The sequence below is a fragment of the Centroberyx gerrardi genome, chromosome 15 (genome assembly GCF_048128805.1).
Source record: "Centroberyx gerrardi isolate f3 chromosome 15, fCenGer3.hap1.cur.20231027, whole genome shotgun sequence".
In the NCBI taxonomy this organism is placed as follows: Eukaryota; Metazoa; Chordata; class Actinopteri; order Beryciformes; family Berycidae; genus Centroberyx; species Centroberyx gerrardi.
This window is the reverse complement of record NC_136011.1, coordinates 4,072,597-4,621,683: the sequence shown is the minus strand read 5'-3', so window position 1 is coordinate 4,621,683 and position 549,087 is coordinate 4,072,597. Positions and strand designations below refer to the sequence as shown.

The 549,087-nt window shown below is 41.6% G+C and overlaps 15 protein-coding genes across 22 annotated transcripts; 7 read left to right on the top strand and 8 right to left on the bottom strand.

The window, feature by feature from the left end:
• Positions 1 to 14,295: 14,295 nt before the first annotated feature.
• rims1a (regulating synaptic membrane exocytosis 1a) lies at positions 14,296 to 113,359 on the bottom strand. Of its 4 annotated transcripts, XM_071912626.2 has the most exons (35): positions 113,199 to 113,359; positions 108,950 to 109,024; positions 84,386 to 84,596; positions 82,128 to 82,139; positions 60,596 to 60,867; positions 57,791 to 58,524; positions 53,287 to 53,327; positions 52,207 to 52,320; positions 51,508 to 51,607; positions 50,371 to 50,494; positions 48,018 to 48,035; positions 46,456 to 46,502; positions 45,680 to 45,795; positions 45,448 to 45,578; positions 43,988 to 44,159; positions 43,542 to 43,695; positions 43,260 to 43,316; positions 39,974 to 40,139; positions 38,883 to 38,987; positions 38,186 to 38,245; positions 35,386 to 35,463; positions 34,304 to 34,393; positions 31,282 to 31,365; positions 29,821 to 29,877; positions 29,447 to 29,512; positions 26,209 to 26,318; positions 24,581 to 24,699; positions 23,108 to 23,268; positions 21,751 to 21,965; positions 21,028 to 21,060; positions 18,705 to 18,870; positions 17,117 to 17,229; positions 16,861 to 16,962; positions 15,742 to 15,881; positions 14,296 to 14,514 (listed from the first exon to the last, which is right to left on the bottom strand). In XM_071912626.2, the coding sequence occupies exons 1-35, from the start codon at positions 113,357 to 113,359 to the stop codon at positions 14,296 to 14,298; spliced, it is 4,623 nt and encodes a 1,540-aa protein (XP_071768727.1). The 4 variants fall into 4 exon arrangements, with proteins under 4 accessions (XP_071768727.1, XP_071768728.1, XP_071768729.1 ...); XM_071912627.2 differs by lacking the exon at positions 35,386 to 35,463; XM_071912628.2 differs by lacking the exons at positions 29,821 to 29,877; positions 35,386 to 35,463.
• A 4,482-nt stretch (positions 113,360 to 117,841) lies between these two features.
• asrgl1 (asparaginase and isoaspartyl peptidase 1) lies at positions 117,842 to 129,397 on the top strand. The gene is made up of 7 exons (XM_071912629.2): positions 117,842 to 117,857; positions 119,121 to 119,327; positions 119,683 to 119,825; positions 121,061 to 121,215; positions 124,065 to 124,186; positions 128,223 to 128,333; positions 128,849 to 129,397. The coding sequence occupies exons 2-7, from the start codon at positions 119,141 to 119,143 to the stop codon at positions 129,061 to 129,063; spliced, it is 933 nt and encodes a 310-aa protein (XP_071768730.2). The 5' UTR covers positions 117,842 to 117,857; positions 119,121 to 119,140; the 3' UTR covers positions 129,064 to 129,397.
• A 7,227-nt stretch (positions 129,398 to 136,624) lies between these two features.
• On the bottom strand, positions 136,625 to 505,738 carry sdhaf4 (succinate dehydrogenase complex assembly factor 4). 2 transcript variants are annotated; one of them, XM_071912633.2, is made up of 4 exons: positions 505,577 to 505,738; positions 504,731 to 504,844; positions 504,142 to 504,256; positions 136,625 to 136,636 (listed from the first exon to the last, which is right to left on the bottom strand). In XM_071912633.2, the coding sequence occupies exons 1-3, from the start codon at positions 505,653 to 505,655 to the stop codon at positions 504,147 to 504,149; spliced, it is 303 nt and encodes a 100-aa protein (XP_071768734.1). In that variant the 5' UTR covers positions 505,656 to 505,738; the 3' UTR covers positions 136,625 to 136,636; positions 504,142 to 504,146. The 2 variants fall into 2 exon arrangements, with proteins under 2 accessions (XP_071768734.1, XP_078144704.1); XM_078288578.1 differs by lacking the exon at positions 136,625 to 136,636 and having other exon boundaries at positions 503,742 to 504,256.
• LOC139922180 (isoaspartyl peptidase/L-asparaginase-like) lies at positions 159,666 to 176,327 on the top strand. Its single transcript, XM_071912632.2, has 6 exons — positions 159,666 to 159,852; positions 161,315 to 161,457; positions 162,214 to 162,368; positions 163,420 to 163,541; positions 171,547 to 171,657; positions 176,041 to 176,327. Exons 1-6 carry the CDS (start codon positions 159,666 to 159,668, stop codon positions 176,253 to 176,255), a joined length of 933 nt encoding a protein of 310 aa, XP_071768733.2. The 3' UTR covers positions 176,256 to 176,327.
• LOC139922175 (zinc finger protein 862-like) lies at positions 187,797 to 189,942 on the top strand. Its single transcript, XM_071912625.2, has 2 exons — positions 187,797 to 188,750; positions 189,108 to 189,942. The coding sequence occupies exons 1-2, from the start codon at positions 187,797 to 187,799 to the stop codon at positions 189,807 to 189,809; spliced, it is 1,656 nt and encodes a 551-aa protein (XP_071768726.1). The 3' UTR covers positions 189,810 to 189,942.
• Positions 220,577 to 226,562, bottom strand: ogfrl1 (opioid growth factor receptor-like 1). The gene is made up of 7 exons (XM_071912641.2): positions 226,314 to 226,562; positions 224,706 to 224,792; positions 224,346 to 224,421; positions 223,848 to 223,926; positions 223,328 to 223,394; positions 222,538 to 222,683; positions 220,577 to 221,463 (listed from the first exon to the last, which is right to left on the bottom strand). The coding sequence occupies exons 1-7, from the start codon at positions 226,497 to 226,499 to the stop codon at positions 220,902 to 220,904; spliced, it is 1,203 nt and encodes a 400-aa protein (XP_071768742.1). The 5' UTR covers positions 226,500 to 226,562; the 3' UTR covers positions 220,577 to 220,901.
• On the top strand, positions 241,987 to 276,587 carry b3gat2 (beta-1,3-glucuronyltransferase 2 (glucuronosyltransferase S)). The gene is made up of 4 exons (XM_071912630.2): positions 241,987 to 242,517; positions 259,352 to 259,496; positions 271,716 to 271,864; positions 276,501 to 276,587. The coding sequence occupies exons 1-4, from the start codon at positions 241,987 to 241,989 to the stop codon at positions 276,585 to 276,587; spliced, it is 912 nt and encodes a 303-aa protein (XP_071768731.1).
• smap1 (small ArfGAP 1) lies at positions 277,902 to 381,063 on the bottom strand. 2 transcript variants are annotated; one of them, XM_078288575.1, is made up of 10 exons: positions 380,809 to 381,063; positions 361,468 to 361,601; positions 360,214 to 360,299; positions 357,195 to 357,270; positions 346,118 to 346,195; positions 322,815 to 322,893; positions 315,149 to 315,270; positions 286,560 to 286,755; positions 283,270 to 283,508; positions 277,902 to 280,274 (listed from the first exon to the last, which is right to left on the bottom strand). In XM_078288575.1, the coding sequence occupies exons 1-10, from the start codon at positions 380,924 to 380,926 to the stop codon at positions 280,134 to 280,136; spliced, it is 1,269 nt and encodes a 422-aa protein (XP_078144701.1). In that variant the 5' UTR covers positions 380,927 to 381,063; the 3' UTR covers positions 277,902 to 280,133. The 2 variants fall into 2 exon arrangements, with proteins under 2 accessions (XP_078144701.1, XP_078144702.1); XM_078288576.1 differs by having other exon boundaries at positions 286,560 to 286,752.
• slc1a4 (solute carrier family 1 member 4) lies at positions 386,718 to 406,724 on the bottom strand. Its single transcript, XM_071912623.2, has 8 exons — positions 406,210 to 406,724; positions 398,517 to 398,559; positions 396,946 to 397,011; positions 393,066 to 393,232; positions 391,444 to 391,677; positions 390,171 to 390,365; positions 388,248 to 388,382; positions 386,718 to 387,192 (listed from the first exon to the last, which is right to left on the bottom strand). Exons 1-8 carry the CDS (start codon positions 406,722 to 406,724, stop codon positions 386,949 to 386,951), a joined length of 1,599 nt encoding a protein of 532 aa, XP_071768724.1. The 3' UTR covers positions 386,718 to 386,948.
• On the bottom strand, positions 414,553 to 447,923 carry sertad2b (SERTA domain containing 2b). The gene is made up of 2 exons (XM_071912645.2): positions 447,757 to 447,923; positions 414,553 to 416,628 (listed from the first exon to the last, which is right to left on the bottom strand). The coding sequence occupies exon 2, from the start codon at positions 416,622 to 416,624 to the stop codon at positions 415,341 to 415,343; it is 1,284 nt and encodes a 427-aa protein (XP_071768746.1). The 5' UTR covers positions 416,625 to 416,628; positions 447,757 to 447,923; the 3' UTR covers positions 414,553 to 415,340.
• Positions 462,969 to 475,038, top strand: LOC139922186 (N(4)-(Beta-N-acetylglucosaminyl)-L-asparaginase). 3 transcript variants are annotated; one of them, XM_071912639.2, is made up of 11 exons: positions 462,969 to 463,145; positions 470,382 to 470,511; positions 470,680 to 470,818; positions 471,166 to 471,322; positions 472,072 to 472,117; positions 472,462 to 472,500; positions 472,783 to 472,823; positions 473,138 to 473,153; positions 473,358 to 473,425; positions 474,112 to 474,216; positions 474,366 to 475,038. In XM_071912639.2, the coding sequence occupies exons 2-11, from the start codon at positions 470,403 to 470,405 to the stop codon at positions 474,492 to 474,494; spliced, it is 849 nt and encodes a 282-aa protein (XP_071768740.2). In that variant the 5' UTR covers positions 462,969 to 463,145; positions 470,382 to 470,402; the 3' UTR covers positions 474,495 to 475,038. The 3 variants fall into 3 exon arrangements, with proteins under 3 accessions (XP_071768740.2, XP_078144703.1, XP_071768739.2); XM_078288577.1 differs by having other exon boundaries at positions 472,783 to 472,871; positions 473,364 to 473,425; XM_071912638.2 differs by having other exon boundaries at positions 472,783 to 472,871.
• On the top strand, positions 463,468 to 469,486 carry LOC139922184 (uncharacterized). The gene is made up of 11 exons (XM_071912636.2): positions 463,468 to 464,547; positions 465,203 to 465,323; positions 465,547 to 465,781; positions 465,924 to 466,197; positions 466,299 to 466,476; positions 467,198 to 467,274; positions 467,452 to 467,632; positions 467,754 to 468,002; positions 468,150 to 468,321; positions 468,922 to 469,070; positions 469,155 to 469,486. Exons 1-11 carry the CDS (start codon positions 464,260 to 464,262, stop codon positions 469,307 to 469,309), a joined length of 2,079 nt encoding a protein of 692 aa, XP_071768737.1. The 5' UTR covers positions 463,468 to 464,259; the 3' UTR covers positions 469,310 to 469,486.
• Positions 475,178 to 484,049, top strand: rab1ab (RAB1A, member RAS oncogene family b). Its single transcript, XM_071912640.2, has 6 exons — positions 475,178 to 475,572; positions 479,594 to 479,666; positions 480,244 to 480,339; positions 481,024 to 481,119; positions 482,434 to 482,565; positions 483,066 to 484,049. Exons 1-6 carry the CDS (start codon positions 475,559 to 475,561, stop codon positions 483,264 to 483,266), a joined length of 612 nt encoding a protein of 203 aa, XP_071768741.1. The 5' UTR covers positions 475,178 to 475,558; the 3' UTR covers positions 483,267 to 484,049.
• cep68 (centrosomal protein 68) lies at positions 492,811 to 502,763 on the bottom strand. The gene is made up of 9 exons (XM_071912635.2): positions 502,662 to 502,763; positions 499,076 to 499,181; positions 498,638 to 498,939; positions 497,342 to 498,469; positions 496,518 to 496,755; positions 495,920 to 496,119; positions 495,639 to 495,761; positions 495,440 to 495,536; positions 492,811 to 493,084 (listed from the first exon to the last, which is right to left on the bottom strand). The coding sequence occupies exons 3-9, from the start codon at positions 498,905 to 498,907 to the stop codon at positions 492,897 to 492,899; spliced, it is 2,244 nt and encodes a 747-aa protein (XP_071768736.2). The 5' UTR covers positions 498,908 to 498,939; positions 499,076 to 499,181; positions 502,662 to 502,763; the 3' UTR covers positions 492,811 to 492,896.
• A 3,362-nt stretch (positions 505,739 to 509,100) lies between the features above and the next one.
• tlx1 (T cell leukemia homeobox 1) lies at positions 509,101 to 516,715 on the bottom strand. The gene is made up of 3 exons (XM_071912634.1): positions 516,262 to 516,715; positions 513,192 to 513,393; positions 509,101 to 509,311 (listed from the first exon to the last, which is right to left on the bottom strand). Exons 1-3 carry the CDS (start codon positions 516,713 to 516,715, stop codon positions 509,101 to 509,103), a joined length of 867 nt encoding a protein of 288 aa, XP_071768735.1.
• Between the last annotated feature and the right edge of the window lie 32,372 nt (positions 516,716 to 549,087).

Below are 549,087 nucleotides of genomic sequence, written 5' to 3'. Positions count from 1 at the left end.
GAGAGAGAGAGAGAGAGAGAGAGAGAGAGAGAGAGAGAGTAGCAAATTAGCTTCAAATCCCTGCTAAATCTCATCCCCTGGCTTTTTTTTTTGCAGAGGAATTTCAGGCTCCCCCCCACCCCCACCCCACCTCCATTCCAAAGCATTACAATAACGGGAACGGGCTAGATTTCCACAACGTGCCATTATCGCACCGGGGGATGTGCGCGCACGCCCGCACCGGCGCATTGGGTTGGGCCGGTGGTATTAGATCAAATCAGACGGGATTACACGGCTATAAGACAAATTATAAGAATCCCCCACCCCCCCTCCTCTGCCCTCCGCCCCTCCCATTCTTCCACCCCTCCTTTTCATCTCTATAATGTTTCGTGCGTGTCTGAGGACGAGCCGCTTTACGCACGTCAGTCAAAAGGCCAATTAAGTCAAATGAGTGGGTTCCCTAAGTTTTTTACGTTAGGGACCCCCGAGTAGATCCCCATTAGACCCCGATTGATACGATTTTGCCATAAGGAACCCCATCTGAGGAGGTGTTTGTTGTTAGATATGACTTAGTACAGAGTTAGATAACTGTCTATACTGTAGATGGGGTGATAACCACAGTCAACCACATACAAAACAGTCATTCTTATACATTCTCCCATTGCGTTAATGTCTAGTGAGTGAAATAAAATCAAACTATCCTCCATTTCTGCTGTGTGAGGACCCCCTTGAACCCCCTCAAGGACCGCTGGAGGCCCCCAGACCCCAGCTTGGCAACTACTGAGTCACATAGCCTAGTTGCCCTAACGAAAACGGCAGGGTCCACGTACTTGACGGACTTGGCCTCTTTAGACCATCATACATACTGTACAGATTCCCCCGGCCCTCCACCACAAATCCACCTCCATCCATCTGCCTGTAATGCACGGACATGTTTATGGCCGCTGTAGTTAAGTCGTTGTTAATTTTACACTAAACGGGTTGTTATGAAGACGGATTACGGGAGGGAAACGGCGCACTTGGGACAGCCGAGCATTTATCTGCGCAGAGAAGAGTCCTGCCGTTGGAGCCTATATAGCTATAGGGGCCTATATAAAACCATGTGATGTCAGCTTAGGTGTCTGCTGGGGCCTATAAGTGAACAACGGCTTGATGATGTTAAGATGTACTTGTAACATGTCACTTTTGTAAGTTGATGGTTAGGCTGTAAGTACGGTTTGACCGATATGGGTTTTTGAAGGCCAATACCGATATCTGTGGATCAAAGCTGCCAATAGCCGATACTCGATTTTCAATATCTTTAATATTCATGACAGAGGAATTCCTAAAAAAAAAATGACAAGTATTCAGTGTTTAGCCCCAGAATTGTATTCTTGTCAGGGTGGAAAAGCCTCTGAAACAGCATTTAGACCATCATGGGACACTAAAACTCTCCACTGAAACTACTTATGTGGAATCTGATCAAAATATCTCATTAGAATCAGTTCAGGTTAAGCACTTCCCATAAACAACCAGTGTAGTATTGATCAAAAGCTATGTAATCAATCAAATTGCATCATATCAGAAGTGGATGACACTGACTGGACCAGATTTTAATAAAATGCCAATATCAGCCCGATATAATCAGTCTAACCCTAGTTATAACATGATACATATAACTTATGGTTAGTGGTATGTTAGTAAATGATAGTATGAACAGACAGCAGCCATCTAAACCCATATAGCCATTCAATAGATGCAGATACAGCCCACGTTGTAAAAGCCCCATGTTTAAATCTGACTCCAAAGCTCCAGCAGTGCTTCTAGTTGAGGTCACTTTCATAGCACAGCAGCTCCAAACGCGGACTCCTGCGCCCCCTAGTGTCCAAACACGGGCGGTGTAAGAGTACTTGGAAATTTCCAAGGGGCCCCTGAAGGCGTCAGTCTCCGTCCAGGGCCCAGAGGAGCAAACTGAGCTCCGGCTGGATGTGTAGGCTTTGGATTGGGAATTAAAATTCGATAGATTGATCCCAAACATAGGGAATTTTAAATAAAATCAGCAATATAAAAAATCAACTTGGAGAAAGGGTTCTTTATATGTTGAATAGGCCTATAGAATAAGGGAGGTGTTGGTCAAAATGGGGTAAATTTGAGAAATAAAAGAATAGAAAGATGAGCAAGTGGTGAAATATAAATATTTTAAAAATCTGGTGGATCTGATAATCTTATACCTAATCTGATGATAATCTGATGATACTTCTGTAAATCAAAGCAATGTCATGATTTACCTTGCTGGTGACCTAGTTGGCTTTTAGGGAGAGTTTTGTGTTTAGGATTTGTGAAATGAGACACAGGAATTTGAATTTAAATCCCCAAAAATCCCCAAGATCCCTTTCTCCTCTGTAAGTTTTTTATGAACAGGCATTGGAAATCATTGTCGATTTGATGGAGTTGACTTCAAATGTTGCACCCAAAAGGCTGCAAAACTATAAAATTCAGCCTCTACTGTTATTTAAGTCGTTCCAGAAGCTGCTGCAAATTGAAATGGGCTGCAATGGGAATTTTGACGACAGAGATTTTATTGATTTTTTTTTTAAATTTTAGGACAATAACTAATGTGTGGAAATATGTACCAATTGATTTCTGCAAAAATATAGAATATAGCTCATGTCTATTTATATTCTTCTTCTTATTATTATTATTATTATTATTATTATTATTATTATTATCATCATCATTATTATCAATCGTGCTGTTGTGCGTTTAAAATAGTTATTATTATGAGTATTATTAATAATCATAATAATCATAATAATTACAATAACAATAATAATGATAATGATAATAATAATAATGCCTATGTGACTCATCATTAGTTTAATATCATTAGTCTAATATTAAATATTGGCAGACTAATTTAGCCTGTAAGGACTATTAATCCAGCCGGAATAATTCCCCAAACAGTGAAGCGGTCTAACTGAACCTGGAGCCTGTAAATCCTCCACACCGCTTCACTTCGCTTCTCTCTTTCTACCTCCGGAAAGGATGAACGGGACATACCTCGGAGAGCTTAGTGATAAATCATGTATTTTTAATGAATATCAATAGAAGAAACCCCCCTCCCTCCCCCCTCCCCGTCCCACCACCACTCCCACCACCACCTTTCCCAAAGCCACGAGCCCCGGCTATCTAATTTGATTAAGCAGTGCTGAGGGGCGGCGCGCGGCCCGGACTGGGGAATACTGTGGTAATGACATGCTATAACACCGCAGCTATTTTATAATGGGCTCTGAAGCGCTGCCACGGAGCCGAACTAGGGGGCCTTTCAAGCCATTAACACCGAGGGGGGAAAAAATAACAAATCTAATCTGACGCGACACCCTTATGTTTAATTCTGGCTGCTCTAACCAGCGGCGTCAATTCACTAAAGTGCGGGCAAAGTCCGCGCGTCTAATACCAGTTGACTCCAAAAACTTCTGTTTAAGTATAGATTTCTGGAGGAATGACTGATGATGACTGACACGCTATTATTATTTGGTCAGTGTGTTAAATTATATAATAAAGTTTAGGAAGGATACAAATATCACAGTAATAATATGATTGTGACACCATGGGAAAGAAAAAAAGAACCATAAAGTACGATCAAGTCACTTTAAACTCAATACACACAGACTGGAGGAGCCTACAGGAATATTATAGGAATATTATAGTGATACCATAGGCACCATGAAATGCAATAAGCTCACAATAAACTCACTATTGAGCACCACAGATACACAATAAGTCTATAATATATTACAGATACCATAGGGAATAAAACATAACTATAAAGTATGATAAAGTCACTATAAAGTACAGAGTAAAGAGTAAAGAGTACAGACCCATCAGAATATTACAGGAATACTAAAGTGATATCATAGGAGATTGTAAAGAACTATAAAGTACAATAAAGCGACTATAACTCACTATTGAGCACTACAGACACACTATAAGTTCATATAGGAATATTATAGGAATATCGTAGTGATACTGTAGGAGATTAAAAAAAGAACTATGAAGTATTATAAGGTCACTATAAACTGACCATTGAGTATCACAGATACACTACAAAAACTTATAGGAATATTATAGCAATATATTATAGATTTTTCACTACGTTTATAGCCTAAATACACCCAAAGGATAAAGAATTATTAAAATAAAGATTTTACATTTGCTTGTAAGTGAAAGGAAAATATGTTTTTTACAGTCAAGTAAAACCAATTAGTGTCTATAGGCTATATCATCAGTGGTTCCCAAACTGGGGTCCGGGGACCCCCAGGGGTCCTTGAGACGGTTCTAAGAAGTCCTCAGCTAATTCAGCTTCATTGGACATTAGCACAGTTAGAGCATGTATAGGCGTCAGGATGAGGTGTCAGTGTTTTGACTGTGGTTATCACCCCACCTACAGTATAGACAGTTATATAACTCTGTACCAAGCCATATCTAACAACAAACACCTTCTTCCAGTCTTATCAAATGGTAGTTGGTGATGTAATGTGGATCTATTAATAAAACTTTGGGAATGATAGGCTAGGGTTCGACCAATATGGGTTTTTGAAGGCCAATATGCTGATATTTTTAGAATTTTGTGACAATTTTCAGTCTTTCAATTTTACCATTTTTATGCAAAAACAAAGAGTGTTCAGTTTTACCCCCAGAATTTTACTTGTCAGGGTGGAAAAGCCTCTGAACAAGCATTTAGACGATCATGGGACACTAAAACTCTCCACTGAAATGCAGACTGATGAAATTCTTTTTCATTTCCATGTCTTCCATGTTTCCATGTTTCCATTATGTAGCTGTAATCAGGGAGGAACCTCCATCATATCAGAGGTGGACGACTAATATCTGATATTTAATAAAAGGCCAATATCGGCTCAATAAATCAATATCGGCAAACCAGTATATCAGTCTAACCCTATAGTCTAGACTACATTAGTGTTTAAGGGAATTGCTTCAGGACCATGGACAGAGCCTGCAGCCCTAAACAGACCCATTCATCATTCTCTCAGTCATTCAGTCATTCTCTGATTGGTCTGTAAACTGAGGATAAAGCTTGGGAATAAAGATTATCTCAATATTTTTATATATCTAAAAATCACAACTCAGTTCTGCTGAGTTCGACAGCTGCCCAAAAGTATATTAGCTAAGATGTATTTTAAAGGGGCGTAAACCCACATAAACTCAGTATTTTATTTGCACAATAGAGCTTCCACACTTTTTTATGCTGGCATCAATCTTTTTGAGGTGAATTCATAGTGTACATATTTTAAATAGTATCAAAATGATGCAAGTTATATGAGGATAAGGGCTTTTAAGGAGGGAAAAAAAGCATAAATGAATGCTTTTCTGAAAATAAAATAGATTTTTGTGTCATGTTTCCCACCTGTTTCATGATATCAGTTCTTATTTCCTTTGTTTAAATGGTAGTGTGTATCAGTATGTCTGCTGCTTGCATTCTTCTCAATGGAGCTGTTGACTGAGCCTGCTGGTTCACATGAAGAGAAACCCAATAAATGCTGTTTTGTTTAAAACTGTGTTGTGTGATGCTGCTTCCAAACACACTGCACCTAAAATAGCACAGAAACCATTTGAAAACCCCCATTCACTTTTAGCATCATTTGAAAGCAGGCTAATAATAGCCCTGTTTTGGGCCTGTAGTGGAAATAGGAGCCCTATTATACAAAAAATATGCATCTGCTTGAAGAGAAAGAGCTGCCTTCTTTTATTTTGAAGGATTGATATATATATATATATATATATATATATATATAGAGAGAGAGAGAGAGAGAGAGAGAGAGAGAGAGAGAGAGAGAGGGAGAGAGATTCTTACATTAATACATATTTACAAGCACACTACATGTACAACATACAAACATAGTACTAGGACTATGCACTTCACATATTTGATCACAACTTTATGCTCACTTTCTATACTTTACTATATTTTATTACCAAATTGTAGAGAGAGAGAGAGAGAGAGAGAGAGAGAGAGAGAGAGAGAGAGAGAGAGAGAGAGAGAGAATATTTCGGTACAGATATTTGGTACTGGTTGTGGGATTGAAAAATGAACTTAAAACCAGTCAAACCCATTCAGTACATACAACTCACCAGAAGATGGCATTAATGAGCGTACATCATTTGCACTGTGCATGCTTCAACATCATTATTATCTTCACTATCTTACATGTACATGCTGTATGTGAGAGTAAAAAAAAAACAGTAATATCCTGAAATACCTTCCTCACCCATGGAGGTTCAGTTGAACTCATACTGCCACACTGGTCCAGTGCTAGTGCAGGGGCTCTCAACCTTTTTGGCTTGTGACCCCTTAAAATGAAGTTATGGTATAACTATTTTTGTAATTACCGCATACTTAAAAAATAATTACAGGGTACAAAAACGTAATCAGGGGGGACAAGACAAATGCTGTCGGTGCTGTATATTACATTCAATAACGTTCTTGTATGTTCAATTAAGACTGTGTGTTGAAGTTCCATATTTTGTGTGTATGCTATAACCCTAACCCTAACCCCTATGCAGTAATTATGAAAATAGTTACACCACAACTACCTTATCAATCTCTCATAATTACAAAATTGTTACCCCTTAATTCCCGGACTTCTTGTTTTGTTACCCTGTAACTATAGCATTGTTATTCTACTAGTACCCCATAATTACAAACTAGTTACACCGTAATTAGCGAGCTGTAATATAAAGTGTTGCCATAATAATAATACTTTTATGTATAAGTGTTATCGTATTAAAAGCAAAATGGACTCTCAGTGAAAAAACAGCCATATTTAGAATAAATATTGATTATATTGTTAGTAATAGAGGTATAGAAAATGTTAATGGCCAACATATATTTACTAATTCCATTACACTTTCACTGCATTAGGCTACAGGTTCCCTATAACTGCAGGAATAAAGGTGTGTTTTGAAGAAATGTGCAAAGACACTGTAACAGTAATGTGCAAATAAATGTATTCAAATAAAATGATTCAGTTGTTGATTTCTGTAAAGTGGATAGGAAGATGACAGGAGTTCAGAAGTGGACTGTAGATTTCTTGTTCTTCCTCCGGAATATGCGGGATAGCCAAGAAAAGAAGCCACGCTTCTTCTTCTTTGGTTTTGTTGACAGGCTGTCTTTGGCACTGGAACTCTGAGGTCCTGCAGGTTCGACCAGTTGGACGGGTGGAAGTGTTTCCAGGGTCAGACAGGACAGATCATTGGTGTCCTTTACAGTTTCAGCCACAAGGCTTGGTGGAGCTTTGACCTCAGCCAGGATGTCTGGAGCCTCTGACTCCTGAAGCAGGTCGCTTGATCCTTCCTGAAGCTGGTGAGTCAGGGTGTATTCAGCAAGAGAGACCGGGAGAACATCCTCTGAGGTGGAGTTATTGTCAGGTCCAGCAGAGAGGAAAGTGACTTTTGTTCCCTCACAACATTCAGGTTGATGCAGGACGGTGACAGAGCTTTCAGCAGCGGCCTCAGTCTGTGCACAAGAGTCAACCGTTTCCCTCTTGATAACAGGACATTGTTCTTCCTGCTTCTCCAAGTCCTGGAGGAACAGCATCAGTTTAGAATCAGCTCTGACGATTGGCTCCCATTCATCGAGATGATCTTGAGTAGGGGTATGGTGCGCAGCGCAGGCAGCCATAAATGTAGAACTCACTGATGAGGAAGCATTCATGTGCTTTTCACCAAGTTCCTCCTCCTCCAGGAGGACTGAGAGGAACTGCATCAGGTGAGAGTCAGTGCTGCTGACAACAGGTTCCCATTTGTCCAGCTGGTCCAGAGTCGGCCCATGCTGTGGGGAGCAGTCAACTGCAAATCTAGAGAGATGTGATGAAGCGTAGAGGAGCTCCTCACCAAATCCCTCCTTCTCCAAGTCAAAGTGGGATTTGACCAGTGGCTCCCACTCATCCAGGCGGCCCAGAGTGGATCCACAGGGTGAGCAGCAGTCTGCCACAAATCCAGATGTGTCACATGGGGAAGCATAGAGGTATCTCTTTCCAACTGCCTCACTGTTTTGTTTCAACAACAAGTCTAACTGTGAATTTACAATGTAAATCAAACTAAGGAAGAACTGGACACAAATGCAAATCCTTCAACACAAAGAACTAGTCTATCCTGACCGTCTGTCTCTTGTTTGTCTGTTCAGCAGAATCCTCTGTACTAATCTTTTTCTGTTAAATAATAAAATTAGAAATACATGTGGCTTACCAAAATGGAAATCACTCTCCATGTTTTCCTTTCGAAAAGGTAGATATTGTTGATGTTTCTCCAAATGAATGCAACGTGAGTTTTCTGTCTCAATGTGCAGGTGAACACCGATCAGAGATGAAACTGGGAGTCTGAGTCTGTGTTCAGGTCAATCTGCCGTTATGACTCTGAACTCTGCTGCATTCTGTCCAGCTGCATTATGATTCATCAGAGGAAAACATCTATTTAATTATAATTCCTATTGCACTTTCACTGTTTTAAGCCAAAAGAGCTCACTCTAATCTTACTTACTATCATGGATACTTTAGGAAAATAAAAAGAAATTTATTCATGTTCAAATCAGCTTTTCAGGTGTAGAATTTATTTTTTCCAGAACAACCCGTGCATCAACCCATGTAGTTAATAGAAACATGGATAGCACTTTACAATGGCCTTTTTACAGTGCATTAACCTTTAAGCACCGGTAACATTTGTTTAGTCCCCCCTAATTATGTTTTTGTACCCTGTAATAATTTTTTAAGTATGCGGTAATTACGAAAATAGTTACACTGTAACTACCTTATAAATCTCTCATAATTACAAAATTGCTACCCCTTAATTCCCGGACTTGTTTTGTTAGTTACACTGTAATTAGCGGGCTGTAAAATTATTTTCCTTTTTCAGCTTATTTCATTTGATTCATTATCAGAGGAGGCATAGAGGCTGAAAACTATTCAGTATTTCACAAGAAAAAAAGCAAAAATTAGAGAAAATCTGAAATAAATCGACATGATAATAAATTTGTATAGTAGAAATGTTTTTTCCTTATCACATAAATCATCCCCTGACCCCAAAGTTGAGTACAACTGCACCAGTGGATACTCACCATACAGCTGCAACCTTACTTTGTCCATTCTTTATTTTATTCATTTTACTTTATTGTGGGAAGATCCAACATCCGGGACTTTCCAAGTCGGCTGCTGAACAGCGCTGCATTCACATGCCACTTTGTTGGAAAATCAAACCCAAAAGACAAATGATAAACAAACATGGATTTCCTGCAGCCTAACAAATTAATTTAATGAACTTTGGTTAGTTTGGCAAAATGTGTAATGAAGATGCATGTGTATATAATATGTCCTTATTGCTGGCTGACAAAACTTTATGTTCTGCCATGTTGAGAAGGTTAAAGATCATCATCGTGTCACTTGGAAAGCAAAATTTTCCATGCCTTTCCAGCTTCATTGTCTGACTTTGAATGGCGTTGATGTGAAATTTCCAAGCACACTGGCAGTTTTGCTGGGCATGGTGAGTCCTGTTGTCCTGTACCATGTGTGTCAGTATGTATTTAGTTGTTGATATGTCCGTGCACTGATGGCACCAAGACAAATTGCTGTATATATTTTAATTCTGATTCTCATGTTGCACAGTGTCCTTCTGATCATCTTACCTGACAGAGGTCACTGAAATGAAAAAGGTGGAGCAACAAAATGAACATCGGTATGATTTTTTCTGTAAAGGCTATTTGTGGCAGTGTGGGAGGAGGTATTAACATTCTCTCTTTTCAAATGAACTGGAATGCATGCATTTGAAACAAATAATTTTTTTGCAAAATAAAGTCAGTTTCAAGGAGAACAGTTAGGCTACCTTGAATGAGTAGAAAACCCATAATCAACCTCCATTATATGAAGGAAAACAGAATATGTATCTTGTCTGCAGTCTACAACTGAGATCTGTAGGTCAGCAGCCAACCTTGTGTCATCCCCAGTCTTACCACAAGATGGTAGTAGTAGCCAGAGTTGAGGTCTATCACAGTTCAATCAATTCAAACTTTAAATTGAAACTGAAAATTATTGGGTAATGACATATATGTAGAGCCAGTTACGCAGTGGTAAATAAAAAGGTGGGTAAACTAGGACCTCTAGTCAGTGTTCATAAGGTAAAACAACCACCAATATGGACAAAAATATATTTTCAGAAAAGTATTAATTTGCTTTATTCACTTAACAGACTATCTTAACATACCTTAAATCTGTTTAATATGATGTGTATGGATTTGGGTCATCTGTCATCCTAAAAAGGTGCACATAAAAAAAGTTAGTAAACCAAGTTTGTGTGTTTACCTTCCACTGCATCCCTGGATGTCTCTTGAGCTTCATATTCTATGGATTTCAGAGGTAAAGTTGTCCAGACACAGGCTAATTGAAAGTGAACCAATTATGTTACTAAGCAATCCAGTGGACTACATGACTAATCACAGGTTTGAGTGGGAAATCTATGATCTGTAGCAGAGTTTCCTCTCCCTTTGAAGAGGAGGGGTGGGTCACCCTGCCATAAGGAGCTGCTAACCCACCTGAAAGACTTTCATTGGTCAGGCTTTCAATGGAGAGTTTTAGTGTCCCATGATGGTCAGAATGCCGTTTCAGAGGCTTTTCCACCCTGACAAGAATACAATTCTGGGGGGAAACACTGACCTGTAGTGAATTACAGTGAGAAAATAATTAATCCTTTTCTTTAAGGATATATCAAAGTGAGTTCTCACAAGGAACAACTAACACTCTATTTTGCACCCAAACAGCGGGAGTGTATATGTTTTGTGGCTAATATACATGTATCAGAGGTGTGAACAAGTCAACTTTGCTCAAGTCCCAAGTCAGTTTCAAGTCTCTCAAGTCAAGTCCCAAGACTAAATGTAGATCAAATCAAATCCAAGTCAAGTCCATGTAATTAATGTCAAGTCCCAAGTCTAAATGTAGATCAAATCAAATCCAAGTCAAGTCCATGTAATTAATGTCAAGTCCCAAGTCTAAATGTAGAACACCAAGTCAAGTCAGAACAAATCAAGAGTCAAGTATCAATTTAATATCTTCAATCATTCCATACAAATTCAGAAAACAGAATTTAAATTAAGTCGTCTGCTGGAACAAATCTCATCACTTTCAATCGAAGTCATTTACACAAACACAAGATCTCAAGTCAAGACTTTAGAAACCTTTTCAAGTCATCAGAGTACAAGTCCAAGTCAAGTCCCAAGACACCAGAACCCAAGTCAAGTCTCAAGTCTTCTCTTCATGCATCAAGTCTCAAGCAATTCAAATTCTGACTCAAGTCTGACTCAAGTCCCCACCTTTGACATGTATAGATGCATTTCTTACCTCTTTAAACTGTGAAGTGTAGTTTACACACATTTCTTTGGCACTGCTTCTTTAACACTTCCTAGATTCCAGGACTTAAATTTTGCTTGGGATCTATACCTTGGAAACTAACAGAGATATAGACCAACTGAATATAACAGTGGATACTGAAACAGAAACGATACCCAGTACTTTTACATACATAGCACTAGATGGTGTTTTAACAGGTTTGATTAGGTCGGATGGGCATAAACAAGGTGGAACAGAAAGGAAGGAAATACTACAAACCTTTTCCCTTTGGAACTCCTCCTATACCACAGGTTGCAAAGTGGAGTGAACCCAGGAAAGAGTTGGCAAATACATGTGTTAAAGCCATTTTATAGTAAGTATAATGGCAAAAGGCTGGATGTGTAATGGTCTACCTTGTGATATGTGCACCGATGGAAAAAAACAAAGAATATTAGTCATAAATTGAGGCCACTCCCTTCGAAAACCCACTTTTTTCTTCCACACAGTCTTTTATTTGTAAATAATAAAAATGAACTCTTGAATATAAAACATACACATCAGTAGAGCCACATCTGTTATACAAACAAGAACTGTTGCAGTGAATACTTCGTCTTTCGTCTAGAATCGTGTATTGGGGAGTGGGGAGCCATGGACTGTAAACAATCAGTATTCCTGGAGTAATACTGACAAAGGAAAGGGCAGTCGGCCACACCGCCGAGGGTTTCAACAGAAACATCCGCAAAATATGTCCGCAAAAACCAGATTTTTCGTTGGCTTTAGAAGTCCAGTCCAAACCATAGGTAATAAAAGAAACCGGGTAAAAGAGGGGTTTGAGGGGTAGAAGAAAGAAAACGTTGTTCCGATCGGTTCTGTTCGTTTTTTTATTCGTCGTTTGGCTGCAACTGGGGGAAAAAACCGAAAGGCCCGTCAGCGTCCCCTTGTGGCCCGACGCCGCTCAGCGGCTCGCGCACATAAGGCGGGACGCGGATCCCCCTTTCGCTAGACCAGGAATGTTTTGTGTGTCGGCGATGCTTCGTTTTGTTCGTAACTTAAGTTCAAGCCGCTCATCCCGATTCGTATGTACAAGGTGTGCATGTGTGCGCGTCGGTGACGGGTGTACAGTCGGATACACTCTTTTTATATTCATATATCTATATCTTTATAATTTCTGTCAAACTCATAATTATACTTCATATACATTTAGCTGTTATACACACATTCTCTATCTCTGTCTCTCGCCCCCGCTGTCTTTGACTACGGTTTTTAGACGCCTACATCCTCGGTTACGCCAGGGGCTCGAGTATGCTCAGCACTACAGAACAGCACTGTTGTTCAAAGGGTTCAAATAAAAAAAAAAAAAGAGAAAGAAAGAGATTTTTTCGGAGACTTCCTAATATGGATATTTAGACCCAGAGTGGTAGGCGTGGCCCGGGCGGAGTCGATTCCCCCCCCTCATTGGTCCGCTCCTGCTAGGGGGGCGGGGGGGATGGCTTGGCTTTTCTCGGTTTTGTATTCATATTCAGTACGAGCAAACTGTACAAGTACATGCAACATACAAGCTGGCCTAAAAGTATGTGGAACTAACACACACATAGTCTAGTCTCGTTTTTTTTTCTTGTTTTTTTTTTCCCGTAGAGAATTCTTCGTTAATTTTGTCTCGTCTTCGTTTTACAAAAGAGAAGAAAAACAAAAAGAACGTGCATGCAGCTTGGGGCCGGGGGGGGGAGGGGGGGGTGGGCGGGCGTCCCCGAGTCATGCTGCTCCCTCCTGCAGGGGGAGTTTGAGGGGGTCGGGGGGGGGGGGTGGGGGGGGAGAGGAGGGGTTGGGGTGGGAGAGGAGGAGGAGGGGGGGGGGGGGGGGGGGGGTTCGGGCGAATGTGACCCGACCGCTATCGTTGGTCTTTGGCACACCGTCGCTCGAAAACCAAACATACACACACATAGAGGGAGTCTGCACCTTATGGTACCATTCTGAACTTTAGGCAAAATAGATACAAAAAAAAAAAAAAAAAAAATCAAATGGATTCCGAACGTAAAAAATAAAAAGCTAAATCGTTAATTTGGCCTCTATTTTCTTTCCTCTTTTTTTTTTTAGACTAAGAGCAAAACTTTTTTTTTTTTTTTTTTTTGCCTCCGTCCGAATAAAAGGAGTCAAGCTTTTCTTGTGCTTGCTTTCGTATCTCATGACAAGGCTAAGAATGTGCACGTGCATGTGCAGGCTCCCTTCCCTAAGAGGTTTGCGAAACCATGCCGACCGTTGCGCGTCCACGGCGACGCCGTTACCGTGGCAACGGCGCCAGAGACGTCAGAGCCAAACCTCGCCGTGACGGTGCAGCGGCTCGACGCTGCATCACAGCTCGCTACTCGCTATCTCCCCCACATCGTTAACACCACTCGTCCCTATGGCCTAGTAGTAAGCTCTACTTTGATTGGCTGGAGGGCTCCTGGGCGGAGGACTCCAGTTTGTCACTTGATAGGGTGGGGGCTGCACAAGGAAGGGAGAAAGAAAGAAAAATAGAAAGAAAGAAACAGAGACAAAGAAAGAAAAAGACAGAAAGAAGACACTAGAGAGAAGGGACGAACAATGTTGGACTTGGAGAACAACCTCCACTGCTGCAGCCCAAAGGAGGAGAAAGAAAGGAAAGCAAAATTTTTGAAAACAAATAAGCGAAAGAAGGAGGAGGAGGGAAGGTATGAGAAGTGATTGTCAGACTCCAGCTAAGCTCTGATTGGCTAGTTCTGTCTCTCTCTCTCTCTTGCTCTCACTCTCTCTCTCTCTCATTCCCTGTCTCTCCGTCTGGCTTTTCATTGGTTGACCGAGGGCGTCTCGTCGTCGTCCCTGGGCGTGTTCATGCACTCTGCTCAGTTGTGGTCCAATAGCTTGTGGTCCATTAGTTTGTATTTTAGAGGGTATTTGGGGGGGGGGGGTTGCGGTCGCCATCCGGTCACTAGGATCGAACGCCCGGCGGCGGTCCTGAGCTGTCCAGTGACGTCTGGGACGCCAGCCGCGTGAGCGGAGCTAACGTGGGGTCCACCAATGAGGACGGGGGAAACAGTTTGTACCAGCCAATCACCGTGCTTGAGAGGTCCAGCTCCTCCAATAGGATCTGTGCTACGCCCATGAAGCATTTGTGGTCCAATCGTCCATAGTCGCCCCACACTATTACCTGGAGGAGAGAGGAGCACAGAACGAATGCCAAGATGGGAACAAATACATCAAAATCTTTCTTATTACTGATTACAAGTCTTTCAACAAATGAAGGTAGCAGCAAGAGAAAGAAGGCTTTTGACATCAGGGCTCCTAGGCTTCGGAACAACCTGACTCACGAGTTTAAAGCATAACTCTCTATGCTCTCTCTCTATTGTCCCATCATTTTCCATCATACCAATCAATTCTGACCAAAAACTCATCAATTGGTTCACTATAGAGCTACTTGCCTGGGTGCGGCTCTCCAGTACAGGCCAATGGACACTCCAAACGCACCCAAAACATGTCTTTTTTAACACAATGACAATCCGTAATGTGACATGTACATAGTTAATTTTCAGTTTATCCATGACCTGACAACTTTCACCACTTATTTTGCACTGCTTTACACAGCGCCACATGTAGACAGGCAGCTGGAAGAGAGTAAACAAAGACATGCTAAAGCAATGGCCGAACTGTACGAGAAAGGTATGACTGATCATCAACAACTTTTTACTGACATGTCTCATTACAGAGCGAGCAATCAATGGGGTTATGCTTTAAGCTAGCAGAATCAGTATCGTTTTTTAAATCACTTAAGACTTACTTTTATTGACTTGCTTTTATGTGATGACTTTTATCCATATTAGGTTACCTATATATTGTTTTTACTTTGTTTTATCTTGTGGTGTCTTCTTGTTTTTGCTTATTCTAATTTATGAGTATGTTTGCTTTTATTTGCTTGTTAAAGCACTTTGTAATCCATTTTAAAATATGCTATAGAAAATAAAGCTTATTAGTATTATGTATCAAATAACAAGATATTGGTGGCAGGACTGTGTTCAATTAAAATGTATGTATTTTGTATCTCTGAAACAGTGATTTCTCAACGTCTGTGAACAACCGTCTCGCACCAAACTTGATGGAAAACAAAAGAGAATGAGACCAGGAAGTTGTCATAGTGTCTCATCGCCCAATTATGTCTCTCTACTCATAGAGGATATGCTTGAACCTCATTTTTAGGATCTGATTTCAAGTTCCGTATGGTTGCAGACCTGAACACCCTAGTACAGAAGAACCTGTGGGTCCTGGGATTGGATGCTGCAGGTTCCTCTCCTTGTGGGATTGGTTGTTTTTCATGGTCATTCAGTTTGGAGAAGTTTGGAATTAATACTGTCACTACACACACACACACACAGAGGATTACCTGGAGCACCTTGCCCTGGGGACTCTCCTCGAAGAGCAGGTGCTGCTGGTAGAGCGGCTCCAGGGTCTTTCGTGCAATCTTGGTTTTCTTTTTGGCTTTACAAGCTCCGTTATCCAGCAGGTACACCTTGACATAGGGAGCTGGGGATGGAGGGATGGAGAGAGAGGGGGGACAGAGGGAAGGAGGGGGACATGGAACATGTAAAAGAGGAAGATGGGGAAAGCAGAGGGAGTAGGGAGGAAGAAGAGGAGGGAGGCATGAGAGGAGAGGGAGGAAGGAGAGGAGAAAAATGTAGGGAGAGAAAGAGGCAAGGGAGGCAGGAGAGGAGAAGAAAGAGGGAGGACAAAGTGAAGAGAGGGAATAAAGAGAAGAGAGGCAGGGGAAGGACAGAAGGAGAGGAGAAAGAGAGAGGGAAGGAGGGAAGAAGGAGAAGAGAAAGAGAGGACAGAAAGGAGAGGGAGGAGGGAGATGAGATGCGGAGAGAGAGAGGGGGAAGGAGAAATGGAAGAACAAAAGACAGAGGGGAGAAAGGGAAGAAGGGGAGAGAAAGAGGAAGGACGGAGGGAAGTAGTGAAGTGAAGACGGGTAGCCCAGAGGGAGGAAGATGAGAGGGAGGAGAAGAGAGACAGAGAGAAGGGGAACGGAGGAGAAGGGATAGATGAGGGAGTGGGAGGTGAAGAAGGTAGAAGAGAATCAGAATCAAGTTTAATCACAAAGTAGGTTTATATGGAGCCAGGTTTCCATGAGCTGGTGTACATAACAAATACAGCAAAAATGCCACAATATACATGGTTACTAGTAGTGGAGTGGAGTGCATGAGCGATGATGAAGATATGAAAATCAAATATGAAAACACCATATAGGGAGGAAGGTTGGTTGGGGAGGAAAAGAGGGTAACTGTTTGCACAAAGACTGACATACTCCCCCATTTTAAAGGAACTGCAGGTAAAATTGAAGGGAAAACCCGGCATGATTTCTGGGTATTGAAGTCCTCAAAGTTCCAACAGTTGCCTCCTACTGCCAGTTGGGGCCGCCAATGTGCGAAATTTCATAGTGCAACTTTGACAAAAATCAACCTCTATTGGGGTGTGTGGGTGTGTGTGTGCGTGTGTGTGTCACCTGGGAGGGATTTGGAGCCTGGTTTGGGGGTAAGGCCTCGTGCCCTGATCACCTCCACCTCCAGCTGGCCTTTCTTATCCATCATACCGATCTGAACATCACCTGTGTGTATGGAAGACACACATGCACCACATATACACACATTTAGACAACTATTGTGTACGATTCGAAGTATTAGAGTTCATGATCTAATCATAAAAAACCTAGAAAACGAGTGTGTGAAACGTGCGGTGTAGTGGATGGGGCGGTCACTCACCCATGGCAGGTGTGGCCAGTGTTTGCCGGCCCACCAGCTGGGCAGGGCCTAAACCATCCAGGAAGTCACTGAACTGACTGTCAGCACCTAGCCGCATCCCTGAGAAGATCAGACTGGCACACACACACACACACACAAATCAATTAGTAAATATATATACAAATATATACAGTATATCTCTAAACTAAGACTCTATTTTTCATGACCTTTTTGGAATACAAACATCATATTTAAAAAAAATTACACTGAAAAACAACTGAAATGAGGGAAAAACAGCAAATATCTCTATATCTACATATTGATACGACAGCCTGCACTAAAAAAATCAGGACCTAAATATCTTTTTGATATCAGTTCAAAACAGCTTCCAAAGCTGTTTTCATTTGAATTTTTATTGTGCCATGCCATATTGTGAAGATTCTGTGCTTGTTTGAACTTGCCTACCTCCTGCACATTGCCATCTGTCAAATGCATGCTGAGAACCCTTTAAGAACGCATTAAATGTTCCACATCAGCAGTATTAAAAGTTTTAGTTCCGGTCCTTTCAAAGCCATTGTAAAATACACAATAAACCCACACCTGTGGCCACATTACAATTCATTTAAATATTGATGTGTACTTAGTGGATTAACCATGGACGAATGACAGGAAAAGAAAGCAGCAAGAAGATATGCTGACATTAATGAGAGGGAAATTGAAGGGTTGGAGAAATGTTGGCCTACTTGCGGGGGTTGAGCAGGTATATTAATGACCTTTGAGAGGGACTTGACAGTTTCATCTCACCACTGAGCCATAATGGAGGCGGACTTTCAAACACAACGGAGGGCCTTGTTAATAAAGTTTGGTTTGATGTGCAACTGCGTTTGGGACTGAGAGCCAAAGAAGCCAATCGTCAGCTGAAGCCCGAATCCACTTCTCATTGGTAGGGACGAGAATGGTCTGAAGTAGGCCACCTTGGCATTCAATGAATCCACAAAACGCACTCCCAATCTACCGACCTTTTATCTCCATCCAAGGAGGACCAACTATGCAAACGACATCTGGTATGTTAACGTTATAGCTAGTAAGCTGTATTCAACATGTGTAGGCTGTGTCAATCATTTGTGATTTCAATGTAGCTGCAACAATGTAGCAACTGCAACATCATGCACGCCTATTATGGAACTTTTTTTCTTTGAGGTACACCCTTCTGGAACCCACGGGGGTTCTCTGGTCTTTGGCTCTACGTCGCTGAGGATTTGCAAAGCAGCTAGCACCACTGGGCAGAAACTATCTGATGCTGGCCTGGAGGCTAGCAAAGTAATGGCAGTGCGTAATGGCACAAGTGTGAATTGTCTTACTGGTGTCCAAACTGCTATAAGCGAAGATGTTGGAGCAATATTCTTGCTTCTAGCACCGTGTTTGTGGAGTCAAAGTTCACCTTTCTGCACATTGACACCCTAAAGAAGGGATCGCAAGTAGGCTTTGTCAAAAAAAGTAGGCTTTTGCCCGCTTTGTCAACTGAGCAGTTCGATAGGTTTAGGGTTAGGGTTAGGTTTGGGTTTAGGGTCCAAATTAAAAACAAATGCATTCCAATGTGTTTACGCACTTCCCCTCAGAGCTGTAGCTGTTCATGCTGCCGTCGGTGGACTCTCTGCTGGCCTGGCGGTTCATGGCCGACCCTCCCCGCGGGTACTCCACCGCCATGCCCGTCTCCACGCTCCTCTGGATGCTGCTGCTGCCGGCCTTACCCGACTTCTTACCCGTCGATGCCTCTGTGGGCAAAACAGAAAAAAGAAGGCATTAAGGCATGTGTGCGCCTACATTTTCGCCAAGGCTGTTATCAGTTATCAGGCATCTCATGTCAGACCTGCTTGAAAATTGAAAGTGCGATGCAAATTTGGTCCTGCTTTCGTACACAGGAATAAAAGGGGGGGAATGGGATACTAGACCACAAAATTCGAAGGGCTACTCTGACTTGTTGTCCACAACAGGGAAGGAATTCATTGGTGTACAAGGTAAAATGACAGTAACAACTGACTCCTGCAAGTAGAAAGAGGCTTTCCCATGCTTAGCAAAGTTATTAGCGGAGATAATCACATATCACTTTTTGAAATGAGCCATTTTACGAGGAGCATGCAGTTTTGATTGAGGCGATGGGGTCACCGCGGGAGGGATTTAAGATCTGGATGACAATCAGTTGGCGTAGTCTTTCTCAAAACACCCTGATCTTGAACGTTTGGCTGGGATGGCAACGGTGAGGCAGCCGACCCTAAAGGAATAATTCAACTCTTTTAAAAAGCCTATAAGTCGTGTTTATCATGAATTGGAAGTCCTTTGAGTCCAACCAGAAAGCACTCATAGTAGCGCTCTGGTTAAAGACATACTAGAGGCAGATTTTGTTTCCTTTTGTTAGTAATACTAGTGGAAATTAATAGGGCTGAAAATCATTTTTCTGAAAAAAAAAAAAAAACACAGGCGGAACCTGCAAACGAGTTTCGTACTTGTTTCACAGCAATAAAAGACTTAGAACCAATATATAATTTGTCTCTGACATAGTACTTGGACCCGCAGATAATATTGGCTGTTAACAATGAGTCCAAATGGGGTTTGTCAAAATATCTCCAAAATCTGATCCACTGAGTGGAAATGGTGCGTTGCTGCTGATTTCCGGGCCGTGGATAGAAATATGCCGGTTGGTCGCCATATCGTTTTAATAGAATGGCTTTTTTGGAGATATTCTGACAAACCCTGTTTGGACTCATAGCAAGAGGCAACAGAGCTCACTGTTTCAACTTACAGCTGACTCTGGAGACAATATTCTCTGTGGGTCCAAGTACTACAGGTACATGAGAGACAAATTATATATAGGTCCAAAATCACCAAACTTATCCTTTAACATGTCTGCTTGTAGAAACAGTTTTTAGACTCATTGATTTTCACTACCTAACTTCTGCTTCTACTGTCTCCACAAGACGGTATCTGCACTTCATCAAGTTAGTTAAAGACTTTTTAAGACCTTTTTAATGCCAGTTAGAGTGAAATCTAAGACCAATTTCACAAATGAAATAAACATGTAAATGAAAACAGTAGACCTACTAGAAAATAGCTGCGTGAACGGGGAGATTGCTCAACAGAGAAACAACTTACCAAGAAACAGCAACATTTTTAAGCTTTATTTAACCATATTCAAGATATTTTGAGGTTTTGAGTTTAGATAATATAAATTAAGACACTTTTCAGAAGACCTTTTCAGGAACTGCAAACAACAACAGAGAAATTTGGTTTTTGGATGGACTTAAATGCCTAGCGGTTCACAATTAATCAGTCAGGCTCCTTAAAAAACTGAGCCAGCCCTTTAAGCTAAGGCAAAGGTAATAGGAGAGGGTGGAGTAAGGAAGCGTGCAAGGGACAGAGTTTGGGATGGGCTTAGGCTAAGTGCTGGAGTCTTCTATTTGTCTCTCTAGCCAAGCTATACTTCCTTTCTGTCTAGCTGTCTCTCTCTGTCTCTGTTTCCCTGTCTGTTCATGCACAAACTTATAATCTGCCTGCCAGTTTCTCTTTGATATTTTGATCTATTTTGTCTGTGTCTGTGTCAGTGAAACTTTACTTGAATTATAATTGGCAGACAAACATTTGAAAATTACATTCAATTTAACATGTCATTAACTATGCAGTTGCCCCATAAAGGTTTCAACTCTCTAAATTCTTTGCATAATGTTGTTTATTATATTATGGTCTATATATTACTATCTGATTCTAATAATTATCATGCACTCATAATGTGCTTATAATGCACTTATAATGCCTTATGAGCACCACCTCAAGTGAAGTATTACCTTTCATGGTTTACTTTTCTTCCTACCTTACTGTGTCTGACTGTGTCTACCTGCCTTTCTAACTGTCTATCTGTCTGTCTAACTATGCTTTACCTTTCTGTCTGTCCGCCGCCTTACCCGCCGCCTCTGAAATAACACACACAACAACAACAGACCCAATAAACATCAACAACAACAGTAACAGCAACAACACTGGATAGACTAGTCAGTTAAGTCTCAGTCTCAGTGTCAGGATTTGTCCATCAGTCTGTCCATATGTGTGTGTGTGTGTCTTTGACCCCCTTTAACATGCATCCTGAATAAGCAGATCAGTTATCGGGTAGTGCAAAAACGCATCAAATCCAAGTGTAAATGCACCCGAGACGCATTAAAGAGAGGTGATCGAAGACGCATTTGGACACATTAACAACAAAATGTAAATGCACTGTGTCTCCAATCCACATTTAACAACTACAGAAACAGAAATAAACTTTGGTGCACGGATCCAACAGTCTAATATCTTAATATTAATGTGGTAATGATTTATTGGTGTTAAAATGATACATGTAGCACCTTTAACGGACAGGAAATATTATGAGAGGAAATGACGTGTATAAAGAAAACGTATTTTGGCGTTATTTGATAGTTGATAGTGAAGAGTGATAGGAAATATGGGAGAGAAAGTGGAGGATGACATGCAGTGACAGTATGGATACAAGACGCATGTTAAAGCAAGGTGGAAAGGGGGTCTTTGCGTATATTTCTGCCTGTCTGTGTTTATATGCATTTGCCTGACAGTTTCTCCGTCTCTGTCTGCCGGTCAGTGTGTCGTCCGACCTGTTTGGCTGAGTTGGGAGGTGCTCCGGCTGCGTCTGGACGGCAGGATCGCGACCACCCGTTGGCTGAGACTGGAGCGCCGCTTCTTGATCCCGCCTCCCAGGCTGCCGAGCGCCGTGTCCGATTGGCTGCCGTCGGCATGCTCCATGCCGTAGATCTCGCCGCTCACGCTGGTGCTCTTCATCATGTGGCGGCCTGTGGCGCGCATGGCCCGGCTGTACATGCACACACACACACACACACACAGATGGACATCAATATGGAGACACACACATGCAATGTTGAAAAAATAAGCCAGTTTGTATACAGTATATAAGCACATCTACATTTGAACTGCATGTGTGTTAGGGGTTAGAAATAATTTAGTCTAATACTGAGTATTAAAATCTATTTTTAATCTACCAATGGGGTGAGATAATTCCAATTCAGTTTTACCTGTTTTGAGAATTTTTCAAGAAACATATGTCAATATCAAATGGTGTTATCTCACCCAATTGACAGATGTGCTCACTCGTTTAAAGAAAAAAAAAATTTTTAAGATTCGATACTAAATGACTTGTTAAGATGGATATTTTTGTGTGTATTTTGTAAGTATGTTCCGTTTAGCTATCACTTGTAATTTCTAAAGCCACAACGGTAAACCACTTGCTGGCTGTGTCTGCTGTTATTTTTTAATAAATATCATGTAGAGTGTGCAATGTCAACTTGTTAAATTAATAAAAATATCATTGATGTAAACAGTAATGTCAGGATTCTTGGCTACAGTAGGCTTCACAGCTACCTAAGCAAGCAAACAATCTCAATCTACAGTAAGCTGTATAGGTGGATAAGCACTTAAAGATACAATTTACGCAAAAAACAATTAGTTTCAATTACAGGACTAAATACTAGAATGTACTTGACCAACATAAATTTAGGGTATATTCACTTTCTTTCAGATTCTTAATGAAGTGAACTTGAAAGCTTTTTGGAATTTTCTTGATTCACCATAACTTCAACTTCAGCATCAGCTTGATCTCTGCGGTGTGATGTAAAACCTTTTCATTGTTTCAGAATCCATATTAAGCTGTCACATGCTGTCAGCACTTGAATCAAAAGCTGCAACAATAAATTCAACTGGGAAAAAAAAAAATCAATAGCAGCCAACTTGAATTCAGCTCAATTCAATAACTCACTAGGTGAACAAAGCCAGTGGTGGGTGTTTTTCCAACAGGGGGTGCCACACTGTTACAGATTGGCTCTTAGACTAATGTGTCAAAAGTTTATTATTTTAACTGAGTTATCTGTGTGAAACGTTTGTAGGGTTAGGGTTAGGGTGTGTGTGTGTGTGTGTGTGTGTGTGTGCGTGCGTGCGTACCTGAAGCGTCCCCGGGGTCTCTCTGATTGGATGGACATGTAGCTGGTGCTACTGATGCGAGAGGCACTGCTGGTTCGAGAGATGGCTGACACGTCGCTGACATCACTGTCTGAGGACTTGTGGGAAACATTCTCACAGCTCCTCCTCTGGTCCTTGTAGAGCTGGAGGAAACGCACATGAGGCACTTTTCATCAAGTTGTTTTCAATTGTTATTTATGGTTAAATATAGTTTGGTTGATAATTAATATGGTGCTTTAATGAATTTAAATTATTCTGTCACAATAGACTGATATATGGGGCTGATATTGGCCTTTTATTAAAAATCTGGCCAGTCAGTGTGGTCCACCTCTGATATGATGGACATGATGCAGTTTGACTGATTACATATTTATTGTAGAATTGATTGTGATGAGACATTTTGATCAGATTCAACACAAGAATGCATTAATGTTTTAGTATTATGATCGTTGTCCTGGGTTTCAGTGGAGAGTTTTCAGAGGCTTTTCCACCCTGACAAGAATACAATTCTGGGGGAAACACTGAATACTTAATACACTGAATACATTTTTTGCCATAAAACTGGTCAAGTTTAAAGATACTGAATATCAGCACTAAATAGCAGTAACAGCTATTAACAGCTTCAACCCAAAAAATACCAGCATCGGGCTTCATAAAACCACATCAGTCAAACCCTGCCTGTCATGCAGACATTACACTTTTTAATTTGTTTTTGTAATGGAGAAGAAAAATATTGTCACGACCAGATGTTTTGGCATTCAGGTCTTTCAAGCTTTTTTCTTATTCACAGCCTTTAATTCCCATTAATTCTGTTTCCATTGTCTTTTCTTATGTTTTGCTGCCTGCTGTTACTTTCTACACGTTCTAATCCATATCACAGCATTGTCCCTCAGTGTTGAGCGTTTCAGTCTGTTTGAAGGTGAAAATATTTAAATGTGAGGAGATACATCATCAGCGGGCAGTCAGATGGGGGACAGTGTAATTCATCTCAAAGACGGCATTGGCACTATGCATACGAAAAAAGTTCTACTAATGGCATGTACACATGCGTGAAAGTCGGCATATCGCCATAAAAATGTCAGTTTTCTGTAAGTTAGGAACAAGAAAAACTACCAGGATGGATTGTAAATTTCAGTTTCCGAGGTGTTAGGCACATTCTTGAGCGAGTGCCCAGTTGGAACCAATTCGTTTTATTGAGCAGTGACCAGGCTGAACACTTCTTCACCATTGACTCCAATCTAATTTATTACGTCCATAGACAATGAATATATTCCAACAGCATTACGGCTAATGCTATCTGGTCGGAGCTCTTTCCCTTGAGGCTCTTCGGTCTGTTCCCTTTTTGTCCTCCCCCCTTCCCCTTCAAGTGGTGAATTTACTCTCTTCTGATGAATTTGTGAGTTGCCTGGTTAAATGAAGGTTAAATAATAAAAAAAAAAGAAATCTGTGGCTCACCTCCCGTTTGTTCTTGAGGGACCTTTCTAGGTCCTGTTGGCTGGAGGTGGTGGCAGCCGACGCCCTGTTGGAATGAACCCTTATCTGGAGCTGACGAACACGCTCCTCCGCTGCCAGGGCTACGCACACACACGCACACACACACACACACACACACAATGCAAGAAATGCTTTATAATCTCTGAATTAAACTTTGAAGCTGCACTAGGCAAGAGTTTTTATGTAAAATTACACCTGTCTTATTAGCCTAAATATTAAAGTGTGGTTGCATGTGTCAATCCTAGTCTGACCCAATAGCAGCAGGATGAGGGAGTCACCCTCACACCAGAAGAGTTATGGGAAATGTGGTTCAAGCCATACCTGCCAAAGAACCCATGAGCAAGATAAGTAATCCCTGGTTAAGGCTGACCCTGTATTCCAACCAGAGAAAGAAAAGAGAATTTCCCCATTGGAGGACGAATAAAGTATACCAAATCAAACTTCATAGGAAACTAGTGGTTTCTACTTGCCAGATGGCCAACTCTGATCTCTGGTCTTCCTCCCTCTACGAACCAGTAATCCCTTAAAATAACCTTACATTTTCATTAATTTACATTAATTCACCCCTTAATTAATGCAAAATCCCCTTAAAATTAATTAAGGTAGTTATTAATGGAGGAGGTCCCATCGAAACCTCCTTAAACACCCCATTAATCTTGACTCCTTACTTAATGAAAATTTCAGAGAGACAGGAACTTTTCCATTAATTTCCACTTAATAACCCTGTAAATCATGCACAAAAGGCATGAAAAATCCCTAAATACTAGTGTCTCTGTGAATCAACCCATGAATAAATCCCTTATAAACCCATGATACTAACCTTACTTTTTTAAAGCTATGCTATTTTTAATGGATAATTAATGTTTATGTAATGGAGAAATTAAGGGCATTTCAGGGATAAAATTAAGGGGTTTGGTTTAATAGAGGAAATAATGGACAAAGTGACCTCTTGACTTTCTGCTAGCCTGTTTGAAGCCCGGGAAGTGGGATATTTGATGCTAACTTGTTGTATTTTTGGAACCAGAAGAGCTAAAGGCTGGGGAAGTCATAACAACAACAACAATGGAGGAAAGCGGTAAGAAAAGGAACAACAGCGAAGCTACATGTGCTGCAGACAAGACCTGTTCAGAAACACGGAGAAGTGTTGATATGTTTTAAAAAATGTTAGATTGACTGCATTCAACACCTGTGGAGGCTTTATGGATGCCGGTTACCTCAGTCTCAACCTACATGCCGTTGCCAAGGTAGACAGCTCAAGATGAGTGACAAGTGTTGGGGCAGGAACTTGCCCAACTGAGAGGGAGCAGGGTGGGACCAACAATACACTTCACTGACTCAAGGAGAAAAGTTGCATCTTGTCGCTTTAACACTAATAATAATAATAATAATAATAATAATGATGTGATACTTTATTCATCCCTGTAGGGAAATTCTCTTTTCTGTTGCCCCCCTCCATAGTGAGGTCAGAGATCAGGATCAGTTACAGAACAGGAGCTGGTAGAGATTCAGTGTCTTGCTCAAGGACAACCTGTACAGTGTTGACCAATGTACAAATTATCCATCATACAGACACACTCAGAAACACACACCTTGTTCTACGGTGCTGCTCTTGGCGGGAACCTGTGGGAGCTGCCTCACTCTGCGGGCTGAGGAAGATGTTACTGAGGAGGAGAGAGACGCACCACCTTGGAGGTGGCCCCTAAAAAAATAGCATGATAAGAAAACAGAGGCAAAGAAAAAACAGCAAGAGGGAGAGAGAGAGTTGGAGGAACAGAGCAATGGGGTGGACAGAACGGGGATGAAGGGAATGGGGAAAAAGAGGAGAGAAGAAGTAAAAGTCAATATGCATATTGCAATATGCACCGGTCACTCGCTGGTTGGATTTCACATTTCTTGAGTTTATCCCTTTCACACATTAGACAGTATTTACATTACAAGTGAAATTACTCTGGGGGGACAAAAAGTCTGAGAAGGAAAACAGCTATTCACCCTTTCATCAAAGGAACCATCTGTCAATTCTACTCTCTTGTCTTACGTAACATCTGAAATAAAATTGCATCTAACAAAAAATAAAGACTGCGTGAAAACGTACAGTTCAAGCTGCTTGGCTGGAAAGTGCAGGGGCGTCACTTGTAACAGGAGTTTAAAAGTGACAGAAAAGGCCTTTAGTGAAAGCATCAATCATGGAAATGTAAGGACAGCGAACATATTTTGGTTAAAGATCCGTGGCGACAACATATTCACAAAGTGAAGCTTATTCAAGGTGTGGTAGTGAGCGGGTCCTGTTGCAAAAAGAGCAGCAAATGAAGATTTTGACAGTGAAAACACACTCAGCAGGTGTTGTCAAAGGAAGCCTCGAGCACAAATCCCAGCATATCTGCAGATATTCATTTATTCTCATCCAGACACAAGAATAGGGGTTATTCATAAAACTCACTGGCAGGGTTAGTATGATGTTAGGGGCTGAGACGGTCATGGCAGAGTGTTTTCTAATTCATAATCGTGGATTACTGGATCAGTTTTGTCATTTCCATATTTTTTCGGCATGACTCTCCCATTTTAGCATTTTCATATTGTGAAGGTGACTGATAAAACCTCAAAGCCGCAGAAAAATACCACCAATTCCTTTGTTGTTTTAGTCATATTGTTATTCGTGAAATGTTTAAAAAAAAGATGGCATAGGGTGTTGTCAGTTTCTTTTGGAACACATGAAAAATGTTCTTCTCTTGAAATATTGAGTTCTGCAGGTGAAAACATTTTTCTTTGTCATGTCTTGAACATGGACACAAGCGTGGACAATGAGCAATGCATGAGTTAAATGTGCAATACAATAAGACAAATAATTTCATTGGCCATCATCTGTGACACTACTCGGAGACTACTTTGGAGAGTTACCCTTGTGTTTTACAAATGACCCCAGTAGTAGTTCAACTGTTGCTTATGGGACATTAGAAGATACCAAAATACACAAAATAGACATTTAGCATCAACTAAAAAATGAACACTGCACCAACACTTCCACTCACGTGATATACACCACAACATTTAAATTAGCAAACACACAAGTACCAAGTGTGCATGGACACAAGTATCCATGCAGTTTTGCACAAAACCCAAAATATACACACCTGCACATATAAACACACAAACACAGAGTAGCAACAGCATTTGTGTCCGTGTTGGTGGCAAAGCCATGTCACCGAAACACACACACACACACACAAACTGTTATAAGTATGTAGGGGTGAGAGGGCACCCCTGCCACATTCCTCACCACTCAAATATCAGTACAATGTGAAAGGATCTGCCCCTGTGTCATTGGGAGTTTAGGGGGACTGATTCAAGGGGTGACCCCTTACCAAGTGGCTGCAGAGGGGCCTTCTTTCCTCTGGAGCCCCTTAAGATGGAAGTGGGCTTGATTCTGATACACACACACACACACGCACACACACACATGCCATACAAACCCAAAGCCCGCAACACAGAGCAAAGCAGCAGCATGCAGAAATAAAAATGGAAAAAGGGATAGGGACAAGAAGAAACGGGGAGGAAAAAAAGCAACATAATATAAATAAATGAAAATGAAAGAGTCAAGGTAATCCAAAGAATGCTAAACGACACATTAAAAAAGCTTACAACCTTGTTCACAGGTAGCATTAGCCGTAATTTGAAGACAAAGGCTTAAGCTAAGAGGGTTAGTAAAGCATTAATATCTAACACATTAAGTCTAATTACACTCTTGACATTTAGCCAAACCATGCATTTTTACACACAGTGTTAGTACCATACTGTGATTTTCTTTGAGTTAAGTTTTTTAGTTTTACATATTGCTCCATAGTTACATTTGAAAACAGATTATTGTCAGTCTACCCTGTATCTCTACAAGGTTTTTATAGGTGGGTGTACTATGTCTGACCTGAGCTCAGTGGTTGGCAGCTTCAAACTGTCAAGCAAGTTGCACTGATGATGAGTCAAACCCTGCTGACATTTGAGTTCCTAACATTTCAGAGCAGTTCTATCAATGCCAGTTTAAAACTCAAAAAGGACAATTCAACACCCTTCACAAATTAAATGTACAGCTATGGGATGTTCTCTGACACTAATAGGCCAGAGTGGAGTCTGAACTCACCTAATGCCCTATACATGTCAACAGAAATTTGGCTGAAAGGTGAATGCACTCTATATGCCTTAGGAAAGAGGTGTATAAACCCCATTTCTAATTAACACCAGCTAAATACCGATATAGGTTTGTCTTTTCTAATTTCTAAATCTAAGTATTTATTTTGGCAGCTAAGATATTAATTGGCTGAATTTTGCATCCAGTGGCAACCATGGCTGATCGACCAGAATGTAATCCTTACAATATAATGCAGTGGTTCTCAAAAGCAGGTTCCGGGGGCCACCAAGGGTCCTTGAGGGGTTTCCAGGGGCTCCCCAGCAAAATGAGTAATAGTTCAATTTCACTATAATTCAATTTACTAGAAATGATTCCATTGAGAGAATTTATAAGAATGACATATAAGTTAGAAAATCAATACTAAATCAACAACAACAAAAATCTCACTGGGCCAAAATCTTATCCAGTGGGGGTCCGTGGCTTAAGTGTGTTTATTTGGACATTTGTGATATGAAAATGACATGAAATAGAATTAAACATTAATTGACGAAAAGATGGCTACCTGCCAAAATGGTGAGTTGAACTGATGGATTACCAGCAATAGACAACATTTTCCAAGTATTTGCTGGTGGCTAATGTTAATTTCAAGCTCTGCCTGTATATAGCCTTGACTGCACTGCTGTTCAACACACCTAGCCTACATGCCTTACCTGCCACTGTCAGAGAACTTCCTGCCAAGAGTCTGACATTCAGGCACTTCCAGGGTCCGAGGCTGCCTGGAGAATGGTAGATGAGCGAAGGAAACAATACAGAACAGAAAAAAAAGATGGATGGATGAGAGGATGGAAGAGAGCATGATGGAGGGATAAATCATTTAGATTGAGAAGAGTTTGACTCTGTCTGGGGGGCTGTCATTGGCCTTATAAGTTTATGATCTGGAAAACAGGAAATAGGAAGCATGCTGTGATGGATGGTGGGATGGCGATATGAATAAGGGGGCGCCTCACACTCATGCTTCAACTTGACCTGTGTGTGTGTGTGTGTGTGTGTGTGTGTGTGGGTGCGTGTGTGCGTGTGTGTGTACCTCTTCTTTGTACTGAGGTGAGTTAAAGTCTCTTGAGTAGGAAGTAGCATCCATATTCTCCATTCATGGACATGATGATGACAAGGATGATACATGCACACGCACACACGCACACACACACACACACTTATGATATGAATAATGGACAGCATGGATTCTAAGTCATTGCTAAGCACTAAGCCTTGAAAGAGATCGACTTCTCAAAGACTGAGAGGAGAAGGAGAGCAAACAGAGGCTGGAGCACGAATGCCATTCCCAAAACAAAAAAGTACGCGCTGCAGAATTGCAGAAAGCAAACTCAAAACAGTAAGATTTTACATCATAAGCAACAAAAACTACAACAGGATCCAAGAATACAAACTACGGACTAAATATCTCAGAGAAAATACAAACACAACCTGGACAAAACTACGACTACGAGGACCATGACCAAGAGCACAAGCTATAGGTACAATTCAACTATAAACCAGAAGACCACCACTCAAAAACGGAAAAGCCATACAAGCAACCCTTTACACAATATGAGTGACTCGCTATAAGTGAACAAAGTAGAACTTGCCAAAGTAAAAGCCCACGGCAATATTGTGACTTTTATTTTGACGAGTTCTACAGCACAAATCGGATTCACTCTCACTGTGTCCAGCTCATTGATCAACACACAGCTGACTACCAAGGGTTTAGGGTTAGCAGTAGGGAGGTACACTGCAAAAAGTGACAAGATTAGTATGTGATTTTATGTTGTATTTGTTGAAATGAAGTGAAATTATCTAATATTTCAAGATAAATTATTTCTGTGGTTCTTCTCAGTTTCAAGAAATAAACACAAACATATTCTAGTTTAGTTCTTAAGTATATGTGTTGAAAAATGAAGCTAGAGAAATTTCTTGGAAAAAAAACAAACAAAATTATCTGCTGTTAATTTCACCTGCTATAAGTTATAATAAACTTGGTTCGTCTTATCCAACATAAAATCACTCACTACACGTATTACTTTTAGCAGTGTAGCAGGAGCAGGAATAGTTAAAGTTAGAGGCTTAGGTTTGAGGTTAGCAAATTCACTACCAGCTAGTCACGATAATATCAGAACTTGGCGGTAGTAGCAGAGAGGCAAAGGGATTAGGGTTAGCTGCAAAGGTGAGGCAGAGCTTGACGTTTGCCTGAACCCAGTGGGACCCGACTGGACCCAGAGGGTTTGGGGCAGGTTTGGTAGAATTTGTCACCTACAGGATTAGGTTTGGGTTGGGCGCAGATATAAAAACATTGTAAAAAAAAAAAAAAAGAAAAAAGAAGAAAAGGGAATCAGTGAAATGTTGGGCATTAATTGGGTTTGGCCTTATAAAAAGCCTTTAGCCCAGTTTGGATTCAGACAGAATTTTTTAAGGGTCAGGGTCAGGATGGGTTCAGATTTTTAGGCCCAAGTCAAGCTCTAAGAGGATGCTGTTGGGGTCCACATAGGGGTACCTGTCATCTTCGGGGGAGGCGTGTTGGATAAGAATCCTGGGGCTGGCGGGACGTCTCCGGGGCAGGGAATGGGACAAAGATTTTCTACATACATAGGAAGATAAATCACTATTGTAAAAAATAAATAAATTGATAATCTGATCTGCACAAGCGGACAATAGCTGTTGCATTTGTGGTTCTCTCTAAGCAATGGCTACATACCATCATACCACAGCAACTGATGTGATAAATATTTCAGACAAATTTTAATTTCTAAAATCCTATTCCGAATTGTTCACAATTCTGACAATGCTTTCATCTTTTGGGGGAAGTGGAACGCTAACAGTACTGGTCAAAAAATAAAGCCTCATTGTGCCCATCATGGTCATGCACATGTAGGCCTAAATTATATTAAAAGAGTAACTAAACCCCAAACCCAAATCTGTGTAAAGCCTGACATCTAATGGTAAAATTGCCATCTGCTATTGGCTGATCTTTGGTGCCAGGTGATGTCACCTTCATCACCTGGCACCAAAGGTCAGCCAACAGCAGATGGCCAATTTCAGTAGCATACTTTTACCATTCATGCAAATCAACATTGCGTGCAATTCACTAACACTTCTCAACACCAGCTCCCCCAAATTTTGCAGCACATGAGATCTTGAGAAGTGCGGCATAAAAACTTTGTGCAATGAGTTTGTCCATTCAAAGCGGCTGCTATCATTGCTGCAACACTGATTTGCTTATGCTTTACATACATGGGCCACACATGACTATCGAGCAGACCACAAGTACACAATTTGCACTTGCAGTTGGAGATGAAAGAGGCTATTTGCTTGTGTAATGCTCTTTTTGATTAATTGTGCCACAAAACCACATCTGCTACATGTAACAGAGGACACCTAACTTGACATATAGTAAAATGTACACATAAATGCATTTCATAGCTCTCTGTATATATTTTTTTCTGGGGGTGCTGAGCAGAATTTAAATTAATTACGTTGCAGGTCTTTAGAAGACTGTAGAAACCTATAGCAAGTATCTTTAGATAACAATTAGATTTCTCCAGAATACATTGGGGATGCATTTTACTTTCCCACAACCCAACTTTGGGTCAAAACCCAGTCTTTGTAATATGCTGCTCTATACTATTCATACTGCACTGTACTAATGACTAAATGGACTTGAAATATAGCCTGTGATTTAATTTGTGCTTTATGTGTCAACTGACTACTCCATTTGAAATGGGAACTTTATATCATTAGGATATTCAAACTTAAATACCGATCAAAATGAGATTGCACAATAAACTACAAGGTATGGTAAGGTAGAGGGAGCTATTTAGAAAGACAACACACCAAAAACAAGATCGCAGTATAAAATAACCTGTAGGCTCTTTTACAATGACCATAATGATATGGAAGTTGCCAATGCAAATGAGAAAGGTGCAAGGGCGCATGCAATGTGAATCTCAAAAATAAGATTCAAGCATCACTATGCCTATGAATTTGTCATATATTCACTTACATAAAATTGGTGCCCTGGAAAAACTACTATTCATTTTCAAGTTTGATGCCATAAGTGGCAGAGGGCCTTGTCTTGTATGCATGTAACAATCAGTATGAGCCTGAGAGGAATTGGCCCATTCAAAACACATGGGTACAGGGAGAAAAATAACCAGAGTCACCCCAGCTCTGGAAAATGGACATTTTTGTAGCTAAAAGCTTGTTCCAGAACACTGACAAATTTACATACATTACTTTCTTATTTCTTTGACACTGGCACACACCAAAAAGGTTAAGTGGGAGCACAGGTTATTTTCCCAAATGGCCACAATTGGAGATAGGGAGGAGAATAGGTTGCCTAAAAAGAAAAGGGAACAAGTGAATCTAGGGTACAAAGAGATGGACACTCCTCCAAGGTCTATAAAATATTCAGGTCAGGACAAAATAAAATGACAAAGCAATCAAGTTTCTTTGACAACAATGTGGATGTTGTTTGACCAAGGGACCAGCACTGGGACCAGACATCTTTTTGGACCAAATGGGAAAGCTGGTCTTGTCGGGTGATAGTCCCATGAGTTGTTTACTTCCACAAATCAAGACTCAACCTCACAATTTATAGACCTTGGGCCACTCTAGGAAGGGTTATGCTGCTATTGCTGGGAAATAAATGAGAAGAAAGAGTTTAATGTGCAAGGGTGGTAAGAAGATCAATTCTCCTGAGGGTTGGGTTGTGTGAAGTTAAGCAGGATAAGGCAGGTGAGCGAAGGGGTTTTATCTCTAGCCACAGTAGTTAAAGAGCCAATGAGAAGTTATACAGCTAGAGGTGCACCAATCTCTCAAACACTCATAATCAAATCGGGAAATGACGCTGTCTAGATATCAATACTTTAATGACATACTATTCTTTTTTTGTTCTTTATCTGTTGACCTATTCTGAATACGCTGAATTTCTCCTTTAACCTATTCTGATTAAGCTGTTTTTACCTGTTAACCTATTCTCAATAAGCTACATCCTCGAGCCTATGTTATGTAGTCTATTTTTATTTAATCAATCATTATTAGTCTTTTATTTAACTTATTTAACTGAAGAGTGTCATCCAATGGTCAATGGTCAATTTAATCAAATTAATAAATAATTGCACTTTGTTGTATAATAGGCCAATACTACTAGGTAGCATGAATGACTGTAAATTGTGTAGCACTTTGTACTTGGTATCAGCTGATCTACTTATTAAAGTACTTGGTATTCATAACAGCTGTGAAAAATTGGTATCAGTGCACCTCTTTACACAACCTAGAGAAGGGGACTGTGGCAAAGCATGGAAGCTACTGGGTGAAACATGGCAAAGTAGTGGGGGGTACAGCGAGGGTCTGGGTAGGGTGAGGTGGGGAAGAGTTTAATCTCAAGGTAACAGAGAACCACAGCGAGGGTACAGGAGCCACAAAAGGCAGGAGAGGTATAGAGGAGGATCAGGGACTACAGGATGACAAGAAAGGCGACCGACAAAGCGAAGGGTAGCGGGTACAGAGGCTGGTACCTTTCAGACTCTGGTGAGGGGGCATGATTGTCTGGAGTCAGACAGTTGGTGCTAGCGCTCCTAACCCTGTCCAGAGAAGGCTGAAGATCACTAGACAGGCACCAGAGCACAACATGCCATCCCAATGGAGGAAGAGGAAGTTGAGGAAGAGGAGGAGGACAGGAAGAGGAGACAGGAGGAGAGGACAGAAACAAACACAAAGAGAAAAAACAATGGACAAACAGAAAAAAAAAAAATTTAAAAGAGTCATCTTAGATTGCCAAAATCATAACGCTAGTCTGACAACAAAACCATGACTGGCTGGTTGGCATGGAGATGGGATTGTCAAGAAGTTGTCATGGTTGTCATGGAGACAGGTTGTGTGGTCTTGGTTGTCATGGCAAAAGATGGAAGGCTCTCTGAACTTTTTCTCCTGACTCGGCAGGCCTACAATCAGATATTTAACCATAGATTATGCTGTGTGCGTGTGTGTGTGTGTGTGTGTGTGCGCGCATCTTACCTAACAGTAACCTCGTCTGTGAACCTGAGAACGCGGTGTGTGACGGAGCGGCGCGTTGCCGTGACAACGCTTGGTCCCGCGACAGAGCTTGTCTTTCGACATGCAGGCAGTGTGGAACTAGTTGTGAGATGACAAAAAGAAAACAGCATGCAATCGCAAAATAAAACAAAATATAGGGAAAAAGAACCTCAGATGGGGAAAACAATTGTTGCGGAGCTCCTACTGCTGTGGAAAATACTCACATACAAGGAAGGCCGCAGGTTTTTGGAGATCTTATAAGGCGTGTGTGAGTGAGAGTGTGTGTGTTACCTTCTACTAGAGATATTTGCTCCAATTGTGATTTTCAAGTTTGAACTACAATTTAAGGATTACATGGTGGAGAAAATTCTATGTTATTGTATATGAAATCTTTTGAAAACCCCATTGGATAAACTCAAAAATGCATGGTGGTTAAGCTAAAAACAAGGCTGTCTTGACATTTTGAAGATACAGTGTTCACCCAACATTGACAATATGTAAGTATGCCTACTTTAACTTCAATAACGGGCAGATCCGGCACCCCAACATGTCTGTCTGCACTTACCTGTACATGTGTTTGTGGGTACCGTTGAATAAGAGCGGCATCTTAGGTGGGAGTGTGTTACTGTGCCTAGTAGATCTCCTGATTTTAGCATGCATGCGGTAGACAGAGGTAAGAGAAATGGGAGGAATGGGTGGAACAAGAGAAAAAAAGCAACTGTTTGGACAACAGACGGGAAGTTCCTACAGGGCAAAAGAAGTGACTTAACCAGTGATTTTATGTTGTATTTATGCTTATTACACTTGTTTAAGGATATTTCAAGTCAAATTTACTTGACCCACTGGCAGATTTTGCTGGCCTCAAGAAAATCCATATTTTATCACAGACATTTACTTACTAAAATCAATGTAAGTCATGTTTCAAGACTCCTTCATGTGTCAGCTACTTCTTCGAAAAAGCTATACTGTCACCCAACAAATGAAATTTCTTGACACGATCTACATTTTTTACAGTGTAGAATGACAGTTTAACTTCATACATGTTGATTGCTACAGTAACTCTGAATCCCTGCTAAAATCACTGGCTAAGCTTGTAATATGCTGCAGTGTAACAGAGCAGAACTAGAGCGCCACATGCCGGGCCTGGCAGCATCGAAAGCCAGCTCTTGCTTCTATCAACACGCTTAGAAACATGTGCCCCCAACACATCTGTGTGTATAGTTAGGTACACCTTACTGTTACACTTAAATCCAACATGTCTTAATAGCAACATGTGCAATGACAACCAGGGTTAGACCGATATATTGGGCCGATATTGCCGTTTTAACATCAAGATATGATGGATATGATGCAGTTTGTTTGATTACATATTTATTGTATAATTGATCGCTAATACACTGGTTGCCTATGAGAAGCCCTTAACCTGAACTGATTCTAATGAGACATTTTGATCAGATTCCACACAGATGAATATGTTTTGTTATTATTATTTTCCTGGGTTTCAATGGAGAGTTTTAGTGTCCCATGGTCCAAATGCTGTTTCAGAGGCTCTTTCACCCTGCCAAGATAAAAAAAAATCTGGGGGTAACGCTGAATACTTGTAATTTATTTTATTATTTTTTTCACCACAAAATGGTCAAATTTAAAGATTTGACCAGAATACTAATGGCAGTTTAAAATATTGGTATCGGCCTTCAAAATCACATATTGAATACTACAGACTGAGGATGTGGTCTTTCTATGCTGATAGTGTTTATCATCTTGGTATGTCTTCATCAGGGTGCAGTGATTGTGACAGGAATGAAAAGAAAAATGTTCCACCTCTAACTAGACACACAGATGTGTTGAAATCTTCTTCAAGAGTGTGACTTACCTCTTTGGCTGTGTGCTCAAAGGGTAATGTAGCACCCATGTGGACATGAGTTGAAGTGATCTAAAATTGTTTTGTGTTCAGTTTTATTAAGTCTGGATATCTCAAAATGTATCAGGACATGGGAATACAGTGCAGAGAGGCCTGGGAATCATTTTAATCAAGAGGCAGAAGGAGAATAGGTAGGGAACCACTGGCTTGGGCCAAGAGTGAATCTCTCAGTCGTGCGCTACAACTGTTGGGGATGAACCAGTCAGAATGCTCCTGCAGTGTCCTCTAGTGGACCTAAAGTAGCAGTACAACTGAACTGAACTACAGGACTCCATGACTTCCTTTTCACCTGGTATTGACATTTGATTCAGATCTGGATTGTGCGTAGATATGATTTAGATGGATTATATTTACACCTGATATTGAAATGCGTCTCCGGAATGCACATTACAATCATATTTCTCTTTCTACACATGTCACTCCCTCTGGTAATATTTATGTCCTTAAAATTGGATAGTCAACAGCCTGTCTGGCATGTTGCTGACCATGGATCTTCAATGCATCTTGGGTGAATTTGCACCTGGATTTGATGCTGGATTTTTTTGCTCTATCCCATTACAAACTGATCACCTAGGTTGCATGTTAATGCAGGAGGAAAGGGGATCTCTGTTGGATTGTGTGGTGACACATACGATTAGAAAGTCCAACCTGTTGTGTTGAGTTTGTGAAGTGTCTTGTGAAGTACAGGATAGGGCAGACAAAGCTTGAGACGAACTTAATGTTAAACTCCTTCTCACTCATATCACATCTTACTCACTTACACATATTGCACTTATTCTGTAAGAGTGAGATGCATCTTAAACCCTGCAGAAATCTCCACTAAGCAGCTCTGTACATGGATCCTGTACAGCAAGGTTAGAAGTAACTAATTGCAATCACTCTCACTGCTGTAATTGAGGAACTTTTTGGTGTACTTGTACTTTTTGGGGGGAATTTTTGGAAGTGTGTTGTGACTGAAGTACTGCGCTTTGCTACATTTTTAAATTGCCTCCACTTAAGAAAACAAATTTCGCAGGCTCTCCCAATAGCATTCATAAATTGGCCAGTTGTGGAGCCATTAGCGGTGAGCGATCAGTCAGCAGGGAAGAGAAGCATCATCTGGCTTCACTTTGTTAATGCACTTTATTATGTGACGTTTTTATTCAAAGAATCTAATTTGAATTCTAGGTCCTCTTGTCCTTTCTGCATTGCATAAGAAAGATCATTTGTAACTATGTTCTCTTCTGTTGCATACTTTTTACTTTTACTTAAATAGATTTTTGCATCAGTAATTTTACATCTACTTAAGTAGACTATATAGTATGTCCAGTGATGGATTTAACCTTTCTAAGGGAAATTGCAGAAAGATGATTCAATGAGAAATGCAACACTATGCACATTAAGCCATGATTGAAACCAAATCCAGAGACAAAACATAAACAAATGTCGTGATTGGCTGGTTTACCTGGTGTGGAGGCACTCAGCACTTTTGCCCCGCATTGATTGGTGGATCATGATGACCTCACTGTGGTTACCATGGGGATGGATGACACATGAGGAAATCAACAACAGTCAAAAAACCAGAAGAGCAGAGGGAGAAGAGGGTGAATAGGGAAGAGAAGCCGCCGCTAGCTCGCACGCATGCGCGCGCACACACACACACACACACACACACACACACACACACACACACACACAGAAACGCCATAGACTTCTGCTATCAATGCCTTATTGTCTTGTTTTAAAGTCACATTTTACACAATATGACTGAATCACAGTAGTTACTGTACTGAACTCTATTCAACGTCCGAACAAAGAGAGAAAAGAGGCCGAAAAATTGAAAGAAAGAAATTGAGAAATATAAAAATAATAAAGAAAAGGATTAAACTTGAAAAAAGGAGGGATGTGGCAATACTCAAATCATGCATTCACACTTACTGCAACACACACACACTTTGCATACAAGCGATTGTCAACAGTGTCAACAGTTAAACGTCCAAACAGGTAGTCAATGTCACACACACACAAATAATAATAATTTTGACACACTGGAAACAAGCCACAACTCCTGTGACAATAAGTGCTAGTTACATATGGTATATTGTAAGTGGTGCTCACACACACAAACACACACACACACACACACACACACACACACACACCTGTCGTCCAGGTACTCCTCCTCCTGGTGGCGACCTCTGGCAGCGTCGTAGTAGCGGGTTGGAGAACGAGAACGACGACTGTGAGGAATCTCATCATCCAAACTCCTGGCAGAGAGAGACGGAGAGAAGGAAGGAAGGAAGGAAGGAAGGGAGGAAGGAGGGAGGGAGGGGGAGAGAGAGAGAGAGAGAGAGAGAGAAAGAAAGAAAGAAAGAAAGAATGAAAGGCAAAGAAACAAAAAGAAAAGTCAGATAGACAGGCAGTCAAGTAGCCAGATGGATGAGTAATTAAACAGACAAGTAATCAAACAGACAGGCAGTCAGACAGACAGACAGGTAGTCAGACAGACAGACAGGCAGTCAGACAGACAGACAGGTAGTCAGACAGACAGACAGGTAGTCAGACAGACAGACGGGTGGTCAGACAGACGGACAGTCAGACAGACAGGCAGGTAGTCAGACAGATAGACAGACAGGTAGTCAGACAGATAGACAGACAGGTAGTCAGACAGACAGGTGGTCAGTCAGACAGACAGGTGGTCAGTCAGACAGATGGTCAGTCAGACAGACAGTCAGTCAGACAGATGGGTGGTCAGTCAGACAGACAGTCAGTCAGACAGACAGTCAGTCAGTCAGACAGACAGGTTGTCAGATAGACAGTCAGTCAGACAGACGGGTGGTGTCAGGTTAGTGGTCAGGCAGTATTGCAGCAGACTTGCAGAATGAGCTGGGCTCATTTGGCTGGGCCAGTAAAAGCAGAGCTGGCAGCACTGTGTGTTCTGCATCAGACAGACATTTCATTAGTAGATGGACTCAGCCTGCTGGCTTCCAACAACCTCTCCTGCCTCCTCTGTCCCTCTACCATGTTGCTTTTACCTCTTACTAGGGTTAGACTGATATATCACTTTGACATTTTACCAGGCCGATATTTGTCTTATTAAAAAACAGATATCAGTTAATGCACTGATCACTTAAAGCTTGTTTTCTTGTTTTCGTCAACTAGGAGGACACGTGGTAACGATTTATTGACGTTAAAAATGCTACATGTAGCACCTTTAAAGTTGAATCTCATCTTATCCCCCCCCCATCCTCACCTCTGGGCGGGGACGTTGGGTGGCCGTGACCGGGTGCGCCCCTGCTCCTCGCGGTGCGGGGAGACCGAGCGCGAGCGTAGGTGATGGGTGGGCGCCCTCTGCTGCTCCGGCACCTCCAGGGTGGACGAGGGTTCCCGCTGCCTCTCCCGGCCACGCCCGTCCGCTGCTGGGTGGGCATGGGCGCGTAGACAGACACACACACACACATAAATGGATGTGCACACATATTCACACAGAAATGAATGTACACACGTCAAACACAGAAGAAGACAGGAGAATGCGTTTACGTTTTGAATTATGTCCGATAACTTCAGGTGTAGCCACTGTGGAAGCGACTGAGGAGGAAAAAGGAGGGAACACACACACTAATAAACACTGAAGAGGCAAAAAGAGGCAGAAATGTCTTTTCATGGCATAGTTTATACCATTCTCTGCTCCCAAAAATGTGCAAATGTGGAAGAAGTACAAATACTAGCAGACAAATGCTTTGATATTACATCTTCATCAGTGTCTTCTATCCATCAGCGTCCATTGTAGAGGTTACAATATTTATGTGTTCATCACACTGCTGTGAGAGAGGAATTATTTGGAAAATCCTGCAGTACTAATGCAGGATAGGCACATAGTGGCTGACCTCTACAATGGCTACTACTGTATACAGCACTAATGCAGAAGAGATATAGAGTGAAGTGAATTCTACAACAGCCTCTACAATGGCACTGTATCATACTTGAACTTATATAATGGATATAATATCCATAATAGACCATACCCAAGTATGGCAAATGAAGCAGGAGACACTCAGACAGTGTTTCAGCTTTACCAAAACTGCAGATCCAACCCCAGATTGTGAGTTTTGGAGTTAGGTGATGAGTTCATGCCAGAGTAAAAAATGAGTTACCGTATTTCCTCTAATATTGGCCCGGGCCTTTATTTACCTCAACTGCAGGGTACCAGGCCTTTATTGGAAGCAGGCTTATATTAGAGACAGGCCTTTATTTCTAATTCCCTCTGTTTGATAAGTATATTTGCTCATATTTTAGTATGAAGCCTCCTTGTTTTCTGATCTGCTTCTGTTAGGGTACGTTGGGTAGACGTTTTTTTGTTACTGCGATGCATTACCGATAATTACGGTAATCGACGACGGCATGCTCTAGAGACATCCGCCGGCCGAGCCATCTTGTGGCATACTGCCATCTTGTGGCACTTGTACGTTACTACAAACTACAGTTACATTATATAACAGGCAGCAGGAGTTTACCGGTATCCACCGTTGTTTTTTCCTTTGTTTTTTTCCCCGGCCTGTATTTGGGGCCGGCCTTTATTTGTTCGTGTCGACCACGGCCCCGGCCATTATCGGAAACCCGGCTTTTAATTGACTACCGGCCACTATTAGAGGAAATACGGTATCCTTCAGGAGACACTCAAACTCACCAGAAACTATAGAAACTAGATTTTTGTGGTAAAACCATATGCCTTTGTTTGAAGAATATGTTTATCCAATCCCAAGTTTTAGCTTCTATATGGAGTTGATGTCTTTATTTGGACAAAAATTATGCTTTTAAGGGAAGATTGGCTCGGTCAACATAGTGTATGCTAAAGTGTTAGCATGGAGTCTACTGTCATTCAACATAGTGTATGCTAAAGTGTTAGCATGGAGCCTACTGTTATTCAACATAGTGTATGCTAAAGTGTTAGCATGGAGTCTACTGTCATTCAACATAGTGTATGCTAAAGTGTTAGCATGGAGTCTACTGTCATTCAACATAGTGATGCTAAAGTGTTAGCATGAAGCACCTGGGCCAACAGTCCACTGGAGACCCATGGATGATTTTGATGTCTAGCTAGGTTCTCATCACTTAACAGGACCAACAGGACAATCTCCTTCAAAACTGTGTATTGGTGATACTGGTGTATTCCATTAAGTATTGTAATTAAGTCTACTATTAGAGTATGGGTTACCGAATATTTGCTGTATTAAAGGATTAGCCTATTGATGGAGTTAGAATTGCAGCCTGCTATTTTTCTTTACTACATACCGGTATGTATTTATCACATTGTGGTAAAAACTTTCTAGAAAACTAACAGTGTAATTGGTACAGCTTTGATTGAAATGATTTGGTGCCGTAGCACAACAATACCTGAAGATAAAAATAGAAATAGAGCGAGTGATCAGCCTTGAAGGTGTCTGGGCAACTCTGTCAGGCTTTGTTCTCATCCCAAGGTTGTTGGCTTTGTTACGGAGAGAACAGCACCTCAAAGCTCACAGTGGGGCGGTTAGTTCTGTTTTGGAAAGTGATACTAAGGTTTTCCTTTTCATTTATTCCCTACCATGCATGGAAATTAAAACAAAAAGTTAGTTAAGAGTGATATGGTGTATTTTTCAGTTCATTCACTCTCTCTTTTTGACTCACACTCATAAACAACACACACACAGATACACACAGCGATTCCACCGATATAGTTTTTTGAAGGCCGATATCAACATCTTTTGGATTGAAGCTGCCAATAGGCAATATTTTATATATTCAATATGTTTAAATTTGACCATTTTCATGCCAAAACATTCCCCAAATGTTACAAGTGTTCAGTGTTTCCCCCAAAACTTGATTCTTGTCCAGGTGGAAAAGCCTCTGAAACAACATTTAGACCATCATGGGACACTAAAAATCTCCATTGATGTATAACTTAATTCATACTTGTGCGGAATCTGATCAATTGTTGCATTAGAATCAATTCAGTTTCCCATAGACAACCAATGTAGTATGTAATCAATCAATAACTTGATTTTTAATAAAAGTCCAATATCGGCCCAACATATCAGCAAACCTATAACCTATATTGGTCTAACCCTACTACACACACACATTCACACAAAGACACGTACACTCACACACACAAACAAAAACGTAAATGCGAAATTATAAAAATCAAATATAAATATAGGTATTTTAAATAAATCTAAAATAAAAATCAATCTTTTGTTTCTATTAGGTTTGGAGGTAAAGCTTAGATTTTTTTCTTTTATCCCGATCAGGAAACCCGAAAATAATACAAATAAATATAAAATATTAAAAAAAAAATACATATGATACATGAAAATAAACATAAAAAAAAATACAATAAAAACAAAAATCAAATTTTAAATGAATATAAAATAAAAACCATAAACAGATCTCCCAAACTGATGACTGTGCCACCCAAGGGCCCCCGAAAACCACCACAAATAACTCATAGAAACGGTGGGAAACATTGCATGTAATACTAAGAAACAGCCCCCACCCACCTTTAGACACTACTGTTGTACCCTCATCAAATTCAGGCTCTGTTACACGCTGAGAACCTACACAACCATGGACACACACACACACACACACACACACACACACACACACACACACAGGTACAAACATTAGGGAAGGGAAGGGACGTGAAGGGACACTTACTTTGACATTGACATGGACCAGGATAAGAAATAGCTAATACATAAATCATACATTCACAGTCATGTTTTACTCCCTCACACACGGTTAAATAAAAAAACAGACACACACACACTCAGACTCACGCTGCAGCTTCTTGCCGGGGGTATCTGGGTGTGTGTGTCTTCGGGGCAGGTATGGGGACGGTCGGGGCAGCGGTATGGATGAGACGTCGTGGGTTTGGAGTGGATACCAGTGAGGCTGGTCGTCCAGCAAGGCCGTCTCCAACTCTATCAGGATCTGTTCAAGTAAGAATCTGCGTTTATTTTCACATAAATAAACATCTTTTTTGCTACTCTAACATTGATTGATACAACACAATAGTAATTCAACCTATATCCAGTTCATGAAAGCTTTTCCATTTGCTGTTCTAAACACCCGGAGTCTGGTAGCTCTTTCCTGGGAAGTTAATAACAACAAGCAGAACAGGTTGGGAACTGGGAAATCCCATCATCACCAAGACGCCTAGTCAAGAGCAAGTGGAAGGCACGATAATGTGTGTGCGATTCGTGTGTGTGTGTGTGTCTGGTACCTCTCCCATAAAGGTGCTGTCCTCCTCCGGTAGCCTGGGCTGGTCCCAGATGGTCAGCTCCAGCATGTGGTTGCGGAAATCCCTGCGATGGATGTGGGTGTAGACGAACGTCTGGTTCCACTTGGGCTCGCCGGTCTTCTTCACCGTCTTCGTCCTCCGTTTGCTCTTGTCACTGAGCGGTACACACACACACACATACAGATACACACACAAATGAATGCAAACATATACACATACATGTATCCATGGGATCTGTGTGTTTGTTTGTGCATTGTTTGTGCAACGCTTAGGGGAGCACCAAGCACCTTTCCTTTAAGTAGTTATTATATGTGGATTGGAGATGCATTGGATACACTTTACTGTTAATGTGGCCAAATGCATCTCTGATCGGTACCAGAGGTGGTTTGGGTGATCGGATCTTCACTGCGTCTTGGGTGCATCTACACCTGGTTTTGTTGAGTCTTTACTGTATCCGATTCAGGACGCATGTTAATGCAGGTGGGAAGGGTGTCTTTTCTTCTCACTTGAGAATGAGCACGTTTACATGGACTGCAATATTCCGATATTAACCCGATTAAGACAATACTCTGAATAAGACACTGCCATGTAAACAGCATTTTCTAATTACCTTAACCCGAATAAGGTCATAGTCGGAGTAAGCAATAGCCGAATTAAGACATGTGGAGTATTCCGATCTTAGTCGCATTATTGAAGTGCATTGTAGACATGTATACACCTTAATCGCACTATGATGTCCTATCGGAGTTTTCGCAGCATTTTGCGACACGTACGGCAATCCAATTGCTTGACGACGCATGCTCTAGCTTCCAGCGAGTGTTGCGCATCTTGTTTACAGAAGAAAAGATGACTGCCACCGGTAAAAAGAAGTCCCAACATTTTGTCCCTACCACGGTAGCAACATGACAGAAAGGGTTTCAGGTTAAATTCTGGAGGGAAACTCGGACGTAGGACATAGGGACGTAATGTGGGCATGCGTCTTCAGTCATTAATCGGACTATGCTCTGTAGCATGTAAACGGGAATATGAATGGAATATTCTATAAGCAACTCATGTAAACACCGTAATCAAAATATTGTCTTATTTAGAATAAGGTCAATAGTCGGATTATTGCAGTCCATGTAAATGTAGTCATTGTAACTTAAAGATTTTTGCCTTTACAGAATCTGAATCATGTACAGACTCTTCCCAAATGCAGTTGCATTCCATTAGCATCCTTTCCACAGTTAGAAATGAGATATTTCAGAAATATCTTAACTTCAGAAATTCCTAAATTCTACCAGCCAGCTTCTATCATATACCAGGTTAAATTTCATGTAAATAGATGCTGATTTGAGTTGAGTTTCAGTCTTTGCCAACAGTACCAAGATGGTCAGACAGAATCACAGCATCATATCTAAAAATCTATGTCCCCCTGCATTGTGAAGGTGCGGTTGGCCTACCTGCGGTCGGGGAGAAAGTACATTTTGACGTAAGGGTTCCTGGGCCGCCCGTCAGGCCGAGGTGGAAGCTCTACAGCTTGCAGCACGTTGACTATTAGCTGGTGACCAACTTTGTCATACCACAGCTTCACCTGGATTGGAAACACACACAAACACAGCGTTCTGATGCATCGTCTTCATCTCCACAAAGGAACAATGGTCCAGCCATTTCTGGAAACACACTCACACTCACCGAAAGTTGTCCAGGCATGAGTTGTGGAGCGTCTCGAAGCATCCCAGGACTGGAGGGAGATAGGACGGATATGGACGGTCTCTCCATCTTCTGGGACTCAAAGGAACTGGAACCTGCTGTGAGGGCAAAAACAGATATTTGATTCGAAACCCCAACCTGACTGGACACATCAAGCCAGGTAACATTTCAAAATAACTGTAAGCCGATACTGAAAGAGCTGCTACATGCTTTTTTTTTTAAGGTCTTTTTGTGATCATAGAATACCACCAGGGTGCATTTGGTTGTATGCTTGGCTGCAACTAGTACCTGCATCAACATCATACCCATAATCACAGTAAAGAACATTCTTAAGAAAAAACACCCCAAAACGCAAGGGTTTATGGGTAGAAGTAGACCGATGTTGAAGTCTGGACTGATGCTCATATTCAGCTTCTTCATGTGTTTGTAACTGCTGTGAACATCAGAGAAGGTCAATTACAGCAAAGAGCCAAGTCCAGACAAGTCCACAAAGTTACCAAAACTCTGTCCAATAAACAAGCTACTTGTGAGTCCATGTGACTTTTGTTTACAAGCCCTGGTTCACTTGCAGTTGGGCAGAGTGAACCTAAACGAACCAAATACAAAAATGCAACAAAGTGAACTTTTCCACTATGGTTCAGACCAAAATAAACTAGCTGCAGGTGTGATCATACACTGACAGAAATACAGACAGAAAGACAGGCAGACGTACAGATATACAAATATACAGACACCAACATCCCAGAGGAGATACCTACTAGATTCTAATGGAGGGTGGGACGTGTCGGGGATTCTTGGGATATCACTGGAAAACAAACAGCAAAGACGCACGTCAATCCCACTCACACTGGCATCTGATTGGATAAAGCAAAGTTAGTAGTATTCCTGAAATGCACAGGCATGCATGCATATTGATGTAGTAGCTAAGTTATTCTACAGGTAGAAAGTAGGACTGCAATCGAAAGTTATTTTGACTTTCAGGTCAAAATATCATTTGGTTAAAGGACATGGAAAAGCAGGGAGAAGATGTGAGTAGAGCCAAGCTCTTCTCATGAATGCAGTGTTTCCCAGACTAAGATTAAGACTTTTTTTTTTTTGTGGCGGCCCACCACAATATCCAACAGGCCAATCGTGAATTGTTTCCCCAAACTGAAGCAGTAATGGATGAACGGCAATAGGGTACTAACCACCCACGCCTGCCACCACCACAAATAACCAAGGATCCTGTGGGAAACACTGGAATCCATTGTTTCAGCTTTAAAGGTGCTGTCAGCCGTTCCCGCATGCCCCTGCTGGCCATTTGAGGAATTACAGTAACACCACATGATAACAAGAATGCATGGTGGTCCGCGTAATGCTTATCAGTGTAATATTCCAATTCAAAACTGAAACTAGAAAAATGGAACATGCGCAATATTCTCAATTTGTTGCCCCACCAACAAATGCAAAAATGAGATTTTGGACTTTTTTTTTAAAAAAAAATTAAATTTTTGTGTTTTCATTTGGGGGACCAAAGCCAAGGCTGGACTTGCTTCTTACTTGGTGTGTCCATCGCCCCACCAAAGTTTTTGTGGTGCCCAGTTTAGTGTCAGAGACCAATGTCTTCATTTTCATTTCTTCCAAATAAAAGAAGTTTAAAATCTCAATTCTGTATTTATCCGAGGGACAGCAAACTGAGGTTTTTGGAATTTTATCCTGAACGTTCCATTTTTCTGTTTTTGATTTTGAATTAGAATATTGAACTGATGAGCGATACATGGACCCTCGGTAGCTTTTGAGCCCATTCCAAAATGAAAACAAAAAAAATGAAAACAAAATGAAAAAAAAAAGAAAATTAAATATTGCTTGCTTAATGAACCCCAACCTCCCAACTTCTAAACAATGATGGATTTAGAGTTTAGAAGCTGGAAAATAAAGCACTGTAAGCATCTTCAAACTACTGGGCTTCTCTTTGGACACCTCAGTCTTCAATAGTAATGAATACAGAGGAATCCCAGGCACTCCACAAACAGTTAAAAAGCTAGCAAAAGCACAGCTACATTGGTGGACATTTCCCAATGGCCATTTTGCATCCCTCCGAGTAAACATTCAATTAAATTCAATTGAAGATTAAAAATAGCATCCGTTTTTGCGACAGCCAATAATAAAAAAAACTGGCATCCCTCCTGGTTGGGATTTGATTCAATTCAACTAGGGACTCAAAATGGCACAAGTGGAAGTATCCCATAGCGTTGTGATTGGAATCAGTGGGATTGTAGCTTGTTTCTTTAAGAAGTATGGGAGGATTGAGGGTTCCTAATGAAATGGGCTGTTTACTTACTGATATTTTCTATACACCCTTCGCGAGTGTTTGGAGAGAAATTAATACGTTCAACTTTTTTTTCCATGAAGGAGCAAATAGGGTTAGATCATAGAAGAGGCAACAGTTGCTTGAAGAGAAATGGATTATTTTACTATGAAATCTGTCTGAAAGTGAGGCATCAGAGTGGGCAGTCTATTCAAGAATACTGAAAACATGAACTTCATTTGGAAATATTCTATATGAGGTTGCTCCGATTGAAAAATATTGAGTGATAACACCATTTTCTAATCTGGCATTGATTCATCTATACACAGAACATTTCAAAATTTTATGTTGCGGTTTTGTTTGCCAACTTTGGACAAAATTGGAGTGCAGTTTGACTCTAAAATTTAGTATGTGAATAAAGAAGTGCGCATCAGTAGTCAGATCCGATCCAAAACACAGTCATGTCCGGACACGTTCGTGATTCAGACTTGCAACCTAAGATCTTTTTGGATACGCAATATGTGATGAATAAGTTGAACGGGTCTAGACTCCCAAAATAAATAATAACATAAATATGAATAATAATTTGGTTGATCCCCGAATATTTCAATCTCAGCAATTGACAGCATTCATTCATTCACTTGATAATCTTGTGATTTCCAAATGACTCACATTCCAGCCAAACAATAACCTGAAACTATCCAAGCATAAATTATTATTTTGATCCTTATGTTGATTATTATGTTGATAATTATTACTATGCTGATAGTGGCTTAAGGGTAGTCAAAAAAGTGATGGCCAGAAGCAGATCAGTGAAGACAGAATCTGATGAAATTCATAAACAAAAATGATTAAGCTGTTGTTTTTTCTATCTTTGTTGTATCTTCCTGTCTGCATGCCTATTGTATTAAAATGAAACGGGCCAAATGGGCCAGTAAAGACGTTGATAGGTCGATATCATTTCACAAAAGCATCAATAGCCTAAAGCATGATGTTGAATTTTCCTTTATATAAGCTTGAGGCTATGTTGAGAACATATTGAACCATTGTCTGGCAAAGATAAGCCTATTTCATGATTAAAAAGACTACAATCATGAGTGAAAATGGTGCATCCCCTCCCATCAGTCATACACAAACAGCAGGCCAACTGTATACTGCAGTCACAAATAGGCCAATATGAATAGCTTGGTTGAGTTTTTACAAGGAATCAATAAAAGAAAAGCAGATGCAACAAGTCTTGTCTTTTATGAAGCCTACAGTCTAGAGTATTTTATTTGGGTAATGGCAATTCACCTAACACCATCTTAGAAATAAATGCAAGTGCTTTTTTAAAGGGGACATAGGAGACAAAATGAAAAGCTCTCGCTCCAAAACTTGGCAAGCTCAGCAGCAGGTAATGGGCGGCTGTTTTTAATATTTTGATGCAGCCGCACAGCCGCAGTCTGAATACAAATACATTTCCCTGCGTGCCTCTTGTCTTATATGGAGAACTTAGGTCAGCCAACTCTGAATCAGAGCCTCAGTCAACCTGCCTGGTTAAATAATGGTTCAACTCAATGCAACACACAGTCTACTGGTGAATGACTCGTGATAACGCTAATGGCTTGCATTTTCACAAAATGGAATATGGAATATCAGAGTGCTAGGCGGATCAGCAGTAGGCCGAACACCTATCTTCGCTTTAGAATACAAATCTGCAGGTACAGAATGGCGGCCAATCAATCGGAGCATCCCATATTCTAGATAATATACTGTCAGTGGGAAAAAGCAATGGGACAGTGAGCTTGACTCATCTACAGTTTGATACTGATGTAAAATTAAAACAAATTCATAAGAGTCAAAGAGCAGCTTTTGATTCGTGATCTTTATTGGTCTACATGGTAAACCATTTTAAGGCAACGTACCACAAGAGATTTGAAAAAACTGTTATTTTTGGCTGAATTGGTCAATTCCGAGATAAAATGAGACCACTGTAGTTTAATAAAATATACAAAACACTCATCAAAAACAGCTACAGTTAATGTATATGTTTTTACACCAGCAGTGTCAAGTACACAAATCACAGAAGTAGCTAAAAAACATTTTTACATGATAAAAATAGTACAAATTCTGAAATTTTCATAATATACATAGTATTTGGTATGGTTCATCCATATTCAACTTTTTTTCAAAATTGTATTTTGATAGGATGAAAGGAATTTTTTTTCTCTATTCACATGTGGTGCCAGAAAACAGGCCCGTTCTGGCTCACTGTCCCAAGACTTTTGACTGACTTTTGACTTTTTATTTTTTAATCTAACATTTCTCCTAACTGTCGTCATGTCATGAGTGACGAGTGTGTCATCAGAGCATTCAGTGTATTTGGTGTGTTTTATTCCTGACTTACCCAATAGGCCTGGATACCACTAGCTCCACTTGAGGCTCGGCTTGAGACTCCAGGATGATGTTGTAAACTTCCTTCATGGTCGCTCCCGGTAACAGCTTGCCGTTCCACTGCAAAACCTCATCCCCTGAAATCAGACAGTTCAGCTGGTGACCTGCGTGTGCATTTCTGTCTTGTGTGTGTTTGTATAAATGTGTTTGTGTCTGTACAGGGCCTCTAAAATAACCAGGTTTTATATTTCTCAACTTGGGCATGACTGTTGGAGTGTCAGGATATCTGCAGGTTTCAAAAAGCCAAATAGCACACAAATACAGCGAGGCAAAACGCCAAGCAGACAAGGCTCATTCCAAAACGAGAGTGAATCTCTGGTTGACTTTCACCCATTGGTGAGTATTGAAGGAGAGGATGGCGATGAAGAGCGACGCGGAGTTGGCCTGTTTTCTGTTGGACAGGTAGGTGCCGGTTGGCTTAGCTAGCTAGCTAAGCTGATACCTAGCAAGCTGATAGCTAGGTATCAGCTTTACTACCACAACAAAGCTACGCTAACAACCGTAGCTAGCTGGCAGCTCATGACACACACTAGCTCTAACCAGATCTTCACTTTCTCTGTATAGAGTTCGGGACCACTATCTTAGATATAAAAGGATTCAGCAGTGGTTTTGGTTGCAGGCGGACACACCTGCTGCCAAAACGTTGACGGCCAGAAACGTCCCGAACATTCAGAAATAAGGCAGCAGGCAGGGTCTCTACAGACACACACACCAACAGACCATAACTAGTGATTGACTAGGATCAATTTTGGATGAGTTTATGCTATTTCAAGGGGAAAAATCCTGCTCAGTATTCATTTAAGACCAATTTAAAAACAAAGTTGGCAAAACCAAGAAACTACAAAAAATGACACCAGGAAAGGGATGTGAAGTCCAACTGTGTTTAGTAAAGAAGATGCATGCATACTGTACTGCAAACCCTCTTCTGTATTAATCTAATAGTGGACATGCAGTAGAGAGGAACCTGTTATTACAGAGCAAGAATCTACCTCTAATGACTCAATTTAACACATTTTAATACTTTTTTTTTTCTTAGATTCAGATTATTGAAGACTTTTCCAGAGTTTTTAAGGATTTGTGAATCCCCTACCTGCCCTCAGATGCCCCACCACGTCGGCCAGGCTGCCCTTCTTGACTTTGGTGATGAAGGCACCCAACCTCCCCGACTCCGTTACCCTGCCTCCCACCACCTGAGAGAGAGAGAGAGAGAAAGGGGGGAGAGAGAAGATAGAAGCAGACAAACAGAAAAACAAATGCGTGTTAAAGAAGAAGTAATGTGTGTTCCAGCGCTTCACCGCCGATACTGATACTGCTATTTTTGGATTGAAACTTTCCATAGCTGATATTTCTGCCGATCTTTAAATTTGACAATTTTCATGCCAAAAAAATCCACAGAATTCTACGTATTCTGTGTTTTTCCCAAGAATTTAATTCCTGTCAGGGTGGAAAAGCCTCTGAAACAGCATTTAGACCATGGGACATGAACTAATTGAAATCCAAGATACTACAAATACTAGTACTAATAAAAAAAGAAACATATTGATGCCTACTTGTATGGCATTTGATCAAAATGTCCCATTAAAATCAATTCAGGTTAAGGGATTCCCATAGACAACCAGTGTAGTATTGATCAATTCTACAATAAATATGTAATCAATCAAACTGCATCATATCCATCATATCAGAGGTGAAAGACACTGACCACATTAGATTTTTAATAAAAGGCCGATATATATCAATATATCAACAAATTAATCTCTTTGTGTTGTATCCATGTGTGTTTTCCAACCTTTAACCCCAGCAGGGCCCCGGCCTCTTTGGGCATGGCGGCGCTCCTCTTGCTGAGAGTGATTCGTCCAATCAGATGGTCTCCCTCCTTGGATGGCTGCCAGGTTACAGGATGCTGTGTCCAACAAGAGACTAGAGTCAATCTAGCAGCCGATACTGCACCGTAGCGAGATACACACTCAAAAGGAATACACACAAATACGCACACACGCTCAAATTGCATTAATGAAAAACTGGAGCTACTGTTGGAGAACAATTGACAAAGCTTTAATATAAAAAAAACAACGCTTTTCAGCTGCAAAAGCCTTTGCCAGGATTGCTGCAACCAAAACGTGTTGTTTTTTACGGCTTTGTCAATTGTTCTCCAACAGTAGCTGAACTTTTTATTTCCTTCAAACACCTCGTCTCGCTTGTTCCCCATCCACCAGTATCCTGACAATCCATTGTTCACAAGTGTGTTACTATCTGAGCCGCCTGCCACCTGTTTGATTTGCGAGCGCTTCTGTCACGGCTGGTGAAAGTGTCGGTTTAGATAGTTGTTATGTGTGGACTGGTGACACATTGCATTTACACTTTTGACCAAATGCGTGTGTCCAAATGCGTCTCTGATCACCACCATAATAGTGAATTTTACGTTTTGCGTTTCCGGTTTATTTGGAATAAATAGAAGCAGAACTGGGTAGTTAGCATGAGCAGCGATAGCCACCATGGCTGAACAGACAAAGAGAAGAGCGGTAGCCACCTACAGAAAAACTCAAACTTCAAGGAAAAAGACGTCACAGTACTGGACACGCTGTTTCATAGGTGATCACTGGGAAGTGCAGTGCAGAAACACCACATTAAAAACATGAGGATCTCAAGGATTACCACTTTGGAGATACACACATGTACGCAAACTAGAGATAAAAATATAGACACAAATACCCCATCCCCTTCTCTGAAATGCTAAAGATAAAGCTTGGTATACAAACATCGCAAACATTACACACACAAAACATTACACTGAGGTAGACACAAATCACAAACACATTTTGGAACATGCACACTGAACTGAATATGGACAAAGAAGCCAGCGACTTACATGCCATACAGTGGGGTCATGTGGGTAGCACTCCCAGTCGCCTGGAAGAGAAAACAGACCCATTCAGATACTGTAGAAGTAGCACACACCAGGACCTCCTTCATGCCCTTTGCACACACACACACACACACACACACACATAAAGCAGAAATTGTATACACAGCACATACCAGCATGAGTCCTCCCATACACAACTCGGCCAAATTTGGGGGCTCTTTAGAAGGTATTTGTTTACAGTAGAGGGGGTTAAGTTTATTGAATATTCAGGCCTGGGACAGAATTAGAAATACATCACTGCAGCAGCCGGGGCAGCGATGCTACCAAAGGACAGCTAAGCCTGTTAAAAGACTATTAATCCCTCCCAAATATTTCACTGAGATCAGATTAGACATTGTTGAATTATTCTTGCGGGCAATCCAGTGATGTAGCGGTAAATAAAACGGTGGGTGAACTACGACCTCCATCATAAGGCAAACAACCACCAATATAACCAAAAATCTATAATATTTTCAGAAAAGCATTATGTTTTTTCCCCTTAAAAGACCCTATCCTCATATAACAAACATCAGTTTCATATGTCTAATATGAATTTACCTCCTAAAAATTTATGTCAGTCTAAAAAAAGGCGGGTAAACGCTATTCCTGCATATAAAAAAGTAGGTAAACTGAGTTCTATGATCTGGTTACATAATTCAACTAAATGGGTTGCAAACCAGCATGTGTTGAGACATTTGAAGTTATATGAGTCAAGCAGAAATTGTATGTGTGCTGACACTATCCATAGCTGTTGTATCCATAGGTTTTTACTATCATCTGCACCCTGCAAAAGTCTTTAAATTCGCTCTAAATAGGGAACTGGTGGGGAAAAAATGGTGGAATTTTCAAATTTTAGACATTTTTAACACATTTTCACTGGTTCGGCCTCGTCTCCAGTTCCAGTCCTAAAAAGCGGCCTCCTCTGTACACACACGGGCCGGGGGGGCGGTGTGTGAAATTCGTGTGGGACCCCGACGACACTGTTATGACACCAAGTAAAACAGAGCCAAGCATTCCTAGGAGCCAGGAGGCGATGAGGTTAATGAGTTGTGACAACTTATAGTGACATTATGTAATCTTAAAGCGAAACACCCTGACAATAGACAACCCGTGTTCTCAGTTTCATAACTCGAGCGTGAACGTAGGGGCGCACGCCTGTGTGTGTGTGTGTGTGTGTGCTCTTGTGTTTCTATACTTATGAGGACCCAAATGTATCCCGGCGAGGTTAGAAACAGGGGGGAAAACAAGTTGATGACATTTTGCGGGTCGTCACTTCTTTATAGGGTTAGTTTAGGGTTAGGGCTAGGGTTTAGGGTTAAGATTAGAATGACAAGGTTCACTCTCATGCTTTACTCCGAAACCCAAACGTCAAAACCTTACCCTTAAGTTATGGGTAAATGTTTGAGGTTTAGGTTTCAGGTGAAGGGTTTAGGGTCACTTTTCCTACTTTAGGGTTAGGATTTAAGATTATGATTAGGTTTAGATTAGAATAAGGGATTAGGGGTTAGGAAATGAATGTAGTCAATAAAAGCCCCCATAAGTATAGTACAAACATGTGTGTGCGTGCATTTGCATGTGTATGCACGGTTACACATGCATGTATATGTGTCTTTTTCCTTTCAGAGGATCAGTTTACACCTCAGCAAATGGGCATCAGCGGTAGTGGTTTATGTGCATGCTTGCCTGGATCTATGTACCTGACTGCATATTTGTGTGTGTGTGTGTGTGTGTGTGTGTGCGTGTTTCTGCACCGATCTCCGATGATTTACATGCCTGGACGCTCCTTGGCTGCCAGCAGCCACATCTCTACGCTGACCCGGTCTCGCTCTCGAGCTAAAAAAGGAAGCGGCGTCTCGCTGCCACGCCGGTGTGTTTAAAGCCTGGCCTGACAGCACACTCTCGTCCTAGACCTCCGCTTGATCGATTGTCATCGCGCCTGGTTCGGGTCCAGGCTGGTGCCGCGCGCCGGCTCTCGCGCTCCGAACAGACCGCGCTTTGTCAAAGTCGCCGTACGGTAAAAGTGTGGCCTTAATGACGCCTAAGCAGGGCTAGAGTCAAATGTAGCTCAAACGGTAAATACTATAAATGTCATTAACCAGAAAATGCACATTGTAAAAAGACATGGCCAGTGATGCAGTGGTAAAATAAAAGGAGGGTAAGCTATGACCTCCAGTCAGTGATTATCAAAAGGCAAACATCCACCAATACAACCACATATCAATTATATTTGCAGTAAAACATTAATTTATGCCCTATCTTCATATAACTTGCATCAGTTCCATACTACTTACTATGATGTACACTATGAATTTACACCATTAAGATTTATGTCAGCATAAAATGCTTTGTAAGCTGATTATTACAATTAACCAACATAATATGAAGGCAGGGGGCCTATTCAGTGGTTTTTGTTTGTTTTTTTCGGTATAATAGCATTGCAGTGAACCTAGTGGTAGTTAGGTTTTGCTCACATGGTTTTAATTATCCAATGAATTATTCGTTGCTAACCCACCGAAAATAATTTCATTCAGTCTGAGTTTCAGTGGAGAGTTTTAGTGTCCCATGATGGTCTAAATGCTGTTTCAGAGGCTTTTCCACCCTGACAAGAATACAGTTCTGGGGCAAACACTGAATAAGCAAAATACTGAATATCAGCAGCTTCAATTCAAATTACCGCAAGCCATATCTGCCTTCAAAAACTCATATTGGTGGAATTGCTCCAGTGTTAACAGTTTGTTTCCAGTACCGGGGGTTACACAGCAGTGAGTCTAAGTGCCTGGGACGGGGTTAGTAGTGAAGTGACATAACCCAGCTTGGACATGACAAGGTTAGAGTGTAAGCAGCAGTGTGTTCTCAGGCTCGGGGACATAGCGGAGGCCATGTAAGGTCACGCCAGGTCAACGCTGGGGTCAACTGGGGGTCAAACTGCCCTGTCACACACACACACACACACACACACACATAAATACACACACACCAACACATAACACACAGTCTGGGATGTTCCCCCCGCAGGGCCGAGCTGAGACCGACACAGTATGACACGCGGGCAAACGCTCACACACGCACACACACGCACACACACACACACATACACTCACACTCGCTACCATGCGCGCAGTTGCTCACTTTGACATTCAGACCGCTGCATGCACTGCACACACAAGTTAGGAAATGTTTCAGGAGCATCAAATGAAAGTGGATAATAAGATGTTTATGTTTTCATATAGCAATATGTATAATAGTTAACTTATTGTACATAACAAAAAGACACTACTCCTTTCACAAATCAAATCCCACATTCAAATTCTATATAAAATCTCGTAAAAAAAAAATATATATATCGTTCAACTGGATATTAGAAGAAAAAAATGGGAATATACTAGGAAATATAATAGGAAATATCAATGCTGCCTTACCTGTTCTGTTCAATGAACACAGCCAGTTAAAGTCGAGAGGCGCTTTCAGATTCACATAGTCTGAATGAAGATGGAAGACTGAGACTAAACAGCTCTCTCCACCTCTTACATCCACCTCCCATGCTACACAGTGTTGAAGTGGGAGTGTTCAAACACACACACATGCACACACACATGGAAATGGCAGTGCCTCGCGATTTAAGACAAGGGGGTTCATATAGCACTGGCTGATTTAGTAATGTTTAATAGTTATTTAACAGAGATGTACAGTGGAAGAGAGCTGAGGAGATTGTGATATATTATTTCATTATATTAATGCACATAGTTGAGGTTTGTGAATGGCTTGAGAACTGTAAATTCCATGTTAGTGAGCTGATCGTAATTATTTAATTAGGATAATTTACACACTATAATTCTAGGAGACACTGTGCTTCTGAGTGGATTGAGGACTGTAATAAAATAAAAATATGTAAAACAAGGCGCAGTAAACATGTCGTCCCCCATCAATGATGCGGTCACCCCTTGGGCCAAGAAACAAGTTACACAAATGTGAAAAAGGTCAGAGGTTCAAGTTTGTTATAGAATAATGCAAATACATTTTGTAGGGCCTCTTGCATTGTCTGCTAGTCTTTTGTTTTTGGTATCTGTGGCACGTCATATTGGTTGAATGTACAAATGATGCGGTCACTTCTTGGGCCAATCCAAAAATAAATGAAAAAGCAAAGTGAAAAATAAAAGGAAAACCAGTATGACATTCATGGTCCTTGAGGAAAATGTATAGAACAAGGATGTCTGAATATGTGTATCAAATTTCATGTCATTCGAACATGAGTAATGAGAGATATGACTGGTTATTAAGATGTTTAGTTTTGACCTGTAATTGTAGCTAATCAGTGTAGTTTTGAAACTGCCAGAAAACAGTAGTGGTGTCTGATAGACGACTGCACAAACGAAGGAAAGACAGATATCGATCCATAGTCCCCCTCAATGATATCAACAACAAAATTCTTCATTAACGTGGATTGATGATGACTGACAGCGTCTCTCACCTCTCTCGCTGACGCTCTCGATCTCGGCGTCCTCACAGCTGCTGTACTCGGGCGTGGTCCCTCCCTCCTCTTCGGAGCTGCTGACGCTGGTCTGCCTCTTCCCTCCAGCCCCCAGCCCTCGCTTCGACTTGTAAGGCCTCGGCGGGGGCGGGCGCAGCGACTCCGACTGGTCGGAGCTCAGCGAATCGTTGCGAAGCATGCTCTCGGCCTTCTCCCTTTTGGTCCGTCTCACCGGGGCCCCCTGTCCGGGGGCCGAGCCCGGGCCCGACCCCGGGGGCTCTCTGAGTTCAGGGGGAGGGGCTTGCTGTGAGGGGGCGTGTTCGTGCGGCCCGCCGACCCCACCCACCGTCCTCTGTCCGGGCCGAACCCCCGGGGCTAAGACGCCGCCCCCGACCTCGCCCTCGCCCGCCAAGCCCACGCCTCGGCCCTGCGGGAGCGCCGGGTGGCCCCGGCCTCCGGGAGGGACCGGCCCCGCTTGGCGAGGGGGGACGCCGCTGGGGTCCATGTGATGGTAGCCTCCCTCTTCTGTCCGTCTCACCCCTCCTCCTCCGCCGCCGCCGCCTCCCCCCACAGGGTCGTGCTCCAGGGAGCGTCCCTTGGTCAGCCGTCGGCTCTCCCTGCGCTCCCTGGACTCCCCCCGCAGGTCCCGGTCCATGGAGACCTGGGTCTGGAGTCTGGGCTGTCCCGTCCGGCGCTCCCCCCGACCTGCTCCTCCGCCTCCCCTTCCATTTCTCCTGGGGAAGGAATAGCATAATGGTGAGAGACCAGGTATTAGTCTTCATCAGGATCCTGATATATCATTGGCTACATGTACATGCATGGAGAATTACTGTCTTAAAAGTAACCCGGATTTGGATGGACATTTGGGATAGAAACCTGGTTAAGACGCCTGGCTTACTCCCATATTAAACAGGTTAGTGTGCATGGTTAACACACTTACCTTTGGTTTTCACCACCTGCACAAACTCAGACTCTCACAGCATTATGGGTACATTTTGATGTCAACAAAAAACATGGCAGGGAGCATGACTTACTATTTTCATTAATAATGGGATCATCAAGTAACCTATTGCCCAGTAAAAAGCGAGGGGGGGATATTGTGCTAACTGGTTTATTCATGACAACAGGGGGAACCAATCACAGGCTATCAAAGGTTCATGTAAGCAGTTTCACCCCAATAAGACCTTAATAAGTATGGCCAATAGTTGGGTTACTCTGTGCATGTAAACATTGCCGCTGTGATTAAACAGGATTCATATCCAAGCGCTATAGAAATAAAGCTATTCATAAAGCTATCAAACGTTCTTATTACATTGTTCAAATGTTACAGCAGATCCAACCAGAACCAACAACAGCAGACTTTCTTTTCTTTCATAAGATGTATTGCCACTGTTTACAACTTTGTTCAAAATTCACCCAACACTCAACACCCGGTCATTGTTTCCAGAAGTGGAAGGTAACTTTACAAGTCTGTGTTTGTATTGATTGATTAACTATGCATACTTTAAAGCGTGAAACTGGTGTGATTTTGCTTCTGCTTTACATTGTTAATATCAGTGTGCAATAATAGAAACTCAAAGATGACTTTCGCATACAAACATTCACACTCCCCACTGTGTTGCTAGAGACTCCAGTCTCTTCAATTCTAGTTCTTATGGCATAAGAAACAACTTGCAGACACAGACTGCTTGCTTGACGCATAATCCACCACTGTAAAAAGGAAGCAATGGATGAATGTATCACAATTACTAAACAAAAGGAAACAAACACAAGTGACCAAGTACTGTTAGATAAATTCATTCTGTTTCTTCTATAGGAATTATTGCTCTAAATTGAGCAGTAGGCCTCTGCAAGTTGCTTTTGATGCCTTTAGGAAGAGAATAGGAGAGATAGAAGTCAGTGCTTTTCCTACTATTATGAACCGAATGTTTGCAGTGAGCCAAAAGCAAAATCATGCCGATGCGACCTTAATCTAACTTTTATTTTTAGACATGAGTCAGTGCAATGAGATCTGTCCTTTATATAGTAAAAGACAGTAACTCTGGACTCTACCTCCCATAATTCATACTGCCTTTGTTGATAGGGTTAGAATGATTAGAAATGGATCGCACACTTCTCTCGATTGCATGATGTTTACTGACGACCGAGGTTTCAGCACAAGTTTTTCGTCAGGGTGCGCTGAAATGGTTGTGGTCAATAAACATCACATTTGAGAGGAGAGTGTGCAACGGTCTTTTTCCTTGTTGAAGTCGAGATGCTCCGCGCCTCGCTGGGTGTGCACTCTTTTGTTCATTATTTTATTAAAGTGGACCTTTGCCAAACCTTGGGCTGATAATGTCCCATTCAATTATTTGAGTAAGTGAGAGGCACTCTAAAGAAAAGTCCTGTGATTTAGGAGGTTTGTCTCAGGTGCGTGGGTTCAAAAATGATAGACAAAAAGAAACTAAGAACTTGCACACTGATAAAAAATGAACTGATGATGTTCCACTGACGGAAACACTTTTTTTTAGTTTTTGCACTCCTTTTTCATCAATGTGTGGGTCGTTGTTGGTTTCTTTTTGGCCAATAAAGCTGCAATATGCAACTTTTTCCACATTAAAATACAAAATAAATAGGATATATTCAACATTATCAGTCTGTGTGTCTGTGACCCTGTATGTATCAAAGGTCCTTGAATACTTTAACAGTGTGACAGTATTTAACCTCCACTCCAGCAAAATGTTTCAGTCGTCTTTCCACATCTGCCAAATGTACAATCTCCGCAATGTCATTCACTAGGAGTTCTGCGATGTCGCTGCAGCTTACGTGTCTCGTGGTGGTTCGCTGCGTGATCGGGCGTCGGTGCCGGGCGCGGTCCCAGGCGCGCCGGGCCGGTTGGGGTCATGGGGTGCCGTGGTGGAGCCCAGGGGTGCCTGAGACCGGGACCGGAGCTTCTTGTCGCCGGGCGTTAGGCACACGGACGGTTCGCTGATGGCCGAGCCGAGGCCAGCGTTCTTCCCTCCCGGACCCGAGAACCACTCGCCCGGCTTGGTCAGGATCTCCTGCTGCTTCCGGCAGTTATTACACACCCAGATCACCTACAGAGACAGAGGTAGGGGTATTGGTATCATAGCCATATCACACACATCAGTTATGTAAATTATAGCGTCATCAGCATACAGTGATTACACACCCAGATCACCTACAGAGATATGGGTGGTTACCAATATCATGCCCATGTTAGACACTTTGATTATTCCTATTATAGCTTTATCAACATACAGTTATTACATACCCACTTCACCTACAGCAGAAGTATGGGTAGTTATTGATGTCATGTTATGCAGAATAAGTGGAGACACAAAAAAAAAGCAATATTAAAAGAGTTATCATCATAAAGTCGTTGTACAAACAGATCAGAATAGAGCAAGCGGGATGAAATTCCTTTAGTTCACATGGAAATCATTTTACATAACTTTACATTTGGTAAGATATTTCATGCAGTTGATGGAAAATTGACTCCACCGTTCTTAACTGCAGCCAATGAAAACCATCTTGGCCGATTGCATTCGCCAAGCGCGGCTTCAAACGGCGTGGCCGTCAAAAAGGAAATGGAACAATGCACTTCCTGAAGAGCCACACGGCTGCCAGCGAGTCGTCCAGAAAGAGGCTTTTATGGATGCTTTTTAAGATCAACGTCATGGCAGTTATAGCAGGGAGCAGCTTGGCTTGCACTGTGGGCTGCTTTTGGCCTCCAAGTGAAGGAACACAAAGCCAACTGGATAATGAAAGGATACTCCATTTGCTGCCAAAAAAACTATCTCCCTTCCTCCCTCTTTCTTTCTGTTTTGTCCAAACACACATATGCACACCAACTACACTTAGGCTACGTTCACACTGCGGCTAAAAGTGTCCCTATTCGGATTTTTCCCCTCACGTGACACAAATCTGATGTTTTCTAATCAGTGTGAACAGCAAAAAGCTACATGGAGCTGTATTTTCGCAATTCTGATCCAAGCCATATGGGCTCCGTTCACACTGCAGGCTTTCATGCTCAATTCTGAATTGCTGCTCACATCTATTCTTTATTTTTTATGTTCATATTTATTCTAGGACGTAACCCATATCTGATACCAATATGAAGTGACAGCAATGTTGAAAAGTCACATGCACAAATTTGTGCATTTTTGTACCTATGCTTCTCCCACTTGTTTCAAACATATTTTGGCAGTGCTGAAAAAATCAGATTTGAAGATTAAAGAACCTGTTTTATACCACATATCAACGTGGCTTGGATCGGAATTGAAAAATTGCGACTCCATGCAGCTTTTTGCTGTTTACACTGACTATAAAACATCAAATCTGTGTCATACTCGAAGGAAAGACATAATAATTGCCATGGATATGCGCTACAAAATCGGATCCCGAGGCATGTGATCTACATGTGACTTGTATTTGAACGATCAAATCAGAAATGGTCAGTGTTGCCATGGCAATAACTAAATCTTGCACCATTCACCTGAAACAGTTGTCATAATTTTGTCGCCACAGCATGGAGTTAGCATGGAGGACAATGAGACACAACAGTGGAAAGAAAGACAAATAGCTGACTTGAGTGGAATTCAGTCAAAAGGCTTAAACCAAAATTTATTGAAATAAAATGCATGTGACTTCTTTTACTATCAGATATGGGTTACATCCTAAAATAGATATGAACAGCAATATGGAATTGAGCATGAAGTCCTGCAGTGTGAACGTAGCCAGTCATAGCCCTGTATTGACATCAGAGAGGCAGAACGAGAAAGGAGGGAGGGAGGGAAATCAAGAGTGAGAGGATGGAGGAGAGTCAGTCCCTCTCCTCGAGCCACCAGGGTTCTCATTACTCCTGAACACTCCCCAATGACTCTTTAAAGAGAGCTAAAATAAAACACTCTGGCATTGGCCATCTCTCTCTCCCCCCTCTCTTCCTCTTACCCTTCCTCCCTCGCTCGCTCACCATCTCTCCAGTCCTCCCTCCTCCTCTCTCTCTCTCTCACCTTCTCTTTCCCCCCTCTATTTCTCCCTCCTCCAGATTGCTTTTGATTAAAGCTACAAAAGCCGAGGAGAAAACAGCTTCACACCAACGCAGCTATATTTATCCCGCCAAACACCCCAGCACCATCAGGGAGAGAGGGAAAATACACACACACACACACACACACACACACACACAAACACACACACAGAGGGAAGAAGGCAAACACTGCCTCATGTGGGACATTATAGCTTTGGTAAAAAAAACAAAAGATCTGTGATTCTCTGCAGCCAGACCAAAGATGTGGACGGCTGCCAGGCCAACACTGCAGCGCCGGCCTACTTATCCATACATTACCAGTCAGTGATAACTTGCGATATAGCCACACATGAATTTCAATGCGTTTATGTATTAGTATTGTTCAGCGTAGTGTAGGTACATCCAATGCTATGGATGGGACAATATGCTTATCTAACGATACGCGATATGAGCTTCACGATTCAATACAACCACGATACGATGTGATAAATATAAGTTCAATGACAACAAAGTCTGACTGTGCAGAATTATGTTTATTTCTGAGCCACAAATCTTTCTAGTGATGGCATTGGCTAGCTAGAATGTAAAAAACAGTTTTTTGTTTAATGTAATTATAAAGTGAAAGTAATATAATTTGGATGGAGAGCTTGTCAAATTGTGATGGTCAAGCGTCTCATTTGTGATTACTACAGCAGAATAAAAGGGAGCTAATATCACCATTAATTTTTCTGCCCCACGATACATATTGTCAAATTTTTTGTATTGCGATATATTGTCCCATCCCTATCCAATACACAAAAAGTGAGCAAACACAGAAAAACAGTTTTGTTTGTCATATTATTGATGTTATTGATCTTTGCATTTAAAGCCTTGAAATGGTATGCTACATAACAGGAATTTTTTGTTTGTTTTTTGAATAAAAAAGTGCATTTTGGTTCTTATGTCAAAGTCTATGGTCAAAATGTACTGATATAATATTGTATAAGTAAAAGGGAAAGAACATAGGAAACATCTTTATCAATATATTCAAAATTCAAAATATACTGTAAATTAGTAGGAACCAGATAAAGCCAACCACAGTTAATGGAAATCTGCTCGACATTTTTACAGCACGACACACCAAACTGTGGATATTTGTGCACATTTTCATATTTTAATACAGTCTGTGAGACCTTCATCAGAGATGGCATGCGACCCCATGTAGGTGCCATAGACCAAAAGCTTGCATCAAAATATTAAAACTGTGGTGATCTTGGTGCGCAGAAGTCATTTCTTCACATGAAAAAAATATTTTACCTCCAGCCCCTAAGTCAAATCTAGCCAGCTGAGCAGTACAGTAGATAACCTGCATAATGCATGGTATGCTGCAAAAGAAAAAACACATGCCCTACCCACTGAATTAAAACTTGAAAGCATACATTTCCTCAGAAAGACAATCAGCTACAGAACAAATGTGTGTTTACCAAAATAGTGCTGTAAAATAAGATCAGTTTTAGCATTGCAACCTGTGCTACAATCATACCTGGGACTATAATAGACTGACATGAGCTCCATTTTTTGGCATTTTGGTATTTTTTGTGATTGGGAATATTAGAACTGGACTGGACTGCTGACTGTCCAAAAGTGCTGCAAAAAAGTAAAACAGTAGTAGTACATTTTAAGAGAATAGGCCATGCCTCTGTTTGGATTGAGCAACATAAAAGCCTTGAACAGGATCAAGCAGCAGAAACGACTGTGCAAAATGCAACAGCGTTGGAATGTGAAGCCAAACTTCATGAGTCAAATGTCAAACTTGCGATCTCAATATTTCTGCCAATTTAAAGGCAGATGTGAAGCAATTTCACAAGGTGGCACATACAGTTATTCTTTCTACTAAGGCATACTCCACTGCTAAAATGAGCACTATGAGTCAGGCCAATGAACACAAACAAAAATATACTACATAGTAATCAAATGAATTTGATTACATTTGAAAGTATACTGTGATGCTGCTTGACTCTTTCGTGCAATATGTTCACAGTCTCTGTCTAAAGGTATATTGAAGTAAAAGCAGGGACACTGCAAAGTTCCATTATGGTTACATGTGCTTGGTCATTACCATGGTGGGAAAGTATAATAGCCAGTTAGCCATATGTGTGCTAACAATAGCATGTGTGAGAGCCTATGGATTTAAAGCTGCATTAGGCAAGATTTTTATGTAAAAATACACCTGTCATCTCCCATCACCACTAATTGAGACTCTGTGGATTTGTTCCATTTACCTAAATAAAATTCTGTTGTCGGGTATGTAATCTTCTCCAACCACAGGAAACAACGAATCGAAATACAAGAGCAAAATCCAAACTGGGGGCATCCTGGTGCCTCAGTGGTCTAAGGTGCGTACCACGTGCCAACGCAACATCCTGGGTTCCAATCAAGCCCTGGACCTTTGTTGCATGTCATCCCCCTCTCTCCCCCATCTTTCCTGTCTTTCTATACTGTGACTGTCACAATAAAGCAGAAATGCCACCACCTCCTCCCCCCAAAAAATCCAGACTGTCTCCTAAACAGTGAGCAGCGCTCCATCCAGAGAAAGCTGGACTCCCCAACATTAGATCTTTTTCCTCTTTCGTCTTTTTGGTATCTTTGGTATAAAGCATCACAGACCGGCCGGTTGGTAAACATGAGCGTGCTGTGTGCAGTTTACTGACGTCACATTAAATTACACGATTGATGATTACATGAGTTTTGAACAGTTAACTCTTACTGCCATTTGGAGGCGCCAACATGCAAAGTTGCCTCTGTAGCTTGAAATAAAAATACACACAAAGCCTTTAGATAACCATAGAGAACTTCTCTGCAATTTATTCAAACTATTCAAAACACCCACTTATAGAAACAGTAAAACTTACTGGAAATACAACAAGAACTATGAGAATGTATGAACACTATGGGGAGTAAATCAGTTGAGCCTCACCAAGACAAACTATGGCTTTTGGCCTTTTCTTCACAGACACTTTTGAAGAGATCGTCTGTCATAATTGATAATAATTAAGGAGCTACTGAGGGAATGTGACAATGAATGGTATCCCTCTTGTTAACACCAACTTAATATTCTGCATTGTGCATGTTAACTACAAATTTTAGAGGAAAAGAGAAATGGGGGAAAAAACCCTTTACCTCCCTGGCATCCCCCTTTGTTAAATGCTAACAAAAGCTGCACTAATTCTAACACAAGAACACATCCCATCTTAAAAGTATAAATAAGTATGAACTCCTCATCTCATTCCATGCCACTCGGCGTAGCAGTTCCTATTCGGCACCAGACACAGGGGCGCCTGGCATCTCCGGCACATCCAAGACGTCATCTGGTGCCTGCCCTTGGCTTTGCAATGATCACACTGCATGCTCCCGACGTCTTTGAACCACTTTGTGGGCGCGATGGGCGCAGGTAGGTGCTCCCACGATGTTACTTTCGGCCTGCGTCCTGATCGAGGAGCGCGTCTTCGGCAGCAGCAGCAGCAGCACCAACAGGCTGCGCGTGGCAGAAACCCAGGTCGTCCGGATCGAGCGGATCCTCGAGCCTTACAGGCGGGTGATGCAGAAGCTCTGCTGACTCCCAAAGCTCTACAGCGAGTTGGTACGTCAGATCCTCCGGTGCTTTCAGCACTCTGGGTTGACGATTGGGATGTTGCAGGGGCTGGGACGGGGGCAGCAGATGGTATATCTATTGGACAAGGGGCTGGGGCTGGGACTGGGGCAGTGGATGGTATATCTATTGGATGAAGGGCTGGGACTGGGGCAGCGGACGACGGAAAGAGCAGATCAGGAGGACAACGAGGAGTTTCATGGCCCTCCAGATCCACAGGATCCCTCTCCTCTGGACTGAAACCATGCACACACAGGGAGGGATTAATAAACTGCTATAAAATAACACAACACAAACTAAAACTAGATGATGGAGGTGAAAGGTTTATTTCAAGAAATCTAAAATTGCAAATTCCAAGCTGCAAGTGGAAGTGTTTTTAACAGGAGATGTGTTCTAGACAGGCTTCTACAAAGAGACGTTTTGGAGCTGCGCAGAATTCATGACCTACATATGTATGCATGTCTGAGGAAATGTTTCACTATATTCTATTTGTGCAAATCCTAAAAATGTGTATCTCCATTTCCCCCAAATTGTCTGATGTCTGAAGTGATAAAGAAATTATGCAAGAAACTCAGTGTCCACATGTAACAATTCAGATCACGATTACAATATATTCACAATAACTGCTATATGATTAATCAATATTGATTAGCTCTAATGGATGAGCATAACTCTACAGGCCACATTAAACAACAACAACAACATTGTCCTATGTTAAGCAACTGTGTTTTATAACATAGCTTACCTACATCATAACCACTAGGCTACAAATTACTGTAGGGCTAGATTACATTATGTGCCTCATTTCTGCTCGACCAACTCTTTAGAGGCCCACCCTAAAATTTGAAGAAGGCCTAAATTCATATGTGGAGCTACAATGGGTGCCTTCATAATTTAGGAGTGCTACCAAAATTCTGTCCCTTTTTAATCGGTTCCCTGTCAGGAGATTCAAGGTGCACTCAGGACACTTTGGCAAAAGAGCAGCTGTTTACAACCCTATTGAACCCTAAAAAATATGGGTGCTACATTTCACATATACTGTACATCAGAATATGTTTAGATAATATTACAAAAATTGGCCAAAAAAAATGAAGATTGTAGATAGACAAATGTAGATGACATTAATTCAAAAGATACGCTACTTTGAGTGGTGAAAATATATTTTGGATATATTTGGATTTATATTATCAACAAAATGCATAGGATAAAAAAATATTACTTTCAAGTATCCACAACATATATCAAATTAATGTCGTTTAATGGCCGTTTAAATCCATGTGGCACTACTACACACCTAAATCTAACGGTAAATGTGTCTTGCATGGGTTACAACCAATAATACACTACTGGGCAATGAGAGACCCAGAAACCAACTGCGCATTCGTATAAAACTCAATGCAACCGTGTAAACTCACACAATATAGCAAATGGCGTCAATTCAATTTGTTGGCTGGCTATAAAAACAACGCTAATTGGCAGGGGCGTTGGTTCACCAAACCCTCAGCCATGGCAAACTCCCTGCATCTCATATCATTTGCCTCTAAACCTTCCAAACCCGCTTATATCCACTAAATTTCTGGAGACAAAGTAGAGCAATGTGGTCAATGTAATAAACTATTATCCTGACGTCAAGTCACAAAACTAGCTTAGAGTCCTTTAGTCCTGAATGCTCCCTGGTGTGTTTTATATGGCTTTCACATACATTTCTGGTGATTTCTGCTTTATATTTACTCTCCATTGCCATGCTAAAAACTACAGGGTCAAATGCGGCCTCACTTACTCGTCCAACAACTGACCCGTCGGTGATGAAGGGATGTCCGAGTCACCCGAATCCAGCAAGTCGCCGGTGAAAACACCGTAGCACTCTTCCCATGTGGGGTCTGCGCTGACGTTATCCAAAACAATCCACGACTCGTTGAAGTGTCTGTTCGGCATTTTTCTACAGCAGACGACCGAAAAAGCCTCTTTACTCCTGTGATCAGGTGTGATTGTTACCGTGCATTCAGACAGTCATGTGATCTGATGCCATGCGGTCGGGCTTGATCCTCTCGTGATGACAACCAATTACCTGATGACGACTTTCATGTCCTTGAGGATTATTAAAATATATATATATAAATACTGATAATAAAAAAAAAATACTCTTGACTAATTTCTAGTGATTATACAGTCAAGTACTATAAATCTAAACTTTTTAATATCAAAATGTTGAGTAAATTGTACCCCAAAGGAAAAATCACTATAGTATTCCTATAATATTCCTGTAGGCTCTTATAGTGTGATTGTGGTACTCCATAGTGACTTTGCAGTGACCTTATTGTAGTTTATGGTATATTTTATCTCCTATGGTATCACTATAATATTCCTATATATTCCCGAAAGGCTCTTGTGGTGCGTCTGTGCTATTCAATAATGAGTTTATAGTGACTTTATTGTAGCCTAGGCCTACTTTTACTTTTTTTTTTTCATCTCTTATGGTATCACAATAATATTCCTATAGTGACTTATAGTCACTGAATATTCCTAGAGAATATTATGTATCTAGTTTTGCTGTGACATTAGTAGCTATAGTATCCTTCTATAATTTACTGTAGGGATAAGATTATACTAGGCTATACTTGAACTTGACTTAAGATGTGACTCAATATTTGTTATCTGTCTTAATTGTTAATTTCAGTGTAGTGAATTCATCTATGGGATTGATTGGTTTTCTCTTTGTGAATGGTTACGACTATTATACAATAAAACAAAAGCTAAGAGGAGGTCTGAACTATTGTCTTAATTATTGTGGTTTGTTTTATGCTTTAATGTATAATATTTTAGAATAATATACATATTGTTAATTAAAAGCACTAACAACTTTTTATTACTAAACGATCAGTCTTCTTGGATAGTTGAAATTTGGATAATACCAGTGGCCTACAATCACTCAACATCCTATAAACTGACAATCTACATATGGATGATTTTGTGCTCTATGATCTCTTAACGCGTAAATTGACCAACAGGACAATCTCCCAAAAACTAAGTATATTTAAAAAGTGCATTTCACACCCTGCTGGTGCAGTTATTGTGTTTCACCTTTGTAAGACATAAGATGTTGTTGTAGGAGAAGGCTGATATCGGAGAACAAATGGCCAGTGTTGGGGAGATATGGAGCGGTGAGCTGTTATTTTATAAGAGACTCACTTAATCCCATAGTAATCCCTGTATTAGATCACACTCTGATGGTGAAACAAGCGCCGGAGAGGAGGAACCATAGGCAGGCAGAGAGCAGCCTGACAGCAAGCTGACACACACACACACACACACACACACACACACACACAAGCAAGGATGCATACAGGCGCCCGCTTGTATGTACACACACAAATGCATACTGCATACGCACACCCAAATATACGCACATGAGCAATGACGCACACATGCAGATACAGACGCCTGCTCTTATATACACACACACACACACACACATTGGCAGCAGCAGTCATGTGACCACAGTGAGACCCCCTGAGATGAGTTTGTGAGTGAAAGAGAGAGCAAGAGAGAGAGAGAGAGCAAGAGAGAGAGAGAGAATAGCTTCTCCACAGATGGAAACTAGGACACCAAACCCCTGTGTGTGTTTGTTTTGCGCCCTGCTGCAGCTGTGTGTGTGTGTGTGTCTGTGTGTGTGTGTGTATATGTGTATGCACTTGTTCGTGCATCTGTGTGTGCATGTGTGTGTGCATTTGTGTGTGTCTAAGAGCAGGCATCTGTATCTGCATGTGCGCATCATTGCTCACGTGCGTATTGTGTGTGTGTGTGTGTGTGTGTGTGTGTGTGTGTGTGTGATATAACAATGAATAATCCAGTGCTGAAATCTTGGAGTTTGTGTAGCTGGGTGTTTGTTTCCTGGAGAGAGTAGGCCATTTGTGTAACCACAGATACTACAGTACATGCTCCCCAGTGAAAGAACTCCACAATAGTGAAGAGGTTCAATTCCTGATGCAAGCTGCTCAGTGGAGCCTACATTTACCTGTTCATCTCTTTTCACTCTTTTTCTCTCAAGATCAAATAGTTTATATCCATATCAACCAAGGTGCTCAGGATAGACACAATAAAGGCTATCAGGTACACATCTACTCCAATAAATAGACCTAAAGTGAAAAGTGTCAAATAAAAAATCAATAAATGAATAAAGTCTGTCTTTTCTCTGTCACTTCTTAAAAAAAACATTTTTTCATTTTGACAAAAGAATTAAGACAAGGAATCAAAGAGCGAGGGCTTCTTTCTAGAGCCGCCATTTTGCACAGCAGCCTCAATAGTCCAGAATGCAATGCAGAGACATGTTTTTGAATAAGGGACACAACTCTCGCTTTGTCTCAACTGGAAACTCTTGCTCTCTTGCCATTACTATCGTTATCGCAATAATTATTCCTCTTTCCACCTCCACGTAAAAACCCACCTGGATGCAACAAGTCCAGGCAAGTTCTCAGGGGGTTGTCGAAAGTCATTCTGGGAAATGTAGTTAAAGTATGAAGTAGAAGTAGACGAGGCAGGTTGAGGGAAAGTGGGTAGAACAAAAAGGCAAATTACAACACTTCATCATAAAATAACTCCTGGAATGCACTTAACATCACAGACTGATAATAACAATGTAACTGTAATAATACCTAATGACCAAAGTGTGATTGCAAAACAAAAGATGGATAAAGATCCAGAGAAGTTGACTTGCCAACCGAGGATGCATCGGATGGTGACTTGACCGATGAGAAGGAATGGGAAGCCCCAACGTCCATTTCGAGAACGACATATCACGTCCAAACAGCGCTATAGTCAACAGCTACTTAAAATGAACAGCTGTGCGTCTTAAATGATGGCAAGATGTCAAGCATGTAGTTCTTGAGAAGTTCTCTGTTCGGGCCTTCTTGAGAAGTTCTATGTTCTGGCCTTCTTGAGACGTTCTATGTTCTGGCCTTCTTGAGACGTTCTATGTTCTGGCATTCTTGAGAAGTTCTATGTTCGGGCATTCTTAAGAAGTTCGTTCTCTCCCACTTGTGAACATGGACAACTCCACCAGGACACACGTATCGACATTCTTGGATTTGATATTCACCTGGAGTTACCCGCCAAGGAACGAAGAGAGTTCAAAGTTCATTGACCGTTGGATGAGCAGTGGCCTTGCAGAGGGTCCAGAGAGGGTCAGCCACCTCCTCCGGGTAACTATCACCACCTCGTTATCAAGCTCATTACCAGCTTCCTCGTTAGGCTAATTAACAACCACTATCACAGCCTCTGGGGAGGAAGGAGGGGTGTCTGTTAGTCACATCCGTCTTAGGAGAACTGGTACGAAATCAGTCCGTGAACTTAAGTGAACTGACCAGTTGATTGCGTCTTATTCCCTTTTCTAGTCCTTCATGGTGTTGTTGTCCCTTGCAATTGTTCTTTACTGGGCTGCCTGCGATTATGGCCTACATGGACAGTAACCTTCTGTACTGTTATACCTATTGTACTGTAAGTTACTCTGGAAAGGACCATAGGCCTTGACGTAAAGTAAATGTCCATTTTGTTACTCTTTCTCACAATGATATAACAAAATAGCGATTCAGCATATAGCATATAGGTGTTGGGTAGGTCTTAAATGCACAGGAAGTGATGCGTTTTACATTTCTGGCAGCAACAACAGTGGTTTGTTTGGAATGAATAGAAGAAGAACTGAGTAGTTAGCATGAGCAGTGATAGCCACCATGGCTGAACAGACAAAGAAAAGAGAAACTCAAACTTCATCAACAGAAAATCCAAGGAAAGAAACAAAGATGGCAACAAAATGTAGTGATTTAGGCCTAGTGATTGGAATTGTTATTCTTATACATTTTCTCATCAGGATAATTTCTTGTGATTATAACTAACTGTCATAACTGACCCTAAGTAAGACTTTAGCGGTATGATTTTTTTTTCAAGATAATTTTTGGGGGATTGGTGAAGGTAAATTTCATCCAACCCTTGTGTGTTGTTTTGTTTCTGTGTCTTCCCTTCACTTTGTGATAATGATTCCCAACGTGTGTGATTCAGATATGATCTTTCCATGGGAGTGAAAACAGGGAGAAACCACACGGAATCTGGATTTTCCCCTGCTGACACCCCCATTAGAAGACAAAATTTGTGCCATAAAGAGTTCAGAATCTGATCTTTCAGTTTTGGTGTGAATACAGCTTAATTTGGTTATTCGATATCATGTTATTTCCTACTCAATCCCACTCATTCCCCTCTTCAATATCAACCTTTCTTTGAGTCAACCTTCTCTCCCTGTCTTCCTCTTTCATTTCCTCTCTTCCTGTTTCCATCTTTTGCTGCATTCAGGTCAGATGGTAGATATGAGCTTCCTACTTAAAAATACAGTTCACCACAGCTTTCAGATGGTACTAGAAAATACTGTTCACCTAATTTTTCAGATGTTGAATACTACTTGAGAACTACTTGGGGTGATGGACCCTGATTTCTCCAACTTAGTGAATTTCGACATCAGAAACAAAAGGAACAATTTTCATCTCATTAGTCGCTTTGTGATCATAGCTATTAAAATCCCATGGCAGGACACAACGACTTCCTGGATTTTTGGCTTGTGGTTGGCATTGCAATGTTTGTTTTGCTGTGAAACATAAACTCAAATGAATCACTCACTAAGGTCATGTCTCTTAAGCGTGAAAAAGCTCATCAGGAGCAACCAAAGTCTCAAAGAAAACGTCAATCACGGTGTGCTGACGGCTTCAAAAGAGTTTGAAAGCGCAAACACTTCCAAGCTGTTGCTTTTAACCATTCAAGTCGTTCCAACGGTTATTCCCCTACGACGTGAATGCAGCATTTGTCTCTCTCCCTTCCTCTCTCTCTCTCTGTCTCTCTCCATCTCTCAGCCAGCAGCCAGACCCTACAGTACACACTAAACATGACATACTGTCATGTAACACCGCCAGGAACCATTAGATTTCCAGTCCCTGCCACAGATCCGTCAACGGGCCAAAAAGGAGACGACCGCCCCCGTCACTCACAGGTGAGACAAATGGCGGCTTTCCCCGAGGGAGAGGGTCGGCAGGGGGGGGCGGGACCAGGAAGTGGCATCGACCAATGACAGCTTGACGTATGGCGCCGGCAGCGTGCGAGGCGGGGGCCGTAACTCAAGGCGTCTATAAATCCTGTGCTAAGGATGAAAGACTGCCACAAAGGAGATTAGTGTCCAGAGCAGCTAATGAGGTACTATATCAGCACAGCCCGGTATACCCGCAGCAAAACACACACACATACACACACACGCACACACACACACATATACAGTACATGCATGCACAAAGCTGACATCAACACAATCGTATACACAAACTCATACACAAGGCATTTGCAGGCGCCCATGCACACTGAATTGTACAGTAACACACTGTACACATGCAAGCTCGTCCCGCAAACAAGCACAATGTATCAAGGGCTACACACTCACTCCCATACACACATACACACACACATATACACACATATGCAGGGGCCATATCTACAGTTAAATGGCAGATCAATAATGTAAATAATTTACTTTGGGTCCCTGCGGATGGTACAGAAGGGCCAGGCGAGGGCCTCTTTCCCCGGGCCAGACGCACCATACGTTTCCCTGACACACACACACACACACCATCAATGGGTCGATGGGAGGACAAGTTTAGCCCTCTCTCGCTCTCATACACACACACACACACACACACAAACAACGGCTTTTCTCTGAATTAAGGCAGTCGATAACGGTTCCATGAATAGTGCGTGTATAGAGGCCGGGAGGTGGTGAGTGTGTGTGTGCGTCAAGACAGGTATTTACACACTCTCCCCATAGTAGGAGTGTGTTAATATTTCATTGTGCTTTGCAACCCCCCCTCTACCCCCACTCTCCTTCATACACACAAATACACACACACACACTCTTTCCTCGGGCTGTTGGTGCAAGGCGCCGTAATAGTGCCACTGGTGGCAGTCACGATGCTGCACTTCCCATTTTCACCACTAAGTGTCTCTAGTGAGCACACATTTACACGTGGTAATGTAAAGGTCTGAGTGAGTGTGTGTGAGAGAGAGAGAGACAGAAGGTAGGTAGGAAGGTAGTGAGGAGGGAGTGTGTGTGCATATGTGTGTGTATGTGTGTGTGGTGGAAGTGCATCCTGAGATCACCTGTGGCTTATTAGAAACACCGAATCTAGAGAGTTGGAAATCTGGTCTGCTGTTTATTTGGAACAGCAAGAATATGAGAAATAAACCAAATCAATCAAGTTGTCAAAAAGACTCCAAAGCCCAAATAATCTAGTTTTGGCTCTTTAATCTGAGTTCGGTCTCTTTAGGTGAGCTGCTCTCCACCACACAATGGTCCGGAGTTGGTAATCTGAGTGAATTTTATCATGCATTTACATTTACAGCATTTGACCAGCGCTCTTATCCAGAGTGACTTACAGTGAGTAAGCAGGTTGGGGTTCAGTGCGTTGCTCAAGGACACATATAGGACACACAGGCAGTGGCTGCTGGCTGAACTTAATACCATCTGGTTACAGGATGGTCTCTCTCACCACTTGACTAAACTGGTGCTAAATTATCTCTGAGTAAGCCGCCATACTTTGTTGCTCCTCAAACTCTATACCAACTAAAAGGTCCATGCTAAGGGATTAAAGTCACACTGAAATGAAAAATGACTTTTTGCCTTTTTAGCTCATTCTATCACACCATACCCCTATTTGACAATTTATGACAAAAAATGACAAAAAAAAAAATCATGTTCTTGTATTTTATATCAAAATCTCGTTACTTTTACTTCCTGATAAACACAAAATCTAATGTGGCGACATCGTGTACCAGGAGGCAATATAAAAATTCCAACCATTACAATCATCACATATTTCTGAATGATCCAATCAAATAAAACTGTTTCTCTCCCAAACTGATATCCCATTGGTTTACACTTTTAAATGATCCCTCCCTGTGTTATTTATAATAATAATAATAAAAAATAAAAAAAATAATATCCTGTTTCAATAACAAATACATCACATTAAGGAAGCAAGATGCTCTCAAAATGTTGTTTCAATGTGACTTCCAGGTGTGCTTGAATTTTGACCGGTGTGCATCCCATGATTCAAAGGAGTTCATTATTCTGTTGATTATACAAAGACCTTGATAGTAGCTGAGGCTCATGGTTGAAATGACATGATTATTGATATGATATTGATATGATTATTGCATTTCATCGCTGTCAGGTCAAAACTTTGTAGCTATCTCCAAAATGTCAGCTTTTCAGGCACTAAGAAAAACAGCTTGACCACCGTGTATTTTTAAGTTGGATTTCAACTGAAATTAAAATATGAAAATCACAAAAATTGAAGTTACGAGAAGTCACAATGGTTTAAACTTTATCCTCCTGTTTTCTCCAAAGACAATGGTTTGATTGAGATCTCAGTGTGTTTCCCATGGTTGCCTGACAGTTCATATTCTGATGAAAGTCTTGAACTGGGACTGGGAATAGAAATGAACAGTGCCATGCGGAGTATTTCATTAGTTTTTCAAGGCCAGCACTCCTTTTGAACCTACAATACCCCTTTTCCAAGCCTCAGATATACCTCCTTTATCACACTGGTGAAGCACATAAACATCATGAAATGAGAATAAAATCGCACACCTCTGCTGCAGGCTTTACACTGTAGTTCATATTGTGCAAGGGTCTGCATCTGTGTATGTGCGTGAACGTGAGTGTGTGAGTGCGTATCTGAGAGTGTGCACGACAACAGGGTGCGCTTGCATGTGCAGGCAAACGCCATAAAGTGAAAATATGCCTGTTTTATAGCATGTGTGTGTGTATTTGGGTGTGCATGAGTACATACTGTATGTGTGTGTGTGTGTATCAACACTGCGTACATGAGGGTGTGTACAGCAACAACTGGGAGAGAGATGGCCCCCTTAAGACCAGTCAATGGGAGACGGACGCGGAGACGGACGCAGCTAGCGAGACTGGCGATCAATAGTAATCATGAGGCGCTGTGGCGTTAACAGCAGATGACACATCGCTCAGGCTTTTCTACTCCGCTCCACCGCGATACACGGCAACACAAAGACACACTCCGCTGTAGGGTGAGACCGATGTATCTGTTTGCAGATGCATGCCATTTTTTTGGCGTTTTTGCCTTTATTTGACAGGACAGAGTGGAGAGAGAGAGAGAGAGGAAAGATTGGGAGAGAGGGGATGCAACAAAGGTCCAGGGTCAGGGATTCGAACCTATGCAGGATGTTACAAATGAGCCACCAGGACTTTTAACTTTTTTTTTAATTCAGATATCAGCCAATCAGTGTCGTCCACAGCTGCTATGATGGAGGTTCCTTCCCAATCACCAGTTTGGTGTGGAAGAGGATTTGCAATGAAATCTGCAATGAAACCTGCCTTACCCTACCTTAAAGAGCTGCTAATCCATCTAAATATGTCATTATTATGGGTTTCAGTGGAGAGTTTAAGTGTCCCATGATGGTCTAAATGCTGTTTCAGACATGAATACAAAACTGGGGCGAAAAAATGAATATTTGGCATTTTTTTTATAATGAAAATCAAAAGATTTTGAATATCAGCAGAAAATATGGGCTATCAAAAACTTTCAATTCAAAAATATCAGTCATTCAAAAACTCTGCATTGTACACCCGAGCAACGAGTGCTCTTGAATGCTCAAGAAAAACAGCCTTGCATTTTGGAATTTTCAAAACTAAGCAAAAGAAAGAAAAATTTGTTTGAGTTTGGGCGAGTGAATAGGCGAGTGTTGATTTACAGTAAAATGGAACGATCGCATTGCTGTGAGACAAAGGGTGGACAAAGAGACAAAAAAAAAGTACCTGCATCTTCTCTATCCACTGTGACAGCTTCTGACCACATTTTACAGTAATCCGCCAATTATCTTTTCTGTCCTGTATTCTTCGACGAGAACGGGCTCTCTTCTAGAATAAATGGACTGTATTCATAAAAACAACATTATTTATATGGTTAGCAGCATCAGTGGGCTGAAGACACCGGTGGACCGGGCAGCCATGCCAGGAATTCTGAGTCAGAATGGGTCTAAAAACAGCAATCTACCAATGCTGAGTGGTCTGAGTTATAGCCACATAAAAGCACGGACCCCCCGCTGAAATATAGCCCTGGACATTACAATTAGAAAGAAGAGAGGTGCGAGTGAGTGAGCGTGTGTGTGTGTGTGTGTGTGTGAGAGAGAGAGAGAGAGAGAGAGAGAGACACACACAACACTCTTCCCTACTCTCCCATGAGAGGAGGAATCAAGACTTCAAAAACAGCCTTTTCTGTGAGAAACACTTGGCTTCAATACAACAACACACACTCATCTCTCCGCTAGAGCTCAGCCATCACTGCAGATAATGAGCCCTGAATATCATTAAGACAGCAGCACACCAGGCTGCATGCACAACATACTGTATATTGCTCCTACATACATCGTAATGCCAATTAGAACATGATTTATATATGAATTCGTATGTCAAAAAGAAGTGACAATCAAAAAACCTACGCTGTGCTGGAAGGCAGTGAGTTATTTGAAAAGCAAGACAATAAGCTCCACATTTTCATAGTATGTTATGTCTGTTTTGCTACTCTCAATCACTGATTGATATAACACAACAGTGACTCAACCTATATCCAGTTCATGAAAGCTTTTACATGCTGTTCTAAACACTTGGTGTCTGGTAGCTCTTTCCTGGGAAAAATCCTCTGCCGCACAGGAAATGATGTGGTTTAGATCTTTGGTTTGTTTGGAATAAACAGAAGAAGAACTGGGTAGTTAGCATGAGCAGTGATAGCCACCATGGCTGAACAGACAAAGAAAAGAGAAACTCAAACTGCATCAACAGAAAATCCAAGGAAAAAGACAAAGACACTGTTTGATTGACAAGTGATCTTTCAGCAATGAGTGCTTAGCACCAAAGATGGAGAAAATAAACAAACGATAAAAAAAACAAGGAACTAGAGGATTACCACTTTAAAACAAGTCTATAAACAGTCATCCATATCCATTCTCTCATTGTGCTAACTTCTAGGGAGTGAAATAATAGTGAAATTAAACTATTCCTTTCTATTGTTAGGGACCCCCTGGAACCTCCTCAAGGACCCCCGTTGGTCCCCAGACCCCAGTTTGAGAACCACCGCTTGGCAGCTATAGTATGCAATAATCTTAAGCAAACGCAACAGAACACTGGAATGAATAGAAGAAAAGATCTGGGCTCAGTGAGGAGGACGCACACACTGTACTTAACACATACCATCGACCGCATACCACGCAGGTGCAGGTGAATTATCACGGCCAACACTTCCACTCTAACTTTGAGTGTTTAGTTTGACTGGAGTGGAAAAATGGGCCGAGTAACTTTGCACTTTTGGACCGCTGCGCCAGGCAGGATTAATCAATCCCCGAGTAATTAAATGAATCCATGTCAAACAGTAATTCAACCCGGCTCTGCTGTCCGGCCATACAACCAGCGCTACATAAGGCCCCGCATTCTGCCAAAAGTTGCCTCTTTAGAGCCAGTGATTGTTGTACAGAGCTTTAAGCAAGGGAGTGAGACCGCTATGTACAGCACACCAAAGCACTCTTGGACAGCCGCGGCGTTCGAGCCCAGCCAAGTATCATCAAAGTGCCGGTTTGGCAGCTGCCCTGAGGGAAGGCAGCCAAGGCCAAGTAAGGTTCTAAACCTGACATAACTACACAAGCAGAAGAAGGTGTTAAAGGCATGTCCGCCGGGAGCGGCTGTACCGTGCTATCGTATCGGATGATTCTGCTTAACCCTTGTTTAACCAGGCCAGGTGACGGAGAAGGCATTCTTATTTACAGCAAGGAGGGAGGGAGGGTTGCGTATGTACATCAGGGTCTCGCAAACATTTTCATGTCACGGACACCAAACACGTTAGGGCCCCGGACCCCTGTTGGATAAGATGTTGTCCCAGGCACATCCGTATGGGAGGTTTGATGTTGTTATTTAACATTGAATTGTATAACTATCAACACATGTACATGGGGGAAATAGTAGTGGTGAGAGTGAAACCTATGCTTAAAATAGTCATTCTCACGCATTCTCTAACTTGAATAATTTCCAGTGAATTAAATGATAGTGAAACTAAACTATTCCTCATTTTGCTGGGCATCCTCTAGAGGTCCTAGACCAGCCATTCACAAACTTAAGAATGCCAATTTGAAATCTGAAAATCTTCCGTGGCCCACCCAACCCTTTAATCACAACTCTGATCAACACACGAGACTAAGATGAAGTATTTCCCTATATATTTTTTATTTCATAAACAGAACATGTGAACGTGGGCATACGGCAATGCAATGCAATGTAAATCCCAGCGATAGGTACTCACTTGAGTACTTTCTACGAGTCCTTCTTTTTGTTTTCACGGATTCATTTTGATCTTCTGATGATTCGCTTGTGGAGGTTGATTCTCCATTAACAGCTTTCCTTTTGCAACCTGATAGCCATCGCTCCATTTTTACTCTTCCCCCGCCAATGATGAGGTATTCCTTCAATTACAATTCCCCGGCAATGACGAGATATAAGATACGTTCCGGCCGGATCAAAAATAGGTCCGATAAATGAGGAATAACACATAATTTAAATCCCATGGCTTTGTTTTATTAGTTCTGATCACTTTTTATAATGCAAATATGATAATTATGGTAATTTCAAACTTAATTACAAAATTGAAAATTAAAAACTTTTTATTTATTTATTGTAAATGACCTCTCGCGGCCCACCTGCAGTACCTTCACGGCCCACCAGGGGGCCACAGCCCACACTTTGGCAATCACTGTCCTAGACTTCAGTTTGGAAACTCCTCCAATATGCAGACTGGAGGTTTAGTTGTACAAACATTTCTCAGAGAACTGCTCTGAAAGCAGGAATAATTTTATTGGTTGAGTGAAACCTCAATGGGCAGAGCCAAATAACAGTTTTTCAGGCTAAGTTAGTCTGAAGCCCAGTGAAAAAAGCAAGAGATAAGAGAGGAAGGAGCGAATATTATGAAACCTAGCGCTAGTCATATAGTTATCTAGGTTAGCTAGTTAGCTAGCTGACCTTCCAAGTTCAAACTAGCCATACTTGCCTATAGCTTAGGGTGACCACATTTTCAAACCCCCAAACCGGGACCCTTAAGTGTACCGCACGTTCATGCACGCGCACATGTATGCGCTTATGCACGCACCATAGGTGTTTTCATCAGGATGGGTGACAATTATTTCAGCGCTTAGCACACCTAGTGACTGCACCTTTCAACACCATGGACAGCGCCTCAGCAAACGAAAAATGATGTTTTGTCTCCAAAAATCCACCAAAACATAGTTTATTTGAAATGATCTTTTATGTCGGCATTTCCACCGTGCGCGACCGAAAATGTACTCTTGCAGTGTGTGCAGAACGCAGCATTTTCGTTGCCGGCTACTTCACGAAGAAAAGAGTAAGCCTTCTGGAGGTCTTTAGAAAAGACCGACTTTCTCTTCGGCATGACAGCTAACCGTTAGCGTACTGACAGATTCTGTCAGACAGAGCCACAAGCGTCATAGGCTAGCAACAGCCTTGACAACGACACATTGATTGATTGACACACATACAGACAAATCAGTGTTGAATTCAGACGCGTGGTGCATTGTTTATGTTTTTTGATTGGGTTAGGTAATAATGAGCGGGACAGAACATGATAATTGTCTATGTAAGCACTGAAAACAATTATTATTATTTTAATTGTAGTGAAAACCGGGACAATTTGGTAGTGAATGTTGAAAACCGGGACATTTTAGTGTTTTACAGATATTTGTCGGGACTCGGGACACCCATCTTGAAACCGGGACAATCCCGGACAAACCGGGATAATCCCAGACAAACCGGGACGTCTGGTCACCGTACTATAGCTAGCTAGGTAAGCTAGTTAGCTAGCTGCTGACCTTCCAACATCATGAATGCCATGGTCATGAATGAATGAAAAAAATAAGTCATTACCATTATTTTGAGTTCCTTCTTTGCCATTAAAGTTTGCCAACTAGCTAGTTAGCTAATTTTAGTTAACTAACTAGTTAACTAGTTAGCTAACTTGTACTGTGAAAAACAGTAGTACCGCCCACTGAGGTTTAACTCAACCAATCAGATTATTTCTGACTCCAGAGCAGCTCTGCCTCCGAGAAATGTTTGTAGAACTAAAACTACAATCTCCCTCCAATACACTTATTCACACCTGGAAGCTGTCCAGTACAAACACATTCTTGTACCGGACACTCAGCAGCCTCACTGAAGCAGTGCCTTGCTCAAAGGCAGTTCGACAGTAGTTGTTGAGGGAGGGGAGAGCATTTCTCATTCATTTCAGCCGCTCACATTCTCCCATGTGTGATTCATACTGACAACCTTCTGCTGACATGCTTACTAATGACCATTTTAATCTTATTGTGTATGGACACTGTTACAGTAATAAGTAATAATCATAAATGGCTTTGCATGACATTTTCAACCATGAATACCATTATTACTACTACGATAGACAGATGGATAGATAGATAGATAGATACTGTCTGAAGCCATTGAGTTTGCTTGTCTGGAAGGTTATGGGGCGAGTGATAGTGTAGTTCAGAAAAGAAACAAACAGAGCACTTACCACTTTGTCCTCCTGCAGCCCAGCCAGCCATCCATGTGTAATGAAAGGAAAGAGAGAAGAAAGTAAGCAAGGGAGATACATGAAGGCATGGCAATAATCCTATACCGAGTCCAGAGAGTTTATTGTTACTTTTCCCATAGCGTATCACATTTCAATTTCAGTAATAACATTACAGTAACAGATAAAAAAACACAGCATGTGTTACTGTACACGCAAAGTTAATGTAAGATACCAGAAAACATATAATTATTATACTGAAACAAGTGAGGGTATGCGTGTGTGTGTGTGTGTGTGTGTGTGTGTGTGTGTGTGTAAACTCAACAGGTTGTTAATCCATATTTCAAAGACACCCCCACCCCCCACCCCCACCCTAATGCACCACCCAGGACTCCAGCTGAACTCTCCCCATGTCAGGCAATAGCTAATTAGGATATACTTATGTGTGTGTGTGTGTGTGTGTGTGTGTGTGTGTGTCTAGGTAAGACCATTAAATGCCACACTGGCGATGTAGGGGAAGGGCGGGAGAGGGGACGTCACCAATTTCAGAGGAGGACTCGCCCCCACACGCCAACACACACACACACACACACACACACACCCTGCTGTGCGTGTATAGGGCAGCTCCGGACCCCTGGGAGACCGAGGCAGAGAGGGAGACCACCCACCCGTCCACAGCTCAGTCTAATGCCCAATTAACCTTTACCAGCTCCTACCTGGGTCTCTCTCTCACACACACACACACACACACACACATTCATAGATCCATTGACACTCGCATGCACTCACAAACAAGGACACACACAAAGAAACACACACATCTTACTGTAATGAATACATGTGCACACATACATATCAACACACACCCAGAGCATACTGTACGCATAAACTTGCCTGCACACACACACACACACACACACACACCCTGTGGCTCATCACCTCCACCTGAGTTGTAACACCTGCGGCCCTGATATTGCCTGACTGTGCCTGGACATGCACTCGCTTTGCATGTGTGTATAGCAGTGTGTGTGTGTGTGTGTGTGTGTGTGTGTGTGTGTGTGTGTGTGTGTGTGTAGGTGTGTGTGTGTGTGTGTGTGTGTGTGTGTGTGTGCCTGTGTGTACCGGTGTTTCCCCAGTGTTTTTTGTCCAGGTGGAAAACAGTTGGAAACAGGATTTGACACTAGAACTTTCCATTTAGACCAAAACTAGTTCCTACGTAGGAAGAACAACTGATAATACGTATGGTCTATTTGTCTGAGTGTGTGTGTGTGTGTGTGTGTGTGTGTGTGTGTGTGTGTGTGTGTGTGTGTGTGTACACCAGTGTTTCCCCTACCAATCCTTCCTTTCAATTTTGTTATGCCTATAATCTTAATAAAAGGGTTATATGTAGAAAATGGGTTTTTGAGGCTTGTACCATAGCAGAACCCTTTTTGATCTATATTTATTTTGTTATTAACATATTCAAACTAAATTCATAAATACTGTGTGAATTTAGATCAGATTAGATTAAAATAGATTAGATTAGAATAGATTATTTATTCATTGTCATTGTAACAAGTACAACAAAATTCCTTAAAACCATAAATGCAGCTAGTATAAATATACAATAAATAAGTAATAAACATGTATAGTAATAGACATGTAACCTATAGTAATAAACATGTATCATATTTGCATGTTAGAACACTTTATTTCATTCTGATGAATAATTAAATAGTTGGTCATTTACAGAGAGATTTGTAAAACATTTCTTTGATGAATTCTTCACAAAATACTACGTATGAGCAAAATCTCTGATTGTTCTCTATTTTTTTCATGTAAAATACCACATAAAGGCAAAATCTATCTATAAAAAAGCCTCTGTAAATTAGCAGCTATAAGAAGCAGTATGTATCTACAACATCAGTAGAAAAAAAGTGAGAAATTTTAAGAAATAGCCATGAAAGTTTTTCTTTTTTCTTTTTTTTTCTTTTTAAAGCTAATTTTGTGGTTGGTGTACTTTGATGCAGCTGGTATAAAACGTATAATTGAACTATTTAGAGTATGATTGTTGTGTACATTTTATGAAACTAGAAGCCAAATATTTAAATATCTCAACTGGGTTATTCATGGTGTTTTACCAGTTGTTGTTGTTTTTTTGTTTTATTTTAACAAATCAGAGGGTATTTGGACTCATTGCAGCTCCTCCCTCTCTCTCTCTCTCTCTCTCTCTCTCTCTCTCTCTCTCTCTCTCTCTCTCTCTCTCTCTCTCTCTCTCTCACCGTGTTGGACCGCAGTGAGACTCGCCCCCCGCAGCGGGCGCAGAACTTGGTCTGGCAGTAGGAGCACAGGTTCCCGCAGCCGTCGGCGAACTTGGTCTTGTGGCAGATGCCGCAGGTCGGCGCGTCGTCCCGGTGGACGGCCGAGCCCGCCGCCGCCGTGGCCTGCCGCACCACCGTCTCCCTGTAGCTGGACAGCTGCTGTTGGATGCCTCTGGAAACCACAAAAAAAAAAAAAAAAAAAAAAAAAAACATAAAGGGTTTGACGTTTTATAAGATAAAGTCGATCGCACTTAGAATGTGTGTAGAGCAAAAAAAAACATAGGAAAGTGAATGAAATGATGAAACTTTAATGATCTTTGTGGGGAAATTGAGCAAATAGCAGGATGCAGCAAATGAAACATAGAATATACACTTGCCGGCCACTTTATTAGGTACACCTATCTAGTATCAGCTGTTCATCTGTTGCTGTAGTCCAGTTATCATAAGGGCCAACAGCATGTGTGTTGTGAGATGCCCTTCTGCACACCACTGTTATAAAGAGCTGCTATTGGAGCATTTGTGGCCTTTCTGTTAGCTTGAACCAGTCTGTCTGTTCTCCTCTGACCTCTGACCGCTGACCTCTCTCATTAACAAGCTGTTTTCTCTGTAAACTCTACAGACTGTAGTGTCTCAGCTGTTTCTGAGCTGCTGAACCAACAGTCAGACCGCTCAAAGTCTCTTAGATCACGCCTCTCGCCAGTTCTAATGTTTACTCAAACAAAAACCACTTCACCATGTCTGCATGCTTTATATGTTGAGTTGCAGCCGCGTGATTGGTTTGGAGGAGCAGGCTGTTTGCGTTAGGTGTACCTAATAAAATGGCCAGTGAGTGTAAAAAAAATAATAAAGCAACTGCGGGGATATTAAACATAACGGAATTCATAATTACACCACTAGAACCTATTAGGTAAAAATATATGAATGAAAAGGTATGAAAATATATGAAGAGTACAGCATATACACTGAGACAAAGAAAAATGATAGAAAAAAAAAATAAAATATAGGCCTTCGAAAAGCATGGAAATATATGTAGTGTAAAAATACATTAAAAATGTAAAGATATCAAGATATATGCAATGAAACATCTGTCTACTCCTCCCTGAATGAATTCAACCCTCAACATGTTTGACTTAAAAATGAGTCCCACAAGTTCAAGAGGCAATATTAAGATCACAAGATACAACAATAAGCAGCGGGTAGTTGAGAGGGAATGAAAGGGGGGAGAAGTGGAGGGAAAAGGAGAGAACGGTTGAATTATTTTTGAATTGAGCCCCGTCGATATCTGTAGTATTCTCTGTGCTATCTGTGGGGTTTTGTGCCATCGACTTTTGCCGTTTCTGCCGTTGTTTCATGTTGCTTCGCCGACATAAGAAACTCTCCAGATCGATCCGAGAGAGAGAGAGGGAGAGAGAGTATTGGTTTTATCTAAAGCGTTGCAGTATGTTGATTAATTGGATTTCACACTGTGGAGAATGAGGAGAGAGCAAATAGGGGGGGGGGGAGAATGATGGAAAGAGGAGAAAGAGGAGAAAGAATGATGGATTGAAAGTGAGAGATGGAAAGGAGATAGAAGTTGTTATTTGATTGGATTTAGTTACAGATTTGAACCTTCATTTAACCAGGCAGGTCACTTAAGATCATATATTTATTTAGAGGGAAATATTATAGGGGCAAATACTTAGGCAGTCGCGTAGAATAACATAATATGGATCAAAATGCAACAACAGGCAGTAAAGCACAATAAGAAGAGACAAGTCTGGGCAGCGAGAAGAGAATAGGACGTATGCTGAACGGCATTTGGCAATAAATAAGAGGTTTTCTGTGTGAAATCAATACGAAAAACAACAACGCAGGGTGGAGAAGTAAGAAACGAAGGAGAGGAGAGGAGAGGAGAGGAGAAGAGAAGAGAGGAGGAGAAAGCTTAAAGGGAGCAACTGTGCTACACTGAAAAGATGGGAAATGTAATGAAATTATCCATATCAGTATCAATATAGCCACAGCCACATCACTGTTCCCAGCATAGACCCAACAGAATATGCAATAAATAATAAAAACCACACATGAATTAAGTCAAATTTCAAGTGCATGGCCAACATAAAACTATAAACTACCGAATAAGAATAATTTTTCCTACTACGTTTATCTGCCGGCTGGAGTTACTAGTTACTTTGCAGAATAAGGTTTTACATGCAAAACATACGATAAGCTCATAAAATATGTTGCATTGTTAGAGTTTAAACTCCTCAACAGTATATGGAGCAGTTACACCGACAACATTAAAATACTTCTGACAGGTTAATGCTTCAATAATTTAACACTCTGACAGAATGAGGACTTTTACTTTTGATACTTAAGTACATGTTACTGCTAATACTTCTATACTTTTACTTAAGTAAAATTTCAAATGCAGGATGTATTTTTTCCATTATGGTATTGCTGCTTTTAATGAAGTAAAGGATTTGAGGACTTTTTCCACCACTGCTACCTACTGAATCATATGAACATTTCAACAGTTCATTTCAAGGTTCTAGTTCTGAGATATTGAGCTTCAAAAGTTTTCAGCATCCACTGAGTTAAATGGAGGTTTTGTTTTAGAAATTGCAGACTCAAAAATTGTCTTCTTTTAAAAAAAACAAAACAGATATTAACAGGCATTGAATGAGTCAGATAGAACCTTATAATTCTCCAGGCATACAATCATCACTCAGTCACGCAATTCAGTCCGCTCCAAAAACGAAGGAACGCGTTCGACACGGAAACAAAACGGGACGGACCCGTTTGCCCCCATTGCGCCTGCAGCACAGTACTTACAGACAGGGAGTCACCGACGCAGCCTCCTCCCCCATCAGCCCGGCCATTAAAAAACTACAAGTCCCAGCAGCGGCGGCCGGAGAGAAGGAAGGACCAACAGCTCCGGCGTCCGATCGTTCGGCATTGTTTCTCTGGGTGTTGCGGAACAAACTGTCCCCCCCCCCCCCCCCACCAAACAAACCCTGAAGAAAAACCCTTCGGAGATTAGAGCGGAAAACCCACCGGGAGAACCTCGAACCTAGCCTTGGAGATGTGAACACCTGCCCGCACACACACACACACACACACATACACACACACACACACACTCTCTCCTCTTGTAGTCTCTGCACACAAAAAATGATGTAAATGTACGTACACAAACAAACACACCAACAGTGAGGCATGGATGCACACACATAGAACAGTACACTTGCTTATGCACACACACACACACACACGCACACAAACACCCTAGAAGCCAAAGGTCACGGAGGGGTCACCTGCTGCTGCAGCACGGCAGGATTTACTTCCTGATCCATGGCTCTGACTGTGTCCCACTCCTGGCTCCGCTCACACACTGATAGTGATATATGGGGCCAGTTTGATTGATTACATATTTATTGTAGAATTGATCAATACTACACTGGTCGTCTATGGGAAGACCTTCACCTGAATTGAATCAAATGATTTTGATCAGATTCCACACAGGTGTGTACAAATGTGTTTTGTTGTTATTGCGATTATTACCTATCCTGGGTTTCAGTGGAGAGTTTTAGTGTCCCATCCTACACATTAACGCCTTATGACTCCTCTTTTCTCTCCCTCCTTCCTGGTCTTTCTCTCTTTCTGTCCCTCTGCCCCCCTTTCTCCCTTCCATCCTCTACATCTTCCTCCCTTATATCCATCTTTGTTTTTCTTTCCTTCATTTGTTGTCCATTGCCTTTCTTTCCTTTCTCTTTCTTCCTTCCTTTCTTTCTTCCTTTCTTTCTTTCTTTCTTTCTTTCTTTCTTGCTGCTCCACCTTTTCACACCTCTTTCATGTATGTCCTGTCTATTTTTAAATCTTCACTGAAACTAGTGAAGCACAGCTGTTTACTGAGTTACGTTCAAAAAAAAAAATCCCTCAGGAAGAATGAAACATGAATGTGTGTCAGCAGGTCTTCTCATTTACTATGAAGGCAAGTGAGAGCGGAGCACGGAGAGAGTCGGATGAGAAACGGATGAGGGGCGGAAAAGCAAGTTAAAACACAAGAAAAAGAAAAGATTAGTGGAAGTGGGAGAAAAAAGGGATAGAGGGAGAAACTGAGATAGTGGGCAGAATGGTAGCAGAGAAATCACAGAGAAATGACTCTGAGAGCGATGATATAAGAGGCCTTTTTTTTTCAGCAATATAGATGGGCAACTCTCCAAGCAGCAGGCAGCAAAGTGAGACACAGTGTCAAAAATCTATTCAGTTGTTTCCAAGCAAAAAGATACAATACTGATATGATCCTATATGATTAAAGCAACACTGAGACAACTCCTGGGGCACTGACGCCCACACTTGCCCAAACAGTTGCCCTGTGTAGCACTGCTTTAAAGGAATACACCAAGTTCTCTGTAAGCGATGAAAACATAAACACCAAAATTATCCATGTGTCCCGGTAGATCATTGGCTCCGATGCTCCATGCTAACACTTTAGCATATGTTGAGTGATAGTAGGCTCCATGCTAACGCTTTAGCATATGCTATGTTGAGTGACAGTATTAGCATGGAGCATGGAAAGTGTTAGCATGGAGCCTACTGTCACTCAATAAGCTCCAGGCTCCATGCTAACGCTTTAGCATACGGTATGTTGATTGAGGCTCCATGCTAACACTTTAGCATACACTATGTTGAGTGACAGTAGACTCCATGCTAACTCTTTAGCATACACTATGTTATATGATATGCGGCTAAGTCTGGCAGTTTTGTGTAGGAGATTGGTCAAATTTACATAATATAACATACAAAAATAAGGTAGGCTACTGTTTTGAACTACTTCCATAGGACAGGTAATTAATTGCATTCACCTGGCATCCCACATCTAAACCAGTCCCTATCTGAGGGCTAGAATGAAAACCAGCAGTACTCAGGGTCCTGAGGACCAGAGTTGGGAGCCACTGCCATAGGAAGTGAAGGTGGTGGGTGATGGGAGACTTTTGCTGCATTCCAGAGATGTAAGAAAGTCAAATATTCCTACTTCCTACTAGGAAAATGCGAAGGGAACAGCCCTTCAAGTCAGAATTCCAAGTAGGAAACTCGCAAGATTTCTTAACCCCTAAAGAATGTGGCAAAGTAGGTGGAAGCAAACGGTGTGTCTTTCAGATAAACAGAAGATAAAGAGCAGGATATATATCAAGTAGGCCTATACATATCAACAAATCCTAGTCGACCGCAACACTCCATCAAATTCTGTCTCTCCGGTGAAAAAAACAAATCTTTAGCACATCAAATAACAGTGTCGGGGAATGTTTGGGGGTGGGAAAATGACAGATCATTACGAGCGCGAGAAAGAGAGGAGGATAAAGCGAAGGGAAGGGAAAGAGAGACAGAGGAAGGAATTATCGGGGAGGAGATCAGAGAGGGATATATGGGACGGGAGAGACAGATAGCGAACTCATTAAGCAAACGGCGAAAAACATCCATATTCATACGTAACAAGACGCAAGGTTAAACCAAAGTGAGAATAAAAGCCTCACTTTCCTCCACACACACACACACACACACTCCGGCGCTCCTCCGCTCAAACACACTCTCTCTCCTTCTCTTTCATCAAGCCATTCAATGCCTTTCCTCTCGAAAAACACCAAAATAAACCTTTTGTGAAATGCTAATAAGAATCTGAGTGTGTGTGTGTGTGTGTGTGTCTGTTTGAGCGCATGTATGTGTTTAAAACAAATGGCCCGCGATTCACAGCAGGCAACAGCATTAGCATAAAGTGTCTCATAATTAAGCCATGCAGCACTAACAAGCGCTGCACTCTGACTTCACACACAGAGAAACCTAAGCTTTGTCCATAAGAATGTGAATTCAGTTGGATTACATACAAGAGAGACACACTGCAAAAAGTGTCCTCCTTAAGAAGTCATTTAGTATTGAGTCGTAAAATCTTATTTTTCTTCAAGGAAGTGTAAAATCTGCCAATGAGGTGAGATAATTTCACTTATTTCCAGGATTTTATTGAGTCAACTTGTCATTTTCTTGATACTAGTGCAGTGATCTGTCATTCTTCTGCCTCGTGACAAGAAAAATACATTCTTAAGACTGAAAATGAGACGAAATGACTTGTTAAGAGGGACATTTTTTGCAGTGCAGAGAGAAACTTGGAGAGAAACTTGAGCGTTGTCAGTGAAAATGTAAATTAATTACATAAAAAGCACTGCAGCAATATCCAGCTTAAGAAGCCATTTACTTGAGCATGGAGTCTGAAAATCATATTTTTTCTTATAACAAGTAAAAAAAATCGAACAGCGGAGTGTGTTAACTTTACTTCTTTCCAATAGAAATCAACTGACTTCACACATTTCTTTGAATGAACTTGACATTTTCTTGATACTAGTTGAGCGATCTGTGTTATTCTGCCTTGCTTGTTCCTGCCGCTTCTTCTGAAATTTTCACTTCTTTTAAGAAAAATAAAATATTAAGCCCATCTATGAGGCTAAGAAACATGGAGAGAAACTGAGGAAGATTGATTAGGATGCAGAGCTGATAGATGGACAGTCTCCCTAAACCGTGTTCTTTTAAGGGTACAAAAAACAGCTATTTTTTGAATAAATACAAGGGAAGGGAGGGAGGGAGGGGGAGTGGAAAGGGAGGAATGGTAGGAGGAAAGAAGATGAATGGAGGGAGAGAAGTGGAGGAAAAGAGGAGGAGAGGTGGAGGGAGGAGCCGCGGGCTAACGTTATAGTGCCGTGACAGATGCTACGACGCGCCGTAACTCAAAGCTGGACAACGCATAGACCATTACTTGGCAAGGACAAACAGAGAGGACACACACACACACACACACAATTCAACCATATCTCTTACTTACAGGGGATATCCTCCTTTTGTACTTTTACCCCCTCAAAGAGGTGTGAATAGTTCATCTGTATTCTAGTTACTATATGAATACATATTGTCATTTCTCTTCTGTGTTTTAACATGGAACCAAATGCATATTCAGAATTAGTACAGTCTAATGTTTGCCTCATATAAATTTGATCATAGAGACAAATTTCCAGAGTAACTTTACACCTTAAATTCTGCTTTCTGTTTCATTAATGAGTCCAGTTTACCTCACCTGAATGTATCAGGGAGCAGTGTTTGTGTGTGTGTGTGTGTGTGTGTGTGTGTGTGTCTTGTTCTATAGAAAACACTAAACCCTTTAATCAACCTGCGTGTGTCCCCCCCACAGCCACCCCACCCCACACACACACACGTAGCTCCTCAATCATATTAAGAGTAAAAAAAAAATTGTCAGCAACCTACATCACCTCCTACATTATAAACCTACATTAAACTGTGCTTGGCCATAAAAGAGGAAAAGGCAATTTCGCACACTGGCTAAACAATGGTTAATGGCAGCGAGAGGTAACTGTTTGAATATTGAGGACTTCATTACCCAGAAATCCTGTAAGGTGAGGTAAATTAAATGTCTTCTTCTTAGTGTGTGGAGGTGGTGAAGAGGTTCAGCCATCGTTGGTGAGTCCAGCTTTCTCTGGACGGAGCGTTCAGGAGACACTTTTGAATTTTACTCTTAAGTTTAAAGCTGCCTAGTGCAGCTTTAAAGCAATATTCCACATAGTTTTAACATGAAAATAGCCTGAAAACTGACATTTAACATGTCTGTGAACAGATTCAACAACAGATCTCGCTTTTAAGACAATAAAGCATCCTGGGTCTGTCGTCATTTTGCATTTCTATCCTTGCTTTGCTTTAGTATTTAAAGATAAAAGTAGATCTGTTCTCCTAAACAGGAACTATCTCTCCTAAATGGTATGCTTCCGCAATGTTCTCTTCTATCAATAAAAATGCTATTTGGCGAAATTATGTTCTAAAAAGTTGGACCCACAGTCAGTTGAAAATCACAGTACCGGGATCTGTTGCTGAATCTGTTCACCAACGTGTTAAATGTCAGTTTTCAGGCTATTTTCATGGCCTCGTTCAAATGAATGGGAAGTAAAAATCTGAACACTACAAACTCGTCCAGCTGCATCTGATCTTGGTGAGTAGTTTATATTCTGGTTTTCATGGTGGTCAAGAGCCAAATAACCCCCATGTTAAAACTGAGCGGAATATTGCTTTAAAGCTCACCAACGCTCACCAAATATTCATTTAATGAATGCATTCTCACCTCTTGCTAATGACCTCCCAGTTATTTCTGCGGGCAGGGTTACCCCTCGACTGCCAGCGGGCATTTTGCAAACCGGCTACAGTTAAAAAGTTACAGTTAAAAAAACTCCAAAAGTTGAAGACCCCCCACTTTGCATACTGCCACCCTCTCCAAAAATAAGGTAGATAAAATAGCTGAGTCCTTCAGTCCTTCAAGCGTCATCGCTGCCGCTAAGCCAAGCGTTGGCAGCGTCCTCTCCACTCCTGGGCTTTTCATAAAGTGGGGTGGCATCAGTTTGGGATCCGGGAGCCAGCGTCAACTCTTTCCTGTACTGTGACTCAGGCCTCTATGGCAGAGTATGAGTCACTCCTCCGGTTCCTGGATCGATATTCAAAAAGCAGGCCGACATGAATCAAATAACAATGAGCCAATGTCAGAGAAAATCACCTCGCAGCCATTTAGAAATTAAGCACTCTAACTCGCTCTGTCTCTCTCTTAACTCTCTCGCTCTCTTTCTCTCTCACTCGCATTTTTTTACTCTCTTATTAAGGTACTTTCAGTCGCTTTTTAATCGGTTTTGTTGCAAGGTGTTTCACATCAAAAGTCCACGTTTCATTCTCTCTCTTTTACTCTCTCCTCTCCTTTTTTCAACTTTCTCTTCTCCTCCCACCATCTTTCTCTCCTCCTGTCTTCATATCTAGTCATGCCCCCCCTCCCTCCCCCCTCTCTCTCTCTCACACACACACACACACACACACACACACGCACTCTTACTCTAGAGGAGTCATCTACAAGATTGATTGGAGCTCATTCGGTGTCCCATAATAGACGAACATTAAAAAGTTTCCTCCCTCTCATGCTATTTGGGAAATTGAATGGAAGGTAAAAAAGCATGCCAGAATTAGGAATGGGTTTCCGGTTTGCAGTGTGTGTGTGTGTGTGTGTGTGTGTGTGTGTGTGTGTGTGTATGTGTGTGTGTGTGTGTGTGTGTGTGTGTGTGTGTGTGTGTGCGTACAGAAAAGGAATTTGCATTTGCATGTGTGTGAATGAGAGAGAGAGAGAGAGAGAGAGAGAGAGAGAGAGAGATGTGGAGGCTAGACCCTCCTACACTCAGTTTGCTACCTTTTTATTTGCAGAATAGAGTTTACCACCTTTTTAGGCTGATATGAGTCTTTATGGTATGATATTGATGGTATACATCACTGGAAGTAGAATCAAACTGATCTGTTAAGTGAAAATAGGCTCTTTTAAGGTGAGGCACCACAGGTGAATAGGAAAAAAATATTCCATTCATCCTGTCAGAATGAAATTGTATATGTTGAATATGGACAAAAATATTTTAAAAAATGTTGTATTATGACTTTTATTGATCTTGCTATTAACATATTCAAATAAGCTAAGATTATATTACAAAAAATAGACACATTTGCAAATTAGAACACTTTTGTAAGTGTTAGAGTATATTGTCCTCTTTCATTCTGATAAATAACTAAATAGTTTGTAATTTACAAAGGGATTGGTAAAAAAAAAAAAAAAAAAAACTGGTTAAGTCTTTACAAAACACTTTGTATATGACAAAATACCCCATTAAATAGAAATGACAAAAGATAGCAAAAACTACATTTGCAACTGTTTTTGTTTTTGTTTGTAGCTAATTTTGTGCTTGGTGTACTTGACACAGCTGGTATAAAACGTACAAATTAACTATTGTTAGTTGTTTTTGATGACTGTTTTGCATATTTTATGAAATGGAAGCAAAATATTATAATATCTCGAAACCAATAATTTTCAAACCATTTTCACCTGCGGTACTACGCCTTAAGGAATAAAAGGAGTTTCGCCTCCTTTTTATTTACCACTCCACTGTGTATATCCACTATGGTGTGGCCTGGCTGCTCACCATATGGCATCAGGAACACGGAGAATCTCGCTCTCTCTAGTTTTCTCTCTCTCTGCCAGGCGCTGTTGTTCCTCCTCCGTCCCTTCCCCTCCCTCGCTTCCGTCGGAGAACTGGCCATGCTGAGCTGCTCGGGTGTATTATCACCTCCCCCAGTCCCCGCATCCCTCCATCCCTCCCTCCTTCCATCCTTCCTTCCTTTCTTACATCCCGCTCCCTTCTTATCCCGCTCCCTTATTATTTGAAGGTACGCCTGTTTTATTTATCGCATTGACTAAATAATAGGGATGGGACGATATATTGAAATTGAATATATCGCGATACAAAAATGTGACAATACGTATCGTGGGGCAGAAAAATGAATCGCGATATTAGCTCCATTTTATTCTGCTGTAGTAATCACAAATGAGACTGCGTGATGGTCACAATTTCACAAGCTCTCCATCCAAATTATATTATTTGCACTTTGTAATGACATTTTTAAATTGTTATTTACATTTTAGCAGCCAATGGCATCGCTAGAACGATTTGTGTCTCAGAAATAAACATAATTCTGCACAGTCAGACTTTGTTGTCATTTAACTTTTATTTATTACATCGTATCGTGGTTGTATTGAATCGTGAACTCCACAGAGCGCATTGAATCATATTGTGAGATAAGCATATCATCCCATCCCTACTAAATAATTATATCTAGTCAGTCATCACTTATTTCTCCCACTTTGTGCCTAGAAAGTTAGTATTTTTCTATCAGCAGGTTTGGAAGTTTCGGGTTTAGTGAATTGATACCCTTGAAAGAAAGAGAAAGAAGACTTATGACAAAATCAAAGGTTCAGATTTGAATACACAGTGAGTGTATGGGCTGCATCTCAGCTTCCCTCTTCCCTTTTCTTCTCCCACACTTTCCTCCGTCCTCCTCGTTTCCTCCTCCCTTCTTCTCACCTCCCCCTCCCTCCCGTTCTCTGGATATCCTTCCCTGATTGCCTTTCCACCCACTCATCCTCGCTCTTCCTCTTTCTCACTCCTTTCCTCTCTTTCTACCTCTCTCAATATGCCTCCCGCATTCTTTTGAATTGTTTGTCATCCTGTCATTTCTCTCTCTTGCTCTCCCTCTCGCTCTTTCCCTGTGTCTCTTTCAATTCTATTCAAAGGTGCTTTATTGGCATGACTATATAAAAAAATGATCAATACTGCTCTGTCTCTTCAGCGACTTTCTTACTTACTTAGGTACTTCTTTGGAACAATTCTGATCACCAGTGCTTTGAACAGTCTTCTGACATTACTTCATTTGCTTATATGTCGAAAAATGCTGCACCCCCCTATTCACTTCCATGCCTTTGCATTTACGCCTATTCTTGGCAAGCCTGTGGCGTATTTTAATCGAAAGAGTGACTTGAACTTGGTATTTGTGTTCACCAGTAGGAGATAATGCAATGCAACCCAAAGCACGGTTGGTAACTGAGGCAAAAGATTAGTTTAAAGGAGTTTGCGTTCGCCTCTGAGCTCCTTTTTAGAATTAGACTCTTGTCAAACGTCAAACCTTGACATCAAAATAACATCCAATGGACTGTAGACAAGTTTCCAATCTGGCTACTGATTGGAGTTTTAGTTCCACAAACATTTCTCGGAGGCAGAGCTGCGCTGGAGGCAGAAATAAAGTCATTGGTTGAGGTAAACCTCAATTTCGTGCATCTCTTTGAAGGGTTTTTTCCTCCTTTTTCCTTTTCTTTCCAGCATCATACAGGTCCTATGTAGATACATGTGAGCACCATGTGAGCACGGTGCTATAGAGAACATTTCTAAAATGATTTCTTCACAGCACCATAACAGCTCTGCTTTGGTATAAACCCAACAAACCATTTCCTTATCTTTTTAGACATGGAAATAAATCCACTAACTAGACAATAACCTATTCTTCAGAACCAGATCTGATCCATTCTCCAAGACCTAAAAACATTGATCCAAATGGAATTTGCTGGGCCTCTGTATTTAGTAAAGGAACGTACTTTCCGTAGCAAAGAGCTGGTGTGAGCCCATCAGTATGAGCAGGGTGTCTGCACGTTTCAACGCAACAAGAGAGCACAACATTTTTAATACTTCTAAAACTATAAAATATATAAAATATAATCATCGGACACATATCACATCACATATTTATTCAGTTTAATCATTTCACTAACTATACAAGTGCCCCATGAAGTATTCAACCCCCTACATTTTTTGCGTGCATTAATAATATCTATATATATCATGCTCTGATTATAATATTTACCATGCATTCACAATGTGCTCACAATGTGCTTATGATGCGTATACACTTCAAGTAAAGTGTTATTGCGTGTTCCTGATAATTATCATATTCAGGGAAAATAATACACACAATATACAAAAAATGTAGGGAGTTGAATATTTACAGTCATTAGCAGTATAACTAATAACATGATATTAAATTGACTGTAATTTTCTGATGTTTGATGATTTTATTGTAAGAAAAGCTACTGATTGCCTTATAATCAGGGACGTAGTGGGTTGACATAAGACTGACATAAATCTTTATGATGTAAATTAATAGTTCGCATCATAGTAAGTGGTATCAGACTGATGGAATTTACATGAGGATAGAGTATTTTAAAGTAAAAAAAACAAAACAGAAATTATATAAATTCTGCAAATATAATTGATTTTTGTTTATTTATACTGGCGGTTGTCTGTCCTATGACAACCTTCTGGTAACCTCCAACAAGAGGTTACCACTACATCATCACTGCATATAATCCGCTTGTAATGCATCCCAATGCATTTCAAGTAAAGCTTAACACACGCACCATTTGCTTGTAATGCACTTATGATGCCTTACAATGCCTTATAAACCCCACTTCATATAAAGTGTTACTGAATGGTAATACCTTGAGCTTAGATATAACAATAAATCTGACAATAAAGTTCTATCATATTGTATCATATCATATCGTATCGTATAGTCATTTCAGACATTGTAAGACTTTTCCAGGACCTGGGGACACCCAGTGCGACCGGACAGGACACTGGAAGGCTTTTCTCGGCCTGAGGTGGAAGGGGAGCGGGGGGTCTTCACTCTGCAACACATGTACCATGTTACAACCGGAGCTCAATAAGCCCAGAACAACAGTCCCCCACCGGTCATTTGATTGATTATTGGCTCTGGTATCCCAACCTGGGCTTTGGATGAACGGTCTAACAACAGTCTGGGGCCGAAGGGAGGGCGTTCTACGATGTTGCTCAAGCCCGTGTCTCCGATCTCCATTCATGACGGAGTGGACGTTCAAGAGTGCAATGGCTCTGGGAGGACGACATTTACCACCAGATAGAAAGAAAGAGACAGAGAGAGAGAGAGAGAGAGAGAGAGAGAGGGGAGTGCCACGAAGAAAAACAGAGAGTGCTTGAGAAGACACTCAGCTCTGTCAATAACACACCTCATTACTTACGCACCGTCACCGGCTTAAGTGCACACACATACACAGGGACACGCACACACTCGTAATTAGACGGATACCTAAGGAAGTCTATTTTTGTATTACGTTTAAGACGAGATAAAACACAAGCAGAGTGGAGGGAGATAAAGAGAGAGAGAGAGAGAGGAGGAGGGAGAAAGAGAGAACCAGCTCCGAGAGAGAAAGACAGATAGAGAGAAAGATAGAGTGAAAGATAGAGATGAGGAGAGAGAGAGAGAGAGAGAGTGAGAGAGAGAGAGAGAGAGAGGGAGAGGGAGGGATGGGAGAGAGAGAGAGAGAGGAGGGACAGATGGAGAGAGCACCAGAGCCAACAGCAGAGCTAAGTGGGTAGTGTGCTCCCCAGACAGCGCTCCATATGGCCTGGCAACGCCATACACAGCCAGGCAGCACACACACACACACACACACACACAGCATGTGTACACACACAGCCACCCAAATACACATAGACACAAACAATCATATTCAAACACGTAGTATATTACATTAACACATGGCCACGTATCTGCACATATACATACATACATACATGCACACCGTGTACACACACACACACATACACACGTAGTCTGTGTACATAACCCATGTACATTCACACACACTACATACATACACACATAGGCACACAAATACACATGAACACACAGAAACAGATTCACACACCACATATCTACACAGACACACATGCAGGTCCACGTACACACATACACTAGTACACACGCAAACAAACATGCACACACATACATTTGAACGCAGGCACACACACACACACATACACACACACACATCATCATCATAATTTCTTGGACTGGTTCAGGCTACTGCTGGGTCACTTACAAACAAGCTGACGTGAAAGTACAAATAGTAACGTGTGCTTTTGCACCTACATGCACATGTTCAGTATGTACCATAGGCTGCAGTAGAAAACAGAACTGAAGGGTTTCATTCCAAAAATGTTATACACATACACTATATACAGTATATACTGTATATATATATACTGTATGTACACATTTTGGAAAAACATACTTTCTGAAATTCATAAGTCCATTTTTTTTTTCAAAATTTTTTTCAATACAATTCAACTTGTATATTGAATTACACATAGAAGAAGTGTTAAGATTTTAAAACTTCATACAAGATTATAGGATTTTTATCAAAGAGACCACATATATTAACCCTACATAGAAATGTACCATGAGCTCATGAAACAAATTCTGGTTCAAACTACAGCATGGAGTCATAAACATCCCATCCCTTCCTCCTCTCTTGACTATCCAAGAAATCAATGAAAAGCATGGTGGACCTTTTTATTTCAGTCCCATAATGGGTATTAGAAAAGGGGTATAATGGGTGTTAGGGGTAGGTTTATTGGTTAACAATTTGGGTGATCTGTTAGTTTAACTTAATTTTTTCCTCATTTGGGCTCTAAAAGTTGTAGAAGTGCATGGAGGATCAGGGTTTTGGACTATGATTAGCAAAAGAGTAGCAGAAGTTTTGTCTCAGTAACTTTTTCCCTTTCTGATTTCATTTTCCTTTCTTTTTTTAATGCGGCGAGCACCGCTATAATGTGGCTTATTATAGAACAGCTTGAAGCATTGAAATTTCAAGTGCTCTCTCAATAAGAACACGAATCTTCTATAGTGAATTTACACTAAGTGGACATTATTAATCAAGTAGCAAATTGGTAAAGAGACCATTTTAAAATCTATACCTAATCTAAATTATTTCAAATCCAAATTAGACAGAATCACATTTTCACAAACATTTGCTATACATATTTCATGTTTAGAATAAGATTTAACCCAGTCCAAACATACAGAAACACGGATAAGTGAGGCTCAACTTGTGAGAGATACAATCAACTCGGTAAGGAAAGCAATATTTCCAATGCAAATGGGACACTTTCAAACATACAGACATGCAGCTGATAGTGTGTCGAGCTCCTCCCTGTTCCCCACTGGAGCAGAGACTCATGGGAAGACCAGGATAACAGCCAATCCCTGAAGGAAGTGAGGAAGTGACTCTCGGCCAATCCCAGGGCTCACTGAGGTTACTACGGCGCTGCTGGGCCGTCGCCACGGCACCCTGCTACCAGGAGACACCTGGCCAATCACATTTGGTGATGCGAGGTGTAAACATCCTTACATTACAGTACATCCATGTTGACTTTACACAAGCATGGTGGGCTAATGTACAGACGGGGGAGGGAGGGATGGGCAGGGTTGTGTAGAGCAGTGTTTCCCAAACTTTTTTTCTGGGGACCCACTTTTTAAAAATGACAAACCATCGCGACCCAATTCACAATAGGCCTTATCTATAAATCGTGAGAAGAGCGAATTTGTGCATAAATGAACGTTCCTGACCATTTTTACTGCCATCACCTTATATTATCTTGAATAGGTAAACCAGCCATTTCGAAGAGATATACGTTTGATAAATCACAACTTTGTTTTATGCATGTGTTATTGAAAACATATACACATGTTAAATACTTCATAAATGAGACCAAATAAATGCATTTAGGCGGAGTTAACAGGCTATCTCATTGTTTTTATTTCCTCTCATCAGTAAAACAATATACACATTTTAACTTTATAAATGAGACAAAATAAGTGCATTTAGGCGGAGTTAACAGGCTCTCGTTTTTTTCCTCTCATCAGTAAAACAAACAGAATGTACACTAGCCTTTCATATTAGATTCAATGTTATAAGTACAATTATCAGAACAATACGAACATTCAGTACTATCAAAAACATGCTTCTTGTTGAAAGTTTTTTGAAATGCTCATGCCTATTATCAGAACAAGTAGGCTTGTGTTTAAGTGCAGCTATTGTTATCAAACAGTCAATCAATCAATTCGAACAGTCAACAATCAATTTGTTAACCACATCAGGTCTATTCCACGTCAAATCTCATTAGGCCCATTATGTGCTATTTACCTTGCTAATGTGATAGGTGGGCCTGCTTGCTTTTTAGTATTGCATTCCAGTCCGGTGTACAAGAGGAGAGCAACGCGCATATCGGGTGCAGCGTTCAGTCTATTTCTGTCATCAGCGGGTTGAATGTGACCGGTAGCAGGGGTCGGTTCACGTCCATCCTCATGCTGGCTTCCCTCACAGGCGGTAGTTTGGCTAACTTAGCTGTAGTCTGGTCTTTAGCTGGGCCTTTCTTTTTTATTAGCCAAACATCCATTTCTTGTGGCTGGCTACAGAATCTGGCGGAAACCGTGAGTGTGGTAGAAATACCAACGAGCTCCCTCATGTGGCTCAAAGGTGTACTACAGATATAAACCTTAAATAAAAGACTATGGAAGAAATTCTGCAAATTTATTTGGCGACCCAAATAAAATCTCCTGTGGGTCGCGACCCAGTCTTTGGGAATGACTGGTGTAGAGTACCAAAATAGTGGAAGTTGCAAAACGGAGATCTGCACACCTGACCAGTTTGTTGTAGGGGCGCAAAAAGCGAGAAAAAACTGTAGACTAGTCAATGAAACTTCAACACTGCTATGCAAAAATACTACATTAATAGTCAAGCTTTCAGTGCTAGAACACACAGTGTTGAATGACATGTTTTGCATAGCAGTGTTGTATGGAGTTTACATCAATCAATCAATCAATCAATCAATTTTATTTAAGTGCAGAATCACCATGAAGCATGGTCCCAATACACTTTACAATTTAAAAAATAAATAAATAAATAAATAATAAAAAATAAAAAAAAATACATAGGACAAAACATACAGCAAAAAAAAAAAATAGTTAAAATAAAACAACCACATTGAAAACATCAATGTTAAAAGGATGTTTGAATATTAAAGTAAAACAACCACAGTAAAAATAACAACATTAAAAGGATGTTTAAAAAGGTGATAGACCAGACTGAAGTTGTAATTCTAGGGTAGGCTATAATGAAGCGAATAGAGGTGGGTTTTCAGTCTTGATTTAAATATTTCAACTGAGCTTGCTTCTTTAACATGTAATGGAAGTCCATTCCACAGATAAGGGGCGCGGTAGGCAAATGCTCTGAAGCCAACAGATTTTTTGTTAGCTGAGGGAATGACCAGGAGACCAGCACTGAGAGAGCGAAGAGGGCGTGCCGGTATATATGGTATAATTAGCTCAGATAAGTACAGTGGTGCAAGTCCATGCAAAGCCTTATAAGTTAAAAGAAGAACCTTAAAATCAGCTCTAGCTTGCACTGGTAACCAGTGAAGAGAGGCCAGAATGGGTGTTATATGATCAAATTTTTTAGTCTTTGTCAAGATTCTAGCTGCAGCATTCTGAACAAGCTGAAAACTTCTAGTAGCACAACTAGGAAGACCAGAGAGAAGAGCATTACAATAATCAAGTCTGGAAGATACAAATGCATGGATTACAGTTTCAGCATCACGCAATGATAGAATAGGTCGGATTTTAGCAATATTACGAAGATGAAAAAATGCTGTGTTGGTAATAGCCTTGATATGAGACTGGAATGTCAGACGAGAATCAAAAATCACTCCAAGGTTTTTGATGGTTGAGCTTTCAGAGATAATACAGCCATCAATGTTAACACTCAAATTCGCAAACAAATGCCCATATTTGGCTGGTCTAATAGCTAATAGCTCTGTTTTATCAGCATTTAACAGCAAAAAGTTCAAACCCATCCATTTTTTTATTTCTGATAGACATGCCTCTAAATTTAGGAGTTGGGAAAGGTCATTTGGCTTTACATGTACATATAGCTGTGTGTCGTCAGCGTAGCAATGAAAATTAACACTGTATTTGCAAATGTCACCAAGGGGAAGCATATAGATAGAAAAGAGCATAGGGCCAAGGACCGATCCCTGGGGTACACCAGACTTTACTTCAGAAAATTCAGAAATTGTATTATTGTAACTTACACGTTGAGTTCTATTTGATAAATATGAATGAAACCATGAAAGCACCGTCCCCTGGATACCAATATACTTCTCCAAGCGGTTTAGAAGTATGCTGTGGTCCACGGTGTCAAAAGCTGCACTCAAGTCAAGAAGCAGCAGCAATGATGTTAAGTCAGAATCAAGAGTAATTAGTAGATCATTGACTACTCTGGTCAAGGCAGTTTCAGTAGAATGACGGGACCGAAAGCCAGATTGAAATTTATCAAAAAGATTGTTGTTGGATAAGTAGGCAGTAAGTTGATCAGCGACAGCCATTTCAAGTAATTTCGACATAAAAGGAAGATTGGAAATTGGTCTATAATTGTCTAGAATTTGTGGATCAATGTTAGGTTTTTTGAGCAGCGGTTTAATAATGGCAGTTTTAAAAGCTAAGGGCACAGAGCCCACAGAAAGTGACTTATTGATAATATTAAGAATAGGACTATTTAAAACAGGAAACAGTTCCTTAAAAAGATTAGACGGTATAGGGTCTAATATGCAGGTTGTAGGTTTGGAAGCAGTTACCAGGCTGGTAAAGGCCTCAGGGGAAATTATTTCAAACTGTGAAAGAGTGCAGTTGGTCCGAGTCACAGTGCCTGCATCCATCAAAGTATTGGAGAGTTCACAGCCATCATTCTGAGAAGAGTGTGGACCAGTGATTTTATCTCTAATTGAGTCAATCTTATTTGTAAAGAAGTTCAGAAAATCATCAGCCTTGAATGAAGAGCTCTTAGCAGGGGTATTCTGTGTGAGTTTAGCAACAGTATTAAACAGAAACCGTGGATTATTTTTATTAATATTAATCAAGTGGGAGAAATATGCTGTCCGAGCGGCTGAGAGTGCACGTTTGTACTTCTTAAAACTCTCAACCCAGGCAAGGCGAGAAATCTCTTGTTTTGTCATACGCCACCTGCGCTCAAGTTTTCTACAAATCTGTTTGAGTGCACGGGTGTCATCTGAAAACCATGGCGCTGATTTCATCCGAGTGCATTTTCTGGTTGTAAGAGGAGCGACAGAGTCAAGCGTTTTGAGTAAGGCACTATTCAGATTGTCTGTGAGATTATTAAGGGAATCAGAATTTGCACTACAGGAGTCAAGTATATCAGGTAAACACTCAGCCAGTATAGACCTAGCATTGCTGTCAATACGGCGATAAGTATATGTATCAGGCTCTGAACACTTACTTGGAGTACAGAGAGAAACATTGAAAAAGACACAGGAGTGATCAGAAACTGGAACCTGTAGAATAGATGAAACATCAACATCAATACCCTTTGTAAAAATTAAGTCCAGTGTATTTCCACGGTTGTGAGTGGCATTCTTTACATGTTGGGTAAAGTCTAGACTAGTAACAAGGTCCATAAATTCCATTGCTCTAGAGTCTGAACAGTCATTTACATGCAAGTTAAAATCACCCAGTAGAATTACTCTATCATATTTGACAAGAGCAATCGATAATAATTCAGAAAACTCCGATAGAAAATTAGAATTGTGCTTTGGGGGTCTATAAATGGTTAATGCAAGAATGTGTTGTTGAGTTCTGATAGCCATGGCTAAATATTCAAAGGTTGAGAAAGCTCCAAACGTGCATTCGGTGCAGGTGAACAAGTTAGAAAAGATGGTTGCTATTCCAACAACATAAGTAAAAGCAAAAAGTAGCTTGTTTAAAATGTACACAGATGTACCAGTTAAAAGTTACTGAGTTACTTTAAAAAAAAACATTGTTGGATTGCTGCATACTTTTTGCCATTCAATGTAAAAAAGTGAGAGGACAGAGTTCAATATATCGCACATGTTGTTGTAGATTATATTGAGTCTGAAAATTTAAGTCATTATTCAATCTGTGTTTAAAATAAACTGAAAATGGCCATCCTCTTTATTCAATCGTGTTACTCCTAACAACAATAATACTGTAGCTGGATGGATGGCTATTTGGCTAATGTTAGCTAAGCTACTTGGATACATGGATACATTTGAGCATTTAATGTAACAGTTAGCTAACTTGAAATAGAAAAGGTGGGAAACCGTCTAATGTACAAAACAGATAGTTTATGCTGCCTGAGAAAGAGTGCCAAGCTTGTAACGCATTGCAACTAAGTAGCTGCCCAACCAAGCCTATAATTGTGTTCATTTTTGCTTTGAAGTGCTTGTATTTGTTCAGCACTATTTGTAGCAAATAAATCTGTTTTGTGCAGTAGACAGTTTCCCACCTGTTCTATTTCATGTTTCTTTGACCCATTGGGAACCGAATTTTCCACTGTCTTTTTGTGTACAGTTAGCTAACTTAACATTTCCTCCACATGCTAACAGGTTTGATGCAGATGTAATTTCCAATGGGCCAGTTTCTACTGCAATGCTAATGGAGAGCCTACAGATTTTGTACTCTGTAACAGATGCAATTCAAAATAGGGAAGTAAAGGAGCCTACTTCAGTCAAAACATACTTATGTACAATTATTGACCACAACAAAGCACAAGTACACAGAATGCTTCTCAATTACGGTAAGGAGAGTAAATGGGCCACTACAACCCTATGTGTGCGTGAGACAGTTTGTGTGTGTGTCACAATTTCATGGTCACTGCCAGTATACCATTTATATATCCAAGTGCAGCAGCTAGTGTGCCTACAGTATGAGCTCTAATATTGTGGTGGAGATGTAATGACAATGTATAATGTTGAACCAGTGCTCTGCAGTACAGGCGGGTCGGTGTGGTTTGCATTAAAAGCACTTTAAAGACATGATATTATCTCTATCCCGATCCAATGGCCTCTGCAGAAGGAATACTGTCCAGAACACTGACTGTAATGTCTGGTATTCAGAGGGATAATGTCGGGAATACTGACCGGAATGGCCCGGCTTGGTATAATGTTATAAATGGGGCCGTATTGTGGGATTCCTCAGGGAAGCAGATGTGCTCCAGCTGACTTACTCTGTAATCCCCCCTCACTCTCTGATCCGACAACACACACACTCACACACACACTCACTCACACGCACACACACACAAACACAGATAGCACATAAACATGCTTCATCCTTTGATCATTGTGCGGCAGGAAAAAAAAACTCACTACTGGCTGTAGTAGTAGTCACTGTGAACAGAAATGTAAGGAAACACCCATGTCAACGCGCAAATAAGCCAACGAGAACAGAGATGCTCACATAACATCAAAGAGCGCAAGATTTAAAAAAAAAGAAGAAGTCTGTTTCAAGTTCTGTTGGCAATTCAAATCAGTATTAACAACAAATGATCAAATAACTAAACTTCACAAACACACACACACAGACGCTAAAGAGAGATGGCATCATAAAGAATCGACCCCTTCATAAGGAAGCCTCGCTGAACTCCAGCACTCTCATCAGCCTAAATCATATGAAGTGGGGCTGCCTGCAATAGAGAAGAGCGTCCCATCCCCACTAATTAAGACGCTGAAGCCTTATTTGCCCAGATGAAATTCAAGTGTCGGTATAGTCACTGGTGTGAAATCTTCTCTGTGCACATGAAGCAACAAAACAAAACTTAAGAACAAAATCCAAAAGTGTCTCCTAGACAGCAACGATTGCTGATTTAGTTAGGAGTGTGCAGTTTACTGATGTCCTGTTACATGATGCCTGGATAATGAAGTCCGTCAAACTTTCAAAAATTCAGCTGCCTAGTGCATCTTTAAAGTATTGGGACAGTGAAGGCTGTTGATTCATCTATGGTGCAATTGGAAAGAGACCCAGCCTCAGCCAGGCGTGGGCTCAAGCCATGTGTTGGCACACATCCGCCCTGCTGAAGTGTCCTTGAGCAAGACACTGAATCCCTACCAGCTCCAGGGCTGCTGTTCTGTAGCTCACCCTGACCTCTGACCTCACTGTGGAGCGGGTCAAGAGAAGAGAGAATTTCCCCATGGGGATCCGTAAAGTAAAGTAGCTGGACAAAGTCAAACTTTCAAAAAATTCAAACAGTTATCTCTCACTGCCTCTTGGGGCTGCTAAAGCATGAAGTTGCCTAGTGCTGCTTTAATTTGGGATTCCCTCATTACCGGGTGTTTACTGTATCTTGGTTGACTAGTCCTTAAGCCATGTTGAAAGCAACAAAATAGTTGAATAGTAGAGGGAGAATGTAAGCTCTAGCATCTGCAGATTAAGACCTGTTTTTATAGCATTATTTCATTTAAGTAGCACATTTTCATTTTTATTTTTACTGTAATTTAACTTAAATTGTGTGTGTGTTGATAGCGGCTTCCCTGGGCAGCAGAGGTTAAAACTATGCAGGAGCACTAACAAGTGAAAATTAAAGAAATTTGAAAATACTTTCAGACTGAGAGTTTTGGAGACACAAAACTGCCTCAATTCCATAAATAAAGATTTATTCTGATGTTTTGTACCAGACCTTTATTGTTATCAACTACTTTTGTGTGAGAAAGAGGGTTAAAACACACACAGTACTAAGGTGTGACGTACAAAGATATTTGAGATAGACCCAAACCTACAGCTGAACCCACTGCATAAGTGCCACCACCTTACAGGATTTTTCTAAGAATTCCTTTTAGGGGTGGAGCAACTGAGCATCAAGGACGTAAATTGTACGATGTTTACATTAGAATGAGTGCAATTTTCTCCATCAAAACAGTAGATGCCATATCTCTCTGCTTTGACTAGCATTATTTCAGCACAAGCTAACCTCAACCCCCCTATGTCCCAGTACCAGGTTAGCTTCCGTAGCTGGTAAGTTAGCATAGAGACGGAAACATATGTTGAAGTCCCACATAGGTTTCTGCACTGTTAGACCACTGCAAGAGGAATTAGTGTGGAAAATCCTGCAGCACTATTATGGTCTACCATCCTGTGGGAAAAGTCACTTTTTGTGGTGGGTCCTGCTGTGAAAAAGTTTGGCTAGCAGGTTAGCTTGAGGTGCTGTCAGGCTAAATTATCTAAACAGCAAGTCACAGTATCTTGACTTGCCAGCAGGTTATCTTACATTGTTAACATCCATCTGTAACATCATCTATAGACTGAGACACCTAAATGAAGCATAACTCCAAGCCAGCTATCATATCATAATCTGGACTTCCTTTCAATAAATTGCTAGTGGTAAAATGATACTGAATAGCATGGATCAACATATCACGCTTCATGTCTAAGACCAAAGCAATAGATGCAAATGGTGGGTAAGAATAGGACACATTTGATTGAAAATGATTAGTATTGCTGAATCTTGGCTCTATAGGTCAAACAGGCCTGGTTACTAACTAGAAGTATGCTGGTCCGCCTACGTTTCTCAAGACACATCACACCAGTCATGCATTCTTCATCTGTTCTTGAAAGCCAACGTGAAATTTCAGTTGCAGCTGGGTAAATAAATGGCAATCAAACTGAAGCATATCACATACACACACGCACACACACACACGCTGGTGCTCATTCCACCAGACGAGCAGCTTGGCAAGAGACCTGAGCAAATTGTGCGAGACACACGGAGCATCTGAATCCAGCCTAAGCAAGCTACTCTACGGAGGAGGACTATGTCGGCTAGTCTGTAATGACTCAATAGGACCTGGACCGGACTTATCGGGCCGATCATGTCCATCTTTACTGTGGAAGGCAGTACACTGATTGATGATCGACAAGCGCTGAGCCACAGTGTGTCTTCAACAAGCTAGTTTAGATCACCTTCTCTAAGTTCAGCTCAGGTAAAAAGTGGGTGGTTTGTTCAAATAGATTTTCACTGTTGTCAACTGATGCATATTTCCTAAAAAATAAATCTAATAAACTAAACTAGGTGCCTGTGCAATGTCATTCCACTTATCAGCCAAAGCTCATAATAATGGCTTGAGTCACTCTTGTCCCCAGCAGAGTCACCAGCATGGGAGTGCTATAAGGAGCTCTGCTGTTGACTCACCTAAGGTGTAATATGGATTTCACAACAAAAGATGAATAAGAGGCAAAATAACAGACATGTCATTATTGGCCGCCAAGGTGGAATCATGTTAACGCAATGCAGAAACGAACACAAGACTCATTTTAGGCCCGTTTTAAACCCTAAATCCCATTGACCGGATGATACTGCGTTGGTGATGGTGGTTGAATAACAGATATTGCGTGATGGCTGCTCACCGGACATCGTTTTGCTGCGGAGGCTTCTTCTGCCCAACCAGGTTCACCGTTCTTGCTTGGATAGGCTTCTCTTCTCTGAAACACAAAGTTGGGAAAGTACTGTTACGGTGTGATCACACCTTGTTTTCTTTGGTCCAAACCACAGTGGAAGTTTACTTTGTTGCATTTTTGTATTTGGTTCGTTGAGGTTCACATTGCCCAATTACAAGTAAACCAGGGCTTGTAAACAAAAGTCACATTTATCGGACAGAGCTTTGGTGACCTGTCGTCCAGCCAGGTTAGAGGTTTGGTGGTGGGGGGCAAAACAAATCTGATTCCAGTCCTTGTAATCTTAGCTAACCATGATGGACTTGTGTACGCTCTTTGCTGTAATTTCCCTTCTCTGGTCTTCATACCAGTAAAGAACACATGAAGAAATAGCTGAATATGAGCATCAGTCCAGACTTCATTTTGTTATGCTAGGCTTTCCAAGCATGAGGAATTGATTAGATGTCAACATCCGTCTCCTGATACCCATAAACCCTTGCGTTTTGGGGTCATTCCCTGTAGTTGGTTCAGATTACGTTCTCACTCCTAACAAACCGCGCCACAGTTCTCTTGTTAGAGGACTGAGACTTTCATTTCCAAGCGTCTCTGTGCCGTTATTTGCTGCCACCCGAGTTCAAATGGCATTATTTTCACCTGGCCAAACGAACCAAACTAAAGGAGCAAACACTCAAGAGTTTGAACAAACTGCTCCAAACTTGCTTGGTGTGAGCACTCCCTTAGAGTCTCATTGCAATGTTACTGAAACTTCAGATGCTTGCTGGTAATCTTTAATCCTTGCTTAACAGGATTGTCTTTCATGACCAAAGGCCCGTTCGCGGTACTCTGATGACAGGCCTTAGACAATGACATGTTTTCAGTGCGTCCGCTGACATATTTCCGATGCCATTTCAAAACCATCTCATACATAAACATGAAGGTTGGGCTCTGATCATTCTGATCACAGCGGAAGCTCGAGAGAGAAATCCCCGCCACCCCCACGCTGGAGCTGTCTAAAACAGAAGACATGTCTTTTTATCGTCAACACTTTCGTCACCCTTCTCATTATGAGACACTTTTGGCACATTAGGAATGGTAATATTTCTTTTTTTCTCTCACTCACACTACCCAACTTCTATTACACTGATTGAGTGAAATAAGTGTGTATGGGTTGGATTTGACATTCTCAGGTAACAGTGGCACAGGAGGACACTGCGTATAGGTATTTACCACTGCAACTTTTCCACTGCTGATGCCATCTTCCAAGCACTAAACTGTAAGTATCAGCCAATAGGAAAAGTACCAAAAGTACCAATCCAATTCATTTGTTTTGTTGAACAGTACAGACTTGAGATATCTTTTTTTTTTTTTCTCTGATTGAGAGATCCAACACTTAAAGCACATAAAGATGTCACTTTGCTTTATTTTCTGAAATGTTCACAACTCTCCTGGTAGTAGTATTAGACATTTTAGTATAGGGGAATTTCTCAGATACCGATTTTTGCATTACTTTCCAGATATCTGATAGCAATATTGATATTGGTGCATCCCTATCACTAATAATAGATCATCACAGCTAAAAATATTTATGACAGACAGTACAACAGGGGAAATGCTCACTATATACATCTTGCATAGTATATATCAGTGCAGGAAAATACGTGCAAGCATGCATATGCACGCACACAGACACACACCTTTTGCATCTACCTAAATTAGCTATTGGATGTGTGTGTATATGCGGAGGGGGTGCTCAGTACCTTCTCCATACCTGCCATAGACCAAGAAGCCATCACACATACACACACACAATAGTTTCCCTGTGTATTCAGTTCAGGGACATGTTATGTACATAAGCAGCTATATGCAAAGTAAGGACGGCCACACACTACTGGCTTTCTGGGTGAAATGCAGGCCTTAAATGAAAAATCACACTTTCTCACACTTATCATACAACTAGCTCCAGATAGACAAATTTAGCCCCCCACTTTTAGCCATGCTCATAACACATATTGAAATGAATTGATCACAGTGCAATGCAATAATTTACATCCAATGAGTTTCTTGTTCCATCAGCTCCTGCAATAGGGGGGAGGCTATACTGCAAGTTAAACTGTCAATAAGTTTCAGCACTTTTATGATCTTATGACCTTATGATCACCGACAGGAGCTCATAGTTTGCCCACAATTTTATTTCCCACTCTATCACTATTGGTATGGCTATATTGCTGAAGGGAGGTGGGCATACTGTAACACCACCATCCTATATACTTTAATAGTAACTGAACTGATGGTGAGTATATCTTAAATGCTCAAAAGAGGTGTGCATGCTCTGTATCCCCGCATTACAATCCTCACTACCCTACTGCTAGCACTCTTACCCTGCATGTATTAGTCCACCAGTGCAGCTTTTCAATCACACAGAGTGCAGACCTGATCATAAAGACACGCACATCCACACTTGCTTTGCTATGGCAATCTGGACCCAAACAGCAATGAGCGGAAGCGGTGCTGGAGCCAATATAGGTTAAGACACATATGTGGCACCGAGGCAGCAGCTACTGTACTGTACTGACAGCCTGCCTTATTTGCAGCCGCTGTGACATGACTGAATCCCACGGCTTCTAATACATTACTGAAAATGATGCACGGCCACTTAGAGCCCGGCTATATATTGGACATTTCCTTCTTTAGATGCAATGAATCGATCTTCCGTTCCAGTGCCGGGCTATCAGTCCGCACGGAGGGCTTAAAATAGAACAGGGACGTAAAGCTTGGGGGGAGCGCTTCGCTTAGGTGGGTCGGTCCATCTTTCTATCTAGCCGTCTATGCATGCAGCTCCCATGCAGGCAACGTGAAGAAAACGCATCACTTTCGACTTGATGCGTTTTTTCGGGCAGGACGCGGAGGCGGGGTGGACGTTTCTGCGCTGGTCGCGATGACAAATAAATCTGTGGAGGAGACTTTGCCGTTCCTCCACACATATGAAAATGTGTGGTGGTGGTGGTGGTGATGGAGAAGAAGGAGGTGTGTGTGTGTGGAGTGGTGGGGAGGAGGGGATTGCACACATCGCACAGAAGTCGCTCCTCATTCAAAATGACATTACACAGGCACCTTTTCTCCACCCCCCCCCCTGTTCCAGGCCTATGGGGTTCTACAGCGAGCCTCTGTGATGCCTATTGCGAGAGCGCTGGCCTACATACAGTACATAAGGCTGGGAAAAGGCTCAACCGCACCCCAGAGCTGAGAACAGCAGCTGTTGAGATGGAATGCTGCACAGATAAAAGCCAACAGGGAGGGTTTTTTTTTTTTTTTTTTTACTTTTACTCTTCTCAGAGCCGGGCTTCAATGAGCCTTCTGCAATGTCTACACGCAGGACACCCCCCCACCACCACCACCACCACCAACCCCCCACTACCCCCTCCCTTGCAGCATCTATCTATCAATGGGATATTTAAGATAGAAAGTCCAAATGGGCTCTTCCTTTTAGTGTGAATGATATGAGTGAGATGGGTGCGGCGGAGAAATTAGTTTCTACTTTCTCATGTAAAAAGTGTGAGTGTGGTGATGATGCTGCTGCTGCTGCTGCTGGGCATTGGTGACACACCCCTTCATCCTCCCACCCTCATCCTCCTCCTCCTCCCTACACCTGACCCACCAACACACTCATTGAGTCTCTCTCTCTCTCTCTCTCTCTCTCTCTCTCTCTCTCTGTCACACACACACGCACTAGTGGTGAGTCTCTGCATAGTGTGGTGTTGCAGCGGAAGGCGAGTTTCAACGCATCGGGCGCTGTGTTGGGCTCGCGGGCTACGACACGGTCTACACACTGGCCCATGCGTGTTTTATCTTGCAGAGAGCGGTAGCCTATATGGGCCTGTGAGGAGTCGTGTGTGTGTGTGTGTGTGTGTGTGTGTGTGTGTGTGTGGAGGGAAGGTACCTATACAGGCCCATACAGCAGCACATGTGGAGACACACACACATGCATGCTCAAATGCACATCAGCGGAGCAGAGGTCCTGATGCTGCGTGCGTAAAGCATTTGGCAACATCCAAAAGAGAGATACGGAGGCGGATGGACTACCACTATATCATCTCCTCTTTCTTCAGAACGGAAATAGCCCAGGCCCAGTCTCACTCACTCACTCTCTCTCTCTCTCTCTCTCTCTCTCTCTCCCTCTCTCTCTCTTTCTCCCTCCCTCTCTCCCTCTCTCTCTCTCTCTTACTTTAACATGGCCTCCTCCTTCGCCTCCTCCTCTCGTTGCCGAGCCAGCACAGCCATGATGATCTTCCTCTCCTCCTCCGTCAGATGGCTCAGGTCCGGCTCCGGGATGGCCGGGGCGACGGGTGGGCGCGGGCCGCCCCGAGGGCCCACCGAGGCGGACATCTTCTCTACCACCACCACCACCACCACCACCACCACCACACTCCCTCCTCCTCCTCCTCCTCCTCCTCTCCTCCTCTCCTCGGTCGGGATCACGGATAGAAAACCCGCTGGCGGAGCCCACGGATCACGACATGGCCCACGGACAAAGCAGCGGCTGGAGCGACTGATGCGAGGTTCCCATGGCGGTGGCGGGGGGCACCCAGGGCGGCGGCGGCGGCGGCGGCAGCAGCGGTGTCGGTGCTAGCGGTAGTAGTGGTGGTAGCGGCGGTAGCGGTAGCGCTTCGGTTCCCGGTTGCCGTTTTCAGCCTCTCCTTCTCCCTCTTGCTGCTCCGCTGTCTTCTCCCCCCACCCCCCTCCCACCGCCCGCCCGCCCGCCTCTCCCCTCCACCACCTCCGGTTTACGGGGAGCCCATATCTCCGGCGGTCGGTCGGGATGATGGCACACGGGGATCTCGCTTCCTTCAGGCCAGGCAGCGGGAGGGATGAGTCCGCGAAGCCGCCTCGGGTCTCCGGTCCGGTGGGCTTGTCTGAGCTGCGGGGCGAGGCGGCGGCTCCTTGTTTTCCCAGCGCCGCCGCTGAGGCTGATGCTGATGCTGATGCTGATGCTGATGCTGCTGTCAGGGAGACGGAACCGTCAATGGGACCGCAGCCCCTCAAGCGCGTTCACCTCTCCTGTGGCGGGAGCGCGCAGCCCTCATTTGAGAATGGGGGGCTCCACTCACCGTTGAGAAGCGCGCACACGCTATAACACACTCAGAGGAAGATGGGTTCCACCAGGGTTCCTTGGTTAGGGTTAGTGGTTCTATATAGGACCCGCTGACTCAAAGCACATTGGCGTCAATAGTATATGGCTAGGTGTGAGTATACTTGCCATCCTTTAGCCTAAGTGAGTACAAAGTTGACCATGTAGTTTTTATCATTAAAATGGTAAAGATTATAACAAAATAAAAAAAGAAACAGGGGCATTCAGGACCAATGTTCCCTCTAAGCTGATAGTTTGGTGACCAACGACTAATAATTTATCACATTGACCAAATACTAATATCAGTTATTGCTCTACTTTGTCCCAAAAATGTAGTGTAGGCTATTTATAAAGGTTTGGTGGCAAATTATACTGAATGCAGGGACTTTACCATAGCTTAGGGTTTAGTGCCCTAACGACTAAAAGAGCCCTTTGATTTGTTAAAACATATGATCCAAATAAAGAATCCAGTGTGGTTCTTAAGAACTTCTTCTACTGCTGATTTGGTGAGTTTCCTACCTTCTCAAAGGGTTCTGTACAGCACCATAAAGAGTTCTGCTGTGGTAAGAAAATAGGCTATATCAAATATGAGACACAGTTTCAGGGTGTCAAGAACATATTAAATATATAAATGAAAAGTATGAAAAATATGAGTTACAGCATGTGTGCAGAGTGTGCAAAATATAGCAACAGTAGAATATACTGAGACAAAAACAATGAATGAAAATATGTAGGCTACAGTAATAAAAAGTGAAATATGTGCAATATGAGATGAAATGAAAGATTATATTAAAAAAAAAAATCAAGGCTATATGCAATATATAACAAATGAAAAAGAATATGAGAATATGAAGAAAGCAAATATGTGAATACAAGCCTAAAGAACCATTTCCTGGTATTATATGGAACCTTTTTGTTAAGAGTGCATGCACTCTCCTCCTCCTCCTCCTCCTCTCTCCCACCAATCATTGCGTGTTAGAATGACGCGCGTCCCCCTTTTTTCTTCTTCCTTCCTCCCTGTCTTCCTTCCTTCTTTCCTTCCTCCTTCCTTCCTACCTCCCTATCATCCATCCAGCAGTTCCCAGCGCTCACACGCTCTCTCTCTCCCTCCCTCTCTCTCTCTCTCTCTCTCTCACACACACACACACACACAACCCTCTTCTTCCTCTCCTCCTCGTGTGTGTCAGTATAGTGCTGAAAATGAATCTGAAGGAAGCTTGAGGTTTAATACATGCCTGTAGGGCTACCATCACGTCAACCTACAACATTTTGATTGGATAGGCTATGTAGTAAATCACAAACATTTTCATGTCAAGAACCCCCAAATAGGCTACACTCTTAAAAAGGATGTGTCATTTTCAACACATCGCTAATAAAGGACTTACAGGTGACATAATGTTGGAGGTCCTGAGCTGTTGGGCAACAGTGGCTGTGAACGGCTGACTGCATTTCTAAATGTAGCCTACACCTTGTCCATCTCAACAGAATTAACTAGACATGGTGAATGTCTGTGTTGTTTTTGACTGGAAACTGATCATTTCATCACTGTTCCATCTGATCAATGTTTAGACACTGTCAGCCTGTTAACCAGCATTGCTAACCATCACTGTAAACATATCTGATTTCTGCAGTAGGCCTAGCTAAAATATCTAGTAGAAGCTTTAGCATTAGTAGTGGCTAGTAGTCACATGTTAACATTGCTTTACTAAATTAGCCTGCTCGCTAGTTAGCTAGCTAACAAAGCCAAAAACCAACAGTTTGTTCAGGTGAACTGGGCTACAACTTAATGTTTTGGAGCAGTGCCTGGGACCAGAGGTTAGCAAAGCAACTTTACTCATACTAGCATCTCTATGACCCATCCTCTAGCAATTACAAAGAAATGCAACCATGAATTATTGGCAAGAAATTGCCAAAATTCTGCAATCCAATACTAATGCCCCTAACCTAAGTTTTGAAACAAATCGACCTTATCAGACCATTCACTTTCACTTATAACATTACTGAATGGATCTACAGCCACACCACAACAATCTTTTTCAGGTACCTCTCTTTTTCAAGTCTGGTTATATATTTAGACATTTTTGTGCACAGCCAATTCTCCCATAGACCTCCATGATTAAGCCAGACGTGGTTGATAGGAGATTTGTTACACAACTGCAAGCCTCTATTTGGGACAACATAGTGTTAGACTACTCTGCAACACAGTATAATTGTAATACCAATACATATTGTCATGTCTTATGTTATTATTCATGTATTGATAGTTGATAGTTGTCCCAGACTGGACCCAAGCGGGGATGTGCTGAATATGACCCGTCTTTTTTAAGAGTGTAGATCCACATTAGGCCACAGACTCTTACTTTGGTAAATGTCTGAGGGACCCTCAACTGAGATGATTATTTATTGTTATGATTTGGTGCAGAAATGGACAACTGTTTATACTGTTAACTGAAACCACTATTCCTAATTTTGCCGGGGGACACCCCAGAACCCCAAACCCTAGTCAAGGAGAAGTCCCCATACCCAACTTTGGAAACCATTTGGTCTTGCAGGTGAATTGGTATCACTGTATGTTCCTAGTGGAATGTAAAATCGGCTCCTAAATCTTGATTTTGCAGTTCAGCACCATGGTCAGCGCACTGGAAAGAAGCTGCTTGACTTGTTCCTCATTCCTCCTTTTCACCCCTTTTTACTCAATGGCAGATCAAAAACAGATCAAATCCATATTACACTGTAAATCAGCGACTTTTTCCCCCTCAGAATTAAATCCATTACATGATTACAATGCAATATAATTTTGAGAGTCCTGCTCTCTTGTATGCAATGTTTCACTTAACATTTATTGTGCCTTATCTGTATTGTCTATGAATGTTTTTACTGTTTTTATTTCCCACTCTGATCATATGAAAGCCTACACTAAACTTTGGTGTGATAATTTTTTTGTATTTTTTTTTTATTATACATCATCTAGCAGGCCTTATAATAATAAAAAAAATAGATCAGTACGCACACTTTTAGACAAACAGCAGGTTAGAGAAATACATTATTTGTTTTACTTGGTTGTATAATTAAAATATAATGCTTCCATAATGCTGCTTGCCTTGCTCCATGGTTGACTATGTGGTCAACAGTCAGGAGACTTTTATTTTGAAAATACGGGCGCGACGGCTCCTGTGACGTAGGTTGGTGGCCTGAGCTGCCAAGCAAACCAGAATAAGACCAGAGGTTAAGCACTTTTGCCTTACTAACAATAATAAAAACAATAATAATAATAATAATAATAATAATCATCATCATCATAATCATAATCATAATATAGCACTTTTCAAAACACAGTTACAAGATGCTTTACAATGGAGTAAAAAAAGAAAGAAAAAAGAATCCTCTCAGACCCATCTATGGCTTAAAAGAGATAAGTAAAATGTTAAAATAATTTCTGAAATTTACAACACAGCAACCGTAAAGTCAGGGTGATGGAGGGATTTTGTCTTTTGTCACTTGGGAAAATATAGGTAAGTACTGGGGTGTACAGAACACCGAAAATCATATCAAAATAGCCTACTCAGTGGGATCATTACACAAAACATGAAATGAAATTATAGGGGCCAATAGATACTAAAAAGATACTAAAGAAAACAAAGATGTCAACGTACGTTTGTCAACGAGACTTTTATTTTGAAAGTGTAACCGGAAATCCTGCGGTTTATTGTGTCTGGCTTGAGGCTGCTTGACACTTCGGAGACCCATATAATTTTGGTAAGATATGAACCCGGGTCCCGGGTGTTTTTCTTCTTATATTGACTGTATGAACACATGTAGGTTAGGCATGTGTAATAATACAGTAGGCCTAATAATAAGGCTGTCGAGCAGTTTAAGTAGCGGAATTTTGTTTGCATTTTAAGCTATCTAACGGTAGATATTGAATGGAAGTAAACTGGCTTCGCTGTAATGGCAGTCATGCACATGTAAATATCTGCGGAGCAAGTGGGCTATAAGAAGTGATAATTTTCATAATGTAAACCAAATTTGTACAGTTCTACTGACGGTGTACTTGGTCGTTTTTATTCAGTGACAGCCTGCAGTCGAGCTTGTTGTCATTCAGTGCATTAAACCTTTAGAAACTGGCCTACATACATGCCGATGCATGCAGTTCACTCCATTGGGAGAGAACCTGGGTAACAGGTTAGTAGAGTTAACAGGTTATTACTGCCTTAATGCTGCATCTCAATGAAGCCACAAGAATGTAATTGCAGCTGCTTCACCCTGTTAAAGCCTTGTGATGATATGCAGTTTGTTTTTTCTTACTGAAGAGAGCAGTGACTGTTCTCATAACCCAGATTGAGTTGTCCTCAAAACCCTTGGACGACTGGATTACTTATTTTGATTATTATTTTTTGTTATGTACAGTAATGTATTCATAGATTTATAATAAATGTAATGGTAAATAAATAAGGGGCTAAGCCATCACCTCCAGTCTGTGGTCATTATAAGGCAAATGACCCTCAATACAAACAAAATCAATTATACTTTAAGAAAAGTTTTGTTTTTTTGTTGTTAGGGTTAGGGTTTTTATCTTAAAATAACCTATTTTCATATAACTTAACCAGTTTGATATTACTTACTATGATATATAGTACGTATATGTACTATATTGAATTTATGTCAGGGAAACTAGGCTATTCTACAAATAAAATGGTGGGTAAACTGAGTTCAGGTGGGTTTACCCTCCCCTACATCCCTGGTATCAGTGCATCCCCAGTGTGAGGAATTAAATATGTTACATGTATCACATTCATTTTGAGATATTAGTAGATTTACCATAAACAAACTAGACCATATGCAAGAAGATCGGCAGCCTCTACCGGCCTCTACACTGCATTTTACATTGTGTGACACCAGGTCAGATTTGGCGGGAATCTGCTGGATTGCTTTACCGCACAAAATAGGAAAACAAAAATGGTACACGAGGTACCTTTGAACCAGCTACCACATTCTGCATTGTGTCTAATTTCTCCTCAGTTCCTTCTCGCTTGATTGGCATGTTACCTGTACTGGTGATCCATGGAGGGGCGGGCCATATCCCGAAGGAACGGGTCGAGCTGTCGAGTTCGGGGGTGCGCTCAGCAGCGCGGGGTGGGTACGCCGTCCTCCAGGGAGGGGGCAGCGCCATGGACGCCGTGGTAGAGGCTGTGACTCAGCTGGAGAATAACCCAGCCTACAACGCAGGTAGGTAGACCTACACAATTAAAGAGGAACTAAACCCCAAACTTAAATCTGTGTAAAGCCTGACATCTAATGGTCTTACTTTGTCTTACTTTTCATTTATACGTTTCTACTAATATGTTCTTGAAATGTTGGAATTGTTGGTTGCCTTATTAGTAATACCCCTCATTTGCTATGTTCTTATTTATCCATTCAATTCATACAACTAGGCATACAATCCACAAAAACAGCTATAGATTACCAAACAAAAAATGACATTTAAGGCTACTTAAATCCTTATCATATTTTTTATTTTGATGATTGTTGACTAGAGAGCTTGGCCAGACAGCATCAAATCATTTCTCAAATCATATTTCAGGGTGTGGGTCGGTGCTGAATGTCAAAGGAGAGGTGGAGATGGATGCCATAGTGATGGATGGGAAAACGCTGGCTTGCGGCGCCGTGTCTGCTGTACGCAACATAGCCAATCCTGTTCAGCTAGCAAGACTGGTGATGGACAAGGTACATACACTTACAGTGCATAAGGGATGGATAAGGTACCTATACTTATGTACACAGAAAACACACACAAATATATGTGCAACCACACACGTACACTGACCATTGCCTATACATACACACACATACATGTTGACAGTACATGTCTACTATAATTAATAGGGATGGGACGATATATTGTAGTACGATAATTCGCAATGTAAAATCATGACGATGTACATCGTGGCATATAACAATGTGCATCGGACTTACACCCTGTGAGCTACATTGTCTGCCGCTTACTGTAATCTGCCTTCCTTCTCATTCTCCACCCATTACACAGTTTGACCAGCAGAGGATGTAAACACTTTGCAATGCAAAACCGTGAAGCCAATAGTGGCAGACATGGCGGACAAGGAAGAGGATATTTGAGCTTGGTCGGTGAGACGAGTGGCAGCGTGGTTTCACAGGAGCTCTACAGTGACTGCGGTGTTGACTTCCAAACAGACCCTGCGGCAGCTGCCACAGCACTAACTCATTATGGATGTTCTGGAGCGATATCTCGAGCAACAACAGTTACAGCAGCTCCGATGAGCCCAGACATCCGATCAAATGCGAGAGACTGCGGTTACATGATCCATATTTATTCATTCTGAATGAAATCATTCCGATTGAAGATTCCCCCACCAGTTACATGAACGCTAAATAAGGATCGCATGGTGTGCGCTTAGATGCTCCACAGTATGTAATCACAATAAAAGTTTCTGACATGCGCAGAATAGCCTGCAGAATCTAACATGGGCTTACGTTTTTAAAAGATGGACCTGCGTCAGGCGCTTGGCACCGTTATTGCTTTGCTGTTGTTCTTTCTGAAGAAGCAACAGCTTTATCAGAACATACGACTCCAAAAGTGTCAGAAACAGACGTTTTGTTTTTGTTTTGGGTACACTTGTAATTGTCACCGGCGTATGCCGAAACTGGCCCGGTTAGGCGGAGTCAGCACTTGATATAAAAACGGGCTGTGCCGCCTACGTCAAGCCCGAGCGCCCCGGCGTTAATATCAAGTGCAGCCTATTCAAACAAAAGAGAGTGATTGGAATGAGGGTTTACATGACAAAATTGCATCCATTGACCGGATTATGAAAGGGTTATACCAGCCCTCTCAAACAGAATGAAATTTCTAATTAAATATCTTTGTAATACTCTATAGATGTTTCTTTGAGAACACAGTTCCATCAGTTTCTGACCTTTGACCTCAGACCAGTCATTTGTGCCTGACGGCGGGGGGTGCCAGTCAGTTCGCCCGGGCCATGGGTGTCCCCGAGGTGCCCGAAGAGTCCCTCATCACCGACTACGCCCGCATGCGCTGGAAAAAGAACCTGGCACCCGACGCCAACCCTGTGGAGAGCCAAATGTGAGAGCTAGCATCATGTCAAACTTACTATATGCATTTTTAGAAAGATTCTAGAAATAAATTGACAATGATGCTTCAGAAAGGAAACAAATTTGATAATGAACAAGATTGTACAGTATTTGGAGTCCTTGCAGATAAGAAAGAACTGTCAAAAGTGTATGTTTGGGGTGCGTTCCCAAACCAACAGCTCTGACTGCTTGTTCACACTGTGAGCAACTTGGTTGATGGGTCGTTTTGTTCTGACCGATTGTGGGAGGTGTGAAAAAAGGAAGTTTGGACCAAGAAAAATAAGCTATGTATTTATACAAATGACATATTTTACCCTGCTTTGGTATTGCCTTATAAATTTTCATAAATAAATAAGTTAAAGCTGCAATAAGCAACATTTTCTGACCACTAGAGGGTGACAGAAACCGCAACACATTTGTAAATAATTCACAACAAAGCCACTGCACTACAGAGGCCTACCAAGGACAAATATTGCAAAACACCATGCATAAAGGCTAATAGCTAAGCTAACCTACAGATAAGTGTCTCCGGTTACCAGTCTCACTTTGCCAGGCCTTTCTCCCACTGAAGGTTACATGTCCCACAATGACAAGGTAGGCAGCAAGTTTACTAGTTGGGAATTAGGTAGGAATGGGAGGGGGTGAGGGCTGCTTTTAAACAGCGAGGGAGGTGCCAAGCTAGTTTTTAAAAAATGAAAAGCTAGTGAATGGAGCGGGAGGAGCTTCGTTCTGGACCAGAATTTGACAACAAACAGGTGATAACAGCAACACAGCTAGCTGCTGTGTGGATATTGGTTTATATCATTATGTCTCAATGAAATCTCCACATAGCACACCTTAGTTTCAGGACTGGTTATAAAGTCTGATATCGCTTATTGCAGGTTTAACATAGCTGGCACCCAAGCGCTAACTAAGGAGCATAAATCGAGTTGCATCGAAAATAATTGGATAGCATAGAAAATAAACAGAAAAAACTTAAAGCAGAGGTTGCCATCAACTCCAACGATGGATGCAACCGTTCTTCAAGCATCGTTTTGGAGACTATAGTCCTGTAGTCTTTCATATAAACATTGTAGAGAACTTCTCAGCTTACAAGTGTGTTGACTGCCCACACACCGGCCAAGATTCCCTAGTCTTGTTGCTCACAGTATGGAAGCAGAGTAATAAATACTTGTCCCAATGGGGAAGCACAGGCAGTCAAGTCAAGTCAAAGTTTATTTAAAGTGCAATATAACACCAGGGTGTCCCAGCACACTTTACAACAATGAAGCAATAATAAAAGAATCAAAGAGAGATATAACAATAAATGATATAACAGTTAAACAAAATAAAATCACAAAAATAATACAGCAGTTGAGAAATTAGGAGGTTTAGGGTTGATTATAGGAGAGTGAGAAAAGGTGGGTTTTAAGTCGTTTCTTAAAAGTTGCCAATGAAGGGGCAGTCCTGATGGAAGTGGGAAGGTTATTCCAGAGGAAAGGACCATGGTGGGAGAAAGCTCACCAGTCAGCTGATTTTTTGTGCATTCTGGGGATGGTTAAGTAACCAGAGTTTTGAGAACACAGAGTGCGAGGTGGTATGTATGGTGTAATAAGGTCCGAAAGGTAGCCAGGTGCAAGTCCATGAACTGCTTTGTAGGTTAGTGTTAACATTTTAAAATCTGATCGAGCTTGTATGGGCAGCCAGTGGAGGGAAATCAGGGTGTGATATGATCAAATTTTCTGGTTCTGGTAACAATTCTGGCAGCAGCATTCAGGGCAAGTTGAAGGGGTTTAGAGGCTGAAAGAGGGAGACCGGAGAAGAGAAAATTGCAGTAATCTAGTCTAGACGAAACAAATGCATGAATCAGGGTGTTGGCATCAGCAGAGGAGAGGATTGGTCTAATTCTAGCTATATTACGGAGGTGGTGGAATGCGGTCTTGGTGATGGACTTAATGTGGGGTTCAAATGACAGTGTAGGATCAAATAAAACACCAAGATTTCTGACTGTAGGGCTTTGGTTGATAGTGAGTTCATCGAGCTCTATGGTAAAATTCGAAACCAGACACCTATGTTTGACTGGTCCAATGATTAGCATTTCAGTTTTGTCAGGGTTTAACAGTAGAAGTAGTAGTAGTTAGAGGACATCCAGCTTTTAATGTCAGACAGGCAAGCTTTGAGAGTAGATAAATGGGAAGGATTGCCAGATTGTAGGGGTAAGTATAACTGAGTATCATCAGCGTAGCAATGAAATTGAACACTATATTTACAGATGATATCACCAAGTGGTCGCATATAGATACAGAAAAGTAGAGGACCAAGTACTGAACCTTGAGGCACACCAGATTTAACAATGGAAGGAGTTTACATATTATTGTTATGGAGAACATAGTGAGTTCTGTCAGACAAATATGAATGAAACCATGACAGTGCTGAACCTTGAATACCAGTAAAATTCTGTAGACGGTCTAAAAGCAAGCTGTGATCAACAGTGTCGAAGGCGGCACTGAGATCAAGCAGAAGGAGCACAGATGAATGGTCAGAGTCAATAGCAACCAAAAGATCATTTGTTACCCTAGCAGTAATACAAGAATAAAGTTCAAATGAGTTGATTTTATTGTAAAGCTCTAGCCAGTATAAGTACCTGCACAGCCAGTGGAATAGATGGAGTATGTTGGAATAACAGCAGCACAGCCCTGATGAAACATTGGGTGTATGTGTATAGGTTTTTTAGCTGGCTAAAGCTTTGGAATAAAATGAACTAATTCCAACATTATTCTGCCATCACTGTGTGTGCTTCCCTTTTGGGAGAATCTAATGAACAAGGGAGAACATGTTTTGTGTGTGTGTGTGTGTGTGTAGGGGGAAGATGGGCACGGTTGGAGCAGTGGCAGTAGATGTGGAGGGCAACATAGCCTGTGCAACCTCTACTGGTGGGATGCTGAACAAGATGGAGGGACGGGTGGGCGATACAGCCTGCATAGGTCAGTCCTCAGATCCAAACCATGCAAACCAAACATCAACAAACTCTGTCTATCTTGGTCTTCTACTATAACCAACAACTCAGAAGTGTGGATTTATACAGGGAGGAGATGGATGAGGAATCAGACCACATTGAGTTGTAGCTTTATTCAGCCTACAGGTGGAATAAGTTTCCATTTATCTTGAGCCGGTTTACATAATGTTAGAAGAACACAAAGCTACCTCAAACATAAAGGACACATTTTAAATGAAGCTTTGCCATTTTATAATCATGGAATATTCAAATGGACTGATTTTATTTGGGGCTTTCTGTATTGATGTTGAGTTGAAGGTATATTTATAGTCAAGTCAAGTTCATTTATATTGCTCTTAATCACAGTTACAGTCTCAAAGGGCTTCACAGTGGCCATATTAAGAAAACAATGACACCCCCCAACCTTAGACCCTCAACTGAGGACAAGGAAAAACTCTCATGAAAAAGTAGGGAAAAAATGGACACTGCCCAGCCATAGTCAAGTCAAGTCAAGTCAAGTTTATTTATATAGCCCTTTATCACAAGCATGTCTCAGAGGACTTTACAGAGAATGTGTCTAGCTAGATCTAACTAAACACAATCAGTGGTGAACAAAATTATGTAGGACAAACATAGCGAAAAACACAAGGTAGGCAGGAGCAGATTTAGCAAGACAAACAATCTACCTATTCTACAGCCTAACCTACCCGGCACCCCAGCCTTAGACCCTAAATGCACACAAGGAAAAACTCCCAGGAAAAACCTTAGTAGGAAAACTTGGAAGAAACCTTGGGTGGGCTGAGGCAAATAGGGATCCCCCCCCGGGACGGCTTAGCGTGCAATAGGTGCCGGGCAAAATATTGACAGAGTCATGGGCAACAATGATGACAGGAGAAAACAGAGAGAGACAAAAAGGGTGGAGAAGCTGCATGCGGCGATGAGAGGGGGCTGAGGCCAGCGCTAAAGGAGTGAGGACAGCAGTCGTAATTCAGCGTCCAGGTGGGAACAGCGGAAAGGAAGAGCAAGGCCAGCATTGACAGTGAAGAGCCAGGGCAGCACCCGTCACTGCCAGGTAGAACACTGACCTGGAGTCAGAGAAGAGGAGAGAGAGGAAGCAGCGTACACACACACAACACACCCAGACACACACACACGTACAGACGAAGGGGAGAGAACAGCTGCACACAGAACACACAGGGTCAGAGACACGATGGGCCACAGCATGAAACAGATAGGAGACGCACACATGCACAGCAGACAACCAACTGGAACGAACAGCTGTACACAGGCCAAGAAAACAGGATTTTAGCAAAACAGGACTTTAGCAAACTAAATCAGCAGGAACCTGAGCTAGTGCTAGCTATCTGGTTCAACCTTTTTCAAGAAGAGACTGAGGGCTCTATGAACTAATATATATAAAGGAATACATTATCAGTAGGTGTTTTACGGGCTGGAGAGTAGCCGAGAGAGTAGAATCAAATGTAACACCAATATTTTTGATAGCAGGAGTTTGGGAAATCACACAGTTATCAAAATTTAGAGTAGTGTTCTCAGACATAACTATGTTTAGCTGGTCCAACAATCAACATTTCTGGTTTGTCAGCAGTGAGGAGCACAAAGTGTAGGGACACACAACGTTTGACTTTGCATAAGCATGCGTCTAAGTTTAACAATTGAGAGCGGTCATTTGGGTTAACAGGTATTTCGAGTTGAGTGTTGTCAGCATAGCAATGAAAATTCAAATTTACAGATGATTTCATCACGCATGGAGATAGAGAATAGCAATGGTTCCAGAACAGACTGAAATCTAAGCACATTTTGTGTTGATATCAATTTTAGCATGTTTTTTTTTCTGTTCAGAAAATCAAAAAAGCATGAACACTTAAGTATTTCCACTAGTTTCTGTGATATGCAGTAGGCAATGGAGATGCTGAAGGATCAGGCAGAGAAAGACCAACAGATCAGATAGTCAAGATCAATAAGAATGTTGCCTTAAGACTGACTCAGCAACTTCTGTTTGGCCTTTGACCGGCAGGAGATCAAGAAGGATGTGTAGTTAGTTAGTAGACAGAGGCTTCTTGGTTAATAGTTTACTATGAGCTCTGTAGCAGCTAACTACATATAACACTGCTGACACACACAACACATTGCAGAACATTATAGAGTGAAAAATAATTTAACCCTTATCGAATTCTTAGCGTTGTGTTCGGGTTCGACCAGTATGGGTTTTTCAAGGTTGATAGTGCTACCAGTATTTTTGGATTGATATTTAGTGCTGATATTCAATACCTTTAAAGCAGCGCTAGGCAACTTTGCATATTGGTGTATTTTTACCTAAACATCTTGCCCAGTGTAGCTTTAAATCTGACCGTTTTCATGCCAAAAAATGTCAATGCATATATGTGTAGAATCTGATCAAAATGTCTCATTAGAGTCAATTCAGGTTAAGGGCTTCCCAAAGACAGCTAGTGTAGTATTGATCAATTCTACAATAAATATGTAATCAATCAAGCTGCATCATATCTATCATATCAGAGGTGGATTGGCTAATATCTAATATGTTTGTCCCATGGCTACTTTTAATTTATAAACTTCAACATCAATATTAACATAATCTAATGTTGCACTTAAGTAAGTCATTCTGGATAAGAGTACCTTACTTCTTACTATCAAAATTGTTATTTGAGAAGATAGGTTTGCACTGGTAGGACAGAGGCTAAATCATGTTAGGGTGGTTTTATCCTGGGGTTTTGTCAGCCGCATCAAGTGGATTCTGTCCCTATCATCTCTATTACATCTGTCCCTATCAGTAAATGAATGATTAGACCGTCATGAGTCGATGGCCAGAATACAGCCTCACTGTTTGAAAGCAAACGGACAGCTTAGATGACTACCAAATTGGAAAGGCTGTCTGGTAAATAGTTCAACTCAAAGTGGCATCAACAAAACCCATATGGTGAACATTTGAAGAATCAAATTTCAAAATGAGAAAGTCACCATTTGAAAAAGTGATGAATGATTAACTTTGTTATGATTAACATCTTCTCTGGTATCTAAACCACAGCGTACTGTAAGGTGTGAAACTGTGTAGGAACCCTTCAAGTTACAGCTCCTTTTTTTCCGTAAGAACAGTATCATTCTAAAGCAACAAAATACCTGCAAAATGGGACTAATGTGACAATGTGTAAAAATTCAGTCAAGGTCAGGTGAATGAAGGAATTAGCTGTGTAAAATTGTCTAAGATTTTGGACAGTAAAAGGGAAAGTGAGCTAAAGCATTCCTCTGCCATCTAGTGAAGTGTGTGTGTAATTGCACCCTCACACCACCTATCTGCTGATCTGCAGTCCTCTGCAAACAAGAGTCTGATGCCAAAATGTGAGTTTGCAAATTTGGCTTCAGGTCTTTAAATTTACATCTTATACGTACATTTTAGGCTTGTAGCTGCTGCTCTTATCCAGAGCGATTTACAGTGAGTGAGCGGGTTGGGGTTGGGGTTACTCAAGGACATTTTGACAGGAACCATGGCAGTTGCTGGGATTGAACCGGTGACTTTCCAGCCCCAAATGACCACTGGCATTAAATCAAAACATTGCTTATTAGACCTTTACTTATAAAATAGTATGATTTTAACAGATGAAATCAGCTGTATTTTTTAAATAACGAGCAATGAAAATCGAATGTTTTCTTTTAAATGAGATATATTAAGTCATCTATTGGAATGAAAGCCCATCAGATGAAAACTTTGCATCATAAAAAAAGGTAAACGCAGAAAAGAAATTTCAAAGAAAGTAAGGAAATTGAAATGGGACTTCAGTGGTACTTAAACAGTGTTTTGAATAGGCTACAGGGGCACAAGTGTTATTTAACCCATTCAACTCACAAATGATCATGTAAACCTTCAAATACAAAGAAAAAAAAGGAAAAAAGGAAAAATTGCAAGGAAAAAATTTGAACCTGCAATGTTTTGCAATTTGTTTTAATAGAGGAATATTGTCTTTTTGTGTGTGTGTGTGTGTGTGTGTCAGGGTGCGGGGGTTATGCTGACAACATGGTGGGAGCGGTGTCTCCTACAGGCCACGGAGAAGCCATCATGAAGGTCACTCTATCCAGACTCATCCTGTTCCACATGGAGCAAGGTAACACACGCACACACACACACACACACACACACACACACACAGACATATCATCGGTGTCCACAAAAATCACATCATCTCGTATCACCAAAGAATCATCTTTTTAAAGATTTTCTAAACTTTTTTTAGAGAGGAGAAAAGTTTGTCGTTGAAAAAAAAAATATCCATGTACTCGGTGGCAACTATATTAGGTACACCTCCCCATTTATGCCAACAGCTCACTCCTCCACAGTGAATAGAAATAAAACTTAAATATGAAGCATGCAGACAGGGTGGAGAGGCAGCGACCTCCTGGGATTTTCACATGCTAATTCAGGCTGTTCTGGAGTAAAAAGTGTCTCCTATACCGGTACTGAGTAGTTTTACCCTGCGTCCAGACAAAATCCAAAATCTTTCAACTTGAGCGAGAAGTTTGCCTCAGTAAAGCAAAAGCCAACCAGCTTCAAAGAGGACTCTATCCACACATCTGTACATTTCTCTCCCTACCTAGTATTTCTTCTCCCTTCTGTTCCCAGGTCAGTCGGCGGAGGCGGCCAGCGACCTGGCCCTGGCCACCATGAAGTCCAGGGTGGGGGGGCTGGGTGGGGTGGTGACGGTGGACCGCCAGGGCCGCTGGGCCGCTCGCTTCTCCAGCCGGCAGATGTCCTGGGCCGCAGCCCAGAAAGACACCCTGCACCACGGCCTGAACGCTGGGGAACATTTTATCCAGAGCATAGACGACCCACACTGACAGAGCGTACAACACATTTTCATGTATTCAAATCACACTCACACTTCACATTTGCCTGTATGCACATGCCACTACCGCTCTAACTTCTATTGATTTCTTTAACAATAAAAGCTAAAAATCAGGGTGTATTTTGGTTTTGATCTACAGTATGTCTAGTGCAATAATGTACTTTCCTTACCTCATTGATTTTTAAAAAATACTAATTTTTAACCTTTGTATTAAATTTCTCATCTTCTGTGGCAGTGGTGGAAGGGGAAGCACTGCCGTCACTGAAGTTTTTATAATGTCTTAACCAGAATGTTGTGGGATATCGAGTGAGGGTATGATTTTATCTCACCTGTGATTATTCTTATCTTTGTGTGTATTATGTTCTGCGAGCACACTGAGGCAAATTCCTCATAACTGCAAGTTGATGTGGCAATAAAGTATTGAACTGGAACTGAGCCAGTATGTGCAAAGTGCTGCTGATCCGATGATGATTGTTAAAGCTGAGGCTTTGTCTAAGGAAAACAATGATGATGGCAATAAATGCGTTTTATCAGTGACCACTGTGTGTTTCATGCATCAAGTCTGTGTGTACAAGTGCATTGACTGCATGTGTTACCCTGATGGATCCACTAGATAAGACACTAGACACTTAAGTCCTAGTGGTGAGAAGTGCTGCTTATTTCCAGTGTAATACATTAAGAAATGTGATATAAATCAGTTCAGGTGGAATAAGTAGTTCATGTGCGGGGCATCCTGGTGGCTCGATGGGCTAAGGCAGCTGTTTTCATTCATGTGCCATCATGACTCAAGAGTCTGCAGGGTCTCATTCCAACCAAACAATACACCAGTTGATTTCACTAACTAGCTCCTCCTGGCTGGTTTATGGTGTTTTATTCAGCAAAATCAGCAGCTGTAGTGTTTGGTTGGAACAAAAACCTACAGACTCTTGGGATTGAAAACCAACTGTATTTTATGTAGTGTATTTGGTAGAGTGTATAATGTTAAACTGTAGCCTAAATTTTGTGTTGACACCTGACTGCAAACCAGTTTTCCCATCCTGGATAATAAAGGCACATACCATGTGGCTGTGACGTCCTGGGTTCATACCTGGCCTGGGACCTTTGTCGCATGTCAGTCACCGCGTCGCATGTCGAGTATGAATGGGGCTCTTTGACAGAAGGTTTCTGCCCAGTGGTGAGTACATGTTGTTTGAAGTACAGTAGACATTGCTGTAGGACTGTAGCAGTGATGAGTACATGTTGTTTGAAGTACAGTAGACATAGCTATAGGACTGTAGCAGTGGTGAGTACATGTTGTTTGAAGTACAGTAGACAGCTATAGGACTGTAGCAGTGGTGAGTACATGTTGTTTGAAGTACAGTAGACATAGCTATAGGACTGTAGCAGTGGTGAGTACATGTTGTTTGAAGTACAGTAGACATAGCTATAGGACTGTAGCAGTGGTGAGTACATGTTGTTTGAAGTACAGTAGACAGCTATAGGACTGTAGCAGTGGTGAGTACATGTTGTTTGAAGTACAGTAGACAGCTATAGGACTGTAGCAGTGGTGAGTACATGTTGTTTGAAGTACAGTAGCAGTGATGAGTACATGTTTGAAGTACAGTAGCAGTGGTGAGTACATGTTGTTTGAAGTACAGTAGCAGTGATGAGTACATGTTTGAAGTACAGTAGACAGCTATAGGACTGTAGCAGTGGTGAGTACATGTTTGAAGTACAGAAGCAGTGATGAGTACATGTTTGAAGTACAGTAGACAGCTGTAGGACTGTAGCAGTGGTGAGTACATGTTGTTTGAAGTACAGTAGACAGCTATAGGACTGTAGCAGTGGTGAGTACATGTTGTTTGAAGTACAGCAGACATAGCTATAGGACTGTAGCAGTTGTCAAAACTCTGTGCTGATACAATTTGATGGAGAGCAGGCTGAAGTTAGCATTGGTGATGAACAATTGAATTTCCTTTCTTTTGAAGGTTTTGACAAACGCTAACTCTTCACTTAAAACGTAGTTTTTTGTGATTAATTTTTCACTGGGGGGCGGACTTCTATTATAGATATATCATTATTATAAATAAAGACATGGCAAACAGTTACATTGACAACATATCCTATGAAATTGAGTGCCAGCAAAATTATTCCCCAACCGGGCCAACCCCTTTATTAAAAAGACGATCAAGCATGCTCCTAGGTGCTTTATCATATTCAGTACTGATCATGGAATTATCATTATTATTATTAGTAGTAGTAGTAGTAGCAGTACTAGTAGTAGGCTATGTACTGATTGTGTTGGTAAATGAGGATGTGCAGCTTTAAGAGCAAGGCATCATGTGCCGTAGTGTGTCTTTTTTCTGATTGGTCTGTAGCTGTGGTGGTGATGTTGTTGTTGTTGGGTGAGTGTATGGAAGCCCGTTTCTGCCACCTGTTAAAAAAAAATCCGGCCATTTTTTTTTTTTCATCATCAAGTGAGATTTTTTTCTCAATAGTATGACTTACTATCTCATGAGATAGTAAGTCATATTTATGATATACTAAGTCATAATAATGAGATACCAAGTCATAATAATGAGATACTAAGTCATAATAATGACTTAGTATGAGATACTATCTCATTTATGGAAAAAAAAAGTTATGTACCCGTACCTATCATACCTATCGGGGACACCCGGTGACGCATCGGCGTCGGGACCCCGCCGAAATCTGGGCCGGATCACCGGGAACAAATCGGCACCCAGCTATCGGCACTGGCCGGAACCGTGTCCCTGGGAAACTCGAAGCGTCGGCAGTAAGCCCTCGGCGCACCGAAACCTCCATGCTGCCGACAGAACAGAGGGTTGTCAGGTGGACTGAGCTCGCGCATTGAAATAAATGGCGATATGATATAATTGTATAGATTCTACTTTAGCTTCAGTTAGCTTCAGCTTACATGCAAACAACGGTGGATACCGGTAAACTCCTGGCGCCTATTATACATGTAACTGTAGTTTGTAGTAACGTACAAGTGCCACAAGATGGCAGTATGCCACAAGATGGCTCGGCCAGCGGAAGACTCTGGAGCATGCCGTCGTCGATTACTGTAATTATCGTAATGCATTGCAGTAACAAAAAAACGGCTACCTAACGTACCCCAACAGAAGCAGATCAGAAAATCAAACTTCATACTAAAATATGAGCAAATATACTTATCAAACAGAGGGAATTAGAAATAAAGGCCTGTCTCTAATATAAGCCTGCTTCCAATAAAGGCCTGGTACTCTCTGCAGTTGAGGTAAATAAAGGTGTGTTGCCTTTAAGGCATTTGTTTAACTTTCTCAAATTTCTTCTTTAAATAATTTGTCTGTACCTATTTCTAGTTGAAAATGAGAAGTGAATAACTACTTTACTGTTTAACAAACTCATTTGTAAAATTTATATTAGTTGTCCGTGTAATGCCACGATGTCACTTCCTGTTTAGTCACTTCCTGTTTAGCTCTTCCTGGTTCTGCAGAAAAATGAGACAGACATGTAGTGCATGCTCTGAAAGTAATCCGCTTGCTTCCACTACGAAGCATCATAGAGGCAATGCCGTAAGTTGATGTATTTGACATTAGACATGTTAAAGTTCATATACTAGTAATGATTTCGTTAAAAATGACGTTTGATAAGTTATTTAAAAATGGTTTTATTTACAATTGTGTGCAAGCTAACAGCAATACCAGTAGCCATGGTAACTGCTACCTACAGTGCAAGACAGCAATGTATATTCATATTTACAGCTATGTACAATGTAATGTTTAGTTAAGAACACAGACACTGAATATTTTTGTATTGTTTTTATTTACAGTTTTCACCAGCATGTTAATGAGGAAGTGTGACAGTAAATGGTCAATCTTACTACGACTCTGTCTTCATTGGCTACGGTTTAACTTGGTGTTTAGTCAGAGTTTCGACACACTGCACGAGAACACTACAGTGAAAAGGCACCATTTTGATGTTTTGAAGTGGTCGAGATGGCAACAAGCAGCAAGTCATCTGTACCCAGTGCTAGGAGCAGCAAGACATCGGCATCAACGGGAAGTGTTGCCCGTGCCCGGGCTAAAGCAGAAGCTGTCAAGGTGAGAGCGTCATATGCTGGCCAAGAGGCTAAACTAAAATTGGAAAAGGCTGCCAGAGAAGCAGAAAGGATCACAAGAGATGCTCAAAATCAGTTGGAAACAGTAAGATTAGACACAGAGTTGGAAGTGCTAACACTACATCGAGAAGCTGATGCGGCCGTGGTGGAGGCACAAGTGCTGGAAAACGCTGAAGCAATGCATGCTGTAGTTGAAAAAGGAAAATCGGAATCAGAAAGGGTTAAAATGGAACGCACCAGTGAATATGTCCAATCTCAAATCAACCTTCAGAATCGTTCTCCCTCCCCATTCTTATCGGTCTTACCTGTCGCTTCCCCATTCCACGCAGAATCACATGACAGCTTCGTAACATGGCGTCCACCTGTGAAAGACATTTCACAATTACAACCTATCAACAACAAGCCGAAGTCTGAAAGAGCTGACAATATGCACTTACCTGCACCAAACTTACCTGATCCGACAAGAGTTGAGACAAAGTCTGAAGTCAGAAGAACAAGCCCCACCATAAACGTACATGCTCAGTCATGTGCACCCCGACATATTCCTCCAGCTAGCACACCACCTCTGACGGAGCCTTTGGCACAGTATTTGGCACGACGAGACCTTGTCAATTCAGGACTGTACCAATTTGATGATAAGCCTGAGAATTACCGTGCATGGTACTCCTCATTCACCAATGCAGCTGGCGAAGTTCACCTCACAGCAACCCAAGAATTGGACCTCATGACTAAATGGCTGGGAAAGGAATCTGGCGAACAGGTGAAACGCATACGCTCAGTGCATGTCAGCAACCCCAATCTGGCTTTACACAAAGCATGGGAGAGACTACGTGAGTGCTATGCTGCCCCCGAAATTATTGAAAAGTCACTGTTTCAGCGGTTGGACAGTTTTCCTAAGATTTCAGCCAAGGACCACTCCAAATTACGTGAACTCGGGGATTTGCTTATGGAGATCCAAGGTGCTAAAGAAGACGGATATCTCACTGGCCTGTCGTATCTGGACACTTCCCGTGGAATTGGACCAATCGTAGAGAAGCTTCCATATGGGCTTCAGGAGAAGTGGGTGTCTTCTGGGTCATGGTACAAAGAAGAGAATCACGGTCGCTTCCCTCCCTTTGAGTATTTTTGCAACTTCGTGTGCTATGAGGCGAAGAAGCGAAACGACCCTAGCTTCATTCATCAAGGCAGCACCACAACACCCACAAAACCAGACAAATCCATTGTGAAGAACAACAAACCCATCTCAGTGCACAAAACGGATGTTTCAACAACCAATGACGACCCTAACAAGAACTGCCCATTACATAACAAACCCCATCCTCTCAAAAAATGCAGAACATTCAGAAACAAACTCCTTGACGACAGAAAGGCCTTCCTCAAGGAGAAAGGAATATGTTTCAAATGCTGTTCTTCGATCTCCCACCTCGCCAAAGACTGCAAGTCCTCCGTGAAGTGCTCTGAATGCGACAGCACCAATCATGATGCGGCCATGCATCCTGGCCCATCACCTCAAACCGTCAAGGCTCCTTCATCGTCACAAGAGAACGGCGGTGAGGGAGAAGATCATTCTAACACGGCTGTTGTTAGAACAAGCTGCACAGAAGTTTGCGGTCCAGGTCAGTGGAGCCGGTCATGCTCAAAGATCTGCCTCGTAAAGATATACCCCAAGGGTTCTAAGGACATGGCCATCAAAGCCTATGTAATTCTGGACGACCAGAGCAATCGCTCATTAGCCAGATCAGAGTTCTTCGAGCTGTTCAGTGTGGAGAGCAAACCATTCTCATACCATCTCAGAACTTGCTCTGGCATCGTAGAAACATCCGGCAAGAAGGCAGAAGGATTCCAGATCGAGTCACTGGACGGCAAAGTTCTCATCTCTCTCCCACCACTCATTGAGTGTCATGAGATCTTGAACAATCGGTCTGAGATTCCAACACCGAGCGCAGTTCTACACCAGCCTCATCTCCATCACATTGCTAAGCACATCCCAGAACTGGACCCAGAAGCAGAAATACTCCTGCTACTCGGAAGAGACGTCCTTAGGGCACACAAGGTCAGGCAGCAGGTCAACGGACCACATAACGCCCCCTTTGCCCATCGTCTGGATCTGGGCTGGGTAGTAATAGGAGAGGTGTGCCTGGGTAATGTACATAAGCCGACAGCCCTGTTCAAGCTTCATGCATGTCAAGGAGATGCAGCAAAGCTTTAACTGGCCTGGCAAAGCACCTGAGAGGATGCTGGGACAGACAGTGTTCAACCGAACTGAGCATGACAACAAACCTGCTCCATCAGTGGAAGACACCGTCTTCTTAAAGATAATGGACACAAACGTCTACAGAGACGACACTAACAGTTGGGTCGCCCCACTGCCGTTTAGAGAACCACGCCAGCCTTTGCCGAATAACAAAGGGCAGGTAGTCAACCGGTTCGCATCCCTACAACGAACCCTGAAAAGAAAACCTGAGATGCAGGAACAGTATGTGGCATTCATGGAGAAGATCTTCGCTAACGGACATGCCGAAGTAGCGCCGCCACTGCGAGAAGGTGAGGAATGCTGGTATCTTCCAACGTTTGGGGTCTACCACCCACAAAAACCCAATCAAATCAGGGTGGTCTTTGATTCCAGCACCAAGTACTCCGGCGTCTCCCTCAATGACGTGCTCCTCACAGGTCCCGACCTAAATAACTCCCTCCTTGGTGTCCTGCTACGCTTCCGGAAAGAGAAGGTTGCAATGCTGGCGGATATCCAGCAGATGTTCCATTGTTTCTTGGTGCGTGAAGACCGCCGCAACTTCCTCCGTTTTTTATGGCACAAGGACAATGACATCAACAACGAAGTTGTTGAGTACCGGATGAAGGTCCACGTCTTTGGCAACGGGCCATCTCCTGCTGTGGCCATCTACGGGCTGCGAAGAGCCATCAGAGAAGGTGCACAGGAGTATGGTGCCGATACTGTCAAGTTCGTGGAAAGGCACTTCTATGTTGATGATGGCTTGGTATCCATACCGTCTGAAGCCGAGGCAATCGACCTGCTCCAACGAACGCAGACCTCACTCGCTGAATCAAACCTCCGCTTACACAAGTTCGTGTCGAACTGTCAGGCAGTCATGGAGGCCTTCCCGCCTGAAGATTGCGCCCCAGTAATCATGGACCTAGATCTGAGTGGAGAAACCGCACCCACACAACGGAGCTTAGGTCTGCTCTGGGAGATCACGTCCGACACATTTACCTACTCCGCATCAACCACGAACAAACCATTCACCCGCCGTGGAGTCCTCTCCACTGTCAACAGTGTTTTTGATCCCCTGGGTCTGCTGGCACCCGTCACGATCCAGGGAAGAGCCCTCCTCAGGGAACATACCTTCGAACTGTCTGATTGGGACACACCCCTCCCGGAAGACAAACTAAGTAGATGGGAAGCCTGGAGAGATTCGCTCCAAGACCTAAAACAGCTTCATGTTCCGCGTACATACACAATGACCTCACTCACTAAAGCAGTGCACACAGAATTGTGTGTGTTCTCAGATGCATCAGTCAAGGTCATCGGTGCTGTGGCGTACCTGAAAGCAGTTCAAGGAGATGGGCAAGCCGAAGTAGGATTCGTTATGGGCAAGGCAAAGCTAGCACCCCTGTCCGAGCCTACAATCCCAAGGCTTGAGCTGTGCGCCGCCGTCTTAGCAGTAGAGATGGCAGATCTCATCCAGGATGAGGTAGACCTAAAGTTGGATGCCACGAAGTTCTACACGGACAGCAAAGTAGTGCTCGGCTATATTTGTAACGAGTCAAAACGATTCTATACATATGTCCACAATAGAGTTCAACGTATCCGTCAGTCCTCAAAGCCTGAACAATGGCACTATGTACGTACAGAAGAAAACCCTGCAGACCATGCGTCGAGATCCTTACCTGCATCCCGCCTGGCGCAGACCTCTTGGTTCACTGGACCCTCCTTCCTGCGTCAGCAACCTGCAGAGAAAACACAAACAAGTGAGACATTCGAGCTAATTGAACCTGAAAAAGACTCAGAAATCCGACCACAGGTACAAACCTGTGCTACCTACCTGGAACCAATACTTACCTCTGACCGCTTCCAACGCTTCTCCACCTTCGCCTCCCTAGTAAGAGGAGTAGCATTCCTCGTCCACATGGCAAGATCCTACAAACATTCAAACCAAAACAGCAAATGCAAAGGCTGGCATAGATGTAACTTATCTCGTACTCCGGATGAAATGGCCCAAGCAAGGAATGTTATCCTTAAAGCAACACAAAAGGCAGCTTTTACAAAAGAACTGTCAGCCCTCCGAGTCAACAAAGTAATATCCAAAAACAGCCCAACCTTGGAGGACGACTTCATTTGCGTTGGAGGCCGACTAAAGCACTCTCACCTTCCAACTGCAGAAAAGAGCCCATTAATTCTGCCCAAAGATAGCCACATCTCCCTACTGCTTACACGACATCACCATGAGCAGGTGAAACACCAAGGTCGTCACCTGACGGAAGGAGCGATCAGGACAGCAGGACTGTGGATCTTGGGAGGCAAGACGCTAATCAATTCAGTACTCCACAAATGCATAACCTGCCGCAAGCTGCGTGGGAAGCTGGAAGAACAACGCATGGCGGACCTGCCACCTGAACGCCTCAAAACCTGCCCTCCTTTTACGTATGTGGGGCTCGATGTATTTGGGCCCTGGTCTGTCACAACCAGACGTACCAGAGGAGGGCAGGCGGAGAGCAAGCGGTGGGCCATCATGTTCAGCTGTATGAGTTCGAGAGCTGTGCATATCGAAGTCATCGAGTCTATGGACACGTCCAGCTGCATAAACGCTCTCAGGCGCTTCTTCACACTCAGAGGCCCTGCGAAACAGCTCCGATCCAATTGCGGCACCAACTTTATAGGAGCGTGTAAGGAGCTTGGGATGGACAAAACGGTGCAGAGATACCTCAGTGAGCAGGGATGCAGCTGGGAATTCAACCCGCCACACGCCTCTCATATGGGAGGCTCTTGGGAGCGCATGATTGGCGTTGCCAGAAGAATCCTTGATTCAATGTTTCTACAGCAAAACACTCGCCTAACCCACGAAGTGCTTTGCACACTAATGGCAGAGGTCACAGCCATCATAAATGCACGACCACTCCTACCTGTATCTGCGGACCCGGAAAAACCCTTCATACTGTCACCATCAATGCTCCTTACACAGAAGTCAGGAGTTCCACCTCCACCTGGAGACTTCTCGGACAAGGACCTGTACACAAAGCAATGGAGACAAGTTCAGGCTCTTGCAAACCAGTTCTGGACCCGCTGGAGCCGTGAATACTTACCTTCCTTGCAACACAGACAGAAGTGGACAGTGCCTCGCAGAAACCTTCAAGTTGGAGATCTAGTTCTGCTCAGGGACAAGCAGACCGCCCGCAACTGCTGGCCCATGGCCAGGATCACTGCCACATTCCCTGGAAAGGATGGACATGTAAGAAAGGTTGAGGTGAAGACAACTGACCAAGGTAATGCAAAAACCTTTCTTAGACCAATTGCAGAAATTGTTCTACTTCTGCCCAAAGACTGATCTAGAGACTAATGTTCTGGACTCGCAAAAGTTCTTAGTGACCTCACATAGGTCAGGCGGGGAGTGTGTTGCCTTTAAGGCATTTGTTTAACTTTCTCAAATTTCTTCTTTAAATAATTTGTCTGTACCTATTTCTAGTTGAAAATGAGAAGTGAATAACTACTTTACTGTTTAACAAACTCATTTGTAAAATTTATTAGTTGTCTGTTCGTGTAATGCCACGATGTCACTTCCTGTTTAGTCACTTCCTATTATTCCTAATATTAGAGGAAATACGGTAACTCACTCCCTGAAAATTCAGGTATTGACTACCGAATTTGAGTCCGAGTAGTGTGTACCAGAACCGGACTGGACAACTGGTTGTTATGTTACATACAGCGCGACACTCGTCACGTTACTAACATTATCACCGTTATTTTGAAAGAGACAGAGGTAAGTGTTGAGACATCAAATTTTCTATCCAGTCTGTTTCCTCAACATTGCGGTTGTTTCTACCAGTTCTGCGGTCTCGGCCCGGCCCAAATGTCGGCGTTAAGTACGTTAAGTACCAAGTCCATGCGGTGGAAAAAGAGAAAATGACGCCGCTGTCAGTGGCGGTTTATTAAGATCTTATGGATAAATTGACGCCTCTGGTTACTGGTGTCAAGTAAACTGAAAATACAGGCAATGGTAGCCTCCATATTGGTCTGAAGTAAACGTTACTATGGTTACAGACATTCTTTACAACCATCGCGAGATCGGAGATACTTCCGTGGCCCACAGAACCTGCGCAGTAGTGTCTTTCTTGGCCCCGCCTGGCCCCTCTCTCCCTGGCCCACATGAATAAGTCTAGTGGCGTTCTCGTACTGACCGTGACGACGGCGCGTTCATGAGCAGCTTTCTAGGTTCTAGGTTCTGATTGACTTTTGCTGCTGCACACTCGGCTCTTCGGGGAAATTGTCCAGGTATGACTCTATCATTTATTCAATCACATAACATTGGCTTTACTGGATGCGACTCAGCAGCATTTTTTAGTCGTCCGTCTCTCGGAACAGAAACGCTCCCATTTTAATCAATGCTGCTGTCTACACCGGCCGCGTACAGGTGCGCGTTCCAGCTCCGACCCATGCGCGTTACTGCGACCTGCAGCATCTTTTTACGCTTCTACGCTATTTTTTGGGGAGAGCGCGCGTAAACGCGCCATGTAAAACCCATTGCATAGGCTTTTTAATCATTTTAATACCAGTATTTTGGTGTATTTTTTCTATTAACACTAGACAGGGCATGGGCTGGCTGTTTCTGAAAGACTAGAAATACTATGGTCTTATTCCTCCATGACTTTTTCCAAATGTTTGGGCTTTAAATGCTCGCGTTTTCAGAATAAAAAAACTAGGATTGTAAATAAATGTTTTGCAAAATACCTCCAGCCTAGCCTACAACAGGCTACAGTACGTTTATAGACAGGTGAAAGTCTCTCCCTCTCCTTCTCCTCCTTTTTGATCAAATCAGCGTCATCAAAACTCCATGTAAAGTAATTTCACACATATCATATGATTACTGGCATAGATCAACAGTATGATGAGGCAAACAGAGCTCCTGCACATGTCTACTAGTCCATGTCTACACAGGACTGCCTGTCTGTGGATAAACTGAAAGCATTCATTGCGCAATATTGCGCTTCTGTATTTCCATGGAATATCCAAACATGAATATCGACAGCTAGTCGTCAGAAACACTTTTTTCAGACAAACCAGCCAAGGAGCCGCTTCAGAGAAATCCAGTGAGTGTTGTCTGGGTCGGAGGAATAGAGGAGAGGAGAGAAAGTGCGTGCGTAAAACGTTCCCAAACGGATTTAATGGACAGAGCTCATTATACATGTATAAATATTTGACATTTAACGAATGTTATCCATACTGGTTATTTCCTAATATTTAATACTATAGGCCTATAACACTGTAAGGTAGGCTATAGGAGCCTGTCATGTTTTTAAATATTAATTGCAGTTATTTTAATAATAATAATAATAAACTTTATTTGTATAGCACCTTTCATACAAGAAATGCAGCTCAAAGTGCTTTACAACAGAGAAATTACATGCACCAAGTGCTTCACATAAAACTTGATAATGATAGTGGGAATAAGATAAAGAGGAGAATAGAATACATAAAATGCATCTTCACATGAAAATAGACATAGAATGAGCATAACATAAGATGGAGAAAAAACCCCACTGAATAACAATAGTAAAAATATGAGGAATGCATAACATAAGATGGAAAATAAAATCCACTGTAAAATAATAATAAAAATAAAGTTAAAAAATACATACAGAGTACATAGGATGCATAAAATCAAGTAAAATACAAGTTTTAAAAGAAGTGCAGCAGTGCATAAGTGCGAAGCAAAGTGAGAACAAAAGGCCGTTTAAGGCCTGTATTGGGAAAGTCATAGCTAGTTAAAGGCTAAAGTGAAGAGATAAGTTTTTAGCTTTCTTTTAAAAATATTTAGCGAGCTGGCTTCCCTGGTATATATAGGTAGTGTGTTCCATAGCTTTGGGGTGTAATTGACAAAGGCTGCATCCCCGATTTTCTTTCGGCTGTTGCTGGGAACCTCCAATAAACCAGCAGCAGATGATCGCAGTGTTCTTGAAGGCAGGTAGTGAACAAGGGAGTTAGCAATGTAGCTTGGTCCTAGCCCATTAAGGGCTTTGTATATAAGGAGGAGGACCTTAAAATCAATTCTAAATGTTACAGGAAGCCAGTGTAGAGCAGCTAAAACTGGACTAATGTGCTCTCTCCTCTTGGTTCTGGTTAATAGCCAAGCTGCAGAGTTTTGAATGAGCTGAAGTCTCTCAGTGTTTTTTTTCGGGAGACCGGTAAAAAGTGCGTTACAGTAATCGAGTCGGCTTGAAATAAAGGCATGAATCCGTTTTTCAGCATCTTTTTGATTTATAAATGGTCGTACTTTAGCTATGTTTCTAAGGTGGAAAAATGATGTTTTCGTCACCTTGTTAATGTGGGACTTGAAGTTTAGATCTGAATCTAGGATAACACCAAGACTTGTAACCTCAGATTTAATCCAGGGAGTCAATGTTCCCAGATTATTAAACAGCATTTCTCTTTTTGTTTTAGGGCCGACTAGTAGGATTTCAGTTTTGTCCTCGTTTAACTTTAAAACATTTTTGCTCATCCATTTATTTATTGCCAAAAGACAGGTAGTAATGGAGTTTATAGCTGCAGCATCATTTGGTTCAGCAGAGATGTACAGTTGCGTGTCATCCACATAACTATGGAAACATACATCGTGCTCTCTAGTGATGTCACCAAGTGGCAGCATGTATAGTGAGAATAATAATGGACCAAGGCAGCTCCCTTGTGCAACCCCAATACAGATGTCATGTTTCTCAGACACATGATCTCCAAGACTGACGTAAAACTTTCTCCCTTTGATGTATGTTTTGAACCAGTTTAACACACAGTCAGAAAGACCAACCAACTTTTCAAGACGATTGATTAAGATATCATGGTCAATCGTATCAAACGCTGCACTTAGGTCCAAGAGGACAAGAATTGAGACCTTATTTTCATCAGTTTAGTCTGAGGTCGCTGATTATTTTAGTAAGAGCAGTTTCAGTGCTGTGGTATGTTGTAAAGCCTGATTGAGATTCCTCCAGGATATTATTTTCTTTAAGAAAGGAGTTTATTTGCACTGAAACTACCTTTTCAAGTATCTTACTAATGAATGGAAGGTTGGATATCGGCCTATAGCTTGCCAGTGCATTACCATCTAGGTTGGGTTTCTATAGTAAGGGTTTTACAACAGCTGTTTTGAATGCATCTGGGAAGATGCCTGTTTGAAGGGATGTATTTATAATCTTCAGGACATGACTTGAAACACTATCGAACACCCGCTTAAAAAATGCTGTAGGTACTGGGTCAATACATGAGGTGGAGGAGTTACACTCGGTGACAGTCTTGCAAAGCTCAGTTAATGTAATACAAGTGAATTTTCCCATGGTTACATCTTTTTTACAGGGTTTGTCTGTGTTTACATCAGCAGCAATGCTGGCTCTAATTGAAGTTATTTTGTTATTGAAGAACAATGCAAGTTCTTCACAATTTGATGCAGAGGACTGCGGACGGGTGGGGGCAGTGTTGAGTAGCTGGTCAATAGTGGAGAATAATATTCTAGAGTTTCCAGCATTCCCTGTAATAATCCTAGAAAAGTAATCCTTTTTTGCTAGACGTATTGCTTTGTTATAGACAGTCATGGCTTCTTTGTATATATTACAGTGAACTGTGAGCCTGGTTTTCCTCCATTTTCTTTCAGCTGCTCGACAGATTCTCTTAATCTCATTAACACTGTTATTGTTTAACCATGGGGAGATTCTGTCAGTCGACCTCTTCTTAACCTTTAGTGGAGCAACAGTATTTAAAGCAGATGACAAGGTATTGTTGAAATTTTCAACAATGTAATTTAAAGAGCAGTCAATGCTGTATGACTCAAATGATTTCATAACATTAGAGAACTTTGCTTCAGCCTTGCTATCTAGGAATCTCTTTTGAACCAAAAAATCCCTTTTAGTCTTTGTTAAGATTAGGCTGGCATCAAAAAACACACAGTGATGGTCAGAAATAGGTAATTCTAATACTGAAACATTGTCAATGTTTAACCCTGTCGTTATTACCAAGTCTAGAATGTTACCATGCTGATGAGTGGTTTCATTTACATGTTGGGTAAGTTCAAAGCTGTCCAGTAAATTTACAAGCTCCATAGCTTTGGAGTCATTCTTTTTGTTGATATGAATCAACTCCATTCAGGATTAATCTATCATATCTAGTGATACCAAGTGAGATCAGCTCTGAGAATTCCTGCAGAAACAGTGATGAATATCTTGGTGGCCGATACAATGTAATGATGAGCACTGATAATTCTGCTTTGAGCTCAAGAGCAAGATATTCAAATGATGTAAATTCACCCAGGTCAATGTCATTACACACAAACTGTGTAGAAATCCCTTGGATCCCTGATTGGAACAGAGACATCCTCTGAATGCCTTGGGTGATGTGGAGCAGAGGGTCAGGTGAGGGGGGAGAGATATAGGCTGTCTGCCTGTGTGTGCTGTCCTTGTCCTTCGCGCTTATCCGTGCATTCTTGTTTTGGTATGGCATCCCAAGAGCGTGACGTAGGTTGGCTCCGAGTAGTCTGGAACCAGTGATGCTTGGATGAATCCCATCAGGCTTAAAGCGATCTTTACAGTTCCAAAAGATATTGAAATTGTCAATAAACTTTATCCCATGGGTGAGGCACGCCGATGTCAGCCATGTATTCAGGGCAAGGAGTCTGCTAAAAGATTCGATTCCTTTCCCCAAGGTTGGAACGGGGCCTGAAATGAATACATGTTGCGACTGACAGTCACTCAGCTTCTCCAGTAGCAGGCACATTTTAATTGTGGCTAGACCTCCTGCCTCCATAGACATACATGCATTAGGAGACGCTGCCCCGTACCAACACGCTGACACACAAGATTCAACCGCGAGGTAATGGAGCGAACAAAATGTAGTCTGGTTACAATTGTGAATGTGTTTTATTCTATTGAGTGGTAGAAGTAAAGAAAAATGTCTGACACATCCTTTGTTTTAAGTTAACCTTTGCGAAGTAGCTACTTACTGGAGGTCAGCCACCACTGACACACTTCCAGAGATTGCTCCACAGACACACGTACCGAGGGCTAATGTGTGTGTGGGGGTTCGGGGAGGCAGGTAGGCAGTGGACCAAACCACTGTGAGGCATATGAGGGGGGGGGGGGGGGGGGGCACAATCTTTCGAAACTTAAAAACGCATTGTTTTGTGTCTATAATTAGCACAAGTGCTTTCAATGCATATTATTATATTATTTAAAATTATATAGTTATGTTTACAATGATATATTGAGGGGGACAACTCTCTGTTTTTCCCAGGAAGGGGGGGTCCGGACCCCCCTGTCCCCCCCGTAATTTCCGCCCATGTGTCAGAGATCAGAAGCCGAATAGCTTCAGGATATGTGCTGTTCTTGAGGCTGGACGTCCTACTGGGCAAGCACTGGAGTCTTTTCCCTGAGTGGAGGAGTTTAAAAAGACAACTGGCTGGGTGAGTGGAGTCAACGATCACTTTCGCTGCCCTTCGCTTGATGCGAGCGGGAGGTCGCAGCCGACAATCTGCTGTTTGTACGACTTTCTAACTGCTTCTTTATTTGTCCTGAACTATTCTTCAAAATGAGATGCTTTAGTGTGCAGTGTGCACTGCTGTGCAAGTCTTACACAAAACTGCAGTCAGTTTCATTTTCATCGCCGTTCATTGTAACGTTAGCAGGTTGTTTTTTTTCAACTCTCGTCCCAAATTCGTCCCAAAATTAATTTACTTCCTCCCCGATCCTATTTTTATCGGCCCCGGGACGACGGGAGGTCCTTAAGCTCGAGCCGTAGTGGTTAAGAAGTATTGAGGTTTTGACAGTTTACCCTCTAGTCTGCCCGGGCGACATACAGCATTTACATGATAGTAAATGTGAGAAGAAGCCCAACAGAGCCTCTACCAGCTGGACAGACAGAGCAGCAGCAGGCTGCAGCCCCGCTCTAGTTTACTAACGGTCACTCATTCGAAAGTTCTTTTCGAACTTAGAATCCCTTTGATCTCTGACTTGCTAGCATTAAATGTGGCTAACTAAAACCTTTTCACCATGTTATCTCTATGGACTCAGAATCATTCAATTTCCATTCAAATTTAATAAAGTCCTCAGCCATGAGAGTAGAAAAAGGCACTCTGACTGAAAACGACTCAACGTAATTGTACCAAACTTGGTTCATGGTGAGCCAGTGGGCATACGAGTCCACCTGTGAAATGGCATTGAAATTGGTTTTGAAACGGCGGAGATATCGCTGTCTGAAAATCACTGTTTTACATTGAGAGGCTGACCAACACTACCGTGTTGAAATAATAAAAAAGTAGTTGGTTGAAGTTGTTGTGGTGCACCCCAACCACTCAACATAAATCCTAAAGCCCCACTGGCATGAGGAGATTGCTGTTATTCATTTGGATTTACTTAGGCCTATGCGTCTTGGGTCCAAACATAGACAATGTAAAACTTTGGAAGAAATCTTGACAGCGTACTGTGCAAAAAAAACTAGATTTTTAAAGGTGCTATGTGTAGCATTTTAATAACAAATCAATAAATCACTACCACATTCATTTTGAGACATTAGTATAATTACTGTAAACAAAAGAGACTGAGAATCACTGAGAAGATTGTCAGTCTCTACACTGCATTTTACATTGTGTGCCACCAAGTTAGATTTGGCGGGAAATCCACTGGATTGCTTTATGGCACAAATGGCTGTTTTATTATCTCTTGAGTCTGAACACAGTGTAGAATGTCTGCCTAATAACATTTGAACATGTTAAAATAAATTACAATGCTCCTTTTCTTAAAATGATATAATTTGGAAAACAAATAAGATGGTTAGATGGTTACCCTAAGATGTTTCAACATATTGCTGGTGTTTCCACCTTAAGGCTGCATTCACACAGCGTTTTTTCCCCAACTGCCAGCGCCCTTTTCTCATTAAAAGTAATGGGAAGCGCCACAAAAGGCGGCATTTTATTCGTCAGAGCGGAGCGCTTTCAAAAGTTGAGAAATGTTCAACTTTTCAGAAAAGCGCCGGGTGACGTGAAACGCTTTTTCCCAGCCGACCAATCGCGATGACAGAGACGCTGGCCGTTTCCCAGCAACAACAAATATGGAGAACGTGAAAGTGGCGGTGGAGAAATGGGACGTTGTAATAAGTGAATTTCCGTTACTGCAACAGCGATCATAAAGGCAGTATGGATTATACTGGACATGTATTGGAAATATCTGGTAAGCCTTTGCTTGTTGCACAACACTGTTCTGTCTGTTAGAAGAGCTAACCAGCTGGTTAGTGAGCTAGCAGCTGCTCAGCTAACGTCAGGTGATGTTGCTGTGATCCGCTTCTTATTTCTCCTCACAAAAAGCGCTCCAGGCAGCGCTTTTTCCACATCAAAAAACGCGATGTGTGAACACAGAAATTATAATTTTACAGACGTTACAAGTAGCACTCTTTCTTGTTGCAACGCATGAGTTTTTGCAATGCGCATGCGCAACTGTCAGAAAAACATGCCGGCATCGATAAAAGGAATTGATAAGCTCGGAGGCATACGATTCCGATGGATCAGACAATTTGGAACCGGTTCTCAACTGGAACCGGTTCTCGATTCCCATCCCTACTGACCATCAGTTGCTCTCTCCCTCCTCACTTAATGCACATCTTTTCTTCTGGTTTGATGTAGTTTGTGTTGTCTAGTTATTTTCCCTTAGTTTTAGTTAATAAATTATTGTTATAACTTTTACTTTGGCGTATGTCTCCCCTCATTGTTACTTCCTTGAGCCGGGTTGTAACATATGGGGGCTCATCCGGGATCCATATGGTTATAACATATGGGGGCTCGTCCTAAGTTTTTGTACTCTTCGTTTTGCACTCAGTTTGTTTTGTTTAACTTTGTCAGTCCATTTGCTGAGAGCAGTTGTCTCGGGAGCACGTCCCTGGTCTCGAGAGGGTTGTCGGCTTGCCGATCGCTTTTCTCGCACCAGTGGGTTTTAGTGCATAAATACCCACCACAGATAGTCGCGTGAAGACTAGGGTTGTATTTAGCTAGTTACTGGTTAGGTAGCTAGTGGGGAAGCTCCGTTTGGGTAGGCTGCCCGAACTATGTCTGCTGGGTGTACTGTAGCCATGTTTTGGTCCTTTTGGGGTTTTTTTTGTAATTAGGCTTCTTCTTGTGGCTGTGTTTTGTGGTTGATTGTGACAAGTGTTGAGGATTGGGCAATTTTGGCTTGGGTAAGCATGAGCTATGATGGCTTTAGATAATGCTAGTGTTAATGGCTTACAGTTGGTAAGTGCTTTCCTGAAGGCTTGTAAGTTACCTGCTCTTGTTATAACAGTTTGGTCTTTGTTTGTGCCAGTGTCATCTTTGTAATGTGCTGGTGTGGCCAGCACTGCGCTTTGTTTGGGTTACCTTGGGTTGCACTAGGGATGTGCAGCTTTTTGGATAGCGTTTTGGGTGCTGCTATGGCACTGTGGTTTTGGTGTTTGTGTTGCCACAGTGTCAGTAGGACACCCTCCCACTCTCCTGGCTCTTGCAGGAGCCTGGTGGGTGGGGTCGTCAAGGCTGATTGAGTGTACCTGGGCCCGGTGTACTCCTTGGGCTTAAAAAGCCATCTAGCCATCACCGTCTAGTTATTTTAACTTAGTTTTAGTTAATAAATTATTGTTATAACTTTTACTTTGGCGTATGTCTCCCCTCCTTTGTTACTTCCTTGAGCCGGGTTGTAACAACATGTAAGAGAAAACCTTTAATCCTCTTTGCAACAAGAAGCAACCACATTACTCCAATCCTAACCTCCCTTCACTGGCTCCCAATTCAAGCCAGATCTGACTTTAAGGTGCTTCTGTTATCTTATAAATCATTACATGGGCTTGCACCATCATATCTATCCGACCTCATCATCCCTTATATTCCTCCTCGTGCCCTCCGATCGCAGGATGCTGGCTACCTTATTGTCCCTAGAATCAAGAAAAAATCAGCAGGCAGTAGAGCGTTCTCCTACCGAGCTCCCTATCTCTGGAACCAGCTACCTCTTACAGTCAGGGAAGCTAATTCTGTCAATCTTCAAATCTAGACTCAAAACCTATTTATTCCCGCAATCATACAACCTACCTTAGCATCGTTGGCTTGGGCTCGACACAGTCTATTCTCTTACCCTAGCCTAGACAGTATTTATATAGAAATTTGCCATTGCGAACATAGCATAGGGCTGCCTCCTGGTTACACTGTGTCTAATCACTTTCTATCTGCTGTCTGTACAAGTGTGTCTGGGTTTTGTGCTGCTTCTGCACAGCTCTTCTCACAGAAACTTGAGTCACTCTCACCTGATGCACCCAAGTTTATTCTTGGGGATTTTAATAACTGCTCTGTTAAAAAGTGCCTGCGCACTTACTATCAGTATGTTGACTGCCCCACCAGGAAAAATAAGACCTTAGACATGTGTTATGGAACTGTCAAAGATGCCTACACAGCATCCCTGCTCCCACCACTAGGGGCGTCTGACCACAGTGTGGTCTATCTCCGCCCTGTCTATCAGAGGCTACTAGAGAGGGAGAAGCCTCAAAAAGGGCTGTCAAAGTGTGGAACAATGATAGCATAATGGCTCTGCAGGGATGTTTCGACTGTACATTATGGGAGGTCTTTAATAGCCCTGATATTATGATCAGGTTATAGCAGTGTCTGATTATATCAATTTCTGTGTAGACTCTGTGATACCTACTAAGACCGTTAAAGTTTATCCTAATGATAAGCCATGGGTGTCTAACAAATTAAAGAAACTTATAATTCAGAAGAAAAAAGCTTACAGAAACCAGGATGAAACAGCTAGAAGGGACACACAGAGACGAATAAAAAGACAAATACAGCTGGACAAGTACAGCTACAAACAAAAGTTAGAGGCCTCTCTGGCTTCCGGCAATCCCAGAGAGGCATGGCAGGGAATTAAAACCATGACCAGTGTTCCACACAAGGGCAGGGTAAAACCTACCCTTGTCTTGAATGATAGTGAGGGACTGGAGATGGCAAACCGGCTCAACACCTTCTTTTGTCGCTTTGAGAGTGGCAACCGTGCTGAGGCTGCCACTGTGATGCCCCCCCTTCCCCCCCTTACACCCAACTTTACTATCAAGGAATCAGAAGTCCTTCACCTTTTTAGAGGCTGTAACCCACGAAAAAGCCCAGGCCCTGACAATATTTGTGGAAGTGTTTTAAAGCACTGTGCTGAACAGCTAGCACCAGTGTTTACTGACATTTTTAGGTCTTCTTTTAATCTTCACAAAGTCCCTACCCTATGGAAAACATCTATAATTGTACCCGTGCCAAAAATTCCCAGACCCATAGGGCCCAATGACCTCCGACCAATAGCACTGACATCACTGGTCATGAAGTGCTTTGAGTGTCTAGTGAAGAGGTACATTGTATCACAAACACAGCACCTCACGGACCCCTTGCAATTTGCATATCAAGCCTCTAGAGGGGTGGAGGATGCAATCCTGACTCTATTGCACTTATTGCACACTCACCTTGAGAAACCAAAGACTCATGCTAAGATTTTATTTGTGGACTTTTCGTCCGCTTTTAACACTATTCAACCCAGTATTTTAGCAGATATATTAGCCACAGAATTTTCACTTGAAGCTGGCTTGATTTCATGGATTGTTGATTTTCTTAGCTGTAGAATCCAGCAGGTCAGAGTAGGTACGTCACTCTCTGACAAAATGACCACCTGCACAGGTTCCCCCCAGGGATGTGTTTTATCATCTCTGTTGTTTATTTTATACACCAACTCTTGCACTAGCACTTTCCCTAACAGGCACTTTATTAAGTACACAGATGATACTGCCTTGGTGAGCCTCCTATATGATGGGGAGGAGGAGCATGGGCCAGTTCTTGACTACTTCCTAAATTGGTGTGAGAAGTCAAACCTTCTCCTAAACACCTCTAAAACAAAGGAAATGTCCATTGATTTTAGAAGGCTGCAATCCTCTAACCCTACTTTTATAAATGGGGAGCCAATACAATCTGTTACAGATTACAAGTACCTTGGTATTGTGCTCCACCATAAGCTTAAATGGGACCTGTGGACTGACCTCATAAGTACTAAGACACAACAAAGAATGTACTTTCTAAAGAAATTGCTATCTTTTAATGTCCACAACAAAATGCTCCAATTGTTTTACTGTGCTTTTATTGAAAGTGTTTTAACCTTCTGCATCATCTGCTGGTTTGGCAATGCTACTGAGGCACAGAAAAAGACTGTCAGAAAAACTGTAACAATGGCCAGTAAACTGTTAGGGATTACGTTACCAAGTATGGAATGCATCTACAGAGATAGAATGTTGAAGAAGGCAAACAACATTGTGGGTGACCAGAGGCACCCCCTTGCCTCCTCATTTGAATTGTTGCCATCTGGGCGACGATATTGCCTCCCTCTATTCACTAAAAATAGATCCAAGTTTTCATTTGTTCCACAAGCCATTACATTTTTAAACAGGTAATTCACCAGCACCGTATCCCCCATGCATTTTGGCCACTCCTTCCTGGTCACAAAAGATGTCCAGCTGGTCTGGCCTGTCCCCCTCCTCCTGGTATGTGTATGGGTATATGTACGAGTATGTCTATTATGTCTACGAGTAGTCTACTGATGACTTTGTATGTCTATTTGTGACTATTATGATATGGGTATGTTCAAGTATGTCTACTGGTGACTTTGTGATGTTGTGATGAAATGCCTTGTGATTTTGCTGCAAACCAATTTCCCCACGGGGACAAATAAAAGTATCTATCTAAAAAGTATCTATCTGTGTGTGTGTGTGTGTGTGCGGCTGGTTTTCTCCACCCTTTCTCAGATTCCTGTGCAGTCTTCTAGCTGTCAGCAGATGGGTACTGCCCCCGCTCTGATGGTCTTCGGTGCTGGCCTTAGTCCCATCCCTGACGCTGCTCCCACCTGGATCTCTCTCTCTCCGTGTGAGCGTTGTCTTTGTGTGCACCTGTCTCTCCCCCCTCTCCCAGACTCTGGTGCAGTGCAATGGTCGCGAGTGCATGCCTTAGTCCCATCCCTGCTGCTGCTCCCACCCGACGTGCTCTGACTCCGTGTGTTCTGTGTGCAGCTGTCTTCTCTCCCCTTCCCCAGACTCCGGTCCAGTGCTCCACCTGCCAGTGGACAGGTGTTGCTCCGGCCTGGCGGTCGTCGGCGCCGGCCTTGGTCCTGCTCCCACCCAACGCGTCTCCCATATGTTCTGTTGCTGCTGTTTTCTCCCCTTCCTCTCTCCCCTTTTCAGACATTGGGTGCAGTGCAGTGGTCGTCGGTGCCGGCCTCGGTCCCATCCCTGATGCTGCTCCCTCCCATCGTGTCTCTGACCCTGTGTGTTCTGTGTGCAGCTGTTTTCTCCCCTTCCTCTGTACATGTGTGTGTGTCTGGGTGTGTTGTGTGTGTGTGTGTGTGTGTGTACGCGGCTTCCTCTCTCTCCTCTTCTCTGACTCCAGTGCAGTGTTCTACCTGGCAGTGACGGGTGCTGCCCTGGCTCTTCGTCGTCAGTGCTGGCCTTGCTCTACCCTTCTGCTGTTCCCACCTGGACGCTGAATTATGACTGCTGCCCTCGCTTCACTGAATTTTTAGCGCTGGCCTCAGCCCCCTCTCATCGCCGCATGCCGCTTCTCCTTCTTTTTGTCTCTCTCTGTTTTCTCCTGTCATCATTGTTGCCCATGACTCTGTCAATGTTTTGCCCAGCACCTATTGCACGCTAAGCCGTCCCGGGGGGGGATCCCTATTTGCCTCAGCCCGCCCAAGGTTCTTCCAAGTTTTCCTATTAAGGTTTTTCCTGGGAGTTTTTCCTTATGTGCATTTAGGGTCTAAGGCTGGGGTGCCGGGTAGGTTAGGCTGTAGAATAGGTAGATTGTTTGTCTTGCTAAATCTGCTCCTGCCTACCTTGTGTTTTTCGCTATGTTTGTCCTACATAATTTTGTTCACCACTGATTGTGTTTAGCTAGACCTAGCTAGACACATTCTCTGTAAAGTCCTCTGAGACATGCATGTGATAAAGGGCTATATAAATAAACTTGACTTGACTTAACAGTAGCTGTGTCCCATTTCCGGGGCTGCCTCCTTCGAAGCCCGCGTTTCGAGGCCGAATACGTCATACTGGGTCATGAAGGCTGTCCCATTCCAAAGGCTCCTGCAAATGCGGCCGAGAAATGCAGCCTTCTTTTGGCCGATTTTGGAGGACAGAACCAGTGTATCCTTTGCGGCCCACGGTATCCCAAAATCCATTGCGCGCCGGTCACTTGTTCATATTTTTTCTGTGAAAATGACATCTGGCCCGGCAGGATCGTCCTCGGAGGAATTCACTTTTAAATGTGAGTATTGGTTTCACTTTCTAACAATTTTAGTTTAAAACTCGCTGCTAAATCTTTAGCTAAGTGTGTAATATTAAAGTAAGTAGTATGTTTTCACAGGCGCCTTAAGTTTCCGTTAGTTAACGTTACATGACTAGCTTACTAACGTTACCAGCCCAGCTAACCATCCAGCTACGTTAGGTAACGTAGCTAACCTAAGTTACTCTTGTTCGCTGTCAGAGGTCCAGTCTCCGTGCTTGTTATCGGCTGGTCCTCTTACAATGTCGAAAATGTCACCTGCTTTGTTTTTTTTACTTGTTTTCTCTCTGTGTGCTATAGGGTCATCCTGGAGAAAATGGGTCTGCAAGGGAAGGTGACTCCCTTGCAGGCCAAGAAGAAGTGGGACAACCTTAAAAAGAAATATAAAGTATGTAGCCTAGACTGATTCTAAGAAATGGTCAGTTGATGATGCTTAGAAAGTATGTAAGTATGTCAGTAGGTCTGTGTGTTATAATAGGTGGAGGTGCAGGTACAACCTCAAATCTACTTTAGGAATAGACTAGTAGATTTGTCATGCCTGTGTGACATTAGACAAGTATGATGCATTCCCGCTTCCAAACAGAAAGGCTGTGATTTGGGGTCCTGGGTACTGCCAATAAGGTGTATTTGCTTGTGAAGGTATTTAGCCTAGTTTTAGTCTATTCATTTAGTTCAACCCCAAAAATCATCAGTCTTTCAGTAGAGAATGTATCACAACCTCAGTTCATAAGGTAAGTCCAAAAAAGAGAATGACATGGGATTATAACGAGCTGTACAATTAATCGGAACACATACCAACTGGAAAACTTATTTTGCCAAAATTTGTAGTGCCTAAAAAAATAAAAATGGTTGTTAAACTAAAACACCACTTTCTCATTTTGCAGATTGTATAGTAACTTGAAAGCAATAATAATTGTTACAATCATGGAAGTTAATAAAGACATTATTGTAAATGTGCCTTGAAGTTGTGACATTGTTTGTTTTTGACTGTCATGTTATTAAGATTATCCTCTATTTTAGGATTGCAAGTATCCAGGGTCAGGAGAGGGAGTCAGCGGTGGAAAACCCACTGCTGCTACTTGGCCCTGGTTTGTCCCCATGGATGAGGTGCTGGGACAGAGGCACTCCATTTCCCTCCCTGTTCTCATTGCCTCTATCCAAGAGGACAAACCAGGGCCAAGTGCAGCAGTGGAGGAGCAGGAGGAGGAAGGAGAGGCAGGGACATCTGAGGCAGGAGCATCTGAGCCAGGGCCACCAAAGCGAGCTAGGAGGGCAGACGACGAGTTGCTGGAGCTCATTAGGGAAGATATGAACTTCCAGAGGGAGGCGGAGGAAAAGCGTGCAGAGGAGAGTAGGGCGAGAGCAGATCGCTTGTTTTCCATTTTGGAAAAATTAATTGAAAAAAAATGAACAAAAAAACAAAAAGTATGAATTCTGTTGTTAAATAAATATTTTATTTAAAATAAATTGTTTATTTTATTTACACAGCACAACATGCAATTGATGCAAATTGGAATATCAAAAGGCACAGTGAACATAAAACTAAGGCCATATGTATAGATTGGTAAATAGGAATAATGAACGTTGAACTAAGGCCATATGTATAGATTGGCAAATAGGAACAACGAACATTGAACTAAGGCCATATGTATAGATTGGTAAATAGGAATAATGAACACTGAACTAAGGCCATATGTATAGATTGGTAAATAGGAATAATGAACGTTGAACTAAGGCCATATGTATAGATTGGTAAATAGGAATAATGAACACTGAACTAAGGCCATATGTATAGATTGGTAAATAGGAATAATGAACACTGAACTAAGGCCATATGTATAGATTGGTAAATAGGAACAGTGAACTAATAAAAATGTGTAATAAAAACACTGAACAATTAACAAACTGGTAACAAAATGGCCTGGAAAGAACTGATTTTAGAACTGGCAACAAAATGGCCTGGAAAGAACTGATTTTAGAACTGGCAACAAAATGGCCTGGAAAGAACTGATTCTAGAAATGTTTCAAGAAACGAACAACACAAAATTTTTCTGTGGTCAGCTGAGCAGGGAGCCTGCTGGTGCTGCTTGACTAATAACCAGCGGCGGCGACATGGATGGGCTGCCACAACAGTTACCCTGGTGTTTCTCCCTCTGTCAGCGGGACATCATTTGGGGTGGTCTCCAGAAGAGTTTGGGATGCCTCTGGGCTGTCCACCGCATCATCCAAGGAGTGAGATGGGTTTGCAGGGCTGGCATGCTGCAATCGACGGCTGCCATGTCTCCAAGATGTTTCTGAAAGGGACAAGAATAAGAGACGACACTCAGTGCTACACAAAATACAACCTTAACTGCCATGTAAGAATATGTCATATATTGTGCTGCTGTTCAGCTTTATAGTCCTTCAAATACACAAACAAACAAACAGTGACCTCATGACCCTCCCTAAATTACCAAGCTTCCTTAAAATACTGCATCTCAGAAAGTGATATGATTATCTCCACCAATCATATTGTAGTTAAAATGAGGTCTAGGTGTTAAACAGGGGAATCAGGGCAGGGATGTCTGTCCCAATTGGCAAAATACAGTTACTACTCAATTGGTAGAATACAATTACTACAAGGCTTTGTAAGTAAATCATTGGTGTACAGGGCAAAGTAGGAATAACAACTGAGTTCTGCTAATTTAGATAAGACATAGCTGTGCATCCCCGCCCTGATTCCCCTGTTGGACACCTAGACCTCATTGTGACTGGAATTGTGATGGGTGGAGATAATCATATATCACACTCTGAGATAGTGTTTTCAGGAAGCTTAGTGATTTAAAAGGGGATCATGAGATCACTGGAGGATGGAATATAACAGTTTAGTGCTTTAACTTGCCTACTGAAAATAATTATGGTCAGGGGGCACCTCCTCCAGGGTGGACACCTCCGCACACAGCTGGTTGCGCCAGGGAGCACCACTTGCTGCCTCCAACTCCTCACTCTCATCCTCATCCATGTCCTCCTCAGGCTCATCCTCTGGTGCCATGACATCGCCAGCCCCGAGGCAGATGTTATGGAGGACGGCACATGCTGTTATCACCTGAAACAAATTGTTAGACAACAAAAAGATACACTGCTGTTAGATTTGTTTATCTAGACAGATTTATTCATGTAATTATAGAAAAAAAAACCCATCATGGAGTAATTACTTACCTGAGGTACAAAGGTGGGCTTGACCTCCAGCGCTTGCAGGAAGATGGCCCGGAACCTGGTCTTCATCATTCCAAAGGCACGTTCTATAATAGAACGTGCCCTGGAGTGGTGTGAATTAAAGCGCTGGGCTGCCACACCTTGTACAGGCCTCTTGTAGGGGGTGATGAGGGGGAGTGGGTGTTGGAGGCAAGGGTACCCCCCATCTGCAAGGAGGAAGTTCCCTGGAGGAGGATAGACAGCCCTCTGGTACAGTGGGCTGTGGCGGAGCACCCTGGAGTCATGAACTGACCCAGGCCAGCCCACATAGGTGTCGATGAAGCAGCCCCGATGGTCACACACAGCTTGGAGGATGATTGAGGGAAACAGTTTCCTGTTTCTGTAGCACTGACCATCGGGGCCGCCCGGTGGCTTGATACGGACATGGCAGCTGTCGATTGCTCCCACAGCCCTCCGGAATGCCTGGTGTCTTGCCAGCCCTGCAAACCCATGAGACACAGCTTCAAGGTGTTCCGGAGTCTGCGGGAAGTGGATGACCCTGTGCCTGATCGCCACCACCTCTTCTGTCACTCTGTGGACGATGTGGTGGACAGTGGAACGGGGCATCCCAAACACTCTGGAGACCACCCAATATGATGCCCCACTTGACAGCCAGAAAAGGAACACCAAGGTTTCAATTGTGGCACCCCATCCATGACGCCGATCTTGGCTGAGCAGGTCAAGCAGGACTGCCAGGGCCTCCCGACTCAGCCGGAAATCCGGACGGGTGTCGTGGTTTTCAAAAAACCTCTCCAGCACAGGCACTGACAGGTTTATCCTGCAGTACTGGGGTCTCTGCATTGGAAGAAAAGTATCAAAGTTATCAAATAAATCATGTTAAATTGTGGAGAGTTCATATAAAATTAGTGTTACCCATCTTGACAGTTACTAAAGAAATTGTTTCTTCAAGGTAGTAGATTTTGTTTTTCCTCTTAAAAACCCAACATTACTACATGTATGTACATTCTAGTCATTAATCAAATAGTCTACAGTAGTAGTCCTATTGAACAACAGAACAGCAGCCCAAATACTGGTTGTCACAATCATAATCAAGTCTGTGTCACCACATCAAATACATATATATATATATATATATATATGTATATATAATGTCTGTCTCCAATATATAGATATATACAGTATATACTGTATACATATACAGTATACTGTATATACACAATATTAAAATCATCTTTTATGTCTGTGTCATCACATCAAATATACAGTATATGTACAGACACATATTTGATGTGGTGACAGACATAAAAGACTACCTCAGTGATTTTCTGATTGCGACAACCAGTATTTGGGCTACTGTGCTATTGTTCAATAGGCCTACTACTGTTTACTGTTTACTGTTAATTTGATTAATGACTAGAATTATTACTTGAATGTTACTAAACCATGACTAGAACTAAACTAAAACATTTTCTAGTGTAACATTACATTGTTGCCTAGGTTTAGTGGAAACTGCCACACAGCAGCTAGCTAAAAGTTAGCTGTTATGCATAAAGCTTTAAATAACACTTGATTTATCTAGCCTCCTTACCTGACCACGATCTCCTGCAGAGCTCATCCTCAGGTAAACCAAGCGACGGCGAGCCTGGCGGTTCTCAGCCAGTCTCTCCATTTCCTCCACTATCAGGTAAATTAAATAAATAACCAAAACACTCGTGAGGTCGCTCAACTCCATTTTTCCGTGCTTTTGTTTGTTGCTTTTGACCGGTATTTACTGCTGTTTATCGTCTGGAGCGTAGGGGCGGGAACTCGCTATGACGTAGAAGGGAATCCTCTGTAGACCGTCCCATTTTGGGCAGTTGGCGCAGGTCCAGCCTAGCCTTCGCTCCTCCGTAGGCCACACCTACGTGGACCGCGTCCTTCGAAGGAGGCGGCCCCGGAAATGGGACATAGCGAGTGTTTATGGGAAATGTAGTCTTAATTTTGAGAAACTCTAGCACTAGCAGTATCACTGGTGTGAGATAGAGGCTCCCAGTTGTCTCAACTAAGGTATCACAATTAATTTGACAATGATATATTGATATTTAAAAATACTACACATGCACCTTTAAGTCCAGCATTGGCCCTTCTGCACTTGGTGATGCCTAACACCACCCACCCACAAATCCGTCTGTGTGGATGTGAGTTTATGAGCTCGAGAACAGGGTTAACGCCCATGTTTATCAATGTTAACTTCTGTTCTGGGAAATCAATAACTCAAATAGTAACACTTAACATGACATGTTGCGTATAACGCCTTATAAGGCTTCATGTGCAGATTATAAACAAATTACGAATGCATTATATTTTCTACAATCAGAGGATGATACAAAGTGCCATAATCCACAATGTGAAAGAACTGTAGCTGGTGAATACTTTCTGGGGTAACTGAGCTAGTAATCATTTCATTGCGCCATCATGACAGGGGAGAGATCTATGGAGCCAGAACAGTGACTTTAGTATGTGGCATTGAAAAAAAGAAATTGGCATTGTATTTGGAATTGAAAAAAAAATGCCATTGAAAAACAGAATATTGGCATTGAAAACAAAAATTGAAAATAGTATTTATTGGAATTGAAAAAAAATTGCCATTGAAAAAAAATACTCTTGGCATTGAAATTTTTTTTATTGAAAAATAAAACTTTGGCATCAAAAAATAAAAACTTGGCATAAAAAATGAAAAAATAAAAATTCCAAATAAAATGCCAACTATTTCTGGCTCCATAAGTATTGAGGTGTACCGAACAACAAAAATCATATCAAAATAGCCTACTCCGTGGGATCATTACATGAAACATGGAGTGAAACTATAGGGAGAAATAGATACTAAAAAGATACTCAAAATATACTACTGTGTATATAAAATAAGATTTCAACGTTTGTCAACAAGACTTTTATTTTGAAAGTGTAATGAGAAATTCTATGATTTATTGTGGCTGGCTTGAGGCTGTAATAATAAAGTAGGCCTAATAATGCTGTCGAGCCATTTAAGTAGCCTAGTGGAATTTTGTTTGCATTTTAAGCTATCTAACGGTAGATACTGAATGAAAGTAAGCTTATAGGCTATGCTGTAATGGCATTGCATGCAACATGTAAATATCGGCGGGGCAAGTAGGCTATAAGAAGTGATCATTTTCATAATGTAAACCAAATTACTGACAGTGTACTAGGTCGTTTTTATTTAGTGACAGCCTGCAGTCGAGCTTATTGTCATTCACTCATAAATATTGCTGTTAAACCTTTAGAAACTGGCCTGCATACATGTTGTCCGATACATGCCGTTCACTCCAATAGGGAGAGAACCCGGGTAACAGGTTAGCAGAGTTAACAGGTTATTACTGCCTTCCCTTTCCCCACTATCCTACAGTGCAATGTCAGCTTCTGCAAATAAAATGGTGGGTAAAGTGAGTTCAGGTGGGTTTACCCTCCACTACACTGCCTCCACTTAATTGAGATATTAGTAGAATTACCATAAACAAACTATAGACCATCGGCAAGAAGATCGGCAGCCTCTACCGGCCTCTACACTGCATTTTACATTGTGTGACACCAGGTCAGATTTGGCAGGAATCTGATGGATTGCTTTACCGCACAAAATAGGAAAACAAAAATGGTACACGAGGTATCTTTAAACCAGCTACCACATTCTGCATTGTGTCTAATTTCTCCTCAGTTCCTTCTCGGTTGATTGGCATGTTACCTGTACTGGTGATCCATGGAGGGGCTGGCCTTATCCCGAAGGAACGGGCTGAGCTGAGGAGGTCGGGGGTGCGCTCAGCAGCGCGGGTTGGGTACGCCATCCTCCAGGGAGGGGGCAGCGCCATGGACGCCGTGGTAGAGGCTGTGACTCAGCTGGAGAATAACCCCACCTACAATGCAGGTACTGTAAAACCCAGCCACACTAGAGCTACACAATTAAAGAGGAACTAAACCCCAAAGTTAAATCTGTGTAAAGCCTGACATCTAGCCTGACCATCTGCTATTGGCTGATCTTTGGTGCCAGGTGATGTCACCTTCTATAGAGTACAACAGGTGGTGACATCACCTGGCACCAAAGATCAGCCAATAGCAGATGGCCATTTCAGTAGCATACTTTTTTTTACTTTAATCATATGTATGTCAGATTTTCTGTACATATGGTTCCTCCATCTGGAGTTTTTGATAAGGTGAACAGCTACTAATGCACATATCCAAATCTGCATGTTTTGTAGTATATATGTTATCCACATAATAATTTAACATAACATAATTTAATACATTTGATAAGGTGAATAGTATTTTTTTTTACAACACGTCTGCACGCCTAGGCTGCAGACATATATATGGCCTTCTGTAGAGCTGTTAATGTGAATATGATGCACATTTTGCACATATATGCTGTGATTTCAAATATTTCTTTTTGTCATTTAATCATATTCTAGTTTATGTATATATATATATATATATATATACTGTATATTGCATATATTTCTATTATTTATCATTTCTATCTTATTCTGCATATATTTCATTTTTTTGTATATTTTCATATTGTACATATCTTCAGTATTTCTTTTCTGCTGTTATTTTGCACACCTTCCTTATGCTTTAATTCCTATTTTCGTCTTACTTTTCATTTATACGTTTCCACTAATATGTTCTTGAAACGTTGGAATTGTTGGTTGTGTTATTAGTCATACCCCCCATTTGCTATGTTCTTATTTATCCATTCAATTCATACAACTAGGCATACAATCCACAAAAAAACGATAGATTACCAATGCCAATCAAAAAATAACATTTAAGGCTACTTTTAGACATATTGTAAACATACGCAGAGTGTCTCTCCAAAATGAAGCACCCATCATCTGAAAATCCTTATCATAATTTTTTATTTTGATGATTGTTGACTAGAGAGCCAGACACCTTTTTTTTTTTTTTTGTGATCAATTGTTTTTAATTATTTATAACATAAAATAAAGATCAACAGAACACTTCTATTTAGGATACATTAGTACATAGTCGTAGACATTACACCTTCCCCAAAATACACCGTATAGGCTATTACTTGCCTCAAGCATTAATCAAGGTGATGGTATGCAATATTCAAGATATACATACATTAAACAACAACAACAACAAAAATAGATAAATAAATAAATAAAAATAAAACAAAATATTAGTGAGGCAAGACTAAAGAGAAAGGCAAACACATGAGAAGAGCTAATGTCAAACATAGGGGAGTGTTTCTGGCTGACCCATCACCCAGTTCCAAGTTAGAGCTATCGTTAAGGAGCAGCACTTGTGGAAGCAAAGGAAGCTTGGCCAGACAGCATCAAATCATTTCTCAAATCATATTTCAGGGTGTGGGTCGGTGCTGAATGTCAAAGGAGAGGTGGAGATGGATGCCATAGTGATGGATGGGAAAACGCTGGCTTGCGGCGCCGTGTCTGCTGTACGCAACATAGCCAATCCTGTTCAGCTAGCAAGACTGGTGATGGACAAGGTACATACACTTACAGTGCATAAGGGATGGATAAGGTACCTATACTTATGTACACAGAAAACACACACAAATATATGTGCAACCACACACATACACTGACCATTGCCCATACATGCACACACATACATGTTGACAGTACATGTCTACTATTGTGTATAAGTAGCGATTTAATGGAGGGTAAACCCACCGAAATCTTTATTATGTAAATTCATACTATCTATTTCATATTAAGTAGCACCAATCTAATATAAATGATATAAAATTAGGTATTTTAAGGAAAAATTATATAAATTAAAGGTATTCTGAAAATTAATTGACTTTTGTCACTATTGGTGGTTGTTTGCTGAATGATTATCACCAGTTGGAGGTCATAGTTTACCCTCCTTTAAGTATAAAGCCATACACATACTGAACATTCAACCAATTCAACATTCAATACAATCACACTCATTCAATCATATATGTAGATGCAAACTTGATTTGTATGTAGATGAGATTAATACAAATCCACATCCCAACTATGCTAATAATTTAATTAAGGTATGCAGACATAATTAATTGTGACATAACATGTAATGAAGCAAAGTAGGAACCATCCTTGTGGCTGCAGTCTAGCCTGGATGTTGATCCCAGTCAATATGTGTTAATCAACGCACTCGATGCATTCGAGTAATTATAAATATCTTTGAAATACTCTATAGATGTTTTTTTGAGTACAGGATTCTCTCAGTTTCTGACCTTTGACCTCTGTTTCAGACCATTCATGTGTGTCTGACGGCGGGGGGTGCCAGTCAGTTCGCCCGGGCCATGGGTGTCCCCGAGGTGCCCGAAGAGTCCCTCATCACTGACTACGCCCGCATGCGCTGGAAAAAGAACAAGGCACCCGATGCCAACCCTATGGAGAGCCAAATGTGAGAGCTAGCATCATGTCAAACTTACTAGCATTTTTAGAAAGATTCTAAAATAAATTGACAATGATGCTTCAGAAAGGAAATATTTTGAGATGATAATGAACAAGATTGTACAGTATTTGGAGTCCTTGCAGATAAGAAAGAACTGTCAAAAGTGTATGTTTGGGGTGCGTTCCCAAACCAACAGCTCTGACTGCTTGTTCACACTGTGAGCAACTTGGTTGATGGGTCGTTTTGTTCTGACCGATTGTGGGAGGTGTGAAAAAAGGAAGTTTGGACCAAGAAAAATAAGCTATGTATTTATACAAATGACATATTTTATCCTGCTTTGGTATTGCCTTTCATAACTTTACATGGTTACATGGAGTTAGCATAGCTAGCTACCAAACGCTAATTGAGGAACATAAATCGAGTTGCATCGAAAATAATTGGGTAGCATCGAAAATAAACAGAAAAAACTTACATCAGAGGTTGCCATCAACTCCAACGATGGATGCAACCGTTCTTCAAGCATCATTTTGTATATATATTTATATTCCTGTAGTCTTTCATATAAACGTTGTAGAGAACTTCTCAGCTTATAAACTCGTTGACACACCAGCCAGGTTTCCCTAGTCATGTTGCTCACAGTATGGAAGCAGAAGAGTAATAAATACTTGTAAATACTAAATAGTTGATTTTATTGTAAAGCTGTAGCCAGCATAAATACCTGCACACCCAGTGGAATAGATGGAGTATGTTGCAATAACAGCCGCACAGAACGGATGAAACATTGGGTGTATGTGTATAGGTTTTTTAGCTGGCTAAAGCTTTAGAAAATGAACTAATTCCAACATTATTCTGCCATCACTGTGTGTGCTTCCCTTTTGGGAGAATCTACTGAACAAGGGAGAACATATTGGAAAATATTTTGACACGACCATGAAACAATATCCAGGAAATTAGTTGTATGAAATAAGAAATACAGCAGTTCTGCAATTCAGATGGCTGTGTGTGTGTGTGTGTGTGTGTGTGTGTGTGTGTGTGTGTGTGTGTGTGTGTGTGTGTGTAGGGGGAAGATGGGCACGGTTGGAGCAGTGGCAGTAGATGTGGAGGGCAACATAGCCTGTGCAACCTCCACTGGTGGGATGCCGGACAAGATGGAGGGACGGGTGGGCGATACAGCCTGCATAGGTCAGTCCTCAGATCCATAGTCTGGATTTAAATACTGACAAGTGAAAACCTTTCATCAAAATTTGTTACAATACAAATACAATACAAAAAGACAAAACACAGTCCTTCCAGGAATTTGTGATTTAGCAAAATGTTTTCATGGTTCCATGCAAACCAAATGTCAGTTAACTATCTTAACTATCAATAAACTGTCTTCTACCACAACCAACGACTGCAGTGTGGATTTATACAGGGAGAAGATGGAGGAGGAATCAGATCACAATGAGTTGTAGCTTTATTCAGCCTACAGGTGGAAGAAGTTTGAGAGTCAATTTGTTTTTCATTTAACCTGTGTCATAATAGTTTCCATTTATCTTGAGCTGGTTTGCATAATGTTAGAAGAACACAAAGTCTACCTCAAACATAAATGGGCTCATTTTAAATGTGGTCCTTTCTGATGTGAGTTGAAGGTATATTTATAGTCAAGTCAAGTTTATTTGTATAGCCCTTAATCACAGTTACAATCTCAAAGGGCTTCACAATGGCCACATTATAAAAACAAATGAATGACACCTCTCCAACCTTAGACCCTCAACGCTCTGTTCAGAAAATAAAAAAAGGAAGAGCACTAAAGTATTTCCAGTAGTTTCTGTGACAGGCAGTAGGTCAATGCTTATTATCACAGGAAGTGATTATAAATTACTCATTGTTAATGAAAGGTAGTGATAGAAATCCCATTTTTTGGTGTCTCTTTAGTGCCAATTTAGTACCATTTTTTTCTATGACATGCAATTTTTACCAATTCCTACAACTGTACTGGCAAAAAAACAGTACAAACTCTGCAAATTATGTTGTACTTTAGAGACAACCCACCACAAAATGAAACATTTTTGGTCACAATAATCACAATAAAACACTGTGGAAACAAAATACCACGAGGGACTAAACAACAGACCTAAGTTGAATCTCGGCCCAATTAGTCTACATAAAGAAATAAAAATACTAAAATCGTGAGTGGACTTCCCTCTCATGGTGCCCTGTCTCTTGAGAAGGTTTTATGACCCTTAGGCCTATGAAACCCAATCAAAAAAGTTTTTCTTAATTCTAGAAAAGTTAACTTTTTTAGCAGATATAAGGTTTTCCTTTGACAGCAGCGATATGTAAGACTCTGTGAGACAGGTGTTATGACCCTGGGTCATAATTTGTATTTGAGAGTGTATCTGTATTTGTGCTGTTCTCCCTCCCTGCCTGAGGGTGGTGTTGTTCACCCTGTTTGTGTGTTTTCCCCAGTATGTTGAGTTGCAGGTGGCGGCTAGTGATTGGACGGGAGACTGATGGCGCCTACTTTAAAAGGGCGTCTGTCCGATGCCGGCTCACTCTTTCTCCTTCCTGGCTCCCAACCAGACCGCGCTGTGTTGTACCAAGTGAACGGCGTATTGACCTAGTGCTGTAGATTGATCTTTGTTGTTCATAGTGTAAATAACTTCTAAAAGAGCAGTCCCGGTAGCCGTAGGGGTGAGAAGCCTTTTTCTTTGTCTTCTTTTCTCCTGTTTATGTTAGGGAGGCAGGTAAGCTGCTTGTACTTTTTGTTTTCTTTTGATAAAGTTAGGTAAGTTAGCTGTCATTATTTTAGGTTGTTGTGTTTGTTATTTTGGCTGTGCTCCCCCCGACGCTTTTGCTGCCATGTTAAGAAATTGTTAAATAAATAAATTCTGTTTGGATTGCACCTGCTGTGGCACTGGTCATCCTTGGGAGTGGGGAAGGAGGGGAGTCACTTTTTGTGCTATGCCCGGTTTTCTTTCCCCTAGGCCGGGCGTAACATAAATTGGGGGCTCGTCCGTTCTTTTCCTCATGTTTCGTCGGGTAGTTCCGGTAGGTATTTTGACCTATTTTTCTTTCATCATTTTGGTTGACATTTTTTTCTTGAGTGGCACTATGGATTTCGATTTGGACAGTTTTGCAAGAAATCCTAGTTTGTGGCAGGTAAATAAATGTAGAAAAGTGGACTTGATGCTCATTGCGAATTTGTTTAATGTGCAAGTGCCATTAAATGCAAGGAAAGAGGAGCTGAGAGAGCTTGTGGTTGAAAAGCTGGGGGAGGGGGGTTTGCTTGAGGGTTCATCCACTGCAGAGGGAGAAGGGAAAAGTGACGTGGAGCTCCGAGATCTAGTGCCGCCCGTCACTCCCACCGCTCCCACAGATCCTCCTATTACGTTGGGGATGTCGGCTGAGGAGCTCCGGCTGACTCTCTGCATTAAGGAAATGGAGGTGAGAAATCGGGAGTTAGAGGTGGAGGCTATGCACCTTAGGGTGAAGGCTTTAGAGCTGGAACGCCAGCCTAGTGTTGCTCCCCATTCACCTGTCATGCAGCAAACCCCGCACTCTCCCCGTGGAAGCTTCGATGTGAGCAGGCATATTGCACTGGTTCCACCGTTCAGGGAGTCTGAGGTGGACTCGTATTTCAACGCATTTGAGCGCATTGCAGCCACTTTGAACTGGCCAAAGGATGTTTGGTCATTATTGCTTCAGTGTAAATTGGTAGGGAAAGCTCAGGTGTGTGCCACCCTCACAGTTGAACAGAGCTTGGATTATGAGATTGTTAAGGCTACTGTGTTACGTGCCTATGAATTGGTGCCTGAAGCATATAGACAAAAATTCAGAAAGTGTGAAAAGAGTGTCAACCAGACTTAAGTCGAGTTTGCGCGTGAAAAGGGAGTGCTTTCTGATAAATGGTGTAACGCCAGTAAAGCTAAGAACTTCGCGCAGCTGTGAGAGCTTGTGCTTCTGGAGGAGTTTAAAAAGTGTTTGCCAGAGTGCATTGTTGTGTATTTGAATGAGCAAAAGGTTGCGTCTCTCGCCGGAGCTGCTGTTCTGGTGGATGAGTTTGCTTTAACTCACAAGAGTGTTTTTCCATCTCCCGTGCGTCCCCCGGTACGTGAGAATAAAAGAACGCGTTCACCAAGAGTTTCTCGGGGAAATTTTTCCACCGGGGGTGAAAACCATGCGTGCTTTTATTGTCATGAACCTGGCCACCTCATTTCAGTTTGTCCTGTGTTACAGAAAAGAGAACAGACAAAGGGTAAAGGTCCCTCTGCTGTTGGTCTGATTCAGTGTGGGCCAGTCGCTAGCCAACCTGAACTTTTGACAGGAAGGTTGCCAACAAAAGAAATTGACGATGACTTTAAGCCTTTCATTACGCAGGGCTTCGTTTCTCTGACTGACAATGAGGTGGACAGGGTTCCAGTTACTACTCTGCGAGATACTGGTGCGAAGTATTCTGTGGCTCGACGTGGTGTTCTGCCTTTTTCTGACCAGTCGTACTGTGGTTCGGACCTATTGGTGTGGGGAATTAAACTGAGTGTTTTACGCGTGCCACTTCACACAGTTAATTTCTCCTCCTCCTTTGTGTCTGGTACAGTGCGAGTTGGTGTGCGTGATCAACTGCCTGTTGCAGGGGTAGATTTCATCCTCAGGAATGATTTGGCTGGTGAAAAAGTGTTTCCTACTCCGGCTCCTTTACATCCGATCCCGGTAATTGGCGAACCTTTTGAGCATGTCATAATAGACTGTGTCGGTCCCTTGCCAAAAACCAAGACTGGTCACCAGTACCTGCTTACCATCATGTGCGCAGCCACACGTTTTCCTGAGGCCGTCCCGTTGCGCACGTTGAGGGCTAAAGCAGTGGTGAAAGCCTTGGTTAAGTTCTTTTCCACTTTTGGGTTGCCCAAACGCAATCAAACCGACCAAGGATCTAACTTTATGTCCAAGGTTTTTCACAGGTGATGACAGAGTTGTCTGTTAAGCATCAGATCTCCAGTGCGTACCACTCGGAGAGTCAGGGCGCACTGGAGAGATTTCATCAGACGTTAAATTCCATGCTCCGAAAGTATTGTGCTGGGTCAAACAGGGAGTGGGATGAGAGTCTGCCACTGCTTCTGTTTGCCATTCGTGAAACCATACAGGAGTTTCTTGGGTTTAGTCCGGCTGAACTGGTTTTTGGGCACACTGTGCGCGGCCCGCTACGTTTGCTGCGGGAGAGGTGGCTTGAAGACAAACCCAGCCCCGTGCACAGCATTTTAGACTATGTGAGTTCATTCAGGGAGAGGTTGCACACGGCTTGTGAGCTGGCACGCAGTTCCCTTTCCGCTGCGCAGTCTAAAATGAAAAAACAGTATGATAAGAAAACACTCAGTCGCAATTTTCAACCAGGTGACCGTGTTTTGGTTCTGTTACCTATTGTTGGGTCCAGCCTCCAGGCAAAGTTTTGTTTACCATCTCATTCGTGGTCACGCACCGTTATTTGGTGACAAGCCCACCCAAACTACAGTCTTGCAGCATGATGTAGATGTTGGTGACCATAAGCCCATTAAGCAGCACGCGTACCGCGTCAATCTGGTCAAAAGGGCTGCAATGCAAAAGGAGGTTGAGTATCTCCTGGAAAATGGCCCGTGGAGCTCACCCTCGCTTTTGGTTCCAAAACCTGATCAAACTCCTCGTTTTTGTAATGACTACCGTAAAGTGAATGCCATTACCAAGCCGGACTCATTTCTTCTGCCACGTATGGATGATTGTATAGATCGTGTAGGGTCAGCCAAGTACGTCACTGTTCTCCCTCCCTGCCTGAGGGTGGTGTTGTTCACCCTGTTTGTGTGTTTTCCCCAGTATGTTGAGTTGCAGGTGGCGGCCACAAGTTAGACCTACTGAAGGGTTACTGGCAGGTGCCTCTTACACCTTGTGCATCTGAGGTCTCAGCTTTTGTTACTCCTGATCATTTCCTACAGTATACCGTTATGCCTTTTGGGTTAAGAAATGCTCCTGCCACTTTCCAAAGGTTAATGAATACAGTTCTTTCTGGTGTCAAAAACTGTGAGGCATACTTGGATGACATTGTGGTTTATTCTTCCACCTGGTCAGAGCATGTAGACAGTTTGCAGGAAGTATTCAGTCGTTTGAAGGGTGCTTCTTTGATTTTGAATCTGGCTAAATGTGAGTTTGGTAAGGCCGGGCGTAACACAGAACGCTCAGTCATATCAGCTCTACTGTGGCTGAAGATGCTGAAGGGTCAGGGAGAGAAAGACCAACAGATCAGATAGTCAAGATCAAGAAGAATGTTGTTTTAAGATTGACTCCGCGACTTCTGTTTGGCCTTTGACTGGCAGGAGTTCAAGAAGGATGTGTGCGTTAGTTAGTAGACAGAGCCTTCTTGGTTAATAGTTTACTATGAGCTCTGTAGCAGCTAACTAACACTGCTGACACACACAACACATTGCAGAACATTATAGAGTGAAAAATAATCTTTTTATTTATTTTTTTGCATTTTTTGACAGATTTATGTACAAGTAATAAAACAGAAATAACAAAGCATAAGTAAGACACGATTGAAGAACAATAAATAAATAATAATAATATATACAATATATAATATATATATTGTTGCACATTTGCTCCCATTCCTGTGGTGATATACTACATTGTAATTCATTTTCCCATTAATTTTTAAGATTGAGACTTGATATGCGTCATGATATGCGGATTGCATTATTTTTACTATCTTAGTCAAGGACCTGGTTTCAACCCCACAGTCATACATCTTTAGTAAACATTTAATCAATGGGTTTATGTTTTGAATTGATCTCTTTTCACATGTGTTAAGATGGCTTCTCACTTGGAAATATCTAAATATATGAGAATTAGGTAGTTCATATTGTGAGGATAGCTGTTCAAAAGACTTCATTTCTCTCTCCCCAAACATTTGCCCATATATACATAGTCCTTTAGAAGCCCATATTCTGAAGGTTTGATCAACTGTGTTTGGTGGAAAGTCATTATCAGTTGCGATTTCTTTTAACAATATTAAATCCTCAGTTAGTTTTTGTTTCTGGCAGATTTCTTTGGAGAAGGGTAAGGCATTTAGAGGAATATCTCCACTATTTAGTTCCATCCCTCTCCACCTAGTTTGCATTCCATCTTGCATCCATACTCTCACAGCTCTTACTTGCACCACCTGATAGTAGCCTTGCAAGTGTGGTAAGTCTAGGCTACCCATTTCTTTCAGAAATTTCAGACATTTCATTTTTATTCTCTGTTTTCTTCCATAAAAATTTTGCTATGAGACCGTCCCATTGCTTAAAAGTGCTAGAGGGGATAGAGATGGGTAGTGCTTAATATCCAACAGAAATATTGGCAGTATATTCCTTTGCACAATTTTTACTGGTTCCCAAAGGGAGAATGGAATTATAGACCATCTGTTTTGATCTTGCTTAATTTGTATTATCAATTCTCCATAGTTTTTCAAATAAAGGTTGTCCAGGTTCTTTGTAAGGTTTATTCCAAGATATTTTATCCTTTCCACATCCCGATGAAATTTATATTGAGATTTAATTTGTTCATCTATTGTGGATCCCATAACCATAACTTCAGACTTACTTATATTCAATTTATACAATTTATTTTTGGAATTTATGGATAGGTAGAGGATTATGTCGCCCGCATAAATGGACAATTTATGAGTTTGACCCACTATAGATACTGTATATACCTTCTATTTTCTGTTCTAGCCTAATATATTCTGCCAAGGGTTCAATGCACAGGGCAAAGATCAGTGGGGACAACGGGTCCCCCTGCCTAGTCCCTTTGGATATCTTAAAAGGGTTGAACATGGTTCTATTACCTCTGACTCTGGCATTTGGTTGTTTATACATTGCTTCTAGCCAATTTATGAAAATAGTGTGTAGGCCAAATTTCCTTAATGTTTCAAAAATATAGGGCCATAAAACCTTGAAAAATAATGAAAAATATATTTTTTTAAAATACAAAAAAATACAAAAAATAGTGAAAAATAATCTTAATCCTTTTCGAATTCTTTGCATTGTATTAGGGTTCGATCAGTATGGGTTTTTCAAGGTTGATAGCGTTACCAGTATTTTTGGATTGCATATATGTGTGGTATCTGATCAAAATGTCTCATTAGAATCAATTCAGGTTAAAGTCTTCCCATAGACAGCCAGTGTAGTATTGATCAAGTCAACAATAAATATGTAATCAATCAAACTGCATCTTATCTATCATATTGGAGGTGGACGGTACTGACTGGCTAATACTTAATACGTTTGTCCCTTAGCTACTTTTAATTTATGAACTTCAACATCAACATTGACAAGATCCTCTGCACTCACTTTGTTATGATTAACATCTTCTCTGGTGTCTGAAGCACAGCGTACTGTAAGGTGTGAAACTGTGTAGGAACCCTTCAAGTTACAGCTCCTTCTTTTCCATAAGAACAGTATCATTCTAAAGCAACAAAATACCTGCAAAATGGGACTAATGTGACAATGTGACCAAATAAAAATTCAGTCAAGGTCAGGTGAATGAAGGAATTAGCTGTGTAAAATTGTCTAAGATTTTGGACAGTAAAAGGGAAAGTGAGCTAAAGCATTCCTCTGCCATCTAGTGAAGTGTGTGTGTAATTGCACCCTCACACCACCTATCTGCTGATCTGCAGTCCTCTGCAAACAAGAGTCTGATGCCAAAATGTCAGTTGAAAAATTTGGCTTCAGGTCTTTCAATTTACATCTTATACGTACATTTTATTTATTATTTTATACGTTTATACATTTTAGGCTTGTAGCTGCTGCTCTTATCCAGAGCGACTTGAGTGAACAGGAATCCAGTAGGATTTTAACAGATGTATTTCTTTTAAATTATATATAAAGTCATCTATTGGAACGAAAGCCCATCAGATGAAAACTTTGTATCGCAAAAAAAAAGTAAACTTAGAAAATAAATGACAAAGAAACTAAAGAAATTGAAAAGGGGCTTGTTTTCAGATTGACACACATGAAATTAAACAGTGTTTTGAATAGATTATAGGGGCACAAGGGTTATTTAACCCATTCAACTCGCAAATGACCATGCAAACCGTATAATATGAGTTTTGACACATCAACAATGCATAGGCCTTGAAATTCCATTTGTTTTAATAGAGGAAGATTGACTTTTCATGTGTGTGTGTGTGTGTGTGTGTCAGGGTGTGGGGCTTATGCTGACAACACGGTGGGAGCGGTGTCGTCTACAGGCCACGGAGAAGCCATCATGAAGGTCACTCTATCCAGACTCATCCTGTTCCACATGGAGCAAGGTAACACCCATGCACACACACACACACATGCTCACACAGACATATTTGCTGACATATCATCGGTGTCCACAAAAATCTCGTATCACCAAAGAGCCACCGTTTTTAAGAATTTTCTCTCTCCGTGTGGTGACATCACCTGGCACAAAGGCCAGCCAATAACAGATGGCCAGCTCAGTACCCTACTTTTCACCATTAGGTGTCAGGCTTCACCAAAGATTTGGGTTTGGGGTTTAGTTACTCTTTAAGTATGAAGCGTGCAGACAGGGTGGAGAAGTTCAGTTACTGTTGGACTAAACGGTACCATGGGTAAGACATCTGATCTAAGTTACTTTGAACATGATATGTAGGGTGACCAAATCCAAATGACCAAATTGCAGGACAAGCATGTTGATTTTGCAGGACATTGGGGGACAGTTGAATAATACTCAATAAAAAGTAGGAAACATGTTCACGTGTAATATTCTTTATCATAGTCTGACAAAAATGGAAGAATTTTACAACTTCACTGAATTAGATTCAATAGCAGGCCTAAAGAAAATCACTGTTTGAATGGCAAGAGAACAGGCTAATATAGGCTACAATCATAAATCAAATGTTGTGCTATTTTGGCAATAAAACATTCAAAATAACATTTATTAACCTTATACAATTTTGTCCCTCCTCATTTTCTTCCTACCTCTACCACATTCTCCTCTCTCTCTCTCTCTCTCTCTCTCTCTCTCTCTCTCTCTCACTCTCTCTCGCTCTCTCTCACACACAATCTCTTTCTCTCCACTACAAAACTAAACCCCTTAATTTTAAGGGGCCTTAATTTCTCCATTACATAAACCATTAAATCATCCATTAATCATTATTCATCATTTACTTTTAACTATTAATCATTAATTCATTAACCATTAATCATCCATTCAAAATAACCTAGCTTTAAAAAATGTAATGTTAGTATCATGGGTTTATAAGGGATTTATCCATGGGTTGATTCACAGAGACACTAGAAATTAAGGGATTTTTTATGCCTTTTATGAATTTTACATTAAATTAGAAAGTAAGCAGTCAAACACTAAGGGGTGTTCAAGGAGGTTTTGATGGGGTCTCCTCCATTAATAACTCCCTTATTTTTAAGGGGATTTTGCATGAATTAACCCCTTGTACCCTGACTTTACCCTTAAATCTCCCCTTAAGTAGCTTCAAAGTTAGAATTTTTTTTTTCCTGTACTGTTTTTTCCTGCTAATGAATGTACAACGTCACATTCATATTCTGTATCTGCTCATTCCAACTCTTTCTTAAAGCTCTAGCTGCTTATATTGAATGAAATATTCAAATACAAGACGCCATGTTTTTATGATCATTACATCAAATGGAAAAAATCTAGATGTTTGTGCATCATTTTATACACATTTCCCTGTAATTCAGCATGACACATTTGGTGTCTTTGGAAAACTTGTTAACTTGACTAGAATTTTAAATAAAGTTCTGTGGGTTTGAACAAAGCTTGGCCGTGCAACCTGCGTTTGTAATGATGGACCCAGTGGCCCCCGCCACATCTAGATTTTTTCCATTTAATGTAATGGTGCTGTCATAAAAACATGGCGTTGTACAGTTAGGGAAAAAAAAATTCTAACTTTGAAGCTACTTAAGGGGAAAGTTAAGGGGAAAGTCAGGAAAAGTCAGGGTACAGTGTCACGGATGTAGAAAACTCAGGGACTGGACCCAAACGCAAGACAGAGAACTGGGGTTACATAAAAGGCTTTAATAGCAAAACTCAGGCAGAATACGAAAACCACGCAGACAATCCAAAAGGGCAAAAAACACAAACAGGCCGACGGGCAAAAGGCAAAAACACAAATCAGGCTGACAAGCGGAAGAAACTAAAAATCCGAACCTGGCAAGTCTTAGAAGACTTTCACACGAAAACAGGAAACAGAGCAGGTAACAAGGCTGGTCACTAAACAGGTAACTGAACAGGAAACTAAACAGGTAGCAAGGCAGGTAACACAACATGTAAGAAGACTGACGAACTGGCAACTCAAACTGAGGAACACAGCCTATATACCGTATTTCCTCTACTAATTTCCTCAATTAAAAGCCGGGTCTCCGATAATGGCCGGGGCTGTGGTCGACACAAACAAATAAAGGCCGGCGCCAAATACAGGCCGGGGAAAAAAACAAAGGAAACAAGACTAGGTCAAAACCTAGTATATGGCTGGACCGTGTCCGTCTCCTCTCTCCGCCGCTGTCCTCTCCACCGCGCCCACAGCCCGCATTGATCCTCCCGATCCAAGCCCCGGTCGCTCTGGTACCCATCGGTGCCGAAAACGCCATTCGCCGGACACCCGGTGACGCATCGGCGTCGGGACCCCCGCCGAAATCTCGGCCAGATCACCGGGAACAAATCGGCGCCCAGCTATCGGCACTGCCCGGAACCGTGCCCCCGGGAAACTCCGGGAAGCATCGGCAGTAAGCCCTCGGCGCACCGAAACCTCCATGCTTGTCTGTGTCTCTCTCTCCGCCAACAGAACAGAGGGCTGTCAGGTGGACTGAGCTCGCGCATATGCATCGAAATAAACGGTGATATGATATAACTGTATAGATTCTACTTTAGCTTCAGTTAGCTTCAGCTTACATGCAAACAACGGTGGATACCGGTAAACTCCTGGTGCCTGTTTGTAACTGTAGTTTGTAGTAACGTACAAGTGCCACAAGATGGCAGTATGCCACAAGATGGCTCGGCCGGCGGAAGTCTCTGGAGCATGCCGTCGTCGATTACCGTAATTATCGGTAATGCATTGCAGTAACAAAAAAACGGCTACCTAACGTACCCCAACAGAAGCAGATCAGAAAACAAGGAGGCTTCGTACTAAAATATGAGCAAATATACTTATCAAACAGAGGGAATTAGAAATAAAGGCCTGTCTCTAATATAAGCCTGCTTCCAATAAAGGCCTGGTACCCTCTGCAGTTGAGGTAAATAAAGGCCCGGGCCAATATTAGAGGAAATATGGTATACACACAGGGACTAATGACAAACGGGGAACAGCTGGCTGGCAGGGGAGAGAGTCCGGGAGCTGATAGGCAGATAGCCGGCAGGTAAGGGCGGAACAAAGACACAGGACTAATGGGCTGATGGCAGACAGGTGTGTAGGAGCAGGAGGAGGGAACGGGATGAGGAAATGAGGGAAAGTCCGAGGACATCTGGTGGATGTCTACAGGATGGCAGGACTGGGGAGTTGCAGGAGTGGTTGACCAGGAAACAGAGGAGCAGATCGGAGCAGATCGTGACAGATCGTGATCGTGATCGTGATCGTGGGGTTAAGGGGTGAATTAATGTAAATGTAAGGTTATTTTAAGGGATTACTGGTTCGTAGAGCTCTCTGTCACACACGCACACACACACACACCAGCTAGCAAACACCACCACATCCCTATTGATGTGTGTGTAAGCAGACACCACCCAACACTCAACCTGCCACTAACCACCTCCCTCTCAGCCCCAAAACCTTCTCAGCGTCTGGCAACAAATTTTAGCCATTTGAACGTGGACTCCCATATCTTGTTGCTTCATGTTGGTATTGTTTTTTTGTTTGTTTTTTTGCGCTGCTCTCTCTCTCTCTCTCTCTCTCTCTCTTTCTCTCTCTCTCTCTCTCTCTCTCTCTCTCTCTCTCGTTGTCCGCTATTTATCTCTGTGGAACTGTTTGAAGTGTGCGAAAGTTTCAGAGCGGCGGAGAGACAGCGCGTCGCCGTAACCATAGCAACTCACTCTACCACTCCTGCCGTGACAGCACAGGCCAGGAGGGGAGATGCTGCTGCACCGAATCTCTGTGCAGCATGCATGGTAATAAATGACAATATGGTAGAAATTTATAGATTTTAATACAATAGGGACAATAGGTCAAAATGCGGGACTGTCCCGCACAAATCGGGACGTTTGGTCACCCTAGTGGTATGATGGTTGGTGCCAGATGCAACGCCCGCGGCCCGCCTGGGATTTTCACACGCTAATTCAGGCTGTTTTGGAGGGAAAAGCGTCTCCTATACCGGTACTGAGTAGTTTTACCTTATGTTCAGACAGAATGCAAAGTCTTTCAACTTGAGTGAGAAATTTACCTCAGTCAGTAAAGCAAAAGCCAATCAGCTTAAAAGAGGACTCTATCCACACATCTGTACATTTCTCTCCCTACCTAGTATTTACAGCGGGAAAAATGTCCATTTGCTGTTTATGTTACAGTTAATACCCTTTAGTTGCCCCATTCTTATTTATATTTGAGTTTTAATCGTTGTATCCTGTTACTACTTGCTGCTGCACCGATCCAGTTTCTCCACGGGGATCGTTAAAGTTTTGTCCCATCTTATCTTACCTTATGTCTTCTCTCTTCTGTTCTCAGGTCAGTCGGCGGAGGTGGCCAGCGACCTGGGCCTGGCCACCATGAAGTCCAGGGTGGGGGGGCTGGGTGGGGTGGTGACGGTGGACCCCCAGGGCCGCTGGGCCGCATGCATCTCCGGCCAGCAGATGTCCTGGGCCGCAGCCCAGAAAGACACCCTGCACCACGGCCTGTACACTGGGGAACATTTTACCCAGAGCATAGACGACCCACACTGACAGAGAGTACAACACATTTTCATGTATTCAAATCACACACACACTCCACATTTGCCTGTATGCACATGCCACTACCGCTCTAACTCCTATTGATTTCTTAAACAATAAAAACTAAAAATCAGGATGTATTTTGGTTTTGGATCTACATCTATGTCTAGTGCAATAAAGTACTTTCCTTACCTGATATTGATTTTTAAAAGAAATAAAAATTTGTAACCTTTGTATTGTCAGGGAAAATGCATTTCAAGTTTCTCATCTTCTGTGGCAGTGGTGGAAGGGGAAGCACTGCCATCACTGAAGTTTTTATAATGTCTTAACCAGAATGTTGTGGGATATCGAGTGAGGGTATGATTTTATCTCACCTGTGATTAATGTCTTATCTTTTTGTGTATTATGTTCTGCGAGCACACTGAGACAAATTCCTCACAACTGCAAGTTGATGTGGCAATAAAGTATTGAACTGGAACTGAGCCAGTATGTGCAAAGTGCTGCTGATCCAAAGATGATTGTTAAAGCTGAGGCTTTGTCTAAGGAAAACAATGATGATGGCAATAAATGCGTTTTATCAGTGACCACTGTGTGTTTCATGCCCCAAGTCTGTGTGTACAAGTGCATTGACTGCATGTGTTACCCTAATGGATCCACTAGATGGTGCTATTTCAGTAAATATTACCACTTAAATACCCAGCACCGCTTTTCTTGGGCAAGTTTTCTCTTCATATTGTCAGTCTTCTTTGCCGCAATGTAACTGACACAAAAGAGCAGCATAAATGAATACATGTGGATATCATTTGGATTTGCTCTGATGTGTTACGGTAAAGACATAATGAAAAGTAGCTGGTTGAAGTTGTTGTGGTGCACCCCAACCACTCAGCATAAACCCTAACAGCCCCAATGGCATGAGCAGATTGCTGTTATTCATTTGGATTTACTTATGCGTCTTGGGTCCAAACATAAACAATGTAAAACTTTGGAAGAAATCTTGACAGCGTACTGTGCAAAAAAAGCAGCTGGATTAAAACAGGCTCTAATATATATAGAACAGAATGTGTATAGAAATATCACTCAATAATACAATTTTGTTCTCAAAATAACAGTTTGAGACATGGACTGCTAGATTTGTAAGATCAGCATTTGCCCCCTGTACAAAAACATCTTGGCATCAAGTCTGTGTTACTACATTAATTTTGAGACATTAGTATAACTACTGTAAACACATCAGACCAAAGCTTAGAAGATTGTCAGCATCTACTGGCCTCTATACTGCATTTTTACATTGTGAGCCACTGGGTCAGATTTGGAGGGAAATCTGCTGGATTGCTTTACGGCACAAAACAGTTAGAGGGCGCTGTTCTTCCAGAGCAAACAGAGATAAAGCTTTCAGAGTTTCTGGCAACAGCAGATGGTGGAAGGAGCGAAAGGCCGATGGAAAAATCACTTCCAATATGTAAGAGAAAACCTTTAATTGAACATGCAACATCCTCTTTGCAACAGGAAGCAACAGTGTTTATGGGAAATGTAGTCTTAATTTTGAAAACCCTAGCACTAGCAGTACCATTGGCGTGAGATAAAGGCTCCCAGTTGTCTTGACCACGGTCTCATTTGTTTACAGTAATTATACTAAGATATCACAATTCGTTTGACAATGATATATTGATGTTTAAAAATGCTACACGTAGCACCTTTAAGTCCAGCATTGGCCCTTCTGCACTTGGTGATGCCTAACACCACCCACCCACAAATCCGTCTGTGTGGATGTGAGTTTATGAGCTCGAGAACAGGGTTAATGCCCATGTTTATCAATGTTAACTTCTGTTCTGGGAATCAATAACTCAAATAATATTTAACATGACATGTTGCTTATAACGCCTTTTAAGGCTTCATGTGCAGATTATAAACAAATTACAAATGCATTATATTTACTACAATCAGAGGATGATACAAAATGCCATAATCCACAATGTGAAAGAACTGTAGCAGGTGAATACTTTCTGGGGTAACTGCAGAGCTAGTAATCATTTCATTGCACCATCATGGGGCAGGGGAGAGACAGGGGCGATGCTGAGTTGAAGAAACATTTAGATTATTTATGTGTGTCTTTGAAATGTGTTTTAGGATAAACTGTAAGTGGGATATCCTCCATAGGTCACATAACCCGGCGTTGCTTTGAGTGTCAACTCTCCGACCTAATCCCCACATCTCCTTATGGTGCTTTGAGTGTAAACACTTATTTGACGACCTAGAGGTATTCTAGCTGCTGTCAGGCCCTGATACCGTTTGGTGTCTGCACTAGTTTGTACCCTAAACAAAGCAATAATGAGGGTAGGGGCAGACAGGCAAACGGATGGGCAATAGCATGTGTGTGTTCTTGTACTTGTATCCTTCTGAGAACCGCTTTGAGTTGTAAACCTTTGGAGTGAGGACATTATGGCCAGTCCTCACTTTCCTCAAAGGGTGAATTTAAGGTTAAGATTTGGCAATTCCCAGTGTTACCCAGATAGCAGACGGTTCAAGCTTTCAAGCTTAATTTCAGCCCTGAAGGCTCAATGTAGGCTGTGGCAAGTGTCACATGGGCCAAAAATGTCCCAGGTTTGGCTACATTTCATGCAGCATTTCAATTCTGGGCCAGATCACGATGTACAAAGTATGGCCCAGATATTTCTTGAAAATTGTGGGACATATATTGTTAACCATGCTATCACCACCACACAACCAAGTTATTTTCATATAGAATTATTATTACACGGCTTTGTTGAATGCTCAATTCTGATTGACTAATGAACACATTCTGAGATCTGTTATTTCTGAGTGTTGTTTCTGAGTGTTTCTGAGCGCTGTTTCACACAACAGACTGCTGTTCAGGGCCAGATTAACCAACCACAGGCCCCCTGGGCACACACATCCTATAAGGAGGGTTAGGGTTAGAGCAAGATGACAGGTGGCAGGAATGAAGGATGTTGAAATTTATTGAAAAGGTTTGATTATGTCTGTACCTAGACCACCTAAGGCTGGCCCTGAATGCTAGCTAAAGATGTTTCTGTGGTTACAGTGCTGCTACAGTGTAGCCCTGAATGCTAGCTAAAGACGTTTCAATGGTTACAGTACGTTCAGACTACGGGCTACAGAGCAACAGAAAGTAATTTGTTTTCAATGGAAGACGGCACAAAGCTACAAATGCCAGTGCATAAAATGTAGCAGCGCGTCGGGCGAGTGCAGCTACAAACTGAAGTTCACGTGGCTTCAACTTTTTTCCACACTCTGATGACACGGTGAAGCACGAACATATCAAGGTAGCGTAGGGTAGTTATATTTACGTTAGTATTATTTACTTGATGAATTAGAAAAACGAGTTTTTGACGACCCAACGTGTTGACGACATGAACCGTCAACGAACGTTTTTCTAATTCAACACTTTTCCGCTCCATTGGCAACAATGTAGCTTGGTATGCTTGACCGTTTTGTAGCATCTGTGGTTACAGTTCTGCTACAGTGTAGCATGGATGCTAGCTACAGACGTTTCTAGGGTTACAGTTCTGCTACAGTGTAGCATGGATGCTAGCTACAGACATTTCTAGGGTTACAGTTCTGCTACAGGGCATCTCCATATGAATGTCAACCTTAGTATGAAAAAATTAAATTAGAAAGACAAGGGCAAATTTAATTTAAAAATTATCATTGAAGTCTGTATTTTGGTGCATGCGTTTTAGTTTACCAATACCAATAGGATATTGTATCTTGTAACTGTGACCAATGCACCAGTACAAAACTTATACATCAAACAAGCATGATGTAATGGCAGCTATACGTTTCGGCCCCTGCCTTCTTCAGTGACTCCTCAACAAACCACCAAATACTCAGGACATGGTACATATCCCCTCGGTCCTCATAAGTACAGGAAGATAAACGTGTGTGTGGGTGTTTGTGTGAGTGTCCCTTTACATAACCAACATTGCAAGCCATGCAAACTGAAGAATCTCTGCACATAAAAGGAGAGCGTTATTAAAACATTCTCAGCTGATCCATGTGGAATGAAAAGGACATCAGCGTACAGTTGACCTCCCAGCAGTCAGCTGGAGGATTTGGAGGTCGACGCCGCCACGGCCGACGCCCAGCAGCCTCTGCAAGGTGAGATTTGGCCCTCCTATGTTTTCTTGGCTATGCACACGGTTGGCCATATTCTAACTGCTTTCAGTCCCTGAGACCAGTAGGTTTCTGCATTAGTTTGTATCCTAAACAAACAATAATGGGGGTTGGGGATGGGCAACCCCATCGCTTATGAAGACCAAATGTCCTCACAAGGATAGAAGGATGAGGGGAATCCTCATCAAAATAAAGAGTTTTTACTGGTCCTTACTTCTACAAAGTAGGGTTAGGGAATGAATGTGATCTATGGAAAGGCCTCATAAGGATAGAAGTAAGAAGTGTGTGTATGTGTGTGTGTGTGTGTGTGTGTGTGTGTGTGTGTGTGTGTGTGTGTGTGTGTGTGTGTGTGGGCGCAAGGGTTAGTCTGCAAGGTGAGATTTGGCCCCACAGTGCTACAGTTTCTTGCCTGTGCACACAGTCCGGCTATTGGCCAATCCGGAAAGCTGCGTCAAGCTAAACAGAGATAGCTAGGATAATACCGGAAGTAGGTTGGGTTTGCCTTCACAATAAAAGCCTCGCTAACAATGTTTATTTTACATAATACGCATTTAGCTGACACTCTCATCCAGAGTGACTTACAAAGGTCATGACCTTAGTGTCCTTACAATATTCCTGTGACCATAGAACAATCATGTGAGAGCGAAGTGCTGGGAAAAAATAGTCCTATACTTTCAGACATAATGGGGAAAAAAATAGATGCATGCAAAGTAAATGCATGCAAAGTCATAGGAAGGAGGCGAACTGAGCAAGATGGGCACAACAAAATTTTTCACCATGAGCAAAAGTTTCCATGACAGAGTAAAATTAAATCACCTTCAAGCAAGATTCTATTCAAAATGGACAACATGCTCATTGTAGCAGCGTGTGGTTTCCCTGACTTGTATGACATTTATTTACAGGCGGAAACAAAAAGGAGAGCATGACAGGTCAGCAAAACGGTTGCTGAAATTGTGTCTTGTTTCATGTTTGAATGCATGGTAAGAGATAAGGAAGTAGATTGAATAGATTTATTTATGTACCTATTCCTTCATTCATTAATTTGTAATGAATGAAGGTGCCAATGAGGGTTTTATTTTGAAAGTTAAAACTGGAAGTTCTATTATTTTATATTGTGGCTAAGTTGTAGGCTATTTATTGTTTAATTTGTTTTGTTGGGTTTTTTTTATTATTTTTTGTGGTCAACATTTGAGTGCTGTAGATTTGTATGAATGTCGCTTTTATTCTGAAAGAACGGACCGGAAGCCTGTTCTTGTTCTGGATGGCTCCAATAGGCTTGTGGCTGACTTGACAGACCGGTCAGGAAAAAGGGGGCCGGACTCTTGTCCAGTTTTCTTCCTACAAAACCTCCACAGTTGACAGGACAGTTTCAGCTGGGAAAGTGGCAAGTACGGAGGAGACAAGAAGAAATAAAAGGACGAACTGCCTCCGTTTGCTTTAACTTTACGAACTGGTTTTCATCACCAAGTTCGTTCCTGCTTTGTTGGAGTCGTGTTGAAAAGCTAATCCGTGGAGGACAAGTGACCTGCATCGTCTAGGAAGACTGAGTTTATTTTCTGACCCACACCCGACCTCTGCAAGATAAATCCTTCGTCCTACTATTTGCTGAAGGCAGCGATAAATAGTTAATATTATTTAAAACCACCCCGAACTACAAAGAGCAGCAGAACTGGTCCGTTGTCAGCGACACTTTACAGTGAAGTGTTCATGGTGAGTTGGTCGTCCCTTATCCAGTTCCGTTGTCTCTCATGTAGAGTTCCATACGCCAGTCGGGACGCCAAACTCCATTGAAAAATCTGTAAATTTAATGTTACCTTGGTTATCAGTAAAGTCACATACGCTTTAAAATATGACTTAAGACCGTTTCTTAACCAAGAGAAGCCACTCTTCAATTCGGCATACACCCCAAAAACAAAGCAGCACTTATTTCCATAAATGTTTACTTTTAGGTTTGGTTTGCTTGTTATTCCCACAATTTCCTTTCACCAAAACACCGTGGAGGCGGTAGCGAGCAGCGTGAACCAATTAAAAATGTTGAGATTTTATTGAAACAGAGTGCTGGTTGGTGGATTATCTATATGCCGAATGTACCAGAAGGCATTAACAAATGGTAAAAAGTCATTAGTCATGTTCTGTGTGGTATATACCTTTGCCAATTAGCAAGGAAGCATTAAATTGCCAGATTTTTGAATGGAGTCTGTTGTGATGATCTTTCAATACGAGAATTGAGCGCATCCGCACCATTTGTCCCTGTATTTCACACAGCAGTAGAGTTCGTCTAGTTGGATTCATCATTATAGTACGTGAAAGTGTTATAGTATACTTTTCTACAGTGTGGTAAATAACCGAGACCGAAGCAGAAGACCTGGATACCTGCTAACTCATACACTTCACATATAGGCTACTTTAGAACCTGGTATCAGATAGGCTATGTTTGAAATACGGTGTATTGTACTTGGTAAATGAAAATGTATTTCCAGTGTTCAAAGTAGCCTACGTTTTGAACATGTCATCCACATGTATAAATACATTTTTGTCAGAACAGTGGAACATATCTCCAAACATATAAAGCATATGTCAAATGTATATATGTATTTTTGCAGCATGAGAAGTAATAGTTTATGAATAAAAAAAAATAGCTACACTGATAGAACACTGTAATTGCAACCAGTTACAGTGAAGGAAAAAACATGAAGTAATCTGATTACATGGGGTCATTTGTGGAAAAAATAGGCAATCGCTTGTTGAATTAGTTACACTTAAAGAGGAAAATGAATTTTGATTGTGAGATTATGGAGACCAATATCAATCTACATAGGCTATCTTCAATAATGGTTTTGAATCTGTATAGTTTTTGAAGTTTAAGTAGGCTACTCCAAAAATAATATGAAGTAATCAGGTCATATCTTAAAAGGATGTGTCTTTTCATTTGAGAAATCAGTAGATTAGTAGACTCAGGGACCTCAACTCGGTTTACCCAAGATTTCTAATAGAAATCTTTATGGTGTAAATTGATAGCATGCATTACAGTAAGTAGTGTCAAAAGAATGTAGGTTATATATGGATAGGAAGGGGGAAAAGACATAAGTGAATGTTTTTCTGACAACATAATTGATTTTGTTGATATTGGTAGTTGTTTGCCTTATGATAATAACTGCCTGAAGGTCATAGTTCATCCACATCTTTATTTACCACTCCGTCAGTGGGTAGACAACTTACAGAAATACATCTTAAGCGGGTAAATCCGTAGTGGACTGCATACTGAAAGTGACCTCCTCATCCCTTCCTATTCATCCTTCCCTTTCCCCCCCTGGGATGATGGTCGGTTTGGTTCCCAGGCAAAATGAGTCTCTGGAAGACAGAGGAAAGCCATTCACAGTGAGAAGACTGGGAGGAAAGAGTTGGTTGTATCCCAACAGGACAAGACAGCACTCTGAATAGACAAACAAAAAAATGTAAAGGAGTAGGAAGGAAGCTTTTGACTTGCCTGTTAAGTAATGAGAACCTAGACACCAAAATCATCCATGTGTCTCCGGTAGATTGTTGGCTCTGGTGCTCCATGCTAACACTTTAGCATACACTATGTTGAGCGATAGTAGACTCCATGCTAACACTTTAGCATACACTATGTTGAGCGATAGTAGACTCCATGCTAACACTTTAGCATACACTATGTTGAGCGATAGTAGACTCCATGCTAACACTTTAGCATACACTATGTTGAGCGATAGTAGACTCCATGCTAACACTTTAGCATACACTATGTTGAGCGACAGTAGGCTCTATGCTAACACTTTAGCATACACTATGTTGAGCGATAGTAGACTCCATGCTAACAGTAGGCTCCATGCTAACACTTTAGTGTACACTATGTTGAGTGATAGTAGGCTCTATGCTAACACTTTAGCATACACTATGTTGAGCGACAGTAGACTCCATGCTAACACTTTAGCATACACTATGTTGAGCGACAGTAGGCTCTATGCTAACACTTTAGCATACACTATGTTGAGCGATAGTAGACTCCATGCTAACAGTAGGCTCCATGCTAACACTTTAGTGTACACTATGTTGAGTGATAGTAGGCTCTATGCTAACACTTTAGCGTACACTATGTTGGGCGACAGTAGGCTCCATGCTAACACTTTAGCATACACTGTGTTGGGTGATTGTAGACTCCATGCTAACACTTTAGCGTACACTGTGTTGGGTGATTGTAGACTCCATGCTAACACTTTAGCATACACAATGTTGAGTGACAGTAGACTCCATGCTAACACTTTAGCGTACACTATGTTGAGCGATAGTAGGCTCCATGCTAACACTTTAGCATACACTGTGTTGGGTGATTGTAGACTCCATGCTAACACTTTGACCAGCAGGGAAATCTACCAAACACTTGGTGTGTTCCTTTGACTTACTTATTGCAGGCCTGTAGTACATCGTCAGAATGAATTTATAATACTCTTAAGGTTGAATACATGCGCAGGTTGGTGTTGATGCTGTACAGATTACACAGAAAGTTCTTTGAATAGTTGAATGCAAATTATTTCCCTCTATGTGTGTGAGTGTGAGAATGTGTGCTTGGGTGTGTGTGTGGTGTGTGAAGATGCGAGGATGTGTGTTGAGAGTGTGTGTCTGTGAATGTGTGCTTGGGTGTTCATGTAAGGGTGTGTGTGTGTGTGCGTGCGTGAGCGGTGTGTGTGTGTGAGCCTGGGTTGTTTGTGTTGATCCAGGCCTCTGCGCTCTTTGTGTTTGAGGAGGGGTCTCCGGCCTCGCGGGGCCGACCGCAGGGTTGCCATGGAGACGATAGGAGCCACTTCCTGAGTTCTCGGCCCGTCCCACAATACACCAGGGCAGGGAGCTGGAGTCGTACTCGCAAAGGGAATGAGAAATGGGAGGAAGGCTAAGATGGCATTTCCATAAAAAAAAATGGAATAAATAAATCAAAGCGTGAGCAGTAAATTGAGAAGAAAGAGAATAAAATACCAAAGGGCAAATGCACAGCATAATTGAAACAAAACAGACCATACTTCAGTCTCTTCAATTCTCAATTCAATGACTTTAATTGCAAGACTCTATTATATACAATATTGCCAAAGCAGTATACAAAATGTGAAATTTCTAAAAACCAACAAGCAGCAATTTATGCATTCAAACCATACTGAGATAATGAATTATCTGGTTTGAAAGCACACTCTCCAATAGTACATAATAACTTAAAACAGTTCCAAAACTGAGAACATTTAGTTAAGTTGGTCTATTTATAGATGGTCTCTTGCCTACTTCACTTGCTGGCAAAGAAACTTTGCTTATCTTTCATCTTCACAATCTAAGGTTATGATTAAGCCAAAAGTCTCCAAATAGGTTAAGGGAAAACCTTGCCATTAGTTTATACAGCTCGCCTCTTGCTTTGTTTCAGTGAGGAACGACAGCAGTGGAAATGCTGACACTTTTTCCTACATAATCTGGTTTGGAAACCGACTGAAAACTAACTAAAATTCTAAATGTAAGTGAAGATTAGGTGAAACTTTAACAATCCCTGTGGGGGAAATGGGACTTTGGTATGTTGCAGCAGCAGCAAAATAGTAAAACAATACAGCAAAGAAAAATAGAATATGATTAAGAATATAGCAAACGGGGTAGTTAAACATAACGCAATTGACAGCTATCATACTAAAATGCAAGTGGAAATGTACGAATAAGAGCATGTATGTAGCAGGGCTCGAGCTTGAGGACCTCCCGTCGTCCCGGGGCCGATAAAAATAGGATCGGGGAGGATGTAAATTAATTTTGGGACGAATTTGGGACGAGAGTTAAAAAAAAAAACCTGCTAACGTTACAATGAACGGCGATGAAAATGAAACTGACTGCACGTTTTGTGTAGCACACACAGTTCTTATTAAACCTCCATGACAACTTACACACACACGCGCACACAAACGTTACAAAGTAACGTTATCTAGACCCGCGAAATCCTGACAGATGCCTGTCACCACCGGTATTGACTGTCAGAGTGATACACAATGGCAATGGCGTCCCGTAGTGGGATACTGCAATTTTTTAGCGTTACAGCAAGACATCAAACTTTAGGAAAACGCACAGCAGAGCCAGACCCTGAACCGCCAGCCTCTGACCTCACGACAGCCGCAGCTGCAACGGGGAATTCAACACAAGTGAATGAGGTAAGCTTGCTAGTATTAATGTAATATAATGTAACGGACATATGACAAAGCTAAACTCATGAAGCTAACTAGCAACTTAATAGAACAAGCAACTTACGATACGAGAAAAACGGCTGAGGCTGAGGGATACTTTTTGTAATTTGGCGACTTTTTGAAATGTTTAATAATGACGGGGAAAATGAAGCGGATAAAGACAGGATTTCGCCCGGTCGACGCCCCTTTGTCGACCGGGCTAATCCTGTCTTTATCCGCTTCATTTGTCCTGTGGAGGGAGTGGCGGGAGTTTGACAGGCAAGCTGGTAGCCACTGAGGCGGTGAGGAAGAGCTCTGAGGGGAGGAGACTCCTTTTGATTACCGACATCCTAGACCAGGCCCACAGACAGAGAGAGTATGAAGTGCCAGTGATCCATATGATTACTTTTTATCGATGATTACACCCAACGTAATCGATCATATGGTAAACGAAACGACGAACTCGCCTTCAGTAAGCTGGCCTCTACTGGAGGCCTCAGCATAAAGTTGAGCAGTGGTACTGTGGAAAACCCAGCAGACAGCTCCACTGCACTCAGACTGCCTTTGCCCTCTTTGTCAAACAGCTGGAACATAGACCTATCTGTGTATAAATAATGAACCAATAAAATGACTTAAAATTAAAAAAAAAACAAAAACAATGTTTTGAATAAATTATAAATTTATGAACAAAAATAAACAAACCACTTTTCTACTGATTAAGTTAAATTGATGCAGCATGTATTTTCTGTAAATCCATGTGAGTATACTGTAGGTTATACACTGTATAGTAAAACTTTTACTTTTCTATTTGCAGATTGCCTCAAATGCCTCAAGCTCGAGCAAATATGAGGCAAAAAGAAAACGCAAATGGTTGCCGGAGTGGAAGAAAACCTTCCCATTTGCTGAATTTGATGCAGAGATGGGCGTGATGTTCTGCAAAAGCTGTCGTGCTTTTCCCAGTCTTGCAAAAGGGAACAACCTTTTCGTTGGTGTGGACGGTGGCAAAATCCGAATAAAAACACTTCAAGAACACAGCAGAACAACATCTCATTCTGACTGTAAAGGCGCTCAGGCTGCGAAAGAAAACCCAAGCAGAACACCCATGGCTTGTGTGCTACAAAAGATGTCAGAGAATGTCAGAGAAAAGATGACAAAGCTATTTAATATAGCTTACTTTGTGGCAAGAGAAGAAGCACCCTTCACCATGTTTCCAAACCTAGTTGACTTGCATCTAAAAAATGGTCTGGACCTTGGTAACACTTACAAGACCGACAACGCCTGTCGCACCTTTGTCCAGGCCATAGGTCAATCTATGAAGGATGACCTGGTGGAGAAACTAAAAAACACACGCTTCTTCTCTGTCATGTCCGATTCCAGTATCGACCGCTCCGTGAAAGACCAGGAGATGGTCTACATGACATATGTGGAAGATGGCAAACCCGTCAATCATTTTGTGGACATTGTTTCATTGGAGCATGCCCACAGCCAAGGCATCCTTGACGCCATACTTGTTGGTTTAAGGAATGTGGGCCTGACGGAGCAAGACTTGAAATCCCGGATGGTTGGCTTCGGCTGTGATGGTGCATCTGTGATGATGGGAGTTCACAATGGAGTGGCAGCCAAGCTGAAACAACTGTGTCCCTCACTTGTACCAATCTGGTGTGTGGCTCACAGACTGGAGCTGTCAGCGCTTGATAGCATCAAATCAGTGCCTCTGCTGGCTGAACTGAAGGAGACACTGAATGGTGTTTACAAGCACTACTCCCACTCTGCAAAGGCTTCCCGTGAACTCCATGCACTGGGAAAAGCCATGGGCATAGATGTAGTCAAACCAGGCAACATCGATGGGACAAGATGGCTTCCACATATGTCCAGGGCCCTTGAAGGTTTGGTGAAGAACTTCAAAGTTACCCTGGTTCACTTTGAGAACCATGCTAGTGATCCAAACGACAGGGAGGCCAGTGCAGTAATGAAAGGGAGAGCACGTTCCATTCATCGGTCCCTGACACAGTACAAGATGGTGATGTTCATTCACTTGTTGTTGGACATTCTTCAGGAGCTGAAGCAGCTCAGCCTGCTGTTTCAGAGGGATGGACTGACCTTGCAGATGGTTTCTGATGGACTACAAACGACAACACTGTCACTTGTAGCCATGCAGGTCAGTAACATTTATTTTGTTTAATTGTTGAACATTATTATTTTCTATGTGAATTGCTAAAACTGGTATTTATATAAGCCCTAAATATGAAAAACTGTAAATATATTTTGTAACTTGTACAAGTATATTGTGGTGTGATTGTATAATAAGAAATATTTTAAATGTGAATAATGTAAGCCTATTCAATATGGAAGGTTACACATTTTCAATGTCATAGTAAATATTCCATATTTCATATATTATACATATTTCAAATATTTATTATTATAATCACAATATAACATACTTTAAAAGTTTTTCATTTTTATGGATTACAATGAGTAAAATGTTCTTTCTTTCCTTTTATTACAAACCTAGACAGACCCAGGCCCAAGGCTCCAGAAGGTACTGGATGAGATTGGACCTGGAAACACCTGGTGGCAGAATGTCCAGCTCAACAGGAGTGAAATGGACAATTCCACCTTCAACTCACTGAAGCTCCGCCTCATCAACGACTTGTGTAGGTTTCTGTCAGCACGCTTTGGGAATCTGGAAACGGGAATTCTGAAGGCAACCTCCACCCTCTTTGATCTGTCTAACTGGCCAGAAGACACAGCTGAACTGGCAACATTTGGCAATGCTGAGCTCATCGAACTCATGGAGCATTTCCAATCCATCCTTGCAGCATGTGGGGACTTTACCTCTGTAGCGGCAGCTAAGAGAGAGTGGCTTGACCTGAAAGTCCTCGTTCAGCGTCACTACAGGCACCTTGAACCCCAGGTGCTGTGGCAGCGGCTACTTCAGGGTGCTGTTGGAAGGGAAGACCAGTTTGAGCACATGAAGGTCATAGTGGAGATCACACAAGTGTTCCCCATGAGTTCATCTTGCTGCGAGCGTGGATTCTCCAGCATGAAGAGAATTAAGTCAGACTGGAGGTCTTGCTTGTCAAACGAGATGCTTAGCTTCCTCCTGCACATCTCAGTTCATGGCCCTCCTGCACAGCAATTCAATGCAGAGAAAGCAGTCACCAAGTGGTGGAGTAGTGGCTGCAGGACCAGAAGACCCCAGTTCCAAGACTAATTAGGCCTGGACCCGCCCCGTTGCTGGCTCGGCAGCAGCTTGTCAAGCTCCATTAAAAAGTTTTATCAGGATCTATTATATGTATTATAATTACCACAGTTAAAAGTTTTCTGCTCTTTGAAAGCAGTTTTTATTCCATCTGTTTTCTTTGCTTTGCAAGAGTCCTTTGTTTGTGGTGTGACTGATTTATCTCTAGTCTGTAATCTAATCTTTTCAGATTAATTTAAATAAAAAGGTTGATGATTGATCATCTAATCATTTGCATGATGTTTTATTTATGTTAAAGGTCACTTTGAATGATTTTAACTAATGATAATGTAGAAAAACAAAGATTTTAAATTCGGGACGGCCCACATTCATTTCGGGACGGCTTAGATTGTATTTCGGGACGGTTCCGGGAGGATGGGGAAAAAAGTTAGTTAAGAGCCCTGGTATGTAGGGTGTGCAAACATGCAGCAGAACATACTGAGACAAATGAATGAAAATATGTGTGATATGAAAATAGATCAAAAATGAAAGATACGCAGTGAAAGATTCTTAAAGTATCTTTTTTGACTTTAAGCATGGATTAACTAGCATGAGAGGGTCAGGGGTTTATAATCAACTTCTGGAGTCGCCGTTCCCCCATCGCCGCAAAGCGTAATCCTCGGGGAGGCCTGAGGCAAAGTTTCCCTGTGAGACCTCTGCGGCTTTGCACCCAAGGGTGTCGAGGAACATTAACCCGCCGCTTCGTCCTGTAGGAGTTAACGGCGTTAATCATCAGTGCGCTGGTGTCACGGCCCGCCGGCTCTGTTAGCACTCGGCACCGTGATTGGAATAACCGCCGGTCCGTTAAAATGCCGATACACAAGGTCAGCCGGTCAGAGAGAGAGAGAGAGAGAGAGAGAGGGAGAGAGAGAGAGAGAGTTGAATAGAGGAGGGAGGAGGAAGGGAGGGGGTTAAAAGAAGAGGGCGGGGTTTGTGCTATCAGATAAAGAATGGAAACTTTTTGGAAAGCTCGGGCTACACACACACACACACTAATGTGAAGGTCGTGTCCATAGGCAAGTGTTAGTGAAGGTTACGAGCTGAGAAGTGTGAACTGTAAAGTCAAGGGCAAAGATTAGGCCTATATGTGTCAAGTGTTTATTTTGGAGGCAAATATCACTGTACAGTATATTGGAGATACAGCAAAGAAAGAGGGAGGGTGGATACTGTTTCCTCTCTTTTAACGGTTTACTTTTCTAAAGCCAGAGCGAAATCCCACTGAATGATTTCCCCTATTCTCTAAAAAATCAATCCCTTTCATCTCTCTCCATAGCTCTAGCACTCTGCTCTTACATGACCCGCCCATGGTCACAGGGATATTGGAAGGCCACTAAAGCCAAGGCCACTCCTTCATTTTGGCTGTTTGCTGATCTGGGAATTGTTGCAATCACTGTAATACGCTCTGGACTGGATGCAATGCCTAACATGTAAATACAAATTTCCCACCGGTCATGCAGTTTCTGGAATGTCATAGAATTTTGAGAGGTGTATTCCAGGCAGGGAAAGTCAGTGGCTTGAATATCAGGGAATTTTACAAATGACACTCATAGCGTTAGATGGGTTTCAGCCCAACTGGAGTGGAAACCAGACTGGAAAAACAACATTAACGAACCGGGAAGGAAGGACATTTTGAGGTCGTGGAAGCGCTCCGACTTGGTTATGGAAAAGTCATGGAATTTTACATCGGGGGCCTCAGTGAGAAGCCTGTAAATCTAAAAGCCGCTGAGCTGACCAGTAACCTGAATGGAGGTTCAAGTGAATGCTAGGCCAGTTGGTAGTAGAAGAGTCCAGGTGTTATTACACTTAGTCACCAATTACACTTTAGTTACAGAGACAAGAGGAGCTGGAGTCAGGAGTGTTACCAAGTTAATTGGCGGTAGCGCACGCACACACACACACACACACTACCTCTTGGGAGGTCTGCCCAGTGAGCGTGTGTCCATGTGTGAGCATAGGAGCATATGTCTGATTATGTGATTGTGTGTGTGGCAGTGGTGGTTGAGTGGTTGGTTGTCATACAGGTGTGTGTGTGTGTGTGTGTGTGTGTGTGTGTGTGTGTGTGTGTGCATGAGTTCACTTGTCTGCCAGTGGGTATGTTGGAGAAGTTGGGCTCAGCTATGATTTTTGAAGGAATGCTTTGATGAATGAGGCCCTAGATCCAAGCTAGATTCCATGTTCTATGTGTGTATGTGTGTGTGCGTGTGTGTGTGTGTGTGTGTGTTGCATTTATCAGATTGGACTGGTATCCTCCTGTTCATTCTCTCGTTCCTGTGTAGCTTCCTGGCTCTGTCCCATAGTTTTTCATCTATGACTTTGTAAGCTACATGGTCAGGACATAGTTGCAGGACTACAGTATGTCAGGCAAGTAAAGTGTTTTGCTCCCCGCTATTGCTGATTGATATAACACAATAGTGATTCAACCCACATCCAGTTCATGAGCTTTTACATTGTCTCTTCTAAACAGGCGGTGTCTGGTAGCTCTTTCCTGGGAAAAATCCTCTGATGCACAGGAAGTGATGCGTTTTACGTTTCCGGTTTGTTTGGAATAAACAGAAGAAGAACTGAGTAGTTAGCATGAGCAGCGATAGCCACCATGGCTGAACAGACAAAGAAAAGAGAAACTCAAACTGCATCAACAGAAAATCCAAGGAAAAAGAGCTAGGGGTCATCTGAAGGACCGGAGTCCTTGATATACTGTAGATTTAACGGTGTTTAACCTGGCAGACCTCAGCGCAGTCATTGTGTTAGTGTATGTGTGACCTAAGTGAAGTGCCTCTTGAGTGGATGAAGGACTTGCCAGACCTTAAAGGTGTTTCCTGTAGCACCTTCAAACATCAATATACCATTATCAAATAAATTGCGATACCTTGGTATAATTACCTTAAACAAATGAGACCATGGTGGAGACGATAGCCTCTATCTCACACCAATGCTATTGTAGTAGTGTTTCTCCAAATTAAGACATCTCCTGTAAACTCTATGCTTGATGTTGCCTGTTCAGTCAAAGACTTTTTCTTTGGCTTTACTGAATGAGTGGCCTTTCACTCCTTCCACCATCTGCTGCCAGAAACTCTGAAAGCTTTATCTCTGCTTGCTCTGGAAGAACAGCGCCCTCTAACTGTTTTGTGCCGTAAAGTGATCCAGCGGATTTCCCGCCAAAATACAATGTAGAGGCCAGTAGAGGCTGCTGCTGCTGGTTCGCGTTTGTTTACAGTAATTATACTAATGTCTCAAAGTTAATGTGGAAATGATTGGATTAGTTTTAGATTAGTTTTTATCATTATAATGGAGAATACCTGAAATCTACTTGGAAACCATATGAAAAAATAAAAACAAAAATCAGATCAGAGGATTTAGGATCAAATGTTCCCTCGAAGCTGATAGTTTGATGGCTTATGTCTCATAATTTACAACATTGTCTTCATTTTTATAAGCAGGTTTGGAAGTTTTGGTTGTAAATGATATTACATGCGGCGACTTTTGCCGTAGCTTAGGCTTGAGTCAACTGACACCCTCGGACCACACACACCCAAATTCTTGCAAATCAATCTGCAAACAATAATCACAATAGGACAGGATTTTTTTTTCCCTCAGTATGTTACAACCTGAATACACAACTCGCACATTCTTTCTCTCTCTCGCTCTCTCTCTCTCTCTCTCTCTCTCTCTCTCTCTCTCACACACATACACACTGCCGTTCTCTTAACCAATATTGTTTTTTTCGTAGCGGACACTGTGAGCAAGGCCTAGAAGTCAGTGCTTCCACCTCCTTCTCCTCTTTCTCCTCGATTTCTCCTGCCTTTCTTCTGCCTTCCTCCTCCTCTCGCTCGCCCTCTCTCTCTCTCTCTCTCTCTCTCTCTCTCTCTCTCTCTCTCTCTCTCTCTCTCTCTCTCTCTCTCTCTCTCTCTCTCTCTCACTCACTCTCTCTCTCTCTCCGCTCTGTGTGTTAGCCGGTTGCCAAGTGCTAAGAATCTGGGGAATGCAGGATTGCAATGTTCTGATAAAGTTTGCTTTGTTCCCCCAGTGACCTGAGAGAGAGAGTGGAAGAGAGAGAGAGAGAGAGAAAGAGAGAGAGATACCCATAAGACACACACACACACGCACATCCATACTAGCACATGAGCACATTCTCCTATAAGTAGACAGTGGTGTGTACGGACAGTTTATACATACATTGAGACATAGTACAGAGGACATCCTGGGCACACACACACATGCATGCACATTCATACACACACATACACACGTAGCCATTAACACACACAGTCATGCCATTAGAGCTAAATAACGTGGGAAAACGAGCATTCCTGAAGCAATATCTTTGCCCGGCATTGTCAAACCATCCATTAGGTTTATTTACAATAGACTGTCTGGAGTTAAAAGCATTCAGACATTATGGGACCAAAAGTCAAGGGTTCTCAAGGATCCCAAGGATTGCTTAAAAGGTATAGCAGACATTTATAAATTTCAGTTTGTGAGTCTCTTTGATGTCAGTGGGAACTGTCTTAGTATTGTAACCCCTAAATTTGAGTCTGTGTGAATGCATGCAAAGGGAACGGATGGAGGCAAATTGAGCGAGACGGGACGCAGCTTCGCTCTAGGCGGCGCGATGTGAGGCAAAGCGGCATTCGCTTGAGCTGAAATTTTTCAACTTGACCAAGAGATTTCCCTGACGCAGTAAAGAGAAAGCCATCAGCTGCAAGTAGGACTCTATCCGGGTGCCTGTATTTCTGTCCCCACCTAGTATTTACAGCCGGAAAAATGTCCATTGGGTATTTGTGACCAGTAACACTGACCAATGACGGCTGCATAAAAAGTTTATAAAGGCTACATCCTCACTCTGTTCCCCACAAAAGTATTGTATCACTCATTACTCATTACTCACATCAAAAGTAATATTACTTTACTTACTACTGCCTGGAAAGAGCTCCCTTCATTGCACTACCCATGATATTACTTGTTCATTAGACTCAAAACTGGCTAAAGGCTACATTTTGATTGGTAACTGTATTGAAATAGTAACTTGTTACACTGCTTATTACTGGAAAACATTCTCATATGCATATGTTATTGAATAATATGTCACCACCTAACACCGATGAGTAGTAAATAATTGTAATAATAGCAATAATTGTAATTGTTGAGATTGGGGGATGAGAAATTACTGAGTGAAGTATTGTGAGCAATTTCACAAGCTTAACAGTTCTCCGTTCCTTGTCTATGAGAAGCAAATAACTGCATGCGCACAGTATTATGGGATGGGTGGCAACATGAACCAGGCCAAAATATGCAAATGAGCATGATGGACATGGTGCAAGACCCAGTCACATTCGGGCAAAAATCCGGTCCAGAAATTCTTCCAGTCATCAAACTTTTGTTCCTAGTTCCACTTCGTCTTTGAATGGAAGATGGAAGAGATCATCCAAATAGCCACTTAGCTAGCTTGCTCAATAGACTACAGCATAAAGATTGTTTTGTAGACATATTATTATTATTATGAACTTTTATTTGGGCAAAATAAAATGAAGAAAATGATAAGATACAAACCAAGTGTACATAAATCAGTGTTAAACACACTTGAAGCTTGACCCAAGAACACACCCAGTGAAATGCCCACAGGCAGCTACTATTGATAGAGAAGGAAATCATGCTTAATTCATTTTTAATAGTTAAAAAAAAAAAAGAGTTGCATGCTGTACAGGAGTTTAACAGTCCAGTTAGTAAGTGGAGAGGGAGGAAAGGGGGGGAGAAAAATGGCATTCCTGTCTTTATCTCAGCACAGTACACACATGTGATTACATGCTCTCTCACTCTCCAACTCTCTCCCTCACACACACACACACACACACACAAAAGCACATTCATGCTTACAAAGACACGCATACTCTTACACATATGCATACACTATGCCGTCTCTTTCTCTTTCTAACTCTCTCGCTCGCTCTCTCTAACTCACTCACTTACTCACTCACACACTCACACACTCTCACACACACACACACACACACACACACACACACACACACATTGACACAAAATTCATCCAGTTTGTCATGAGACAGACTGGTGTGACCTGTACCATCCTTCACCCACCCCAGTTAGTCCACACAGCATGGCAGTCATAAGGATGTGTGACAGCGAGTTTATGCCGTAAACAGAGATGGGCATTTTGTGATTACTGTGCGTGTGTGTGTGTGTGTGTGTGTGTGCATTCAGAGAGAGAGAGGGTGAGAAAAACAGAGAGAGAGAGAAACAGGAAGTGAGCATTCGGGTTGGGGGAGCAGGGTCAGAAAGGCCACTGTGGGAGTCCTCCACAATCATTTGCGTGTGAAGAAGTAATTAGATTTGTGTGTGTGTGTGCGTGTGTGTGTGTGTGTGCGTGTGTGTGTGTATGCTTAGCTGTGGGAGTGTGTGTGATGGCTAAACAGAAAGGCCGAGTTGTGTTTACATGGTAAATATGTGTGTGTGTGTGTGGTGGGAGTTAAGGTTGTGGAATGTCACATGCTGATAGAATGCTTACTGGACAACAAAGTGAGGAAAAGAAAACATACTGGAAACCATTAATTATGCTGGTCACTGCTCAACCAGTCAGCCTGTACTGGGAAACTGAAAGAGTGAAGGCCGCTTCCTAACACTGCTATATGGTGCTATATGTATATAACAACTACCTGCCCATTGTATTGTATTGAGCTATCAGCAGCTTGTTTTCATAGTAGGGATACGATACGATACGATACGATACGATACAATACGATACGCGATATGGGGTTCACGATTCAATACAACCACGATATGATGTAATAAAAGTTCAATGACAACAAAGTCTGACGGTGCAGAATTCTGTTTATTTCTGAGCCACAAATCTTTCTAGCAATGGCATTGGCTCGCTAGAATGTAAACAACAATTTAAAAATGTCATTACAAAGTGACAATAATATAATTTGGATGGAGAGCTTGTGAAACTGGGATGAACAAGCGTCTCATTTGTGATTACTACTGCAGAATAAAATATCGCTATTCATTTTTCTGCCCCACGATACATATTGTCCCATTTTTGTATTGCGATATATTGAATTTCGATATATCGTCCCATCCCTATTTCATAGACTGTGTCATAGACTGGGTGTGGATCCCTACAGTAATGTTATCACTAAAAGTAAAGGGTCTGATAAGGGGGATTTATTTATTAGATTTATAAACTTGCATTACTGTGATACAGTAAACTGTCTTGTCTTTAGCCCGAGCTCCTTTAGCATTAGCTTCCTTAGCCCTAGCCCCTAGCTTGAGAAGAGTCAGCTGAATAGTAGCTTGCTAACTAGCCAGCAGGCTCATTTAGCAAAGCAACAAATGTTAATGTTAACATGTAGCCTAATTACTAGCCACTACTAGCTACTAGCCATGTAATATTAGCTATGTGTCAAATCAGATGTGTTAACATGACAAGACATTTAAAGTTTGTGTTAACGTCAAGACATTGATAGTTAGCTGAGCAGACGTTATGAATCGCTAGCTAACAAAATGACGTAATCTAAACATAATATTGGTCAGATATAGTCCTGAATCAAAAACAGGACAAAAATAAACCATGTCTGTTCCATACTGGTGAGACAACCGAGTCGTAAGTTTAAAAATGCAATCGGTTGTTCTCAGGCGTTGTTGCAAAGAGTTGTGGACCTCCAACATGGAGGGTGTAACATCACCTGAAAGCCTTTTTGTAGGCATCTTTTAAGCAGCTTCGTAGACATACATGGAAGCTATTGCTCAAGGGGAATTGTCAATACCTGGATCTAAACAGCAATCCCTCAACTTCTAAGCAACCTGCCATTTGAGATGTTGAACCAGCATATTTATGTTGATTCATAAAGAAAACCCTTGCAGAAAGTGGACTGCAAAAAAGTAATGTGGACACATTTAAAAAGAAAAAAAAAAAAAAAAACCTGTCTGAGGTGATGCATAATGAAAAGCTTCAGGCCTTGCAATCACGCACAGCAATTACCACTCTCAAATTATGGTATTGAAATGATGTACATAGAGCTTTAAATTAAAAAGGTACAAATAGTACCTGAGATTCGTAAAGGACAGCGGTGGTTAGGGATGGGAATTGATAAGATTTTATTGATACCAATGCCATTATCGATTCTGCTTATCGGTCCGGTTCTTTATCGATTCCCTTATCGATTCCCGATCAATTTTCTGTGTGGAAAAAAAAGTAGGCCTACACAGGTTTTCAGCGTCAACGCAGCTGTTTTATTATCTCTTGAGTCTGAACACAGTGTAGAATGTCTGCCTAATAACATTTGAACATGTTAAAATAAATTACAATGCTCCTTTTCTTAAAATGATATAACTTGGAAAACAAATAAGATGGTTAGATGGTTACCCTAAGATGTTTCAACATATTGCTGGTGTTTCCACCCTTAAGGCTGCGTTCACACATAGCGTTTTTTCCCCAACCGCCAGTGCCCTTTTCTCATTAAAAGTAACGGGAAGCGGCCGCAAGGCGCACAAAAGGCGGCCGCTCCCGAAAAGCGCTGCAGCGGCGTTTTTTTCGTCAGAGCAGAGCACTTTCAAAAGTTGAGAAATGTTCAACTTTTCAGAAAAGCGCCGGGTGACGTGAACCGCTTTTTCCCAGCCGACCAATCGCGATGACAGAGACGCTGGCCGTTTCCCATAGCAACAACAAATATGGAGAAAGGGAAAGTGCCGGTGGAGAAATTGGACATTGTAAGAAGTGAATTTCCGTTACCGCAACAGCGATCATAAAGGCAGTATGGATTATACTGGACATGTATTGGAAAAATCTGGTAAGCCTTTGCTTGTTGCACAACACTGTTCTGTCTGTTAGAAGAGCTAACCAGCTGGTTAGTGAGCTAGCAGCTGCTCAGCTAACGTCAGGTGATGTTGCCGTGATCCGCTTCTTATTTCTCCTCACAAAAAGCGCTCCAGGCAGCGCTTTTTCCACATCAAAAAACGCTATGTGTGAACACAGAAATTATAATTTTACAGACGTTACAAGTAGCACTGTTGTCATCTTTCTTCGTGAAATGAAGCCACGCTTTGGACCGTTTCTTCCTCTCCGCCATGACTCCTTCTTGTTACAAGTTTCCAGCAGCGTAGATGCAGAGTTTGACGTCATGACGCATGAGTTTTTGCAATGCGCATGCGCAACTGTCAGACAACAACATGCCGGCATCGATAAAAGGAATTGATAACCTCGGAGGCATACGATTCCGATGGATCAGACAATTTGGAACCGGTTCTCACCTGGAACCGGTTCTCGATTCCCATCCCTAGCGGTGGTATAATTTTATATTCATCTTCTGCTTCTTTTGTGCAATGATGGATTATGCCTCTCAAGCAAGGAGTGGGCCTCTGCAAGTTATTTTTGATCCCCTTAAGAATAGAATGGGGGAGACTGGGAGCGAGACGGACAGGAGACGTCATCTCTATGGGAAAGTCACCAGTATTTTGTACGAGCCCGTGTTGGCAGTGAGACGAACGCACAAATCATACCAGTCCTGTCCTGTAATCCTGTTTACACAGCCAGTTAGTAAGTGTGTATGTGTCCACTCTTGTGTCTTAGTCAGTTCTGTACATACTCAGTGATCATGAGACGCTCAGATGATGCTGATAATGATGATGATGATAGGTGTGTGTGTGTGTGTGTGTGTGTGTGTGTGTGTGTGTGTGCATTGCAAAAAATATCCATCTTAACAAGTGATTAGATCTAGTATTGAGTCTTTTTTTTCTTAATACAGGTGATAAAATCTAACAACTGGGGTAAGATAATTTCCCTTGTTTCCAATGCAAATTAATTTGTTTCAAGATTATTATTTTTTTAATCAAATTATATTATCTTATCTATACTAGTGGAGTGATTTGCCTTATTTCAAGACGTCACTTATTTCAAAAATCCTTGAAATTGCATTGGAAACAAGTGGAATTGCCTCTCACCATTGACATAATTTTTCACTTGTTTTAAGGAAAACAAGATTTTAAGAATCAGTATGGGACTAAATGAGTGTGTGTGTGCAGGCATGCATGTGTACATCCATATGTGTATGCGTTCATCAGTGCATTCTCCTCTCCAGGCCGGTTGGCAGTCAGGGCTACTGTAAACATCCTTGACTGGAAGCTGGTGCTCGGTCCTTGGGCTTTCAGTCGGATGTTTGCAGCAGCCAACTGCTAGTACCATCGCTAGAGCGTTCGCCTATAGCACCTGCTGTATAGGGTCACATATCAAATGTGTCTGGAGTACACCGAGGTCATTTACACAGCAGTTACTGTGACAGTCACAAGTGCAAGTATTGAGAATTTGTTTTGATATATATGATATATAACAAAAAAAAATTATATATCAACAGTATGATATAAATTTTACATCAAAGGATGGATACAGAAGAGGTAAAAGAATGAATGCGTTTTTCATGCATTAATTAATATTATTAATTAACTTTTACCTCTACTATCATCCAGGAAAAAAAGAGAGAAAACAGAAGAGATTTCACTTCAAAAAGCTATATGAATATTTTTGGTTAAAAAACGAAGTCACATTTGGTTTACACTTCGGTCGTTAAGCTGTCACTCTTATCCAGAGCAACTTACAATGCATTAGTAGTTAGGGTTTCAGTGTCTTTCCATATTTGACATGTGAATGCCTTAAAGTCACACTGAAGTGAAAAATAACTTTTTTGCCTTTTTAGCTCAATGCAATTATCATACCGTTTGTGCCAAAAATATGACAACACTTTTATTTTATTGTATTTTTATATCAAAATCTCATTACTTTTACTTCATAGAAAATGAAAAATCTTTAGTGGTGACATCATCGTGTACGAGGAGGCATACATAAAGATTCCAACCGATAAAACCATCACAGATTTTTTAACAGTCCCGCACCTCCCGTCCAATAAAACTGCATTTCTCTCCCTAACTGATCTCCCATTGGTTTACACTTTTTGAATGAACCCTCCCTGCATTGTGTCCCGCCCCCAATATCCTGTTTCAACTGGAAATACATCACATTAAGGAAGTATAGTACTAGTAGTCACAGTCCCATCAATAAAACCATGCATTTACTGTTAAAATGCCAATGTTTTGGTCTAAACTGTGACCTTCATTGCAGCATGATATTCTGAGTAAACACTGTTTTGACCAAAAGCTCATCTTTAAAAAGTGAAAATTGGAAATTGCATGGCTCTAAGCGTGCAGAAAATTCTCTCTTGGTGGCGGATATCTCAATTTGGAACAAAACTGTACATGTACCAATGGGAAGGAGCAAAAATTAGACGAAGACAGGGGAGAGAAAAGCGAGACAGAGGAGAACGGGAGGGAAGGAGTGGAAGTGGAGGGAGAAATGGCTGGCGGTGATAGCTGTCTCCATTCAGGCCATTCGGTTCCCAGTGGATGGGAGTGGCTTCATCCGCTCCTGAGAGACGAGCAGGAGAGAGGGGAGAGAAGGAGGGCAAGGGAGAGGAAGCGAGGAGAGACGAGGAGATGGTAGGGAAGGGAGAGAAGAGGAGGAGAAGAAGGGCGAGGAGAGGGAGAGGCAAAGGGGAAGGGAAGGAGTAGCAGGATTAAAGAGGATGGGAGGAGGAGGAGATGAAGAGAAGATGAAGAATATGGAGAGGGAAAAGAGAGAAAGAGAGAAGGACAGACGAGAGTTGTGAGCAGTTTGGTCTTCATTTTCTCCCCCCTCGGTCAAATCTGGAAGGAAGTGGGTGTAACATACACTATACAGGACCATAGACAGGGAAGGAAGGAAGGAAGGAAGCATTCTAATATTACCAACCACCCCACCCCCACCACACACACACATACGTCATACCATGAATGAAAACATGCTAGTTTAGTGTACAGTACAGTAATAGCTAAAAACAAAGTGCGCTAACGTGAAGCTGAAACTACGCAGAATAGTGGGACTTGGAGAAAAGTTGTGTATTGCTTCCAAAGTAAAAGCGTGCCGTAAAGCATTCATCCTTTGTGCCGTAAAGCAATCCAGCAGATTTTCTGCCAATTCCAACCTGGTGCACACAATGTAAAAAACAGTGTAGAGGCTGGTAGAGGCTGCAGATCTTCTCCTTTGTAATTATACTGTCTCAAAATGAATGTGGTAATGATTTATCGATGTTAAAGTGCTACACATAGCATCTTTAAGTGTATACAAAACAGATATATGTGACATTTGACACTCAAAAATTCAATTTTGTTGTTAAAATGAATGAAATCAAATTTAATAATATGTGATGGGCGTGCTTGTGTGGTATTATCACATTATGACCTTATATATTGGGATTTGCATTTGGTCCACATATCACTCTTATTTTGAAATTTGGTCACTGCACAGTTGCGGAGAACAGCATTTCGGCAGAGGGGCAAATGGTGGCCTTGGACATGGAGTGGTCAGTTTCTTAGACATACTAAGTTGATTTTGACAGTGAAATTGAACTTTTGAGTGTCTTTTTTCCACATGTATTTGATCTGTGTATACTCCAGGATGAAGGTGGCTTATCAGAACCTGTTTTTTGACCAGCCGCCTCCAAGGTTTTACATGGTTCGCGCTCCATTTTAACATGTAACAAAAATAGCATTAGCAGCATCAGTGACAAGTAACAACTACCTCTTGCATCCGTCTAGATCACGTAGTGCTCAGTGTGACTTGACCTCTGAGTTCCAGGAAGTGTAAACATCCTACACTCTCGGCGTTGGCCCCCTGGTGGCCGGGAGTGGGACTGTTTGCGCTGCCTGGCTCGGGAACTCGGCCAGAAGCGGGAGTGGAGAAGTTAACTAAATATTCTTTGTCAAATATGTACTTAACTTGCACTTTATTTGAAAATATACATTGTTAGAGACCTTTATCTTGCTGCTGCTTTACATTTCAATAGAAGTATCCTACTTTTTCACTTTATTCTGTATATCTGACACAGGGACTTACTGTTACATTAATGGCTGAGTCTCCAAATGTATACAGATGATAAATCTTTGCCACTTCAAACCAGCTAGCTTTAAGAGAAAGCATCAAGGATTAGTATAACTGGACCACCTTGCTTCATCTACAGAGGATGATGGAACACTTCCCAGCACTAAAATACAAGGATATTATATGGAACATGTTCTTTTTGCTTACCTGATAGAATAATAATCTGGTCCTCCATTCCAATTCTAATTGCCAATAGTATTTTTGTTTTGAGAAGGTAGAATTAGAGACATTTTGAAAATAATATGTATTCACAATGTCTTACTGTTACCTAAAGAAGTATGGAAAAATGAATAATGTGTGAGTAAAGGGCGTGAATACTTTTGCAAACTAAAGTTTTAACTTATTTCTTGAATTTCTACTCCACTTTGATAGAAAAGAGTACTAGATTTTAGACTTTTACTTGTACTTGTACCTGTACTTTGAACAAATTTTGTAGCACAAGAAAATACGCAAAAATTCAAGAGGAGTGAATACTTTGTTTTTTTCTGGCCACTGTGAAATAGCAAATTTGACTGGAAGATTTAAACTAGATTATTACCCTTTCTGAGTATTACTACTTTTAATCACAAAATGGTGAGAGATTCCTGCGCTCCTAGAGGAAGACCTCAGATAACACAATATAACAAGAGAAATTTACTCTAAAGTGGTCCAAAACATCTGATACGTTGAACACTCCATTTGACTTCGTCCTACTGCTGATTTGCAGGTCCTGAAAAAGACTTAAAATGTCTTTAATAATTTTATCTAAACTCAGTGGCTCAGAATCCCTTAAATACCATCAAATACAGCATCTGAAGTCTTAAATTAAGTTTGTTTTGTTTGCAGAGAATTCAGCCTGACAGTATGTTCCCATACGTCCACATTTAGTACTTTTCATTGTAACCCATTAAAAAGGCCTTAAATCAAAGTGGATGAAACTCGCAGACTGTTTAAGTAAAGCACCATTGAAGTATTATGTAAAGGATTTGTGCAATTCTTCAGACATCCCCGGTCACACTGCTGGGGAATGCTTGCCATTTGGGACAGGAAATAGGGAGCGGCTCGCCTCTGATTGGCTGGTTCCCCTGACCCAGCGACCTCGGTCATGGCTGTCCCACTGCGGCGGGGGGGGGGGAGAAGGACCACCCGCCTCTCACACACACACACACACACACCACAGTATGTCACACAGGTTCAGAGAGTATTAGTCCAGGGAAAGGAAAGGATAAAAGGAAGTGGGGATAAAAATGATGTAAAATGAACTCATCATATACATAACAGCATTATTAAACGCTGATCTAATGCTGCAACCGTGTGTGCGAGTGTGTGTGTGTGTGTAGACCTCGTCAGGCATGTTAAGTGGCAATAGGAGGAAAGACGCACAGAGGAAGCACAAGGGCATTGTGTGTGTGTGTGAGTGTGTGTGTACATTCAAGTGTGCTTTTCCAGAACTAAAAATACATCCAAGTGTGTGTACAATTAAGGCAATGCAAGGATTCGACTGATAAGTCAGCCTTTAAAACAGCATTTAGACTATGGGACACTAAAATAAAAATACTATTTTGATGCCTACTTGTGTGGAATCTGATCAAAATGCCTCATCAGAATCAGTTCAGGTTGAGGTCTTTCCATAGACAACCAGTGTAGTATTGATCAATTCTACAATAAATATGGAATCAATCAAACTGCATCATATCAGAGGTGGACAGCCCAATATCAGCCTACCAATATATCAGTCTAACCTTAGTATATACCGGTGTGTGTGTGTGTGTGTGTGTGTGTGTGTGTGTGTGTGTGTAAGCCAGCCTGTGTACATGTACAGTTCCTAGACAACCCACCCAAATCAGCGTCACTCACACACAAGGAGGATGTGGCTATTTAAAGCAGAATGACTGTGTGAACTCTCAGGCCAGCAACAAGTCGGTCAAAGCAAGTTAAACTTTACCAGTAGAGTTACTGCCTGCCTGAACATATAGGGTGAAGAACGACATAAAACTGATAAAAATACACTTATGTTCACGTTAACCCAACGGCGTCCCTTTATATTTCAGCAGTGTGACTCTCACTTGTGAACACTAGAGGTCATGCTAGCACTGTTAGCACATTTTAAAGCAGTATTCCACTTAGTTTTAACATGGGGGTTATTTGGCATTTGACCGCCATGAAAACCAGACATAATATATGTATTCTGTTCTAAACAGTTGGACCCACAGTCAATTGAAAAGCACAGCAGCAGGATCTGTTGCTTAATCTGTTCACCAACATGTTAAATGTCAGTTTTCAGTCTATTTTCATGGCCTCATTCAAATGAATGGGAAGTAAAAATCTGAACGCTACAAACTCGTCCAGCTGCATCTGATCTTGGTGATTAGTTTATATTCTGGTTTTCATGGCAGTTAAGTGCCAAATAACCCCCATGTTAAAACTAAGTGGAATATTGCTTTAAGTGACTAATAGTCGGCTATATCACTGTATTACCATTGTATTACAGTTATACATTCCTGTACGTATGCTACCTCCATTTACAAATGCGTTCTGATAATGAGAACAGACAAAAATGCACATGTACCCTTGCACATTGGAGTTTTGATAAGCTTGTAACACACATATCCAGATCTGCATGCTCTGTACACATGTTATCAACATCTGTCAATTGAATGTTTGATAAGGTGAATAGTTTTTTACAATGCACGTCTTCACGTCTAGACACTTTTTGTACATATGACCTTCTGTACACTTGCTAATGGGAAAATGACGCACACTTTGCACTTCAGGCATATATGCTATGTGTTTTCTTAAGATTATTAAATACTTATTTCGTAATGTATATATGTCAAATCTTTGGTTTATTTTCATACTGTATATATTTTGTACATTCGTTTTTTTCTCTGCCTTAGTATGTTCTACTGCTGTTGCATATCCTCATAATGCTGTAGTTCATACATTTCATACTTTTTCTCCCTATAGGTCTGCTTAATATATTCTATTCATATTTGCTGTATCCTGTTGAGGTTTGCTGCTCCAATGACATAAAATCATTAAAGTTTCCTCTGACCTATTATGTTTATAATGCAGCTATTTTGTAAGGTAAACCAAATAACGTTAACTGGGTGTAATGTACACTATTCTTTCAGTCTACATCTACATGAAACTTTATTGATCCCTGTGGTGAAATTGGGTTGTTGCAGCAGCTAATAGTTAACAGCAGGAAAAAGACAAAATATAAGCACAAAAATAGAAATATAAAATACGCAATAAAATATTAAAACAATAAATCCATAAAATAGACTATAATCAAAGGTGGGGTTATGTAAACCAATGCTGCTGACAATTTCAACATGTTAAGTAGACTGTACAGATGAGAAACATGGAAAAGCATATGGATTACGAACATACTGTACAAGGTTTCTTCCAAATTTTTCTTGGGAGTTTTTCCTTGTGTGCATTTAGGGTCTAAGGCTGGGGTGCCGGGTAGGTTAGGCTATATAGAATAGGTAGATTGTTTGTCTCGCTAAATCTGCTCCTACCTACCTTGTGTTTTTCATCATGCTGTCCTACAAAATTTTGTTTACCACTGATTGTGTTTAGTTAGACCTAGCTAGACACACTCTCTGTAAAGCCCTCTGAGACATGCTTGTGATAAAGGGCTATATAAATAAATAAACTTGAACTTGAACTTCAAGATCTTTTTTACTGTTCTGTTATTTATATATCATACATAAATATATGTATATCTGTATATATATATATATATATCTTCACTTAATTGAATTCATTTCACACTGTTCCATTGCTTTTTTTTAATTCATTTTGAGTATTCTGCTTTTATTTTGACTGTCAAAAGCACTTTGCAAACTCTGTTTTTAAAGGTGCTATATAAATAAAGTTATTATTATTATTATTATTATTATTATTATGTTATTAGCCATGCAATGATGTCATGTAGGCTATATTCAAATTTTCTGTACTTTGCATGAACACAGAATAGTGTAGTCATGATTACATTGATCATCCTGAAGGGTAATGGAGCCGACAAGTGAGCGATGCAAAATGTGCAATCCATGCATTGACCACAAGATGGTGCCACAGCATCACAGTATTGACACTTACAGTAATGCATCACTGCTGCAAAGGTTCGATTCCCAACCTCATTCAAAGATGTCCTCAGTGTTTTGCTAAACTCGGTGTTGAATAAAGACAAATACTGATTATTTGGGCTTCAATGGACTCATTATTTCATCTCATTGTGCCTCTAAGAAACCTGTCTAACCAGCTCTGTGCTACAAATGTGTGTGTGTGTGTGTGTGTGTGTGTGTGGAAGGAAGGGCAAGGATAATAAGTATCTTTGGGATTGTACATTCTCTCTCTGGGTGCAGCAAGTTTTCCGGGTCAGAAACTGGGCCAGTATCAAGCCACGAAGAATCATCTTAACTTCCTCTTTTCTGCACATCAGAAAGCAGAAGCAGGCTTTGTTTTTTGTTTTTTTTGTTTTTTTTGTTTTTTTTGCCTCGGATATAGTTTCTACCGCAAGACAGAAAAAAGCAGGGAAAGCCCCCGAAACCAAAAAGAAAATTCAGTTTCGCTGCGCCGTCGAGACTGAGACAGAAAGGCGAAAACGCCTGCCAAGTCATGATGTTTCACAATCACCAGGGTGTAGCCGGTGTCTTCTGGAAGATGCATGTGGAGCATAACATGAAAACACTGTCAGGGCTGAGGGATCATCCATACTGGAAATGTATGCATTCTATGTCACATACTGAAGCAGTATAATATCACACCCATCCTCGCCTCTCTTCACTGGTTACCTGTTAGGTATAGATGTGATTTTAAGATTTTACTGATTACGTTTAAAGCCTTACATGGCCTTGCTCCTACTTACATTTTAGATTTATTAGCTCCATATGAGCCTAGTCGCTGCCTGCGTTCCTCAGGTTTGACCCTCCTGAATGTTCCAAAAGCCCGCCTTGTCACAAAAGGAGATCGGGCATTTGCTGTTCGAGCCCCGCAGCTGTGGAACTCCCTCCCTGAGGATCTTAGGCTAGCAAAGTCATTGCATTCTTTTAAATCGCTTCTTAAAACCCACTTTTACAGGAAGGCTTTTTCATAGTATTTACAGTATTTCTGTCTGTTTTTCATTTATTTTTATCACTTTTATCTTATTACTTTTATTATAAACTTTGTTTTATTTGGTGTCTATGCTTCATGTTTTATTTATTTTTATCTTATTTATGACAATGTTGGACTCCTGAGTATGTTGTACTCTTTTATCATGTTTTGTAAAGCACTTTGTAACTTTGTTTTGAAAAGCGCTATACAAATAAAGATTATTATTATTATTATAATTTGCAGATAATTTGTTTTGATAATTTCATAAAATGTTCATACCTCAAACTGGTTTTTAAATGTTTACAAAACTTAGCACCAAAAAACTTGGCAAAATAGTTTTTCTATAAAGGGCTCTCAAATGTGGAACACACTACCAACTGAAATAAAATTAACCCAAGGTTTTTAATAAAAATGTTAAAGGCTGGCTGAAGCAACATCAGAGCTGTATGCATTTTTAATTACCTCATGACTTGTTTTTTTCTCTTTTCTTTCTTTTTTCTTTTCTTTCTTTAAATAATGTTCTATAATTGTATGTAACCTTGACACTTTTTTCTTTTTGCTCTTAATAAAAGCCTAACTAGGGACAGGAGTTGGAAACTAGCAATAGCTATAACCTCCGTATGCAGAACATCAGTTGCATCAACTTGTTTGTAACCAGTTGTGTCCACTATGTTAATTTGCATTGTCCCTATCAAATAAACTATATAAAAAATTAAAAAATAAAATAAAGCAACATGTTAAAGACTCAGAATCAAAAGCTTTTCATTGATGAAGAAATGTGAAAAGAATTTGTTTTATGAAACAAGATGCTCATAAAAGTACAAGAGTACACTTTGACCGTTTTTCTTTGTGGTCCTACAAACGCATACATTTCAGTGATAGAGTATACATATACAGTATATATCAGAGTTCCCACTGGTTATGGAATTTCTGGAATATCATGGAATTTAGAGAGGTTGTATTCCAGAAAGGGAAAGTGAGAGAATTTGATAAACTCTCGGGGGAAGTCAGGTAATATAAGGGAATTTTCCAGGAATTTACCTGAATGTATTTTTCAACTTGTTTCACGCATTCATTGCATTAGATGGGTTTCAGCCCAACTGGAGTGGAAACCAGACTGAAAAACAACATGAACAAACCAGCAAGGAAGAACATTAACCATCACTTTGAATGGCTTTGAGGTACAATGGAAGATAGACTGAGGTTTGATGATAAAACGGATTAAGATATTTGTCTCGACTTTGTGTGAATCTCATTTGTATTTCTCATTAAACAGCGTGGCATAATAAATCATTTTCAAATAGACCTACTGGAAAAAATGTGGAAATGAAAACGATTACCTTTATATATAGATATATGGATGCATGGGTAGATAAAAGAGAACATGTCTTTTGTCATTTTTCGCAGACGCGAGGGGAATCGGCCGTCACCGCCAGCATGAAGGCTTCTATTGTCAGCCTCAGTATTGATAAGTGCAGGAAGGCAAGATTACTTCTTGAAATTTTGGAGATATTACAAGTCACTGAACTGCCAGTTAAATATTGTGAAATATCCCTTTAAAAGGCACAGAAACCTGCTAAAGGAACATGCAGAGAGGAAATAGAAGACAAGAGGACAGGAAGCACATGGAGACACCATCTGTTGTTTGGCCAACAATGCAGAAAGAGCCAAACTGGAGACACACACACACACACACACACATACACACACACACACACAAGGTACAGAAAACAGCAAAAAGCACACAAACGTGTGCACATACACACACACGGCCAAGCTGTCAAGCTGTTACAGTATTTACAAACAGCCCCACAAAGACGATTTGATTTATATTTTCTATTCTAAAAGCATAGTGCATACTTTTTATTATTTAATGAATCAATCAATATATTATTAGTAGTAGTAGTATTTGATTAAATCATGTATTTAATCAAATGCAAGCAGAACTCATACTCATATAATAAATCAAAAACAAAAAAGAAGGCGGCACCACAAAATAATAATGAGAGTAGAGGGTAAAAACAATATAGTAGTAAAAATAATCAGATAACAACATGTTTCCGGTTGAATGTTGAGGCGGGACATAATGGCGGCAGAGGCTGTTCAAAATGTGTTGCATTTTAATATTTAATATTAAAATAAAAAATGTCAGATTCTTCAGCCACTGGAAGGCAACCATGGTGTCTTAGGAAAAGGAAACAGGATTTTCACTGCTCTGTCACTTTGAAAGTTGTGAAGTTGCAGGTTTTGTATGATGGGAGGGGTGTGTGTGTGTGTGTGTGTATGTGGGAGGGGGGGGGCGCACATCTTCATATCATCCTATCACAAATATCCACGCATTTATGCATCTATATGTATCTATAGATACATATAATAAACTATTGAGAAATAACACACTGCATGTTCCATTGTCTGACCTTTCCCTTCTCATTTATTGCCATGCATGTTTTGATTGATGTAGTGGCGATTAATTCATGCACGCATCTTGAGTGAGCATGACTGAGTCAGCACACACACACACACACGCACACACACACGCACACACACATACACATATTGTCATACTATATAATGAGTAGTGAAGTGATTCCAAAATTTGTTGTTGTTGTTCTTTTCTGGATTTGGTCTCTTTCAGTTGGCTGCAGATGAATAAACAAGCCAAAATATCTCTGCACCAATCACCAAATACCCCCCACCCCCCAACACACACACACGGACACGGACACACACACACACACTGAGTCACTTTTTTCTGCCTCAGTACACATTCTGGAAGGCCGCCTCCTCATTCTGTCAGTATGAATCAGGAGAGCGCGCACATACATGCGCACACACACATAAACGCTGCGATGATGTAGCCCATGGTCTGATCTCATCCCTCTTTTCAAAGCGTTATTTACTATCGGCCTTTAATCTGCAGTGCTTTAAGTAGCATGAGGATTTCTCCCAGGAAAGACCTACCAGACACAGGGGTGTTTAGAACAGCAAATGGAGAAACTTGAATATATTATAAGTTTCCTCCGCTGATGTATGAGATGGCAGAAGTCTTTGGATGTAGCTCAGTGCGATAAGTAGATGCTCCTGGCCCTCTCACTCTGAAGTGTTTCCATGTTATTGTTGTCAGTAGTGTGAACCTATAAGATAAGCAGCTAGTTGGATGTACTTTAGACACATACAATGCTACATACATGCTATGATGCAATGGCAAAAGACTTCCAACAGCTGGGCAGGACTTGCTCCTTCATAAGCCCCTCCTTACAGCACTGGCAGTGGAGAGGGAGTCGAACCAGGGTCTGCAAGTCCTCATGTTCTCAGACGAGAACCTGGTGTCACACCACCAGGTCCCCTTCGCACTCACAGCTCTTCTCTGAGCGCTTTCAAGTCTTTCCTCTGGCTGTCGCCTTTCAAAAGTGACTGATTCAGACTTGAACCCACAACCTCAAAACTGCAGTGCAGCAGTCCTGTGCTTTAAACCACTGGGTCATACTGCTTCACACAGCTTTTCAATCTTGACTTAGGATGTTGGCTTTCAAAATTCACTAACTTAGGCTTGAACCCACCAATCAAAACCTTTGCATAGGCATCTAACTCTACAAGCCACTGGGTCACTGGGGGGAGGTTCTCAGCTTTTCAATCAGAGCTTTTCAATCTTTCTTTGGGATGTTGGCTTTCAAAATTCACCAACTTTCCTGGGCTTGATCCAACAACCTCAGAATCTGGGCAATGTGGATGTCATGCACTTCAAGATTCACCCCCTCTGAGACTATAGGCCTAAGCAGGTTGTCTTGGGTCCTCCTTATTTTTGTTGTTTGTGTGATGCCATCAGCTTAGCCTAGATGGTGAGAATGATTGTAAAGTTTGAATGTACAATTGATATACTTGGGTTTGATACCTTTTTTGATACGTTTGATACAGTTTCACAGACAAAACAGGTGGCGAGCTTGAAACTAGCATTAAGCTAGTTTTTGCTTATTTCTATATATATTGACCAGAGTTGCTTCTTTACCATTCAAGTTTGCCAGTTAGCTAACTTGCGCTGGTTCTTTGGATCCACCCACTGAGGTTTAACTCAACCAATTATTTGGTTGATTATTTCTGCATCCAAAGTAGCTCTGCCTCCGAGAAATGCTAGTATAACTAAAACATTTTAACATTGTTCATTCAGTTGTATTCTAGTTGGTGGACAACCTCCACTCCACTCCACTCCAGCCGTAAGGTAAAAGGTTATCCTCTGTCCACCACAATTGGTGGTGGACAGAGCAGCGAGGAGCAACACTGTAATGCAGTGATGAGGGGTCGACTCATACCACAATATGCCAAGACTAATTAATAGTCCGATCAACAACCCAACAATAAGTTGTGTATTCAACTCAAGCTACTGATCACATTCCAACACCCTTGGGATCTTTCAGTTGCTGACAGAAAAGAACATGAAGCAAATCACCCAGGTCTGGAGTTCTCACAGTGTGGCAGCTGTCAACTTTGACATTTCCACTGTTGAGTCAAAGGGCTACTTAATAGGTGAGCAATTCAGGATAAAATTAGCCCTGTCTGGTTAAGTAAACCACACAGAAAGAGGCTTTTGAGAAATCCAGGCACACATTTTCTTAATTTTCACACCGAGTAAAAGATTCTTGCCTTTTATATATACCTCCCACTGGAAACATGCAAATATGTGTCTCAATTGTATCAAGTGAGAGAACTTTCCTCCTCAAGTGTGGGAAAATGACTCTTATCAATCTTATCAATGGTAGGAGGAGGGGAAGGATAGACATTGATGGGAAGAAGAAGAGAGGTTCAGTAGAAGTGAGATCAGTCGCACAAGGACAGAGCTGATGTTCTTTGAATACTCAGTCACATATTTCTGCTTAAGCTCTCTTGACAGTGGCAAGCTCTCTCATCGTATCATTCTTATTATCTTCAATCTTCTTTGTGAAAACCCTTGTTTGAGAGAGAGTTCTTCAGTTCGTTTGCCATTCATATAATGCAAGTCTCCCAGTTCTTCCCCCAACCGCCTTTACTGAGATCTTTAATCTTCAGCTGGCAGATCTGGTCCAACAGATCCAGTGTCCTTTGTACTGGAAAGACGGACTGAATTCTTCTTTTCTTGTCTTATTCTGGCAAGGCAGAAGCATGGCATGATTGACTGCAGAAAGCTTTTGGGTTGACCGTGTAAATCATGAATTCCTAACAATGCCTCCATCATGATATAAACTACATTATGAACTTAGAGGTTGTCTTGAGCTTTTTGACAAAACCTTCACTGCAGAAACAAGACCTTTATAATATTTGCGAATGCATCTACAGTGCATGTATTTAGAGTATTCTGCTGTCTGCTGTGTGTTTGGCCTGCTGTTGCTGTTTGCCTGTCTTCTTGTCCGCTGTTTGTCTTGTTATGGGTTCTTATGATGACATGTATCTACCAAGTGCGACAGATGTTGATGACAACAACCGAGAAGTACCAGAAGTCACGCATATACTGTCCGTGATATGAGACCGTTCGCCTGTAATGAACATGTTGTGCCATGTTGTTTTGTCTTTTTCTATTAGTCCATCTGTCAAGTCTGTCCAAGACATGGCAAAGTACAAAAACTGCCTCATAGACCTCTTTAAGATTTGTCCCGCATGCATAAGATCTTGTGTGGTAAAAATGCACACAAAAGGTACACTCCGGTCAGTGGACCAGATATGCACCCAGCAGACCTGCATGTACACCAGGTAGTGGAAAGTCAGCCGCTTATAGACAGCGCTCCTGCAGACTCTGTCAGCTCTGTGCGTGAAGACCATGCCAAGAACAATCAAGACACACGTACGAGTCTACATTCTACCTGCCATCTTCCATAAGAGCGATCAGGCGAGCCTTCCTCTGGACCTGAAGAACACTTGGCCAAGTTCGGCTTGTATTCAGTGATGGACCTTGAGTTTTTGTGAACTTATGTAATTAGAATGACATATTTTCTGTTGCTCACAAGTACTGCATGGTGGCTCCCAACATTTTTCTGTCTCTAGTGATCCAAATCTGAATCTGCTCGTTTCAGGAAGCAACTCGACCTTGCTGTGGCCTTCTAAAGGAGAGTGGCAGGTAAGACATTCTCTTTTCACATTATAATCCGTGTTACGTCTGCTACAGGGACATTTGATTGACTCATAAGAACTGCTGTAGATGAAACATGTTTTGTTAGTATCAGCTTCACGTCGTTTTTCAGTGGGGTTCTTTGTGTTTGTATGATAGTTGTAAACATCTTGCATTTCTCCCTGTTAAAACTGAAATAAAGGTATATCTTTGTTCCATAGGACCATGAAGAACATGATGACCACACTGGTTTACTCCTGGTAAACTGGTTTACTGGGTCACTTGCAGTGAGGAGCTGTTCCAGCAAAATGTCATCTATTGCATGCTGTGTTCTCTCTCTCAGGTTCATAACTGCTCACCTTGTTCCAGCTACCAATGATGATACTGAAGCTCCTGTGCCATAAGTTTAAGGCTAAACATATCATTTGTATTTACACATGTACTGTGAGTTAATATGGTCCTCTCTTTGTTGGTATCATTATGTGAATCTCAACCTTATCAACAGATGGCATTTGGTTTCCATGTCTCTTCAGTCTCACAGTACTCTGTGGTCAGGCTGTATTGTGCTGTCTTCACTTTGGATTTTGATGCTTAGAGAACTTTATGAAGATCCTCAAGTGCTTTTGTGATGGTCAATCCTATCAATGTTGCTATTCATTAGATTTACCTGTCATGGTTGTATTGCCTGTACACAGTTTTCTTCAGATAATGCTGCTAACGTTTTAGACAACACATGGGCACTGCCTCCAGGTAAGGTTTTATGTTTTATATAAAATGGAGGTTTCATAAAGGGCTTTTTGCATTGTGACTGACTTATTTAAATGTGGTCAATTTATCTAAATCATTTACCAAGTTAAATTCTCAAGACCTAAGACAGGACCAGCAGAGTGAAATCAGAGAACTTTTAGCTCTGATCTGTGGCAAACTATGACTGAAATGACACATTACATAACATACCAATCGGTATACAGCACCATATACATCATTTAATTCTGTAAGGTATATGTGTGTGTGTGTGTGTGTGTGTGTGTGTGTGTGCGTGCGTGCGTGCGTGCGTGCGTGCGTGCGTGCGTGCGTGCGTGCGTGCGTGCGTGCGTGCGTGCGTGCGTGTGTGTGTTAAAGATGTGAGTATTGTTTGACTGGGTTGGCTCTCACTTCAGTCAGGTACATTTAATTAACTGTCACATCATTAACACATCCATCTATTCACACTGCCTCTAATCTCAGGGTGAGACTGAGAAAGAGAGAGAGGCAATGAGACAGTTGTAAGGGGGAGGGGGAAGGAGGAACCTTATGTGGTGTGTTTGGCAGTTTATATGTGTGTGTTTGCATGAAAATATGTGAGTGGCAGAGAGCAAGAATCAGTCAGAAATGAGTTTGTGTGTGTATCCACGTGAATGAAAGAGAGAAAAAGACAAAAAATGACATTTTATTTTATTTTTTATTTGTCATCTTATAATTCAGTAGGTTAACCTACATATATAGATGTATCACACACATCCTTGTAAAAAAAAAAATATTCACACATGTATAAACACACTGAAGGGAGGAGCCACAGCATGTCTGTAGACCTGTCACCATGACGCCCACACACACACTTACACACACGCAGAGATATGGAGTGAAGATATGGGTGAGCACGTAACACCCCGGCAAACCCATATAGATACACACAGCGAATGAGGAAGCAATGGTGTGTGTGTGTATGTATTTATGCATGTGTGCATAGCAAATGGAGAGGAAAGCTGGCTGCACATACAGTACAACCATCCCCACCCCCCCCTTTTCTCTTCTTTTCTTCCCTCCTCCATCCTCTTCCCCTTCTTCATCCACTCTTCCCCTCACTTTCCCCCCCTTCAGCTAAGCTCCTGATGCCTGCCAGGGTGAAACTACAGTACTAATCTGAATAAAAAGAATGAATGCAAAACTGATTATAGAGAATGGATTGCAATGGCTTGCGACTGAATGAAATGGTGAGTGGGCCAGTGATTCCCCAGTCTATTTTTAGAGCAGTAGTGTAAAAGTTAATTTTGGTTCAGTTTCCATTTACGTTTATTTCCACCAGTTGTAGTGCTAAAATGTTCTTTGGTAACACTTTAATTGATGTGGTGCTCATAAGGCATCATAAGCACATTATAAGCATGATAATTATTATAATCAGGATATCATTTAACACAATATGGAAAAAATTGAAGGGGTTGAATACTGTATGGGGCAGCTGTCCAGTTAATGACATGATGTTAAATTGAATGTACTTTTCTGTCCTTTTTCGGACAATTATATTGTAGAAAAGTTTATCTACCGGTATGCATCTAATGGACTTATCAGCTTGTAATGCATTGCAATGCACAGATTGGAGTTTTAGTTAGACATTATAGACGTTTCTCAGAGAGAGCTGCTCTGGAGGCAGAAATAATCTCATCGAGTTAAACCTCAGTGGGCTAACTGGTAGCTAACTGGTAAACTTGGACAGCAAAGAAGGAACTCTGGTCAAAATACAACACAGCAATGACTTATTTTTTCCATTAATTCATGATGATGGCATGATTTCTAGTTTGAACTTGGAAGGTCAGCAGCTAGCTAACTAGCTTACCTAAATAGCTATAGTCTAGTATGGCTAGTTTGAGCTTGGAAGGTCAGCTAGCTAACTAGCTAACCTAGATAACTTAATATGGCTAGTGTGCATTTTTTGGCTAGTTTGCTAGGTTTCATAATATTAGCTACCTCTCTTGTACTTGTACTGTATGGTAGGTATTGAAAAAAAAATAGCTCTTAATGTTGCACACATATCATAAAACAAAGGCAAACATTTCTCCTTTTCATCCATTTTTATTTCATTTTAATCTGAGCCTAGATGGCCATTGGGCTGAAGCCCAATAGCTGTATCGTGAAGTTGCAGCACCGCCTCGTGTCATGCGTGACTGATGTGGCTTGTTCAATTCATTAAAACGGCAGCAATTGAGCAGCAGCTGCTTGCTTCCAGGACGAAGCCGTTACACTTGCGGTGTGGTTTCAGGGTTAGCCAGAACAACTTTGGCTTTGCCCATTGAGGTTTAACTCAGCCAATTGTCCTCTCAAGTGCTGTGTGTTGTTGCGGATTTTGGGGCTTTTATCCAGATTTTGTTTTTTCAGCCTATGGCAAAAATGAATGGGATTTTTAGATCCCGTTTGCCAATCATTCTTTTCATAAAATGGGTGAAATAATGTCAGTAGAAATAATAAATGACGAAGTTATTACATATTTTAACGCATTACTGAGTTTTTAAAAAAAGATTTTGCTAGCAACCACGGTGCGGATGTTGCGTTATCCTCACTTCACAAAGCCACGAAATGCTGGAATGGCTAGTGGGTTGTATGGCTAGTGATTTTTTTTTTTCACTGCAGCTATAAAACCCATCAGAATCCACCACAACAAATAAAGAAACTGACACTAGAGGAACCCTAGAAAGAAAAGCGTTGGACATAGTTGAAGGCAATCACTATACACCCCTATTCATTTTCACATTAGACTGAAAGGGGGCGAAATATGGAATGCCTTACTGACACACACTTGAGAGGACAATTTGTATAACTAAATATCCAGGCTGTTTACAATGCACTTCAAACAAAGTGTTAATTGTTCTTTTTTAAATACTTTCATGTGAAAAAAGTGTTTCATGAGACAAAATTCTTAATATTGGCCTCATTTTTATTTGTGTTTGGGGTGGCAAATTTCACATTTGGGTGTCACAGGGGTGTCTGTCTGTGGTGGCCCATCTATGCTTAATGAATACTGGGGAAACATCGCCGTGTACACCAAGCATGTGTAGTACTAGTGCATATGCTCTTATCTATAGAATAATCATATATTTGATTAAATAAGCAGAATACAAACCAGTCTATTTTTCAAGTACTATATATTATTAACCTTTCCACTTACCAATTACATGGGATTGTATTGATTTTGTTATGGATTAAGATTACTATGCTCTTACACTAATACACATATATATGACTCTGTAATGCACCGATAAGGTATATATCAAAAATGCTGTACAAAAAACAGACATGATGTACAGGAAATTAGTCAGGAAAGACACTCCTTACTGCATACAAGTAAACAAAAAATACAAAAGAGGCACTTAAGAATATCACACGCACGCACGCACATACACATACACTATAATTTTGATACTTGAGCCCATGTTATCACACAATTCACCTGAAAAGTTCATTTTACAATTATCTCAGATAAACTTGGCTGGGGAGCAACATGGAGACCTCATCGGCTAACGATAAGCCTGGCCTCGGCCAATAGGAAGAACAGCTGTCAAGCAACCAAAGAGTCTAAAATCCCCATCAGTATGGTTCACCGCTATGTCTTACACTTACACCCTGCATGGCTTATATTTTCATAGAAAACTTACCCAAAGAACATCTATTGCAACCAGGAACACAATTGTCAAGGTTTGAAATTATACAGAACTTTGGAAAGCACACTTTTTTTTTTGCTACCTAAGAGATACAGGAGCTCAGCAAAACTGCCTGGATACAGATGTCATGGGGATAAAATCACTGTGCAGCGCTTGTGAAAAAGTAAGCATAAGAATATTACTCATCAATCTGGTCAATATTTTGGGTCTTTTTTCAATGGAATTAACACACATTTTCCCATTTGCATCTCTTGGACTGACTGAATGTGTGGACCCACATACAAGCCGGTCTACGATGAAGCCTGTATGCTACAATTGAATGGTCAAAATACTTCAGATATTTGTTATTCCCTAATGGTCACAGCTGCAGGTTTTACACCTTAAAATAGCTCTAGAACGTACCTCAAAATTTTGTGTATGGCTGAGGAACCAAATTTATACCTAGAAGCATAGAATTATCAGTCCCAGAGGGATGGAGTTAATCACAGTAACACCATCTATGTGTAGCTTGGTTGATCAGAGTGCATTTGTCATCATGCCATTGTAAAACTGTGTTTAACATGAAATCATTAGTCAAAAAAAATGACAAGATGAAACAATATGTGCCCAAACAATCACGTTCATGAGATGGCAAGTTCCTGACAAATGTAACACCGCAGCTTTAAGACTGTAAAATGTTACATGTAGATTAGACTCTAGATCAGTGATCCATAGAAACCAACAGCGCTTTTTAACAGGAAGACACAGATTGTCAAAAAAGTGCAACACACCACACATCACCCGTCTGATCACATTGTTTCATTCACAGTTCACGTCCAATCAACTTGTGCGGTTCGGTATAGAGGGCTTTCAGGTGACATAACACAGCCTCTGACGGCCATGTTGGAGGTCCTCAGGTCTTGGGCAGCAATAGCTGTGAACAACATGGTTGCATTTCTAAACGTGCAACTAGCTGTCTCAACAGTATTGTGTGGTTTTTGACTGGGAACTGATCATTTCACCACTGATACATCTGATCAATTTTGTGTTTAGATAATGTTAATTTGTCAGCTAGCAAACTATGGTATTTAGTAGACACTAGCGATAGTAGTGGCTAGTTGCATGCTAACATTAGTTGCTCTGCTAAATTAACCTGCTGGCTAGTTAGCTAGCTAACAAAACCAAAAACCAGACTGTTCAGGTTAACTGAGCTGACTCTTCTCATGCTACAGCTGCAGTAAAGACTAGGGCTAAAGACAAGACAGTTACTGTGTCACAGTAACCTACATTTGGAAACAAATCTACCTCATCACACTAGTCGCTTTGCCTTATAACATTGCTGAATTGATACACCCACACCACAGCAAGCTTTTCAGATATGTCTCTCTTCTAGACCTCTTGTCATACATTTAGACATGATTTGCACACAGCCAATTTTCCAACGGACCTCCACGATGGAGCCAGTCGTGGTTGATAGGAGAGTGGTGATGTCACTGAAAAGCCTCTATACTCTTAACTAATTGTGGGGCTTATAGATACTGAGTAACTAACAAATTGTTCTTGGCTCTACAGTTCTGTACAATTTCCAAAGAGGGACCGGCTGCCATCAACTTGTGGACGGAGTGAAAATGCAGAGTAGATAAACACTGGATTGTGCCAGCTGCTACCAGAGGTCAACTACAAAACACAGATTTCAAGTCGATCTCAAAAAATATGGTTTGAGAGTATTGCTACAACAAAACGACCCTACCCCCAACCTACCAACCCACTCCTTTTAATCTCCCCATCCGCTTTTTCACATTATAGACATGATAGTGCCTGTACAAAGTTAGCCCAGATAAGTCCGGCTTCTTGCCCAGTGGAGCTGCAGCTACAACAGAATCTGTGTAAGCAGATTGTTTCACAAAACCGCCCATCACTGTGGCTCCATGACAAGCGAATGAGCAAACACCAAGTGGTTCTCAACTGTTTTTGCATCTGGACCTAAATTTTGCATCTGCCACGAAGCTACAACCCATTACATTAAATAAGACAAGCTTCTGTCCAAGTTGTTTTTATGTGTCCATAGCCCTGTCGAAATGCCTTGTAACCCTAACCCTAACCCCAGGCAAGTATTGTTAAGCTTAGCTCAGCATATGACACCCAACCCCACCCCATTCCCACTCCATATTCCACATTAGGGTTAGACCGATATATTGGCAAACTGATATTGTGTTGTCCACCTCCGACATGATGGATATGATGCAGTGTGTTGGATTTCACATTTACTGTAGAATTGATCAATACTGCACTGTCTGTTTGTGGGAAGCCCTTTACCTGAAGTGATTTTAATGAGAGAATTTGATTCCACATGAATTATATTTTTCATTATTATTACCTAGTATTTGAGTGTACCATGGTCTTAATGCTGTTTCAGAGGCTTTTCGACCCTGCCAAGAATCTGGCAGAAACAATGAATGCTTGTAACTTTTTGGATTTTTTGCCACAAAAATGGTCAAAACCCATATCGGTCGAACCCTCTTCCGCACACTGGCTGCCTACAAAGGAACCATCTCGTTGTACTCGTTCCTCTCCCCCCTCGCTCCTGCCATCATCAGAGCTCCCTCCAATCCGGCGATCTTGGAGCTGAGCCCTGCGCAGCCTTTCGCCCCTCCGCCCGCCAGGTCCTGGCACGTCATGACCTCGTGAGAAGAAACGATCATCCCGGCACTTGTGGAAACGGCGCTCTCCTCCCCCTTCCTCTGCTGCTCCGGCGTCGGCGCCGGCGCTCTGATGCCGCTGCTCCCGGCACCTCCGTTACCTCCAGACCCACCTCCGCCGCCGCCTCCAGCCCCGCGCCTCTTGGGCGGCGGACCCCAGAGGAAGGCGTGAGCCGGCCGGTAATATTGGCGGGCGTAGCGGAGCAGGCGTCTGCGGCTGGCCGGGAGGCGGATGGTGTACACGTAGTACTCCAGGGCACTGTGTTGCATGTTGGGAAGGGTGTTGTGGCACAGCGACTCCTCCAGGAGCAGCCGGACCAGCGGGGGCTTGTAGGCCTCGTAGCCGAGCTCGCCCAGCGACTTCAGGATGCGAGTGATGCGCAGGTAGTTGTGCTGGGACCTTCAGAGGTTCAAAAGAGAACTCGATGAAAATGAAGGTTTGCAATAGAATTGGGAGAGGGAGAGAAATCTGATAAAGACAAATCGCTACACTACGTTTATTTTTTTCAATTCTGAATCGATTCTGCAAATCCTGACCTAACCTTTGGTTTTTCGCTTCTGTTCCTGTAGTTGTGACTCTAACAATCATTTCACTGCAGTTTAGGTAAGAACAGAGACCTAAATTTCTCTCCTAAACCATATGAATAATGTGCAATCATATATCACAACACTAAAAAGATACACTGTGTAGTTTGTATCAATTCACTGCAAATGTAAGTCTCATATAATGTTGATACTGTGTGAAGTATCAAATCATATTGAATGATATCGTATTGTGACCCAAGTATTGCAATCAAATTGTATTATAAAGAATAGTTCCTGTTTTTTCCTAGGATTTTCTGATGGTTCTTTAGCCTGAGAGGAGTCTAGCATCCACAATGCACCAGATGCCAAAGCCGTTGTGCATGTTTGTTGGGACATTGAGAGCGGGGGAAAGGGAGAAAACTCCATTGAACATCTGTTTTACGATGAAAAATGTGTTGTTTTGCATGCGGCTGGGATAATGGCGACAATTAACTTCCAGGGAAAAGGTTTAGAAGGAGCGTCTGCCCCTCAGGAGGTATAGCACTTGTACTGGGACCTTGCTGGGTAGAAAGAGAAAAACGTATTCTAGTAAAGTATAAACCTGTTTTTTTGAAGTGTGGTATTCAGATGGTTCTTTGGTAGAAAAGAGCAACGACTTCTCTCAGGCCAAAGAACAAGCTGAATACCATGTGAAAGACAAAAACAAGAAAATCAGGAATTGCCCTTTAAGCATCTGTTTATCGACAGAACATGTGTCGCTTTACGTTTGGCTGGTGATACGGTGCCAATTAAGTCGCATGGGAGAGATTTAGACTAACTGCCTTGCTAAAGGGCGCAAAAGCAGTGATTGCCACTTAGGTGATAAAATCACTAAAATTTTGGCTGCAGTTTCATACCCCTGAGTTGCTGCAGCAGGTGTGTGTGTGTGTGTATGTGTGTGTGCACTTACTCGTTAAGGTGCTGGAAGCGCTCCTGCCAGTTGGGAGCTCGGGCGACGTTCCCGCTCTTATCCAGCAGCTTGATGCCATAGAAGTCCAACATGAGGGAGTAGGCCGCCACGAATCTCCGCTTGGCTTCCCGAGTGCTTTGGAATTCCTAGTGGGATTCAACACACAGCTGAATGGAAACCCAGAAAGGTACAAGACCCTTTTTACCCCTGGTGCATATGCATCCTGGGTGATCAGATTGTTATTGGGTAGAGGAAAAACGCATGAAATCTGGGTGCAAATGAACCCAACAAGCTGATACTTGTTGATCAGTTTTTTCTTGACTGCGAAGATTTACACTATCTTTAAAAATGTACAAATATCCCTTTTAAAAGGTATGTTTTGATTAATTGGTTGACAGGAGGATGTACACTATCACTTAACACTAGTAAACAGAAATGAACTTTAACGCATGGATGCAATGAGGAAGTGCAGGCAAATCAAATAGGTGGCAGGCAGCTCAGATAGTAACATACTTGTATAGAATGGGTTGTCATGGTACTGGTGGATGGGGAATAAGTGAGACGAGGTGTTTACTCTCAATTTTAAAGGGCAGAAATGTTACGGGAAGAAGTGACATGTGCAGAAATATGCATTTTGGAGACACCATTACTGTCAGGTGTAAATGTAATCCAGCTAAATCGTATCTAGACACAATCTATGTTAATTCCAGGTTGAAAGGAGGACAAAGACAAGCAGAGGAGACAAGAACTTCTGAGGGATTTTGAGTGTGTGACAGTGTGTGTGCCTTACTTTGATCTCGTCCTGAGTCAGTTCTTGTGCGTAGAAGTTGAGCCCTTGTTCTCTTAATGGGAATAGCCTGCCACACACACACACACACACACACACACACATACACACCATGTAAGTGCAAAAAAATCCTCTCCATCTCTCTGCTTAGCTCTTATTCTGTTTCTTTTCCCAGCACTAAAGCGAAATGTCTATAATGTAAATGTAAAATGTAAATTATATAGTCTCCAACTGGATGGATGGATGGATAGATAGATAGATAGATAGATAGATAGATAGATAGATAGATAGATAGATAACATTCTTGACACCCATTATTTGTATGTGAATGATTATGTATGGAAATTAAAAAGGTGTATTTGTAAAAATATAAATGAATAGCTAATGCAAAAATACAGTTTGACATGTCAATGAATGTGGCTTGTGTCATAGTTAACCATACAGTGAACCAGAGGAGTTAGTGCACACACATTCAGTTATACACAGTGTATAGAAATGAGAACAGATAGATGAAACGTCTCACCACTGAATGTAGGTGTGATTGTGCTCCAGTTTGTCATAGTCGCCTCTCCACTTTGTCAGAATCTCCTCTATATAGATACCTGAGGAAAGACAGGCCAATTAGCTGCCACACACATCTCTAATGTGTGTGTGTGTGTGTGTGTGTGTGTGTGTGTGCGTGTGTGTGGGTGAATATAGGAAAGTAAGGCTGTATTCACATGTGAAAGTTGAGAGCCATTGTTTCTATAATACTGTTTAATTGTTCTCTGTGTGCCTGTGTGCCTGTGTGGTGTGTGTGTGTGTGTGTGTGTGTGTGTGTGTGTGTGTGTGTGAGCGAGAGAGAGAGAGAGAGAGAGCATGTTTAAACACGGGATCAGTCCACTAATCCGCTAGTCTCTCCCAGACAAACATGACCTTTAGCCAATCAAAACTCACTAAGCCCAAAAACCAACAAGGTCGGCATACATAGTGAGAGTGAGTGAGAGTGTGTGTGTGTGTGTGTGTGTGTGCACCCACTCACCATCTGGCACTAGAGGGATCTTGTTCAGGTAGAAGCGCAGGTTACGGTACTCGGGCTGCCGGGACTCTTTGTAGTTCTACACACACACACACATATACACACACACACACACACACACAGATCACAGAGATCACACTGCGTGCCTAAATGTCCATATGTGAGAGAACGAGTGTGTGTGAGAAAGAGAAACTGTGTGTGTATGTGCATACATTACATATCTGTCAGTGGCAGCACAGAGGCAGAGAGCGAGATCATCTTTGTGTTTCAGATTCTGTGTGTGTGTGTGTGTGTGTGTGTGTGTGTGTGTGTGTGTGTGTCGTGTGTGTGTGTGTGTGTGTGTGTGTGTGTGTGTGTGTGTACCGGGTAGCTGTGACGGTATTTGTAGAGATCCCTGGCAGCGTAGAAACTCCTCTTCATCTTCGGAGCAGACTCTGGAGATCCACTCAGCTGAGAGGGAAGAAAGAAAGAAAGAAAGAAAGAAAGAAAGAAGCTTGACTCAAACGCATTTGGACCCCCGTTTGTTGTGAAAACACTTCAAACTCAGTCTTAATGCAGTCCTGACACAAAAACAGCCAGAGTTAACAGATGCGACGGAGCGCTCATCTGCCATTCAGCTGAATTAAAAGCACCAACTCTGCTTTTAAGGTCGGGGGCCGTCACCATCCATTTCTCTCTAAAAAAAAAAAAAAGGAGGACAATTCACATCAGCACTGCCGCACAACAGCTACAAATGGATGTTAGAAACTAGATCTGATTCCCGGCAAAAATCTGGGTCATGCTACCTTCTGTGGGTCACTTAGAAAGGCATGCAGTGTTGCACTGGGCCTAATCCTGCTATATCTGGCCCTCTTTAGCTTCACATCTGTGTGCACACGTCTACACTCTTTCCTTTGGTAGTATTTTTTCCTTGACTAGGATTTTTACCAATTCCTGCAGTTTTACTACAAAAAGACTGAAAAATCTTTTCAGAAAATCCCTTGCAAAATCAAACATTTTTGGTCTGAGTAATCTCGCTGCGAAACCTAATAAAAAATAATCTGACATAGCCTGATATAGTTTGATATAGTTCTTAATAGTCTATAATAGCCTGACACAATTTGATGTAGCTTTTAATAGTCTGAAACAGCCTGAGGTAGTTTGATATAGTTTTTAATAGTCTGAAATAGACGCAATTCAGGTCAGTAGTCTTTGACCCTGATTTAAAAACTATTTTATTTCCTTGTAAACCAGTAGGCACTGGAATAGGCTATCACATGGGAAAGCAATATGGGGGGAAATAACTGGAAATAATAGACATTATAGCCTTAGTAAACTTCACCAAGTCCATAATGTGTTGACAGAACGTCACCCCAAACTCCTTTAAAAAAGAAAAGTCAATTTAATGTGGCCTTGGTTAGGCTACTGGCAATTCTATATAGACCTAGACTAAAAACATTTTTTTAATGGTTAGGAGGAACTTTTCAATTCGGTATACAAATAACCCACCAAGCAGCACCTCATTTTGATAAAATGTCAATACTTGGTTCACACTCGCTCACTCACTCGCTGCCGCCTACACAGTGTATTTTGGTGGAAGGAGATAGCAGGAAACAGGCGGACAAATAAAAGTTGACATTTTACTAAAGTTCTGCTTGGTGGATTATAGTTATGTATGCCGAATTGAAGCGTGGGTCTTAACAAACTTAGAAAATGCCATGAGTCACATCTTGTGGGTGTGTACCTTTGCCTATAACTAAAGCTACGTTAAATTGACAGATTTGGTAATTGGAGTTGGCGTGACGCTCTCTCCAAACAAGACAACGGCGTGTATCGGGGCTGCTCTTCCGGTTGCCCTTCCTGTGCTCTGGCCTTGTCAATGTTGTGCGCTGCTGGTGGCACATGTATTACCGCGTTGTGTCCCGGTGTCCCCCACCCACGCCACACACCCCACGGTGTCCCCATACGCATCACATCTCGGCCCTACGGTACCTGCGGGGACATGTCTCCGGGGTCGGCGGCGCTTCGGCCGCTCTCCGCCGGGCTGACGGACTCGGAGATGCCGCTGTCATCTTCGCCCGCCGGCTCGTCGCTCTCTGAGTCCGACCCCCACGTCGAGTCGCATTCCTCCACGGTGCTCGGCTCCTTGTAGCGCCAGCTGCCCATCAGATTTCCCATTTAAAACCACGCAACGCCGGGCCTCTTTTATTATCCTCTTCTTTCCACAGCGTACTACATCATTTTGCTCACAACACCGTTTTTCGGTTGACAGAGCGTCGGGCTCGGACTGCCCTCGGAGCTGAGCTTTTTAAATGGCAGAAAAGGGGGGAATTTCCAGCTCAGCGACGACGATGAGCGTGTCTGTATGAGGGGTGATTGATGCCACTGAGAGGCAGAAAGAGGAGAAGCAGGACTTCTGCCTAGTGTAAACTAAGCTATGCATTTACCTTGTTAATCTTGAACATTACATTACTTACATTAAGCCAGTATCCTAATCAGAAAATATGAAATATACAAAATAACACAAACTTGTGATTTTTATGCATGTATAAGCTATTATATAGGCTAGTGTTTGAAAGTAATACTGTATTTACTTGCTTAATTTAGCGGTGATTGATTGACTTAATTTGATTGTCATTGCCTTAATTTTATCCCTGAAATGTCTTTAATTTCTCCATTACATAAGCATTATCCATTAAAAATAACATAACTTTAAAAAAGTAAGCTTAGTATCATGGGTTTTTAAGGGATTTATTTATGGGTTGATTCATGGACACTAGTAATTAAGGGATTTTTCATGCCTTTTATGCATGTTTTACAGGGTTATTAATGAGTTATTAATGGAAAGTTCCTGTGTCCCTGAATTTTACATTAAATTAGAAAGTAAAAATTAAGGGGTGTTTAAGGTGGTTTTGATGGGGTTTCCTCCATTAAGAACTCCCTTAATTAATTTTATGGGGATTTTGCATGAATTAAGGGATGAATTAATGTAAATGTAAGGTTATTTTAAGGGACTACTGGTTCGTAGAGAAAGTGAGCATACAATAATTTGTCAATAACTGTACCTTTCTTTTTCCATATCGCATGCTTTCCAAAACCTTAATGTTTGTGCTACAGTCTTTTTTTCCCCTCTCAGAGTAGTGACAAACCAGTAGCTTACTTTCCACAATGTGATTGAGGACACTATTGCTTCTCCTCCTCCTGCTTCTCTGTGGCATTAATCACCTCCCATACAGGCAGTCCCAGTGACAACAGCATCAGGACCAGAGCTGCATCACGTGACACTGGGACTGGAGGAGGTTACAGTATCTCCCCTGAGATAATCAATGTCACACAAGGAACAAAGGGGAAAAGAGAATGGAAAGGGAACATGTATTTTTTAGATACACCACGCATGGGTAATCATTTCCAGGTATTAAGGCATTAACCAAACAGATGATATATGAGTAGCTGTCTTTTCCAACCAGTTTACTTATTTGCTTCTAGGCCAAAATACAGTAGTTCAGGCCATGGACATATTCATATATTATTACAAATTGTCAATGAAAAAAGACATGAAAGATGTTAAAAGTAGTGAATTACTTTTTTTCAGTTCCTTGCCTTTTGTTAGTAGTGTCTACTAGCCCTTTCTGTGGGATTTTTTTAGATATGATTCAGCTTTTCAGTTCCTACATCATGCGACAGAAAATATGACAGTTGTAGAACTTGTAATAATAACAATCAACATTCTGACCTTTACTTGGTGTGAAGAGATGGTGATTTCCTACTCCATTACTTCCCCTTGTTGCACAATGTACTTTGTCAACCTTTCCCCCATTCGAAAATTGGACTTTACATCTAATTAAATAAAATGGTTGGATTTTGTTACAATTTAGGCTAGGGTCCATTCATTTAAGAATAGAGTGTACAGTACTTGTCTTTCAGGTGACAAGGTCCAGGATAAAGAATACCATTAAATATAATGCTGTCAGCACTGATATTGGTCTTCGATTAAAAATTAGATCTGGTCCAATCAGTGTCACCCACCTCTGATATGAAGGATATGATGCAGTTTGTTTGATTACATATTTATTGTATAATTGATCAATAATACACTGGTTGTCTATGGGAAGTCCTTAACCTGCAACATTTTGATCAGATTCCAAGCAAGCATGAATTTAAATTAGATAAGCATTAGTATTAATATTGGTATTCATATTAGTGGCAGTATTAGTGGTAGTATTAGTATTAGTATCAGCATTAGTTTTAGTATTAGCATTAGTATTAGCATTAGTATTAGCATTAGTATTAGCATTAGTATTAGTATCATGATGGGTTTCAATTTAGAGTTTTAGTGTCTCATAGTCTAAATGCTGCTTTTTCGGGGGATGAAAATGGTAAATTTTAGAGTAACTGAATATCAGCGCAAATAATCGGCAGCTTCAATCCAAAGAACATCGGCCTTCAAAAACCCACGAGTCTAACCTTAGCATGCACTTGATTTGGCTCAGCCAGTAGAATGGCCACCCATCACGCTGGCAAGCACACGACTGTTGGTTTGGAAAGAGGAACCTGCAGTTCTTTCTAGCGTGAACGACACCTGTGACATTGGTGTCGTGACTCAGATTATAAGGTGCTTCCAGCCCTCCAGCTGGGGCTGCTGCTGCTGCAATGTGTGAATTGAGTGTAACAGAGTTGGAGAAGTCGGGGTAAAAATCACTCCTCTGGTAGGAAAGCGATTATATGTGGAAATCAAGCGCTTGCTTTTGGAGCAAAGTGGGGCCAGTGCTATCGACAGCAGGGCCTCTATCATGCTGGCAAGCACAGGAATGGAAGCTATGCTGTTTGCTATCACGAGCGACACCTGTAACACCAAGCCGCCTAATGAGAAACAATATGCAAACTAGGTAGAGAGCAAATCTCCACCAACGCTGAACAATTCTCCAGGTTGCAGGTTTTATGTTTATGCAGTTTATTGTTTGTGTTCCGGGTTTAAATTCATGACAAAATAGCACGAGTGCACCACTGTTTAGTAGCCGACTAGGAAGTCCAGGATGTCGGACTTTCCCACCAGCACATGCATGCATGCAGCATAATAGTTATGACGAAAAAACAATAATTACTAAATGGCGGAAATCCCAGATCCGGATCACCACCAAAATCTACTCAATCGAAAAACATAGGCCAAGGGCTATCTGTCCACTAAATTTCACCCAAAACCATTTGTAACTTTATGAGATATCTTGCTACCAAACAGACAGACAGGGGTCTGGGGTGGGTTTTGTTGGCGGAGGTAAACAGTGCCATCTTTGAAAGTTGATCTTTTCCTAATCTGAGGCTTGAGGAGCTGTAAAGGTACCAAGGATGTCAGCGTTTCATCAATAATTTGATCCATACAGCACAGCACAAAATAAATGGGGACAGTTCCGCACTGCCTCTTTGTTTACATACTCTTATCACTTTATTGCTCCAATATTGTGTCTGTCACCCAGGAGTTTGCTGCCAGAACACATTTTATTGCTTTCAGTCTGAACCTGTATACAATTACATATCACATATCTCGTATGCATTACTGGTGTGAGCACAACGCTTTCCTCAATGTAATCCACACCTATACAGTATAAACCTTTATTTAATCAGGCAGTGATGGCCTGACAAGAGGCCTCTTGATAGGGAATTGGGGATAGGGAAATCTAAGGAAAGGATGTGGGATTCAGGTGAAAAGAGGGTGAGAAAGTGATGGATTTGGGCGTCCTGCTATGCCTATATTCACCACCAAGGAGCAGTGTTTCCTATGTAATGCTGCCAGGCCATGTCGCGCTTTCTCTCACTTTCCGTGTGTGTGTGTGTGTGTGTGTGTGTGTGTGTGTGTAGGTATTTGTGCTAATGGGCAGATAGCCAGAGGAAGAGCAAGAGCAAGTGAAGGAGGTTGATAATGTATAGTGTTGACAGGTCAAAACAGCAAATATAAGAGGCACATGCAAGCACATGAACATTCACACGTGTGCAAACACACACACACACACACACACACACACACACACACACAAACACACACATATAATGTGGGGCTGGTTGGTGCTAAAGTACCAGCAAAGGAGCATCGTGCTGAGAAAAGGCTTCTAAGTGAAATGGGCAGCTCAATATTCTCTGCCTGCCTTGCAATTTGTGTGTGTGTGTGAGTGTGTGTGTGTGTGTGTTAAACGCTGTTATGGATGTGTCTCTGGGCAGGGACTGAGTTGGGTGTGCCAGTGGCGTAGACACTGCCATTAACAGCATGTTAATTACCTGGGCTGAATCCGAGGAGCCAAACATCAACCATCATGACCAAACCTGTGTGTGTGTGTGTGTGTGTGTGTGTCTGTGTGTATGTGTGTGTGTGTGTGAGATTGAAGGGTAAGCAGCTGTCTCTTTGTGAAGAGACGGGGCTGCTGTTCATGTCATAGCAGGATGGAGTGACAGTGAAAGGAGGAAGGAAGGAGAAATGGGAGGTACAGAAATAGACTGAATAGATTGATGCTAAGTACTAAGCGCTCATTACTGTTTTTATTTTTTGAATTTTGTCTTTATCTTTTGGTGCTCAGCGCTCGTTGCTGTGGTGTTTCTGCACTGCACTTCCCACAGATCACCTGTCAATCAAACAGTGTGGGCGGAGCTTGTATTTTCTGTTGATGCAGTTTGAGTTTCTCTTTTCTTTGTCTGTTCAGCCATGGCGGCTATCACTGCTCATGCTAACTACCCAGTTCTGCTTCTTTTTATTCCAAACAAACCGGAAACTAAACTAACTATTTATGCCCTTTTCATTTTTCGACTGCCTCAAAATGGAAGATGGAGCAGGATTATCACAATATAGGCGTAATAGAGATGAAAGTGCCGCTTTAACTCTATCCTATTACGAGAATACGATCCCTCGGCTAATTCAAGGGTGCCCTTTTGAATCGGTTCGATAGGTGCTGCCGGCGCCACCGTTTGTCATGCTGGCAGGAATAGAACCTGTGGGTTTGAGACTGGGGATTGACCCAGAGAGGAAGCTATAGTCCGTACTAGCATGAAGGACACCTATGACATTGGTGCCTGCTGATCCAGAGTACATGCTGAGTCCAGCTCTCCTGGCGGGGCCGGTGTTATGCGTGGAGTGAGCTTAGGGAGGGGATATGCTCCGATACAGTGTGTGCAGCATCGACGCTGTGCAGAAAGCTGGCAGTTTTTAAGTGGTAATCCAATCAAACAGTTTGTCTAGTACTTTTTCCTTGGATTTTCTGGTGATGAAGTTTGAGTTTCTGTAGGTCGCTGCTCATGCTACCTTGTTCTTCATTTACTTCAAACAAACCAGATTTTTCCCAGGAAAGAGCTACCAGACACCGGGTGTTTAGAACAGCAAATGTAAAAGCTTTCATGAACTGGATATAGGTTGAATCACTATTAACTGTGAGATACAGAGTAGCAAAATTGTTATTTACGTAAAAATATCAAAGCTTTTTCGCATTTCAGCCTTTACTTGATAGTTCACAGCGGAGAGAGAGAGAGAGGGGTGATGTGTGACAAGGATACTGGGCTGGATTTGGACACCCATTATTACTTTAACATTGCAAATATACATATCTCAGAGGCCATGACTGAAAACCTATTCAGAATAGTTACTGGTAAATTTACTAGCATGAAATGTCATGTTTTCAAATTGCATGGTGCTCGTTGGTGGATGAAGACGAATGAACGAACAGGCAAACCAGTCATAAAAGTTGAAGTTTCATTGCACTAATTGTTGCTTGGTGGATCATGTGTGTGCCGAATTTACCGCTGGACCCTAACGATTCAGAAAAGGTCTTAAGTCATACGCTGGAAACTATGGAAACAGATTTCGGTACTGGAGATTGACGTGAAATTCAACAGTGAGAAAGAGAGAATAGCACCTGCAACGGAGTTAAAGACGTTAAAGTAAAAGTCACTCCTCTGGTAGAAATACTGTTCTGTAGTGTGGCTATCTCATGCCAACAGGACCAGGACTGACGGGTTTGTGAATGACACCTGGACCATTAACATCACGCAGCGCCGCCGCAAATGAGCGTCGCAATCTGTGACCACTGTGTAAAGTCAATTAGGATTAACAATCAGCAATCAGCATAGATTATAGCTCATGGAGAATCACTATCTCACCGCTTCGGTAATTAGGACCTCTCGCTGATCTCCAGCTAATCTGCTTTGTGACTCTATGAGCGTGAAGCGGAGAAAGAGTATGGCGCTCCGTCAACTTTCTCTCAAGCTGACGAACTCGCCGTCAGAGGTTCGTCTCGACCCCCGGTTTGACGTCCTCTCCGAACGCGTCCGGCTTCACCTCAATTTTCTATTCCCCCGGAGCTTTTAAGTAGGCCTAGCGGCACGCTAGCAGCTAATCTCTCAGCCCGACAGTCTGGCTCATGGCTAACGACTAAGTGTCAGTGTAACAGATGAGGCTGTTGCCCACGCTGACCTGTTTACAGACACTAAAGGCTACGGGCGTGAATGCCGCCCGCGGTAATGCATTCACCCGTCGCACTGCGCTGGGTTTGCCCTGGCTGGTGGAGAATGAACACCAGACGCCAGCCACAAATGCGGGTACATCAATTCAATCAATCAATTCATCAAATCAATTAAATCAAATGTACATTACAAGTTAGGGGCACTAGAACAACTGGCATTCTTCAAATATGAGGTAGGAGGTCAATATACATCAGCATTTAGAATAGGAGATACTGAGACATTGACCTAAAAATCCTGTTTTGTTTTTACATCTCACGTGTTTGAGGGATTTCAAGTCATTACCAAAATCATACATGAAAGAAAGGAATGAGGATTAAGCATCTTTCCCATTAAACTTATATGATAATTCCCCATAAATATGTTAGGTGACAAACTGTCATCCAAGTAGAATCACATGCAAATCAGATATCATCAAGAAATCAGATTTGGATAGACACTCGATCCATGACTGACTGAAATAAAAGCAGGAAATAAAAACAGAAGTTCCAGTGATTCTACCTTAGAGGAACAAAAGGAACAGGATCAGATGAACTTCGATCTTTAATTCACTCTTTTTTTTTTACTGCACGCATGAACAAAAAGATGAAAAATAAAAACATTTCACCCATATTTTGATTTCTTTTCAGTTAGTTGTAGTTCAGTGAGGGATTGGAGGTAATGAAAGACTTCATTACCCAGAGATCCTATAAGGTGAAGCCAGTAAAGTAAATGTCTTTTTACTATCTGGAGGTGGTGAAGAGGTTCAGCCATCATTGGTGAGTCCAGCTTTCTCTGGACAGAGTGCTGTTTAGGAGACACTTTCAAATTACATTCTTAGATTTCGATTCGGGTCGTCCTGTGCGGAGAAGATTTCCCACCAGTGACGACACTGACACCAGAACTGAATTTGGGTAAATCGGGTGAATCTACAGCGTCTCAGTTAGTGGGGATGGGACATTCTTCTCTGTTGCAGCCCCACTTTACGATTTAGACTGATAAAACGGATGGATGTTAACATAAAAATCTTAGCCTAGTGCAGCTTTAACTATTGCACAGGGCAGCTAGAGCAATCATCTCATAACCAGAAGGTCACAGGTTTGATCTCGGCAACAGCCAAATGTGTCTATATGGAAACGGCAACACGCTGAACCGTGACACCTACTCGCTCCCTGCAAGTCCCTCCGGAGAAAAGCATCCGCCAAATGCCTCAGAATGTAAAAAAAAAAAAAAAAAAATCACACACCTCCGCTAACACTTTAAACACACACTCATTTACTCGCCCGCACACCGCGCCTACTTAGCATCGGACGCACGCGCGCCGCGTCGTTTTTTAACATCGACACTGTGTTTCTAAGGGGAAGGTCTCCTCTGTTATGCAAATTGGACCAGATATTGCCAGCGATTCAAGGTTAGCCAAACAGCAGTTTGTTTGGTTGCTGGGCACGCTCCAGAGAGTTCTCCCTGCGCCGGGCCGACAGCGCGCTGGCAGGCCTACAGCCGTCAATGTCATCTCACAGACAGCGCTAGGTACAGCATTTGTTTTGCAATCCGGTCCTTGTGTTGTGTACAATAAAAAGCCAGGCGGCGAGCCAGAGAATGCAGTTAAAGGCAAAAGAGTAGGGTGGGTATAGCTCCATGTGTGTGTGTGTGTGTGTGAGAGAGAAAGAGAAGAGAGGGAGATATTGCCGTCCTTACGTGCCGAGCTTAGATAAGTACACTTTAAAGGCGCTTGATAGACAATCTGTCAATGCCGATCGTCCGAATCGATGGCCTCGCTGCTGCAGATGGGCCCTTTTGGGATGAGTCTTAATTGACTGCCGTGTGTGTGTGTGTGTGTGTGTGTCCATTTTCCAAATCTCCCCACTGTACTGCTCTTCTCAAACAAATCAGCTTAGATTGCTTCAGTGCCTTCAGAAAGAGAGAAGACATAGAGAGTAATACCGAATGGAATAAAGGAAGGGGTTAAGAAAAGAGAGAGAAAGAGATGGAGAGAGAAAGTGAAACAGAGAAAGACAAGACAGAGAGAGAAAGAGAGGGAGAGGGAGAGAAATTGATAAACAGGGAAAGACAGCGAGAGGGAATCTTTACTTCATTTTGATCCAGTCGGTCTGGTAAGAAAAGGGGGCGCAAAAACTTCTTTTCAAAATTCCAGTCATTTCGCTGATTTGATTTCAGAGGCAGAGAGTAAATTCAATACACTGCCAGGTTCTGCCTGAACACAGAGGGGGTGGTTTTACCTTTTTTCTGGACTTTTTCAGATGTACTTACTTTGTTCAGGTTTCATCCAAAAAGCCTACCAGTTAATATCAAACTGGAGGTATCAAACTGAAAAAAATCCTATATGTTGTTAATAGATAATAATGTGTTTCAGGCTGTTGGAATCCACCTCTGGGGTAAAAAAAAAAGGGAATTGACCTTGAAGTTGTTATGCTACAAAAGTAGGCTCAGTAGTTTTATGAGTTTTAAGCTCAAAATAGGGGAATGTAGTCCTGTCATTTGGAGATTGCACTTCTCTGTACCTGTTAACATCTAGAATCCTGAAACAAATGCATGTCGATGTTTAGTATCCATATAGGAGCATAACTGAGCATAACATATTTTTTAAGCATCAATTTTGTTGGAATTTCCCTTTAAAGAAGAAGAGTCACCATTAGGTTTAGACATGATTTTGATATATGGGGCCGATATTGGCCTTTTATTAAAAATTGTATATGATGCAGTGTGATTGATTACATAGCTATTGCAGAATTGATCAATACTACACTGGTTGTCTATGAGAAGCCCTTAACCTGATTCTAATGACATTTTGATCAGATTCCACACAAGAACGCATGAATACAGCATTATTATTATTATTATTATTATTGAGTTTCAGTGGAGAGTTTTAGTGTCCCATGATGGTCTAAAAGCTGTTTCAGAGGCTTTTCCACCCTGACAAGAATGAAATTTGTGTAAAATATTTGTAATTTTTCTGAATTTTTGGGCCATTTTTGGCATGAACATGGTCAAATTTAAAGATATTGAATATCGGCACCCACAAAAACCCATATCAGTCAAGCCCTAATTCTGACAGGGTTGTGAACTAAGAACTTAGACAGGCAAATAAATGTGTAATCTTATACACTGGGCTGTATCGGGACGAGTTCAAATTTGGGTCCCGATGCAAAACACTTGTCATTAATAACTGTTTTAGAAAAAAAAAAAAAAACCCACATATTTAAGAGCTAAAATCAGTGCCGGAGAATCAAGCTGACCCCTCTAAAAAAACCCAATGGGATATTACAATCTTTTACCGTTTTAGTTGGCGTTGACGCCAATCTAATGCAAACCACCGTCGCCAAATGACTTCTCATACCAGCGGAGAACGTATCACTTCACCCACCCATCTACATAGAGCGCTGGACAGAAACTTATTTCTATGCTAATGGTGTTGACAAATGTGTTGTGATCGGGTCGCCGTTTTTTGAGCGGATTTTGAATTGTCCCCCTGCCGAATTGAATTGAACTGTGAATTATCATATAATTGCATTTTCAGCCATGATTTATGTGCACATCGGGGGCCGCGGCGCTCCAGTTAGTCGGTCGTGGCGTTTCTGCAGCTGCTCGGACTCCAAACACTGCAGGATGTTTCCCTACCAGTAAACATCAATCTTTCTCCCTCCTTTTTCCCTCCCTCTTTCTGCTCGTTCTGTCATTTATTCCTGCTTTGTCTCTTTCATTCTGCCTCTCTTCCTTTCATTCATTCATGCTTTTTTCTTTCTTCTTTCTCTTTCTGTTTTCCCTCCTCCATCTCTCTCTGCTGTGTTTGGAGGGATGACAGTAAGGTGCCCTCCGGGTTATAGCACTACCTCCTTTATAGCCTGAAATGAGTTTGCGTGCGCGTACACACACACACACACACACACACACACACACACACACACACACACACACGTACGTACACACATCTTTTCTTCTCCGCCGTTGTTATTTTTCTCTCTCAGCGTCTGGCATTGACACATTCTATCTCTCTGTATGTGCCAGTCAATCATCCTGTCTACCTGCACTGTACTATAGGTATGTGTGTATGTTTGTATGTAAGTCTGTAGCCTATATCTGCACATACGTATGTACTAGAAATCACCCAATATGGGTTTTTGAAGCCCCGTATTTTTGGACTTTGTGCCGATATTCAATACCTTTAAATTTGCCCATTTTCATGCCAACAGCGATTTTAAAAATTCAGTGTTTCCCCCAGAATTGTATTCTTGTCAGGGTGGAAAAGCCTCTGAAACAGCATTTAGACCTAAAACTCTCCACTGAAACCCAATCATATATTATAATCCCAATCATAACATAGTGTATTCATGCATGCTTGAGAGGAATCTGATAAAAATGTCTCATTAGAATCAATTCAGGTTAAGGGCTTCCCATAGACAACGAGTGTAGCACTGAGCAATTCTACAATAAATATGTAATCAAACTGCAGTGAACTGATATATTAGTTTGACCTAAGAATGTTCATACAGTATATGTGTGTGTTGTCACGTTCTGTGTGTCTGTACAGTCCTTTAATGTGTCTGCACTGGGCCTGTCTACAGCATGTGCCTATGCCTGTGTGGCTGGGCGTAATGGTCATGTGTTCCCTCTTTAGACCTTGAGATCCATCCTGTGGCAGCGCTCTGCCACTAGAAGCCCTCAGCAGTCCACATCAGTGTGTGTCACCGCTGTCTCTGGTCGCCCTCAATCAGACAGCCTCCTGACATTTGACATGATGTCAGATAATGGCCCCGTCTTCTGGGTCAAATCAACAGCACTCCCCCGAATGCGAGCGTACGTCGGTGACAGGCGACTGACGCAACTCGGAGTCAAAGGTAATAATGGCTGGCCTCTCACAGGAAACCACATCGCCTAGCATTACTTCACTGGCACCGACTTGTTTACTGCTCTGCTACTCATGAAGCTTTCAATAGCCGCAACTTAAAGAGCGGGTCCAGGAGTGTGGTATGCACTGAGGAGGTGAAAGAGTCATGCACTAGATTCACTGGAACCAAACAAGAAAAATACTGCGTCAACTCCCATCACACGTTAGTGACAGGCAACCGAGGTAATCCTGGCAGATTGGAATTTTAGTTCTACAGACATTTGTCTGTAGGCAGAAATAATCTCATTGGTTGAGATAAACTTCAATGGGCGGAGCTAAAATCAGTTTTTCAAACTGCAAGTTAGCTAACTGGCAAACTTGAATGACAAAGAAGGAATTCTGGTCAAAATATAAGTAAAAAGGTCAGCAGCTAGCTAACTAGCTTACCTAGATAGCTTTCGGCTAGTATGGCTAGTTTGAACTTTGAAGGTCAGCTAGGCTAACTAGCTAACCTAGATAACTTAGTATGGTTATATTGCATTTTTTCAGTTAGTAGGTTATCAAGGGCACTAGGCTTCATAGCATTAGCTTCCTCCTCTCTCACCTCTTGCCTATTTCACTGGGCTTCAGTCTAACAGTACTTAGCCAGAAAAACTGTGGTTCTTTGGCTCCGCTCATTGAGGTTTACCTCCGCTAATGGATTAGAAATGTTGGCTGAGAAATGTTTGTAGAACTAAAACTACAATGTGCACATATTGTCTGACAATGCTTTGCCAATTGTAAATAATTTTAGTTACTTAAAAAAAAAAATATCTTAGGTGTGAAAACTACATGCTAGAGGTAATTTGTTTGAACCTGCTCTTCAATAGCTGATCCTTACATTGCAGAGTGTGACATTTCTGCAGCAGGATTGGTTGACAAAGTGTCACAGAAAATTGCAATTATGTATGCATATACATCACTGCATGTTTGGCCCAATTGTCCCTTCATATCAGTCAATCGTCATACTTGCACGCACACACACACACACACACACACACACACACACTTACTTCCTATGAATAAAACAGTGTTTGTAATAGTGGGGATGGGGACTGACAAGGCAGTTTGAGTGACAGCTGATGATTGACAGGTATGAAGGCAGGACAGAAGGAGGGGTTGGGAGAAGATGTTATGATTGATGGAGTAGGAACAACTCCATGGAAGGGAGTCATGACTTGACATTGTACTGACATTATGAGTGCAACCTTTGACGGCAGGATTTAAAGGTGCAATTAGTATGATTTTTATATGGCCGTAATATGTCTGCAGGTGGTTGATAGGGTTGTTGATCAATACCAATGACTCAATGATTATGTCACCAGGTCCATTGGAGTTTAAAGACAATCTTCTCTTTTAGCTATGAAGGTTAAAAAGCCTTGTTCTCCAGCCAAAAAAGTAAGTGACAAAGCAGTATTATTATTCCAGTTTTTTGCATGGTGATGTATGACATTTTCACTAGATATTTCTGCTTACTCGTCTCTATTATGAAAATGTGACTTTATTATTTGTGTCAATTACAGGCCACCGTAAGCTGTGCCAGAGACTTGTTGATGTTGTTCCAGTTCCTATGGGTCACTGATAGAGGTCAATAAAAGTCATAGATTACTTAAAGTCACAATGAAACCGCATTTTGAGAGCATCTTGCTTCCTTAATGTGATGTATTTCCTGTTGAAACAGGATATTGGGGCGGGGCATAACGTAGGGAGGGATGATTCAAAAGTGTAAACCAATTGGATATCAGTTACGGAGAGAAACAAAGTTTAATTAGGTGGGAAGGGTGGAGGGGTGGGACTGTGATGGTTTAATTGGTTTGAGTTTTTATGTCGCCTCCTGGTACACGATGATGTCACCACTAAAGATTTTCCATTTTCCAGGAAGTAAAAGTACTTACAAGAAAAATACTAGATTTTTATTTTTTTTTCATCAATTTTCAAATAGATGTATGGTATGATAACAAGAATGAGCTTTAAAAAAAAAGCAAAAAAAAAAAGTCTCTTTTTTCATTTCAGTGTGACTTTAATTCCCCCTTTTATCTTTTTAAATGGCATTTTTGAATGTGCAGTTGTCGTTGAAAGGATCATCATTAGATTCCACTTCAGAAATTCACCCACTGTGTGGACAAGATTAGTGACTGTGCTTTGTGGCCAATCTAATCCAAGATACCATAAAAAGGCTACTTTTACTCTGATTTAGCTACTAATAATATCTGAAGCAATATTAATCTAAATGATCTCATTTAAAATTACATTTTGCTCCATGATTCATCTTTGGTTAATTTCAAAAGTGCTCATTGTGTGTGAACAGATGGAAGAACATGCAATCAAGGTCGATAAAGCATGTCTATATAATATTGGAATAGAGCCTATTAAAGCATTCGCCATCATCACATCAGTCACTTAAAAGTGATTTATGATCGAATAAGCCCATTACTTGGTTTTCAACCAAATCAGTGAGCGTGAGATTGATTAAGCCTCAAAAAGGGATTTTGTTTGAGGGCAATGTAATAAGCTCAATAACTCTCAAAGTGCCAAACATAGTGCTAGAAAACACCACTGGTCTCTACCTCGCTCCCTAAACATCAGCATTCCCAGGCGCTACCTAATCCAGATAATCAAAGGTAGTCTTTCATCCTGTGAAATTATGAGTTTATTCACCTGCAATTAGTCTGGTGTGAACCGACTCTATTAGTGTAGCTCGGTGATTTCTCTCACTACCAGACAGATCTCTTGATCTGTGTTGTGTGTGTAATTAACCAAGAATGATTAGCTGCTCAGTTGAAGTGGAGAACAGCCTAAAACCCAGGGTTCCTGTGCTTATCCATGTCAAGGACCCCTAAATAGATCCACAGCTAAAGACCACCGACCCCGTTTGATACGATTTTGCCTCAAGGAACCCCGTCTGAGCTTGTTGTTAGATATGAGTTAGTACAGAGTTAGATAATTGTCTATACTGTAGGTGGGGTGATATCCACAGCCAAAACGGTCATTCTTATATTCTCCCATTGTGTTCATGTCTAGTGAGTTGAATAAAAGGGAAATAAAAAAGGAATATTCCCCATTTTTGCTGCTTGAGGACCTCCTGGAATCTCCCCAAGGACCCCTAGAGGTCCCCAGACCCCAGTTTGGGAACCACTGGCCTTAAGCTAAACTCAAAGTCCTCATATTTATTTGTAATATTTATAAAAAATAAATAAATATGAGGACCCCCAATGGACAGATTTGATAGGATTTTGTCATAGGAAGATTTTTGTTGTTGATTTAGTATTGAATTGTATAACTACACTACACTCTAGACTACACTGTAGGTGGTGAGAGTGAAACCGATGATTAGAATATTCATTCTTATACATTCTCTAATTGGTATAATGTCTACTGCATTAAATTATAGTAAAACTAGACTGTTGCTGCATGAGGACCCCCTGGAGACCCCAGTGTGGTAAACGCTGGCCCGAGCTACTCCAGCAAAACTGGAAGTGCTCATGTTTATTTTAGATTTGATTGATTCATTTCTTGTTTTGTCAAACGCAAACAAAGGACGAGCCAAGGCAACGTGTCTCTCTCTCTCTCTCTCTCTCTCTCTCTCTCTCTATCAGCTGGGTTTTATCCTCAGTGGACACTGATGCGCACAACATAACAAAGCCTCTCTCCCTCTCCCCCTCCTCTCTCTCTCTCTCTCTCTCTCTCTCTCTCTCTCTCTCTCTCTCTCTCTCTCTCTCTCTATGTCTCTCTCCCTCCCCAGGTTTTCTCCTCTGTCCCATCTCTCCTCCTCTGCTCTGCACCTGCTCCTCCCCTCCTGCCTTATTATCCACCGACTCGGAGCCAGCGCTCCATCCCCGACAAGTGATGCTCCTCGGCAGCGCACATCGGTAGGTATCACCGCCCGCCGGAGGAAGGACCGGGACAGTCTTGTTTTCGCCTCTGGAAACGCGCACCGAAGGACGCCCGGACATGGGAATTTAACGGGGCTTTGTGCGAGCTGAGTGCGCCGGAGGGGATAGGACGAAAAAGAAAGCACTCAAGTCCCATCCGAGAGAGGGGAGACTCCGGGTAGGGACGGGGAATCGGTCCCGCCGGGACGGGGGAGGGAGGGGGGGTTGTGCGCCTCACCGGGACGGAGTTGGAAATGGACTCAACCTGCCGGGTTTTGGGGTCTAATAGTGAAGAATACAACCACAGGATTTGAGAGAAGGGGTTTGGACGGGTGGGTTCCTGGAGTTGCGGACGGACGGCCGGTCGGTCGGTCGGTGCTTGCCCGTTGCGATGGAGTGAGTGAGAGAGAGGGCGCACCGCAAGTTCAGCCTCGCCATGAAATCGGTGTTTTTCAGCCGCTTCTTCATCCTGCTGCCCTGGGTCCTCATCGTCATCATCATGATCGATATCGACACTAAAAGGACGGTCCGGGCTCCAGCCGCCGGCCGGACCGGCAGGGCGCAGCAGCGTGGGGCCCGAACCGGCGCGCCGGGCGGCAACCAGAACCAGTCCGCCCTCCCGGTGATCTACGCCATCACCCCGACTTACACCCGTCCGGTGCAGAAAGCGGAGCTGACCCGGCTGGCCCACGCCTTCCGCCAGGTGCCCCGGTTTCACTGGATCGTGGTGGAGGACTCTACGGCGCGCACCGAGCTGGTGGCGCGCTTCCTGGCCCGGTGCGGCGTGCCGTACACGCACCTGCACGTGTTCACGCCCCGCCGGTTCAAGCGCGCCGGAATGCCACGCGCCACCGAGCAGAGGAACGTGGCTCTCGCGTGGCTCAGGCAGCACCGGACCGCGCGGGACGCCGGGGTGGTTTTCTTCGCCGATGACGACAACACGTACAGCCTGGAGCTGTTTGAAGAGGTAGATTGCGCTCATTTATCAGCTGTATTATATACTTCAGGTTCAGAGCATGTTGTGGCCAAAAGCATCATGGGTGTCAACTAGGTACGGGAAGGTGTGGCACTCTCCATACCTTAACCTGAGTCAGTCTTAATGTGATCCTGTAGATTTGATATCATCATAACATACAATAAAGTTCAAGGAAAACTGGCAAAAATCTATTAGGAGCATTCAGGACCAATGTTCCCTCTAAGCTTATAATTGATCACATTCACCAGATAATAATATCTTGTCATCAGTCATTGTTCCACTTTGTCCCCAGCAACTTGGTCTTTTTATAGAAGCAGGTTTGGAAGTTTTGGTGAAAAATGATAGGCCTATAATGATATTTTGTGGCTAATAACCAGATCAGTTCATTTAGGTATACAGTATTTATTGAGAAGTTAATTTGTAGTCCTATGTTGCCTCATTGCTTGAACACTCACTATGGACACTCAACTTGGCTTCTTTTATTTGAATATAAGCAGATTGTGTCCGTTTTGGTGGCCAATAAATCCTGCAAAATCCCCTGCACAGATATGTTAGGACCCCCCATTTCATAAGATTTTATCCCAAGAAGATTTTTGTTGCTGTTGATTCAGTATTGAATCTTACAACTGTCTACATTGTGTGTGGGGAGATAATAGTGGTGAGAGTGAAACCTATGATTACAATATTATATTATAATAGCATATACTGTTTGACGGACACCTTTATCACCTTTATCCGAAGCATCTACAAAAAGTCATTCTCATACATTCTCTAATTGGGATAATTTCTAGTGAATTTAATCATAGTGAAATTAAACTATTCTTCATTTTGTTGGGAACCCCCTGGATCCCACTCAAGGACCCCTGGGTGGCCCCAGACCCCAGTTTGAGAGCCAATATAGTTTAGACTGTGACTAGTTTATCCTATTAAGGTAGAATTAAGCCATTATCAAAGCCATTCTATTGACTGGTAAAACTAGGTGGACCTAAGCCATACCACCAGGCTTGATATTACCTGTGTGTGTCTTTGTGTGTGTGTGTGTGTGTGTGTGTGCGTGTGTGTGTGTGTGAAAGAGAGAGATAGAGAGAGATAGAGAGAGAGAGAGAGAGTGAACTAGAGAGCAAATGAGAGAGAAAAAACAGAGAGAGGAGTGTGTGCATGTGTGTGAGTGAGAGAGAAGTGACAGATTGAGAAAGACAGAGAGAGAGAAAGACCGACAGAGACACAGGTGGTGGTGGTGGTGTGTGTGTGTGTGTGTGTGTGTGTGTGTGTGTGGGGTGTACTGGTTCACCAGGGTTGCCAGTTCTTTCACATCTTTATCTCACCAACATTGCTGTCCAATTTTCTGCTGATCCACTTGCAGGTTATTGCAACTGGAAGATGAAGAAGCACAGAATAGGCATGCTTGTGTGTGTGTGTGTGTGTGTGTGTGTGTGTGTTCACACTAGATGATTTTGTTTGCTCAAGCTAGCCGTCTGTGGATATGTGTGTCTAGAGTTAAGACGCTTTGATACTGCTATCGATTGGACTGATGCTGCCGATAGCTGATATTTTATGCCGATATCTTCAAATTTGACCAATTTCATGCCTCAAAATTCCAAGTATTCAGTGTTTCCTCCAGACTTTTATTCTTGTCAGGCCTCTGAAACAGCATTCAGACCATCATGGGACACTAAAACTCTCCACTGAAAGCCAGACTAATGAAATTCTTTTAGGCGTGTAGCAGCTCCTTAAGGCAGAGTGAGGCAGGTTTCACTGCAGCTTTTACAGACTGTTGAGTCAAATCCTCCCACACCACACTGGAATGATTCCTCTGGTCAGACATCTGATATAAAAATCATAATAATAATAACATATTGACTAGCTGTGGTCAGGAAGGAACCTCCATCATGCGGGAAACAGTGATGCCGACATCTGATTTTTATTATAAGTCCATTATAAGTCCATATATTGGCAAACCAATATATGGATTTGCCAATATCGGACCCTAGTCTATATGTGAGAGGGTTTCTGTTTGTGCGTGTGTGTGTAGGGGGGTAGAGTGAATCCTGGCCCATCTCTTCGCACATCAACATTCAGCATCAACTCTCGTTTCTTGTAAAAGATGGCTGCACTGCCCCGCTTCACTAGACGATACGCTCTAGGCTTCCAGGTAATGAAGAAAGATGAGTCGGTAGCAGCGGGAGAAGAAACACGCCGATCCTTTCACTCCTTTCACTCCTTTCACTTTGAAATAATGGTTTTCTGATTGCTGATTGCTCACTCTGATTGCGGCCTTTTAAAAGATGGCTGGCCCCCAAAATCGAAAATCGCAACGATTTTGTGAAATAATAAAATGTTCCGTATGGGAAACGGTTTTATTCAAATAAGCTAGGAACTCTGCATTGAATGGAATGGAATATAGTAAAACATTAAGTTGGGATATTTACTTTTAAACATGGCAAACATTGTAATGCTTATAGTGAAAGTACCTTCAAACTTGACTTCAGCAGTCAGTGATTTAGTGGTAAATAAAAAAGGTGATCATCTGCAAACATGTTGATGCTGAATAGATGTTGATGGGATGGTCTGTACCAATGCTGAAAACCTGTGTAAATATAGCGCCAAAATGAAAGTTGAGTCCATAGTCGCCCATAGCTTCTACCTGCATCATTTTGTGAAATCAGGACCTAAATATCTTTCTGATGTCAGTTCAAAACAGTTTCCAAAGCTGTTTTGATATAAATTTTTCTTAATATTTGAAAATGTTTGCATTGAACCTGGCTGCCTCCTGCGTGTCGCTGCCCGTTAAATGCCTGGAAGCAAACAACCACCAATAGAAACAAAAATCATTTACACTTTTCAGAAATGTATTAATTTCTTCTTCTTCCCCCTTAAAATGCACTATCCTCATATAACTTACACCAGTTTGATGCTACTTAGAATGATATATAAGCCTACTTTAGATCTATGCCATAAAAATATATGTGATAAAGTCTGTTCTGACTCAAAACTGCTTTGCACATGAGTTTCGGTGGGTTTTCCCTGCAGTATTTGGGCAACAGTTCTTAGATTCTTTCCCCCTCTGAGACGAGCGCGGCGTATCGATCCGCGGCCGGGTCTCTTCTGACCCAGAGTCAGCATCAGATTCCCATGCCTGGGGGCTCGGCTGTAAAGAGCATCTGTTTGATTTGTTGATAGCACACTGTCTCCTCTCTGTCCTCCCGCCTGTTTCATTACCCAGCTCCTCTGTGCAGGTAATGGCCTGTCATAGAGAGATAATAAGCTGTCATACGGCGGTAATAACCTGCAGAAACTGTCTGCAGGGCCGAGACTGATGACGGGAATTGCGCTGATAGTGGGTGGCGGGTTCATTTTAGAAACCTTCACATTATTTCGGGGAGAAAAGTGATACCTGATGGTGATTGAAGCAACATCTAAAAATGACTCTTCTGTAACCGAAGTCCCTTTGTTATAATAGCTTTTATAGTAATCCATTGTGGGGATTTTTTTATTTCCTTTTGTAAGAGTAGGTCGTCATTTTAGGATCTGAAACATTTTCACATGAACACTAGAAAGACCTTATATTGAGATTTTTTATTTAAATTTAAACTCATCCTCCCACGACCTTTCCTAAACATTTAGGCTTTAAATACTTTCCTAGAATTATAAAAAAAAAAAAAACACTTGGAAAGTAAATATAGGCAGCTTTTCATTGTATGATATAAACCTCCAGCGTGTAAAGCGACTCAGTAGAGAGCAGAGATAATTGTAACATGGTGAGAGATGCAACACCCTCAATTCCTCCAAGCTGGAGTAAGCTAGAATTACGTAACTGATAATTAATATGATATATATTTAGACATGAGCCCAGGTGAGCCCAGTTGACTCATGGCTATGTGAGGAACTGTGTTGACTTTACCCCCCGAAAGAAGTCTTTTTTGGACCAATTTCCTTTGTGTTTTTTTTTTTTTTATGTTTCACCGACTGTAGAGCACATGCAGGCGGGGGTGATTTCTGACCCGCAGTCGCTCAATTAACAAACGAGGAGCTCCAGCCGGGATAAAATCAGCCTCATTGTTGACTCCGGGTTGTTGATTACATCAAAGTAGCTGCCCGGGCTGTTTTGCTTCAGGAACAAGGCTACAAAAACCACCGCGGCTTAATGAGCAAAATGTGTTACAACTGCCCCCCCCCCACCCCCCTCCACCTCCCCCCTTATGAAAAAAACATCGGGGACGTAGCAAATGTTTTACAAGCCTCCCCGCATTTTCCCCCTTTCTCTCCGGCGGCGGAGTCGGCGTGGGAGAAGCCAGGTGGAAAGGCATTTTGCATTAAGACGAGAGTTAAGGGGTGTGTGTGTGTGTGTGTGTGTGGGGGGGGGGGGGGGGGGGGGGGGATGGGTGTTGGGGGGTGTATGCTCCGTTCTGCACAGTAGTCAGGTCTCGGGCGTTTCGGCGTTCCGGCTGAAGCCTCCCTCCTGGCAGTCGATAGGGTGTCAGCGAGCGGAAGACTGCTCTTTTAATGCCCTCCATGCAATTACGCCTCCACGCACACACATACACACACACACACACACACACACTTTCTCCTGTGGGATGTCTTACGGTGACTTTGCATTTTTGCCCTCAGGAGTCAGCGTGCTGCCATTGTGGGAAAAACCTTCACTTTCACTCAAATTACACGGTTTACATACGGTTTAGACTGATATGGGTTTTTGAAGGCCGATAGCGATACTGATACTTTCAGACTGAAGCCGATATGTTGTGCCGATGTTCGGTATCTTTAAATTTGACCATTTTCATGCCAAAAAAGTCCTACAAAGTACAAGGATTTCGATTTTGCTACCGGAATTGTATTGTCATCAGGGTGGAAAAGCCTCTGAAACAGCATTTAGACCATCATGGGACACTAAAACTCTCCATTGAATGCCAGACTAATTAAATTAAGTTCCTTAAGGCAGGTTTCACTGCAGGTTTTGAGTAAAATCTTCTCCCATATATTGTTTTAATGGCGAATTCAAGCAATAACATACTCAAATCATGCTATATTGTGATCATTGGCACTAGTGTGTGTGTGTGCTCATAGGTTGCAAGTCGTAGATCAGCACACTGGTGTCAATAACCACAGTATAGCATGACCTTGAGTGCGTTATTGCTTTCATCCAACACTTTTACAACAGTAGCAAACATTAAACAGAGATACAAGCTTTGGGTTTTAATTTAATAATGTTCTTTTGGCCCTCCTCCAACGAAAAAAAAAATGAGTTAGGGCTGCTGAGCAATTCACATCCTCGCTCGCTTCGCTCCATTCATACTGTGATACTGTTGGCGTTATAAAGCACAAGTGCGTACACGGCTGTTATGAGCACTGTTGGACAATCACAACGCGTGGATGAAAACAAACGGCTGAGATAATGGCACATATAACTCTAAACCTAGCGCTTTATGTGCTGGGTCAGTTCCACAACCCCCAAGGGGGCAGAGGATCGCGTTCAATCTCGCCGGTGTAACTTCAAAAATATAGGGATGTCAATCGGCGAGATGAGGTTGTGTTTTTTCCTCCCCCCCCGTTCGTTCCTGAAAAGCTGACTCACTGGAGATAGAGGGTTTTTCAGCGTAGCAGAGCTGCCGGAGTCGGCTGCAGCAGCCTGTCAGCCAGGCAGGACTTTGTCAGACCTTTTTTGAATAATTGAACTCCACCAGGCCTGAGAGCTCCGCACTCAGTCTGCTGCCCGACTATTTTAAGGAGCAGGTAGCGAGCGCTCTGGGCTGAAGCGTGAATCAGGACAAAGACTCGTTTCTCAAACGTAGGCATGCTTGGTTTGATGGTGATTTCTTAGTTTTGCTGTAATCCTATTTATATTTATTGTGGAAATCCACTGAAGCGGTCAATGCACCTTGGTTTCTCTAGTCTGATGCAAGCAGAGGCAAACTGCATATGTAAAGGCCTATTGGACAGTAGTATTGCCTCATTTTCTTGAGCAGCATACAGCAACAGCACTTCTGTACTGACTAGTCCATCCCCAAATCAAAATAAGGGATAAAATAATGTATTCTATTGATAATGTGGAATTGGTCAAATCAAATTTTATAGCTTCACCCATACATGGTTAAAAACAGTTCAGGGCCATTAAAATGAAAACCAAGAACAGGAACAAGACAATCAACATCATAAAGGGACACCATAATGGCAGAAGTAACATTTGAAAAGTATAAATATACCATAAAACTAGTTCTAGCTATTCAATTGTTGGAATTGTTGGAGTTTCTTTGTAGAAAACCTTTCAATTTCAAGTCAAGACTGCATGTCAAATTTAAGAACGCACGCTCGCATGGATTGGACGTCTCATTTTTCTTTTGACAGTTTCATTACATTTCGGCATTGTGAACATTTCCTACGACCAAATGATTTACATCCCTCGGGGGCGGGGGGTGGGGGGTGGGGTTTGCTAAAAGACTTTCTATGTGAGGAGGAAACGGTCTAAAGACACACTGGCAAACAGTCAGGACAAATTTGATCAAGAGTGGAAGTATCTCGGAGCGAAACTCCGGGGCCTGCAGAGAGTAGTGAGGAGGAGGGGGGGGAGGGGGGAGGGGGGAGGTGGCACAAAGAGAAACCGGAGGAATGAAGGAACCAGAGAGAAATGGGAAATTCAATTTCATCAAACCCCTGCGAGCAATTATCATAATTACATACTGTAGTGGGAGAGGCGAAGGGGAGCTGGGGGAGAGGGGGGAGGGGGGGGTGTTGTAATGTCAGGGAAGCGAAGCAGAAAGGAAACGAACCTCGCCGGGAGACAGAAATTGTCCGTGGCTGAGCTGGTGGGAGGATGAGGAGGGAGGAGGGAGGAGGGAGGAAGACCTGGGGGGGGCGGGGGTGTTAAGGGCCGATGTGAACGTTTGAAAAAGGGGGGTTGTGCAGCAGCTGTCTGATTATTTCTTCTTTTTCTGTATTAGTTTGAATACCTGGCCTCACCTATGCGTCATAGAATCTTTTTTTTCTTTCTTCTTCTTCCAGTTCACCGCTGTGTCTAGCCGAGGCTGGAATCCGTTAGTTTGTCTGTCTGTCTGTCAGCAGGACATCTCAAAAACCTAAAACCAGATTTGGATGAAATTTGGTGGACAGATGGGGCTCGGGCCAAGGAGCAATTGATCCGATTTTGGTGGTGATCCACATCTGAGATTTCCGCCATGACATGATTATTGTTTTTTAGCATTGGCGATGAAGTGGCTTGCACTCTCCTTCTAGTTAGTTTGTGTCAGAATATAATTTCAACACAGTGATTAATGACACTTTACATTATAGGCATCTTAGCTATTATCAAATTCAAATTCAAATTAGCTTCATTGGCACAACAGGAAAGAGTCCTATGTTGCCAAAGCAATACAGTGCTTCAATTGTAATAACATTGCAAACATTAAAGGATACGGCTGGTGTTTTTAAATACATTTCTTATCGTCAACAAAGCCTATGAAAATAACAAAATCAACAACGTTTGCTCTACTCCCGTTACTTTCTGACTTCCCACGTTCCCTTTTTATCCTTCAAACCAGAAGTCATTGGCTCCAATTGTAAGCTAAAAACCTTTAAATACAGCTCACAAAGACATAGTTTCAATTTTAAAAATCGCTAACTGTTACCACGAAAAGTCAGGCTATTGTAGTTATTACCAAGTCAAATTCAAATGGGAACAAATTCTTCATTGCGACGGGGACTATTTTCAGTGTACGGAACAACTTTCCTGAGATGGAAAACGTGTTTACGGCTTATTAAGTTGTTTGAGGAAAAAGTCGGCCAGCCGGTGCATCGCGATGATGAAATATGCTGCCAGAGCAACGGCATGGCTCTGTGACGTGTTTTTAATAGTTTTTTAATACAATGGAGTTCTATGGCTGCTGGGACATGGCTTTATTGGGCATCCGCTACATGGACGAGACTTGTTAGCAAAAAACATTCATTGCTGATTTTGTTATTATCATAGGATTTGTTGACGTTAAGAAATGCATTAAACACACCAGCCTTATCCTTTAAGAAAATGCATTACAATTTATTCTAGTCTGGGTGTGAAGCTGCACTAGGCGACTCCAAATGGCAGGAAGAGGTAACTGGTTGAAAAATCTGAACTTCAACACCCATAAATCCTGTAAGGTGACATCAATCAACCCTGATGTCCAACACTCATCCCGCTCATCTCCACTCTCATTTGCATTCTTCCATCTCTCTCTCACTGGTTCTCTGTCTCTCAAAGTCAAATATGCTTTATCTGCGTTACAGGAAAGAAACCAATGTTGCCAAAGCAATACAGTACATCAGTTATGGATCAACATTTTCACATTAAAATCCCTTCCCCCTTGTACCAGTGTGTGTGTGTGTGTGTGTGTGTGTGTGTGTGTGTGTGTGTGTGTGTGTGTGTGTGTGTCAGTACCTGGACAGTGTAGACTCTGGGTTGCTGCGTATTCAGCTCCCATAACCAGACTCTTCACCACACAGTGAATGTCAGTAGCTTGATGTGTAAGTAATTAGTGTTTGTGTAGAAACAATAAAATAAATATAACATACAAAGATATAACGATAACAGAGCATAAAGTGATAAGATATAATAATAAAAGAGATGAAAATTTAACAAATCACGTACAGGGTTTACAGGCTGTGTGGCATGGAGGATCTCTGTCTCTCTCTCTCTCTCTGCCTGGGGACCAACATGGTTGAGTGTATCTGAATGCCAGCTTTGTCCTCCCCAACCCCCATCCTGATTTCCCTGCCCTTCCATCCTCCATCCTCCATCCTCCAACATGCACACCACACACACACACACACAAACACAAACACACACAGAGCTGGTTCCAGTGTTGGAGAGACAAGAGCCATTATGACATTATGTGTGCACATTCACACACAAAGAGATAACTCAGTTTCACACGCATGCCTGCACAAACACACACACACGCTTGCAGTACTATACTTGTGAGGACCTTCCATTGACTACATTCATTTCCTAACCCTAACCTAAACCTAGTTTTAATCTACACCTAAACCCAAATCCTAAACCTCCTACTCCAACTCCTAACCCATTGTAAAAATGCCTTCACTTTATAGTAGGGATGGGGCGATATGTTTATCTTTCTAACGATGCCATTGGCTGCTAGAATGTAAACAACAATTTAAAAATGTCATTACAAAGTGCAAATAATATCATTTGGATGGAGAGTTTGTGAAATTGTATCGCGAAATATTGAATTTCGATATATCGTCCCATTTCTACTTTATAGTATTTTCCACATTGTTCTATATTTGTGATGACATTTGGTATACATTATATAGAAATACAAGGACACACACAATATGCATGCATTTTCATCTTTTTCTTTTTCCTGCCCGTCTAAACCCATCATGCACTCAACCCGCACACATATCATGCTCCATTGCATCACCGTCTCATAACCCCCCCACCCCACTAATTTGATTCATTCATTTTCTCCCAGCTCATTTCTCTCTCTCTCTCTTTCTCTCTCTCCCATTGCCTCCGCCATGCATATTAATAATGCACAGATAAAAATATGCTTGATTAAAATCACGCCCGGCCCAGCCACCCGAACACTCGTCCTGGGCGCGCAAACAACGCGGTGACGGCTCTTTCTCCGGGGCAAGGCGGCGGGAAACTGAGTACATCCATAATGGATTTCATATACTTCATCATTAAGAGTCTCATTGTGTGTGTACACACAATTCACTTCTCACCTATTTGTTTGAGGGGAAAGGGAGTCGGCGTTGATTACCCGGCCAAGCCGAGCTGCGGCGCTCCGGGATAGAGTGTCCTGGCTGGGAGTCAAATGTAATGCAATTCCTCTCAGTGCTGTATTTTTCACTCCGGCTCTTCTTTTTTGTTTACTTGTAAATGGCACGCATTACTGACTGAGCCGCCGCTACTGTAATTTGTCAGGACTTACAGGTTGTCGTGCGCCCGGCTGCATCTGAAATTATTCGGTATCCGAGGCGATGATGAATTATTTGTTATCTCACTACAGTGTCTGCCCTCTGGTGTAGATATCCATATTGATAATGAGACAGGAGCTACAGAGATTCCTTAACACTTGACAGTGTCTGTCGGCGACGCTCAGCTATCCGGCCTAAACCCATGGAAGATGTGATGTGTGGTACGGGAACAATGTTTCATAGGAACGCCCACGAGAATTTTAAATCAACCATAAACACAGCAGATATTGCTCGCTTTTCAGAAGTAGAGTTGATTGTATTAGTGTGAATATAACTAGTCAGCTGATTTTTATTACCTTGGACCAGTGGTGTGACCAAGTCAACTTAACTCAAGTCAGTCTCAAGTCTTCAGGTACAAGTCTCAAGTCAAGTCCCAAGTCGAAATGTAGATTACCAAGTCAAGTCCATGTCATTTCTCAAGTCTAACTGTAGAACAGCAAGTCAAGTCAGAACAAATCAAGAGTCCAGTATCAATTTAATATCCTAAAGAAAACGAAATATCTAGAACTTTTCAATGCAATATGGTTTTAATAGGATAAAAAGTGCATCATGAGTTTGATCTAAGTCATTTAGGCAAACACAAGATCTTTTGTCAAGAGTTTAGAAACCTTTTCAAGTCATCAAAGTACAAGTCAAGTCAAGTCTCAAGTCTTCTCTTCATGCATCAAGGCAAGTCTCAAGTGATTCAAATTGTGACTCGAGTCCAAGTCATGTGACTCGAGTCCCCACCTCTGCCTTGGACTGCTGACATTTTTGGACCCGCAGAACATTTGTAGAAATTTCACACCACAGGAGAGCTTCATTCTATGGGACTTTCTGGCAGATCTGAAGCAGAAAATGTACTTTTATCTCCGCCAAATCCCCCTTGTACGCTCTCACAGCCACCTTTACTATTTTTCCTTCTCCAATTCCTTCCCTGCCGGGGAAGCTGCGGAGTATGTACTTGATGACAAACTGGATCACAAGTTGAGCTCTGCGGTTTGTGGCTGTGGGGAAGAGTTGTTCCGCGTTCGCAAATATAGATTGGACTATTGTAGACCGTAGGAATAGCATGTAAGATTCATAAAGCGAGCGGTGTTGCACTTAACCCTTGTTCCTTCTCTAGTGGCACAGAACTACAGTAAAACTCTGATCATACTTGGCAGCTAGGGGATGTTGCTGTAAAAAATAACACATTTTACTCAACATCCCAAGGTAAAATACGGGTTAAAACACACTTCCCAAAATAGAAGCTTCTCTATGAGGACGGTTACATTGATTTCTTTTTGGACCGTGATCATACCTGGCAGCATTCATGTATTTGGATGTGTGCTGCAGTCAGTGATGTAGTGGTAAATAAAAATAAAAGGGTAAACTATGACCTCCAGTCAGAAATCATCATAAGGAAACAACCAGCCTTATAAAAAAAAATCAATAATATCTTCAGAAAAGTAGCAATTTATGCTTCTTTTCCTCTCAAAACCCTATCTTCATACAACTTTCATCAGGTTGAAAACATCCCTAACAGTATGTTGCTTCCTCCTGTAACAACTTTCCAGGTGTGCTGCTGTAAAATAACGCATTTGTACTCAACTTCCCGGGGTAAAATAAGCATTAAAAAGCACACACACACACACACACACATTTCCCAAAATAGAAGCCTCTCTGTGAAGCGGATTACATTAGAGCTTGTATTGATTTTTTTCTCCAACTCCATACTTCCCCAAGATTGTTGCCGTTTCAGTCAGTCTTTGAAATTCTGCTGTTCAAGTTTCTGTAAACCTAAATATGGAGTTCAGCACTCAGTAGCAGTTATACAATAACAAAATCTTCCTCATCGGTTTTCTCTCAGGTGAAGGTCTGGTATCTCCTAACAATAAGAAATCAAATGAGGAATTTTTTCCAATCGACGCCCACATACTTTTGAAATTGCAGGATGCATTTTGAATATGTATTGTTGGCAGGAGTAAAAAAATAATAAAAAATGAGGTGACGCCAAAGTTTGTGTAGCTAAGTTTTCCTGTGCCAGCAGCAGTCTGCAGATGGTAACACAGATACGGCCGTCTACTAAACCAGTCACTAGAGGAAAGAATAATGTACCATCTGTTGAAACACTGTCACTGCACGGCTTTGTTTGGTTCCCAGCAAACATCTTGACATTACATAAACCAGCGTTGACAGAGAAAATTGAGACGACGTCCGCAATCGTCCATAGCTGCTACCTGCATCGTTTTGTGAATTTTCTGAAATTTCTTTCTGATAACAGTTCTAAACAGTTTCCAAAGCTGGTTGAATCTGGATTTTTACCATGCCACAGTATCGTATTGTGAAAATTTTGTGCTTGTTTGGGTTAATCTTGAACTGCTTGCTGGGTTTGCTGAGATTTGCAGAGATTTTTATTTTTTTAACAGGAAGATCTGGATGATCCTGGGTTTGATTTTGGTATTGCAATCCAATGAGACCTCAGCCTTACTTGGTCAGGCTCACAATGTACACAGATGCGTACCTACATAGCCTGGACACAGTGCAGCCAAAATGCGTATATGAACAATATAAAGACATTGAGAGGAAAGGCAGGAAAAAGATAATAGATAATCAAAAAACAAAAAGACCAAGGCACTCTTTCTCTTAAATTAAAAATGCCTTTATGTAGGTATGTTGTGGCCACTCCCCCCTCTAATTAGGGTAATTTGAACGTACTGGTTCCTCTCTCATATATGTGTGCCACTCCCTGACAAAGGCATGTAGCTGAAACGTCCCTTTTTTAATGTTTGAGAAAGAGTGCCTTGGTCTTTTTGTTTTTTGGACTGTACTAATAACCCCTCCACCAAAGAGCACCTTTTTTTACATTGATTGTTTTTTTACCTATGTGTATCCCAGCAGCGCTCCCCATTTTCCCTTTTTTTCTAATAGATAATCAAATCTGGAAAATTTGCATTGAAATGACAAGCCGAACCATAGCCCAACTCTTTCACCAGTAACCATAGTAAGTAATTGAATCAACCACCGTTTGTCATTCTGAAATGTATTCTAAGGGGTTGATACAACAACTGGCAGCTAAACAGCCATAGATGGGCTGGTTAATACATTTTGGATTGCTGAATACACTGAAAAGAAATAGAAAATACACATGAATGCTAACCCTAACCCGCTTATACAGGAAATAAGAATAATTTTCAACCCTTTGTGGTGCAAATCTGGTCTCTCATGACAGTCTAAGCAGAGAAAAACAAACAGATTCAACGTAGTTTCTTTCTGTTTGGACAGCCAAAATCAAATCTGGCCTCGAAAGTGTTAAAAACTAAATTGCTGGAGCTTGTGTAAATCTAGCCGATGTTTCTCTGAACACTGTTTGCTCTATCCATGGACCATGTTTCCTTTGTAAAGTCTCTTTTATAATGTGTCAGACTGTACTAGGCTTTGGCTAGAAGCGCCACATTCAAACCAGGCGATCATTAGCAGTCAAACTAAGACTTAACCGCTAAGCCAAAATAACGATCGCACTCTAGGAATGAACCGGGAACGACCAACGCACAAAGTCGGCCTCTCTCTCTCTCTTTCTCTCTCTAGCTCTCTCTCTTTCTCTTTTCATCTATGTTTTCACAAAGCAGAGGAGCTGGCGTCTTTGAAAAATGACCTAAGAGAGAAAGGCAGACAGCAGCAAAAGAGAAACGAGGGGGGAAGGGTTTTAGCGCGGCGCAGGCTCACCGGGGCGAACTCGAGGGGGCCGCGGCATTAACGGAAGAAAGGGGTCTTCAAAGCTGCGGGCGTCGCTCAGGGGCAGAGGGAGGGGGGTAAGACAGAGAGAGAGGAAGAGGAAGATGGATGAAAGAGAGAGAAGAGGTGAGGGAAGTGAGAAGACGCTCGCCATCCCTCTTATTAAGACGCTTTGGAAGGGAGGTCGGACAGTAACTCAATATTCACTTTATGAGCTTCCACTCAATTCCGCTGAATCCCAAGATAACATCAGTGCACTTCATACTTTTTTTTTTTTTTTTACCGGTAAATGAATATGTTAAAGTAATAATCTCTTGACAGTTTCATAGAAATAATAATCTCTCTCGCTGATTTGCTGTAACACGGCATCGATTCAGCCTATAGCCAGTTCCGTGAAAGCGTCTACATTTGCTGTTCTGAACACCCGGTGTCTGGTAGCTCTTTCCGGTGAAAAAAATCCTCTGGCGCACAGAAAGTGATGCGTTTTCCGGTTTGCTTGGAATAAACAGAAGAAGAACTGGGTAGTTAGCATGAGCAGTGATAGCCACCATGACTGAACAGACAAAGAAAAGAGAAACTCAAACTGCATCAACAGAAAATCCAAGGAAAAAGACGTCACAGTACTTTACCCTCCTGTTCGCTGTAAATGATGCAGACATGTTTATTGATATTTATTATGGAAATGAAATGAAATAAGACATTACTCGTCCGCTGCCACATGTTCACGAATCGACGAATGACAAGCAAGCGTCTCTTGGTTCTTCTAATCTACACGGTTCTCATTGATTGAAATACACTAGGCTGCCATCTAGCGGAACTTGGTAGACATGACATCGCTCACAATACATAGAGTGACTTTCAATGTACGAGAATCATGTGGAGTCAACCGATTCTTTCAATTCTCATCCAACGAAATGAACAAAAAGAATCGACTCCTTTCGCTGAGTGACTCGTAAAGAACCACGCTGAACTTTGAAACACTATAACTCAAGAGTGTTTTGGAGTAGAGACTAGAGCTAAAGACAAGACAGTTTACTGTGTCACAGTAACCTACATTTGGAAACAAATCCACCTTATCACACTATTCACTTTTACTGAGAACGTTACTGAATTGACCTACATCCACATCACAACAACCTTTTCAGCTGTCACTCTTTTTCCTAGCCTGGTTTTATATTTAGACATTATTCGTGCACAGCCAATTCTGCAATGGACCTCTATAATTGCTGGGAGATTTGTGACGCAACTGCAAAACCTCTATACGTTTATGTACTAGGTTTTCTGTAGCTTTGTGGCTGTGATGGCTCGGTCCAGTACTGCAGTGCCGCTCGTTGATTCGGTTTTGTTCTGTTGTTTTGTCATGAGAGACTGGCTGGAGGCTGTTTGGGTGAGAGATGAGGAGCAGTGTCTGAATGAATGGGCTTCAGGGTGGCCAGGGATGGAAAATAGAATCACAAGCATGTACACACACACACACACACACACAACACATCCACACACAAAGACAAGATACAGATGTCTCATACTCCAACACACACAAAAAAAATATATATATATTCAGACAACATCCTTACACAGTCCACTTCCTCACTCTCTCTTTTCTTTTATCTGCCTCTCTCTCCGTCTCATTTCTCGTCGCGGTGCTTCCGGCTGTGTGTGAATTCATTCACTGTGAAAATGGAAGGCAGCTCCGCTCTGCACAGTTTCATTTAGCCGTATATTCAGTTAGCCACAGAGACCCCGCGTGCAGCTCTCACCCCCGTCTCAGATGAAATTAAAGATCTCCAGTCACTCGCGCAAACCGACACACAAGTAATGCGCTGCAGAATCATCTTCACACATATTCGCCGACTTTTTGGTGCCTTTTTACGGGTTAGAATCGGGGTGGACGTTGGTTCAGACTTCAAATCAGTTTTGCTTCCCCTGGAACGGCAATGTGACTGACCAGAAAACTGATTGTGGATCAGCGAGAGGCATGGCCTTGGATGGCGCCACAGCTGTTGCTGCTGCAGTACAACATCTACTATTAAAGATCCTCACAGAGGGGGATGTTGGAGCAGTCGGTCTCCTGCTATTTTTCAGATAACACAACTGTCAAATGGGTCGACTCAGGTTTCAGTACATCACACAGTAGACAATGCAAAAAAATAAAATCCAAAATTTGGTGTACTTTTTCAACTTGGCTATTGCATTTAGGTTTATGAGCCTCCACTATTCCCTCTACACCCCACTGTAAAACCAGACACATGGGTCCTATTAAATGGTAGGGGAAACTATAGGATACAATACTGTCTTTAAATTAATGAAATGAATGAACAAAATGTCCACATAAAATGCAGGTACAAGAATTGCAGGTTTTAAAGGCGGTTATTATGTAGTGGTCAGAGAGGAACCTACATCATATCGCAGGTCATTACTGCATTAATTTTTATTCGTATAATTACCTGAAACAAACGGGACCATCAGTGAGAAGATTGTCAGCCTCTACCAGTCTCTACACTGTATTTTACATTGTGAGCCACCCGGTCAGATTTGGCGGGAAATCTGCTGGATTGCTTTATGGCACAAAACAGTTAGAGGGCGCTGTTCTTCCAACAGAAACAAAGCTTTCAGAGTTTCTGGCAGCAGATGGTGGAAGGAGTGAAAGACAGATAGAAAAATCACTTCCAACATGTTGATCCTCTTCAGTAAAGACAAAGAGAAAACCTTTGATCAAAAAAGCAACATCCTCTAGTGACAGAAAGCAACAGAGTTTATGGGAACTGTCTTAATTTTGAGAAACTCTAGCACTAACAGTACCACTGGTGTGAGATAGAGGCTTCCAATCGTTTTGACCATGGTCTCATTTGTTTACAGTAATTATAGCAAGATATATGTTTAAAAATGATACATATATCACCTTTCATTAAAGGCCAATATCGGCTCGATATAACGATCTTACCCTCATATGGATCATTTTAAGTAAGCACAAATTGTATGTACTTTTAGACCAAAATGCTTGAACTATTATAATTTCAACCAACATGGACTTTTAATGAAGTGATTGATCTTTGTGCATTCATGTGTTTGTAGGTGTGTGTGTTTGTTAGCTTGTGTGAATGCAGTTGTGGATGTGGTGAGTGAACTAACCCTCTTAGCGTCTTCCTTCCTCCAGATGCGCAGTACTCGAGGCGTGTCGGTGTGGCCCGTGGGCTTCGTGGGCGGCAGAGCGTACGAGCGCCCCCTGGTGTCCGGGGGTAAAGTGGTGGGCTGGTACACCGGCTGGAGACCGGACCGACCCTTCGCCACCGACATGGCAGGTAAGAAGCGACTCGCAGATGTACACCGAGCGGAACAAGCACTCAAATACGAATTTAAAAAAAGCAAAATTGTTTGGTATACGTTGGAAAAGTCATCTTGTCGCCCCCTGGTGGTTGTGTTCCAGAAGAATGATATATACTAGATTCGAACATGTACTTAATTTCACGTTTCCCCAATACAGTTTCACTTATTTCAGACATTTTCCAGAAACAAGTGTCAATATCTTGAAATAAGACAAAATAAGGCACTAGTATCAAGAAAATGTCCAAAGCTGATTCAAGAAAATTTTGATTTCCATTGGGAACAAGCTAAATCATCTCCCCCCCATTGGCAGAATTTTTTGCTTCTTTTAAGAAAAATTAGATTTTAGGACTCAATACAAGATGAAATTACATATTTTTTCCTGCTCTTTACCTATGTCGCATGTCATCTCCCGTCTCTTCATCATTCCTGTCACTGTTCGTTGTATTTCACCTAAGCAGGACTGTTATAAAAATTAATCTTTTAATAAGAACTAGACCGATGAGAGCAAGGCATTCAAGTCAAATCTGGAGAAGAGAAACATGACGGGATGCTGCGAGAGCCCGACACAGCGGGGGATGTTTGAAACAGACTTTGAGCTTTGTGGAAAGCCCACTGTAGTTATTCCAGTTCTGTGGTGATATTGAATAGGTTATGCCCTCCAGGAAATTAGAGCTATACTGCGTCAGTAGATTCGATTGTATTCTGTCTGAGGAGTGTGAATGAAACTCAGTTCCTCATTCTCCCTCAGCGCCGACTTTCCAAAGCTTTGCGAAACAGGTTAAAAAGCCTTTATTCATCAGCTAGTTCATAAGGGAACCGTTCAAGTCAACCGATGTGTTTTGGCCTGCTGGCTTTCATCAAGGTCAGAAAACAGAAACGACAAACACCGATCCTTCTATGAGTTTACCTTGAAGAGTTCCGACCAGTTTCTCTGCGGACTCTCTGTTTCGTTGCGGATTAATTCGCCATAAAATGAGATCTGATCTTTCCAATTTTATGTTTGACTGTTACCTCTGCACACAGTTTGTGTTTGCCTGAAACAAATCAGAAAGCAGAATTGCGTAGTCTACTTATGCAAAACTATCCTGGAGATGGATTAGAGATGGATTAGAAGGATTTACATTTTAAGAAACCCCGCGGTCTCCCGAATGAGACTTTAAGGCATCAGGGAACTGACCATTTTATCTGTTTTGAACGCAGCCCGACTCCCTCGGCCTCCATGTGAAATCCAACAAGTCTGTCCTTTAGTGTCCAATCTGTTCAGTGCATATATAACAGTAAGTACCATCCACACTGAGAGGCCTCGGCTGGCTAAAGCTTTATCATCTTTTAAATCACTTCTTAAATCTCGCTTTTATAGACTCGCTTTTTATGCAGTGATCCTTTATTAACTGTTTTGGACCTCCCTTTTATGGTTTCCTCTTATATTCCTTGCCTTGCCTTTATATTTCTGACCGCGCTTTCATTGCCTTTGCTTTCCAAATAAGCGTAGTGAATGTTGTCACAGGCGAATGTCAGTACTGTAAGACCTGCGAGACCGGTCTATAAAACCGGAATAAGAGCAAAAGCTTGGCCAGTGAATGTGAAACCTGCATCGATTTAAGGTGCTGTTCCCTTTTTGATTTCAGTGCTTTGTAACTCAAGTAAAGGTGGGATTTTATATGGAAATACCGAGGGACAAAACAGTGGAGGGAAGAGCAGTGAGTTCAAATTTGATCTTGTAGTTTTTATCGTTATAATGGAGAGGAAAGATCAAGCAAAAATCACAAGAAATCTATCTTGTCAGTCATCGATCACTGACCCACTTTGTCTCCAGAAATGTATTTATTTTAGTTTTGGTAGTAAATGATATTAGAAGTAGATGATGCTGCTGGATTCAAGCAAAGTGGATGACGAAGGAGCGCCATGTTCGAGTATCTGCTCCTCTCCTTTTCTTAATCCCTTGTACATAACAAGCCCATCAGCTGCTCCCTGGGGATATGACGGTGCCTTGCCCAGGCACACACACACACACACACACGCACAAGGAATTCACTGGTGCAGAGAAACAAATGATATCATTGCATGCTTCTACCTTCTCAAGCACGTATGTACACATGGCACTGCAGCACAGCACACATGCACACACTCTCTCTCTCTCACACACACACACACACACACACACCTACGGGTCTACCCTCGGGTTCAGTGTTAATTAAGCCACGATAACAAGAGCGAGCCTCTCTTTTTCTCTCCTGCACCTTTCCTCCTCCACCCTGACCAACATCCCATCCTTCCATCCTCCTTTCATCCCTCCCCTTCCCCCCCCAACTCTCTCTCTCTCTCTCTCTCTCTCACACACACACATACACACTGTAATTATCAGCCTTTCTTTTACTTCGCACTGTATAATTACGCTGTCAATTTCCAACGCGAAGATTTACAGCTCCGGCTGTAGTTTTTTTTCGAAGCAAGGTTTTTTGCATTCATTCTAAATGAACAACAACCGCCGCGCAGAGCGAACGGCCAAAACTTTAGTCGCTCTTAAATCTGTATTCATGGGATTTACAAAAGGTTGTGTGCTGAGCGGTAAGTAAGCGGCAGTGCATGTCCTAATAGTGTTGTATTGTACAGCGGTGTATTGTGAGCAAACCACTAAAGCCTCCCATCTACTGCTCTATCTCATTTAGCCAGACATAATGGAGCCTGGACAATGACGGCATGGAGTACTGTTCACGTCTGTGTGTGTGTGTGTGTGTGTGTGTGTGTGTGTGTGTGTGTGTGTGTGTGTGATTATGCATATGTGCACATACACACACACACACACACACACACACACACACACACACACACACACACAATTGCCTTACACAACGAATCGGGTGACACACATGCACACACCTGCCAGCACTTGAATTTATATGAGTGGACATACATGTTGCAGTACTGGGGCACACACACACACACACACTTATACATGCATACACACACAATGTTCCAAAAAACACATACAAGCACCGACGAGATCTCAGCAAAACAGGGCGAATGAGTGCCCTCATGCACACACGCACACACAGATAGACTGTTGTACCATTGTTGAAGTGGTACTTGTGCCTGGGGAGTGTTCTCTGAGATGGGGACATGAAAGTGTTTAACCCCCACTAACCCCAGTGTTTATACCCTGTTCCTGAGATGGGGAGATGAGAGACAGACAGAGAGAGAGAGAGAGAGAGAGAGAGAGAGAGAGAGAGAGAGAGAATGCAGTAAATGCTACCAAAGAGAGGTGAAGACAGAGCAGCAATTCATCCTGCATTGTAGTAACTATGAAGTAGTAATTAATTAATTTAAAAAAAAAAGTGGTTTTGAGTCTTTCCTCAAAATTAAGTCAGTCAGTGTGTCCAGTACTGTGACGTCTTTTTCCTTGGATTTTCTGTTGATGCAGTTTGATTTTCTCTTTTCTTTGTCTGTTCAGCCATGTTGGCTATCGCTGCTCATGCTAACTACCCAGTTCTTCTTCTTCTGTTTATTCCAAACAAACTGGAAATATAAAACACATCACTTCCTGTGCAACAGAGGATTTTTCCCAGGAAAGAGCTACCAGACTCCGGGTGTTTAGAACAGCAAATGGAAAAGCTGTCTGGATATAGGTTGAATCACTATTGTGTTATAGCAATCTGTGATAGAGAGTAACAAAATGGACATTTATTTATATGAAAACTATAACTTTTAATTATTACTTGAATGTCACATTGAGATAGCTGCTAACTGAATCTACTTATATATCTGTTGTTTTTAGAGGGAGAGAATAAAAGACTAAATAAAATTGGCTGCACACTAATATGTAAACCTAGAGGAGAGCAATATGGTCACATGGTTCCCTCACACTAAGCTTTAGTTTACACTACAGTAAGATTGATCAGTGAAGCAGTTAACGGCCATCATTTTTTCCATCTCATTTCATTTTATGTAATTATTTATTCTTCTTTTAGCCTATTTTATCTTCAATCCATTTCCTATTTTGATCCCCTCTATGCCTTTTGCTATTGTTTTTTTAATGCTTTCCTGTACAGCACTTTGAACTGTTATGTGGTCACGTTTGTATTTATATGTTACAGTATGTTGCTGAAATGTGTCTAAGCCAATCATAATTTAGCACCCTAAAGCCAGAAACGCACTGTAAGCGCTAGACACGCGTGTTTTCAAATGCACTAATTGTTTTCAATGGCCAAATGCCACAAATGTGTGTTGTCAGACGTGTTGCGCTTTTGACCTAATCAATCAATATGTACTGTATTTTTATTCAAATTAATAAAATGACTCTTTCTTTCTGATTTACTAAGCAAAAACTGCTGATTTCACCTCAGATTGCGCACGGTATTTAACGCCTAGTTGAAAGCATGTCTTATTTTTAGCACTAACATGGCTGCTGCCTTGTTCATAGGGAGGGACCCAAGTAGAGGTCAGACCACAGACTGTACAAACAGATGGAGTAGTGAGTGTGATGTCACCCATTGGCTTCTAAGGGCCGTTTTGAAACCTGGAGATTGTGTTTATGGTCGCCGCCATATTGACATGTTTTGGAGCCAGAGCAGCCAAAGCGAGGCAAAGGGTGGAACCCACTATTGACAGCGGCACCTACTATTGGTCCGTAATCGGTGACCTGTCGATCACTGGGCAGGCGACCTGTCAATCACTAGGAAAACAACCCTGTTTTATAACCACTATATCCCGTTAATGACGCAATTATTTTGAAAATCACCATATGGACACACATTAGAAGATGTGAAATTAGCTACTGAGACCATAACCTCTTGTTGAAAAAATTGATTGACTTTATATTTTGAGTGAGAATTTGGGTTGTGGTCCCATTGACTTACGTTGAGTTGGGCTGGGTTTGGGGTCTTTTTGGAGCCGGCCTCTAGCGGACGTTAGCCGCTGGCGCCAATTGCTTGTTGCCTTTAAAATTCACCCGTGGATTTGGCCGCTTGCGTCAGACTCAACAAGAAAGAGTATTTTATCCACACATTACCCTATTTATTTATTTTTTTAAATCTTTTTATTTTGTTTTCGGCCAAAGATACCTCATGTAAAATGGGGTGACTGGACACAGCAATAATTAACTTCTCCTCCATTCTATTGAGAGGAACAAAGACAGACGGAACTAGTTTTGTGATGCTTCTGAACAAACGTAGTCGCCCACTATTCTAATTTATAGCTACTACTGCGTGCTAATATTTAATACTAAAGGTCACGATTTTTCTCCGAAAAGGATGTCGCGTTTTGGGAATGAGCTCTACATCTACACATACACACACATACATACTACACCTACACATACAGGGCAGCTGGAGTGGGTCAAAAGTAAAGTGGGGCGAAGTCAGTGCATCGTCTGGACGATAGCCTCCTGGGCAAACATGGCTTAGATAAGCTGCGATCTCCATATCACACAGCCTGGCTGCAGGTTAGGAGATGTCTATCTTGTAATTGCTCTCATATCTATCTAGTCCACCTGAGCCACATTTATCTCTCTGATTAGCCTGCAGTATCACACACAGTGCAGTAATAAGCCTGATACCACAATGACCTAACTACTGTATAGGCATTATATCAGGGTGGATCTGTGTGTGTGTGTGTGTCTGTCTGTCTGTCTGTCTGTCTGTAAAAGGGTTAAAGCTCTTTCACACCGAGTGCGAATTTCGGTGCGGATTATTCGCACGGAGATTTACAAAAAATGATTTTGTGGGTTATAATGGAAGCTTGCACACCAGGGCGGAACTTTCGTGCGGCAAGAAAAAAAATTCGGAACCACTTTGTCTTCTGCTGCATTCCGTCTGCGAAAATATACACTTGGCCAATGAAATCTTTTGCTTTCTATGATGTCACATTTTCAAACGTTGTCCCAGGCTGAAATAAATATGTGTGGCTTTCGATCGCTAAAAGGCTTGGGTACGGGGATGATGGTTAGGCCGTGCACCTTTACGCACAGGTGAGGCAGAGGCACACTCTGATCCACGTTCACTCATACAGTGGACAGGTAGGCTAATATAGATATATAGGCACAAATTAAATTATCGCCAGCCAAACTGAGAGTATGGTAGCGCTTCACAGACAACATATGTAAATTATGGTCTATTTTCTCCACAGCTGTAGCCAGAACAGCAATTGGTTTCACCTCAAACACACTGCAAGTCGTTGCTCGGGGTCGATTGGCACCGCGTCATGTAAAATCCACTGCATAGGCTTTTTAACCATTGTAATATCAGTATTTTGGTGTATTTTTTTCTATGAACACTAGAAAGGCCATGGGTTGGTGTTGAGATTTTAAATTTCAATTTCTGAAACACTGGAAATACTATGGTCTCGCTTTAAAGGCCTTTTCAGAATTCTAAAAAACGAGTATTGTACCTAAATACATTTTTTTCAATTTTCTCCCTGCAACATGCCCGCAAATTACACCAGTATGACGGGTTACAGGGCGTTGGCAGACAGATGTGAAGTCTCTCCCTCTCCTTCTCTGACCAACTGAGCGCCATCAAAACTCCATGTAAAGTAATTTCACACATATGATTGCATACCTTTAGAGCAACAGTATGATGAGACACAGAGCCCCTGGACATGAAACGTGAGATATTCTGTCTGTGGATAAACTGAAAGATGAATTGTGCAATATTGTGCTTCTGTATTTCAATGGGACATCCGTGCGTAAAGCACGTCCCCAAAAGGATTTAATGGACAGAGCTCATTATATATCTACAAATATTTCACATTTAGCAAATGTTATCCATACTGGTTATTTCCTATGATTTAACACTATATAACACTGTAAGGTAGGCTTTGGAAACGTGAGCTGAGCGCTGCGTAATGGCGCATTCCAAGGATTCCATGCAGTAAATTCACAATGATTGAAAGAGTCTGTCATGTTTTTTTTAAATACCTTATACGGTAGTTCATTATTGTTCTATCATTTAATTGCTCAGTTCTTTGTGCCGTTTCGTTGCTCAAGCATGTTTGGCAATGTGCCTGTAATATTTAATATAATGAAGTAATGGCTACGCCTCCGTTTCCCCGTATATATTGTATTGTAGAAATTCATACACAGATGCTGATTTCGTTGCGATGTTTTTTTTCCAAAGATGAAGTTTTGAGGTGCCTGTGGTGTTTTTCCCTATAGGCAACATTAGGTTACTGATGCAGTCTGTTGGTCTTTGCTTGGCTGCAGAAGCCTGTAGTCCAGACAAAAGCTGAGTGATCCATCTCTCCATGGTCTCCTTCTTTCTTTTCTATATTCGTTTGGTTTCAATTATAAATATTCATCATGGACTGAGTAGTCCTAAACACCCCAATGATATTATACCATTTTAAACTTTTATTTAGGCTACAAGAGCCATAACTATAAAAAATACATACCGATTCCATAAGTAAAATAAATAATCACTTATAGGCTTTATGTGTGAGCACTGTTGTTGCTGAATCGTGGAGAAAGTTTGATTATTGAATGACCTTTGTGTTACGGCCACATATTTCAGTATGATAGTTATTGGCTGCTCCTGGATGAGCCAATAAACTCTCTGTGTTCCGTCCGCCTTTCCAAAATAGGATGGCCCAACACTTTCTCTTCTTTTTACTGTTTAAAAGAATGAAGATAACGTTGTTGTGACTGCTACTTTCTATGTCCATTTTCTCTCAGATAATAAACAGGATTTTTTATTTTCTGTTGGTGCAAAATTGGAACACTAGAATGCGAAAATGTTGCACCGGACCCGGTGTGTAAGCTTCACATGCGGAAAATTCCCGCACGAATATTCCGCAAATCCGTCCCGCATTTTCGTGTCGCACCGGTGTGAAACAGCTTTTAGACCAATACATTTCAGTTTGTGGATATTGGCCTTTGACTGAAAATTGGATATCTGTCGGTCAAGAACTTCATTAGTATGGGTTTCACTGGAGAGTTTTCATGTGTAAATGCTGTTTCAGAGACTTTTCCACCCTGGCAAGAATAGAATTCTGGGGGGAAACACTGAATACTTGTAATTTCATTGGCATGAAAATGGTCAAATTTAAAAGGTTGTGAAATTTACATAAAGAAGCCCCCCAACACCATCAACCGACCAGAGAAATCATTCCAGTGTGGTGTGGCTGAATATTTAAAAAATTATAATGAAGCCATCCTGCCTTAAGGAGCAGCTAACCCAGCTAAAAGAATTACATTAGTCTGGCTTTCAGTGGAGAGTGTTAGTGTCACATGATGGTCTGATGGTCTAAATGCCGTTTCAGAGGCTGTTCTACCCTGACAAGAATACAATCCAGGGGGAGACACTGAATACTTGGATTTTGGGGGACTTTTCTTGGCACGAAAATGGTCAAATTTAAAGATATTGAACATCAAAACAAAATATCAGCTTCACTCCAAAAATATTGGTACGGGTCTTCAAAAAATCAGTTTAACCCTTGTGTGTATGTTTGTGTCTGTACGGTAAATGTGTACTTTTTTTTTTTACAATGTGGGGACGTGTGTTTCTGCAAGTGTGTACAGTGTGGGGACGTGTGTATTTGCAAGTGTGTACAATGTGGGGACGTGTGTTTCTGCAAGTGTGTACAGTGTGGGGACGTGTGTATTTGCAAGTGTGTACAATGTGGGGACGTGTGTTTCTGCAAGTGTGTACAGTGTGGGGACGTGTGTATTTGCAAGTGTGTACAGTGTGGGGACGTGTGTTTCTGCAAGTGTGTACAATGTGGGGACGTGTGTTTCTGCAAGTGTGTACATTGTGGGGATGTGTGTTTCTGCAAGTGTGTACAATGTGGGACAGTGTGTGTGTGTGACGGTTGACCTTCTCTGGCCTAACATGCGGCAAACCTTGAGCCCATAGGGAGACGATAAGCCATATGCATGTCTACAGTTTCTCTCCCTCTGACCCGCGCTGACACTCCCAGTACTCTGAGGACTACTGCTAGCCATGTGCCAGAACCTCAGGATAGCTGCAGCCTAGAAAACACTGTCTGTTCTGCCTGTGGAAGAGGAAAAGGAGAGGAGGAGAGGATGTCGAATTATTGGGGGGGCTGAATTCCCAGACTAATGCATTGATTGTCAAGGCGTACCACCCACTATCAATTTGCATAAGTAAATATTCAGTAATTACTCCGGGACCTTGTGCACGGAGGATCACAACAATCTCTCAAAATATTCTCCCGTCTTCATGCTGTAAACTTGAGCATTCCTACTCGTCCTGCAGAGAAATAGTTGTTTTGCTCACAATCATACTGCACCCACACTTTAATTTTTGGTATCTTAAAGGGGCATTAGGTAATCTATGACCTCTATTGGCGACCAGTGGGAATTTTTTAAATATTGAGATGCATTGCACTGGAATACATTTTGTATTTACACGGGTTTGGCAGTATTTCAGTTTTATCACATTTTTTCCCCATGCTATTCATTTGTATCTCTGCATTCTTAAAATAAAATGTAAAACCAAAATGTAATCATTCAGCAATAACCTTATGAAATCATGTAACTCCTTTGGGTGGGGAAATTTTGTTCCAAAACAAAGTGTGGGGCGGAAAGTGAGTGTTGAAAGTGATAAATCTCAGGACCTATAATCATTAGTACTTATTACTTATTACCCCTTTAATGTTTGCAAACCTCCACTTGGAAAAGAGCGGAGAGGTTAGAGGAGGTGATGGTACCCCCTGTTCCAGTGAAACAAGCCATACTGATGCTATCAGAGGGAAGGAGAATGGAAATCTGACATCATGCAGCATGGCTTCCTGGCTCACTGCTCTGGATCCTGCCAACACACACACTCATTTGCATATACACATGGATTAATGCCCATATACACTCATTCCGTTAAGTACCAATGCACACACACTTCCACACATGTATCTCTTATACGCACAGAAAGAGGAAGGCTCGTCAACGCTTCTTTGGTTAGGGTAGAGATGGAATGACTCCTCCTTAAAATAAAATGGCAAATCAGAATAAATAGCCTCATGTGGCTCTTAAAAGGTTCTTTTAATTCTGCTGATTTGGAGCATTTCTTAGTTTCTTAAAGGGTTCTTTACAGCACCTTAAGGTCCTATGTAGAACCATTTGACCATGGTTCTTTGGAGAATCTTTCTAAAATGCTTCTTTACAGCACCATATACGGTTCTACTAAGGTACAAGCCAAAAGAACCATTTTCTGGTACTGTAATGTGTTGAGAATGTAGACATTTGCATACATTCATCTTGTATTTGTGGAGCTTGGCCATCTAGTCTAGAGAATTGTATGTTCCCCAGTTGTCTTGGCTTTCTGTCCTGTAAAGAACATACAATACCACTTTTACGGTTTATGTTATAGAGGATTTGCATTTGTGTAACAAATTTCCGAGCAACCATGTCCGGCACCATTGTGGAGGTTCATTGGAGAATTGACTGTGTGTAAACAATTTGACTAAATTTGTATCAACTGGGCAAGAAAAAGAGAGATACCTGGAAAATATGTTGTGGTGTGGCTGTATATCCATGCAGTAAAGTTCCAGGTAAAAGTGAATAGTCTGATGAGGTAGATTTGTTTCCAAATTTAGGTTACTGTGACACAGTAAACTGTCTTGTCTTTAGCCCTAGTACCTCTGGGCGTAGTCACTACAGTGCACTACAAGTTGTATGTTAGCTTACAAACAGTTGGTTTTTGGCTTCGTTAGCAAGCTAAGTGGCCAATTTAGCAAAGCAACTGATGTTAATGTTAACATGCAACAATGAGCCAATACTAAAGATAGCTTACTAGATGTGTGAGCTAGTAAGAAAATCAGATGTGGCGAGCTAGCTAACAAGCTGACATCAAAACACAAAATCAGTCAAATCAGTGGCAAAATGATCAGTCAAAAGTCAAAAACAGCACCAAAATTAACCATGTCTATTTAATTTTGTTGAGCCGGCAAAATATGAGCTGAGGACCTCCAATATGGCTGCCTAATGACATGTTAGAGCCCCCATGTTAAAATACACTTGCCCATCTACTGACTTTGTTTATGTTTTGATTCATTAGACTGAAGACTTGATTCACTGGACTGACTGGATGAGATACAAGTACATGTGTGTATGTAACAGACAAAACATATTGTAAAATATATATAAAAAATATATACAATATATATTAAATCAGTGCTATAGTGGACTGTCACAGTTAAAAAAGTTTATTTCCCAGGTAAAGTTCAACCTCAAATTTATGGGAATGTATGTCTACTCCCCTATAATGTTTTTTTTTCTAGTTTGTTGAGTCAGCGGGAAGGCTGAGAGAGTTACTCAGCAGGCAGGATAGAGGAGAGAAGGTGCTGATGGGATTCGTTTTCAGCCTGGGGGGGGGGGGGGGGGGGGGGCTGCAGTATGGGGTCTTAAAGGGAAACTCCACTCGGTTAAAGAAATCATATAGAAATGGGTTAAAGAAATCATATATGTTATCTCTATGGTCTAGGACTGTTCAGTCAATGTTTGTGAACAGAAGGTGGGGCTTTTACTTTCCACAGCCTCACAGAGTGCTAGCTGCTCATAATTGTAATGAGCAATGTTATCATTTGTTAGTCTACCACCGTAATGTAATGTTTACTTGTTTTTGTCTCAAAATGGTCTCCAAACTATATAGAGTGAACAGTTATAGATGATTTTTTTTTAATTTTGTATTCTGAATATAGTTATCATGACTTAAACGTAGAACATTTCAATTGCTAATTCGACAATCAAAATGCCTTTTTAACCTTTGAACATATTTCCCGGTTATAGGACAGCTAATATCCTTTTTGCTTTCAAAGGGAATTCTCCATCAGATTTTTCCCCCACGGTTACCAATCAGATTTTCCAATCAGATTGATTAAATCTGGCTGTATGCCATCCATTAAGCCCCCCCCCCCCAAAAGTAGCTCTGTACTTTGGCATCGTAAGCGCTTTAAGTGCACTATGACTTCCTCTTGCTTCCCTAAACCCGGCGTTGACATCCATAGTACAATTATGCAGGAGAAATGCAGACCCCTGTGGTACATGAATCTCATATCAGTCATATCATACTCATTAAACACACTAATGCACTGTATCATTTTCTGGCGTGATTACAATAGACTCAATGTGCTTTTAATAAATGTTGGCTAGCCTTCTCACCCTGCCCACTATTTTCTCTTCCTTCCCTCCTCCTCCTCTTCCCCTCTTTCTCTTCCTCCGTCCTCCTCTTTCCCCCGGTCTGCAGGTTTTGCGGTGAACCTCCGGGTGATCCTGGGGAACCCGCGGGCGCAGTTCAAGCGTCGGGGCTCCCAGCCGGGGATGCAGGAGTCCGACTTCCTCAAGCAGATCACCAAGGTTACCGAGCTGGAGCCCAAGGCCAACAACTGCACCCGGGTCAGTAACTGGGGCGCTGTCGTGGCGATAGACTGACGTCACCTTTGACCTGGGACTAGGCAACAATGCGGGTCAAGGGTGTTATTGGCATTGGGGGGCGTATGGGCAATGAAAGCTACTCGTGTGTGTGTGTATTAGGGTGCGACCTATATGGGTTTTCGAAGACCGATACTAATACTGATATGTTTCGAATGAAGCTGTCGAAAGCCAATACTTTGTGCCAATCTTTACATTTGAACATTTTTGTTCCAAAACGCCCCCCCCCCCCCAAAAAAAAATACTAGTTTTCCCCCAGAATGTTAAGAGAGTTGAAAAGCCTCTGAAACAGCATTTAGACCATCATGAGACACTAAAACTCTCCATTGAAACTCCTATAACAATAACACTATTAACATTTTGTCATTCTAACTCTGAAAATGTTTCATTAGATTCAGATTAAGCGCTTCCCATATACAACCAGCATAGTATCTCTCCTACAAAGGCAAACAATAATAACTACTTATTTTTGCTTTAAAGGTCATGACTATAGTTTAGGTTTCATTGCAACAACAATTATACTCTTGAATACCATTAAATTACATGCAGCCCACTTGTAGACCAACAGTTCTTTTTTCAGGGCAGCAGATGAAATTTGAAGTCATTTTTCTCCATTTCACATCTATCGTTACTGCTCTTTAGGTTTCTAGGTCTGGATTGATCAATTATAGAATAAATAGGTAATCGAACAAACTGCGTTATTCATCATATTGGAGGTGGACAACTCTGACTACAGATTTCCAATGCTTAATAAAAGACCAATATCAGCCCAATTTATCAGTCTAAACCTACTGTGTGTGTGTGTGAGAGTGTGTGTGTGTGTGTCTGGGGCACACATTAAACGGCAGTCATAACAATGGCAGCCATGACAGCAGCGACTAGCCACGGGGCATCTCCCCCCACTATTGACAGAATGAGTCACGCTAAAAGCTGGTGGCACCGTCTAAACTTAGACACACACAACTTGCATTGGACAGAAATGGCCTTCCATTACCATCAGCTCCAGTCCTGCGCTCAGACAGCTCAGATCGATGCGGCTCATCTCAAATCACACCGAGCCCCTGTTGGCACTCGCTTTTATGAAGCCACTCATCCTCTTGACAACCCTCAGCGAACTGCCTTAAAGTACTTTTCTGAGAAATGGGTTCTATTAAATTTTTACCTATCCAGGTCTATGTGAGCTAAGAAAAAAAAAAGTGTCACAGAATGTGGCTCCTAGTTCCCCACTTGTTTCATACAAGCACCAGTCTAGTGTCTACCCATTCACAGGCAATATACTACAACAGTGAATAAACTGGGGTATCTGAGTTTTAAAAACAAATCTGTCTTTGGCGATATGTTTTGATAAACAGTCATGGCAATAAAGTAAGTGAATTGAATTAATATATACTGGGAGGTAGGGATGGGACGATATGTTTATCTCAAGATATGATTCGATATGCGATATGAGGTTCACGATTCAATACAACCACGATACGATGTAATAAATAAAAGTTGAATGATAAAGTCTGACTGTGCAGAATTATGTTTATTTCTGAGACACTAAATTAGCGATGGAATTGGCTGCTAGAATGTAAACAACAATTTAAAAATGTCATTACAAAGTGACAATAATATAATTTGGATGGAGAGCTTGTGAAACTGTGATGGTCAAGCGTCTCATTTGTGATTACTACAGCACAATAAAATGGAGCTGATATCACCATTCATTTTTCTGCCCCACGATACGTATTGTCACATTTCTGTATCGCGATATATTGAATTTTGATATATCGTCCCATCCCTACTTTTAGGGATATTGGCATTTTCACTGTGGGGAAAGAGTACCAGTGCAGCACCTGGAATCAAAGTGTAAAAAAATGTAAAATATAAAATCATAGGATAAGTGGTAGAGAGCGTGCAGGTCACAGTGTGTGCTCTCAGCTGCATGGTGGGTGGCGGGTGAACAGGATAAAGACCTGGGAGCCGCCGGATCATCATTTACCCCCCTGGCTGCCGACAGTACAGTGTTGAAGCTATCATCATCATTATCAGCCCCATTAACTTAATGGAGGTGCCCCGCCACCGATATTAATATGGGCCATTAGCGGGCCGTGACATCATCATTCATCGCCCGCCACCGCGAAGACACGGGGACGTGACATCACCGTTCATCACGGCGCGCCTACAAGTGTGGTGGCGTTGTGATATCATCGCTCATAAAGCCCGCGGAGAGAAGATGCGACATCACTTAGAATCCGTAATTGTTGCGACACGCGTGACATCATCACTCATAAGCGATTGTTGTGCTGATAGATGGATGTTACATCATCACGTGGCAGTGTGACATCATCAATAATCCCACGAGAGATTGATCAGTGAAGCATTTTCACAAATCATGAAAGTTAAATGTATACGCAATGATACGCCTCAACTCCAGGCTCTATACGCTTTTAGGAAGATATCAGAACCAAGATCGAACCACAGACCCCGAGTCCCGACCTTGACAGCGGTGAGGGCAGAAACGCCGATCCGACAGCAGGGTCAGTATCTGGGGAACAACTGACAGATGCCGTAATGTAGTTAGAATGGGAGAGTAATGGCGACAGACAGCAGTGACAGAACAAGAAAGGAGGGTGGGGGGGGAAGCCAGAAGCAGATGGAGACAGATGATAGCCGGGAACGAAGGGAGGGGAGGAGACGAGGGAGAGCGAGGACCCACGCAGAGAAAAAGGGATAGATGGATGGATGGACTAAGGGGTGGAGAATTAAAAGAGAAGACAGGCAGAGGGGAGTAGAGAGAGAGGGAAGTGTGCTGGCATGAAGTCGGCCTTTCTTCCAGCACTGGCGTCAACCAAAATGTTCGTACTTCTGCCAACGCCCCAACCAGGATGCCAAGTACCAACAACGAGAGACTATGGCCACCGTTCCACCTGCAACATTCTCAAACCGCATCAACAGAAAAGACGTCACAGTACTGGACACACTGTTTGATTGACAGGTGATCTCTGGGAAGTGGAGTGCAGAAACACCACAGCACCAAAGATGGAGACAAAATCCGAAAAAACACGGATCTACCAGACTGTGTCACAATATGATTTAGCCGGATTCCATTTACGCCCCACACTGATATGCGTATCGGGTATACACATTAAAATTGGATTTCTCTTTCCCTCAGATTGCCACGCACGTCACTTCCACTCATTTAAATTTACATCCTTTAACTGTTGACAGCAAACGCCTCGTCTCGCTTGTTCCCCATCCGCCAGTATCCTGACGATCCATTATGTTGCTATGTTGCTGCCTGCTGCCTATTTGTTGTATCTGCTAGTTTATTCCTGTTTCTGGAATTGTCCTATGTGGATTAGAGACATTGCTTTTCTACTTTGTTGAATGAAATGCCTGGAAACTACTGCCACCCAAACCCCCCCCCCCCAAACCCCCTACTGTGCACCCCACAAATGGCTCCTTCTGATTGGGGAGAAACAACGCTGTCCTCCCCTTATCGTATTAAGGCAAAGAAAAAAAAAAAGCTCCAGCTCTAACCTGGTAAAGCTTTTTGTCTCCAAGTTGCCTCAGGGAGGGAAGGGAAAAAAAATGAGAGCAAGTGCAAAAGAGAAAAAAGTTAAAGTGATGAATGAGGAAAACGGAGAGCAAACTGGGAGAAAGTCAGGCAGGAGGTGGAGGAGAAAGAGAGGCTTGGACGTCCAGGGGAACGGGGAGGGCACACACACACACACACACACACACCGATTTCCCCACCCCTCTGGTGTGACGCTTTAGTGGCTGCTACATTAGTCTCGTTAGATATGCAAAGCGCCCCAATTAGCAGCACAGTGTGCAGGAAGTGACACGTTCCACCTGAAGAAGCCCGGCAACAAAGGCGGTTCACAGCCAACAATAAATCATGTCTGTGCGAGTGTGTGTGCACACAAAAACGTCACACAACTGAATTAGAAAAATCCGCTCATCCGTTATAGGCTGTATAAAAAACATTCCGACTTAATAAAAGCCACTTGAATTCGACTAAACTTAATTCTGCCCCCCTTCTCTCTCTCTCTCTCTCTCTCAATACATTATCATTGCGGTATTTTCTCACCAATATATTGCTGTGAAATTGCTTCTTGCTTTTGATTTGATCCATTTCGGGAGCCATCAGACTATTTCTTGTGAAATCCCTTCCGCCAGAGTGGTAAGCATCGTATTCAACAGGAATGGGAAACAGTGAAATGCCCATTAGAAAGCAGCTCCTAAGGCTTAAGAACACAGCAATGGATTTTGTTTGACAGATATGGAATCAGATTATCTCAAAGGAATGAATCCCACCTGAAAGAATTTTGTTAGCATGGATTTCAGTGGAGAGTTTTAGTGTCCCATGATGGTCTAAATGCTGTTTCAGAGGCTTTTCCACCCTGACAAGAATACAATTCTGGAGCACAAAATACAAGGCATCGGCATTTTTAATCAAAAAATATCAGTATCGGTCTTCCAAAACCTTTATCGGTCAAACCCTGCTGTCCACTTGTGCTCATCTCAGCTCATTCTTTTTTAGAGCCCCGTATTTCCAACATCAGCACATTCTCTCATCCTTTCTCTCCCTCTCTTCCTTTTTTTTCTCCAGGTGCTGGTTTGGCACACTCGCACGGAGAAGCCGCACCTCGGAAACGAGCCCAAGCATCGGAAGGACAACGTGGTCATCGAGGTCTGAGGGGGGGGGGGGGGGGGGGGGGGGGGGGGGGGGGGAGGCGGAGGATCGGAAACCACAAGTCTGCCACATCGTCTCTCGGTTGGGACTCGGTGACAGCGACTCGCTTCTCCCTCCTTATTTGGATAATACAACCTGCTCATGATGGACGAGGACTGCGAGCAGTTGCATGAGTCGAGGACTTTCGGGCCGTGTGTGAAACTTGCTTTGGACCGGACGCCGCTGAATGTGTTGGTTTTACAAACTGGAACCATTTTGACTCTCTTCATTTCCCCTGTCCAAGGCTTGCTGGTGTAAAAAAAAAAAAAAAAATCTTAAGTTGGTTAATTTAAAGGTGCGATGTGTATCATTATTTGACATCAATATGTCATTGCCAAATTAATTGTGATACCTTGATATACTTGCTGTAAACAAATGAGACCATGGTGGAGCCGATTGGTCGCCTCTATCTCACACCAGTGGTATTGTTAGTGCTAGTGATTCTCAAAATTAAGACTACATTTCCCATAAACCCCGTTGCAAAGAGGATGTTGCATGTTCAGTCAAAGGTTTTCTCTGTCTTTACTGAAGAGGATCAACGTGTTGGAGGTGATTTTTCCATCCAGCCTTTCACTCCTTCCACCATCTGCTGCCAGAAACTCTGAAAGCTTTATCTCTGTTTGCTCTGGAAGAACAGCGCCCTCTAACTGTTTTGTGCCGTAAAGCAATCCAGCAGATTTCCCTCCAAATTTTACCCGGTGGCACACAATGTAAAATACAGTGTATAGGCTGGTAGAGGCTGACAATCTTCTCAGCACTCGGTCTCGTTTGTTTACAGTAATTCTACCAATGTCTCAAAGTTAATGTGGTAATGATTTATTGATGTTAAAATGCTACATGTAGCACCTTTAAATCACCCAGAACTCTTCATATCTTACCTGGGTCCCGTAATGCACCTTGTCACCTCTGCAGGCTGCTGTCGATCTGCAACTATGTGATGCGGTTCAAAACGGCCCCTCTGAAGGAGCGAGGTTATCTCTCCTGACAAGACGCCATCAATAATGTAGAGTCCGTGGGCCAACAACAAAGACGACTCGCCTCGCAAGAAAACGCACCTTCTGGCAGAGGGATGAAAAGGAATGTATCGAGTGGGCGGGATGTAAACAGCGCATTGGACAGACCACCGGTTTCACAGCTCAGAACCTTTTTATCCGGTGCATTCTAACAGCAGCATTGTCCTGAACACCGAAGGTCATGAGGGGATTGAACATGTGTAGGCGTGTGAATGTTTAGCTAGGTGCACTGAAAAGGAAAGAAAAAAAGAAAAAACGGACCAAATCCAGGAGGACAACTTTTATTCCAAATGACCCTCTTGTAAACCTTGGAACAGAAAAAATAAAACAAGGAACAAAACAAATTAAAAACCTCAAAAAGATAAAACCGCACCTTTACAGTTCAAAGAGTCATTGGACAAAGATGATGATCACACAAAAAGTTCATGGCTATTCACTGTTTTAATGCACGGAAACCATTTTTTTTTTCCTCTGTACTAGGCACCAGAAAATGTAAACACATTCGAAATAAACCTGGAGGACATTGGGTTTATTGGAAAATGTATATGTGTGTGTGTGTGTCATTTACACTATTTATGTGCGCTATAGTTATTGCATGGCAGAGGGACCCTGTGCATATGGATAGAATCTCTGCATCAGCGCTGGGCAGTGTGTGCTTGTATGTGTGCGTGTGCGTGTGTGTGTGTGTGTGTGTGTGGTTCAGTTCCTCCCCACCTCAACTCTTTCCTGTCCGGGACCCATCCAGTGTTTTCATACAGGTCCATCACCATCCTTCATCCTCCCGGTCTAGCCCTCTGATTGGTCGTCCAGGTTTATTTGCCTCAAGACTAAACTGTGCTTCTCTTGTACTGCACACAACGAAACACCACAGTAAAGATGGCGGATGGCAGAACAGAAGACGGGGTTACGGAGTCTAGAGTCATACACGGGCCAATGTTGGGCCAACATTTTTTTGGGGCGTCACATTGGTCCGCTTTTTGAAAAGAAGGAACGACAACAAAAAAAAAAGCACTTATCTCTGCTCATTTCCCCCAACAGTTTGTCTCAGAGGCTAAACCGCAATTTACACAGCGAGAGATACCTGCTCTACTATTTAAAATGCGGTGAGACAAACTGCTGCGATTCCGGCGGCGCTTTAATTTGCCTCGGGGAAATGCGGGGGAAAATAGTTCTTTTTGACGACGAGGAATGCCTTAACTGGGTCGGAGCCCGGCTTCCCGCGGAACCCCGGGCTCATTTTGGTTCGAAACACTTCAAAACACTACAGTACGGGCTACCAAAAGACACCCGGGGGACTCGGACGAGGTGCCTCCCAGCAATTACTAAGACTTAAAGGGATTCCGTGACATTTTGGAGTTTTAGGTTGTTTTTCACTGGCTGGCAGTTTGAGAAACAGGGTTAGACCGATATACTGGTTTTGCTGATATAATGGCCTGGAATTTGCCTTTTATTAGAAATCATGATGCAGTTTGAATGATTACATATTCATTATAGAATTGATCAATACTACACTGGTTGTCTATGGGACGACCTTAACCTGAACTGATTCTGTTGAGACATTTTACGACAGAATCCTCATCATTTTTTAGTAGGAAAAGAGTCAGATTTCATACAAGAATATTAGTATCCACCTTCAGAAACCCATATCAGTCGAACCCTATTGAGAAATCTCAATCTCCACAAGTTATTTTTAAAACCGGACAACCTAACCTAGACTTTATTTTCCCCCCACACACAAATGCGTCGAGTGGTGAAGAAAACTCAAACCGAACTAACTGAGACGTCGAGATGAAGCGAGGCTCTTGGGCCGACCTCTGACCTCTCTCCTATGGCTCTGGAGAAGCAGGGGAGGGTTCACATCATTATTCACATAAATACAGTACTGCTCAGACGATTATCTGCTACGAGGCTCTGTTCGCCCTAAAGAGAGGGAAGGAGAGGGGGAAAGAGGGGAGGGGAGGGGTCGGGGGTTTACGATATACACATCAGAGAAGGGCGAGGACAGGAATGGCGTAGACCCACCACAAAGATAGCCATATCTAGGTATTTAAATGCTATTTCACTAACTAGCCATTTTGGTAATGATATATTATGAATGTTAACTATAATAGACACTTTGAGTTATTGGTCCAGCAGCTTTCTTTTTTGCGGACGATGCTGTTTTTGTCTCTCTCTCTCTCTTTCTCTCCGGATGACATCAAGGAAAAAGAAATAAACGGGGGAAAGAGAAGGGTAAAATTCAAGACGGGACATAAGAGCTGCCAGTCTTTCTTTTTCTTTTTTTTTTCCAGCGAGAGACTCCGCCCGGTTTGTCGTTAAAAAAGGAGCAGAGGTGAAGGTGTAGTTGGGTTCAGGAGGTGCATCGGGACGCCCCCCCCGCCACCCGCTGTGCGTTCTCGATTCGACGGAGGTAGGAGAGGGGTGGGGCCGCTTTTTGCCCCCATGATTGCCCTCTGTTTTCTCCCCATGTCACCTCCCGCTCCTCCTCCCCTCCTCTTCACTTCCACAGCTGGGTGCTGAGGGTCTGGCCGGAGGCCGGCGGCGCAGTCCAGCCCGCCATGGGGGCGCCCGGCTGGCCGAAAGCCCCCGGCGCCGCGCCTCCACCGCCCATGGCCATGCCCGACATCTGCTGGGTCATCTGGGTGAGAGAAGGGGAAAGGAAAGGGGGGAGGGACAGAGAGAGAGGGAGAGAGAGAGAGAGAGAGAGAGAGAGAGAGAGAGAGAGGGGAAAAGAGACTCTGTGTTAGAATCCATCAGAGCGAAAAAATAGACGGCGGCGTATTCCCTCGTCCCAGAGGCGAGGGGTAGAATTGACTTTCCATCCTTTAGCTCTAGTCCCTCGCCTCCGTCCCGCGCTTTTTACCTGCTCCCCTGCTCTTAAATGCTTCCGGCTCCCCCTGCTCTTTGCCCCCCCCCCTCTCTTCCCCAATCAGCCCCCCATCCCCTTCCCCCTCCTCGTTCCATTCTGTCTTATCTATTATAAATGTGCTTTGGTGCAGCGGTACTCGCTTATCTGGTCATCTGAGAGCTAGTGTGTGAGTGCGTATATATGTGTGTGTGTGTGTGTGTGTGTGTCAGCCGGGCCAAAGGACGCCAGAGCGACCTAGCGCTCGCTCTTCAACTCAACGTTCCATCACAATGCATGTGATGCACACACGCACAAACATTCCAGTTGCACTCTCTGAACCCATTCCACACACACACACACACACACACACACACAGATAAACCGCTTCACCCATCTCCTGTTTTGACTCAAAGGCAGTGAGTTGCATGACTGCACCTGTGTGTGTGTGTGTGTGTGTGTGTGTGTGTGTCTCAGTGATGATTTATAGTCTCTCATTAACCTCCCCCAGTTGTCAGGAAGTTGACAACAGTTATGAGAGAGCTGCAACCACACACACACACACACACACACACACACAGGAGATAGGTCTTGGCTATGTGTGTGTGTATGTGTGAGCGGTAGGGAGTAGGCTGATGAAGGGAAAGCTCTAAGACGTGTGTTGACTATCCTGCTATGTGTATTTGTTTCATTTCTACTAGTACTGAATCACTATAAATATTGCCACATGTATGCAAATGAGTGTGTATGGGCTTGCAAGTATGGGTATTTTACATTATTTTCACAGATCAATTTAAGAGATCAAATTTCTTGCTCAAACAGGAATCTATTTTTAGAACAAATACATGTGTGATCATTTTAGGAACTAAAAATAGATTCAGTTTCATATGAAACATGATCGGAGTAACAGGCTAGAACAACATGGATGCAGTTACTGCATTTGGAGAAAAGATGAGATGAAACTGAAGCCAACTTCTATCAAATTTTGGCTTGTGGGCCTCAAATTCATAACAGCAAAAAAGCCATGGAAAAGAAGCAAATATCCCAACACTGTTTCATTGTTTATAGCCTGTGAGTCGCTTCCCTGGTCCCAAACAGTCTGTCTCTCAAAATTGTTTGTTAATGGAAAACTCTGCCTCTTCTACGATGGATTTCTCCCTGTGTGATTGTTGAATGTCGATGTAAAATGGAGAGTCTAGAAAGAAGCCCTCGCTCTTTGATTCTGAGGGACTGACACCAAAACCTGACAATTACCGCTGATGTTTTAGATCGCTAAAACATTTTCTGCTATCAAACTCCATTGAAATATCTCTATGTGACGTTGCGTTGTCTACATTTGGCCAGCTATCCACGAGAATAAGACAAATACACCACCAAACAACTGAATGGACTCAGGAATGCAAGGTACAATAGCTGTGTTAAAGTGTTTTAGGGAGGATTTTAGTTGTTGTGGCTCATAACTCAGACTAAGTCATCCACAATGTCACTGCTGAGCAGACAGACAGGACACCAACTGTTACTGTCTGCCAGGGTTCCACCGCTGTGGGTTTTTGAAGGTCGATACCAATATTTTTGGATAAAGGCTGCTGATAGCTGTTGTTTTGTGCCACTATTCGATATCTTAAAATCTTAAAAAACAAAACATAAAACCTCTAGAATCGTATTCTTGGCAGGATGAAAAAGCCTTTGAAACAGCGTTTAGATCATGGGACACTAAAAGTCTCCATGGAAACCCAGGATAATAATGATACTAAAACGCATACTTGTGTAGAATCTGATCAAAATGTCTCATTCAATTCTGGTTAAGGTCTTCCTACAGTGTAGTATTGATCAATACATACATAATCAATCATATCCATCATATCAGAGGTGGATGACTGATGACTGACTGGACCAGATCTTTTTAAGATTTTTAATAAAAGGCCAAGGCTCCATATATCGGTCTTCACCATTGGCTATAAAGCTGAAGAGCAGAACACAGTTAGGAATAACAATGTAAATCCCTCCTTGTGTGACCTCTGCTTAAAAGAGGTCTCGCTTCCTATTAAGTGGATTGAAAAGGCCTGGTGTGTTCAAACTGGTATTTTCCGGGGACTTCACCTGCTTATGCATCACATCTAGCTGATTATTAGTTTTTAAATTACTTTGGCACCACTCTCCCCCCTTTGCATCAAAGAATCACACCGAATTTTGGTGAATTCATTATGTATCTGCTAATCATTTCAAGGCACTGGGGCTGGAATTGGGGGACAAATGGGACAAGAAAGTGACTTGACAGAAGTTAAGAAGAAGAAAAAATCCATTACATCATTGTACAATAACCGTGGTTATAAAAAAAGAAGATTGAATACTTGATTAAACAGCCTTTTCTGGGGCTTTCAGAGAGGCTGAAGTGTAAGGTCATTATTGCGGTGGGCTCTGTACAGAACTGGGGAGTACAAGACTCTGTAAGACTCCATATATCAACCTTTAGAAGCAAAAATAATGCCATCGGGATCCATTTAGAAGGCACAAAGGCAGAGAAAGGACACTAATGGAACTCTTTCACAGGTAATATAAAAGAAAAAGACACTAAATTTATAGGATATTTAACATTTTCCCTTTAGGTTACCAGAAAAAAAAAAGGGCCACGACGAAATAGAGCTAAATATATAAATATGAGCTAAATGTGAAGATCAATTAATCACCGCTACCCCTAGTGTGTTTATGCTGTTGTGCTCCTATTTCCGCCTCTGCTCTGCTGACGTGTGTGTGTGTGTGTGTGTGTGTGTGTGTGTGTGTATGTTACCTGATTGATATTCCATTGTCCTTGCTGCTGCTGCGGCGGCGGCATGGCGTACATGTTCTGTCCTTGGCCGGCTGGCATCATGCCCTGCTGCATGCCCAGGTAGCCGCCGTTGGGCAGGGCCATCCCGGGCATCATGGCCCCTCCTCCGCCCATCATGGCGGCGGGCGGGACAGCTCCGCCCATCCCCGGGGCGAAGGCCTGCGGGACGAACTGCATCTGAGGCTGGCCCATGTACATACCTGCTGGAAGGAAACACACACGCACAAAAAATAAAGTGTGAATTAGGTGCGTTCAGCCGGGTTGAAGCGTATAAATTGGCTTCCTGACAAACTGCGGTGGTTCCTGTAGGGCTTTGATTCGCCTCGGGGAAATGTGGGGAAACGATTCATTTCAGCACCAAATAAAAAATGTCTTAAACGGGTCGGAGGCCAGTTTCCACAGAACCCAGCTGATTTGGTTCAAAACACTTCAAAACACTAGAGTACAGCTACCAAAGACACCCAGGGGACCCAACAACTATTCAGACTTAAAGGGATTCCTTGACATTTGGAGTTTTAGGTTGTTTGTAAGCGGCTAGCAGACTGAAAAACAGCATTAGACCGTTATACTGGTTTGCCAATATTGGTCTTTTATTAAAAGTCGGATATTGCCCAGTCAGTGTGGTTCACCTCTGATATGATGGCCATGATGCAGTTTCATTACATATTTACTGTAGAATCGATCAATACTACATTTGTTGTTTATGAGAAAGCCTTAACCTGAAGTGATTCTACTGCAACATTTTGTGACTGAATCCTGGTATTTTTTTTAGAATGTTTTGGCATGAGAATCATCAAACGTCAAGATATTGAGTACCAGCACAAACTATCGGCAGCTTCAATCCAAAAATATTAGTATCAGTATCAGCCTTCAAAAACCCATAAAAGTTGAACCCTATTGAGAAACTCTGAACTGAAACCAACTAACTGAAAGCCAAATTGTCAAAAAACACGTGAATCCTTTGGCCAACCTCTCTTCTCAAGGATACAAGTATGAAAACACACACATACGCACACATAATCGTAGACAAGAACACATGCATGCACACACACACACACCTGAAAAATTAATTTATACCCACATCAACATAAGACACAAGTGGACAACAGTAAAGGTATACCAGGGTATCTGCAAGTTTCAAGTTAAATGAGTTAAAAGACCTTTCAAGATTGTTTTAATGCCAGTTAGAGTTAAATACAAGACCAATTTCACAACTGACATAAATGTGAAAATGAAAACAACTGAACATAAGTTTGCTCGACACAATAAGGTAAATATTGGACTTTCGGACCCACAGTGCAATCGTTTGGCTTCAGAACATTTGGATTATGCTGCACAAGCTGTTTGGCGTCATTTTATGGTCATTTTTTGCCCTTTTTGGAACTCTAAAGAACCAGGATCTGGCCACTTTAGTCCTTTTGGAGAAGGTTTTAATGAGGGTGAGTAGATAATGACCAAATTTTTGGGTGAACTGTTCCTTTAAGATTTAAAACGCTACATTTAGCTGTATTCAACACCTTTTACGGCCTTGAGTTTAGACTGTATAATTTAAGATACTTTCAGGAGCTGCTGACACCCTGCATTCATACACAGACACACACATGGATGGAAGTTGGTGATTTAAGGCTTTATCCTGCCAGGGTTATTTTGGCTTTCATCTCCACAGCAGATCCATCAGCATCTATTCAGATTAAGAACGACAATATGGCGCCATTCACTGGCTAGAAAAACCTTCGTCCTGATTTCCATTCCTAATCCTCTGCACATATTGGTGCAAACATGAAGGAGTATAATCAATATGCACATATACACAGTGTACCAACCTACAGGGGCTGCACTCCACCATTCAGAAAACATGGGCACACTTATGCTTTCCCACGCACTCTGAACACGCTCAGATTCATGTATGTGTGTGTGTGAGCATCCACCTCCAAGCCTACACACACATGAATAGCCTTAACACTTCAGTTTTTGCACCTAATTGTGACATGAGTGTGAATCTGCAGACACTCTATGTTTTTTACTGCTGCAGTGGGAATCTAGTACATGCAGTTTGGAGTGGACCTGCCTGCTTTTCAATACACTGACACTTTCATCTGCCTTCACTCCTCCATTTTTATGATGCATCTTTTCTTTAACGTGTGTGTGTGTGCATATACACACTTATGTCCGAGTATGTGCTCTTGCGCTTGAATTTGTTTGCCTGCGTGTGATTGTGCTGGCGCCTCGCTTGTGTTTTTGCTTGTCTATGCTACAGTTTGTGTGTGTATATGTGTGTGTGTGCATGTCTGTCTGTGAAGATGATGTTTTTTAACATTCTGCAACGCGTTAACTCCTTTTCCCAGCCAGTCCAGTGTTTCAAATTCTGTCTCGTCAGCATCCAAATCCCTGGACTGGCTGGGAAAACGTTCCCTTCCGTCAACAACTACCATTCCCTTCCCTACCGTGCCCTTGAACAAGGCACTTGCAACTGCAATATGCAAGCTTTTCCACACTGAAATAACAATAAGTAAATAGGATATATATAGTATATATTATTTTACATTGTCAGCCCGTGTATTCATGCCTAAATCCCTGCTTTCTTGAGCTGAACTCTAGTGGAAAAATTTTGTTGCACTTCTGGGTAGCATGACAAAGGGAATTTGGCTTTTGGAAACCTGCGGATGCCCTCCATACGTATATATATATATAGAGAGAGAGAAAATTTGGTTTGTTTAGGTTCACACTGCCCGATTACAAGCAAACCAGGTCTTGAAAACAAAACTCACTTTAAACTCACAAGCAGCTTGTTTATGGGACAGAGTTTCGGTGACCTGTGATGCTGCCAGGTTAGAGATTTTGGTGGTGGTGGGGGGGGGGAGTTAAAACAAATCCTAAATGCAAAAGACCCATATAGTGGTTGGGATTAGGTTCTCACTCCTAACAAACAGCACTGTAGTTCTCGTTCGAGGACTGAGACTTGCGTTTTCAGGCGTCTCGGTGCAGTTACTTGGTGCCACCAGAGTTTGAATGGCATCGTTCTCACCTGGCCAAACAAACCGAACTAAAGGAGTGAACGCTCCAGAGTTTGAATAAACTGCTCCGAGCATGATTGGTGTGAGCGCGCTCTCACGCCTCAGCTCCCAAGGTGTGAACGTGTGGAACCGTGTGAATGCAAAGCAGGGAGTCGCTGGGAAAAGAGCCTGGAGCTCAGTCGACTTAAGGTCAAAAAAAAAAAATGCTGAGCGTGCGCGCGTGTGTGTGTGTGTTACCTTGTCCCGGCGCAGGCTGCTGCTGGCTCTGCGGCTGACTGCCCACTGAGCTGCTGCCGTACAGGGACAGGATGGAGTCTTTAGATAGAGGCTTCTTCTCCTCCGCCTTGGTGGTGGTGGCGGTGGAGGTGGAGGAGGAGGAGGAGGAGGAGGTGGCGGGGTCTGTCTGGGGAGGCGCTGTACTGGAACCGGTCTGCTGGGGAGACGAAAAGAAGAAGAAGAAATGGGGCAATGAGCCAAGACTTCTTCATATTTAGTGATATTTAATCGAGGCAGAGTTGGAGAGGGAGAGAGAGAGAGAGAGAGAGAGAGAGAGAGAGAGAGAGAGAGAGAAGAACACTTCCTTCTCTCCTGTACCAAATATGAACAGATCAGGAACACATACTTTTCAAAAATCTCTGAAAGAATAGAGAACATGTGTATCTTGCTTGGAGAAAACGTTGAAACAGTAGAACTCTGTGCTCAGTATGTGATGTCATGATGATGTCATGGTGATGTCATGCTATAATCTAAGAAACACGTCAACTCTGCTTTTTTTTTGTAATCATCACTGTTATTGTTGTTACTGTCCAAAAATATCCTATGTGATGAATCAATAATATGCAGTTTATTACATTTTATTTTACTTTATTTCTATCTCATTTATGTTTGAATCTATCTTTGTCATTGAATTGAATTGAGAGAGAGAGAGAGAGAGAGAGAGAGATGAGGAACATGGGGAGAAGAGGAGAGAGCAGGGAAATAAGAGAGTAGAGGTGAGAGGAGAAAGGAGAAGAGGAGAGAAAAGGAGTAGAGGAGGACAAAAGAAAGGAGGAGAGAACAGAGATGCATTGTCACTGTAAGTGAGACAGATGACATTAATTAGGCCGCTGCAACGAGAGGTAGAGACGAACACAGGCGGACAGGACACACACACACACTCGCTCACATACACCTTTTTATTTTTTTCTAAACCTTTCAGGCACACACCCATTACACCTAATGGATGGAGCTGACAAAAAAGTAACACCTGCTTAAAAGCTATGTACAGGTGTGTGTGTGTGTAAGTGTGTGTGTGTGTGTGTGCGAAGTGAGTGGAAGGAGAACGGAGAGAGGAGGAGGAGGAGGTGATAGTCAGCTGGACTTCATGAATAAGATAAGGAGAGACAGTGTGATAAACAGAGGCTGCTGCAACACACACACACACACACACTCTTGGGTGAATAAACACACACTGAATTCAACCAAACAAGTATGCTTCACACTCACACAAATTATACATTCTCAGAGTCACGCACATTCACTCACTATCCGGCAAACACACACTACAGTTGGTCTCGCAAACTTAATTCTTAACACACACACACACACACACACATACTTGTTTTTGCTACATGATGAGGACTCCTGACTAGGAGGTTACACATGGGGACACTACTTTCTAAATTAAATAAAGGCATGGTTTTAACTCCCAATTTTTTTTTTCAATCCTGGGATCCCAAAAATCAACTTCAATATCAAAATTTCTCAAATTTAGAAAGCTTATTTTTTGTCAGGTTTTTCTATCCCGGTGGGGTCGCTCCTATTGTGTCTTATCACAAACCACCACCAGGTGACACTGTTACACATTTGTCTGTAGAGGATTTATTTATATTCACTACAAGCCTGTATAAGGTAAGCAATGGAAGGTAAGTTTTTAGAATCAATAAAGAGCTTTAAAAGAGAGAATGGTGTCTGTATTATATTTGTATTTTTGTTAATTATTTTTATATTGCATTTGTATATTCACCATTAACTCTTGTATTTGTATACTGACTAATGAGCTGTGCATATTGGACTCCACACTCTAAAAATGTTTAAAATAAAGAGCTTTATTTCACCAGTTACGCGCATAGCTTCCAACAGGGTTGCACGATATCTTTCAGATATATATAAAAAAAAAACAGTGTACTTCAATACTTGAACAGTACCACAGCTGTAATGCTCTCAACATTATTTCAATACTTTGTTTCCAACAAACTGTTATACTTATTACAACCACTAATATGACTTCAGTGTATAATATAAATGTATAATTTCCAGTGTGATGTAACTGTTTAAAATAAAAAAATGCACCAAAAATCACAGTGCATATATACAGTATATTCCAAAGTAATGCAACACAACTGTATTGCTGTTATGCAAATAAAAACATTAAACTATCAAACAAAGAATAAAAGAAATGCCAAACATAACCTCCAGAGAACAGGCAAGATTTATAACTCCAGCAAAAATTGTACCCGTTTAATCTTCCATCCGACAGCAATAGTGCACAAGCTTACCTTTGTCTCGCAGAGTCTCGCTTTGAAGCGAAAATGCGGTTTTTGACATAAAATTTCACTCCCTGCCATGTCCTCCTTTTAAGTGCTACTGGTGAAGTCTCAATGCACTTGAGACACTGGGCTTTCCCAGGAAGCTTCCCAGAGCTGATGTAGTCCATGAGCGTTTTCTCCACAGCCTGGATTTCTTCTTCGGCCCACTTCTTTCTTTTGGTTTGTGATGACCCTGAATAAAATGAGACAGTAACTTAAGTTTAAGTTTGCGTGCGGTGTGACATGACCAGCCCATAATGAGGCTATAATGACAACAGTTCCTGACCGTAGCAGCAGTACACACAATACTAAAAGCAATAGTAGAACAACCTGTAGTAGCACTAGCAGAAGTGTTTGGAGCAACAGTGTCAGTAATACCAGAAAGAGAAATAGCAGTAGAAATACAGGTGGTAATTGCAGAAGTATGAACGAAGACGAGGTTTACCAACACTTACACTAGTATCAGTATTAACAGTAATAGCAGTAGTAGTTGCAGCAGTTGTAGTACTACTAATAGAGCAATTAGTCAATCTTATTGCTAGGCTGTAAGAGGTAGTTGCTTGGAGGTTTCTATGTTTTTGCCATGATGTACTAGGTGGTTGCTTTAGTATATCTATATGGTTGCCTGGATGCACTAAGGGGTTGCTAGGACACACTAGGTGGTTGCTAGGGTGCATTACATGGTTGCTAGTGTTTACTAGGTGGTTGATAGGGTGCAGTATGTGGTTGCTAAGGTGCAGTAGGTGGTTGCTAATGTGCAGTAGGTGGTTGCTAGGGTGCATTACATGGTTGTAGTGTTTTCTATGTGGTTGCTAGGGTGCACTGGGTAGTTGCTAAGGTGCCCTTGGTGGCTGCTAGGGTGCATTACATGGTTGCCAGTGTTTTCTAGGTGGTTGATAGGGTGCAGTATGTGGTTGCTAAGGTGCAGTATGTGGTTGCTAATGTGCAGTAGGTGGTTGCTAGGGTGCATTACATGGTTGTAGTGACCCATTCATAAGCCACTAGAGAAAACTTTAAACAGCTTACCTTTTGTTGTGTGTGATTCGCCAGAGACCTCCCCGACCAGCGGCATCTTTTCATCCGACCTAGCTATTGAAACACATGAGCAAAACTGAGAAGAAAGGACTTTCAATATATGCAATATATGCAATCAAATCGTCTCTACTGTCTGCTGGTGCCCACAGAATAAACTTTCCTGTGGTATTTTAAGGAAACTGTATTAGGGAAAGTGATTGGAAATAAAAATGATAGAAGCAAAGTAAAAGGCATGCAAATAATAAAGGCTAGCAATGGCACTGGACAGTGTGTGCTCTCTTTACAAGTGAAACATTTTATCAGAAATTTCCATAATCCTCACATTTTCTTTCCAATTACTAGAAATATTATTACCTTTGGCTGGATGTGGATCATTGTTTCGTCCAACTTCAGTAGTGGATTTCTTTTTCACCCCTGATTTGTCTGTAAACATAATAGCTCTGTTTTAGTAAATGAGTATTCAACACAGTGAAAGCAGTCATTAGTGTGCTTGCTTCAGCGAAGCAACACACTTATACAAGCTTCTTTACTTCTTTATTAGTGTGCTTGCTGAAGATAAAACACTATTATTATCTTGCATATATCTTATTATTATTGTTACTACTGTGCTTGCCAAAGGCACAGTATTATTATTATTATCTTGCATATACAGTATCTTCTTCTCATTATTATTAGTTTGCTTGCTGAAGGCAACACACTATTATCATCTTGCATATTATCTTATTATTATTAATCTGCTAATGCCCTTATGTTAACCCTAACACCATAGCAACCGCCTAGCAACTCCCTAGCAACCAACCACAACACCATAGCAATCGCCTAGAACACCAGCACAACCGCCCTGAAACATACCAGCAACTGGAACTCCCAAATTTCAATAAGCACACTAAAATTTTTCTTCTGAATATTTAGCCTTTTCTAGTTTTACTATTATTCCCTCTCAATAGTTGCCTACATACCTGATGATTGTGAGGATGAAGGTGAAGGTGAAGATGAAGATGAAGGTGAAGGTGAAGATGAAGATGACGATGAAGGTGAAGATGAAGGTGAAGGTGAAGATGAAGGTGAAGATGAAGATGAAGATGAAAATGAAGAAGAAGGCGCAGCATCCTTCACAGTCATGTCATCCTCATCTTCAGTGTCTGATGCATCACTGTCCACAGCCACTTTTCTGAAAGACTTGGAGAAAAACACGCAGTAGAACTCGCCGCCATGTTCTTTCTTCTTTAGCGTCATGACCATCACATCAGAACCATCAGGTGAAGAGGATTCTCCGGTGTCATTTGCAGCCAGGGAAGTAGAACGTGTCATACACCTTCTCTTACGCCTTCTCTTACACCTTCTCTTACGTGGTTGGACATCTACTTCCTGAGAGTTAGCTGAAGTTGTTTTCAGTACCTTTCTCTTCTTACCCTTGTGCTGTTTGACATCTTCTGCTGAACTGTCACCTTCTGTTTCTTTAGCAGATTGAGGAACATACTCATCCTCGCTGACCTCAGAACTTGATAGAGATTCTTCTGTTGTGTATCCAAGCATTTGTCTGTTAAGCTAAAAAAAAAAGAAAAGAAAAAAAAGCTTAGATTTAGATTTAGTTAGATTTTAGAGTTAGATTTAGATTTAGATTTTTCAAGTCTTGATTGTTGAGTATTTTGTCAAATCACAAGCATTTAAAGATCAGAAATGTCAAGACAAAACAATAGAAATAAAACTAGAAACAGATACATTTTCGGAAGAAAATTTGAGTGCTTGCCTAAAGTGAAACATTCACAGTGTGCATACTTTGCAAATCACAATGATACATTAATTGCCATGCACCCAACTGTGCCTAGGCTTCTGCAGGTTGGTTTCAGAGGCGTTCTTCGTGGTTTCTAGGGTTTTCTAGGCGGTTGCTATGGTGTTGTAGGTGGTTGCTAGGGTGTTGCTAGGCGATTGCTAGGGTGTTCTGGGTGGTTGCTAGGGTGTTGCTAGGCAGTTGCTATGGTGTTGTAGGTGGTTGAGTTGAGTGCCTATACTACATAAAAGCAATGCACATATCACTTTTGTTTTTTTTACTGCTGATACCAATTCCAAATAAAAATATTTTATTATCAGTCTATATTGAGTACCAAACTGATCCATTACTTTTACTGAGCAGTGCCAACTTAGACCATTAGTGTGGGGTCAATGGGCAAAATACATGAGACAGTCTTTTTTTCCCCTATAGTAAAAGTAATACAATGCACCAAAAATGCACTAACTTGAGCCATTTTGCTTATTTCTATGACATTTTAGTCATGGCTGATGACCAATATTCCATTTTAGCCTGGTATCAGCCTGATATCCAATACAAGTGTCAGTACATCCCTTTCTTACAGTGAAAAATGTGAGTCTAATGTCATGGTGAACCAGCCAACACAGTCTACCAGTCACATCTTGTTTATCTGTTATTTCATTTAAACAAGTCTAGCCGCATAAAGTCATGTCTTTCCTTTGTTGCATTACCAAAACATCTCTGGGTGGCTCTGACTGGACAAGCTATCAGTGTTTCCCACAGGCTGACAATACAGCTGTGGTGGCACACTCATATGAACTGAGTTGTTGTGTTGTTTAGGGTAGTTTTAAACATCTCGGAAAACTTAAAAGTGTTAAGCTACTGTTTACAGACACTGTTACTAATATATTCCAGTTTGGAGTAAATTGTAGAATTTTAGTTTTCTTTTTTGTATTCATACTAATGGTAAATAATAATAATGGCTATTTTTTTCTATTTTTTTTTAGAGTCAGATCAGTCTCAATATTAATGAATGCACACAGAAGGATTCACAAATGTATTTCTTGATTTATATATAAATGACTCTCTTCACATAAATATTTTTCAATGCACACAAAAATAGTTATCGTTGTATATAAATGTAAAACAAATCTACATATAAAAAAATAAGGTTCACAAATGTATTTCTGATGCACACACAAATATTTCTTGTTTTAAATAAATGTAGTAGAAATCCACAAATATATGTATTTATTTATTATTTTATTATTATTTTTAAGTATTTGCAATTTTCATCAAAAACATATTTGGATGTTGTTACATTTATATACAACGATAACTATTTTTGTGTGCATTGAAAAATATTTATGTGAAGAGAGTCATTTATATATAAATCAAGAAATATATTTGTGAATCCTTCTGTGTGCATTCATTAATATTGAGACTGATCTGACTATAGTTTTCCTGCACCTTTTGAAGATGAATGGCAATGTGAATGGCTCTTAGTAAGGTAGGCTACCATAGCAGATGCAAATGACAGAAATCCAACTACTGCAATTCATGTAATGGTATTTTTCAACACCAGTTAGACTTTTGTCAAGGTTACAAAAATTTGTCTGTTGCTTTGTATTCACTTTGACCTCTATGCAGGAAAAACAGTGATAGCAGTCAACTGACAGATGCCAAGGCACTTCTTATGTTAGCATGTGAAGTTTTGCAAATAAACTTACAATTACACTGTCGGTTCTTCTGAGCTCAGGTACACTTGTGTCCTTGTCAACATCAGCTGGAGTGGGGTCAAGGATAACGGTACTCTCACTGTCACTGGAGCACTGGTGTACTTTCTGAAAAATAAACATCAAAAAATCAGTTTTTTTAACAGTGAAAATATCTAAAGTCCACTCGAAATGAAAACGCCTATTTTTTACTGCATGTCAAAACATAGCCAATGTACGGACCAACTGCTGACAGGCAGTGGCCTGCAAACTGGAAAAGACAAGCATATCACAGGCATCACAACCCCCTCTCCTTCAGCTCAAACTACCGCAGTGTTTTGGGCCTTTGCAATATTGAAAGATGCCACAAAGGTGACTTTGACGGAAGTCTGCAGAAATTTTTACAAAGCTAAGAGTGACACTGCAACTGGAGCCATACTTGCTACTAATTAACAGAATGTTTACTAATGAGACACAGACAAAAGCACATAATGAAAGGGAAACAGTTCTCTCTCCTGTCACTCTAATGTACATTATAAAAAGGTGTAGTACAACTAACCGTTGTATTCAGGCTACGATGTAAAAACAAGGTCCTCTCCCTCTCGTCGTTTAACCTCTTTGTGTACGCCTTCTCGTAGCGGTTCTCACACACAGCATGATGTGCTTTGAGTTTCTGGTGGCGACGCAAGTGACGACTTTGAGCCTGCAAAACACACAAAACTAAGTTTAAGCCAAATCCCTGTTTTTTTTTGGCATTTATGCTTATTAGATAGGACAGTTTAGAGAGACATAAAGGACAGAGAGAGGGAACGACATGCAGCAAAGGGCCCAGGCCGGAATTGAACCCGGGCCGCAGTGACAAGGACTTAGCCTTAGCGTACATGATACGTGCTCTACCAGGTGAGCCGCTGGGGTGCCCCAGTATCTGCTTGTCCTCAAACAGTTTAATGTGGTCATTTGCAAAAAAAAAAAAAAGTAAATAAAAGGTGAAGCATGCGGGGGAGGCCTCAATGGTATACTGTCACACATTATTGCTTTGATTTCTATTGTAGGTACACAGTCGTGCATGTACACAACTGGTTTAACTGTTGATTTTAAGAACCCAAAGAAGATGACATATCCTACCTCTTTCTTCTGTTCAGGGTCAAAGCCATCTGTCACATCAGCACCTGCAAATAAATTACAGAAGATGAAAATGTTAAATCGGTTCAAGATGAACTAACAATGCCAGCTTGAGGCTGTTCATTTACGTTTGGTTTCCTCCTAAAATCACTGCATATTATTGAGGGGAATGAAACTGCTTCATTTCAACATTGAGGGGGACACGTCCCCAGATGCCTTAGATTACACCCTAGGCTGCAATTATTATTAAGGTAGAAGGGAAAACAAACTGATATGGACCATTCAGATGGGGTGATATTAAGCGACCTCCCTTGGAGAAGCTAATCCCGTCCAAATGGAGTTTAAGAGATGCACCTAAGTTTTTTTGTTTTGTTTTGGGGGTTTTTCCCCCCATGCAATTACGAGCTTTGCCAGTTATGATGGGCAACTTCATGCACATGCATGAACTTGGCCTGGAGGAAGGGCGTTACAAGAGAGAAAAAGGAAGCAGTGAGGGTGGCTACGTTAAATAAAAATTTCTTTTTCTCCTTTGGTTGTGCACTTAAGAAAAACCTGGCTTACTCTGGCTCATTTCTCTAAAGTTACATATTTTAGCTTTAAGAATTCTTTTTCAGTATAATATTCTACACTACTACAAACTACTTAGTACAAATCTAATTATACAACCTCATTATACTATCATCTCATTATGTCTTCCCTTTCTCACCTGTACATTCAGAGCTGCCACCAGTGGATGCAAAACTTGGGCCATCCTCCTGTCAGCACAAGTGACACAGTCAGTCAAACTTCAAGGTCCAACATATCACATTACACTGTATTTCAAGCTGCAGTGGTAGAATTTGGCAATATATTGATGTAATTAACATTGTGACATGCATCAAGACTATGATGTATGATTTTAGCAATAGAGTGATATAGAAAATATTCTACCACATGGCGGTTTATCATAATAATGATTTGAATTACAATATCTGCTTACATAAGAAAAAATACTACATTTTAAAAGTCAAACTTGGGCTTATCACGTTGAACTGTTTGGTCATACAGCTTATATTTATTACATTACACACATATATTATATTATACTTATATAATTATATTTATTATATTGTATTTCATTCACATTCATAGCATACAGCTAAGCCTAAACAGTTTAGATTTTCACAAATAGACAGAAACATTTGAGCATGTGCAGGCTGCTAATTAGCTGCAACTCGGTTAACGTCCTTGCTAGCTAAGTGTAAGCTAACATTAGCTAACCATCTTGGTGAAGTTCCAGCGCATTGCAACAAGCTCTTTTTATGTTGCGATACATGTGCAAACAGTATGCAAGTAAACAGTATGCAAGTAAACTTAACAGCGCAATATTATAACTCAAAACTTACCATTTCCTTCGAGCTTCCACAGCCACAGCTAGCTCCTAGGTTGCACGTGTGTGGAGCATCTCGCCAGTCTGCCTCCGTTCGACGGAGCAGGTGTGCCGTGCCAATCAGAAAAGGAGCGCTGGATTTATGACACAGCACACGCAGGAGTAACTCCGCAGATAGTTAAAGAACACAACGAGACACTGACGGGCCAGCCGCGTATTAAAACAAACTGCAAATTCACTCGGCCAGCGTGCACAACTTGGCGCGCAGCCAGTAGCTAGTGGAGGGGGGAATAATAATTTAGTTAAGATCTGTGTAATCTAACATTACTGCAATCACGTATTGTTTAGCACGAACAACCTTGCTAGCAAGAATTAACAAGGTGGCAGACCAGCCCAACATGGGTGTATTAAACTAGCAGCCCCAGCCACAGTTTCCTCTTGCGGTGAGACAGTGGGGTGGGGGAGGGGCACGGTCAGGGTGGGGACTGTAAAAGTCAGGATCTGTGTTATTACTGAGACTGGGTGGAAGGACTACATACTCCGTAGATACGAAATTAGTCAACTGAAATTTAGTTTAAAAAGATTAAAATAAATTAATAAATAAATGAACTGTGAATCCTGTTCTTAGTATTAACAATTTCTTATTTTTTTATTTATACACCTACAGTATATCATAGTTTTTAACCCTTACATATTGTTCATAAAAAACATCTACTATCACACAATATCATGTCCTATTTTACCAAAGACATGAAACCATAACAGCCATAATGATGTAAATATATTTTATTGAAACTGAAAATGGCATTTTCATGGTAATTATAATAAATAGATAAATAAATAAATGATGATCAATAAATGATGGTGCAGTTTTTCCACTCTGGGATGCCATTCTGGCTTAGCTACGGGTCCAAATCCTCACAAAATGGCTTGAAATTACAATAACACTTTAAACACAAATAAAACAAATTAACATATTTACAACATTACAGAAAAAAAACACCATTGCGTAGTATTTTTCCCCCTAGACAGTGATCTCTGAGATCACTGATCTGTGAGTCTCGAAGATCATTTCTGTTTCATTTGATATCCCCTGTTCGCTAACTGCGAGCTAATCTTTCTCTAGGGGTATGTGTGTTTGTGTACATATATACGTATACAGTATACTGTATATAGATACATACATGCGTGTACTGTGTATGTATGTGTCAGACTTTAGTGATTTGGGCATGTTGTTCCTCGTTCTCAGGGTTCGAGTCCATCCTGTCAGAGTAACCGCAATGATCCGGCTTGTTGTCGCTAATGTCTGGCATCACTGAGGTCAACGTGCTGCTAGCTTCAGAGTTAAAGCCCATCAGGCCTCAGGCAGCTGCTCTGGACTGGTCCATCTTGGCCTTACATTCTGGCTTAGCCCAATTACCTTCAGGAGGCCCCGGTCTGTCTCATTCGGATGCTGTTAGCATTTCTGCTTCTTCACACGCTGGCTCTTCTAGCTGCTCTGCTAACAGGACTACCAGTGCTAACACTTCTATCCAGTGATGATCAGTCCTCTGCTATGGCCTCTTGCTCTTCCTGGTGTGACGCTGTTAACTGGAGAGCTAATGCTAGCACATGCTTGCATCAACAATCATAGGGGCATTAGCCGTGTTTCTAGCAACTGATCATTGCCCCGCTCCTACTTCCCCTACGGTACGTCTTGATGCTGGATCAATAGCTTTCTTGGCCTTCGATCCAGCATCTCCTTATCACACTCTTTGCGCTGTTCACCTCCATTAGCTGCATGAAGGGGAGATGCATCTGACCCCATTCTCCCATAATGAGCGACCTCCATCGGCTCTGTTTGTCTCAGACACACACTGGGCCCTGCTGAAGGAATCTCTATCACTCTGCCATCTCACAGCGCCATGCCCTCCTCATGATGCTCAGAACCAGATCTCACCACCTCTCTCTCCTCTCCTCTTCCTAGCCTAGGTGGGTCAGGTGATAAATTTTAGTTCAGTGGGCCACTATTTCCAGCCCATCCTCCCCCTCTGTCCTTTCTGCTAACCCCTTATGAGCCTGGGCACCCTCTTAGATCTGTTGATAGTGGCCCTCTGGTCGTTCCCAGAGCCCGGCTGGTGACTAAGGGTTGTTGGGCTTTTGCAGTCTGGGCCCCCACACTGGTTATAACACCATCCTCTCAGTCTCGTGTCAGTAGGCTACATGTCTGCTCACCTCCACCTCATCAGGATGATGAGGCTGAGAGACTGCACTTTCTGTGCCCAGTGCGTGCACTGGCCTGTTACGTGAGGGGCATGGCGTGTTGGAGGACTACTGATTAACTGTGTGTTATGGGCTAAGGGCATAAGGTGCAGCTCTGTTAGCCCAGCGGTTAGCACACTGCCTTCACAATACCATTGTGTTGGGATATGACAGCCTGGTCTTGGTCTTGGTGCTTAGTTCAGTAACAGACAGAGCACATCTGAGATGGAGTAGCGGGCTTGCTTCTCCTCTCCTCAGAGGGTGCCCGCACCTTTGTTATTAGAGGTGGTGACGTGCAGAGGGTGGCTCTATCTGCTTCACTGGTGGGTTTGTGCCTTTGGCTTTCCATGTATGCACATGGAAGGGCAGGGAGGTCCCAGAACAGAGCCATACCACCAAATTTATCTAACTGCTATAAATAATAAGCAATAAAGTTTTTACTTTGACTATGGTGGTCCTCACTGAACTACTGTTACTACTACTGTAGCCGAGGGCTGTTTCTTGAGCCTATACTTATTGTGGACTAGAAAATAACAACATGGACACTCAATGTGCTGAACCAAGATGGAAAAAACGTTACTTTATCAACAGCAAGCCACTACACTTTCACCACTTCCCATGCCCTTCAAAATAAAAACTCTGAACATATACAGCACGTAATTGCTTATTTCAGCTAGAAGGGACTTAAATTCACTCACAGCATTTCACCATAAGAGAAACTCAATGAAATACAGTACTGTTGCTGCTTACCGCTACTGCTACAGCTTCAGAACTACAGCTACAGCTGCTACTGCTAGTAGTACTTAAAATCTTTCACCTATTGTAGTTATTATTTCAATTACTTCAACTACTACTGCTACTGCCACTGATTTTCAGCTATTTCAACTAATTTAGACACTTGAGCTACCACAAATGTTACTACTACTTCAACAACCTCAAGTACTTGAAAGGCTAATTTAAATATTTCTACTACTATTACTGCTACTGGTACTTGTAGTTCTACAACTACTACTACAAGCCCTACTGCTACTACTAGCAATACTACTACTTTAAGTGATTAGCAATACCCTAGCTATGATCTAGTACACCCTAGCAATCACCTAGAAACATGCTAGCAACCACCTAACACACCCTAGCAACCATCAACAAACATCCTGTCAACCACCCAGTACACCCTAGCAACCACTTAGAAGCACCCTAGCAACCACCAAGTAACACCCTAGCAACCACCTACAAGCACCCTTGCAAGCACACCCTAGCAACCACCAAATACACCCTAGCAACTGTATATCAGGAGAACATATGTAGATGATATTCAGTTTTGTATCACAGCTAGTGAGTCCTAGTAATTAGTAAAGACGACTCTTGACGACCCTAGTGAAATATTTTGGAACCAAATTTATAGAGTTTTATGATGATATTGCCTGATGTTTTCTCCTTAAATGTAGGGACGGGTGGGCGAGGTTGTTTGGATGGATAGGGCTTCTGTGTTGTGCGCAAGAGATTTAAACCTCAGATCCCATGCATTAGGTCAGAAGAAGGTCGGCAAGGGAATGTTCAAAGTAAGAGTTCAAAAAAGAAACCTGTATCCACCATATAGTTAGCTGTTATAATAATGTCGCAATCAATGATCAGCTAGTAAAACAAACCACCAAACAATGAGCCGTGCTAGCCACAAGGGGTGTGGCTCTATATCTATGCATTTGTCTGTCATTGTCATCATTGTCATCGTTGTCTGCGAGTACCCACCCCCCAAGTGAACAGCGAACACTGTCTAGTTGTAATGTGACAAGTTAGCTAAACTAAAGCAGTGCAACACCTCAAGACCTTATTGATCTCCGTATTAATTCATGTTACACCACTGACATGGCATAAGAGATCAAATATAGACTATTATTGTTGTTATTATTATTATTATTATTATCAATAATAATAATAATAATAATAATAATAATAATAATAATAATAATGAACACTTTGTAAATGTATTTACAAAGTGTTTAATGGAAAGAAATAAAACCAATAAAGATGGAAAAGTTAAAGTGAGATCAAATATCATTAAAGAAGTATAAAAGAAACTAAAAACAAAGGCAAGAGTTTACATAAATGCTAGTCTAACATTTAACATTTCACCAAGGTGATTCATGGGTTGAAAGAATATGACACCCTTATATATGTAAATATATAAATATGTGATAAAACATCAAAACTTTTTATTTTTATTTATTTATTTATTTTTGTTTCATTTAACTAAATGATGCTGAGTAACAAATAGAAATTGGAGGTAACTTTGAGAGGTTGAGATTAATGGTTTAAAAAAGGACTCAGATGTCATGAAAGCCAATACCTTATATTTGTAAATTTAAAAGCAATATAAAATATGGTTATTATTAATTAAAAAAAATAATGATAATATTATTTTTTTAAATACATTTATTAATTAATTGATGTCTTCTATCTTTTGTCAAAAAAGGCACAAAGTTTAAAATATATTCCCAAACTTTAATACTACTTATGACCAATAGAGACCGCTAGAGAGTGAACAAACAGCAATACACACTTCCGGAACACCGAACCTCTTGGGGACCGCAAAAATCTGTGTGACCACTAGGGGCGCATATACACACACACACACACATTTTTGTCTTGAAAACGGTCCTCCTGGGGACTACAAAGAAAACTGCATGGGCCATGTTCAAATACTGTTTTGTAGCTACTGGTGGGGCTCTGCCCGTGGGGACCTCAATTTTTGTCCCCACGGTGACACAAGTCCCCATGGGTCTGTATGCAGTCAGGTCAAAGTCCCCACCAGGATAGAAAAACAAGAACACACACACACACACACACACACACACACACACACAAACGGCTTTGTGAGCGTGTGCTAAGCAGCGTGTGCTCAACTGCTTAGCAGGCAGCGCTGCTCCCCTCTGTCTCTCTCTGCTGACTTCCTTTGACTGGGAGAGGAAGGGAGGAGGAGAGGAAGGAGGGAAGAGAGAAGGGAGGGAAGGAAAGAGAGGGAGGGAAGGGAGGGAGGGAAAAGAGAAGGAGGGAGGAGATAACGGAAGGAGAGGAGGAAGGCAGGGAAAGGGAGAGAGGAGAGGAGGGGGAAGAAGAGGAGGGAAAGAGGAAGTAGAGCGAGAGGGAGGACGGAGAGAGGGAGGATGGGGGAGAGAGCGAGGAAGGAGGGAAGGAGGAAAAAAGAAGGAGAAAAGGTAGGGGAGACAAGGAGCGAGGAGGAGAGGAAGGAGAGAGGGTTGAAAAGAGGGAGAAAAGAAGGTAGGGCAGGAGAGAACGAGCACGCAGGAGAGGAAGGAGAGGAAAGGAGAGAAGGAAGGAGGGAAGGGAGAGGGACAAGAGGAGAGGAGAGGAAAGGAAGGCGGGACAGAAGAAGGGATAAACAGAGCTGCAGAGAAATGGCGACTCATGCCAACACACACACACACACACACACACACACACACACACACACACGCAGACAGGGTCCATTTTCTCTGAAGTGGAGCCAGTTAAGGTGAGTCAGGTGTGTACGGTGGCAGGATGGAGCTACAGCTTACTATTAATAGCTGCAGCGCATTAGCATTACTGTTACTTCTACTGCATCACCGGCTGCCTCTGAGCGTGTGTGTGTGTGTGTGTGTGTAGCGTGAATGTGTGCAAGCAAGACATCAGGTCAATGACCAAGTTATAAATCAACAGATATGGCTTTCTGAAGGCCAATACATATAGATGAATAGATAGTCGATATTTTGTGCCAATATTCACTATGTATATATTTTTTTCTAAGATTCAGCAAGGTATAATAATAAATAGACATTTTTCAAAGTATACAAATATAATACTAAATGGCAGTTCTTGACATTATCAGAAAATTCTATTCACAATATAATATGAAAAGCATTGTGAACTCCCTGGGAACACTAATGATGCTGAAAAGTGTGGATCAAAATCACGTATTACAAGAAATCAAGGAGGTAAGAAAAAGCAGTATGAGACAATACAAAAACAAACCATAACAAAATTCACGATCTTTCAATTTGACCATTTTAAGGCCAAAGAAATTACAAATTACCAAAATTTTTTAAAATACAAGCGTTTCCCACAGGCTTTTATTCTTGTCAGGGTGGAAAAGCCACTGAAACAGCATTTAGACCATCATGGGACACTAAAACTCTCCATTGAAAGCCAGGATAATAATCAGAAGAATTCTAAAACATTGTTAACATTTGGAGACTTGTGTGGAATCTGATCAAAATGTCTCATTGGAGTCAGTTCAGGTTATGGTATTCCCATTGACACTAGGTGTCAATGGGAATACCATAAACATTTAATCAATCAAACTGCATCACATCCATCATATCAGTGTTGGAAAACACTGACTGACCGATGTATATACTGTATCATTGTCAAATTAATTGTGATGCCTTGGTATAATTATTGTAAACAAATGAGACCATGGTGGAGATGAATGAATACATGAGTCTAACTTTACTTATAAAGGATGACAATCAAGCCGGGTGTGTTATGTATGTGGGTCTATCCTTCTCTTTGTCTTGCTCAGTCGCTCTGACATTCACCCCCCCCCCCCCCCACACACACACACACACACACACACCCCCTCCACATAGTGTGCGATGTGTTGCAGGGTTCCTAGCAGCACATTGTGTTATAGAAAGCCTCTTCAACAAGGCTCCATTATTCTTTGCCCCAGTGTTGGCGCTGATGGCTGCGGCCCGAGCTCTGAATTACCGCTCCGACAGCCTTTTCCCTCACTGTCGCTATTCATAGACCTCTACAGCACGCGCACGCACGCACGCACACACACACACACACACACACACACACACAAGCTTTGTCTACCAACACACAACGACGCAGGTACAAACTACATGCTGTATACATGCATGCAAACACACACACACACAAACACGCACACGCTATGGTTTTCCCTGTGGTTTTCCATCACTGACACAAACAGGTTGAAATACTCATACACTCCCCTCTGATAGACCATCTGTGGCTGAGAAACCACAGCGGGCTGTTTGTGTGTGTGTGTGTGTGTGTGTGTGTGTGTGTGTGTGTGTTTGTGCGTGTGTTTGTGTGTGTGTGTGTGTGCTGGCGGATTTGTGCTACTTTACCGAAAACAAAAGCAGAGCTTGCCAATGAGAGAGAGAATGAAAATCAGAGTTAGAGAGAAAGAAAGAAAGAGGGGAAGAAAGAAAGAACTCCTCTCCTCCAGCACCCCATCCCTCTTTTTCCCCATCAACCCCCTCTTCTTGCTGTCAACCTGCATTCATCCCTTTTTCTCTTTCCCCCCTCTGCCACTTATCCCTTCTTCAGCATTCGTCTCTTCTCTTTTTCTTTCCCACTCCTCTGTCCATCACTCTCTCCCTCCACCTTCTCTTTCATCCCTTCCTCTCCACTTTCTCCTATCCGTGTCTCATCCCCTCTTTCCCTCCTCTCTTCATTTCTCTCCTTCCCTCTCTTCAATCCCTTTCATCTTCTCCTCCCTCCACATTCTCTCATCCCTCTCTCCATCCTCTTCCGTTCCTCTCTCATCCTCCTTTCCCTCTTCCCTCTCACGCTTCTCTACCTCCACTCTCTTATCCCTCTCTTTCCTTCCCCTTTTCCCACCTGTCTTTCCCTCTCCACCGTTTTATGTTAAAGGTTTTATTGTATTCTTATTGTGTTTTTCTTGTAGTTTATGTGTTTTCTTTGCAAAACCCCCATCTGAAAACCAAATTTCTTTCATGCATCCATGCATCCTCTCCAGAGATAGAGAGAGAGAGAGAGAGAGAGAGAGGGGGGGGGGGGGGGGGGGTTAAGAGAGAGAGAGAAGTGGAAGGAGAGAGGGGACAGAGAGGGAATGGAAGTGATTTTCAGAGTGTTAGAGGGCACACAAGAGAGTTCGGCATAGTGGCAAAAAGGAAAGAGAGGGAGAGAGAGACAGAGAGAGAGGGAGAGGGGACAAATGAGACAGAGAGAGAGAGAGAGAGAGAGAGAGAGAGAGAGAGAGAGAGAGAGAGAGAGAGAGAGAGAGAGAGAGAGAGCAGGAAAAGCTGGGGATAACACAAATCCTCCCCCTCCTACAAGGCTGTAATCGCATTTTTATAATTGACGTATTTGCAGATAGGCGAGCGCTCCCCGATGCTGGTTAATAGCCGCGCGAATCAGCAGGCTGCCGGCTCCCTCTTTCTTCACGCGCCCGGCTAATCGCAGCCGTAAAGCAATATCCGCCTGCTGAATCCCAAATTCAGCCATGTGTGTGTGTGTGTGTGTGTGTGCCTGTGTGGGTGGGTGTGTATCGACTGACTGTCAAAAACGGTGCCCTTGTGTGCACCGCGTGTCTAGCCTAGCTCCCAGTGTCTCTGCACACACATGTATACATATTACTTTTAAGCTATGTATTTGTTTATATATATATATATATATAATCTTCCATTTATGGCATGGTATATACAGTATATACACATACATATACATAGTTGTTAATATAAAAACGACACTTTGGCACATTGTGTATTTGCTATAAATCCACACATTTGCTTCCTTCTTGATTAAGTGTAAGTTCTTTTAACCATACTTTATATTTCAATTTTCTATTATATGGCTTTATACTTTCTATACTTCTACTTTCAACTGTTTCCTGTCTATTTTATGTTTATTAAATCATGTTTGTGAAGCACTTTGAGTGGCATCATTGTATGAAATGTGCTCTAGAAATAAATTTGAGTTGGCATTTTGACTTCCGATTCCCATTTCCCTCTCATTGTTACATATTGCATATATACTGACACTTCCATAATGGTTCCACCTATTTCATACTGCATCATTTTGGTGTATTTTTTTCAGATCGCAAATATTCTACACTCATTTCTTTGTTGCCTCAATAGCTCCTACTGCTGTCATTTTGCACACCCTAATAATACTCTAATCCATAATTTCCCCCAATAATTCTCATTCATACATTAATTTAACGGGTTGAAGTTGTTGATTGCATGTGTATATAACATATTCATATTCAGATTTTTATCTGCTGTATCCTTTGTATTTTCTTTGTATTTGCTGCTTTAATAACCCAATTTCCCCTATTTTCATTATCAAAGTTTAATCTTATATATGATCTTATATACACACATACATACATATACAGTATATGTACATCAAATTTAGATATTTTTTAAGTTCTCATACAAGTGGGGCATAGTTTGGTGATAGAAATGTTTTCTAAACTGAGTGGCATTTACAAAACTTAAAGTGAATTGCAAAAATGAATAATACACAACAGTAAAAATCATTTTTTTGTGTTTGAAGGCAAATCAAATGTAAGTTGGAATCTCCTTGAATTCATCTGTGAAAACATTCAAACATTAGCGGCAGCAGAATAGCTTGAATACCAGTAGCAGTACAGGCTTTTAGGCTGGCACTCCAGCAAATGCATCAGCAGCAGTTCCCTTTTATATAGAGTATGTACATAAAGACTTACTGCTGTTATCAAAGTAAAAGGTGCTTCCACCAAGCATTAATGGATGTTTGTGCACTTATGCAACTGAGATGCTTTAGTTTTACACTTTTAATACACTGTCACACATTAAAAGTCATTTGTTACTTTGATTACAATCTCTAAATCAAAGTGAAAAGTCTTTATGCAGTTTCATTTCAGTCACCCTAGCCAGGCACTACTGATGTTGTTGCATTCAGCCATACTTGTGATTGGCAGAACAGCATTGTGCTGTACATTAAACTCCATGGCTATTGTCTACAAGCCAGATGCACAACCCACTCCAACCGACTCAGAACAGCAAATGCTGCTTCGGTGCACATTCTGCCACGCAAGACATCTCCACAATGCACGAAGAGAATCGGCTGAAGATGAGATTATAATTTATAACGAAATACGAAGCGAAATGCAATGTGATGCAATACTGAGTCCAACTCAAACACAGCCAATTGGGCCACACTATCTAGTTATTACAGGCTGCTTCAGACTTTAATGCTAACGTTAGTCACACCTCACATACTGCAGCCAAACACATTTCTACATTTTGTTTTGCTTCATTTTAGCCCTGTGTTTTCTTAGCTCGACAGAGCTAACCAAAGGAACATGATCATTATATTTCAAGCCAAAAGCCAGCCGGCCCTTCTGCCAACAGCAGCCTAACCTCCTCCACAGGGAAACCCTTCTGTCTGCCCAAGACTCCTGAAGTCTAGACTGGACCTGCTCAACAACAGTCTGTCTGTCTAGTCCAAAGGCAGCGTGCTCATCAACTCAGCAAATTCCTTAATCCAATACAGCACACAGTATTTCACTAGGCATCATATTTATTAGTATGTGATGCAGTTTCCAGATCAGTGCTTGACCCCCTCAGACAAGACAGTGACCCCCAATTTGGCCCTCTCCAAAATCATCCTGGCTCAAACCCTGTGCTTTGTTTGATTACATATTTACTGTAGAATTGACCAATACTACACTCATTATGTTATGATTGTCTCATTATGGGAAGCCATTAACCTGAATTGATTCTAATGGGGAATTTTGATCAGAGTGTCCCATGACGGTCTAAATGCTGTTTCAGAGTATTTGTCATTCTGGGGGAATTTCTTGGCGGGAAAACAGATTTAATGATACTGAATATCAGCACAAAATATCAGCTATTGGCTCCAATCTAAAAAAAAAATCGGTCGAACCCTAGTTTCTATACATCAGTGAGCCCATTTCTGGTAGAAATGTCAAACAGCGTCCAACCGCTGCAGTCAGGACGCAGATTTCTACACTGTAGCAGATTTAGGACGCGCTTCCCCCATCACTGTCTAGAGATTAGTCATAGGAAATGAAAACAATAAACTACGGAATTTATCGCTTTATTACCTCCACCTTCTACAACAAATGGCTCTGATGTTCGGGCTCCCATTCCTCCAGAGGTTGGAGAGGGGGTGAAGAGGAGAGGAGGTACAGAAGTTAGAGGAAATGAGAAAGGATGAAAGGAGGAGGGGAGGAGAAGAGATATAAATGCCAGGGTCCTCATTCATCAACGTTGCGTAGAAAAGGTTCTAAATTCTCTTACAAATATAATTTAGAATGTTCGGACGTACAAGAAAATTGGTATTTATGATTTTGTATTATTAATTTGCTTTGATAAACCACCATCATGCTGGTGCACAGCCACTTATTAACATAAAGATACGTTCCTAATTAACCATATATGGTAGTAACCTTTTCATTTAAATGTTGCAGGAAATGTCATGGATGTCTCCCTGACACTGAACATGGCTCAGACAAAGAGAAGGGTAACACTTTATAATAAGGTTGTATTAACTAACATGAGTTAATGCATTCATTAATGGTGGACAAATGCTTAAATACATTCCTTCATGTTAACTAAGTAATTACGCTGTCATTAAACTCTGTTCATGACCTATTTATGACCGACCTGTGTCAGTTTTGGAACTTCCTCTTCCATTAATAAACCATTTACTAACATTAACAAAGCATTCCCAAAACTGTACTCATCACAACTCCCTTTAAAACATCTTAATCCTTCATTAATGGTTTCCTGCTGATTAGTAGACATGAATCTCTTAAACAACCCATTTCACATTATCTATTGTAAAGTGACAGCTGTTCATGCCTTACCAATGGCTTATACAAGTGCAAAAATGTCCAAAACCATGCCTTAGTTAAGCGTTTGCTCCAATATGTGCTATTTGGAAGCGTCAGTGTGGATTAACAAACGAGCAAAGGCACCTCACCTGCTGCCAGGCTAAACGCTCCGCTTCATCAAAGAACCTTTCGGTTTCATCTAAACGCGGAACTCTGGCAGAAATAAAACATATTATGCGACCTGAAGACTTTTGCCAAAAAAATAATTACGGTCAACAAACAGACACAATGCTGCCACAGGCGGAGGGAGGGCAGAGTGGAGCGCAGCCGGCCTGATATGGACCAGACACTTGCCTCCTAATGGGGAAGTGCTGCTGAGAGGAGTCATCAGCCGTGGCTTTAATGGATAGCCCCGGTCTCCTGTAGTGATAAATAATAATTTATATACATTTCTCTAAGCATAGTGCGTCAAAATACTGAAAAGGCTACACTTATCGATAAGCCGTCCATCCGCTGAGCTCCTGCCTGGAGGCGAAAGCCCACTGAGCTGTTTTGTACACCAAATGCATCCCACCGAAAGCGTCCCAGCCGGCCATTTAGCAGTGACATTCAGCAAAGCCAAATGTGCATCGCATGTGTCTGTCAACACAGTTACATTTGTTGAAAGACTGTGCTTTTACAGCAATATGTGTGCAGTTGATAGCTCCAATGATGTTAGGAAATCCAATGATGTCCCTTTTCACTACAGCCCGTGGTGCAGCTGTGTAGGGAGATGGTACATATTGTGGAGTCAAAGAAATTATGGCTCAAAGAACTGCAGGCATTGTCCCCAGTCTCTGGTTGAAATGTGCCAGTGTCCAATATCCCCAGGGTGGAGAGGACCTGAATATGCACCGGGATGGCATTAGTGCATTTGGTCTCTCTTTCCAGTGTTGGAGAAAGTTGGTGGCAGAGGTCCAATCAGAAAGACCTTGGAAAACAACATCTGAGTCCACTCGTCGCTTTTAGTTAAAAAACGTGCTCTGTGTAAATGCAGCATGCGCCAAATCTTATGAAACAAAGTTTTGAACAGGCAAATTATGTATTTTTCCCTGCTGTGGTATTGCCTTTCATAACATTTCACTGTTTTGATAAGTTAACACCAAACAGCTAATCAGTAGGATTGGGCCGGTGTCCAGTATCATATAGACCCTATAGCCAAAATTCAGGAAAAAACGCCTAAAATGACATACCCAAAATGAATCAGGAATAGCTCCTCAACCATAAGGCCTATATGCATAGTTCTGGTCCCCTTTGATAGGTAAGAAGCTAAGGAATATGAATCCATTGTAAGTAAACCTATATCTATTACCATTCCAGAGTAAATGGAGATGCAATAAAGGAAAAAATAAGATTTTCATCCTCGCCTAGTATATAATCTAAATTTCAAAGGCAATATCACCATTATAACCCAGATCCCATGGATAATGATGCAACTGAATGTGTTCTCCTACTCCTTGACTACAACTGTAACTGTAAATTTGATGAAAATACACTAAAATACAACATTTATGATACAATTTATAAAGATATACTCAGGCGGTGTATAGTGTCCATCTGTGCTTTTTCTGTTTTCTGACTGTTTACTGGGAATTTTTCTTCAAAACACTATTTATTTCCATATAGCCATGTTACAAATAACAGAAATCTCCCAAAAACATTGAAGTAGTAATAAACACAATGAATATTGATCAAGTTTGATCAATATTCATATATGACTGAATCAGGGCCACAGAGCTCCATTCTATACAGGCAGATTTATGGAGAACGCTTGGGTCCTCCGTGTCATGTGACCTATCCTTAGATTCCTCTCAGTCAGTGGAATTGAATGGTATAAGGCTCATTGGTGTCAGTACTTCGATACAGCCACCAGATGGCGACGAAGAGCCTGAGCTCCCACCATAGGGTTTCAGTGTGGCTGGACTAAAATGGCTGGTGAAAATGCCCGATCGCTGAGACTGCCAGACAGTCACAAAGTTGCGGTAGAAACGTGAGTAACTAAAATCTGCCGTTTTTGGCGAAAATAACATAAGCCTTGGTGAAATATTTTGGCAAGAACATAGATTTTTGTCAGTGTGACTGTAAAATGTGAAGTTTGACTGCTACGTTTCCCCGGAAATAGCAGAAGTTGTGTTGCTCGGATGGTGGTGCGTTTAGCGTCCTTGGAAAGCTCGGAATTTCTAGTTTAACAATACCAAGCATGTTATTGTAGACTGACGAGAAAATTATCCCGGTGCTTTTGATTGCAACTTGCTTTTATATTTACGAAGTTTATATTTGCACGACTTTATTGTTAAATTACTTCGTAATAAGATTTACGGATTCTGAAAGCTCAAGACCCCATGGTTTCAAAACAGTACAACATTCATATCTTCTATAAATAGACTTCATCTTCCATCGCGATTTTTCGTAACTACGCCACGGGTGGGGCGGTACCGGGACCTTCGGGTAGAACTGGTTTTAAAATTAATCTGTCTGCTTACCGTCCCTACTTTATATACAGTAATAATGTGATTACTTTTTCAGTAACAGTAGTGTAAAGGATTACAATTTCAAATTCAGTAATTACATTACAGTTACTAATCCCAGCAATGCTCTGTTACTGCGTTATTTAAACCTGAACACCCTTCAACCTTTTCCTTTTTCCTTTGAAAGTTTTTGTCATAGGACATACGCGGGCAGGTTTATGTCAGCTATTACCTAAAAAAGCAAAACAAAAGATGGAGGGTGAGCAGCTGGAAGTTTTCCCATTACTTTAAATTTATCTCAGTCAAGGATGCAAAGAACATTATCATCCATTGTAAACAGTGTGTGGGCTGCAAAGCGCTTTCCACAGCGAAAAACACAACATCCAATTTATCAAAGCATCTGATACGCAACACAGCAATGTGAAACTCGGGGAAAAACGAAGAGCCGCTATTGCAGACGAAACAGAAAGTAATGTAACTCATTACTGCTGCTGTTGAGTAATTAGTAGTGTGATTACTTTTTAATTGAGTAGTAAGTAGGGATGCACATTTTCAAAACTTAACGATCAAATATCGATGTTCGTTAGGCCCAAATATGTTACAACGCTATTTATACAGATGAGCATGTCCAAACGCTCCAGAGTAACGCACCACATGCGCACCGTCTGTCCACCGTCGGCCCAGCGGCAGAGAAGACGCGCTCCGACGGGACAGAGGTCCCGGGGTGCAGAGGCACCGCTGCGTTAGTGCTGTCAGCCTGGGAATCCTACCTGGTTGACTTTCCACCAGTGGATTCGTATCAAGTGGTGGAGGCATTTCTTGCAAGTAGCTCTCCACTTTGGTTTAATGGTCATTTGCGCAGTTGGACTAACCGGCTGCGATGACGCAATTCAAACAGTCGTTAACCGTTAAGGTTAATCAACGTGATACATAACCAACAATAAATCGATCATCGATTTTTGTTGAACATCCCTAGTAGAGTAAAGAGCAACTGATTACATTTTCTGAGTAACTTGCCCAACATTGGTTATATGCAGAAAAATAAAAGTATCCTACTTCATTAAGCAACATGTTTCACATTCAGTGTTCACTGTTTCACTCGTTTTGAGCCTGTCATAATAGCGTAATATTGATTCACTTCTCCAGCTTGAGTTACTTTATTTCCATTTACTGTTGTTCCTTTCTTATGTAGGCTAAGTACTCTCCCCTCTTCCAAAATGATGTTATCACCAGTTGTATGCGAGTAAAAAAACTGCTGTGTCGCCTGCAGATAAGAATATCTGCATGCGCTGCCCAGTGGCTGAAGTTGGTATTACTGGTTCAAGCAGGTATTTGGGCACGTATCAAAACTGCATTAAAAATCTCACACAGACCCAAGCCTAGTAAGTAGGTAGCGTTAATCGAAAATAAAATAAGCAAACCATCAACAGTGGATGCAACCGTTCTCCAAGCATCGTTTTTCAGACTTTTACACCTGCCGTCTTTCAAATAAAAGTTGTAGAGAACTGCTTTGAATGGCTGTGATCAACTTCTCCATTTTCCACTTCCCAGACCGAACTATTGTTCATCAAATTCACACCGAAGCACAGAAATCTGATTGGCTGTTGACGGCCGATGACTGTGAAAAGTTCAGCTGTGGCCGACAGAGATTCCCTGGTCGCGGGGCGAGTTTTGACATTTTCAAATTTACACCGATTGGCCCAAAGGGGGGAGTGGGGGGGGGGACTACATATACAGGTCAAAACAAGGTGATATGCCCATGAGGGGGGGGCCGCATGTTTACCGTTGCCTTGTATTTCCCGCGGCTTTCACGGAGAAGAAAAGAGCAGAGGAGAGGAGAGTCGAGGAGTAATGGATATGAGGAGGTGAGAGAGCCGGAGTGGATGGAGTCGCAGAGGAGGTGAGCGTGGAGAGGAGATTAGAGGGTAAGTGGGAGGCTGGTAGTGGCAGAGGAGGGGGGGCCTTGCAGTTACAGCTGCCCATAATTGTTCTTCATGCCTGGGTCTCCAGCGAGCAGCCGCCTGGCCCGGTCCCAGGAGGCATGGGAGCTCTGTGTGTGTGTGTGTGTGTGTGTGTGTGTGTGTGAGTGTGGGAGTGAGAGAGACATTTTGAAGCCCAGGAATAGGTCAGAGAATGAGCGAGCGAGAGAGAGAGAGAGAGAGAGAGAGAGAGCGCGAGAGAGAATGAATTTCAAAGCCCAGCATGGGTCATTGCTGATTTGTACTTTGTGTGTGTGTGTGTATGTTCATCATGTGTGTATGATGTGTGTATCATGGCACTCGTGTGTATACATTTCAAGACTAGGAGTGTGTCTCTGCATGTGTGTGGTATGTGTGCAGACTTCGAGACCGGGAGTTTGTCACTGGAGGTGTACAGTGTCTGAGTATGTGTGTGTGTGTGCTTGTGCTAATTTCCAGCCTAGGCATAGGTCAAAGGTCACCCTTGAGGGACCACAGCGGCATTTCAAAAGCTGCCCTTGCTCCTCAAAAATGTTTAATTCAACCAGCGAGGGTGCGGAGAGAGAGGAGGAAAAAAAACTAAAAAAAAACTAAAAATATCTCTCTGCCACTCTCTCTTTCTGTCTTTCTATCTGTCTCTCTTCACACACACACACACACACACACACACACACGTTTGGTTTTGTTTACCCAGGAAATGAACACAATCTGCGGATGCTCTCATCGGACGCACTCTCTCCTCTCTGTTGCCTCTTTTCTCTATCCTTCCATCGCTCTATCTATTTTTTCCTCCAGTCGTCCGTCTCAAGTTCTCCTTCCATTTTCCTCTCAATCCCAGCTTCTCCATCTCTTCCTCGCTCTCTCTCTCTTTCCACCTCTCTTTTGTCCACTTCACTCTTTCTTTCTCTCTCTTCTCACTCCTTTCATTTATTTCACTATTACTATTATTTCAGCTCTTTCCTTGTTTGACTCATTCCCTCTCACTCTCTCTTTGTTACTCAGTTACTCTTTTCATTTTGTGGGGCTTTAAATAAACAATTAAACAAACACTCTCTCTCTAACTTAATACATATTATATAAGTAATCCATATTCTTTCCTCATATTTCCCACCCATACAGTCTACTTAACATGTGTTGGAATTGTCAGCTACACATGTATAAAACTCAACAATTACATATTCGATTTTATTGTTTTTTTATTATTATTATTATTATTATTATTATTATTATTATTATCATCATTTGTACTGTTTTTATTGCTATTTTAGATTCTATATTATATTCAACATTCTTATATTTAGGGGTCCAAGCACGTAGTGCTGGAACCCTATTGTATTTGCTGGAATTATTCTGCTTCTTTCTTTCTTTCTTTCTTTCTTTCTTTTTCTCCGCTAAAAGTATCTGCAGCTCAGAAACCGCAAGTCCTACAACAGCCATATTTGGCAGGTGGGCTCCTACGGCCCCCCACTACTCAGGCAAGGCAGCCCATGCACATTGGCCAGATGGTGGCGCTATAACAAGCAACTTTACATTTTGGCCAATAACTTCTGAACCGTGTGTCGTAGACTGAAAATTCTTGTGTTCCTAGATTCTTTGGAATGTGCCGAGTCCAACCCATATATCACTTTCAATGTGCACCATATTGCATTGTCCACCATTTTGAATTATTTAAGAAACACTTTTTTCGCAATTCCTCCTAGGCCATTCATCCAATTCACATGAAACTTGGTGTGGAGAATCTTGTGACCGTCCTCCTGATATGTTCAAGATAGTTTGATCAATCTTCATCAAACTAAATACAAATCATTTGATTTACCAAATCACACAGTGCAGAAAACTCAAACCAGGTGTTTGACATCATCTGTCAATGGCAAAATACCTGAATGGCATCACTGATTGGGGTGTGGCCAGACCTTTCAACCCACAGAGATCAGTGCAGCAGCAGTTGTCTGGCCCATGTGACTTACTATTGTTTTATTCGTTAATGGAGAGCACTACAATGTTCTATAAAGTGATTAGCACTGTCAGTCTGTCAATCATAGGCTGCAGTATCACACTACTTCTCCCTTTAGTTAGTTTCTCCTCACTAAACCTATAACAGGCGTTTGGCTCAGCAGGTAAAGCATCAGTCTTTCATGTGGAAGGTTGTGGGTTCAAATCCAGACTTGTCCTTTCCAAAGTCATTAGTCATCAAGGACAAATAATACAAATTTTGGCCGTTGTGAACAACTCCAGCAATGTGGTTGCAATGAAAAGATTAACTTGACAGAAGTCACGGGCCAACACAAAAGCCGGTGTTAGACTGCATGTTTGATCTTCACAACAAGCCAGTTTTTGTGTCTTTCTACCTTCTGTAATGTTTTGTCTATCTGTCTGTCTTATCAGATTGTGCTTGGACCCTGCAATCGCCGCTTGCGGCTATATTCTACTTTTCTTTTTTCTTTGCTGTATGCTATTAAGTTTCAAGTTATTTCATCTTAAATTAATACATTCATTTACAGACAAAGAAATTCCATTATTTAACTATTGTATTATTGTATAATAATGATAATAATAATAATAATTTTTTAGATCTCTGTCACTCAGCTCCCTCCTTCATTGTAGTAGTTCACCATTATTCTGCCCTCTATCGGACAGTCCGACTCTCTCTCTCTCTCTGTTTTATATCTCTCGCTCTCTCTCTCTCTCTCTCTCTCTCTTTTGAAGGACATTGGTGAAATTAGCTCAATAAAGCAAAGCCTATGACAGTTTGCTCTGATACGTACCTCTGAGTGTGTGTGTGTGTATGTATGAGATAGTATATGTGTGTGTGATTGTGAATATGACTCTGTGTGTGTGTGGTGTGTGGGCGATTCTTGGAGTCTCCGCAGACTCCCTGTGCTGCAGTCTGCCTGTGGTGATAAGCAGATGATGAAAGCCTGTGTGTGTGTGTGTGTGTGTGTGTGTGTGTGTGTGTTTTACCTGAGCGAGCTGTGTGCTGTTGGACGAGGGGAGAGGGTTGGACACCATTGGCCCAAAGATGTCCAGGTCATCGCTGATTGGTGCAGTGCTGCCGGAGCCCCGCCCACCACTCTCTGGAGCATCTGTGTGAGATGCGAGAGAGAGAGAGAGAGATGTGTATTTTCAAAAAAATGTTTAGCTTCCAAGCCCTATCAGATAAAGGTGAAAGTTGTATTAGGCGAGGAGAGTCATCCAACTGATGCTGCTGCAAATCTTTATATTTATGTCACAATATGTGACATAAATGACTGACAAAGATGAATACTGGCCAGTCAGACAGAATACTGTTGAAAAAACCTTCCACACTCCCTGAAATGTTTTGATTTTGGGTGTTTATTCTGACTCATTTTGTTCTGTTATGTATATCTATAACAGCTGTCAGCATGTATAATGTTGCTTCTACCTGTGCACATTTTACATTAATTCTTATTAATATGCATGAGTGCTTTGGCACTTACTTCAAACCAGTTCAAATAACACTGCAGACCAAATTCACCCCAAAAATCAGCCATAAAACTAATGAAAAAACAATGTATGAATCAGATTTCTCACCAGAAAAGTAGTGCATCGAGGAAAAATACTGCATTTGTGAAACTTCTTAAAGTGTATTTTAGATTCAAGCTCAGCATTGAACCACATTTAAGACATTTAAATGCCCTGAATTTAGATAATTCAATTCAAAACTATTTAAGACTTTTTAAGGACCAGCAGACACTCAAGAGACAGAGACAGATATAGACACATAAACTGAGAGAAAAAGAGTGAATAAATGAATAGAAACGAAGAGAAACAAGAATAATACAGATAGAAAAAGAGAAAGAGAGTGAGAGGGGAGAATCACATAGAAACGGACAAAGACACAGAAGAGAAATATTTAACACTGACCTTTGCATACCAATGCTTGTGACCAAAGCCTATTCATAAGAATTATTCATTCACACATTCCCAAAATGCCCGCATAGCTTAATTTTCAATTAGCATACTTATAACCTCACATCAATAAGAAAATTCCAACGACTGCACTCTCCGCCAATATTTAGAATTGCACCGAATATGATTTCATTTATGCTCCTCATTTTGTGTTATTTCCAATTTAAATGCCTGTAATGGCACATATTCGCTAACGAAATTCCAACAATTGCACACATAATGTTTAACATTGCCACACTGCCACATTCTATTGCTGTGTGACTCTAAAAATGCATTTTCTGTCCATCATAGTGGTGGAACTCCAAAAGATACATCGCTAAATGGCTATTATTGTCCAATATTGGCCTGTTACAACTAATATAGTGATACTGGCTTATGTTTTGTTGAAAATGAACAAAGTTACCTCCCAAAACCTATTTTTGTGTAATCATTTGTGCCACTTGACCACATTCTAGCATTCTCTTTACCATGAACTGCCCAGATAAGGATGTCACACTGTCCAGTTCATGATCATGTTAGTAGATAGCAAACCCAATATAAGTTGAGCTTGCTTTGTTCTTATCTCTATCCCTTGTTATTTTGCTGGAGATCCACATGTGCCTTGACTGAAGTAAACTCACCTCGACCTGCCGTTTCGACTGCCTGATCTTTGATTCACATCTCCATATTACTAATACTTTACTTGACCACTCTATTGCGATCCCAGCCTTGAAAGAGCACACATTTACATCTATAATATATAACATAGAAATGTGTTTTACAATTGCACGAAAAGGAAAAGGTTAGGGATGTAGTCAAGGGTAAATAAACCTAAATTCAGTTCAGCCATTGTTGGTGAGTCCAGCTTTCCCTGGACCGAGTGCTCAGTTGGATTTAACACTTCCTTTTTCATCATTGGTCATTCCCGACCACATAAGCTGCGTTCAGAATGGTTCACTCATTTACTCACTCACTATTTCCTATGACTGATTTGTCATATAGTGGACTATATGGGCAACGACCAAACAAAGTTTCAGACACTACATTAAATATCATTGCTTCAAAAAAATTCGCTGGACATCATGTGACGCACCCGGATGCACCTAGCATCTCATAAACAAACCACGCATCATGACAGCGGGTTGAAACATACTCAGGTATCGATTTTGCGAAGTTTTGAACATTAAATTACAAATAAATTGTTGAAATTCTAATCATGTGCAAGTGTGGTTTTGTCAACTATGGTGCTGTCTCCTAATGGTAGCAAGCTGTTTTGGTTTGGCAAACAATAAGCTGGTGAGCTAATGTTAGCTAGCTCACGCTCACACTATTACCCCCTGTATTGGTGGCTAAAGTAGTTAGCTAGCTGCCTGATTCAAGTAGTTGTTTTGCTGGTTTAAGTTATGCTTCTCAGACACAAACGGAGGCAAACTTTAACTCAAATGAGGCGTCTAACATGTCTTTTGTTGATTCACCAACGCTATCAGCGAGTAAATAGACCAACTTCTATTAGCTAACATGTTAGCTAACTAACACTCTTCTTCTTCGGTAAGACATTATTGCATTGCATTGTGGTATATAGGAGAAATTGTAGGGTGCATCATCTGTCCACTACAGTTTGCAGTGCACTGTGGGTAGTTTATAGTTGAGAATTCGGACACTAGTACAAAGTGGCGGACACACTATATAGTGCACTATTTCTGTAATAGGTAACGTTTTGAACAGAGCTATAGACTCGCATGGACAAAACGAGGAAGTCTCATTGCTGTGGGGTGGATTTTCTCTTGTTCAGCCCAAACGCATGACTTAGATTGAAAATAGGGCAATATGTATTCATGAAGATATTACATGGTGGATCTTTAAGTTGTTAACATGGCAGGGTTTTAAGAGAGGACTCTCAGATTAGGGGAGAGACTGCGTTGGCTGTGTGTTCCCATGCTGGTTGGAGGAGAAACCCTGAGTACACAATGTACTCATCTGAGAGAGAGAGAGAGAGAGAGAGAGAGTAATGGAGAGATAGAAAGAGGGAGGAGGGGGAAGAGAGAAGAGAGAGAGGATAGAGTGTGTGTGTGTGAGAGCGAGCGAGCGAGCAGCAGAGGTCATTTATATAACCAGAGTGATGAAACATCCATAATTTAGCCCTTTTAAAGTGTGAACAAGACTGGGCTCCTTTAGACAGACAGCGGGGTACAAGGGAAGCCATTTACTCTGGGAGAGGGGAAGAAAGAGCACTCCACATCTTCTAAATCACTTCTTCAAACTTATTTTCATAGAGTTGCTTTAATGCGGTGTCTTTTGTCTTTACTTATTTGGATATACTGCAATGATTTTTACCCTGTATTCTCACGGTTCTATCTTGTGATGCCATCTTGTTTTGACTCACTTTGACCTATGAGTATGGTGTTTTGCCTTTATTTCTCACAGCACTTTGCATACCGCTTTAAAATAAGCGCTCTACAAATAAAGCTTATTATTATGATTATGACTTGAGGGCTGACAAGAATGACAGATGTCAGCCAGAGAGAGAGAATGACAGATAAAAAGAGCAGAGAGAGAGAGAGTAATGGTTTCATGTGCATCCATTACCCTCGTAACACCCGCCCCCTTCCCCAACTTCCTTCACCCCCCCATCGCCATGGCAATAAGCCGCAGTGAGAAAAGGGCCCATCACCATCATCATTCCTGTCGCCGCGTCGGGCATTGTCCTCGCCATCCTTTATTATGGGATGCATTTTGCTTCTTGAGAGCACTCTGGACCTCGCCATGGAAACGGACCCATGGTTCAGACTGAGGGTTTAGAATCACCCCCCATCCCACCCCCACCCCACCCCAAACACACACAGCTTCCCAGTTCCTTCAATGGTACTGGGAATGGGATGAACACAACTCCCTCTGTTTTCATGCAGCAGTGGGAGGCTGCCACAGTGAGGACGTTTGCCACCACCATGATGGGTAAAATATCAATTTATAAGATGATTATGAATAGGTTTTATTATTGTTATGCTGGGTTTCAATGGAGAGTTTTAGTGTCCCATGATGGTCTAAATGGTGTTTCAGAGGCTTTTCCACCCTGACAAGAATACAATTCTGGGGGAAACACTGAATCATTGTAATTTACAGGAATTTATTGACATGAAAATGCTCAAATTTAAAGATACTAGCAAAATATCGACTATCAACTATATATTGGCAATGCAAAAATGTTAAAATGTAGCCCCATTTCGCCCGAAAAACATGCGTCACAACATTAAAGTTAGTGATTTTATCATTAGAAAGATCCAAACAAGGACAGTGTTGGCACCAAGGGCGGATATTTCATTTCACTGTTGGGGGGGACAATAAACAGAAAAATTTCTCAAGAGCAATTCCTGAAGGGGACACCAAAGGTCCCGCCAAAAGTACTGTTGTATTAAATGTATATAGAGGTCCATTATGAAACATTTCCATAAGCACTTCATTCCTTTCTTATGAAGATTTTATCAAATTGCCTTTGATATTACTGGGGTCTTTCTACTTGGCGTTTCGGTGCACTGAAAAATGATCGGATGTCTGTTTTTTTTTTCTCTGCCATTTTAACTGACTGGCTGACAAATAGACACACTCACACACACACACACACACACACACACACACACACACCCCACACACACACACAGCATGCAGGTTATTTACAGTAGTAGGTGAGATGCAACACCCATTAACTGAACTAAAGCTAATATATGCCTAATTAGATTTAGTTTTCCCGAAAAAGCAGATCTCTAATGTTTTGCTGTCAATGTGTAAAAGTCCAGAACGCTATGAAGCCTGCCAGAAACTTACTTATATTTAACATAATGTTTGTTGTAATTATGTCTTTTTTATTAATTAAGTCTTCATTTATTTCCAAAATTATGAACAAAATAACATAGTGGCAGCCATTTTACATGCAGTAAGAAAAAAATAATATACTTAGAACCTAATTACATAGGGTAAGTTAATCTTAAATATTATATTATAGAAATATTACTGTTACCATCTACAAAAAATAAAGTATTTTGGTATGAAAACCCGCATTTTAATTTAACCAAGTATCCTGTATCATAAATACATGTCTGGCATTTGTAACAAACCAAACCGCTTGAAAATCGGTCGAAAATTCAGTGAGTTATGATGATTTTAATTGTGGATAGACCTCCTGCCTCCATACACATACATGCATTAGGAGACGCGGCTGCTCCGTACCAACACGTTGACACACAAGATTCAACCGCGAGGTAATGGAGCGAACAAAATGTAGTCTGGTTACAATTGTGAATGTGTTTTATTCTATTGAGTGGTAGAAGTAAAGAAAAATGTCTGACACATCCTTTGTTTTAAGTTAACCTTTGCAAAGTAGCTTCTTACTGGAGGTCTGCCACCACTGACACACTTCCAGAGATCCTCCACACACACTCGTACCGAGGGCTAATGTGTGTGTGGGGGGGTTCGGGGAGGCAGGTAGGCAGTGGACCAAACCACTGTGAGGCGTATGAGGGGGGGACGCAATCTTTCGAAACTTAAAAACGCATTGTTTTGCGTCTATAATTAGCACAAGTGCTTTCAATGCATATTATTATATTATTTAAAATTATATAGTTATGTTTACAATGATATATTGAGGGGGACAACTCTCTGTTAGTCCCAGGAAGGGGGGGTCCGGACCCCCCTGTCCCCCCCGTAATTTCCGCCCCTGGTTGGCACTGCACACTGCAGTAGAGGCAAAACCGGGACCAAAACGATTGACACTGCTGCGAGAATAATGTTATAAAGGAGATGGCAGGGGGGAGGGAATCAGTTCATACACAGAAATCACCTCCCTGGAAAGCGCTGTTAATTCAGTGTGTCAGGACCACTGCAGAGGAGAAGGAAGGAGGTGGAAGAGAGAGAGACTTAGAGAATACGGTTACCAAGACCAGTATTTTTGTACTGAAACTGTCGATAGCCAATGTTTTGTGCTGAAATTCAATATCTTTAGTCTGAGCATTTGCATGCCAAAAAAAATACAAGGATTCAGTGTTTCCCCTAGACTTTTATTCTTGGCAGGGGGAAAAAACCTCTGAAAAAGGACGGAAGGAGATTTCATATAAAAACACTTCAGCTTTTATCTGGACGCTTCGGCAATCTTGTCCTTTACTTTGACTCCAATGAAGTTGAATTGAATTAAATTGGATTGAACTGAAGTAGAGGGACGGTGACAGAGCAAGGGAAACCGATAGGCTCTCTGATAGCAGCAGAGCGAGGTAAACAGAGAGATGGAGGGATGGAGGGATGGAGGGATGGATGGATGGATGTGCAAGTGCTCAAGGCGCAGTGCCACGTATTTGACTTATTGATTATGTGTGAAATCTCATCCACTCGACGTGGCTGCAAGGTGTGTAGCATTGGTTATTTATAGCGGGGGCATCCACTCTCCCTCTTCCGTGCTGCGGTCAGGAATTCTTGATCAATGCCGTAGCCGCCGGCTCCTTCTTTTTGTCAGCGGAGCTTTACCCTCATCTCCATTCTAATATCACCCGGCCTCGCATTGGGAATACACGGGCCCATTACATATTACAAATTTATATTGAAAACCCAGAACAAAAAAAAAAAGGCCTTTTTTTCCCGCTTTGTCGTTTTTGTTGCCGAGGAGACACGAAGGTTGACGGCCGCGGGGGCGGGGAAGGTCCGGGGCGGTCTGGTGGGGCGGTCTGGCGGGCCGAGGCGCGCGCCGTGTATTGAAAATGTCACAGGTTTGAATCCGGTGTGTGACCTTTGTTGAATGTCATCCCCCCTCTCTGTATTCCATCTTTCCTGTTACTCTGCCGCTGTGTTCTTTAATAAAGCAGAAATGCCATAAAAAAAATGCATGTATTCGAAGTATTCGAAGCCACGGCCGCTCAATCTTCACGGCTCCCAATTGGGTATGGCATTTACCTTCGCCGCCTAAGTTTCATCAGTCAGTTTTATCATTATAATAGAGAGCAAAGATCAAGCAAAAAAATGATCAGGTAGTTGTATTTAAAAAGAAAAAAAAATCACCTCGGGGGAGGATTCAGGATCCATGTTCCCTTTGAACTGATCGTTTGGTGACGCATGTCTAATCATTTATCACATTGACCAGATAATAATAACAGTTTGGAAGTTTTGGTGACAAATTATATTCGATGCAGGGACTTTGCCATAGCTTAGGGTTTTGTGAATTTGTGAATTTTGTGAATGTCGATGGTGGATCCCACCGTGATAAGTCTACTGGTAGGTTTTATTGAGCCTCTGTTCCCATTTGGATTGCTGACTGAGCCAGTTGAAGACCGGGTTCCCACAGTGGCCCTGATGTAAAATACCATGATTTTTCTCTGAGTGCTTCTGTGACCTTAACATTTTTATTCTTTCCTGGTTTGTTAATATTGTTTTTCTAAAGGGGTGAACAATCTGGTTTCCACTACAGTTGGGCTGAAAACCTCCGTCAAATTCAAAGTGTGAAACAAGTTGTAAAATACATTCTGCTATATTCCTGTAAAGTGACCTTTTGTAAAATTCCCTAATATTCCCTGTTTTTCGCAGAGGCACTTTATTACATGAAGAGGTTTAATGATGCTTTTGATCCATTAAAAGAACATTCTGTTATATTTTGACAAGTTATTCTATTATCTGACAGTTATTCCACTGTAAGCTGCTAGAGTAGGGATCGGGGGGAATGGGTGATCTGTTGCTCATGTCTTACCCAGGCCTAGCAGGTCCACAGCGGCCTCTGTGCTCTTCTTGGGACTGGCTCTGCAATCTGACTGAAGATCGGCCCTCTTCTTGGAGAAAGACAGAGAGAAAGATGCAGAGAAATTATTTATTAAAGATACTGAATATCAGCACAAAATATCTTTGCTATTGGTGACTTTGGTCTAAAACTGTTGGTATTGGCCTTCAAAAACCCATGACAGTCAAACCCTATTCTGTACTATTGTGTATACACATTTTCAAAGCAAATCATTTATTATGTTATTCATCTAAATATGGTTTGAATGCAACTGATTTGCTGGTGGTATATTGCCTTGGCAATATTGTTTCTGATAAACAGTTCTGCCGATAAAACTCATTAAACTGAAAGAGAAAGAGGGGGAGTGGGAGGCAAGAGGGAGGAAAAGTGAGGGAGAAAGAAACAGCGTGGGAAGAGGGATTGAGAAAGAGAGAGAGGAAGAGGGAGAGATTATAAGCAAAAGGGTTGGGGAATGAGGTGTGGGGGGAAAGAGAAGGAAGAAGGGAGGAAGGGAGAGATGGAGATAGATAGAGACAGAGTGAGAGAGATGGGAGGGAGAGAAAGCGGTTGAACAGAGAGAGAGAGGGAGAGAGAATAAAAGGTTAACACGTAGGCCATGAGAGATCTACAACGCTGGTAACAAACCCAATTTCCCCCCCAACACAAGATCGATGGACCACATTAGATTCAATGTCGTTTCAATCCAGGGCAATGGAAACAATTACCGAGTCCACACCTAATCAAGAATGCATTGGCCAACCAATTGATGTGTGTTGGGACTGCAGCGGCTCCAACAGAGCGGGCGTGAATCGCAGCGGGAAGGTCGTTTGTGTACGGCGGCAAAAGGTTGGTTTGTGCTGTGCGTTCATATTGACCCAACAGTGAGACGGACTGTTATACAGTCCGAAAAGGCAGGAATCATAGGGAAACACGGGTTAGACTGATATTGGTTTGCTGATATATCGGGCCAATATTGGATTTATATCAGCCAGTCGGTGTCATCCACCTCTGATATGGAGGTTCCACCCTGACCACAGCTACAAAACAAATGTTATATTCTTTGCACATTTATTCATTTAATTGTTCAATGAAGCATTGAATAGGTGGGCGGGTCTCCCTGACTTAAGAGCTGCTGCTAGTATTTCATTAGTCTGGCTTTCAATGGAAGGTTTTAGTGTCCCATAATGGTCTAAATGCTTTTTCAGAGGCTTTTCCACCCTGACAGCAATGAGATTCAGGGGAAACACTGACTACTGGGCAAATTTAAAGACACTGAATATGCTATCAGCAGCTGCTATCAATACAAAAGTATTGTTATCGTTATCAGCCTTCAAAAGCCCATATTGGTCAAACCCAAATCCAAACTGCTTGTCAGAAGTGAGATTCAAACCCAGAGACCAGAAAACCTGACGCCTCGATGACTTGGCCATTCTGACAATTAATGTGTACAGGCACTTAATGTATATCAGACACTCTGTACAGTGTTACAAAACTAACACAGCCTTACATAGCCTTTTAATGCTGTATCCCATGTTGCTGCTGTGAGGGACAGAGAGAGAAAGAAAGACAGAAATAAAGAAATCCTAAATGTCACTGTGCATAAACAGCTTAGACTCTCCATTGTCTGTTCAGCAGGATTTGGATGGACTTGCTGCCAAAAACCGTCTCCAGACGTTGACAGACAAGTCGAGTTTTCCCTCCTCCCGGTTTGGTTATCGAGGGACGGACATCCCTCATAATTGGCTATCCGGGGCGACACTGAGTGACGCCCGCTTGACAGACGGCTAGCGACAGACTGTGATTGGCTGTCAGGGCCGGTTGCGCTTGAAGAGAGGACGTGTAATTGGAAGGGAGGCCGGCGATCGATAACTCCACCCCGCGGCAGGTGAATAGAGTCTTCACTTGATGGCGATGCCAGTCTGAATGAAAAGCACCGAACAAACCGAACCCTCTGACTAGTGCTGTCACATCTGATCGCTGTCAAAAACACACCAGACAAAGCCATCAGCTGCCGTCTGTCACACAGAGTGTCGGAGCGGTGGCAAAGTCTACTTTAAGTTCCTCCCAAGTGTAGTCAACAGAACAGCTCCTGGCTATGCCATGACATGTTTTGAGAGAAGACTGACAGCGAGGTATTGTCGGATGTCATCCCGTCCCATCATGCATAGGTGGCAAAGATAATTGCTGCATCACGACTTCCAACAACATGTCACGAAGACAATGGCAAAAAAGTGCAAAATGAGATAAATGAATGACTAAATGAAAAATGTGATGCAAAATAAAATTTTACAAAATGATTACTGACAAAATTCGAACATTTTAAATCATTTGATCAGTTGTGTTTTTGTTTGATCAGCAATAGGGAAGGGAGCTGCTAGTAAAGCAAAAATATTGATATTTATTGGGGACCTGAAAACATGTGTGTCCCAATTAAACAAAAGCATGAAATAATAATGCTACAGAGCACACATGATCTCAATATGTCAATAAATATTCTGTGAATTCGCCTGGTTAACATTAGGCTACTGCGGCCTAACACGTCCGACATTTCTTGTAATACACTCTGAAAGTGATGACATCATTTTCAAAATGGAGACATTTGGTTACATTAGTTTAACGCCATTGATGGTTATTGTTATTACTATTATTATTAAGTTTTAATCAGTCATATAAACTTTTACATTTCAAAATAAAAAACTTCTGAACTGAAAGCATTAACATGAGCCATGTGGTGAGCCAGTTTACCTTTCTTTGTAAGTTTAGGTTCATCCTTAAAAAGTGTGTCAATGCCACTGAAACCTGTTTTTATGTATTTTGTGACCATTCATGCTTTAGCACGCCGTTTATGTTACGTGGACAGTACAGGCTAGCATCATCTCAAAAGCACTGCAGCATACTAAAAATGATTAAGATAACATAAGATTGCACTTTATTGTCCATTTTCATGGAAATTTATTTTGCGACCAGCACCAGAACAACATGCATTACATCACACCAAACAGATAAGATCACAAGACTAAAAACCTCCAAAAACAATATTGCACAAAAAAAACCACATTTCCCATCTGTCTCCCTCCTGCCTCCATAGACCAAGTCATAACGTGTGTACGTGTGTGCTTATTCGCGTGTGTATGTGTGCACCAAACATGAGCCCCAATGTTGGTTTAGACTCCTTAGGGAACAAATGAGTTCTTAAATGTGTTCCTTTTACAGCTCAGCAGTCTAAACCACTTCCCCGATGGTTAGAGCTGATATTCGTCATGTAGGACGTGGGAGGGGTTCAGAAACATGTTATCTGCCAGTCTCTGATTACAGTGGTTAACATGTTGCAGTGAAATCCCTACCACCTTCACACTGCACAGCAGCATCAAAAATACTGTGATACTTCATCGATCCCCGTAAGGTAATTCTGCCTCTCTTCCAGGAAGGTCAGAGGTCAGGGTCAGCTATAGGACAGCAGCCCTGGAGCTGGAGGGGTTTCAGTGTCACTATTCACTTCAGCAGGGCGGATGCTTGCCGACACAGGGGTTTGAACCTGGTCCTCCGATAGTTACGCCAATAAGGCTGAACCCTCTTGCTTTGGTTTCCTTCACTAATGAGCCTCTGTTATGTATTTTGAGGACAAGTTTCAGGGAAACAATTCTACAAACAGTCCTAAGAATACAAATAGAGGGACAAATAGGCCCAAAATAGTTCTAAGTAAAACAACTGATGGAAAAGCATTCGGCAACCCAATAAACAGAAACAAAAACACCTATATATTGGCTTTTTATTAAACATCGGTCATCAGCCAGTCAAGGCTGTCCACCTCTGATATGATGGAGGTTCCTACCTGATCAACCCACCAAATACCGTATCAGTACCCATATCGGTCAAAGCCTAATAACAAATTAAGTGGTTCAACTCCGAAATAGTGCAATAAAAAACAGCCAAAAATACAAAGAAAAGTTGCTTTCCAGGCAGCTAAGAAAGTAAAATAACCAAATAATGTGGCTTTCATGGTCAAATTCTAAGACACTGCCACAAAATACCGGCTGTCGGCAACTTCAAACCAAAAATATTGATATCAGCCCTCAAAGACCAATATAGGTCGAACTGTGAAATACCAGTGCACAAATGATGAAACTATCTGCTGCAACCCAATAAACTTGGAAACAAACACACCCACATGAAAACACACACCTGCAGCCCCCCCCCCCCCCCCTCCCCTACAGAGGCTGGTGACCCACTGAGACTGTACTCAACAGCCTGACGCAACACACCGCTCCACTGTCCTGCTTCACAAGAAACAGAGGCAGAGGAAACAAATGTCTTATCCTCAGAGGAAGGAGAGAGAGAGAGAGAGAGAGAGAGAGAGAGAGAGAGAGAGAGAGAGGGGTGGGGGAATGAACAAAGAACAAATAGTGTAAAAAGAGGGAGAGGAAAAACAAACAGTGTGGAAGAGGAGAGAAGTTGCAAATTGGGTGGGGAGAGAAGGACGAGAGACGGAGAGGATGGAGAGAATGTATTTTTCTCAGAGGAGAGAGAGATGCAGAGGATGAGCACAAGAGGGAGAAATAGAGGACGAATAGGGGAATGAGAGAGAGAGAGAAAGAATAAACATGAGGATGAGAGGGGGAGACAGAAGAAAAATGAGAGAGAAGAGGGAGAACAAAGCAGTCGTAGTAGCAGTAGCAGAAGCTGCAGTTGTCATAGTAGTGGGAGTAGTAGTAGTGGTAGGACTACAAGTAGTAGCTGCAGTAATACTACAAGTAGTAGCAGTAGTAGTAGAAGTAGTTGCAGCAGTAGTAGTAGTCATGGTAGCAGTATTAGTAGTGGTAGTAGCAGCTGTAATAGAAATAGTCACAGTAGTAGAAGCAGTAGTAGTAGTAATAGCAGTAGTAGTAGTAGTAGTAGCAATAGTGGTAGTAGTAGAAGTAGTGTTCGTAGTAGCAGTAGCAATAGCAGTAGAAGTAGTGGCAGTAGTAGTGGTGACAGTAGTAGTAGTAGCAGTAGTGGTAGTAGTGGTAGCAGTAGAAGTAGTAGTAGTAGTAGCAGTAGCAATAGTAGTAGTAGTAGTAGAAGTAGTGTTAGTAGTAGTAGTAGCAGAAGTAGTGGTAGTAGTAATGGCAGTAGTAGTGGCAGTAGTAGTGGCAGTAGCAGTAGTAATAGCAGTAGAAGTAGTGGTAGTAGTAGTAGTAGTAGTAGTGACACTAGTAGAAGTAGTAGCAGCAGTGGTGGTAGTAGTAGTGGCAGTAGTAGTACTAGTACTTGTAGTGTCTCTGCAGGGAGTGGATTGTCTTCTTGTGGCTGACAGCTGCCTTATTAACACTATAAAAGAGAATAATAAAACTGCCACTGGCTGGATGAGCCCACAACGCCAAAGACAGACAGCCGCAGTGGGGGAGGAGGAGGAGAGAAAAGGAGAAGGAGAGAGATCAGGGAGTAGGAAGAGGAGATGGGGGAGGAGGAGAGGGGCAATCCGGAGGGAGAGGAGAGGGAAAAGGGAGGGACGAAGGAAGAAGAGGATAGTGGGCAATTAGGAGGAGAGAGGAGGAAGGAAAGGTGGTGGACGTAGTGGAGAAGGGAGAAGGAAAGAAGGGATGGAGAGGATGAGGGGCAGAGAGAACAAGGAGTAGTTGAGAGATGGGGAGGAGGGGGCGAGGAGGAGGAAGAAGAGAAAGAGGACAAGAAAACGAGGAGCGAACAAAAACATCGAGAGAAGATGAACGACAGGAGGAGAGGATGATGAAGAGATGGAGAGAAAGGAGGGGAGGAGAATGACAGCATGAAGGCTGAAGATGAATAGAGAAACGGAGAATGAAAGGGAAAGATGAGAAACAAAGAGTGGATTGGGGAGATGGCAAGAAGAGAGAGAGACAGAGACAGAGAGAGAGAGAGGGAGAAAAAGAAAACATTGGCAGGAGGCTGGATGTATGTGTTTATGTTTGTGTTTATGAGTGTGTGTGTGTGTGTGTGTGTGTGTGCGCAGCGGGGAGGAGTGTGCTGAAAATGCATTATCAATACTGCTTAAGACATATCCATATCACAAAGTCGACAGCCCCCCCACCACCACCACCTCACCCCACACACACAACCAAATCCTTGTGTGAGCGTGTGTGTGTGTGGCACCGCAGTAAGTCAGAGGCTGTTAAGTGTGCCGGGCTGCTGCAGTTCTGCACCATTCAACACGATCTGTCACTCAGCTGGTGGCACTGACACACACACGCACACACAAAAATACACATGCATGTGCACACAAACATACACACACACACACACACACACACACAATCTAAGAGGTTTTGTCACAGAGAGGAGATCTTAAGCTGCCACACACACAAGCATCTCTTCCACCCAGTTACATTCATCTGACAGTCAAGGGGAACCCACTGCATTTTAACACACGCACACGCACACACACACACACACACACACACACATGTACCAGGACACACACACACACACACACACACACACACATATAAATGCAGGTATCAAGACACACACAAATGCAAACACGCATACATATGCAAGTACCAAGATACAAACAAACATGCACACACATAGGTACCAATAAAAACACACAAGTAACAAGGCACACTAACACACACACACACACACACACACGCAGGCATTAAGACACACACAAAGAACCACAAAGACACAAAAAGTAGTACACAACGCCATCTTTTCTCAGACAAATGTGTGCATCCACAGCGACACAAACACTCACACACAAGACAAAACAGAAACACACACACACACACACACACACACACACTTGAGTGTTTAACGAAGGTCATGGGCGGCGTCTGAGTGTCGATGCGTGACAGCAGTGCTCAGGGAAAGAATACCTAATCAAATCAAAACAGTGGCAACTAACACACACACACACACACACACACACACACCAATTTAAACAGGGTATTTTCAGGTATTTTCAGAAGTGAATCTTATTTGTCACTAACCAGGAAAGCTTTCAGAGCGTCTAGAATCTTGTTAGGTTGTTTTCGTTTTTTGAGAAATTGGCAGCCGGCTCCTGGTTAGAGTTTGTTTGTTGGATTTGAGGAACACACACACACTCGACGACCAGCTGGATTCAGGGAACACGTACTCAATGCCCGGTTGGATTTGGGGAACAGATACTTGACAATAAATTGGATTTGGGAAACACACACTCAATGGGGAAGACACACACACTCAACACCCAGTTGGATTTGGGGAACACACACTCCATGCCCAGTTGGATTTAGGGAACACACACACTCAACGCCCAGTTGGATTTAGGGAACACACACACCCGACACCCAGATGGATTTAGGGAACACACACTCGACGACCAGTTGGATTTGGGGAACACACACACTTGACGCCCAGTTGGATTTGGAGAACACACACACTTGACGCCCAGTTGGATTTGGGAAATACACTTACTGGAAGACTAGTTGGATTTGGGGAACACATACTTGACAGTGAATTATATTCAGGGAACACAAACTCGACGCCCAGATGGATTCTAGAAACACACACACTCGACACCTGGTTGGATTCAGGGAACACACACACACACACTCAACGACTGATTGGATTTGGGGAATGCACTTACTGGATGACCAATTGGATTTGAGGAACACACACTTGACAGTGAATTAGATTTGGGAAACGCACTCGGCGCCCAGTTTATTTTCTCTTAATGGGTAAGCTGACCAATCTACCAAAAACTTGGTGTATTCCTTTAAGAGCCCAAGTCCTTCCCAACACTTTAATTACTTATTCCTACTCTAACTACAGTGTATGGAACTAAAAAAGTCTTGCACACGACTTTAAAAATCAGCACTATAAACAAATATCAACAGGAGGGAGCCATCAATTTCTCCATACAACCCTGGTGTGTGTGTGTGTGTGTGTGAGCCCTCTACTAAAGCCAGTGCATTTACACATCAACAACACCTACAACTGGGATCAATGGGTGGCTGCTCAAGTGTTTTTAAGAGCTAGAAAGCTAGTGCATGCGAGTATGTGTGTGTGTGTCTGTAAATGTGCCTTGAAGAGGGGGTGTTTTTCCAGTTTAGGCAAACTACTTTTGCTCGTCTCTTCCCACTTAGCCCCTCATTTCCCATTCCGACAGAGAAAGTGGGACCTCTTGTTGTTCCTCTGTAACCCACCTCCCCCGCTTTGCATAAAGTAATTGGATTTATGGTGTTTTGCAGCCCCGTGCCGACTGAACCACGCTGGATACTTTAGTACACACCCGACGCACGACTCTCCGGTGTGCGAGTGTGCCCAACGGAGAAAGTTGAGAAAGGGAAACGACGTGTGTCAATGCACGACAAAGAGCGAGAGAGAAAATATGTGAGATGGAGACTGTGTGTGTGTCTGCAAGTTATGTTTGATTGTGAGAGACAGTGTGTGTTTTAGCAATTATGTTTGTGTCAGACAGGTTTGTGAAGTGATTGTGTGTGTATGTGTGTGTGTGTGTGTATGTGTATGTGTATGTGTGTGTGTTAGCAATTATGTAGGAGGGCAAATGAGATTGTGATTGTGCGAGTATTTTACATTTACATTTGAGTGTGAGAAATGGTGCATATGTGTTCAGCGGTTATGCGAGGGTGAAAGAGACTGGCTGTTTGTGTGTTTAGTGATAAGGCGAGAGAGGGAGAGCGAGAGAGAGAGAGAGCGAGAGAGAGAGAGAGAGAGAGAGAGAGAGAGAGAGAGAGAGAGAAACATATTTGCTGTAAACACTGTAAAAGTCGATTGGGTTTGGTCTAAGTTGTCATGATGAAACACCTAGCGTCTGAGGGCGTTTTCACACCATTTGCTTTGGTCTGAATCAAGAGACAAGCTGTTGCTTTATTGCACTTACACACTGGTTCGGTCGGGTCACAAAATGTCCAGCAAACCATTGTTCATCAACAAAAGCTATGGGGGGGGCAGTCATTTCAAGAGTTTGATCGATATGGGTTTTTAAAGGCTGATTTTTTTATTGAATCTGCCGATAGGCCTATCTGAAAAAAAACATCAGCTATTTAAAGATTTGATAGCTTTAAATTTGACCATTTTCTTGCCAAAATAAAATCTAAAAGGAGTGTTTCCCCCAGAATTGTATTCTTGTCATGGTAGAAAAGCCTCTGAAACAACATTTAGACCATGGGACACTATGAACAGTCTGATCAAATCAATCGTCAAACATTTGATGTAAAAATCTGATCAAAATGTCTCATTAGAATCAATTCAAGTTAACGTTTTCCCATAGACAACCAGTAAAGTATTGATCAATTCTATAATAAACATGTAATCAATCAAACTGCATTATCCATCATATCAGAGGTAGACAACACTAACTGGACCAAATCAGATTTTTAATAAAAGGCCTCATATATTGGTTAAAACTGTCATTTCCTTAACTGGTCAGAAATTCGGCGATAGGAAAATACTTTCTTCGGAGGTAAAATGTGTTCATCATTCACGGCGTGCTCAACCCACAATGTAATGCTTCCTGTAATTGGGTCAGGTCGAGCTCCCGGTCCAAACGAAGCTCCTGAGCTCTCAGAAAGGTCTCAGTCTGATTGCCGTGTTCTCATGACCTGCATACCAAATTAAGCGAGAAAACATCCCGGGGTTTGAAATAACTGCTCTAAATGGACGAGGTATGAACCCTTGAACCACAGTTTTCTGTTGTCGGCCACAAAGCAGAGCAGCTGGGGGTTCGGTGCCTTGCTCAAGAACACCTCAACACTAGTTAGTGAGCGAGGGGAGAGTGATATTCATTCACTTTCCCCACCCACATTTTCCAAGACAGTCTATTATTATGTATGTATTATGTATGTGTGAACAATGGACCACTGAATGTTTCTGTCTCTGTGTTTCTCTCAACATGCATTAAAACATAGGCTACTATGAATATATGAATATCATTGCACACAGTGTAACATAATAATATAACCTATGAATGTGATGGCATGTTATATTAATGTAACATTAAAAGGTGCTGTGTGTATCATTTTAACATCAATAAATCAATACCAAATTAATTTCGAGACATTAGTATAATTAGCATAAACCTGCCTCGGATTTGGCGGGAAATCTGCTGGATTGCTTTACGGCACAAAGGGATATTGCTTTACGGCGCAAAACAGGAAGAGTTTCAGATAATGGTACATGGTGGAAAAATTATGAAAAAAATCAATTTGAAAATTATATATCGACAGTTAAAAATTGCGACATATAGCACCTTTAATATAACATAATCCTCAACCGCTCACACATTCCCTTCAATATTTCATCTATGCTGTCGTGATAAACAGGTTATGAATCAGAATGCTACACAGACATGTAGGCAGGGTCATGACACACGATGAACAAATAAATCTGCTATATGACATATTTTACAAAGCCCTAAGCTCTGTAAATGCCAAACAGCTTGGCGGACACGGCTCGCTCTGTTTTGAGAGGTAAGCTGGGATATCGCTGTCTCAGTGGCATACAGGCTCTGCTGCCTCACAGTGGGGGAGGTGTGTGTGTGCCTGTGTGTGTGTGTGTGTGTGTGTGTGTGTGTCTGGAGAGGAAGGGAGTGGGAGTATGTTGGTGTGTGTATGCCGGTATCTGTGTATTTACGGTGGGGGAGGGTGCATGTGCGCGTTTATGATTGTGTCTGTCTTGTCTATGCTTGTGTGTGTGTGTGTGTGTGTGTGTTTACAGTATGTGTGTGTGTGTGTGTGTGTGTGTGTGTGTGCGTGTTTTCTTGGGAAGCAGGCCCAGCTGATTCCCTTCCTCCAGCAGTGCAAATCCAGCTTATTGATTAGCCTCCCCATGGCTATGCTATCGATCCTCTGACTGCTAGACCCCGGAGAGCACCACTGTCTGCACGCGTGTGCGTGTGTGTGTGTGTGTGTGTGCACGTTATTAGTCACAGAACGCTGCTCCTTTGGCTGCCCTTCACACCATCCGCTCAAACTAACTCCAATCGACCACAGATATGCTTTAGCTGCTGCTACCACTGCTGTTGCTGTGTGTGTGTATACGAGTGTGTGTGTGTGTGTGTGTGTGTGTCACATCCAATCTTGGGAACCTCTGAGAGCCCAACTCGGTCCAGATGTACAGAGCACCTAGCGATAACACACTCCCCAAATCCCTGCACTGAATGAACGAAGACACACACACACACACACACACACACACACACACAAACCACACACAAACACACACACTTTCATTTCTCTCTCCAACAAAGGCGAGTGCCAGTGTTTTCCATGCAGGAAAGCAGCCTCTTGTTCTCTTTGATAATTTATTCATGGGCTGAAAGAAAAAGACAACATACGCCGGGACTCCAACGGGACAACGTTGATTTAGTGTTTGGAGATAGAGAGCGATGGAGACACATAGGGAGGAAACGGAGAGAGAGAGAGAGGGAGGGACAAATGAAGGAGAGATGGATAGAGATGGATGGAGGTGAGGAGAGAGTGAAAATAAGAGAGAGAAAATGGAGTCACTTATTACACAGAGAGCACCAGTGTATTTTCTATAGTGCTAGAGTGTGTAGAGTACACTCTGTCCTTTTCCTTCACTTTCTGTTACACGTCTGTCCTCTCTCCTATACGTTTCTATTACTATATTTATTAACACTACATTCATACTCTCTATCTGATTGTTATAACACAGCAGTGATTCAACCTACATCCAGTTCATGAAAGCTTTTCCATTTGCTGTTCTAAACAGCCGGTGTCTGGTAGCTCTTTCCTGGGAAAAATCCTCTGGAGCACAGGAAGTGATGCGTTTTATGTTTACGGTTTGTTTGGAATACATAGAAGAAGAACTGGGTAGTTAGCATGAGCAGTGATAGCCACCATGGCTGAACAGACAAAGAAAAGAGCGCAGCAACTCAAACTGCATCAACAGAAACTCCAAGCTCCGCCCACACTGTTTGATTGACAGGTGATCTCTGGGAAGTGCAGTGCAGAAACACCACAGCAATGAGTGCTGAAGATGGAGACAAAATAAAAAACAAAAATGAGGATCTCACAAAGTACTGCTCAATTTTGGAATCAGTAAACTGCAGACAGCACGCTCTTGTTTACCAACTCGGCCGGTCTGGTTGCTGTGTACCAACAGATACCGAGGGGATGAGAGAGGCAAAAGATCTAACGCTTCCCACAAAAAGTGGAAATGTCTTGCTTTGAAGTAACCTGCTATTTTTTATTTTTATTTTAAAGATGCTCATAAAATGTGTATTTTACAGTTTTGATTTGTTATTTCTTGTGTGCCAAGAAGATTTTCTGCCAGTGTCGGTGTTCTCAATCTGTTTTTGCAGTAGCCAGCTAAACGAGAAGAGTAGCCAGCTAGGGGTGAGAGTCCAATTTCCAATGCACTCTTAACAGTTTTACACTATTCAAAATGTGAAGCCAAGTTGCAGGGTGTATTTCAGTCTTGCATGAATATGAAAATTTTGGCCGATAATCAACTGAAAACAGTCAATTGAAGAAATATTTTGCATTAAATCATTTAAAGAGCAACTAAACCCCAAACCAAAATGTTTGGTGAAGCCTGACATCTAATGGGGAAAAGTAGGATACTGAACTGGCCATCTGCTATTGGCTGATCTTTGGTGCCAGGTGATGTCATCTTCTATAGAGCACAACAGGTGGTGACATCACCTGGCACAAAGACCAGCCGATAGCAGATGGTCAGTTCAGTACCCTACTTTTCACCATTAGTGAGTGAACGTCAGGCTTCACCACAGATTTGGGTTTGAGGTTTAGTTAAAGGATAATCAAAACTCAAGATAAGGCCAACCTCAGAAGGACTGATGAAATGAAGAAATTGTTGAAATGGTAATATCTTAGACTAGCGGTTCCCAACTTGAAGTCCTTGAGGAGGATCAAAGGATTCTGAGCAAAATGAGAAATAATGTAATTTCACTATTGTTTCATTTACTTTCCATCAGCGCATGTATGAGAATGGCGCAAGAATCGCAAGATTCACTTTCATTTAGAATTATAACATGATCTACTAAATTCTATCTGACAACAAATAGGGGGCCTATGGAGTATTGTTAGCTAATTTGGGAGTCCTTCACATGAAAAGGTTTGGGAAGCCTACACCTTTTTAGATGTGATCGACCGAGAGAAAGAATGTAGCCGGCTGACATTGTGGCACTAAACGGCTAATTAGCCGGCGCTTAGCGGGAACGCTGCAGTGTGAATACCTGACAGCAGAATTTCAGTTGGGCAAGTCAGGCAAAATAACGCTGTCTCAATTAGTGGGGGTGGGACAATCTTCTCTGTTGCAGCCCCACTTCGTGATTTAGACTGATAAAATTGGTGTATTTGTACCTTAACCCTTACCTAAACCTAATCCCGATTCTAATCTTAACCCTAAACCCAAGTCTTAATCCTAAACTAACCCCTTGAAGAAGTGACGAGCAGCAAAATGTCATCACTTTGAGCATTTTCCTCATCTTTCTGGCCGTGCGAGTACATGAGTACATCGAAGTACAAGAACACACACACACCACACACACACGCACACAAATGCCAGCTTCCAATCACTGCTATAGCGTAATTAGTGCCTACAGGCATTGGCAGGCAGAGAGGAGAGCGAGACAAAGTTGAGTTTTAACAACCCCAATCAAGCTGGAATGCATAAAGATGTTTCAGATGAATGCAGAGAAAATGAGAGACGACTAATTGATATTCTAGTGTGTCTGTATGTCTGAGTGTCTGTGCAGGACTGCCTACATTTATACCGACACCTGTATGCAGTGTATTATGCATAATTGCATTATCTATACGGGTTAGACCGTGATATCCGGCAAAGAGTGGCTGGACTCACCAACGTTAGATCTTTTCCTCTCTCGTCTCTTTGGTATCTTTGGTATCTTTGGTATAAAGCATCACAGACCGGCCAGGTTGGCAAACATGAGCGTGCTGTGTGTAGTTTACTGGCGTCACCTTACAGGATTTCTGGATATTGAAGTTCAAATTTTCCAAACAGTTATCTCTTGCAGCCATTTGGAGCCAACGTGCAAAGTTGCCTAGTGCAGCTTTAAATAGTATTTTTCCATTTCCTTTAACCTGCTTGGAGTAAAAGATGGATGAGCGGTGCCACATAAGAAAATACTATGACTACCAAAGTTCAGACTACTGAAAGTCAATTGAATTTACTTCTCTGTGCTTGATAACTCATCTGAACTGTCCTGCTGTAGTAAACCCCCATCCATCTGATGTTCCAAGCAGGTTAAAATAAATCCTAAGTATTATTTGTGACTACTATTTTACTGCATAACAAATAAAGGTGCGGGCGACATCGGGACAGATTGATGAATGAGTAGCAACGCTCCTATCACAACCCAGTATAGTAGCTTATGCTCGTCTTAACAGCCCTGCCTTACAGAGACTTCCAAATGATGCATTGTGCGGAGCCGTACGGGCAATACATTCTCATCTAAATATTCAGGCTGCCTGTGAGAACAGCAAAGTCAGGGATTTGGCCTCCATATTTCTCAGTCTGCCGTTATCGATTAGGTCGTATCTCGCCGCTATCTCATGTGACATGACGGCTACGTCTCCACCTCTATCTCTCTAGATCTATGACTCGCCCTCAGTCCTGCTCCGTCTTATCTGGTGGAGGCTACTGAGCCACCATGGGCAATAACAGCGGAGCTGGCACGGCAGAGGCTCCGACAGTTTGTCCATGCTTGGTTTCAAACGTGAAGGAAATGGCACATGGCCAACTTTTTATGGAAATGGAGTAGGGATGTCAGTTTCAGTTAATTTTGCTTTCGATAGGCCGACACCCATTAACCGGTAACTAACCGGTTAATTTTTAAGAAAAAAACGCGAAATGACGTGAAATACAAGAAAGTGGCGCTTTCCTTTTAGTCCGGCGCTCCATTGACTCAACTAGTGCAGTGCCCGTTCGCCCCGCTGCTGCACAGAGCGCTGTTCGCTTGTTTATTCAAAGTTTATTAATAATGAATGTGTCGCGTGTCCAAGTTGCACCAAATCCGACACTGCACGTCCTTGGTCCCCAGCAATACACCCGCCAAGTGTGAAGTAGATCAGACGAACGCTTCTCAAGATATGCGAAGGACACACACACACACACACACTCAGACTCACAGACAGACAGAGATTCCTTGCTTTAGTAGATAGATGAGCTTTGGCGCCGCATTTCGAAGCGCTGTCCATTTGCTGTAATTTGCATATAAATATCTGCACTTGTTATGCACGCCGCGGCGTAGCCCGTTTTAATATTAAGTGCTGACTCCGCCCACCCGGGCCAGTTTCGGCGTACGCTGGTAGCAATTACAAGTGGACCCTATCCTACAGTCCCTGCTCTCAGCGGAGGGAGGGGGGCTACGCTGTGTGTGGGAAGCGCTGTGATCATCAGACCTCTCTGGATTAGACAAGCAAGTAGAGAAAACCGGCATCAGTCGAACCAATTTATTGCCAAATGCTTTGGGATTCAACACTTTAACATTGCTTCCCATGGTCAGAAAAAGTCGCCAGATTTGTCGCTAGTCGCTTTTGAGAAATAAAGTTGCCAGGGGGGTCTGAAAAGTCACTAAGTCTAGCGACAAAGTCGCCAAATTGGCAACACTGGTGTATGCAAATTAACCTATAGACTGACATGCGTAACCGGTCAAAAATATTCTCAGTGGTTAACCGATTAACGGTTAACCATTGACATCCCTAAAATGGAGATTGTCGGTCAAGAACATGCATAAAAACTTGTAGGGACAAATTCAGCGCGGATAACATACTGGGATGAGAGCGGCAAGAGATTAGTATCAGCACAGATTGAATTTCAATTGCATACATTTGAATTTGTCATGCTCATATTGAACCTATGAATTAAAAAAGTTAATTTGTACAATTTGAAATTACAACCAGGTTTCACTTGCTAGTTGTTGTCCTCGCCTCGTTTCTGCACTTTCACTAGCCACCTTTCAGTCAGGAACTCGTCAACAATTTGCACCAAACGATCGGAAACCACATCAGTGAGAGCAAGTCCAGAATTGGCCACAGTGGCTAGTGAAGAAGTAATAGTACGCTCTCTGATGTTGAATTTAATCTTTTGTTTGCTTTTCCTAAGTCCCCAGGTGTATCTCCATGAGAGCTCAATCTGAATTGAGAAAACTGAATTTGAAATTATCATTAAAAGTTAAATTCAGTAATATTTATGAATGGGACAATATATATCGAAAAAAATAAATAAATAAATAAAACCAGTTGATGTAAAATGGAAATGAAATAGCCCATCTGCATGGCCTGAAACTATTGTCCATGTATCAAAGCATTATAATTACAATCAGGAAAACGGAAGCGTCCTCGCACCACTACTTAGCACTGTTGAGATTTATGCAAAATGCGTCAATGTCTGGAGGGCTGAGAAGGTAAAGTATGTAAGTTTCAATCAGCACCACTTTGGACTGATGTGCCGTGAAGGGATAACAGCGCCCAACAGCTGCTTGAACACCTGTGTTATAGTACGCCGAGGGAAAAACTCTACACTTTGGTACACTTGGTGAAAAAGTAAAGAAGACGGCATCAGTTATAAAACCAGCATGTTTCGGCTAACATGGCCTTCATCAGTAACTGCCGCTGATCGATCGATACGTTTGTTTCAAAGAGGAAAGCAGCATCTACGCATACTTTGCTGCAACATTTCCCTTTTTATTCAATTTATCTGTTCAATGCAGAGGATGAGACTGTTGTACGCACAGACAATTCAGGACTCAGGCTGGCTCCGCTGAGCTGATGAAGCTAAGTGAATTGAATTCTTCAATAACTCAAAACGATCCGATGAAAACTGAACGATGCTTTTGGATTAATGAAGGGATAGGGACTCGGTGTTGATGAATTCCCCAGAGTAAAATGCGAGATCTTTACATTTTAAGTCAATCCCAATGGAGAAGAGCGATGCGTTATAAAATGGGGTTGAGTGACAAACGCTCTGCTGCTTCGCTCTACAAAACTACTGCAATTTATCCCCGTTTCCCCCGAAAACACGAACAAGTACAGGCCCAAACTTTCTCCATCAATTATCTAAATCCGAGCTGCACCAGAACCAAAAACAATCTAATCAAAACACGGATGGATGGGCAATCAAAACGCAAATTACCCGCCTGCCAGCACCGCTGCAAAAATTACAGGGAAACGCTAGGCAGTTCAATTAGTTGCTGAATTAAAAAAAAAGACTGATTAGGTGAAGTCAGCTGACTACTACAGCATCAGAATTTATTTTTTTCATTATTTCATGAACAGAACCTGCATGAATAATAACTCTGCACTCCCACATATTCAAACAAGACCATTCAGTCAATGAAACCAGGTATCGCTAACAAAAAATGAACTATTGAACATTTTTATCAATCCTTCATGCTTTATTTGTACTTTTTAAAATGTATTTTTGCTTCATTTGACATTATACAATGAAGAAAAGGAAGACTTCAGACTAGACAGACACATCGGGCCAACTGGACTTTTGTTAAAAATCTGTGTTGTCCACCTCTGATATGATGGATATGATGCAGTTTGATTGATTACATATTTATTGTAAAATTGATCAATACTACACTGGTTGTCTATGGGAGGCCCTTAACCTGAATTGATCCTAATGAGACATTTTCATCGGATGCAACACAAATATGCATGCATATGTATTATTATTATGATCATTATCATCCCCATCCTGTCCCATGATGGTCTAAATGCTGTTTCAGAGGCTTTTCCACCCTGACAAGAGTACAATTCTTGAATTTGTGGGTATTTTTCACCACAAAAATGGTCAAATTTAAAGATGAATAACTGAATATCGACACAAAATAATCTGTCTGTCAGCAGCTTCAATCCACGAATACTGGTATCGGCCTTCAAAAACCCATATTGGTCGAACCCTTCTTCTGACTTCCATCTGCGAAACTCTTTCAGAATAAATGAACTACAACAAGATGATGCAATGAGAGCATTAGGTCCGTAGCTGGTGCATTCAAAATATTTTCCACTCGCATTTTTTGTTTCAAGTTTAATAAGTGCGAAGAAAAGGAAAAGTGGTGTTTATGCAAACCTCTCTGCGGAAAGGAAATGAAGTGAACGGAAAGGAAATTAAATATTTCTGCTGATTAAAGCTTGTGCTGCTCCGCATATTCAGATGAACCCTTCGACAGTCCATCTCCTCCTCCTCCGTCCTCCATCCTCCTCTCCATCTCTCGAGTGGACATGAAACCACTGTCTGTGTGTGTGTGTGTGTGTGTGTGTGTGTGTAAAGGTGAGAGATGTTGTTTCACGCAAAGTGAGCGAGAGACAAAAGAGCCAGTGACCAAGAGACAAAGAAAAAGAAAGAGAGAGAGCATACGAAAAAAAAAAAACAAGGCTGTCAGCATGTTTTCCTGCTATACTGGAGATTAAACGGCTTTCAGCACGTCAGCACACACTTAGACTAACCACCAGCCCCCCAGCTCTCTCCCTCTCTTTCACACACACACACACACACACACACACACGCACGCAGGGAATGTCCTCAAATATCTCCTTGACACTGGGGCTCATCGACAGCAGGAGCACAGCTGATAAGGAGGAAGAAAGGGAGATGAACAACACCACATATCCTCTGCCAACACACACACACACACACACACACACAGAGCTGTTCAATCCCACGGCAAACACTTTCTATCACACGTGCAAACACACACATAAATCAATCTGCACTGTGACTGCGGGTCACCCGAGAGGCCGCCATCTCCTGCTTTCTGATTCAGGGCAGGGTCTCTCTCTCTCTCTCTCTCTCACACACACACACACACACACACACAAGCAGACAGAAAAGTGCCATGTCTTTCCCGCTTGCTGTGCTACCACTGAAGAGCGTATGGGTGCGCTTGTTTAATGGTTCCCGGTTGGGTGGTGACGCACCGGCTACGCAACCTCCACGCTCTGAATCACCGGAGGAAACTGGCCAATAACCAATTAAGAAAACCACAGTCTGACCACCAGTGAGCACTCTGCAATTCAGCGGTCAAATGCATCATAAGAAACAAAGTCCAAGTACATTTCCTGATCTCTTGAGTAGTTAAACAGTAGTTAAAAGTAGTTAAAAAGTAGTTAAATTATACATTTTTTTTCCCACCAAAGAGCTCATAAGAAAGTAGATGTTCACTACTGATGTTGCTAGTGATGCACAGATATATCGGCTGAATATTGGAAATGGACGATTTTTGCATTGTTGACTACAATCGGCTCATCGGCCGATAAGATTAAATCCACCGATGGCAGTGGCCGATACTCATTAACATATATTGCGTCACTAATCTGTTCCAAAGACGTTCAAGTTTGAATGGAAGGACAGCCTATCAGCGTGAGGTAACAAAAGCTGCGGTTACATGAGACATTTTTTTTCATTCTGAATTAAATCATTCCGAAGGAAAATTGCCACGCAAGTGTTTACATGAGCGCTAAATATAACGATCGCATTAAGATGTGCGTTTACATGCTCCACAGTATGTAATCAGAATAAAAGTTTCTGACATGCGCAAAACACCGAATCCAGCACTCTAACATGGGCTTACGTTTTTAAAAGATGGACCTGCGTCGGTTATTCCTTTACTGCTGTTCTTTCTGATGAAGCAACAGTTTTATCAAAACATACGACTCTGTAAGTGTCAGAAAAAGACGTTTTGTTTTGCCCCCGCAATGATTGGGTCCATTTGTAATTTTCACCGCTGTAAACCGAAACTGGCCCGGAGAGGCGGAGTCAGGACTTGATATAAAAACGAGCTGCTCCGCCTACATCAAGTTAATAACAAGCACATCCATTCGAATCCTCCCGGAAAAAAAGGGTAACGTTATTGACGTTACTTAGGTTAAATGCACGAGCATGTGCAGAAAGAGGCGAGATAAAGAAAGTGATCGGAATGAGTGTTTACATGATGAAATTTTATCCATCGACCGGATTATGAAAGGGTTATACCACCCCTCTCAAACGGAATGAAATTTCATTCGGATCGGCCAGTTTATTCTGATTGAGGCGTTTATATGAGGCATTTTTATTCTGATTGGGCTGCTATTCTGATTAAAAGGCTCCATGTAAACGCAGCTAAAGTTATTTGTTTATTTTAATTAAAAAAGGCATTTTTGGTTATGTGAAAGAATGTTACAATAAAAGATGTTCCTTAAATCTATATGTTCATTTGCTTTCTATTTATTTAGTTCAATTTCAAAAAGGGCATTTTTGGTTATGTGAAAGTTGTTACAATAAAAGTTGATCCTTAAATCTATATTCATTGCAAAGTATAATGAAGGGCAGAATATAGATTATTTTGGCAGGGCACAAATGGGTCAATACGAAACAAAATATCGGCAGGCTATCGGTATCGGCCGATTGTGGTGTTTGAAAAATCGGCTATCGGTATCGGCCCAAAATTTCCATATCGGTACATCCCTAGATGTTGCCGATTTGTTGTAGTTGTAGGCTGTAGTCAAAATTTGCGCTAAATAAAGGTGTAAATACAGGTCTTTTCCACTCACTGTGTGATCATTTGGCTTGAAGACTTGGATTATGCTGCACTAGCTGTATGGAGTAACTTTATGGTCATTTTTTTGCAATTTTTGGAACTGTAAAGAACCGGTCCCCACCGACTTCAGTCGTTTCGGAGAAGGCTGCTACAGAGCTGTGCTGGCAACCTCCCTGTTCGTTATATGAACTAACAAACTTCCCTGTGTTTCAACTGTCATGAGGGTGAGTAGATGATGACTGAATTTTCATTTTTGGGTGAACTATTCCTTTAAGGTTAGGGTAAGGCACTATTTTAATGTCAAACTACAGCCTGTTTTAGTCATATGTGCTCCGCCTCCCGTTTCACTTGATTACTATGAATGTGATATGAGAACAGGCTCTATCATGATATGAAACCTCTTGCCTATGTCCGCCTGTCACATGACCAGGAGAGTACTGGGTGCCCTTAAACGAGCGCACCCTACTATTGCAAGAGTCGATTCAGCGTTTTCAGTCTGAGAAAGCGGGCCTCCCCTCAGAAAACATTAAGATGAATGATATTTTGGTTTGATTTTACTTTTGTTTTTACCTTCTTTATCCTCATTGCACTTAAAGATATCCATTCTTATGTAACCCTGTTTTTAATTCACATCTGGCATTTTCATCCTTTCATCTTACTGGCTTGTAATTACTGTTTACTGTGAATAAACTACTCTGCAACACTGCAAATTTTCATTGTTTAGAATGAATTGAGTACATTAGCTTAGTTTGTATGTCGATCCGTTTGTGTTTACATCTGTTTAACAGCAATATATTTATTTTCTTTTAACACATAAAAGCTATGAGTCTGAAAAAGTCAGCTAGGAGTTTGAAGACAAAAGTAAAGTCTGGAAAAAAAACTTAACTTCAGAGTTTGAAAGCAGATTAAATACCAGTCAAATAATCAAATAATCCATTATTTGGATGCATCCCGCTTTCTGTGATGCCGATGCGGGTTTAGAATGTATCAGTCGATCTTAACCTGTTTTAGTGCGACGGCACACTGGGGCCAGACAGTGAATTCCAAAGCTCACCCAATCATAGCCAATTCTAGGTCTGAAACGTCCTATTTGCAGGTTCATATGAGGATACAGTACAGCAAAACATAAAGAGCTAGGAGGCATTTTTGTTGATAGGGAATAATCATAGGTCATTGTCATTAAAAAGAGAATGCAATATTTCTTCTCAACACTTATTTTCATCTGACACTGGAACAAACTCATCATGGCACAACAGTGTTCGTCAGATCAGCTTTTCCACACTGATGGGATGCAACATCATAGCGGCAACATAAGATAAATGACTTCAAAGTGGTGCAACAACAAGCGAGTTGGGAGCAACAGCAGGCACGTGCGGTACTGGTGCATATGTTCCACTTTGGCAGATTTTTCTTTTTTTTTTTTTTTACAAACTGCAAAGCTGATTTTACGATTTTGAGCTCAGCCACCACAACGATTTTGGCGGCGACGTGAAATCAAACTCAAAAAACAGTGTATTATTCAGAGAGAGAAAGAGATAGAGAGAGAGAGAGAGAGAGAGAGATGAGGTGAGAGACACCGAGTGTATGGAAAGAGACGGAAGGCTAGAACGTGTCGAAAAATATGGCAAAGAGGAATATGGTAATCCAGTATATTAAGTAATGGAAGGCTAGATAGAGTGTGTATAGTAAGTAATGTTAATGCTATAGACCCCGGTGTGTGATATATTCTGCTCCCAGTGGGTACAGCTGCCTATAGCCTATATTCCTATTCCCTGTAGAGCATCCACACACACACACACACACTCACACACACACACACACAGCAGTAGCCGCGCTGCTGAGAGCTACATTATTCCCTTGCTTCGTAGGCCATGGAAATACTCTGAATTCACTAACCATGACCCAGAAAACACACACATTCACTCCCTCTCTCTCTCTCTCTCTCTCTCACACACACACACACACACACACACAATATAGATATGCATAAACACATACTCACACACTCACATGCATAACCATGCATGCAAAAGTTATTCAGCGCGACCGATCGCACATATTCCGCCGTACACAGAAAATGCATTCGTATCGCTACACACACCGACACACACACTCCTTCGGTGACCACTGCTACTATCGCACAACATGCGTTCGTATCGTCACACACAAAGAAAGCGACGCTTCTCCTTGTCCTCATTCAAGCCTTCACAATACCTAGCGATGGCCACAAAGTGTGATGAACGTCACTGTGCCACGTTTATCTCCAGCTCCACATTCACTCTTTATCTGCTTTGCTTCTCTTCTCGTTCTACAGATGCAGCGATACTAGTGCTGAGACGATTATTCGAGCAATAGAAAGTTAATCGATTATAATTTTCATAATCGATTAATCGTTTTTTGGTCATTTATCAAGTAAAAATACCCAACATTTGCTGGTGGTTACAGCTTCACAAATGCCAAGATTTGCTGGCTTTTCTCCGTTTCATACAATTATTATATGAATACTTTGGGGTTTTTTGGCTGCTGGTCAGTCATCACAATTTAACATTGTTTTTGACATTTTAGAGACTAAATGATTCATCAATTCGTTAGTAGCAGCATTAGTTAGTTGGGATCATTAGTTTTTTGTTTTTTTTGGGATTGCTGTATTAGATTAATGTAATCCTGATCATATTAGTGTATTCCCATTACATGTAAACCTGATAACTTTGCGGTATTCCATGTAATCCTGATCAGATTACTGTATTCCGGTTAACCCATGACTAGCCGACGGCGCTCGTACCTTCGCATTGTTGGGTCTCTCCACTTTATCCAGGTCCTTCTCTCGCTTCTTCTCCTCCCTTTTCTTTTCTCGTTCCTTCTGTGGAAGACAAAAAAAATTGCAGGGGCGGAGGTCAGCATTCCTTTTGTGTTACATAATGCATATTTGCAATAGCACACATAAAGACGCAATCAATTTGTATGCATGGTAAAATAGAGCGTCCACTCACACCAAACATATACATTAAGGTCAGACCGATATGGGTTTTTGAAGGCCGATACAGATACTGCTTAGGTTAAGGGCTTCCCATACACAACCAGTGTACTATTGATCAATTCTTCAATAACTAAGCAATCATTGGCTCATATCCAATGTTTAATAAAAGGCCAATATCAGCCTGATATATTGGCCAACTCATATATATTGGTCTAACCTGAATATATACACACACACACACACCAAACAAACAAACGCTTATGCATTATTTATTCTTTCCCACATCGAAAGAAAACCAAACAATAACGCTAGCGACATCCAACAGTATAGATGCAGTCAGACAATCCTGCAAGACACATCACACTGATAATTGACAGCTTCCTGCTCTCCACAGCCAGCGCTAACACACATAACGCCACTTCAGAAGACACTTCATTCTCCACGCCGCACAACTGCCAATAACAGATGAAAATAAACATTTGATTTTTTTCTGGCCCCGTCTCCTCCCCAGCACCGTCTATAACACTCCAACGAAGTGCATTGAGAGGCATTGTAGCGGGCAAAAAATGCAAAATGTAAATGTAAAACGTATGCATCATTTAAGTGTCACTTTTAGAGATTTTCCTCCTGATTCATTTGACTAAATTACCCATTGACATCCATCATAAAATTATCTGCTGAGGAATACGGGCCCTGATGGCAAAGATTTACCTCCCAACAATCTGAAAACACTTAGATATCATTTTTTAATGCGATTCTAATGCACTCGCTATGCAGATTTAATGTGCATACATTATTACCATATGGAGAGTTGATGAAGTGTTCTCTCAGGTTAACAGTCTTGCTTCGTTATGTGTAAATGGCCTTGTGCTGATGCCAGCCACCAACAGGCTTTAGCTAATAACTGTCAGCATGCCAAAGAGAAAGTGGCTTAAGTCTACAATCTAGCAATTATGGCAGGAATGACAGTCTGTTTCTCTCTGTGTCTCTGTATCCATTCTCAGTTCAGCTACTTTACTGGTATGACTTTAACATTTAAACCATGTTGACGTGATTATTTGGCTTGAAAATATGCACTATACAAAATAATCATTGATATCTAATGATAGGAAACAGTTCCAAAATTGAGACCATTTAGTTGCACAAATGATACGAAAGTCTCTTTAACATCTCTATACCAAACATCCACAAACGAATCCATTTGCTTTCCATTGTGAGCATGAGCAAGGTTGGTAGCTTAGATTTAAAGGCATAAAACGCTGGAAAAAAACAAATGCAGCACAGCACAACAAACCTCAAATACAAAAAGCCTTGGTCAAATGTGTGGGCTTATCTCTGGAAAGCACATCTCTTCGCTTGAATGTTTCGTCGTCTTTCAGCATTCGCAGACTTAATGACAGGAGAGCTATTTTGATCCACGAGACAATCGCTGCTGTTTACATGTACACAGTGTTCCAGATAGTGGCTCATATTCCGGTTAAACTTCAAAGTATTCTTTATTCCTGTATTGAATCTATTCAATTATGATGGACTTGGTGTTTTTTTCAGTTTTTTCATATCTAAGTAAGCTTTATTTTTGTTGACGTTTAATTTAGCAACCTCAGTATCTTATCTTTCAGGCACTGCCAGGCACCAAGTCTCTTACTCTATTAACTTTAAGCTAATGAGGCTAGTATTGGCTAATTTGCTCCTGCAGCATTAGGAGACTATTATACTCCCATCTGATTTTACTAATAAAACAGCTTATTACAAATTGGTTTCTTCCTCCGCATATTGTGTTGGCTATGTCTCTAACTTTGCCTCTCTAATCAGTTCGTGTCAGCACTGCCAGCACGACTCAAAGGAGCAGCGACCCTATGTGTTGTGTCATAGGCGCAATGAATTATAGTCGCTGTAGATCATCAATACGCTTTCTGTGCTCGACAGCATTATGGCTTTGGTTTGTGAAAACTACATCGGCGAGACTCTCCAGGTTTGAATGCCAGCTTAGTGCACCCCAGCACCCGAAATGAAACTAAAATTGACTTTGGGGGCTGTTCCCAAATAAATAAATATATGGGAAACACTGTGAATATGAAGGGAGTATTAGCATGCATGTAAATGTAGCAAAGGAGAGAGTTAACTTTGGCTGTTGTATTTCCTGTTTTGGCCCAGGCAGCAACAAGACAAAAACACATCAACACAACACAAGACAACACAGCAACACAAGATAACAACCCAACACAAGACAAGAAGACAACATAAAACACAACAACGCAAGACATGAAGACAACACCACAACAATATGACAACAACACAAAACACGCAAGTCATCATGAAGACAACACCACAACAAGACAACGCAACAGCACAAAAAGACACACAAGACAACACCGTAACAAGAAAACAAGACAACAACACAAGACATGGAGACAACATTACAAGACGCCAAGACAACACAAGACAATACAAAACAGCACCATAACAAGACACCAAGACGACACAAGACATGAAGACAACACTATAACAAGACGACAAGACAAGACAACACCATAACAAGGCAACAAGACAAAAAGACAGCACAACAACACAACAGTCAGAGTACAGGGGAGACCTGCACCTCCTGTCTGCTCCTATCAGCCTGGGAGGAGGGCGAGATGGAGGGAGGAGCAGCTTCAGATGCCTTCTGCTGAGGAGGGAGGGAGGGGGAGAGAGAGAGAGAGAGAGAGAGAGAGAGAGAGAATTCCAGAGAGACAGAGGGAAAGAGTGACAGACACATGAGAGACAAAACGGAGAAGGGAGAAAAGAAAAAGAAAGAAAGAAAGTCGAACGGAAGATAAATCAAAGAATGACAGAGGGACAAAAAGACGAAAGAGAGGACAAAGAACAGCAGGTAGAAAGAAAGAAACAAGCAGTGACGGCAAGTGGAGAACAGAATAAGAAAAGAGAGAGAGCGCATGAGGGGGGAGGAAAGGGAAGCAGAGAGAAAGAGCAGAGTTAATTAGAGGAATGAAGGAGGATTTTCTACGTTACAGGAGAGTACTCTTTGCTTCAGTAGATGCTGTAAGCCAAGGTTATAGTCAGCCTCGCAGCTACAGAAAAAGGCAAGGGTGTCAAAATAAGGTCACGCGCACACACACACACAGTTATACAGTGTAAGGATGACCTCTATTAACCTGCCGTTGACCTGTGAGACAGACAGGGAGCAGGGCTTGGATCCAGCCTTGCAGTCAACCAGCAGTTTTCATTTCTTAGCTTCTCAAAGTATTTCTTCGAATAGAAAACGGCGATCAAATAAGGTAAACATGTCGCCCCCTCCTCCACCACAACCACCGATGATGTAGTTGCCCCTCGGGCCAATCAGCAACAAGTAATACAAATGTTAAGAAGGTTGAAGTTTCAATTCTGTCAGAAACTCAAACTGGTGAAATAAGCTACCCAAAATGGCAGATGGTTCTGGAGCTAATATTTGTAGGATAGCTGGATATGTGCGCCAAATTTCATGTCATTCCAACTTGCTGTGTGGGAGATATGACTGGTTATTAACATTTTAAAATTTTGACCTGTAATTGTAGAGCCCCCATTGGGCCAATCGGTGTTATTTTGAAAATGCCAAAACCCAGTGGTGAAATGCATCATTCTGCAAAAGTTCAGTCGCAAGAACAAGTTCCTGAAGTGGTTTGAAGTGGTTTTTCTGAAAGCATTTCCTCCTCCTCTTGTGTTCGGAACTTGCTAAGAACTCTGTCAAGTGGAAGTGCTCTCGCCGGGCTCTAAACTTACGGGGGCAGGGAAGATATGAGCATAGTTCCGGTCTACAGTCAAGCGGTCCAAGCGGTCCACAGTCAAATCAGGATGGATTCGGTTACCGATAATGCATATTGTGTGACAAATGGACAAATGGCCAAAAAGAATAAACGAATGGACGGAGACCAATCCATAGTTGGTCTCCACTACCCCCACCTGCCAAAGTGAGTAGCACAGCTGACAGACTTACAAGCCCCAACCAAAATTGACCAGCATTTTGGTGGTGATGTAAGACAGCCAAGCTCAATATGTATTTCTCCACAGACAGAGATGATCACAGTGCCAGATGGACAGAGAAACAAAGACGAGGTGTGGAATGGATGGGGGAGGGAGGGAGATACAGACAAACACAACAAACATAATTCCCAATTCCACATTTGCATGCATGGCGTATTACCCACTGTCATGTCCGAGAGACTTAAAACCAAGTTAAGGCCTGGTTTATGCTTTCTGTGGTTTGGTGCGCACAAGCTCCATAATGAAAGCGGACGTGCCATTCACAAACCTTGAGCATTCATGCTTCACACACATGGACAGTTCTGGCCGCTTTTGATCTGGACCCTATTTTCTAATCTTTCTCCATCACACCGATGGAATCTGACAAAACCTTGTCAACTGCTTCACTATAGAGCTGCTTACGCCTTGCTTGCCTGAGCGTGACGCTCTCCAGTAAAGTCATAACAGGCCAAAGGATCCCTCTGGTCATGCCTTTCTCGTACAGTTTTGATGCTACTTTGGCCATTGCTTCAGCACTTCCTCGTTTATTCTGAAAATTAAATATATACATGTTTCATATACATGTGAGCATCGGGTTGAAAAAGATGCTTTGGGTACTTTTAGGGTTGATTGCTTTGAGCGTTCATTGACCCGATAGGAGGAGAGCCGCGTATGCAGCTCTACAGTGAAGCATTTGATGTGATTTTGGTCAGAATCGAACAGCATGAGGGAAAATGATGGAAAAATAGGTTCCAGGTCGAAAATTGCTGGAATTATCCTTTCATGACAAAAAAAACCTACCCAAAAATAAACGGAAACCCACCGGAATCGACCAGCGCTTCCAGTTCCATCAATTGTAAAACTAAGTATGTTTACTTGGATGAGGAGCAGGGACAGCTTTGTTTACTGTTATTAAGACAAAGACGGTGTTAAAGACAATGGTCTCGTTTTTAAAATACCATGCAGGAAAGCAATCTTTGACAGAGGCGCGTCTACGTCAGCATGATGCCGTCCGCGTCATTTCAAATTTCAGGTGGTGCAAATGTGGCCGCTGCACCCCGCCGCTTTGGCTGAGCGAATCACAGCCTGCGCTCATTAGCAACTAACTTTTGAAGGCAGCCGGGGAAAATGTGTTTGCAGAGAGAGCAAGCTTACATCACTTCCAACATCAATCCCTCCTCACCTCCTTCGCTCCCTCCTCCCTGCCGCCTAGTTTCCTCCCACGCTCCTTCCCTCTCTCTCTAAACTACCTAAGGGCGGAAACACACACTAAGTGCTCCTTTCTGAGGGCAGAACAGAGGAATCTTTCCTCCTTTTCTCATCTCTCTCCATCTCCATCCTTCTCCCTCCCTCCTCCGCTGTTAAGCCATCAAACGAGTGCTTGCTCTTGTTGCCTGTGGTGGTGAAAGGAGCGCAGCTGAGATGTGAATTCAGAGCATTTTCTTCCCCTACTTATTCTGTTGACGTCTTTTGGGGGCTTTTTTCCTTCCCCCCCCCCCCCTCTCTCAAAACTTCCTCCTCTTCCGACTTTGATGCTGCCGTCGGAGATGCCGACGCAGCACTAAACAGGCACAGATGGGCCGATGATGAAGATAAAGGGAAGGGAGGCTGGAGGGAAGGAGGGAGGAGGGAGAGGAATAGAGGGAGAGGGGGCAGAATGATAAAGAGGGGATAGATAACGAGAGTAGTGGGAGCTGGGTGAGAGAGGATGAGCAGAGGTTGAATAGATATTAAGAGGTAGAGATAGTGGTGTCTGGCTCGCTGCTGTGGCGAGTGCTGATAGTGAGGCAGAAAGATGGTAGCATCTCGGCTGAAACGCATCTGCTGGGCAAACCCTTAACAGCTTAATTTCTGTTGTTACAAAGGAAATTGGCAATAACAGAATGGAATAGCTGTACAGAGACTAATACAGAGAGGAACAGGGAGGCTTGGCAGTAGTTTAGCTTTCTTGGGCTGTAATATAATCAAAAAATGTTCCTCCTAATCAGTCTAACAATCACGGCTGCTGCCGTCGTTGGAGAATTGGCTGCGCTCAAATATTGGCTACATGTATAACAGCCACGCTCAAAAAAGACACACATTTGGAAAAAAACAAAACAGGTTGCATGTGTGGATCCTTACAGTCAGAGACAGTATTATAAAGAGGAGACAGGGCACTCTATCAGTTTTGAATGGGAAAGTCCTTAACACTAAAGATGGCGGCACCGACAACATAAGACATGCCATCAGCAAAATTGGCCACTCGACGCACCCCTGTGCGCATATCATCAAGAAAATCCCCCAATCATACTTTCAGGTTCACGTAGTCGCAGAACTCTTATTTACGACAACTGATGCAAGTGGGGTGCAACAGCGCCCGTACAACTTTGACAATAATTTGAAATAACATTCTAACAACATTATATTCCCAGATGTTACCGTCAGCTCCCTACTGTGGACTGCATACATGACATAACTGTTTACAATACCACGGCAATGACAAGTGTGCGGGACTGCCGTAAACCAGACTGGTCTTGACTGTTGTAATCTCACTGTTTCGTGAAGCAGTGGAAGGTGCATGCGTACAAGCAGCGGTAAGTGGTAAAAATACATTTTTCCATGACAACAGTGTCTTTTGGAAAAAAAATTGCCAGTGTTCCTAATGATGAAATGTAAATGATAATATACATGTCAGAACTTTACATACAGATGACTCCTCATTCAAAGAGATAGTAGTCTTGTCTTGTTAGTCACAAACATGCTGCCCAGGGGGCGTTACCAAGATGGTGCCCGAGTGAACAGACTTCTCTTAAAAAGGGACTTTGCTTACAGTAACATTATAGCTAAAAGTTAACAGTCTGATAAGGTACACTTAACTAACTGTCATGTCTTTAGCCCTAGGGTCCACTCCAAAACACTAGAGACAGAAAAGTCAAAAAGAGCCAGCTGAGTTAACCTGAACAAACTGTTGGATTTTGGCTTTGTTAGCTAGCTAACTAGCGAGTAAGCTAATTTAGCAAAGCACCTACTAGCCACTATTAGATGCCCAAGGTACTAGTCATGCAGCACTAGCTAATACACAAATCAGATGTGTTAACAACAAGAAAGTCATAGTTAGTTGACCAGATACTGGTTAGGTAGCAAACTAACAAGATAACATTATTTAAACATAAAATCCAGCAGTTGTATCAATGGCTAGGTTTACATGCACAGAATAACTTAGCTATTGAACAGACTCCGGTCAAGGTCTTATTCAGGTTAAGCTGTTTACATGTGCCTTTTATGTCCTGCAATTGACTCTCCATGTTGCCATGAATAAATATAACTTATAGCAGAATATTCCTGTCCACCTGTGATGTCCCATCAATAGATAGAACAGTCTGTCTGCAAATGTTGACTGAGCAATAATAGGTTACTCCAATACAGGGGAAAGAAATGACGATCCCACTAGTAATTGTGAGTAATGTTGACGACTATATTTGTGGCTCATATCAAAATCTACCCCTACAGACATGACTACTAATGTCTATTGGAAGAGTAGTAACAGAAAAATGTCCTTCCATTTCATTATTGTCTTATTCCACTGTAATTAAGGTTTGGTGGTGGGACCTAACACACTCGTAGATGGCTGGCCCCATCCTATAGTTGCCACTATCTCCATTCCATTACTTTTCATTCCTTTGCTACTGATGGGAGCGGTGCCATCAAGTAAAAGTGCCCATATCAGTAGCAATTCTAGGACATGCGCAGCATTAGTCAGTGGGGCATTAAGGTGACACTTCAACCCTGCTTTTACATTGTGCTGCAAAATGTGGAACTTTTTAAAATGAGACTTTAAAAAAATCGAACAGTTTCACAGCCTGGATCCTTAATATTTTTGAAATATTGAATGATAAACTATGTAAAAGTCCCCGTACCTTTAATCACCATAAGTTCAACAGAAGATCCAAACCTGCCTATATCAACTACATTTCTGGGGACAAAGTGGAGCAATAACTGATGACTGAAAAGATATTATTTTGTCAATGTGATAAATTAGTAAGTGGATGTAGTGCTTTTTGCTTGATTTTGCTCTCCTACCACTATGATAAAAACTACAAGATCAGATTTGAACTGAATTAGGCTATGGTGCCACACCTCGCCATATCCAACTGACACCCTTGTTGTTGAAATTAACTCTTCAATTACAGTGTAATTACAGAGAAACGTAGCTGTAATCGTTAATGAAACTCCATGACCATAACAGGGCCCGTAAGCTGCCTGTGTTGCTCTCTTGTGACATTTCTAGGCCAATCGCCGGCCTCATCACAGAGGGTTTGCAAGATGCACTGTGATGCCTGTGATATTGAAATAATGTGCGGCACTGACACACACAAACAGCACCTCACTCATGGCAGAACAATGAACTCATGGATGGGCAAATACGATGGAGCGGATGTGCTCATACACTCCCTGTGAACAAAGTAATGCAAGCTGTCCATCACACAGGGACTCTGTTCTTGCTCTCACTGTCTCTCTCTCTGTCTCACACACGCACAAAACGACACGCATGCACAAGAGCATGCAACCCACACGTGTGCAGATTAGGGTTCGACCGGTAAGGGTTTTTGAAGGCCAGTAGCCAATATTTTCTGCTGATATTCAATAGCTTTAAATTTGAACATTCCTATGCCCAAAAAGTATTTTAAAATTCAGTGTTTTGCCCAGAATTATATTCTTCTCAAGGTGGAAAAGCCTCTGAAACAGCATTTAGACCATCATGGGACACTAAAACTCTCCACTGAAACCCAGGATGATAATAATAATCATAACAGTAGTTGTGTGGAATCTAATCAAAATGTTTCATTAGAATTTACTCAAGTTAAAGGCTTCCCATAGACAACCAGTGTAGCATTGATCAATTCTACAATAAATATGTAATCAATCAAACTGCATCATATACATCATATCAGAGGTGTTCTGCACTGATCATATCCAGTATTTAATAAGTCCAATATTGGCCTGATATATCAGCAAACAGATAAAAATATCCATCTAACCCTCATGAAGATACGTACAGAAACACAGATCTCTGCTACTCTACTGTAAGTGCTCAACAAATGAGTCACAGAAACACCAATTCCTCCAACTGAAGACACAGGCACACATAAATACACACACACACACATACATACAGAATATAGCTCAGGGTTACTGTAGCCCGCCCTCTCCTCCTTCTCTCTCCATCTGCACGAAACGGCTTAAAGTGATAATGAGTTGTTTTTAATAATTAATTTGCATATAAAAGCCGAGCCGTCTGTGTGGGTGGCAGAAACAGATCCTAGATCACAGTCTGGCTGCTGGCGACGCTTCAGAGAAAGACAAAGAGAAAGAGAGAGCGAGACGGGAGGCGAGAGAAAAGAGAAAAAGAAAGACAGACTGAGAAACAGACACACAGAGAGAGAGAGAGAGAGAGAGAGAGAGAGAGAGAGAGAGAAAATAAAGATGTGTGAGAGAAGACTGCTGTGAACAGGACATTTTGCATTAATGCCACCTATTTGCTGTGTGTGTGTGTGTGTGTGTGTGTGTGTGTGTGTGTGTGTGTTTTCATTTCCCTGCAATCCTTTTTTACATTACGCTATTTGGTGTGTGTGTGTGTGTGTGTGACTGCTTGAAAGTGTTTTCCAGTGTTTCATTTCCCTGCAATTTTTTTTACATTAGCGTACGCTATTTGGTGTGTGTGTGTGTGTATGTTTGAGAGTGTTTCCCAGTGTTTTCATCTCCCTGCAATTTTTTTTACATTAGTGTATGCTATTCGGTGAGTGTGTGTGTGTGTGTGTTTGTTTGTATGCATGCGTTCCCTGCAGGTTTTATACTGATGTAGAGTATTTGGTGTGTGTGTTTGTGAGTTTTGTCTTGGGTTTTCATTTCCCTGCAGTTTTTTTTAACTTTAGTTTAGACCATTTGGTGTGTGTGTGTGTGTGTGTGTGTGTGTGTGTGCATATAAGCCTTTGATGCCATACATACCGCCAGAGGTACCGAGTCAAATTGCTAGCAAGTGTAATGGCCCACGGTTTTTTGGGGGGAATAATATGGGCTTTGGAGGCTCACTGATCAGAGAGGTATACCTGAACACACACACACACACACACACACACACACTCAGAAACCATTATTTCACACACATAGACTGGCTAGCATTCACACGCCCACGCATAACTCGCAGGGCAGAAGCAACCCACTCGCTAACACACTCAAATACACACCTCACACAGATAATCTCTCTGGACACAAGACAAGGATCTGCACCCACCCACCCACACACCCACACACCCACACAATCACATGCTTTCTCCCGCTTCATCCCGCACAAAGGGACGTTGATTACTCCCTCCAACACACACACACGCACATATCTCCGCTTTCTGATACAGACCTGTATGAGAAGATAGCTTTACAGAGAATTTTTAAAAGGTTATTCTGGAACTCTCCGTATCAGATCCAAAAAAGCCTGAATGGATTCAGCATTAAAAAGGGATTTCACTGCCTTTCCAGGCATTTAGGCTGAGGAAACATCACCAGTATGACAGGATAGAGGCATTACCAGGTGGGTTGGCGACTCTAAAACACACATTTACAGGCTTGATGAATGAAACGCAAGGCTACTGGGAGACAACCGTGAGTCCCTGGCAAGGAAAAGGCAGGACTGGAACTCATTCAAATGCCTTATGTAAAGAAAAAGATCAAATATATGATAAATAGTTATTAGTTTTTTGAATAGTTTCCTGCCAAAATGCACGTGACGGGGAATCACACATATTTGAGAAGTTAAATATTAAACTTCATAACAAAGAGTGTGTGGAGGGGGGGTTTCGATACCACGGGAAATACCATGTGCAGAATGCAGAGTGTTGTGGATACTCACCGGAGCCACGAGCAGGGCCTCCTTGTCGTAGTATTTCTTCCTCTCGTACTTGTCCCGGATGAACACCTCCACGGCTCTGAGGGTCGGGGGGGTTAGGGACTGAAACGCTACACAGAAATACTCACATAGACTTCCATACATACACACACACACAAAGCATACACACGCGACAATCACCAACATACAGTATATTACTCTGTCTATTTCCTAACACTTTGCTCTTAAATGATTGTTCTACGGTCAAATGGTGCTATGGGTAAATTACTTGGCTATGTAAAAATCCACGACTGTCCATGAGGGCTTCCATAACCTAAAAATATTCTTCTTTCCTGGTTTGTTAATGTTGTTTTTCTAAAGGGGTGAACAGTCTGGTTTTTCATTAACGATGGCAGTAGTGATTGGCATGCGTTGTGGAGTTTAGACAGGGATTCATCTGTTGCCATTGACAAAATGCCATAACACACACACACACACACTCTCAACCTCACCACACGGCGCCCTCAAACCCAGGCACTACATCGGCCCTAATCCCGACTCTCTTATCTCCTCATTTCAGCGGCAACGCTCCTGTCGGATCGAGTAATAGACTTCAAAACATTGAAAAATGATGACCACCCGCACCGGGCGTGCTGCAAGATAGGCTGGGAGAGATAGGCTGCATCTCAAACAGGCCGTGTATTCATTACCGCTGACTAGAAACAGCGGAGCGGATGGGATGTTACGGCACGATACGCAGCCCGGTGGCTAAATGGAGGGCCAAATGAAATGTTGGTTATGTACAGATGACCGCGGGGGAGGGTTGGATGAAGAGGAATGCTATGCCAGCAGAGGACCTACAACACACACACACACACACACACACCAAATAGTCTACACTAGCGTTAGACTGATATTTGGGGCCAATATTGGCCAGATATCAGCCACATTTCAGCTTACATTTTAGCCCTGATACCAATATCACCCTTAATTACATATTTATTGCAGAATTGATCAATAGTACATTGGTTGTCAATGGGAAAACGTTAACCTGAACTGATTATAAAGAGACAATTTGATCAGATTCCATAAAAGTATGCTTTGATATGTTTCATTATTCTTATTATCCTTATTATCGAGGGTTTCAATGGAGAGTTTTAGTGTCCCATGATGGTCTAAAGGCTTTTCCACCCTGACAAGAATCCAACTCTGGAGGAAACACTGAATACTTGAACGTTTTTGATTTTTTTTGTGGCATGCAAAAGGTTAAGATTGAATACTGGTTCAAAATATCGGCTATGCTTATATATCAGCAGCTTCAATCCAAAAATATCAGCATCGGTATTGACCCTCAAAACCTAATCTGTCAAACCCTAGTCTACACTAATATAAACAAAAACTGCAAGGAACACACACACACACACACACATACACACACAATCAAACAGTCTACACTAATGTAAACAACTGGGAAAACAAATCAGACAGGCTCCATTAATGCAGGAGTTGATGAAAACACAACAGAAAATACGGCAGGGGAATCAAACTCTGTTTTGTCATTCACATACATAACCACACGCTGAAATGATGTCTGATTTTAAACATACAACACATAGAACACTCTCTCTCTCTCTCTCTCTCTCTCTCACACACACACACACACACACACACACACACACATCCAGGCAGTGCCTCCCCTAATCCTGGGTCTGTTATCTGCTGTTTTCAGCCAGCGGCGCTGCTGTCAGGACGACTAATGGACTTCAAAAGACTGAAGAATGATGACCACCCGCACAAATGGGCCTGCCAGATACAAGATAGGGTATTAGAGCAGCGTTTCAAACAGGGAGATTATTTATTTCAGCCCGGTGCTGTAAATATGAACATATGCCATTACGATAACCACACAGCTGTCTCGTCTTGTACCGCGGAAAAAAGGGCAGACCGGAAAGCGCCGTTACGCCGCGGTGTGAGCTAACATCGCCGGAGGTGTCGCGGTTAAATGTGTGGAACGACGATTACGTAGCGTGGCCTGTCACTTTTTATTTGGTGCTGGAAATGATTCTGGATCTGCCGACGGAGAGGAAGTCTGATGATGATGGTGAATTAGATTCGATACTGTCATTTCTCCGTCTTGTCGCAGCATCAGGCCCATTGCAGGTGTGATCTCAAGCAGGGTTAGACCGATATATATCGCTTTGCCGATATATATCTGCTTATTAGTTAGGCAGCATGTTTTGTCAACTAGAGTTGGCCTGATATATGATATAGATATCAGCCTTTTATTAAAATCAGATCTGGTCCAGTCAGTGTCATCCACCTCTGATATGATGCAGTTTTTTCGATTGCATTTGTATTGTAGAATGGATCAATACTACACTGGTTGTCTATGGGAAGCCTTTAACCTGAATTGAAACATTTTGATTGGACTCCACTTAAGTATGCATGAATATGTCTGAATATGAGAAACTGAATTCCTGTAATTTTTGGGCATTAAAATGGTCAAATTTAAAGATAATGAATATTAGCACATAATATCGGCTATCAGTATCAGTATTGAACATTAAAAAAAATCCAGACCGGTCTAAGCCTATTGTCAACATTACTTGCAGGAGATTTTAACAAAATATTACTGTTCCAAAACTGTGGATTTGCATAAGTGTTGAGTGTGGGACTTGCCTCTTGTAGCACTCAGCACCTTTGAAACAAGTTTGAAGTCTGTTTGAAACAAGCCAATGACATCTAAGTTGACACATTCTTTTTAAACTGCAGTTTTGAACAGATGAAAAAAAATGTACGCCGATGCTTTTGTTCAGTTGGCAGGATATATCGGTTTGCTGAGAGAAGGAAATGCTGGATCCTTGTGATTTTTTTGTTCGAATTTAGATGCTGAAAATCTGGCAGCTTCAAACCTAAAAATATAAAAAACTGGACCCATTATCGGTCTAATCCTATTTGTCTTCATGCTCGATTTTGGCTAAAATGTGATGGGAGGCAAACACACACACAGATATAAAATGGAAAAGAGGCAGGAGGAGGATACTGGTCTGTCTGCGGCCGTCTGAAGCTGTCTGGCAGGTGGGCTTCATACAGCTGCCTGGCCCTGGTGTTGCCCATGTCCACCATACTCTGGAAGGGAGAGAGAGAGAGAGAGAGAGAGAGGAGAGAGAGAGAGGAGAGAGAGAGAGAGAGAGAGAGAGAGAGAGAGAGAGAGAGAACAAATAAAACAGAGAAAGAAACAAAGAGAATAGCAGAAAGAGGGGAAAATGTATGTCAGTAATACAAGGGAGTCAATTGGAAAAACTCCTTTCAAAATGTGTCAAACACACACACAGCAAGTTCTTTCAAACATCGCATTTGCATTCAAGTCAATTTGCCCACAGGGGTGACTCCCTTCCTCCTTCCCTCTGACATGCACATATACAGAAACAAACACACACACACACGAGCGCGCGCGCACACACCCACACACAGAATGAAAGACACACTAGTCGCATGTGTCAAGGCTAAATTAAGAGGAGGGTGATGAATGGGATGATGATAGGAGAAGTGGAGACGGAGTCGGAATAATCAGCCATCCAGAATTAATTAGTCATTGAAAACGGCGATTAACATTCAGAGAGAGACCCTTTCTACTCGCACTCAACTGATGGATAGGCACTGCCTTGAAGACACACACACACACACACACACTGACACTCCTGTAGTACACACGTACACACACAAAACAATTGGAAATATTAAATTAACTACTGCATTATTTAATAAACTACTAGCATGCTCAGGTGAGTTCCACACACACACACACACTAAAACACACACACAGACAAACAGCATGGATATAAATGAACTACTAGCATGCCCTTGTGAGTTGCGCGCGCGCACACACACACACACATACACACACACATGCTTACGTATTCTGTTGCTTAATCAGTGTGGCATGCTAGTCATCCACAAAACACACCCATACACACACCAACCACCTTCTATAGTTGTACATGCATGTGTGTGTGTGAATATGTGTTGCTGTGCATGTGGATGCATGTGTGTTTAGCGACTATATGTATATTTAAGAGCATACTGGAGTGTGGATTGCATATTCGCCTGCATGTGTGTGTGACAATGTGTGTGTACGTACATGCTTGCATGATGTGTGTGTGTGTGTGTGTGTGTGTGTGTGTGTGTGCATGCACAACTCAACTAAGCATGGCAGTAGTTTATTCATAATCCAGTAATTATTTCAATATACAGTATATGTACTATGGGGTATGTGTGTGTGTGTGTGTGTGTGTACCTGGATCTGTTCAGGGGTCCACTGGTCCAGGTTGACAGATTTGACTCTGGAGATGTGGACGCCCAGGTTGCGGTGGATGCCGGCACAGCGGATACACATGAACACCCCTAGGTTCCAGGATGCCCATCGTGGACCTGGAGGGAGGAGAGAGAGAGAGAGAGAGAGAGAGAGAGAGAGAGAGAGAGAGAGAGAGAGAGAGAGAGAGAGAGAGGAGAGAGACAGAAAGGAGAGAGAGACAGAGAGAGAGAAATTGATTTTTGCACTAGGCAAGATTTTAATGTAAAAATCCAGCTGTTTTATCGGCGTAAATCACAAAGTGGGGCTGAAACAGAGAAGAACGTTCCAAGAACCAGAAGTTCATGTGAAAAGATAAAATTCCAAATAATATTCAACCCCTCGGCCTAAATTGTCTCACTGGAAAAACTCTTCAGCATTTCATAACATCCACACTTCCACTTTAGGTTACAGTGAGACACTTTGAATACATTCGTATCACAATCGCTAGAAAGTATTATCCCAGGTCCCTTCAACACATCTTAATAGGACTTAAGTGAAATCCAGATACAGGAGCGCTAGTCTTTTGATACTTCAAAGAGGAGTTGCCTTGGTTTTTTCTTCAAGTTTTTTTATCACATCTTAATAGGATTTTAGAGTAGAGCGCAGAGTGGAATGCATGTGTTACTTACGGATGTCATTTGATTCCTGTTCCTGCGATTTAAAAAAAACAAAACAACAACTCCATCACTATATAAAAAGCATATAAGGTGCACTACTAACTATTTACTAAGTTAGTGAAGAAATTGGACAAAAAAAACGAATAAAAAGTGCATTGTTTGTGGTAATTTTGTAGCACAAAACAAAACTTAGTACTATAAGATGATTTTTCATATCCAGTCTTTAAAAGACATAATTGAGAATCCATGTACTTTAATGTGAAAGTGATAAATAGCTTCAATTAAACTTGGCTGTCAGGTGAAAACCTCATATTTCAAAAATGTTGACTTAAGGAACTAAAGTAGTTCGGAAGTAAATTAAGCCTTGTTTTTAGCTTGATGATGGCACTTTTCAGTTTGACCAATGGGTTTTTGAAAAGGTTTCTTAAGCCCAGGGGTCGTAGAACTTTCTCAACCCATAGAGGAACCATGTAATCTTCCAGTCAAAGTTACAACAGGGGCACAGAGGTGGAACCAGCTAGATTTGAGGACGTGCGTGGAGTCCATTTTCCCTTGCTAGGAAGAGGCCGCTGCAAAAACAGCCAGTGCGAGGTTATGTAAAAGCCCAGGCAGAGAAGCAGAAATCAGGCCACGAGCCGCTGCACGGTCGAGAGGAAGTGAAGAACCTCCAGGCAGACGAGTGTTACTTTTATTCTTGTTGACACACAATCGTCTCCGCCAAAGACTGTTGAGAGAAGGGATGGAAATTTTACCAGCCTGCAAGCGACTGGCTCACACTGGTCAGTCTGAACCAGGGTTTGACCAATATGCGTTTGTGAGGGCCGATACCGATATTTTTGAAGTCGTTGATTAGCCGTTAATTTGACCCGATATTCAATATCTTCAGAAGGGCATTAAGTTCCAACACAAGCCTCTGAAACAGCATTTAGACCATGGGGCACTAAAACTCTCCACTGAAATCCAGGATAATAAAAAGAATCACTTCAGGTTAAGAGATTCCCATAGACAACCAGTATAGCATTGACCAATTCTACAATAAATGTGTCATCAAACAAACAGCATCATATCCATCATATCAGAGGTGGATGACACTGACTGGCTGATCTGCTTTACAATACAGTATATCGGCAAACTTACACTGTATATCAGTCTAACCCAAGTCTGACCTAGTACAAAATGATCCTAGCTTCCCCCGAATCTCTGCGGGGGCGAATGGGAGATGGCGTGGAAATGACAGCCAAATAGTTTTACTGGGCTAGTGGCCAAAGTCCCTCGGTGCCGTCTTTGGCTCTATCCTCATCCAGAGCAATTCTTCGCAAGTACCGCGAAGCTCAGTATCTGTCAATATGATAATTGGAAGCGACCTAGAACAGAACAAGTGCAAAGGATCAACTATTATGGATCTGGGCTACATAATACAGTGGTGTAGGAGCGCCGGCCGGATGACAGCAGCAAGGGGCCCCGCAGTCCAGTGGGCTTGCCGGTCCAGTGTAAGAGCATCAGCGCGTTAATGCAGTGGCACTAATGCAGCAGTCGGCCTAAAGCGGAATTAAGGGAGGGATGACTGAGTATTAGGCCTAAATCAACCAGCTCAGCCAGTGTAAGCTGGACTCTGATGGATATCTATAGCGGTATGGATCAGGCTTCACTATCGTCGTTTGTTTTGGGATAAACTCTTTCAAAAATGCCACAATACAAGACAAGTCCTGGCTGAATTCCCATTGAGATACAATGACGTGCAAAAAGGCTGGAAAGACACACTGGAAATAAGATATCAAAAGTCTAATGATGGTGGATTCCAGACATCAGGAAACCAATGGATAGTAAGACCAACAAATGACTGCTCTCGCTGAACTGAAACCTAATCTCTCCAAATACTTTTGACACTCTGAAATGGGACGCCATGTGCAAAAAGGGCCGCGGTTCTTCCTTTTCTCATCAGAAAATGTGTGAAAATCCCATCAGCTTAAAGCAGAGAGTCTGTGCTTTAACCTCATAGTCGCTGTGTCATTTCACACTCAAAGTGAAAAAAAAAAAGAGCGAAAAGCCAAAACATTGAACATCATGTCACGGCAGAGGGGAATGACAGTAGGGTATCAGAATCAATTTCGGGTATCAATACGCCGCAGAGCGTCCACGGGCGACTGAAATGTTCTGAACAGTGGGCTTTTATAATGGAATCTCAGGTTCTCTTACCGGCTTCTGTGCATTTCTATTAAGAAAATCAATTGAGCAGTGCAGCAGGGTCTGATTGTATTTAGAAAGGCAAATGGTGCACACAAATTATACTCCCAAAATAAAGTGCCCTATTGTAGAAAGAGGTACGCTTGCGTCTGGGCCTTGCATGCAAGTGGCACTATGCTAAACTCCACCCCGGCTTCTCCCGTCAGCCAATCGCATTTTACTCTCGAATGACGGCTAGTCTGCACTGATTGGTTCCAAAATCATTGGTTCCATATGTCTCAATGCTAATAATTCAGATTCAATATCCGTTTTATAATGTTATTCATCTCTATACTTGTTTTGGTGTGAGGTTTGGACAAAAATAGATGGCGGTTGAGTTTCCTCAGAAGACACGAGGCCTGCAGTCCCAACACACACACACACACACACACACACAATACAAACACACCAGTGCTAATGTGCAGACTGCTGACCTGATTAGACACAAATGAGCTCTTTCTCAAACACACACACACTTTCAAACACTTCCATGCAGGTAAGCTCAAAAATGTCATGCAGAGTGGCATAAAGACACACACATTCGCGCGCGCACAATAGACACACGCGGTAACACGCATTCACACACTCGTACATTAACATGCATGCACACGAATGCAAACACACCCACATTAAGACACATGCAAACAAACGCACACGCACACACACACACACGCATTAAACCATGCACATAGACATAGACATACAAACACACACACAGTCATCCCAACAGAGACGCACAAACACACACACACACACACACCCTGGAGCCTAGATGAGTGACAGCGGAACTTTCCAACTGGAGGGAGGGGGGGGGGTAGCCAGCCGAGCATGAAATTAAAGCCCCAACTGTCAACCTGAGGACAGTCAGGACGACGACTGACGTGTGTGTGTGTGTGTGTCTGTGTGGATGTAAATGCGTGCGACGGTGGCAGGAGGGTAGAAACGGTGACCACAGATGTCAGCCGAGGCGTTCCTCTCCTCCCATACCGACAGATCTGAGTCTTTGGTTAAAGCGGTAGCAGAGAATATGCTGATGGGGCTTGGTAGAGGAAAACCTGAATTTACTGATGTGACTCCTGTGAGCTCAGACAATCGATATCTATGAGCGAGAACGATGGTGTGTGTGCTAGAAAGCAGAGGCTCTTTCATCAGCGACGCTATGCAGATTTAAAGAAGCTTTACGCACAAAGACTGGAAGGCTGAGTTTGTCTGACTTGACTCTGACTTGACTCACTTCAATTATCTTATTCTAATTTATAATTAAACTAATTTATAATTGTAATTATGAAAGCAACTATACAATCTGAATAGTCCCAAACTCTTCTCTCTTTCATTTCTGGCTGAGGAACAGATTCACAAGACTCGAATTGTCGTGGGAATAAACAAATCACAGTGCTGAAATTCAGCGGTATTCCCCTTTAAAAAAAAAAAAGACTAAACGCCGCCTTTTTCCAATTAATAAATGGTGCTCTTAAAATGAGCAAATCACCCGAAGCCTGCCAAAATCTTCAGTTAGGGCCGAGGACGAGCCAAGAATCAGAGCCAGGAAGAAAAAGGGAGGAAGCTGTGGGGAGAAGTAGAGAATAAATAAAAAGAGCTGTGCTGCTCCCTGGTGGTCAATCCGTGTGATTGAGTATCAGCGCTTAGAGGAGGGGTGGATAGGCTGCTTCCACACGGAGGAACGTTTTCTTCACCATGCACCGTTTCCCCCTATATTCTTCCCAGAGAAAAATGTAGGCTAATAAAAACTCATCATCTGGTGTTATTGTCTAGCCGGAAAACAAAAATAGGAACATTACAGTCCAGACAGTTCATATATCATGATAGATGGCGACTATAAGAGTCATTTTCAGACAGTAAGAGGGGCTGAAACGGATATGGGGCAATATAGGGAGTGAACCCGGGTATCACAACTGAAATAACATCTCCAACTCCACATTCTGGTGAGAATACGTGATTTGTTGAGGGGAAAATGATGAGCGTTAGGCCACAGGATTCAGAATCCTCTGACCTGTCCTGCATCTTAACAGTAGGCAACAATAACCAATATACAACCAAAATGATGATGGATGAATGGATGGTTAAAGTGAGGATGGGACTCCATCTGCTGGTGATGAAAGGGAGAGCAAGGGAGTGAGTCTGTCCATACTAAACCCAAGAAAAAATGAATGTGAATGAAGTAATTGTCAATGATGAACAGAGGGGGCACATGATTTCCAGTGTATATGGAGTTAATATGCTATTTTCTAAGTAGTTTATCTAAGAAAGTGATTTTTGATTGAAACGTTACAGTCACTAGTTCATTGAACAAGCACACACTGAGAGCAATAGAACATTAAGTGGATACTGGGTTACTCTGTTTTTCAGTTATGATTTTTGCTTTTGTCCTGTATACATAAAACATATGACATATCTTTACTTGAAAACATTTATGTACGCTAGCCTATAGGCTTAATCCTAAACTCCATGAAATGTCTGTAGACTATGGCATAGCCTACATACAGTATTTTACGCCTATGTAATCTTACAAGATGCAGATTCAGACTAGGTTTAGACAGAATGTTGTTCAATATAATCTTTGCCATAGAATAAAACAATAGGCTATTGCTTTTAATAGGCCGGGAATGACGAAGCCCTGTGATTGGCTATAGGACTGGAAGTTTGTGATAGGGCGACTTCATCTGTAATCGATGCAGACTTTTGTGATGACAGAAGGAAACGACCGTCACTGTCCCGATTCTGTTCACTTCTCCTCCCCCTCTCATTCACTTTCCACCCTTCGTTCAAGTTGCTTCCTGGTAGGAGATGAGTGGCAGTGAGGGAGGAGAGGAAACGAGCCGTAGGAAAGACAAGCAGGACGCAGCCTGACCCCGAATTTCCCTATGGGGATACAGTATCACATTCAATGCCTATTGTGATGTGTTGTTGCATTTAGATATTAAGTTAGATTGGTTTCAATACCCACATGAAAAACAATTTTAAGTTTTCTTATGGCAGAAAAGGTTTTGATAACTTGTAATAGTGATTCAACAAATTTGTTGATTAAATAATGACATAGGCTTGGTTTAGCCTCACTACACAACCAAAAAGTGGCTTTAGATGTTCTGATATGTTGTCTGTAACATATTTGTCCACCGCAACCTCCCAAAAATGCTGTACCCACTGTCACTCCCCATGGTATTGTCGTATGGCCATTAGTTTGTGAATGAGAATATTTCCAAGTGCATATGACCAACATTAGCTGACACTAAAGAACTATTTACTTGTTTCAAACATACCAAATTCCTATTTTATTTCTTGTGACATTTCAGTTTCAAATGCGCTTGACAGTTGGATGGAAACGGCCAATGTGACATTCAGCTGAGCCCAACCAGGGTGAGTACAGGCAGCCTGAGCAGCAGTGTATCCCAGTGACAGCCAGCCCTGGTAGGCTAACTTGCCCTTCACACCTTCAAAATGTGTACATTTGTCAATGTATGTGCGTGTTTCTGGGTCTGAATGAGTGTGTGTGTGTGTGTGTGTGTGTGTGTGCCAGTGTATATTATGTGTGTGACAGCGCAGCGGTAACCAAGGACAGGTCATCAAAGCGTTGAGTGCCCTGCAGGCTGCCTTGCCAAGATTCGCTGTGCCAGCAGAGGGGACGGCATGTGCCAGCTTACCCCCTACTACAACTCATAACACTGACACACCGCCACTATGAGTCACACTGAAGGGAGGGATTGTGTTAAAAGCAAAGGCGAAAATTATAGTCCAGACTCACAAAATATGGACTTAGATGCCAAGGGGGACAGGAAAACAGAATTGCAATCGATAAGGACTGCAAATCTCTTTCTCTCTCTCACACACACACACACACACACACACACTATGTAGGGCAGTGCGTGCAGAGCCGGAGACGTAGGCAGAGGCAGAGGAGTGAGGGTGGAATTACAGCTGAGAGGCTCAGGTGAGTCACCACCACTGCAGCGGTCAAAGCGGGGATGCCACACCCAGATACGCTGACTGCAGCAGACAATATGTAGGTCTGGACCGGCGGCTCCGGCGGCTCCGGCGGCTCCGGCGGCTCCGGCGGCTCCGGCGTGCGGTCAAGGCTTACGCTGAAACCAATTCATCAATCGGACAATGTATTTCTTGGGAGCACCTAGTGGATCTCTGGCCTCCTTTCCACCTGGCATTAAGATGAGTTTCATATCCGGATTCTGTTGCGTTACATTTACACCTGACAGGAGGATGAACATTGAAATCATATTTCTCTGCCGTGCACATGACTTCCTCTCAAAATTTTTACGTCCTTTAAAACTGACAGTTGACACCTCGTCTTTTATTTTATCTCAATCCAGTCCGACCAACCACTACCTCTACAATTGTCCAACCTATCTCACTTGATACCAAGGTAGGTGTGTCAAACAGCCACTGAGCAGCCTGACATTACTCTCCCCAGCTGCACCTTGTACTAAGCAGGCTGAGGGGGTTGAAGCACTCTTGTCTGATGTCTCGAGGCTTTTCCCTGATTTACCGGATAAGAACCGTGCCGCATTACCATCATCTCTACTGCTCAAAGCAGAGGAGAAGGCAATTATCGCTTTCACTCAGAAACACTTTTGCATCCAACCAATTCATGCACCTGCCTACATGCTGGGCCCAAAGTGTGCTGGGAAGGCACATAGAGAACCTCAGCCTATAGCATAATAACAGTCTTGGCATGCCACCTTCATATTGATGAGGGGAAGGTTCTACTGCAGGGAGTTTGACCAAATTCACAACCGAGGATAGCATGTGGAAGGCCCATGCCATCTGGGATGCTTCCAACCACATCACAGCATCAACCTGCTGGAAGGGACTGTGGTGCTGAAGCCCGTCTATCCTTCAGATCCCACCATCACCCTTTTATTTACCAAGGGAATTCCCACAGTTATTTGTTACGCTTGTGTATATTCACCCGAAGGCTAATGTTGACATGGCAACTCGGGCTATGGTAAAAACAGTGCAACGGCTTCAAGGGATTGCGCCGGACGCACCGAACTTTGTTATGGGTGATTTTAATCACTGTAAACCAGGAAAGTCTTTGTGTAATTTTTATCAGTATGTGACTTGTCCGACACGACTTATGAAATGTCTGGACCTTTGTTATGGATCTGTCAAGGGAGCTTACAAATCCCTTCGTAGAGCTCCACTCGGTATGTCTGATCACAACGTTGTGTATTTGGTTCCGTCCTACAAACCGGTCCTGAAGAGAAACAAGCCGGAACGACGTTCAGTTCCGGTCTGGTCGGAGGAGTCTATCCAATGTCTCCAGGACTGTTATAGTTGCACAGACTGGGACTTGTTTAAAAATGTCTGTGATGATCTGAATGAACTCACAGAGACTGTGTCTGCATATATCACCTTTTGTGAGGACTTGGTCATCCCCCGAAAATCAATTTCCATTTATCCAAATAATAAACCATGTGTCTCCAAATCTGTCAAAAATACAATTAACCAGCGAAATATCAGTTTTAACCAAGGGGATGTGACTCGGTACAGGGAACTACAGAAACAAGTCAAAAAGGAACTTAAGCTTGCTAAGTGTAGCTACAAGGACAAAGTAGAGAACATGCTCAGTACTGGCAATTCACACCCTGCATGGGACGGTGTGAAGTCTATGATGGGGATGCAGTCCAAGAAGTGTCCAATTTCCCTTAATGGCAAGCCTGACCTTGACCTTTCTAATGAACTGAACACTTTTTATAATCGTTTTAATGTCCATGATTTTAGTGAGGAACTGTCAGTCTTCAAAAATGCTGTTCCCGAGCAGAACAGTGTGCATGTTGACAGGGGCAAGGTCCTGAAACTTTTCCGGGGTGTAAAGGAAAGGAAAAGTCCCGGCCCTGATGGCATTGGAGGTCGCACACTTAAGAATTGTGCCGAAGAGTTGGCATATCATACATAGTTGATATATTCTGTTTTATCTTCATGTTGTCACTCCAACTCCATAGGGTTCCTTGTCTTTGGAAGGATTCCATCATTGTACCTGTGCCAAAAAATAAAGCTCCAAAGTCACTTAATGACTACAGGCCTGTGGCGCTTACCTCTCTTATTATGAAATAATTTGAGAAGATTGTGAAGGATGCGCTTCTGAACACAGTTCAGGCAAATTTGGACCCGCTCCAATTTGCTTACAGGTCAGGCATGGGGGTTGACGATGCGACGGGCATTAAACATGATTCTGGCACACCTAGAGGGTGCAAAGAATTTAGTGCGACTAGTTTTTATTGATTTCTCCTCAGCTTTTAATTGTATCCAGCCTCACATTTTAGCAGAAAGGTTAGAGAGCATCCACAACCAGTGATGTAAATAGGTTTTCAATGTAGTGAGTCCCCGGGACCCACAGGTGGTAATTTGAGTGGGTCCCGGGTAAATTGAGTGGGTCCCCAATAAAATTTGTTTTTTTTGACAAATTGTAGTGTTAAACTCGTGTTTGATGTTATATGGTTATAATTATGGTTATATTAATGTATGTTGACTTAATTTTACCTACTCCTACTTACATATTTGATTGCAATGTTGCAATGTTACACAGCTCTGGTTACACATTTCTTTATTCTAGTATATCTTTAATTGTACGTACATTTTTTGTTTTTATTTCACACTTGCTTTGGCAATGTAAACGTATGTTTCCCATGTCAATAAAGCCCCTTTGAATTGAAGAGAGAGAGAGAGAGAGAGAGAGAGAGAGAGAGAGAGAGAGAGAGAGAGAGAGAGAGAGAGAGAGAGAGACGCAGGGGGGCTGTGTGTGCCCAGCAGCCTGTGTGACACAGAGGAAATCAGAGGAGAAAGCGAGGAGCATAAAACATTGTGCTTTTTTCCACGCATGAAAAAAAAACAACCGAGCCTGACCCGAGCCCGACACACAGTTGTAACAGTCGCAAATATGCCTACTATGCTTTTGGAACATTGTTTGGTTGCAGTAACAGATTAAGTCACTGGGTCGCGCTTTTTTACTGAGACTGAGTTACAGCAACAGGTTGAGTAGGCTACTAACAACTACTCCCAGTCTACCCAATACTGACGTCGTCTCGCTCTGTCATGCTATCCAGGAGTAACGTTAGCCTACTTCCCTAAAGCTAACAAGCACAAAGCTAATGTAAGCTAAGACACAACCAAGTGCGTTACAGTCTCGGGTCCCATCAGGTTCGGGTCGGGTTGCAGACCTCTAATGTGTAGTAAATGAAACGACTAGTTAGTGAATCAAAGTCCTATGTTGCAAACAGAATGGGCATTTTTATCTTGTGGCCATCCACAATGATATGAATCGATTTGAAGAAACATAGTGGTTGACGCACAGACATGTCAATCATGGCTTTTTTCCCCCGAATAATAACGAGCAACTCCGGGTAGAAGAAGTATCTGTTTCCATCGCATTAGCCTATCTGTGCTTTCCCGAATAACGTATTCGGATTCGGGTACATCCCTACCTGCAATAGTTTGTTGGCCAGCAATATGTTTGATCTTTTTCTTTGGTGGCATTTTTAAAACGTTTTCCTTTGACTGAACAAAACGGGAGATATGCGCGAGATATATGCGCAGACGGTGAGAAAATCACGGCCGGTAGATTTTTTTTTTTTCAACACGCCGCGTCCCCTGGACGGTAAAGCATCATCGGGTCATCATCGACATGAGTGAATACAGCATCCACGTGAGTTTATTTACCAATTACCAAGTTTGTAGCCTTGTTGAAATGAAATCTGTGCGGCGAAAGTAGCATTGGATGCAGGTCCAGCAAGGGCATTAAGTCTCTCCCGCGATGATTGAGACTATTTTCTAGGAAAAAATACGGTGCGTCCCCTGGACGCGTCGATAGTGAGTTTACTGCGTCCTTTTGGATTTTAACGCGTCAGCGACGCAGGACGCGCACCTATTTACATCACTGACAACATTGATCCTGGCCTGATATGTTGGCTGATGGACTTCTTAACTGAAAGGTCGCAACGTGTGAAGGTTAATGGCGTTTTATCAGATGTTCTTTTTTCCTCCACCGGATCGCCCCAGGGGTGCGTCCTCTCGCCTCTTTTATTTGTCTTGTACACTAACGCGTGCCAAAGCCAATATGTGAGGCGTCATATCATTAAGTTCACCGACGATTCTGTCATCGTGTCTCTTCTCAGCAGTGATGACCCTGATCATGGCCCTGTAGTGGCGGAATTCACGGACTGGTGCAAGTCGTCCTTCTTGGACATCAATGTGTCCAAAACCAAAGAGATGACAATAGACTTTAGAAAGAATTCTACGGTCATCTCTCCTGTGGTGATTAATGATCAGGCTGTTGAGTTTGTGCAGCAGTAGAAATATCTTGGCACTGTAATTGATGACAAGCTGACCTTCGAGCTTCATGTGGATGCTGTGTGTGGAAAAGCCCATCAGCGTATTGAGTATTGAGTACTGAGTATTTTTATCGTAAGCTTCGAAGTTTTAATGTTGACAATACCTTCATGAAAATGTTTTATTCCTGTTTTATTGAATCAGTCCTCACATTCTCCTTTGTCAGCTGGTACAGGTCACTTGCCCTCAAAAATAGAAACAGATTGCAGGGTATCGTCAAAGTGTGCAGCAAAATTGCAGGCACTACCTTAAATGACCTTCCTCATCTGTACAAGGTTAGGACTTTGAAGAAGGCCCAGTCAATCCCGGCTGATCCTAGCCACCCCCTGTCCAAGGAGTTCAAGTTGCTTCCGTCTGGCCGCAGATACAATCTGCCAAGATGCAGGACCAATAGAGTTAAGAACTCATTTGTTCCTGCTGCCATTGCCCTTTTAAATAACTCAATGTGATTTTTATATTGTATTTGTTGTCTATTAATTATTGTTTGTCTGATGGTTATGTGGTTACTGCTGGCTGTACAACAAATTGCCCCTCGGGGATAATAAAGATAATCTTGAACCTTGAACCTTGAATCATACACAACAGACTCACGAATGCAAGGGTGGAGAAACTGGTTTCAGTTCACTCCAGTCTTAAACAGTGTGAGCCAATGAAGATCACTTCAACATAATTAAGTGACTCAGAAGATGTACCTCATCAGGATGTTTCCTCATCAGAGGATGGAACTAGAAAAACACTGGCCAAAGTTTACTTTTTATTTGACTTAGTTTATTAACCTGTAGGAGGGGTGAAAGCTGCAATCCTTTGTCTGAGAAATGGTTTTCATTAAAAATGCTACTTCAAATTAAGGTACGGTTGGGGTTGAAACTTTGGGAATTTGAAATATAATGAATTGAATTCATATTTCCAGGGTCCAAAATTAACACTCGCCAGTCGCCAAATGCAGGTAAATTTAGTCTTTGGCGAGTAAATTATGGAGACCACCCGCCACTCTGGCCAGTAGAAAAAAATTAATTTCCTACATGCGCTGGAGAAGAAAGCTGCTGGTTTGCTGTCACTTCAACCTGCTAGATCTGCCGTGCTGCGTGTGTCGTGCGTAGTACGTAATTGCGTCAGTCATCAAACCGCGCGATTTTTTGTTACAGTACGTGAGGTACTTGTTGTCATCCGGGCAGTTGAAACAAACCCAGCCATGGGTAGATTTATTGCGGGAGTGGAGCCCCCAGGAAAGAGAAAGAAAACAGGCAAACTTCAGGCTGAAGAGACCACTGCTGCCACGGCCAATGCAAGCGCCCCGTCCTCGTCTCATCCACCGAAACTATCATCGAGGAAATTCTGTGAGAGGTGGCGATTTCTTTTCATTCTGAATGAAATCATTCCGAAGGAAGATTGCCACGCAAGTGTTTACATGAGCGCTAAATATAACGATCGCATTAAGATGTGCGTTTACATGCTCCACAGTATGTAATCAGAATAAGTTTCTGACATGCGCAAAACACCGAATCCAGCACTCTAACATGGGCTTACGTTTTTAAAAGATGGACCTGCATCGGTTATTCCTTTACTGCTGTTCTTTCTGATGAAGCAACAGTTTTATCAAAACATACGACTCCATAAGTGTCAGAAAAAGACGTTTTGTTTTGCCCCCCGCAATGATTGGGTCCATTTGTAATTTTCACCGCTGTAAACCGAAACTGGCCCGGAGAAGCGGAGTCAGGACTTGATATAAAAACGGGCTGCACCGCCTACATCAAGCCAGAGCACCCCGGGGTTAATAACAAGCACATCCATTCGAATCCTCCCAGAAAAATAGGGTAACGTAATTGACGTTACTTAGGTTAAATGCGCAAGCATGTGCAGAAAGAGGCGAGATAAAGAAAGTGATCGGAATGAGTGTTTACATGATGAAATTTTATCCATCGACCGGATTATGAAAGGGTTATACCACCCCTCTCAAACGGAATGAAATGTATTCTGATTGCGGCGTTTATATGAGGCATTTTTATTCTGATTGGGCTGCTATTCTGATTAAAAGGCTCCATGTAAATGCAGCTCCAAGAACATGGCTGGAGTTTAAGGAGGGGGTCATGTTTTGTAGGGTGTGTCGTGTTAACGCAAAGGAAAAGCGTCAAATGTAATGTAATTCAAATGTGTTACACTTTAGTGTTGAAACAGCTGAATTAATATTTCTGCATACAGTTAATGTTACTACTATTATTACTGTACACTACTATAATATTGATTGAGAATGGCATATGAGACCAAGATGACATGCTAAATAGTAATAATAGCAAATTGCAATAAAAGCAATTTATTATTTTTGGCTGGTAAAAAATCTGTCTGGCCAGTAAATTTTTTCATCCACCAGCCACCTTGGCAGGTAAGCGAAAAAGTTAATTTTGGACCCTGCATATTTCTACCTGCCATTGGAGATGGGCAAAAACAGGCCTACATTAACACCTTGTTACAAATTAGCAATAGTCCTTTACAAATGCATCCATGTGTATACATGTAATATGTATTGTAAAAATAGCCCATATCTTCTTTGAAAGAGTGATTTCTAATCATCTGCGGACATACATATTGTCTCAGCCTAGTGAAAAACCTGAGGTAAAGAGAATTAAACCATGGAAGTTATTTGAATTATCAACACTCTTGCTCAATTATGTGTTTCTATTGGTAAAACAGACACTGTTTAACCTTATTTTTAGGTTTTGAGTCAAGGTTTTGCATGGCTGCAGTCCCAAACAGGTATATGAAGCCATGTGGCTCCTGGTATTGGTTGGACAGTAGATAATATCCTTGAAACAGAAGTGGTATAAAATTATACATCTTCCACTGGGCTGAGCAGAAGCCGTATGATGAAGTTGTACTTGTATGACGAGTTGCCTCTTTTGTATCACCAAGTAGTTTCAACAGCCAACTATCATAGCACTGAAGTATTCAAGCAGAAACGTACTGAACATGACATGCATTAAATATGTATTCCCATGTACTGGAAACACTGCCACTTTACTGCTGTAAGTTTTTCAGGAATTAAAAGAAAGACTTTATTTAATGGACGATCATATCTATATGATTTATCTAAAAAGTGTGGAATCATAGGAAACACCACCCCTGGACACATTAGCTGTCAGCATGGCTGAGTGGTCTGAGGCGTAACCCCCGAGCTCCGCTACAGCCATTAGCCATGAAGTGAATGCTTCCTTTAAAATCAATAATAAGGCTGCTCCACTTGTGCTGTTGGCATGGCATTGCATCCGGTGAAAGCATCCAGGTTCAAGCTCAAACATAAAAAGGAAAGAAAAGTTGGAAAGGTTCAATTCTCAATGGCTGACGCGTGTTCATCCTCATATAGGGCAATGAATCAATGAGAAGTAAAGCTGTAGTTTTTCTGGTGTAATGAATGGCAATCCACATAAGCTCTGATATTCAATTAAAACGCTTTTCAAAGTAACAAACATACTCCAAAAAGCAGATGATTGTAACCTACTACACTGCTGTCTGGCTGCAGTTTGTGGCTGCAGTGTGGTTTGTTTCAGCCCAGCTATTGTTTACATTTGCGCACATAGCAATAAATATCAAAGTTATGCATAATGATGAATACGGTGCAGATGGTCTGTGGAGCAGAAAGAAAACTACATTTATGATGAGATTATGAGATTGTTTATAATCGACAGCAGATGGAATGCAATGCCACACATTGCTTGATGAATACAATGATGCCAGTGGTTCTCATTTATCTGTTCCGCTAAACTGGACTGGAGTATTGGCCAGACACCAGTGTTCCCAGCAGCAGTGAATTGCTGCTGTTGTTGGCTCTGCCGAGTTACCCTACAGGTCATTTAAATGACAAATGAGACTGAAAACTCCTCGCGCTTTGCTTCCTCTTTCAGTGATGAGGCGGAAAGGTGAAAGCAAAATGCCAGACTAAAGAAACATGATCTGTTGTTGAATCTGTTCACCAACGTGTTACAGGTTTTCAGGCTATTTTCGTGGCCTCATTCAAATGAATGGGAAGTAAAAATTCAAACGCTACAAACTCATCCAGCTGCATCCGATCTTGGTGATTAGTTTAGATTCTGGTTTCCATATTGGTCAAGTGCCGAATAACCCCCATGTAACAGACACAGAAAACTCTGCAAGCTGCTCTACACGGGCTAGAGAAGGTGAGGCAATGAAAAGGCCTGAAGTCGCAGTGTGAAGGGAGAAACCAGAGGAGGAAGGAGGGAGAGATGGAGGGCTGACGACATGGAGACAACAGATAAGCAGCACCTTTCTCTCCTTTCAATTCACACTCTTTCTTTCACATACCGCAAATACACACAGGCAACTTTCATGTGACAGTAACCCAGCACAAAATAATTAGGTAGGATTTACAGGAACAATGCTCTACACATGCTGTAAATGGCCACCTCACAAGGGAAACACACACACAGATCTACACACACACACACACAACTGTAAGACCAACTTTCCCGGCCCACAAGAAAGTACCTGACATTTTAACAACGGAGAATAGCAAATAAAGCCACTCTCATGCCCCGCTGTCAACAGTATGGGTGTGTTTATATGCGCTTACATTCTCAAGTGATCTTTCCCATTATAAAGTTCATATTGACAGAAACGCCTGATTGTGTGTCGTCGTGTCAACTTTATCACCGGCGGCAGCAAAGCAAAGCTGGGGGGTGACATAAGAGGGGTGAGGTGTGTCTAATAGTCTAATACACACACTATTACAATGAGACCTTACTCACACACACATGACAGTAGAACATGTGAGAGAGGACTATATCAGTGCCATAAGGTAACAACAGTCATGGACCAAGTAAAAAGGAGGGTAAACTATGATCTCCAGCTGGTGATCATCATGAGGCAAACAACCCCCAAATGAACCAAAATCAATTATATTGACCCTATCCTCATATGGGAAATGACTTACACCGTGATATATAATATGCATTTACATCAATTCAATACCATCGCCCCAGCTCTTCTCCAGGACAAACTATCCCAGCTGAACGTGCCTGAGCCCACCTGCAGGTGGACCACTGACTTCCTGACAGACAGGAAGCAGTACGTGCGGATGGGCAAGCTTGTCTCTGAGCTCCGGACCATCAGCACTGGAGCCCCACAAGGCTGTGTGCTCTCTCCTCTACTCTTCTCCCTCTACACCAACAACTGCACCTCTAGCCACCCTTCTGTAAAACTCCTGAAGTTTGCGGACAACACAACCCTCATTGGATTAATCACCAAAGGGGATGAGTCCGCCTACAGGAAGGAAGTTGACCACCTGGCTTCCTGGTGCAGCCAGAACAACCTGGAGCTGAATGCTCTGAAAACTGTAGAGATGGTTGCAGACTTCAGGAGGAGCCCAGCCCCAACCACCCCCCTCACCATGTGTGACTCCCCAGTTAACACTGTGGAGTCATTCAGATTCCTGGGAACAATAATCTCCGAGGACCTCAGGTGGGAGGAGAACATCACTGCCACCACCAAGAAGGCCCAACAGAGGATGTTCTTCTTGCGGCAGGTGAAGAAACTCAAAATGCCGCAGAAAACGATGGTCCAGTTCTACACGGCCATCATTGAGTCCATCCTCACCTCATCGATCACCGTCTGGTACGCTGCTCCCACCGGCAAGGACAGAGGCAGACTGCAGCGGATCATCCGGTCAGCCGAGAAGATCATCGGCTGCAACCTGCCGTCTCTACTGGACCTGTACAACTCCAGGACCAGGAAGAGAGCGGGAAAGATCATCGCTGATCCTTCCCATCCCGGTCACCACCTCTTCCAAAGACTTCCATCCGGCAAAAGGTTCCGGTCTATCAAGACCAAAACCTCACGCCACCTGAACAGTTTCTTCCCCATGGTAGTGGGGCTCACAAACAAGTCCCCTGCCTCTCACTGACCCAAACGACATTGCACACATACACAAACACTCACACACGCACGCACACGCACACACACACACACAAATGCACTGTTGTTCCTGCAACACTAACATCTCCCACCTCACCATACAATTAACATGTGCAATACAACGTATATATTTCGTAAATATGTTGTTAATATTTTGTTCATATTTTGCTATTTCTTGTATTTTGCTATATTTATGTACCTTATGCACCAACCACACCAAGCCACTTTCCTTGTATGTGCAAACATACTTGGCATAATAAAAGAATTCTGATTCTGTTTCTGATCATAAAGATTTATGTAAGCCTAAAAAGGTGGCTCAACTCTTTTCTGCAAATGTGTGTAAACTGGTGGGTTTGCCCTCCACTAGTCATCCACTAGAAGTCTATGTGGATTAACATCATGGTTAAGTAGCAAGTAGTAAGCAGTGTCAAGGTGGTTATCACAGGAAAGGAATAAGAAGTGTGTAATTGATTCACTGACTGGGGGACATCTAGTAGAAATGACTGTAGTCAGAGATGGCAGCATAGGCATGATAATGACGCAAAAAGCCTTTAATCTCAGTCATAGGTAGCCCAGATACGTTCCGTTCAATGTCGTGTGGGGAGAACATCAAGCCAAACCCCATTCAAAAATCTGGGAAATCAATGCTTGCTTGCTCACCGTCAAACGTACACACCTGGTAGAACAGATATTAAGATGTTTCAGCAATCGTTATGGTCTTCTGGCAAATTCGGCATGTAGCTGATCCATGAAGCAGCACTTTATTACAGTAAAATCAAAAGATGAACTCGCTTTATTGAAATAAGTGCTGCTTTGTGTATTGAATGTATGCCGAGTAGAAGAGTGGGTCCTAACGATTTGTAAAAGGTCTTGAGTCATGTTGTACCAGTTAAGTGCGTCTGCCGATAAGCAAGGCAACATTAAACTGACAGATTTCTGAATAGAGTTTGGCGTGACGTACGCTCCATACGACAGCACGCATCGAGGATAAGTCACAGGTAAGGTGGTGGCTGCAAGCTTGCAGCTGAAATTAACCGAGAGTATCTGATGCTGACGTGGTTCTCTACACAGAACATTCAGCTAGCAAACTAAACCGGTAATTTTATGTTCCCCGCGAGGTAAACACAACCCCGGCGTACAGCAGACACACTCGTTTTCCGCTCATTAATAAACCAGAGTCAAGGACATGACATCGATACTGTCGGGCAAAAGCTGCTTCAAGTCAGCCACAATTACACAGAATAACACCGGAAGTACGGCCGATTTGACTTCAAAATAAAAGCGCCAACTCTTTATTAACACTACGAGTGAAATTCGGGAGCAACCATATTAAAAGTTTTAAAAAACAAAACTGTACACCATAAATTATTAACCCTAACCCACATGAGGAGAAAACAACAACAACAATATAATAAGAAGTCATAAAGGCAAGACTTTGGATAGCCTGGATGAGAATCTTACGCTGGCCAAAGTGGTATCAACTTTTCAGTCACTTCTTACAAGTCATTTTTTTTGGAGTTGGTTTTATGTAATAATCTTTTCTTAATTATCATTGCCCTACATGTATGGATTACTTTTATGTTCTTGCCTTACTTTTACTATTGCCTTGCTGTCATTGTTTTTGCTATTAATTCCATCTTTTCTTACACTCTTGTAAAGCTGCAATTAACCTTCTACATTATATAATCATTATTATTAGTATTAGTAGTAGTACTAGTACTAGTACTACTAGTAGTAGGCCTAGTAGTTAGAATCGAATCCAAAATAATTCGTCAGTAAGGGTTTTATTTTGAAAGGTCTGAAAGGAAGTACTATGTTTTATTCTGGCTGACTTCACTTACTTGAATGTCGGACAATATTGTTCATTTTGGATTATTTGAGATTGTACAAGCAGTGACCTAGACTACTTCCCTTGTATAACGTAAATATGTTAAATGAAAAATAAAATAAAAAAAATAAAATGATAGAGTCTGGTGCTGAGCAAGGCAGAGGGATGTGCACCACCATAGCTACACATAACTACCTAGAAAACAATGTTGCTAGCCATAGCAAGCCGTTAGCTACCAAGTTCCCACGGCTAGCTGGCATCAGTAGCCACATCATTTCATCTTTTCACACACACATTTCTGACATGAATGTCCGAACCAAAGCTTCCCCAGCTTACCTTTTGCCTCGCAGTCAGCACAGTACTTGTTATCATCTTCTCTCAGCATTTTAGACAGAATGGCCTGATGCTGCTCATTCAGTTTCTGGGCTTTTTCTCTCTCTGACCGCGTCGTCATCTCTCCAAAGTTTCTAGTCCTGCTTGTGTACAGCCGATAAAAACCACAGAGTATTGAGCTTGTATTAAAAAGGGTGGGACATCCCCGTGTAGCCGTACTGTGCCGCCTGTGTTCAGTTAGCTCGCACCCTGCTAGCAAGGTAATATGGATCCAAAGCAGCGTCACTGCTGCTGCCTTCACGTGCTGTCGGAATTACTGGAGTTGTGCCTTGAGCAGCTATAACGTACTCCACAAAATGGTAAAGAAACGCGGAAAGCTCTATGTAACGCTTATCAGCTTAACATTTTAACTCAATCACTTTCACTCAATTTGTTGCCCGACATATAAATGCTAAAATTAAGATGTCAGATGAAATATTAGATGAAATATTGGTCTCAGACACTAACCATTTGCCACTACAGGGCCTCAATGTAGCATTATGTTGCATTCGTGGACCTAACCTGGCCACGCCCTGCGCACACCTTCACCTGCAAGTGGTCGTCACCACTGTGTCACTTCAGGCATGTGTGGCAGGAAAAAACGGCAGTATCCAACAGGGTGAGGGGCTGCAGGGCTTGTATGGATTATTATTTTATCATCCACCGGTTTGTCAAACCTGGCAACCCGCTCCTCCATGAACCTGTTGCGGTGAGGTGGGGGAACTGTAGGATACTGTACCGTTTTTAGGTCACCTAAAAGCACACATGAAATGATGTAATAGCTTTATCTACTCCAACAGCACCCATTCGCTTGTTTAATGATATATGTTACATGAGCTGGATTACATTGCGGGCAGAACGTAGGCTACTGGCTGACTGGATAACCACCTGACCCTTTCATTTCAATGAGTAATGTGAATAATGTCAAGCTCCAAAAGACCTTATTAGTGAGGGAGCAACAAAATGAAACAAGAAAAAATAAAGGAGAACAGAAAGAAAGTTCTGAATTTTGGTTGTGATTTGTTATGTCAGTCTTGTCTTATTTTGCACTTTAAATGAGTGTTTTATTTTGTAGCCTACAAATTATTTACAATATAATAATAATAATAATATTGTTATGTTTTTATTTTGCCATTCAACCTGTTCTAAAATGGCATTAAAATTATTTTAATGTTATCTGTCCTCTTGTATTAATTACTATTCTTTAATGGGTTTTTTTTTTTTAATTCCCAATATCACATCAAGCAAAAATGATTTCACTCAGTGTAAGAGTTCAGTTCAAATTCTATTTCTATGGCCAAGGACAGCTCAACTGATATTTTTGAACATGACCAACTCTCTCCTGGAAACCAGACAAATAAAACTGTAACTCACAAAGTATGCATGAATATGTTTTATGATTGTTAGTATTAGTTGTATTATGGTCTAAATGCTGTTTCAGTGGTTTTTCCACCTTGACAAGAATACAATTCTGGGGGAAACACTGAATACTTCTACTAATTTCTTGGATTTTTTTGGCATGAAAATGGTTAAAGCTAAAGATATAAAAATTGACTATCGGCACAAAATATCAGCTATATCAGCACTCCAAAAATATTGGTATCAGTATCTGTAATTAAAGATTCAAAATCTTAAAAATTCCAATAAAGTAGTATTCTGGTTTGGGTTGCATGAAAGACACATTGTGTATCACCTTTTAATGTTGAAAGACAGTAGGACCAACAGCAAAGAGACAGCTGTACAGTGTTAGACATGGACATACCACAGGCAGAGTAGCAGCTATTCCCAATGAAACACCAGAAATTAGAGCACATTTCTAACTTCAGGCTTTAAGAAACGGAGCCAGAGGAATTCATTAAAAAACGATCATAGTAATACAAACAGATTTGACACCGGAACAAGAAGAGAGAAAGTACAATACAAAAAAGGTTAAAACAATTGTAATAAATTAATGCCATATATATATTACATGTAACGTGTAAATTACATGTGATTGTACCGGATATAGTGAACAAAATTCTACAGTCATAAAAACTCAACTTCAGGTTAAAAGAGCAGTGGTTAGCATATAAAAGTTAAATCTGAAATATCCCATGATAATAAGAAATCATCTACTTCCTGGTTTGAAGCAGGCAGTTTAAAGATACACACCATCCAAACTAAAACAGTCAGAATCAGCATCTCATTGGTCAATTGACAGCAACATTAATTTCTTCTCACATAGCCTCTGACATCTCTTAGTTCTTTACACTTAAAAATATAACTCCAGAAGATTTACTAGTGAAGCGCTTCCATTCTCAATACCAGTTGTTTCCAGTGAAACATTAAATAGTAGATCAAATAAATAGGAAATATTCCCATGCTTTTAACATGCTTGACTCCGCCAGTCAACAAAAAACAGCTGAGAACTCACAAAGGTTGAGGTGTGACCAAGTCAATTTTGCTCAAGTCCCAAGTCAGTCTCAAGTCTCGAGGCACAAGTCTCAAGTCAAGTTTCAAGTCTAAAGGTAGATTACCAAGTCAAGTCCAAGTCAAGTCCATGTCATTAATGTCAAGTCTCAAGTCTAAATGTAGAACACCAAGTCAAGTCAAGAGTCCAGCATCAATTTAATATCTTAAAGAAAACTAAATATCTAGGACTTTTCAATGCAATATGGTTTTAATAGGATAAAAACTTGGTAAGAGCATCATGAGTTTGATTTCTATAATCAGTTTCAACTTCAATAAATTCAATCATTCCATACAAATTCAGAAAACAGAATTTAAATTAAGTCGTCTGCTGGAACAAATCTCATCACTTTCAATCTAAGTCATTTACACAAACACAAGATCTCAAGTCAAGACTTTAGAAACCTTTTCAAGTCATCAAAGTACAAGTCAGAGTCAAGTCCCAAGTCACCAGAACCCAAGTCTTCTCTTCATGCACCAAGTCAAGTCTGCAATTAACCACCACCAACAAACTGTTTGAAATCTTCCTTCAAGAAATCTTCTATTAAACAATAATGTTTGTCGCCACTAGGAGACAGCAGACTACTCCTGTTAGTGAGAGTCCTGCATCCAAAAACAGGAAAAAAGGCTGCTAAACTATCAACACTTTGGCAGCTTCCTTCATGTGGAGGTCTGTACATTACATGGGCGTTAATTGGGGATGGCAAGGTGTGGGTCCAAATCTGATCTTGTGGTTTTTATCATTATAATGGAGAACAAAGATCAGGCAAAAAAATGCCCAAAGTTTATTTGGATGCCATATCTAAAGTAAAAAAGTCACATCAGGGAGGAATCAAGACCAATGTTCCCTCTAAGATGATTGGTGACCTACAACTAATAATTTACCACATTAAACAATTAGTATGTTTTGTTGGCAAATTATATAAGATGGAGACCTTTGCCATAGCTTGGGGTTTACTGAATTGACACCCCAGGTCTAGACAATGATGTTTCCTTGACATCAATGTGGAAAATTGGGTGACAATGGGACCAGAAATCCTTTTGGACCGAGCAGGAACGCTGGTCTTGTAGCATGCTGGACCCAGATCAGCAACGTGAGGTGTTCACTTCCGCACATTGTGACTCAGTCCTCAAACTTACAGGCCTTGCTTCATGATAACAGAGAGTGATCGATGAGTCCTCTCCTCTGTTAGCAAACACTACCCTGCAGTGTAATACCATGACGCAAGCCTCTAAGACGTCACTGAGGGGAATCACAATGACAAATCACCCCAAAATCAAAGCGTGGATTTCCAAAATAATCACATATGGTGTGGACTCATCCATTTTCTGTTGGTCCACTTTTTGTGAGTAAACATCTGACGAACCTGTGATTTTAGATTGAACTCTGTGACTCCTGTGAGATCGATTTAACAAAGCCATCCTAAACTATTGGCCTTGTTGGCAATCATGATCCACTCTTCAATAAATGGGTGACTGGAGTGTGCACAGTAGCATCATATATTCATATTCTTATGTCTGTTTGAACTCACAGACCGCACGGACACAATGAGTGTGTTTACTTGCAAACCAATATCCCACTGACAACTGGAAAGTTCCAGAAAATATCATATCTCTTTTACTATAACCTAGATATACTCATATCCTTATAGAGGGCTTTCAGGTGACCTGCTTCACCCTCTGGCAGCCATATTGGAGGTCTTCAGCTCTTGAGCAACTGTGGCTGTGAACAGGACAGCTGGTTGCATGTCTGAATGTAGCCTAGAACTTGACATGTTAATTTCTGTGTCATTTCTGACTGGGAACAGATCATTTCGCCACTGATAAATCAAACTGATTTAGTGTTCAGATAATGTCAGCTTGTTAGCTAGCTAACCATAGTATCTGGTCAGCTAACCATCACTGTCTTGTTGTAAACACATCTGATTTGCACACTAGCTAACGTATCTAGTAGCAGCTAGTGTTAGTAGTGGCTAGTAGTCGCTCAGTTGCTTTCCTAAATTAGCCTGCTGGCTAGTTAGCTAGCTAACAGTTTGTTCAGGTTAGCAAACAAGCTACACTTCAGAGTGTTTTGGAGTAGAGACTAGGACTAAAGACAAGACAGTTTACTGTGTTACAGTACATTTGGAAACAAATATACCTCATCAGATTATTTACTTTTACTTTTAACTTTACTGAATTGACCTACACACACACCACAGTCTTTTTCAGTTATAACTCTTTTTCTACCCTGTTGTTAAACAGTATTTTTCAAAAGTAGGTAGGGCCTATACAATTTTAATAGGCCTAATAACATTGAAAAATAACAATCTTTACTTATTCAGTCATTTTAGCAAAATTATTCAGCATTAAATTGTCTGAAAATAATAGATGAACTTAAGAAAAACATTGAATAATACAGCGAATATTAATAATGTATATAAAAATACCTATTTTTGAAACAGCTGGTATTATTTGCAGTCACAGTCAATTCTCTAATGTTACTCCATGATGGCACCAGCCGAGGCTGCTAGGAGATTTGTGATACAACTGCAAAGCCTCTGTTATGAGGAAACCAAAGGAAGATGCCTGGAATACTGATATTAGCAGGGGGCATGCATGCACCTTATACTGTTTACAGCTGGGGTGTTTTTTGCATGTTCTTTTTTAACAGTAATAAGATTCTGTTCATTCAGGCATACAGGGATAAAGTGAACAGGGATATGATAGGCTATATCAACAGCTTATCCCACATAACACCATAACTGGGATATACTTTAAGCTAATATCCAGACTACTGTCCACATGTAAACACACTCTTTCATATGGTCCAAATTCCAAAATGCTTGACCATAAGGGGCCAATGTGTCACTAGTTAAATAGGTTGTGTGCGGCTTGTCCCAAAAATTGTGGCCAAATTCCCAGCCTGTCATTTGAAGGGTTAATATTTCACATTGTCTATTGACAGACAGCAAACAGTCTGGACACAACCTGTAAATACTTCTCTGGACTATCACACACACAATAATGTCAAACCTGGGACCAAACAATTCCCTTTTGGATCTGATGTGACTTTGAAAACCTAAATTAGCTATGTTTCCATCCAACTATCGAGTGAGGTTGAAGTGATTGAATAGGCGTAGAACGGAGCTACGTCAGAAAATACACATCAACCACAAAAATTAGTCCATTAGTATTGGGAAAGTTGTTATTATTCTTTAGTATCAGCTAATGTTGGTCATATTTCTTTCTGCCTGAAGATAAAAATTTCACTGTGTCATTATTTCTTTGACAAATGGTTTTCCACCGGTATTTATCGCATAATTTCTGAATTGACAAAAAAAAAATTCTGGTATTCTGAGAATTTTTTATCGAAATTCATCTTTTTTGAATTCAATACATCATAACTCACATGAAAATGCTTGGATGGAATCCAAGCTATTGAGTCTTTGGCCCACAAGACCAAATTTTAAAAGACCTGCAGGAGCACTAGACGCGCTCAATGCCCCAGATAAATTTGAGCTACGGCACTTTGTTTTTCCTCACAAGTGAAACCACCAGACCTTGTTTGGGTGAACGTACACTGAGTCAAAATGGCATCCTATCGGCCATCCATCACAGCCGCGGAAAGGTAGAAAGGTCAAGGCGGTCGACAAAAAAAAACGATCTCGCGGAGTTCACAGCACAGACTCAATGGCCTCCGGCGTGGCCGCCGAGGCTTTGGTCTGGTGCGTGACGAGCGGCGAGGTCTCCTCCTCTGCCTGGACGTTGGCCACCGCCTCCACCCGCACCTCCGCCAGCTCCTCGTCCTCCTGCCGCCGCTGCTGCTGCTGCTTCTTCATCTCCTGCTGGTTGATGTGGTGCAGGATGCCGGCGCCCAGAGCGTCGCCCTCCACGTTCACCACCGTGGTGGTGCGGTCCCTGCGCGCACACATGAAATACACACACATACACATACAGTCATGGACACACACATGCACATATACCATCACACACGCACAAACAAACCAAAAAGCACATAAGAGACACACGACATAGCTAATTGCTAGCCTACTTTTAGCATAGATGACAGATTAGCTCCCACCGATGCTCAAATAATAGTCCGGACATTTAATATCTTAATATCTTATCTTAATATCTTAATTTAATTATATCTGTTAAATCCTATCATCCTATCATCTTTCACCTGTTAGAATCATCTGGGGGAAACATAACCACAGCCAGGGAACATCTATTTCTGTGGATTAGGTAATCTATGTGCTCTATTACCAACCAGCAGGAATTGCAACAACACTGATAGAGCTTATCTCCTCCTCCACAAGCCTCTGGTTCAGCACCCACCCTGCCACCCCGCCCCTTCTGCCCGGTGGCCTGTAACTGATATGAATAATAAAGTCCCATTTTCACAGTAGAGAGGAGTAAGCTAGCTAATTGGAGCAGAGATCCAACAGAAACGTCTAGTGAAGAGCTAATACATGAGCATGCAAAATACGGGAATAATAATACTGCTTTGCCATTTGTTTTTTTGGCTTGAGAATGAGGCTTTGTAGCCTCTTTTAGCCCGGCTAGCTAATTAGAGCAGCGTATATGAGTTTTGAAAGCCAAAAATCTCATTATCTGGTGAAGTAATTGTTGAGTCATCGGTATTGATCAGCAGCCCTGTGCAGATATATTATGGTTATTTAGTGCAATGGGACAGTAAAAACCTTACTTATTGCCCCTTTAAGTTGAAACTGAGCCATTTATTTCAACTTGTTCATGTTTACCCTGCTGCTATTTGTCTTTACTTTGACACCCGATTGCCATTGGTGTTTGGCGGTGGGCGAATACAACAGATTGTTTACTTTTTTCCCTCTCACACCCCTTGAGAAGCACTGTGTGTGTGTGTGTGTGTGTGTGTGTGTACATATGTGTGCAGGCATGTGTGTGTTTATGTATTCCCCCATACAGTCAGTGAGTTGACTCGCTGCACTCACACAATCCAGTCCACAGCCAGCATGAGGGACAGGTCGTTGGTTGGCAGGCCGATGGCCTCCAGGATGATGGCAATGGTGATGATGCCGCCGGCTGGGATCCCTGCCGCACCCACGCTGGAGGCTGTGGCCGTCACTCTAGAAATAAGAAGAAAAATAACAATATGAATGATAAAAATCATAACAATATTAACAACAGAAACAAAATACTACTACTAATTACATTTACATTTACATTATTACATTTACTCGCGTTACTGTATTTGCGTAGCTTTTTTGTGTACTTTTTGAGTATTTTTTTAAGGTCAGTAATTTTACTTTTACTTAAGAAAATTTTTACTGAATTATTGTATTCACTACATTTTAAATCACTTCCATTACAAAGTACACATTTTGTGGTCTTCATAAGCATCAGAAACTGGACAGTTGGAAATTGACAAATTGTGGATCCATTCACAATGAGAAGAGTGCAATTTACAATTTTTCTAATTAAAAGAATCTAGTTTGAACTCTGTCTACTTAAGTAAAATTTCAGCAAAGTAACAATACTTCTAGTAGCCTACTCTTTCCACCACTGCATTTTGTCATTAGCAACTCAGGCTGAAGAGAATTACACTTTTATCATCTGAAAAACTTCTGTTTTGATGTTAAATTCATCTAGCGATAATGCCAGTAATAAAGTGCCAGACAAATGATCCCTTGTTGTTCCGCATATGGCAGTGAAGGTGTGTATTGATCCTTCCAACTCATTAATGTGTCATGCACCATCATTCAAAGTCCACCACACACTGAAAGGACCTAGCACATCAAATCCCTTATGATTTCCTTACAGCTATTCTGCCCTGCAAAGGGAAAAAAGCAGTAACTGCACAGCGTGAGAAACTTTGAAAATTGGAATTCGTTGACATAAGAGGTTTGTTCCAATATGAACTCTGTCCTAACACTGACTTTCGACCACAATATTGAAGTGAATGCCTTTTCTCCTTTGTGGGGTAGTCACGTCTGAAGGAAACGCTCGCTTTCAAATGAAGGGGCCCAGAGTGTAGGAAAAACCAAGAGTAATGGTCATCTATCTCACTGGAGACAAACTCTCTCCTCCCCTGCTGTACATAAACAAAGAGAGAGTAATAGAATTGGTAAGTTACATGGTCCAGACATGCAGACTGCTGCCTCCAACGAGACTAGCCTGTCACGTTTAAGGCAGCGTGGCCTTCCATGTGTGTGTGTGTGTGTGTGTGTGTGTGTGTGTATTTAGAGTGGTATGGGAAGACATAGATCGTATTCTGGTGTAACTCTATCCTCAGGGGGCTTCAGTGTTGGCTCTCCACATTCCAATAAGATCCTGCTTTTAAAGACATACCATGACATTTTCAACTATATTCTATGTTTTCGTTTTTTTCACCAGACACTTCATGGGACAGCCAATAAAAACTACTTTTGTTACAGGCTCCATTTGTTATAATTTATGACCAAAAGCTCTTGAATGCGCGACAAGCCATACTTAAAACTTTGAAAATTGGGGAGTAGGAGTTTACGAGGAGCACTTGAAGGCAGCATTATCACTGTTTCATCAGTTAGCGTTTATGTTTTACCACTGTGCAAATGAACTATAACTAAAACTAATGCTAATTAATAACTGACCAGTTCCTACTCAAAAAAGTAATGTATTACTTATTACTTGTTACTCATTTCAAATGTGATAATATGATCACTTATTTCTCCATGGAAGCATTGATTACCTGCGCTACTCATTATATTACTCGTTATATTATTAAATTTGCAATTGGAAAAACTCTCCTCTCCTGTGAATGATCAGGAAACCAAACCACTGTTGATGTCCAATGTTCTTGTAATGGGAATCCTTCCACCAGAGAATGTCAACTTCTCTACCAGAAACTTGGTGTATTCCTCCGCCCCTTCACTCACAGGATGGTGAAGATCTGCCCGGCATTGAGCTCGGCGTTGTTGAGCTGAGCGATGAAGACGGCGGCGATGCACTGGAAGATGGCCGCCCCGTCCATGTTCACGGTGGCCCCGATGGGCAGGATGAAGCGGCTGATGCGCTTGTCCACGCCGTTGTTCTCCTCAACGCACTTGATCATGGAGGGGAGAGTGGCCGAGCTGGAGAGAGAGAGAGAGAGAGAGAGAGAGAGAGAGAGACTAAGGCAAAAGTAATAGAATTCATTGGAGAAAATTTCAACACGTTAAGTAGATTGTAAAAGTGTGTATGGGAAAGAAATGGATAACATTTGCGTCTATCTCAAGAAGAACAAACTGTTCTAATGAATAAATATGAGCAACAGTGAAAAGTAACGGTGTTGCTGCTGCCAAGGCTAGAGGGGATTGCTGGAGGAAAACTACAAATAGTGTAAATGTGTAATTTACACTATTAAGTTTCATCCAGTGTTACAGTATACTATGTGCATCCAGGCTTCAGTGTGAAACTGCAGTACACATTCAAGGCTCTCTACCTTTAGCCCCAAAACAATGCGAGAAAGCTACAATGTCCACATCGCCCTGGCTGGATTAAGAGTCCAGCCACTGGTTAAATTACAGCAGAGTTATGTGAAAGATTTTAGGGCAAGGGGAGCTCGCAATGTAAATAAACAGGATTTAGAATGTTAGGATTAGTTAACCAGGTCACAGCGGCTTTACATGTGTGTGTGTTTGTGTCAGTTTACAAGTTTGAGAAGTCAGTTTTGTAATTCGTTGATTATGCAAATGTGTGAATTTGTGTAAATATGTTTTTTCCCCTGTTTGATAAACTCTTACACCCTCCTAAATAGTTGTCTTATCTTAATAAAAGTATGACATTACAAAATCCCATTAATGAGTAGACATTTTCTATTTCGAAAAAAACTATTTTGTGTCTTTTCCTTGCAAAGGGCTCCTGAAGGAGTTCTAGTATGCTGTAAGAACTTTCAGACAAAGCCAATAACTCCATAGGAGATCTCCAAAAAAGCATAAAAGGCAGCACATCCCACAAATAAGATTCAAAATGATGGATTACTTACACTGCACTTGGTTTAGTACTAGCTGAAACCCTTTTTATGATGATTGTGTGCCCTTCAATAAACCTAGTGCAATGCAAATAATCCGCCTTTTACTCCTTTTTGAAGATTTCGTATGGAATTCATGTGTTTTTTGGTCCAACATTCCTCCAGTAGGTTCCCTGGGACCTTGTGACACCATGGTGTACCTGGAGCATGTGGCGAAGGCGGTGGTGAAGGGCGTGATGAGGCCTGAAAGGAAACTGAATGGGTTTTTGCGCGTGAAACCAAAGTAGATGAGGGGCAGCACGATGCCTCCGTGGATGATGTGGCCCAGGATGGAGGCGAAGATGTACTTTCCCAGGCTGGTGACCAACAGAACCACATCCTCCATCTCCACGATCTTACTGCCCACCAGGAACATGATGCCAAAGGGGACGTACCTGAGAGACACAGGAGGTATAGGAGTTTATCAGGAAGTATAAGTATAGGGAGAAAAGTTGGACTAGAACGGTAGTAACAAAGACGACAATATTGCTCAGGGTTTTGCCTTGGAAAACATTCCACTGAAGGTCTTCCATTCAGTACACATCTCTCCAAACCGTTTACCCATGTACTGTACAATATCTGTGATACAGTCTCAATTACCCAAGCAGAAGCCTGAGGAGGTCATTGCATAATCTGGGCTATTTGTAGTGCATGAAACTAACTTTTTCCCACAAGACATGGGCATCAAGAGCCAAATTCCGGTCAGTCAGTCGTCAGACACTAACCCCCTGACATCAAACAGCGCTCTCTCACCTCATATTGAGTGATGTTAACTCACCCAGTGTTACAGTCTCACTAATGTGTGTAAGCTTTGCAACTGCAGTGGCTGATCTATGTGTGGAAAAAAATTGCTGGTTAATGTTTTAGTTACATCTACATTGAGGTAGCAAAGCAGTTTCGTGTTAGCAGGTGTGGAATTTATCAAGTTTGGTCCATGGTAATGAAACATTTTGGCTACCACAGCATAGTAATATAGTAGAGTGGATCTATTCTTCTTGACAATATACTGGGTGAATGATGTTGTTATCCTGATTATTCAGGACTGTAGTAACTTCAACTACAGCAACAGTTGATGCTGCACAGCTAGCTAGGCACTGTGGGACTGGACAGCATCTGTGCTTGTTTTTTATCAACTAGACAAATTGATAGAAAAATTCCCCAGCTCCTTTATTTTCTTATCTACCAAAGTATCGTTTAGAATAAAAAAAAACAACTGAATACCAACTGGCTATCTGCTTAAGTGACAATATACAGCATTTGCTAGCCAGTGGCTAGTTAATTTCAAGTTCAGTTCACTTTGGCCACTCACCACTTGGGTTAGACCAATATATTGGTTTGCCAATAGTGTCTATATCGGGGTAATTGACTTCTTTGTTAAACATCAAATATTGGGCAGTCACCATCATCTACCTCTGATATGAAGGATATGATGCTGTTTGATTGATTACATATTTATTGTAGAATCGATCAATATTACACTGGTTGTCTATGGGAAGCCCTAAACCTGAATTGATTCTAATGTGGCATTTTGATCGGATTCCACACATAGATGTATATTTTTTGTATTACTATTATCCTGGGTTTCAGTGTCCCATGATGGTCTAAATGCTGTTTCAAAGCCTTTTCCATCCTGCCAAGAATAAAACTCAGGGGGAAACATTGAATATTAGAATTCAAAGATCTTGAATATGGGCCCAAAACATCAGCTATCGGCGGCTTCAATCCAAAAATATTGGTATCAGTGCCGACCTTCAAAAACTCATATCAGTCCAGCCGTACTCACCACATGATCCAAGACACCAGCACCATGGTGGCCTCGTTGAAGGCGTTGAAGAAACGGATAAGCTCCTCTCCCTCGTCTCCCAGCTTCCTCAGCGCCACGCCGAACACCATAGCAAATAACACCAGACCCAGGATGTTCATGCCATCTGTGTCTGTACCGATGGGCACCTAAAGGAGCCAACAGAGTCATACTGTAGGAGACTGAACACAATCTAGGGAAGAGATTCTAGGGAAGAGAGCCGCAATCACTCAGAGACCCTCTGGTTTGTTAAAATAAAAAAATAGGAAAATCAGGAAGGAATAACCCAGTTTGGCTCTTGAAAACCTATTTTATTACCGCTGGTTTGGAGCATTTCATACTTTCTTAGATGGTTCTTTCCTGCACCATAACGGTCCTTTGTACTGTAGACCATTTGAGCATGGTGAAGATAGATTTACTTGTAGATGGGTAGATAAATAGAAACAAGAAATGAAAAAGAAACAAGGACACGAAGAAAAGAAAGACATCACATTACCTTGTAACTATTGTACTTTCTACTGAATAACGTACTTCTAACAGTTATGCATGTATCATGATGTGTTAGATGTTGGTGCTTTGATTCCTGCTGGCATCAAACACAAAGTGCAGAATTAGCCATTAGCTAGGAATCATGAGTCATCTTGTTCTCATCATCATCTCTTTCATCAGCCACATTTGCTTTTTCTCTGCACATCACTGACTCCTGGCAACTGTGCCAAGTCATCCCAGTCGACCCCAGCTGAACTGTGTGTGTTCTGGTGGCTTTCAGAAGAGCTGCAGTCGCCTGAGCTCAGAGGTGGAATAGATAGGAGAAGAATTCCCATTCAAATCAACCGTGGAAACTGGTTTGGTGCTCATGAGAAGAATTGCTGTTACCGTTTGACTGAAAATACCAGAAGTCATGGTGTTGAGCAATGGACATTATCTAAGTCCCATGCACTTCGAGGGGTGGCAGTGATAGGTACAACCACAATCTTCTACTGTTGACCACTGAGCAGCTCCACTTCATTCCCGTGCTGAAGGACACCTACACAGTAGTTTTTGAGGGAGGGTTTTACTCATTCACTTTTGAGAAAGTTCTAAGACCTTTGGGTTCATAAAACCCTTTCAAAACCCATTGGACGAACTCAAAAATGCATGGTGGTCAAACTAAAAACAGATTTCCTTAGTTCCTGAAAAGTTGACATTTTAGAGATGCAAGGGTTTCACCTGACTGCGATGCCATACTGTATTGTGACATCACTTATACATAGTATGGCAATGCAAAAGCCATCATTTCTAGGCTTTCTTAGTTCTTGATATGTGCGTATACATGTGTGTGTTCAGGGGATAATGTGACACCTGTGCCATTTCCACACATCTTTTTATAGAGTGTGGAGGGGTTAGATGGTTTGAGGGGGCCAAATGGGTGGGGTACAGCGAGGGATTCAGTGAACAGGATGATGGGTAACAGAGGGGACAGGGACAAATCCTGAGCTGAGTCCTCTCCCATTGTCCTGAGCGCTCCCACCGCTACACCAGCCTCATCCCCTGGCACCAGGGAACGGTCCACCATGAGCCACAGACAGAAAAATACCATGGGCCAACGCCAAGAATACATCCCCCAACTGTTCCCTCATACTGGGTCAATGGGATCACAGCCACTGGGGAAGAACTCTTAAGGACTGCTATGGTCCGATTTAATGCTAAATCCAGGCTTGCCGGTTCTTGCTGGCAAGATGTACAAACTGGTGAAAAAGAGGTTAAAAATGTAAAAAGCTTTGTTTCTGGTTTGTTGTCGTGCTGCTTATCATCCTTTTCTATAGATATAGAAAAAAGGCAGTTCTTTGGTTAGGTAGAGGCTCTATATGGAACCGTAATGAGTCAAACTGATTTGTTAAAATGCCAAATCAGAGGACAAATTTCCCCACGGAGATAATAAAGTATACAAATACAAATACAAAAAATCAGAAAAAAGAACTGTGTGGTTCTTAAAAAGTTCTTTTAATTCTTTTAATTCTAAGTATTTCATGTGTTATTAAAGGGTTCTTTCCAGCACCATAAAGGTTTTACGTATAACCATTTGAGCATGCTACGATACAGAACCTTGCTAAAAGGGTTAGGGTTAGGGTTAGGGTTAGTTAGGGCACTATTTTGTGGGACTATGTAGAACCCTTGTTGTCAAGGAGTCTGAATGTTTTAATCTCTCATACCCTCCTTCCCCTCTTCTCTCTCTCTCTCTTTCTCGCAAACTAACAAACACATCATACACTCTTCCCTGACCCGACCGTCCGCTACATGTGAATGTGCCGGGACAAAAGCCAAGCAGCGCTCTGGAAATGTGCGGCCAGCGCTCTGCCAGGCAGCCGGGGAGGCCGTGTTTGTTCTCTGTTTAGACCGACACCTCATTTTCCTCACAGGCAGTCCCAGTGGATATCTGGTCGGTCAGACTGACCTGTCCGCTGGCCAACGCATTGACAGACTCAAAGGCCTGGCTAGATAGACCGCAAAAGACAACAACAAGCTTGGCAAATTATTTTATCTTTTATTCAGACTTATTACACTTACTTTAAAGGTGCATCCCTTCACCACTAATTGAGATGCTGTTTATTCGCCCTGTTTGGCCGAATTCAATCCTGATGTTGGTATGGACACTGGTGGGAAAACTTCTACACAGTAAGGGGGATTGGTAGCGTCTTGCGGTGGGGGAGTACTGGCCAGAAAGCGAGTTCTGAAAGCTAGAAATCTCCAAGTAATTGGTGAGTGATTGTACTGATCAATAACCCTATCAACCCCCACAGATATATTATGGTAAGTTTTTGCTATGGGGCAATGATATCTTACTTATAGCCCTTTAACTACTATAAATGTGTGTGTGCTAAAAAGAGGAAATGTTCTACCAAAGTGAAATATCAAAATTTACGATATGTTCACAATATTGTGCTCTAACTCCTAAACTGGCTAGCTGAGAATTCTTATCTTTGGCTGGGGAAGAACAATTATCATTTGAATTGAAGTCCAGAATACAGGTATGGTCTTATTGACTGTGACTATATAAGATGACAAATTTGCCCTGTCCTACCTGCTCACATGACTGAGTTCATTCTTACAAAAACGTCAAAAGCTGATCAACCTTGAACCCATTCTCCCTACGCCGCACCCGGTGTCTTCCATTAGCGCTTCACACAGTGCTTATTCAGTGTTTGCACCCATGGGTGATTGTGCACTCTGCTCCTTTTCTCTGTATTTACCCACTTCTGTCTGTGTTCATATTAACCTTGTTCTAATGCTCTCCCAAGCAGACAACAAGCCAAAAAACCTGCTGAGAGCAAACATGCTCTCCAGGGATCAACTGCATCTTCACTTTCTCTTATTAACTAGATGTTTGCTTGACCTGCAGCCTCACTTATGTAGAGACCCTGTGGAGAGCAGTGGGCCTAGCTATCAAATTAATAGTGATACCTTGGTATAATTACTGTAAATAAATGAGACCATGGTGGAGACGATTGGTAGCCTCTATCTCACACCAGTGGTATTGTTAGTGCTAGTGATTCTCAAAATTAAGACCATATTTTATTGTATGAGAGAGAGAGAGAGAGAGAGAGAGAGAGAGATTATGTTAGATGGTTCTGTTGTGCCAGACCTCAAGTGAAAGCAAAATATTTTGTTCTATTCTATTCTATTCTATTCTATTCTATTCTAAGGTTAAGAGTATAGAGCTGTTCTTATTGGAGAGCTAACCAGGCAATTCCTATGTCGAGTCTTAGGCTAAACATGATGTCACAATTGGCTTTTGTGCTGCCATAATGTGTATGAGTGATGTCATAATGGGGTGCGTGATGTCACAGCGCAGCATGTGCTTATGGGACGCTTCTGCTCGTACCTTTTGATAGAGGGTGGTCCCATTGGTGTCGTTTCCCGCGGCAACCATCTTGTAGTCGGTGGCATACTGCAACATAGAGGGAAAGAAAACAACAAAACTGGATGTAGCTCATTTTGTTTCATACTTCATACATTTCTGCTTAACACGCTCTAGTGTGGATATCGGTGGTTATGTTATGCTTCAATATGATACTATATTCTTACTTCAATTCTATGCTGTATTATGTTACTATCTGCTGCTGCAACATCCTAATTTCCAAATGGAGATAATTACAGTTTCATCTTATCTAAGTTAGTTTTTAGAACATTCAATCAGTAAATGTCATTTCACATCCAGGCCCTTTTTTTTTACCGCAAGTTAAGCAGTTTGAAAGCTGTTTAGTCTTTTCAGTAGGAAAGGAGACAACCAGCACTGCAACAAAGCTGCTTTAGAGCACTACTGGCAGTCACTACACTCATAGACAATGACTCTCTCTCTCTCTTTCTCTCTCTCTCTCTCTCTCTCTCTCTCTCTCTCCCTCCATGTCTTTGAACCCCCTATATAGGATAAGGGCCCCGACAGCTACATGGACAGACCGACCGACAACAGGCAGACTTTGAATCAGGCTGGAGTCTCTTGAAATGAAAATTCTTGGAGATGCAAGACACACATGAACATACACACACACACACACGCACACACTAAAAGACATATGTGTTTTAGCCCAAGATCACACAGCAAACTCTACACATGCTGTGATGCTGATGCCACTTGAAGAGCTTGCCGAAACATCTTTTTAGCCGCACGTCAGCTCGTGTATAAATCTCCCCTCTTCTCTCCTTTTTCTTGGTTTAATCCAGAGCTGGAGCCCTTCCAGGGGGCTCTACCACAGTATAGGGCTTGTGGAGTGGTGTGTGTGTGTGTGTGTGTGTGTGTGTGAACTCCGTGGCCTCACTGCTGCACTTTGAAACTTCATTTATTCCTCCCTATGAGAACTCAGTAACTTGTTCGTGACTTTATAACTCACCGGCCTGGTTCAGGAGAGTGTATCAAGGCAAGTTGGTTAGATTATATGTGCGCATGTGCATACACCTGCCGTTGTGTGTGTGTGTGTGTGTACATAACCATTTTCTCTCCCCGCATGCCCAAATATTGAACTTTTAACGTTTTAGCAGACAACCAAGCATAATTCTAGGAAGCGGAGCAAGCTGCGTTCAAGAGCAGTGAGGCGAGGCCGGTTGCTAGGCTGGCTGGAACGGAATGGTTTCGCCATGGTAACGGCTGGCAGGGGACGAGGGAAGGAAGGCGGTCGGGCGAGCGGGGGGGGGGGGGGGTGGGGGGTCGGCGGTCTCTATTCTGAACGTCTCCTCATTAAGAGATGCTGCGAGGCTCTCAATGCTAATGCGAGGATTTATCACCGCCGTAAACCAACGCGGAGGTGTGTGTGTGTCTGTCTGGTGGCTGGTGTGTGTTTGGTATATAAATTGTGATGAACACGGCCGTGCACAGTGCAGAAGTGGTAAAAAAGACAAAGAGAAATGGTGAAAGAGGTGAAGAAAGAGAGGTGGGTGAGGCGAGGCGCTGGCACTTACAGAGCGGAAAGCGGCAGCCACCAAGTTAGCTGGGAACAAATTCCTGTGAAAGTGAAAAAGAAAAGAAAAGAAGAGAGAAAAAAAGAAGTTACATTCACAAAAGAATTTGAATCATCCTATCGAAAAATCATCATTTAAGTCTCTTCTCAAAAACATTTGGCCTTTTCATCATTTGACTTGCATGTTTTCAAAGCATCATAAAGTTTGTTATTATTATTATGTTTATTATGATTATTTTCATCTCCAATGATAAGTGCTGAGACAACATTTCAAGTCCCCCAGACAAAATGGAACAGCAGCCAAACACGAGCCTCACAGGACCTCCAGGCCTTCTATACAGTGTGATGAAGCCTTCGGAGTGGTAAATTGTTTACAAGGATAGCTTGCCATCACACGCTGACTGCACTCTGGCTCTGTTCCCAGGATCTTCCACCAGGACCGCTGTCCCCAAAACTCCCTGACAGAGCAGCTGTGCTGGCGCTGACCCCTCCGCCTGGTTCATCATTTACTAAAACAAACCGGCCAGCACTCAGCCAGGATGATGAATTCCCTTTTTTTTTTTCTTGATTTTTGTATATTATTTACTGAAAATGATATCTCGTTTTCAAGAAACATAGGCTACATAAAAATGACAGAAAATAGTCCATACAATTCAGTCACTCGATCCCCAGCAGTCAATCAGCAAACTTACAGGGAGATCACAAGCAATCACAAACAACAAAGTTGTTAGTGGTTTTCATTATATTGCCTATAGATTCATAAATGTAAAAATTGAAATATCATTAATTCAATATAACTAATTTGAACAACCATGTATTCATCCACCGCACAGTGACTTTTAGCTGTAGGCCTATACAGTCTCCCATCACCCACCACCTTCACTTCCTATGGAAATAGGGAAAGTAGTCCCTGCTAGTTCAAAACAGTATGTTATTTGTGAATCACATGTTGTGTAAATTTTAACAATCTCCTACACAAAACTGCCAGACTTAGCCGCATATCATTTAAGATTACTTACAAGTTATACTTTTGTCATTTTTGAGATAATGGTAGTGGCCTACTATCACTCAACATAGTGTATGCTAAAGTGCAGTGGTGGGTAGAGTACTGAAAATCTATACTCAAGTAAAAGTACAATTACTCCCATAAAAAATGACTCAAGTAAAAGTGAAAATTATCATTTGAGAAACCTACTCAAGTAAAAGTAAAAAAGTACCTGGTTAATAAATTACTCAAAGTACAAGTTACTTTCCATTTTAATATTTTTTAGGGTGTGCGGGCCAGTGCAAAATAATGAAAAAACAGCACTTGTTGATAAAACTTTCTTAGCCCTTTATAAAACAAGTCTGTTTAACTCTAGTATTTACAGACATTATCAAAGTAACCAAACCTATTACAGCCCCAAAATGCAGTAGATACCGAATACAATACAATTAATTAAAACTCAGATTTTCTGTTCTGTAGTATTACTCCCTGTACCAAGACCTCAGTCAATCAACTAGAGAATGAAAACTTCTTTCCATTCACATTTTTCATTTGGGGATACCCATTTGTTGGAAGCTGCCTCTTGTTCTGGGTTTTGCTCCGTCATCATCGCATCGTGGTCAAAAGACAGGTGGTGCTTATTTTTCTTCCAGGCAGCTGGCAGCTTGGCATCTGCAGTAGAGGTGCTCCTCGCGCGCTCTCCCCCCTACACTCAATCCCCGCATTTAGAGCAGACTAGTTGTAACAAAGGTATAAATGGCAAATGTAGTGAAGTAAAAAGTAGATTACTGGCTCAAAAATATACTCGAGTAAAGAGTAGAAGTACAGTTTAAAAAAAGGAACTAAAAGTACTCGTTCCTTAAAAAAAAACTACTTTTTTACTCATGTGCGTTACTTGTAATGCGTTACTACCCACCCCTGCTAAAGTGTTAGCATGGAGCCTTCTATCACTCAACATAGTGTATGTTAAAGTGTTAGCATGCAGCCTACTATCACTAAACATAATGTATGCTAAGTGTTAGCATGGACGCCGGAGCCACTGATCTACAGGGGGACGTGGATGATTTTGGTCCTTTTGGCCACTTAACAGGTAAGTTGACCAAGAGGACAATCAATCTCTTTGGGTGCCAACGTTTTCCTTTTGGGAGAACATTTCCAAAGGGACGTTGGAACCTCCATCTCTGCTAGAAATCTAATCTGGGAAGTGCGATTTTATAACTTTGGCTCGGTGAAGATGGAGAAGAATGGGTTTGATTCAGACACAGACACAGTGTCATTGCCTGATTATGACTAACCACAGATGTTTAATACCTACACCATATAATAACTGATAGGTCATGTTGTTGAGTGTTGACAACATTGTGAAGCAAGAGCTGTGTCCAGTATTCCCTCAGGTCAGGTTCCAGCAACTATCACTAACAATGTACATGGGTGAAAGATTAATTTGGACTCCACTTACTCTAAACCTGCCATGCATGAGTGCTATCAGCATGTTCATGTCTTCAGGGTCTGTCTCTCCCTATAAACCCAAAGGTGTGTGTGTGTGTGTGTGTGTGTGTGTGTGTGTGTGTGTAATAGGAGTATTATTTGCCTAGACTGCAGAACCTGTGGAGTGTGTATTAAAGGTCCCCTATTGTAGGAATTCAAATTTTCCTCCACTTATACACATACATGATCAAAGATATTTAATGCAGATGTTGTGAAAGTTATTGCATTTGCAAAAAATCCATCCTGTTTTTACAGGCAGTTTCAATAAATGTATCACTTGGTCCTGATTGGCTCGCTCACTGAAGAATTACTGAAATCCTTCCAATCAGGCCAGTTTGCAGCATTTGAACTGGAACGCCTCCAATCAGCAGGTTTACCTCATTTGAATTAGAGGAGCTGCTGCTGTCAGCCAATCAGGGTCCAGTAACAGAAAGAATAGTCTTCAAATTCATTCAATTTAACTAATTCAATTCAATTTATTGAAGTTGATGGGAATGGCATCGATGGCATGAGCATGAAGAGGGAGCGTTATTTTCAAGCTCATATCAGCTTGCTCATTGGCCAATGAAGGCTGCCAGTAGTTAGATACAGAGAGAAAGCCAATGCAGAAAGTCATGGTTTGCAGTGGCATGAAAGAAATAATTTGACATGTTTGTCTTACTTGCATTTGCAGCCAGTTGTCAATGTGTTAGACAGGGTTTGCAGACATATTCATGTTAATGTTAGCAAAACAATGTACCAATATTATAGTCAAACACTGTGATGCTCCCTAATATGCCACTTTTGGACACTGTGTTCGACATTTCTTTGGCCACAATGAAAATAAACTCAGAAATAATGTCATTTGGGATTTTTCACTGAACGAAATGGATTTGCCTCTACATTCTACCCAAGGAAATGGAGTATTTGATCAAATTCAGCTTTGGAAGGAGTTCATTAATTACCATGCATAGCAATATAGGCTGTGAAAAATGGGAACAAATCCCTTCAGGATTCCCACTGGAGCTTGGTACATTGTGTTCTTTACTACTACTATTACTGCATGGTGAAACAACTGTAAACGGGGGTCTTTTATTTTGAAATAAGACAAAAGCCTTCTTTTGTTTTTATGACGGGAACAAGCCTCCGTACTACCTCAGCAGCTATGGAAGTGTGTTGGTCTTTTTCCTTGACAGTCTGTAGTATGAGTAATAAATACATTAGGCATACTGGAAGCCTTGCCTTTCCTATGTATTTGTATGCGTTTGTTGTAACTTCATCCTCTCTGGAATGCATGTTCCTGCTTTCATTCAGGGGGTCCCACTACATGGTGTAAAGAAACACAAATGTTCCTCATATCTATTCCCATGGCCGGACCACAGTCAAGCAATTCAGTCCATAACCTCCTGACTCCTGACCTCCTGAATCTGTCAACTCTACTAGCCGCTTTGGCAGGTAGCCACGGTGTCTTCAATCAGGCCTTTCTATTCTGAAAAGAAAAAGACTTTGGCTGCTGAGAAATGAAATGATCTGGTGAAGTTCGCGTTGCCAAAAAAGTTTCATACCCTGCTTTTATCTATGGAGGTGGTCAAGACAAACAGCTCCGCTCCGATCACATGACAGGAGCGAGGATCTGGATTAACCCTGCATGGGAAGCCTGAGCATGGTTTTCCCACACGGCCTGTTAAGCCCCTCTCGGCGGACTGATTTTTAAAGCTGCGCGATTACATAACTGCTCGATTTCCTCATTAATCGAAGCCAAACCATAACGCATAATCCTTTTAATTCAATTGGCCAACATGGCAGCAGAGACTGGCGTTCCTCAGCCAGTGACACGTGCTGGGTTCAGATTATTATTCCAACTGCACAATGAAGTGCTGCTTTCTTTTCAGAAGCCAAATATTGACTAGACACATAATCTACTGATAAGATAATACATTCAGCTATGTACACACACAGTCATACCAATGGTAAAACATGTTTATCTGAAAGTTCCACAATCCTTTTTTCCATAATCTGCATGATTTTATGGAAATTAATCCATAATTTTTGATGAAATGTTTTCCTTTACGGTAAGCAAGTCATCTGTTCCTCGCAATGTTTTGAAATACTCTAATTCTGTTCTCTGAAATACTCTAATACTCTAATACTGTTCGTGTTTATAATATTGTTGCTGAAAACCTTGTATCTCCAAAATGTCAATTTTTCAGGAAGATTCTTCTCAACCCAAGCATGTAATCCTGCAATTAAGTGAAAACATGAAAATCACCAAAATTGGAATTATAAGGTTTTCACATTTGCCAATTTTGGTGACATCATATCTGACATTTTTACACGTTTGTCTCTGTGTGATGAGGTAGAAGTATTGATGAACACCATAAATCACAATTTACCTCAAAATAAACTGCAAACATGTTAATTGTTATCAGCAATGACTCTATTCATCACCAATCCTTATATTTCTAGGGAACAGGGTTAGGGCCACATGTGAAAAATTGATTTGAGTTCTGAGTTTAAAGTCAGAATTGTGAGTTCTGACTTTATTTTCAGAATTCTGACTTTAAACTCATAACTCAAATAAATGTTTCACATGTGACCCTAATCTTCTTCCATATATTTCTCGCTATTCGATTTGCAAAATCATAGTTTAGACACCTGTGTGAACTATTTTGAGTGCATGGACCCTTGTTTGGAGAGTGAAATTCCTTTCTGTTCTCACTTTGTTGCAAAAACAAGTGACAATTTGTAGCTTATACAAGCACTTTAATGACAGCCTTGCATGTGTCTTAAAAACGACTGACAAAGAAAGTAAGATGATTTTCCATTTTATTTTATCTGCTGCTGTCAGACAGGAGGGAATGGAACGATTCTCAAAGTGCAAATGAGGAAGAGATTTAAGATGCTGATTGCTGATGCCCAATGTGGAACAAATTATAGTGGTTTATTTCTTTAGGCAAAAAAAAAAGAGCTAGTAGACACCTAAAACTAGGGTTAGACCCATATATTGATTGCCGATATTGGCCTTTTATCAAAAATTGGATATCAGCCAGTCAGTGTGGTCCACCTCTGATATGATGGAGCTTCCTCCCTGACCACAGCTAGTCAATATGTTTTTATTATTATTATATCAGATGTCTGACCAGAGGAATCACCAGTGTGGTGTGGGAGGATTTGACTCAACAGTCTGTAAAAGCTGCAGTGAAACCTGTCTCACTCTGCCTTAAGGAGCTGCTGACCCACCTATAAGAACTTCATTAGGTTTCAATGGAGAGTTTTAGTGTCCCATGATGGACTAAATGCTGTTTCAGAGGCTTTTCCACCCTGAAAATATAATACAATTTTGGAGGAAACACTGAATACTTTTTTTGGGTATGAAAATGGCCAAATTTAAAGATACTACATATTGGCACAAAATATCGGAAAGCTTCAGTCCAAAAATATCAGTATCAGCCCTCAAAAACCATATCAGTCGAGCCCTATTGACAGTATGAATATGTGCGTCAATGCATGTTTTCATAAATTTAAAAAAACAAGAAAAAAAGCATTGTTATTGGCGAAAAAAACATATACATCGGTCTAACAATTCCTGAAACATTGATGCTCGCCAGCTCTCCAAGTAATATTTGAGCATCTGGTCAGTCACAAGTTAAGCAAACACAAAGTGTCAAACCTGGGCTATACTGGGAAATGAAAGCTGGGTGAATATCAGTCCACCTGCTATCGTGATAAGGGAAAAGTGCTGACGGCGGCAGAAAGACGGTTCAGTTTGTACTACACAGAGCCGGTGGGGTTTATCCCTCCACCGCTCTCCCTTCTCCAAAACACATCTCCTCTCTTTCAACAGCTGTCAGCTTTCCCTCAGGCTGACTGTGGGAACTTATTATTAGGGTTCGACCGATATGTGGTTTGGAAGGACAGATACTTATGCCGACATTTTTAGATTGAAACTGCCGACAGCTGTTATTTTATGCCGATATTCTATATCTTAACCATTTTCATGTCCACGAATCCCCCAAAATAGCAAGTATTCACTGTTTTGAGAGAGGAACTTGAGAGAGGAACCTGTATCATATCAGAGGTGGACCACACTGACTGGACCAGATGAGTTTTCATCAAAGGCCAATATCTGCCTGATTGATATATCTGTCTAATCCTACTTATAATCTCATGACTCATGATAAGATGCGGAAAGGGTAAAGGAGAATAATGACCAGAAACTTCTTTTTTTCCTCAGTGCTCTTGTTGAAGATACACAGGCACGCTATACAAGGGGTTCCCAAACTATTTCATGTCAAGAACCCCAAACACTCTTCAGACCACAGACCCCCCATTTGGTTTGATTCGAAGTCTGCGATCAGAATCAGTGGACTATTCCTCATTTTGCTAGGAACCCCCTGTAACCGTCCCAAGGACCCCTGGAGGTCCCTGGACCCCAGTTTGGGAACCACTGACATGCAAAATACATATGTATATATATATATGTAGTATATATGTGATGTAGTATGTATATGACATTGATATGATGCTATGTAAAGCCCTTTGAGACATGCTTGTGATAAAGGGCTATAAAACAAGACAAGACTAGACAAAAACAATTGTGATTCCTGCATAAAACCTCAATAGCCTATAAATGTGTATATATTACATGTACATTAATATATCATTCTGAGGTGACTTATGTTGTTTTCAATATAAGAGTATGTTTTTCATGTTATTATAGTATATATATTTCAGAGGAAATGGAATTGAATGCACGAACACAGCACATTTGTCTATGGGACAAGTCCCATCGTGTGACAACAGGTAAGTTGTCACAAGGTGTCAAGTGCCATTTCATCAGTAATAATCAGTAATTAATAAATAATAATAGAAAAATATGCTTTGTATCTCAGTAGTAAGGCACCGCTGAGAAATACACCAATGAGTAAAAAGTGTGACAACATGCCCCTGTCTCCCCTACACATTGCTCTGACATATAACCTTCCCACATCCTCAAATAGTGCATAGTAAACAATGCGTGTGTGTGTATGTGTGTAATGTTGACTCTGACTACCCTGTCCTACAACATTGTGAACAGTGTTCCCCTAAGCGCGTGTGTCAAAGCGCTCATGTGTGTAACTAACCTATATTCCCATTGCGCCCCAGGAGAGACGCGCCATACTACACTTCACTTCAAAGATCTCATATTCTGACAGAGCACGTGCCTGTTTTGAATTGAATTTGAATCAAGGTGCTACTGTACCTGGCCAGATCTAAAAACGAGTCCGTGGTCTCCTTGTTGTTGCTGACGCTCTCCAGTCCCAGGTTGTTGCTGTTCAGCGCCCCTGCGCCCACGCCGGGCTTGATGATGAAGGCGAGCGCCACCCCGATCCCCGAGGCGATCAGCGTGGTCACCAGAAAGTAGGAGACCGCGATGCCCCCCAGCTTGCCCAGGGAGCGGGTGTCCAGGCTGGCGGCGCCGGAGATGAGGCTGCAGACGACCAGGGGCAGGATGACCATCTTCAGCATCCGCAGGAGCATCTCTCCCGGGAAGGCGAAGTAGGTCATCTGCGCCCGGGTCAGGTTCATGTTCCGGACCATCATTCCGAGCCCGACGCCCACCAGCACCCCGGACACCGTCATGATCACCAGCAGGTTCCTGCTCAGGAACACCCGCAGCTTGTCCCCGAAGCTTTTCCGCGCGCTCTTCTCCAGGATGCGGTCGGTGGAGGCCGAGCCTGGCATGGCGTGCCCGTTGATCTCGCTCTTCTTCTCCATCCTTTTTTTTTTCTCTCTCTCTCTCTCTCCAAGATCGGCGTGGGAAGAAATGTCGGGTCCGGGCAGGCAGCGTGGGTTGTGCGCACACTCACTTCCAACGCACGCTCTCTCCAATGTGCGGGCTGGGTCCGGTGTGAAGGCTGAGAACGGAGCGGAGAAGGAGCCAATGGAGACAGAGCGAGCGGACAGGACATGCGCACAATCCCCGGCACTTTATATCAAGAGCAAATGATGCAACAGTGGGGGAGATTGCCAGGGTCTCACACAGTGGAATTGTAGTGTATGTGCCACAGCTGAATAAATACATGTAAGATATCACAAAAAGAAGATTTTTTTTATTCTATTTCTGTCCCTAGCACTTGCTACATGATACCATAGGCCAGTGGTTCCCACACTGGGGTCCTGGGACCTCCAGGGGTCCTGGAGGGAGGTCCAGAGGGTCCCCAGCAAAATGAGGAATAGTTTAATTTCACTATCATTTAATTCACTAGAAATCATCCCCATTAGAGAATGTATAAGCATTCCAATCCTAGGTTTCACTCTCACCACAGTTCTACAGTTCAATACAGTAATCTTGCATATGGGACTAATTCCTATCCTTATACACCCAGAAAAAGGAGGGTTCTTCAAGAGTTCTTAAGTTCTTTAGGGTAGTGTTTCTATATAGAACTCTAATTACTTAAAAACCCTCTGATTGCTTAAAATAAAAAAAATAGCCCAATGTGATTCTTAAAAAGTCCCCCTTTAATACTGCTGGTTTGGAGCATTCCATGCCTTCTTAAATAGTTCTTTGCAGCGCCATAAAGGTCCTGGGTTGAACCATGTGAGCATGGTACTATAGAACCTTTCTAAAATGGTTCTTTACAGTGTCAAAAATGTTCCTGCTGTGGTACAAGACACCATTTCTGGTACTATATAGAACCCTTTCTAGTGGACCCACAGGTTGGAGTCACTAACGTTTTCCCCTTAACACACCTGCTTCCAGGCAAGTAGACCAACAACACCTTTACCATTATCATTCACCAACAGGTTTAAACCTTTAACGCAGGGTCATGCTAAACAGTGTGTTATGATGAAGAGGCTAACCTCAGTTCTTTCACAACCTCTTCAGGCCCGTTTGATGTAGCCAGACGTCACCAAAATACTTTGTTCCCAAAATAACTGGTGCAGCTGCACAAGAGGAGAACCAATGGGCTTCAGTACAGTCAATGAGCTCTCTGGTCTTTTCAGGACCCAGAGGGTGGTACATGATGATGCATGCATGGGCAGCTAGTTGATGCAATGAAGGGGTAATATTGCCTTTAATTTAGTAGAAATCAATGATCAATGAAATGCTTGGTGTTGAACTCTGGTTGACTTTGGACATATTCAAGTCCAACAGCTTTGTTTGTAGACTAGAATTGTCTATGTAAACAAAATACATTTAAGTAAAGTACTTGACATATGATTTGATATTATCAGAGCAGGGCTGGTTGTCAGCACCATGGCCAGCGCTCGGCGTCTCCTAGAGGGCGCTGTAGCTTGTTTCTTTTTAGGTAATACCTTACATTCTATGGGTAAGGCCTCAATAGAAGCTCTAAAAGACAGATAAATAACCAACTTCCATGAGATCAATGTGATTTTAGAAAGCAGAATATACAAATACACACCCTGCTTTGTTGAGTTAAGTATTGATGTATAGCCAATTCATTTCTAACTCATTTTCTATCATCAGCCCTAGTTGCACCTCTGGCTATTAGCCACTAGATGGTAATCTAATAAAACTATTCTACAAGTCTATCTACACAGAGGATAATGGTAAACCACTACATAGAAAACTAATGGATAACAGTAAATAAACTACTGGCTTCACTGGAAAGCTTTATTCATTGATAAGTTTTGTCAGTGAGTTTGAATGAAGCTCATTGATTAATAGCAGACTTGTTTTAACTTGAACAATGAATTTATTTTTGTTGTTTTTATTTTTCTTCTTTAATTATTGTCACATTTTTTTTATCTTGTAAAGCACCTTGTAACTGTTTTGCTCCATAAATAAACTTTTTTTTATAATTTTAATCAAATGATAAAAATGTAATAATAATAACAATGTAATCTAATAATGTACTTTTTGCATTTCCTTTCCATTTTCTTAAAATTGTTACAGTTGTAAGTGACAAAGAACGAACTTTCACCAGTAAACATCCCCCTCATTTTCATGATTACACTGTAGCAGTACAGTAATATAAAACATAGTAAGCTATGAGTTGTTAAAATATTAAAAACAGTGTGGCATCTCTGTGGAAAATCTTCATGCCAGCTGTAATGTATTTTTTTTTTGGGGGGGGGGACATCATTATATATATAAAAACAGTTATCTAACTGGGTAATATCAGTTTGACATGTTCATGTTAAGCCATGTTCAAACAAAGAGAGCAGAGAGCAGCGGCTCACTGTGCCTGCGCCTCTGTCCCTGGCTGCACGCTGTCCTCAGTGACCTTAGCGCGGCTGCGGCTAAGTTGAGCTAAACTTTCCCTTCCTCCACCAATAGAGACAGACTGTCCCCCTTCCCCTCACAGCTGTGTGGCCTGAATGCTGGAAATAACCACCGGCCAGCGGATCAGGAGTCATGGCTGTTTAACAGTGGCAAATGTTGGCGCTGAGCCGCACTAAACTAGAAAAAAAACAGAGAGGAAGACAGGCTGAGTTTTATAATGGAGACTGTTGAACTCTTACCCAGAGAAAGGGCTCAAAGTAAAGGAGGAACAGCTAGTGTTGCAGCTGATATGAAGGCTAGACTGATATATGGAGCCGATATTGGACTTTTATTATCTGGTCCAGTCAGTGTGGTCCATCTCTGATATGGTGGATATGATGCAGTTTGATTGATTACATATTTATTGTAGAATTGATCAATACTACACTGGTTGTCTATGAGAAGCCCTTAACCTGAACTGATTCTAATGAGACATTTTGTTCAGATTCCACACAAGTATGCATTTTATTTTAGTAGTTTCCATGATGAAATCCTACACCCAAGGCTTATTCTGCTTTGTGAAGTAAATTATGCTCATGGTTTTGTTGGACTTTTAATGTGGCTCAAGGCTATATACTTGGAACATGATTGTGCCATTAATTAGTCATTCGGTTGGTAATGTGGTGAGCATTGAAATGAGCGATGTTATGGCACTGGAGAATTTCTCTAAAAGACACAAAAATACCCTATATCTTAAAATGTAATTTAGTCGAATATTGTGTCTTAAAATATGATTCTTCTTAAAACAAGTGAAAATCTACAAATGGATTTAAGCTGATTTAACTTGTTTCCCATACAAATCAACTTTTGCTTGAATCATGTGCCATTTTCTTTCCTTTTCTTCTTCTTCTTGTTATTGTTATCCTGACGTTTAGTGTCCCATGATGGTCTAAATGCTGTTTCAGTGGATTTTCCATCCTGCCAAGAATAAAATTCTAGGGGAAATCTAAAGATACTGAATATCAGTATTGACTGACAGCTTCAATCCAGAAATATTGGTATATTTGTAGGATTGGCTCTAGTTGATAATATAAATGTGTGTGTGAGTGTGTGTGTGTACAGTGTACATATGTGTCAAAAACCAAGACAAAGTATCGCAAAGTGAAGACACAACTGACAGTTGCTCTTTTTACAGTTTATTGTATATATATATTTATATATATATATAAAACTACAAAAGTAAGACTGTTTCAAATTCATAGACACCTGTCCATTTATTTCATATATATATATATTATCTACAGTCCACATATGGATCCCGATACAGTGATCAGCTGATAGTTTCTCTCTCTGTTAATCAGACAAGTGTGTTTTGTGTGTTATATTGCATAGAAAAAGGCACAGCTCTGAGGTCTGTGAAAAATACAGCCTTCGTATTCGGACAGTAGAGGGACTCGATCCTCGACTGCGGTCAGTCTTTCCCGGCGGGGTTCAAACCGCCGCACGCTCCGACAGCGCTAAAACAAGATTCGGTAACAAACACTGATCGAAAAAAAGTCTCAGGAGTTCGAATGTCGTTCATACTATGTACATTACTTTTGGCATTGAAGCGTCTATGACAGGCTTTGGAGTCTTGACATCTGAAGTTGGAGACGGGTTTTTTTTGAGTATTGCTGCGTGAACCATTTGCTTTGCGCACAAACAGGAAAAAAACGACAAAAACGTCAACGAAAAGATTACATAATGAGGTGTGTTGACTGTGAGAAGTCGTGGCTGCCACCCCCCCCCCCCCCCCCCCAAAAAAAAACAACAAAAAAAAACAATAAGAAAGAAACAAACAGAAAAACAAGATAATATGACTTCTTATGTAAAAAAAGAAAATGGCTTCCACCCATATTTCCATACTCAAGAGTACATTCCTATCTGAAGCGGAGTACATTCCTACCACACATTCTGTACACACATTTACAATCCAAATGTTCACTTCACGTCAAAAATAAATATATTTACACAGGAGAGGAAAAAAAAAAATCTGAATAAATAACTTCATTGACAAAAAAAAAAAACAAGCACTCCAAAATTCAAACACGGTGAAATAAAAGACATAATCGTCTGCAAACAGTATTAGTTGGTGCTGTCGTCTGCTTGGCTCACACTCTGCCGTGAATTCAGTTAGACGTGTATTAGAATTGCTCATGCAGTTCATTTGCATACTAGTTGAGGTCAAATGCACACCGGAAAACTAATGATCTGCCGTGGGAGCAAGTTTTAACATCGCCCAGGCTGCTCTGCTGTTGGCAGGTTAACACAGTAATGCAAGTCGGACTGAATTCCAGACAACAGATTCTGTCCCAGTAAAAACAACCAGTGAGTCCCACCAGCTGGGACCTGTGCTAGAAATACCATTTTAGCATGGTAATATACCATTTTACCGAGTAGCAGTAGACAACTGTGTTTTCATTTAGGATTCCTTGTGTTATCCGAGTATGATTGACCGTTCACTTTTAAAGGAAAAATCCGCCCTAAACACTTCAACAGCTATTGGTGATGCACCTTACATTTCTGGGCCTATTTTGTTAAATATGTCCACATATTTACAGCAAAGCCACAATGGAGTTTGAATCAACAAGCGAGGGCTTCTTTCTAGAGCCGCCGTGTTGCACTGACATTCAACAATCATAAAGGGAGAAATCCATCGTAAAAGAGGCACAGACACCAATTTCTCCACTGACAGTAGCCTCAGTAGCCCATAATGCAATGCAACCACAAGACATTTGTGTTTTGAGGAGGGGGAGGGGGGAGCGAGGAGGGGGTCATTCTGGGAAAAGTAGAAGTAGATGAGGCAGGTTGAGGGAAAGTGGGTACACCAAAAAAATGTGGGTACACCAAAAATTACAACGCTTCATCACAAAACAACTCCTGGAATGCATTGAACATCACAGATTGATGATATATAACAGTGTAAGGGGGGATTTTTCCTTTAAAGTTTGATCCTATCATTAAGCAGGTTGCATTGAAATCCCATTGCTTTAAGCCTGACTTTTGCTATGGAGTCCAGTGCAGCAATTGCATGTTACAATACGATGGTCATCTTGTTTCAACCATTTAAAACAAACCAAATATCTGCACCTTAAAATCTTTGATGCCTGTATTTAATTGTGGTCCAGTAACTTTTAACAGTAGGCTAGCGTGACTTCTGTATGAAGAGACAGATGCTGGGTTCGTGGATTTGGTACTGCTTGTGTCCACCGCAGGCCTTTTCTAGCCAAGGCAGCTAGCAAGCTGTGTTGTCCCTAGCTTATACTATAGAGGTTTTGCAGTTGTGCCTCTAAAATGCTAGCAACCACGACTGCCGCCATTATGGAGGTCCACTGGAGAATTGACTGTGTGCAAATGATTACTAAATATATAACAAACCGGATAGAAAAAAGAGATAAATGAAAAAAATGTTGTGGTGTGACTGTAGAGGTAAGTACAAACTGTTAGCTAGCTAACTAACCAGCAGGCTAATTTAGCAAAGTAACTAACATGCGATTACTAGCCATGAATAACACTAGCTTCTACTAGATACGTTAGCTAGTGTGCTAATCAGATGTGTTAACAGCAAAATAGTGATGGCTAGCGGACCAAATATTATGGCTAGCTAGCTAACAAGCTGACATTACCTTCCTGTTAATGTAACAATTATTACATCATTGGGTTTCATTACATTAACAGGAAGGTTTACAATGATCACCAAAGACCTCTTCTATACATATTCATCCCTTTTTAGATGTAGCACCATAGTTAATAACCAAATTTATGAATGGGCGACAGTTGTGGAGCGAATTTTGGCTATTAGATTATCAGTACAGTAATATTTTTGAAAACTGAACATTTCAGCCTTCTCAGTAATGTAATAGTTATTACTTTAATGGAAAACCAGTTATTACTTTAACGGAAAACCAGTTATTACTTTAACGGAAAACCAGTTATTATGTTAACGTTAGGTAACCTATCTAACAATAATGGGAAATTTCTAACCCTAACCCTACTGCAAATTGTTACTACGTTAATGGGAAGTTATTACATTAACAGTTGCAACAAGCACTCAAAGGCAGGACCTTGCCCTAAGAATTAGAAAAAGAAGTCAGCATAGTAAAAGACTGGCGGTGGACACACAGCATTAGACTGATGAACTGGGCACCCGCATGCTATTAAAAACTCATTGTGTGTGGTCTGTCAGGAAGAAAAGAACATGTGGACCTTATGAAACTCATATTGGATGCTGCAGTTAGCGATTCCTTTATGGCTTTTGTGCCAAAAAGCATGCATAGTGAGCCTTTGTGCGCTTGCTGTGCAGGGGGAATAGTGTTTTGAAACAACAGAGCCTTTTGCATGGTTGCGGGATCAGGTTTAGTCCCTGGTTTGGGTTTCCCAGTACGGCAAATCCACATTCAAATTATTCACTAGGCAGATTTAGCCCTCCTATGGTCGTATGTGTTTAAAACATCCATGAGCTTTGGGTCAACATCATTCCTGTACAGCACAATGTACAGTACTGAGTACAACCCTGAGATTTGGCATACAAGGGCTCTTATTCTGAATACAAGCAAATATACTATGCAAATATGGGGTGTATGTAATACTGTATATACTGTAATTTACATTGCTAATTCAGTAGCAACAAAACAATTATTAGGAAAATATTCATTTTTCTTTCTTTTCGTCAGTTTGAGAAAAGCCGTGGAGAGTGACACTGCTACCACAATGTTTTTCCCTGCCATTTTTGACAGCTGAAATTCATTTAGAGTGTCTTATAGAGCCAAAGTGAATAGGTTTGAAAACAATTTTTCCTCAAGAGTGATGTGTTTGGAGGCTTGAAGTCTCTGATCGGGTTGGACTTTGTGGAACGTCTCTGACCGTCCGACCGGGAGGCGAGAGTTGGTGAAGCCGCTACCGCTTCCAATGTAAACAAGTCAAGCTTTCCTGTGGGTGAAGCTCATTTGAATTCTGCTGTTACTGAAGCATGATAACTAGCCCATATGACCGAGCTCATGTAAATTAGCATTCAGCACAGTTATGTGCCTGCCAATAAGGAAGGGAAAGAAAAAAAGACATAGACTTGAACTGAATTCGTAGACAAGATGTGCACAAGAGCAGACATCTCCTTCTACCAAAACACTGGGCTATGAAAGAATGACCAAGCGATGTTCTTCAGAGCTTTCCCTGAAGCGTAATTATATAGCCAAGCTAATATGTAGCACATTGGTAAAACATAAGATTCCTCGGAAAAAAAAGGTTTCTGCTTGCTTTACAAATAAAACATAACATCTTGTAATAGGATAAGGATTAAATAACAAGCAATTATTATTTGATCATGACAAATTATCTTACTTAATAATAACAATAATAGTTTTAATAAAATACAATAAATTAAAAAAAAAGGACATTGAGGGAGTGACCTCTCTAGGCTGTTAAAGTGAGAAGAAATAACAACATAAAGACACATACTGTAAAGACAGGAATTGAATAAGTGGTCATTTTTGAAAGGCACTCATCTGCTAAAAGCCATGAATTCAGTGTGTGTGTGTGTGTGTGTGTGTGTGTGTGTGTGAGTGTGTGTGCTTATACTCCTATACTTGTGAGGACCAAATGTCCTCACAAGGATAGAAAGATTAAGAGAATCCTCCAAAGTGAGGACATTATGGAGGGCCTCATTTTTTCAAGGGGCTGATTTAGGGTTAAGGCTTGGGTTTGGGGTTAAGGTTAGAATTAGGATTAGGGTAAAGGTTAAGGTTAGGCGTGTAGTTGAGAGGGTTAAGGTTAGGGTTAGGAAATGAACGTTGTCAACGGAGATCCTCACAAGTATAGTAATACAAACTTGTGTGTATGTGTGCGTGTGTATGTCTTTGTTTCCCGGTTACTTCATTTCCACTTTGGGAAAGGCGAGCACAGTGCATGCACAGTGTTGTGTAGTAGTAGTAGTAGTTGTAGTAGTACTGAATGACATCACCATTGATGCTTACAATTACCGACCTTTGAAAGGAGTATAAAAACAAAAATAAAAACATAAAACAACAACCAGGAAAAACCATTAAAAATCGACCCCCGGATTTTCATTCCAGTCTGTTCTCCCCTGGATAAAAACGTCTCTACGTGTCTGAGGTGGCGGCGTGCACGAGTCACGAGCCCACCAGCACCTCCATGATGTGGTCCAGTTCTGTCAGGTCAATCTTGAAAGGCTGATTGGCTGAAACCTGGGGGGCGGGTCCGCTGTACGGCGACGCCAGCGATTTGAGGAGGTCGTCGGCCGTCACCACCGGCGACAGCTTGGCAAGGCCGCCGCCCGCCGCCGCGCCCACCGCCCCCGCCGTCGTGCACGGGTCAAAGTCATACATGGACGTGTCGATGTCGGCGAACAGGACGTCGTCCAGCGCCAAGTCCGAGAGAAACCCCGAGGGCGAGGAAGAGGAGGGCGGGCAGGAAGGAGAAGAGGTAATGTCTACTAGGACACCGGGGGGCAGTGTAGGCAGAGTGTCCATCGGCCGAACCTCGGCGCAGCGGGCCTCCGCTAGCAAGACGCCAGCCGCCTCTGGTTTAGCGCCCGCGGCCCTGCTGTCTCTGGGTGGACCCGTGGGTGTCGGGGTTTGGGGCGCTAACTGGGGGAGCTGGGTGACCGGTGAGGGAGCTGGGGAGGTAGTCGTGGTCATCGTATTAGCTGCTGCTGTCCTTGTTATGGCTGTGGGAGGGCCCAACTCAATGTCACTCAGAGCGGAGGGGAAGCTGTCATTGGACGAGGCAGGCACAGCGACCCGGGGGGACACCTGGGTGAGGAGGGCCGATGGTGGCGGCAGAGGCGGCGCCGGGGGAGGCGACAGAGGAGGAGTGGGCGGGGACGAAGCGCAAAAGGCCGAGTCTCCGCCGTCCTCCTCCAGCAGCGAGGCCGGCGTGAGGCAGGCCTCCAGAGGGGCGGGGCAGGCCCCCAGGGGGGCGGGGCAGGCCTGGGACGCCTGGCAGGCGGGAGGCACCAGGGGGTGGGGTGAAGGCGGCGGGGCGATCGCTGGCATCAGCAGCGCCGAAGGCTGGGATAGCTGGGCCGTCGCCAAGACGCCAAAGGAGGGCGGGGCCTCGCGGAAGCCCTCGTCCATGGGGTCATCTGGCGGCGGCGAGGGCGGCAGCAGCAGCGGCCGCAGGGAGCCCTCCTGCTTGAGTTCGTCCTGGATGCGGCGCAGCATGTTGTTGATGAGGACGCGGCGCTCCAGGCTGGGCTCGCCGAGCGGCCGCTGGCTGTACAGCTTCATCAGGGAGATGTTGAAGATGGTCTGGCGCTGCAGGGTGTACGACACCTTGGACAGGCCCTCGGGACCCAAGCCCATTCCTCCGCCCGCCACCGACGGCGCCAGCGCTTTGCCTTCCAGCCCCTCTTCATCCTCGTCCAACTTCCGCTTCGCACCTTTACCGAACATATATCTGGAAAACACAAAACCAGAGAGACAAGGGGAGAGATTCATTTGTTTCGTTTGTTGTTCAATTATTTCAGTACAATATTCATTCAACCATGCATAATGTACAAGGTTCCCCACTGTAGCCCTGATGTAAAATTCCATGACTTTTCATAACTTCCAGGACCTAAAAATGTTCTTCCTTATTGGTTTGTTAATGTTGTTTTGTAAGTCTGGTTTCCACTCCAGTTGGGCTAAAAACCATCTAATACAATGAAGTTGGAAAATACATTCTGCTATGTATCAAATTCCCTGACTTTCCCTGCCTGGAATACACCTAAAAAAAATTCCATGATATTCCGGAAATTTCATGTCATGTCTAGCATTTTGGGTTTTTTGTATGTCGATGAAAGAGCATCACCACTACCGGAGCTCACTGTATGCTTCTTAGTGTTAGATTATCATTGTCAGAAACCACACACTCACCTCACTGAAAGACAAATAAATGCCATTTATTTATAACACACCAACTGCAATCTTATTTTTCTAGGTTTTTTATTTATTTTTCTAGTTTCTAGATTGAAACCCAGAAGCTAAAACATGTGGGAACTGAAGAAGCTACTAAACGGCACCATGCTCACGGCAATAGGGGATTTAAAAAAAAAAAATACATTGGAACCAAGACCAGCTGTAAGGGGAGCTTCACCGCTGCATAGGCCAACACACACACACACACACACACACACACACAGTAAGTTATGTAATAGCAGCGTTCCCTGCTGTAGCACAGGATCATAGGCCAGATTTACAGCCCAACCCCCCCTACACCCTCCTCCTCCCGCCATATTGGAACAGTACATTGAGTTACTTAGTGAGGGGGGTTGGGGGGGATGGGGCTGGAGGGCGAGAGACGTACAGTAGGACAGGAGAGAGAGAGACAGAGAGACAGAGAGAGAGAGAGATAGAGAGAGCAAAAGAGACGCCACGAGGACGAAGCCACAGCTCATTCCCTAAACATCCATTTTCCAACAGTATTATAGATCTTATACATCTATTTATCTATCTGATTGTCTAACTATTGCTAACATGGAGAAAGAAAGAAAGATGGAAAGAAAGAAAGAAAGAAAGAAAGAAAGAAAGAAAGAAAGAAAGAAAGAAAAAAAGAAAGCAGGCATCGCTGCAGTGTGTTTGAGTTTAATCCAGGCTGACAGGCTCACGCAGCCAGTCGCTGTCTGCACACACACACACATACACACTGCGCATGCGTCTCCACACACACACACACACACACACACACACAGGAAGTGCAAGCTGCAGGGCCAGTCACCACGACTGGTTGGTTGCCATGACAAACAGAGTCAGCTGGGAATTCACCCAAAGAGATGACAAAGAACGGGAGGAGGAGGAGGAGGAGGGGGAGAGGAGGAAGAGGAGGGAAGAGGAGAAGGGAGGAGGAAGAGGAGGAGAAGTGAGAGGAGGAGGAGGAGGAGGGAGATGGAGATCGGTTCGGATTCCTGGACTAAAAAGAGTAAATGAGTAACACTCTTCCCTGGCTCGCCTACAGCTGCTGTCGAGGTGCCCTTGAGCAAGGCACTGAACTCCCTCATTGAGGCTTTGCAGTTGCATCACAAATCGCCTAGCAACCACGTCTGGCTCCATCATGGAGGTCCATTTGAGAACTGGCCATTCTCTAATGTCTAAATACATAACAACTGGCCAAGAAAAGGAGATATACTGGAAAAAGGTAAGGTGGATTTGTTTCCAAATGTAGATTGCTGTGACACAATAAACTGTCTTGTCTTTAGCTCTAGTCTCTACTGCAAAACAGTAACCTGAACTGTTAGCTAACTAGCTAGCTAGCAGGCTAATTCAGCAAAGCCGCTAATGTTAATGTTACCGTGCAACTAATAGCCACTACTAACGCTAGCTACTAGATAACCAGAAACAGAACTGGGTAGTTAGCATGAGCAGTGATAGCCACCATGGCTGAACTGACAAAGAAAAGAGAAACTCAAACTGCATCAACAGAAAATCCAAGCTCCGCCCACACTGTTTGATTGACAGGTGATCTCTGGGAAGTGCAGTGCAGAAACACCACAGCAATGAGCGCTGAGCACCAAAGACTACACTAAATAAATAAAAGAAAATTGGCTTTATATAGTACCAGAAAATGGTTCTTTAGGCTTGTATCATAGTAGAACCACTTTTTGGTGCAATAAAGAACACTTTTGGTTAAATTGATTCTTGATTTTGGCGACACCTTTGGTGATAAGCAGTCATTGCTTTGGTGTTTTGTACTCGACGTCGGCACATGGCCCAACATACCGCAATAATAAAGACATTCAGTGTAGACTGTGGCTTCTTATATTTCTTCTAGCTTCTTATATTAATTACAAACAAACCGCTGTTGCTGCTTCAAATGTAAAAGCTTTCATGAACTGGCTATAGGTTGAATCACTATTGTGTTATATCAATCAGTGATAGAGAGCAACAAAACAGACATTTATATGAAAATGTTGCAGAGTGTTACGTGAACAGAGCTCTAACACAGCACTTTAGAAGGCTAGACAACACATTTTAACACATTTTTTTTTGTGTTCTGTCAACCGGATACTGCTTCAATTCATGTATTCATCCTAGCTGTTTCTCGACTTGTTAGGAAGATGGCAAATGTGAGATACTGAGAGAGTGAGAGAGAGAGAGAGAGAGACAGAGAGAGAGAGAGAGACAGAGTTAGTTTCAAAGGACTTTGCGGGTGTGTGATTGAGGGCTGAAGCAGCTGCGCATGTGTGACTCACTGACTCATGGCTGGGAGTTTAGACACACACACACACAATCACATGCGCACATACACACATGCGCTCGCACACACACACACACATGCACGCACAGTATGCAGGACTGACATACCAGAGGTGCCCCACCCCTTACATTCCACTTCATTATCCTCCTCTTCCCTTTCCTTCTCCTTTTCCTCCACCTCCTCTTCTCTTCAGTCTCTCAGTCCTTTTTCTTCTACCTCTTTTCCATCTTTCTTTTTCATCGTCTCTCCACATGTTTACCCACCAACACCCGCCTTTCAGTGACTTTGCCACAGTTCACGGGCCCAGGCCATCCTACACTGTATAGGCCACTTCCAGACATGAACACACACACAGGCATTCTAAACAGCAATACAACCAGGCTAGGCAAAACAACTGGACCTGTCAAGAAGAAGACAAATAGAAGATAAGTACTCCTAACCAGAGTGATTCAAGGTCACTCTGACAGCAGGACAGACTGAATACAGCACTTTCCTGACTCTGCTCACTGTAAACTGCCTTGTAAAGCAAAGAAATGCCTTAAAGCTGTCTTTAAAAAAGGGCTTTTCCATGAGGAACACATGGCAGAAAGGTCTCCTCAGTGCGGACGCCAGCACCTCAACGACTCCTTTGTCACTGTAGCAGCTAGGTTCGACTGATACAGGGTTCCGAAGGTCGATACCAATACCAATATTTTTGGATTGAAGCTGACAATACATAGTTTGTGCCGATAGTCCAAAAAAAGGTCCAAAATATGGCCAGTTTAAAGTGTTTCCCCAAAATTATATTCTTGGAATTGTAGAAAAGCCTCTGAAACATTTAGACCATCATGGGACACTAAAACTCTCCATTGAAACCCAGGATAATAACACTACTACAAGTACTACCACTGCTAATAATACTAGTACTAATAATAACATATTCACACATACTTTGTGGAATTTGATCAAAATGTTGTCTTAGAATCAGTTCAGGTTAAGGGCTTCCCATAGACAACCAGTGTTGTATTGATCAATTTTACATTAATATGCAATCAATCAAACTGCCTCATATCCATCACATCAGAGGTGGACCACACTGACTGGACCACATCCCATTTTTACTAAAAGGCCAATATCGGCCCTATAAGCCTCGCTATTACTAACTCCATATACACCATCTTTTTAAATACATTCTATTCTCAGAGAGCTGCTCTTTTTCCTCTCGTCTCATCCACTAGAAAACAAGCGAGCGAGGCCAAACAAATCCCAATCAATAAGCAAGTGAGCCCACTTGTTTCCAGCGTGTTGCTTTGACCGATCCGGAGCGGTCTGATCCGCAAAAAGAACGTCAGGTAGGAAACACATTTAGAGAGAAACGCTTCTCTGGTTTCGCCACAGCCTAAAATATCACCAAACATCCTGTAACAAACCCAACAGCCCACCACAGATTGTGCCACCTCTAAACAGATTCCACTAGACTACATTTCTTTTTTTTCTCAAACGTCTTTAAAATCAGGCCCACACACGCTTGTTCGCCACAGATTGATTCTAAATTTCTAAAGGAGTTTTGTTGAGTCTAGGAGTCAAGAAATGAGAAAATAAAAAAGCCAAGCTGTGTACGTGAGACAGTTGTAACTTTGTCTCCTTGTCTATGAGAGAAAAGGATTAATTGCAACTGATAAGGACACAATACAAAACAACAGAATCAAAATCTGAAATTTGATCTCCGAAAAATAGGCCTACTCGCGGCTATGTGTGCACTTAGATAAGATTAGATGAAACTTTGATGATTCCCTGTGGCGAAACTGGGTCGTCGCAGTGGCAAAATAATAGGATACAGCAAAGAAAAGTAGAATATGAATAGGAATATAAGCAAGAGTGGGGTATTAAACATAACACAAGCCTAGGAACGTATTGAGTTGAAATGTATGAATGAAAAGTGTGGAAAAAAATATGAATTACGGCACGTATGAGGGCGTGAAAAAAAAAAAATAGTGTGTTTAGGGTTTGAGAGGTTAGGTCAGCTGTGTGTGTGTGTGTGTGTGTGTGTGTGTGTGTGTGTCAGCTGTGCCAGCAAACACACATCGGACAAGCAGGCTGGCCCAGCATAGTATTCCAGTAGCTGGCTGCAGTGTGTGTGTGTGTGTGTGTGTGTGTGTGTGTGTGCGTGTGTGCGTGTGTGTGTTGTGCGGTAGTGCAGTGCTAGTGGATGGACTCTGCAGTGATATTATGATCCTGTAACCGGATACGCTGGTTTCCATGCCTGAGCTGCACATCCACCCCTCCCCCTCACCTCCGCATTGGGCTATTTCAGGTCCTCAGGGTGCACAAAGTATGGACACACACACACACACACAAACACAGACTGACTATATTGCTGCAGGTAGACTATCGTAGCACCGCGGCATATGTCGAGCATCACATGTATTTCTGTCCGCATATGCGCGTACACATGGATAGACATATGTGGCATATCGCATACACACACGCTCGTGATTGTGCTAGCACCATTCCTCCCTGTTGCGATGCGTCCAGCTATGCACATGGGGACAGCACTGTCCAACTCACACCCCTGTCTCTCTCTCTCTCACACACACACACACACACACACACACACACACAAAAAGTAGAACTAGTAAACACATTCCTGACAAAACCCAGAGAAAGAGAAAGAGAGAGAGAGAGAGTGTGTGATATAGAGCTCGCCTGCCCAGACACATTACACTGAATAACCAGCTACAGTTCAATACAAAACTTACAGTATAATACTGCCGTGAGATGAGAGTAATTACTACCGATACTGCTATAACTACTACTACTGATACTACTACTGCTATTACAGCTACTACTACTGCTGTTACTACTGCAACTACTACTACTACCACTATGACCTCTAATATCATGATTAGGATTTTTATTACATTTCTTCTAGCTATTGCATATTGCTATAGCTTTGCATAAAGTGTATTTACATCAACTGCAGCCATTTCGCTTAACCGAGAATAACCGATCAGCATCAAAACATTTAAAACATTTGAGATTTGAATTTCTTGCCAGCTCTCTAACCCCCCCCCCCGAGATGCTTCAACTCCCCGTCTTTTGCATTTGCCTGCAATAAAACAGGCAAATAGCCTCAACCGAGGCAAATATGTGTGTCTTTTCCCCGACAGCTGCTCTCAACAGGACTGGGACTATCCGTGTCGCTCACAAACCTGAACGAAAATGGTTCAGAGAGTTGAACACCTCAAATCGAGGCTTAATCCACACCTGTGGTTTTACACCTCATTCATAAGCGAGTTCGGGTTTTAGAGGCGTAGAGGTGATGGTGAATCAAGGTCAATTAACATTTCAATCACTTTTTTGGTCTAAAGCGGCTTCGTCTGCGGTTTTATGATAAACTAACAGAGCGACTTTTTGGCCTGGAGCTAGGCTGGCGTCATTTTTGGCTAAGCTGTCAATGACCTGGCAATGGAGTCTTCCATTCTTTTCTCCTCGTGAGGTTTTTCCTTGTATTCAGCGAGGTTCTAAGGTTGGCGGTGTGTTGCATCATTGTGTGACTGCCTGTTGATCAGTGAGATCTAGGTAGGCTCGTTCTCTGTGAAGCCCTTTGACGCACACTTGTGATGAAGGGTTAGTGCTCAAAATACACTGTGAATGAATGTCATCTTACGTGTACAAATGCAATGTTGTACCTTATAGATATATAGTTGTAGATGTTGAAACAAAATTCTGATTCATGTGTGAAATTGCATTGCAGTATGGAACAGCAACAATGGAGGACAGATGGCAGAAGACAGCCAGACCCAAAAGAAGTAAGCTAATCATGCAACTGGAAACAAGGTCTACCTGTGTGTGTGTGTGTGGGTGCGTGTGTGTATGTGTGTGTGTGGGGGGGTTGCACGCGTACAGCGATCATAAACGGTACAATTCACATGACGGCCAGGAGGTCAGCTGGGCAACGGACATGGAATTCACTATGATCTCTTACATAATGACGGACCTGATTACAAAACGCCTCTACTGCACAACATGCCGCATTCCATTAATATACAGCCAGCGGTCCCAGCGCTCAGGTTAGTCTTTTACTGCAAAAGAAAGAGAGGAGAGCGAGCGCTTCTTCTTGGGTTTCTGTGTGTGGAGTTCAAGTCCTTGCACACAAACAGTTTAACTTAAAAACACACACTGAAGAAGGCTTCTAGCCCCCCAAAAAAATGTTTTTTGTCACCCTGCTGTTTTTTTTTGTGCAATAAATGCATTGACATTATTTTTTGAGAGCGATCCCTTGATCTTTTCATTGATATCTGCTTGAAAAGTGAACTGCTCCTTTTGTTGAGGTTCATCTCCAGTGCAAGTGTAAGCAATCTACATTTACTTACTTAGCCCATGCTCTTGTCCAGAGCAACTTGTGACTGTAACAGCAGAATAGGCTTCAGTTCCTAGATCACCAGCATTACAGGCAGCGTAAGGAGTAACGAGTGCAAAGGTCAAGTCCAAGGCAACAGTGTGAATCTGTATTCGCCTCCACTCAAAACTATGCTGAAACAAAAAAGACCGACTCCAGATCACTGTCCTGGTAGAAGTCCATTGACAACTGTGAGTCAAACGTGAATGCAAACACCTGATCAACCGCCTACTTAGTGTCTCATTCACTCCTCCTTTCTGCTTTCACAATGTCACTTTGTAGTGTTTACCGTCTCCTGTGCTGTGATGTTAGTTAAAGGGAGGATCCGCTGCTATTCAAAAGAATCACATAATGATGCTGTGAACATGGTGTACGGTTTCATCATATATCCCTTGCTCACTGGTAGTCACACACACACACACACACACACACACGCTCACACACACACAGAGGCATACACACATTCGTATGACAGAAATAACCTTAGGAATCCACAGAGCAAGACAAAACTCCCAGCTGAAAAGTTACAACAAACAGCAAGACCAAAGCTAAAGGGGTTACAGTGGTGGTGTGTGTGTGTGTGTGTGTGTGTGTGTGTGTGTGTGTGGTTGTGGTGAAGGGGGGCTCCTTCACACATGAACAGATAAGACAATGTGTGTGTGTGTGTGTCTTTGGACACATTCGGAGAAGTCATTATTATCTGAAATTTCTGGTAACCAGCGTATACACACACAAACTGTCTCTCTCTCTTACACACACACACACTTATATCTATAAATAAAAAGCAGAAGAAGAAGAAGAAGAAGAGAGCTGATTTAGGTCAGCAGACGTGTCTACATGCAGTTGAGTGCGGCATTCTTTTTCCAACAGGCCTCTTCAGGAAGAAAACACAGCTTGACACTTCCAATGAAACAGCTTCAGGAACTCAGAAACCCACAGTGTCAACACGTCTGGCCACCGTGAGCAGTATCCACCTTATTACTGCAGTACCTGCCTTATTACTGCAGTACCTGCCTTATTACTGCAGTATCCACCTCTTTACTGCAGTACCTGCCTTATCACCACAATATCTGTCTTATTACCTCATTATCTGCCTTATTACCGCAGTATCTGCCTTAGTAATGTAGTATAAGTCTTATTACTGCAGTATAAGTCTTATTACTGTAGTATTAGCCTTATTACTGCAGTATAAGTCTTATTACTGCAGTATAAGTCTTATTACTGCAGTATCCAACTTATATTGAAAGTATACTGCAGATATCCACCTTATTACTTCAGGTATCACCGTTATTACTGCAAGTATCACACTTATTACTGCAGGTATCACTATTACTGCAAGTATCACACTTATTACTGCAGGTGTTACTATTACTCCAGGTATTCAACAACTGTATCCAATGTATTATTATCCATCCATCATAAGTCAGTCCAAGCTACAAAAATAGGTTACCACTGTAATAACTAGGTTCGGGCTTACAGATTGACAAAAAAGCATGCAGCGGTTTGGTGAATGAAACCAAGTCATTTTTGGTTGATACAAACTGTCCTGTACTTTTTCATGTCAAGGCCCCCTAAGATATGTGTTAAGATTATGTGTGAAGATGTGTTAAGCCCTGCTTTCTCTGATTTTGTTGCAGGAACCAACCACCTGAAAAGAGGTTTGTTGTTACATAATGACGTAATACATTGTAGATGGGGTGAAAACAGTACCAGAACAGTTAGTTTTAGTCATTGTCCTATTCTGTTCTCTCAGTGGGTTATGTTCTAGTAAATAAAATAATAAAATGTAACTGTTTACTTGAGGACAATCTGGAGCCCTCCTCAAGGACCCCTGGGCTAGTGGTTCCCAAACTGAGGTCTGGGGACCTCCAGGGGTCCTTGAAGGGGTTCCCAATCCAGCAAGCATGAGGAAAAGTTGAATCTCACTGATATTTGACTCACTTGATATAAACACAATAGTAGAATGTCTAAAAATGATTATTGATGATTATAGGTTTCCTTCTCCTTGCTGTGGTTATCACCCCACCTACGGTACAGACCGTTATATAACTCTGACTAAACACCTTGTCAGATGGGGTTCAATGGAACAACATCTTATCAAACGGGGTCCATGATGTGATGTGGGTCTATTTTGGGGCTTCTTACCATGAGAAAGTTTGGGAACCCCCTGACTTGGCCTGTACCTGCACCTGGTGCGTCACACTACAGGAAGGAAGAGGCAAAGCCCACTGTCACCAGTGTAACAGTGAACTGCTGTGTTGTGGTGCAACATGTTACGAAAGAGAGGGGCCCTTCCTCTCACCACTATCTGCCATTGTCCCAAACACAACACACCAAGCCAGCTGGACTCACTCTGCAAAAACACATTTCACTACTTCAGAGTAGATTAAGACATAGGTTTCAAAATACGCACAAATTGGCCAAAAAGTAAAAATAAAAAATAATAAAATGCATTTGTACATGTAGATGTCATTCATTGGAAATCATTTTTTTCCTATGCGCTGTTGGTGATAACACATATCTTCAAGCATAGCCAAAAACTTACATATAATAAGATAATAATAAAATACTCCAAAAATATTTCCAATGAATGTCATTTACATATACAAATACATCTTTTGGGCCATTTCTTGTTATTTTCTGAAACAGATCTGTAAACATATCATAAAGTATATGTAAAAATTATTTCATTTTACTATTTATTTCATGTATTCCTTGTTGCAGTATAGGCAAATGATAAAAGTCTATTTATTTCTGCTAAAAAAAAAAAAAAGTTTGACTAGTTAGACTTTTTCCCGTAGTGACAACTGAAAAGCGACTGCCAATGCCTCGTCTTTGTAAATTGAAATGAGTTTTCGGCAGAGATAGAAGGTCATTGGAAGCATAACTGGGACAAGTATTGGCAGATCTTATCCTTTTAATACGAAAAGTGTCCCAACCAAACAGCTACCCCAGAGCCACTAGTGAAATACCAGCCTTGACCGCGTCTATTATTCATTATAAATAGGTTGCATTGCCGTGCCGTCAATGTATTCACTCGGCATGCTTTCCTTTGCTCTTTGGACTCCTACACAGATAGAAATAGCGTCTTACCACATCGAGATGCGCAGGAGTTTGAAGGAAAAACATGAGGATATTTAAAAAAAAAACAAAAAAAAAAAAACACACACACAGTCCTGTCGCTAAAAAACACACAAGCCTTCCTCGGTCCCGGAGACTCTGTCACACAATGGCGCTGATAGGAGGAGAAAACTGCCTCCGCTGATATGAACGCTGCTGCCTTCAGGTGCTGTCGGAAATATCGCAATCGACGAGCCGAGCTGCACATGACCGACTTAAACTAGTGAAATAGTGAAAACCTACTTATACTGTCTACATTTCTGGACACAGTGGAGCATTGAGTAGACTAGTTGACTAGATATTATATGGTCAGTATAATAATAGGCACCATTAGTCCTGAATGCTCCCTGGTGTGATTTTTTTTTTTTTAAATATGGCACTTTTGCTTGACCTTTAATCTCTATTTTGATAAAAACAACGCTATGATAAAACTGACGCTTAGAGGGTGGAGAGCATGGAAGCTGTGTCATTTGACTATTAAAGGTAAAAAGAGGTTTAGGCTATTGTATTATTAGATATTATTGTTTGACAAATAATTAGTCTTGTTCTATGTTTCTATTGTCACCCTATGTTGATCTTTTAGGTGTCACGCTTGTGCTTAGGCCTACTTCTACTTCAAATAGCTTCCGATAGTACATTGTCTCAAGTTTATTTATATTGCTACAAAAGATAACAAAATAAAAAGAACAACTTTTGACCAATACATTCATTAAAACACCAATTCCATGCCTGAGGTGAGTTTTTTTTCCCCTCTTCACCCAATCAATTTGAGAAATGATTTCTAAATTAATTATTTCTAAAATAAAACAACAGCCACTAAATACCAACCTTTGTTCCATGATCCATTTTGTTATCCTACGTCCGACCTAAAGCACTTGGCAAGTTCGCATTTCAGGCTTCCAGAAAGGGAGGAAGCAGGAGTTTACGAGGAGCACATGAAGGCAGCAGAAGCTGAAACCGAGCAGCTGCCCCGAGAAGTGACGTCGTCAACTTTGCCCCGCCCACACACACAGAGACACACACACACACACACACACACACACACACGCACACGCACACGCACACGCTGTCACATTCTTCCTCTAACCACTGAATCTCTCTCTCTCTCTCTCAATCACACACACATACACACACATGCATGCACACCCACAATCACCCACGCACACACACTGTATGTCAGCATAAGGCTAGCTAATTAAACATTAACAACATAAACAAGCCTTTTACAACTACAAAGTGAAAGTAATGTTCATGTTTAGAAGTCAAGTGCTGTCACTGCTTGTATCAAAAGCTGAATCAATCAAAACATAAACAAAGCCAATGGAGAGTTTTAGTGTCCCATGATGGTCTAAATGCTGTTCTGACAAGAGTAAAATTCTGGGGTAAACACTGAATACATGGAATTATTTGGGGTTTTCGAAAAGGGTCATATGCCGCTTTTCCACCGCATGGTACCGGCTCAACTCGACTCGACTCTACTCGCCTTATTTGGTTTTCCATTGGGCAAGTACCAGGTACCAGGTACCATATTACCTGGTACCTGGTACTTTTTTTGGTAGCACCTCCGTCGAGGTTCCAAGCGAGCAGAGGCGATACCAAAAGGTGACGTGAAAACACTGCAGACTACTGATTGGTCAGAGAGGGGGTACTATCTGCAGTGGAAAACCAAGTGGTAGTACCAAAAGCGAGTAGAGTCGAGTCGAGTCGAGGCGAGTTGAGCCGGTACCATGCGGTGGAAAAGTGGCTATAGTTAAAGATATCGAACATCGGCACAAAATGGCACAAAAATCTGTATCGGTATTGCAGAAACGTGGGACAGTTGTAATGACAGTGTTGACTGGCTGGTCAGTAATGGCCATGCTAGCCTGCAGCAGATGGCAGGGTGAAGTCCGGTAAACCCAAACAAAAACACACAGCGGAGTCTGCTGCTCCATCCAGACAAAACAGCACCGGAGCATCCCGGGGCACAAAACGGGCATCGGACCCCGTTTGTGCCCTTTCTGCCCCCTGCTGCACACTCACCCAGTTTGTACTTGGACACACACACACACACACACACACACACACACACAATAAAAGTGTCCCTATTTTTCAGACAGGCAGACTATTGTCGGGACAGCCTTTGATCAACCTACTGCAATGAGCATTTCCTCCTCTTGGAGTCGAATTTTTACGGAACCCTCCAAAATGGTTGGCACCCTGCTAAGGATTAGGGTTCAACTGATATGGGGTTTTGAAGGCCAAGACCGATACAGTTATTGAATATCAGCACAAAGTGACACTATTCATGCCAAAAAAGTTCCAAAGAGTACGCAGTGTTTCCTACAGTTTTCCAGATTTTTTGTCTGCCTCTGAATCAGCATTTAGACCAGCATGGGACACTAAAACTCTCCATTGAAAGCTACACTAGTGAGGCAGGGTTCATTGCAGATCACAGTGCAGCCATATCAGATTTTTTATAAAATTGACCTGATATTTCTAGCAGACAGCACCGAAACTTAATGAAGTTGGTGGTCAAAAAATGAAAGACAGGAATATTCTGTTCACCAGTTTATTGATGGCAACAAGGGAGACTCAATCTCAGGGAAATCATGTTAACAGCTTAAGACCTCAGCCGGAGTATGGCTAATTGCCGGGGTAACTACGTTGCACGTAAACGTACTACAGCCAGCCGGTGAATGGAGGTTTGATTATAGTCCTGCGTTCATCTCTCAGGACTCCGAGTTGAGTCATGAAATGCCGAGCGGAGAGGAGGGATGGCTCTAAATAAAGATTTCAGGTCAAAAACAGGAAATGGCTCAGTGAGCAGGGAGGGCAGGGCCATAGCAACACCAACTGGAGAGCTGCACCCACAACATCCCTCCCTCCCTCCCTCCCTCCCTCTCTATCTCTCTTTATTTATTTCTCCCTCGCTCTTCTTCTGTTTCCCTCTCTCCATAAAAACGAGCCTGTTCATCTCCTCGTCTTTCCCATCTCTCTGCCTCGGCCTCTGTCTCTCTTTCTCTCGCTATGTTTTTCACAATCTGACCGTTTATTTCTATTTTTGTCAGCTTGTGCAATTCAGCTGCTTTATTTGGCATGACTGGATTGCAAAAGCAGTAAGCAGAATGTAAATTTTCAAAATCAACACAACAGTTTATACGTTCAAACCATATTGAGATGATAAATGATTTGGTTTGAGAAGATGTACTACACAATATTACATAATCATCAATGTCTATAACAACATAAAATAGATCTAAAACTAAGAACATGTAGTTATGTAAGTCATTCAAGAGCCAGTGAAGGCATTACGCTGTCTTTATTATGCTCTTTTCCTGTGCATGTATCAGCATGCGTATGTGTGTGTGTGTGTGTGTGTGTCATTGTCAGTGTGTATGAGTGTGAACTTGACTCACGGTGAGTTCACTGGTCCCACTCACCGGCCAAACCCGGTACGTGAGGCTACATGTTGCTTCCATCCATCACCATGTTGCACCTTTGGGTGGTAACTCGCGGGATGATGACTGTCACCAGAATTAGACCTCAACCATCATGTTCCATTAATACTCCCTGCGACAACACAAGCCGTCTATTTTCATATCCACGAAATATGTGAATTCGCACAGACACTCCAAGATGACACACACACACACGTGCATACAGGCAGACACAGTAACTGAACCTGACCCTTCTTCTACTGTGGCAGCCCAGCAGTGAAGACACTTGTTGTCGTTTGCTATGTTTCTGTGGTACTGATCTGAGTGATGTATTTATTATGCTTTGTTCATTGTGCTATATCACAGAGTTACAGTACTGCTACTATTAGTAGTATAGTAAAGTACAACCACTGCAACTACTACTGCAACTACTGCTACTACTACTACTAATGCAACTACTACTGCTGCAACTACCACTACTACTACTACTACTACCACTACTACTGCAACTACTATTAATACTACTGCAACTACTACTACAACTACAACTACTACTACTGCAACTACCACTACTGCAACTACTACTACTACTACTACTACTTCTACTACTACAACTACTGCTACTGCTATTGTTGCTACTAATACTACTACTATTACTATTGCTGCTATTGCTATCACTACTACTACGACTCACACACACATAGCCTCCCCAACGCTACAGCCATCTCCTATTTCTCACAGCATGGGGGTTTGAGGTAGCTGCCACACATCACACACACACACACACACACACACACACACACACACAGGTGGTATACAGTGAATACCCATCACTTTGCATATTCAAGCCATTTTACCGATAGATGTAGCAGACGGAGGGCACACTGCAGATATGTACACACACACACAAAGATATTTACATAAACAACATTACATAGCTCTGCAGCAGTTTAGAGCAGAAAAACAGAAATATTACAATCCAAACACATAATGAACGAACATAACCAAATAGTATGATCGTTCATTCTTTGTTACAGTATCAGACTTTGCTTCTGTCTATGAAAGGACTGGTTTCTGCACTGATTGCACAGTATAGATACACACTGAGGGACGTTGCTGAGTGGGAAAAGCATACAGAGATTCCTATGTACCCCATATGTATCTAATACATGTTGACACGTTGTACCATATTTTTGTTTGGAGAGGAGTGGGACAAGGTGTTTAACAGAATGTAAAAGTTAATGGCTGAATGAACTTTTCAAGAATTGCAAAAGGAAGGCTGATGTCTTCTTTGATGCCTATACATTTTTGAAACAAGCTAAAGAGTTCTAGAGAAAAAAGCTAAAGAAAAAAGACAAAAAAGAAATAAATGCATCCACATTGGAGTAAGAAAAAGATGTAATAGTAAGAATAGAGAAAAGCAAAAAAATATAAATAAATAAATCAAATAAAAAATAGTAACATGGTAAAAACGTCCATATGTGTTGACAGATTTTGGGGAGTGTGTGAAGAGAAGCAGGGAATACTATTAATACTATTAGGCATGGGCGTGGCACACCAGCTAAACAGGGGGAGAGGGAGAGAGAGAGAGACAGAGAGAAAGAGAGAGAGGGAGGGAGAAAGAGAGGGAAGGGAAGGGCAATACACCAGATACACCCATCTGCCTCCTTTCCCATTCTCTCTCTCTTTGTCTCTCTCTCCCCTATGCTCTCTCTTTGTCTCTTTCCCCTTCTCTCCTATTAGTCTCCCCTTCGCTGTCTTTTCTTCGCTGTCTTTTCTCTTCCCTCACCCCCCCCTCCCTTTTCCCCACAACACACACACACACACACACACACACACACACACAGACTGGTTTAAATCCACGATAGAGCATGATATCCACGATGAGTGACACAATTTCATGTATTGTGTCCTTATCATTTATTTTCTTTGGCTTTAACTGTGGATTTCTCCCTCTCTCTCTCTCTCTCACACACACACACACACATACATACACACAAAGCTGGACAGACTGCGCTGGTGTGGGAAGTGGACTCCCTCCATTTGTTGCACCCCCCACCCCACCCCCCCTCATCTTTCTTTCTTCTCGTTTCATTGAGACTTCAAACAGTTCATAAGTGCCTCCACTCACGCACTTCAAAAGGGGGAAGTGCGGGTAAGCAAAGCAAGTCAGCCTGCTGCAGCACTGCCGTTTTAGTCAAATACGCTCCGTAAATGAATTCACGCTGCCTAGACTCACTAGTTCCACACAGTGGTGTCGTGTAATGCTGGTGATCTAGGAATTTAAGCTTACTCCTCTCTGTGAAGTCGCCCTGATCGGGAGCGCCATGCTATATACAGTGATGGAGGGTGGTCATCATGAGGCAAACAGCCACCAATATGAACCAAAATGTATTTTATTTTCAGAAAAGTGCTGATTTCTGCTTTGGTTGACTTGAGTTTAGGTGGGTTTAGCCTCCACTACACCGCTGGCTAAATGCCTAAAATGTGATCTATAATGTAAACGAATAAGGAGCACATATGTAAATCAATTTGAATCAATTCAAACTACTTGACATATAGTACCAGAAAATGGTTCTTTAGTCTTGTACAGCAGAACCCTTTATAGTGCCATAAAGAACCATTTTAGTTTCCACATAGGACCTTTCTGGTGCTGGAAAGAACCATTTAAGCAACGAAACACTCCAAATCAGCAGTATTTTACCATGATTTTTGTTTGTTCTAACAAATTAGAGGGTTCTTTGGTCATTATGGTTCTATATATAAGCACTCTTCTAACCAAAGAACCCTTGAAGAACCCTCCTTTTTCTGGGTAGAGACTTTAAGGAGGCTTACGGATAGAAAAAAGTTAGGGTGCTCCAACGAAACTGTTCATCTTGCAAGAAGAGGGTTTGACTGAGAACATGGGCAAGAGACACAGGCAGAGAGAAACAGAAAAGAGACAGAGAGAGAGAGAGAGAGGGAGGGAGGGAGGTGTGTTTACTCATGGCTGTGTGACGCCTCCAGTGTCAGGTGACTTACAGGAAAAAGTTGTTGTTCTCTCTCTCTCTCTCTCATTTGCGCCAATTCTCTCTTTTCCTTGTTCCATGACTTACGAGATTAATTGTGTTTCAGTGACTTTACTGGCATGACTATTTATCAGAAGCAATATTGCCAAAGCAGTACATGAAACGTGAAAAAACAACAAACAACTGTTTATACATTCAAACCATATTGAGATGATGAATTCTTTGGTTTGAAAGCATTTACTGTACAATAGTACGTAACCATCAATATCTATACTAATGTACAACAGCTCCAAATTTGAGAACATGTAGTTGTGTAAGTCATTCAAAAACCAGAAGAAGACACATCGGACATCGTAATAACCATGTGTGTTGGCTCGCAAAAAACATACAAAATGTTTGAATGGCTTTTGGCCTGGGGCTATGTGTAAAAGTTTACCCTAACCCTTCAGTGTGTGTATGTGTATGTGTATCCATCCATAGCAAACTGGTGAGTGTGACACATTCCAGTGGGACCACTCACCAATAGTCCAGCGGTAGATGGGACACAGATACCTCTGTCCGCTGGGGAAAACTCAACAAAAACACATTGACACTGGAGAATTCAGTTCCCACAATCACTCCAGTGCTACCGCCAGAAATTTACATTTTCTTTTGCAATTTAGGTCACAGGTTAGCTCCATACAGAGGAGTCTGTATGGATAGCTAGATGTAGTAGTAGTAGTAGTAGTAGTAGTAGTACTAGTAGTAGTAGTAGTGGTAATAGTAGCAGTAGTAGTAGTAGTAGTAGTAGTAGTAGTAGTAGTATGAGTAGGAGCAGCAGTGGTAGTAGTACTGGTAGTAGTGGTAGTGGTATTACTAGCAATAATGGTAGTAGTAGTAGTAATAGTATTAGTAGTAGTAGTAGTAGTAGGAGCAGTAGTAGTAGTAGGAGGAGGAGGAGGAGGAGAGGGGGAGGAGCAGCAGCAGTAGTAGTAGTAGTAGTAGTAGTAGCAGCAGTAGTAGTAGTGATAGTAATAGTAGCAGTAGTAGTAGTAATTCTAAAAAAGAAATAAGATAAAACACGAGGCTGAAAGCTGGTTTGGTTTTCTTGCTGGTTACCCACTCATACTCACTCCGTTAGATGTATTTTGTGTGTGTGTGTGTGTGTGTGTGTGTGTGTCTGTGTCTGTGTCTGTGTCCATTTTTTCCCTGACATACCTTCGCCATCCGGCCTCCAACAATAAATTTAGCAGCGCTTTGAAAGTGCACTTTAAGTAAAACTGAACTGAAGAGAAAATACTGTGCAGAGAGATACTGTAGCTGAAAACAGGAAGGTCATTAATCTTACAGAGAACCCGACCCGACTCACAAGTCACGGCGCAAGGAAGCAGCCACAATGGTTTAGCTTTAGATACTAGCTGCCCGCCACTACAGTTTGGCTGGTAAACTGGTTATCTATCTTTCTTTAACTGACCCCTCGCTCCTTTCCGACCACAAGATCCATCTGGAGCCGTTTTCCCCCTCCAGTGTTGCTTTTTGCTCCTCTCTATCAGGGATGTAATCAGGACAATGCACAAAAAGCAGGAAATGATGGGCAAAAAGCAAGATAATAGCCTGACATATTGAAAAAACCTGATCAGAGGTCAGTTTGGCATAGGAGGTATAGGTTCACAAACCATGTGCCCTGTAAGGAACCCCATCTGAGATGTTTTTTGGCGAATATTGCTTAGTACAGACTTAGAAAACTGTCTATACTGCAGGTGGGGAGACTGAAACCTACAATCAAAACACACAGTCCTCAAGCATTTCCCCACTGTATTCATGTCTAGTGAGTGAAATAATAGTAAACTTGAATTATTCATCATTTTTGCCCCCTGGAATCTCCTCGAGGACCTCTGGAGGTCCCCAGACCCCACTTTGGGAACCACTGGCCTAAGTTGGAGAGGGAAACCTATGATCAAAGTAGTCATCCTTATACGTTCTCTTGTGCCAGTCTCTAGGGAGTGAGATACTAGTGAAACTTTTAATCTGATTTGTTCTATTCTGATTACATTTCCTCCAATATCTATGAAGTTACTGTAGATGGGCAATGTCTTCCAATGAGTAAATTCATTTATTTTTCATATGTATCTATAATCTGACTACTACTAGTTTTGCCAGTAACTAATGGATTACAGCTGACTTTTACTGTAATCCTGTTACATACAAATATCTAATTTTCTTTCTAGTTTTGTTGGGATTACTGCAATATTGTTATATTCAAATGTAATTCCTCTCTTACTGTAACAGAGCACAGTTACCAGTTTTTGATGTAATTAGTTTATTGTAATCCTTTTACATGCAAATGTGAATTTTCTATTAGTGTAAGAGGCTACAGTTACCAGTTTTGTTGTAATCAGATTACTGTAGCCTAATCCTGCTATATGCAAATGTGTTTTTTCTATGAATATAACAAAGTACAGTTACTATTGTTTTGTTGCAATTACATTAATGTAATGCCGTTTTTTTTCTATTACTGTACCAGTTTTTGTTGAAATCAGATTACTGTAATCCTGTTCTCTGCTATAACAGAATGCACTTTCTCTCACTTTTTTGTTGTAATGAGATTACTCTAATCCTTTTATATGCAAATGTGTTTTTTTTTTATTATCTATTGCCAGAACAGAATACAATTACCATCTTTTGTTGTAATCAGATTACTGTAATCCCTTTCTATGCGCAGGAATCCATTACTTCCCCTACTGCTGTCCTCCCTCGCCAGACCAGACTGGCTGAGTCAGCGCCGCTGCTCTATCACGACTCGGCCTGACACACTTTTCCCTCCCTCTATACCTCCGTCACCCCCCCCTCCCCCTCTCATTTCCTTCATGAAGCTCTTCATTCACTCGAAGCCGCGTTTGAAACTTCCTCGCCTCTCTCTCTCTTTCTGTTTCGTCAGATCGCAATCGCTCCCCTCTCTAGCTCTCTTTGCAGTGAGATATAGACCAGTTTTTCTCCTCTGTTTCATTCTTTCAACCGCTCTCTTCTCCCTCTCTTTCCTTACTTCACTCTCTCTCTCTTTTGCTCTCTTTATCTTTGTCTCTGTCTCTGCAAACCTGACCGGCACAAACCCTCTCCTCCTCCTTTTCCTCCTCTGTTTCTCTCTTTCAACCTCCCTCCCTCTCTCTCTCTGTCTTTCTCTCTCCCTGTCCCTCTCTCTCTCTCTCTGTTTCTCTCTCTCTCCCCTCCCTCCCTGCTGGCTGCCTTCAGGGTAGCAGAAGGGAAGTGAATGGCTTCAGCCCTCCCAGCTGGTCCCATCACCCAGCAACCCAGAACAAAACAAAAGAACACACACATACACACACACACACACACACATACACACACACACAAGCCTATGAACAGACAGGCATATGCGCACACACAGACGGATTCACAAGCAGACGAGTAGATGCATGTTCTTAGACACATGCAGACAAATATGCAAATTAATGCACACGCACACACACACACACACACACACACACACACACACACACATAACCCCACCCTTGCCCCCCAAACTCACACCCATAAATACAGCCAGCCAGCCGGCCAGCCTTCCCATGCGCTCCGTCCCCTGCAGACCCCCACCCATCACCCAACATCCCCTCCAAACCCCCACCCATCATCCCCTTCTCCCCTCCCCAGCACCCTCTCCAGACAGACACCCAGTCCTTTGTCCACACTCTGCTTGGCAGGCACAAAAAAAAAAAAAAAAAAAAAATACATATTTGAGAATAACAGACGAACATGTGTTGGTCCAAAACAGAAGTCGACACAAAGCAGAGCATGAGTGCACCATTTGTGTTTATGGTGTACACACACACACACACACACACACACACACACACACACACAAATTGCAACCAGGACAGAGGTTGATTGTTTTTTAATACTGTAAGTAGCCTGTTCATAGCAAATCACAGCACAGGGAAACTATATGGTCCTGTGTACACTCTAAAAGGAAAACTCCTGCGATGTTCAGTGTATTCCAGGAGTGTTGGAATTTACTTTTCTGGTGAACCCACTTTCCCTCGACCTGCCTCGTCTACTTCTACTTCACTTAGTGATCTCCTACGTTTCCCAGAATGCCTTTCAACAACTCAACAAGGGCTGTCAACTTGTTGCAGTCGGCTGTGGGTTTTATGTGGAGAGAGCGACAGTGATAGTGAGAACGGAGTGTGAGTTTTCCCAGTCGAGAAAAAGCGAGAGTTACTCCAAACGCAGCATGTCTTGTGGCTGCATTGCATTCTGGTCTATTGAGGCTACTGTGGGTGGAGAAATTGGACTACTAGTAGGATAGGCTGCTCACTTTTCCTTTGAAATATTAGAAGAATGTACCGTCCAGGTAAATGCACAGAAACCTTAATGTTTATACATAAAGTGACACTTAACAGTGAAGCCTGGCTGACTCTGATTTGATACAGCAGGTTCAAATGTTGCACAGTCATACGGTTTGAGGCCGGATTCAGTGAACAATTAGAATGGAAGACGAGTAGGCAGTGAATGGGACAGAGACTGAGCCACACACGCACACACACACACACACACACAACACACTGGTTACTTTACTACTTTCGATGCCCCTTACTGGCTTTTGAAAGATTTGCATCACCAGATGTTCTCAATTTTGTAACTGTTTTATGTTATTATAAACAGTATAATACTGATTATATACTGTGATATCATACATGTTTTCAAAGCAAATAATCATCTCAACATGGTTTGAAAGTTTATACTGTTTTTTGTAAACTGACATGTAAACTTGCTTTGGTAATAATGTTTCTGATAAACAGTCATGGCAATAAAGTCACTGAATTAAAGTGAATTTCACTGAACTGAACTGAACTAAACTGACTTGGGAGAGACAGGAAAAAAGCAGTCAGGCAGAACACTCCTGATATTGTGGGTCTGAATCCTGTGCATGACCTTCATCGCTGTTCATCATCATCATCATCATCATCATCATCATCATCATCACCCCCTCTCTCCCTGTAAACCATCTAATGTTGCAGAGGTGCCATCAAAAACAGACAACTAGACAGCAGCAGTCGGTGAGAAAAATGAAACGATTTAGCTATGCATATACTAAAATATGCAAATTGAATATATTTGATAAAGTGAATTTTTTTTCCACAATGCAAGGCCAGACACTTTCTGTGCATATGAATGGTCTTCTGTAGAGCTGGTAATGTGAATATGACACATTTTGCACATCCTGTATATAAGCTGTAAATTCACATATTTATTCTTTATATTATAAATTGAAATATTCTCCATATTGCATTTATCTTGATATTTTATCATTTTTCACTTTTCATTCATATTTTCTTTGCGTCAGTATGTTCTACTGCTGTTATTTTACAACAGTGATACTGTAGTTCATATTACTCATTCATACATTTCATGTTCTGGTGGTGTAATTGCCAGTTGTGTTATGTTTAATACCCCCCATTTGCTCTATACTTATTTATATTCGATTTTTCTTTGCTGTATCCTATTATTATCTGTTGCTGAAGTGTCCAAGGCATTAACACAGCAACAGATATATTCGGGGACAGCTGTTGCAGCCACTGAACGATTTGTAGTTTGTAACAAAATAAAATTCATCTTTGTAGAATCAGAGGGGGAGGGCGATGACTGGAGGGAGAAAAACAAACCGGACTACTAAATATTTAGTTTAACTTTCTCCTTCGGCACAGGGACGCTGAGCCAAACCAAACCTGAAAGAAAAATGATTTACTTCCAAAGCACTTTCAGCCAAAACCGCTCAAACAAACACGTCCAGGCAGGGAAAGTGAAATGGAGCGGGCAACACGACGTGGAAAACCTGAGGATGCGAGCGGCTTCTGCAGGCCTCGGGAAAATAACAGCAAATAGAATGGAAAAGTGGAGGAATGAGTCTAGTCTACTCCGGTCCAGTAGTCCATTCCAGTCCGGACTGGTCTAGTCTAATCCGGTCTTCCCCCAAATACTTCCAAGGCAGCCCAGTCTGACCCAAACTGGCATGTCACAGCATCAATCCCAGTAAACACAAAGAAACACAATACAAACCCAGCACAAACACAAACACCTGACCAGACCAGACACACACACACACTCACACACGATCCGTGCAGGCCAGAGGGATGCGTCTGCTGTCCTCCACATGAATTATTGAACAGAACAATCCGCAGTAGAACGAGCCAGCCAAGAGCCATGAAAACCAGCCACATCCACCCAGACACACACATGTACACACACACACTGCATACTCTAATATACTTTCTTAAAATGTACATATAATGCATTATTCAAGTCCTTATTTGCACTGTATACAGTATATCTGCACGTTATAATATGTTGAATCTCTCTTATGGCCCCAACTAATGGGGATCTGAATAAACAAGCAACATAAAAATGCACTATATTGTCAGTGCATATAATATATAATCTGTCTGCCTGCATGATAGGGCAAGCCAATGTAATATAGAGTATCACTGTATACTAGAGTATCAATCCCAATGCATTTCAACTGTGTGTGTGTACGCGCATGCAGGACCAGCTGTGTGCAATATGAAAGAGTGTGTGAATTAGCCACGCCAAATACACACTCCTTGCCTCCACACAAACACCAAATTATGGCGTTACACACATCATCATTCAGTCAGAGACCTAAACAGTAATCTCCCCAAATGCTACTTTGCGCCACTGACACAGATATCAGCCACTTGAACGGCTGCCAAGCTGACACAGCATTGTATAACAAAGTGTATAATCATTATGCCATAATCATACAGCGGCTGCAAGCCAAATATCCCAATATCAGGGTTGGCCCTGCTAACTCTCCCTCCCTCGTTCAACACTGGCTGTGGCTGAAATCTGTTCAGTACGTGTGCTTCACTTAATACTTGCCCTAAAAAACACTACTGCATAGTGCTAGGACAGACTTTTCAGTGTACACTGTTTTAGAACACACCCTTTGGTATATATACAATCTTTTTTTCAGTATACACACTGTATTAGTACAGTTTTTTTTAGTATGTACGCTATACGAGTACACACTTTCAAGTATATGCATAAATTAGCACATACTGTAAAGTATATTCACTACTGTATCTTAGTACATACTTATTTGACAGGGGTGGAAAGAGTACCAAAATGTCCTACTACTTTACTGAGATTTTACGTAATTAGAAGTGGAATTATCGGTGTAAAAATCTTCTTTTCAGTACTTTTCATAATAGTAAGGACTGTCCTAGGAACTGAGCTATCCTGTATTATTGTTTTATGCAACTGATTAATTTCATCATCGTGATAATGATGAATATGATACTTAACTGATCCCTGTAGGGAATAAATAATGTTCATTAACATTTTAAGAGTTTTGATCAAATGTTTTGTGTTCATTTTATTCATTCTTATTTGAAATGAATAAATCATTCCCTACACTGACTACAGGTATTTCCTTGTTGGTGATGTCAGAATTCAGGAAGTCAGGAGAAATCGGGGTGCATTGCCAAACCTGGAGTTCCCAGATACCCACCTGAAAAAAGTGGGAAACTCATATCTACCATCTTTTCCATGTGACATGAATGCGGCATAGAATGTAATTCACACACAAGCTTTGGTTTCCAGTTTCCAGACATCAGTGGCTGTGTAGCAGTACAGTTTGATTGTGTAATATTGAAATTGTCATGCAGCATGTTGGTCATTCTCAGTATACAGCATACTGAAACATAAAGCACTCAGCAGCACATTCTCTCTCTCTGTCACACACACACAGAGTGGAAGGAAGAGTGCGTGGGAGGGGGTATTCCAGTGGAGATACATGATGTAACGTGGACTTTTATACAGGTAGTGGAGCAGTGAGTCACTATACAGAGGGAAGTAACATTATAGCGTGTGAAATACCAACAACAGGCACATTTGACTCATGTGTGTTTTGTTTAGTTTACATCCAAAACAACACACATTAAGTCTTATGTTCAGTCTTAAAATCTGAAATATTAAATAAACAAGGGAAATATTTGGCCAATGGGATGTGAGATAATCCCACTTGTTTCCAATGCAGTTTTGATGCATTTCATGACACTTGATTCTTAAAACAAGTTCATTTGCGTTGAATCAAAGTGACACTTTCTCACCCAATTGGCATAATTTTGTTCACTTATTTTAACAAAAGTAATAAGTTCAGACTCAATGCTTTTGTTTTTTTTAATGCATAACCATAGGGCTTGCATTAACAACACTGACTGAAATGTAAAACCTTTGGAATTGATTTACAAACTAAATTGAATATCAAAGTATATTCGTGAAGTCGAAATTTTAGTATAGGCTAACAGCAGCTGGTGATTTTATTTCTGTCACTGTTTCACTTGCTCAGAGGCTTTGTCACGCCAGGAGCTTCTGCTGGATGATACTGGATGTCTCGGTTTACACACACACACACACACAGTTTCAGCGTTCAGAAAGGCTTTCATGTTTCATTAAATGACTTAAAGAGAAGCATCAAAGTAGTAGCCTATGCCCTACATGTGATCGCAATTAGTCTTGACTATTTATTTTTATTTACCTGTCAGGCATTTCCCAGTCTGAATGACTTTGCATGTAGGCTATTTGTATGTACCTAGAAGGGGTGTGCGTGCGTAAGGTAAATTGTATATAATTAATAGCTAACGGTAATGAAATTGGCCAGGAAAGTAGCCTCCTAGCAGTTAATCAGAAAATAAGTGGTTATTGTATTGGTTAGCCAACAGCAACAGTGTTTGCCTTCATTCCGTTTTCATTCAACTTCCAGTAATGTTATGTGAAACAGAGTGACACTAAACAAGTTAGCAGCATGTATTTTAACAAAAAAAAAAACGGATTGAGAGCCCCTTCTTGCTTGGAAGTTGGAGATTTTGACCTTCCAACATCATGAATGCCATGGCCATGAATGAATGAAAAAATAAGTTATTACCTTTTACGTTTTAATTTCTATTTTGACCAGAGTTCCTTCTTTGCTATTGAACTTTGCCAGTTAGCTAACTTGTGCCCTGAAAAACAGTAGTTCTTTGGCTCCGCCCACTGAGGTTTAACTCAACCAATCAGATTATTTCTGCCCTAAGAGCAGCTCTGCCTCTGAGAAACGTCTGTAGAACTAAAACTACAATCTGCAGTGTACTGACTCTGTATTGGAGCCAATGGTCTAGTGCTCAGTAGTGGTGTTAAGATACTAATCATACTACAGGTAAGGTTTAACCACCCACCCCCCACTCTATCTATCTATCTATCTATCTATCTATCTATTTATCTATCTATCTATCTATCTATCTATCTATCTATCTATCTATCTATCTATCTATCTATCTATTTATCTATCTCCTCTCTCTGAAGGTGGGCTTATTCATTATTAATACTTTGTTCTCTTGGCTCCTGTCAAGAGGCCTGCTCTGCAAACGCTGCTATTCTGACATCCGATCCCCCTGTTTGTGCGTGTGTGTGCGTGTGTGTGTGTGTGGGTGTGCGTGTGTATGTGTGTGTTTGTGTGTTATGCATGCATAACACTAGGAACTTGTTTAGTCTTGTCTCCTCAGGATCTATGAATCCAGCACAATGCTTCCACAGTCATTAGCCTGCAAGACTGTGAAATTGCACAACAGTTTGTGTTATATTTGGCTGCATTGAGAGGCACATTATAAACATATGTGCCCTATTCTTACATTATAACTACATCAGAGAATAGCATGCATTATGCTGCATTATGTCATGCATTATAATACATTATGAACCTGCTGTGACTGTGTTAGGAGTTAAACGGTTGCCCCAAGTAGTAAAAATAATAATAAACTTCTTTTATAAAGCACTTATCAAAATGAATTAATTAAAATTTATTTTAAAAATATTAAACTTTTGAGTTTTTAGTTTTATATTTATATGGAGCACTTACCAACACAGTGTTATAAAGAATAAAAATCAAATAAAAATAAATACAATGTATTATTACACTTTTTACACATCATGTGATATTACAGCATATCGTGTTCTCATTGTAATGCTTATAATGTGCTCAAAGTGTGCTTGTGATGTCTCATAATGCAGTAGGTCTGTGTGGAAAATATGGAGATATACTGTCCCTTCTGTTTTGATGCTGGATTCTATGACACTTCAGAGACAAGAGGTGACACACACACACACACACACACACACACACACACAGAGAGAGAGAGAGAGAGAGAGACAGACAGACAGAGAGAAGGAAAGAAGCGAGAAAAGGTGCTTCCTGTGTGAATAATAATGAAAAGGAGGTCAGTGCCTGAAGGGGTGGGGCTATGTTGGTGTACACTCCGCTCAGTGTAAAGGCGCTGAGACGAGCTGCAACGCACGCACGCACACACACACATACACACACTCACACACACACACGTGCACGTCTCATCTTTGCTCCCCCTATTCTCTGGAATGGCATTAGAGCAGTGATAAGGCGCTTAGATCTTCCAAAATATGAATGGCAATGAGTGTTATGCACTGCACACTTCAATATCATTACAAGCACTTCACGCGTCTAACGCTGACTTATGATTGAATGACTTAAAAATCCTACAAAAATCTATTGTATCTTCTATTAGCTGTAAGCAACTGTTGGAATATCGCTGTTGATACATGTGATGAAAGGCTTGCTGTTGGAGGTTTTTACTGCAGGAAAGCACCAGGACAATTGGACATGTATTTGATCAAGTTGTCTCTGATGTCCCTACTGATCAATTACCAGCTTCTGGCAAAAACAGCTTTGCTACACGCCACCTGCATGGCTGTGACTGGCTGCAGGCTCCTGGGTGAGAAATGAAGTATGCAACATGGACAACATGTATTTAAAAGCCCTAGCTGTTATAAGGCAACTCTATAATAACAGGCTCATTGATATATCCTATACAATAACATTTAAGAGATAGTGCAATTAGGTTTCAACCAATATGGGTTTTTGTATTGAAGCTGCTGTTAGTTGAAATTTTGTGCTGACATTCAATATATTTAAATTTGATCATATTCATGCCAAAAAACTGGAAAAGTCTCTCAAACAGCATAGACCATGGGACACTAAAACTCTCCACTGAAACCCAGAATAATGCTATAATAATACATATGCATACTTGTGTGGAATCTGATCAAAATGTGGCATTGGAATCAACTCAAGTTAACGTTTTCCCATAGACAACCAGTGTAGTAACGCTCAATTCTACATTAAATATGTAGTCAATTAAACTGCATCATATCCACCATATCAACGATGGACGAAAGATGGATTATTTTTATGCCATTTCTGCAGTGGAGAGCGATCGCAAAACGGGAGACGGAGAGAACTCAGTATGAAATTCGACAAAATGCTGAATGTCAAGTTCAAGCCCACAACACTGCCAGTGTATGATCTGCACCTCAGCCCACTGACTTGACCGACGAGCCCCTGCAAACTACAAACTTAAAAGGATTACTCTAAACTTAGACCGCACAGGCCACAGCGAAGCATCCCCCGCTCCCCCCAGAGGTCCCACATTAACAAGCTTAATGCAGCATTTACACACAGAGAAACCGAGTAGAAGGTCAGGGGTTCAAGTCCGCTGGATAACCCCGCTAAAAGGCTATTAGAGGGGGAGACCGCTTCCAAGCGAGGGCCGATGGTGTAGTCCGGTGGAGTTACGCCAGTCCTACTGAGGGATTATTCTGTGTTGATGCTATCATCGCAGCTACTCTCCCACTGCCTATTTATAGTACACAGAGCTCTCCCTCTCTTTCAGGCGCTCGCTCAGATTCTCCATAGCGAAGGCCAAACGCATAAAAGGAGAGAGACAGAAAAACACACAACCACTAAACCAGCAGACCGCACTACTGACCCAATCAAGATTCAGACAAAACAGAAATGGAGCAACTGACCCTGATCTTACACATAGTGTGATTATGAAGTTCAAGAATCAGTGAACAGGTCACGGTTTACCTGTCAGTTAGGGGCCGGTCTGTCTAAGCTGTAGGCCAAACCTCTGGAGCAGCCAGAGGGCCACTTTCTCGCTCAAGAACATTTTTAAAAAAGGACAGGCGCTTACTCTTTGTTGAGGATTTGGACCTGCAACTTTTCGCTCATTGGATGGGCTCGCTAACCACGGAGGGTGCGTTCGCACCAAGCATGTCTGGAGCGATCTATTCGAACTCCAAAGCGTTTTCTCCTTTAGCTCGGTTTGTTTTGGCCATTCGAACTCGGGTGGCACCAAATAACGGCACCGGGGCGCCTGAAAACGCAGATTTCAGCCCTCTTCCAAGAGAACTGCGGTGCAGTTCCTTTAGGAGTGAGAATGTAATCGTACCAACTAGAGGGAATAATCCCAGAATGCTGTTGACAGATGTTGACATCTGATAGCTGGCAGTTACTCATGCTTGGAAAGCCTAGCATAACAAAATGAAGTCTGGACTGATGCTCATATTCAGCTATTTCTTCACGTGTTCTTAACTGGTATGAAGACCAGAGAAGAAGAGCAGATTCATTTCTCCACTTTGTCCCCACAAATATAGTATTTTTATATAAGCAGGTTTGGACAGTTTGATGGCAGATGATTCCTAGCTACCTTGGTTGATATGGCAATAAGCTACTGAAGCTTGAACCTTGAATGCATCATCCCAGCGTGCAGACAGTGAATGCTGGATGGGTCCTGCCTGATGGGCCGCAGTGTCTGAGCTCCAGGCCGGGAACACAGAGGAGCACGGCACCTTAATCTGGATTAGCTGCTAAATTAGAAGCCTGCTTGCTTGTGTAATCCCTCATTGACAAACCTCCGGCAGCCACGGCCATTTGACGGCAGCCGATTCACTCAGGCCAGGCCAGGCCAAGCCAGGCCAAGGCGAGCCAGACAGAATGACTGACACTGACACTACCCATGCCTTCCCTTACAACTATAGTAATCCTATAATACATTTTAGAAGGGCACTATACAAATAACACAGGGAAAGCTTAAAATATCATGCAACTACTATGCGTAAAAAAATATACCACAGAAAATCATATAGTAATACCATAGAAGAAGAAAAGAACTAAGGTCACTATAAACTCACTATTGAGGACCACAGACACTCTGTAAATCCCTATATTAATATTACAACAATATAGTGATACCATAGGAAATAAAGAATACCATTAAATATGATCACTATAGGGTCACTATAAGGTCACTATAAAGTCCCTATAGGTTTTGTTAGGGTTGGCCAAGAGAGAGAGAAGGTTTTGAAATAATGTTGAACCTGGAGTGTGAGTGTGGGTGCATGTATGTTAGTGCGTGCGCGCACGTGCATGAGTGCATGTGGATCACGTGTGCATCACACACACACACACACGCGCGCGCGCGCATGCACCACCACCACCATCATATGTGTGTAATAGATCAGGTCGCAAGAAGCTAAAGCCATTCGTGTGCTGTAACGTTAGCGGAGCAGCACGGCAGCAGATCAGGATATGTCTGTCAGTCAGTGATGGTGTGTGCGAGCTCAAAGAGAACTTGGTTATATAATGCAGGCAGCAGCAGCAGTAATAGCGGCAAATGCGTCCTGCTTTCCCCGGGACGACAAGAGAGAGAGAGAGCACTGTGGCCAACCTACAGCTTATTTAAACCCGATACGTTCCGTTCTATCGAGTACGGAGACGTCCGTAAACCAAACTCTGTTCACAAATGCAGACAGTTTAATGTTGCATTGCTTATCGGCAAAGTTACATATTTCGCGGAATGTACGTGAAGATGTTTTACGAATCGAAAGAGTCTTCTAATATATTCGGCATACAGATACTTCCCCAAACAGCGCTTCTTTCAATAAAATTTCAACTTTTAGAATTGGTTCGCGCTGCTCGCTACGGCCGTTCCACTGTGAATTTTGGTGGAGGAACGCTATCAGAATAACAGGGGAACCATTACTTGAAGTTAAGATTTTATGGGACCAAGTGTTGCTTGGTGTATCAGATATATGCCGAATTGAGCAGTGGCTCCTAGTAATTCGTAAAAGGCCTTAAATCATGTTCTACAACGCATGTACCTTTACTTTAAGGAAGGGAACTTTAAACTAGCTGATTTTGTAACGGCAATTGGCGCCTCATTCTCTCGGCACGAGATTGAACGGCACGTATCGGGGCTAAACTCACGCTGTGCTCTTCCTATTGTAAAAGCTTGACTGAAGTAGGCAGGCAAGAATACTTCTCCATTCATTCCACAAAGCCAAACGTGTAGCTTAATGTTTAGCCTGGGCTACTTTCTTAAGATGTTTATATGTGTTCAAATAAGGAGGAACCCCGCAGACGTACATACACACACACATTCGCAGGCTACACACAGGTAGAGATATAGGGAGATAACCTAAAAAACACAAGGAAGAACACCAGCAACCAATAAAACCGTTACATAGGAGAAGAGTTGTAGATTCAGTTTAAGACACTCACCCTCGATGGCAGATCCGTCCAGCACGGTGTTAAAGTAACTAAAAAGAAAAAATATCTAGAAGAATTCGCCTTCGAGCTTTGGTTGCCGTAGAAAGCGTATCTCCGCTACAGTTGGGATGTCTAATTTCTAATTTACCTAAAATCAGCTGGCCCGCTGGCTCAGTCCAGTGTCTCCAATGTCACAGATCGGGGCCAATGCGAAGTCATGTAAGAGCAGCCAGTCTGGTGCGGCATTCACGTACCATGGGGAAGACGGAGCCACGAGCCACCACCGTTCACATCAGGCTCTCAGGTGGTCAATAGTAGGAAATACTAGCTGAGAATGGAGGGTTTGTTTGATGGACCGCCAATTTCTCTAACTTCCTGAGTTCTGACGTCACCAACAAGGGAATACCTGTACTCAAGTGTAGGGGGATGGCATATTCATTGTATTAATTTCAAACAAAACAAAATAAAATGAACACTTTCCATCACATAGGTCACTTGTCAAATGTTACGCCCATTTTCAGGCATGCCCTCTCTCCCTTCTAAAAATCCCTGCGGATTTTTACATGCTATCATCAGAAAAACTGTTATGTGACTTATTTCCCTACCCATTTACTTTCATTCTAAACTCCAAACAATATCAAAGCCAAATTTCTGAGATGGCAAACTACGTGTGGTAATGTAATCCATGGAGGACATGTTTGCGTCAACAACATTTTTGCAAGGCCTCACGTAATAAAGCATTAATAAACATTGAAAAGTAGTTCATATACAGCTACAAATTAATATGTACATTCAGAAAGCCCTTATTGGGCGAACAGGGCAAGTAGGCATGTCTATAACGTTAGATGAAAATGTAATCATTGGACAAGGAAGTAGGCAAAACAGAGGAATGTGTATTGGATGTGTATGTGTATACATGCCTGTCTGCATATAGAGTGAATGTTTGTCTGTGTTGTGTGCATATATCTGTGAGTGTGTATATGTGTTGTGTGTGTGTGTGTGTGTGTGTGTGTGTGTGTGTGTGTGTGTGTGTGTGTGTGTATGTGTGTGTGTGTGTGTGTGTGTGTGTGAGCGAGAGAGTGCCTCACAAGTAATTGTAATACAACTGAAAATCTAACTGAAAAGATGATGTCCTACTAGTAACTTGTGACTCAGGAGTATTATGTGTAATACATAGTGAAATATTGTATACTGGTTTTTTTCTCAAACCCCCTGAGGGTTTTTTGGCTTTCCCCTTTTCTTTTCTTTTAAATCTCAATATTGTTGAATGCTGTATTTTAATATATGCAAAATAAATAAATAAAAACATTGCAGTGTTTGGTTTGCTGTAAAACATTGATTCAGAGTTATCACTCACTAAATGCATGTGTGGTATGTGTGAAAAAATCTATAGAAAACTTCAATCATGGCGTTTTGACAGCTTCACAACAGTTCTCCCGCTTCTGCGGTTTTCCCCACAGTCCGTGAACGCAGCAAGACGTTCTGCTTGACAGACAGGTCGTGGGGTGACTCAGACGCTGAGTCAGAGCGTCGTGTCCCGCCCACACGGCGTTGGCGGCCAATGGGATGCGTGCGGAAGCGCGCACACTGGCGAACAGTCACGCAAGCCTCCACAGTCCTCGCCGCGTGCGGTTTAAAGGGACGCCAACGCCTCGTCGAGGTACGGAAACAGTTCCGATTGACCAATTATGGCGAAGGGGCGGGACCGGGCACGAATGTGACACTTTTTTTCGTAACATATGAACACTGTACAGGGGAATTTGGATATACAATACGTTTTTGCTTATTTACTGCTTTGACATTAGCTAATTTTAACAAGGATGCATGAAGACACTTTCATTTCAATTAAGAACATGTTATATTGGGACTGTACTTCAGTATTTTAGATTCATGTATGTGATATTTAGCCAAAAGACACAATACGTTTCACAGTATCAGCAACACTTATAGTAGGTATTAACAGAAAAAGAAAACCTTTTACTGCTAACTATGAAATAGTTTGTTGAGACAAAGAAATTCTCCAATTCTTTCCAGAAAAAATTGGAGAAACAACATGTAACAATGTAACACATGTAACAATGACTCTGCTGCATTTGCACAGAAGGGGCATTGAAAGAAGATTTCCTTAAACTTATTATAGAAATTTATTAGAAACAGTGGAACATTTTCAGGTGAATTTCTTCCACTTTGTTAAGAATTTTTTACTTTCGTCAACAACATACCTTAGTAATTTCCTTTTCAATATGAAGAGGTTCATTCTAAAAAAAATCCATATATTCGAATACAAAGTAAAAATTAAACAGCAAAAAATCACTATAATGTTTCAATAATATTCCTATAGGGACTTATAGTGTGTCTGTGGTCCTCAGTAGTGAGATTAAAAAAAATACAATAATGTAGGCTACTACAAGCTCACTATTGAGCAACACAGACACACTACAAATCCCTATAGGAATATTACAGGAACATTATAGTGACTTTTCCTTTCTTTGCATCATTAGTCGTCTCTATTTAACTTGATCTATACTCTTCTTCTTCTCCTTCTCCCTTGCTGCCTCCCAGTCAGCTCAGGTTTGTTGATAAATCTGAATAAACTGCAGGCCAAACAAATACAAGCCCCACACATACATCCATCCATACATGCAGATGTGCTTATGTAAGAACCTTACTGAAGGTCTGCTGCCCTCTGCCTTCTTAAATCTGAATGAGCCAGAGAAGGAAGCAGGACCAGACGTCACTGGATGTTGCCTTTGATTGTTATATATGATGTGTGTTTCCACGGCATAGTGTGTTGATTTTGTGAATGAAAAATGCATTGAAAGTGAGTTTTGAAAGCCAGAAATCAACAATCCTATCAACCCCCTGCAGAAGTTGAGGAAAACACAAAGAAACAAAACCCCAAAACAAATTCTATCCCTGAAATGTCATGCCATCATAAACATTAATTATCCATTAAAAATAACATAGCTTTAATAAAGTAAGGTTAGTATCATGGGTTTATAAGGGATTTATTCGTGGGTTGGTTCGGTTGATTCACAGAGACTCTTTTTCATGCCTTTTGTGCAGGTTTATAGGTTATTAAGAGGAAATTAATGGAAAAGTTCCTGTCTCCCTGAATTTTACATTATATTAGAAAGTAAGGAGTCAAGATTAAGGGGGTGTTTAAGGAGGTTTCGATGGGATCTCCTCCATTAATAACTCCTTTCATTAATTTTAAGGGGATTTTGCATGAATTACGGGGTGAATTCATGTGAATTCATGAATGTAAGGTTATTTTAAGGGAGTACTGGTTCGTATAGAGACAGGAAACAATGTTGCATGAATTCTTAAAGGTTCTTTGCTGTACGCATATCAAAAATACCCCATTGAACTGGTGTATGTATTGGTTGATTCATTCACATAAACTGGATTTCTTTATAGCAGAGTCAACATGCAGCAAACATGAAAATAAATTTTAGTCCAGCTAAATCAGTGCGATAACAGCACCATCTAGTGGACAGATCACCAGCATTATTGAACTTCAATTACCATTAGTTACAACTGTTAGTCTGTACAAGCTTTTTTTTTATTTTTCAAAATAATATTGTAAACAATCTTGCATCACCTTTCCTGTGGTATTCTTTATAAAATCCTATTAAGGAGGAGGTGATGTTTTATGGGGATAAAAGTTCTTAGAAAGTTGCCTCAATTTGGTCTCAAACAAAGACTTAAAAGTAAAAAGAAAATCTCACCAAAGGTAGATCAACTTTTTTAATATTATATTTTGGGAATTTTTCCTTTATTAGACTGTTTATATGATGCTTTATTGTATCAAAATAACAATTATACAGGGCTTTTTATTTGACTTATCGCCCTGATAATTGAATACTGTTGCTGAAGAATATATTATAGGATTACTAAAGTTGCATTTTAACAATTATATACATGCTGTATGCCTATACCAAATGAAAAAGCAGATTCTGAGTTTTCGGAATACAAGAAGAAAGCAAAGAAATATCAGGATTTTGGCAACTTTGGGCATCTGGTGAAAAATATTAGGCCTACCTTATATCAGAGGTAAAAGAAAATTCACATTAGAGGCCATGGAATTGTAAATAAGAGGTCACAAAAGAAGTTTGGTCTCCATTTTGGTGCTGAGGAAAATAAAAATTTGAGTCATAATTCCAGGTGAAAAGCCCAACTCAGATCAATACGAATCTGATAAAAAAAAAAAGCCATTGTCATAGGTTTACACTTTCTCCATCAAAAGAACTGTTTCCTCAATTTACCTACTGTTTTCTAATAATTTTGAGTTAAGTTTTTTTTTTGGAGTCTCATCCAATGTAATCTAATGTAATCACATATTCATTGTTTGACTTTCAGAACTGAGCTGATTTTCTTCAGCAGTACAGCAGTCACTAATTTGTTTATCATTACATAATAATGACTATGATTCAGCTGCTTGTGTTTCAAAATGTATTTTCTTCACAAATAACATAGAAATCCTTTTTCTGAGCGGATTCATTTGAAAGTAAAGGAACTTCCGCTCTGGCCTTCTTGTCCTGCAACTGATCTCCACTGGTCCTCATTAAAACCCTTCAGTTTCGCACTTGGCCCTGTGACGGCCATACAGGCTGCTGGTGCCGGTTCGGCTACCCGGGGTAAGAGGACAGGGTCTGATACTGTCCAAGGTGAGTGACCGCACAGCCAGCGATGCTCCGTCCTCCACAGACTCAAACCCGAGTGACGCCTAAGGCCGCAAGGACGACGTGCCACACCTGCTGCAATCTGCATGCAGTAAAGGACCACTTCTCTGAGGGAGACAAGCTGCTCCAAGTCAGTAAGCCTGTTCTCCCCCTCCAGTAGACGTTGTCGGTGTTCTCGGACAAGTAACCCTAACCCTATCCCAGTCCACATGACCATCAATTCATTGTCTATTTTGTATATTATGTTCTTGCAGCTGGATCTATGGCCATTTAGGGGAATAAAAAGAATCAATCTTTGGTTCATTGCTGGTGAGATGTCAGTGACAGCTTACAGGATCATTGCTTAACCCAAGTCGCAAAGAAAGTATCTAGTTCAACAATTACGCACAGACACACGTCAGCTGAAGAAATTTCTTTTAGGTGTTCTGCCTCCATGAGGAAGACGAGGCTCATTAGGGGCGGGACAGAGATTAATTGCACATTAATCTGAACTTCGTGAAATGTTTCGAGGAGCCTCAAACGCCACACTTCAAACGTCACTTCAATGTGGCGCGTGCGAGAATGTTCCAATTGACAGGACACGGTTCACTCGCTTCCTCTCCTCCTCCCATCTTCTCCTCGTTTCCTCCTTGACCTTTCACCGAGGAGTCGAGGAAGAGATGCAAGGTGATGAAATCGTTACCAAATGGAACGCATCCCAAGACTGGCCAGGCCTATATGCAAGAGGTGAAAAGAAGGGTTGCATCACATACACTGGACAGTTGGTTTATGGACATACAAGATTAAAAAACAAGAACAACAACATTTCAATCAGGAGAGACTAGGTTGAATGCTCAAATGAAAAACTTTATTCTGGAGCGAAACATGATGGAAACTTTGGCATAAGCTCCATGGAGGAACTCCTCCCATTCATGAAGTTAGGAGTACATCCGTGGATGGACATAGGAATTAGGATGTCCCCCTGGGGAGTTCCTCTGGAGCCTGGCCATTGGTGGTGATGGGGTGGAGGAGGGATGAAAGAAAGCACAGCGACTGGAATAACAGCAGCATACAGCATAGATCTGTGAGTAGCACAATAGCATTGTAGGTGACGTATATACTGTATACTCCCGTCACTTAAAGGAATAGTTCACCCAAAAATGAAATTTCTGTCATCATCTACTCACCCTCATGCCAGTTGAAGCACAGGTGAAGTTTGTCCATATAACACACAGGGAGGTTGCCAGCACAACTTCATAGCAGCCTTCTCCAAAACAACTGAAGTCAGTGGGGAACAGTTCTTCAGAGTTCCAAAAAGACCTACAGTATATTTACACCATAATTTAGTGCAAATCTTAACTACAGCTGATTGATTTGCAACAAATAATGGTGTATAGGTATTTTTATTCACAGTGTGATTTGGCAGTTTTTGTTTTGGAACTCTAAAGAACAGGTCCCCATTGACTTCAGTTGTTTTGGAGAAGGCTGCTACGAAGTTGTGCTGGCATGTTATATGGACTAACAAATTTCACCTGTGTTTCATTTGGCATGAGGGTGAGTAGATGATGACAGAATTTTCATTTTTGGGTGAACTATTCCTTTAAGACAATTGGCTCTCTGAAAAAGAGAGGGAAGTGATGGCTAACTCTGATTGGTTCTCTGGAAAAAGAGGGAAAGTGTTTGCCAACTCTGATTGGGTAAAGACAAAGCATGAATGAATGAATGATTTAGGTAGTCTTCCTGATTGAAATTGCGTAATACTTCACGCAATGAACAATAAGAATTCCCCACTCTGTACAAACACTTGGAAGTAGGGGTGTCACGATTTCGACTCTAAATCGAAAATCGATCGAAATGAGCGTTCGATTTCGACCTTTGAAATCACAAGCAGGTTCGCGATTCTCCCAGTATTTTTTTTCTCTCCACCCCTGCCTACTTGCACATGTCTGAAGAAAAAAAAACATTTCAATGACGACACAGCGTAGCTGCTAGAGAGCGCCCGTTCTATATTTCACTATAGCGCCCAAGAGCGCCCGTCATTTTTAAATCGTTTAAAATGTACCAAAAACTGAAAAAGTTATCAGCTTTGTTTATATATACTTCAAGTTGTCATCGATGAACCGGAACCGGAAAATACTGTATATCTGGTGACACTGAGACGTTTGATTTTTCCCGGGTTTAGTTGTCCTCCACCGGTAAAAATGGCTTCGCCGGCTAAGCGTCACACTTTAAAAACCTTCTGGAAGCTGTCAGATTGTGCTGTGAGACAGAACCTGACCCGCCGTATGTAGTGGAAAGTTACGAAGACATTGTGAGTTGAAGTCTTTTGATGGAAATCGCTTGTTCTTGCTCGATAAAACAAGACACAAGATCACCTTCACTAAACAGCGGGACCTACCTGCTCTCACTGCCGGAGACGGATGCTGTTTTCCGGGAGGCAGTGCGTCGAAGAGTCGGTAGGAGGACTGGCCGGGTTGCGGCGACTTTTATCCATATAAGTTTGGCGACTTTTTCCATATTTGTTTGGCGACTATTATTGTCTGACCTTATTACTGTGTGGGCTGAAGCGCTGGAGGTTCTGTATGTATTTTGAAAGCTTATCGTTAGCCAAGATAGGAAGGATCTGTTTTGTTGTCATACTGTGAATGACACTTAAGTAAGGAGACGCCCTGCATCGCCTTGCCATATATTTGGTACCAAATTAAAGGGAAAGTTGTGTTTTTTTAAATGGAAAAACTTTGAAAAAATTTGACCATATGGCCTTAGTGTGGTACATTCCAAAAAAAAAAATATGGCAGTTATATCACACTTGATACCATCTTTTTAAAGAAGAATTTAAAAATGTAAATGACGGTTGTCAGGGCATAAAACCAATGATCTGTTGATCTTTACAAATCAAGACTCGATAGTCTAACAATGGCATAGCCGTCAGTGCTGAAAAAAAAAATGTTTAAATCGAAAATCGAATCGAATCGTGAGCTTAAAATCGAAAGTCAAATCGAATCGTGGATTTGGAGAATTGTGACACCCTTACTTGGAAGACAGTCCTACATTTCCCCCAAAAAGACAAAAATAGGGGGATTTGTCTCAACCTTACACACTTTTCTAAACGAATCATCATACAGACCAAAAGCTTGTTGATATCAAGACCTATCATTAAATGAATCATTATTTAATTATAGCTGAATACCATATGAAACCATATGTGTGTGTATTTGACCCTAATTGATATTGCCTATTGAACACTGCAGCCTAGACTAGAATGTGTATGGTCTGCATGTGGAAGTGAATGTCATCATCAAGTTCCAATCAAAAGCCCAACAACAGCATTGCTGCTGTGCACCTGCTAGTGTGAGTTCTGCAATGACAAATACCGTACCTGCTGTTTTTCATTACTTTTTCTACATCATCTTACATACAATATGAACAGGAACGCCCCTGGAACACATATTGCCAACGGTGAAGCCTTGGCTCGTAAAAAACAGGCGGAAGGGCTTGGGGAATGTGAGTTTCCCAAGAGTATTTGCTTGGAGAGTTGGCTAGGGAAAGACTTTACGAAGAATGGGACCAACGTAGAGGTAGGGATGGACAAATCTAATTGTTGTACCATGATTTATCTACACAGCATTCACCACTTTAAGATGTCAGATCAATTTTGACGAAAACCTTCTCCCTGCCAGAGTATCAAACTCATTGTGACCCAGCTGGAAGACGGATTTACTAGCGAGCGTCTGGTAGACGTCTTCTCCCTTTTCGGAGAAATCACTAGAGTTGAGGTAATGTGAAATGTCAACTTGATCAAGTCAGCGTTGTCATATTCAACACATTCACGGTCCAATTACAACACATCTCATGCTGTTCTTCATCATGTGTCAATAACAATTTATGTTGCTGTTTGACTGTACATGAAAGCAAAACAGAACACAAAAAATAACACTGTGTTGTCATGGAATGTTAGAAGGGTGGTTACCAATGGTTATGAGTGAGGCATCACTGCAGGAAGAGTGACAAAACAATTATGTTTATGATCATACTACTACTAGTACTACTATTACTGATAATGATAATAATAATAATCTCCTGGGTTTCAATGGAGAATCTCAGTGTTCTAAATCAGTGATTCTCAACCTTTTTCATATCAAGGACCCCTAATTTAGTCCACATTAGGGCCACGGACCGCCATTTTATGAGATTGTGTCTCTCTGACCCAAATCTGATTTTTATTGTTAGATATGATGATTATCTGCAGAGTAGGTTGAGAGATAACAGTGAAACTATGATCAAAATAGTAATTCTTCTACATTCTCTAATTGTGTTAACTTCTTGTAAATGAAATAATGGTGATTTTAACAATTCATCAATTTGCTGGGGACCCCCTGGAACGACTTCAGGACCCCTGGTGGTCCCCGGACCCCATGTTGAGAACCACTGTTCTAAATGACGTTTCAGAGGCTTTTCCATCCTGATAGGAATAAGATTCTGGGGGAAAACACTGAATATGTGGAATTATTTGGTGTATCAGTCGAAACCTAGTTTGATTTTGCTGTAAAAGGGGGGAAAGGATCATTTTATAGAATACCAAGCATAGCGAATCAGTTTTTGTCCAGGAGGAAGAGGAATTGCCAAGATGGAATATAGACATAGAACTGAAGAATAGAATTTATATATTGTCTGCAGCAGAATGATAGTTCTCTTGGAATAATAGTAGGTTAGTACATACATTTTTCCCCTCATGTTTTAGATCACAGTGAAAAACGGACACAGATGTGGCCTGGTGACGTTCTCTAATGTCCCTGCTGCTAACTTGGCCCTGATCACGCTGAATAGCACCAAAGGTTTTCACGTGGCTCCTTTCCAAACCAAGGACACGAGATGGGCCTACATGAAGAATGTCAGAGATGAGCCCAAGATGGACACGATTAAGACCAACAAGTCTGCCGTGTGTACTGGAAACACGGTTGAGAGCCAGGTAATGTCGCCTTTGAACGTTCACAAAAGTCTGTTGTTTCGCTCTGTGGTGGATTTTACGTGCAAAGACTAATTGAAGTAAACTTCTTGGTTTCCGCCTGCCAGGGCGTCAGTCTTCTGATTGATAATATGGATCAATACTTCAATGAAAAGGACCTGGAGGATTTGTTATCTCTTTTTGGCAACGTCATCAGTGTCAAGGTAGCCTACCAATTCTGCATTCATTTCAAAGTCGGAAGTGGGAAATTCCCAGTTGGTAGGTCGTAATTCCAACCTCTGTGTGTTCCAGTGGTCCAGCTCAGACAAAAAAATACATGGACACTTACAAGGTTTAATTTGCCCAATGTAACATCCTGTTCCCAGTGTAGCAGCTGATGTTATGTTAATATTTGCCGATGTTAGTTAGCTAGTTAGCATAGAACATGAGCAACTGTATGTAGCCTACAACTTCACATATCAAATGTCAATGTTTAACCATTTCCAAACTCTGCCAAATGCGAGCACAACTCGGTCAAGAAAATCCTCCTTAGGTGCATGGCCAAAGATTAATACATGAAGAAAGAAAAGCCAGCACTCTTAATGTCCTTATATCATATATTTGAATGGGCAGCTATAGAGCACAAACGACGGACGCGTTTCAGCAATAAGCCATCATCAGCGTTGTGTTGCTCCAAGCGGAAGTGACACTTAAATACATACATGCATACAGTTCAATTAATTATACAATAAATATGAAAAATACCTGATCAAAAAGTCACTATCAAAGATAAATCAACGTACCAGTTTCCCCCACTCAGTACGGATAACTACCAGGAATACACAATCCACAGCATAGACATAACACTTAGGAAAAAATAAATATCAAGAAAAATACAATATAAGAATAGAAGAATAAAATATAGCTAGATGTCTCTGCACATATATCTCACAAATTGTTATCATTTCAAAAAACAGGTCCTCTACACAGAAAATGGAAATGAAGGGAGGCTAAATCTTCCCTTGTACAGGCAAAAGATATAACCCTTATGAAACTAAACAACTGCACATACAATTGGCCAATAGAACTCAAGAAGCATGAGATCCAGGGAACATTTAAGCACCTCGCACCATTTCTTGCAGAATTCACTACTGTTTCTCCCCAATGCGGGTTCCTTGTTGATGCGGAGTCCTCTCGGAATTCATTTGTTCCGCCAGTATTGCGACAGTGTTGAGCCATGAAGACCAGTGCGAATTTCTTTCTTCAAAAGATGTTCCAAACGTTGAGACAACGATAATACTGAGTCCGATACAAGGCTGGATGCAGAGGAGGCGTCTTGTGGAAATAAACTTAATATATTCTCTGAATCAGAGTCCGAAAAGGCCAACGTGGAGGCCCCTAGCGTTTGTGAGCTTGTCGATTTCCTGGTATGCCATACCTTTAGTCTGCCCAATGTGAAGAGGTGCGTCGCTCAAATAAACAATGTCCAAACTCCGCCAAATGCGAGCACAACTCGGTCAAGAAAATCCTCCTTAGGTGCACGGCCAAAGATTAATACATGAAGAAAGAAAAGCCAGCACTCTTAATGTCCTTATATCATATATTTGAATGGGCAGCTATAGAGCACAAACGACGGACGCGTTTCAGCAATAAGCCATCATCAGCGTTATGCCAACTTATTTATGGGCAAATTTGAAGAAGAGTTTGTGTACCACAATAATCGTTTCTTTTCGTTGTTGAAATGTTGGTTCCGCTTTATTGATGATGTCTTCTTTATTTTTACGGGGACACTTGATCAACTGGAGGAGTTCAAATTTTATATTAACTCTATGCCTTCTATAAAATTTTCATTAGAGTATAGTCAGGAATCTGTGGCTTTTCTAGATGTACTGGTGAACAAAGCAGAACAGTTGAATACCAAGGTATATAGAAAGAAAACTGATGGCAACAGTTTTTTGGATTATGCTAGCTATCACCCCCCTGGTCTTAAAAAGGGTTTGCCCTATAGTCAGTTGTTGAGAATTAAGAGAATTTGTAGTACTGAGAACGCTTTTGAGGAACAAGCTGCTGAGTTATGTACACGGTTTAGGTCTAAGGGTTATGACGACAGAGTCCTAGATGATTGTCTGCAGAGAGTAAGAAATATTGACAGAAAGAACCTTTTAACTCATAAACCCTCTCACTCAGGGGACTTCAATATTGTGTGTGCTACCACCTTTTCCCCCATTTCTCATGAGATTAAAAAGTGTGTTAAGAAGCACTGGCACATCCTATCTAGTGATCCCCATATAGGTCATGTTTTTAAGAATGCTCCTATTTTTGCCCACAAACGAGCTAGGAACTTAAGGGATACACTAGTTAGAGCTGACTGTTACACACGTCCTCAACATTTCTTATCCAATTTACCCAATGGTAATTTCCCATGTTCCAATTGTGTTCAGTGTAATGCTATGATCAGAGGAGAGTCTTTTTTACATCCACACTCTGGCAAAAAGGTTTTTATTAAGAGTAGGATTTCTTGTAAGACAAAGCATGTGGTTTACCTTTTGAAATGCCCATGTGGGATGTGCTATGTTGGTAAAACTAAAAGAGAACTAAAAACCCGGATATCTGAACATAAAAGTAATATTAGGAATAGGGATGAGAAGTCCTCAGTAGCGAGACACTTTAACTCAGCAGGCCATGACGTGTGTTCCTTGAGGTTCCAAGGTATAGAAGAAGTCAGACCTTTGAAAAGAGGGGGTGATAGGGATAAGACACTTTTGCAGAGAGAGGCGTTTTGGATACATACTCTACAAACTGAACACCCAAAAGGTCTGAATGAGGAATTATTATTAGGGTGTTTTCTCTGAAATTGTCTGAACTTGGATTTGTGAAATTGATATGCAATTTTTTTTTTGAATACATATTTAAAGTTTTTTCTTGTTGTGTATTGATATGTGCTGCACTCAGTCCTTCTACTTTGTTGTCAGGCTCATATGTCTTGGGATACGCGGAGGGTGGCTATTAATTAGTGGCTCTACTCCCAACTTTAAGGAGAGCCCAGGCTGTTTGGGCACAGTAGCCTGCTACAGCTGACTGCATGTTCTATTGGCCAATTGTATGTGCAGTTGTTTAGTTTCATAAGGGTTATATCTTTTGCCTGTACAAGGGAAGATTTAGCCTCCCTTCATTTCCATTTTCTGTGTAGAGGACCTGTTTTTTGAAATGATAACAATTTGTGAGATATATGTGCAGAGACATCTAGCTATATTTTATTCTTCTATTCTTATATTGTATTTTTCTTGATATTTATTTTTTCCTAAGTGTTATGTCTATGCTGTGGATTGTGTATTCCTGGTAGTTATCCGTACTGAGTGGGGGAAACTGGTACGTTGATTTATCTTTGATAGTGACTTTTTGATCAGGTATTTTTCATATTTATTGTATAATTAATTGAACTGTATGCATGTATGTATTTAAGTGTCACTTCCGCTTGGAGCAACACAACGCTGATGATGGCTTATTGCTGAAACGCGTCCGTCGTTTGTGCTCTATAGCTGCCCATTCAAATATATGATATAAGGACATTAAGAGTGCTGGCTTTTCTTTCTTAATGTTTAACCATTTACCACAAGTCTTTTGACAGATTTAAGGTCATGTAATGCTGAAAATGGAACTTAAGTACATTTTGAGGATTATAAACAAGTTAAAAGTTATGCTGTGTAGCGTTTACAGTGTATACTGCCATGTTGAAGTGATATCACTACAGCTTGGAAAACTTGGGGTTGAGAACTGCATTCCAGAGATGTCAGAAATGTGGAAATTCCAACTTGCTAGGCTAATGGGGAAAAAAGCAGTGGAACGCCCTTCAGGTAAGCTAGAATTCCAATTAAGAAACTCAAGCAAGATTTCTTAACCCCAAGGCTTCGAGATGCAGTTATCTGACGTTATGTCAACATGGCGGCATACACGGTAAGCATATAAATCTGAAATGTAATTTGCACCTACAGTTGCTCACATTCTATGCTAACTTGCTAGCTACTGGTACATGGCTGTGGAAACAAATTTCCTCTTTGAGGACAATAAACATCTATTCTATTCTACTCTAACGTTGCCAAATATCATTGACATAACATTAGCTGTTACATTGGAAATTTTAAGCTGGGTCAAGAAAATCTCGAGAGCGTCCATGTTTCTTCTCTGGTTTTTCTGAGCTTCCCACTTCCAACTTTGAATGGAACACATCATAAATCTAACACCCTGAAGTCAAATCAGATAAATCAGAAATATCACTGTTGTCATATGAAAACATCATAACTCCAATTTTGCTGATTTTTTTGGGGTGAATTTCACCCAACAGTGACAATAATGAAAGCGTGGGATTTGTTGAATGTTGCAGATTCCAGCGTGTAATAAAACCTTATTATAACCTCACAGGTGGTGACGCAAAATGGCCGCCGCTGTGGCCTGGTGACCTTGGCCGACATCCACACGGCCAACATGGTCTTGATAAGTTTAAATGGCTTTCAAATTGGCTCCACCATCCTCCATGTTTCCTTCACAACGCGAGCAGATGAGGCAGCGATCAGAGAAAATGGCTCAACATGTCATCAACGGACTGCTGCAGCCACACTGCAACAGCCAGCCAGGCGCACAGCACAAAAAGACAGTAGATAAAATAAATACCTGTTTCTGTAAAAAATGAGTTGGACACTTCATTGAAAAAATGTGTAGCTATTTAGGTCTACTCTAGGCCTACTCAAGACTAAACACCCTACTTTTTAAGGAAAAAGTTTATAAAAATTGTGGAATATTTTCTTCCCTACCCTATATGGACCAGCATTCCCTGTGTGTTAGTTTACTAGATTAGATTAGCTTTAATAGACAGAATGAAAAATAACAATTATAACATTGAATGAATAAGACACTCCCCTAATAATAATAATAATAATCTCCTCACAGCTCTTTTTTACTTGACAGGAAAAACAAGGACTTGGAAATACATGTCTGAACTCGTTTGAAGCCACCAAACACCATGATTGAAGTTTTCTGTAGACTATTCATCATTTTCACTTTACATACATGCATTTAGCCTATGTCGGATTCATGTCAGATTTATTGTAAATACAAACTGGGCAAAACCGTTCAGCCTCCTAGTGTAATTAGCAGTAGGACATGTTGGAACTTTTGTAGGCTCCGAGCTCCCACTTGGCATTACGAATTGCAGAAATTTGTCAACACAGGCTGAAAACATGGCAGCAAATCCATCAATGTTGGCAGTCCGAGATAATAAAAATCAAAAGCATAATTTATATTCACATTAATAGACTTAGGTCCAAATACTGAATAAAACCGAGCAAGTTGTTGATGATTGATTTTAAATTAATTAATAAAATGACTTTAGATGTGGGCGTGAATGTCACCACGTTCTTCGTCTTCCTCTTATATGATGTGAACGGTATTTTTTAAGTAATATTTACCACCCGAAAGCTGTGTTGAGCGATATTTTTAGTATTTACCACCTGATAGCTGAGGGTATTGGAACAGTGCATTGTCTTTCCCATGGGACATGAATGCAGCATAACGTACAGGCGTTTACGCATGCGCAAATTCCAAAACAAGGAAGTGTGAGTTTTAGTTTTGCCGGATACTAACGTTATAAAACCACATTGGTTTTGTCACAGACTGTGTATTACAACATTAACCTACTAGAGTTAATATATTTCTGCGGCTTTCTTGTAACAATACGCCACCAACCGAGAAAAACACGCTAAACTAGCCAACGTAAGCGAACTTGCAACACGCGTCTGGTGAGAAATGTATTGTAAAGTCCCAGTTAGTTAGACTATGTTACATCCGAACTTAATGTAATTTAGCGAAGAACCGTGTAAATTGACCCACTGGTCTGTTTTGATACAGAATTCAACCATTCAGCCTTAAAGATAAAACATGACTTCTTGAGAGAGTCTCCGTTTGTTTTGGAAAAAATAGCGACCACAGAAACTACGGTACGACCAAAACAAAGATAAAACGGAGAAAACCTAGTATAGCGTTGGGATAACTGTAGGTTTTCCAGGTCAGCTTCTTATTTATATTGTATAGTCTTTTCTTTTTTTTTCTTGTAATACCGTTATGAGCAAAGCTATATTTCCGCCTCTCCCACCTTGTTGACGTTCCGAAAAAGTGTAGCCGCAGCTTTTCACACCAAACTCCATTCAAAATCCGCCACATTTATGCTGTTTGCTTATCGTCAAACATATACACTCCTTGTGTAACATGATGTAGGGCCGTCTACGAATCATTAGGTTCCACTTGTAAATTCGGTTTACAGATAATCCACCAAACAGCACTAAATTCAATAACGTCTCAGCTTTTAGACTTGGTTCACGCTGCTATCGTTATTCCACTGTGTATTTTGGTGGATTTTGGGAATAATACATGACATACAAACCAGTCGTGAAATGAGTGCAAGTGGTGAATGATATGTACAGTACGCCAGCTCCTGTACGTTTGTCAAGAAGTAAGGCAACATTCATCTTTTTTTTTTTCAATGGAGTTTGGCCTGACTTTCTTTACAGACAAGAGATAACTGTTGTATAAAACTTTACACTGACTATATCACTTACACTCAGTAAAGTTTGGTGACACCAAGTTAACGGTCCCATATGGTGGAAAACAGGATTTTCCTTGCCTCTTTGATTATAACGGAGTTGGAAGCGCTATCTAAACGTCGTGGAAGTATCTTAACGCACGGCCCCAACTAAAGCCACACCATCCATATAAGGAAACTGTGCCTCGAGCCGTTTGGACTTCCCTAATTTTGTGACGTGCCTCCAGCACTGTCCGCCATTGCCCACCCGGTAACTGAATGCGGAGTAACGAACCCTATTGTCTGTAGCGTAAATTAGCATAGCACGGAAAAGAATGTCCAGAAAACATTGTGCAGTTGTTGGCTGTCAGGAATCACGATTTGTAGTTTCACTTCATAGCCTTCCAAAGGATCCAATCATTAGAATCGAGTGGCTAAAGTTTCTCTTTACCCACGTTCCACAGAAGTTTAGTCAGAACTTGAGTGTTTGTTCAGTCCATTTCAGCGCTGATTGCTTCCTCAACCTGGCACAACACAATGCAGGATTTGCCGATAAGTTACTTCTGAAGGATACTGCAATTCCAACTTTATTGGACCCTAACGAAACTCCAAACCCGCAACCCGTAAGTATATCGGCAAAATATTTTATGTTTTATCGAGGAGGCAGCATAATCTATGTAAGCCCATTCCACTCAGTAAAATAAAAAACGACTCAATTGTGAGTTTTTTTCCTCGCAATTGTGACTTTTTCTTCCACTTCTGACTTTATTTCTCAGAATTCTGACTTTATATCTCACAATTCTAACTTTTTATCTCACAATTCTGACTTTATATCTCACATTTCAGACTTTTTTTTTGCGAGAGAAAAAAAAAGAATTCAGAATTCCGATATATAAACTCAGAATCATGAGAAAAAAAGTCAGAATTCCGAGATATAAAGTCAGAATTCTGAAAAAAAAAAGTCAGAATTCTGAGATATAAAGTCAGAATTGCGTTTTTTATTTTTTTGAGTAGCGGGAATGGGCTTCCATAGTAATCAGATACACTGGTGATATGCTAACGCGAACGTTTGCTAATATCTTTGCTAAGTTAGCTAGCAGCTAGCTAGTGAGCGAGCGGTTGGCCGACGCAAAGACAAAGAGTGTAGTGTCACAATGGCTCCGACAATACTTATATTTACGTTATATCGTCATGTTTCTGTGTCTTCTGGATTAATATCCACCACACCAGTGACTCATATGTTTATTTGGTCCACACTATTGTTTACTTTGCCTGTAGGGTACATCACAGCAGACCTCCACTGTAAAGCACGTTGGCACCCAAACTGACCCCCCAACTCGGGCAACTGTCGCCACACAGCTGTCCATCGGGACCCTGAGGCCCCACGTGAGAAGCAAAGGTGTGTAATGTAGCCTGTGTGTGTGTATGACACACAAATAGGCTACATAAATCAATTGTACTCATTGTACACAATGAATGGACTAAACGACAGATTCAGTTTGTTTGTATATGCTTGCATCTTACTCACATACCATGGTATTTAGTCATATATTTTCGTCAAATCATCTCTCATCATGATGAACCGTTAAAAGATGAATCCACTGTGCTTGTTGTCTTACTAGGCACGCAGGCAACAGTGTCTTGTAAATGTGCAGGGGTTGGCTCCACCACCGCCCCCCGGACGACTGCAAAACCGCCTAAGACATTAACACCTGTGAAGGCTTTGAGACCAGCGAAGAGACCTCGTCTTGACATTGAGGAGGAGGATGAAGAGGAGGAAAGTCTTCCTCAGCCTCATAATTCCACATATAACCCCGAAGACTCTGTTACTACTGTGACAGAGTCGTCACATCTTTCGTAAGTGCGGTTACGTTATCTCTGCACATTCTGTATTTATATTTGGCTGTCACTATTATTGATGCAAATTCAATTCTGAGTGTTCCTGATATGATATAATTTGACTTTATTTCCTTTTTATTTTATGTTTTTGTGAAAGCAGGCCCACATCAAGGTCCACCTATGAGGAACCAAAATATATTGTTTTTGAAAACTGCCTCCTCGAGCTTTTTCAGACCTGCCCTCAGTGTGAACGAGTCTGTGATGTCCATCCACGAAGACACGGGACTTTCTTGGCGGTAGATCAACTCTGCCCACATTGTCAGTACTTCAGACAATGGAAGAGCCAGCCCGTTGTTGGAAGCACCCCTGTTGGCAACCTTCAGCTGTCGGCAGCCATTTATTTCAGCGGTGCATCCTTCTTCCAGCTGGAAAAGGTACTGGAGTGGAATTCATATTAGTAGTGGAATTCATTGGAATAAAAAAATTGAGTGAGACGTATATTGAAACCAACTCTGTAATCATTCTTTGATATTAGATATGCAAAGCAATGCACATCAAGATTTTCCAGTACGACACCTTTAGAAGGCACGCCCGGATGTACCTGGAACCCACCATCATCCATAAATGGAAGAACAGACAGGAGAATCTCTTGCACCAGCTAAGCCAGGAAGACAAGGTCGTAGTTGGCGGTGATATGAGGGCAGACAAACCAGGTAAAAACTGTTATTGCCACAACCTTTTTTAATGTTGTTTGAGGTATCATTCTGTTTTAAAATCAGGTGTAATGAACAACAATGTTTGAAGGTGCAGACATTATCCTTTACCCCCTAGTAATCATTTGATCTATATTTAAAGGTCCCATATGGTGTAAAACAGGATTCCCCTTGCCTCTGTGATCATAAAGGAGTTGGATGTGCTATCTAAACATGGTGAAAGTATCAAAACGCACGGTCGCCAACTAAATCCACACAATCCATATTAGAAAAGCGAGCCTCTAAACGAGCCGTTTGGACTTCCGTAACTTTGTGGCGTCACAAAGGTTCGCTCATTATCATTTTTGTAAGAAATAATAGACTAACAAAGTGTTTTTTTCAAAGCGGTTGAGCGGTTGTCATTGTTTATTACCGGAGAGTTTTCCCTACCTGTAGCTGCCGGGCTGCGGTGTCTCACTTGAAACGGTTAGCCAATCAGAACAGAGGGTCGTTAATATTAATGAGCCTTAAAGACACAGCGACAGAAACAGCCTGTTCTTGGTAAGGCTCAGAGAGATGCTGGAAAATGAACGTGTAAAAATGGATTGAGAGTGTTTTTGGTACATGACACCACACAAACAGCTTTGAATGGACCTCAAGACAGAAAATAAAAATATTGGACCTTTAATGTAAGGGAAGTAATTTTAAATGGTTAATGATTGCTGCTTATTAATGTCTCCAGGCCACTCTGCCAAGTTTGGCAGCTACACTTTGATGCACCTTGACAGCAACACCATCATCGACATCCAACTGGTACAGGTTAGTGAGAAAGTGTGCACACAAATTATACTTTAGTATTATGTCGAAATGTGGAGACACCAGACCAACTTTGCCTCAAACCTCAATAGCTTTGCTTTGTCAGTTATAGAATAACTACATTCTTACTTGAGCGCATTTATAAATACTTTATATTTGTCTTTTTTTCTCCACTATCAGAGCACTGAGGTGGGAGGTAGATACCACATGGAGCTGGAGGGTCTGAAAAGAAGCCTGGAACTTCTAGAGGCAAGTGGTCTGACCTTGGACTACATTGTCACTGACCGTCACCCGCAGATCCAGAAATTTCTGATGGAGCGTAACATCAGACAGTTCTATGATGTCTGGCATCTGGAGAAAGGTAATGGTTGTCTTTTTAATTTGTGGTTCAGAGATTTTATTTGTATGTTATGTTCAAGTTTACACGTGGTCATGTTTAAATTTGTTTCGTTTGCACTTCATCAAACTGTACGTTTTATCAGGGTTGTCTAAGAAGTTGGACAAAATCGCCAGACAGAAAGACTGTCAGTTGGTGAAAAAGTGGCAGCGTAGCATCAAGAACCATATCTACTGGAGCGCAACCTCCTCTACATCAGGACCAGAGATAGTGGCAAAGTGGAAGTCACTGATCAACCACATTCAAGGCGTCCACAAGCATGATGACCCCATCTTCCCAAAGTGTGAACATCCAGACCGAACATCTACAGACTGGAGCAAGTGGTTCCAACCAGGTGTGTACTCTAAATGTTGCTCTAACAAAACTGTAGCCTCATAATATTTCAGTTCAATACATATAAACATAAGAAATACTAGGCTACATGTCAGGTATTTCTCCTGCTTCCTAACCTCCATTTCATCAACATTTGTGGTTATTCCAGGTTCAAAGGCACTCTACAAAGTTGAGAAGGTCCTGACCAGCAAGAGAGTCCTCAGAGATGTGGAGAAGCTGAGCCCACACCACCAGACTTCTTCTCTAGAGCATTTTCACAGCGTGATCCCACGCTGCGCATCCAAGAATGCGGTCTTGCCTTTTGATGGAATGCTGTGCAGGTATGTGCTGACAGTCCACTGTGTGTGTATATATATATATATATATATATGTATATGTATATGTGTGTATGTATATATATATATATATATATATATATAGTCTCACTCTTATTTTAGTCATGTCACAAACCATGCTCACCTTGTGTGTGTACATATATTGAGAAACAATAAATCATTCAAGCTGTGAAAGCCACCTGGCCAAAAGGTTAGGAAGGATTTTATAAGGTATTCAAAATATATTTGTGAAACTGACATCTATCCATCTTGTGAATACTAATTGGTGTCATTTTTCATTCCTTTTCATAATTTTGCCTACCTAAATAACAACTAGAAAATGTGCTCAGTATGCACATTTTGGTGATAGGCCACACCCTTTTGGCCAATCGACATGAAAAGTTAATTCGGTCTTCCTTGGCCCATAACCAACCTTCATACCAAGTTTTGTGCAAATCCGTGCCCAACTTTTTGAGATATCTTGCTAACAGACGGACAGATAGACACACAGACGTGGGTGAAAACATTACCTCCTTGGCAGAGGTAATGGGGCAGATCATTGTATACAATCGGATTCAAGTATAATGACCATATCTATGTTTTTAGGTTGTACCTGTCGGCCATGCATTTCAATGAAAACGCTCACTGCCCACAAGCAACAGCATCTGCTGGAAAGCCTGTCTGCAAGGTGAAATTCCCCACGGCCATAAAGGGCGAATGCACTGCAGAACCAGTGAAAACGGAACCAACATACTGTGAGTTATAAAAAGATGTATGTTTCACAATATAAAAATGACATATTTACAGTTTAGTAACGCTGGTGAAATCTTGTTTTTCAGGTTACATCAAGGATTTGATGGAACTCCTTTTTGAAAAGGTGCTCCATGACCCCGCACCCTACATGGAGGAGGTACAGGAGATTCACATCCCAGAGACTCTCTCTTCCCAGTATGACAGACTTCCAAAGGATGAAGTCATTGAAGTCATTGTCTAAATCCAACATGGCTGCCTGTCGCATTGGGGAGTTCCCGTCGAGTGCGTTAAGACCCTGACCCCCCCCCCCCCCTGCCAGATGCCTGTAACAGAGGGCAGAGCATACAGTGTGGTTATAGAGCAGTTTTATCAATAAATTGTATTATAACATTCGTATTTGTTTTTCATTATATTGTAAATTTACTCGAATAAATGTATTTTCTTGTTCACACATTACATTTTTCTTGTTTTTCTTCACATTTAATTTGCTGGTACATGCAGTATTACTAACCCAGTATTACTAACCCATATAAGTACACAATGAGATATTGATATACTTGTGTGGTAGTGGCGAGACTTGAAAATAAGGCGTTTGCTATATTACAAAGGTCTGTGTATTTCTTGGTCATTCGATTTTCTTGTCAGAAACGGAACTGAAAAAATGAAAAACAAAACTGATAAGATTTTAGCCATAACTGGGTGTCAACAAACCTCATGTGTAAAACTAGTTACACTAGAATAAACATCCTGCTTTGAGAAAAAAGGATAAGGATGAAGATTAACTTAAAGATGAAATAAAGTTTACTATTATTTATTACTGAATCAAACAGCGCCTCCTCTGTCTCTCTCTCTACTTACAGCTCATCACCTGTAGCTGGTGGAGGGGGGGGGCGTGGTGTGTCGTGGCTGACTCGCGAAACGGTTAGCCAATCAGAGAAGAGGGTCGTTAATATTAATGAGCCTTAAAGACACAGCAGCAAAAACAGCCCGTGGCGAGGCTCTGAGAGATGCTGGAAAATGAACGTGTAAAGCCGGATTGAGAGGTTTTTTTTGGTACATGACAACACACAAACGTTTTTTAATGGGGCTCAAGACATAAAATAGAGCACTGGAAAGTGTCAAATATGGCTAATGTGTTGAGAACCTGGCTGCCTCCTAGCATATAGATAGAGCAAAGTTTAAATTGTGTATGAGAGAGAGAAATGAAGGACTACTGTAGATGTAAGATGTCCCCAAACATTTTTCTCTTCCTATAGAAAATAGGATGTACAAAACAAACTATATTTTAATTTTCTCTCCATCTTTTATTTTAGGTTAGGTTCCAGTGAGGGAGCATGGCAGCAGTAGGGACATGGGCCTTCTCTGAGCCTGCTGTAGACAGACTGCGCTGCCTCATCAGCGCTGGACGCCATGCCACTGATGCAGTGGAGGAAGCCTTGGCAGGTTGGTATCAGATTAGAAGTAAATGTCCCTTTTTCCTCTTTTTACACGTTTAAAGGGGGACACACTGACACGTTTAGGCATTAAGGCACCGTAGTTTTCATCCTCGACTGAAATAAACGAATTTAATGCAATAATGAAGCAAAGGATACACTGTTGTGTGTCTCCAAGAGGTGGAGAACGACCCAGAGACTGGGCACCACATAGTGGGCAGAGGAGGTTTCCCCAACAGTGGAGGAGTGCTGGAGTGTGATGCTGCCATCATGGAGGGCAGAGCAGGGAGGTTTGGCGCTGTGGCGGCACTGCGAGGGTGAGAGAGGGCTATATATATATATATATATTTTTTTTTTTTTTTTTTTTCTATTACTGATTTCCATAGATTCCTTCAGGTTCCAACAGAGAACCATGTGCATGCTGTACAGAAAAGACATCTATTTCCAAATTTTTGTATCCAATATTTTTTTATATGCCACTTATATACCACTTTTTCTTATATACTACTCCTAAAAGAGACCTAAATTTCTACTTTTAAATATTTATAGGTTTTGTGTAGTTATGGTTAATGTCACCTTGGCCATTAAAACCGATTCTGCTTCTACATACCTGTGTACATCAATACGTGCACGGGTGAGTGTGAGATCCTGCTTGTATGTCCAGGGTGGGGTCTCCGGTGCATGTTGCTCGCAGGGTGATGGATAGAAGCCCTCACAGTCTGCTGGTTGGAGAAGGAGCGGTAGCCTTCGCCAAGGAGCAGGGCTTCACCGTAGAGCCCAATGACAGCATGCTGACTGCACACTCCACACAGGCTTACCAGGTACCAGCCATACTGTTTCACTGGATCTCGCTGGTCTCCATTGGTAGACCTACTGTACAGTGGCTGCCAGCAAATTATGATATATGATGCAATATATTGTTTCATGTGTGGACAGTGCATGAGACTCAGGAGTTGAAAAACACAGCCACCACTGAGATGTTTAGTGAAATGATGCCTTCAACACAAGGACAAGGACATATTAGCTTTCTGTGCTTATTCCCATGACAAAATTATCAAAGAGTTTATGAAAAAAACAGTTATTGGTGATGTACCTTGCATTGCTGGGCCCATCTTGATTCTAATTCAAATAACTGGCCAAACGTAAACAACTTGACTTCATATTGAGATATTTCCAGTACAGCTACAATGGAGTTTGATAGCAGAAAGTTTTTCAACTCATATTACTAACTGTATCGTATCATACCGTATCGTATATCACATATCATATCATATCATATCATATCATATCATATCATATCATATATCATATTGTAAAAGCCATGGTTTTTTTTTTTACCAGCATTATCAGGCAACTTTCCACTCATTACACACACTTATTGAATACTATGGCTTCCTAGTGTGCTCTTCCCTGTGTAAACCTTAAGTGAATCTGGACTTCAATTTCTTATCAAGCAGTACCCAAATAGTTGTAGTATTCCACCAACTCGGTCTCAACACCTTTAGTGATTGTCAGTTTGTTGGTGCCTCTCTAAAGTCAATGATCATACGCTTATTCTTCCCACTTATAGGAATATGTTGACAAGCAGCAGCGGGTCAGTGGTCATGACACACTTGGTATGGCTTTGCATGAATTTAATGTACTGTATCTTCACGGGTGGTGCTGGTCCTGGTGTAGTAACAGTTTTAATACAGTAGAGGGAACTCTAATCCATGCAACCTTAACGGACCAAACTGTCTTGTCACATCTCACTTTAACCAAGAGTCCATGCCATGGCTCTTCTCCCTCTGGCACAGAGTTTGCATGCTTTTCTCATATGTGGTGGGAGTAGTTTTGTTTGTCGGAGTCAAATCATATCTTAACCTGTTTGAACATTTGACCGATTTATGCCGTAATCATAATTTTTACGCAATTGCTGTGAAAACTAGAAGTGAAATTGGTGTCTCTGGTCTCTCTCAAGGCCTCATCGCTCTGGACAACATGGGGAACATAACTGTTGGTGAGTCAGTTTGGTTTGAGTTCCTTCCTTGTATTGTCTGTCATTCAGATGTTGATCATATCTCTTTTTTCATGTACCATTGTCCATTGTCCACCATTGTATTTGTGGCCTAGCCTGGTCTGTCCCGTCTTTTTAAAATTATTTATTCATAATCATTTCAACAAATACTACTGTGTAACTAACATCTGTATCAATAATCGGAAACATTTGGGAAATTATTGACAAGAATTTGAGGCTCTCAGTCAGTGAAGTGAGCCCATCTGATGTCCCTCTGTCTTGCAGGTGTGTCCACCTCTGGAGCCCCCTTCAAATCCCCAGGAAGGGTAGGAGACTCACCCCTACCTGGCTGTGGCTTATATGCCGAGAACATGGCAAGTTAACCTCCAACTCCGCCCCATCAGAATCTATGCTAACATTGTTGGATGCTCCACTTTTTACATTTCATGAAAAGACACTATGTCATTCACATGACAGCAAGATTTCAGTATTCAGTTTGGTTTTTTGACAAATCAAGTGTGGGATGACTGACAGAACTCATCCATCATAAACATAACATCCTTCCTACTGTGAGTGTTACAGCTATAATATAACAAAACTATTTTAGGGTAATTGTAAATGTATTATACCTTTTTCCCAGGTGGGGGCTGCTGCAGGTATGTGAATTTGAGAATTCTGAGCACCAAAGATGGAGACTAAATCAAAAAACAAGAATCTCATGGATAACCACTTTAACTCAGTAATATAGCATAAGATAAGATGGGATAAGATAAGACAAACATTTCTTTATGTTGTAATATAGTAGTAATATTAGTTTGGATGATCAGTTGATAGTGTCTTCCAGTCTCTTCTGTGTTCAGCCACAGGTGATGGGGACAAGATCATGTGTTACTGCCCCAGCTTCCATGTTGTCCAGCTGATGAAACAGGTAAAAATAACTGAAAATCCTTTTAATGAACACACCACTATCAACATAGTTGGTCTACCTCTTAAAGGGGCTGTAAGTAATCTATGACACTTCACTGATGTATCTTGTAAATGAAGATTTCCATACAACCCATTAGAATTACAACTGGATTCAATTACAGTAGATAAACTTAAATGATTCTCTACAGCCAATAAATGAATAAAGATAGAATAAAGTATCTTTGCTGACAGGTTTACAGGTTTGAAGCAGATGTGCAAATGTGCCTTACTAGCTCAGATGGAAGAACATGTGACAGAAATGTATGCAGTAGGTTTTGACCTATGTGGGCTTTTGAAGGCTGATACTGATGCCGATTTTTTTGTTTTGGATTGAAACTACCGTATCCATAGCTTGTATTTTTGGTATTTTTCATGCCAAAAAAATACAAATATTGATGCGTGTCCCCCAGACGTTTGTCTTTGTCAGGGTGGGAAAGCCTCTGAAGCAGCATTTAGACCATGGGACACTGAAACTCTCCACTGAAACCCAGGATAATAATAATGCAGACATACACTAAGATGTTCACATGATCAGAAAGTACAGATGAGAAATGTATCCAGACAAGCAAATGTTCATTGAATGTGGTTCCGTTCAGTCTAATTGGCTTGTCCGTCACCCGTCCTAACCGTTTGCTTCTCGTCTCCGAGGGCTCGTCCCCCAGCGATGCCTGTCAGGCCGTCCTGGATGGCATCATCAGGAGGACCAGCCCAGATAGGTGCTTTGAGATTGGACTGATAGCTCTGAACATGAAGGTACAGTTTACATTGTATTGTATCATTGTATCATTTCAATTGAATTTAATTCTCTATTTTTCAGTTCACATGTATTTTTTTCATCACACCTAATTTAAATTCCCAAGCCGGTCTACTTTGACATGTTCTTGTTTGTGTTGGTCCTCCAGGGCGAGGTGGGGGCTGCCTCCTCGGTGGAGTTTCCCTACACATGTTGGAACCAGGACAAGGCTTCAGTGGAGAAGCGTACTAACCGGCCACATTCCATCCTCAGTGATGGAGGAGGGAATAGAAAATGATGATGCACGGATGGACTTGGGGTGAATGGTTCTTGCCATGACTGATGAGTCTCAAAGGTTTCTGTAAAGACTCGGTTCTCCACAAGATGACTCATACTATTTGTACCTGTTTACAGGTGCTGACATGAGTTATCAGTCATGTGCCCTACCTATTCACACCTGTTTCCTAAGGCCAGTGATGAAACAGCCATGACTCATGACTATTCACTTGAACTCAGGAGATGTTTCTGGATTTGTGGCACACTGTTTTGTTAAATTAATATATTATAATTGCGAATTCCATTTTGGGATATTATTTCAATTAATACAGGCTGTTAGCGACCATAAATCAATAAAAATGGCAATCTGGGAAACCATTGTGGCTATGAATGAATGCAAACAAAACACCAATAGTACAGTGGAAGTGGGTTGGTAAACTGTAACCTACTGACAACTGTGCCAAGCCAGCTAGAAATAGTCGCAATACGACCGGAAGTAATTTGTTTTTCCCGTTAAAATAAAAGCTTCGCTGTTAATTAACGAGTTGCAACACATATACGTCAATTGGGCTTTTATATTGAAAGCTGTGACCGGAGGTTCTGTGTTTATTGTGGCTGACTTGAAAGAGGTCACTGGCTGACTCGTCTTTGCCACGTTTCACTAAATGACGTAATCCTTCACTGGGCTTGACAGTTCGCTGTTGCGGTAACATACAGAGAGAGAGAAAGAAGGAGCTGGTTAGACACCTAGCCGTATCCTCCCTGGTCATTCAGTTTAGGTTAACATTAGGTACAAAACGGTTTATCTGAGTCTCTTTTAAAATATCAGTTAGCTGTAGATCCAAGCCACGCTGCGTATTTCTTGTGTTGTTCCTGAGTTAGCTAGCCAGCTAGCTAATGTTAGCTATTTCCTGGTTGGAGTTTCAGCCATTTTGGGTTTTTAAGCTACTAGCCAGCCTTGGTTTTGGGAGCAGTGCAACCTAGCTACCGCTCCCGTTTTCACAACCAGACAGCGGTGTATATTTGAAGCCAGGGAAAAGGTCGTGACATTTTACAAGAGGGGATTTACTGTACGACGAGTCAACGATGAATCCCGAATAGTAAGTATCATGCAAAATCGAACTAGCTAGCTTTGTGTGCTAACAGGTAGCTCCAGTAGCTAACGTAACATTAGCTATTGAGCTATCGGCTAACATCAGCTGACGTTAGCCCTCTGTCCACCTGTGCCTGCCTGGCATTCTGTGAACATTATCCAGTGGTTTGCCTATGGAATCAAATTTGTCATTTTGGTGGTTTCTGTATTGTTTAACTCGAAACTAACTTAGCTACCGTTAACGTCCTAAAAGTTTATTTAGGCCAGCTGACAATTGTTAACAAGCGTTAACGTTACATAGCCTTAACACTGTTAGCCAGCTGTTCAGTCAGTGACAATACAAGCCCGTGGGTACCACAGTTTTCGGTTTGACAAACATGCAACGTTTCTCATGTAAAGTGTAAATTCAAGATAACGTTGGCTTATCAAAGATTGAGTAGCATTGTTGATCATCCAGATTCTTGCTGCCTGACTGCTTGTATGTGGATGTCTGTTTGCTAACAGACAGTACCAGCAGCGGCACTGTCTTTTATTAGCAAGCTAGCTTAGTTAATTCATAAAATCACGGTGAAACTAACTTGTCATCCAGTGTACCTCATATGAATGACTGACTTTTTTGCTGGACGCTATCTACAAGCTGGAACCGGTTGCTGATTGACGTAATGGAGTCTGTGGCGTTTAACTCACATATTTTCTTGCTGCTATTAGCAATCTACTAGTAGCAGACTTGAACTGTTTACATCAGGTAATTGATCTCCTTCCCTACCTGGAGTTGAACTACACATGACTCAAAGTTCAGTATCAGTCATCATATGGTCCAGTTGTGCTGAACCACCCCCTCCACAACCTCTCAGTCATGTGTTGGTCACATGCCATATGACAAGCCTGCTATTTCACCACAGCAATGTTGGCCAAGCAATTGGCTCTTGCCTCAGCTCTCTCTCTCTTTTACTTTCCATTCATAAATTATCATCACATGGGTGTCTCTGTTAGAATTTTTTAGATTAAGGTTTTCCCTTGTTCGTTGAGCCGTTTGGCAGCCCACCAACAGATTTTTCTGTCCACACAGAAAGATGTGTGAATCTAGCCACTCTAAAAGCCACGGACACACTGTTATATGTGTTTTTACACCATTTCTAGTCTTGTCATTCCACAGGCTAGCAGTAATTGATTTCCATACCGGTCTATAGACTGGCACTCTACTGTTGAGCTTTTATTAATGATTCACCTCTCATTTGTTATGGAATAGATACAGGCAAGGTCCAAGAGCTTCTGACTGTGGGAGTGGCATCATGAAAAGGATGCACCCTTACCCCGCAGTAAGGTCTAGGCTACAATTTTGTTTGGCCACATTCACACAGACATCTATGTCAAAGTTGAAGTGATGAAGAAGTAGTTAAGGGCCAACAAGAATGTGTAAATTGCATAGTTTGACTCCATGACATATTTAAAATTCTTTTGAACTGGATACCATGGTGGACAGAGATGTGTTAGGAGAGGGTTGATAATTGGAATTTGCAGGCCTGAGGCATAAAGGAAGGTGTTGCTGTTTTGTTTTTTGGGGTGCGGGTGTGGGGCACTTTAATCTTTTATTATTAGATATTTCAAAGTAGAGATGGACAAGAAAGATTGGGTGAGAGAGACAGGGAGGACATGTGACAAAGGTCTTGGGCCAGATTCAAACCCACTGAGCTACCAGGACACCCCCATCAAGTCTTAAAGTAACAAAGTTGGCTCTCTGCCCGGTTTGAACCCCACATTGTTTGCGGGGAAGTGTCTGCTAGCTTTATTTTACTCCTGTGTTTTTTCCAACTTGGTAAAGTTCTCTGAGTTCTCCTGAGCAGTGAGTAGCCAGGCTTGCACAGGGACGACCATTGTCCACAGCTACAGGCTTAATGAAGAGGGCATGACTGGAACTTTTTACAATGGGGAAAGGGGAGGAACTGGAGACTACTCAGGCTTCCAGGCTCTGCAGATGCAGGAGGCTTCAGTTGCATAGTACCTCTTTTTTCAATATGATGAATATTGGCAGTATTGCTGCCAAGTATCACTTCGCTACTTTTTCTTAAATACAGAGACTTAGACGATTAGAGATATTCATTTTTTTCTTCATCACGGATATCTGACATGCTTCAGGCTATGCGTGAATAAGGCAGAAATGATATTCAGGGAATATTCTGTTTATTCTACCAACATCTTATTTCAACCTGGAGGCAGCCCAATATCTGTTACCGTCACAGCTTGAGGCCTGGGATTGTGTCAGAATGAACAAGACTAGCCCCCCCCGCCCCTCCAGGTCCATCCTTATTCTGCTGGCAATCACTCCCGTAGTTTATATCAGCAGAACAGCATGCAGGAGAAGGGCCTCAAACGGAGTGCAGTGAAAGTCCAGAATTTCCTGCTCTGTCAGGGAAATGGAGACCTCTCCTCAGGCTTCCTTTTACGTGTGGTGCTGCTGCAGAGGAAAATTACACATTCTCCTGTTGGCTAAACACTAGTAGAACTTTGACAAAGCTAAACATTAGAGGAATGAAGCAGAGATATTGTGTGTGTGTGTCAGACAATAGCTCCATATTATGTTGGTATTTTGACCTATTTTGATGAGGGGGCAATCAGCATTTTGCCTCATTCACATGGGGGTAATTGCAGGTGGAGCAGGATGTTGGCTACGCCTGTATACAGTGTATTTGATGGTAGCCTGAAAGCTTAGGCTTGTTAGTTTTTCCTTGTGTAGCCTATTTAAGGCCTCACCGGTGTTTCAGCCATGCTCACTGAGCCTTGTTTTGTTTCTAGATAGTGTTAAGGTGGGTTGTTGACGCTGGATACTCTCAGTTAACGTTGGATTGCCCTGCCCTTGGTACGCAAGTTGCCCTACGCCTACACAATGCTATTTAGAGAATGAAAACGTAGCCCAAAAACACAGAGGAGCACCTGTCATTCTGGTCCCACAGTAGCCTACCCTATCAGGCAACTTGCGAGCTCATGTTTAATTTGGTCCACACCTTTTCCTGCTGCCTCACACCATGTACATGTGTGTATGGTGGCTGTCGATATACACCCCACACTTATATGTGTGTTGTGTGTTTTTAAGAGAGAAAGGAAAGGTGCTATTAGCTGACCAAGGTTAAGACAAATCCAAACCGTAGTAAATGAATTACAGAGAGTTTGGCTAACTCAACAGTGGCTGTTATATCAACTCATTAAACACGCATCAGACTGATAGGCCCAGGCTCAATCATAACCGGAGTGGAGGGTTACACCTTTCGACCAAGAGTGTCTTTTTGAAAGCCTGGCGTTTTTTCCTACTTCAGTTGGCCTCGTACGGCTGATCACATGCAGTTCCTTCTGAAAATGTTGCTGAGCTCAGCAGTGTTCATTGTCCTGAAAGTTTCCTTTACTTGTAAAATGCAGACCCGTCAGCTGCCACGCACAAATGATGCAATGACTCTGACACTGATCAGCATTTTCGGAGCTAACTGAAACTGACAGTAAATCACAGAACTCGAAAGTTTTACAATTATGCGAGACCGACTCGCTGTGAAATGTTGATGTGAGACCTTGAATCTGACTGCCATTTCCCCACCCTGTTCTGAAGTCAAATGAGTGATCTGTAACTTGGTTAAACTGCTCCTGACACTTGCCAGGTTAACTATTTCTAAATATCTGAGAAGTCGCTCCGAGGGGAGTTTTTATTATTCAGGGAAGTTAGTCTTGGTTCTGTGCAAGCTGCAAGAAAAATACCCTGTTAGTACAAGGAAAGCCAAAGGTTTTGCTTGCACTTGTGCTTTGAATGTGGATGACTTAATGTTGTGTTTCCCATTCATAGATGTCAGACATGCCCAGCACAAATACTTTCCCTAGACTGATATTATAACACATTAACAGTGCTGCTCTTGTAATCCCAGCATGATCGCCACCACGAATAACCTGAGAAGCTGTGGGAAGGCCTGTTATGGACAGGATTGGTATTATGTGTCCCAGGCATGTTGTTTAGCCTAACGAGAGTGTTTCTCTGCCCTCCTCCACAGTGACTATTTATTCAAGCTGCTCCTGATTGGTGACTCTGGTGTTGGAAAGTCTTGCCTTCTCCTCCGATTCGCAGTAAGTTTCCCAAAATGCCACAGATTTTTGAAATGGCACTGTAATTTCTTTCTGTATACTTAGTAGTGTTAATGGTAACTAATATACCAGTTTAGGTCTTTTATGTTCTAAGCCTGTTTCTTTGTGTCCTCGCATCCTAATCACAAATATATCCTTGTATACATGGGAAAAAACAATATTTTGAGTGCTACTATTTAGTGAATTCATGCAGACTGACAAAACCAGTCTCTCTTGGATAACAATGTATCCCAGCTATCTTAATTTGGTTCCTTATGATCTGAATGAGAACCAATCCAGGGATATGATGTTTACATGTGCCAGCTCAAACTGTGTACTTGAATATTCTGAATATTAAATACTGAAATACGGCTCTGAACACGCTCAGTGTTTCATTCATATGTATTGTAACGTCCCCATTTCAAAGCAGTTGAAGCTATTAGTGCAGCAACACCTTGGCTAAGTCCCACTAGTGCTAATATTGACTGATGACACTGTTTGTGTTGCGTATACTTGAGCAGGAAGCGAGTGTTCCAGGATGTGTGAGGCTTCTAACCCTGACTCTTCTTCTTCTCCCCAGGATGACACATACACAGAAAGTTACATTAGCACTATTGGTGTGGACTTCAAAATACGAACCATAGAACTAGACGGAAAGACCATTAAACTTCAGATCGTAAGTAGCCTGCAGTCTCGCACCAGTGTTTCCCTATGCATAGTACTTTCATTGGCTTTCTCAGAAGTCACATTTTCAGGACTTTTTTGCCCCATTGATGCCAGCACATTTTTGATATTTTCCTATACATGCGTCATCATTTGGCTTGTACCCAGGGTCATAAAACTGTAAATTCACAATGAAACTGCATTTTGAGAGCATCTTGCTTCCTTAATATGATGTATTTCCTGTTGAAACAGGACATTGGGGCGGGACATAACGTTGGGAGGGATCATTCTATAGTGTAAACCAATGGGATATCAGGAAGGGAGAGAAAGGCAGTTTTATTTGATGGGAAGGGCAGAGGGCTGGGATTGTTCAAAAATGTGTGAAGGTTTAAATGGTTGAAATTTTTATTTACACTTCATGGTACACAATGAAGTTTTCTGTTTTCCCTGAAGTAAAATGAATGAGATTTTGATTGAATTTCTTGTCATTTCTTGGCATAAATTGTGAAAAAAAAAAAAAAAGGTATACGGTTGATATGAGCTAAAAAGGCAAATAAAACAAAACTTTGCACATGTGGGGGACGATGTCAGCTGACAGTTAACAACAAAAATCTAAAACTTCAGCAGGGTGATGAGAAAGAAATCTTCACCCCAGATTTGTGAACCGTGTCTTTTTGTGTCTTTTTTCCGTTGCCAGTGGGATACGGCGGGTCAAGAGAGGTTTCGTACAATCACATCCAGCTACTACAGAGGTGCTCACGGTATCATCGTAGTCTACGATGTCACGGACCAGGTCAGTTTAACACTGCACTATTCACTACCTCTTTTACTCATGGAAATATGGCTAAGGTTTTTTTTCCCCCCATCCAAGCACCCCTGGAGTTTCCTAGACCTAGATAGGAGCATGTGGAAATATTGAAACAAGCACAGATTCTGTTGAGTCCCACGGTGCATGATGATGTATAGTTCTTTGTTCATAGGAGAAGTGGATTATGGGAGTTAGGGTGTTAATATTTGTAGTTACAGGAAAAGTCCACCATCAGATAGTCTTACACTGTTAGATATTTCGACAGCCCCCAGAGAGGGGGTGCCAAAGGCTTGAAAAGCTTGAAAGTGTGATCATTCAGATGTGGGTTATATGCGCACATGGAGAGATAGATAACTATAGCGACAGTAAGAGCAAGACTTTCCAGTTGAGAAAAAGTGAGACTTGCATGCCTTAGAACTGAAGATTTCTTGATGCTGCAGTGCATTCTGGTCTGTTGAGGCTGCTGTGGGTGGAGAAATTGGTCTCTCTTCTCTTCTATGATGGATTTCTCCCTGTATGATTGTTGAACGTCTCTTGGTGCAAAATGGCGCCTCTAGAAAGAAGCCCTCGCTCTTTGATTCTGAGGGACTGACACCAAAACCTGACGTTTACCGTTGATGTTTTAGACCGCTTCTCTGTGTTTATGGCTTGTGATTGAGGCCTACATAACCTTATGGTTGCTTATAAAGCTTGTTGTGTCCTCTGGGTCCCTGTACCAAGCTGGCCCACTGATGGTCACCACATATAGTGTCTTAAAGCCAGGGAATACCATGGTATCTTATTCATAACCCAGTTGGTTCTTCCTGGCTAGTTTTCATAGAGGTGATGGACTGGTGATGAGGAGGATTGCTTTCCTAAAATGAAAAGATCACATCCAGGTCTTCATGTTTGGGAATAACAAAAACAGGAAAAGTAAGAATGACTTGTCGTCGTTCAGATCTGATGTACATTGTAGTTGACCCACTGTCATGTCACATATTGTGATATTTGTGTTGTGATGAACAGTTCTCAGCTATAGTGACGTGGCCTAGTTGTCATGGTGTTTAGCCACTGTCAACATGCATTATATTGATTACTAACCAAGAGCTTCAAATCCAGTTGAGAAATTGAGGTCTGGGCAAAAGTACAGTATGGAATGTGCAGGAACCTTGTATATTTTGTCTGCAGTTTGAGTCTTAAATGATCTAAAATGAATATAATTGACAGATGTTTATTTGGTGATATTGAGTGTGGTGTCCTGTACTATATGTTTTACCCAGTGCAATTGATGGTAATTTTTGTCTCTGTTTCCCGCCTCAGGAATCCTTCAACAACGTCAAACAGTGGCTACAGGAAATCGACCGCTATGCCAGTGAAAATGTCAACAAGCTATTGGTTGGGAACAAGTGTGACCTGACGACAAAGAAGGTGGTGGACTACACAACAGCGAAGGTAAGGCCTCTGGGCAGGTTGTCCCATATTTTCAGTTTGTACACTCTAAAAAAGCAAGTGCCATTTTAATACATCTGTATGTCATCTTTGGTCATTAACATGTTGTTATGTTGATATGTTGTATGAAGACACAGAGATGTGTTAAAAATTACATTTTTTTTTAGAGTGTACATATTTTCATGTTTTGTTTTTTTTGTCTCAGTATGTTCATCTGCTGTTATTTTACACACCCTCATAATGCTGGAACTCAAATTTTTTGTCATTCCTTATATTTATACATTTCCACTTGATATGTTCTCGAAATGGTAGAATTGCAGGTTATGTTTAATACCCCCCTATTTGCTATATTCATATTTATACTCTATTTTTCTTTGCGGTATCCTAGAACTATTTTGCCTTGGCAGTGAGCCAACATCTCTAAGGGAATTATTAAAGTTTCATCTTATTTCAAGGCAGCCCTCCTGACCACCCCCCTTCTTCCTCCTCTCTCTCCTCCCCAGGAGTTCGCTGACTCCCTGGGCATCCCGTTCTTGGAAACCAGCGCCAAGAACGCCACCAACGTGGAGCAGGCCTTCATGACCATGGCCGCCGAGATCAAGAAGCGGATGGGCCCCGGGGCCACGGCCGGCGGCGGGGAGAAGCCCAACGTCAAGCTGACCCCCGGCACCACTGTCAAGCCTTCGTCAGGAGGATGCTGCTGAGAGAGAGAGAGAAAAAAAAGGCCCACTTCCGACCCCCCCACCCCCACCCTCCGACTCCAACTTCCCCCTCCGCCCCTCCGCCCGGCCGCCACCCTCTAAACTCCACTGTGTCCCGACAAAACCCGACGAGAGAGGACAGGGAAGAATTCACAACATGTGTACGTATGTGAGAGTGCAAGCAAAAAGAGAAAACAAAATGAAGTTGCCTGTATTTGTACTGTACATACTGTAGCCGCACTACCAAAAAAAAACAAAAAACAAATAAAGGATCCTTCCTCTCTTATTGTCCTGGTAATTGATAGTTCTACGGATCGATTCTAATCGTCCCCTCGCCCCTGATACTCATCACCTCCCACCTCAAACCTCTCTCAGAGACTCTAGATTTCGTTCGGCCCTCTGTATGCAGGTTCATGAGAACGGTGTGTGTGTCGCGTGTGTGTGAATGTGTCTGTTTCACTGCATTCCTACAGCGGGGTTGGTATTACGACTCGGATTCATGACGTTTTCTGTTTGTATGTACCATTATCGTTTTTATTTTCCTCCTGTCCCTTAATGATTATTTTGCTGTTTGTATCAGCATGTGTTGGTCTGTCCCCCTTTTTTTTTGAAGGTGTTTTTTTTTGTTTGTTTTTTTCTCGCCAACTTCTGCACAGCAGTGTCTCACTGTCCAGCATCGAAAGTCTAGTGCAAAAATATATGTACATAAACATTACGTTTATATATATATGTAAAATCTGATTTGCCAGTTCTGTAGTGCTCAATACATTATTGGGGTAGTCTTGACTCTTTATCTCTGCATTAAATTTGTGGCTGAAGACAATTGTCAGTTTGTTGCTCAACATGTAACACTTAAACTGAAAAAATAAATATTGTACTACCAGACTGTATGAAACAGAAAGATCTGTCTGCAATTCTTGGTGAGATGCGTAGAAAAGATGTTTTCATTATTTATTCTACATTTGTTTGGCAAATCTACTGCCGGTAACTTAGGGTCTGCAAATTGGCCAGTACCTGTGTAATCTCAGTACAGAATTGCATATATAAAACACTATGTTCTCATGTTTTCATAATAAAGGCAACTGGATTCAGTTTTAAAGGAACTCGGGGAGCGTTTCTCCAGTGTTTACATGTTAGAACAGTGCTCTATTGTCTGGCCTGCAGCATTATATACGAAGGTCGGGTCATAACAGCATAGCCGTAGATGTGTCTCTTCATACGAGCCATTCATTAGCTAGTTAACCCCGATCTGGAGTGTGACCCTAAGCGGCTCATGCGCGGCCTAGTTTCCACTGAACACTGTCAGCAGAATTTCACAGGAAATCCCGTGAAGCTATTAGGTAACTCAGGGTTTGGTAGAAAAACCTGAATCACTGACATGTCAGTTGAAGGCAGGGCCGCTGCAATGACAGGAGAGAGGAAGTGTTTCTCTAGAACAGGCCTTCACGCACATTTCCATATCACACACCTGCAAATAGAAACATTAAGGCTGCTGAAGCTAAGTTGAAAAGATTTGGTCCCAGGAATCCATATGGCAAAGTGTTGATTTAGTATTGAATTGTAGAGCTGTCTACACTACATGGGGAGATAATAGTGGTGGGAGTGAAGCCTTATATTCTATGACCTTTATCGGCTTCCGTTGGCAACCAGTAGGAATTGGAACAACATCAGCAGGTCCCCTGTTCCCTTGAGCTATGGTGGCCTATAATTTACATAAATAAAATCACATTTTCACAGTACACAAGGAAGATAATTAGAGCAGAGATCCAACAGAAACATCTGGTGAAGAGCTAATATATCACCATGCTAAATACTGGAATAATAATACTGCTTTGTCATTTGTTTTTTAGGCGTGAGAATGAGGTATTTTAGCCTTTGTAACTGAATGTCATAGCACCGAATACCAGTGTTGGGAGCGTCTTGAAACTCCAGTGGGCGGGGACTTCTTGTTTCAAAACAGTACGGGCCAGAAAGTGAGTTTTGAAAGAGAAATCTCAGCAGTAATCGTTGAGTCATTGGTATTGATCAACAACCCTATCAACCCCCTGCAGATATATTATGGTCATTTTGTGCCATGGGCCCCCCTAAAACCCCTTGGGGACCACTATCCAAGAAAGTGTAAAATCAACTTCTTTACTGTAGTTATATTTGAAAAACACTGTTACTTGTCCTCCAAAATGCTAAAGGCAGGCAGATTAATAAACCCAGTGGCAGCCAGAGCCAATCAAAACTTGTATTCTAGCTTAGGGCAGGTCCTCATAATACACTTACACCAATTAATATTCAGAGGTCTAATTACTACATGGCAGTTACAGACCTCTAGGATGCATCAAAAATATCTTGTGAATGTCAGATTTTTCTCTTCTCGAACTCCAAATACCTTGAAAAGCTTGAGAAGAAGATATAAGAAGATATACAGTAGCTCCTGATGCTTTGAAATGGATTAGTAGGGGAGAACAGGATAAGTTGAGCCTGTGGGTAAGATGAGCCATCCCTTGTGTCCAGGCAGCCATACACAAAATGAACCATGTGATCACAGATTTAGGAAGAGTAATTTATTTCCCTGAATCTGTGATGGAGAAAGTGGAAAGAGAGCCAGGTCAAAAAATCAGATTTCATCATGATTCTTATATCTAAATGGAAGAAGATATGTTTGAGGCTTTATTATATATTAGTTTAAGGCTTTATAAGGTACAATAAGAGTTCATAAACTGTGGAGCTGATTAGCTGTGTGAAGCAGTTTTGTCAAAATGGTGGTTGTGGGGTCAAATGTGCCACTTTCCCTGGGGCAAGTTGAACTTATGGCTCAGCTCAACCCAATCTAATTACATTTATAAACTAGTTATTTTAAAGACACATATGTGCTCAAGTGTTGTTTTCTAATATTACAGAGGAGATATAATTATACCATGAGACTAAAAACAGGGGTTCAGCCTCCATTCTAGGATGTAAAAAGAGCAGCCAAGTAAGTTGATTTGATCAGTGACAAGGGAGCAGAAGATAGACAGAATGACACTGAAGAGATAACATTGAGAGATATAACATGATATATCATGGACAGGATATGGCACACACACACACACACACACACACACACACACACCCAGTCACACACACCGCACACTGTGTTACAGTTGTGTTGTGCCAAATTGTGCATTGTTATGCTTTTTAAAAAGAGACATTAGCACCATAGTTGAACCAAACAAATAATTTATATTGCTTGACAGAATGGAGAGACAGATTTTCTGAAAAGGTCAAAAACAGAGGTTGTAAGTTGCGTAATACTTTACCTCCATAAGGCTCAACTTACCCCGCCCTTTGCTCAATTTACCCCTATCCCCGGGTAAGTTGTACCCATTTTTTTCCCCCTGTACACGTTATAGTTTTATAATAAAAAGTAGAGTACTGAATATTTTGAAGTTTCACCACTGAAACTCAAGAATCACCTTGGTTTCAAAACAGATATCTGCTGATGTAACCATTAATAGATTTTGGCAACCAGTTGGCTACTGCCCAAAATTGTATCACATATTGAACATACCAGAATCATTTGGAAAACAAAATTGAATAGAAGCACTGGGTCCAGTTTACTTAATTTTCTGTTAAATAGTCAAATATCACGTCATATAAGCTATCACCTTAGTGCTCAGTGAGGCACAACATAACATTAATTCAGTAAAGAAAAGAGTATTAGTATATTATGTTTGTATACTTTAAAGTTGCACTGTGTTGTTGCACTGTGTTGTTACACTGTTGTAAGTACATTATGTATCAGGGAGATTTTCATCAGGTACCTGCACAGTAATATTACAATACCTTTCCATAAATCAATACACAGGTTAATACACTAGAAAAAGGCCATTGTAAAGTGCCACTCAAGTTTCTATTAACTGCATGGGTTGATGCACAGGTTGTTTTGGAAACGAGAAATTCTACGCCTGAAAAGCTGACTTGAAGATGGATAACTTCAGCAAAATCAAATTATTTTCCTAAAGTATCCCCTGAGATATGATAGCAGGTAAGATTAGAGTGAGCTAACCTGTGGCTTAAACCAGTGAAACGCAATAGGAATGAGCAATTAAATAGTCAAAGATGTTTCCTGCATAAAAAATAGGGTATCTTAATACAAAGTCCAAATATTCAATTATGTGTTTTTTAATCATGTTTAGGTTATAAACCATATATAAATCATATGTAAACAGAATGCAGCAGAGTTCAGAGTCATAAAGGCAGATTGACCTGAACACAGACTCAGACTCACAGTTTCATCTCTGATCGGTGTTCACCTGCACATTGAGACAGAAAACTCACGTTGCATTAATTTGGAGAAACATCAACAATATCTACCTTTTAGAAAGGAAAACATGGAGAGTGATTTCCATCTTGGTAAGCCACATGTATTTCTAATTTTATTATTTAACAGTAAAAGATTAGTACAGAGGATTCTGCTGAACAGACAAACAAGAGACAGACAGGATAGACTAGTTCTTTGTGTTGAAGGATTTACATTTGTGTCCAGTTCTTCCTTAGTTTGATTTACATTGTAAATTCACAGTTAGACTTGTTGAAACAAAACAGTGATGAAAGGTGTAAGTGAAGCTATGATGAAGCATGTTGACCTTGAATGAAGCTACATCAGGTGGCTTTATGGTTATTTGATTATTAAGATGTTGCCATTGCATTTCTTTCAGCATCCATGCAAATGGTCACTCGACTCAATGCTCTTAATGACGATCGCCATGAAAACATCAACTGCATGTTTGCGAAAGTCCTGAAGAAGGAGCAATACCTTCATGCTGAAGCCTCTAGTTTCTCTGGAGTGACTGCTTAGCTCGACTGTGACCTTTCACCTCAGTCTGCTTTTGGTCTCGGCTCCAAACCTGCTTGTGGATTTGAGAGCCTCAATATATGGGAACCAATAGCCAGCACAGCTTCATCAGCATGCATGCTTCTCTTGGATGTGGACAAAGGAGACCTTCCTCCCACAGAGAAAGAGTCTCCTCTCATGATCAAGGACACAGCGTTAGGTAATGCTGGAGCATCCATCCATCCAGCTCAGCATGTTGAGGCTCAGTCTAACCTGCTCCGCCTTGTTGAGGCTCCAATGACTGATGACTTCAAACTCATTGAGAGACTGAATCAGCTTCAGCACTCCCCCTTTGGTTTTGACGATGACTACCACCAGGCAGTTGGAAAGAGATACCTCTATGCTTCCCCATGTGACACATCTGGATTTGTGGCAGACTGCTGCTCACCCTGTGGATCCACTCTGGGCCGCCTGGATGAGTAGGAGCCACTGGTCAAATCCCACTTTGACTTGGAGAAGGAGGGATTTGGTGAGGAGCTCCTCTACGCTTCATCACATCTCTCTAGATTTGCAGTTGACTGCTCCCCACAGCATGGGCCGACTCTGGACCAGCTGGACAAATGGGAACCTGTTGTCAGCAGCACTGACTCTCACCTGATGCAGTTCCTCTCAGTCCTCCTGGAGGAGGAGGAACTTGGTGAAAAGCACATGAATGCTTCCTCATCAGTGAGTTCTACATTTATGGCTGCCTGCGCTGCGCACCATACCCCTACTCAAGATCATCTCGATGAATGGGAGCCAATCGTCAGAGCTGATTCTAAACTGATGCTGTTCCTCCAGGACTTGGAGAAGCAGGAAGAACAATGTTCTGTTATCAAGAGGGAAACGGTCGACTCTTGTGCACAGACTGAGGCCGCTGCTGAAAGCTCTGTCACCGTCCTGCATCAACCTGAATGTTGTGAGGGAACAAAAGTCACTTTCCTCTCTGCTGGACCTGACAATAACTCCACCTCAGAGGATGTTCTCCCGGTCTCTCTTGCTGAATACACCCTGACTCACCAGCTTCAGGAAGGATCAAGCGACCTGCTTCAGGAGTCAGAGGCTCCAGACATCCAGGTTCAGGTCAAAGCTCCACCAAGCCTGATCCAGGAGGTTGAAACTATGAAGGTGGACAAGGACAACCAGGCTAACCACCCTCCACCCATTCAGGAAGCTGAAGCTTCAAGTTCATCCACGCTTCTCCATGTGTGTGAGGCTGTTGTTTACATCAAGGCGTCTAGCAGTTTGTTCCATGAGACCAAGGACACCAAGGATCTGTCCTGTCTGACCCTGGAAACACTTCCACCCGTCCAACTGGTCGAACCTGCAGGACCTCAGAGTTCCAGTGCCAAAGACAGCCTGTCAACAAAACCAAAGAAGAAGAAGCGTGGCTTCTTTTCTTGGCTATCCCGCATATTCCGAAGGAAGAACAAGAAATCTGCAGTCCACTTCTGAACTCCTGTCATCTTCCTATCCACTTTAAAACAAATGAACAACTGAATCATTTTATTTGAATACATTTATTTGCACACTACTGTTACAGTGTCTTTGCTCATTTCAAACACCTTTATTCCTGCAGTTATGGGGAACCTGTAGCCTAAAGCAGTGGATGGAAATTATGGAATTAGTAATGGAATTAGTAAATATATGTTGGCCATTAACATTTTCTATGCCTCTATTACTAACAATATAATCAATATTTATTCTAAATGTGGCTGTTTTTTCACTGAGAGACCATTTTGCTTTAAATATGCCACCTGTTTTCTGTCAAATAAAACAAGCAAGAAAACATTAAATTAGTATTATTATTATTCACTATGATGAAGGCTGATATTTGGCTAGGAAGGACAAGTATGAAACAATAGTTTTCTCCAAAAAAATGATGATTTGATTTCATGATTTGATTTGATTCAGAGAATTTACACTGCAAGAGTAATGGATAACTAAATTGGATTTGCATTTTAAAATTTGAGAAAAGCAAGATCCTTGAGTACAAGGCTGTGTATAACAGCCTTAGCTCGGTAAAGGACTGCAATTTATTGTACTGTAGCAGGCATGATGTCTGATGATAAAGAAGCTGATTTTTCAACACAGAGGACGAAACCACACCTTCTTCCTCCACTGAGACACCAATGAAGAAGCGCAGCTTTTTCAGCAGGATGTCAGCTGGCCTGTCCAAGCCCTTCAAGAAGAGCCAGAAATCCACCAAGGCTCATTTTTCTCACTTTTTTCCTCTGTTTTCAATCAGCACACTGTCTTGCACTTATTTTGGTTTGTATATGTCCTGTTTCTCTGCTGCTGTCAGCTCCATATTATCCAACATCAACATTAAATGGTGGCAAGCAGACATTGTATTGGTTAGAGAGACCCTGCAACAGCCAACTACACTGAACTGAAACTGCTAATGCTTTGGTAATGTTTTTTTGTTCTTAGCATTTGTAATTTATGTATTTTACCACTTCTGGTTTTTTTTCTGTCAGTGTGTAACCAACACTTGAACTAAAACTAAACCTTAAATTTAAACTCGAAATTAAAACTTAATTCAGGGGTTTTTCCAAACTGATGTTGCGCCAATACACTATAAAACCTGAGAAAATGAGACTCTCTCAATGTCTCACCAAAAACGTTTGATAAGACTGGTAGACCAGTGCTAGACTAGTAAGACTGAAAAATTGCTGAATTTCCCCATAGCACCATTTGGCCCATAGCTAAAAAGATGTGCCAAAAGGGACTCAAACTTTTAATTTTCTTTAAAAAAAAAATATATATTTACATGCTTGTAGATTTCACTTGACACATGATACAGTAAACCAAACATGACCTTTAATTAATCATCATATTCAGATATTCTGTATTATATTGGAAAAAGTCTTTAATATTCTCAGTGAAACGAGACCTTTCCAGTTGCTTCTACATTTGAACACCAGACAGTACAGAACAAGGCAAAACAACAGCTAACAAATGCAAGAACCAACACCATTATTTTTAACCAACCAGGTTTATTTGGTGAATTTGAAATAATTACAACATTGTGAAAAGTTTGAGCTTTTCCAGGTATGTAAAGGCTCATTTGAAGTACATGTTAATATTAGAGCAGTTAACACTGACATCATCGGTAAGAAGGACTGATTAAAAACGTACTTTAAGGCTGTGTGTTATGTTCAAGTGCACTTTTCACTCGGACAGGCTAAGAGTCTTTTCAACCAGGAACTGCATTGATCCCTGTGGAGAAATCGGGTTCTAAAAATCAATATCAGGAGGGCTCCAAATGTCTAGCTGGTGATGGCGATGAAGGCAAGTCGCCGTATTCTACATGCTGTGTGACTGTAGCTGCCATCGGATCAGTGAAAAACAAATGTAAACCTGTTTAGATGCTGAAATCACAGACTGGAGTCCTGCTTCTCCAGGGTGGGTTTTGTTTTGTGTGCTGTTTTAGGTTTGAATACAGTTTATTCAGTATTATCACAAAAAGGCAGGATGATAGAAATAGTCAGTTACGGTATTCAACATGGCCGCCTGGCTGGAAATGCATTTCTCTGTAAAAGGTTGATAAAAGATACTGGAGCTGACAGTATGAGTGCGAGTCAAAATCTTAAAAAAGGTGATCAGTACAGGGTGAAGTCTTGAAAAAGATAAATGACAACAGCACGGGTAGCAAAAGCAGTGCGCTGGATCACTATTAATGTTCAAACATGATAGAAAATTGAATTGATTCTTTTTCAGACGACATTTCTAAAAGCACTCAACCAAGAGGAAAGCTTAAAACATGTTAAGAGAAGCGGTTCTTACTCTGACACACTAACAAAAGTGAAGATCTTTCAAAACCAGGGCTTGAAATTAGCAGTAGCCAGCAGCCACATACTGGAATATTGTGACTACGACTCTTCTTCTTTTCTAGCCGCTTTGGTAGACAGCCAACCTGTGCTCATTCAGTCTTTTCTATTATAAAAAGATACTCTGGCTGCTAGTACTTTAAACTGGCTGGTGAAATGCTAAATCCAATTGTCCAATCAAATTGTAGCTGAGAGAAGAAAAAGTTCGAATGATGACTCTGATGATGAGGATGCTGTATAATCAGTTACACACTGAACTTGGTTATGACTGAGTGAGGAAGGGTACCTGGGACTGAGTCATCATCATCATCATCAGACCTGTGCCAAGATGAAACCACCTTATTCCTTGAGCTGGTTCAAGCCAATGTATTTTTCCACAGTTCTTGCATCAAGCACACCAGACTGGACATTCACTCAAAGAAGGAAGGGAGAAAATGTTAAAAAGGGACAGTCCGTCTAGATTTTGTGTTTACACAGGACCCGTACCACATGTCTCCACTCTGACAGACTGGGTGAAAGGTTGAACCTCACCACGAACCTAGGACATGAAACAAAAAGGCAAGTGTGTGGCACTAGAGGGTGCTGTAACTACATCAACAATATGTGAAGTGTGACTTCATGAATGGAGGCTAATCAGGAGCAACGACTGATGACTGACAAGATACTGTATGTACTGAATGCTCGCTGATGTGACTTACAAAAAAAAAAAAAAAGTAAAATTTTTGCTGAAATATAATGAAATTGAATATAATAGAATAAAAAACTCCACATGTTGCCATACCCAGTTGCAAATAATGTGTCTAAAAAAAAGCAGTCAATTGTGAAATTCTGTGAGAAATTTGTGTCCAAAAAACAGAATTGCTGGAGCTAGGCAAGTCAGAAATGAAAGAAACAACTTAAAAATTAAATCCTGGTTCACTGGCATGTCCTGTACGCATAATGAAAATAAATTGTTCACAAAGTGGACCCTTGGACCCCCACCCTGGGCTCCTTGACTGTACTGGGCTGACTGGCCTGGCTGTTGGGCTGACTGGGTCGGGTCAGGCTGTCCATAGCAGACAGGATGGAGGAGAAGAAGTGTTCGGTGTGGGTCTCCAGCGCTCTGGACTGCCTCTCTATCAGGACCAGGGTGTCTCTTAAAACTGGGGAGAGAGAGATAGAGAGATAGAGAGAGAGATAGAGAGATAAAAGAAAGAGAGAGAAACATTTGTTGGGGAAATTATAACAAGGTGAAACTAATACTCTCTGTTGGGTCAGTAACAGTTAACAGGATACAGCCAGTAAAGTGAATAGAAATATGAATATAGCAAAAGGGGAGTATTCCACAAAATGCATGACAATTCAAACATATTAAGTAGAAATGTATGAATGAAAGTATGGAAAAATTCTCAATTACAGCATTATGTGTATGTAGAACAGACGGAGCAAAAAAAAAAAAAAAAAAAATTAAAGAAATGTAATTATAAAATCTACCAAAAAAACGAAATATGGAGTATGAAGTAAGTGAAAAAATATTAAAATATCAATATATATGCAATACAGTATGTTTCAAAAGTAGGTATACAATTTTTAATAATGAAAAACATAGCTATATAATTTTAATCCTTTCATTCAATAGTCCATACATAATAGGTGTACCTGTAAACAGGAAAAATATTTAATAAAATTGTGAGTGTTAATGTATATAAAAATGTATACCTACTTTTGAAACACCCAGTATATAAAAATGAGAAATGAGAAAGAAAATTTGAATTTGAAACTAATACATGAATTTACAGCTCATATACATGATTACACTGTTTTCTGTGTCTCAGCAGAGAGGACTGTGGTATAGAGTCACCTCAGCCAACCAGAGCAGACCTCAGTACACCAACACTGGCCAATTGGTGGTAACCGTTTGAAAAATTTGAACTTCAACACCCAGAAATCCTGCCTTGAGCCTAACATCTAAGCCACTTAAGTAATGGAATGAGAAGCCAATTCAGCTTCAACAGTTTCAGATGTTGGTTCTCCACAATGGTACACATTCTTGTCAAAGAAGAATGTTGAGAGTGAAACAAAGGGGGGCATTGTGTTAACCAAAATGTCTGTTGTCAGTAAAAGCCGACCACACCCTTCATTAGTATCGGTTTAGTCTAACTGGATATACCATGCTTGGTTACCATGAGTCCAACAATTAGGTCACTTCATAAAGAGGAAACATGGGCTTCCCCGTCTGCTAAATTCTTAACAAAGGGATCCATGCTTCACCCAAAATGCATTAATATTGCTGCAAAGAGTTGTACACTAGGATCCTATGACTGAAATGCACTGAGGTGAAACTGGTTATTGGTTGCAGTGTTACCACATAGAAAAATCTGATGCTTGCACCACCTTCATTACAACGCGAGGCATCTGCAACTGAATGATGCAGCGGTAATGGATCCTCTCATTTGAAATTAATGAACTTCCATCGCATTCAGCGCATTAAGTGTGGCCCTGGAGTTAGATAGCTTACCTAAGTGGGTTTTTTTTTGCTCATGCATGTACTGCAATGTAGTATATATTGTTATGTAACCACCACACAATGATGTTACAATACAACCTAAGCCTCTCTAAAGGGTTACCCTAACTTCCAATGTAGGACAATGACAGTAAAAGACAAAGGAAGGAGGTAACGTCTACATAAAAACATTTTAATGTGACACACTAGTCTACATAATAGAAGTCAACAGTGTTTCATTAAGTACATTGTACATTGCAGGGAGTTGGGTATGCTATGGCAGCACAATATAGCCAGTAACCTGAAACCAAATTCAAATTTTCCACTTTAACAACTATCAGCTGTTTCTCCAGTGGAATGCGGGGCTCCATTGTAAGCGTTCTAAAACCCAACTCTGAGTCCCAACATGGTCTGTCACACTACTGTAGAGACTTCTACTTGAGGTCAAGAGTTCAAGAATCATGCGTCAACAAAATCAAGTCACCGGACGTCCATTCACTTCCCTGTAGACCTGAGCGACCAAGGAAACTCAGCTGATGTGTGGACGGTCAACAGGCTTTTCGGCAAAGAAAGAGAAAAATTGGCCACAGCTGAACTTTTCAGTCATTGGCCCTCAACAGCCAATCAGATTTCCACGCTCCCTTGTTTCCCTACCAATGTGATTTCATTTCATGAGTAGCTCTGCCTGAGTTCTGAGTGCAAAATGGACGAGAAGTTGACTACACCCAGTCAAAGCTTCCCAGTTCTCTAGAACTTTTATTTGAAAGAAGACAGAAATAAAAGTATCAAAAATGATGCTTGGAGAACGGTTGCATCCATCACTGGGGTCAATGGTAAGCTCTGATGTCATTTCTCTGTTCATTTTCAATTAATGCTGCCTAATTAGCGCTTGTTAACTCCTCAAAACGATGTAAAGTTCTAAAAGGTATTGCCAAATACAACAGAAAATTGCAGCTTATTTTTCTCGGTCAAAACTTTCTAGCTGCAGACCACAAGGCAGATTAGTGAGACTCACCTGGAGACGTGGTGTTGATGCAGGCGAGGAGAACTTCTCCGGTCTGCAGAACAGAGCTCGTCAGGGGCTGATGGGCACACACTTCTCTCTGGAAACTCTGAAAATGTGAATATGAAATATTGTCAACACTGCGAATGAAAAAGCATGCATGACAGCGGGTCGTTCTTCAGTTCGAGGACTCTTGAGGGTCATCGCTCACCTGATACTCTGCTAGGGACGACTTGACGCTCTCTATGTCCACAGTGGGTGGAGCCAACACATCAATCCTCTCCGACACTGTGTAAAGCCACTGGATGAGCTGATCCAGGTTTGAGCAGAACATCTGATGGGGAACACGTTCATCGCTGGTTTAGAATACTATGGTCACACCAAATATAAACCCTGCAGACTTTAAACTTGAAATATAGTCATATACATTACAGTGTTAAGAGATTTGACGTAACTGCAAAGCCTCTACAGTAGGTCGGATTCTGTCAGTACCTGGATGTGTTGCATGAGGGAGTCAGCTTGCTCCTGGGCCTCCTGGGTCCTCTGCTGGATGTCAGGCAGGGTGAGGCCGCTCAGCTGCTCCACCAAAGCCTCCACCTCCCTGAGACTGGACCGACTCAGTCCTGCGCCGACGGACTCCATCCAGGCTCCAGGTCTCCTCCTCGCTGCCTCAGAGGAGTCCCCGTGATGTACTGCAGATGGAGGGGAGACGGATTTGCGGTGACCAAACCAATTAGCCATGCATAGATTTAAAACGAGCTCCACAAGTATTTGGGCAGGAAGGCTTCATACTCTCCTAATTATTCTGAATGTGAAATGGCATAACTGCTATGAAGCTAAAGTGCAGATTGTCAGCTTCAATCTGAGGTTATTTTCAGCCAAATGCGATACACAAATAGGTGAAATAGGTGGATTTAATAGGTGAAATCAATAAAGGATCAGAACTTTCACCTGGTCAGTCTATTTCAGGGAAAGAACAGGTTGGCCTCAGTCAGTGTACTTGGGCTAACTGTATGTCAAACTGTGTGTATATAAACAGTGCTCAGTTTAGGTCTTAATGCCACCAGTTCCTCCATGATGAAATGCATACCCTTATTGAGGTACTGAGAGGCCTCAGGAGCACACCCCTCTTCTCTGTCCGTGTGTTCTTTTCCTTCATCCGCTTCTTGACCGTCATCCTCCCGTTCCTTGACTTGTTGCCCCTCCTCCTCTTCGGCCTCCTGTTTCTCGGGCAGGGTGATGGAGGAGAGGATGGAGGTGGTGCCTGGCTCCAGAGACTCCCAACTGGCGGTGACAGGCCGGCTCAGCTGGGCTGTCACCTCCCTGACCTGCAGAAATACTTCAGTTCTTTACTTGAGTGAATGCAGAAATGCCCATGTTGAAAAGCACTCAAGCAAGAGTCCTCCATTCAAAATTCTACTTAGTTCAATACTCTAAAAATACTGGTAGGGTTTCTGCAGATCTAATTCAGTTGCAAAATTGAACATATATTTAATTCTAATTGGCATTAAAAAGGCTTTTAAAAGTCTTAAATTTAACCTACTGAAACTTGCACAGACTGCAGTTTGCCCTCGCTTCATTTTATCATGCTATCAGATGTCAACAGCAGTCTTCTTATACTCATAAAACCTTGCATTTTTCTGAACTACTGTAGCTGGTTCAGATTATGTTCTCAGTCCTAACAAACCACACCGCAGTTCACTTGAAAGAAGACTGAGACTCACATCTCCAGGCGTCTCTGTGCAGTTATTTGGTATCACGTGAGCTTGAATCTAATTGTTCTCGCCTGGCCAAACAACCTGAATTAAAGGAGTTTGAATAAACTGCTTCAAACATGCTTGAGTGAATGCATCCCAAGTATTAAGTACAGCACTTGCATAAAGGTACATTCAATTACTTTCCATGTCTACTGACCTGCCTGGACAGGACCTGCAGCTCCTCCAGCTGGTCCGGGAGAGGCCGGTACTCCTCGTCCCACTCGCCACCACCGACACACCCAGGCCGCGGAAGAACGCTGGTGGAGCGGATGAAGGCAGCGGAGGTGGAGGAGGGCGGCGCGCAGTGCTGACGGTAGTGACCGCCTCCTTTGTTACGAGTCGAGTGATTCATTCCCCCTCTATCCTTACCGCAGTCCAGACTTTCCAAGGACAACCCAATAGGATCCGTTAGGGAGAGAGGGCTACCCCAGGGCGGGCCATCTGAGGATCTGGAGAGCCCACGGAGGTCAGACGACCTATGACCTACACTAAGAACCCCCCTTTCTCTGGTCTGCCCTGTGCCGCTCAGGGAAAAGTCCAATCCTGACAGGCTGGTGGAGCTACAAAGGTGGTCAAGTCCAATTCCTGAGTCCTGTAGGCATGGGTCTGCCTGGAGGGGAGATTCCCCCTGCAGCTCAGAGCTATCCCACTCACTGACGACCCTCCCTGGCCTCAGAGGGTAGGTGTAGTCCAAGAGGGCCTGGTACTCCCTGTCTGGGTCCCAGCCTGGAGAGCTCCTGTCTGGGGACGGGGGCAAAGATTTGGGGATGGCACAGGCCCAGTAGTTAGCCTGATGGGGGGACATGGTGTGGAGGGCAGGGGAAATACGTCTCTTCAAGTAACCTATAGAAGAGCATATATCTAGGTTGGTCTCGACCTCTCCTCCTCTTCCCTCCTTGCCACCTAACCTGAACTCAGTCCGCTGGGGCCTGGAGTAACCCGAGCGGGGAGTGTAAGTAGGAGACAGGAGGGTGGACGTAAATCGAGGTCTGGGAGGGGAGGTTAGGGTATGGACCTCCAGGGGCGGGCTGGAGAGGCTGCGTCGAGCCAATATGCTGCCTAGGTAGGGCGACCCAAAGGCGGGTTCCTCGTGGGACAGCCTGTCCCTAAGGTCCGAGACACCGAGGGATGAGCTGAGATCTTCTCCAGAGGTCGAGGCAGGCGAGAGGTTACCCTGAGAGAGGCTGAGGCTGTCTGGGGTCGCCTCGTCTCTCGGTCTGGTCAGGAAGTCCATGGCGGCATGCTGCTGATATCGTTCCGTCCTGCAACCTGTCCACTGTGTCTCCTACGGGGAAGGAGATGGATAGAATTGCTGGTCAACAGTGATCTGATCCTGATAAAATACAGTGTGATCTTATATTATTGTTTCCTTTATGAAAACCTCTACAGTCTCAGTAGCAGTAGATTCAATTCTGTTCTATTTTGAAAATCATTCATCCTTCATCCTCCTCACCTTCTCAGGGTGCTCCTGTGGGTGTGCCTTCTTTAAGATGGACGACTGCTGCTCAACAGAGAACAGAGGCTTCCTCACTACATACTGCCTGTCAGTCAAATACCTGGAGCTGGGCGCCATGGTAACATTTTTCCGTGAACCTCCCCTTTCCCTTTCTTTTTCTATCCTCCCTCTTTCTGTGTCTTTGGTAGTCGGGGTTGGGCTTCTTCTGGTGTGTGTAAACTCCGGGATCTGCGTCTTCCATTGCCTGCTGTATCCCTTGGCTTCCATTGGAGGAAGAGAATGTGGGATGGTCCTGTCAACTGAAAGAATGATGAAGAAGGCTACCCTGTCGAAGTTCTTTAACAACTGCAATGTGTCGGTTTATTAACATTAAAGCTTTGTTCGCCGAGATTAGCTTGGTTATTTCATTCTTTCGGTTGCTTTTCGTTCATGCACCTTGGAGGAGCTGCGAGGTTGCGGCAGATTTTTTGTTTAAGGTCCTGTCCCAACGTCATGCCTCTGGGGTGAGGCACGCCGACGCCTCATGCGTCCATGGCAAACACTGTAATGACAAAGGAAAAAAGTGTGGCAATCAATAAGTCTGTCCATTAAAAGACAGCATGAGAAGTGCGAGAGGCAGTAAACTCTCAAATAGACGAGAGTTACTAACCAGGGGGATTTAGGCCTGAACACACAGGGTCACAGACAGATACAGACTGATCATGTGGAATGTGTCCTATTTATTTATTGTAGCTTTAAATTGATAATCCAAGTCTATTAACACCCGTTCCAAATGAACATATATTACACTTACAGTTGCCTAGCGAGCGGAATCTCTCTACTCGCTGTTTTCCGATCACCAAGCACCGAGCCAGATAAGCATCGCACTGGGTCCATGCGAGTGTAATGATATGTTTGCTCCTTGGCGAACTCACCTGACTGATCTCATTAAGACTGCATGCTCAGACTTGCCTGTGCTCACTGGACCAAAGAAGAAGAACACCACTCTTTGTCCACTAGGCCTGCTGACTCAGTGGCAGTGCGGGCCATAGTGTGTCCATTGTGGTTTTCAGTGGCAGACATATTAGCTTCATAACCATGAAAATCATGCAAGTGGCAGCACTCCAGAAATAGTCAATCAATGATGTTGGCCATCAATAAAATGTAACACAACTGAGATCCAGTCTTGTCACTTTTTGAGCAGGTGCATGTGCATATAGGTTATGTGGGCATATAGGTTTTGTGTATTATGAAGTACCTTGGGATTCCATGCCAGCTAACTTTGAGAATGTTGTTCACACCATTACTTTTTTGTAGAAAATGTGCTGCCTCAACTGCAGTTGGTGCTGATAATATCAAAAAGCAACAAGGAAAAGACAATTACATGCTCTTCTCCCAACTTTGACTTGGTGCTCTGCCACAAACCAATCACTGTCAAACAATTACCCCAAGGGAAAACTAGGGCAGGGACGGCACTCCAACTGTGAAAAAAGATGATCATGTTCTATGTTTGTTTTCTTACCACCTGGATGACTGAAATGAATCTACACAGACAATTAAAAAGGAAACCAGCAACATGAAGAATTGAGGTGACAGAATCTTTTTTCACAGTTGGAGTGCTGCCCCTGCTCTAGTTTTCCCTTAGGGCAAGGGTGTCAAACCAGGCAGGTTTTCTTTGCAACCAAACACTACACCAGGCCTGTGTTCGAAACCGGGAGCTACTCATACTAACATACCAAGTGTGATATTAAATGAGTATGTAGTGTTTCCACTACATACACGATTTTGTGTACACGAGAAATGCGGATGTATACTACAGTAGCAAGTAGACTAATGTCTACAATGGGATGATTTGAAAGGGGCTGAAGGGAGACAGCATCAACTCAAAATATGTAATCATCACCTTTTTACCATAGGTTTTAAAGCATTAAAGCCTCCCGACGTTCCCCCTTGCTAAAATTGAACAAATTATTCACCATCCACGATAATGACAGACAAGATGATGCTGATATAATGGGGTCAGATCAAATAATTTTGAAAATCAGAATGATGTCTGAATAGTAAAATGGCGTGGCTCTATTGGTACGTTGAGAGTAAAATGATAAGGAACGCATTAGTTCTATCCAGTCCATTTTCCTATATCTCCACAGGTTATTCTCAGGATGGATGAACTCCTCACAGTATCCTCCGTTGTGTGAGTGTGTCTGGTTTCCATGGCGATGGCCTGGAGAGGGTGGCGCTAGACTCAAGAGGGAGCTGTCAATCAAAGGCTACAACAGAACAAAGACCAAACACTGTACTACACCAGAACCACATTTAGCTTATCTTGCTTCTTTGTTACACAAATATGATGGCAGGGCTAAATATGATGATATGATGTACTGCAAAACCACTCTCTCTTTTACAGCATGTTCACTGCTCAATAGCGAGGCTGTTATTCTGACTTCCACACACATTATTCAGTCAGATGTCTGCCTGAAGGCTTGAAGATTAGGAGCCATGTGTGTTGAATGTCATGAAACAAATTATTTAAGGAGCACAGCCATTAACTGTGTTAAGCTATAAACCTAAATATTCAGCAATGGATTCATCTGCAGAGAAATACAGTAAGTGGCTACATTCCATAAACAATTCAGTTTTATGCGTGCTTCTAGGACATGGATGGCTGAGTGTTTTAGAGAGACTATTCTATCACAACAAAGTGATGGGTTCAAATCCCTAATCCTAATCCTAAATGCCCTTTAGCAAGACACTGAACCCCAACCTGGTCACTCATTCTTGCTCTGGATAAGAGCAACAGCTAAATGCCCACAATGTGTAATGTAAGTATTAGTGACAGGCCAACATGGGGGAATACATACTGGAAATCTGACACCTCACCACTTTCACTTTCATGTTCATGAGTGTTAAGACAACAAATGTGTAAGCCTTGTGTTTGAGACTTTGTTCATTTTCACAGCCTGATATACTATACATGGTAAACACAAGGGACACTGGTCAGTGTGGGACTGTTTAACTGGTGCAGTGGGGAACCATAGCAACAAGCAGTGACACCAAACAGAAGTGACCTAGGGGCAAAGCAAGGTGCCATTGTAGCCATATAGGGCCTTGTGTTGGCTCTCTGAAGACCCTACATTTTCTGATATGTTGTCCTGTAAAATATTTATGAAATGCTTTGACCGCTCTTATAATTTTTTTAAAAATTGTAAATGAAAGTCCTACTCAACTGTTGAAACGAAATGCTTACAAATGTAGGCTATATAAAACCAAATGTAAAGCTGAAATATGTGGGAGTAAAGCAACAACTATCTTGCTGGTTGTGTGACCTTACAAATATGACAAATATGCCAGCACCGACACCTTCCATTCTCCATTCAAAAATCTGGCAATTTGATGTGGTCTTGCTTATTGTCAAAAGTAAATACCTGGTAGAATATAACATAAGACCTTTTATGAATCGTTAGGATCTTCTGGCAATTTCGGCATACATATAATCCTCCAAGCAGCACCAAATTTCTACAAACTCTCAGCTTTATTAAGTGGTTCACACTACTCGCTACCGCCCACCACTGTGTATTTGGGCGGAAGTCGAACCAATTCTGAAAAGTGATGTTTATTGAAATAAGTGCAGCTTGATGTTTTGGCTGTATGCCGAATTGAAGAGTGTATCCTTACAATTAAAAAAAGGTCTCAAGTCATGTTCTAGCATGTTTGTAGCTTTTGAAGACAAGCAATACTATAATAAATTACCAGATATTTGAATAGACTTTCTTGTATGGAGAAAACGGCACGTATCGGGGCTAAACGAAGGCACCGAAGCCTCGCAAAAAGGTGAAATTAAACACTATTACTTAACATTTTACCTAAACAGAAATATATTACAAAGTTTTAAGTTCGAGTCATCACTATACAATGTATCCATGTTCAGTGAGGCTACAGTAGCTTTCCGGCTAATTTCCCCAGTGTCTCCTTAACCAACTACCCAAGCAAGGCGTTGAAAAACTAGTCTAATCTCAAAACAATACGAATGGTAGCTACTCACCCCATTTACAATAATAATGTTTAGCTGGGATTTGCCTCCAGTTGTTGTAACGTTATCTTTGCTGTAGCATTCTTGCGGCAGCCTCCTTCCTCCTAACAAATCATGCTGCCTTCAATTGCTTCTCGTAAACTCCTACTTTCGACTTCTTTCTAGAAATTCTGCCATATTTTTACCCGGTCTTTATTTATGCATACAGACAGCCGGCCACTATTTGAGTCTTTATTGGAAGTTTTACGGTTTGAATGCAAGGTCAGATGTTGGCTAGCAGAGGTTGTGAGCTGAGAAAAGAATAATACCTACCCACATGGTGTTACTCACCATCATTCTCCTCATCTTCACTATTATCATCACTATTTCTAATATTTATTTGCCTTGGCTCTGAGCAGCACACACAGTCACCATCATTGTTGCTGCTGGTGCAGTGGAGTTAACCTTTGCTTCAGTAGAGCTCTTTGAGCTTGGAGGCAGTGGGTTAGGGAATAATAACTAATAATTAGAAACAGTTTTATCCTTTTATTCAGTAGTTTTTTTTATGGCTGTCATTTTACTCAAGTGGCACATAATTATTTTGTGAATGAATGAGGAGGAAAACTCAGAATTACGATATTTCTGACAGCATTTGAAGGCGGCATAACATACAACAGTTCAATTGTAAACAGGGTGAGCAGAAGGAAATGTCTCTACTCCCCTCTAGTGGGGACAGGAGGAAGTGCATGCATCTTATACACCATTTATTTGATGGAATTATTGATCAGAAATAATTAATATTGTATAATAATCTTTATTACATATAGTATTTCTGAATAGCTCAACTCTATTTTTCATTCATTCATTTGAAGCAACAGTCTAATAATAATAATAATGATAATAATGGATGTGGAATAATGGAAGTCAGTGAAGAAATCAGACAAAGAAAAAAATGAAAAACCACACTGTGCATTTTCTACTTGTGTTGCTGAGATTTATATAGTATTATTTTGTTACAGCACTTCTCCATAGCTTAAAGGTTAACACAGTGGAATAAAGCCATTGTAAAGTGTTGCCTCGAATATACAGTGAAAAATAAACCCATCAACATACTTGTAGATATAACAATCTTTCCATTTATTGATCAAAACATTCAGACTCCTGTACAAGAAGGAATGACCTCGCATGACAAGCATTCAATACTCTCGCACTCATTTAAACAAAACATCACGATGTGCAAAATATGTACTGCAACTTCACAAGTATGAGTGATCGCTGTAGAGATTTTGTTTGAGTATGTCTGCTTAACAAAATCCACAAAAATAAATACATTATGATGTTCTCTCGTGGGGGGGAAATGACATTAAAGTTAAGTACTAGACGCAAAAACTCTCACTTCTCTAAAATATTCCCATGTAAGGACATACAGTCAGAATCAGCAGCACTTTTTCTTCATGTTCATCTTCTGATCTGAACAGTGACTGTACATCTCTATAACCCAGGTGTTCAGAGAATCAACTAGAAGTCGATACAGCGGCCCTTCCTCTCCCAGTCTCCATAGCGGGTGGGCTCTGGACCCCGGGGTCCCCCCTTCTCCTTAGTGTCAGGGTTCACATCACCGGGGAATTCTAGGAGGACAGGAAGGACAGGAATTGATCAATACTACACTGGTTGTCTATGGAAAGACCTGAACCTGAACTGATTCTAATGAGACATTTTGATCAGATTCCACACAAGCATATGCATGAATACATGCATTGTTATTTTTTTATCATCATCATCCTGGGTTTCAATGGAGAGTTTTAGTGTCCCATGATGGTTTCATAGAATTTTCCACCCTGACAAGAATACAATTTGAGGGGAAATACTGAATACTTGTAAGTTTTAGCATGAAAATGGTCAAATTTAAAGACACTATATACTGGACTGACTGTTGTGTCAATCCAAACATATCAGTATTGTACCCGCCTTCAAAACCCCATATCAGTGAACCATGATATAAACAACTGCAGTATATGCAACACAGATATGTCTGTCTTTGTTGTCAGATCACTGGTTGCAGTTAGTCCCCCATGTCACAGAAAACTGTTTAACTTTCTCACTTTCCAGAACATCCTTGCTCTTCTCCTCGGTGGTGTCGAAGCGGCCCTGCGGGGTTTTGGCTTTCCTCAGCGGCTCCTGGTCCTTCGCCGCTCCGCTGGCTGCGCGGGAACATCCTGCACGAGACAGGCAGTCAGCCACAGTCACAACTTGGCTATCATGTGAAAACCGGCTACGGCGCTTAGAGCAACACAATGGACAGCCTGACATTAGTGAAATATTAACTTTCAAATGAGAAGCAGTTATCAGTGGGGTCCATCAGTGGGTGAACTCCGGCAGAACCATAATCTGAGCAGACATTAGTCGAATTAAGCCATGTCCCGATGCATGCCCGTTCTCTTATATGTAGAGAACATTACACCAAACTTCTATCAAAATTTGGCACTTTCATGTTGCCTTGCGTATCGCTAAAGGTACATACCGGATAGAACAAAACGTTCGACCTCCCACGAATCATTGGGTGCCACTCGTAAATTAGGCATACATTAAATACACCAAGCAGCACTTGTTTTAACAAAATGTCAGCTTTCAGAATCGATTCACACTTGTCGCTACGCCCTTCACGGTGTAGTTTGGTGGAAGAGGATTGTGGGAATACGAAGAGGACCGATTCTAAAAGATGACACTCAGATATGTCAGGCTGGATATATTGGATGCATGCTGGACCATGGAGAAGACCATCATTATTTGTAAAAACTCTTAAGTCATGTTCTGCGAGGTATGCATTTTTGCCGAAAAACACGGCGACATTAAAATGCCAGAGTTTTGAATGGAGTTTGGCTCTCCATACGAGGGAGAACAGCGCGTATCGAGGCTAGCTGTAGAGCTACTTAAGCAGAGATACTGACCTGTAACAACAGATTCGGCGAATAAACCTTTGGATCCCAAATATTTTGTTGTGTAAGCACCTAGCCGCAGAAGGGACATACTGCTTGTCGATAAAAGCACAGAGAAACAGAAGGACTTTTAGTGTCGGACAGTTACACAATTTTGTTGTTGTTGTTGTGTTTGTCGCTGTTAAATGACGCAGACAACGTCATCATCTAGCGACAAAGTACCCCAGTGCAATATGCATTTTCTGCCACGAGGGGGAGACAAAACCCCAGGTTTCAGACAAGTAAAACACATGGAACCATGAAATATTAGGCCATATTATTCTATTTTCAGCATTGCTATTACTTATATTCATTTAATCAAATAGGCCTGGGGGAAACTATTAGATAGAAAGCTATGTATCCTGTTTTATTTATGACTTTTTTTTTTTTTTTTTTTAAATCTCCTTAAAAGACCCTGTTCTCACATAACTTACATCACTATGGTACTACTTACGACTACTTACTACTTACTTATGATGTATAGTATGAGTTTATGTCAGAGATTTATGCCTTAAAAGGACAGTAAACTGAGTTGAGGTTTTACCATACACTATGTCCCATATGCATGACTGTAGTATAGTGATCCAGTGAAAACCCTCCATTCATTTTGCATGCAATTTCAAATCTGTTCTATAATTCCATGCATACTGTTCCTGCAAGTCTCTACTAGAATGAATCACCCATAGCCTGTAGCCTCCTTACAGCACATGAAATTATCTCTATAGCCTACTACTCTAATCGCATCCAGACAGCATTCTAAATGAATAGGGAATTATTTTCTGCAATATTCACAAGACACGTTGATTTATTGCAAATGAAAGACTTGGGGAAATCCAATAATGTGGCGTTTTGTTTTGCTTCCGTGTGATGAATAAGACATGAATGGAGCAGGGACACACACACACACACACACACACAAAGAGAGAGAGAGAGAGAGAGAGAGAGAGAGAGAGAGAGAGACAGACAGAGAGAGAGCGAGAGAGAGAGAGACTGGGATTTTGACTTTAGAGAGTCATAATTTCCATTCAAAAACACATATTTAGCAGAATCTTTTTTTCAGATGTCCACAAAAACTGAGCAGAAGCAATAGTGCAAATATGCAAAACGAGGAAAAATGGTCTTCTTCAATTTTCTTCATCCTAAACACGTTTCAGTGATAATTCTATTAGAAACTGAGGAAAAGGGAATGGAGTTTTGTGCAGAAACCCATAGAAACTATTATGGGTGTATTTTTCTCAGCTTCCCCTACCTTTATCAACCCTTGTGACCACTTTTCTCCCCGGAGGGTGAAAGAAAACGTGTGTGTGTGTGTGTGTGTGTGTCTGAGACCAAAGGAATTTTTCAGGAGGTCTTCCAGCGTAGCCCCACTCCTCCAGCGACTCTCGGTGCTGATATTTCCGAGTGGATGATGAAATTTCTCCTTTACATTCCTCTTCAGCCGTTTGGAGAGAAGTCCTGGATCATGTCACGTCACACACACACAAACACACACACACACACACACACACACTGACTAACAGCTGGCTCAGCAAGCAGCTCAGACACTAAGACACACACACCCAAAAAATAACATTTCACATATAATTCAGAATGTGGTTACAGATATTTTTCAAAATAAGGGCCCAAAAATGTGTTTGTGCATGAAGATAACATTAATTTGAAGTATATTTTGAATAGCCAAATATATATTAGATATACAGTACATGCAGTTTGTTATGAAAATGAACATCAGTTGAAAATGTATTTCCAATGGCCAAAATATAATAACTTGAATTAATGTCATCTGCATGTATACATGCAGATTACATTTGGGGGGCAAAATTTTGTATATTTTGAAACATATCCGTAAATATATTCTGAGATATAGGTGAATTTTTTGTGTGTTTTTTTGCAGTATGGGCAAGAAACTAAAATGCTTACAGACACACACACACACACACACACACACACACACACTCCTCCCTCCACACACTGCATTAATCATCATGAGTGTCAGTCACCTATTGGAAAGCTTGTGGTATTGAACAGATAACATGTGGACTCTGCCAATAACAAACCGTCTTCCTCTTATTGTTTTGTTTCTACATGTGAAAAACAGCCTGGTCAATTTATTAGTCACATTATTCAAAAGACACCTAATCATTAAAACTAACAAAGATGGCTGATTTAAATGTATTTTACAGACTCTCTCTCTCTCTCTCTCTCTCTCGCTCTCTCTCTCACACACACACACACACACACACACGCACACACACACACACACACACACACACACACACACACACACTCACACACACATGCAGTTCAATTCTTGCTGGTCTAATTGAAACGGTGGACTACAAGTACAAGCAAGGAAACATATAATAACTTTTCATTCTTTGTTATTTTGTTGGTTTTGTTTTCTGAGCATTTTTGCTTATAGGCTTATTCATTTTCACACAGTATAGTGGTTAAAGAAAGATAGGAAAATATAGCCGCCAGTTCGTAAAATAAGCGGAGTCCAAAGAAATGTGAAATGTGGTAAAATGTAGCCAAAGATAGGTTTATGTGTTGTGGTAAATGTAGCATTTACCTGTAAATTCTAATTCTAAAAAGAGACATATGTATTTTTTTTTAGCAAATATCTTTTTCTTTGTTTTTATCAGAGGCCTTCCAGCAGAATGTGTCTAAATGAATGATGTCAAAATGATAAAATGGCAATATAGGGAATAAATAAACTCAATTTGATGCCTATAACCTGATCAAAACTGCTATAAATCATCAAATGGGCTCATGTGCATTATGTCAAGTGATGTGTCTGATTATATGTTTGAAATCAATGCGTACAAAGGTGCTAAAACAAGTGCTCTTATTTTTCATTTGAGTAAAAAGTCCATTAACATTGCAGATAAATATCGAAAGGCTCTGTGATGGCAAAGATGAACAGACACATTTTTTTTTTGTCAGACATAAAATATGAAAATATGCTGTTTTGTGAAACATCAAGTCCCTTATAGGTAGCCTATAATACAATAAAAGTCACTGGTGCCCTGCTCCTCTGGAGTCAATTTGCAAAAAGTTTCTTTGTGGGTGTTATGGAGCGAACGGTTCTTCGCGGTGCCTCCGAAACGTTTCCAGGTGGAAAAGTCTGGTCTCTTGGAGGGCTGAGGCGTGGAAGGAGCCCCGAATAGATCCACATCAGACCCCCGTTTGATAAGAGTTCGTCCTGAGGGAGCCCGTCTGAGAAGGTGTTTGTTGTTAGATGTGAGTTAGTACAGAGTTAGATAGTCTATACTGTAGATGGGGTGAAAACCACAGTGCAGAGAAGGAAACCTAGAATCATTCATATACATTCTTCCGTTGTGTTAACGTCTAGTGAGCTGAAATAACAGTGAAATCTATTCTTCATTTTGTGCTGCATGTGGGCCCCCTGGGACCCCCTTCGAGGACCCCCTTCGAGGACCCCCTTCGAGGACCCCCACATATTTCTGGGTTGAAGTCCATGCAGGAGAGCTCCTCTACTCGCAGGCGGACACGCTGCTGATCTTGCCGGTGTTCTCGGTCCAGGGCTGCAGGTTCTGCAGGGCGAACAGGGAGCTGTTGTGCAGGCACAGCGGGTCGGGCGTCACCGGCTGGTTGATGGTCTTCTGGAAGGCCTCCTGCTGCAGCTGCATGAGGATCCGGTTGGCCTGCTGCCGCTCCGCCTCCCGCTCCTCCGCCGTCTGCCGCCTGCAACACCGGCGAGACTCACTGTTAGATGTTGTGGTAGGCAGCCTATGTTCTATACCATGAGGACAAATCATTATAATATTCCTGTGATATTCTATAGGGGATCGAGTTTATAGTCACTCTTCTGTGGTGCCACTATAATATTCCTGTAATATTTCTATAATATTCCTAGGGATTTTCAATATGACCTCAGTATTTCATGGTATTTTTGATATCCTATGGTATCACTATAATATGCTTGTAATATTTCTATAATATTCCTCATTGTGACCTCATTGTACTTCATGGTACTTATAATAATAGCTTTATTTATATAGGACTTATTAAAAACAGAGTTACAAAGTGGTTAAAAGAAATCAGAATTAACAACCAGAAAAAACAACACAAAGGATGGAATTAAAACAACATGAGACACGCAAACAAAAAGAACATAAAAGAAAAACATTATAGTATTTCATGGTATTTTTGATATCCTATGGTATCACTATAATATTTTCTATAATATTCTGTGGTACTCAGTAGTGAGCTTGCAGTCACTCTTCTATGGTATCACTGTAATATTCCTGTAATATTTCTATAATATTCATACAAGGACTTTTAGTGTGTCTGTGGTATTCAATAGTGAATTTATAGTGACCTTATAGTACTTTATGGTATTTTTGACATCCTATCACTATAATATTCATATAATATTCCTGTATGAAGTTTTAGTGTGTCTGTCAATAGTGACTTTATATAGTGACTTTATCATAATTAATAGTATTTTTGGTATCCTATGGTATCGCTATGATATTCCTGTAAAATGACTGTAAAATTCCGATAGGAACTTGTGTGTGTGTGTGTGTGTGTGTGTGTGTGTGTGTCGGGTGTGCAGGGGTTACTAAATGCTGAATTTTACAGTGACCTTATTATACTTTCACTATAATATTCCTATAGGAACTTATAGTTTTCTGTATTTGTATAGTGTCCTTCTAAAATGTATTATAGGATTAGTTAGTTCTTAGTTCTTTTTCATATGTGTCATAGAGGAACCTTTTATTTACCGCTTGCATATTTTCACTTTCACCCCTTGGGGAGATGCATTGTTAAGAAAAAATAAAAATAAAAATAAAGACAGTAGCTCGAAGGCGTCAGTGCAATCGCCGAGTTTTTCCTCGCGGCCTTTTTAGAGTGTTTGGAGATACGAGGTCTCTGAAGGACGGAGACGATATTGGAGTTTCATTGATAGATTTCTGTGGGCCTTTATATCCAATACAGCTGCTTTTGCTTGATGTATTTAAACAGCCTATTCTCGATTTGCTTAGGTAATCGGTAGCCTTATCATTGCTGAAAGAATAATAATAATAATAATAATAATAATAATAATAAATAGGGTAAAATAAAAATAAATAAATATAGCCTAATAAATAAATCAATACATTTCCTTCAAACAACGAATGTATTTACCGATGTTGTCCCATTACAATTTTTTTTTTCAAAGTTATTATTTTTTAATAATAAAAAATATTAGCCTAACTCTAATTTCTAATATTAAATAGACCTAATAAGTGGATGATTATCAACTTTGAGTGATAAATGCAGGTGTTGGCCATGCTGTAGCCTAATAAATGTGACAAAGGATGTAAATCACACGTCAAATGTTGCCGATTTCCCTGCCAATTCTATTTGATAATGTAAAAATGAATAGGCTATTCACCAGCTATAAATAGCGTCATCTACACCTATTACCCGTGTTTAAATTTAAACCCGATTTTGGTCAGATTATTCTTTCCTTTTTCGATTGGTGCGCAAATTCTTCGCGCATATAGGCTTATTTACGTCCAAATACAATTTCTCAAAATTATTTTAAGCTGTTTAACAATTCCCCAAAATAGCCTTCATGATTATCAACTTCACAAGACAAAATGCAGCTCTATGCCATTTTTCTTTATTTATGAAAACAGCTTGTATTAAAAAACAATTATAACGGTGAAAAATCAGGTTTACATCAAATCTTAGGATAAACACATGGTAATGAAGTGCAGATGATCCATAAACGAGTCCATAAATCCATAAATCGAGTAGAACTAATCGGAATTTGGAGGGAGTTTTAGTTATTTAACAATAGACGAATGTGTGTGCAGTTATTGATTAAATGAAAATGTTATCGTGGCCTTTTCTTCATCGTCATTTAACTCAACGCTTGTCTGAATGGTGTAATGCTTGGCGGAAACTAGCCTACTGTATAGGCTAGAACAAAAAAAAATACTAAAAAAAACAAAACAAATAAGCACTTTTTTTAATCAACCAACCTTAGAGAAATATCACCACGTGTCTACTATATTTAAAGGTGTTGTGTGCTTTCATGTACCTAAGCCAGGATTGTATTTTGCTCTTTTTAAAGATGTACAATATTTATTTATCTGTGTGAGAGCTTTTTTCTTTTCTCCTGGTTCATATTTTGAAGGCAAAAACTATAGACTATAATAACATACAGCAGGAGTTCCCAAACCCTTTCATATCAAGAATCCCAAAATAGACTCCCATTTGATGAGATTTTGTCCTAAAGATTTTTGTTGTTAGTTATGATTTAGTATTGGAATGAATAACTCTCTGTAGGCTAGCCACAGTGGGAAGAGGGAAACCTGTGATGAAAACAGTCATATAAATTCTCCAACTGTGCTAACATCAAGTGAGTGAAATAATAATGAATTTGAAATATATTTCATTTTTTTGCTGCATGGGGATGCCCTGGAACCATCTCCAGGACTTCTGGATGTCCCCCGACACCACTTTGAGAACCACTGGGTCTATCCGCCAAGAAAAGGGTTCTTCAGTGGCTTTTTGGATAGGGTTAGTGGTTCTATATAGAACCATAACAACTGTTATTATGTATTATTTAAAATAAATAATAAAATTGTATGTATTATTAAAAAAAATGTCAAGTCAGGATAAATAGCCCAGTGTGGGTCTTAAAAAGTTATTTTCATACTGCTGGTTTGGAGCATTTATTCTTAAAGGGTTCCATAAAGGTTCTATGTAGAAATATATGAGCATGGTGCTGTAAAGAACCTTTCTAAAATGGTTCTCTATGGCACCAAAGAGGTTGTGGAAGAGGTGTGAGGAACCATATTCTGGTACTCTATACTCTTGGTTGTTAATGGTCGCAGGAATATTTTAAGGCCACTTAGGTCCTGACCTTTGCACTCCTCATTTTTGGTTGCTTGCAATTTTTTTGGTGATCTAGGAACTGAAACATACAGAAGAGGATTAGGGCCATATGTGAAAAATGTATCTGAGATTAATCACAGAATTCTGAGAATAAAGTCAGAAATCTGAGTTTAAAGTCAAAATTCTGAGTTTAAATCAAAATTCTGAGATTAAAGTCAAAATTCTGAGATTCTGAGATTAAAATCAAAATTCTGAGATTCTGAGATTGAAGTCAGAATTCTGAGATTCTGAGATTAAAGTCAAAATTCTGAGATTCTGAGATTAAAGTCAAAATTCTGAGATTCTGATATTAAAGTCAGAATTCTGAGATTAAAATCTAAATTCTGTGTTTTGACATTAATTCTGACTTTATTCTCAAAATTTCAGAATTCTGACTTTAATTTCAGAATTCTGACATTATCCTCAGAATTCAGAGATTAATCTCAGAACTCAAATACATGTTTCACATGTGGACCTAATCCTCTTCCATAGCAACATTCTACTGTTGCACTCATTCAAAGTTATTAGAGCATCAGCTAAATGCCTAATGTAATGTAAAATGTAAATACCAAATATGTTGTCTCCATCTGTATTGACACAATCTGGACACATTTCTATGCATGTGTTCTTCTGTCTGTAGAAACAGCTAGCACACTGCAAAATGTAAAAAACAATCTAAATGCCACTTCACCTCCATTTGGTGCGTCTGTTTTGGAACCAGGTTTTGACCTGGGCGTCGGTCATCTTCAGGGCCTTGGCGAGGGCGGCGCGCTCGGCGGAGGCCAGGTACTTCTGCCGGTGGAACCGCTTCTCCAGCTCGCAGATCTGCAGCCGAGTGAACGATGTCCGCGGCTTTTTCTTTTTGGGCGGCGTCCGGTTCTGGTAGGGATGACCTACACGCCGTGTTACAGTGAGGGGTGAGAGAGACACTGGGTAGGACAGGTAGGGAAGGAAGGGAGGAAAGACAGGACAGGGTGGGACAGGGCAGGACAAGAGAGGACAGGACAGGACATGATACAACACAACAGGACAGGACAGGACAGGATACGACAGGACATGATAGAACACAACAGGACAGGACAGGACAGGATACAACAGGACAGCACACAACAGGACAGGACAGGACACAACATGACAGGACACAACATGACAGGACACAACATGACAGGACAGGACAGGACAGGACAGGACAGGGCAGGGCAGGGCAGGGCAGGGCAGGGCAGGCCAGGGCAGGGCAGGGCAGGCCAAGACAGGGCAGTAAAGGAGAGAATAGAAAAGAAGGTCAGGACAGGACACAACAGGACAGGAGAGAATAGGACAGGTGAGGACAGGCAGGGCAAGGAGGCACAAAATCAGCAAGAGAGCATCAACAGAGCAGCAGTAGCAGCAGAGCATGGGCATCAACTGGGCATGGCAAGGTGTACCTTAACCTTAAATGAGTCCAGATTTGATCTGGCAGGTTTTTATTATTATGATGGAGAGCAAAGATCAAGCAAAGATATCACCATAAATAAATAAAAATCATACAAGGGGAGCATTCAGTGTTGATATCCTATGGTATCACTATAACAACGTTCCCTCTAAACTGATAGTTTGGTGACCTGATCTGTAGCACAAGAAAATCTTCATTAGGCTTGAATTATTATAGAACCCTTTTTGGTGCTATAAAAAACCATTTTAGAAAGGTTCTCAATAGCACCGTGCTCGCATGGTTCAAAATAGGACCTTTATGATTCTGGAAAGAACCATTTAAGAATGCATGAAACGCTCAAAATCAGCAGTATCAAAAGAACTTTTTGAAGAATTCTGATTTAGGCCTACCAGTTGTTTATTCTGACAAATCGGATGGTTCTTTGAGTCATTAGGAGCCCTTGAAGAACCCTCCTTTTTCTGTGTGAAAGTCTAATAATTTAGCACATTAGCAAAATATTTTCCTGTCTGTCATTAGTAATTGCACCACTTTGTCCCCAAATTTAGTCTATTTATATAAGTGGTTTTGGTGGCAATTGAAACTAGACGCAGGGATTTTGCCATACAGCTAAGCTTGGGGTTTGGTGAGATGACGCCCCTGCAGCACAGCAGCTTTAAGAAATACCAGAGATACAGAGATAGACTGGGAGAGGAAAGCTACAGCAGGTATAGCCTAGCTTAAAAACACCTGAAGGGATCGCCTATGGATCAAATTTCCCAGTCCATTACATGACACTGACACTGAGGGGAGGCGTTTCTTATGAAATGTCAAACAACAAAGAGTAGCTACGAGCATAGGGCTACATTGAAGCAATAATAATACACAAAGGGAGTGATTCGGCCTCCTGACAATATTTCACGCTAGGCCTATAGCACAACCTCAAGTGTATTACAGCTATTATACAACAGTTATATAGGCCTATATAAAAAAAATAGGCAGGCAAACAGTCAGTCAGTAAATAAATAAATGAATAAAAGAACAACGGAATAATCAATTTATTACTCCGCCAACAAATGTAGGTCCCCAACTTTGATAGCAATACCGAAAGTGATTTTGAAGTCTTGTTACGACTTGCTGTGTGTATTTTATTATTATTATCTAAAGCCAATAGCAACTCACGTTTCCCTAATCCTTGTAGGCTATTTAAAAAGCTTACATCAAAATCATCGTAGGCTACAGTACGTGTGAATGTAAACAAAGCGGAGTGATATTTTTGCAGTGAGGTGTTGCTATTGTCGTGAGATTTTGGCTCTCAGTGAAATGCCTCTCACCCAAACATAGCTACTGAACTAACTCTAATGGATTTTACATTTCATTGTCTTCTTAGTCGTTTTATATTTAGGACCAACTTGCATACTCAATAAGCCATTGCAAATGCAGCCAATACACCGTGCGTTTATTTTTGTAGGCTTATATAAATAGGCTAAATCTTATTGCTTCTTTGAGTGGGTATTTAAAAATGATAAACAGAAGCATTTTTTTTTTTTTATCGTCGCCGTCAGTTGAGTAAAATAAGTCCAAATTTGATCTTGGTAGTTTTCATCATTATAATGAAGATCGATGAAAAGATCAAGCAAAATTGCCAGATATGTTTAAAAGCACTTCTGAAAAAATTCACATCAGGGGAGCATTCAGGAGCAGTGTTCCCTCTAAAGTGATAGTTTCTTGACCTATAGGCTATTCGTTTACAAATGTATCACATTGACCAAATAATAATATCTTGTCAATCTCTACGTGTAGCCTAACAATTTATCACTGAAATAATCACTCACAAATAATAGTTGTCAGTTATCAGTCAGTGCTCCAATATGTCCCCAGAAATTAGTCTATTTATAGAAGCAGGATTGAAAGTTTTGGCAGCAAATGATATTAGATGTAGGACTATTAGATGTTTCGGATTTAGTGAATTGACGCCCCTAATTTTCACAGTTAAGCGAGGCTTCTAGCAATGTCGTGTTGAATTCAACACTTTATAACAATGTATTTTCAGGCATGTAGTAGCCTACATCATGTAAAAACAAAAACCTCCTGCATGTATATTATTATTATTATTATTATTATTATTATTATTATTATTATTATTATTATTATATGCCTTTTTATCATCTTTTTTCACATTTTAATCTGAGGTAGCCTACCTTAACTGAACGCATTATCAAGGCCTCAACAACTAGACTAATTTTTTCTTTTGCAACCATGGTTCTACACGGACCCATACATTATATTATATTATATTATATTATATTATATTATACTATATTAGCCTGTATTATAGCCTAGTATATCCTACCTGTGAACCTGTCTTTGGTGTACCGTCTGTTGCTCTCCATCCAGGGGAACGTCAGTCCGGTCAGGTTGTTGAAAGTCCCGGTCACCGGCGGTACGGAGGAGTGCCCGCCGCTCAGCGGCCGGTGCGCGGGCACACGGATGACCCCGGCAGCGTTCATGTTACTCCCGTTCATGTTCATGCCCATGTTCATGTTATAAGCCCCGCCGAAGGAACCAACCCCGCACGCGCTGCCGTTGCCGTTATATCCGCTGTTACCGCACGTGAAGCCGCCGCCGCTTACCCCGCTGCTCGCGCTGCTGTTGTAGGCCGGGTGTCCGTAGTCCGGCTCGTGCATCCTCGCGCCCAGCATGCAGCTCTGCTCCACGTTGCTGAGGATCTGGTCGATGCCGAAGCTGATGGGCTCCACGTGCGTGTGCTGCTGCAGATGCGCCCCTATTATTCCTATGTGATCCATGGCCTCCGCGAGCCCCGCGCTCCGGCGCGAGGAACAGAGGTCCACGCGCCGCTCCCTGGACTCTTCTGTCTGGGCTTCTTCGGCTCGCACTCCGGTCGTTATCTAGTGAGTGTGGGCGCGCGTGTGTGCGTCTATGTATGTGTACGCATGCAGGAGAGCGAGGCTGAACTGAACGTGCCGGCTGTTTGTCCCCCCCCTCTGGTGCGCGAGGACATCAATCAAACTGCCAAATAGACAGCGCGAGATTAAGACCCAATTTTAGGCCTGGAAACTCAATTGGCTAAAGACTCCATCAGCTCTATGAAGGCGTTATGGCACACTTCATAAAACACTGATTAACAGCTGGAGAAGATCAATAACATAACCGTCGAGGATTTATGTGGTTTAGCCATTCTCCCAGTGGGGGAGTGCGCGCACTAACACCACAATAATGTTCAAATTAGTTCATTTTATCATAAAGCTTTAGCCAGGAGCAGAACCTACAGACACAGCAAACGTTTGCAGCTCTCCATCCCTTCTCTGCTGCTGTTATGCCAGACTCCCTCCATTCCTCTGGCTGTCTAGGTTTTTATGCTGGCTAGAGCTTTACAATAAATCAGATAATTTAACATTATTTTGGTCGTATTACTCCCCATTGGGAGTATCTATTGCAAGTGCTGGCGACCGTACACTTTTAACAGGTTTTAACTCGACTGCGAAGACTCCTAATAATCTGTTTGGGTTTAGAATCTCTTAATGTTTTTACACGTTTTTCAGTACTGACAATAAAGCCAAGAATTAGCCCACAGGCATGCGATATACCATTATACAAATGTAGGCTATAATTTGCTGAGCTATATGATTACAGTCTTTATAGTGATTGTAGCCAAAACAGCTTATTCATTTCTGAGCCTGTTTCATTGCCAATTAATTCTCATAGTCAAACAATGAAACAAATTAGCCTGTATAATTTGTTTTAATAGGCCAAGCTGTAAAGATTCAACCGATAATAGGCTACAACTTGACTTCACACACGGAGTGGACCAACAGAAACAAAGGACATAACAAAACTTTGGAATTATGGTTCTGAGTTCTTTTTTTTGTTTGTTTTGCTTTCGTCTAAACTGAGTTAATCACCTAAACCTATTCTGAGTGTCCATTAAGGTCTGCGTGGTGTGTATTATTATTATTTTTTTTAAGAATTACTTTTGAGTCTAATTTCTAAAACAATAGGCCCCGTCTCCATTTAACTCAGTGGATGCTGAAACCTTTGAATATGTCAGAACTATCCTGAAGGCAGATAGAACCGCATCATTCTAAGATCACGTTATTGTTACAATATGAGGTTATTCATGTATGTATACTGAAGCAAGTAAATGGCACAGCTCTATATATTGTATTTCCCTATATATGTCGTCAACTCTTGAAAATAGATAACGCCTATAGTTTCCTACAACCTGCTATTTTGACCCAATTTGGTAAGAATAAAAAACTTGGGCCCATTAAGAATTTGGCCTAATGAGCTGAAATTTTAAAAACATTAAATCACTGCAAATATATTGATATTTAATGTATTTATTCTTATGGAACTAGAGCCATTATTAATTCATGTTCAGTGGTGTTATTGCTACAAATACTGACGCGTTTTAATTAGCCATTGAGGGAACGGCGCTGCGTGTCGTGATATTCTTCTATTATGTTTCATGGCACCTTCCCAGACCTAAAGCGACCCGAAATCCCAAACTTCGAGTTGCTGATAGTTTAATAATACAAATAATGCAATGGCAATTACTTGATATTATTTTCTTTACAAATTATTATTAATGAATCTGAGAAATGATCAATGGCTATATGCAACAGGCTATAAATTAGGGAAATATTCGTTGTACCTATAACAAATTGATATTGCTTAGTTTAATCGTAGATCATAAATAACTGGTGGCATTTTGTACAGATTATTTCCCATTAGTGATATATGCACAATAGTCTGGCTCCTAGTATAATCTAACAACCATTCCAAGACACAAAACTATAAACTCCAAAACAATTAAATGAAAAATTAAACCATGTGGGTCATTGATTTCCTCTCCTTCTAAAAGCCACTGGGACTTAATTACTTAACACGGGGCATTAACGTATTAATATTTGATACGGCTTTTACCAGTTCTCATTGGCCAATTGACCGGCATCAAATTTTAATGCGCGCGGTAGCCTATCCGCGCACTTCTGCGGTGCGCCTATTCGTTTAAATTTGGACCAATAATGAACATCAGGGACTTTAAAAAGCGGGTAAATTATTGAGATGAAATGCAATAGTCTGCTAATGCAGTGCGGCGCTCAGCCACAAAACTTCAGCTGTGTTTAAAAAGGCAGCTGCAGTCAAACCATGTGCACATTTTCCCATTCACATGCATATCATGTAACCGATCAAAAATGTCTGCACGTTGCTGCCTAACACCAGGTTTTGGACATGGAAAACACTACGGATAAGGATCATGCTATTTTACTTTATGGGCACATGTCAATAAAATATCTTAAATATATCCATCCAAAAATATCTAGGCTATCTTAACAAGTCATGTAGTCTCATAATCAGCCTTTTAATCTTATTTTTCCTAAAAACAAGTGAAAACATCTACCAATGGGGTGTGATAACTCCACTTGTTTCCAATACAGTTTCACTTTGTTGGAGGAATTTACTAGAAACAAGCTTCACTATCTTGAAATAAGACAGATCACTCCGCTCGTATTAAGAAAATGACATGTGATTGAAGAAAATGTTCGAAACAAGTCGATTTGCATTGGAAACAAGGGGAATTCACTGACCCCAATACAGATGTTTAACGAAAAATAACATTGTAAGATTGAATAGGCTATATACATATTAGTCAATAATATTGCATAGCCTATGTATGAGAACATGTAGATTAACATGCGTATTTCTACAGGAAACTCTCTCCGTAAGCCTGATAATAACTGATAATTATTATTAATAGGTGAGACAGTCAGATAGCTGTGGTAGGCCTAATATGCCTGACAGTAATACTGGCAGTGGCATCTTTTCAAACTCAATTATCGAGCGACCATTTTCATTTCGGCGGCTCGGATGTCCTTGTGGGGTTTGAAAAAACTTATCTTCTCACTTCAGATGGAGACACTTATCGATTCCTCGCCCCTTTAAACGGCGTATAACCCCGACAGGCCTTAATTCCAGTCGATGAGGCTGCCATGTGTCATCATAAATTCAACCCAACCTATTAAACATGCTTACACTCTGAACAAAAAGGGTTCCTAGTAGCAGAAATGGTTCTTTAGGCATGTACCATGGCTGAACCCTTTTTGGTGCTATAAAGAAGCCTTTTAGAATGGTTCTCTACAGCAGCATGTTCTAATGGCTCTACATAGGACCTTTATGGCGCTGTAATGAACATTTTAAAGGGAAAGTCCACCCTAAACACTTTAACACTATTAAAACAGCTATTGGTGATGTACCTTGCATTTCTGGGTCCATTTTGTTGGTTGGTGGGGTATTTTTCTTATTCCTGTGGATAACTGGCCAAAATTAAAGGACATGACATCACATGGAGATATTTCAAGCAACTACAATGGAGTTTGACAGCAGAAAATGTTTCAGCGATTTAAAACATCAGCGGTAAACATCAGGTTTTGGTGTCAGTCCCTCAGAATCAAAGAGCGAGGGCTTCTTTCTAGAGCCGCCATTTTGCACCAAGATACGTTCAACAATCATACAGGGAGAAATCCATCGGAGAAGAGGAGAGAGACCAATTCCTCCACCGACAGTAGCCTCAATAGACCAGAATGCAATGCAGCCACAAGACATGTTGTGTTTTGAGTTAGAGGTGAAAGTCAGTCTGGGAAAAATAGGAAATCACTCACTGAAGTAGAAGTAGACGAGGCAGGCTGAGGGAAAGTGGGTACACCAAATAATTACAACACTTGATCACAAAATAACGAATGCATTGAACATCACAGATTGATGATTTTTTACCAGTATAAGAGGATGTGAGGGGGGAAGAATGCATGACATGCTCCAAATCAACAGTATTAAAATACTGTTTTAAAGAATCAGACTGGGTTATTCAGATTTGCCATCTGCTGTATTTTTATTTTAACAAATAATAGGGTTCTTTGAGTCATTATGATCCTATATAGGACCACCCTCACCAAAGAATCCTTGAAGAACCCTCCTATTTCTGTGTGGGTCTAATATTTTATTTAATAATATCTTGTCAGTCATCAGTCAGAAATTTCATGGATATAAGTGGGTTTGGAAGTTTTGATGACAAATGATATCGGATGCAGAGACTTTGCCATTGTTTAGGGTTTAGTGAATTGTGTGTAGGGACATATTAACGTCTTCTGGAGTGTCAAAATAGGTCTAGTCAGTGTAAAGGACAGCTCTGCTTTTTCCTTCATTCTTCCAGACCGCCTGCTGTGTTTGTCCCAGAGGTTGTAGGTCCTGTTTTGTCTGTTTTTTGAAGGGAGAGGGGGGATGGAGGGGGGGTCTACCTGCAGAGTCCTTGACCCTTGACCTCAACCTCTCTGGCGCCAGCTCCATCAGCTCGTCCTCTCAACGCAAGATGAGCTTTCCCTAGACCGGTGGTTCACAAACGAGGGTCTGGGGACCTTCAGGAGGCCTTGGGGGGACCCGATGCAGCGCAAATGGGGTATTGTTTAATTTCACTGCTAATTCACTCACTAGACAATGAGAGAATGTATATACTCAGGAGCACTTGGAGAAAGGCAAGAAACAGGAGAGATGGTTGGTCAGCTTGAGAAAATATTTGTAAAAGTAAATTTTGAGGTATTATAGTGAACATAATGTACTTTTTTTTCACAGCCTATCAGTAGAGAACCACTGGTCTACTTGGCCACCAGGAATCCCAGTATACTCCAATCCTACCAGGACCCTTTGCAGGGAAGATGTGGACATGCTCACCAAGTTACTGTAACTTGTAGGGAGAAAACAGCACCGCCTGACCTTTCCATGCAATGCACTGACTGAGGGAATCCAGATGAAATCTATGATTCCTTATTGACTTTGCCTATTAAATCCACCTCAGTCACAAAGAGGAGGTGAAGGAGAGGAGACAGGTTAAAGAAGAACATTTGATCCTTGAGGCTAAATTGAACACATGGCTTGTGCAAAAGGTGTTAATATTAATAAGGTCTTTCTAATGTTTTGTGCACTGTGTATGTTGTTCTCCAACTTGTGGTGTCATCGTCACTGCATTATTCTAAGGCAGTGTCATCAGTTTTGTGCTCTCCCAGTCACCTTTACCATCTTCCCCAACTCAATCTCTATGGAGCAGTCCCAAGTTTACATCTTGATGACTTTGTGGGTTCTAGTCATTGGTCTCTACTTTCTGGCTTTAGGGGAGAGTTGTGCCTGTTCACAAATATTGACTGGGCTGCCAGACCACAGGAATAACACCAACTGTGTATTCTGAAGTTATGTATTACATATTAGTAATCTGATTGAAAGCATTGCCAAAGTGCCAAGGGATGCTCCTTGGGCAAGTTTCCAATGACTAATAAACCCACGTAAGGTGTAGGGCTGTAGGGACTTTGAAGTGTTCACACATTCAAACCTATTTGAAACTGTCAAGACGCCATGATTGAAGTTTTCTATAGACTATATAGAAATTCTATTCTATAGACACTGAACACACATGAACTTAGTGAGTGATTCATTTGAGTCAATGACCTAAACATTGCAATGTCAACCACAAACCAAAAGTCGTTGTGCTCTGCCATGGCATTTTAAGAGCTGTGATCACAAAGTGACTGATATGATGAAAACGGTTCATTCCATTCATTTTATTTGGAGTGAATATATCATTCCCTACATTTGACTACAGATATTTCCTTGTTGAGGACGTCAGAATTCAGGAAGTCAGAGAAATCTGGGTCCATCACCAAACCCTGAGTTCTCAAATAGAATTTACCCCTTGAAAAGTGAGGTGAACAGTATTTTCTAGTAGTAGGTTATTGACCAGCTGAAGGCTGAGGTGAACAGTATTTTCTAGTAGCATTTAGCAGCTGAAGGCAGAGGTGAACAGTATATTCCAACAAGTCCTCCAACCCATACGACCACATAGGTCGTTTGTTCCTACCCTCTAATACGACCCACAGGAGCGTTTCCTAAATTAGCGCCCCTACCGGTGGCAGGAGATGGCTACGTTGGTCTGCGTCCACGTCACGTGACTGTCAAGTTTCTCTCTGCTGCGAAAAAAAAAAAAAGCTAACATTCCTTTTATTCTCAGTGGAAAATGCAATATTTTAAGATAGTTTCGGCATTAAATTGCGTTTTGATAACATTTCTAGCGAGAAATATGCATTTTATTTTCATAGTCTTCGTTCAGTGAATGTATATGATGTTTAGTTTGTTAGTTATTACGAAGATTCATTCAGCCTTTCTATCGTTGCTATGGTGGTTGCTATGGACGCTGCTATCGCTGAAACCACTGTGTAGTTATCTGAGCTGTTATGTTACCATATAATCATAAGTTCGGTTCCTGTCAGAGCGCTTTTTTGTCAATGGCTCTGGCTCATGTGAAGGACGGTCAACAGGCAACAGCAAACTGCTTCCTCACCTTTTAAACTAAAACAACCCAGTCGCCAGAACAAAATGTTGGCACACACACACACACACACACACACACACACACACACACACCGTTGGATGACGTGGCTCACAGAAGGGCTGTTGTGGGCGGACTTGGTGCGTTCGACTCCTGTTTTGGCTAAAATATCTGAAATAAACTAACATCTTTACTTTTTCTTAACATAAATCACCTAGATGCAGTGTAATTACTAGTTCGGCTGTACTAGATATTTGATATATTCAGTAGATATATCTTTTTACGACCCTATTTACAACCCTACTTTGCAAACCGGAAGAACTACAACTGTGGTGCTGATTTGTATCAAGCTGCATGGCGCGGCTCTAGGGAATTGTAGTTTTAAAAAAATATTAGTGTTTTTCCTAGAATTGGAAGTTGTAAATACTGAATTGAGAGTACACTGAGGAGTTTAAGGGGATGGTAAACACATTTGTGTAATCAGATTTTAAATATCTAATTGTTAAATGGGTGAAAATTTGAATCATATTTTACCCATATTTGACAGCGCCCCCAGTTGTTGACTATACTCACATGATAGCTGAGGTCAAGAGCTCTTTATAACAGTTGGTCCCATGTCTGTAACCCCTTTTGTTGCTGAATTATAAGCCTTCAAACATACACCGAGGTCAAGGTTCAAAGGTCAGTATTTCAAAGCAGGAGCCATGTAGAATCTTCATACTGACATATGTTACTCTCCAGGTCGAGAACTTTCCAACGATGTATTTGGTTTAGCTCTATGACAAAGTTTTAATTTTCTCATTTCAGGGACACAAGCCATCCCAGGCCTAGTTTCACAGAGCACTTTGAAGGCCCAATATATAAAATGAAGCTTTTTGTTTGTTTGTTTCTTTCTTTCTTTCTTTTTTAGGGGAAATAGTGACCAAAATGAGTCACCTTCAGAGATTACAATACTGCTGACAATCTAGGGCATTACTACAGGCTTGGAGGAAGGCCTGAAGTGCTTGGGTTAGGGTTAGGGTTAGGGCTGAAAAGACCATAGGCTACTATTTACACAACCCTAGAGATTTTTTGTATCTTTATGATTCTTGGTTTTGGGATTTTATGTCAGCATGACATAGCCCATTCAATCAGAATCTGTCTTATTAGCCAATGCAAGCATACAAAGCATGTGTCTTGGCATTTGCTCACAGAAAAATAAAAATAGACAAAAGTAAGGTAATAATAATAATAATAATGAAATAAACAAAGTAATATTAAAATTAAATTGAAATTTTAAAATCTATTTACAGAATGGAATAGTAATAGTTTTGAAATGGGATATAAAACTTGAAATGAAATATTGACTGTACAAAGGAAATGGACTGTGCTATGGACAAAGAAATGAAGTGTATGAAATATATGAAGGTGACAAGAGCAAAAATTAAATGTGACATGTGCATAAATAATTAAATTATGTAACAGTGGAGGTTGAATGCAATGCACAATCTAAAGTCCAGTTTGATGAAATATATGAAAGTGACAAGTGCAGGGATTAAATGAGGGATGTGAAATGTAAAGTCCAGTTTGATAACCCCATCTTCATCCCGTTTACATGGCCATGGTACAAGATTTGACACGTTGGGGTGCTTTATTGGATGACGTGGCTCAATATTAATTGAGGAAGACTCTATGTTTTAAGAAAGATGATTTCATATTAAATATCCTCAGCCACATATTCTTGGAAATATAAAATTAAATGAGCAACTTCACATTTTACAATCACAGGCTATAAAACGCCTTTTCTTAACAGAGATACTGGCGTTTGGATTCGGGTTGCAGCCGACCGGCGGCAATTTGAAATGGAATGAAGCCCACTGATGGCAGACAACCCAAAACAGGAGTCGAACGCGTCCATAGCAGCGTCCATAGCAGCGTCCATAGCAACCACCATAGCAACGATAGAAAGCCTGAATGAATCTTCGTAATAACTAACAAACTAAACATCATATACATTCACTGAACGAAGATTATGAAAATAAAATGCACATTTCTCACTAGAAATGTTATCAAAACGCATTTTAATGTCGAAACTATCTTAAAATATTGCATTTTCCACTGAGAATAAAAGGAATGTCAGCCTTTTTTTTTTTGTCGCAGAGAGAAACTTGACAGTCACGTGACGTGGCCGCAGACCAATGTAGCCATCTCCTGCCACCGGTAGGGGCGCTAATTTAGGAAACGCTCCTGTGGGTCGTATTAGAGGGTAGGAACAAACGACCTATGGGGTCGTTTTTTGTGGGTGGACAATCTCGTATATTCATGTGGGAAGCTTGGATCTATCATCTTCCCCATTGACATGAATACAGCATGCACCCATGCAGGGTGGAGGGCATAGGCCTGATCCCTGGCGAATGGAATAGGAACCCTGTTTATGAGCTGCTGCATTTTGTGACTGACAGGTGTTCATGAAGATTCTCTCTCTCTCTCTCTCTCTCTCGCTCTCTCTATCTCTCTCTCCCAGGTCTGAAATAACAGTTTGAGGTACTGAGACACAGAGATAAGTGAGCGACCATCCTGTTTGTTTAGTAACACAGGGAAATGGCAGCCACCGTAGGGAACCAGCGTTGTACCGACACCGCGAGCCCCGCAACGTCTCTGCTTCCCCTCAGGAGGACAAACACACACACCTACACACACACACACACCTACTGTACATGCACATACATGCACATACCAATGGACACATAGGACTGTCAGGGAAACGGGCTGTTTTGGTTCACACTGCTGCAGGCCATCAGAGTCCATCCATCAGAGTTCACCCTACTTTGGTGTCACATTAGTGAGTAATGTGAGGTGGCAAAGACAAAATATTTTGTCTCAAATGCTTTGAACAAGATGCTCTTGGGATCTTGGGATCTGTGAGATATAACTATTTAGAACAGTTTCGCCCTAAAGCACAAATGTAGCTCTCATTTAATGTCTTAGCCTTTGCCAATTAATGGCTTGTTAAAGTTGTAATCCGCAATATTTTCAAATAAATAAATTTTTGTACATTTTGCTACTCTCTATCTACTCTCTATTGATACAACACAATAGTGATTCAACCTATATCCAGTTCCTGGGAAAAATTCTCTGGCACACAGGAAGTGATTTTTTGTTTGCCGTTTGTTTGGAATAGCCTAAACAGAAGAAGTGGGTAGTTAGCATGAGCAGTGATAGCCACCATGAATGAACAGACAAAGAAAAGAGAAACTCAAACTGCATCAACAGAAAATACAAGAAAGAAGATGTCACAGTACTGGACACACTGATTGACAAGTGACCTCTCAGCAATGAGTGTTTGGCACCAAAGATGGAGACTAAAAAACCCTACAAAACACAAAACCAGGATTTCGCGGATTACCATTTTAACTTTCAAACCCACATGGTGTTGGCTTTTTTATGCCACGAGAAGACATCTGTGGTGTTATTTTTTCTTTTTACTGGCCTCCAAGTTCACCTGTAGTATCTTTATTACTCTTTGAAATGTAGCCCTCATGTTTAAAATTTGCAGTTTTATTTCAACCTGCACTAGAACCAAAACTAGGTCGAAAACAGAGATGGACTTGGAATCTAAATTACCCCCAACCACCATAGGCGCGATACCAGATGTGCATTATACTCCATACTCCATTGAAGCCCTGTATGCTAGTATGCCAAATATATTGTTCACAAGTATACCTTTGCCAAGAGAGGTAGAAGGCATAAGAAATTTCAAATCTGTCTTAATAATTAAGTAAGTCTGATGACAATGATCACATACATTTTCTTTGTGCAGTTGTGCAGTGTTTTGGAGGTAGCTTTGCTCATTATATAGTCCAGGCCATAGGTGTAGCCATGTTAGGTTGATGACAGATACAATGACTTCATGTTATCTGTCAACACACAGATATACTCTCTCTCTCTCTGTATGTCTCTCTCTCTCTCTCTCTCTCTCTCTCTCTCTCTCTCTCTCTCTCTCCTCTCTCTCCCTCTCTCTCTCTCTGTCTCTCTCTCTCTCTCCCTCTCTCTCCCTCTCTCTCTCTCTGTCTCTCTGTCTCTCTCTCTCTCTCTCTGATAATCACCTCAGGGGAGGCCATTTAGCTTCCCTAACTTCACTTTATATTTTCTCCAAGTCATCCATCTTTTCATGTGTGGAAAACACAGTTACTTTGATAGTATTCATATTTTCCGGGCCTCGCTGAAAACGAGGGCTGCTGTTTTCCTTCCTGCCGTGTGATGGACAGCTCCCTATCAGTGCACTTATCATTTGAATGTCAAGGACTTCCAGAAAATCCCATTTTCAAGTGATGGATGGAAACCAGTCAGTGAGCAAGAGACGGAGAGAATGGCACAGAGAAAGAGTGAGTGAGAGAGAGCGAGAAAGAACGGGTCAGAGAGAATATGTGAGAGAGAGAGAGAGAGAGAGAGAGAAAGAGAGAGAGAGAGAGAGAGAGAGAGAGAGAGAGAGCTGACTAACAAAAAACACCCATAAACATAGAACTAAAACATCAAACAAGGTAAAAGGAGGAACACAGTCCAGCATCTTTTTATATGTATAGATGTCATTATAAATTGTGACAGGTAACAAAATATCCTTAGTATCCAAAATGTCAAGGAGAAGTACTTTTACTTTGCTTAAATGTTATTTAAGAAGATGTAAAATTACTGGTGTAAAAATCTATTGGTTAAAAGTAAAAGGTAACTCATTTAAAATGTATCGTAATGTGTATGTAAGTGAGTTTGGTGCTCCTTGCTAATGCTTTAGCATACACTATGTTGATAGTAGGCTTCATGGTAACACTTTAGCATACACTATGTTGAGTGATAGTAGGCTTCATGGTAACACGTTAGCATACACTATGTTGAGTGATAGGAGGCTTCATGGTAACACGTTAGCATACACTATGTTGAGTTATAGTAGGCTTCATGGTAACACGTTAGCATACACTATGTTGAGTGATAGTAGGCTCCATGCTAACACTTTAGCATACACTATGTTGAGTGATAGTAGGCTTCATGGTAACACGTTAGCATACACTATGTTGAGTGATAGTAGGCTCCATGCTAACACTTTAGCATACACTATGTTGACTGATAGTAGGCTTCATGGTAACACGTTAGCATACACTATGTTGAGTGATAGTGCAGCCATTATAGTCAAGGACAGACTTGCAATTTGCTATCTCTTCAATGGTACGCTTTGGAGCCCAACATCGCATGGAAGTCAATGAGGCTAAACTACTAATATGTTCTATTGTATCATTACAGAGTTGTTAGCCTGGAAATCGTCTTAAATGACATCATCATTTCATTGTCAATGTGCTGCAATTTCATCTAACTAGCTACAGTTAATTAATAAAATAAGACAAACCAGGATTAAATAAGATCATGGCCCCCAGAGTCTTTGATGCTTCCACACTCAGCAAAACACCACTGCTGTAAAAAAGTTTGCTACTGCTGAAAATCATGTTGATGATTGTTAGCATAGAGCCTAAAAAGCATAAATTGACAAAAACTTGATGTATTCCTTTGAGTAAGTAAAATTCTAACTTCACAAAATACTCAACAAGTACAAGTAGGGTACACAAAAAGGTATTGCAATAACAGTATAATTCAGAAGTCTTGCAAGCTAACAAAGGCTTAAAGGGATACCTTGGCATGTTTAACTTTAGTTGGTTCTTCTTCACCAGCTATTCATATTCTCACATTTGCCATTCGGTTTCCCTAATAGTAGCTTGTTAGTATTGTCCACCTTGCCTTAGTTTAGTACATATACTAATACGATACCCACACAGGGCTTAATAGGCCCACTGACCCCCTACTTTTCCCATATAAGGCCTCCTGTCACTCAGGTTCAGTGTGGTTGACCTCTCAAGGGGAATTGATGGCATGGCTGAGGGGAGTAACCAGTGAAACCAGGCTAAAGAACAGGGAGGAAACTGGGAATGCTCGATGCTTGGCCCGAGTGCTCGGGCCGGAAGATGACACTTTAAGATCTCAATGAAGAAACCTATTCTCATTGTGAACTTTGACGTGGGATTACAGATGGAAGCTATGCATCACTGTGTGAATTTCCACAGAGGAAGATCCATCTTGCCACAGATCAATCAAATTGACTGACCGCTGAATGTGGAGTTTGCACCATATGGTTTCATTGTGGTATCTTTTAGAGTCTGGCTTCATAAACTACAGGCTGAGACCCAAAATAGTCGACAGACAGTGCACTTGTGGTGGGTCCCCACATGACAAGAGCAGTAATATGTTTTCATGAGCTCGACTCCCAGAAAAAGAGACTTTATTTTCTAATTTGGGTCCTGGTCACAGTGTTATCTCCCCTGTCACATGGGCATTGAATGTTTTGCTGAGGTCCGCTGCTTCTTCAAGCTGGGACCAGTATCAAGTGTACTAACTGACATTAGTGTTAGTTTATAATATAGGACACATTCCTCTAGAAAGGTGCAAAGAGACTCTGAGCATCAATATTTCAAAACTTCCTATCTAACAGCAATGTAACACACTGCACGGGACTGGGGAGTAACAAATGGCATAGAACACAATTACAGTCATGTGATTGTAAAACTGGTTGTTGTCATCTAATTTACTTACTGTAAAAAACATAATGATAATGTGGTGATATCATAACACTATCTAAATCACTGTCTGTAAACTAGAATATTTTTATAAATATTTTTTTGTTTTCCTGCATATTCAAGGTGTTTTGGAGGCAAAGTAATCAAAAATTAACAGAAAATTATCAGATTACATTGCTGAGTTTGAGTATCTGAGTATCTATGTTCTATATTCTATAATTTTAAGAAAGTAATCACAATTACCTTCACATTAAAATTCGAAAGCACCATTATCAACCCTGGTAGTACAGTTTTGTCTCCCTCTTAGTTGGTCAGTTTCACTCAAACACAGCACCTAAGCAAAGTGACCATTGCTTTCTTGCTTTTTCCATCATTACTTCAGCGTTCCTGATGGCAATCTGATGTAGCAACTGCAGTTAGACCAGTGTCTCAGCCCAATTTTGGTCTTTGACTGAAAATTGGGTAATCATCTACCTCCAATATGATGGATGTTCCTCCCCGACAAAAGCTAATCTTTTTTGCTGAAGTAGATTAAGGCCCTGATCATTGTTGGAAGATATATGGGAATAACCCACCGTTGGCCACAGATAACACCTACTGTTGTTGTTTAAACACATAAGGTATGGAATCGGCCCATGAATTGAACATAACCGATGTGGGCTTTTGAAGGTTGAAGTCGTTGATGGCTGATATTTTGTGCCAAAATTCATCTTTAAATCTTTCCATTTTCATGCCAAACAATTTCAAAGATTCAGTGTTTCCCTCAGAATTGTATTCTTGTCAGGGTGGAAAAGCCTCTGAAACAGCATTTAGACCATCATGGGACACTAAAACTCTCCACTGAAATGAAATTATTTTAGGCTTAACAACTTCTTAAGGCAGAGTGATCCACCTCACCTATTCAATGGCATGAGAACTCTGCAAATGAATAATTAATTTAAAAAAGACATTATTGAACAAATACATGTAAAAATATAAAATATGCAAAGAAAATCAAATGTCATTGCAGGTTTTCCAGACTGTTTTAATGTAGCTGTGGTCAGAGAGGAACCTCCATCATATTAGAGGTGGACGACATGATTAACCTTAATCATCATCCACCTGAAAGAAATTGATTTATAGGGGTTTCAATGGAGAGTTTTAGTGTCCCATGATGGTGTAAATACCGTTTCAGACAAGAATATAATTCTGGGGAAAACACTGAATACTTGTATTCTTCTGGCATGAAAATGGTCCAATTTAAAGATATTGAACATCTGCACAAAATATTGTCTATCCCCAAATTAAATCCAAAAATATTGGTATCTCATATGGTTGTCCAAATGTCATATCGGTTGAACCTTGGTCACAAATGCTGTGGTAACGAATGAGAGCAACATGTGCCATTAGAGCCTGAAGCCATAGACACAACAACAGGGCTGTGATACTACAGTCCATCAGTGAAGCCAGTGTGAAACGTCCTGTTTTAGACCAAACATAATCTATCATTGGGCCATACTGTGAAACCATCAGTCTAATGATGATGGTGTGTAAATGCCACTGCAATAATCACAACTACCTACAGAAAGCTCATGTGGCTACTGTGAGTGATTTTTTTTAATGTATATCGATTTGGATTATTATATCTTGTACAAAGTCTATGTATATGTATTTCTTTAGATTCTCATTTCACCATGTTCCCAGGGTGGGATATTGACACCGGCCACAAGCCAAATGGTGGTAAATTCTGGCTGTAGTGGTGAGTTTCTCTATTCACCTGACACTCTGGATCATCTGTTTGCGCCCCATTTAAAAGGAAATCATGGTGGTTAAATGGATGGTTAAATCTGTGGTAATCTGTGGTGTTTCTGCACTGCACTTCCCAGAGATCACCTGTCAATCAAACAGTGTGTCCAGTACTGTGACGTCTTTTTCCTTGGATTTTCTGTTGATTACTTTTTTTCTTTTTTCTTTTCTTTGTCTGTTCAGCCATGGTGGCTATCACTGCTCATGCTAACTACCCAGTTCTGTTTATTCCAAACAAACCAGAAATATAAAATGCGCAAGAAGATTTTTCCCAGCAAAGAGCTACCAGACACTGGCTGTTTAGAACAGACAATGTAAAAGCTTTCATGAACTGGATATAGGTTGAATCACTGTTGTGCATCTTTTGAGCAATCAGTGATAGAGAGTAGCAAAATTGAAATTTGTGTATATGAAAATGTCGCAGATTGTTACTTTAAACGGCAGGTGGAATCCAGCAGTCACTGTGTTCTGCAGCCAGTGGATGAAAAAATACATTTCCTACCTTGAATATTACCCAGTCCAGGTAGATATGTACTTGACTATAAAGAACTTCTGATTCTGACTTTAAAGGCTCACCACCCTCAGAAACTTTTTGGACCTTTTTTCACAGGGACAAAATCTTCTTGACAAAAGGTACAGTGACCAAGTAACATCAAGTGCAAACTAGTAACTTCGATCTGAGAGATTTGAGTTATTATGAGCGTTGAGACACTAAACTTGCCTTCTATGTGATTTGCAATTGTTATATAAGTCATACTTTCTAGACTGTGTAAACATTAGGCTTTGAGCACACACTGGTTTAACTCTGTGTTCATATTATGTGTGGATCACAACACTGAAACTGCAGGAATCACTCAAGAATAAGTAAGCGTTTGAATTTATACCTCGACCATCCATCCACACACACACACACACACACACACACACACACACACACACACACACGTTCATCCCAGGCCAGCAGGTGGACTCTGTCCGGTGGAACGGTAGCCCCTGTCAGCACCCTGATGCCCCCAGACCCCCCCCCCCCCCCCATCATCCTCCCAGTGCATCGTGGGTGCCTCCCGTCCTGTTCCGAGGCTCGGCGGGTCGAGTGCGAGCTTCCTGCCGTCTGTGTCAGATTGGGTGGGATGAGTGGTGGGTATTCCCTTTTCCAGTTCCCATCCATCCATCCAGCACGGCCAGCTGGGAGACGTTGGCTCCTGCAGGACAGATGGGATCATCTTGCTGGACGCTGGCCTCAAACTTCTGTTACTTCTCCTCCCAAAACTCTCCTCTACACTGTTACATGTAGGCAATTTGAGGCTCTGGTGAGCTCTGTGTAAGCTTTATTATTGTATATCTATATTAGGGTTCGATTGATATGGGTTTATGAAGGCCAATACCAATATTTTTAGACTGAAGTCGTCAATAGCCTTCAATGTATTTTGTGGCGACAATATTTTTAAATTTGACCATTTTCATGTCAAAACTAACCAGTATTCAGTGTTTCACCCTGAACTGTATTCTTGTCAGGGTGGAAAAGCCTCTGAAACAGCATTTAGATCATCATAGGACACTAAAACTCTCCATTGAAACCCAGACTAATGAAATTCCTTTAGTGTTAGCAGCTCTTTAAGGCAGGGCAACCCACCACACCTATTCAATGGTGGGGAAACTGGGAGACATTACTGCCTGTAAAAAATCAATTTACAACAAACATTATTGAATTAAATGGATAAATAAAGAAAATACAAATTAATTGCAGGTTTTTCAGTCTGTTTATGTAGTTGTGGTTCAGGAGGAAGCTTCATCACATTGACTGGCTGATATTTGATATTTAATGTAAGACCAAAATCAGCCTGATATATTGGCAAATCGATATATCAGTCGAAACCCAATCTATATCTATATCAGGATATCTGCAGATTTCAGGAAGCCATATTTAAGACTTTTTCACTGCTACCTGAAATTGGAATAGCAAATGAAAACTGTGAAACTATAGATGTGCAGAATAAGAAAAAGGACAACAGGAAAATAATTAAAGGACATCAAGTCAAATTGTGTTTGACAGTGTGTTTTATAGCACTTACACTCATTGTTCTCTTCTGAGTAATGACAACAATGCACAAATTGAATGGATTTGATAAGTAAAGTTTTTTTTTTACTTACCTTGCAATCCACAAATAAGAACATAGATATAGAAACAACATTTAACACAGCATACACCTTAAATTACTTGTTATGAATGACATTTTTTACCAGCTCAGGTAATACTCCATTTAGCTGGATGGAACCAAAGGACTGTGTTAAGGCGGTGGTGGGGACATTAATCACAGAGGCACACAGTGAGGGAATAGGATCGCTCTCTGTTAATTGGGCCCATTACATCGCTGCTGTTTCATACATTTATTTATGACCTCAAGCAGGCAATAATCTTTCATTAAGCACTGGGCCACATCTGTAGAGAGGCACAGAAAGAGATAGAAAGGATGTAGTGGAGGATAGAGCCCATATTTTTATTTGTGGAATATGCTTTAGCCACCTTTTTAGACTGATATACTGTATATTTTTATGACCTAAATTCATAGTAAACATCATAATAAGTTAGATCAAACTGATTTAAGTTGCACGAGGATAGAGTCTCTTAAAAGAAATATAATCTTAAATTATTTTTAATTAATTTTTTCCTGAAAATACATTTGATTTGTTTGTAGCAGTATGAGAGGTACCAGAGTGCACCCTTGGCTTATACTTCTCCAAATTAAAGTTTGTTTAAATGTGTAACCATTGAAAAATAAAGCGTTTTTAACTTTTGCACACAAATAAAGGAGTGCCTTGGCTTCTCTTTTTCCATTGATTTTTGTTTCTATTGATGCTTTTTTGCCTTCTAATGATCAGCGGTCATAGTTTAGTCTCCTTACATCTCTGGATATAACAAGCTATTCAGACCTAAATCCTAACGGGAAATCTGGCTGAAAAAAATACATTCTGGTTTTGTAAAGAGAAACCATGTTCCTCTGATGGATGGCTGAAAAATGTTTTGCTGAGCGTATAAAGAAAAAATACAGATTTGTATTTGGATAAGAGGGACTGTGTTTCTGATTTATTCCAGAAGTCTTGGTTGGATCCGCATACACACAGAAAAAGAGTCAGATCAAATAAAGCAGAATGAAGATATATTGGACTGAATGCACCCACGTGCAGCACATGCACACACACACACATGCACACTAGAAAGACACTAGACCGGCAGTGTTCAGGCCACACACACACACACACACACACACACACACACACACACACACACAAGCACAGGCCTGTCATCACAGTGAATTGGACACAGGTAGAAGGTTTCAGACATGATGTGTTTGGTCTCGTTGCTCAGTCCTCCCAATTACGCAGCAACATACACCAAAACAAACAGGCCTTTAGCCCAAACACACACAGACACACACACAGACACACACACACACACACACACACACACACACAAAGACATACTGCCGCTGTTGAAAGAAAACCTTGTATCTCCAAAATGTTAACTTAGGAACTAAGAAAAACTTGATTTTAGCTTGACCACCATGTATTTCTGAGTTTATCTAGTGGGTTTTGAAAAGATTTCTTCATCCTTTGAATCGTAGAATTTTCTCAACCCCATAAAGGAACCATAATCCTTCAATTGAGTTAAAGCTGCACTTGGAAAGATTTTTATGTGAAATTACACCCGTCTTATCAGCCTAAATCACAAAGTGTAGCTGCAACAGAGAAGAACGTCCCATCCGCCGTATCGCTTTCTTTATGTTATTAAACCAACAAGTGCAACACCGAAATCCGGTCCAAAGAATTTCGGTGTTACACTTTTCTTTTTTATATACATTGTCAGGATCTGCTTTGTTTGCTTTTATGTGCTAGAAGTGTGATTTTGAGTCATTTTTAATATAATATTAATTAATATTCAAACAGTTACCTCTCGCTGCCATTAGGGGCCGCCAAAGAGGCTAATAAATTGCCTAGTGCAGCTTTCATAATCCTAATATTTATTTCTAGAGCACTTACCAAAACTTTACTACAAAGTGCTTAACAAGATGAATAAAAATGTGATTAATGAATAAAATGACAAAGAAAAAGAATTAAAGTACAAAATGTCAAATGAATACAACAGTAAAAACAGAATACAGACCATAGTAAAAGTAACAGCAGAACTAAAAAAATTTGATTTTAATAGTATTATGAGTAAGGAGAACATAGCTAAAACACAGAAAATCACCAAAGCTGGAGTTACAAGGTTTTCACATGACAACAGCAATGCAACAGCAACAGCATGCACACACATACATACATGCCCACACAATCACATACAGACATATGCAAGCAGGCAAACTTGTACGCACACACACACACACACACACACACACACACACACTTCAAAAACAGACTGGCTGGTGCCTGCGTAGCCCCAGGGGTGTGTGTTGCTGCCTTAATGACCTGCTCAGATCCAGATAGGGCCGTCGCGTCTCCTCAGCCTCACTTAGGGAGGAGGGATGAGCTGCAGCAACTGATCCATGGCCTCCTCCCTCTACCTCCACCTCCTCCTCCCTCCCTCTCTCTCTCTACTCTCTGCTTTTCTCTCTTTTCCCCTCTTTCTGTCGTTCATTTTGTCTCATCTCCTCTCCTTTCCCCTTCTCTTCTCCCCTTCATTCTCCTCTATTCTCGTTTTCTATTCTCTCCAATCCAATTCTTCCCTCTCTTCTCTTCTCTTCTCTTCTCTTCTCTTCTCTTCTCTTCTCTTCTCTCTTTTCCTCTCCTCTCTTCCCTAAACCATTATAACAGATCTGTCTCGGTTTGGCCAAGACCCACTCAGTCACTTCATTAAGTTGCAATCGCACTGACAAACCCAAGTAGAGCGGTAACATTTGTTTTTCCATTGTGTTCTATGGTGACGGTTGTGGTTTCTATGGTTTTCGGTTAAACAAGTCACCCATGGGCGTTGCATTAGGGAACTGCAGTGCTGACTGTGCAGCATTTGAAGCCAAATCCAGTTTAACGTTTTACTGTGTTTTTTTTACATTTATTTGTCCAGGGAAAACTGACTAGCATTGCCTAAAACTGTGTGTATGTGTGTGTGTGTGTGTGCGTGTGTATGTGTGTGTGTATGTGTATGTGTATGTGTGTGTGTGCGTATGTGTATGTGTGTGTGTGTGTGTGTGTCACAGGGAATGTAGACAGCAGGGATGTAGACTCACAACAAGTGAGACGGTGAGTGTCTGAAAGACAGAGACAGGGAGAAGAAGCATAGTGTGTGTGTGTGTGTGTGTGTGTGTGTGTGTGTACGTGTGTGTGCATGAGTGTGTTTGTGTGCTGACACCACATCTCAACTGCTTGTCCTGCCTGTGCTGGTGTGTGGTGTGACTGAAAAATTCTCTCTTGCTCTCTCTCTTTCTCTCTCTCTCTCTTTCTAGAGGTCAGAGGTCAGCTCTAATTGGCTTAATGGACTGTCCCGACCTAAAACAAGCAGATCTCAGGTCAGCCCGGATCAGAGGCCAACGAGGACCCGAGAGGAGCAACAAACCAGTAAACAGACGAGTGTTAGACACAACACCGCCATCCAGCAGCTAGATAGAGTTACTGAGCAACTGTATGGAGTGAGACAATGTTACTTAGTTACCATCAGTATGAGGTGAGAAATTGTCACGCATAATAATACGTACATCATAATACCTCCTAATACACAGAAATGTCTACCTGTCACATTCATAATGTTATAAAAATCTAAATAACAGTTTAGAAATGCAATTTTGAGATGAAGACTTTGTTCCAAAATTAGATATTAGCCATTTGGAAAAAGACACACAGACTTTCTATGCCACAAAGTGATGGAACAAAGTTTCAACAAATTACAATGCTTTTCCAAGGCTTTTAGGTAACATAAGCCAAAATGATCACACATTACAGAACATGACTCCTCTATGTGTTAGAGATACTTCAGGTAATGATTTTTCACAATATGTATATATTAGGGTTTGACTGATATGGGTTTTTGAAGGCCAATACCTATACCGATATTTTTGGATTCTTTTTGGTCTTGGGTATCGTTACTATTTTCCAAGAAGGAATAGGGATTTTTTAGTATTGGTGGACTTATTCAGAGTTGTGATATTTTTGCATTGAAGATGGCCATAGCTGCTATTTGTGTGATTGCTGAGTCAGCAATCACAGGTATAATCTTCTTGCTCTTTATTATTAATCCGCCTGTTTTTTGGCACCTATCTACTCCTTCATACTTTGAGCTAGAAAGTCCATTCAAACTTTAAAATGTTCAGCTTGTTTAGGACATGGTTGCTTGTATTCAACTTTTTGATATCTTTTATACTTTTTATACTATTCTACTTTTTACCACTTTTTTTTATAATGGGAGTCAATGGACGGAATGTTCAAACTCAACACTTTTTGAACTCTATCTCTTCTGATGCCCTGCAGGGGCATCAGAAGAGATAGTTTGTTCGCCTTCCTACTCTTATAGTATTCAAACTCTTTCCACCTTCCAGCTGTTACACATAAGCCTTCCTACATATTTTCTTACATTTGTACTTGTTACTATTATGAAATTTTAGTACATTTCTAACATTATTACTTTTCACTTTGACACTCATTACAGCTCCTTCACAGAAATGTTTTAAACTGCCACATTTCTCACAGTTTTAACATTACATACACATATTATACTTTGCTTCAGCCATTTCAGTTTGAACAGACGATCCACAGTCATGTTCAAAAACACGCACACACACACACACACACACTACACCTTGGTACACATCCACACACACACACACACACACACACACACACAGCTACTGGCACGTATATAGTACCAGTATGGGTACCAGTATGTGCCAGTACCAGTACTTGTATAGTCTGCCACACACACTACACACCGGTACACATCCACCTGCACGCACACACACACACACACACACACACACATACACAGACAGTTACTGGTACCAGTATGTGCCAGTGCCAGTGCGTGTATAGTCTGCCACACGCACTACACATCAGTACACATCCACCCGCAAACACACACACACACACACACACACACACATACACATAAACACACAACACACACACACACATGCACACACACACACACAGCCACTGGTACATATATAGGACCAGTATCAGCACCAGTATGTAGATGCAGTCAGTTGATGTTACCTATCCCTGTTTTACCAAGAGAGTGAGACAGCAACTGAAGAACAGGGAGAGAGTCAAGCAGATGAGTCAACAAGTGGAGACAGACAGAAATATGTGACATAGATACAGCCATAGGATAAGAAGGAAAGAGGAGAGTGATAAACCAGTCACAGACAGCCAACAGAAAGGGTGAGCTGTACCCACACTAAACTGCACCAGTGTTTTTTACTGACAAGCCACAGTTTGCACTCTCAGCAATCACATGCATTTTCTCCAGAAAATGCACCTTTCTAGTTTATGCTGCTATTCAATATCTTTAAATTGAAATAAAACCATTTTCAGGCCAAACAATTACAAAGAATTAGAAGTATTTAGTGTTTCAAATCCTCTGAAACAATGGGAAACTAGAATTATCAATATCAGCCCAATATATTGACAAACCAATATATGGATGTAACCTCAGTACACATTTTGCAACAGAACTCGTCTCAGCTGTGATGTTGTTGTGGTTGAAGAGGTTGATGGCCTTGGCAGATTTCAAGTTCAACTCTTCAAAAATCTTGATGTTGACTTGAGGTTATATCAGGTTATGCCTGAAAGGAACACATCTTACACTCCAGTTTGTATGTCAGATAAAATTATACCTCACACAGTGCCAACGTTTGCTATAATTGAACAGCACAAAAAAAAGCCTGAGGGGAGAACTTCAACAGAATAAGGAGTAACAGAATAAATGTAATAGGATTGTGATGGATCTGATGATAGTGAAATGGTATGCGTAATCCTTTACTGTTACCGAAATAACATGGTAATCAGATTACACTTACCTCTGAATATATAGGCAAGGACTTGTTGAATTACGTAGAAACATGAAAGGAAAAATACATTTTGACTGTGTAATTATGGACATAGTAGGCATCTTGAAAAAATGGTTAATGTTGAGGATAACAAGATGTGTGTGTGCAAACATAATAAATTGTCCATCTAATATGGTCAGTTTTTGAGGTTACCTAAACTGAACGTTCTCAATCTCACTTTCCTAACTACTTTGCGTAACCCAGTCAATTACTCCCTTGATCTCAATTTTAAGGGTGCTATGTGTAGCATTTTAACATCAATACATCATGTCAACATTAAATTTGGGACATTAGTATAATTATTTTAAACAAAGGAGACCATTGCTGAGAACACTGTCAGCCTTCACTGGCCTCTACACTGTATTTTACATTGTGTGCCACCCGGTCAGATTTGGCGGGAAATCTGCTGGATTGCTTTACGGCACAAAACAGTTAGAGGGCGCTGTTCTTCCAGAGCAAACAGAGATAAAGCTTTCAGAGTTTCTGGCAGCAGATGGTGAAAGGAGTGAAAGGCTGATGGAAAAATCACTTCCAACATGTTGATCCTCTTCAGTAAGGACAAAGACACCATGACTGGGGACAGGAAGCGACAGGGTTTATGGGAAATGTGGTCATACTTTTGAGGAACACTAGCACTAACAATACCACTGGTGTGAGATAGAGGCTACCAATCGTCTCCACCATGGTTGTATTTGTTTACAGTAATTACACCAAGGCATCATAATGAATTTGACCATGATATATTGATGTTTAAAAATGCTACATAGCACATTTAAAGAGGTGTTCACTAATCTATACAAGATTAAATTTTGCCCATATAGACTACCTACCATGTATTTACGCAGCAGCTTCAGTTTGGCTAGCAGACTGTGTGAACTCTGGGCTTTCCAGCTCATAAATATTTCTGTGTGACAGGACTGAGAGCCATGGAGACAAGAGCTTCCGACCAGCTACAGGAAGCTGAAGAAATACACTTAGCCAGGAGTTATGATGGTTTCTAACCTCAACCTTGACCTGGAAATTACGCCCAAAAACATGGTCGTGAAAATCCTCTATAACAATTCCTAAACTGGGGTCCAGGAACCACCAGGAGTTCCTTGGGAAATAAGGAAACGTTTAAATCCACTATTATTTCTTTTAAGAGATGTGTACAATGTGGAAATGTATAAGGAATGAATACTTTGATCATAGGTTTCCCTCTCCCTGCTGTTGTTATCACCCCACCTACAGTATAGACAATGATATAAATCTGTACCAAATAATTTCAACAACAAATTTCTTCCTTTATGGGTTTTCTTGTGACGAAATATCTTCAATACATTACAGGGTTTCCTTGCATATTTTCCTTGTATATTTGGGGATCCTTGACATGAAAAAGTTTGGAAACCTCCTCCTCTATGGGTTAATAAATGAATGAGTGGTTAGAGAAACGAGGGAGCAAACAAACATTTTATTTAGGGTTTAAGATGAGAATATGTTTTATGGATCATTACAAGCAGATGAAACACACTTAGACAGGAGTTATGAGGCATTAGCCCTAACCCTGACCTTAAGCTGCAAATTATGCCCAAAACATGCAAGCAAAAAACTTCTAGGTTTATGAAGGCCTTATAAAAGCAGAAGAAGAATAGGTTTTTAGTTAAGTGACATGAAAAAGTAAAACAGACAAAGTAAAAAGAACGGAAAATAAAAATAAATTAAATAATTTCGGGTTCATGATGAATGTTTTTTGCAGAAGAAACACACTTAGCCAGGACTTATGACCAGTTAAAGTTGGTTGAGTTTGCCTGTGGCCAGTTAGACCAGTTTCACCAGCAACCTGTGTTTAGTCTTTTCTACTCTAAACCCTACTGTTGTTGCTCAGAAGTTTAGACAAACTTACCATATAACTATGAGACAAACATCAGAAAATTACATTCTGTTTAATTTTAGGTCATTAACTATAGCCTACTGTTGCCCTGACGTCACGAACCTTTGGGGTTTGTGATTAGGAATTTTGTACATTTTGCAAATGATAGTCCAACATTTAATGTGTAAAAATGCCCAGAACATGAACAAAAGATCCAGCATTCATTATTTTAAAGAGATTAGGATATTTGTGAGCATTAGTCCAACTATTCCAGTTCATAATTAGAAGCATAAATGTGATACAAGGTGCTAGCTAGCTAGCTACTAGCTCTAAGGCACTAGCTAGGCTACTAGCTAGCTACTAGCTGCGATATATACTATATTGACTATATATTACTATAGATTACTATATTCCATTACTTATGGATAAGAGAGTCAGCTAATGTTACAGTGTAAAATAATTACACAATACTGAGCTATAATGTTGCTAATTGGTAAATCTATTGCTTACTGCATAGCGTAAACTACCATAAACCTCCAACTGTCCCACTGTTAAGCGTGTGTGTGTGTGTGTATGTGTGTGTGTGTGTGTGTGAAGAGCCTGTGATAGAGAGTTATGATGTGTTTGGGTCAGTAATAAGTAGAGGCAGCACGGCATCACTCAGCAAGATAAACAGTGTCACAGTTTAAAACAGGCCAGATCTCTCTCTGTCTTCCCGTCACATCACACACACACACACACTCCTCTCTTTCCCTGTCGCCACCTCCAGCAGCCTGCTCTTGTCCTGTCATTGTCATCCTCCCACCCAGGGAACAGCATAAACACTACCGACAACCCAGGGTGTGTGTGTGTGTTTATATGCTGTTCTTGTGTGTGTGTATGTGTTCCTTGTATGTACAGCATGAGCATGTATAGGTGTGATTTAGTTGTGTATGTGCATATTCCATGTATGTGACTGTTATGTATGTGTGTGTGTGTGTGTGTGTGTGTGTGTGTGTGTGTGTGTGCACATGTGGATGTTCCATGCATGTGTGTGTGTGTGTGCATGTTCTGTGCATGTGTGTGTGTAGAGGGGGGGGGTTAATTTTAACAACCTTTAATTGACCAAACTTTTGTTGGACATGCTAGGGAAACATGGCCACATCAATCTCGCGCCAATTACAAGCGGCTTCATGCCGACCGGGCCCCCAGTCGCCGTGACAACCCGGATGATTGATCACCACGGCAACGGTTCTCTAACCTGATCAGGCAAATTACCGTGGCGACCGCCGGGGCCATCTGAGTCCCGCACCGCGAAATTAAATCCACTGAGCTCACATCGCCTCGACACGATGACACTCTCGCAGAGATGCACGCACACACACACACACACATAGAAGACTCTCTCATCTCAACATCTTCATTCTCCTCTCTCTTTCTCCCACATAAAGAGAGAGAGAGAGGGATGGAGGGGAATGCAGATTCTGTGTGTTTGTGTGTTTGAGAGAGAGAGAGAGAGAACGAGAGAGAGAGAGAATCTCTCCCAGAGCCCCTGGGGGCCCGAAGCACCAGGTGATGTGAACGGTGGGGGGACATGAAGACGTATTAATGTACTAAAGACTTAATGAACCTCCACCCAGAGCAGAGGAGGAGGAGGAGGAGGAGGAGGAAGACGAGGGGAGGAGGAGGAGGAGGAGGAGGGGATGGTGTTTACTTTATTAGTTTACAGCAGATTAATGGGGATAATCATTTAAGTGATGGAGATGGATTACCCTCTCAAAGCTGGCCCTGGCTACGAGCAGCCGCCCACCTAGATCCAGCGCACACACACACACACACACACACACACACACACACACACACACACAAGCCGATGAACCAGGTGGAGGCAAGATAGGAAAGTGAGATGCAGACTTTGGATGCGTGTGTGGTCTGGTCTGCACATATAAGTAGGGTTAGACTCATATATATCAGGCACATATTGTCGTTTTATTACCTTAGATATGATGGATATGATGCAGTTTGACTGATACATATTCATTATAGATCTGATCAATGCTACACTGGTTGTCTATGGGAAGACTTTAACCTGAACTGATTCTAATGAGACAGTTTGATCAGATTCCACAGATTATTGTTATTATTATCCTGGATTTCAGTGGAGAGTTTTAGTGTCCCATGATGGTCTAAATGCTGTTTCAGAGGCTTTTCCACCCTGACACGAATACAAGTGTGGGGGAAACTCTGAATACTGAATACTTCTTGGCATCAAATTGGTCAAATTTAATAATACTCAAGATCCTAATATTAATTTTTTTTGTCTCCATCTTTGTCACTAAGCGCTCACTGCTGTGATGTTTCTGCACTGCTCTTCCCAGAGATCACCTGTCAATCAAACAGTGTGTCCAGTACTGTGACATTGTCTTTTTCCTTGGATTTTCTGTCGATGCAGTTTGAGTTTCTCTTTTCTTTGTCTGTTCAACCATGGTGGCTATCACTGTGGTATAACTGTGTTAGCATCTCATTTTTGGATTGAAAATTCCTCCCACACCACACTGGAATTATCTGGTCAGTGAGGAACCTCCATCATATACTGACTGGACTGTATCTGGTTTTTAATACAAGGCCAACATCGGCCCAATATATCAGCAAACCAACATATCAGTCTAACCCACTAAACCATAACATTATGCATGCAGTCCTCTTTAAAAGTAACATCAGCTTTCTCCAGATGCTCTCTATTGGATTTGGAAAATTCCTGTTTTTCATATGATGTTCTGGCTGCTGTTTGGTCTGAGAGTATGGTCTATAACAGTGGTTCTCAACGTGGAGTCCGGGGACCACCAGGGGTCCTTGAGAGGGTTCCAGGGGGTCCCCAGCAAACTGAAGAATTGTTAAACTTCAGCATTATTTCATTTATAAGAAGTTAACACAATTAGAGAATGTAGAAGAATGACTGTTTTGATCATAGTTTCTCTGTTATCTCTCTACCTACAATACAGACAGTCATGGGATTCTGGACAAAATCATATCTAACAATAAAAATATTCTCAGATTTGGGTCCGAGAGACAAAACCTCATCAAATGGGGGTCCGTGGCCCTAATGTGGACTAAATTAGGGTGCTTGATATGAAAAAGGTTGAGAACCACTGGTCTATAAGAACCAGGTCAAGCTGGAATCTGTGGTGGTTTTGTGGTCATTTTGATCCAAGCGTCAAACGGATGAATTACAGGAAAAAACAGGGAATTCACCTTTAATACTTAACCTGTTATACATATGCATGTGTTCTAGGTCTCCACTACAATCCTGAATGTCCCGCCTGAAGCCCGAGGCGTCCCGTCTTAATCCTTAATGAAACCAAAACGAATTCCGCCACTCACCCCCTTGACGCGGCTCACGGCGAACGCCACTTTATCCCCCGACTTATCCAACTCGCAACTTCATTAGAGTCGTACGGGATGAGACGGGGAGCCCGGCGCGCAATAACGCAGAGCCTTTCTCGGGGGCTCGCCGCTGTAAATAAACATTAGGCTAATGGAGACGTGAGGCACGGCCCGGGCCTGTCGCTCTGGCTGCTGGGTGATTGAGTTTAGCGCTGATGTGGAGCTGATGGAGAGAGGCGCTCCCCGAAGGAAATTAAGACGCCATCTTGTCACCGAAGTCTGGTCTCCTCGACGAGATATTGCATCCATCCGCTGGCAATAAAAGTGTCACACACACACACACACACACACACACACACACACACACACACACACACACACACAAGTGCAAACACAGGAACAAAAACATACATACATGCAAGGACGATATCTGCACACATACTTACACACACTAATATGAACACACATTGATGCGCACACACATGCACAAAGACACATGCATGAACATAAATGCATGCAGGGACTATATATACACACACACATACACACTGGCATATACACACTCATGCACACACACACACAGGAACACGTACACACCTGCGCGAATATGCGGGGGTGAGTTTGCACACACACATACATACAGACTGATATATACACACAAACATGCACAGGCACATGCATGTACACACACACGCACACACACATGCACATATGTTGGGACACGTACAAGCGCACACATACACACATACGCAATCCTGCATACATGGCGGAATGAGTTTGCAGCCACACATCAGTACACACAAACAGACATACACACAGACATACACATTCATATACACACAAAAACACACACGCACACACACACACACACACACACACACACACTCGTCTGGCAGCGTTGGAGTAATATCCCATCCACCAAGAGGTTTAATTACTGTCCTCTCTTTCTGTTTCCCCCTCTCCTGCCCACTGCAAGATAGATCTCAGTGTCAGAGCGGCTGACAGATTGAGACAGAGCACAGGTACCCCTGCATATGCACACACACACACACACACACACACACACACACACACACACACACACAAGTTCCACCACAAACACACACGCGAGCTCACACGCCAACTTTCACCCACGGACGCCGCATATACACATCTGTGAGTGCACTGAAACCCACCTTATCTCTCATTCTGGTCTTCTTCTGTTGTCAGCACATTACCCCCCCCTCCCCCCACATACACACACACACACACACACACACACACACACACACACACACACTTTCTCCCCCCTCCCCTCCCTCTCCTACACTTCCATGGTTACGGGGTACACAGTGTGAATAAATACACCTCCTCAGTCTGAGTGAATGGTTTGGATTAAAGTAGTGTAAATCAGAGTCCGTGCTGAGCTGGGTTTACAGCGCAGCGTCAACACACCAAGTGGTCCATCTAAACAGCACTTAGAGCGTAAAGAGCAACACATACATCTACTGTAACCCGCCGCTGTCGGACCGGCCGGCACAGTGAGGCAGCGTCTCCCCGGTTCTTCTGTCTGAACTGGAGAGACACCACCGCTATAAAAAAGCCATTAGGCCTAGACTTTAGTCAGATTTCAGCATTATTTTGATGACATCTGTGGTGCTAAGCGAGCAATGTTGTGGCGTTTTTGCAGTTTTAGTCTACAAACATTTCTCAGAGGCAGACCTGCTCTGGAGGCAGAAATAAGGATTGGTTGAGTTAAGCCTCAGTGGGCGGAGCCAAAGAACCAGAATTTTTCAGAGCACAAGTTAGCTAACGGGCAAAGTTGAATGGCAAAGAAGGAACTCTGGTCAAAATATAAATAAAAAATATGAATGCATTTAATTTAATTCATTCAACCATGACATGGAATGTCAGCTAACTAGCTTACCTAGCTAGCTATAGGCTAGTATGGCTAGTTTGAACTTGGAAGGTCAGCTAGGCTAACTAGCTAACCTAGATAACTTAGTATGGCTAGATTACATTTTTTCAGTTAGTAGCAGAGCGCTAGGCTTCATAATATTAGCTTCCTCCTCTGCTTCAGTCTAACTTGTGGTTCTTTGGCTCCGCCCATTCAGGTTTAACTCGACCAATGAGATTGTTTCTGCTTCCAGAGCAGCTCTGCCTCTGAGAAATGTTGATCTATTGCTAAAACTCCAAATTGCTGTTTTTGGTCCACACTTCCCAGAGACCACCTGTCAATCAGTCCAGTACTGTGACTTTGTCTTTTTCCTTGGATTTTCTGATGATGCAGTTTGAGTTTCTCTTTTCTTTGTCTGTTCAGCCATGGTGGCTATCACTGCTCATGCTAACTACCCAGTTCTTCTTCTAGTTATTAAAAACGAACCGGAAACACATCACTTGATTTCCCAGGAAAGAGCTACCAGACACCGGGTGTTTAGAACAGCAAATGGAAAAGCTTTCATGAACTGGATATAGGTTGAATCACTGCTGTGTTATAGCAATCAGATAGAGGGAAGCAAAACTGAAAATGTTGCAGATTATTAACAGCGCTAAAAAAGAAATGAAATAGGAATAGATGTAGAAGTAAAGCAAAAACTAGGTCATTGATTAACATTTTTACCTAATACAGACAAGTACATTCTGCTTGGTCATTCTTACCCTGTTAATTCTTATTATTTAAACATTATCTTTATTATTATTATTATTATTAGTAGTAGTAGTAGTAGTATTAGTAGTAGAAGTAGTAGTAGTAGTATAGTAATCTTGTTTTTTTTTTTTTTTTAAGGCTTTAACTGAAATGTCCTTTTAAACGGGAAATTTGGCACATTTTAAAAATGTCATAAAACTTGTAAATGTAGTAAATTTCCAGATAATACAATGACATCTTAAGACTGATATTGTAATAATTTAAAAAATTACACTTCTTATAATGTAATAACTACAAGTTATGGTAATAATGTGTTATATGATAACACATTATAAAAAGTTATTACATTACCCAACAGTTCTTACATCATCATTTGCTACAGAGGAACAAATGTTGCCACAATATTTAATGTATAAAATAGAAAAACAAGTCACGGCATTATAAAACATGTCATTATATTGTAAGAAAGACCTCGACATAGAATATGAATAATTTCAGCAATATTTTGAGTTTTATTTTAATGTCAGCAACAATTTTATAAGAATAGAAGTTAACCATATAATTTTATTAATCTGTTTTACGTAATTTTCAAAGAAATATAATAATATAGTATGTTACATTTTATGTCATATTTTAAGCATATATCAGATATTTGATGACAGAATTGTATTTACTCGCATCATATCACCATGTTTGCAGACATGTCACCATCCATACATACATACATATGTGGAATATTGGAATGGATTCTATTATATTTTAATGACAACTTGTGACATTTGTCATTCAAAATTCCTCATTAGGAAAAGCAGGTATGCTGAAGTGAACACAGTAAAATGTCTTTATTTCACATTACCATAATCATAGATACACATTGTTTGCTGTCAAACGTTATACATCAATATGAATAATTTACTGAGGTGAAAAATGAAATGCAGCACAGAGATATATTTTCATAAACAAGGCATTAGTTCTGCAGGTCTTTTTCATATATGAATTTAAATGAGGCATTATAATAAACCTCCATGCATGTAGTGGTGCAGGAAGAGACTGAATACTGACGTGAAACCAGATGTACTCTAATGGTAGAAATCCTCCATTCAAAACTATATCTAAGTAAATATAAATATTTGAGGGATACCTTGATGCCTTTGATTAAAGTTATAGATTTTATTTCTTCATCAAACACTTCATATCATTAGAATAAATTTGTCAAACTTGACTTTCCTTTTTATTTACGGAAATTTTACCACCTTTTCATCTAGACATACATCTTAATGATGTAAATTAATAGTATAAATGATAGTTAACTGATGTTATATGAAGGGAGCATCAGTTAAGGAAGAAAGCACAACATAATGCTGTTCATTGTAGAATTCATTTGGTTTTGTTTGCCTCATAGTGTTTTATTTACCTCTATATCACTGGTCCTTCTGTTTTTCAGTTTGCAGTGGGTTCTGTACTGGTGAGGCTGGGTATTGGTGACGTCAAACAAAGAGAACACCATCTTTACAGCCCTTTGACTCCCTGTGATCT

Coding starts and splice junctions, on each gene's coding strand:
- rims1a (XM_071912626.2), bottom strand. CDS start 113,359: ATGTCCGCCTCGGTGGGCCCTCGGGGCGGCCCGCGCCCACCCGTCGCC. Junction 51,608..52,206: donor GGGCCCTGCTGGGGTTAAAG/GTTGGAAAACAC, acceptor TCTCTCTCTCAG/GTGGTGGGAGGCAGGGTAAC. Junction 17,230..18,704: donor AGCTACAGCTCTGAGGGGAA/GTGCGTAAACAC, acceptor TGTGTGTGCCAG/TCTGATCTTCTCAGGGATGC.
- asrgl1 (XM_071912629.2), top strand. CDS start 119,141: ATGTTACCTGTACTGGTGATCCATGGAGGGGCGGGCCATATCCCGAAG. Junction 124,187..128,222: donor GGGCGATACAGCCTGCATAG/GTCAGTCCTCAG, acceptor TGTGTGTGTCAG/GGTGCGGGGGTTATGCTGAC. Junction 128,334..128,848: donor CCTGTTCCACATGGAGCAAG/GTAACACACGCA, acceptor TTCTGTTCCCAG/GTCAGTCGGCGGAGGCGGCC.
- LOC139922180 (XM_071912632.2), top strand. CDS start 159,666: ATGTTACCTGTACTGGTGATCCATGGAGGGGCTGGCCTTATCCCGAAG. Junction 161,458..162,213: donor CAAGACTGGTGATGGACAAG/GTACATACACTT, acceptor CCTCTGTTTCAG/ACCATTCATGTGTGTCTGAC. Junction 163,542..171,546: donor GGGCGATACAGCCTGCATAG/GTCAGTCCTCAG, acceptor TGTGTGTGTCAG/GGTGTGGGGCTTATGCTGAC.
- LOC139922175 (XM_071912625.2), top strand. CDS start 187,797: ATGTTTCCAAACCTAGTTGACTTGCATCTAAAAAATGGTCTGGACCTT. Junction 188,751..189,107: donor TGTCACTTGTAGCCATGCAG/GTCAGTAACATT, acceptor TTACAAACCTAG/ACAGACCCAGGCCCAAGGCT.
- ogfrl1 (XM_071912641.2), bottom strand. CDS start 226,499: ATGGGAAATCTGATGGGCAGCTGGCGCTACAAGGAGCCGAGCACCGTG. Junction 223,927..224,345: donor GATCCCTCTAGTGCCAGATG/GTGAGTGGGTGC, acceptor GTCTTTCCTCAG/GTATCTATATAGAGGAGATT. Junction 221,464..222,537: donor CGCTTCCAGCACCTTAACGA/GTAAGTGCACAC, acceptor GAACCTCTGAAG/GTCCCAGCACAACTACCTGC.
- b3gat2 (XM_071912630.2), top strand. CDS start 241,987: ATGAAATCGGTGTTTTTCAGCCGCTTCTTCATCCTGCTGCCCTGGGTC. Junction 259,497..271,715: donor CTTCGCCACCGACATGGCAG/GTAAGAAGCGAC, acceptor CCCGGTCTGCAG/GTTTTGCGGTGAACCTCCGG. Junction 271,865..276,500: donor AGGCCAACAACTGCACCCGG/GTCAGTAACTGG, acceptor TTTTTTCTCCAG/GTGCTGGTTTGGCACACTCG.
- smap1 (XM_078288575.1), bottom strand. CDS start 380,926: ATGACGACGCGGTCAGAGAGAGAAAAAGCCCAGAAACTGAATGAGCAG. Junction 357,271..360,213: donor AGACGGCCGCAGACAGACCA/GTATCCTCCTCC, acceptor CCCGACCCTCAG/AGCCGTGGAGGTGTTCATCC. Junction 315,271..322,814: donor TGTGGACCTGCTAGGCCTGG/GTAAGACATGAG, acceptor CATCTCACACAG/ATGCTCCAGAGAGTGGTGGG.
- slc1a4 (XM_071912623.2), bottom strand. CDS start 406,724: ATGGAGAAGAAGAGCGAGATCAACGGGCACGCCATGCCAGGCTCGGCC. Junction 397,012..398,516: donor TGGCTGCCGCTTTCCGCTCT/GTAAGTGCCAGC, acceptor TCTATGTTGCAG/TATGCCACCGACTACAAGAT. Junction 387,193..388,247: donor CTGGCTGTGGACTGGATTGT/GTGAGTGCAGCG, acceptor GTGTGCGCGCAG/GGACCGCACCACCACGGTGG.
- sertad2b (XM_071912645.2), bottom strand. CDS start 416,624: ATGTTCGGTAAAGGTGCGAAGCGGAAGTTGGACGAGGATGAAGAGGGG.
- LOC139922184 (XM_071912636.2), top strand. CDS start 464,260: ATGTCCAGAAAACATTGTGCAGTTGTTGGCTGTCAGGAATCACGATTT. Junction 467,633..467,753: donor TGTCTGGCATCTGGAGAAAG/GTAATGGTTGTC, acceptor ACGTTTTATCAG/GGTTGTCTAAGAAGTTGGAC. Junction 468,322..468,921: donor TTTGATGGAATGCTGTGCAG/GTATGTGCTGAC, acceptor CTATGTTTTTAG/GTTGTACCTGTCGGCCATGC.
- LOC139922186 (XM_071912638.2), top strand. CDS start 470,403: ATGGCAGCAGTAGGGACATGGGCCTTCTCTGAGCCTGCTGTAGACAGA. Junction 472,501..472,782: donor CATGGGGAACATAACTGTTG/GTGAGTCAGTTT, acceptor TCTGTCTTGCAG/GTGTGTCCACCTCTGGAGCC. Junction 474,217..474,365: donor TGATAGCTCTGAACATGAAG/GTACAGTTTACA, acceptor TTGGTCCTCCAG/GGCGAGGTGGGGGCTGCCTC.
- rab1ab (XM_071912640.2), top strand. Junction 480,340..481,023: donor AGACCATTAAACTTCAGATC/GTAAGTAGCCTG, acceptor TTCCGTTGCCAG/TGGGATACGGCGGGTCAAGA. Junction 481,120..482,433: donor TCTACGATGTCACGGACCAG/GTCAGTTTAACA, acceptor TTCCCGCCTCAG/GAATCCTTCAACAACGTCAA.
- cep68 (XM_071912635.2), bottom strand. CDS start 498,907: ATGGAAGCCAAGGGATACAGCAGGCAATGGAAGACGCAGATCCCGGAG. Junction 495,762..495,919: donor CCCTCATGCAACACATCCAG/GTACTGACAGAA, acceptor GTTCCCCATCAG/ATGTTCTGCTCAAACCTGGA. Junction 493,085..495,439: donor CATCAACACCACGTCTCCAG/GTGAGTCTCACT, acceptor CTCTCTCCCCAG/TTTTAAGAGACACCCTGGTC.
- sdhaf4 (XM_071912633.2), bottom strand. CDS start 505,655: ATGTCCCTTCTGCGGCTAGGTGCTTACACAACAAAATATTTGGGATCC. Junction 504,845..505,576: donor CGCCGAATCTGTTGTTACAG/GTCAGTATCTCT, acceptor TGTCTCGTGCAG/GATGTTCCCGCGCAGCCAGC. Junction 504,257..504,730: donor GAGCAAGGATGTTCTGGAAA/GTGAGAAAGTTA, acceptor CTGTCCTCCTAG/AATTCCCCGGTGATGTGAAC.
- tlx1 (XM_071912634.1), bottom strand. CDS start 516,715: ATGGATCACATAGGAATAATAGGGGCGCATCTGCAGCAGCACACGCAC. Junction 513,394..516,261: donor CACCAAAGACAGGTTCACAG/GTAGGATATACT, acceptor CACGGCGTGTAG/GTCATCCCTACCAGAACCGG. Junction 509,312..513,191: donor AACAGACGCACCAAATGGAG/GTGAAGTGGCAT, acceptor CCGGTGTTGCAG/GCGGCAGACGGCGGAGGAGC.